The sequence below is a fragment of the Stigmatopora nigra genome, chromosome 1 (assembly GCF_051989575.1).
Source record: "Stigmatopora nigra isolate UIUO_SnigA chromosome 1, RoL_Snig_1.1, whole genome shotgun sequence".
In the NCBI taxonomy this organism is placed as follows: domain Eukaryota; kingdom Metazoa; phylum Chordata; class Actinopteri; order Syngnathiformes; family Syngnathidae; genus Stigmatopora; species Stigmatopora nigra.
Window position 1 is genome coordinate 14,130,500 of NC_135508.1, and position 559,162 is coordinate 14,689,661.

The 559,162-nt window shown below is 38.8% G+C and overlaps 47 protein-coding genes, 3 long non-coding RNA genes and 18 other non-coding genes across 103 annotated transcripts; 27 read left to right on the plus strand and 41 right to left on the minus strand.

Moving 5' to 3' along the window:
* Window positions 1–17,912: 17,912 nt before the first annotated feature.
* LOC144204127 (thymosin beta-12) lies at window positions 17,913–19,630 on the minus strand. Its single transcript, XM_077727922.1, has 3 exons — window positions 19,511–19,630; window positions 18,671–18,780; window positions 17,913–18,599 (listed from the first exon to the last, which is right to left on the minus strand). Exons 2-3 carry the CDS (start codon window positions 18,768–18,770, stop codon window positions 18,568–18,570), a joined length of 132 nt encoding a protein of 43 aa, XP_077584048.1. The 5' UTR covers window positions 18,771–18,780; window positions 19,511–19,630; the 3' UTR covers window positions 17,913–18,567.
* Window positions 19,631–20,529: 899 nt separating this feature from the next.
* On the minus strand, window positions 20,530–26,424 carry LOC144204206 (ribose-phosphate pyrophosphokinase 2). The gene is made up of 7 exons (XM_077728037.1): window positions 26,120–26,424; window positions 23,333–23,516; window positions 23,088–23,186; window positions 22,304–22,428; window positions 21,681–21,854; window positions 21,434–21,593; window positions 20,530–21,096 (listed from the first exon to the last, which is right to left on the minus strand). Exons 1-7 carry the CDS (start codon window positions 26,239–26,241, stop codon window positions 21,004–21,006), a joined length of 957 nt encoding a protein of 318 aa, XP_077584163.1. The 5' UTR covers window positions 26,242–26,424; the 3' UTR covers window positions 20,530–21,003.
* Window positions 26,425–27,747: 1,323 nt separating this feature from the next.
* On the minus strand, window positions 27,748–66,028 carry LOC144198499 (histone deacetylase 4-like). 2 transcript variants are annotated; one of them, XM_077719560.1, is made up of 27 exons: window positions 65,854–66,028; window positions 61,542–61,746; window positions 53,928–53,996; window positions 45,556–45,833; window positions 43,421–43,571; window positions 42,757–42,880; window positions 41,961–42,079; window positions 40,815–40,943; window positions 40,599–40,708; window positions 39,302–39,436; window positions 39,038–39,230; window positions 38,088–38,308; window positions 35,743–35,955; window positions 35,461–35,656; window positions 34,704–34,837; window positions 34,522–34,624; window positions 34,400–34,446; window positions 34,224–34,331; window positions 33,534–33,589; window positions 32,605–32,692; window positions 32,402–32,521; window positions 32,218–32,315; window positions 32,030–32,148; window positions 31,810–31,943; window positions 31,549–31,633; window positions 30,684–30,828; window positions 27,748–30,616 (listed from the first exon to the last, which is right to left on the minus strand). In XM_077719560.1, the coding sequence occupies exons 2-27, from the start codon at window positions 61,564–61,566 to the stop codon at window positions 30,577–30,579; spliced, it is 3,240 nt and encodes a 1,079-aa protein (XP_077575686.1). In that variant the 5' UTR covers window positions 61,567–61,746; window positions 65,854–66,028; the 3' UTR covers window positions 27,748–30,576. The 2 variants fall into 2 exon arrangements, with proteins under 2 accessions (XP_077575686.1, XP_077575678.1); XM_077719552.1 differs by lacking the exons at window positions 61,542–61,746; window positions 65,854–66,028 and having other exon boundaries at window positions 53,928–54,288.
* Window positions 66,029–69,731: 3,703 nt separating this feature from the next.
* aamp (angio-associated, migratory cell protein) lies at window positions 69,732–73,692 on the plus strand. The gene is made up of 11 exons (XM_077731390.1): window positions 69,732–70,240; window positions 70,563–70,697; window positions 70,767–70,886; window positions 71,112–71,251; window positions 71,328–71,472; window positions 71,926–72,009; window positions 72,133–72,248; window positions 72,326–72,420; window positions 72,494–72,584; window positions 72,659–72,813; window positions 72,876–73,692. Exons 1-11 carry the CDS (start codon window positions 70,150–70,152, stop codon window positions 72,949–72,951), a joined length of 1,248 nt encoding a protein of 415 aa, XP_077587516.1. The 5' UTR covers window positions 69,732–70,149; the 3' UTR covers window positions 72,952–73,692.
* Window positions 73,693–76,986: 3,294 nt separating this feature from the next.
* On the plus strand, window positions 76,987–79,898 carry LOC144200766 (G-protein coupled bile acid receptor 1-like). Its single transcript, XM_077723072.1, has 2 exons — window positions 76,987–77,296; window positions 78,808–79,898. Exon 2 carries the CDS (start codon window positions 78,826–78,828, stop codon window positions 79,858–79,860), a length of 1,035 nt encoding a protein of 344 aa, XP_077579198.1. The 5' UTR covers window positions 76,987–77,296; window positions 78,808–78,825; the 3' UTR covers window positions 79,861–79,898.
* Window positions 79,899–81,526: 1,628 nt separating this feature from the next.
* Window positions 81,527–84,628, minus strand: LOC144201634 (keratin, type II cytoskeletal 8-like). Its single transcript, XM_077724377.1, has 9 exons — window positions 84,382–84,628; window positions 83,924–84,132; window positions 83,789–83,849; window positions 83,449–83,544; window positions 83,221–83,385; window positions 83,024–83,149; window positions 82,245–82,465; window positions 81,847–81,872; window positions 81,527–81,709 (listed from the first exon to the last, which is right to left on the minus strand). Exons 1-9 carry the CDS (start codon window positions 84,532–84,534, stop codon window positions 81,702–81,704), a joined length of 1,065 nt encoding a protein of 354 aa, XP_077580503.1. The 5' UTR covers window positions 84,535–84,628; the 3' UTR covers window positions 81,527–81,701.
* A 4,497-nt stretch (window positions 84,629–89,125) lies between these two features.
* On the plus strand, window positions 89,126–104,397 carry LOC144185486 (guanine nucleotide-binding protein G(I)/G(S)/G(T) subunit beta-1). Of its 3 annotated transcripts, none has more exons than XM_077710494.1 (11): window positions 89,126–89,576; window positions 96,746–96,852; window positions 97,739–97,777; window positions 97,946–98,052; window positions 99,144–99,207; window positions 99,460–99,622; window positions 100,180–100,246; window positions 100,423–100,624; window positions 101,396–101,612; window positions 102,029–102,144; window positions 102,581–104,397. In XM_077710494.1, the coding sequence occupies exons 2-10, from the start codon at window positions 96,796–96,798 to the stop codon at window positions 102,133–102,135; spliced, it is 1,023 nt and encodes a 340-aa protein (XP_077566620.1). In that variant the 5' UTR covers window positions 89,126–89,576; window positions 96,746–96,795; the 3' UTR covers window positions 102,136–102,144; window positions 102,581–104,397. The 3 variants fall into 3 exon arrangements, with proteins under 3 accessions (XP_077566620.1, XP_077566625.1, XP_077566612.1); XM_077710499.1 differs by having other exon boundaries at window positions 89,126–89,572; XM_077710486.1 differs by lacking the exon at window positions 89,126–89,576 and adding an exon at window positions 96,246–96,414.
* A 1,005-nt stretch (window positions 104,398–105,402) lies between these two features.
* On the plus strand, window positions 105,403–119,021 carry LOC144202350 (NAD kinase-like). Of its 3 annotated transcripts, none has more exons than XM_077725323.1 (12): window positions 105,403–105,575; window positions 106,137–106,287; window positions 108,387–108,470; window positions 114,188–114,317; window positions 114,389–114,497; window positions 114,848–114,933; window positions 115,022–115,124; window positions 115,199–115,317; window positions 115,967–116,066; window positions 117,009–117,166; window positions 117,880–117,962; window positions 118,148–119,021. In XM_077725323.1, exons 2-12 carry the CDS (start codon window positions 106,139–106,141, stop codon window positions 118,293–118,295), a joined length of 1,269 nt encoding a protein of 422 aa, XP_077581449.1. In that variant the 5' UTR covers window positions 105,403–105,575; window positions 106,137–106,138; the 3' UTR covers window positions 118,296–119,021. The 3 variants fall into 3 exon arrangements, with proteins under 3 accessions (XP_077581449.1, XP_077581448.1, XP_077581451.1); XM_077725322.1 differs by having other exon boundaries at window positions 105,404–105,575; window positions 106,133–106,287; XM_077725325.1 differs by lacking the exons at window positions 105,403–105,575; window positions 106,137–106,287; window positions 108,387–108,470 and adding an exon at window positions 110,836–111,215.
* A 1,081-nt stretch (window positions 119,022–120,102) lies between these two features.
* On the plus strand, window positions 120,103–125,219 carry LOC144207069 (solute carrier family 35 member E2A). Its single transcript, XM_077732292.1, has 9 exons — window positions 120,103–120,559; window positions 121,508–121,897; window positions 122,514–122,649; window positions 122,819–122,946; window positions 123,327–123,447; window positions 123,518–123,571; window positions 123,641–123,713; window positions 123,870–124,015; window positions 124,281–125,219. The coding sequence occupies exons 2-9, from the start codon at window positions 121,615–121,617 to the stop codon at window positions 124,510–124,512; spliced, it is 1,173 nt and encodes a 390-aa protein (XP_077588418.1). The 5' UTR covers window positions 120,103–120,559; window positions 121,508–121,614; the 3' UTR covers window positions 124,513–125,219.
* A 1,918-nt stretch (window positions 125,220–127,137) lies between these two features.
* On the plus strand, window positions 127,138–130,715 carry LOC144202524 (G-protein coupled receptor 61-like). Of its 3 annotated transcripts, none has more exons than XM_077725337.1 (2): window positions 127,138–127,306; window positions 128,860–130,715. In XM_077725337.1, exon 2 carries the CDS (start codon window positions 129,015–129,017, stop codon window positions 130,335–130,337), a length of 1,323 nt encoding a protein of 440 aa, XP_077581463.1. In that variant the 5' UTR covers window positions 127,138–127,306; window positions 128,860–129,014; the 3' UTR covers window positions 130,338–130,715. The 3 variants fall into 3 exon arrangements, with proteins under 3 accessions (XP_077581463.1, XP_077581461.1, XP_077581468.1); XM_077725335.1 differs by having other exon boundaries at window positions 127,140–127,446; XM_077725342.1 differs by lacking the exon at window positions 127,138–127,306 and adding an exon at window positions 128,553–128,659.
* Window positions 130,716–132,482: 1,767 nt separating this feature from the next.
* LOC144202551 (guanine nucleotide-binding protein G(i) subunit alpha-1-like) lies at window positions 132,483–141,540 on the plus strand. 2 transcript variants are annotated; one of them, XM_077725365.1, is made up of 10 exons: window positions 132,483–132,501; window positions 132,597–133,090; window positions 135,643–135,685; window positions 136,403–136,544; window positions 136,632–136,789; window positions 138,389–138,517; window positions 139,135–139,264; window positions 139,339–139,492; window positions 139,915–140,115; window positions 141,074–141,540. In XM_077725365.1, exons 2-9 carry the CDS (start codon window positions 132,973–132,975, stop codon window positions 140,103–140,105), a joined length of 1,065 nt encoding a protein of 354 aa, XP_077581491.1. In that variant the 5' UTR covers window positions 132,483–132,501; window positions 132,597–132,972; the 3' UTR covers window positions 140,106–140,115; window positions 141,074–141,540. The 2 variants fall into 2 exon arrangements, with proteins under 2 accessions (XP_077581491.1, XP_077581480.1); XM_077725354.1 differs by lacking the exon at window positions 132,483–132,501 and having other exon boundaries at window positions 132,547–133,090.
* Window positions 141,541–142,048: 508 nt separating this feature from the next.
* On the minus strand, window positions 142,049–148,604 carry gnat2 (guanine nucleotide binding protein (G protein), alpha transducing activity polypeptide 2). Its single transcript, XM_077725378.1, has 9 exons — window positions 148,296–148,604; window positions 146,385–146,427; window positions 146,139–146,280; window positions 145,360–145,517; window positions 145,165–145,293; window positions 144,002–144,131; window positions 143,772–143,925; window positions 143,362–143,562; window positions 142,049–142,737 (listed from the first exon to the last, which is right to left on the minus strand). Exons 1-8 carry the CDS (start codon window positions 148,399–148,401, stop codon window positions 143,372–143,374), a joined length of 1,053 nt encoding a protein of 350 aa, XP_077581504.1. The 5' UTR covers window positions 148,402–148,604; the 3' UTR covers window positions 142,049–142,737; window positions 143,362–143,371.
* A 4,047-nt stretch (window positions 148,605–152,651) lies between these two features.
* On the plus strand, window positions 152,652–166,875 carry ampd2b (adenosine monophosphate deaminase 2b). 5 transcript variants are annotated; one of them, XM_077719644.1, is made up of 20 exons: window positions 152,652–152,802; window positions 152,897–153,003; window positions 154,223–154,285; window positions 157,575–157,699; window positions 158,430–158,560; window positions 158,948–159,016; window positions 159,081–159,183; window positions 159,259–159,457; window positions 162,376–162,517; window positions 162,758–162,847; window positions 162,929–163,058; window positions 163,801–163,995; window positions 164,077–164,208; window positions 164,350–164,513; window positions 164,599–164,725; window positions 164,795–164,958; window positions 165,426–165,546; window positions 165,828–166,001; window positions 166,339–166,449; window positions 166,517–166,875. In XM_077719644.1, exons 2-20 carry the CDS (start codon window positions 152,913–152,915, stop codon window positions 166,730–166,732), a joined length of 2,547 nt encoding a protein of 848 aa, XP_077575770.1. In that variant the 5' UTR covers window positions 152,652–152,802; window positions 152,897–152,912; the 3' UTR covers window positions 166,733–166,875. The 5 variants fall into 5 exon arrangements, with proteins under 5 accessions (XP_077575770.1, XP_077575785.1, XP_077575778.1 ...); XM_077719652.1 differs by having other exon boundaries at window positions 152,669–152,802; window positions 152,902–153,003; XM_077719659.1 differs by lacking the exon at window positions 154,223–154,285.
* trnae-cuc (transfer RNA glutamic acid (anticodon CUC)) lies at window positions 159,615–159,686 on the minus strand. The gene has a single exon. It is a non-coding gene; the product is annotated as a tRNA-Glu (tRNA).
* On the minus strand, window positions 159,797–159,868 carry trnae-cuc (transfer RNA glutamic acid (anticodon CUC)). Its single transcript has one exon. It is a non-coding gene; the product is annotated as a tRNA-Glu (tRNA).
* trnae-cuc (transfer RNA glutamic acid (anticodon CUC)) lies at window positions 159,980–160,051 on the minus strand. Its single transcript has one exon. It is a non-coding gene; the product is annotated as a tRNA-Glu (tRNA).
* trnae-cuc (transfer RNA glutamic acid (anticodon CUC)) lies at window positions 160,164–160,235 on the minus strand. Its single transcript has one exon. It is a non-coding gene; the product is annotated as a tRNA-Glu (tRNA).
* trnae-cuc (transfer RNA glutamic acid (anticodon CUC)) lies at window positions 160,533–160,604 on the minus strand. Its single transcript has one exon. It is a non-coding gene; the product is annotated as a tRNA-Glu (tRNA).
* Window positions 160,718–160,789, minus strand: trnae-cuc (transfer RNA glutamic acid (anticodon CUC)). The gene has a single exon. It is a non-coding gene; the product is annotated as a tRNA-Glu (tRNA).
* Window positions 160,902–160,973, minus strand: trnae-cuc (transfer RNA glutamic acid (anticodon CUC)). The gene has a single exon. It is a non-coding gene; the product is annotated as a tRNA-Glu (tRNA).
* trnae-cuc (transfer RNA glutamic acid (anticodon CUC)) lies at window positions 161,087–161,158 on the minus strand. The gene has a single exon. It is a non-coding gene; the product is annotated as a tRNA-Glu (tRNA).
* trnae-cuc (transfer RNA glutamic acid (anticodon CUC)) lies at window positions 161,271–161,342 on the minus strand. Its single transcript has one exon. It is a non-coding gene; the product is annotated as a tRNA-Glu (tRNA).
* On the minus strand, window positions 161,455–161,526 carry trnae-cuc (transfer RNA glutamic acid (anticodon CUC)). Its single transcript has one exon. It is a non-coding gene; the product is annotated as a tRNA-Glu (tRNA).
* On the minus strand, window positions 161,774–161,845 carry trnae-cuc (transfer RNA glutamic acid (anticodon CUC)). Its single transcript has one exon. It is a non-coding gene; the product is annotated as a tRNA-Glu (tRNA).
* Window positions 166,876–167,772: 897 nt separating the features above from the next.
* On the plus strand, window positions 167,773–171,071 carry LOC144198584 (glutathione S-transferase Mu 3-like). The gene is made up of 8 exons (XM_077719691.1): window positions 167,773–167,931; window positions 169,043–169,118; window positions 169,190–169,254; window positions 169,332–169,413; window positions 169,924–170,021; window positions 170,107–170,202; window positions 170,284–170,394; window positions 170,899–171,071. Exons 1-8 carry the CDS (start codon window positions 167,899–167,901, stop codon window positions 170,992–170,994), a joined length of 657 nt encoding a protein of 218 aa, XP_077575817.1. The 5' UTR covers window positions 167,773–167,898; the 3' UTR covers window positions 170,995–171,071.
* A 52-nt stretch (window positions 171,072–171,123) lies between these two features.
* LOC144198593 (uncharacterized) lies at window positions 171,124–172,110 on the minus strand. Its single transcript, XR_013326748.1, has 3 exons — window positions 171,960–172,110; window positions 171,745–171,876; window positions 171,124–171,289 (listed from the first exon to the last, which is right to left on the minus strand). It is a non-coding gene; the product is annotated as an uncharacterized LOC144198593 (long non-coding RNA).
* Window positions 172,111–172,415: 305 nt separating this feature from the next.
* trnae-cuc (transfer RNA glutamic acid (anticodon CUC)) lies at window positions 172,416–172,487 on the minus strand. The gene has a single exon. It is a non-coding gene; the product is annotated as a tRNA-Glu (tRNA).
* A 112-nt stretch (window positions 172,488–172,599) lies between these two features.
* Window positions 172,600–172,671, minus strand: trnae-cuc (transfer RNA glutamic acid (anticodon CUC)). Its single transcript has one exon. It is a non-coding gene; the product is annotated as a tRNA-Glu (tRNA).
* A 112-nt stretch (window positions 172,672–172,783) lies between these two features.
* trnae-cuc (transfer RNA glutamic acid (anticodon CUC)) lies at window positions 172,784–172,855 on the minus strand. Its single transcript has one exon. It is a non-coding gene; the product is annotated as a tRNA-Glu (tRNA).
* A 112-nt stretch (window positions 172,856–172,967) lies between these two features.
* On the minus strand, window positions 172,968–173,039 carry trnae-cuc (transfer RNA glutamic acid (anticodon CUC)). The gene has a single exon. It is a non-coding gene; the product is annotated as a tRNA-Glu (tRNA).
* Window positions 173,040–173,149: 110 nt separating this feature from the next.
* trnae-cuc (transfer RNA glutamic acid (anticodon CUC)) lies at window positions 173,150–173,221 on the minus strand. The gene has a single exon. It is a non-coding gene; the product is annotated as a tRNA-Glu (tRNA).
* A 113-nt stretch (window positions 173,222–173,334) lies between these two features.
* On the minus strand, window positions 173,335–173,406 carry trnae-cuc (transfer RNA glutamic acid (anticodon CUC)). The gene has a single exon. It is a non-coding gene; the product is annotated as a tRNA-Glu (tRNA).
* A 112-nt stretch (window positions 173,407–173,518) lies between these two features.
* trnae-cuc (transfer RNA glutamic acid (anticodon CUC)) lies at window positions 173,519–173,590 on the minus strand. Its single transcript has one exon. It is a non-coding gene; the product is annotated as a tRNA-Glu (tRNA).
* A 400-nt stretch (window positions 173,591–173,990) lies between these two features.
* Window positions 173,991–176,430, minus strand: kics2 (KICSTOR subunit 2). 2 transcript variants are annotated; one of them, XM_077719972.1, is made up of 2 exons: window positions 176,268–176,430; window positions 173,991–175,475 (listed from the first exon to the last, which is right to left on the minus strand). In XM_077719972.1, the coding sequence occupies exons 1-2, from the start codon at window positions 176,270–176,272 to the stop codon at window positions 174,113–174,115; spliced, it is 1,368 nt and encodes a 455-aa protein (XP_077576098.1). In that variant the 5' UTR covers window positions 176,273–176,430; the 3' UTR covers window positions 173,991–174,112. The 2 variants fall into 2 exon arrangements, with proteins under 2 accessions (XP_077576098.1, XP_077576107.1); XM_077719981.1 differs by lacking the exon at window positions 176,268–176,430 and adding an exon at window positions 176,125–176,262.
* Window positions 176,431–178,023: 1,593 nt separating this feature from the next.
* LOC144205937 (polyhomeotic-like protein 2) lies at window positions 178,024–183,660 on the minus strand. The gene is made up of 8 exons (XM_077730574.1): window positions 183,340–183,660; window positions 181,735–181,897; window positions 180,617–180,695; window positions 180,438–180,549; window positions 180,189–180,295; window positions 179,092–179,096; window positions 178,372–178,567; window positions 178,024–178,287 (listed from the first exon to the last, which is right to left on the minus strand). Exons 2-8 carry the CDS (start codon window positions 181,870–181,872, stop codon window positions 178,133–178,135), a joined length of 792 nt encoding a protein of 263 aa, XP_077586700.1. The 5' UTR covers window positions 181,873–181,897; window positions 183,340–183,660; the 3' UTR covers window positions 178,024–178,132.
* Window positions 183,661–184,650: 990 nt separating this feature from the next.
* Window positions 184,651–191,773, plus strand: LOC144200676 (uncharacterized). The gene is made up of 8 exons (XM_077722935.1): window positions 184,651–184,898; window positions 186,044–187,148; window positions 188,799–188,933; window positions 189,559–189,733; window positions 189,812–189,910; window positions 189,987–190,078; window positions 191,049–191,189; window positions 191,375–191,773. The coding sequence occupies exons 1-8, from the start codon at window positions 184,753–184,755 to the stop codon at window positions 191,594–191,596; spliced, it is 2,115 nt and encodes a 704-aa protein (XP_077579061.1). The 5' UTR covers window positions 184,651–184,752; the 3' UTR covers window positions 191,597–191,773.
* A 2,969-nt stretch (window positions 191,774–194,742) lies between these two features.
* Window positions 194,743–197,278, minus strand: nppa (natriuretic peptide A). The gene is made up of 3 exons (XM_077730607.1): window positions 197,168–197,278; window positions 195,246–195,564; window positions 194,743–194,747 (listed from the first exon to the last, which is right to left on the minus strand). The coding sequence occupies exons 1-3, from the start codon at window positions 197,276–197,278 to the stop codon at window positions 194,743–194,745; spliced, it is 435 nt and encodes a 144-aa protein (XP_077586733.1).
* A 2,926-nt stretch (window positions 197,279–200,204) lies between these two features.
* On the minus strand, window positions 200,205–200,659 carry nppb (natriuretic peptide B). The gene is made up of 2 exons (XM_077724683.1): window positions 200,546–200,659; window positions 200,205–200,468 (listed from the first exon to the last, which is right to left on the minus strand). The coding sequence occupies exons 1-2, from the start codon at window positions 200,657–200,659 to the stop codon at window positions 200,205–200,207; spliced, it is 378 nt and encodes a 125-aa protein (XP_077580809.1).
* Window positions 200,660–201,905: 1,246 nt separating this feature from the next.
* On the minus strand, window positions 201,906–204,358 carry nppal (natriuretic peptide A-like). Of its 2 annotated transcripts, XM_077724241.1 has the most exons (3): window positions 203,491–204,358; window positions 203,109–203,410; window positions 201,906–202,210 (listed from the first exon to the last, which is right to left on the minus strand). In XM_077724241.1, the coding sequence occupies exons 1-2, from the start codon at window positions 203,572–203,574 to the stop codon at window positions 203,111–203,113; spliced, it is 384 nt and encodes a 127-aa protein (XP_077580367.1). In that variant the 5' UTR covers window positions 203,575–204,358; the 3' UTR covers window positions 201,906–202,210; window positions 203,109–203,110. The 2 variants fall into 2 exon arrangements, with proteins under 2 accessions (XP_077580367.1, XP_077580359.1); XM_077724233.1 differs by lacking the exon at window positions 201,906–202,210 and having other exon boundaries at window positions 202,294–203,410.
* A 5,167-nt stretch (window positions 204,359–209,525) lies between these two features.
* clcn6 (chloride channel 6) lies at window positions 209,526–221,110 on the minus strand. 2 transcript variants are annotated; one of them, XM_077729264.1, is made up of 23 exons: window positions 220,789–221,110; window positions 220,323–220,379; window positions 220,191–220,242; window positions 219,120–219,185; window positions 218,958–219,024; window positions 218,202–218,308; window positions 217,938–218,064; window positions 216,609–216,676; window positions 216,375–216,433; window positions 216,014–216,146; window positions 215,140–215,253; window positions 214,658–214,824; window positions 214,456–214,567; window positions 213,476–213,605; window positions 213,256–213,409; window positions 212,177–212,333; window positions 211,996–212,102; window positions 210,980–211,166; window positions 210,505–210,665; window positions 210,259–210,415; window positions 210,072–210,179; window positions 209,861–209,986; window positions 209,526–209,780 (listed from the first exon to the last, which is right to left on the minus strand). In XM_077729264.1, exons 2-23 carry the CDS (start codon window positions 220,355–220,357, stop codon window positions 209,700–209,702), a joined length of 2,475 nt encoding a protein of 824 aa, XP_077585390.1. In that variant the 5' UTR covers window positions 220,358–220,379; window positions 220,789–221,110; the 3' UTR covers window positions 209,526–209,699. The 2 variants fall into 2 exon arrangements, with proteins under 2 accessions (XP_077585390.1, XP_077585380.1); XM_077729254.1 differs by having other exon boundaries at window positions 220,177–220,242.
* A 757-nt stretch (window positions 221,111–221,867) lies between these two features.
* Window positions 221,868–232,410, plus strand: mthfr (methylenetetrahydrofolate reductase (NAD(P)H)). 2 transcript variants are annotated; one of them, XM_077712534.1, is made up of 12 exons: window positions 221,868–221,957; window positions 225,186–225,444; window positions 225,571–225,809; window positions 226,287–226,397; window positions 226,495–226,688; window positions 227,844–228,094; window positions 228,169–228,303; window positions 228,367–228,547; window positions 229,576–229,758; window positions 231,067–231,168; window positions 231,244–231,363; window positions 231,655–232,410. In XM_077712534.1, exons 2-12 carry the CDS (start codon window positions 225,200–225,202, stop codon window positions 231,871–231,873), a joined length of 1,980 nt encoding a protein of 659 aa, XP_077568660.1. In that variant the 5' UTR covers window positions 221,868–221,957; window positions 225,186–225,199; the 3' UTR covers window positions 231,874–232,410. The 2 variants fall into 2 exon arrangements, with proteins under 2 accessions (XP_077568660.1, XP_077568671.1); XM_077712545.1 differs by lacking the exon at window positions 221,868–221,957 and adding an exon at window positions 222,172–222,377.
* An 820-nt stretch (window positions 232,411–233,230) lies between these two features.
* On the minus strand, window positions 233,231–241,015 carry LOC144193903 (solute carrier family 2, facilitated glucose transporter member 1-like). The gene is made up of 10 exons (XM_077712558.1): window positions 240,806–241,015; window positions 239,396–239,488; window positions 238,158–238,318; window positions 237,847–238,087; window positions 236,841–237,003; window positions 236,221–236,408; window positions 235,983–236,087; window positions 234,243–234,344; window positions 233,955–234,158; window positions 233,231–233,876 (listed from the first exon to the last, which is right to left on the minus strand). Exons 1-10 carry the CDS (start codon window positions 240,821–240,823, stop codon window positions 233,667–233,669), a joined length of 1,485 nt encoding a protein of 494 aa, XP_077568684.1. The 5' UTR covers window positions 240,824–241,015; the 3' UTR covers window positions 233,231–233,666.
* On the plus strand, window positions 236,245–258,855 carry slc38a5b (solute carrier family 38 member 5b). Its single transcript, XM_077712572.1, has 21 exons — window positions 236,245–236,426; window positions 236,870–237,045; window positions 238,149–238,247; window positions 239,390–239,507; window positions 246,000–246,128; window positions 248,899–248,984; window positions 251,461–251,566; window positions 251,670–251,739; window positions 252,994–253,109; window positions 253,339–253,412; window positions 253,503–253,595; window positions 253,698–253,779; window positions 254,947–255,029; window positions 255,155–255,213; window positions 255,996–256,112; window positions 256,184–256,263; window positions 256,339–256,439; window positions 256,510–256,634; window positions 257,608–257,752; window positions 257,898–258,001; window positions 258,481–258,855. The coding sequence occupies exons 7-21, from the start codon at window positions 251,511–251,513 to the stop codon at window positions 258,583–258,585; spliced, it is 1,410 nt and encodes a 469-aa protein (XP_077568698.1). The 5' UTR covers window positions 236,245–236,426; window positions 236,870–237,045; window positions 238,149–238,247; window positions 239,390–239,507; window positions 246,000–246,128; window positions 248,899–248,984; window positions 251,461–251,510; the 3' UTR covers window positions 258,586–258,855.
* A 1,524-nt stretch (window positions 258,856–260,379) lies between these two features.
* Window positions 260,380–269,065, minus strand: ccdc22 (CCC complex scaffolding subunit CCDC22). Its single transcript, XM_077721011.1, has 16 exons — window positions 268,668–269,065; window positions 267,427–267,604; window positions 267,214–267,346; window positions 266,054–266,160; window positions 265,884–265,965; window positions 265,300–265,469; window positions 264,661–264,876; window positions 264,418–264,579; window positions 263,631–263,750; window positions 263,451–263,567; window positions 263,263–263,364; window positions 262,248–262,355; window positions 262,066–262,161; window positions 261,912–261,971; window positions 261,753–261,827; window positions 260,380–261,148 (listed from the first exon to the last, which is right to left on the minus strand). Exons 1-16 carry the CDS (start codon window positions 268,715–268,717, stop codon window positions 261,005–261,007), a joined length of 1,920 nt encoding a protein of 639 aa, XP_077577137.1. The 5' UTR covers window positions 268,718–269,065; the 3' UTR covers window positions 260,380–261,004.
* Window positions 269,066–269,179: 114 nt separating this feature from the next.
* Window positions 269,180–278,058, plus strand: tbc1d25 (TBC1 domain family, member 25). Its single transcript, XM_077720997.1, has 7 exons — window positions 269,180–269,528; window positions 271,852–271,961; window positions 272,045–272,199; window positions 272,297–272,424; window positions 272,508–272,696; window positions 273,188–273,463; window positions 274,739–278,058. The coding sequence occupies exons 1-7, from the start codon at window positions 269,484–269,486 to the stop codon at window positions 276,296–276,298; spliced, it is 2,463 nt and encodes an 820-aa protein (XP_077577123.1). The 5' UTR covers window positions 269,180–269,483; the 3' UTR covers window positions 276,299–278,058.
* A 2,357-nt stretch (window positions 278,059–280,415) lies between these two features.
* ndufb11 (NADH:ubiquinone oxidoreductase subunit B11) lies at window positions 280,416–281,975 on the plus strand. Its single transcript, XM_077721219.1, has 3 exons — window positions 280,416–280,670; window positions 281,382–281,512; window positions 281,700–281,975. The coding sequence occupies exons 1-3, from the start codon at window positions 280,497–280,499 to the stop codon at window positions 281,827–281,829; spliced, it is 435 nt and encodes a 144-aa protein (XP_077577345.1). The 5' UTR covers window positions 280,416–280,496; the 3' UTR covers window positions 281,830–281,975.
* A 942-nt stretch (window positions 281,976–282,917) lies between these two features.
* Window positions 282,918–305,892, plus strand: rtel1 (regulator of telomere elongation helicase 1). Of its 2 annotated transcripts, none has more exons than XM_077717645.1 (32): window positions 282,918–283,145; window positions 283,670–283,871; window positions 284,664–284,757; window positions 284,968–285,049; window positions 285,634–285,694; window positions 285,836–285,911; window positions 286,390–286,474; window positions 287,531–287,596; window positions 288,351–288,480; window positions 288,644–288,682; window positions 288,772–288,847; window positions 289,361–289,458; window positions 289,629–289,684; window positions 291,257–291,334; window positions 291,700–291,778; window positions 292,478–292,610; window positions 293,571–293,684; window positions 294,646–294,686; window positions 294,781–294,866; window positions 294,966–295,043; window positions 295,530–295,607; window positions 295,700–295,846; window positions 297,143–297,258; window positions 301,319–301,442; window positions 302,371–302,533; window positions 302,608–302,753; window positions 302,844–302,939; window positions 303,382–303,595; window positions 303,703–303,840; window positions 304,001–304,117; window positions 304,713–304,901; window positions 305,654–305,892. In XM_077717645.1, exons 1-32 carry the CDS (start codon window positions 283,044–283,046, stop codon window positions 305,770–305,772), a joined length of 3,423 nt encoding a protein of 1,140 aa, XP_077573771.1. In that variant the 5' UTR covers window positions 282,918–283,043; the 3' UTR covers window positions 305,773–305,892. The 2 variants fall into 2 exon arrangements, with proteins under 2 accessions (XP_077573771.1, XP_077573779.1); XM_077717653.1 differs by having other exon boundaries at window positions 303,385–303,595.
* LOC144204184 (uncharacterized) lies at window positions 298,453–300,232 on the minus strand. The gene is made up of 3 exons (XR_013327844.1): window positions 300,079–300,232; window positions 299,500–299,613; window positions 298,453–298,618 (listed from the first exon to the last, which is right to left on the minus strand). It is a non-coding gene; the product is annotated as an uncharacterized LOC144204184 (long non-coding RNA).
* A 2,159-nt stretch (window positions 305,893–308,051) lies between the features above and the next one.
* icmt (isoprenylcysteine carboxyl methyltransferase) lies at window positions 308,052–312,073 on the plus strand. The gene is made up of 5 exons (XM_077731491.1): window positions 308,052–308,297; window positions 309,293–309,381; window positions 309,715–309,884; window positions 309,962–310,179; window positions 310,625–312,073. Exons 1-5 carry the CDS (start codon window positions 308,079–308,081, stop codon window positions 310,805–310,807), a joined length of 879 nt encoding a protein of 292 aa, XP_077587617.1. The 5' UTR covers window positions 308,052–308,078; the 3' UTR covers window positions 310,808–312,073.
* Window positions 312,074–312,566: 493 nt separating this feature from the next.
* LOC144198947 (large ribosomal subunit protein eL22) lies at window positions 312,567–316,583 on the plus strand. The gene is made up of 4 exons (XM_077720217.1): window positions 312,567–312,642; window positions 313,133–313,243; window positions 315,115–315,239; window positions 316,412–316,583. Exons 1-4 carry the CDS (start codon window positions 312,592–312,594, stop codon window positions 316,554–316,556), a joined length of 432 nt encoding a protein of 143 aa, XP_077576343.1. The 5' UTR covers window positions 312,567–312,591; the 3' UTR covers window positions 316,557–316,583.
* Window positions 316,584–316,651: 68 nt separating this feature from the next.
* On the minus strand, window positions 316,652–324,028 carry rcc2 (regulator of chromosome condensation 2). Of its 4 annotated transcripts, none has more exons than XM_077720197.1 (13): window positions 323,868–324,028; window positions 321,177–321,397; window positions 320,986–321,079; window positions 319,881–320,024; window positions 319,668–319,799; window positions 319,520–319,608; window positions 318,689–318,803; window positions 318,435–318,601; window positions 318,130–318,310; window positions 317,630–317,735; window positions 317,491–317,563; window positions 317,349–317,426; window positions 316,652–317,282 (listed from the first exon to the last, which is right to left on the minus strand). In XM_077720197.1, the coding sequence occupies exons 2-13, from the start codon at window positions 321,375–321,377 to the stop codon at window positions 317,178–317,180; spliced, it is 1,485 nt and encodes a 494-aa protein (XP_077576323.1). In that variant the 5' UTR covers window positions 321,378–321,397; window positions 323,868–324,028; the 3' UTR covers window positions 316,652–317,177. The 4 variants fall into 4 exon arrangements, with proteins under 4 accessions (XP_077576323.1, XP_077576313.1, XP_077576330.1 ...); XM_077720187.1 differs by having other exon boundaries at window positions 323,764–323,930; XM_077720204.1 differs by lacking the exon at window positions 323,868–324,028 and adding an exon at window positions 323,589–323,709.
* An 862-nt stretch (window positions 324,029–324,890) lies between these two features.
* On the minus strand, window positions 324,891–364,407 carry vps13d (vacuolar protein sorting 13 homolog D). Of its 4 annotated transcripts, none has more exons than XM_077714777.1 (70): window positions 363,935–364,407; window positions 363,067–363,230; window positions 362,577–362,654; window positions 361,744–361,934; window positions 361,046–361,126; window positions 360,671–360,787; window positions 360,317–360,421; window positions 359,669–359,839; window positions 359,510–359,610; window positions 359,277–359,445; window positions 358,461–358,562; window positions 358,167–358,359; window positions 357,841–358,020; window positions 357,249–357,379; window positions 357,096–357,150; window positions 356,791–356,958; window positions 356,590–356,720; window positions 356,385–356,517; window positions 354,070–356,319; window positions 353,856–354,004; window positions 352,571–353,614; window positions 351,869–351,959; window positions 351,633–351,759; window positions 351,389–351,569; window positions 350,532–350,756; window positions 349,403–349,541; window positions 349,084–349,288; window positions 348,206–348,377; window positions 347,931–348,040; window positions 346,609–346,833; window positions 346,226–346,521; window positions 345,041–345,174; window positions 344,213–344,368; window positions 343,547–343,709; window positions 343,391–343,465; window positions 342,777–342,983; window positions 342,571–342,660; window positions 341,926–342,066; window positions 341,670–341,795; window positions 341,521–341,595; window positions 340,575–340,677; window positions 340,316–340,468; window positions 339,076–339,211; window positions 338,951–338,998; window positions 338,677–338,827; window positions 337,659–337,875; window positions 337,347–337,591; window positions 337,074–337,265; window positions 336,881–337,007; window positions 336,033–336,175; window positions 334,925–335,055; window positions 334,646–334,821; window positions 334,315–334,438; window positions 332,849–333,084; window positions 332,664–332,766; window positions 332,448–332,605; window positions 331,897–332,005; window positions 330,924–331,094; window positions 330,374–330,478; window positions 329,860–330,009; window positions 329,643–329,792; window positions 329,455–329,551; window positions 328,717–328,865; window positions 328,470–328,604; window positions 328,234–328,401; window positions 327,780–327,912; window positions 327,179–327,374; window positions 326,977–327,108; window positions 326,659–326,899; window positions 324,891–325,663 (listed from the first exon to the last, which is right to left on the minus strand). In XM_077714777.1, exons 2-70 carry the CDS (start codon window positions 363,161–363,163, stop codon window positions 325,532–325,534), a joined length of 13,095 nt encoding a protein of 4,364 aa, XP_077570903.1. In that variant the 5' UTR covers window positions 363,164–363,230; window positions 363,935–364,407; the 3' UTR covers window positions 324,891–325,531. The 4 variants fall into 4 exon arrangements, with proteins under 4 accessions (XP_077570903.1, XP_077570895.1, XP_077570887.1 ...); XM_077714769.1 differs by having other exon boundaries at window positions 350,574–350,756; window positions 357,841–358,023; XM_077714761.1 differs by having other exon boundaries at window positions 343,391–343,462; window positions 357,841–358,023.
* Window positions 364,408–365,094: 687 nt separating this feature from the next.
* On the plus strand, window positions 365,095–370,338 carry lactbl1a (lactamase, beta-like 1a). Its single transcript, XM_077725390.1, has 7 exons — window positions 365,095–365,316; window positions 365,408–365,550; window positions 366,194–366,297; window positions 367,175–367,332; window positions 367,415–367,629; window positions 368,185–368,290; window positions 368,781–370,338. Exons 2-7 carry the CDS (start codon window positions 365,445–365,447, stop codon window positions 369,757–369,759), a joined length of 1,668 nt encoding a protein of 555 aa, XP_077581516.1. The 5' UTR covers window positions 365,095–365,316; window positions 365,408–365,444; the 3' UTR covers window positions 369,760–370,338.
* A 2,549-nt stretch (window positions 370,339–372,887) lies between these two features.
* Window positions 372,888–379,299, minus strand: LOC144198254 (histone-lysine N-methyltransferase SUV39H1-like). Its single transcript, XM_077719171.1, has 6 exons — window positions 379,065–379,299; window positions 376,603–376,748; window positions 375,819–376,478; window positions 374,660–374,806; window positions 374,441–374,570; window positions 372,888–373,663 (listed from the first exon to the last, which is right to left on the minus strand). Exons 1-6 carry the CDS (start codon window positions 379,081–379,083, stop codon window positions 373,530–373,532), a joined length of 1,236 nt encoding a protein of 411 aa, XP_077575297.1. The 5' UTR covers window positions 379,084–379,299; the 3' UTR covers window positions 372,888–373,529.
* A 399-nt stretch (window positions 379,300–379,698) lies between these two features.
* LOC144202814 (protein-serine O-palmitoleoyltransferase porcupine-like) lies at window positions 379,699–388,426 on the plus strand. The gene is made up of 13 exons (XM_077725848.1): window positions 379,699–379,883; window positions 381,035–381,177; window positions 382,141–382,333; window positions 382,581–382,624; window positions 383,049–383,230; window positions 383,328–383,458; window positions 383,638–383,763; window positions 384,553–384,653; window positions 384,811–384,887; window positions 386,039–386,102; window positions 386,216–386,301; window positions 386,401–386,508; window positions 388,089–388,426. The coding sequence occupies exons 2-13, from the start codon at window positions 381,042–381,044 to the stop codon at window positions 388,188–388,190; spliced, it is 1,350 nt and encodes a 449-aa protein (XP_077581974.1). The 5' UTR covers window positions 379,699–379,883; window positions 381,035–381,041; the 3' UTR covers window positions 388,191–388,426.
* On the minus strand, window positions 381,986–383,934 carry LOC144202818 (uncharacterized). The gene is made up of 3 exons (XR_013327565.1): window positions 383,527–383,934; window positions 383,330–383,446; window positions 381,986–383,095 (listed from the first exon to the last, which is right to left on the minus strand). It is a non-coding gene; the product is annotated as an uncharacterized LOC144202818 (long non-coding RNA).
* A 1,385-nt stretch (window positions 388,427–389,811) lies between the features above and the next one.
* On the plus strand, window positions 389,812–408,797 carry LOC144194044 (myelin transcription factor 1-like). Of its 5 annotated transcripts, none has more exons than XM_077712820.1 (22): window positions 389,812–390,056; window positions 391,968–392,022; window positions 392,119–392,161; window positions 392,244–392,309; window positions 392,393–392,619; window positions 393,683–394,687; window positions 396,236–396,355; window positions 398,046–398,136; window positions 399,049–399,162; window positions 399,243–399,457; window positions 400,552–400,754; window positions 400,835–401,050; window positions 401,477–401,634; window positions 401,935–401,997; window positions 402,326–402,394; window positions 402,603–402,665; window positions 402,737–402,820; window positions 404,479–404,700; window positions 405,527–405,618; window positions 406,460–406,563; window positions 406,640–406,783; window positions 407,548–408,797. In XM_077712820.1, exons 2-22 carry the CDS (start codon window positions 391,968–391,970, stop codon window positions 407,686–407,688), a joined length of 3,495 nt encoding a protein of 1,164 aa, XP_077568946.1. In that variant the 5' UTR covers window positions 389,812–390,056; the 3' UTR covers window positions 407,689–408,797. The 5 variants fall into 5 exon arrangements, with proteins under 5 accessions (XP_077568946.1, XP_077568954.1, XP_077568939.1 ...); XM_077712828.1 differs by having other exon boundaries at window positions 400,835–401,026; window positions 407,545–408,797; XM_077712813.1 differs by having other exon boundaries at window positions 389,813–390,056; window positions 407,545–408,797.
* A 1,014-nt stretch (window positions 408,798–409,811) lies between these two features.
* asxl1 (ASXL transcriptional regulator 1) lies at window positions 409,812–420,752 on the minus strand. Its single transcript, XM_077724039.1, has 12 exons — window positions 420,336–420,752; window positions 417,940–418,022; window positions 417,640–417,642; window positions 416,798–416,915; window positions 415,204–415,381; window positions 414,947–415,107; window positions 414,721–414,805; window positions 414,077–414,243; window positions 413,886–413,982; window positions 413,660–413,765; window positions 412,595–413,543; window positions 409,812–412,515 (listed from the first exon to the last, which is right to left on the minus strand). The coding sequence occupies exons 1-12, from the start codon at window positions 420,390–420,392 to the stop codon at window positions 410,131–410,133; spliced, it is 4,389 nt and encodes a 1,462-aa protein (XP_077580165.1). The 5' UTR covers window positions 420,393–420,752; the 3' UTR covers window positions 409,812–410,130.
* Window positions 420,753–422,217: 1,465 nt separating this feature from the next.
* LOC144205428 (zinc finger protein PLAGL2-like) lies at window positions 422,218–426,566 on the plus strand. Its single transcript, XM_077729802.1, has 2 exons — window positions 422,218–422,420; window positions 423,657–426,566. The coding sequence occupies exon 2, from the start codon at window positions 424,042–424,044 to the stop codon at window positions 425,314–425,316; it is 1,275 nt and encodes a 424-aa protein (XP_077585928.1). The 5' UTR covers window positions 422,218–422,420; window positions 423,657–424,041; the 3' UTR covers window positions 425,317–426,566.
* A 4,251-nt stretch (window positions 426,567–430,817) lies between these two features.
* On the plus strand, window positions 430,818–446,271 carry mfn2 (mitofusin 2). Of its 4 annotated transcripts, none has more exons than XM_077722855.1 (18): window positions 430,818–431,104; window positions 431,845–432,026; window positions 432,714–432,849; window positions 432,968–433,130; window positions 433,224–433,348; window positions 433,727–433,835; window positions 435,130–435,237; window positions 435,334–435,487; window positions 436,176–436,243; window positions 437,384–437,505; window positions 438,628–438,754; window positions 438,943–439,047; window positions 439,893–439,995; window positions 440,267–440,487; window positions 442,600–442,755; window positions 444,296–444,492; window positions 444,584–444,718; window positions 444,960–446,271. In XM_077722855.1, exons 2-18 carry the CDS (start codon window positions 431,849–431,851, stop codon window positions 445,027–445,029), a joined length of 2,277 nt encoding a protein of 758 aa, XP_077578981.1. In that variant the 5' UTR covers window positions 430,818–431,104; window positions 431,845–431,848; the 3' UTR covers window positions 445,030–446,271. The 4 variants fall into 4 exon arrangements, with proteins under 4 accessions (XP_077578981.1, XP_077578987.1, XP_077578995.1 ...); XM_077722861.1 differs by having other exon boundaries at window positions 430,818–431,013; XM_077722869.1 differs by lacking the exon at window positions 430,818–431,104 and adding an exon at window positions 431,407–431,558.
* Window positions 446,272–457,463: 11,192 nt separating this feature from the next.
* On the plus strand, window positions 457,464–495,053 carry LOC144194802 (paired box protein Pax-7-like). Of its 3 annotated transcripts, none has more exons than XM_077714138.1 (9): window positions 457,464–457,822; window positions 459,039–459,259; window positions 459,785–459,929; window positions 461,611–461,754; window positions 482,369–482,568; window positions 482,653–482,818; window positions 484,195–484,391; window positions 490,279–490,546; window positions 494,681–495,053. In XM_077714138.1, exons 1-9 carry the CDS (start codon window positions 457,738–457,740, stop codon window positions 494,794–494,796), a joined length of 1,542 nt encoding a protein of 513 aa, XP_077570264.1. In that variant the 5' UTR covers window positions 457,464–457,737; the 3' UTR covers window positions 494,797–495,053. The 3 variants fall into 3 exon arrangements, with proteins under 3 accessions (XP_077570264.1, XP_077570245.1, XP_077570254.1); XM_077714119.1 differs by having other exon boundaries at window positions 457,465–457,822; window positions 459,024–459,259; XM_077714128.1 differs by having other exon boundaries at window positions 457,465–457,822; window positions 459,024–459,259; window positions 459,785–459,914.
* A 3,055-nt stretch (window positions 495,054–498,108) lies between these two features.
* dedd (death effector domain containing) lies at window positions 498,109–503,684 on the minus strand. Of its 2 annotated transcripts, none has more exons than XM_077714144.1 (5): window positions 503,565–503,684; window positions 502,001–502,582; window positions 501,112–501,216; window positions 499,961–500,065; window positions 498,109–499,843 (listed from the first exon to the last, which is right to left on the minus strand). In XM_077714144.1, exons 2-5 carry the CDS (start codon window positions 502,521–502,523, stop codon window positions 499,440–499,442), a joined length of 1,137 nt encoding a protein of 378 aa, XP_077570270.1. In that variant the 5' UTR covers window positions 502,524–502,582; window positions 503,565–503,684; the 3' UTR covers window positions 498,109–499,439. The 2 variants fall into 2 exon arrangements, with proteins under 2 accessions (XP_077570270.1, XP_077570278.1); XM_077714152.1 differs by lacking the exon at window positions 503,565–503,684 and adding an exon at window positions 503,099–503,498.
* Window positions 503,685–505,502: 1,818 nt separating this feature from the next.
* Window positions 505,503–510,963, plus strand: LOC144197132 (troponin C, slow skeletal and cardiac muscles-like). Its single transcript, XM_077717741.1, has 6 exons — window positions 505,503–505,599; window positions 507,900–507,930; window positions 508,027–508,173; window positions 509,295–509,409; window positions 509,483–509,619; window positions 510,714–510,963. Exons 1-6 carry the CDS (start codon window positions 505,576–505,578, stop codon window positions 510,743–510,745), a joined length of 486 nt encoding a protein of 161 aa, XP_077573867.1. The 5' UTR covers window positions 505,503–505,575; the 3' UTR covers window positions 510,746–510,963.
* Window positions 510,964–511,392: 429 nt separating this feature from the next.
* LOC144206101 (uracil nucleotide/cysteinyl leukotriene receptor) lies at window positions 511,393–512,830 on the plus strand. Its single transcript, XM_077730845.1, has 2 exons — window positions 511,393–511,397; window positions 511,514–512,830. Exons 1-2 carry the CDS (start codon window positions 511,393–511,395, stop codon window positions 512,196–512,198), a joined length of 690 nt encoding a protein of 229 aa, XP_077586971.1. The 3' UTR covers window positions 512,199–512,830.
* Window positions 512,325–518,056, minus strand: ints11 (integrator complex subunit 11). Its single transcript, XM_077724522.1, has 17 exons — window positions 517,690–518,056; window positions 517,337–517,434; window positions 517,184–517,257; window positions 516,883–517,111; window positions 516,710–516,808; window positions 516,341–516,375; window positions 516,067–516,205; window positions 515,921–515,985; window positions 515,656–515,845; window positions 515,492–515,575; window positions 515,339–515,428; window positions 514,631–514,793; window positions 514,426–514,536; window positions 514,239–514,300; window positions 513,957–514,099; window positions 513,508–513,637; window positions 512,325–512,918 (listed from the first exon to the last, which is right to left on the minus strand). The coding sequence occupies exons 1-17, from the start codon at window positions 517,715–517,717 to the stop codon at window positions 512,856–512,858; spliced, it is 1,803 nt and encodes a 600-aa protein (XP_077580648.1). The 5' UTR covers window positions 517,718–518,056; the 3' UTR covers window positions 512,325–512,855.
* Window positions 518,048–520,395, plus strand: cptp (ceramide-1-phosphate transfer protein). Of its 2 annotated transcripts, none has more exons than XM_077724541.1 (3): window positions 518,048–518,145; window positions 518,401–518,570; window positions 519,357–520,395. In XM_077724541.1, exons 2-3 carry the CDS (start codon window positions 518,437–518,439, stop codon window positions 519,877–519,879), a joined length of 657 nt encoding a protein of 218 aa, XP_077580667.1. In that variant the 5' UTR covers window positions 518,048–518,145; window positions 518,401–518,436; the 3' UTR covers window positions 519,880–520,395. The 2 variants fall into 2 exon arrangements, with proteins under 2 accessions (XP_077580667.1, XP_077580660.1); XM_077724534.1 differs by having other exon boundaries at window positions 518,060–518,145; window positions 518,396–518,570.
* A 1,277-nt stretch (window positions 520,396–521,672) lies between these two features.
* ddx19a (DEAD-box helicase 19a) lies at window positions 521,673–527,957 on the minus strand. Of its 2 annotated transcripts, none has more exons than XM_077729860.1 (11): window positions 527,339–527,957; window positions 527,175–527,220; window positions 526,562–526,751; window positions 524,810–524,902; window positions 524,418–524,520; window positions 524,229–524,343; window positions 523,984–524,161; window positions 522,880–523,117; window positions 522,597–522,759; window positions 522,328–522,519; window positions 521,673–522,241 (listed from the first exon to the last, which is right to left on the minus strand). In XM_077729860.1, exons 1-11 carry the CDS (start codon window positions 527,591–527,593, stop codon window positions 522,159–522,161), a joined length of 1,656 nt encoding a protein of 551 aa, XP_077585986.1. In that variant the 5' UTR covers window positions 527,594–527,957; the 3' UTR covers window positions 521,673–522,158. The 2 variants fall into 2 exon arrangements, with proteins under 2 accessions (XP_077585986.1, XP_077585992.1); XM_077729866.1 differs by having other exon boundaries at window positions 521,673–522,245; window positions 527,339–527,954.
* A 5,678-nt stretch (window positions 527,958–533,635) lies between these two features.
* On the plus strand, window positions 533,636–557,916 carry vwa5b1 (von Willebrand factor A domain containing 5B1). The gene is made up of 22 exons (XM_077719426.1): window positions 533,636–533,824; window positions 536,984–537,126; window positions 537,214–537,375; window positions 538,844–539,063; window positions 539,185–539,339; window positions 540,514–540,645; window positions 541,886–542,010; window positions 542,868–543,044; window positions 543,142–543,252; window positions 546,481–546,683; window positions 547,811–547,925; window positions 548,086–548,271; window positions 549,020–549,206; window positions 550,171–550,367; window positions 550,852–551,038; window positions 552,014–552,307; window positions 554,162–554,299; window positions 554,373–554,501; window positions 554,587–554,658; window positions 555,514–555,583; window positions 555,743–555,866; window positions 556,876–557,916. Exons 2-22 carry the CDS (start codon window positions 536,988–536,990, stop codon window positions 557,389–557,391), a joined length of 3,639 nt encoding a protein of 1,212 aa, XP_077575552.1. The 5' UTR covers window positions 533,636–533,824; window positions 536,984–536,987; the 3' UTR covers window positions 557,392–557,916.
* The last annotated feature ends 1,246 nt before the right edge of the window (window positions 557,917–559,162 follow it).

Here is a 559,162-nt window from a genome sequence, read left to right on the forward strand (position 1 = left end):
TTATACTGAAAATTGCATTATACTGCCACCTACTAGAATGGAAGTTAGATCCTGCCAGGTGATTGCTGTTTGCATTGAAACTGCACGATACTCAGAGAAAACAACATTGAGCCATAATTGCTGAAAATAGAAAGCGTTGATGGTCAGGAGCAGTTTAGTCATTCAACAATAAATTCAGAAATTATTAACATTTATATCCTGGCTGGTTGTGGTATTATAGATACGATTTCAGTGAGAGAAGACCTACAGCTACATGCTGCCTTTATTTAAAGTCAAACAGCCAGCCTGCTTGCAGGAATTTGACATCTGATGGTGTGTCACTACAAAATTTCCTATTATGTGCAATTTTATGCTGTGGAGAATTTTATGCAATTGGTTGATCTTGACCAGCTGACTATTATTTAAAGACCCACTATACTCTCAGGGTGGACTTCATTTGGGCCACAACTTGTAGTCCTTTTCTTTGAAAAATAAACCAAAAGGAGAGCAAAACATTGTTTCAATTCCATTACTCAGTCACCCAAAAGCTGACTTTTTGTATGCCGCACCCTTCACAATTGTTTTGTTGTAAGAATTGTTAATATGTGCTTTGTAGGAAATTTATCCAACATGAACACTGCCGATATAAGTGGATTGAGCACCTAGAAGAAAGTAAACAGCCGATTTTCTTGGTTTGATCAAAACATTTAACTGAAAACTGCATTGACCAAGTGATAAACTATGAAGAGACAGACTCTTACACAAATCTTTTTTATTTTCAAATATTAATAGTCTTGATCATTTGTTTTTGAATACTCATTGACAAGATTCTATCATTTTATTCATGTTTAAAACTCATACTCTAAACCACCGGTTGTGTCAAAGTGGCGGCCCGTGGGCCAAATCTGGCCCGCCGCATCATTTTATGCAACCCGCCAAAGTAAATCATGAGTGCCAACTTTCTGTTTCATGAGTAAATTTAAGTGAAGACAGTAGATGGATATGGAATAGTTTCTGTTAATTGAAGATTACTGTAATAGGTAGTAAATATGTTGTATTTTAAAAATATATATAATCTCAGTTTGCATTCAATCTGGAATCATAATTGCGGATTAAAAGGTATCAATATAAGCAATAATCCTTGTGTTCGACGTTAACATGCACAATGTTGATTATATTATGCAATATGTAGTACATTCTTACTCAATATTCAAAAAACGTAAATGATTAAATATGGTTGAAATCATCCCCGCATTATGTGGAATACTCCCAGGGTATTAGACCTCCCATAAACAATGACAATGAGGCAGCTGTTACATAACCTGAGGTATGACATCACCTCCCACATTTTATATTCGTAGTAGCTACTTCAATATTTATGCAGAGAAGGCCCTTGCGAAGAAGCTGGCGTCTTGTCTCTCAATTAAATATGATTTCGAAACCCTCACTTGGTAGCTTTGTGTAAACCTTTAAGCGTAAACGTGCACTGAAATGCCCATAGAGCTCGTGGACTATCACTGATAAAAAGAGGGGTCCGTCGTGGTCTTTGTGAGCATGGCAGCGGAAAGTAAGGCACAAAAAAACAACTTTTGTTTTAACAGCAGAAACTGTCTTCCCCGCTGTAGACCATACAAATAGACTTCAATTCTTCTGGGATCTGATCAAATCATTTCATTGGTAATGTTGATCAGTCAGGCTGTGGGAATGGAATTTTACCAGCATGTGGCCTGCCATTGTGTCCCAACACCAATAGGTGGCACTGTTGTCCTTGTTTAATGTTGTGTATTCTGCAGTATCACTTCCTGCTTGTGTTGTCTCCTCCCCCTGTGCAGAACACGCCCCACAAACATAGACAGAGGGAGTGGGGGTATGGTATGATGGGTGGCAGAGGTGGTCAAAGCATTGATTCCGCTTTTGTTTATGGGAAAAGAACTAAGGGCTCGGCAGATGAGTGGTTAGCGTCACGGTTTTGGGGTTGTGGGTTGGATCCCGGGTCGGTGCTTACTGTGTGGAGTTGGCATGTTCTCCCTGGGCTCGCGTGGGTTTTCTCTGGTTACTCCGGTTACACTCAATACAGTGAATTCATGTATCCATCCATTCCTTAAGTTTGACCATTCAGGTAATCTGTTTTTATGTCAAAATACCTTGGGTAAAATTAAGCATCCTATTCAGGAAAGATTCTCTTTTGCAGCTGACAATATAAACTGCAGTGTCGTATTTATTATATTTCATCATAAATGAAAACAAAAAGTGTTTTGAAAGGGGGTTAAAAACAGCAATCATTCGTGACATTCTTCATTATTTTAAAAGATGATATTGGGATGAATTGGGTCTCCCAATGTCTCCCAATGTGTCCCAAACATTTTCAAATAATTTGCGATCTAAACTTCAGATACAAAGATGTCAATAAAATAGCTGCAAAATAGCTGGTTTTACATATTTTGTTTTGAAGTGAGTAACATTAAATGTGCAAATACCAGACAAATCTACTTTTGTATTTTACATTTTTGGAACTCAAGCACCATGACGTCATAACATGAAGAGTTAGACATGCACACGCAACCGTATCAACATTCTCAACCTTTTCACATGGATCAACGGTAGCCATAATGTATGCCGTCCCCCAGCAGAAAGCAACATCCATGCAGGCCGTGCAAAATGGAAGTCCACTTCGAAGCTGTTTTTAATGCAATTTGACAAGCATGCCAGTGTGTGTGTGTTTGTGCGTGGCCAGCCAGCCGCCCACTCATCACAAAGCCACGCACGGACATGACCTTGAGTGTGAATCCACACGACGGAAGGAACTTTTTTTTTCGCTGTGTTTCGGCCCTGAAGGCTGATCTGTTTTGACTGACAATCCCGCCATATTTCACGGGTTCCCACTCTGAAGGTGACTTCGCCTAGACATCATTATGGTCACGCCACGTCCCCGCACGGTTCCCCACGTGCGCTCAACCCAAAATGTGTCTGCTAAAGGCTGAGATGATGTGATGAGAATGGGGACGGGTGACTCACTGTTGTGACTTGTTGTTTTTAATCCTCTGTAAGACAAAAAAAAAACAATTGTCAGACTCACTGAAAATGCAGATTTTCAACTATAAACTAGGCTAGCAAGGCATCAATACCAGTAGAATTCTTCACAAGTTAAGCAAATCCCAATTTTTCCAAATGAAGAAGACTATCCAATTGGGCCCAAATAGTTTTGTTACTTTAAATCAAACAAAGTAGTGTTATTTGCTCTGTATGATCTCATGCAAAGTTAAGTACATGGTTAAGCATTTACCTTGCTGATAAGCAATGATGTGCTTTTGTGTGAAAGGCTCCACCTTATTTCCAAGTCAACATGTAACCTGGTTGTTTGACACCCCGTTCAAGTGTCTTCCTGTGTCTTCAACAGCCTTCCTCTCCTCCACTTTGTCCATTTCCGCTCTATCCCATAAATTCCAGACGTCTCAAAGTTCAGATTCCCCGGGCCTGCAGTCTGAGACAACCTTTATCATGCGGTATAATATTAATTTTCAATTTTTGCGTTAAAGAAAATGGCAAATGAATGGCCAAAAATATTGGATTACTAATATAATTCCTTTACACTGATGTAAGTAAGAAAAAGGAAACATTTCAAATGATTTTAAAACTACACAACAGTGTGGGAAAAGCCCCCCCCCCACCCCCATTCTTTGACCTTCTTAACCTTCGACCTTACCCACCAATTCGACACCTCCTTCAGTGTCAGGTCAGCAAGTCAAATAGCTACAGGAAGTACGTGAGGAGAACTAAAAATGCCAGGAATAAACAGGACAGGATAGGGAGTATTAATGTGAGTACGCACAAACTGCAGATGCTCATCATGCACATTTTTTTGCAAATTCTGTTCTATGTGACAAATCATTGTGAACATACTGAAAGCAGGTCACTATAACATTCCTTTCCAATGTCTGGCTAATCAATAATAAACACACAGGCACTCACTCATAGAGTACAAACTTCCCCACCTTTGTTTCCCTTGCATTGCATTGTGCGGACTAAAATCACTTATGTCACTTTAAAATGTTTCATTTGTCCGACACACCTGTCAAATTATACGTTTTGCCAGTATTTTATGTTCTTTGATCAGTTCAAATTGTTTATGCCGTATAACAACTTTTGTAATTTTTTTTTAAGTACGTTTTTTTTTTGTAAAACCGATATCGTTTTAGCCATTTTCGACTCGAATCCGGATCGTCTCCGTCATTTGTATCAGACGAAAACGTCATTGTCGACTGCTAATATTGTCATACATATTTAAGCATTATATGCACATGTGCAATCCCCTTTCACCCTTCTTCATATACAAATATAGCACGTCAGCAAGCAATGTACCCTGGCGTTCAAGTTATCTTGAATTTAGCGCATACTGATTGGGCCCCCCTTCTAATTTGGAGAAAATTTTAGACTTAAGTCCGCACTATGTGCATACATATATGCATGTTGCATTTTTTTGTTGACCATTCTGGCTGTAAATTCCTATTTTGGGGCATTTGTTGCCATTCCTAACCGAGACCCAAGCGCAAGAAGCTCTTACATTTTATTGTGTGTATACTAACGTGGAGCGCTATGAGACACAGCACAGCTGTGGCCAGGGGTCACGGGGTGAAAAAGGCACCGAGGCTGAGTCTTTCTGTTGCTGTTCTTATGTAACTGTTTGAACGATAATAGATCCAAGGACAAAGAATAGGAAATCAACAAGCGTGATGTCATGTGTTTTCGCTTGCACGGGTTTGGTCAGATTTAACCTACTTTAACATTTGCTTACAATCAAAATATCCCAAAAAAGCAATAAAAATTTTATGCTCATCGAGGTTGTTCTTCGTGAAGTATGACCTGCATCTCTATGGATGAAGTTTCGATTCACTTGTGTGTTACAGAAAGGAAAAATAGAAATATGTGCTATTAAGTGAAATAGTATTTTTTCAAGTCCTTTTCAAGCTCTGCCCGAATGATCAATGTATAAAATAGAGTGCACAATGGCCTTATTTGGCATTGCGGCAAAGAATAAAAGAAGGAAGGAAGGAAGGAAGATGGCAAAAAGAGCCAAAACTCCACATGAGGTTTTTATCAGAACAAATCTGCTGTGGATTCGCCTGCCTTTTCAAGCTTGTGCTTTGAATGTGGGCAGCTAATATCAGTAGGTCAAAAGGTCGACCATCTTGAGGACTAAAGTCTTTCCTTTAAGTAAATAATCACTACCTCCTGCCTGCTTTAGGGTGCAGTTTAATGGCAGTTGTCATAATCTTGCCATCTTAACTTGCGAGGAAATTTCAGGAATACAAATACGACGTAGTGTAGCTTTAAAATCATTTAATAATTCATTTGCATTGTTACTGAACAAGCAACAGGAAAGAGAACAGACACCTCTTGTCTCGGCTACACTGGCTGTTCAACAGAAATAGCCTCCCTCGCTATTATCGAGCTCAAGTCGCGCTTCCTCTCCGTCTGCCGCTTCAGCTTGCACAGAGGAATTATGGGTAAAATCTGATGGTACGACAAATACTGCTTCCCACACTCTGGCCGCATCACTCGGGAAGGCAATGTTCCCACTTCCTCCTTTGCAAAGGCATTTGCAGAAGCGGAGATGTTCGAGGTCAGTTTGCACAGCGCAAACTTTGACCCTACAATGACGTGTTCAATCACATTTGAGTTTTACTTGCTTTACTGTTCTTTTTTAAATTCTAATGGGGTTGAATTCTGGTTGAAAACATGCATTTTAAATCTTTTTTCCCCAGTTTTTAAAATAATCAGGGATGGTGAAACTGTGGTATTAAGCACAAAACTATTGGTCATTTGTTTTTTGTGTTTATTTACCCGTGTAGTGATTTAATCAAAGGCAAAAATTGTGCCTTACAATGTACGCGATGTGTTGAGACAATCTTTGGATGAAGCAACAGGGTGTTCTTCTTTGTAGTACATTGTCAACAGTAGTTGCATACAACAGTGATTAAGAAGTGGCATCCTCCAGTGATTAAGGAGTGGCATTCTATAGTAGTGATTGCATCTTAATGATACCGGTAAATAAGCATTTATATAGAAAGATAAATAGCATGATGCACTTTCCTCCCACTCAGCCTGGGGATTGAACAAAAGATCATCTTGTGATATAGGAGTTAAGTGAAATTGCTCGGTTTCTTTTTTTTTTCCGTCTCTGGCCTTGCGAAAAGACTCTCGTAAGTGTAGACATGAGACTTGAGATCATGAAATAAAGCCTCAACTTGTTCAAGCAGAACGAACACATCCTTTATTCATATTTAAAGCACCAGGCCCATTGTGGATCAGTTGTTGCGTTTTCAAAGAATCCATTTGTTGACATGAATGTAATATATTAGAACTTTTTTACAAGGAGCAAACATTTAACACATGAAGCCAATCAAAACAAACGTTGTTGATTGGTTGCTGGCCAAGTACTATATCAGCAGAAAAAAAAGAAAAAAAACTGCTTTTGTGAGGATAGGCAGAACGCAAAATAAATGAATGGTTATCAGGCTCTGTAAAAGGAAGGAACGTATGTTCAAGGAAGTCATTTTACGACGTGTTGTACTCGTAATGGCTTGGTTAAGCATTGATATGAAGCTTTGAAGGGTTAAAAGGAGTAGCTGTATGCAGACGGCGGGATCCATCCAAACATCCCTCCCACATTCCTGAAACAATGACGGCTCTTCACTAAAAAGAGCAATTCTTAAGCTCAGGGCCAAACAGTGAAGGAGAAAAAAAAATACCACTCAATGTGCTAGCATGCTGTTCTTGTAATGGGCAGGTTATCTGGCAAACAGCGGAAGGGACACACCACATTCTTCATCGCTGACTTCATGCAAGAATGCTATGGAAAGGATGCATGTCAATTGTACTTTTAGACCTCCTTTTTTTTTTACTGAAAGTCAAACTCGAGGCAGCAGTAGATGTTGTGAAAACTTTGTGTTGATGACCATGTTACCCCTAGAGGAGCACTCATGCATCTTCTTCACCTGTCATATTTCATTCATCACATCATCATCCATACGACCAGAATAACCAACAAAGGCTTCTAATGAGCAGGAATGCCCTCAGATCACTTGGACAGCTGCCACAGCAGGGGGAGCCTCTTGGTAGTGCCCCCAGAAAGAACCCCCCACCCTATCCAAATTCCTACACTGGCCACACCAGTTCTTTTTTGCATGATCGGTAATAACAAGTACAAATACTTTAATAAGGTAGATTTCTGTTGGGTATTTGTTTTGAATGTTTGTGTGTTTTTTTTCACAACACTTGAAAAGAGGTGTATGTGATTTTTACTATGTCATCAAAAATAGACAGTTTCTGTAAAAAGCCAAAGAAAGTCAACTCCATTGACTTTTTGATTGAAAAAAAGAACACTTTCTATGGCCAACAATGCAGGAAACTATCTATGTAAAAAGATTGATGATTTTGTATCAAAAAATGTCAAAACAGTGTTAAAAAATAAAATGTCTAGTATTAACAGAATTTGATCTAATCTGGATTTTAAAAAATAAATACTTTTTGTTTGTTAAAAATTGTCTAGTTTGCCATTTTCAACGCATATTATTTTGTTACCATGAAAGCCTGAGCTAAAGCCAGCTTGCTTGTTTTCCGCAATAATTTGCTTTTAAGAGATTATTATTATTTATTAGTAATATAAACTGTATGTCAAAAAAAGTGCTCAAAAAGACCAACTAATCCAGGCTGAAATATGACATTTAATGCAGATTGTTGTGCAAACCAAGTAAAATGCCATCCAAGGTTTTAAAAGATCATATTTTAGAAATAATAAATAAAACTTTAAGTACATATCTGGCACTTCTATTACCATATAAACTTTCCAGAATCCACACCAACACGGATATCCCACTGGGGCTCCTTCAATCTAATGCATACCGTATACAAAGTGGCATAAGTGAAGTAGGGGCGATTAACGGTGAAGCCCATCTGTTTCGGTGGTCTTCTAAAGTTTGAGGAATGCACCACAGCAGACGTTGGCTCATGATTGGAATGTTCACAATTATGGCTTGGTCTACTGCCAGTGTGTGTGTATGTGTATACTGTTACCAAATACTAACAGGAAAAAGTGTGTGTCTGCCTCTTGGATCGATGGAGGGATTACTCAAGGCTATTCCTGATTGGCTCCCTCTGAGCATGACACAGATACATTCTGATGGATTAGGGGTAATAATTTTGGGAGGCTGAAGTGAGGACGGATTGTCCCTTTTCTTGTCTCTGGGGGCTCTATAAATATTAATATTCCTGCCAAATAGCGCCGACCAGATTTTGAAGGCAAACAAGTTCGGAGATAAAAGTCCTTGACTGTTCGGGGGGTGGGGGGCTGCTTAATGGTTTTTTTTTTTCATGAAATGCTTTCTTGTTTACTATTTTGAGGGAGTCAAACATAGTCCTGACAAGACATAGTTACATGAGTTGAGAAACAAGATCGCAAATCTTGAACTCAATTGAACTTATGTTTTTGCATGGTTATCGTTCATGATGTCAACAAGGAGCAACGTGTGCCTGGTATTAAAAAAAAGGCTGAGCGTGAAGCCAAACTATCTCCCCTGGGTCTGAAGCTTGAACGGTCATCGGCACGTTTTTAGTCGTAGCCATCTGCTGCGTTTTGTCTTTGAGGCAGTTGCCGTGACAACACAATGTGACAAGTTTGCTGAGTGTATTCTGTCCTTGATGATGTGGCATTTCTTATTCATACTTGTCACAATTTCACTCATCCTTCAACCCTATGCTTTCCATTCCCAATTAGGTTTGACTCTTGTTCGTCTATCTTAAAAACAACGATATTTTCAGGTGGTTTTTTTTTCACGACAGGAAAGCGCGTGCTGTGAATGGCCGTCTACGTTTAGCACCGTTGTGCTCTTTGTTCTGGAGTGTTGCTCCTTATTCGGCTGCAATTACAGTCATAATAAATAATGGGCAGCAGTTCAATGGGAGATTAGGATGTTTGTGTTCCTGAAACCGAGAAAATTGGACAAATGGAAACTTCCTGCAAAAGCAGGCTGCAGCTATTGTCAGATATGATGATCACTTTTACAGAATATATCGTTTACTAAAAAAGAATTCAGTCCGATAATGAAAAGTTATCACATTTGCGTGTATCTGTTTGGCCACCACGGGCATTTCTGACTATTGGCACTTTGTTTCTTTGAGTAAATTGCGTATTTGTGGGTGTCAGCGTCACATAAATACCGATAATTCCAGCACAAACTCTGACAAGGGCAGGAAGCAAGTGTCAAACATTTTTGTTGTTGTTTTCAAGGATGGCCTCGAGGCTACTAAATCAACCTGTCTGTGTGATAGCTTGTCATTTGCCTAAACGGAAGTTTGACATGACTGGGATGATTACCCACGGAGGGACCTGTATTTATTTAAAGTATTTCAATTCTAGAATAATCTGTCATTGTTCTTTTACTCTCGTAATCCAGAACTCTTACCATTGCTAAATTCAAGCTAAAAATTGGTAAACATTAGCGCACAGCCAAAAATAGTTGGCGGTGCGAGACAAGTTCTATTTAGCGCCTCCCTCTCACTGAAAGCAAGGTTGAAAAATAAAAACAAACGTTGCTGATACGCAGCCTGTCCGTCCTTTTTTATTGGCCCCGAGCCTGGACGTGCTTTCTAATCATTTTCATCTGTGTGGAAGAGCTGGCGTATGCATCCGAGCTCTACCACGACATAAATTCCCAAATCCACGTTGTCTCTTTGACGATATTTGAATCTCTTCTAATAGCTCCGGGTCGGCTACGTGCTTGGAAGAACGTGTGTCCCTGAACATCAGCCCCATTGTTCTGTTATCAGATCCCGCTGCATTCTATAATTTGGGGTTGGACTCAGCCATGGTCTAATCTCATCACTCTGCTCGTCTGATGGAATGTAAATGGCCTCGGGCCTCATTGCTTCTGCCCTGTTGTGACACATTCGCTCACCCTCATGAAGAGCGGGAATGTACAACAGTGGGATCGATATCTTCAACACGTTGCTTCAGGATCGAATATGCATGAAATTTTAGGTTAAAACGCAAATGGAGAGTATTTTAATCATTTAGAATTTCTGAAATTTCTGCATAAATTTGTGGAGAAAAGTAGTCGGATTTATTTCAAATCCACCACAATAAATTAAAAGCCCATTTTGACACTTTTCATGGATGAGATCAAACTGTCCAAGCCCTGAGGAAGCAATGCATCCCCATACCACGATACATACCATATTTCCAAGTTTGGATCAAGTATCAAATATCACTTTGTTTTCATTTTTCCATTGAAAATGTTTCCATTAGTTTTGTGTTACATTCAATCCTGCAGGTTTGTCAACATAGATTTTGCCATTTATAGGATGAGTTCAAATTTCTTGACTTCACTGCGTTTTCCAGTCATCTTGACAAGATGGCTTCTCCCTGAGAAAAAGAGATTTGAGATTCGGTGGATGATCTGCGGAGGGCTGTTTAGACCAGACACTCTAGAGACATTACTAAATTGCAGAATATTTGCAAAAAGGAGCGGCCCTAAATTCTTCAAGATGTTTGTGCACATCTGAGCTGGAACTCCTGTAAATATGAAGTTGAGGTTAAAGTGATGAAAGGAGGATCAAGCAGGACATAAATCAGAGGGTTCACTTGTGATCCCTTGCCTTGTCCTACTTTATATGTCCAACAAAAAAGTTAAGACGCTCTTATACAGGATTTTTTTTATTTAGGTGTGGTTTTGATGACATTATACCACAGTTAATAACTGGTTTTGGCTGAAATGGAGAAATTCCAATTGCTGTTGCTCCCCATCAAATTTAACCGCATCTGGGTCAGGGGTGCCAAAGTCTGGCCCGCAAGGTCCCCAGTCCAGTTGGTTTTCCAGATTTCGGCCCCTCTCTCAAACCTGGATCAAACGATAACCTCAGTCATAAGCTTTCCAGAAGCTTGATCTTGATTATTTCGGATATACTGGCAAATTAACAAACAATGGTGGCCAATACCCTAACACTAACCCTAACCATTTTGTATTTAAACACACCCTAACCCTAACCATTTTGTATTTAAACACAACCTAAGCCTAAACATTTTGTATTTAAACACACCTTAACCCTAACCATTTTGTATTTAAACACACCCTAACACTAACCATTTTGTATTTAAACACACCCTAACCATTTTGTATTTAAACACACCCTAACCCTAACCCCAACCCTAACCATTTTGTATTTAAACACACCCTAATCCTAACCCCTAACCCTAACCATTTTGTATTTAAACACACCCTAACCCTAAGAATTTTGTATTTAAACACAACCTAACCCTAACCATTTTGAATTTAAACACACCCTAACCCTAACCTTGACCCTAACCCTAACCCTAACCCTAACCCTAACCCTAACCCTAACCCTAACCTTAACCCTAACACCCTAACCCTAACCCTAATCCTAACCCTAAACATAACCCTAACCGAACTTCCAGATTGCAGATTTCAGAAGTCACTTTGGTCAGTGGCAAGTACATTGCTCAGAACTCAATAGTGAAGTACAAATCAGGAGTGGGTTCAAATCCACTATTTGCAATTGTCAATTTCTTTATTGAGACAATGAAATGATAAATATAACTTCCAAATTTTACATTTAAATATAACTTCGAAATTGTACATTTCAGAAGTAACTGTGGTCCAGTGACAAGTACATTCTGGCATATTATATTGTAACTCAGTATAATAACCCTAACCCTAACCCTAACCCTAACCCTAACCCTAACCCTAACCCTAACCCTAACCCTAACCCTAACCCTAACCCTAACCCTAACCCTAACCCTCACCCTCACCCTCACCCTAACCCTTACCCCAACCCCTCTTTGTCAAGATGGATGCCGCTTCTGCGATTCACACCGGGCATGGAAACACAATTCAAAATAGCTATTCCTCCAATATCAGGTCAATTTGTTTTAGGTCATAAAAAGGAGCAACCACACACAGAGAGCATTTTCAGAAAGTATGAGTGGAATGACTAGAAACGGTTTCATTCAAGTTTGGCCCGTTAAAAGCAAAATGCATCAAAACAAGGAACAATAAAAGACCACACACACATTTTAGAAACCCGTGTTCAATTGTTTGTCTTGAGAATTTGGGGGATTTGTTATGGAAATGGGGTATTTCTTTCTGGGAACTTGCCCCGCTGACCTTTTGAGACAGAGACGCAGGCGAAGGGAGTGGGTGCAGATTCATTTTGGGGATGGGCCCGGCCATTCTTTTTTGGGCCAAGCAGTTTCTCTCCAGAACATGCAAAAAGCCACACAGTAAGGGCCCAACTGGGATCGAACCTTCAACCCCAGAACTTTGAGGCAGACGCTATAACCCTCCTTGATTTGTCAACCATACATTTTCTCAGCTTTTCTTTTATTCCAGCCGATCATGAAAAAGTCCTTATATTTCAAAGCTTGTTCTGTCTGGCATTATTTTGGCCTGAATTGTAAAAAAAAAAATCATTGAACTTTTTAAGCATTATTCAATTATCCATTTAGATGGTGCTGGAAAATATCAGTCAAGGATGAAAGAGCAGGGACTTTCTTCATTGTGCTCACCTGCTCTGGCCGAGACATAAAAAATGTTCACCTCTATTGTTTATAAATTGGCAGAGGTCCTAAAGTCTGTACAGAGCGGACATTCCCTCCTCACCCACATCAGATATTCCACCAACAAATGGCAAAGCCCAAGTGAAATCCGAGTACTGTGTTGCAGAAAAGTTACAATACAATATAAATAGCCTCCTCGTTGCTTAGGCTTGTATTATCTGCCGCAGTACTACTTCCTTTTCTTCAGCTTTTTGAAAGAATGATTAGTAGTGGCGTTTACATGTTCTCCCTGCCTTGTGTGGGTTTTCTCTGGTTACTCTGGTTTCCTCCCACGTTCCAAAAAACATGGATGCTAGGCTAGCTGGTTAAACACTGTTAATGACCCCTAGTTGTGATTGATTGTCCGTCTTCATGTCCTGAAAATTGACAAAAATCCATGAAAATTCCAATAAAAAGCAGAACAACATGTTGAATTGGAATTTGATAATGCATTACTACAACAGAAACAATCCCTTGGTCTTCACTTGGACTTTTGAACTCTGGCCACGCCTACATTGCCTTTTTCAAGTCTGTCAATGTCAAAACTACAACATGTTTTGAGTGGTTGTTGTCACATGACGTTTAACCGTATAATGAAGAAGCCAGTGGGTAAGGCACTATTACTCTAAACCCCTCCATGTTGTAAGAATAACACGATGCCCTCAGCGTGCCCTGGCATGAGTCATCCTCTGCACATTCATGACATCCATTCTTGGCGCCGTGCCTACGCCAGGGGGGGCACAGAACGGCACGCGAGGACAATCGTGGCGCGGGGGAGTCCTCCGCCACGGTTCCAGACAAAGATGCCGTGTTGATGGCTAACCGCTATTTCAGTCCAGCTTGAGTCGGGATGCCGCAGATGGAAGGGTGGCGAGGGAATGTCGGCACACGTCGGCCTCGGGCCTTTATATAAGGTGGGGGGGGAGGGCGGGGGGGTTTTCGGCATAGAAAAAGACACAGAGGCCGTCTGTTTGGCTTGCAAAGACAGCGGGGTATTCAGGCATCTGGGACTCTATTCACCCAGTGACCGTTGAAATCTTTTGAGTCTTTGGGCCGACTTGTGACTAGTTGCAAATTCATCATGCACACAAAGAAGCACACATGCTCCAAGTGGTCTCATCATTGTAGAAGCGCTTCAGGTTTTAAACCTCCATAAATCAGAAATAAGACAGAAATGGAGGCAACCCTTGAATGAAAACAAAACAGGATGCGTTTCGTCCATTTCGTTGTTCAGCAAATGGAAATCATCGGGACGGTTGTGTTCTGGTAGTAATAGTAACAAAGACTTTTAAGACATGTTTCTGGTGTTTGTACTTTTTAGTAACTTTCTCTAAGAATGTTAATACAGTCATAAATAAATGAATACAAAGAAATAGAGACGTTAAGTCAACCGGTTGATACATTGATTGACAATGGCGAAATGGCGTTACGGTCTAACAATACTGAAATGTTTATTCCATCCTTTTTAGAATTTTGTTGCACAGGTTCAAGGGGACAATTATGATGAAAATGATTTATTTAATGAGTGAGCTATGTGGTGAGCGTGCCGTTTTGTTGCCATGGAGACAGCATGTACGAATAGCAGCAGTCTTTTCGTATCCAATTGCTCATTTAAGTAGGTCTGCTTTTATATATGATAGCCATTGGATATTGTAAATCAAAGTTGAAAAATAGTTTCAATTGATTCAATTCAATATAGAGGTCATAAGTCTGACTTTTTAAAATTGACAACTAATTCCTAAATACTGATGTAGTGCAAAAGAAAGTCCAGCCAGACTTCTCCTTTTGAAAAGAGAACACTTGAAAAAAAAATCATTTCAATGGTAGTCAATGATGTTTGTGTCGTTGGTTCAGTTCCTAATATGTATCACATAGATTTTTACACACTAAGTAAACAATCAAATCTTGTCAAAAAGTATTCAAAAATAACCTGCCTATTTAAAATGTAACGTTTTGGGTCATCGATTATAAAAAAAAATGGAAAAAGTGCATGTAAACAATGGATTTTGTAACTTGGATCTTATTCATATATCTCGAGTCACTCATTTGCATATGAACAAATTTGTAACCTGAACATTTCGTACCTACAGGCATTCGTAAGTAGAGGTATGACTGTACTCGTTATATTAGTTATGTGAAATCAGGCTCAAACTGATCATAAGAAAAGATAGCATCATTTTGATAATAGTTATCGTCATTACTGTTACTTTGCTTGTCTTCCCCACTTTGTAATTTTTTAAAAAGATAAATGTATCTTTTTGTACTCCCATACAAACACACGTAAAAGTAACAAATTAACTTTAAGTAAAAGTCAACCAGCTACTTATTACTTTGCATACCTTTACTGTACTGTCTTTATGTCTAAATTTTTACACTTTAACTTGAGTAAAAAATAATACTTTTGCTTTAATGGATTTTCCATTTTTTTCATTATTTTTTTTCTGAAAAATGCACAAATTGTGAGTCGTCTGGGGTTCTCCCGTCCCCACATTCCATTCAGCACCATAACAATCGTATTTGAACAAAACGGGACGCTTGTCAACACGACTATTGAGTCCCCCTCAGACAAAACAACATGTGGTCCAGGATTCAGTGTCTGTCGTAATGTCCTTGAACGTCAAGCCAAATGCAGGCCATCAAAAAAAAAATCCCCTTAATCCCATAAATGCAACACATGACAGATTTTAATGGCGACGTTGTCCATGAGCATTTTATCTAACAGTAGACTTTTGCACCATGATGCTTTTGAGCAATCATACATATCATAAAGTATACTTCATATACTCGGAATACTTGAATACCGAAAGTTGGCAAAAGTTAAGTAGAAATATTCACAGTTTAAAAAAATGTCAAAGTGAAATACAACTGAACTGTACTTGGCAAGTGTTTCACTATGGACACTATGACAGGTCTCACTTGTGGTACTTATATTATACTTTGTGAACCACTAAAGTAAAATATGATGTGGGCATTGGCAATAAATCTCTTCTTTTCGGTTTCTTCTCAAATTCAGAGTCAGCCCATTTAGACGCCATTGATCTGATTCCCAGTTGTGGCAGGGCGGCTCAACCTTCCCTCCATTTGTTTTATTTATACTGAATATCCTAATTGGGGTTGTGTTTAAAAGCAAGGCGCCATCCTAGAATGGTCGCCAGTCTATCAGAGGGTGAGAAAAACTGACAAGAAATAACATTCAGTCTGTTATTTTGTGGGAATTGAACGCGACAGACAGCAAAATTGTGCTCTTTCATTTTATTTAACTGTTATTTACTCTTGTTTTTGCTTGTCTTTTCACATTTTCAATCAATATCTCGCATATAATGTAGCGTTTATATCATAAGCCTTCGTAAGTCCTAGTATATGTTGTAAGAAAAGGTATTCAGCCATGCTTTTGAAATACTACACTCCATTTGGCTAAAATTGAACTGTTTTATAGATGCTTCAGGGCATTTTCTGAACAATTTTGTAATAAATCTCTATCTAATTGTGCCTTTTACAAGCTTGTTTAAAGAATCGACTTGATTTGACATTTAGGGCCGTGTTTAACAGGCTTTTGCCTGTCTGCAACATGTCTCGTCATTCTCAGTCATGCAGAAAGAAACAAGGCAGCCGTGTTTGACTTTCCTGAGTCTCTCTAGAAATCACTATAAAATTCAACATTAGCTCAGCATCTTTCGCTAATTGCACACACCAAAGGGCTTTGATTGCGGCATAATACTCCCAACGCACATCTTTTACTGCATTGTTTGCTCACTAGAGTATATTTACAACTTGTACTTTTATCCTACCAAACCAGTAGGAAGCAGGAAACTTCCATTATGACGCGATTGGGGATTTCTGCAGTGTTATCTTTATTTATTTTTTATTTTTTTTGCTAACAGCTACTGTTTGGTGGTTAAGCATGCTGATTCACTTGCAATACTGGGGGAACGGTTGCCATGGAGACACAGTAGAATCGTTGTGACTGATGTGTACTAGACAGGGAAAAAAGCTAAATATAATATCATGCTATTGTATTCTGTTATCATTTTTAGGCCATTCTGATATGTTTGACAATTACACCCACTAAACAATTGGCAGGATTATAATCAAACGTAAAACATGCCCAATATCCTGACAATCTCGTAAGCGTTTGAAAAAACGATGGCAGCCGCTGCTGAGGCAAAGATGTGACTCAGCAACAGCTGTTGCCATGGGTTACTAGGCAGCACAACCCTCCCCCCCCCCCAAAGCATGCACAGTATAGATGACTGACACTTCCTCATGTGAGCACGTTTTTTCTTCACAACAAAATGTATCTGTGAGCACTCCCATCTTAAATAGGTTCATCGTATGTTTTTAATCCGATCTCCATACAATACAGTCATATTAGTTTTAATACCATAAAACGACAACAAAAATTGCGCCACAGCTCATTTTCCCAACCCTGGAAAACACTGAGCTCGAGATCTTGGTAAAATGGGAGGTGTTAATCCTGGCAAGCCTTTCCCTGCCAGTCCAATATCCCCCCCCCCCCCCCCCCCCCACCTGAATACAGATTAATACCTTATTAAGAGAAACTGATTTAACAGCAATCCACTTACGCCAACATGGATGACAAACTAGAAAATGAAATGAGCGTAAATTCAACGACGGCAACGCCGAGCTACGGCGCCCCCCAGTTCTCTCTCGTCGTCTGACTCAAACAAACTGCCGTCGCGATAAAAGCGGGTTGGGCTAATAGACATTATTGACTGCCAACGCTAGGTTAATGACATTAAGGCTTTGTTGGCGGCGGCTAATTTAGGGCGAAGGCAGTTTAGGAGGCGGAGCAAATCTCCCGCTGAGACTACACCTTGTACTCTGGGTCACGTCGACCCATAAGCCATTGCAGCTATGCATTACAAATCATATTGGTACTAATCAAATTACAATAAGTATGAATCTAATTTTAAAACCTGTTTGTCAAATACGGAGTTAACCCACTTTAGTTGTCAGTCTCAATAATGCTACGTATTTTAGGGAATTCTTCTTTTATATATTTTTGGATTTTGTAAGTAAAAAAATTAATTTGATACGCATAGTTTGTTTTAAATCGCTCAAAATTATTAAAGCATAGTGGCAAAAACTGCATGCAGTCAAACAACTTGGTAACAAATCTTTTATTACAACATTTCATGGTTCTTCATTCCTTGCCGTGGATCGTGGCGATGTAATTTAAAAAAATTAAAACAAAAAAATTCAGAATATGTAATAGCACATGGACTCAATTGATGATTTTTTTTCTCCCAGGTCAGACTGCGACACAAAATGGCGAAATACATTTTAACCACAAAACAGGTCCTTTTTGTTTCGAGAACAAGTTGAAATCTTTTTAATCCTGTGTGCATACAAAAGAAATACAAACATACATAGAACAGATTCATATTTCGGCGGGGTGGGGGGGGGGTCAAGGGAGGGGGGTGCTAATTAACATTTTGGCCTGCGTACAAACAAAAGTTGTGCATTTCAAAGAATGACAAAAAACGACGAAAAGGCGCAAAAGCGAGACGGCTCAGCTTTGGCGCGAAAAAGCAGCCACGCAGGAAGTCGGGGGGGACGACGTGGCGGGGGAGGGGGGGTCAAGGTGACGCACTTCCTGGGACGCGGGTTCGTTTCTTCCCTCGCCTCGTTAACCGAAGCCGAGCCACGTTGGTGGTCCGCAGACCCTCCTCCGACTCCGGGATCCTCTTCCACCACCACCTCCTCCACTCTTCCCCTTCCTCTCCATCCTTTAAGATGGCGGCGTGTTCATGTGGAGCGAGGGGGCGCCGTCGATTGGTTATTGTCGTGATTTGGTGGGGTGATATTTTGCTTACAAAGTTACACAGCTAGGAGAAGTGAGTGATGAAAACAAGGCAATGCGGGAGGAAGGGAGGAATGGGAGCGGGAGGGATGGGATGGGATGGAAGGGGGGGTGAGGGAGCGAGGGAGGGAGGCGCGGCACATGGCGAGGGGCTTCACGACGTCGCCGCCTTCTCCTGTTCGATGGCTGCGGAGCGGAACATAGTTGGAATTCAGACGACAGACGGGCAGATAATTGACTTTCGGCGGATTTCTCACTTTCTTTTGTGGGCAGGCTGTTCTTCTCCTTGGTCTCCGTCTTCTTCAGCTTGTTCTTGTCAAAGCTAGTCACCTCCGAGATATCGGGTTTGTCGCTCATTTTTGCAGCTCTGCAACATGACCAAAACAAAAAAAAATCTTTTTAACACAAGACTCAATGGACATTCCAGCAATGTCCAAAAAAAAAAAAACAGAAAGGAGAATCCCTCAAAATCAGCACCTGAGAACAAGGGCCACTACCCCCCCCCCCCCCCCCCCTCCAACACTCTCACCCAAAATCAGGCGTTGATGACCCCCTCCCACTCCGACACGCTCACCCAAAATCAGGGCGTTGGCCAAATATCATTACGCCGATGACTTTTTCCTCGGGTGGGCACGTCCTACGTGACGTCCCCCTTCTTTTGTCCGCCCTTGCGCCCGTCCATTTTTGACAGCATCATCCGAGCATTTACAAGAACCAAAAGGAAATCCATAAATGCCAATATTAGCATTGGTGCATCCATCCATCCAACTTCTTGGTCGATTAGGACATTCCACCAAATCAACGTGGACACGCAGTGGGTAGCAGGAGGGGCATCATGGGTGGGGGGGGCAGTCGGAATGCAAACAAAGAGAAATTGGGCGTGCGCATTTGTGTCGGACAAAGAGCCACCACGTACACACACACACACACACACGCGCGCGCGCACACACACACACACATACGCACACTCGGATCAAATAGAGGTGCTCCTCTTCAACGAACGTGGCAAGTAAAACCAGCAGGACAGAAATGTGCTCTCACGCTGGTCGATAGAGGAAAATGTTGACAAAAACGGCGATTATGCGGGTGGATCTTACCGATGAGTCGTCTGGTGAGGACACGGGTTCGGGTTTCTAGTCAAGTGCGCCGCAACAGTGAAAGACGAAACTCAGCCCGCAACGAGCTTACATATAGGCACAAATATGCTAATGATGTCTCTGACATCATCATCGTTGCGTCCAGCGCAAGTGCCCTCTGGTGGTGAGATTATAAAACTACCTTGAGGATGTACACACGACATGGTATTATACTTGGTTTGGGTTTTGACCAGTGGTGGACCGTCAGGGACTGCAAGGCCTTCTCTGCTGGTGTCAAAAAATATCAAAATCACAGACTGATGTATATTATCTTTTGTCCACGAATTGACTGTCACCTTCCTTTCATTTCTTTTCGCCTGGTTACGCTGCTTCCAGCTGCACTGCTGCAGTAAGGGTTTTATATCCATAAAATAGTTATTGTGGGTTGGATTGATTCAGTTGTTGCACTACTGAAGGCTTAGTTGTGAAATGCACGGTGCAGATTGTATTCTCACAAAACGTTGCATTTTTAGCGAGTACAATTTACATGGTTATTTAAATAACTTCCCAATCTTAAAGGGGAACTAAACCAGTCCGTCTCCCTCCTTGTGATGGCTATGAGTTTTCGGCAGGGCTTGAGGCGCCCTCTGCTGGTAAAATGAGGATATGAGATAAAGAATGGGATTTTTTTTAATGTTGTGCATCAATTTACTAGCTTTCCAGTAGTATTTTTAACAGTTGTCAATTAGTGATTTCTCTTGTGATATCTCTATCTTTTGTCATATCTCTGTTAATTAAGTGACAACTGGGCAATCACCCAAAAGAGAACAAACCACTTTAAGTGTATTTTGTCAGAGCATAACTGTAAACAAGGCCTCAACATACTTTAAAATGCATAAGTAAATAAAACCACTACTAAATTAAAACTAAAAAAAAACGAACCCGTTTGAGTGCTTAAATGTTAACTTCAAATTAAGCTTCCCATCTTCTCATTAGCTATAATTTATAATAAAATAATTAATAAAAGTCACCAAGAAACATTTTTGGAAAGCTATTTTCAAAGCTTTATTGGTCAAAAGAAGCTGCTTGACTTCCATTACAAAAAAAATCAAATAAAAGAGCTCCTTTGTGGGTAAAAAAAAAGATTTAAATCATTTATCAATTAATATCAATAAAACTGTCTGGATCAACTTTAAATGTAACTCAAAATATTTAGCAAAAGCTGCTGGGAATATGTAATGGGTAAATGTGCGCATTACCAAAAAGTCGGGGATTTCTTTTTAAAGTGAAATACGGCTCGGGGGTGGAATGCTGCATTTAAAGTTTCTAGAGCAGGACACGACAGGTGCGTCATGAACCTTTTGGCCAGAGCTCTCTCAAAATCCCGGATAAAAGTATTCAAAGTCATTCTGCGGGTACACCAAAATCACCCGACACTCAGGAGCCTTTAACAAAGATGGCTCAGTCGAAGAGGACGGAGGGAGGGGCCAATAGAGCTCCTCCCTTGCTCGCCTTTACAAGGGGACGTGGCTGAAGAGGTAGGACACGGATTCGCCGTTGTGGGTTCTCCTAATCGCCTCCGCGAGGATCATGGAGATGTCGATGACCTAGAAAATTGAGAAAGACCAATTGAATTAATTGTCGCCGGAATATCAATTACTTTAATTTTAGACATTAACTTTTACAAGACGTGAACTGGAAGTTGTTTGGTTTCCGGGGCATCAACGTTTGTCTCGATAGCACATTACTTTTTGCTTATTATTGACAGAAAAAGTCAAAATTAAAATTAGGTTAAAAAAACATTGCATTAATTATTTTAACATCAGTCAAACTAAAAACTGTTCAGGGCCTGCAGACATTCACTTTGATGACGTTAGATCAGTGTGAAAAAAGTATTCTGGAATAGTTTTGGGGCATTATTTAATTCCAAATGTCGTTGTATACCTGTATTTTGGGGCATGCCTTCATCTTCTCTTCCTGCGGGATTGTGTTGGTCACCACCACCGCCTCGAATGGCGCGTTGTTGATGCGCGAGATGGCTGGGCCGGAGAAAATGCCATGTGTGAGGATGGCGTACACTTTTACAGCACCGGCGTCAATCAACCTAAAGTGGGAGAGAGGGAGTGTCAAAATGTCCCAAAAGGAAACAACCAGCCCAGGAGAAAAAAAAACACCCGGCTGCAATACGGACTTGTCGGCAGCGTGACAGATGGTACCGCAGGTGTCGGCCATGTCGTCCACCAAGATGGCCACGCGATCTTTGACGTCTCCCACCAGTACCATGCGGTCCACTTCGTTGGCCTTCTTTCTCTCTTTGTGGATGAGGGCGAAGTCGACGTTCAGTCGATCCGCGATGGAGGTCACGCTGCCCGTGTCACATTTCAGTTCAATTGATTATTCGGGAAAATTATTGATTATGTCCGAGGGAACAATCTTATGCGGGGCTTCAAAATTACGGTCCACGCTAGGAACTTCAAACATTTTCAAATCTTCTCCCCACACTTAAATTTAATAGAAATGTTTAAAATGGCATGCATTTAGATAGTTGAAGTATGAACATTTTTTTTTCTTTTTACAGTTTCACTTTTGAAGAAAGAGAGCAAATTTTGCTCCTGCCTGGAACCTACATTTGAGACCTTGTGCCTGTTTTACTGAATAAATATGGATGAAAAGGTATAGTCTGGCTTCCACTTCAAGAGCTGGAAGCAGGAAGAAGGCACATTTTTAATAAATTAAGCGACGTCTTGCAATTTATACTCCCAAGAATACAAGTATTTGCACCGGTTTCCATTCATTCAAAAGAATTAGTTTTACCGTTTTGCGCCCCCTGCGTCAGGAGACACTATGATGCAATTTTTCCACTCCGGTATGTTTTCCCTTATCCACTGCAGGACGGCTGGCTCTGCGTATAGATTGTCCACGGCGATGTCGAAAAAGCCCTTAAAGGACAAACATTATTGGCGTCATTTGATGCCTGCCAATTCCGTGTGGGGGAAAAAAATGTTTAGTTAGTACACAGGTGTCAAAGTAGCAGCCCAGGGGCCAAACCCGGCCCGCCACATCATTTTGTGCAAATCAAGATGATAGATTTAAATTATATTTCCTGATTTTCTTCTATTTAAATCAATAATTGCAATGTTTTAAGCCATTTTTTGTGTTTTTAGGTCAAAAAGCATTTTGTAAAATCTAAAAATAAATATATAAAAAGATTTAGTTTTCCATTTTAATATTGAACATAATTAAAAAAGTATGTTTCCTTTTGAAATAAAAAAAACTTCTATATATATCTATATGTAATATATATAATATCTCTATATATATAATATCTATATATGTATATAAAATATATATAATATCTATATATGTATATAAAATATATATATCTGTATAAAATATCTACATATCTATGTAAAATATCTATATAAAATATCTATATCTAAAATATATAATATCTAAAATGGCCCAGTCCACATGAAATCAAGTTGGCGTTAATGCGGCCCGCGAACCAACCCGAGTTGGACTCCCTTGAGTTAGTAGGAAACATACAAAAATCTGCACTACAAGTGTAGGCGCAAAGACTAATGAATAAAGCGCTCACCTGGATTTGTGAGGCGTGAAGATCCATGGTGATGATGTGGTCGGCGCCCGCAACAGACAACATATTTGCCACCAACTTGGCCGATATTGGTGCACGGCTCTGGGACAAGCAAGAAAAATGTAGAAATTAAATAAAATATCTGATCCCTATTCAGCTTTTTATAGTTATAAAGAGACCACTACATTTCTTACGTTTCACCACACGGGAAGAACAACATGAATATGGGTTTTTAAATGTTCATTCACCTTGTCTTTCTTGTCTTGCCGGGCATAAGGGAAGCACGGGATGACGGCAGTGACGCGCGACGACGAGGCAATTTTGCAGGCGTTGATCATAATTAACAGCTCCATGAGGTTGTCGTTAATCTCGCCACACCCGCTCTGGACGATGTACACGTCCTCGCCGCGCACGCTTTCCCCAATCTCCACGCTGTAAGGGGGAAAATGGAAAGAAAAAAATAAGTACAACAGAACTTTTAGGTTGCAGAAACCGATAAAAGTCCACCCATAGGATTTTTTTTTCCAAAATGGGCCGATATAATAGGATGATGGCCATGTCCACTGTTTGGGTGATAATCTTGAATAATTTTTCACTTTGCACCACTTAGTGGCCACTAAGTAGCAGTCAGTCAAATCTACTCATTCATTTTTTTCAACCGCTTTACCCTCACAAGGGTTGCAGAGGGTGCTATATGCATTTATATTCTGAGTGTTTGACTTGCCTTCCATAATCAACATGCTTAAAAAAAACTGTATCGGTTTTAAATATCTGCTTACAAATTACAACCTTATTAATCAAGTGAGGAAAAAAAAGTAAAGCATTGGGTAAATGTCTACTCATTTCAACCAAACACACAACTAACCACCCTTTAAATTCTGTACCAGTGACAATTAAAAGCTCCATATACAAAAGGGCAAGCTAAAACTGGCAAACCTCCCGGACTCGGTCGAAGTACAGAGCCCACCAAGACGTACAGAAATCTTGAAGGCAGAGGAGACGGAAGGCAAGCACGTGCGTGAAAAATTCCTGTTTAGGACACTGGTGTCATTTTAACTTGGCCTCGGCCACGTGATGGCTGACCCCGGTTGGCTTTCACGCTCACACACTGGAATCTGGCATTTTCCAACAAATTTGCCTTCAAATGCTGGCTTTACACCATTCAGAAGATACATTTCACTTTGCTGCATGATCTTAAGGTGGTCCACTAATGTCACTTTTGCACCCGAGGAAACGGCCAACTAAAGTCCAATCATGTTGTCATACCAAGCAACTACTGTTAGTTACTCCCGTGCAGACCTTGACCGTCATAGGTCAGCTGGCAACGGCTTGCGTGGGAGCTGCGAGGAGAAGTGTAAACTTCCCACCTTCATTCCAATGTATGGGGTGAGAAAAATGGTTGTTTTCCAATATTTGTCACCCAAACAGCTAGATTCTCAGGCTTCAAGCCTTGGAAACAAAAGATAATTGCATTTCTGACAGGAGGATTAAGGGATCCGTTTTGGCGACATCACTTTTCTCATAACACAAGTTCCTTACACTTGATGATTGGCCTATTCCGAGAACCAATTGACACAATTTATGTGACGGACTAAACGCATTTTAAAAAAAGCTATGTATCAACTCTGCAGCAGCATTGCCACAGTTAACTTAAAATCTTTGCTGTCTGTCAAAATACTATATGTGGTTGGAAACCATTTTTGTGTCAAAAACTTATTTTTAAGTGGGTTTGCAACAAAATCCTTTGTGTGTTTCTGACGTATCAAAATGACCACGACATTCCATATGGCGCAACTTTCCCTGGAAATTGACTGAAATGGCGCAAATGGGTTGTGGACTTACCATAGTAAGAAAAGCCAAGCGCCTACTTTTCGTTGATGCAATTAAGAAGTCAGGAAAAGACGTAAGATCAAATCCATGTGAGTCCACATGTCATGTGCTCTAAAATATAACATTTCCTACGCCAATGTGGACGTTTTAGACGAGCTTTCATTCAGGTCACACCAACATTGCTTTGGCGTGATTTAATCAGTCTTTTCTCATGCCATAATTGAATTTTGTTTCCCCATGTAGGAGTCAAATCTAACATAGTTAACCCTTTAAAGAGCACTCGCCCATTTAACTCATTGACAGCGCTAGACAACATGTGCATATGCAAACATTGTTCTTGGGGGCCATAATTACAGTTGGACTGCATTGTATTTGGGAATATTTGTATTCTTAATGGTATTTAATGGTCATTGACTTAATGTTTTTTCATTTCCTCCATTTATTAAACGTTAATATTGTGGCCTGTATCACTCAAAATGTGATCTCCACGTATGTGGACGACAGGATTATGATTTTTCAGTTGTTTTTTTTAATTACTGAAAATTGTCACCCTATAAAAAAATGTATACATTAAATCAATTTAGACTCCACGCAAGCAATCAAAAAGCAAAAATGATTTCCTGTCTATGGCAGTGAATAAGTTAACGGATTTAATTAACATTTTAGTTAGATTGGAACTCTAGCCAATAAATTGATAACCAGGTGACGCGCAAAGGAATATTTTGAAACCTACAAAACAGTGCAATCGGATTTCAGATTCGACGTGGGCACAGATGTGCGGTTATAAAAACATAACCGGATTGTCGAATTCAAGGTTATCCCACAAAATAAGCACGAGGACGACTGTGTACAAGTTGTTCGTTGAACACGGCCAATTGGCCGTCCACACCAGAAAAGGGAAGCGGCTAGCTATCACAATTAGCACCCACGCGCGCACTAACTATTTTTTTTACATACAATCTAACTATACGACTGCAGTCATTCACAATGGCGAATTTAGATGTATATCTCTGTCCGATATTGGACGCACTAGCATTAGCAAGCTAGCTTGGAGTGTTTACATGATGCTAGCTCGTCACGTGTTGTCACTGTAGTAAACTATTGTTAGCTTCAAGCTAAACATTGCCAAACAGAATAGCGAAGTCAGACAGTTAAACCGTTTCGATTGACTTTTAAGTTGTCGAAGAGATAGCTAAAATACTCGCCATGTCTCCTGGTTGCTGAACTTCTTGGTGATCACTTTGCCCAGCTCGAGTCCCAGGCGATCCGCGACTTTCTGGGACAGGTCGTGGTGAGAGCTCCCGCTGAAGAGGACGATGTTGGGCATGTCGTAAGAAGTGATGGGGGGAAATAAGGACAAATTAACAGCGGGTCTCCCCTGAGAAATTATGGCGATGGTGGGATCTTTTGCTAATGTTGCATTGCAGTGTTGCAGCACCGAGGCTCGACGGTAGAAGAGAGAGGGGAGATGTCGAATGGGGGGACTCGGATACTGGAAGGAAGTGGCCTCCTCTCATTGGACGCCTGGCGAGCTGCTCCACTACGTCATCAAGTAACATTTTCACGCCCAAACTCGTTAGAAATACCAGAGAAAAACTCAGAAAAGATTGCTAAGATCTTCTTTTCCAGATATGTCATACGAGCGGTAAAAATAAATGACACTTTTTTTTGTTTAAGAAAAAATAAGGCATACATTGCATAACCATTGATGTCATCAAAAAGGCCTGTTTACAGGAATCCTTAAAAAAATTCCAATGACAATTTAAATACACTAACAGAAGGAGTGGCCCGGGGGTGAGTGGTTAGGTCATGGGTTCAAATCCAGGTCGGTCCACCTTTCTGGAGTTTGCATGTTCTCCATGGGCCTGTGTGGGTTTTCTCAGGGTACTCCAGTTTTCACTCACATTCCAAAGACATGCATGGCAGGCTGATTGGACACTCAAAATTGCCCATAGGTATGAGTGCGAGTGTGAATGGTTGTTGTTCCTTGTCATCTGAGATAGGCTCCAGCACCCCCTGCAACCCTAGTGAGGATAAAGTGGTTCAGAAAATGAGATGAGATAAGAATACCTAACATGGACAACAACAAAGTTCTGTTTTATTTTGATGACTCCCATGAAATGTTTAAATGGCCTACATATTGGCTTCAAAACAGACCAATTAACATCCCTTTCTAAAACAATAGATTTTAATATAGATATAGATATATATTTTCTCTTTCAAATTACACTTTCAAAATCCATTCTTTGATCCACAGGAAGCTATTGTAACGATTATAGGACCAGTCCAAATTTGGACTGTTGCAACCATGGAATTGATTTTTCTGTTGCAATTAGAGGTCGTCACCTGATAGCTGCATGCTCCTTGCGTCCTAACACTTGTGATACCGGCTCTCATAATTTGATTTTCCACTCAAGGGAGTGGTCAGCTGAGGTTTTTATGCCCTTCATGCGCCACATCATCTCAGTCATGTGCCACACAACAAATTGGCTGTGATTTTTACCCGGATGACAGTCGAGTCAAGGAAACCTTCCCTTGGACGAATGTGAATTTAAATAAATGCCATTCAACGTAAAACTCTATTGATGCAAAGTTGGATTGGGTAAACATGGACTTTGCCAGACAGATAACTTTAGTTTTGCTTCATAGAAGCAGAACACTTTTAGAGTTATCTGGTGAAAAATTGAATTCCTAATATCGCAAAGTCAGTTTTTTTCCAATATCATTCAGCCTTACTGCGTCAGTCACATTCCCAACTCACGCAGGGCAGATTGAACGATTGCAGCCTTTAAGAGAAAGTATAAAATCAATTGCAAACACCCAAAGACACTGGTATTTTTCAGAAATATATTTTATAGATGTCAGAGATGAAACGTCCAAAGCGTAGGTCCCCAAGAAATTTGTTTTCAGGACATGGACAGCAAACAAAAAATAACTTCTTTCCCATTTACATGTAAACCAAGAATTGCTCTTGAGCCACAGTGGTTATTTGTAGGACTGGCCGAGGTGGGTGTGACAATCAAAATGAGCTCCCCCAAAACCGTTTCCCCAATTAAAAGCGCAGCATTACTTCAGCGTCAACAGTGCCTGTTTAAACATCTTTGAAAGAGGAACATTCTTTGGGACAGTCTTTCATGAACGTAGCAGAGGTTTGGCAGAGCAAACGCAGTCCATCTATATCCATTAATAAGTGCTGAATTCGCTGGTCAGAAACAAGAAGAACCATAATGGAGTCATTGGGACAAAGTCTTTTCAATATTTGCACATCGGATGGGAAGAAAAGTGTCCCCGCTCACGAGGACACCAGCAGAACTTTTTATTTTATTCTTCCTCTGTTGTGCAAATACATTTTTTCTGTTACATAGACAAGCAAGCATGCTGACTCACTAACCATGCAAAAAGTTCAAAGTTGGTGCAAGCATGGGACAAAGACTTAAAGCGGTCATAAGCGTGGTTACGAAAAAAAACAAGATCTGACATGATTGGTATTATTTTTCTAATTCAAATGATTGAATCAAATGGAATGTTTTTGTTAGTCAAAAAAATTAAAAAGTCACATTTTATACATTTATAAAATGACTTCAATAAGTGGGATGGTCGTCACTTGATGTTTGTGGACAAAGATAAACTACGGAAAAGTGTGAGGGCAAAATAGAACAAAACATGGATGACTTATTGGCACCAGATATAAATATTTGAAATACAAAGTAGTGTAAGTCGCACTACTGGTAAAATAAAATTAAAAAAATTAAAAAAAGGTCTTCCTCTGGGGACACAGGTAGTGACAATAATTGTCTTGCAATACATTGATTATCGCACTTTGATGCCTACTCACGACGACGGACAACAACAGTTAAATTGCGGCAAAGAAAAGCTAAGGTCGGATCCTTTCTGCCTTTTGAAAAAAAAGAAAAAGAAACACAAAACAGCTCGCTACATAAAATGGCCTCTGGACCTGCTTGTGGCAAGATCACAGGCACGTCACCAAGGTAAGTTAAGTGCATGTCTTACACGTGCACAAGAGAAAAGACCATCACTTAGGCAACAAAGTGATTTGACGCAATGAGGAAAAGTGGGAAAAGTCCAAAGCGGTGCCCCGTGTGACCACTACCACGACCACGTTGCATCCAAACAGTGCGGTCGACGAGTAGCTAAATATGCTGCTTCTTGTTTTGCCTTGTCTTTTTACGTCCGTGGAATGACGCCATACTTTGTTCCGTTCACAATATCGTAGCTGTCATTAGAGTACATTTAGAAATTTTCCATATACAAATCTTCTATAAACAGTACATTATAAATACACAAACACAATCGATGAAAAACGCAGTGGCTTGAAGCGCCGTACAAAGAAAGAAAATTGCTCCTTACCTTTTTCATAAATACAAAAACAACAAATTTGGCGACGTTATTTTTGTCAACGGCAGCCCTAGAACTATGCACACAAAAAAAAATAGATTAAAAAAAACAAATCTATGAATGGACCGTGTTAGAAATAAAACACTAAAGAAGAAAGTGGTAGAAATGCATGAAAAAAAAATCAAACCTGTCGATATGAAGAGGCCGTGATGCCCCGTAAAATATATTCAATTTTATATACAGTACAAGACTGGAGTTTCACGTAGAACTAGGTAGTTGCCAGCTGAGCACAAATTCATGGGAAGCCCCCCCCCCCCTTTCAGGTGTGGTAAAATAATTGTGATAGATACAGTTTCATGCTTTGGCTTTCTTTGCTTCAACATTCCAAAATGGGGCAAAAAATGTCCAGCCTCTCCTCTCATGCTTGCTTGATAAAGCCTTCTTTTAAAGGGTAGCTACATAAGAGTAAAAGCATTTTGTGATGTGATTTTGCACTTCCACTTGCTGAAGCTGGCAACCACCTTTTATTTTTTACAGGGTACGTCATTTCCCTCAGAAAAATAGATCCGTCCAAAAAAGGTAAAATAACTCTTTAAGAGGCAGATGCCAAGAGGCATGGCCACCTTCCAAGTAAACATGCTGAAAGATTGTTTGCTGTATGTTGAAATTTTTCTCGTCCTTCCCTGGCACTGATCTCCCAGAAGGAAATCTTAAGGCAAACTTTTCCTGAACAATCGTGAAATCCGGCGGACCCTCACCAAGGCACTCCTTTCAGAACCTCTGATGAAAACAAGTGTTTGTAAGACCGAAGGTCCACAGTGAATGCGTGTCGGGAATTCTTTTTCCCCGTTTCAGAGCGGAGAAAAAAAAAACAAGTCAAGAAAAGGGAAAATCCCGAGCTGGGACTGGCAGACGGGATATCCTCTGTCCCCGGTGTTCGTGTACAGCAACCGTTTCACCTGTCGTCGATGTGACCCCAACTCCGCCCACCCACTCGAAACGCATCCGCAGCTTTGGTCACTGGCCACCGTCGTCGGGTTGCGAAAAACCTGAAGGTGGCATAAAAACATCTCCAAACGAGCGCCGTATGGCAACTCTTGTGTTTTTGTTTTTGTTTTTTTCTCGTCCAGACCTCTCTCCTGATTGGCTCCTTGCCCTTAGGCTGAGCCCACCCCCTGTCCCCCCACCAATGAAGATGTCAGGGGGGCTAAATGACGGGATCGGACGAGACTCCTCGCTGCTCAAAGGTGTCCTCAGTAGAGGTCTATCTATGTTAACAGCGTAACACTGTCGTCAATCCCCCCGGTTACAGTGGTTCCTCCTCTTCCATTGGTTCCTCCTCTGGCCTGACGAGGAAAACAATATAGCCATATAAACCCAATCTTCATATTACATCTTTAAGTTGGTGCTTACCGGTGATCCAGAGCACTCGTGTTGGCCACAGACAGAGAGGCCATGGCACTAACGGCCTCGGCCTCTTCCGAGTCTCCTCGCTTGCTTTCCATTAGCGAGAGGCCCAGCTGTGGTGAATGCTGACACAACGAGTGCCAGTACTTACCTATAAAACAAAGAAACAAGCAGTGGAATTCAAATGAAAGCGTGGATACAGACAACCACCCAAGATGTAGGGTTTAACTTCGTCTCCCATTTTCTTAACCACTTTATCCTCACTAGGGTTGCAGGGGGTACTGGAGCCTATCCCAGCTGACTTCATGCCAGAGGCAGGGGGCACCCTTAATTGGTGGCCAGCCAATCACAGGGCACAAGGAGATAAACAATCATTAACGCCCACACTCATACTTAGGGGCAATTTAGTGTCCAATAAGCCTACCATGCATGTCTTTGGAATGTGGGAGGGAACCGGAGTACCCAGAGAAAACCCACGCAGGCCCGGGGAGAACATGCAAACTCCACACAGGAGGACCGACCTGGATTTGAACCCAGATCTCCCACCGTGAGGCCAACGCACTAACCACTCATCCGCCCGGTTTAACTCATGGTATTAAAATTTGGTTGGCATGAGAACACAGTTCTATACATTCTTTACCGTGTTGAATGAATTTCTTCGATTATATTTCCACATGTTTATTCAATCAACTTGTTCTAATATATTACTGCTTTAGCATGTTCTCGACTCGCAATAAAAGACTGTTAGCTTCTAATAATAGAAATATACTGAATTAGATCGCGCAAAACTGATTTGAAGTCTCAAATACGTACAAAGAAACGTTGAGGGAAAAGTCAAATAATTCACGTGGCATTCCTCAATGTAACTTACAGTGAATTTCAAGGACCTTTTCCAGAGAGCGCACAGCATTGATGTTGGGCCTGTTGTTGAGGACAGCCTTGGGTAGTGGGTCCAACTGCACACACACACACACACATCACGTTATCAAACGATGACAGAAACAATTCCGTTCCAAACTTTCCCCAATTCCCTCATCCTCATTTCTCCCAATTTCCAGGCATTTTGACTTTCACGTACAATCACACCATTAAAAGAAGTCTATCACCAAGCACCCAAAAGTGTCCTCCTCACCTCCTGTCCGAGCAACGCGGCCACACAAGCCTCTGAAGCATCGCAGATGGCGGTGAGATCATGACCGCCCTCCAGAGCCAGGACTAACCTACCTCCAGCAAGGCTCATGAGCTGGCGGGTCAGATAGCCAAAACCTTCAAATCCGAGAGAATCACACTTTAACTACTATTCTGACCAGATAAGAAGTTCCAGTTCCTTAATGTTTTTTTATTCTACCCACATTTGGAGGTCAGTGTGTAGCCTCCAAGTGGTGGAGGGTGTCCTTCCACTGCGTCAAAGCCAGAGGATACAAGCACAATATCTGGTGCAAACTCATTGGCAATGGGCATCACCACCGACCTAAGAGAAGGAGAAGTTCTTACTTCAGGTATCATTTTCAAACGTGGTCTTTTCAAGGTTATTCCGTACCTGAAAGCAGCCAGGTACTCCACATCTCCAATGGGTGGCTCAAGGCCTCCAGTAAAGGCAACATTGACGTTGAACCCGACTCCCGGGCCACTTCCCACCTGTTGTCATGACAAAAATGTCCTGCATTTATCCTTCCATTACTAATAAGTCCTTCAATGCAACTAGGCTGAAGATATTTCCTCACCTCTTCAGGTGCACCACTACCAGGAAAGAAATTGCCATCATCATAACGGTGAATAGATAGGTACAAAACATTGGGGTCATCGTAGAAGGCTTGCTGGGTTCCGTTGCCATGGTGAACATCCTAAATGACATGTTGCGAGCAATGTCTGAGCAATGTCCTTTCACCCCAAGTGGACATTATCTTAAACGGAATGGTGAGATTACCCAGTCCACGATGAGGATCCTGTTGATATTGAGTCTGTGCTGCAGCAATTTGGCAGCGATGGCCACAGAGTTGAAGTAGCAGAAGCCCCTGGAATGTCAGTATGCGGTCAGATATTAGAAAAAATAAAGACACAACGTATGTAATCACTGGGCTGATATGAGCAACATTTTTCAGACTATAGTCGTACCTCTACTTACAACATTTTCAAGTTACGAAACCCTTTTATATGCAAATGACCACTCTGACATACGAAAACAAGATCCAAGTTATGAAATCCCCCAAATCGTAAATGCATTTCCTTTAACTGTTATTTTATTTTGAAATTCTCCCAGTAACATTGCAGCCTACTATACGTACTTCCACTTGGAGGCTACTCGATGACAACAACAACTCTGTTTTGACCGCCATTTGTCGGCACTGAGTTTTTTTGTTTAAATTTATAGTGCGAATGATGGCGTAATTTTATTCTACATTTTTATGAAAAAGAAGCCCCGAATTAAAGACAATATTTTAGCGTGTTTGGGTTACTAACTGGCATATGTTACAGTCTAAATTGTGTACTTTTCAGTCAATGTTCATTCAAAACAATTAGAATATTTCTTTAGAGCATAAGCTTTAAATTTCTGTGCACAAAAATACTGACAAAAACTAGACAAAAACTTTGAGTATTCGTTGACAACAAATACAATGACTAAAGTGCAAATAAAGCGAATCAGTAATTTAGTCTAGACGACTAAGAAATGTATAAATGCAGTATATTGTTGAATTTATCTCACAGCCAGGTGCATCTTATGTATGAAAATAAACATGTTCATTGATGGTGCACCCTTTGAACCGAAAAATACAGAGCTCCTAAATATCATTTATGTCCAAGACAACATTGATATTCACAATGTCCTACTGAGTGTGTTGACAGCTGTGGACTCACATAGGCGTGCTTTCCTCCGCATGGTGTCCAGGGGGTCGCACCACAGCAAAGCCATTCTAGGGAGATAACAAGATCCCTACAGCTTGAGCAACAGTTTCAAGAATGGCGGTAAACAGGTTTAGTCAAAACATCAGTTGACCCGCCCTTTTAATGTCCTGTCAGGACAGCAAAAAGTGAAAATTATTCCCGCCTGCCCCAAAATGGTAATAATCGCCATTTCAAAATGTCATTTAAAGCAGAATATATGCAATAACTTATTTTCAGACAGATATGAGCGATTTTGATTTGTATACTCACCGATGCCAAGTACTTATTATTAGTAATATTTATACTTTATTAGCCTATTAGCATAATTATCAAAATCATAATCAAAATACGGTCATAATATACTCACCAAAAAGATTATTTTTTACTTAGATGCTATTATTTAATAATGAAAAAAATATTTACAAAGGAGACTGAAGCAAATACCGGATAATATCTAGTAATATAACCAGTTTTCAGACCCTGTAATTTTATATTATTTTGTAATTTTCAACATTTTATAATTTGTTATTCTTATGGCGCTGAGAAGGCATTAGCATCTTCCAAAAAACATCGGATGTTAAATAAATTTAAAACATTTAACTCTTCCAGTTTGTGTTAGTGTTACAGTTTACCTTTAAAAAAAAAAAATCAAATTTACGATACCTTCAGCTCTCCAGTGGCCACTTTGAAGACAAGCTCCACAACGGAGCCGACAGCGAGACGGGCAGCGCTCGACGAGTGGACTTCATTCCAGATGGTGTCGCTGTCCACCTAACGAAAACACTCTTTATGCTGGAGCCCCGAATTTGCTTTTAGCCCACGATTCGATCGCCACTTACGCCCACGCCGCCACACGGTAGCCGCACAAAGCTGGGAGTGATTGAACCTAGTAAACGGGAGAATCTAGGTCAGCCCAAGTCATTGATGATCCTCACAAGTTGACACGTTTCTTTGAACTTACAATCAAGTTTTTGTCTGAGAGGATTGGTTCCGTACAGCAAGACGTGGGCCTCCGAGTGAACTGTCTGGAGTTCCTCCAAGGTGGCCTTTCTCCCACGGATGCACTACTCAGACATAAATCACATGTTCAAATATTTGCTTTTCCAACTTGGTGTCATAAGGAAATGCGGGGTGGGTTACCACCTCGCACTGCGCCCTGAGTCCCGTTTCCTGCAAGCGGGACCAAATGCTCTGGATCCTGCCCGCATGCTCCGGGTGGCTGTTGGTGTTGCCGCACATGCACTGGTGCTTCTGCATTAAAGAATCATACACAAGACCTGGGAAAAAAAACACACACAGAGACAAACATTCATTCATTTTCTGAACAAATTAGAATCCTCACGAAGGTCGTGCGGGCGTGCTGGAGCCTATCCCAGCTGACTCCGGAGAAAGAGGCCAGGGATACAATGAATCTGTGGCCAGCCAATCACAGAGCACAAGGAGACGGAAAACCATGCACACTCACACCCATACCTATGGGCAATTTAGAGTGTCCAATCAGCATTCATGTTTTTGGAATGAGGGAGGAAACCGGAGTACCCAGAGGAAACCCACGCAGGCCGGGGAGACCATGCAAACTCCACACAGATGGACATGACCGGGATTTGAACCCAGGACCCCAGAGCTGTGAGGCCGACATGCTAAACACTCGCTCCACCGGGCCGCTTACTTATTTCTTTATTATTAATATATTTTTTTAATTTGTCTGCTTTTTGTTGTTATTTCTGCACTATGTCTGAAAGCTTTAAATGTCATTATAATTGTTTTATGACAATAAAAGCATTCAATTCAATCAGCTATTTTGTCATGTCATTGTCCTCCTGAAGGTTTGGGGGGAAAAACAACCTATATTTTGACAAAATAAGGAGTAGCGTTTAGTGTATGCGATCGGTGGGCTTACCCGTGGTGAAGCGAGGCTTGACAGGTGGATCAGAGGGCGGGACGCTGATAGAGAAAGGGGAGGCTGAAGCAGGAGACGATTGGGCCCGCGATAGAGGCCGGTGTCCTGGGAAAGAGATGGAAAGGCCGGCAGCTTCCATTGAAGCTTGGTAGTTTCTCAGCTGGTGAATTCGCTGCTGCTCCAACAAAAGCGCCTGCTGCTTTCACGCACAAACAGCCAAAATTTTCAAGTCACGGATGTGGACGTAAGCCGTCTAACTACTCTAACTACCCCATTTCTTACCTGTCTGAAGAGAAGCTCCTGCTCCGCTTGCCTCTCCCGGTGCTGTTGCAAGGCTTCCTCCTGGAGCTCCTGCGGGTCGGGGGGCTCCTGCTTGATGGTGAGCCCGAGTGGTAACGAGCTGACGTCTTGATGCTCTCTCAACTCCTCCTCCGTCTCCTCCGGGTGGCTCTGGTGCTGGCGGCCAACAGGCGACTCGCCGGGCTTGGCTATCAACTGTGGAGGTGTGGAGACGGGAGGAGAGTGGTGTGAAAAAACGACGGGATGGAGCAGGTCTATTAGAAAGTGTGAGGAGGTATTTAAAGAGGCTAAAAATACATTGGCCCACTGCAATGTCCTTTTTTTTTAAATCAAGTCTTTGCTTGGGAAGCCAATTAGTGCACTTGGTTTTTAGTGTGAAGTCCCTTTTAATTGGACACAAGGTAATTGACCAACTGTAAAATATCACATTAATCCCTCGAATATCGCGGCTTCGCTACATTGCGTTTTTTTTCCTGGAGGAAAGTTTTTTTGGTAATTTTCTTTTTTTGGAGGTTCAATTTTTTTTTATTGTCATTATACAAGTATAACGAGCTTTGAAACCCAACCCAAATCAATTTAGGCAGGGTTTTCTTATTCTATGACACCTCAAGTCACTTTGTAACATTTGCGAGTGTTTATTTTTATGTGGAATTTCCGAATATTTGTTGGCTGTGTAACTAAAAAAATGTTTTTTACATACTCAATTCATTATAAGAAATACTTCTCTTCACTACAATAAGATGAACTTTTTTGCCGGGAGTCGAGTCTCAGCTGTAGACGTGCAACTGTCATTTTAAAAAGTCTCGAGCCTCGAGTCAGCATCAGGGACAACATTGCCATCGGACACTTGTGACAGCCCCAACTAGACCTGACCCCACTATCGTATCCCCTGTCAATCCACTTTCTGTTATGTCAGTCAACATCCGTGTGGACAGCAGCCAATCGGGAGCACCTAAAGACACGGAGGGATCACAGAGTACCAAGAGGCTAAGGGGGAGGAAAATCTGGCCACTTTCAGCAACATTTGCTCGCATCCCTCAAGATCATACAAGGCAGAGTTATCATGGCAACCAACAATTAGTTTGCACCACACTTGGCCATAGGAGCACTCATCCACATACACACACCCACACACGCACACAACACATGTTCTGTATTGCAGCCCAAATCTCCTTCCACCTCCTCATCAGCAAAAAGGGGGCGAAGTGAGAACTTGGACAGGAAACGTGTAAATCAAGAAGACATCAAATACACACGGATACACACCTACATATTCAGACCTTAACCTGTTTGTTTTTATATGTGTGGTACTTACTGTGCAGAGTTTTCTTCTTCACATGGATTTTTTTTAACTGAACAAGATGTATTCTTTAAAAAACACCATCTATCCTATTTCTGACTACGCTCCTATTTAAAGCAGAAGTCAGGCCAGGAAACCATTAGACCTGGGTTCTGGGACGTACGGCTCGCAAGCCACAAATGGCTCATTTAGTGAGCATTTCGGGCTGAACGCCGACAGCACTCGACTTTTTAACGTGGATCGGTTATTCTGCCTGAGACAGTTACTTAGAAACTTATTTTTCGAGCATTTTTCTATATGTTTTCCATAGCATTCTTAAATGCTACCTTAAGCTTTTTGTGTTTATAGCAGTGACGTCTCAGATGACAAAACGCTACCTTGTGTGAATCCGAACCGTAGCTCTTAGCATGTAACATGCAAGTATACACATTTTGGAAGCATATAAGTCATTAATTTAAATACAGTAATACCTTGACATACGAGTGTCCCATCATGAGAGAAATTTGAGATATGTGGAAAATTCCAGGCATATTTTTGCTTTGAGATACGAGAAAATTTTGAGATATGAGCATAACAGATGGTTCACAATGCAGCCCTCCAGGTGGCTGAGTATGCAAAAGAAATTAGAACAAATAAAAAGATGTATATTCATTGTAATATTATCATTTTCGTGTTTTTCCAGAGGGTGGGAAAGGATTAATTTGAATTTAGTTCACTCCAAGGGGAAAATTTGATTTGAGATACGACTAAATTGACATACAAGCTCAATCCCGGAATGCATTAAGCTTGTATCTCAGGGTATTACTGTACAGGAAATCACAGTGAAATCAAACTAACACACAACATCTCAAAGTTATATGTTGTTGCAATTTGCTTATTAAAAGGGCTTTACGAACACGGAAGGAAAACATGGCCCACTTTAATGACACTGCCCTTAATGTGAGAAGGAGCAAATTCTTCTTCTTAATAGGCCATGTTATTGATCTTTGCATTAGTATCCCCACCTAGAAATGATATTTACTCTTACTTTGTTGAACTGGAGCTGTTGCTGGAACTGCTGCTTGTGCTTCTCCAAAAACTGTTGGTGTTGCTGCTGGACCACAAGCTGTTGGAGAGCCAGTGCCTGGGCGTGGGCCTGGGCAGCGCTCCCCTGGGGCAGCGGTGCCGACTGAGTGCGTCCCAGGGGACGATGCTGACGCTGTAATTTGGCCAAGGAGGTTGACGAGGACATGGACAAGCCACCTACGCCTGGAGAGGGGGGGGGGGCAATGAAACAGGCATTTGTGATGGGGTCGTAAAATACATCTAGCACACATTTTCTGCCTGTTAAAAAGAGTCAGACTTAATATGGCTTAGCAGATGTCATAAAAATTGGACCATCTGGCTTGCCAGACTGCCTCTCTTTAACATGACACGATGAGAAAAATGCACAGCTTAGTTCCTGTGTGTGAGGTTCGGGAGCAAGCGAGCGAGCACATGGCGCTGAAACAAATGCTTGGCCAAATGAGGTGATTTCTATTTACAGTCTTTCTATTAACACTTTCAGTTGTCAAGTGATGCAATTGAACTGAGATGTTTTCATCTGCACGACCAACTAAACGCGCTACATTCGCTGGGCTCGGGAACGTTTTTGACACAGGGAACCATAAACCATTCATATTTTTAAATGTTCTTCCTTGAGTGCCTCAGTCATAATCAAAGGTGATAATGCAAGAAATTGTGTGCATTTTTTGTCATTCCACCACTTTTGAAGAAAAAGTCTGGGATTTCTTTTGATGACATTGTTACGCTATTGCTCATCAATGAGTATCAATGAGAGTACGATGGTACCTCGACATACGAGTGCCCCGACATACAAGCAATTTGAGATACAAATGAAATTTCAGGAAAATGTTTATCTTGAGATACGAAACAAATTTTGATATACATTGCTCAATTGAACCTAAACTGGCAGATCAAAAAAGTAACTTCTCATACCGGTCACCAGGGGGCTTTGTGCAGGAGTCTGCTCCATTAGCACCATGTGTTGGAGCAGAGGACTGTGAGCACCATGTCCCCCTGTTCCAGCTGCCCCTTCAGCCAGGTAGGGTGTCAAGTGGCCACCTGAGAGGAAAGGAGGACTGAGGGACAATGCCGGCTGCAAACTGCCATCTTGTTGAGCGGACGTCACCTGGGGAGACAGAAAAGTGAAGTCAAACAAAAGCGTTGCTGTTGTTTATATAAATCTAGACAGGTCCTTACATTGGATGCAGCAGTGGCGGTGGCAGTGGCAGGTAAACCCAAGGTGATGTTTGGTAGGGAGGGTGAAGTGTAGAGGGACAGCTGGCTAATAGAGCCTCGCTCAGCACCGCTACACACCCTCTGGTTAACAGATGCCTGGAAGCACATTGAAAAAACGACTGAAAGGGCACCCCAGCAAAATCACAGCATGAAAATAGGCCCAAATTCAAGAAACACAGCTCTATGACAATGGATTAAATAATGACAGCGTGTAATCAATTCACAGTGTCCAGACATTATTTCACACTTTGATTTGGGAGGAAGAAAAAAAATCACACTTCGATTTCGGGCCCGGTGGACGAGTGGTTAGCACGTGGGGCTCACAGCCTGGGTTCGATCCCAAATCGGTCCTTACTGTGTGGAGTTTGCAAGTTCTCCCCAATGTTTTGTGGGTTTTCACTGGGTACTCCGGTTTCATCCTACACCCTAAAAAGATGGATTCTAGGATAATTGTAGGCTAAAACGTCCCTATGTATGAGTGTAAGAGCGAATGGCAGTCCATCTCATCATGCCCTGCGATTGGCTGGGATAGGCTCCAGCACCCCTAAAAAATAAATGAATGCCTCAACTTAAACAAAAAGAATCCAAATCTATTCCTAGACTACACCTTGGAAAAACACCAACTACACCAATCACTTAAATAGCCAAAAGAGGGAACCAATAGGGAAACCTCAAAACTAAAAAAAAAACCCTTCATGAAAAAGCCATAGCATATTTATTCGAGTATAGTGCACACATGTATAACGTGCACTCATAATTTGTGACTAAAAATTAGTATAATTTTCACTGGCGGAGAGCAGTGTTTCACCGTGATTCATGTATAACGCGCACTTTGCTTCAGTTTTTTGGTACAAAATTTTGCGAGCTATACTAAATATAATAATAAATACGGTCATTTAAGTGGCTAATGTACAGGTTTAGGCTTAAAGACAGATGATGGCTGTAATAGAGCCGTCATGTTGACAGGGGCTACTCCACACATCACTAGTACTCCTAATGGTCACCACAAATAGAACCTCGCCTGCTCCTCGGCGGTCCTCCTATGCTTACTTGTCATCGGAAGAGCATTTACGCTTCGTCTTCCCGCGCACACTCCCGGCTTTTAGAAGCCAATAGCGAGCATCTGGAGCACAGCCCCACCACAATAAAGCCAAGATAATCTGGCAGAAAGTGGAGCTGGATGAAAGTTTTATGTTGGATTTTTATGGATGGCTTGAGCCTGGCCATCAGTTCCATGTAAATTTTGATTGCACATTACCTCTTTGCTGTTGGAGACTGACACAGTGATGCCGTTTTCATTGGGGATGTTGTTGGAACTGTTGTTTGGGGAACTTGGACCTGAGCCTGGGGCACTGCTACATGCGGAATCTGCATCGAGCGCATCCATTAGAAAAGAAACAAAAACATTGATTGAATGTATCCAGGCCTCCGACAAAATGGGCTATTGTGGAGTAAATTGCTGGAAAGCTGCTACCTGCCATGTCAAGAGAGCGTTTTTTGGCAGAGGTGATGGGGCTATCTCGACGTCGAAGGAGTGGGCTGCTTCTCCGTTCACTGACCTTTTGCTTCAGCCTGGAGCGCAGTTTCAGGTTGGGTTCCGAGGCTGAAAAGAGGATGTTTTGAAATAAAGTTGTCATCGGAGTTTAGTCATCCAATAAGAATGGAATGAGCCGTGAAGGCCCTTTGTTATGAAACCTGTTTGGTAACAGCATTCGCTAACCGCAATCTGTTTTGGAACAATTGGGTCTAATTGGACGTGTCGACAAAAGACAAATTGTTATTAAAGTTACCCAAAGACATTGAGTGGTAACTAGATGAAACCGTTATATTGTTTTTAGTCATTAGAGGACAACTAAAATGTCGACCAAAGAGTAACTTTGCAAATGACTAGGCTATCGTCAAAGGCCATTCTGATTGCCCAGTATGTTATATTTAGGCACAATTCAAACAGCATTATGAAACATAATATGCTGAACACATCAACGTGATTTGTGAATATATGCACCAGAATTCCAAATCCCAGAACTCTCAAAACAAGAGATGACTTTAGTCAAAATAATTCACGTCATGTCTGAAATGAACCTAAAGTAACTCTATTTACAATGCCAATATGGCGAGCTGCAAGTCTGCTAATGTTTTTGGTTGATCTTATGAAAATTGTGTACCTCTTTTTTCTCGCTCTTGAAAAGAAAAACAAGCCTTGCATCATTACTTTCAAAACACGCAGAGTGATAACATCAAGTAAATGCTGTTGCCTTCAGGTCCCTCCCTACTGTGTGTGCACATATTAGACTATTAACCTCTGCTTTTTACAATATTTCTCCAGTTATACTGTATTGAATAAATTTTAATTGTTCTGTGCTGGCTTTAATTTGTCTCTAAGACCAAAAATGGCGAATATTTTGATATTGGATGTTAAGGCATTAATTAATAAACCAGCAGAGACATAAAAGAAAGCCCTATACATCATTATTATAAGGAAAAATATCACAGGGGTACAGGATTTCTGCTGTATGGTGGGTAAACCCCCAGCCTGGAGGAATGAAGGTTTTTAAGAGTATATTAGAACACTTTTTTTTTTTGCTTTTGGTGTGTGTGCGTGTGTGTGTGTGTGTCACACCTGTTTTCCGAAGTGGGAAATCATCCCGTGGATTGTAGACGCCGAGCACGGGGTGATTGTAAGTGGACATAACAGTCTGTGGAGGGGAGCTCTGGTCTAAAGAGCTGTGCTGTGTTTTTCTAAAAAATAAAAAAAATGCAATTCAAACTAAATCAAACAAAAAAGCAAGCTCATTAACAAACCCTAATTATGACCGATCAGCAAAGCTAGAGATGTTCTCATAAATCTGATCAGGTAAAGATTACATTAATAAATTTGAAATATTTTTTTATTATGTTCAATAATAAAGGAGAAAACAGAAAATATTTGTATATATTTATTTTTAGATTAGTAAAAAATCTTTCTGAACCAAAAACCAAAAGAAAAATAATTGGATTTAAAAAGGCATCGCCACGGTTTGAAATCAGTTAGAACTGGGCTTTCAGTCAAGGTAGAGGGAATTATGAAAAATTTAAAACAGCAGTTGGTGGAAGCAAAAAAAAAAACATAATTCAGCTAGAAAGAAAGGAAAATGTCAGGAAAAGACTCCGAAAATATGTTAAATGTATTTGGGATTAATAAAAAAGAAAACCCTTCAAATGGAGGAGGAGGAGTGCTAACACCACGATAAGATAAATTTGAATGAATTTGCTTCACTCTGACCACCACCCCATCTCCAATTACAAGAGGGTGAACATAGATCTCCAACCCTATTTTCAACCTTTCAAAAGATCATTTTTCCACCACAAAAACATGAAAATTGAGCAGAGTCATGCAGATGTTTGAGACTCATTTACAACAATGGTAGCCTTCTTACCTGTACCAGTAGGGAGCATCATTAGGGGGGCCACCCTGGTTGAGACTCCGTTGGGCCAGGGCCTTTTTTTTATTGAGAACAAACTCCTGGAGACGCATCTTCACCTCAGTACTTGCCACAGCACCTATGGGAACAAGATAAAAAAAAGCCTCCCATAGTTAGTTATGCATTAATCTTATCTAGTGTTTTTAACATCAACTAAAGATGAAAAATAATCCTTTGGCTATAATCCTGCATATTGACAATTATATATATATAATAATATGTGTCGTCCCTGTCTTAAATAAATCAAAATCTAATGCAAACTACATAGAAACCTTGGGTGCTTAAAATGTGTTATAAAACTATTCCATGATTTGAAATATCTTTTATATGCTCGTGTACTGAATGATGAGTGAAATATGCTCACATTTGAAGTCAATGCATCCCTTTGGGTTTCCTAAAAAAAAAAATGCAGTTGCCTAATTTCGATATAATTATAACGGCTAACCAATTATTAGTTGCAATCATTTCCTTTTGCTAAATTCCAAAAGACATTGAAACAAAGGATTTGGCAGTGGTGAGGCATACATAGGAGTCTCACACTCCAATTAACATGCTTGGAGCTTCACATAACCAAGCGTTCTTATCATGACACGACCATCTGATGGTCAGGACCACTTACTCTCCTGCCCTCTTTCCTTGTTCTTCAGGAGTAGCAACTTCTGCTCACGCTGCTGCTTCTCCAACTCTTGCTCGAGACGATGGTTTTCCATTTTCCGCTGGTGCTCCAAAAGCTCCTGTTGGTGCTTAATTGCTAGAAGCTCCTGCTGTTGCTGCAGAAATGAAAGAAAAAAATAATAATCAAAAGATCAAAATAAATCAATGAAAAGGTTATCATCCCCTATGCCTATTCAAACTATTTTCTGGCATAATAGGTGCTTGTTATCACTTAAAATCATTTTTTTCCACCTCCACAGTACAATTTTATTGTCATTCAACTATGTGATATATGAAAAGTCAATTATAGCTTTGTTCATTAGCTTCAAGAATTGGATGGACTTTATGATGCAACTAAATCAAAGTAGTATATGAGCAAAACTCACAGTATATCCACGAAAAGCCACTGGGAGTCACATTTGACAAACAAATCTTGATTATTATACCTTATTAACAAGTGCTCGCAATGTTCCAAATGTACAGAAATATTCAGATTTATTGCAACAGTATTTTCGCTCATTTTTAGTATTAACACAATCTTAACAGTAACAGACAGAGCCAATTAAATTCTAAACAATAAGCCGCACAAATCATCATTATTCCAGCTGACAAATTATCTTTTTATGTTACATTTTCATTTTGGTCGTGTGTATTGAGACTTCTCAAATAGCGTTATCCATGCAAGCAATTGGCTGGTCAGTAACTCAGGGTTGCCCGTTGTTAGCTGGGATAGGCTCCTGCACCCCCGCGACCCTGCTGAGGCTAAGCAGTTCAGAAAATGAATGAATGACAGTGATGTGCAGTGGGACTCGTGAGAACATGCGCCAGCATCTCTCCCTGAAAATGTGAATAGAAGTAACCACGTGCTCGCAGGAATTTGGCCGGCTCGCTGATGACGAGTGTTTCTGTGTGAGAGCGTGTGCGTTTGCGACTAGACGCTGTTAATGGGGCTGACTAGGGCCTCCCTGGTAGACCAGTGCGTCACTGGTTTCCACACATTGATCTTGCGGCTCTACCAGAAGCTGAAGTACCTCCAGAAAACATTTCCCAAAGAATAAAAGGAGAGGAGAATTAAGACAGAAGTCAAAAAAAGAGGACATGGTGGAAGAAAAATGGAAAAGAGGCTGGTAAAAAAAAAAGGAAAATACAGTAATCCCTCGATTATCGCGCTTAATGTAGAAAAGACATGGCGGCGATATATGAAAACCGCAAAGTAGGGTCACCCCTATTTAAAAATGAATAAATAAATGTATATATTTTATTTTACTTCGGTGCTGAGTCCTAGTAGCAAATGGAGGTCAAGGGTTCGGCTTCCGCGTGTCAGTGTGAATTGTCACATTTTTATGAATTCATTAAAAAAAAGAAAAATTTAAAAAAATTACCCAGAAAAAAATCTGCAATGCAGTGAAGCCGCGATATTCGAGGGATTACTGTACTTCAAATTTTACAGTCGGTCAATTATCTGGTGTTCAATTAAAAGGGACTTCAGACTAAGCATGGATTTTCACATTTTTATGAATTTACAAAAAAACATTTACAAAAAAATTTCCCCCAGAAAAAAAACCTGCGATGCAGTGATGCCATAATATTTGAGGGATTACTGTAGAAAGAAAATGTGTAAACATTGGAACGAAGGAAGAAATGAAAGGAAAGTGTACTATAAGAAAATAAGGAAAGTCAAGCAGTAAGAGAAGAGGGCACAACAATTCATAATCCTCTATATTACAATCTAATCTCCTGGCCCACAATCAGTTTTTTCAGATTCAGGAGCACATTACAGCTCTGCCGTTACTAAACGAGCTCAGGAATATTATTTTTCTTTGACATCTCGTCTCCTAAAGAGTGCGGCAGTAAGTGTGTGAGTGTGTGTGTGAGTGCGCCGATATAGATTTTGCTTTCCAGTCCAGCGAACTTGATGTCTGCCATGTGGAGCTTTCCACAGAGCTCTCATTTTCCGCATTTCAGCGAGCATACATTTGACTATGACATGCCACCGACAGTCTGAGCACACTTGCCATCCCCATTTGAGCCAAATGGACTTGCTCTATCGCAGCGAAGGGAGTCAAAGAGCCCATTTGGAAGTGGTAAATAATGATTTACCTTGATGTGTTCCTGGAGCTGGGCCTCGTGCTGGCGGGAGAGCTGCTCGTGCTGCCTTTGGAACTCGGCAATGAGGATCTGTCTTTGGATCTGCTGTTTCTGCTTCAGGCTAAGCAACTCCTGTTGCAGCTGTTGCTCGCGTACAGGAGCGCCGGCCACGCCTCCCCCGGCCTGCTGGCGCGGTGGGGACAGGGGGGATGCCGGATCGGCCTCCACGCGCAGATCCATGGGGATGGCGGCGAGTGGCAGCCGTAGGGGCAGTGCTGAATTGATGTCCACTGCAAAGACAGAGAAGGGACAAATGTTTTTCGAGCATCCACGACAAGAGACGATGGACTGACCAGAAAAAAATATGACTAACGCGTGCACAAACTCACTCATGACAAATACATATACAAAAGCTGAATATAAAAATTGACTTTTGCAAAGGTAATGGTGTTTTTCGGTCAAGCAAACTAGACATTTTGGAATGTAACTGAATGCCTTTATTTATGTATTAATTTATTAGTTTATTTAGTTGTATTTATTAATAAAAATTTTAATAGTAAAAATATTACATTTATGTATCAATTACAATTATTTATGTATTTATTGTCATTATAAAAGTATATAATGAGATTTAAAGCTTCATCACAAAGTGCACAGAAAACAACAACAGACAAATAATCCATCAATAGATAATAAAAATAACTAATAAATAATCAATAAATAAGTAATGGATGAAAAATTAGTAATCAACACAATAACTAGCCAACAACTAAAATATGTAAGGAAACGCACAAAAAATAACAACAAATGAACAGATAATCAATAAATAATAATAATAATGTGACTCTTTGAATCTGAAAATAGATTTTTGCAAAGGTAAGTGTTTTTTTTTTGCCACACAAATTCATTTATCCAGTTATTTTTATTTATGTCTATTCATTCATTGCCATTGTCATTGTGCAAGTGTAATGAGATTTAAAGCTTCACCATCAAGTGCAGAAATAACAACAACAAACCAATACATAAATAATCCATGAAAAATAATAATGACTCAATTTGAATCTAAAAATGGACTTTTGCAAAGGTAATTGTGCCTTTTGGGTCAACCATTAGTAATTTCACTCCGTATCAAGCAGTGTGCAGTTCTAACCGCAGTGAAAATTGAAACGACAAGAAATTTTAATGTGTTTTTTTTTCAAGCCAATTTTCATCCTATGACTCTCAGTGTTTTTTCACAAATGACATAGGTGTTTATAGTTTAGCCGATAAACGAATAACTATTCTTCCAAACGTCAGTATGAGCATTTCTGACCAGAAAAAAACAAAATCAATGCAATTGATTACACTATATAGTACTTTGAGGACGTTTCAGACTTCATCGCAATCCATTTAAGCATCGTTTGCATTCTCAACACCCCCCACTTTGCAGCCATTTCCCGGCGATAAATCACAATATGTTTACTACCCCGGAGGTCCACTTTACAACACTTCTGTCTCCAATTGGCGATCTATTTATACCAAACAACGGCAAAAAAGGTGGATATCTTTGATTTGAGATTCTTAGCGTCTATGCCACTTTCATAAGCTCACTCATGCCATACAACTTATGACAAAATGCTACATGAACTCCTCAATTTCCTGCATTTTGGAAATTTCAGCCAACTGCGAGAACTGATGCTGACCTCCCTCAAAGTAAAATAAGGGTTATTCGTCCATTCAAACCAAAATTAGATGCGTGCGATAGCCCGAAAACTCCAAATGATCATTGCCACGTATTTTTGTAACTCGATATTATGTCTGTTTTTTCTAATCTGTAACTGGCCAAATATCCCGATTTCAGCTTCCTAACCTTTAAAATTCTATTTATATTTCTTGTACTTCCTCCATGAACCCAGACGGGCTTGGTCTTGGTCATTTATCAAAAGAAAGCATTTTTCATCGTTTATTTATGGATTTGCAATTTAAAGCAACATCTGCTTTTACTTTACAAGACAATGACTAAAATGTTGGCTCATTTCATGACATTGTAAAGCAATTAAGTAACAGCCATCCATTTTCAAATTTGCTTATTCGTGTCGCAGCCAAGGGGTGCCAGAGCCTATCCCATCTGACTACCCTCTAAACTTGTTCCCAGTAGTTCCCATAGGGCACAAAAACAGAGAGTATCGTCTCTCAGTTAAATGAAGGTGAAAACAAGAATTTCCTTTAGACTAGATGAAGAATTACCGTGTTTTCTTGCACATATAACAAGAATATAATTGTAAATTTCAACAATTTTATGGCCATTTTAAAGGTGTATCTTATATTCGGAGGCGGCTAATAAGCGAGAAAATATGGTAATAGTTCGGCCTGTTATTAAATGTTGTAGACATAGATAGATGGAAAAAGATACACATTTTTACATAGACAAAAGAAATTATTTTTACCCCAAATTTGTGGGAATTGGCTAATACCAAATGTACTCACATGGTGCCACAGAGGTCGGCAATCATTAACAGAGATAAATGCATTCCTCCTTGATTTACCCAGCGCGAGTGATAAAAGAGAATTTTCCTTCAACCCAAAATCCCGCAAGATGAAATCCCCAGCGCTGACACACAAATCAAGCGGCAGCAAAGAAAATGCCAAGTGACAGAATAGACCCAGGTGAAAACCAAAGGAGAGCCATTGTCCTAATGAATTCACGCATCACTCCGATCCAACGAGGGATGAAATCAGATTTGCATTTATAGACGTCTGGCGTCACTTGTGTCTGGATCTGCAAAGAAAAGCCCTCAATTCTCAGAGAACGGAGAATGACAAAAAAAGGCAAACAAAGTCATTTAAATGGACATTATTTGACACAAGAGATGTTAAATTGTGCCGACTATTCACGAATCCCAGCATCACACGGAATAAAAAAGAAATGACTTTCCAATAGTTAGTTGGTTGGTTTTGTTATAGCTTTTTCTCTGTCTCCTGTCTGCCTCTTGTGTACCTCCAGGCTTCCCTACCTCACATAACCAGCTGCATGTACTTTGTGATCAACATTTGTCTGTCTATTTAAACTCAGTGTGTTTGTTAGTCTTTGTCATATCATACTCATATCATGAGCTCAGTCGTGTGACGTAGTTGGACGAGTGGAATGGAGTATTCTCACAGAACTTTAATTACTTAAGGCAGGGTCATTAGAAAATAGCAAGGACTTTGAATTAGATAACAAAATCAAACCTGACGGGAAGACATGGGGAAACGAGGAACATGGCGTGGTCAACAAACCAGACCATCCGACAGTGACCAGCAAACCAGATGGGATTTAAATAGACAGACAAGGGGTTGATTACAAAATACACTTAACTGGTTACAAGAGGAAGGGAAACCCGGAGGGTCACAAGAGGTGAAAAGCACACAGACAGAACACACAGGGAAAAGGGTATAAGAAAGCCAAGCAACACCCTAACTAAGCCTAACAAAACCAGGCAAAATGCAGGGAGAAAAATATTTGCAGCCTTGCGTTAGCGTTCAAGAAGATCCGAAAAGATTGGCGGCAGCATCGATTAGTCTAAAGTCACTCTGAAGGCTCTGAAAACGACATCCTTTAATACGCTGGGAGGTGCACTTCTTTTAGCACTCCTTCTTTGTCATCTGTCACTTGACAATTCCATTAAATAGTGTTTGACTTGATGAGATCAGCAGGATTTCCCAGTCAATTACAGAAGCTTGGTCAGGAGAATCTTCTGAATCTTGTTTGTAACTCTTATCTTGGCTAATGCGTAGCCCATTATTAATCAACTCCTAATCTTGCGGTAAACAAAATGTACCTACGCGGGTGTGGAGTCCCGAATGCAAGGCAACACTTCACGAGAACACCAGTGAGTTGAAAAGGCGTGCACGACAATTGCTCAAATCACAACAAAACAGTGAGATGGTCTTTAGCCGATGGCGTTTTGTCTTTTCTCAGTCTCGCCTCCGAGGGGGAACTCCCTTTCCTGCACATCGGCACTCGCTTAATGCGTTTCGCGGCAAGCAATTTTCACTCTCTTCATCATCTTGTCATCTTTAACCTGTTGGGCTACTCTCTCTCTCTTTCTCTCTCCTCCCTTTCTCACCCTGCATTGACATCATAGCGCGTGCACTGGGTTTATTACGGAGGGATAGTCTTTTCTAGGAAGCAAGATCTTTCAAACCCTTAGTCACTCACTCAAAATTAACATACCATGTGGCTTTTTCTAACCATTGATTCCAAATATGGAACACAGACAACACAATCAAATAAATTCAAGCTTGTCTCTGGCTCCTGTTTTATTATGTTGACTAGTTATTTATTGATTATTTATGTATTATTATTATTTATTGATTATTTATGTTTTATTATTATTTATTGATTATTTATTTATTATTATTTATTCATTATGTATTTATTATTATTCATTCATTATTTATTTAATACAACTTATTGATGATGTGTTTATTATTATGCATTGATTATGTATATATTATTATTTATTGATCAAGTTATCTAATTGTTTGTTATTTGTGCATTACTTGTTGACTACTACACATTTATTGTTTTTATTATTATTATTTATTGATTATTTATTTGTTTGTGGCTGTTATTTGTGCACTATTTATTGACTATTTGTTGACTATTTATCACTTATTTATTATTATTATTTGTTGATGATTTATTTGTTGGTTCATTTGTTGTTGTTATTTGTGCACCACTTGTTGACTACTTAATTATTAATTATTTTTCTATGTTTTTATTATTATTTATTGATTATTTATTTGTTTGTTTGTTTATTGTTATTTGTGCATTTCGTGGTGACACTTTATACTGACATCTATAATGACAAGAAAAGCATTGAATTTAATTCAATATTCCTCAAGTCGTTAGTTTACTTCTTGAATACCCTCAAGCCTTAAATTCTCGACTTTCTTACGGCATTTTTTCCAACAGGATGGCTTCATGTGGAGCATTGAAACGACATCCAATACTTGATAGAATTGAACACAAGAAGTTAGTCAACTTTCTTATTAATTATATGTATATGTATATATAATAATACGTGCTTTACCACATTCAGGAGGGTGGATTTCCATCACCCTGATCTAAATCTCAAAAGAGAACTCTGGCTGGGCTAGTAGTGCACATCATTAATGTGTTTTGTCTGCCGACCATTCCGTCACCACTTTATCCGCTCGTTTGCCGTTCCAGTGCTGAAATGTCCACTTGTGCCCGAGGCCAAGGATCTCTGCAGACTGTCTGATCGTGTTGAGAGTCTGGATGTAATTCTCACTTTTCACGGTGCCGTCTATTTTGATTACTTTTCCTGGTCTATGGGCTGAGAAAAAAGGAAAAAAAACAGCCCAAAAGCATGTGGTTCGCACCAATGTGTTTGTCGGTGGAGATGTCGCTTTCCAAGTTGCAGTCTTCCCATATTTTACAGCAAATAATCTCATTGTAGACAAAACATTTTCATTGTCTCTCCTCTGACAGTGGAATGAATAAACATTGCCTATATTATAGGGGCCCACTAAAAACATGCTCAATTTCCCCCCCAAAATTTTGCACCATCTAAGCCAGTTTGCCTTATTAACAGTAAGTTGGCAACCTACAGCAAGCGCAATCGGTAAGCACAAACACAATTTAGCGCCTGCTTTCTGAGATAGTTGTAAATCAGGCCTTTAGTGCATACCCCACGATCTCACCAAAGGAGCTTCTCACTCATTAAGCATAATAGACGCCACGCTGGGCCGTGCCGAGCTGTTCAGTAAGATGCGGCAGACATTTCGTCCTTTTAACCAATCCGTGAGTCGGCGAGAAGACACGTTGAATTTAGCAGCGGGGGAGATTCTCAGAGAAAAGGCGACCTGTTTGGGTTTTATGGAGAAAAATAATAGCAGTCAGATTGCTTATTACTTCGAGGGTGGTCTGAATTAGCGTTGGAGGTAAATCAGCGTTCAATTTTAATATCTCTATTATAGGGAGCAAAATTATTTTTCTACATAATCAACAACCGTTCTCGGCGGTTTCACCTCGTAAAATTGTAAACAGTAGGAAACGAAATCATGCATGCGAATGTATCATTGAGGACCAACAAACTGTGTGTTGAAAGAAGTAGTATGACAAATAATGTGTACAAAAAGCAGCTGGACCAAATTAGCCTCGATAGCATGCAAAAAAACTGGATTAAGAATCGCGTGCCTGCTCAAAAGTGATCAACACGTCAAAGAGAAGATCAATTTGGTATTGAGGAATTACAGAAAAAAATCAATCTAACTTTCCCCAATTCTAAGATAGATTGCAATTTGCAATATTGTTTTTTTTTGGTTTGCATACTTTGAATACAATAGTTGATCCCGATGGCCACCGCTGACCTGGCTGAGAATATATTTAAGCAATTTCCAAGAAAGTCAAGCAGATGAGGAAAAAGTCTGTCTAATTTTAAGCAAGCAGCCAAGTCTGATTTTCATCACGACACCCTTGCAGAGGCTGCGTCAAGCTGTCAACTTCCATTGTGCCAAAAGCAAGTTCCGACAAGCCACCCGCTCAATATAACACTCTAACTCTGCAATTCTCAATGGTTTTACACCATTGCCACCACCAATGCACTTGGCACTTCAAGTCCCATTAATTACCAAGGACTGTGAATATCACACAAGTATTCAATCAAAAAAGGTTTTATTCCAAAATCAAATTGCATACCTGTCAACCTCGGCCAATTACTCCCCTTATTAATGATTGCAATTCCCCAAATGCAACGCAGCACATATTTACTCACATAGGGCGCACTTAAAAATCTCAAATGTTCTCCAATAAGGACGGGGTGCCCAATCAGTATGCAGTAAATTCAACATTCTGTAGATGTCGCTGAATGACGCTGACAGCTTGACAGTCTGGGTACATTGCTTGCTGACACGCTATATTTATAGTGAAAAAGCAGAGGGGTGAAAGGGGAATGCGCATATCATGCTCAAAACAAGACAATATTAGCAGTCGTCTGCTAAAAGTGACCGAAACGATCAGGATTAGAGCGAAATGGGTAAAAAATGAGATCCTTACAAAAAAACAGACTTAAAAAAGTCTTGTATAAAAGTTGTTATACGACATACACAATTTGAAAGGATTAAGAATGTATAAAATATGGGAAAAATGTAGACCTTAACAGGTATAAAAATGGTTCAAAAATTAAGTCGGTGAAACAAAAATCGATCAAAAACATTGCTCACCATCTATGTAGAACGTTTAGATATGGCGCTTTGATCCAAAAAAAAGGATTTTATTCAAATTTCTGAAAAGTTTTGGCATCCACAAGTCGTCAAAAATGGATTTTTTTAAACTCTTGAATTTTCAATTCAGCAAAAGGCTTTTGAATCAAATTAATTCTCGCCATACTTTGTTATATTAGCAAACATTGTCCAAAGATTTAAAATGGTATCACACAAAAAATGGTCATTTAAAAAAATCGCGGCATCTTTAGCTGAAAGAAATTCATTTCAACCAAAAGCCCTCACAATCAGATTATCAGTTAATACAAGAATAACATCAATATGTATTAGGCCACGTCGGTGTTTGCTTAATTTGTAGCTTCAGTCATCCCTGCTTTGTCATTCAAAACAACCAAAAATTGATTGACAAACGTCCTAACCTCAATTTGCATCAACATGGATTCAACATTTTACTTAGCGGACGGGACAGGGTCAGAAGCACAAAAAGCATAGCTTATATGTGCTTTGCATCCTAAATAAAAGACACTCGGAGAATTGCCGGAGCGGGGATTCCGGTGAATGTCAATATTTAATCATCTTGCCTGCAAAAATTCCACCTGACAGCACAGAGACAAGATGAAAAAGTCTCAGACAAGATGCAGAGGACACTCCTTCCAAATCAACAAGCTAGCTTACATCAGAGTGCTCGAAAGCTACGAGGAAGCCTTTTCGCTTTTGAGATCAAAATCTCTTCTGACGGTGATATTTACAGACTAGTCCTAAGATTATGAGATAAATCCAAAAGAGTCCTCCCTTCTTTACCGTGTGGCAGCCGCAAAAGACAGCACGAGGAGGCACAAGTGTTTGATTTGCTATTTGTGGGCAGCTTTCACAAATTCAAAGAGCACTTTTACATTACTCTTAAAACAAATCTTCTTGAATCCTCACATTAATTTTTAAAAAATCTCGTGCAGAAGCCCAAATGCTTTTGCACAGTATGTTTCCCCCGAAAAAAACACCATACATTAATTTTAATACCCATCTAAAAATGCAGACAAAGTGAACGAATATAAACCTGCACAGGATGTGGTTTACAGTCCACCACCATGCCTCCTCACACACAAACATACACACACACACACACACACACATACAATTTCATGCACAAAAACAAGCCCGCATGAGCGTCCAACCTGTTGGGATGTGGTTGAGCGCCGACGTCTTGAGAACCTCCAGCGACTGCTCCTTTCCCAGGATCCCCTCTGCGGGAGAGAGAGAACACTCTGCTTCAAATATGGTCCGCAACATTAGGATGTGCTCGCCGCCACAACCCCGCTAATCAAAGACTCCGGTCAGATCGGGCGGGCTTTTAAGTGTTCTGCGTGCGTCCCGCCGCTACCAGGATTGCGCGAGCATCTGGCGGTGACATGGAGAATTTTTTTTAGAGCTTCCCACCCCCCCAACAAAAAAAAACACACTTGGATGCGAGGGATGGCGAAGCGAAGAGCAGTCTGCAACGCCGTGAGATCGGCGTGAAAATGGGGGGCGGGAGGGGGGCGCGTGTTGGGGCTCGACTGATACTGCCTGTGCTCAGCATAGCAAACGTGGCTGGCAGCAGCAAAGAGGGAAGGGGGCGGGAGTGGTGATGGGGTGGCAGCGTAGAGGAAGGGGTTGCGTTGGAGGTAAAAATAGCTCACCCTTTTGTATATAACAGCACATGCGGAGCACGCACACACATGCAGACACAAAGACACACTGCTGTTGGTGTACTCTCCAGCGTGTTTGCATGTGTGTGTATATATGTGTGTGTATGTGTGTATATGTGTGTGTATGTGTGTATATGTGTGTATATGTGTGTGTAAATGTGTGTGTGTAGGCTGTAATTATAGTGGCAACATGAAAAGGCTTTTGTAGCTGCCGAGCCCTGGGAAGAAATGGCTATAAAAAGCAGTGACAGAGAGCGATGGAGGAGAAGGCGGAGGTGTAGGGGAAGACTAGAGGTAAGGAGGCGAGAGGAGGGGAGGAATGGAGGCAAAACACTAAAAGGGGTGCAAAATGGGGAGGGGGGGATTGGGTACCGTACACAACAAGCTTTGACATAAATACACTGGAGTGTACTGTGTGCACATTGCATTTGTTTATTGGGGTTTTTAGATGAAGTCACCTGATACACGTGAGTGAGTGAGTACATGGGAGGTAAAAAAAAAAATGCAATTATTTTTCGCGTGGGAGATGAAACCCATGGAAACTCCCCTCGGACTGCTAAGAGAGAGGAAAACAGGCGAGCGTCTCGCTATTTCTGGAACTCTCTCTGGACCGGGCTGGCACATACGCTTAATTAGCCGTGAAGCTTGAGGACGCATCCAGCACTGATTTGTGTTGTGCCGCCTCGCCGCGCCTCAGATGCGTCAATCCCTAAGACGACCCGAGTTGCCATAGGGCGTTTATTTGCAATCCATCCAAACAAGTCCCTTTCCGGCGGCCACGGGCCCATATTGGGTCACTATTTTAAAAACCTGTATCACCCTCCACCTAACCCAATATGTCTACCCGGATGGCACGCACGCAAGCCTCCTTTGCAATCTTTTGCGGCTGGGCGAGTAATTCTAAGCCGTTTTTTGCAAAAACGACACAGAGCGGCTTTACATCTCCTAGGGTAATGAAGGAAAATCTTGCGGCCCGGGGAGGCTTGAGCAAACAGGTGTCTCATTTTGCGGCAAGCTTTACAAAACGTCGACTTTCGGACCGAGGCGCATGCTCCATGCCTGAAATGTGAAGCGCAGGTGTGCGAGACATTCCAATGGGCTGTCTGCAACAGGGCAAAATCATCTCCAAAATAACCTTGTTATGCAGCACTGGCTTTCTCCTCAACCTCCACTCGCATCCCCGATGGGAGAGCATACAAAGAGACAGAGAGCTATAAATAGCCTTGGCTCGCCTCGGGCACGCAGTCCGTCAACTCAAGCGAATGCAGATCATGCTCGTCAAGGGGCGAGCGTGTGATGGACGGCGCCGTAAACCGAGGTTGCGGCGGGAGATGGTCGCTCGGTCACTTTGTCTGCCGCATTGCTGAATGTCGCTCTGTCCCGCCTGACGTGGCGTTGCCATTGGACGGACTGCGCCGCCACGCCGGCAGGCTCTACGCCTTGCGTTGACTGGACTGCCAGCAAGGTGAAACTGACAGCGACAGTGTAAGTCATGAAGCACGCCGATCCTTGAGGAGAATTTCCCCGCGGGTCACGCAAGTGCTTTCTGATGGCGTTGCGAGGGTGAACTTTAAGCTGGTGGGGAAAAGACGACAGCGTCTATTGTGATTTTCAGAGACGGGTGAAGGGGCAGAGAAAAGATATCGTTTATCAAAGGTGTCAAGCTTTGCTTTTTCAAACTGTTGGCTAGCAGCCACGACAACATGCCTATTTACGACAATGCCCTTAGCATCTGGGTTCTGAACCAATAAAAACATTGCTTGCTAGTGAAGCCTCTCTTCTCCGGCGGACATATTTCAAAGACATGAAAAGCATAAAGACGGATGGGTAAGATGGAATGCAGCACAAGTTTTCGCAGATATCTTGAATTTGAAACCCAATCATAGCTAAGGGGCAATTTATTGTGTCCAAAACAGCCTAGAAACCAGAGTACCCAGAGAAAACCCACGCAAACTCCACACAGTGAGGACCGTCCGGCCTGTGATGGGATACTCGACCCAAGAACCGTAAGGTCGATGCGCTAACCGCTCGGCCACCGGGCGGCCATCTCAAATAAATAAATGGATAAAAATATTTCATTTCTGGAAACACAGTCAATGTCAAAAGAACGTGTCCTTGTTCAGTCTGGTTTGAGAGTACTCCCTTAATGAGAGCAATGGCGCACTGTACACGTCTGAAAGCAGCCGGCCAGGAACGATCCGGCAAATAGCCCTTTGTCCGAAGAGACGCATTTTGTGTAAAATGCTGGAAACTTTCAATTTTAATGTTGTCATATTTATATATCTGAATGCAGCTTATGTGCGCTTCCACTTTCGATCCGAGTCTTGTCGGCAATTTGCCCACTGTGAGCTTGACTAGGCTTCAGTACCATGTAACCAAATACAGCTAGGGTCTCCAAACCCCTTCTCGAGAGTTGTTGTGGATCCCGTAGAAACAGTTGAACCGATTAGGTTTTTGTTCAAAGAAAAAAAACAGAATCCAACTGAAGTCAAATGACTCCATTAATAAAATTGGTGAAACGGCATCATCTCTTTGAGTTAGAATGAGGACCGACGCTGTCTGGATTAAGAAAATTTCTCATTTCTGAACCGCTTTATCCTCAGTAGAGTCGCGGGGGTGCTGGAGCCTATCCCAACTGAATCCGGGCCAGAGGTGGGGGACATCCTGAATCGTGGGCTAGCCAATCACAGGGCACAACAAACCAAACAACCATTTACGCTCACACTCATACCTAGGGGCAATTCAGAGTGTCCAATCAGCCTACTATGTACGTCATTGGAATGTGTTAGGAAATCGTCTAGGAAACCCACACATGCCCGGGGAGACCATGCAAACTCAACAGAGGTGGACGATCTGGATTTGAACCAGGATCCCAGAGCTGCGAGGCCGATTCCCAAACCACTCCCTCCACCGGGCCGCCACCCATGTGGAAAATGAATACTATATAAATCATGCCCCCAAAAAGATCCATTGCTAAACAACTGGGCGTGCCCTCCGGGCGTTGGTATCAAAGGACATTAGAAACCGGGGGTCTGAGGGTGGTCTGGAACCCTAAATTGCAGTAGGCAGCTCGTTGGCAGCACTCAGTGTATCTCGTTTCACGGGAACCAAAGGGACAGGGACAAAAGATGCACACAGCTTCTTTCATTAGCTCAAGCTCGCCAGCTGTCTCAAAAATCAATTAAATACATGAGCACAACATCCTTCTCCGAGGTTTGGGTCTAGTTTGGGTCAACGCATGCATGCAAAAGTCGTACTCTTACCCCCCTTAAACACACGGCAGAATCATCCAGCTGGAAGAAAGGCCACGGCAAAAGGAGGGAGGGTGTGGCTACTGTCTGCACGCCGTGAAACTACATTTCGCAATCTGGCATTATTTCATATTTTTTTTGTATGTTTTTTTTAAATGTGTCAGCACAATTGGACGGCGGAGAGACCACAAAAGGAGCGTTGAGATTAATCTTCACGCTCAAATCACAATGGTCGCCACACAAAAACGGTGGTTGTTTGGTCATGTGTGCACTTGTTGGGCTTTTTTTAGTTTGCCGGCACAAGCAACAACAACAAAAAAGGCGCATAAAACACTCAAGCATGAAAAAGGGAGTGAACACGAGATACCAAAAATACCGATTGTTTGTTTACCACGCGTGCACGTGCTAGATCTTGTGTTTGTGATGCTAAAAATAGACTCCGGGATAAGCCCTCTTTATTGCAGCAAGAGCTTTTAACCCCTTCACCCCGGGAACTAAGCAATGCGACAAGCCATAGCGTGCATTTGGAGAAGAGGATGAAAAGCCCTGACAAAATGGAAAATGACAAATGGGATTAGAAGAGACAAAAAAAAAAAAAAAAAATGCAGTAACCTCTGACCCTTCACACACTCGACAATCACTGAGCCTTTATTTTTGCAGCACGCTGGGTAAAAATGAAAACGGTGTTGATTTGGGCTGGAGGGATAGTGAACAGGACTGTGTTTATTTTTCTGGTTGGTTTACGCTTATCTTCTGGACAATGACGTATGAGGCATCATTTGTGATCGGGTTGCGTTTCAGCTTTGCATAAACAGCAACAACTCAACTCGTGTTGGAAAAACAAATGCAAAAGGGAACATTTATCCCAACCATGTTATAACCGGTATTTAAAACAGACAAGAAGATCATCTTTCAAAAACAACATCATCTAATCCAGGGGTGTCCAAACTTTTTGCAAAGAGGGCCAGATTTGGTAAGGTGAAAATGTGTGCGGGCCGACTTTTAGCCTGACATTCTTTGAACCATTAACATTAAATGCAAATTAACTTTTTGGGATTTTTTTTAATTACAAATGGCATACTTTTACTTTTACATTTTTTTTTACATTTAGGTTTTTACCGAAATCACAAACCACAAAAAATTAAGAAAACTATCAAGGATATCTAAGTTCATGTGAAACATCACATATTATTCACTATTATATGCTCACTGTAGGAACAGTGCTGAAAACAAAACAATGATCACTGCATATTCAAACTGTGATTTTGACCATCACAAAAAAAATAATGAACTGAGATTTAAGAATTTATTCAACTCAGAGGACTTAACAAATATCTTGCCTGCACTAATGTGAAGGGTGATACTGGGATCTTGACTGCAGTATGTAGTCCAGGTCTTCATCGCACGCTAACGAGGAAAAAGTCAAACTCAGTTCCTTTTGCCTCTAACTGTCTCTTAATATCTAATGAAACGTCTTCAATTCTCTGTGCCACAGTATTACGAGCCAGGCAAATATTGGCAAACTCTTGCCTCTTCGCGGGACATATTTTCTCAACCATTTTCATTACACAGTCTTTAATAAATTCACCGTCACTGAAAGGTTTGCAGTGCTTTGCAATTAGCGTTGCCACTTCGTAGCTTGCCTTTGTGGCATTTTCATTTGACTCACGGGCTCTTGTGAAAAAGCTTTGCTGTGCCGTTAAAACAGCTTCCAGTTGCTTCACTTTTTCACCGCGTTCGTTCCCAGTTAGCTTGTCGTAGCTAGCATGTTTCGTCTGGTAGTGCCTCTTAATGTTGAATTCCTTGAAAACAGCCACAGTCTCTTGGCAAATTAGGCAGACACAGTTGTTTCGTATTTCAGGGAAAAAATACTCAAATTTCCACTCGTCCTGGAAGCGGCGGCCCTCGCGGTCAACTTTCCTTTTCTTGTTTACATGTTAGAAATGGGCTGGGCTGAAACAATGACGCAAGGGTCACGGCGGCCAGAGTGCGGCCACAGGGCTACTGCCATCTTCTGGTGAAGTGAAAAATAGCTTTTTGTACACATGTATTTTATACTGTGGTCAACAGTGCTGGCGGGCCGTGTATTATTGATTTCATGATAGAGGCCGTGGGCCGGTAAAAATTTGTCCACGGGCCTTAATTGGCCCGCGGGCCGGACTTTGGACATGCCTGATCTAATCCCTTCTTCAGACCTATCCCAGGAGACAAAGTTTTCTCCGGGTACTCGGTTTTCCTCCCACATTCCGAAAACAAGCATGATAAGCTAATTCGTCGACTAAATTGTCCTTAGCTACATGTGTGATTGGTCATTCGTCTCACTGTGCTCATTCACACATTTTCTGAATCGCTTAATCCTCATAAGGGTGATATGGGGGTGCTGGAGCTTGATTTTAGGACACCCCGAATCGGTGGCCAGCCAATCACAGGGCACAAGGAGACAAAGGACAACCATTCACAATCACACTCATACCTATGGGCAATTTTGAGCGTCCAATCAGCCTAACATGCATGTTTTTGGAGTGTGGGGGGAAACCATAGTACCCGGAGAAAACCCACGCAAGCCAGGGGAGAAAATTCCACAAATTGGACCAACCTGGATTCGAACCCAGGACCCCAAAGAAGCCGACGTGCTAACCACTCACCGGCCAGGCCGCCTACACAGACTACAATACGTACATGCTAATTTTAAAAAAAAAAAGGTTATTTTCCGACATTTCTGTCAGTTAACCTGTCTTATGTTTGTTGTAGTGTTTTTGTAGCTAATAAACCATTTGTAATATACGTGTAAAATATAGCCGTAAAAGACGACGAAAGCATAAATGTGGCAGATGTGTTTAAGCTCTCTTCAGCACACACAGTAATCAGTGGTATGCAAACACGCCAGCTCGTAACTGATACGAATGTAAGAAGTGATGCGCAGCCGGCCCTTATCAGTGCGACTGTGACCTGCTTTTGTTCGGCGTAATATAAAAGCCCACAAAGCATTTTGCTTTTCTCTGAAGAGATTTATTTTAAATGATATTTAATCTAAAAATCCCATGGCCGTAATAAAGAAAAAGTCCTGGGATCAAAAATGCACATGTTCCTAAGCTCATTTGCTGTACATGTTATAAAAATGGCTCACCACTTGGCCAGCACGCACACATGCTCACTAACAACACTCCCTTGGAGTTGCACACCCACACATTCGCCGCCTTTTTAAGGGCCTGTCACGCTGTGAATTAAATTCTACAACAACTGTACTTTAGGATAAAAATGCAACTTACCCACATAAGAAAGATGACATGTTTTGGGGGTGAATTACTTTTGAAGTCAAACGTTAAGTCAAAATAAATCTGAAATAATTCTATTCCTAATTCCTGTTGAACAAAATAAAGCGTCCTCTTATTCAATTTTCGTTTTTGTGCACTTCATTAAACAAAAAAAGCAACAATTTGCAATTTCTATTGTGAAACACATCAGTTTACAAGTCAAAAATAGCCTCATATTGGATGTTGTGAGGGTATTTTTTATTATTTGACATTTGGGGAGAGAGGGTTCCCTGTCACAAGGGTTTGTAGTCACACTTGCTCTAGCTTGACCACAAAAAAACTGCATTGCAGGGAAGGGAAATGACTTTTACTCTGTGTCATTAATTTTTAGAAAATGAAGGGTTCTCTTTTGTTTTTTTCTTAATCATTGTTACACTATAAACCATCCAAAGTTGGAACCTAGCCCAGCTAACTATGAGCTTAAGTTTAAAACAGGTTAAGAGGAATCTAGATATTTTTTCTTGTTGTAATCAACTAATTGGCTACGGCTCCTTAAAAGACAAGATTGACTCAGCAGCCTTTCAAAACAGTCTTACCTTGCTGACTATGTGACGTCATCATTGATGGCGAGAGATGCTGGAAGCGCACAGCTTTGAGGAGCACCCAAGTGAAGACAAGTTGGAGTGCGTGATGAATTGGTCCAACAGGATCTCGATGCCAGAATCCCTCACGAAGAGAAACACCCCATCAGCCTCGTGGGTTTGGTGACTTTGCTCTAGAATGTCAAATACTGGTGCCGACCTATCAAGAAGGAAGATAACATTCAGTTATGAAACATGAAAACATATATAGAAGGAAAGTTATTTTGCTCTTTAGTGCTTTTTTTTCATTTTTCTTTTCATTTTGTTTGCACTCTGACAATTTGCAAATTCTGTATTCTTATTGGCCGCTTTATACTGCAGAGGTTCACTCGCCTGACTTCGGTGCGGGCTCGATTCCCGCTGGCGGCGTATGAATGGGAGTGCGGATGGTCGTTTGTCTCTCTGTGTGCCCTACCACTGACTGGCGACCAGTCTAGGGTGCGGGGTTAGGCTCCGGCAACCCCGCAACCCTTTCGAGGATGGGCGGTGTGAAGATGAACGAATATATTCTTATTACTGCTCAATTGCCTTAACATAACTAGCCACTTATAATAAAGTCTCATCTCATTTTCTGAACCGCGTTATCTATTGGAATGTGGGAAGAGTACCCGTAGGAAACCTACGCAGGCCCAGGGAGAACATGCAAACTCCACATAGTTGGACATGACCTGGATTTGAACCCAGGACCCCAGAGCTGTGAGGCCGACGCGCTAACCAGGCTGCTATAATAAAGTCAAATTCAGAAAATGAATCAATGAACTATACAAACAAATATCAGTTTGTTTTGTATTGCTAAATTTGGCAATACAACAATATTTTTTGAAAAAATCTATTTTTAAGATGAGCCTGGATTCCTGTTGGCCTGAACAAAAACGATGTCACATATAATGGAGACAAGGGCCCCAAAACGCCAAGTGAATTTCCTTGCGTATTCAAAAATAGGGGCGGAGGGGGCAAAACTGCCCGAGGGCAAGGTAGATGGGGGACGCATGTGTGTTTACCCCCTTGTGTTGGCACAGAGCACTAATGTCCACTGAAGCAGGATGGATATGCGTGCACGTGAGGGGCAGGGTTCGCCACAAGAAAGCCAGACAGCAGGACAAATTGCTACCCTAACCCCCCCCTAAAAAAAAAGTCGGTCATGTTGCTTTGTGGTGGGAGAAGAAGGAGGGGTGCGTGTCACGGCCAATAGTGGCCACGCCGAGGGGGGGCTTCGCGCAACACCATTCTCCCAGGGCATCTGTCTCGAGTGGGGGTGTTGGTGTGTTCATGTGCAAGAGCGTGTGTGCTTAGCCATTGTCCCCAGAAAGTGCTAGTCTGATGCGGGGTGACAGATCTGGGGAGCCCTGAAGAAAAATCACCAAAGGCTGAAAATGGGTTCACAACTCTCAGAATATATCAGTAATCTTGTGGTTATTTTAAGCTTTTAAAACAAAAGTGAGCATAAACTGCACTTAAAATGGTCTGCAATGACAACAAATAAACCCACCAAAAAGTGGGTGCCACTAAAAGAACCCCAAACTTGACAATTCTTGAAACGCAACGGCGATGAGTGCAAGTATGTGTAACATTTCATTTCCCATGTTCGCATGTGTGTGGTCTGCGTCACTAGCATTGTGCAATAACTGTAAATCATATCAGCAGGGTGTACATTGCAATTCCCCTCGGGAGATAATTATCTCCAATAATAAAGAAAATAGAACGCACATAAATTATTGTTTCCGTGAAAACCATTCATGATATGAACCGCTTATCCTTACAAGGGTCGCGGGGGGTGCTAGAGCCTTTCCCTGGTCCCTCCTGAATCTATGGCCACCCACAATTAGATGAACAATCAATCAAGCTCATAACTAAGGAAAATTTAGCCTACAGTTAGCTTAGTGTGCATGTTTTTGGGGTGTGAGAGAAAACTGGAGGACCCGGAGTAAACCCACGCAAGCCTGGAGAGAACAAGCAAACTCCACACAGTGAGGACCCACCTGGGATCGAACCCTCAAGCCCAGAACTGCGAAGGGGACACTACTTGGTCACGGGGAAAACTAAGTGTATCCAAAACAATTTTGACAATTAATAATATGTTTGTTTAATTTCAAACACACTGCAAGTCATAAACATAATTTGTCATGTGCAATATGCATTTTTTTAGCAAAAAATAAAATAAACATTTCACTAATGCTACTTCTCCATATTTTTTAGACAATGTGTGGATGAAAAATCATCATCAGATTAAAAAAATGACTGCAAACTGTCAGTCGTTGTTTTGAATTGAGTTAATTGCACTGTCATAGAAAAATTGGGAATATGAATCGTGGCCAGAGTCAATATTTTTCGAAGCAATTTCTTGAAAATCAGCCCGAAAAACTGCCAAAATATTCCATACATCCAAAAATTGTGTGTAGCCACAATGTTGCGACTGGAGCTAACTGTGCTAGGTATAAAAAGATGTCACCTGCATTAATGTATAACAGTGCCTCAAGCTCGTGAAGTGTGTTTTCCTTCCAATGTTCACTCGAAGGAACTCTGTGACTCTCCCGGGTGTTCGAAAAAGTCCAAAATATTGTTGGAATGTATTATCAGCACGGATCCGAGACGACGCTCTCACGCTGGTAATGCCCTGCCAGCGGGCTCTCTTACATTCCCAAAACTCTGCAAACTTCAACAACCCTTGGAATGCATACCTGTCAACATATACATTTTTCCCGTATTATATACGTTTTTTGATCATTTCAAATGGTGCACCCTGTATAACAACTTGTACAGGATTTTTGTTTTGTACATTTTTTTGTAAAATCGATCTGGTTTTACCCATTTCGGCTCTAATCCGGATGGTTTCGGTCACTGATAGCAGATGAAAACGTCCTCGTTGACTATTACTAATATTCAGGCTTTAAGCATGATATGCGCATTTCCCTTTCACTATATAAATATAGCGTGCCAGCAAGCAATGTACCCTGACAGTCAAGTTGTCAACATCATACAGCAACACACTCTTGAATTTAGTCCATACTGATTGGGCTCCCCCGTCCACTTTGGAAGAAAATGTTAGACTTTTAAGTGCACCCTATGTGAGTAAATAATGCATATACTGTTTTTTATGGCTTAATAATGGGAATTGCAATCATTAATAAGGGGAGCAATTGGCCAAGGTTGACAGGTATGGAAATGTGCCGTTCGGGGGTTCAGGGCATCACGCTTTGGAGGTGCCGGGGGGCATCCAGGGCCATCTGATTTGAGACAGAGGGTGTCAAAGAAAGACAAAGATAGTGTCTGAATACAATAAATCCAAATTGATATGAATGAATAAGGATTTAATTTTCCAATATTGATTTGTTGAGTGAAAACATTGAGCTCCGATTCCAGCTGTTGCAGCTGATATATTCAAATAGTTCTCTTCTTGTAAAGCAAAATACTGCAGAATATTAATTTTGGTCAATCATGATGTTTGAAATTAAACATCAAGGCAAATTGCTGGACCACTGACATTCATTTAGAACATAATAGATAGAGAACATAACATATACAGCCTCAATACCCAAATCATTGCCTGCCACTGACGACCCATCACGTCCAATCCATTTGGACTTGGAAAAGATGAACTACCCTCCTAGTGCAATTGGATTGGACATCAACACGTTCACAGCCAGACCTCCTCGTTGAATTGGACGTCCACACTGTCATTGGCAGGGAATGCGCATGAGGAGAGTTGTAAAAACAAGATGACGAGCCGCTTTGGTGTAACAGCTTCAACGCCCCCATTCACAAAAAAAGAGAGATTGACGCATGCAGAGAATTACCACCGCCCATCCCGAAACCATTCACACACACACACACACACACACACACACACACACACACACACACACACACACACACACACACACACACACACGTCGGGGCCTTAGTGTTTCACGCGGTCAACATACACACACAAGATCGCTATAACGCCAAAGTGGCTAAAGCCCAATGTAACCTAAAAATAACCCAGCAATAATCGACATAATAAACATCTGCCGTCCTGTCCTGTCCGGTCCGGTCCCACCCCCACCCACTAACCGACCCTTCTTGTTGCCTGGACACTTCCCGCCCTCAACCGTTCCACGAACCGCGGGGAAGCGACTATTTCCCCGGGAAGAAAAGTGACGGCGATCCGGCCGTTCCGATCGATCCGCCCGATCCAAACCGATCTATCGGCTGCGCTCGCCCATCGCATCCCTCACCGGTGGATCAAAGTGGCGATACGTTCACGTCCAAGCCTTCGAAAACTCACCGGAAGCTCGACTCAAGGGGCGCGGAGGCGACCGACGGTCCCGTCGCGTCCGTTTAATCGTCGCCCATGCTGGGCTTTTTGGAGGGGGCTCCGCTTGGCTGGAGGGGCCACGAAAAATATCATCTCCTGACAGATTCCGCCATACTGGATTTTGGTGTTCAGGCCCAAGCGTCACATGGAGGAGCGGCGAGGGGCGGGGTCAGGCCAGCATGCGCGTGCGCGCGCGGGCTGCTGGGCGGGCGCGCGACCGTCAACAAACCGACCAAGGCCACTAGTATTTCTACTCAAAATGGAAACGTGAGCCGTTTTCTTTGATCCAAAATTAGAAACTGGGAAAACATGGCTGGCTGTAATTGATAATGTTCACTCTTTGACTGCCATTGACATTGATGGCTTGTTTTGCCGAGAAGGGTTGGCAGAAAAGAAAGGTCACTCGCAGGGATAGGCCGGCCGTTGCCATCAATAGCACTGATTTTGAGAAAACCTGAGGGGAACATGCAAATTCCACCCATAAAAATAAATACTTTTAAAAAATTGTACTGCCATACAGAAAAAAGTTGAAAATTGGAGTTTTGCTATGATCATTACAAAAATAACCAATAGACCAAAAAATATATGAAAAAATAATTTTAAACCCAAAACTACTCTGCAACCCCATCTGAAAACATCAGCGCTGCTCAAAACAAGCGTTATTATCCAATTGCTGGCGGATGCAGCATCAGGGGTCTTCCCATTCCCTGCTCAAATACAATGAATGTTCATTTTCACCTCTTTATATTGGATTTTGTCTCACTCAGCCACCCACACGAGGCACCCACTGCAATGCTACCAACTTGTTTGGCTGTCTTGATGACTGTAATACCTACACTAAACCCTTTCTATTTAAACTGCATGTTCTGACATCTTGTGGCATCAGCGTCATGTCATGATGACACGATGCTCAAAAATCCGTTTGTGACTTGGAGAAGCAAACATTTCAAAAGCGTCTTCCCGTCTTATTTTTAGCTCAGTGGCAGCTTTCTCCTGCTTGACTCGCATTTATGAATCGAGGTCGTTCCTCTTTCGGAATACAAGAGAGGTCTGTTGGGATAGCCGTAACCATGGCAACTGAGAATTGTCATTTCTGTCAGGCAGCCGGGCGTCAGTTATGTAAGGTGACCGCCGTGTCTTGTCTTGCTTAAAAGCCACAAAATTGGATTGCATTGGATTGGATTGGATTAGATAATTCACGCACCCCATGCTCTTGGGCGCCAATTATGAAACAAGACATCATAATACGGACTTTAATGATTAAATGGCGTGCAAGTTTAAGCTTTGTGAGGATGCACAAGACTGCAAACGGAATACAAAATTGAAATGAATGCATTTAATGTCATTATACAAGTATACAATGATATTTACAGTCTCACCATAAAGTACACACAAAATTAAATGGTCATATAAAGATTTATAAACAATAAAAATGAATTGAGCTAAAAAGAAAAGTGACTCAAGTAGTTGCTATGGTGTTTAGCATTGCATATTAACTGCTTGCATGAAATATATTACCCAAATAAATACAACAAAATTAAAGTCGCAACATTTTTGCATCTAGTTTATATGTTGTCTTTACACAATACGCCTATTATTACACACAATATTGTTTACATGTCTGTCTGCTTTGCCCAGCTCAGGGGTGGCGAACATGTGGCTCTCGAGGCGCCTGCGGCTCCCCACCAAAATCAATGTGACTCTTTGCTTCTTATCATATTTTGTATATACTATGACTCTTTACCTTATTTCATGTTTCTCTTATTTTTAGTCTCTCTTAAAAAAAATTAAAAAAATAAAATGAATTATATCTATTTTTTTTTAAATAGCTTGGCAGATTGGCTCCCAAAGTTTAAAATGTTGGCTCATTGTGTCTCACTTGTTCAGCCTAGATAATCCTTCCATCTCACAGTCATGAAGTATAAAAACATTTCTATCACTGATGTGTCTTCGGTTGCCCCTGATAAAAGCTACTAAAAACCTATTGTTTACAGAGTTTTATTTTTTTATTTATTGTCCAGGCTGTGTGATAGAGCCAGTTGACATCTGGTGTGACCACCATTTGACCCACTCGGTGCAGCACTTCACTTAAAGTTGACTGCACATTTTATAGTGGCCTTATATTGAGGGCAGCCTAGGGCACGCCCTGTGCAATAAATGAGTGTACCGCGTCAGGAAAATGGTCAAACGAGACACTGAATTTCTTTTTGTCATGTCCGAACTCACAGGTTGGTGAAAAATATTTTGCCTCTCTGCATTTATATGTCAACATTTTAAATGTTCACAAATAAAACCTTTAATTTCACAAAGCCCTCAAATGACTCCCATTTGACCACATCCAGGCAATAAAATTCCCAAACAGATAATCAACATACAACAAAAAAGTGGCAATTATTATAATCCCCATTTTTTTCATGAAACCCCTTCTTATGGAAAACTACATATCTACAGTTATTGTCAGGTATTTTCATAATAAACACTGAACACAAATTTCAACATGCATGCGCATGGAGAGCCATGATAAAAAAAGCACAGATTACAGTGATTTATTATGTTTAGTATGATCCTCGCGTACATGTTGCCAAGTCGGCGAGGTCGCTTTAAGCTGTTTGCATCCAAAGGGATCAACCATTGCCAAAGCATGTGCACCACAATATCAAATATGAGCAAAAAAAATATTGAATTAAATCAGGTTTTGGACAGTGGCTGCAAGAGGAGCAAGGATGCGAGTTGACGGCGAGAGTTAGGCCGTAGTCAACTACCACCCTGCTACCACAGTGGACACATCATACACAAACTGCGGCCCAGACCACTCGCAAGGCGCGCGCAAGTGGCGGTTAGTGGTTTGCGAGGGGAAGCTTTCGTCTCACCCAACGCGCTCCCACATGAGTCAGGCATAGAGTGCAGACAAACTAGGAACACATCAGTCTTGCTTTACTGCACATAAGGCACACCATGGCGACATTCAATGTAAAATATATATATATATATTTCAAATTACATTGGGTTGCCCACAAAATGAACGCTAACCGTTTGTTCACAGGCAGCACAAATTCAGAATTCTTATTCCGAGAATAAAGTTTCTTTATTCTGAGAATAATGCACTTTTTAGTATAAAAGTAGTAAATGTTCCTGTTAGTTTTAGATTTTGACTTAAAATTATACTAGATGGAAAAGGATACTATTGACATGAATCTTCAAATCTTCAAACTGACAGTCACAATACACTTTTGACAAAAAAACAGCATCATTACCAATTTTTAAATCAATATTTTTGAGTTGTAAACACTACTTTAGAGTCGTAATTATCATGAATAAGTGCAGTGAAAATATTTATTTAAAAAAAAATCTGAAAAAGTATTTTAAAATGAACATTTATTCCCTCAGAATAAATAGGTTTCTTTAAGCTTCATGGTTCCAATAATAGACTGTAAATCGAATCAGAAACCCAATCAATTCAACTTGTTTAAATAGACATGTCCGTAGTCGACACTGACATTTAGTGGATATGGCTGGAAGTGCACACTGCTGCAACAAAGCAAAACAAGCAAGCGTCAGTGCTCTCCATGTGGAAGAACGACGTCATTTACCTCCACAATAATAAACATATAAACAGAATACATATAATTAGGAATGTATTTTTATCGATGTATCAACAATGTACGTTATTATAAAGACAGTCCTGTGAAACTCGATGGAGATCACCGTCGATAGTTGAGACTTAAAGAGCTTAAGACTTCGCCCCTGTTGGCATGGCTACAACCATGAGGCTAGATGCGTACATCTGGGGTAGGCGACGAAACTGGTAGCCATCTTGCGTCGCTGAATGCCTATCGTTGAGCTCCAACCAGGCGCAGATCTTATGACGTCAATTCTCTGCGACACTTTGCAATAGTCGATTGTATTTCCCGAGGTTTTTGTCAGGCAATCTTTTTCGGAACAGAAATGTATCTTTGAATTACATTTCCGTCAATGGTCATCAATTCTAACTAATAAAAGCAACTTGTGCAACTGAGACTTCTTTAAACGTCTGTTTAAGAACCTGTTTTAGCCTGACAGACAAAAAATCGGGCAAAGCGATACATATTGGCACAACGTGGAAGAAAATTTAGAAATCTTATAAACTTTATCGAGCCGGTATGATGCTCGATTTCCCTTTAAAATAAAATGCGATTTAGGCTTATTTGGAAATACTCGCCTCTCTTTGGTTGTGACACAGTTTGCTGAACGAGTGATTGATTCGCTTGAAACGTGCTAACTAACAGCATGGCAAACACGGGGCAGGATACCGTAGAACTTCACGGAGACGAAGAAATAATTGAAGTCATCGATCTTAGCGAGACGGAAGACTGTCCAGGTGAGGTGAACACAAAGATCAATGACGATCGCACGTCATCAATCGCATAAGAAGATTTCGAATCATTCTAATACGACGGCTATGAACGTCCAATCCATTTGTACTGCGAGATCTGGCTTATTCATTCCCTGCTAATCTTACCAGTTGATGGATTGGAATAAACTGTGCACCATCATGTTTCCATGAGTCCAACCCTGTGGTGCAAAATGTCAGATTTCAAAGACTCAAAATAACCTAGAGAGGATAACATCCCCATAAAATGAATGCATTGGGGGGATATTCTCAATGAACACGACCCTTGTTAACATTCATCTTCTTCCAGATAACTTGGCAGATGACTTGGAGGACATCGACTTTGAAGAGGCCGGCGACGCCAATGACGATGAAGGCTGGGAGACTGAGGACGAGATGGAAGCCGAGCGGGACGATAGCGAGCTGACCTTCTCCAATCACAGCGGTATTAGCAGCCCCCCATTTGGAAGCAATTGGACCATTAGGTTGAAACTGTGTTTTCGGCTTCTCTCAGGTGCTGTGTTTTGTGTTAGCTTGGATCCAGCCACCAATAATTTGGCCGTGACTGGAGGAGAAGACGATAAGGCGTATGTGTGGCGGGTGACTGATGGTGAAGTCCTCTTGGAGTGCACAGGTAAAGGTCAACAACAATATTGCAGGCACACACTCTCACTCTTGAGAACAGAAAACCCCTACCTTTGCAACAGATGTTTCAGACAAACCATTTTGTATGAAAATCCATCATATTTAGTTTGAGATTGACTGCATAAAGTTAAAAAAGGATTGGGGTGTTGGGAGGTTAAAATAATTGGACTTACACTCGGGCTGATTTAATAATCGCATTCTTTTTCCCATGCAGGTCACAATGACTCGGTCACATGTGTCGGATTTAGCCACGACTCCTCGCTGGTGGCTTCAGGTGATATGAGCGGACTTATTAAAGTCTGGAAAGTGGAGACGAAAGAGGAGATCTGGTCTTTTGAAGTTGGGGATCTGGGGGTAAGGCACATCTCCTTTAATTCACTTGAAAGTTTGCGATGGGCCTAAAAACATAAAAGTTGACGTGGCCTTTCAGTGGTTGGAGTGGCACCCCTTTGCTCCGGTGCTCCTGGCCGGAACAAATGACGGTAACATGTGGATGTGGAAGATCCCCAGTGGAGATTGTAAAACCTTCCAGAGTTCTGCATGCCAGGCCACCTGTGGCAAAGTCCTTCCTGATGGTAATTATTTGTTGTTATTGTTGTTTTTATTTTTCTGCCCAGCTGACACTCGTCGCGTTTATTGCCGCCATCTACTGATTGTACCCCAAAATTTTGGTTGGCATTGTTCTTGCTTTTCTACGTTTAAGAATTGGAACATTTCCAAGTAATTATACATGAAATGTACATTTCAATTTTTAATGATTATATTAGAGGCTTTTTCTATCTGAGTATAATTTGTGTCTTTTAAAAATACATTTTTTTCTGTTCATAAAGTAAAACTTGAAAAAAACAAACCCCAAAAATCCTTTTACGTTTAAGAATTGGTAAATTTCAAAGAAAATGAGAAGTACATTTCCATTTTTTCCGCCTTGATTTTGTTAGCGGCTTTTTACATTACATTTTTGCAATACATTTACTCTGTTCATAATGTAAAACTTTAAAAAATAATAATAATAATTCCCTTCTTCTTAGGCAAGCGTGCTGCTGTGGGTTATGAAAACGGCACCGTTCGTTTATGGGATTTGAAGAAGGGCAACTGCATTCACACCATTAAAGGTAAGAGTACCTGCATATTTCGCGTTAGACAATAATGCAGCTATTGCATAACCTTGGGAATCTGGAAAAAAATACGGAATGGCAAATTATTTAAAAAGTTGAATTTAAAAAAAAATATCACAGGTCAGGATGGACATCGGGGGGCGCTAACGTGCATCGCATGCAGCAAAGACAGCTCATTGCTACTAACCGGTTCCGTGGACGGTTGCGCTAAACTCATCAATACTGCTACTGGCAAGGTAGGGACTTATTTCCCTTTCGCACCACAATCTGTATTTCTACTTAGCGCGAGTCATTTCTCCACACCTGGTTGCAGGTCGTGGGGGTCTTTTCTTTGGACGTGGGGCAAGCCAAAGGATCGAGAGATGAGGAAGACTCCAACTCAGTGGAATCCGTGGGATTCTGCAACGTGTAAGTTTGCTCCATGTGAAGATTTGTCCGTCCAAAATACGTGCCTGGCAGTACTGATTGAAATCCATTGCAGCCTCCCACTTCTCGCAGTGGCTTACTTGGATGGCATTTTGGCCATTTATGATATTCCCACGCAGGGCCTGCGACACCGTTGCCACCACGAGGTTAGTGACCGCCATTTTGGAGATCACAGTCAAAGAAGTGCAATCTTGCCATCTTTCTCTTTCTGTTCTTACAGGCGGGCATTGTTCGCCTCCTGTGGGAGGAGTCTTCTTCATTCGTGTCCACCTGCTGTTTGGATGGAGTGCTGCGCCAATGGGACGCTCGTACGGGCGACATGGTGTCCGAGTATCGCGGTCACGCTTTGGAGATCTTGGATTTCGCCGTGAACAGGTGGGACGTACGAATGTTATCTTTTGGGGGGATTTTGTCTCGAATGTTTGACTCTTCTGCAGGGAAGCGACAGTGGCAGTCACGTCTTCAGGGGACAAAAAAGCCAAAGTTTTCTGCCTTCAAAGACCCGATCGATAAAAAATATAGCGAAAGAGAGAGAGAGAGAAACTCAAATTCTCAGGAATCAAGTGGCACCTCAACAGAATCCAATTTCACCTATTCACTTTTTCTCATGCTGTCTTTTGTAAATCTCCATCGAACAAACCACTCTAAAATCATTTCTCATATTTAAATAATTTCAATCAAACAAAATGCCAGATTACCGTATTTATTCATCATAACACGCACCCATAGTTTATGACTGAAAATTGGTCTATATATTTTTTTCCACTTATCTCAGCTCCCAGCAAGGATCGCAATGGTACTGGTAACTGGCAAATGATGAATGCACATCACTAAGACAAAACATTTATTCACAACATAATGGTAGGGAAACCTTGTAAAATAAACTACCACTATGAACCCAATTGTAAAATGGAATTTACAATTTTAAATCCTTAGTCTAATCCATCATCATAATATTTAAAATTTTTCATCATGACTGGCCAATAGAAAGGTCTCTCGCGCCCCATTTGGCGGACAAAGACAAATCTCTTCCAATTTAACAGCGGCCGAGGGTCAGTGTTTCACCGGGATTTGTGTATAACGCGCACCCGAATTTTGCTCGGGTTTTTTGGTACAAAATTTTGCGTGTTATACAATATAACATAAATACTGGATGTCCATTTCTCCTAACCTGTTTTATTTTTCCCATCTGTATCATCAAACGTAAATATATACATGAAAAATATACTAAATGCATTTTAGTCCCATGCTGAATTTATGTGGTTCTATGTTGTTGTCAGTCCAATTAGGGGCAGTTGGAATAAGAAACTCCATTTTTTTTTCATTACAAAAAAGATATTTTGATTAATGCAGGAATTTGTGATTTGTGCAACAACACAATCTTTTGCGCATCGACAGCACTTTAAAAAAAACTGCTCTATAATATCGTCATTTCTTATGTGATTGACCATACTTGCTAGTTCCACTGCCATTTTTTTCTGGACTCATCAGGCAGCCAAGATGGCTCTCAAAGTGAATCTTCTTCAAAATATAGTATAGTTAAATCTTATTATAGGCAGAAATAAGTCCTATGAATCTTCTGCTGAAACAAATGTAATAGCTCAACTCAATTTGACCATAAAGGGGCTTTAGTTCAAGATGATCAAATCCAATTGATCAATCTGTCCAATTGGAATGGCACACACTGAAGTATCTCCTCGAGCCATCTAGGTCCAAACTTAATCATAAAGATAGGCTTCATTTGTAATGCTTTCCAGTGAGTCGGCCTGCCTGGCACCAAAAGTTCCACGTATACTAAGATCCCCAACAACTAATTGTTTACAAATCTCTCATATAAATTTAACTTTTTTAGTCTAAAGAATAACATTTGTTCATTTTTTTTTTCAATTTAAAAAAACTTGTCTGGATTGTTTCAATATTTAGAATTTTTGACCATTTTTGGGGGAATTTACAGACCGTTCCAACATTTTTTACAAACAAATGACCGCTCTTATTTTCCCCATCCACCTCACTGATTTCTACTCGTTGCTCTTTTGAGTTTGCCATCCCACCAACCAGGATAAACATCCTGTGCACAAGTGCTCCTTCCTCATGCCTACATTTTTTGGGATCCTGAGCTCATTGTATCTGGTTGTTGTAAGTCATCCAGCCAGACACGAACATGACAACACACAATGTATACTTACTTGCGGTGGCCTCGTACCGTAATACGCCGATGGCCAAAGCCTGAGCTTTTAAATGTGGACTTTCTTGAACGACCCCAAATTGGAGCGCCCTTTGAAATACAGCAAATATTTTTATCGACACTAATGTTCAAGGGAACGCGTCCTCCTTTTTGGCCTACGTTTTGAGGCGTCCTTTCCGGCGTGCTCTTTCCAGACGTGTTCGAGCTCGGGGAAAGGTTGTGTTTAAAGACATTATCTGACAGGCGCTGGGATGGCGACCAGCTTGCCTTCAGACTTTCGTGGAAAGAGAACAAAGCGACCGTCATCCATCTGAAGCTATGTTTACGTACGTGCATGGTGGGCGTGGCAGCTGTTGGGAATTCAAACATATGAATATTGCGTGAGTGGATGAGTGGGTGAATGGGTGAGTGAGTGAGTGAGTGAGTGAGTGAGTGAGTGAGTGAGTGAGTGAGTGAGTGAGTGAGTGAGTGAGTGAGTGAGTGAGTGAGTGAGTGAGTGAGTGAGTGAGTGAGTGAGTGAGAGTGAGTGAGTGAGTGAGTGAGTGAGTGAGTGAGTGAGTGAGTGAGTGAGTGAGTGAGTGAGTGAGTGAGTGAGTGAGTGAGTGAGTGAGTGAGTGAGTGAGTGAGTGAGTGAGTGAGTGAGTGAGTGAGTGAGTGAGTGAGTGAGTGAGTGAGTGAGTGAGTGAGTGAGTGAGTGAGTGAGTGAGTGAGTGAGTGAGTGAGTGAGTGAAGGTGTACTTGAAAGAGGGAATAATCGAGATGTTTTGTGAAAGTGGGATCAGCAACGTGAAAGCAATGAGATCATGCAAGAGCGAATGAAAGAGTGACTGGACGTTTGAGTGTGTGGGTTAACATACGAGACGGTCAACATGCGCTTCCTATGAATCATTGTATTCCGTCCATTTCATTTTCCAGTACAAATTTTGAGGTACACACAGTGTTTGCATCAGGATTTAGCTCTGTAGGGATTTAGCGGGGTCGTCAGTGCATAATAGTACCCAAATGTGGGGACGCGAAAAAGGACAGGGAGTGGAGTAGGGTAACATAAAGTTTAATGACTGTGGCAGGATTGGCACAGACGGGGAGGACCAGGTCACGGCATACGCAGACAATCCAACAAAGGTTGAGAAACACACTGGGTTCAATTAGACAGACATGGGTTGATGAGACAATCAGAAGCACCTGCTTGACGCAAGACGCAGCAAGCATGAGATATACCAGGGGCCGGGAGACGACAGGTGAACTCAATGGGCAATTACATGGGCAGGTCGCACAGGGATAAAAAAGAAACATAACAAAAGCAATCCCTAACGGTTTGCCTCTATACTTGAAAAGACGCCGTCAGTGTACTTTGTTGATGATGACACATGATAAGAAAGGACACCAACAGTGCGAGCTAAAGTCAAAGTCGATTAGGATCTTCGTTGATTTATTGATTGCCATTTCGGAGGCTTACAAGGTGGAACAAACTGGGACAACGACCACATAAAGGAATATGAATCAGGGAGCAATACCAAAGAGAGCAACAAGTTTCTCTAAGAGCAATCTTTCAGCATTCAGTTCACTTATCTAGTAAATTGAATTGAATACTTTTTATTGTCATTATACAAATATAATGAGTTGTAAAGCCTCACTACAAAGTGCACAAATCACAACAACAAACAAACTGACAAATGAATAATCAATAAATTAGTAATACATACGTAGTCAACATAATAAGTAGTCAGAATATAGATAAGTTGGGAAGTGCACAAAAAAACAGCAACAAATAAACATAAATAAAACACATCATAATAAATCAATAATCAATAGATAAGTAACATAATAAATAAGTAGTAGGCAACATAATAAGTAGTCAGAACATAAATAAGTTGGGAAGTGCACAAATAACAACAACAAACAAACTGATATATAATCAATACAATAATAAATAAATAATCAATAGTTAAATAACAAATAAATAAGGAGTCAACATAATAAATAAGTAGTTTACATAATAAATAAGGTAGTAATAGTCATAGAAAAGTAGTCAACATTGAATACAACAAAAATAAACATCCTAAAAGTTTGAGTCAACATTGATTGGATTTTTCTCCTTTGACTCCTACTACAATCAATGTATATTAAACAAAGAGAGCAACGTTGAACATTTGTTTCATATTGAATAAACACTCCAAATTTGCCCATTTTGTGTTGAAAACGGTTTTCCCTGATTCCACCCATCAAATGAGGTTTTCTTGTCCCGAACTTCAACTTGTTACCATATGGCACGCGTTTCTAATGTGCTGCGGCTCTGAGTCATTCCATAGACGAGCTACCGGCCGTTACCCACCAGGAATCTTATTATGAAGGGAACAAATTTACATCCTGGATAGGAGGGGGCGAAACTGATGTAAGGGGCTGAGAGATCAAGTCAGTGGGTCAGGAGGCGGCTGCCTTTGTCCTCCTCCTCAGTGCGCACCTCCTCTTCACAGCCAGTGGACTTAAAGACAGAAGAGATAGCTATATACATCCCTCAACGAGTCCTGCTGTGTCTTCTGAACATTCCAAGAACTTAGGACCCTCTGACGGGATTTAAAAGGAAGCATCAATGGTTATCTGAGAGAAGATGCGGCAGCCGGAAGGCATGATAACAAGCTGAATTGGGACGAGTGGTCAGCAATTTCACCAAAGGTAAACTCCATTTTACTCAACTCATTTAGTACCAAAAATGCATGCGATCCACTCCTCAAAAGTTCATGTATTTTACCTATAATAGGCAAGTATGATAAGGATGGCATATAGTGAATAGAGGTGACATATGGTATAGACACGCGCTTTTATTGGACGACTCTGCAAACATGTTCCCTGGTAAATATTCTAAAGTTTGTATGGATTAAATGAGAAAAAAAAGGCGTGCCAGGATGTTACTTGCTGGACCGCATGTGTGTTTAGTCTCTAAACAATATGAAAAGCACTGACCTACATTTGAAGTTCACGCAAATGATTGATCTGGTGTAGCGATGGATAAATACAGGAGGTCCATGGACTTATTTAATGTGGGTATCTGCTTTCGCCGTCTGCGGACGCGACAGTTGAGGGAAGTGGTGATTCTGTGATAAGTCTGATTCGGAGATGACCATATTTTTCATGTCAGGGTTGTGAGGGTCACAAACAAAGCGCCTTGGGTGTTGTAGTGATATTCAAATAGTTTTAGGGCCTTTTGTATATTGCCGGGAAAAGGGGAACACGTCAGCATGAGGAAACAGGGACAACAAGACTTTGACATTTAATGTTTGTTCTCTAAAAAAAAAAAAAATGAATTCTACCACCATTGGGACTGTTCCTTTCTTCCTTTTGAATTTGCCCCACGACATCTTCAGCGTTTGACCTGATTGGCTGGTCTAAACAAAACTGCTACGAAGAGAAAATAACTCATCGACATCTGCAGTCCAGTGTAAAATATGCAAATGGACCCAGTTGACAAAATCTTCCATCAAAAAGCTCCTCCTCCACTGCAAGATTAGATTTTGTACAAAAAAGAAATTCCAACACATCAACAAGGGCTGGCTCTCGAAGTGACTGTGTAGTTCCCTTCAAAAAAAGTGCATCTGAACTTCTTTATGCCTGGCAGTTAGCCGAACCAAATGGCGACCATAACGCTCTCTAAAACTATACTACTTTTGTGTATGCGTAAACTCATTTTCTGACCTGCTTTATTCTCACTAGGGTCGCGGGGGTTGCTGGATCCTATCCCAGCTAACTTCGGGCCAGAGGTGGGGGACAACCAGTGTTGGTGGCCAGCCAATCGCAAGGCACTAGGAGACAAACAACCAATCACGCTTACACTCATACCTAGGGGCAATTTAGAGTGTCCAATTAGCCTACCATGCATGTCTTTGAAATGTGGGAGGAAACCAGAGTACCTGGGGAAAACCCACGAAAGCCTGGAGAGAACATGCAAACTCCACACAGGTGGACCAACCTGGATTTAAACCCAGGTCCCCCATTGTGAGGCCGGCGCACTGACCCCTCCGCCGTGACTGTGTCTAGTAATGTGAATATGAATATGTTCATTAATATGTGCTGTTCCTTATTAAATAATTCAATCTCAAACTCAAAGTTCTGTAATGTTGTCAGGGTTGATAGTCCACCTCCCACAAGGGTAGTCAAAGAAAGGCTCTGTTCTTTTTGGTATCTCACAGGGTCATCAGCGATCGACAATGGACTGTGACGACCCCAGTCGGGAACACCTCATCTACGCCATCACGGTCCCGGTGTCGGCCTCCATCATCCTGGCCAACCTGGTGATCATCCTGGCCATCTCGTGCAACCGCCAACTCCACAACACGCCCAACTACTTCTTCCTCAGTCTGTTAGTGGCCGATCTGTGCACGGGCGTGGCGCTGCCGTTCATCCCCCTGATGGGACTCAACCGCCAGTTGAGCTTCGGGTCTTGCCTGGTGGCGCACGTTTTCCCTAACTTCCTTTTCCTGGCCTTCCTCCTCAATTTGGTATTGGTCCACTACGAGCGATACATTTGCATCGTGAAACCGCTACATTACAGCAACCTGTGGATGCATCGAAGTTTCCCCCTGGCCCTGCTATCGGCGTGGGCGCCGCCTCTGCTCTTCGCGTCCCTGCCAGCGTTTGGCTGGAACAACTGGAGCGCCCCCGATTGGAACAGCTGCTGTCTTGGCCACGGTTCGAGCCCGCCGTCAAACTGTTCCGCCAATGTGACCACGTGCTGCTCGTACAGACGCGTCTTCCCCAACGCCTTCATCTACCTGGAGGTCTACGGCCTGGTCCTTCCCGCCATCCTCGCCATGGCGGCCATGACGGGCCGCGTCCTGTGGATCACGCGGGGTCAGCTGAAGGATATCTGCCGCCTCCACCGTTCCGTGGAGCGGGGCCAGGCCTCGGACCAGGAGCAACGTCTGAACGTGCGCTACACTCGCTGCGTGGTGGCCGTGTCCGTGACTTTTTTGGCCTGCTGGGTTCCTTACCTCATCTACATGCACGTGTGCATCGTCTTCTTGATCAGCGACGCCAAGGGCAACGCCACCACGCACATCGTACTCTCGTGTGCCGGCATCGGCAGCATGGCGGTGGTGCCACTTGTTTTGGGCCTGGCCAACAGGCAGTACACCGAACCGGCATACAAGTTGCAACAAAAACTCAGAGACAGGTTGAGGTGGAGGGTGACCAGATCCGGAGAGCCTGCAGTCACAGTAAATGTCGACGACAATGTTGTTTAGTTGACTTCACGGTTCTGAGGTTGAGAGGTCCATCCCGGGGGGGGGGGGGGGGGGGGGGTCCTCACTGTGTGTAATTTGCATGTTCTCCCGGGTTGCGTAGGTTTTCTCCGGGTACTCCGCTTTCCTCCCACATCCCAAAAACATGCATGCTAGCCTAGCTGTTTGAACACTCCAAATTGCCCCTAGGTCTGAGGATGATTGGTTGTTTGTCTCATTGTGCCTTTTGATTGGCTGGCCATTGAATCAGTTATGCCCCCATCTGGGTTAGATGGATAGGCTCAAGCACCTCACGACCCTTGTGAGGATTAGGGTATATCTAAACATTTTAAGATGTTAGGTTAAAAAAAAATTGAAGACTTCATAAGCAGAAGTCTCCATTTTGGGAAATGAGTCAAATTTGTACTCACATTTGAGGAGGTACGTATTTAGTGACAACTTTGTGACAATGTTCATATTTATGGTTTCAAAGGAGAAGAGACGACATGCTGTGAAATGGCCGTAGCACTTTTTTTTTTTTTTAAATGAAACTTAAATTTTTGGCAAGTTTTCCATTGGAGCCAGATTGACAATGATGCAGTTTGTCTATTTGCAATCATTAATGTAAAGATCTAGCACTTGTGGTAGTGGTAGTGATATTGGTGGTCTAGCAGCAACAGGAGACCACCTTATGCCAATTGCCAACAAATAGCAAGGCAATACTTGATGGGGCATTGTTACAATTTCCGCAGGAAAACTGCTTATGCCAAAGGATTCTCACACAATGTAGTCGAGGCTCCAGGTCTTGTTATTTTGGCCGCACTTGAAATGATTGTAACCAGTTTCTTTCTACCTCCTGCCTGCAATGTTTACTCCTTCTTTCCCTGCCAGTGTTTATCTATGTACTGGTATGCAAGCTTGGGAGGAGAGATGGATGCACTCCCTCCAGCAGTCCAATTCATCTACCGTAGGAAGACGCGTGGAATAACGTTGGCCTCATTTTCATGCAAGCATGTATCAGGATGCTCGTGCAAGAAACAGAGTTGGAACTTGAATTTCAAGATTTTTTTTTTTTACCCCCATGTATAAATCAAAGGTCACAAAAAGGACTTTTGTACAGATAAAATCTGTGGAAAGGATGTGTTTACTCTCAAAGAACAAGGATATCGGATGTTGAAATAAATGTGGAATACAGTGGACTTGTGTGCCTTGTCATTTGTTTTCCTTACTCAAAGTGGGCTTTTAAATGTGCAGCATTTAACACGTGGGTGGAGAGAACACGGAACGCAACAATGGACTGGGGAGGAAGAGCAGACTGATTCAATTAGTCGTCAAACAAGGTCTGAAATGATGCTTAGCTTAAGGAGAGATGGGATGCCCTGGTGGGATCTGGGTGTTCCTCTTGCATGCTAACTCTATGTACAAATACGTTTTCCACATTGGAAGAACACATGTCACAAGAACAAATAAGCAAAGGGGAATATTCAAGACAGCCAGCATCGTTCTTGATTGTAGAAAACCACAGCAAATTAAATTGAGTTAAGCCCCCAACACTGACATTTTATTATGCGTAATCTCATGATGACAATGTGTGTTGAAAAACAGGTAGTGGTACTGTTTAGCTGAAAAGGCACCTTAAATAATAGAAGAAACACCACGGAAAGTTGCATTATGATTTTTTTTATTTGATTCCATGGAACTTCAAAATCACATTTGCAATTGTAGGTTTTTAGCGTCTGACTAATGAGAACGCTCAAACAAGGCATTCCCTGCCGTTGCCGTGGCGACTTGCTGCTTGAACGAGGTAAGGTGTGGTGTTCGTGGTTATATGGGGGGACTTGTAACTTCTCAGGTGATGTTTGAGTTTAAAAATCTGATGGAAAGAAAGGTTTGGATTTAGTGAGATAGAAATGGCCTGTGCTTTTGATGACCCATGAGGGTTCCTTATTTGGAATACATGCCGCATTCAGAAAGGTCAGAAAAGGTCGGGAAGGTCAAAGGAATTTGCACCTGAGTGACGTAGGAGTTTGTCCATTCTGGAAAGACAGAACAGAGGTGGTTACTGAGATCAGAAATACAAGTAAGAATTCAGCACAGGTGACAAATTATCCATACGCAGTGTGTGAATAGTTAATTCGACAAAAATCGATATTTTAAAGAGAGAACTTCTGATTCAACCTCTGTATAGATGTAAAAGATAACCTGTGTCCGATACAATAGTATCAAAGTAAATTTTTCTCTATTATTTATTAGCCCACATACTGTTTAAAAACTTTTTCAGGGGAGGGGTATTTATGAATGTTAAAATGTTTTTATTTTATTATGAATGAAATTGATTGAAAGTACTGTCTCCATCTGTCTATCGTCTTTTCATAGTTCCCTCGTGTTCAACGATTGTGTATAGGTACCTCCGCTCCTCGCCCTCTAGCAACTTGTGATAGGTGGCGATCTCAATATCCAGGGCCAGCTTAAGGTCCATCAGTTCTTGTTGTTCTCGAATCTGGCAGGCCAAGTCATGCTTGGCGCGCCTCAGGGCCTCCTCCAGCTGGCCGATATCCTTGCGGGCCTGCTCCAAGCTTCCGTCACCTTCGACAATTGCGGCGTTGATGTCTTTCTCCAGAGATTCTTCCTACACGCAGAGTAACATTGATTTAGAGGAGGTTTTGCTATACACATAATGCCTAGACCAGAAACTTATGACATTCCCATTGGTTATAATTAGCCTCCCGATGGCTATCAACCAGAAATAGGAAAACTGTCAACTTTAAGGCTTTAATTTAAAAATACACATCAGATGAAATACTATTCATTCATTTTCTGAACCACTTATGATCGATCACAAGGGTCGCAGGGAGTGCTGAAGCTTATCCCAGCTATCTACAGCTAATAGGCGGGGTTTACCCTGGATCAGTGGTCACCAATCGCAGAACAACCATTTGTGCTCACACTTAGGAACAGTTTAGCCTACAATTAACCTAGCCTGCATGTTTTGTGAATGTGGGAGGAAACCGGAGTACCCAAAGAAAACCCATTCAGGCCCGGGGAGATGCAAAGTCCATACAGTGAGGACCGGCCTGAAGTGGAACAATCCAGAACACCCCCAAACTGTAAGTACTTTTGCCAAAAGTCTCACGTGTTTTTTTCTTAACCAAGAATGTAGGTATTTTTCCCACTGTTGGAAACAAACCTTCCTTTTGAGAGCATCCAGTTCTCCATTTAGCCTCTGGATAAGGCGCACCATGTCAGAGATCTCCCTCCGCATATCCCTGACTTCTTGCTCATGCTGGCTTGCTTTTAAAATTGTGACATCCATCTAAAAAGCATGAGACGTCAAGTATGAGCTTCATCAGCCATTGTGACTTGTAACATTGTCTTCCTCCTTACCTTCTTCTGGTTCCTGTAATCTACTTCCTCCCTTGTGCGAGCAGCAATGTGACCATACTGACTTTTGACAGTCTCAACAATCTCATTCATGTCTATAGATTGCTTGCTGTTCTCTCGTATAAGCACGGTCTCATTTTGGATGTGAGATTCCAGCTCTTTTATCTCCTGCAAGGACTCCCACGGTTGTTAACCGGGACAAAGCCAAACAGAGAAACACTCCCATGTTACCTCATCGTAGCCAACTCTGACGAAATCCAGTTGGCCTAATAGATCTTCCAACTCGAGAGTCAAATTTACAGTTTCCAAGTGTCCTTCATCTGCATCCTTTTGGGAAACACAACTTTCAAGAATGATAATAATGTCTAGAAGTCCAAAACTGAGTTTTTAGTATGTATTAAAACAACAAAGCATTTGTATACACGGGCTGTCGTGGTGCATATTGAACGCTATCTTCCTTAATAAGCTCAAAAAGTGGAACATTTTCGTCTGTCTTCAATCATTGTTCTTTGAGTGCTGTTTTTTAAGAACACTGCTGTCACGAAAACCTTGACAGGTCTAGCGAGGGTACCTTCTTGGTGATAATAAATTCATTCTCCAGTTCTGCTTTCTTGAGTAACTCATCCTCATACCTGTTTCCAGAATGAAACCCGAATTAGTATGGCAGTGGTGGTAGATTTACCTGTCAGCAAGGTTGTTTTTTCACCTCATCTTAGTCGTTTCTGCCTCCTCCTGGTTCTGAAGCAGCTCGCCCTCAAGTTTGGCCTGGTCACACAGTAATTTCTCAATCTGGTCGTTCAGGGCCTCTTTGAGTTGTTTCACCACAGCATCGATCTTGCTCTCATATGTCTCCTGATCTTTGAGGATCTTCAACTTTGTTTCCATCTTTTTGTTTTCAATCTCCTGGTATTTCACCTGTGATGCCGATGCAGATTGGTAACACGCTTTGCATTTGTAAATTTTTGTTACATGCATTTGACTCCTTAAATTGTTTGTAAAATATGTATATATACGTATTTATCTCTGGAGAAAAGTACTGTTATCATAATCATTGTATTATTAGTTGAAATTGCAGCATTAGAAGCAGTAGTATCAATAGCATTTTTTAATGGATTCAATATGAGTATTTTACTTCTACTGAAGTGTCAGTTTCTCATAACAAACCTTTTCAATCAGCCTTACAAACTTGTCATTAAGTCCAATCATGTCGTCCTTCTCCCTGAATTTGTCCGCGTTCTTCTCCGGGTAGCTTCTGGCCCGGGTCGGGCTGTCTCCGGGTGTGTACGACTGGCTGCTGTAATCTCTTCCTTGGGACATCTTGAGATGATAAACTTTGTGGGATACTCTGAAGGTGTACTAGAGCTGGATGGGTTGAGTTCACCGACTGCCTTCCATTTTAAAGCTGGGAAGGACCGCCTTCAACTCTGCTCGCTTCCAATCCGTGAAGAAAATGCGCAATTACGCCCAAGGGTTCTTGAACTACTCAACTCTATAGGTAATAATACAGTCTCCATGTCATATATATATATATATATATATATATATATATATATATATATATATATATATATATATATATATATATATATATATATATATATATATATATATATATATATATATATATATATATATATATATATATATATATATATATATATATATATATATATATATATATATATATATATATATATATATATTTATTTTTTTGAGGAAAAGTAATGAGATTTCTGCACTTAATTGCATTTTAGTGCCTTTAATCTTTTTTGTTTTCTAAGATGTTGGCTAGTGTACAATGTATCCCTCAGTCCAATAAAGGTCGGGAAACACTGCTATATACAACACTGATAAAAATACGAACAAAACATTGTATTGTGTGTTTACCTTCCTCTTTCTCAACACACACACACACACACCCATCCATAAATCTGTCCACTCTTGACTCCTGTCTGTCTGCATTAAAAAAATCCTAGTCCATTAACAAGCAGAGGAACTACTCACAAAAGGCCAAAAATATGCAGCTGAAATAAAAAGCTGCCCAAAAATGTGAGTGAGTAACATTTACAGTCGTAAGAGGTCCATTAGTGAAGTAGTCATGTTTACTTAAACGCGCATCAGCTATGAGTGTGTTGCAGTATTGACCGGACTTTTCTATTCAGAATATAGTAGTGGACGGAACATATCATTACAGTGACTCATTAAGAGCATGTAGCAATTAAAACTGTGACAGGTGTTCTTTTCAAATCTGATTGTGAAACATCCTGAGAACGTCTCACAAAGGATTCATCTGTTCTTTAACCAGAAATATAATGCCACAATTCACAAAGTATCTGACTAACCCCAAATAAAGGTTCACTGCTCGCGTAGTTGCATGTTCCAAGCCACACAAAGTCACAATTAAAACACAGATTTTCATTCATCAAAAGGGTGGTTTTGAGAAATTGCTTTATAGTTTTGGTTTTTTTTTACACTGTGGTACTGTACTGCTGCAACATGTATTGTAGTACAGTAAAACAACCTGAAAAATGGTGCTCTATGCAAAACCACATTGGAGCACTTTATATGGTAATGCACATACAGAAAGAAAAGAACACAAACAAAACCGGTGTGTCAGTCTGTCCTAGTGATGCCATGCAGATTACTACTGGTAACTCTCTCACACACACACATACACGCTGGAGGTCGGCCAATTTGGTATTTATAAAGTCTGGTGCCGACATCTACAAAAAAATTAGTTGTAAGCTGATATATTTTTCTTTAAGAAAAACTGATTGGGTAATGAAATGCAATTTTTTTTAAATATATGAAAAAAGGCCTTCACCATTCCGATGAGAGTGCCTTGCCACTTATTGCGGTGGATGTGGTTACAACATCTAGTACTAAAGTCAAAATTATCAACAGAATAAAAGTTGCCATGGGATCATGGCCCCACTACAAATTCAACTTTCTGAAATTCTCTCAAAAATATATAAAACAAACAATGAACATTTTTATTTCAAACATCTTGACATCAAGTGTCACTGACAATAACAAAATCAATTACACCACCATGCATGGAACTAGCTAATTCAAACTATAAACTAAAAGTGATGTTAGTTCAAAGTGCTGGTTCAAGTATCTAAAATAGAAATAAAAACCACAGAAAAAGCTATAACCAAATTACACTGCTCCAATGATTTGTCCATGTGAACAGCAGATGTCAGTGATGGCTCAGAAATGTTCAATGACCTCTCTGGCCTCCCCTCAGATACATGCAGTAAGCATTTATCAGAGATTGTAGGAGATTATACCAAAGACGATTAATGCACCCCAACCTGCCTATAAAAAGCAAGGTCATTATGAGCTTAGCCTCGGGTAATGTCACTGGCTTTTACCAAGCGTGTACTCCATCATATTATTCAATATTGGTGTTGTTATCATGCCACTTTTTCTAATCTGATATTTGCTCTGATCTCTTCTTCCTAATACCAAGCAATGATGCTATTTATTGTCTTTGACTGTGGTGTGGCTCTACCTATATTTAAATACCCACTGAATGCAAAAATTACATCATCATAGAGGCCTACTGATGTATTAATTCAACTCAATGCTTGATTAATAAACACAAAATATTGTTATTTTGGTTTAATAATAATGGGTTGACCAGGATTTGATACAAATACAACAGTTTTTCTCTTGTACTTGGAAAAAAAATCTTCGATTTATACAATGAACTTCTCCCAAGGGTTGCCTGAAACCTGGTTTAAGCAGCTTTACACCACATGCATTTAGACAAATGGGAGCGTATCCAATGGTGACAAAATCTCAGTTGCAGTAACATAGGGCATATGAGTCCCAGTGGAAACTCACACCCAGAGACTTTGGATGGCAACCATACACACTGTATTTCCAACTAAGGGTTTGATAAGGGACTTGATTAGAAGGTGCTTTAAAGTACAGGACCTCATTCAGACAGCAAGTCTTCCAGTTCATGAACGTCAAATAAGACGCAATCGAAACACCCGTATATATATTCTATATATACACTTTTCCTTTTTTTCCCAAAATGCAGTAAAAAGTTAAGCCTGGTGTACGTGATACTATAATATAAACAAAAAGACTGATACTTTTGCCGTGCGAAATGGTGACGAATCTTAAAGGTGCTATGAAATTCCACAGCAAGTTACTTTAAAATGTTAGCGGACCATTATATCTACGTGGGTTTTCTCCGGGTGCTCCAGTTTCCTCCCACATTGCAAAAACATGCATGGTAGGCTGGTTGGACACTCTTAAATAGTCCCTAGGTATGAGTGTGAGCATGAATGGTTGTCTGTCTCCTTGTGCCCTGCAATTGTTTGGCTGGCCACCAATTCAGGGTGGCCCGGAGTCGACTGCGATAGGCTCCAGCACCCCAGTGACCCTTGTGAGGATAAAACAGTTCAGGAAATTAATGAATGCAATGTCTGTCACACAGGACTAGATTGTTTTGAATGTTTTTCTCCCCCACCATCATTTTAAACATCTAGTTTTACTTTCTTTTGAACTGACAAGATACGTCTAAAGTCATGAAAGAATTCTTCTGACAAACATTTTAAGTACTCCCCACAAGCTATATAACCAGAGTTGATGATACTGTTTCCTTACTCCCGAAAGACAACAACGTTACAGGTCTCCAAGTAACGTTTTAAACCTTCCTAGGCAAACTCAGCCTAGAATATATTGTGGTTTCTCGGCGTGCGTTTGATCCACAAGCATGCATATAAGATGGAAATATTGTACCGGTTGATTTGTAAGCTTGAAATGCTTTCACTACTATTTATTTACAGTTTCATGTTTAGTTAAATGTGTGTCGGACCATTGTTTTGGCTTGCAAATGATGAAGTATACTGGATGTAGCGGTTGTTGCACTCATGTAAATCAGACAGTTACCCATACAAACCGTGAAAGGGAATATATACAGAAAACATCTACAGTGTGCAGAATGGCATTGCCTACATAGATTTAACCATTTGATGCACAAATTATAGTAAATGAAATGTGTTTTTGCTGCTTTTAAATTTAAATTGCATTTTAATATTTCTTAATGCTTTTCCATATACTTTGCCTTGTACTTTGTACTTTTTGCTTTGTTGTTTTGCGACCTTTGCGACTCCACCCCACCCATCGCATGGCTTGGTCTGTGCTTCCTACTGTCGTGCTACTGGAAGTACAAGGAAGTTTCACAAATACAGGATTAAATAAAGTTCTAATCTAATCTAAATAAAACAAAATAATGATCTGAATGACTGACCAAACAGAATGAAAGGACAAAAAAATATGGGGCAAAAGAATTAGAGATCAAAGGGGAAGAAACAAAGGGCGGCCCAGCGATGCAAGTGGTTAATGTGTCGGCCTCACAGTGGGGGACCTGGGTTCAAATCCAGGTTGGTCCACGTGTATGGAGTTGCATACTCTTCTGGGCCCTCTGTGGGTTTTCTCCAGGTACTTTGGTTTCCCACATTCAAAAGACATGTATGGTAAACTGGATTGCCCCTGGGTACGGGTGTCAGTGTGGATGGTTGTTTCTCTCCACGTGCCCTGTGTTTGGCTGGCCACCAATTCAGGGTGTCAACCACCTCAGGCCTGAAGTCAACTGGGATATGCTCCAGCACCCCCGTGACCCTAGTGAGGATAAAGCGGTTCAGAAAATAAGATAAGATGGAAGGAATACATCTTAAAACCGTTTCATCCTTTATTAGTTGCTTTTTGCTGTACACCATGATTTGAAACTATACCGTCCCAATGCAAAATCAGCCCTTTATAAATCCTGTAATTTAAATAAAAGTACTTTTTGAGGACTACTATTATATATATTAGCTAACTGCTAGTATATAGGTGTGTGTGTCCTCGCCACCAAAGAGGGCAGCATTTCCAGATTTCCTGAAGTGGTCGTCGATTCTTGGCCGTGTGTTGTGACGCCTCTCGAGCGTGGGGTTTCCCGCAGCTGAGTGCAGGGTTACCGCGCCCATCTCTGCTGTTTGATGGCCGCAGGAAGAAACCGCTGAGATTCCGACACCGAGGAACAAGAAGAAAAAAAAAACAGGGACGACGACATTGGACGAAGGGGGTGTTTTCCGTGAAGGTGGAATTTGAGGCGGCCTGGGAGAGTTTTCACGCTTGACCGGTACACCTAACGCGGGGTTGAAACGCCGTATCGTATCTGTCCGACTGTGCCGGTGTGCCCCCCTTCTTCGGCGGGTCATAACTGTGTTCGGGGAGTGCCGCTCTTCGCTAAGATCCATCGAACGTCTGGTTGGAAAAAAAACAGCAGAGACGAGTTTTTTCCCATCTTGTTTCCAGCTGATGTGATTTTAAGCGGCTATCGCATCGGAAAGTAGGTAAGAATTTTATGTTATTTTACGTGATAAATTATGTGTAGCTAGCTAAAGCTATGGAGAATGAATCAAAGGGTTAATAGGGTTGAGTGCCTCAGCTAGATAACCTGCTTTTCGCTAACTAGGTTAGTTGACATTAGTAGACTGTTGCTAGGCGGGTGGTAAAGAAATGTACTGTTTGATTGGAATTAGAGGTATTTGTCTATCTTTTGCATATAAGACTTACTTACATCCTAAGTGGGTGTCGTGGGCTGCTAATGGGTTATTTGGTAACAGTTTAGTTATTAAACGACCTTTCAACAGAATTGGCCTTTTGCGAATATTTCCCCCTGTGCAAAATGAGGGTGTATTTAATGTGCAAATTCCTATCCCAGTTGTTGCCAACATGTCGGCCTGTTTTTTCCACGTCTTCATTACACCCAAAGCTCGTGTGCTAATGGGCTTCCCCTTAAAACATGTCTTCTCTTGAGATGACCAATTCAAACTTCTGGACATGGTTAAACACACAAAATCCATGACGATGGAGTTTTTCTTTCCGGATCGTGGTGCAAATCGTAGCATCATGCCTCTGACAACGAAGCGAGTCTAAAAATGGCTTCTTCGCCAAGCTGAGGCAGCATCGACACCACCCCCTGTTTTCCAAGCAAGTTAGCCCAGCATTGACCGCAGCCTGGCGTAGCTTACATGGGTGTGTTTCGTGACAAGTGGGCCCGATTTTGGTGGTATTTTAGTGAACGGGGTTTGTTTCAACCTCGACTTTTACTAATATTTGCTCCGCTCCGATTATTTGCGTAACGCAGATTGCTGAAGAATGTTCGTCTAATGTACCGTGTTTTTGTATTTCAAGTGTCCGAAAATAAAACAAACTAATACGAAACAAAACTGAGCTGGGGCTGTAGTTGCACTTATTTTTGTTTAAATGGGAACATAAGGGGCCAGCAGGGTTTCATTTAATACTAGCATAATTAGCCTGTTTCCAAACCCATAGGTTGAAATTGTAGCAATGACTCCGGGTCTCTGTGTTACAAATATATTATTTCTATTAAATACATTTGTATTCTCGGGTGAACTTCTCAATATAATCTGGAGAAAATCAGTTTAATTGGCTCTGTGCAATCCTGTTATGTCGAGCTCGGGTGTGTTGAACGCCGAACTGTTTTAGCTACCCAGGCCATGTCCCACACCAGGCCGGTTCGTGCTCTTTCCGAAAAGAAAACGTGATTAAATGGCACTTTTCTGCTATGTTACGCTAACGCACAATAATGCCTGGGTGCTCACGACTTTTAGGAGATTAATCGGTCGAGCAATGGCTAAGCAGTAGTCAGACGTGTTGCTGAGCCGTCCACTTCCCCCCCAACTACGAGCAGCAAGATGCCGCTATGAGCAACTTCCAACTGGGCTACGTCGAGGCGGAGAGCCGCTAATGAAAGTTATCGATGATAAATGTCTTCATTTGTTTCCATTACACAATTCTTTTGAAAAATAAACCTTTAGCGTTTCGTCGTTTTTGTTTATTTGGCCTGCGTGTGCACTCCTTGCACCAATGAATGGGTTCCTGTATTGAAGGCCTGAGTAGCTGCACTCAACAAGATGGCGTTCAAAGCCTTTCTCATCAGCGCCCTTTTCTCCCACTCACAGTGCAGACAGCTGCCGAGCGTCCGAGCCCTGTTTAGCCTGGACCCGCAAGCATTTAATCTCCTGTTGTAAAGCAAACAAACTCATACATTACATCATTTTTGTTTAAATTGTGTGTCTTTTTTTTTTAAAGCGCATTTGCTTCCTGGTGAGGTAATGTATGACAAACTGATAGTTTGGTACTGGTGGTTCACTGCAAATCCACCTTGATTTACCTAATTTGTGTTCATTTATCAATGTATTTCTTTTTTTTTTTGACAGTCTTCATTATAGTGACTATTTTGGTCATTAAAAATAAAACGCAACCTTATTAAGACCAAGTGTCGACATCACCTTTTCTGTCATGTAGGTAACAATATTAACGTTTGGTAAGCAACTATTGTGTACATCAGTGTTTCCCAACCTTTTTTGACCGGTGGCATGCTTTTTGCATTGAAAAAATCTCAAGGCAAACTGAAAATTTTCTAATTTAAAACTCATCTATATTAACGTTATAATGTCATTCTCCTCGAACTTTTATCAACAGGAATTAAACCCAGGGTTCTAAATGTGGATGAATAGTAACTTTTGGTAGTTGTGTGATGACCGTGGAATGAATAAAATAATTTACATATAACACACCTACTTATGAAATTTTCAAGTTAAGGAAAAAATTCTGGAACCGATTAATTTCATAAGTAGACGTACAGCTGTACTCAGAAGTCACAGCAGAAGAAACCTTGGTTAAGTTTCCCAAGCTTTGGGGCCCATGAAAGGGGTCTTTCAAAGCTTCTGCTCCTATATCTAAATAAGTGGTCCGCAAGAGAAATACATATAAACATTTTAAACCTCTTACATACGAGGCGAAGGCAGGCCCTGTCGACGCTCAAGTATGGAGAGCTAATGGTGTGCTTCACCTCAAAAGTTGTGTGATCAGGAATAAACAGTCTCCGACCAATCACCCCGTGATATAAACCACCTAGTTTGGTAGGACACCCCCCTCCCCTCCATCTGTCAACGCTATTACACCTACGCAGCCACATACTCACTCATGCTCTTCGTACAACAAATATAACTCGCGGCGCACTGGGATTAAGTCCTGTTTTCAGATTTTGATGGGTCGCTGCACTATGTACCCCCAGCTCAGCTTGTCCTCACATCCGAGTCGAAGCCGCCTCAGCTCTTTTTTAAATTTAATTTTGCATTTTTGGTGTTGTCGCTGGAGATTGTCGTGTCAGATTGCACGACCCTGCGTCATCATCAACAAATAGTTGGAAAACAGGACATAACACACTATGTGGCAGGACAAGCAGAAATTCGGACACGCCAGACTTCCTGCGATGTGGTCATGAGGCGTCTTGGACGCCAGATCGGCAGTCGGAGGACTGGCTACGAAAGTCAATGATTCTGCACGACATGTCTGTCGGTCTGAAACCGTGTAGTCTGAGTCAAGCACAAGTGTCACCTGGAAATGACATTTTAAACTTGACCCCAATGATTATTAGCCACTTATGCTAAAAGTATGTCTTTTGTTTTCCGAAAACGACCATGACTTTTTTTTTAATTCTTTTATATCTGCAAATGCAGGTTCGAAATTGGATTATAATCTTAGTCTGTGTTCCACTCTCTGGGATTATATGGCTTTAGTTTGTAATCGGTCATTCTCTCGCCTTTTATAAATACTGTGTTTTTTGGCTAATTTGAAGTATTTGGAGTACATTTTTTCTCCAAAAATTATTAAGTAAATAAATGTAATTGCATCATATTGACCTTGCAGTTTCATTCATGTCAAGTCTGATTTGTGCACATATAAGCCGTAACTTCGATTCAGTTTTTTTAGCGACAAATACGGCCTATATGCGAAAAAAATATGGTACCTCTTTAGCTCGACACAGCACTACTTTACTATTAAAGCGTTGTCATTTGCAAAATTAAATGCGACTTGGTATATCACAAAGGTCGTCAGCTGCCGTTTCAAGCATGCCAAGATGATGTAGAGGTAATATGAGCCATTGCCGCTCCTTGAGTGGTCAAGACGTTTGAAAACAAAAAAAAATGTTTCCATCAGAGAAACGATCATCGTAACGTTTTAATCCGAACTGTTTCACTTCCTGCATGCCCTGTTGTAGCCCTGTATTTCTTTTCCTTAGCAAAATGGGTCACATAGCCAAAGGCTTTTTTCTTTTTGGCCCCACTATACTTCTTGACTGCAAAACAAACTTAAAATCTACTGATTTGTCTATCAATCCTTGGGAGATGGTTGTTTTGCAAACATGAATCAAAACATTATGGCCACTTGCATTATGAAATACCTAGAGATGCCAAATATTAGTTTGTCAGGTATTTGGTTTGTGTTCCATTGTTAGAGGGAAGTCGAAAATGTTCTTTTCCCTTGTTTAATAATCAAGTGTAGAAAATGCTCGACATTCCTCCAGGCTGAAATTTGTTAGTAAAAAAAAAAAAACATTCATTAAATGAGTGGTCATCTGAATGCACACAAGAAAATGTGCCACCAAACTGAGCTGATTTCCAGATTTGAAGTATGTTCATCCTCACTTGATTCATAAACGCCTCCAAATACCCATATAAGGTTTGAGCATTTCCCTTAAGAGTGTTCGAATTGCTTACTTCCCGCTCGAAATCATGTCTCAGAGTGGGGAGAGGAAATTTCTCTGATCTTGACGTACTTTAGGCCATCCACAAAATAGGTATGTATATATTATAGAGGAGTGATGATACACAGCCCACAAGACAATACACATGTTGGGTCCACGAGACATTTGGAGATTTTCCACATTACTTTTAGGAAAACAAGCGTGACAAATTTCAATTTCATGACCATAGGATTTTAATAGTGATTATTTGGGCCAAGATAAGATATTAGACGCTGTTGGAAATGATAGGAATCTTTCGCCAATGCCCACATACGAGGCAGAAGTTTTATGTCTGAACTTAATGATTTGTTGGCATTGGTGGTGATAGACGTCCAATCCGTTTAGATCGCTGCCAGTCTCTTCGTGTTCAAATTGGAAATCAATGGTACTGAATTGGCTCTCGATTGAACTGAAACGTGATAATTTACTGTCATCCCAGTTTTGATGCTTGATTAAAATGAGAATTCTTGTGGCTCCGATGTGGAAATTGCTTCCTTTTAATGATCTAGATTTGAACTGTCCAACCAAGCTGTGTGTTGTCAGGGAAGTGGGACAGGATGGAGCTTTTACAAAATGTCCAGGAGCAATATCCTGTCTATTTCTATATTACTGAGTCTGTTGTAGTAGCATTCTTCAGGGCCTGGTTGCATTTCAGCCACATTTGACATGCATCACTTCCTAAAAGCACTTAGATGCTGAGAGGTGAAAAGACACATGGACAAATGTTTCTTTTACAAACTGGAATGCCATTAGGAGAGGGCCCTTTTTTGGAATGGAACCTAAATGACTTCCGCATCCCTGTATTCTATCTACTTAAGTTATTGAGAACGAATCCATGAATGACCCCACGCCTTTAGGCTTTCATTTATAGGTGTCGTCAACTTTTTGGACATTGATGCAAAGGGACCACCTTCTACCATTTTTAACATATCTGAACCTTGCTTATGTATTTGACAAGACCTTTTTTGTACCTAATAAGTGTGTTTAAAAAAAAAGCACTAAACGTGTATTCAGTGTAACCTGTGGCGTGGGTTCAATATCTTTGTCATGGCAATTCATTTAATTCTGTTTCTAAACTCCCTGCAGTGAGAGATTTACATGGTGTAATTTTATTGTAACGAGAAATACCGATCGTGTCCGTGTGCACTGCATTTATACCCCGCTCGTTACTATGCAGGAGATGTCGGCACAGATAGGAGTGGCTGGAAAATGTGAAGTCTGCTTCCCTCCCTCATCCCTTTCTCCTCCCCCTCCACCTCTAATAATAGCAGACAGAAAGAGAAGGCGCTGGAGTCAATGTTCTATCTACAGTATTGGCACCAACACCACCACCAACACATCCTTAGATTAATTAGGCTGCCATTTAGATATTTTACCTTATGCCTTTTGGTGTGTAAAATCAAAACAGAATAGATAAACGACTGATCGGTTCAGAAAGCCGAGTCCATTTTTACTAACCCCACACACTCAAGCCTACTTCCCTCCAGACCTGTGTGATGAATAAGGTTTACTTGAAGCAGTTTAAGCTTCAAGGCATTTATCAACTACATCCTGGTGGAAATAATCATGATTAGTACAAATCAAAAGATAGATCTTGTGTAATTATAATGAAAAGGGAGAAAATAGCCGTTAGACATTTTTAGACTCCAGTACTCATATAGCTGATGTCAAGATTGTCCCACCTATTCATCAGGAATTGGCTAACCAATTGATGACCTATACACACTTTAATGCAACCAGGAAGTGAAGCAGAGAAAAGAGAAATAAACATTATTGTATTGCACTGGTACAATAGTGAGCCTTTTTTTCATATTTTTACCCTTCACGATTGTGTTTAGCTATCATGGCGCATTGTTTTTTTCTGAATCTAAACATTTTCTCATGGTAAGAGTTCAAAAACATTTGTGATTTGAATATTTCGACTAAATGCGAAACAAGCACATTTCTCAACAAGGCCAATTATAATATTTTCTTTAAGCATCTTGATTCTCAGACATTTCATATCTGGTGTTTCTTAATCCTATATTTACTGTAAATGTCTACTCGGAGTATTTTAAAGAGATAAACCAACACTGTCATCTCATTACTTAACAAAATGTCAAAAAAGTGTGGTGAAAAGCACAAAGACGACGGTACAGATGGTAACATAACCCTTTCCTATACCAGTAGTTGCAAGTCCAACTGTAAACTCTCTTTGTAGCAGCCACTTTATTGGGATTCTCCTTTTCAGTCCGATTTTGATGTATGGAAAGTGAAATTGTGATGCTAAGAGCCTCAACTCAAGGATTGGGGTCAACTGGATAGCCACTGCTTTTAGGATCATCAGCAGGTTTTGTCTTAAACGGATTTGGCTGGAGGAGCTGAATCAACTGTGTCCCAGGATTACAGGAATGACATTGGAATTTAGTTGACTCGCCCCCAGCAGAACCAGCAACACTTTCATCGGCCACCTCCCATCAATCGCACACTAGCATTTCACCTGAAGTGCTGCAAACGCCAAGCTGGTGTCTTGCTCTACAATTCTGCTTCATTAATATCTGGGAATCTAGCAACTTGTCGGAACTCTTTCTTGGGTAATGTTTGGTCCTGTTTTTAATTGTTCTTAGAATTCTGATGGTTTAGTGTTAATGGCTGTTAAAAGTTATGTTATACCGTAGAGGAGAAATGGATTCTGTATTTTTCTCAAAATGTTAAAGCTCTTAGTGTGCCAAGTGCTTGTTGCTAGGTAACAGTTTTAAGATGGTAATAGAAGTCTTGGAGCTGTCTGGAATTTGTTTTCCTGTTGTGAATATGACTTTGGGCCATGCATATTGGATATGACACACACTGTTATGTTATGCTATGTTTATGTTTGTAGCGTACCTTTACTAACTATACCATAATAACCATTTCTGTCTCCGACAGATAAGGAAGAGTCTAGGCGGCGGAGCGAAGCACACTATTAGCAGAGGAAAATGAGTGAACTGGATCAGCTACGCCAAGAGGCTGAACAGCTAAAGAACCAGATCCGAGTAAGTTCTTCAACTGCCCAACTTTTTGTTCTCAGTTTTTGGTGGCATATTTTGACAGACTGACATAGGATGAAATAAAAGTAAATTGGAACATTTATGTGTAACGGAAGGGTGTTATGGGATGGACATTTTCCAACAATAGAAGGTTACGGTCGTGCAAGAATTGGGCTGATAAGTTAATAACTTTTCTTTTCAAACTACAAAATGCGATTGGTTGGCAACTCATTCAGTTAAATGTCAGCACTAATTTTGCTTTTCAGAAGTAAAATCAGTATTTAGGGAAATTGATAAATTCATTTTCTGGAGAATGACTAAAATGTCTCGTCTTAATTTAATTGCGGAAGAGTTTGATTGTGAGCGTTCCATCAACGTGTATTAACGTCCTAATTTCACTCACAAAGGAACGACAGCATAACATGGCCCACTCATGACACAACACATTGACTTGTACAGAACTGCAATACAAATTTCACTCCCTCAGTAACTTAGCAAACAGCATCAAACCTTATAATCATACACTTAATGTTGGGGTTGGGAAAGCATGAAAAATACCAAACAAGCGCCTTAAAAGTATATGCTAATTAATGACCACAAATTTGCTTGCCCAAATGCTATCGGGCTAATGTGGCTAACTAACTAGAAAGATCATTAGTGGAGAAGATTGTTTATTTTCAAAAACCCATGAATTCAGCAATCTTTACCGTTTGTTTATTTATATGTTTTTATACCTGTGTCTTTTCGATTAAAAAAAAAAAGTATAACCTACCTATATTGTATGAGTACCTTTAAGACAGATTTGCCTAAATATAAACAGCATAACCCCACTTCCATACTTTTTTTTAATATGCAAATATATGATTTTCTCACTTTGATGCTTGTATTTCAGGATGCCAGGAAAGCGTGTGCTGATGCTACCCTGTCTCAGGTAAGCATAATAACATTCATATAATAAATTGCAACTCATCAAGATTCTCACGATTATTTGTTTTAACAAATGTCACTCGCAGGCGTTCACACGGATAAAGGCACTAGAATGCTGTTATGGTGCTTTGTGGCCTATTAAAAAACATTTTGTTCTCTTAATCTTGTCCAGATTACAGCTAACATCGACCCCGTCGGCCGAATTCAGATGCGCACTCGCCGAACACTGAGGGGGCATCTGGCTAAAATCTATGCCATGCACTGGGGCACTGACTCGAGGTACTGTATTCAGTCCATTAACTAAATATTTTATGCTATCGACCCTCTTCGGAGCCCAAATGCAGGAAATGGATATAAAAGCTTGCTTGCACGTCTTTGTGCTGGGTGTTTTTCCTCGGGCCTCTTGTCAAGTCCTCGAATTACACAATAGCTTCAGTTTGCATCCACATTCCACAAGCTATTTTTAACATCTGCCCAAAGCCATCTATTAGATTAACATAAACCCGGTGTTCTAACAAATCAACTCTAGTATATTTAGATAGTATAATCCACCACGTTTTTGTTGAACCTTTTATTGGCCGTGTATTAATCACATCTGTCTAAAGTCTGTCGGGTAGTGTTGTCCTGTTTAATATGAGGCTAGGGAAAATACACAAGCTGGGAGATTTAATATGATGTTCATGGACACAATTAGCACGGTTGCATTTAACCGGAAACATTAAAAATAGAAAACAATTTAGATTTGGTCCTTTTGATGCCGAGCATTTCAGACCTCTGTATCAAAACCATTCTTTTTGAATATTTGAAAGATTTTTGTATTTCTATTGATTTGAATGGATCATTCTTCAACCAAAAGGGGGTATCTTTGCGCCCATCATATAGCCCAAAGATGTGTAGTAAAGGAATACTTAGTATACACTTTTAAAAAATTGTTCCTTTAACAATTTTGGAATGGCTAAGGAGTTGAAATAGAGCTATCCACACAAGACAGTCCCCATTCAGAAATATTGGACAATATTGTCAACTTCATTGAAGTTTTTACAATCTCTGCTTTTCTCACATTAAGCCTGTTCACGCTGGAGTGAGCTAAACGGTGTGCCACGGTAGTTAAAATTTACAGGTTCCCAGTATGCTTGATATTCTTTGCTCACTGCTCTGTCTGCTCCTCTGTGCATTGGCTATGTCGCTCTAATTACTGGATAGGATTCACTTTTACAGCAAAGCTAAGTCCCAGTCACCAAGAGCCTTTGCATTAAAAAAATCCTCTGAATCATCACTGCATATTACATATGGTTTACTGATGTGAATGAGAATGAAATATTTCATCTTCACCAATTTTTTATTGTATTTTTTGTTGTTGTTGTCGTTAGGCTTTTGGTTAGCGCCTCCCAGGATGGAAAACTCATCATCTGGGACAGCTACACCACAAACAAGGTAAATTTGTTTATAGTGGGCCTCTTTAAATGGATCCAATATTCAGATTAGGTTTAATGTTTTTTTTTTTTTTTTTAAGATATTGAAATTTTATGCATATATATGCTGGCATCAGGCTGAAAATTTGACATACCGCAGATTTTTGTGAAAATCCAACTATTTAGCCAAACATTTTAATATGGGGGGGGGGGGCATTATACCCTTTAATGGTCTTTTATTTTTATTTTTCATTATTTCATTTGGCCCTCTTAGGTCCATGCCATCCCACTGCGCTCCTCTTGGGTGATGACGTGTGCCTATGCCCCCTCTGGTAACTATGTCGCCTGCGGGGGATTAGACAACATCTGCTCCATCTACAACCTGAAGACCCGCGAGGGGAATGTGCGTGTTAGCCGTGAGCTGGCTGGACACACAGGTAGGCTGCAAACTGCATTCTTTTGCTTAAGCACGCCCCTAATTTTACTCCATTGGAGATGACATTTTTAGCCATGTTTTTTTAATTGAAAAGTACGTTCGCCAAGCATTAAGCTGTCATTCAGTGCAACTGGATACCGAGGTCTTAGTCACATGGTCTGTGAGCTCTTTTTTGCAAAAGTAGAACAAAGTTGTATAGCCTTGCCTATAATGAGTTTTGTGCTTGAAGGCAAGAATTATTCATCTGATCAGAGTCACATGACACAGGAAGTGTGTCAGCATTTAAGTTCTTCTTCCTTTTGCCATTGGGCGGGGCGCATACTCTCCAATAGCTCGAGATGTGAAAGGAGGAATTGTGGGTTTATTATGACCAATATGAGACTTGAATTCATTCCAGAGCATCCCACGAGGTCTTTCTTGGGTGTAGTGATTATTCCAACTGCTTTTTCGCGTTAATGGCATGGAATTTAAATGTATTGTTTTGGGGTTTTTTTCGGAAATTATTTTGTGAGGCTATATGAAAGCAAAAAATTTCATCTCAATTCGTTTTTTTTCTAGGCTATCTGTCCTGCTGTCGCTTCCTGGATGACAACCAGATTGTCACTAGCTCTGGAGACACCACCTGGTGGGTTGTTACATTGCACCCAATTCAGTTCATCTTCATTTTACGTTTTGGCTCATGAGTTAAACTGGTTGGATATAGTCATCTGTTTTCCATGGTGTAAAGAAAATATATTTGTAGGATCATTTCGTGCCACTGATTTTTGTTTCTAATTCAATTTTGTCTCTGTCCCTTTTTAGTGCTCTGTGGGACATCGAGACTGGACAGCAGACAACTACATTTGCTGGTCACACCGGTGACGTCATGAGTCTTTCTCTGGCACCTGACACCAGGCTGTTTGTATCCGGGGCCTGCGATGCCTCGGCCAAACTCTGGGACATCAGAGAAGGAATGTGCCGGCAGACATTCACTGGCCACGAGTCAGACATCAATGCCATTTGTGTAAGTCTTTCTACATGCTTGCATTCTGGATATAAGTGAGAAATGAAAGATTAACTTGATCAATTGATTCGGGGACCTTGACATGTAGTAAATAAGCGTTCAGGTAAGTCAAGACCAATTAGTTTGCTAGCAGGGAAACACCTAATGATTGTTTTCGTCACCATCTAAGCTGCAATTTGTTTTGTGCCTTTGCGCAGTGTGCATTCGAAGCAGTTGTTTGCAAATTTCTTTGACTCATCTGACTGCTTTCATTGAGGTCCTAAAGGAGTCAGAAAATAATTGTCTGGCTAACTTAAGTGAAATTGTTTTTAGTAAAGGTGTTTTTTTAAGTCAATTACACTATATCGCAATATTACATTCTTGTATCGATTCAAAATCTGACTGAATTAATCATTACATGTGTGTTTTTGGTAGAAACTAACAAAAGGTGGCTAAACTTCCACTCGCGTACACTAGTCTGCAGCAGTCAGCCGCCGCGCCCTGAGATGTATTCATTGTGCTTGGATGCCTATGGGCACATTTTCTTAGTGCTAATCCCATATAAAAAAATACTACTACAGAGAACGATAAAAACAAAAACATTTTGGATGCTAGAACATAGATATAAATGTACTTTTATGTCCATTTTGATTCATTTAAAAAAAAAAAGTCTTTAGGTGTTGTATCGTGATACGATTTGTATTGCTAGATATGAGGGCAATAGACGCCTAGACTTTTTGCGAATGCTGTACATGGTAATAACTTTTTAATCTATTTTTAATCTGGTTTCAGTTCTTCCCCAATGGCAATGCCTTTGCCACGGGCTCAGATGATGCCACCTGCCGGCTGTTTGACCTGCGTGCTGACCAGGAGCTGATGGTGTACTCACATGACAATATCATCTGTGGTATCACTTCTGTGGCATTCTCCAAGAGTGGCCGCCTACTGCTGGCTGGATATGATGACTTCAACTGCAATGTCTGGGACACTTTGAAGGCCGATCGTGCAGGTAAGTAAACGTTGCTGTGCTCGCTCGTTCGCTTGTGTAACTTTGTCGCAACCTGCTGACGAAACCCGTAGCACTTTCCTCTGAGAACATCCTGTCCTAATGGCCCAGTTGATCAATCATTTCCTGCCATCGACTGCGATAGACGTCCAATACCACGTTGAAATGGGAGGATCTGGCCGTGAAACATTTCCCAGTTCAAATGGTTCCGGTGTCTATCACAAAATTTGATTTTCAGGACAGTCTCATGATAACTTTGAGTTGACAAGGAAAATTAAATGATGAAATGTCAACTTAAAATGTTCCCCCTTTTTATCTGTGAACCTCTCTGTGTAATTTTTACTCTATTTTCCTATTTGCCTAGACGTTGATGAGTTTTATGTATTTTGCCTTAGTTTTCACTTAACTTGTTTTTATAGGCGTCCTGGCTGGTCATGATAACCGGGTAAGCTGCTTGGGTGTGACTGACGATGGTATGGCAGTTGCAACAGGGTCCTGGGATAGCTTCCTCAAGATCTGGAACTAGAGTCTGAAGGTATGAAATATTGGGTTATTGTGTTTTCACACATAAACACACTTAGAAGTAAAAAAAAAAATCTCCAAAATGGATTGCGTACCTTTTATCAGGTGAGGCACCTTATGTGAGCACTGAATTAATAACTGAATGTGGCCGTGTGACTTTGACAAACTCCCCGCTTGACTGACTGGATGCATTTCTAAGTGCACCACAGGGGTCGCTATGTAAAAAAGAAATTTTTCATAAGTAGTTTCTTGCTAGCGTGTCATGTCATATTTCAGTGTGTGCAAGTGCTAGCTTGTGATGCTCCTCATAAGCTTGTGTATGGTTAAAAAACAAAAATCCTACCCACAACTTAGACTGCAGTTTTTAACAGGGTGCACTTTGTTTGTGAAAATACGGTAATTGTCAATGTTGTGTTTATGTCAACTAACTGCATTTTGTTCATTCCCAGATGGTGTCCGGACTCCAAAGTTGCGTTGAAGACCATTCCGACATCACAACGTTCAATTGTATTGCATATCCGATATTTTCCAAACGTTATACTGACTCGAAACACCCCCCAAACTATTAAGGGCAAACAAAAATATCTCTCTCTCTTTCTTCTCCTTCGTCACCTTCTTCTTTAAAGAGCACAATGGCTTTTAACTCATTCAGCTCCAACCATACAAGTCAAGGAATTTGTCTCAAAATGGATGGCTAGATCTAACTCTTAATAGCTTTTTGGCCATCTTTCCATCTTTGTTGATGTTAAAATAAGGATCAAATCTGTTTTATCTGCTAATCTTGACATGTTTTAAAGTGTTTTAATTTGGAAATATCTTCGGAAACTCAGCTTTACCCAGCGGAGAACAAAGTGAGAGAATTTTCTAGCCCCGCTGTATTAGACCCACCAACTTTTGTTGTACCCCTCAAAAAAAACACCCGCCCACCTGTGTAGTCCACAAATTCTTGTTTGCACAAAATTTAAACTTTGCATATATATTGTCTAAAGAAGAAAACAATTAACTAACCAAGCACATGCTGTGATGGATGCTCGTTTTTAAGACTCAAAAAAGAAAAAGAAGAAAAAAACCCATTAACACATTCTTCCACTTTTTTGTCTGTCTACAATCTAGACTAATGAAATGAAGATTAGCCTATTGGATCATAACCCACCCTACCCTTTTTCTTTATTTTGACTCCGCCCCTCTTGTAGTCTGAGTCGCCCAATTTTAGCCAAACTGCGTTCCAGAACATTCTCAAACAGGGGTGCCCATTCCGTTCTTGGAAATGCAGTTACTACTCTGTGAATGATATTGTTGTATAAATCAATGTTTGAAAATAATATTGAAACTTTTTAAGTTAAAAACTAAAAAAACAAAAAACAAAAAAAAAACATTGAAAAAAAAACACCAAGATTTTAGTTGTCTGCCATGGGTGGGTTATCTTAGAATCGCATGCTGTAGAATTGCTTAAGGTGCATATGGAATTAAGTCCTTTGATGTTTTCTTTAAGGAAAGAACCTGTTGAAATACTATATCAATAGTCGTATTTATTTTTATTTTTTTCCCCTAGTTTTGACTTCATTTTTTTGTTCTTTTTTTTTTTTTTTTTGCTACTGCGTGCATACATATTACATCTAAAATGTCGAAGCTATGCACATAAGAAGCAAACCCTGCATTATTAATGGTTGCTTGAGAGGGATTCCACAAATTATTTGGGCGTAAATGTAAATTGTACACACTTGCATATATACATATAGTCACCTAAACGTACTACTAGGACAAATTTTCCATTCCTTCTGTAGCAAACAAAATTCCACTTAAGAAGAAAAACATTTTATAAGTTGTTTTTTTTCCTGTCCTTTAATAAAATATAAAGAAATAAAAAATCTTGCAGCATCTGGATGGCAGACTTTTGTTTTTGTTCCCTTGCCCTTGTAAACAGAAATGCTTTTCATTTTAGCTATAGGCTAATCCCATTTTTTTCTCCTATTTTTCTCTGCAACATTCTGTACAAAAATGTGCTGTAATCGTGCGTTAGGCCTGGAGTTGGCATAAAAGAAAAACTTTAAATCTTAAAAAAAAGTTACAAATTAATTAAATACACTATTTTTTTCCCTCTTTCTCCACCAAATAACTACAGAGCTCTGCACCCTCTCTATTCCCTTTTCACCTTTTGTATTTAATTTCCAAGTCAGTCAGTGTACAACCGAAAGCTGGATGCAAGATAGAAACTATATTAAAATGTACTGTTATTTAAGATGTAATAAAAAGCAGTTTGAGATGACGTCTTGTGTTGTGAGTCACTGAGCAGATACCACAAAAGTTACACAATCTCTGCACATATTTTTTTTCTATGGGATAATGAAGATATTTCTCATCTACATGATAGTATACCAAATAAAAGTATTGTGACTTAGATGGAATCTTACTCAAGTTAATCCTCTCTCTCATTTAGGTGTCCATTATGATTTTATTTTAATGTTTATCTTTATTTTCATTTCTCTCACTTGCAGACCACATGATAATACTAGTTTCTGGCCCCCACTTAAAATCAGAGTGTAGTATTGGTTTTGAATCCATCCATTGACGGGCAATAAAAATATATGATAAATGTGAATGAGTCGAGTGGATGAGTGAATTTTGGCCCCAAAAATTTAAATACCAATAAATTAGTAAAATCAAGGTCAAAAATATGCATAGTTCTAGAATCTAGAACTATGCATATTTTTGACTTTAGAATCTAGATAAAATAAGTCATAGAATGTATTCTGGATATTTTATTAATTAATAACTCATTGTTTAACTCTTTGGTTGCCATTCATTGCAATAGAAGTACAATCCTTTTTCACAGGGAGCGTCTTGATTATGTTAGTTGTTTGGAAACTTTTCCAAATGAATAATCTAATAATATATATCTACATCAGGAAAAAGTACAATTATTAATAAAAAATACGTACATAATACATTTAATTACAATAACTAGAATATATTTAATATCACGTTACTTTTCACCTATTTTATTTCCAACACAAACATTGCAGTGTGTTGATTGAAAAATATACATGTGGAAATGTCACAGGTTGAACCCACCACGTTCGCCGTCTGATGGACAAAGTATGAAGTGACGTGATCAGCACTGGCTTATGGCAATGTCGAAGTCTCAAATACACAATATATATAAACAAAAAATAATTATAAACCATGAATATAAAAACATTGATTTAAATAAATCCGGCTACATAAGGATTTGTAAGGATTCCCAAATGTCCATACAGTTAGTCAATGCGTCACCAATGGAAGCTCGCTGATTGGCCAGTTCCGACCAGGAAGTGATGGGTGTTTATAGTTGACGAAGTTAAGATGGTGAGCTGGTAATACCCATTGAGCGAGGCTTCCTTGCAGTCTGTCACACTTGTTTAAGCTCCGAATTTGCTTTGCCGATTGTAGCGCTGCGAGGACAAGGTACGTTTCCATAGTAAAAAAAACATGCTAATCCGTCCTGCCCTGAATCTGTCAAGTTTTCTCGCAAAGTAGCCTTGAATTAGCTGTCTCACTATCACACGGTCAAAGTATCATTCACTTGTTGCTCGTCTCTCAATTCGGATTAGATTTCTTGTTTTTAGTCATCGTTCTCCTCCAAAATCACCTTTTTAGAAATCCTTCTGTCAAGCGTTTTTATATCATAATGAATATCCAAAGAAGCTAGCGTAAGTAACAGCAGCTGCCAAAGGCGCACTTAATGGACATAACATAAACTAGAACAGCTGTTATCAGACTGCAAAACACTGTCCAATTAAAAAGAAATACTTATTTGGCTTACTGAATTGCTCTTGATACTGTTTCTTATGTTGTTTTTTTTAATTGATTTTGTTGTTGTTGCTGCTGCCAATGACGGCCACCAGAAGTCAAATCCACCCATCCATCCTCTTGTCAATGGCTCTGAAACATGATAATGAGCATTCCATGTGGAGGTAACTTAATTTTATGTACATTCATTAATACTTGGCTTATCCTTTCAGCTAGAGATGGACAGTGGAGAAGATTTGCGAGTGAAAACGTCCCCATATTGTTGGTCTACACATGATGGAGGTAACATCACTGCAACCCGCCTGGCTAGGCGCAGCAAAAACCGCAGCCAGAGTACTTCCGCAGCAAGCAGCTCATCTGAATACAGGTAATATTGCCTTTCTTTTAGTCATTAACCTCTTAAGGGGCATGGAAAATAACATACTATTTATTTTCAATCATATTGGTTTTCTTTTGAGACATTTCAAGTACATTTTTACAAAGCTGATATTCTGTCAAGTGTCTGCTCAAGTTGTGGCGGTTCTTCAAGACACGAACACCATCTACCGCTTCGCCATGGCAGCCACTGAGGGAGAAAGTTAAAATAACACGTAAAAAGATGTCTGTGAATAATTTCACACAAGCCACACCCTCAGCCAAATGATGACAAAAAGGGCCATTTATAGTCCGGAAAATACTGCACATAAATTCCTTGCAAGTTGTGTTACGCTAATAATGAGAGGTAAACCGAAATAGATGTAGCTATTTATTTATATTTGTCCCAGAAAATGATGATTAAACTTTGATGATCTGCCTAGGGATGGTGCTATTCTCATAAATACTGCGCCTTTGCTCTAGGCAAAAAAAAAAAAATCTATCATAAAACAAGGTTTTGCCGATACCGGTGCGATGCCCATATTTTTAGACCAATGAAAATAATGCAAAACATAATGTAAACAGTAAATGACAATTCATATATTTTTTGGGATTAAGCTGATTCTGAAGCTGTTCTGTTACCACCATTAGTTTAAAAAACAGACTTTAAATCACACTAACAAAAGAATCCACAAATAAAAGAATGCACAAACAAAGAAAAAATAGACAAAAAGTGGCACTGGGGGGTAGGTTGCATTTTTGGGGAGGCATATTTTAATTTATTAGAAACGAAGAACAAATAAATTCAGAAGTAAAAATAGGGAACAACAGATAAAAATAGGCACAGGTTATTGTAACATTAAAAAAACATTAGCTGCTGGGGTTTGGAGTGTAAAAAGGTAGGACATAAGGTACAAGCCCAGCCAAACTATGAAAAAAAGTGTGACTTATAGTGCAGAAAATACAGTAATTGTTATTTTGTGCTGCACAACTGATTTGCAAAAAAAAAATGCTTTACTAGTAATCCTCTTACGTGGCTTGAATGTTGGACAGCTTTGTTCAAATTGGGGGGAAAAAGACGGGTGCGCTACTTCTTTCTCGTTACATTTCTGAGGTATCGGCTCGGCACTCGGTATTGGCCGATTTGTAAATTAAGGTTGACTTGGATTCAACTCGCATGCAAACAAATATTTGATTTGGGACATTGTTAAAACTGCGTATCGGCACAGGACATCACTAGTATAAAATAAGTGATATAGTAGGCATATAGTAGGCATTACTGTGTTGGTCTGTTTACTCGCTACTTTACAAAGGATTATGGGTGAATCTGATTATGTTAGTGGGGACACACCTGTATATTATTGCCATTCTTTGTTTTGGGATGACCCACAATCTGAGCAAATATTTCAGTATGACAAGGTGTTGTCTCATTTTTTTGCTATTTTCAAAAGCACCTCAGCCTGAATTGTGACAAGGTTACAGCACCACCAGACATTGCACAAATTCCTATGTAGTCACATCAATGTCATGTATAGGAAGCAGCATGCTTGATTGAAAGGACTCGCGTACGTATATATTAGTTCACAGTCAATCTTGCAAGAACTCCCTGAGTGAGCTTTAGCATTTTTGAGGGAAGTGAAATGTGAACATCTCATTTTGCCGTGCCCTCAATTGGCATGAAAGTACGAGATTTCTTCACTGCGAATATATTCATTGGCCCTTTTGTTGCCATGCAGTAAGCCAACATGTCTTAATTCATTTGATGAAAGACATTCAATTTAATGTGAGGATAATTTTCATTAAAAAATAAATAAATAAAGGATAGGCTGCAGTACCCCGCCGCTGCCATTGTGAAGATAAGCGATTTTGGAAAATGAATGAACGATTTCAAATATTTTGACTTAATACTGAATTACTGCACCTAATTGAACACTATTAGCTAAAGAACTTTTATTGGAACGCATTAGAAATGTACATACTTTCTTTATTTGCCAACTTCTTCATTTATTCGGTTAAGCAATTCCTGATTTTTTTTTTTACATTTTGAATCACTCACTTCTGGGGAAAAAATACTTTGTCTTTATTGTCTGACGCTCTTGTTTTCATCTTCAGGAGGAACCAGTCGCTACACGGACCAAGCCCTGTGACTACATTTGGCCCAAAGGCATGCATGCTACAGAATCCACACGCAGTAATGTAAGTACAGTAGAACATTTTGTCTTTAGTTGCATTACACGTCAATCTTACCTGACCTATTTTGTCATTTTTGCGATAAGCATTGCATAACTTTTTTTCATGACTTCTGATTTTCATAATTGGAAGGAAATTGTGTTTTGTTGGTAAGTGATAATGTCGTCATTTCCTAACCAAGAGGTTGTGGGTTTGATTCCCTGCCGTGGTGACATTGTCCAAGTATTCTTTTCTCATTAGTACGTAATTGCACTTTCAGTGACTCAAAGGCGGAAGTGTTTTTAAAGTGTAAGACTGTTCCCAATGATTTTTGCTTGTCGATTAACCACAAATGATAAACCGGGTTGATGAAGAATTTGGGCCTCTATACAATTCTAGTTCAAAACTAAACTAATGTAATCAATGTATCAAGTCCCATAGGATTTAAGTTGAGGGAAAAAAAACTGAATATGATTGTCCCAGTATCATATTGCCTAACACAGGTTGAATTGTTCTTATACTGAAAAACTGCTGTGTCAGCATGGCCCACAATGCTAAACTGAAAACAAAACATGAAGGAGAAGCTTTCCTTGTCTCTCTATGGAATGGGTGTGGTAGTGTAGTTGTAAACAGTAACCTCTTTATTTTTATTTATCTTTTTATTTTTTTTACATTCACTTTGTGCTCCAGCCATTGACTTTTGTTACTCTGATGTCCAGCCCGCACCCTAAACTGAATCGTAATAATGAGCCTATTATGAGCCAAATATTGTGAAAAGTTTAGACTTTTTTTTCCCCCATTCTTCTTCTCACGTAAGTATCCCATTTTTTAATTTTCTTCTTATAAATCCTTTTCAACTCTGACAGTTTAATGGAAATCTTATAAGACCTAGTTCTAAGGATCGTAATTTCATCTACACAAGCAGAGCGCCGTTCTCTAGTCTTGTCGCTACAAGTTTGTGACTGCGCAAATATTTAATAACACCTCGTCTGTCTTTTCTGTTAACTGGGGAAAAATTCTGGATGAAAATAGGTCAAACTTTTATGTCTATTTAGATTTTTTTTTCCAAAGTGATATACAAAAATCGCATGCAAAATCGCGATGGAATCAAATTGTGACTCGCCAATCATATTGCCAGATATGAGAGATTTCCCCAACTGCTCTTTTCGGACAATTTACGTTTATTGAATCCCACCCGGGCACGGTTTCATCCAACAGTCTTTGACGATAGCACGACGTGCGTGGCTTTTGTTACAATTTTTTTAAGGTGATGACAATCTTTTTCCTATGATGCATTGTATCGTTTTAGCCAATTAATCTTTTGACATTTATACAAAGGCGGCACATTTTCCAGCCACATTTAAATGTTACACAACAACTTAAAGTCATGAACTAATTGATCTTCTCTTGCCGAGAGTTTTGTGACCTGACAAAAATCAACTTGTTTACTTAATGATGCATTCAGTTGTCTTTCGGCTGACTTGTTTTGCAACTCATTAGCACACTCTTTTTTTTTTTTTTTTTTTTTTTTTTTACCTCTCCTATTTTCCTGTTTCTACACCAGTGTTTCTTAACCACTGTGCACATTGGTGCGCTATAAACAATGGTCAGGTGTGCCGCGGGAAATTGCAAAAAGTCAAACAATGTAATATTCACCGAGAAAAATTATTATGAATATAACAAGATTAAAATGTAACTATTGGAAGGTTTAAAATATGATGAAGTTTAAATTATAGATTATACTACTACAAGATTTAAATTTTGAGTCATTTTGTTGCTTATTTTTCTATAACATTAACCGGAAGTTTTTTAAATTTATTTTTTAACTAGGTCTACAATGTCTTGTGTGTCTGTATTGCTTCTGCAAACAAGGAAATTTCCCGAATACGGGATGAAATAAAATTCTAATCTAATCTAAAGTAATCTAATCTAAAACCGGTGTGGGCACTTTTTTGCGTAATACTAGGAGGTTTAAGTAATATTTGGAGGAAAAGTCATGAAATTATGCGATTAAAAACATGACAATTCATTTTTGCATCACTTGAATCAGAAGTTGTTAAGCAACTTTTGTTGACATAAGGTGAGTGTGAAAATTTTTATTTTGGAATAATTTGGTGGGTTTATGTGATTCCTGCTGATAAAACTTTGATTAGAATGACTGTTGTTAATATAGGCAAGATAGTTTTAAATTACAAGATTTTCTGATGGTGGTTTCCCTTGGGAATTTTTCAATGAGCAAAAAAATGTGGCAAAAAAAGGTTAGGGGAAAAACTGTCCTAAACTGCCTGTCATTGTAGATATAGTACTTACGGTAAAAGCTGCGCCTTTAACTGTGCTCGGGTAAACTCACCTGTTGTGAAAAAAAATGCAGGCAAGCCCTTCCCTGAACGGAGCATGCTCAGTAGAGAACCTAGTGGGCCTGGCTGAGAGGAAGCTTAAAAACAAGCAAGAGGTTTGATTCAGCAGCAGAACGCACCGGCAGGGTTTAGTGTTAAAGCTTCACTGGGACAAATATAGCCGTCGGGAGTCGAGCTTTTCAAAGTTGTCAGCTGCCCGGACTGGAGGCTCGCGCGTACGGCTCTCTGTTTGGACAGAGGAATTGGCCAATTCAAGGGGTTTCCTGAAGTTGCGATGAGTTGCCGCCGTCGGGGGACCCCGCTCTCCAGCTGAGTCAGTCGCTTGAAGCTAGAGCCGTCAGGGTCACATGTGTACAGCCATGAAGGTAGTACTGCAAGACCCGCTGGGAAGCAAGGAAAACAAAGTGTGTAAATGGTAAGCATCAATTTCAGATCCCACCATGAATTGACTGGTAATTATCTGATTCATCCGCATTTTGAGAGTCGGTGAATTCTTGTAGATTTTTCTTTTAACTACCGTATTTTCCGGCCTATAAGGCGCACTTTTTTGTAAATCATACTTCATCATACTTGTTACTTTGACGTTTAATTCTGTTCATTTCGGATAAATTTCCCCTCCCCCCGAAAATGCGATGAGAAATACAGTACATATTTATTTTTTATGTATTTTCCATATTTCTTTTATGTTAAAAGATGTTTTTAAGTACATGATTTCTCTGAATGGCCTTTTTAATTGTTCAAATGTAGTTTTGCCAATATCTGCTATTACTCTGGAAAACGTGATTCATTTATGTACTAACATCGTATTCTCTGCCAATATCTGCTATTACTCTGGAAAACGTGATTCATTTATGTACTAACATCGTATTCTCAGTCACACTTTTTTTTGCACATTTCTTAAAATTTAAGAGCAGAGGAATATATATAATTTGTGGCTGTCCTAGTCAGAATATGGAAGATCGGTAAAATATTAACTTCAAAGAAGTGAAAAAATGGTGAACTCTGCTTGTGGTGGTGGTGTTGTTTTAGGTCTGGGACAACTGTTGAAAAGTGTGTGTTTTTTGTATACGCGTGTGTATGTGTTTGGTTCAGGTCTTCAGTGGAAAGTGCTTTGTGAATGGATCAGAGGTTGCCTCTGTTTGAAATGCTAACTTTTTCTTTGAAATCATGGTGATTTACAGACACCCGTCGTCTCAATGTACTCATCTCTTTTCATTCATTTGGCTGCCATCGATGGGGAGACATGCCCTAACCATCAGAAGTAGGAGGTTGATCTCGTTTTAATGCCTAATAAGGAATTTATTGGACGTTAATTGCCGTCACTGAGTTAAAAATAAATTGTATCCGAGTTGATGCCAGACAGGTTGCTGTTTAGTACTGTTTATGTATTCAGGTATTTGTGAAAAGGCTATTTCCTGGTTCATGAGACAAAAAAAGGGGTGGGGACAATTTGATTGGCAAGGATAGATTGTGCCATAGCTTTTGACTTTATCCAAATGTACTCAACCAAATGTCAGGAATGCGTGCATCTTTTCTATGAGAAAAACAAGAGCATGAGTTGCTAGTGTAAGTTTGTCATTATTCATTTTTATTTGTATTTTGTTATGGCTTTCAAAGAAATTCCAGTCTCGTTTATTTTTTAATTGGATAAATTGCATTACATACAATTCCAGCTGGACTATATAAAATGCCTGTAAAATGAAGTGTATATAATGAAGTATTTTTTTTACAAGCCACGTTAAAAACACACACAATGGCGTGACCATGTTTATTGTATATTTGTTAAGGAATGACATATGGGAATTAAAGTACTTCCCTACCCACGATCCATACTAGTAAACATCTACATCAAGTGACAAACTTTATTTGGTTTTCGCTTACGATTTAAACGTTCCCGCAAAATTCCTGTTGGTTTTTTTTTTCTGCCATCACTGCATTATTCCAAGGCGACCATTTATTTAGTGTCTCCATATGGAGAAGAATGTGTGTCAATAAGAGCAAAGTGACAAACATATCCACATGCAGATGATTTATCAATATAATTGACATTCTTCTATTATAGATGTGAAAAATGTTCTTATTTTTGGGGCACTGTTGACTATACAATGGTAGCGGGCACTGTTACTCTACAAGCAAATAAGCAAATAACGAGGCAAATAGGCGAATAACCACACACTTATGTTACTGTACCTGTTTTGGTGTGGCTTTCTTTGTGTTGGCTGTACACCAATGCCAGTTCACCTTTTTGTGTGGGCGATTTGGAACGCTGTTTTCCTTGAGGTTTGGAAATGGGAACAGAAGCTTTCTCACAGCTCTCATTTTTAATGGGACTGAATTGAGCCCCAAGGGAACATTCTTTTCATGCTGTCAAAGGGTGAAGGCAGCTGTGATTGTTTACAGCCGGGCGCTTCACGGCGGGCTAATTTAGCATATATACACCAACGATTAATCCAATTAAACACACAAGCCATTCAATCTCTTGCAAACCGAGAACGTTTGCCTCTTGCGTTTGCATCTATACATTTTCTATATTTTTTATTGGCATTGGCGCTAGCCAATTGCAGAGTACATCTTAAAAAGCTTGAGTCATTGATTGTTTCCGGTCAGGTTTAATCGGATACGAGCCCACATGTGACCAGCCCAAATGTCACAGCGTGGCGCTGACGTTAATATGCAACAGTTCAATTGGCCTTGAGGTAAACATAAAAAAGAGCTATTTCATGACACTAAATTTTCTGGTTTTTGTAGCGATTTGTAATGGAATGCATTTCTTGTAATAATCACTTGAAGCAAAGTTGCCTTTTGACTTAGTTTAAGGCCTTATGAGAAAGTTCAGTTTTTTGGATCCAGTTCTTTCCCAATACTAAATGAGTTTGGAACATCTCATCTCATTTTCTGAACCACTTTATCCTCACTAGGTTGATGCGGGTGGTGCTGGAGCCTATCCAAGTTGACTCGGGGCCAGAGGCGGGGGACACCCTGAATTGGTGGCCAGCCAAACGCAGGGCACAAGGAGACAATCAACCATTCACACTCATACCTAGGGAGAATTTAGAGAGTTCAATCAGCCTACCACAATTTTGAACTGTAACTGTAATTGCTCGATTTGTTCAATATTTTCTTTTAAGGTTACTCACAAATCTTGCCATCGCAAGATTTTAAAAACAACCTGCAACAAAACCATTGTTTTCTATCTTTTTCTAATTTGGGCCAAAAATAGCCCCCAGGCCTCGTCAGAGTTTGCTGACCGCACGGGATTTCGCTGCAGACCTTAAGCCAATGGCTCTAATAGGATAGCGGCAACACACTGCAGCTTGGATACGCTTTATCTTCTTAAGTAGGCTTATGTTAGCCTGTTGTTAAAGTTTATGTTTACATGTTTACCAGGCACATCCAGGACCCTGCCACCCAGCGGCTGACGTGGAACACGCCGCCTAAGAGTGTTCTTGTCATCAAGAAGATTCAAGACGCTACCTTGCTCCAGCCTTTTAAGGATCTTTGCATCTTTCTGACTGAGGTATGGCCAATATTAATTACTGAATCTTGGGCAGCCGTTTATGCGACTTATCGACTCCTCTTGTGTTTTAGGTCAAAAACATGATCGTTTATGTGGAAAAGAAGGTTCTGGAGGATCCAGCTATTTCTTGTGATGACAACTTTGGGACCCTTACCAAGAAATTCTGTACTTTCAGAGAAGGTAGAAGTCACTCACCACAGATCACTCATTTCAAAATCTGTATTTAGACCGCAGGGTGGGAGGGCTCAAGATGTCATTCGCTTTGTTTTTGTTGTTAGTATTATTGGCGAGGACACATCTCCAAACCAAAAAAAAATGGAAAAATTGGTTTATCTGGCATTTTTCTTTTGCCATGTGAGCAGTTACACAAAAAAAAATAATTTAACAAAAGATCGGGAGTCAGTATGCTCATGTTTTCTAACTTTGTGGATATCTATTGCCATCAATGGGTGTCTTGGTATGTTTTTTTCTTCTTCTTCTCCTCTTACACATTACTACAATACATGTCCTTTGGTGTCTGCTTTTGATAGATCTTGATGATATTTCCAACCGTGTGGACTTCATCATTTGTCTCGGTGGAGATGGAACTTTACTGTATGCGTCGTCACTCTTCCAGGTAGAACTCCATCTTGTTTTTGTTGTTGTTTACTTTTAAATCACAATGACGGCTCCTCATTGGATCCTGCGTTTTTCTTGCCATGCAGGAAAGCGTCCCCCCGGTGATGGCCTTCCATCTGGGCTCTCTTGGCTTCCTGACACCTTTCAAGTTTGACACCTATCAGTCTCAGGTCACTCAAATCATTGAAGGTGCCGTACGAGCCGCCGGGGTACACGTTACAAAGAAAATACAAAACGGCAATTGGTCTCTGCGTGTTTTGTAGGTAATGCTGCCATAGTTCTGCGCAGTCGCTTGAAAGTGCGTGTGAACTGGGAGAGGGAAAAGGGCGTCATTTTGACCAAAGGTGAAGTGGACAGCAGCCACAAAACCACCAATTATCAGGTAAGGAAAACTGGAAGAACGCCATGTGAAAAGATCAAATGAAACGCGTTTGTTTACGTACTATTTGAATCAGGAAACTCCTGGAGTCGTTGATGACATCAATATGAGTCAGCGCTTAGTCTATTTGGAGCTCAAAAGTTTTGTTATTAAATGTCGCATGTTGTTTCGAATTAGGGTGACTAATGAAAAGGTAATCTATTTTTAAATCTATCAAGTTAATTATTGAACAATTATTTCATGCTCAAAATTGTCCGATTATCTCTTGGGCCTTTTAATGAAAACAATTTCTTGTTTAAAAAAGGGAGGGGGGTATTCTATTTATTTTATTAAAATATTTTTTCTTTTAAAAAGACTGAAAGCAGTCATTTAAAAAAGTACTATTAACGGGGACGGTTATTTAAAAATAAACTTAATTTAAATTGATTTATTTTTCTCTGTTAAAGAATTATGAAAATAGAATAAAGTCACACCCACCAATGTATACATATGATTTTCTCTTTGAAATGACTGATAGTAATAAAATAATAGTTACATATAATTTAATTTTCATCCCCCAATGAAATGAAATTGACGTTTGTCTATATGACACATTGGAACATTTGCAATTTGTGGCAAGGGGTATCACATTCTTCTTTGCTGTATATTTCAGGTGCTTAACGAGGTAGTGGTGGACAGAGGCCCCTCCTCCTACCTCTCCAATGTGGATCTCTTCCTGGACGGACACCTTATAACTACAGTGCAGGGAGATGGTGAGCAAGGACATTTTGTCTCCCACACACAGATGTTTTTTTCTTGCTTGGTACTTGTCCTCATAGCTTGGTAAACTTGGCATAGGTGTGACTTTCCATGATGGTGTAAAACCTGCTCTACACCTTGACACACTGGTATTTCAAAACAACAAAGAGATGCAACACGGTGAATCGATGCATTTCATCATACGTGCCATCAGTGTGAATGACAATTAAAAACAAACAAAACAAAAAAAAGGCAGCAGCAGCCTAGTGCACTTTTTTAGGCTTCCACCTTAACCTTGACAATCAACAAAGGCAGGTGGATAAATGTATGATTGTTAAATCAAGATTGACAGGCTGGTATGTTGAAATGGCAAAGTACAAGCATAAATCTTGAATATATAAATAAAAAAAATCAGGAAATTCAGTTGAACTGCTACTTACAAAATGAATTGGTTCTCCCGTAACATGGATTTTTCTTAAATACAGCAGTATTTTATATTTAAATTCTCTAATTTGTTGCACTGTCCTGAAAAAAAACTAGCAAAAAAACCCTTTAAAAATGATTGAAGTGTCAAATTTTGTATAAAAGATGTGGGGAAACACAACAATAAAAAAATGATTTATTCATGTATTCAAATAAATAACATCCAAAAACTTTTCTATTCGTGCAGGTGCATCACAGCTAAACAATTTCAAAACACAAATTCAAAACAACTAAGCATTTAATACAACTTTCAATACAAGATGTGCTTTTTCATTTCATTTGCACCAGTAATTTTAAATAAAGAACATGTAGTTGCTTTAACCACCTACAAACAAACAAACACAAAGAGTTGTTGGGAGTCAGCCAATGGGAGGCCACCAGAGTGAAGGGAATTTGTCAACCAAGACGCAATGCCACTGTGACCATTTAAAAAAATAAAATAACTGATACAGGAAATCTCATTTTTGGTACAGGTGTGATTGTGTCCACGCCAACTGGCAGCACAGCCTACGCCGTGGCTGCTGGAGCCTCCATGATCCACCCCAACGTGCCAGCCATCATGATCACTCCCATCTGCCCTCACTCTCTCTCCTTTAGACCCATCGTGGTGCCTGCCGGAGTGGAGTTGAAGGTGTGGCACACGCGCTCTCAGACTGTCATGTTTTCTATCTCTCTATTTGAATTTTCTTGGCTTTTATATTATTGCTGGAAATGTTGTCTTTGTTCTGCAATGTTTTTTTCACTCGTGTAAATATAAATATATTGTATAGTAATGTACAGTCATCTCTCGAATATCGCGGTATACCAAACATGGCAGCGATAATCAAAAAATCGCAAAATAGGGTCACTCCTATATAATTTTTTTCAGTGCGGAGTCTTAGTAACAAAAGTGGCTTCAGCTTATGAGTTTCAGTGTGGATTTTCACATTTTTATCAACTTAAAAAAATATATAATAATTGATAGCAAAAAAATCGCAAAGTGAAGACGTGATAATCAAGGGATTACTGTATTTATTTTAAGCAGAATCCGGAAAGATTATTTGGTGATTTTTTTAGCCCTCAACTTTATCACTGGCATTGACAGTTACAGATATCAATTCTTTGTCAACTGTAAAGGCTGGCATTGGGGGATCATGTTTTACTGCCATTGACGGCAGTACACGTCCAATCCACTTTAGCTAAGACGTTTGGCAGTGACTATCTCCCAGCCCCCAGTCAAACGGCACCCAAAAACTATATTAAAAATCCAATCTCTTTTTTTCTTCCGGATTATGCTCCTCTAAATATGAAAGTTGGATTTGGACAGAAACTATGTTTTTTTTTTTTTTTTTGGTTCTCCCTCAGATAATGCTGTCACGCGAAGCCCGAAACACGGCCTGGGTGTCGTTCGACGGAAGACGTCGGCAGGAAATCTGTCACGGCGACAGGTCGGTCCACATTCTGACACAATAAGGTTTAGAATTACTCGCGAGGGTGGCCAGGTTCCCCTTTCACAGCAACTTACGACTTGCCCTGTTTAAAATCCTTGTAGAAATGCCCAATATTGCTTCACCACAAAAGTTAAGCAACAACCACGCATTGCGTCACTTTCTGATTTTTTACTCTTTTTCAGTATCAGCATCACAACTTCCTGCTTCCCCGTTCCTTGTATCTGCTTCCGCAACCCGGTCAATGACTGGTTCGAGAGTCTGGCCCAGTGTTTACACTGGAATGTGAGGAAGAAGCAGAACTACCTCGGTTCGGAGGATGACGACTTTTGAGATCTTGGGTTTTACCGTCACGTTTTGTTGACGTTACCCTTTTTCCATTTTTTTTATATAGCAGATTTCTATTTAAAACTTTACACAAAGAAACCAGCATCGTTTTACAAAAGCGAAAAGATGTAAGACTTTAACCCCCCCAAAAATTGAAATGGCTTTTTATCATCCATTTTTTTCCCCAATTTGGGGAAAAATGTATCATTCTATCTAATATGACTCTAAGCGGGTGGGGGTTCTTTCTGTAAATTATATTTCTATCGAGTTAAGGGTTTTTGCACTTTAGTGGCCAAATCTCATTTTGTCACATCTTCATGAATTTGATTGTGTGAAAAAGTGAGCCAGCATTGCAAACTGTGCCTTAAAAAAATACAATCACTTTTCACAATTGCTTTCGGTTTTGCAGTAGCCACGCGCACATCTAATTTATTGCTAATAGTGATCATCACACGCGGGCAATTTCTTCTAGTCTGGAGATATTTTTTGACCTCCAAGCCATGGTAAAAGTAGCCATGTGGCCTAACTTGAAATATCTTGTCACCAGGGCAACGTTCCATCTTCCATGGGAATGTTGCATTGGAATGAAAATATGAGCAAAGAGGACCAACTGAGCTCTTAAACTCAATTTATGTACTTGTGTGTGTACGATGTATTCTGTGGAATATGTTTTATTAACCAGTTTACAGTGCGTCAACGAGGAAAATAAAAATGTTTGCTACTCCTTTTTAACTATTGGGGTTGTTTTTTTTTAACCAGGAAACAACATTTTTTATAAGTTTAGGGTCCACACACTCAGAGTTCAGCCACAATACAAACATCGTCCGGCCAATAATTTTTTTTGACATTTTATAGGCCAAATGGACCAACATTAGATAAAAATAGACCCAAAAACACCTTTTCCTCATTGTAGATACTATTTATTCTTTTGACCTGCTTTACTCAGTGCTGTAACACTCAAGATCAGGCTTGCAGAAGGCGGCACATACAATTAAGTTTTTCAATTGTTAAAATATTTCACTGGCATCAAACATGGAAATTGCACTTGACCCGAGGAACTCTTACAAGAATTAAACTGTCAACACTTGTCGAGCCAATGAAGGTGAACTTGTGTGACAGGTTTGTGGCTGAAACTCATTTTCTTCCTATAAATAACATTCATATGAACAGGCAGGATTTGATGTAAACCAACAAGATATTGCATGAACATTGAGATGTTTTTGGAAATTTAGTAGTGTTTTTATTTGACTTTAGATGACTTAAATCTTTGTGGACGCTTCGCATTCTGATGTCCACAAGAGGTCGCCATAACCAGGTTTATGTCATGGATTTTCAGCAAGCCGAATCTCAGTCTGATAAATATATATACTGTTTTTCCCCACTTATGAGCCCAGCACAATAAATAAAATGTCACATAAAGAATACATATAAGAATATATATAAAATAATGATTTCTTCTCATTTTATTCAAACGTCACTTGAATTATTGCCAGACAAACTCGCAAAGTGTTGCTTTGTTTAAATTGCCGCACGTCCAACTCCATCCTCATTTTTTTTTGTCCTTCATCTTTGACATTAAATCTTTGATACATTGGGTCAATTTGTTTCCCAAATTGTGAACTGCCTTCTCAAAATGACTTGATGCATCGTAGGTTAAAATTACAATAGAACATGAATGCATTGTTGGCTGAAGTATAGATAAATACTCTGACGCAAAATGGCCACAGTCGCTTACACCGCCGACTCACATTTTAACCATCGAACCTTGAATCTTTAACTTCTCCGAGTGGAAGCTACAATATCTTGTCAAATTTAATTGTTTAATCCCCAGAATAAACGCATCTGATCTCAGCCCAAATGTATTACCAGACCCCAAAGAAAAACAACATCCCCAACCAATTGCCTAAAATTAAATAAAAACTAAATTATTTCACAACTTTCTTTCAATTTCAGCAAATGAATGGACAACGTTTGACGATCGTGTTTAACTTTGAAGGTGCTTTCTCGTCTTCGATAAACACGGCTGCCAATGCGTCCAAAAGTCCGGCACACTGATAAGAATGTCGCTGCGAGATTAGCGCATGTTTGTTATGATGAAGTGTTGCCCCACAGAAGACAATGTCCTCTTCTGCCATTCACCATGATTTGACTGTTTGGCAATCGTTTTTTATCCTCGCTCTGCACCTTTGCGCCCCACGTTGCAGCAGCTAGCTTACGTCAACGTGCAACTTCCTACTAGCTTTGCGACTTGCGGGCGGCTCGTTTTCGTGGTAAGATTCTGTTTGCCCAATGTGACAATTATGCTCATCCATTTGCTAATATATGTCATTTTTCCTGTAAACTGTCAGCGGAATTGATTCGTGCGTAATATTTATGGAAGCGTTTTTGTTGTGTTGCATTGACTATTGTGGTGGTATTGTTGTAGCAAAAGTATCTGGAAATGTGGACCGGTTGTCACAAATTCGTATACTGAATTAAAATTAAAAACGTTATTCGGGTCAAAATATGTGCCGTTCGAGTGAAAATAGTATCAGTCGAATCAATAATTGTGTCGTTCGAATCATAATTTGTTAAGTCCAAAATGTGTAATTGCAGTCAGAATTGGGGTACACATTTATGTAATTCCACACATTTTTTTTATTCGAGTCACCAATATGCACAATTGTAGTCAGAAATATGTGTAATGTGTAGCTGAGATTTATGATGAATCCAACTAAAAGATTTTTAACAATATATATTTTTAACCCCCCTTTTTGGAAAAATATTGTTATAAAAAAATCCCAAAACAACCTGAAAAACAGTTTTCTTCCCACTTTTTAAAATCAGAAATATATTCGAATTACAATTATCTATTAAAAACAATATTCAATCAGACTGCTTACTCTATTAATGTTATTGTTTACATTTAGACAAATAAATAATAGCCTATTTAGTATTTTTCCCTTTTGGACTAAAAAAAAAAAATCCAAATATAAGGGAATATTTACTTGGGATAAAAAGGATTTGTTCAAATGTTTGTCTATATATGATCTATTGACCATCAGAATAGCTGTCAAAGCACTCTGAATGATAGTAATTATGACGTGGGCGGCGAGCAAAAGTACAACAACCCCTGCTTGACGACTACCACGAAACATAGTATTAGAATAAGCAAAGTGCCTGCGCCAAAGTAAACAAACAAGGATAATTGGAACGTTGATCCCCGCCGTGTGTTGCAGGCATCGACGCCAGAATGACTTTGAAGCGAGCTCGAGCGAACACCACCACATGACTGAGCCGAAACCACCCGGACCCTTCATCTGGCGCTTCCCGGGCAGCGGGGGCGATGGCGGGCGACGGGTGGAAAAGCAGCGGGCGTTCTCTCTGGCGCTTTCTGTTCCCGCGCCGTGCCCGTCAGGAACGAGTAGTGCTGGCTCGCAGCGAGAGCCTGCCCAGCGACCGGGTGCTGAAGATCACCGTCACCGAGACCACCGTCATCAAGGCCGGCTCGGGGGTCTTGAACCGACGCTCCCTCGCCTATTTGAGCCTCTGGTTCTTCTTCAGCTTCTGCACGCTCTTCCTCAACAAATACATCCTGTCGCTGCTGGAGGGGCAGCCGAGCATGCTGGGTAAGGGTGACAAAAAGAATGGGACGTGATGGCTATCGTCTCATTTCTAGCGATACCATTCGATCCCGATTAGTATGAGACCCAACTAAAAGACTGCAATTTTGTCTTATATATGGATCAATATTGGTGAATCATTGGATGAAATTACCTTTAGCACAGCTGTTGTATAACACAACTCCTAACCACTTCTACTACATCTCCATCTAGTGGATGAAGAATACAACCTTTCTTCACCACTACTACTATAACAGTCATCCCTCGATTATCACGACTTCACTTTTTGCAAATTGACCTCTTTGTGATTTTTTTCGAGTTTAGAAAAATGTGAAAATCCAAGCTGAAACTCATAAGTGGAAGCCCTTCTTGCTACTAGGACTCGGCATTGAAGAGGGTTAAAAAGTTCATGCACAATTACTACATGCTAGGCTGACTAGTGCCTACTAGTGGACATAAATGGAAGTGCACCCGCGAATGTTTAATTCCACCAAACACACATGTAAAGATTGATTCAGATGGATTTTGAATCAATAATAGAATATTGCAATGTAATATGGTGATATATCACAGAATGGATTTTTTTAAACACCTAAGTGGGTTCTTTTCTTTTTCTGGCCAGGCGCAGTTCAGATGCTCTCCACCACCGTCATTGGCTTCCTTAAGATGTTTGTACCCTGTTGCCTTTATCAGCACAAGTCTCGGAACGAGTATCCGCCCAACTTCATCATGATCATGCTCTTTGTCGGACTGATGAGGTGACTTTCCGATTATCGAGGCCATGTCTTGTCTACATGAACTGTGATATTAGAGGGATTGCTGTAAAGGGCTTTAAATTGCCCTTCAGTTAGATTCAGCACGTGCAGTTTTCTTTCATTCCTTTTGATTATGCCCCAGTACCATTAAACTTTTGTGCCTGTTTTGCAGGTTCACCACTGTGGTCTTGGGTTTGGTGAGCTTGAAGAACGTGGCGGTGTCTTTTGCGGAGACGGTGAAGAGCTCGGCTCCTATTTTTACAGTCATTATGTCCAGACTGATTCTCGGAGAGTATACAGGTAATTACATATTCTTTTTTCAGACACTTTAAAAGTATTTTTAATACATGAAATATAATAAGATAACATACAATGTATAAAATAAAGAATATTAACTTGCAAAAAATTGTAAACATCTAAAAAAAATCATAATAGATAACTATATCTATAAAAATAAACATAACTGGCTGTCAGTGGTGAGAGAGAGAAAAATACATAAACAAGTCGCACTTGACTATTAGTCTCAGTTCCATCGAACTGTGAAAAAAACTGTGACTAAGAGTCCAGAAAATACAGTACTGTGAATAAGATTTGGACAATATCTTGTATAATATCATCTCTCAATGATCAAAATGGTTGTCAGTTCCATAGCTTACCTTTACCTCCTTTTTGTAACGCAGGCCTGTGGGTGAATCTGTCGTTGTTCCCCGTCATGGCGGGCCTGGCGCTCTGCACGGCCAGCGAACTTAGCTTCAACTTGCTAGGCTTTTCCGCCGCGCTCTCCACCAACATCATGGACTGGTATGGTCGCTCTACCGTCGTCCCAGAGTGCCTCAACGGGGCCCTCTTGACACTTTCCCTCCCGTTGTAGTTTGCAGAATGTCTTCTCCAAGAAACTACTGTGCGGTGAGACCTACAAGTTCAGGTATAAAGGTAGAAAAGCGCAAAGTCTCTGAGCGTACCAGAGAAAATTTATTTTTTTTCATGCTTCCAGCCCTCCAGAACTGCAATTTTATACCAGTGCAGCGGCAATCATCATGCTTATCCCAGCCTGGATTTTTCTTTTGGTAGGTCAAGTGATAAATTCCACTTTACACTTACCATATTTTCTCGCATAAAAAAAATGATGACTGAATCGAGGGTACGGCTTATATGCGCATAAAAAGACGACTACAAGCCGAGGACTTGCTGTACATTGTAGGAATTTTGTCTCCGTTTTGCAGGAAACGCCAGCGACTGAGGAGGGCGGTCCGAGCTTCGCCTTGAGTCAGGACATCGTCATGTTGCTGCTTTTCAACGGTGGCCTCTTTCACCTACAGAGTGTCACCGCCTACGCTCTTATGGGACGCATTTCTCCCGTTACTTTTAGGTATGTGCTTAAAAAAGTTATATACTTGAGTTTAAGTGCTCTTCTGTTTCAACTCTTTCAAAAGCATAATACCGCCATCATCTTTTGTTTGCCCCCTTTTATTAAAATGTGAGGCTTTTCCATAACATTTGACTGTTTTAAGACATTGTGTACAGACAGTTCCAAATTCTATAAATGCTGCCATGATTTATTGACTAGTCGATGATCAAATTAATGAACAAAAACTATTTTGGTAGTCGATTGTTAAGCTTGTCTTCTTCCCCAGTGTGGCGAGCACGGTGAAGCACGCCCTGTCCGTATGGTTGAGCGTCCTCGTCTTCGGCAACCAGGTGACCATTCTCAGCGCCACCGGCACCGTCCTGGTCTTGGCGGGCGTTTTCTTGTACAACGAAGCCAGGCGTGCCCAGCGCCAACGCTTAGAGACCGTGGCGGCCCAACAGAAGCGCAAACTAGAAGCGCAGGAACAGGACGTCCAATGTGGCCCGCAGTCTCACTAACGCATTTAGAAGCCGTTCCAGTAAAGGAGGGCGGATCGCCATCCCAAATTTTCAGGTACGATCCGGTGGAGGGAGGGAAGGAGGGGTTCTTATTCAAAGATGAAGTCTTTGTTACTCCTGCGGAACATTTTTTCATTTTTTTTTATTTGATCACTATTGTGGCTGCCAGCCCTCCCAGTCCAAACAGACTTGACATCTCTTGCGGTCAATGGCAGCCAGTTCGTTTCCTTTCAAATTGTTTGTTTCAGCAAGCGATAAAGATTCCACCGAACAAAAGTTGCATACGTACGTGTTTGTTTTTTTTTTTTTTTTTTTTGGGATATCTTTGGACTCAAATCGGAGGTTTTGTTAGAAGTGACAATCAATCATTTCAAAACAAGTCATTCCGAAAATTATTCCATGGGAACAATTTGGGTTTGTTCTTGTGATTTTGCTCTGACCAATGACAGATATTGCCAGGGAACCAGTGACATTGTGCTGTCAAAAAAAGACTATTCTTCTTTTTTATTTTTTTGTATTTATTTTTTTTTCTTTATGACCACTTTAATGATGGCGATCAGCTCTCCCAGGTGAAATTGAATGGGTATTTGTTGCTGTCAATGGCAGCCAATGTGTTGGAAAAAAACATGTTAAAGTAAACTTGTGAATCACGTTTTTTTTATTAAAATGTACATTGCAATCTCAATAAAAGCACTTTTTGTTTTCCACTTCAGATTTCAGAATCTCCGTTTCCATACTCACCATGCTCCATTTACATTGGAAATTGGTAACATTCAAAACCACATTCAACTGCTTTTGGTTTAAGTAGAAAGTACTAATACATGAAAATGTGTGCATTTTCTGTCATTTCAACACGTAAGGTGAGCGTAGTATGTGCACGCAGGAAGGCCGAAATCAGTGTTTCCATGGAAACCATGGTACTTCCCTCCTCCGTGATTGAGTACGGATGGGCTATTTCTGTAGCGCAACAGACACGAGTGCAGTCACAGGACACGCATGTAGGCAACATAAGCTTACACAAGCGTTCTGATTTCATTTCCCGTTTGTGTCGTAACCCTATTAAAGCATCCATTTTGTTACTCGACTGCTATAATGCTATATGTTAGCAACTGTTATCCTTTGTCAACCGCCGTTTTGGAGCTATTGTGTTCTTGTCACTTGACTCCAAGGTTGCTGAATACACAAGTTTTTAGCCCTTATATGCGAATGTTTTTTTTGTTTTTTGTTTTGCTATCGTTTAGAATACTCGTGGATTCAAGCCTTCTGTCGTAGTGACGGAACCCCGGCAGCAGGGGGCGGGAGAGGCTAGGATGTACCCCTGCTGGAAACCCATTAGTTACCTTTTCCCTCCGGTGTATTTAAAGCACTCCTTCAATTGGTTGGCTCTTTTTGTTTGTTGGTGTAAAGGTCATCGTGTTGCCAGTTGAATTGGATGTCTTTTGCTGTTAAAGGCATGGAATTATGCTTATGAATGTAATACATTTAATGTATGTATGCACAAACATAAGAAAATGATTACCCTTCCATTACCAAATGACCACATTATTATTAATTACCTTTCGCACATCTCTATCTAATGGTTGCACAACACAAGCCCTTACTACAACATCTCTATCTAGTGGTTCCACAACACAAGTCCATACTACAACATCTCCATCTGCACAACACAAGCCCATACTACATCTCCATTCTAGTGGTTGTATAACACAAGCCCTAGTACCACTACTACTACTACTACCCCTACCACCACTACCACTAATAATTATACTACTACTACTACCCCTACCACCACTACCACTAATAATTATACTACTACTGCCACCCCTACCACTGCTACCACTAATAATTATACTACTACTGCCACCCCTACCACCACTACCACTAATAATTCTACTACTACTACCACTACTACCCCTAACACTACTACCACTAACACTACTACCACTAACACTACTACCACTAACACTACTACTACGACCACTAACACTACTACCACTAACACTACTACTACTACTACTACCACTAACACTACTACTACCACTACCACTACTACTACTACTACTACTACTACTACTACTACTACTACTACTACTACTACTACTACTACTACTACTACTACTACTACTACTACTACCACCACTACTACTACTACCACTACAGCACCATCTAGTGCAGTGGTGGGCAAACTGGTCCTTGAGGGCTGCTGTGGGTGCCGGTTTATGTTCCAACCGATCCAGCACTTTAACCAATAACATTTCTGCAGAAAACAAGAAGCACCTGACTGCACTCCACTGATTCCATTTGCAGCACACCAGCTTGGTAAAAACAGGTCCTAATTATGCGTTGGAATGAAAACCTGCAACCACTACGGGCCTTTGTGTAATAGTTTGCCCACCCCCTTTCAACTACCACCACTGCCACCTCCACCACAACTACTACTGTGTCTTATAATCTGGTGCGCCTTATAGTATAGTATGGAACAACTTTTCAGGTCGGCTATTCATTGAAGGTGCGCCTTACAGTTCGGAAAATACGGTACTTTCCATTTCCAACTGAGAAAAGTCATTAATTTAATGATGTTGAGGCACTAGGACCCAGTAGAGTACATAATGTGAGATTGGGTGTCTCCTGTCTGCCTGCCTGCCCACCCACCCTGCTTCTCAGCTCAGCATGCTTCTGCAGTTGCCCTTAGGCACCTACTAAAGCCAAAACTGTGTGTGTGTGTGTGTGTTTGGAGGAACTAGGCGGGCGGTCAGAGTACAGTAGCAGACGATGACTAGATGAAAGAGGCCAGGTGAGACAAGAGCATCACACTCTTCTCTTTCTACCACCATGCCGAAGAATGCACGGCAGTTGTGTTGATGGATGTGTGTGTGTGTGAATGAACGTTGACTGTCAACCTGCACAAGAGCGAGACGCTCTCTCCAGACTGAGGTAGGTTACGCATTTTATTGTCACACACACTCCTTCCTATTCTGTGAATGAAGTGTGTTTTGGGTTGTATGAGGGCAAAAAATATAGATTTTTGTCGAGGTGGATGATTAAATGATTTTTTTTTTAGTTTGATTTTGCAATTTGTAGTGGAAGAGAATAACATTGGTTTTGACCTTAAAGTGCCTTGCTCGTAGGAGCAAGTCACATGGTTTTCCATTGGCAGCCACTTTTGGAGCTCGGGGAGGATATTTGGACCACCTTTGATAGAGAGAGTAGTAGTAGTAGTACAGTACGGAAATGGCAAATGTGCTTCATTCAGGTGACTTGACTTGGAATTGAAGTATTTACAGCTTGAAAAATGCTAAGATGGAGGCAAGAATATTCATTTAATTTTAAGTTTGATACATTTTTGTTCATATTTTCATTTGGCAATTCTCCAAAAGGTGTGGTTTGACCATTCATTCATTCATTTTCTGAACCGCTTATCCTCGCAAGGGTCACGGGGGGTGCAGAAACCTATCCCAGCTGACTACATGGAGCAGACGGGGGATATCCTAAATCGATGGCCAGCCAATCAAAAGGCACAAAGAGACATACAAGAAGTCATACTCATACCTAGAGTTTTCAACCAGATAGTCTAGCATCTATGTTTATGGGATGTGGGATGGAAAAAACCCACTCAAGCATGGGGAGGACATGCAAACTCCACTCGTGACCCGGGTTCGAACCCTCGATGCACTAACCAATCAGCCAGCGGGCCACACTATCAGTGTCCTTGATTTAACTTACTAGGCATAAGAAGAGTATCTAATTTGCTCCATTGACAATTAATAGTGAACCAAACAAAAAATGCTTTTCTGCATTTGCCACGCAGTTGAGATGTTGTTTCTGCCCTGTTTAATTAGGTTGAAGGTGACCGTAACCTTTTGACCTACTGTTATTGTGACGCTAGCTTGGTACATGTGGGCAGGAAAAGAACAGGCGCCTACTAGCACGCCGAATGGAAAAACGCGCCCATGCAGGTGTGCGGCATATGGAAATGTACCAGAGTCTTTGTGCTCGTTCCACAACTTTTACGGCGCGTGCGACTTTAGAACCGTAAACACGGCGCAACGGCCAGGTCGCTTGAGATGATCCTTCACTTTGCTGCTTTAAATCAACCGTGAAATCAACTGGAATTCCAATTGATACAGACAACACAAAGAGAATTCAGGTTGGATGTATTTTGTGCATACTCGCCAACCTGGGCCAATTGCTCCCCTTATTAATGATTGCAATTCCCCTTATTAAGCGATTAAAAAGAACAAAGCACATAAAGTCTTTGTCTTGTTTGGGAACGTTTGCGTCCCAATTATTGACATGGGCATTATTTTTTTCCTGTAAATGAAAATTGCAAATCTTTTTTTCTTTCAGAACCAGAAGGTCGAAAGGGCGACAAGTTCATTGAGAACACGTCAATTCCGACGGCCACGACAAAATCCATTTCCCGAGATTCTCCCCGGGAAGGAAAGGATGGGCGATGGGCCCGTGACGCTCAGCGGACTCTCCCCTCCCGGCCCCGCCCCCTCATGGAGAACCTGGTCTCGGCGAGTCCCCCCCGGAACGCTTCCGTATCCAGCCCGCCGTCCTGGGCGTCGGCGAACGCCTCCGACGCCGGCCCGGCCGGAGTGGACGTGAACCGCTCATTGGCTCTCTGCGCCATGCTCCTCATGGACGTCCTGGCCGTGACGGGCAACCTGGCCGTGATGATCGTCATCTGCAAATCGCCGCACCTGCGCAAGTTCGCCTTTGTCTTCCACTTGTGCTCGGTGGACTTGTTGGCGGCGCTGGTGCTGATGCCCCTGGGCATGGCGCCCGACGGCCTATCGGCCGACGGCGCCCTGTGTCGGAGCTACCTGTGCTTGAGCGTCTGCCTGCTGAGCGCCGCCATCCTCACCATCTGCGCCATCAACGTGGAGCGCTACTACTACATCGTGCACCCCATGCGCCACGAGGTCAAGATGACCCTGGGGGTGGTGGCCCTAGTCCTGGCGGGGGTCTGGACCAAAGCCGCGCTCATGTCCTCACTGCCTTTCCTGGGGTGGCTGCTCCAAGGCGAGCGGGGTGGGGGTACTACCACGCCGCCGCATTGCTCCCTCCACTGGGAGGGCGGCGGGACGGCCCGCCTGCTCTTCATGGTCTTCTTCGCCTTCCTCTATTTCCTGTGCCCCCTCTTTATTATTCTCTTAGTCTACTGCAACATGTTCAAGGTGGCCCGAGTTACGGCCACGCAGCACGGCCCGCTCGCCACTTGGACCGACGCGCCCCGGCCGCGCTCGGAGTCGGCCGGCAGCAGCGGTCGCCGCTCCGCCGGTCGCCGGGGGACGTTCGGCAGCGGGAAGGTGGCGGCCATTCTTGTGGTGGTGGGAGGCCAGTTCGTCTGCTGCTGGTTGCCGTATTTCTCCTTCCATCTGTACTCGGCCGCCGCGTACGCCTCGCCGGCTTCGCTGGCCCGCTTGGAGAACGCGGTGACCTGGATCGGGTATTTCTGCTTCACCTCCAACCCCTTCTTCTACGGCTACCTCAACCGTCAGATTCGGGAGGAGCTGGGGCGCCGCCTGGCCGGCCTGTTCAAGCGTGCCGGATCGGGCCAGGGGGAGCAGCTGCCTAGCCGCGAGGCCTCCATCGAGGAGAACTTCTTGCAGTTCCTCCAGGGCACGACGTGCAACCTGGAGTTGCGGAACTCACACGGCAGAGCCAGTGGAGCGGAGACGGGAGGCCAAGGCCCGCGGGAATCGTCTGCTCCGCGGAACACGCCGGCTGACTTCCATGTCCCCGGGCAGATTCTTGAGGAGACCTCGGAGTTGGTACAACGACAAATACTGAACAATCGACCAAATGTCTTCCACTGAACGTGCAAAACGGCACTAGAGTGGCGGTGGCCTTCCGCCAAATGATCTATTTACATTTGGAATTCAGGCTTTGTTGAAAGTCCCACCCGCGACACGTGGTTAAATGAGAGAACCTCGTCAAAGGGTATTCATAAATATTTTGTTTCAGACTCAAGCTGATCCACAACTATAGAAATTGGCCCAGCAAAATAACATAGTGGTTTGCCTCATAGTCCATAGTCAGGAATAACTGAGTCAAGAACTCGTACAAAAGTTGTTATGTGGCGTATACAATTTGAAGGGATCAGAAAAAGTATACCATTTTATATATATTGTATATGTATAGGTGGACAGGTACAATTTTGATTTATTTCCACAGAAAAGAAGTCTGCAGGTTGTTCCTCAAAAAAGTATATAGTCTGCAGGTTGTTCCTCACTCACGTCCAAAAATGATAAAATTGAGTAAAGTATAGTAAGGTAGTTGGACTTTAATTGAAATCCGGTCAACAATGCTCCACTTGTTTGGCGCGAGCCTTTTAGAACATCTCTCGTCGGTCCTTTGAGATAACGCCTAGTAGACGTCCTGTGAAAAATCATGCGTTAACGTTGGCTCTTTTGCATTTTGAATCCTTTCACTTGATTTCTTCTTTCCAATTTAATCTTTTTACAGTATCTTCCTTGTCATTTTTCACGACCTCGTGACAGCGCGCCCTCCTTCTCTTCAGATAAACACGGGTTAGCAACGAAAATGGAGTACACAAGGAGCCTTATCTGCACGTGAAGTATTTACAAATGGCCAAATCGCCGCCATGGGATTGTGCCTTGCATTTCTTAGGAGCACGTCACGTGTTGATGGGTACACACGCTAGCGGAGCGAGTGCTCCTGTATTTGTGATTGATACAAACAGGCGTGTTGTGGCTACACACGTTTGTGAGCGTACTATATCGCCTTTGGCCTCAAAAGTCTTGCGTCTCAGGGGGTGGGGTACGCAAACATTTGGTTGTGAGCAGTGTTCCAAAGAAAAGGACACGCTACGACCCGTGTTCGCGACGGACGTTGTATGTCTCGTATGAGATGGTTCTTCTTGTGGACGAGTCTGTTTTGGACCGCTTGTGCGATCATAAGGCGAGCCAGAAGAGCGTTCACAATTTGCTGGACGCCAGAACAAAAAATAGTCGCTTTGTCACAGGGAGACCAAAGAAACAAAGGGTCTTTGTTCTCTTTGATGGCCTTTAAAAGTGGAATATTTGTCGTTTTTTTTTTGTGTTCAAAGCCACGGCCAAGGCCGTACAAGGACTTGTCCTAAATCATATCATTATAAATCCAGACCATGTCTGAAAGCCTTTGGAAGTCGTCACCAATAGACTCAACACAAAACTACTGCCATTTTCAATGTTTAGACAGTTTGCTTTTAGCAATCATTTATGAATCCTACTTAAGAACCAAAAGATTGCTTTCATTTGGTTTTTGAAGTTTTGCCCTTCTTAGGATGTTGTAGGTTTTGGATGCCATTTGATATGATTAAAAAAAATAAAATTGCAGAAGGTAAATGTATTGTTGTGATGTCATCAAAACGTCGGTGTTTGGTGACAGTTGAGTTCTTTATTGGACAACTGAAGGCAGAATGCAGATTCCACCAAGGCTCATTTCCAATTTTCTCATACAAATTTAAATTTGAACGTGTCACTACCATGTTTTACCACTAAATAGCGCTAATAGTCTGAAGTGACACTAGTAAGTTTATGGTACGTACTATATATGCTTGTAAAGCAAAATTTCGTTTCCAACTTTAAATAACTGGCAGTCATTTAAGAAAATGGTAGAAAACACACCAAAAAAAGATCTTGTTTTTTGAGTATTTGGGTTATTTGCTCCCAAATAAAACGTGATCCTGGTTCACTTAAATATTTTCAAATTATTCCAAAATAAGAGCGTCATGTTCTGCCTTTAAACATAATTTTCTCTGTTGTCATTGTTCAAAGAAATTTGAACAATTCATGACGTTCATTTTTTACTGGAAAAAACACGGCCGCCCCCAGTTCACTTTTGAACCCAAAGCCTTATAACGCGCATGATATTAATGTAAATATAAGGGAAATAAAATTAAACATCTTGTCAATTTGATGGAAATGTTTTGCAGTTATGCTCCACCACCACTAGGAGGCACTGACACAGAATAAAAAGGTAATTCGTCAATGTGCTGCTTTCAAATGTCATTTTTTTGACAGGCGATCAGTCTAATTTCAAACTGACCACATTTCCCATCATGCCTTTCGAAGGGCACCCCTTTTTTCTTTTCCGTGTGCTTTCACTCCGCGTCTGGATCAGCTGGATGAGGGAGCGCCTGCAAGTACTCTTATTCATATAATATATCATATAATACAATTTTTCCATATACATCTTGACGTGAATGTCTGACGGGAATATTTTACAATCGAAACTTGTTAAAAGAGAAGACAAACTAATCTAAGTTGGAGCGTTTTAACATTTTTTTTAAATTTTTTAATCAAGTTTCTTAGAGGACATTTGTAGCTGAGTTCAATAAAATTGGACAAACACTTTTTTGTTTATTGCGGACTCCTCGCCGATCGGCGACTTTCTTTTCTCCGCGACTCATGAGTAGTTGAAAAGAGCAAAAGAAATTGAAAAGCCACCATGGGCTGCACCATCAGCGCCGAGGACAAAGCTGCGTTCGAGAGGAGCAGAATGATCGATAAAAACCTGCGTGAAGACAAGGAGAAGTTGTTGAGAGAAGTCAAGCTGTTGTTGCTCGGTAAGATGCCTTTTATCCTTTGGGCAGTGAACGTACCATGTCTCGTCTCTGATAACGTCTGTCATCTTATGATTGCGAATAACTTGGGTGTGAGTAACTGACTGTGAGTTATGGTCTACAACAGCTTGTTGAAACTTGTTTTTATTCACGTGGAATCATTTTGTTCAACCTTGTCCATATCTTTTGCCTGTGTAATTGTAGGTGTAAACTTTGACTTTTCTCATTTGCTGCCCGTTGAAATGAATTGGACGTATATCGCCGTCAATGGCAAAAGTGGTATTCTACATGATGAGTTGGTCACTGATGCCAGGTATTTGGCAGGTGGAATTATTGAATTGTTTTTGAGCATTTAAATGCAGAGCTACCGCTACTTCCGAAATTAATTGGTTTTTGAAGTGGTTTCATTATTTGGAACTTTGTGAGTAGAGGTAAATGTTACATGGCAAAGCTTGAACTTGACCATTTTACGGTCCCCTATACTACCTCCAAAACAATTCTAAATTCATATTAACTTTGGAGGAAGCGACCCGGTGGCCGAGTGGTTTTTGCGTTGGCCTCGCAATGCTTAGATCGAGGGTTCGAATCCTAGGTGACTCCCTACTTTACCAATTATGAGCACCAGGCGGCCAATCGTAGAGTGCAAGGAGACAGAAAAAACATTCAGACAGGGGGAAATGGAAGGTGTTCAACTAGCCTACAGTGCATGTTTTGGGTCGTGGGAGAAAAGCGGAGTACCCGGAAAAAACATCCAAGAGAACATGCAAACTTCACACCATGAGTAACAGTTTTTTCCCCCCAGATAGCCTTAAAAAACAACATAACGGGCTCTTGAAAACTTGCGTTTTATACACCGGAAAATACGGTATTTTACCAATAACTTATTTTAATAGGAACTTTGTTGTGCTGGTTTCCCTTCAATCCGCTGTGCCATTTTTGGAGTAACGAGGGAGCAAAGTGTGGTACTTAGTGAATGGGCGGCCAACTCCCTAATCTAGTTTTGAACCCATCATCGCAGAAATGGTTGCTCGGCCAAGACAGGATGTCAGAAACACAAAATTGCAGTAATCTGTAATCGTGCGCACTCTTGTGTGCCGTCGAATGATCATGTTTTGCTGCCGACCCTCCCAGTCAAACTGGACAAAAAGTTCATCGTCGTCATTGCCAGCCAATGGCTTAACACTTAAAAGTAAATCATTAGATATTGAAAAATAAGAACGTTCAAGCCAGAAGTTTTTAAAATTGCAGTCGTCTCCTTTAGTGGCCGGAACACGTAGCAACAATGGCCGCCAGTCAGTTCCTAATAGCCCAGAGGACCGTCCCATTGTTGTCAGTCTAGTGGACCCAAATTTCTTTCTCAGCCAGATGCATCCTGTGTGGCTTCATGTTGTTGAAATTCTGTAAAAGTCAGTTATGGGAAGTGATTCTCCTCCCGCGCTTTATTGCCACATATTTGGTGTCTAAATCGTTTGCGTAAACACTCACCATTGTCTTCTCCCCACAGCAAACTCATTCGATCGTTTCGGTTTGATTGATTGGTGAATCTTTTGGACATCCGGCTCTTTCATCCTAATGGCCAAGTGCTTGCCTAGAACAGGAAGTTTTAGGTGGAGGAGTGTGACTGGGCCCCGTTCCCGTTGGCTTGGTACTGAGGTCAAAAGAAAACCAACAACGCAACACCACTGTCAGATATTTAAAAAAAAAAAAACGCCTGAAATGGGGTAATACAGTAATGCCTTGACATTACTTGAATTTGTGATACGGCTACAATTTCGAGTAAATATTTACCTTGAGATACGAAACACATTTTGAGATACGAAGCTGCTTATGATTTCAGCGCATTGTCTTTCTCACCGCATCTCTTTCGTGCAAAGATCTATACGAGCACTGGGCAGAGCATTGCATTTTTTTTCATGAGTGGTCTACGCGTGATGGAGCTGGCTCGCCAATACGAGAGGAGTTGATCACAATATGCACCATCCCGAAGCAGAAGGATGCTATTAAGGATATCAAGACCCCCAAAGACTATAATTTCCAAGCTGTGGAATTTTCATGAATTTAAAAGACTACAATCTTAAATATTTACATACATTTTATTCATTAACTTATTTATTACCTATTTGTTTATGTCTAAAATATATTTTTCTGTCTGTATTCTCACGTTCTTACTACTGTGACTGTGAAAATTGCCCGGATACGAGATGAATAAATTTATCTAATCTAATCTAATATAGGGTCATGAACATAAATATGATTATGTTCATTAATATAATTATAAGTCTTAACAATTCGCTTGGGAAAAAATGAAACTAAGACGCAGACAAAAGAATTTTGGCTAAAAAGGAAAGATGTTTTGAAACATCGAGAGTAGTAGTCATTTGTCTCTGGCGACCAGTCTAGGGTGTAGTCTGCCTTTCGAAAGCCTGGGACGATGTGATTTGTTTTGTGAAATTTTCGCGATCCATTCAGGTACGTAAAAAAAAAAACGCACGGTAATGTAGATTTAAGTTGACTTTCATGCTATGTGATGTAATAATTGCTCTTCCTCTTTCCAGGTGCCGGGGAATCTGGGAAAAGCACGCTCGTCAAGCAGATGAAGTAAGTCTGAAATCCACGAGGTTGCGGTCATCAGCGATCAGTTTGGGCAGGGCATAAAAAAAAGAAAACCTAACAAAAAAAACAACAACCCTATTTTGCGCAACATGCGACACAAAAGCCGTGGAGACCAGTCATAGGCTGGCAAGACATGAATGAATTTCGCCCAGTTCCCACATTAGACATGCTGCACGCTCACGGAAGCTCAAATTCCAACTCTAATGACAGCTTTCAGGAAATGTTGCTCATGGCCCACATTCATTTAAGCCGTCGTCGGCCATCATGCTGCCAACTAACGTTATTTTCATGTCCCTAATTCATTGGTTTATAGGCAAAGCATAAAATTTCCTCTTGTGATACTTTTTGCTTTACATGGAAACCACCACGACTATCTGTTTTTGTGTATGTATGTATATATATATATATATATATATATATATATATATATATATATATATATATATATATATATATATATATATATATATATATATATATATATATATATATATATATATATATATATATACACACACACACATATATATAGAATATATATATGTATGTACATTTTTAAAATGTAGAAACAATAGTATATAATAATAGTATAATAATGACAATAAAGGCATTTGATTTTGATTAAATTCAATGTAAAAACATTTGTTTGTCAAATAAATCAAAGGTCTTTGCGGTCGTCTTAATTCATTTGTTTGTTCTTAGAATCATCCACGAAGACGGATACTCAGAAGAAGAATGCAGTCAGTACAAAGTGGTGGTCTACAGCAACACCATCCAGTCCATCATCGCCGTGGTCCGGGCCATGGGAAGCTTAAAGATCGACTTCGGTGGCAGCTCGGGCGCGGTGAGCTCAAAAAAACGCCGAGACGCCTCCGACCGACGAACGTGTCGCGATCCGTACGTGACGGCCCTGGAATGCTCGGCTTCCCAGGACGATGCCCGGCAGCTGTTTGCACTCGCCGGCTCGGCGGAGGAAGGGGCCATGTCGCCGGAGCTGGCCGGGGTCATCCGCCGCCTCTGGAACGACCGCGGCGTGCAGGCCTGCTTCGACAGATCGCGGGAATATCAGCTCAACGACTCGGCTGCCTAGTGAGCTTCCGTTGCCGTTTGCATTGGCTTTCTAAAACGACATAACTTTGATTTTTCAACTTTTTCCTCTCTTATGTTGCCGAGTTTGATCTCGTCAGCTTTTCACGAGTCGTCTTTCTAGTACACTTTCGACTGGAACCCGAATGAGGCAAGACCTGTCTTGTTTTGGAGCGGTCGCTGTGTGAGCTTGTTCCTCTTTTAATGGCATTCCTGTGCAAAGAGTGAAGCAACACCAGTATGGCTGCTTATTGTGGAAATGCAGCAAGGGAAGCATTGGATCTTTGTAGCTAAAAAAAACAGGGTTTGATTGTAAATTCCAGTAAAAATGGATTGGACGTCTATATTTGTCAAAGGGGTAAGCGTCGGGAGGTCTCCAGATATTTATACAACAATAATCACAATAATCCCAAAACAAAATACACCATTTAATCTTCATTCTATATTTTTCTTTATTTATTCCTCTTTTTTTATTTTGGACTTTGGTTTTAATTCTTTTTATGAAAGTTTATTTGTTTGAATTTTTCACTTTTTATTTCATAATGACATTTTTCAATTATTGTTATTTTATTGATAATTATATGTTTATTTAACAATAATAACAATAATCCCAAAACAAACTACACTTTATTTATTCTTCATTTTGTATTTCTTTATACATTTATATATTTTACTTTATTTATTCCTCTTTTTTTATTTTGGACTTTGGTTTTAATTCTATTTTTTAAAAGTTCATTTTTTAGAATTTCTCCAGCACCCCACATGACCGTTGCGAGGAAAAACATTGCATTTACCGTTAATTCTGATTTTCGAACAGAATCCTTTAAAGGCAAAAGTCAGTATTTGTGCAGGGTTGTTGTCACGCTCGCCCCGAAGACAGACCACTGGAGTCCATCTGCTTTACGTCAACTCTTAAAGAGACAGTGTTTATCAACAAGGCAAATAGCAGCCAGGATTTTTGCAGCACAGTCGAGGTCTTGCTTCCAAAAGGAAATGTCACACATCTTTGAATTCTGTTTTTTTACACATAAGGGAGTTATTTTTGGACGGTTAGCTTATTTGCATCTCAGTATAAATCGCACCCGCCAAAGAATAAAGAAGGAAAACATTGTATAAATTATATTGTTGTAGGGGCACTTTTTAATCCAATCAGAAACAAAGAACACTTGTACACACGTCAAAATAACAAGAGTAAAATGGAGAACAAGAAACTAAATAGGCATCTGTTGACATAACTGTTTATCAGATAATTATCCATAAAAAAAGAACATAACAGGCTTTTACTCCTGAGAGAAATTTTTTTTACACATATAAGTCATACTTGAGCATTAAGCACAGGACAAGCCAAACTATGGGAAAAAAACACACACACAAATTATAGTCCGGCAAATACGGTACGAGGCACCCTGGAGTAGGACTCGCATTTTTGGAAGGGCATTTTTTTGGTAGTCTGTCGGTGGCCGTCGAGAAAATGAAAAAAAAAAAAAACAAGTTGGACTTGTGTATGAGTATTGATATCACCACAAAGCGTTACTTATAGTCCTGAAAATGCAGTATATCTTAGGCCCAGAGTTGATTTTGAAGGACTTTTCTTTGCCATAGCTACCTGAACGACTTGGATAGGCTCTGTCAGCCCAACTACATCCCAACCCAACAGGACGTGCTACGGACGCGTGTCAAAACAACCGGCATTGTGGAAACTCACTTCACCTTTAAGGAGCTCTACTTCAAGTGGGTAAAAATGGAGAAAAAAAAACTTGTGCAAATCACATGTTTGGGCTACAAAAACAGTGCACGGATAAGAACGACACATGCACACATAAATAATAATGAATGAATAATCAGAAAATAATAATACATAAATAAATGGTCAATAACATAAATATGTGCACAGATAACATCAAAGACAAATGAAAAGATTAATCAATCAATAATCAATCAATAAATCTACATTAATAAGTGCACAGATAACAACAACAAACATACACATGACCAGTTAAATAATGAATAAATATAAGGAATAAATAATTATTAATAATAAGTTGTCAACAACATAAATAGTTTCACAAATAACAACAACAAACAAACTGAGAAATAATGAGTAATACAAATTGAGCCATAAATAAGTAATGAAATAATTAGTAGTCAACAGAATTAATTAGTGGTAGTAAACATGAATAAGTGTTCATATAAAAAAAATAGGTGCAGCATCAGCAGTTTGAATTAGTTTTTATTTCTTTTTTAAACCATTTTAGGTGTGCTCTTGAATGTATAAACTACAGTAAATGGCTTAATTAGAATTAAATAGATAGCGAAAGGGTTTTGATGTTAATTTTTTGTTCTTCCAGGATGTTCGACGTGGGCGGTCAGCGTTCGGAGAGGAAGAAGTGGATTCATTGTTTTGAGGAAGTCACCGCCATCATCTTCTGCGTGGCTCTCAACGACTACGATCTGGTCTTGGCGGAGGATGAAGAGATGGTTTGTCGCTTTGCGTTCGTCTCCTCGGAGCCCCGACCCCGTTCCATTCTCTGGCCCCCGCTCTTTCCGCCCAGAACCGTATGCACGAGAGCATGAAGCTGTTTGACTCCATCTGCAACAACAAGTGGTTCACCAGTACCTCCATTATCCTCTTCCTTAACAAGAAGGACCTGTTTGAGGAGAAGATCGGCAAGAGTCCGCTCACAATCTGCTACCCGGACTACGCGGGTAGGATGGCGTCTAATAATTGCATCTTCTCTAAATCGTGTTCTTCAGGACTCACTTCCTCTTCTGACCCACTTTCAAATATCTAGTCTGACACAAACGTCAACAAGCCTCGCCCAATGTTTTTCCGTCAAGTCGTCGGTTTCAACTATGCAGAGGCAAACCGTTCCATCCATTATTCCTATCGTACAATTGAAAAAGTTACGGTACAAATCATTTTTTATTGGTTCTTTTTGGCAATATCACAAAGACATCCATTTTCTACAGCATTTTTCTTGTCTGTGTTCAAGTTGAAATCCCCAAATTGGTTGCAATTGCAGTTTAAAAAAAAGTATTTTACAGTTTTCTTTCATTTGTTTACGTTTGTTTGTCCACTTTTACGGCGCTCGTCGATGATCCTGTTTTTTTTTTTTGTGTGTGCAAAGGTGAAAACACGTACGACGAAGCGGCCATGTTCATCCAGGTCCAGTTTGAAGACTTGAATAAACAGAAAGCCAACAAGGAGATCTACACACACTTCACTTGCGCCACGGATACCAAGAACGTGCAGTTTGTGTTCGACGTGGTCACCGACGTCATCATCAAGCTCAACCTGACGGATATTGGTCTCTACTAAAAGTGTCAAGGTCAGAGCGCCGCTCATTTGATAGTTCGCTCGCGTGGTTTCGCTGTACGGCTAGATGCCTTCAATCATTCAATAATCGTCAATTCATCCGTTTTTACAGAGAAATCGATGCCTATTTTGAGAGTCAATGAATAATTCAGAGAGATGGTTGACCTATAAACGGTCCAGATCCGACTTTAAGACGCAAGATCGTATTCATGAATTATTGTCGTTTTTTATTAGGTTTTTTTGAGGCATTTTGTCCAATTTATAAATGGAAAACAGTAAATGTTCTCTTTATTTATAAAATTATATTAATAATAAAAGAAAAATAACTATTTATTGAAATATTAAGCTTTAGATCTTTAATGACAACAAATGCATACAATTCAATTTAATTTTATTCACAATTTCTTCATCTTTTAACTTTAAAATGGATGAAAATGTAAATATGTTCCTATATATTTATTAATATACATCTGTACATATATTTACAGTTAACAAAAAGGGGAAATAGACTCATTTTTTCAGTTTTTCATCTCATTTTTTATAAATATTTTTTTATCAGTACATTTAGCTTTATATTCAGTTATTTCTTTGACCTAGGTCTACAATGTCTTCTGTGTCTGTGCTTCCAAATAACCAAAGAAATTCTAAACTAATGTAATCTAATGCATTGTGTAACTTTTCACAGCACAGAATTTGCTTGCAATGCAATTTTCTTAAATGTTGTGATTTATATAAACAAGAACTCATTTATACAGTTAATATTCATTGCTGATAGTTGTTTGGGATTGGCCACAGCACCACTTGTGAGAATAAGTGATAAGAAAATGAATGACTGCAGGTGTGTTGACACCTGTCCGTCTCGTTAGCTTAATCAGCTGCTGAAACAACACATGTCAACATTAGGTCTAGAATATAACAACCTCAAATGGACAATACATTTGTAAATGTGTGTATTATGTACTTTGTTGCAGGCCTCTCAAAGTCAACCTGGCTCACGCAGTGACTGCTTTATTTGCAGTGGTGAGTTTTTATCATTTTATTTTTATATGTTTTAAAAAGGACAATGGTGCGCCATCCGGCTTATAATTGGGACTTGCTTCGTGACCAAGTTTGAGGCATAAAGAAGTTGGTTGAAAGTGGTTCGCCAAGGCGTAACTGTAAGTTGATGTAGATGTTTTTTTTTTTTTTATCGAGGGGTGATAAAGACACTGGGGTACACTTTACAGCATCTTCATGCTTAATCAGCTGATGTGTGTATTCTTTGCTTGACGCTTTTCATTGCCACTGTTTGTTACTTTTTCACGTTGAAATATTTGAATGCCAGAACTGATGTAGAAGGTGTGCTTTTACATGGCTTTAATTAGCATCATCTTAGCACCCTCTTAACTTTTTGTTATACTGACCGCCACTTCACGTTTAATAAAGGGACATCATGACATTTGTGGACTACTCTTATTCACAACCTGGGTCAGTTGCTCCCCATATTAAGCGATAAAAAACATACAAATGCAATGAGTCACATGTTTACTCAAATAGGGCGCACTTAAAAGTCTAAAAATTTCTCCAAAGTAGACTGCCCCATCAGTATGCACTAAATTCAAGATTCTGTAGATGTTCCTGAATTTTGCTTACAGCTTGACTCTCTTGGTACATTGCTTGCTGACGTGCTATATTTATACAGTGATAAGGCAGACGTGACTGAAGCGTGCAAAAATGTATAAGTTGACAGGTATGTATTCACTTATTAGGCTATATTTACCGTTGCTATATTTATGGTCTGAATTTTAATTGACTCTTTAGTCAATGGGAAATCGAGTCAAGACCAAGAGGATATATTTTGGATTAAAAACATTAATAAACGGTCCTGAACAGACGATTTGAAACATTTTGCGTCAATCTTTCCTTGGAATAGGGATTGAAATAAAAGAACAACCGAGCAAGAAAAATGCGTGATTGAGCTTTAATTCATTCCTCTACATTTCATGAGAAAGGACAAACTGTCAATAACATTTTTTTTCCATTTATTTTCTCTCTCATATACACTGCGTATATATATATACAGAATATAACATTTAGATTCCGTACCGTTCGAAGCAATTATGAATGATCTACTTTTATGTACAATGTTGGTCTAAGACATGTTTTTTTTTCCTTATAGTGTCAGTTGAGTCAAAAACACAACACTATTATTTTTATCGGAATTGTATTCTGGACATTAGGCAAGAACTGGGAATAATTTCAGATATTTGCTCGGCAACATTTTACAGTTATATCAATATCACAAAGACTACGGTACTCAAAAACAATGATCCCATGATGCTACACCGAAACATTACTCTTTAACTCCGGCCTTTTCCATTCCAAAGAATCTAATCTTAGTCAAGCAAAGAAAGCAACAAAGTCATCTTCAGAAACCAGCTGCTACTTTTTTTTAGTTGTTTTTTTGTTTTGTTTTTTTGCGACGGAAAAACCAGTAAAAATGCACACTTCCAACAAGTGTTGAGGCTCGACCTAGTTGGACATGCGATATGTGGCAGGAAGACGGAGATTGGAGTCACTTGGCATGAGCGCAACAAATGGAGACGGTCCTTCTTGCTCTGAGTTAATGCCAATGTGTGACGGGCCCAGGGAAGTTCTGTGAACAAAAGGAAAAATGAAAACTTGAAACTTTCAATGATTGATTGATTGATTTTATAAGGGAGAGCACATATGAATGAAAATATTTATATTCATTTTCATGAACCAGGTACTCCACTTTCCTCCCACATTCCCAAAACATGCAAGGTAGGGTGATTGGACACTTTAAATTGCCCCTAGGTATGAGTGCGAGAGTCAATGGTTGTCCTTTGTGTCCTCGTGCCCACCGATTGGCTGGCCACCGATTCGGGTTGTCCCGTGCCTCCGCCCTGAAGTTGGCTGGGATAAGCTCCAGCACCCCCCGCGACCCTAGTAAGGATACAGCGGTTCAGAAAATGAATGAATGAACGAATAAATACAGTCGTAATAAAGATTAAAAGTAAAGAATTCTGCACATCGGATCGTTTTTAGGTCTGCTCGGTTTCCAAATGTTTACTCCACTAAAAAAAATAGTTGTAATTGTGAGCTACTTTTGCAAAACTGAACTATATGTTTTCTTTTTTATTTGAGTAAAACAACCCCCCAAATTAAGCAGTTCCTCAAAATTGAACTGTGAAGGAAGCCCCCAAATTTCTCTACCAAATTCAGCCTGCACCGTCTTGTTCGCAGGGTCTTCACATACCTACAAATGATTAGAAGAGACCACAGTCTTTAAGGTTCTCCTTGATGATGATGTCAGTGACCGCATTGAACACAATCTCAACGTTCTTGGTGTCCGTGGCACAGGTCAAGTGGGCGTAGATTTCTTTCACGCCCTTCTTCATGTTCAGCTCCTCAAACTGCGCCTTGATGTAGTTGCTGGCGTCGTCGTACGTGTTCGGACCTACCATACAAATCGCAAATTTAGGATGCATTCTGCTATAAGGTTCATTGAAGGTGTGTTTTATTTGCACTCCATTGCGCATTATAATGCGAAAATTACAATATGTCTTGCTAACCAATAGGGGGGGAAGAAATAGCACGAGTAGAAGCATCATGATAGGTTCTCCAGACTGGAGCCAAAGGGTTGGTTTGGGTAACATTAAGATTTACCGTCATAGTCTGGGAAGCAGATGCTCAGGTGGACCTTCTTGATCTTCTCCTCAAAAAGATCCTTCTTGTTGAGGAACAGAACAATGGAGGTCAATGCAAAGAACCTGTGGTTGCATATACTGTTGAAGAGATGGAGGGACTCGTGCATCCGGTTCTGCAAGGGCCAAAGTCAAAAGATGGTCAATGACTCTTTTTGAAGCTATTTCCTCATAGCGCGTGGGGACACTCACCACTTCGTCGTCCTCTACCAGCACCATGTCGTAGGCGCTAAGGGCTCCGCAAAAAATGATGCAGGTCACACCCTCAAAACAGTGGATCCACTTCTTTCTCTCAGACCTCTGGCCTCCCACATCGAACATCCTGTACGTCAAGAAGTCTGTTAGAGGTGGTGGAAACGCAAAAAAAAAAAAAATGTCCCAGGGAATGCTTATCATTTACACGGCAAATGTATTTGGGAGGCTGAAAACGCAAACACTGGAAAACAGAGTTGAAATCTTAACAACCTCGCGACCCTGTCGCCACATTCTAGACCAGGGGTTCTCATTATGTTGATTGCAATTGACCAGTCCATCGCCAAGATACTATTGGTAGATTGTTTTGGACCGGGATGGGCAAACCGGTCCTCGAAGGCCGCTGTGGGTGCAGGTTTTTGTTCCAACTGATCAGGAACAGATATGTTGACCAATGAGATTTCTGTCGAAAACAAGAAGCACCTGACTGCAATCCACTGATTGCATTCGTGGGACACCAGGTTGGTGAAAAGGTGTCTTTCTTTATGGGTTGGAATGAAAACCCGCACCCACTGCGGCCCTTTGTGGAATAGTTTGCCCACCCCTGGTTTAAGACCGGGATGGCCAAGTCCGGTCCTCGAGATCCCCTATCCAGTCTGTTTGCCACATCTCCCTCCTCTACCACACCTGAATCCAATGATCAACTCATCAGCAAGCTGTCCAGGTGCTTCATACCGATCCTGATGATTTGATTCAGATGTGTTGGTGGAGGGAGACATGGAAAACCGACTGGATAGGGGTTCTCGAGGACTGGACTAAGAGTAAGATTTGATCCATTTTGTTTGTTTCCTTCAGGCCCTAACAATGACTCGTTTGTACCGCCACTTGGCAATTTCCCATCGTAAGGCTCACGCTTTTTTGAACATGCATATCTGATCCGTTTAACAATCATTGGATTCTTATCAGAATCTGAAGTGTGATGGCAACAGCCTTGGCTAACATAAACAATTTGTCACAAGCTGCTCGTCAAGTCGTTATTTTGAAGTCGAACATATAACAGACTTGCCGAAACTATGCTTCATTTCGGACATATAAAAGCAGCTCAAAAAACTATTGGAAAACAATGAAGTCTCGCTGTTTTTCTTAGCCACTCTCTCACTCACCGGAAGTGCAATTCTTTGCAAGAGAACTGTTCTTCAATGATACCAGTGGTCTTGACTCGAGATCGCAGCACGTCTTGCTCGGAGGGAAGGTAGTCGGGTTTGCAGATTCGGTCCATTTCGTTGAGGTAGCTGACGGGTAAAAGGCAAAGAGCTCGCCGCGGCGTCCACCGAAAGCCCGCCGAGGGAAAGACTCACTAGCCAGCCGAGTCGTTGAGTTGATACTCGGCCGCTCTTTCGAAGCCGGCCTGGACGCCGGAGTCGTTCCACAGCTTTAGAATGACGTCGCCCAGCTCGGGAGGCATCGTGCCCTCCTCGATGGAGTCGGACAAGTTCTGCAGCTTCTGAGCGTTCTCCTGCAAGTTTTGGAGAAGGAAAATCCGGTCAGCAGAACTTCGTGACCTGTGGCGGACCCAGGATGTGAGTATATATACATATATTTACAGTTCCTTTTGTAATATATTTTTAAATGGCTAGATTTTGTTGATTTTTGTACTCAATTTATTGACAGTTATGAACATCCAATCTTTTGTGGGAAGGCTGGCAAAGAGTGATAATATTTCACTACTGTTGATCACAAGTGATGTCCAATCCATTTTGACCAGGAAGGCTGTCAGCAAAGTCCAATCTATGTATCGTCAATGCCAGCCATTGAGTTCATGCTTAAAAATGGGATGATACATTTTGAAATTGCAATCTTTTTGACCTCAATCCTATCCTCTGAAAACCGGGCATGATTTCCGATCAATTACATCCCGAACATATATGTATATATATATATAGAGTTAGGCCCATCTATCTACGTTAAACAGCACATTTTGACTCCATTCACTTTCATTTTAGTTCTTGCCAATGGATAAAATCTCATCCGAGCAATGGTAGGACTATTTCTCCGTATAGCTGGCAATCCAAAACTACATGGGATTAAATAGTCTGATTGGAGATGTTCCCCCCGTGCGCTTGGCGTGATGCGAGACCTGTGCGGAGGGAGCCCCAAAATCGATTCCCAGCATCTCCATGCCTCTGATGATAGCCAGAGCAGACTGCAGGATGTTGCCATAGATGACGGCTCGGAACTCCAATTGCTCCTCTTTTGTGTAACCACCCTGGTGGAGAATCCTGGACGCAAACAAGGTGGGCAAAACGGGTCGTTGGCAAACAACTGGACATTTTTACGCGCTCTGCGGGTGAAGCCGTTAAAACAATTTAGTGTGTTTACTTACTTCATTTGCTTGACAATGGTGCTTTTGCCTGACTCGCCAGCACCTGAAAGGAGAGCACAACATTTAAAGGACGCTGTTTCGCATCAATGTCGGCACGCTGGGGCCCATAAATGGCAGAAGCATGCGCCATTCAGCCATTTTTAGAGTTATTAGAAAAAATTCTCGCGTAGGGACTGTTCACCAACATCCAAAAGTTTTTGGTCACGGGGCACATTGTCCTTAGAGCTTCTTTCAGAGGATGATTATGACTGGGGAAACTAATGTGCTATAGTCTTTTCATTACATTATTAACTCTTTCATTGCCATCATGACTCAAAATGTAGTGTGGTAGAATTTTGTTTATATATATATATATATATATATATATATATATATATATATATATATATATATATATATATATATATATATATATATATATATATATATATATATATATATATATATATATATATATATATATATATATATATATATATATATATATATATATAAATGCGTATGTTTATGTATGTATATATACACACACGTGTTCGTGGGTATCAAATTGTGAGATATCTGTGAAGTTCTCACAATTTGGCAATAGGTATTTTGTGCAAAAGGTAACATGCGCAATAGTTATTAGAAACAAAATGTCTTTGAATTTTAGCTTTTTTTATACATTGAAAATTTGTTTAGCATCAAGAATTACATGGACGCTATATCTTTACAGCCATAGACCTGATATAGTTTTATACTTTACTACTATAATATGCCAATACAGTTATACTATTCTTATCTTTTCTATTTATTCTCAAGACAGATTTGGCACTTGATTTATTTAGTTTGTTGTGAATTAGGAAATTATCAAGTAGGGGCACGAAAAAAAAAATATTTTGATAGTCGATTATTTTAGCCAGGCGTCGACTCATTTGTCCAAGACATTTAGGAGAAACTGATTTTTTTAAAATGAAATCTGTCACTTAATATTCGTATGCATTTTCATTCATTCCAAAAAAAACTGAATATTTAATATCAAGAGCCTCAAAAATGATTAATCAAGGGTGCATTGCTTGTAAAAACTCAAGAGTCTGCTGTGAAATGGGTGAAAGTCTAACTAATGTCAATTTTGATGTCACCTGTAGGATCAGCGGAGGCCGGCGCAAGTGGATCGGCACTAAACCCATTAGTTAATTGGATTGGTGTATCGCCGTTGCGCTTGTGATTCATTTAGACCAAAGGCTGTGATCTTTTAAGCACCAACGCCCTTACATAAGAACCAAAACGAAGTTTTTTTTTTGCGCAAAACCGCTTCTGGTCTTCACAATTAGTTAAAATGTTTGGATTGATGTGCATTCCTAAAATGTCCACTTGGTTCTCTCATTGTGGCTAATCTGCCTCGTCCTCTCCACCCACGAGCCGTCGTCTAGTAATCCTGATAAAGCGTGATTTATGGGTGTGTGAGTGTATGTGTGTATGTGTGTGTGTCTATGTTAAGATTCTCTCGCTATGTTTGTCTAAACCGGGCAACGTAGAGAGTTGAAAATTTGTATGCTTCTAATAGACAATGATAGGATAATGATAATATAATGATTAAATTTCTTCACCTTCTCTAAGTGTGTAAATTCAATCTTTTCAATCTTTTGTTAATCACCCATTTTTCAAAAGATGTCTTTTTTAAATAGCGCAACAATCAGAACTAAAAAACAATTGTTCCAAATACTACAAAATAAAGTTTTATGAATGCATATTAAACCTCAACAAATCCTGTTCGCCCATTGTTGGGTATTCATACCAGTAACTTCTTTATTTTTCCTTTCATACTTTACCTTTTTTTTAAATTTTGTCCTTTAACTTCTTTGTCCCTCATTGAATTCATTTAAAAAGAAAAAAACTCCTTTAAATGATGGGCTGTCTCAGCTGCTCACTTACCAAGCAGGAGAAGCTTGACGGTTTTGGAGTCCTTGTCTGCATCCTCTTGAAGTTGCTTTTCCAACTCCTTGGATTTTTTGTCCTCGGCACTTGCTCCAGCGCCCATTCTTTCTGCCTCCTCACACTCAAGATCCTCAAGGAAAGAAATTTTGCCGGTTCTCTTTGAGCTGCTGCAGAGAATCTCGGTGTAGCACTAATCGTGCCAAAAGACGATTTCCTGGCCGAAGAGATTGGAAGGGAGGTGCTTGAGCTTCTTTGACTTGCCCGACGTCTCCTCAGCATCAACTCAGCGGATTTCCACTAGCGGAGATCTACACCTTAATTCCCTCTTCTTAAACCTCTTAGTGAAGAAAGGTCTCTTCCTGATTGGCCCATCCATCTAATTCAAGGGTCGGTCTCCAAACTATTCCACATAGGGGCCGCAGTTTGTGTATGTTTTTGTTCCAACCAATCCAGTAATCAACTGATTACATTTTTTAAGACACAACCTTGGTGAAAATGTATACTCTTCATCAGTTGGAATGAAAACCAGCACCCCCCGCGACCCTTGAAGGCCACTTTGGACACCATGATATCATTAGTTTGACAGAACCTGAAAGATGTCAATGAAAGGGAGACTGCAGTCAAAAGACTCTCACCCGTAGCCAGAAACTGATTCATTCCATTATAACACAAACGTTCATGATTGTTACACGTGAATTAATTGGCGTCCAAACCGTTTGGCCTGGCAAGCTCTACTTTAAATGGATCGGACGTCAGAGTTGTGACTGTCGCTTCAATCTTTGGCGTTTTTGGCCTTTTTCAACAGTGTTGCATTCGCTGTCTGTTGGACTCTTGACTCAAGTCACATGGACGAGCAGAGAGAGGCATTTAAGTCCCCTAAACCCCTTAAAGTTAAGACGTTTAAGTCTCAGGTGGAGCTAAATAGAGCAACTGCCACCGCACCGATGTGAAAGTTAGCTTGACCTAAATGCATACGCCATAGGTTACATAATCCCTCTTTTAAACATGCATTCCAACAATGATCCAAACAAAGACTGAAAATAAACCAGAAATTACGAAAGCAACAAGAACACACTGGCTGCCGTGGATCGCCATATACGGCCAATCCGTTAAAAGTGGGAGGGATGGCTCGTTCGTTCGTTCATTCGCTGCCACCCTCCCACTTAAAACGGTTTGGGCGTCGACAAATGACAATCTCATTGAAATTCACAGCAGAATGAAGATTGTTTTTTTCTGTTTATTAGTTGCACTGCAAAGTAATTTCCTTACTGATATCGGAGTATGATCATAAACTAGAAGTGAATCGTTAATATTGCGATAATTGAAATGGCTAGCAGTGTCTTATTTACATTACTAAGTTATGCTATCATTGTAGCATCGCCAAGGGGTTAGCACAACGAAGCGATTGTTGTCAAAGACTGGCAAAATCTCTCGAAAACTTTCGACGACTCGCTCCCGAACAAGCTAACGTAGCACATGGAGCCACGGCGACCAATCGCATTAGCCCGTTAGAGCGTCGCCGTGCTTTGCGCTGGGTCTCTGCGCCGTTTATCTGTTGACGAGATTACTCGGAGAGCTTCGGCTCAGGCGCAGAGGCCGAGGATTAACACTTGCCGTTTCCGTCTGCGTTTTACTATTTTTTAACCCGTTTCATCATCAATTGTGGATGCAGTTAGCATGACGGCGTCGAGAATCGTTCAGGATGCACCATTCGAATAAATTGTTGAAAGACTGAGGTCGTGCATTCTCTTCAATCGCGGGGTTAGCCTGATTTTCTTCGGGGTTAATCTCTTAGTCTGCCGAAGAAAAGAAGGGTGTAGGCACTCTAACTGATGACGCATCGACAGGCTCAGCGAGGCCACGCTGTCACATTGCTGTTTGCTGGCGACCTCTGACCCTTCGGCGTTTAATCAACATTTCAAATCCATGCCATTGACGGCGGAGCAGACATCTATCGCTGTCGATGGCAGACTTCCGTGTGTAGGTTTTTTTAAGAGCAAAAATCTTGCATTTATATATTTTTTGGTTGTTTTTTGGGCTATCTTCTGTCTGTTGCTGGGGTCTTACTTATACACTGGCTTGCAAGTCTACCATGATTAGTCAACAAGTAGTCAATTCTTAATTGAAACCACGACGATTGTCATAGTTAAGTAGTAATTGTTTAGTAAAGTTGTTGACTGTAACAAATTGCTAATTCTCTTTTTTAGTCTCAAAATCATTTATTTTCTAGAGTTATTTGTGTGTTGAGTATATTCTTGCATATTTTTCATCTATCAAATTTGAAAATGTAAATATTCATTAATTTGATACTTTTTCATTTAAATGATAGTGTTTATTAAATTATTTATTTGAAAAAAATAGTTGTTCTATTAAAAACTGGCGGTCATCATCTTTTTATTATTATTTATATTTGATTTTTTACATTAAAAACAGTATGGTATAAAGTCCGTGGTAAAAATAACAGCAGTCTTTTTTAAAATATTTATTTAAAATTTTAGCTATAAAACCATTTTTAAAAGCAATTTTTAAAAAAATCTATTAATAGTCCAACTTTCTATAAAGTCCGTAGTAAAATCACAGTAAATAATGAGATTTATTTATGAGCTGCTTTGCAAAAATACAGTCCTACCTCTACTTACAAAATTAATTGGTTCCAGAACTTTTTTCATAACTTGAAAATTTTGTAAGTAGATGTGTACTTTATACGTAAATTCTCTCATTTGTTCCACGGTCTTCACACATCTACCCTCTAAATTATGCAGACGTCCCAAATGCTTTGGTCCATCGAGAACAGTGTGTCCAAGGTCAGTTTGGATGGTAGTTGCCTTGCTGCCGTCAGGGATTAACCACAGACAGATTAACATCAGCGGCCTCACTTTAACATGAGTAGCCACTTCATTAACTTCTGATGTGTTCATCTTTCACATTGACGTACACACCATTGTCCATCAAAAAAAAGGCTAAACAGCGCCTGTATCCAAGGAATATATATGGTAAATTGTATTTACATGCTGTATCATGATATGTTTAACCCATTCCCTACAATATGGCATTTTGTCTGGTGCGGTCAATGACAAGCAAGGTGTTAACACTTGACAATGGTTGATACATTTTAAAAATCAGATCTTTTTTTTTTTTTTTTTGGACGCGATTCCAATCTTTTGAAAATTGATTGGCCCCGATATCTAATCGTGCGATTAGATCGGCGACATGGTTACTATATATTGCATCTGTGTGATCATATTCCATCCATTTTGGATTGTTAAACACACATTTTTTCATACTTTGAGTTATTGATATGAGCTCAGATTTTTACCTACAAAATGTAATTATTGAAAATGATTTTTTTTTTCAATCAGAATGGATTGGAAATATAACACCATACAATGGCTGCCAATGAGTTCAAGAAGTGCGACTTAATAGGTAAAATACATCATATTTTTTGCATGTTAGGATACATTTTGTTTTTTTTATTACCGTTGTATACATTTATAAATGTATGTATCAAATTTAAAAATATCATTAAAAACAACCGAAAAAGGTCATTTTTTAAATTAGCTATCAACTGGAGTCATAGGGTTAAATATAAAGAACATTTCTACTTAATAAGCTGATTTATAGACTACCGTGCTCATTTCCACAAGAGAGCGCTAGTTCCCCTTTAAAGCCACTAAGCATGTAACGTATGTAGGGATATTCATAGATGGAATTTTCAGTGAATATTGTTGATTATGCGGAGTTACTTGTCTGCAATCCACAAAAAGGTGACCTTAACCCTTTTGGGCCCATACTGGTCACCCCAGTGGACAGCTATTCAAAATTTGATACTTATGACCTTTAAATCTTTAATGACTATTTTTGTCCATAAAAAAAACTCTTAAATGCATATATATTTACTATATATACCTATACTTATCCAGGTTGTTTGTCTCCATGTGCCTTGCCTACTGCCCAGAGTTTGCTGGAATAGGCTCCAGCACCCCTTGATCCCTGTGATGAATATGATGATTATGTATACATTCCAATCCATTTTGACAGGGACCTTCAAGTCAGAATGGATTGGACATCATGCAAAAAAAAAATCTCTGATTAACCAAACCCTTACATATATTCATTTAATTAACTATATCCATCCCATAATCCGATCTTCCCTCTCCCTCCCTTGAATGACCCATACAGGCTTTTGGTTGCCACGGCAACAGCATTCGCCTAGCTGCTGAGTCTGTGGATCATTTGTACTCTCCATGCGAGTGCGTGTGTACTTTGGCGTGTGCCGTCCAATGGAAGAAGCGCGCGTTGGCCATTGTTGGAGTGTAGCCACGCCCCTCCGCTACACCCCCAGCCTCCCTCGAACCAACACCGAGGCCTTCCAAGAGGGAGGGACCAGATTCTCTGCGGAAAGATGCGATGATGCTCTGCAGCCTGGCATCGTAGTAGGATTTCTTGTCGAGCACGTAGGCGCGCGCCAACACGGCAATTGACTCCCCCCAACCTTTCGACATCGGTAGTACATCTTTTTCTCCCTCGCTCTCCCTCGACAAGCACTGCAGCTCTGACTCATTCGCGTCTTCTTTTCTCCCTGTTTAAACTCGTGGTAGCGCAGGAACTGGAATCATGTCGTCCAACATGCCCCCCGGGGCACCAAAAAGTAAGGCTCTCTCCCCTTACAGGAAGCGAGGAAGCCTTCAGTACACAGCCAGTACGGGTAAGTGGCATGGAATATTAAAGGGGGTTTTGTAGTCATCTGTTTTTTTGGCGTCGTAAACCTGTTGATTGGCTTTCCAGATTGCAAAATAGCAGTACGGGGAATTTGTACTCTAGTCAGTTTTGAGGCGCGGGCTTGACATCTGGATTATCATGAGCATGTGTGGCTTTTATCTGGGTACTCGCACTCCTTTCATCCCTAAAAGAAGATTTCTGACAGCACATTTGTCTCTGTTAAGGTATAATTGGGTGTTTAACTATGTGTATTAAGATCTAAAGTAGGGATTCATACACCGGCCTCATAGCTTTCAATCCCGATAGTCCTGTGAGGGTTTTACATGAGCATGTGGGGCTTTTTTATGGGTACTCCCACTCCTTTCATCCCAAAAAGAAGGCTTCTGATACCTAACTCATTTGTCTCTGTAAATATATGACTGGGTGCTTATCTAAAATAGGGTTGCCACGAAGAATCATCTCAGCGGAAGCTTTTTTGATAGTTTATTAATTGTGAAGACGTTGGCAACCAAAATAAACAGCCAAATCTTTTTGAGCCTCGTTATGATAAACACACACTGCAATACAGTGCAACCCTTATGAGGATACGCTCTACGGAAAATGAATGAATAATTACTTGAGGTGAGGTAGGTATTTTGCACTTTGCTCACGTCTTGTTCATTATCTCACGCCCACTCGTGATAGCGCTTTGTTGCCAGAACACGTTTAGTAATTATGCCAAAGAGAATAATAAATAGTAGATCCCTCTCACATAATTCCGTCCGTGACCCAACCGTGCATGAGTAATATAACATTATATGATCAATCATTGACTGTTAGTCGAGTTTCCCACCCACCATCACCAGGCTCAAATACCCTTATCTATCAGCACCCAAGTTATCTATCTATTTTGAACTAAAAAAAATGAATTAAGGAATGACAATTATTGATTTAAAAGGGGAGAAAAATCAGGAAATTTATACATCTATACTCTTCATTTTAATTTGATCCTAAAACAGAAAATCGCCACTCATGATTTACTTTTCCGGGCCGCGCAAAAATGATTCGGCGGGCCACACTTGGCCCCCGGGCCTTCACTTTGACACCAGTGTATCACATGCTTTGTGGACCTGCACTTGTTGGTGCTGCCATTCATTTGATTTATTAGTTATCACATCTGGTATTTGTGTGTATTTACGTGTGTGTGTTTACCTGTTTGATACCAGAACCTGTGGCTGCTGGCAGCGCTTCCAGTCACCCGTCAGAGAGACACGGTTTGGTTCAAAAAGGTACAGTTCGTGACCATCTCCATACCTTCAATATAGCATTTGGTGTAAGGATGATATGCCATTGCATATTTTTGTCTGATTTGGTGAATCGGCCAATACTGAGTCCTGATCCAATAGCATTCACTGTTTCTTTACTGCAATTGTGCCAATATTAATATAGAATAATTATCAAATATGCTGAGCATCTATATTTTCCCCATCACACTTCTGTATCATTTTGTTAATTGCTATCTTAACCCATCACCATAGCAAGTAATCATATTTCACTGCCATTGACGACGAGAGGCGTCCAATCCATTATATTTTGGGAGGGTTTGGCAGCGATCGTAAAATTAGCCAGGACCGCCTCTGCTGTGTCTCAGGTGCATGCAAATGTGTCCTTAATAAATGTCAATCTCGCTGGCCTTTTAATTTCACCCACGTCAAAGGAGATTGATATCTTTGTTGAACAATTCTGATATCATATGTCGGCGCACTATTTATAATCCCAACATCTGGAATACTACATTGCGGATTTAGAATTGAGCACGGCGGGGGTGAAAGGTCAGAGGGGAGGGGCTTCTCGGGCTGCACAAAGACTTTCCGCATACACTTGTTTGGCATGACAGCAAGCACCCCCCTGCTCTCATCTCTCCATGGTACATTCCAATGAGATGTCTGAGGTGTTTAAACTAGTGCGGCGACAGCTGGGTTGAAGCACAGGCGGCCATGTAACGGAGAGTCTTGGATCTACGGGACCACCTTTTTGTATGTATGACTAAGACACAGCAAAAAGGCGTAATAACAGATGAATTTCTGCGTGTTTTGACCTTACTGTGTCTCTATTCGTCATTCCTTCCTTCCCCCTGTTGGACAAAAGATGCTCCATCCCTTTCCTCTCTCTCCCTTTTCCGGGCCCCGTCTAAACCCCAGTAAACGGGCATACAGGTGAAAGATTCGGTCATTTCTATAGCCTTATCCCGGACAAAATCATACATTTCCTTTTCTTGGAAACTGTCCTTTTTAAAATCTTTAATGTTTTCTTTTTTTACTTTTGCATGTCCCGTGATAACACCGCAGTTTTAATAACTTAAGTATGGTGTGTGGTTTGAATTAGTTACAACCTCGAAACACCACTTGACTGATTGCATGCAAACGTGCACTACTGAGTGTTATTCATGATACAGAAAAGTTACTTAATTGTTTAATATTAACATTTTTTAATCCAGATCTTGGGGTATAATAATGATAGTCTTGATACAGTTCCAGGAAGTCGACGGGTCTTTACCTTCAGTTTATTCAAGTGCCGGTAATGATTATTTTGATGCTTGATAATCAATATGTAAATTAGACAAATGTATCGGTATTTTATATTTTCATCCATGAGTGTTTTTAACGTATTTTTTTTTATCTAGAATCCATATCAGATCAAGTTTGATACTACATGTACACATCCAGTAAAATAATAATAAATGAATTCTGTAATAACAATATAAACTATTACAAAATAGCTATAAAAGCCACATCTCTATTTTAAAATATTAATAATGTTAACAAATATGTAAATAAAACGAGTATGTGAAGTGCAAAGCATTTCATATTTTAAACGGAAACTAAAATCTTATTGTTCAAAAAGCTTGATGTGCTTGAGAAAAAATACAAATTTAAATTCCTGCTTGGAAAATTAGTTTAAAAGAAACAGACCTAAAATAAATATTATATATGCCACCTGATGCCCATAATTGGCTGGGATAGGCACCAGTGAGTGACCCTTCTGAGGATAAGCGAAATGGAAAATGAAAGAATGAAAAACTATGATTTATTTATTGGACTTTTAATTAATTGAAACTCTTTTGCCCTCACAAAATAATTTCTCTACTATTCCACTCAGTGGGTAGTTTGCACATAGTGGATAAACTTCACTGTCTCACGGAAGAAACAATAACTTGCAGAATCACATACGAGCACATCCCTAATCTCCATTTTGTGAGGGGATAGGATGTTACATAATCATAGATTCATCTGCTCCAAATATAGCAACCATTAGGGGATTAGCCGCGGGTCCGTTCTGCCCAGCTTGGTTGTCTTTGCCGCCGGTCGCAAGCTGCCTTCCACAGCGCTGTCCTGTTTTATAAGGGGGGGAAAAATGAATATAGCCCAGAGTGACGGGAGGTTTGGCTAACGTCTTCCCACATCAGCTCAACTCAACTTTGTACGAATACTAGAGCAGGGGTGTCAGAACTTGTGTTTATACGAATCCCGTCTTCAGTCAAATCAAAGGGTTTTTAAGGGTCAAATTGAAAAAAAATATTTTTTGCTTTTCTCTATTCAATTTTGAAGGATTAAATCAATGGCTGCCATTAATGGGGACAGATAACTGGTACTGCTTATTCTTATCATTCACACCAATAATTTTAAATAAAGGACTCTGTGGCGACAAGTGACGGTCAAAAGAGAGTTGTTGTTGTTGAGAAGGTCCAATGGGAAGCCAGATTGTCAATAAAATAGCGGCTACATGAAATATATTGACGCTTTAAGGGGGGGGATTTCATAACTTGGGTCTGTTTTTTTGTACATTGGAAGAGTCATCTGTATAATAAACCTGAAAATTTCCTAATAACCTGAAAATTTCGTATGGAAAGGGAGTCATTAGTAGAGGCTTCCCTGTATTCTTTGTCCAAAATGATAGTGTTTCCGACGTTGTACCAGAGTCCGAAGTGATGACATGGACTGACACCCACCCTCCCCCATGTTTCTTTTTTATTCCGAGACCAAATATAGCTGCTTGGGTAGGAAGAAAGAAGTCATCCCCAAGCATAGTGTTGTATTCAAACATTTGAGCCCACTCGATTGTTCTTTAGTTACTTTCCTTCACTTTTCCACAGGAGTGATAACAGCAAATAGGATGATAAGGAGGCTTGTTGTGTTTTCCTGGCAAATCTGTCCTACTGTACAGTACATGATGAGTAGGACGTGTTAGGAGGACGGCACTGAGCAGAAGGTGCCGCACGACACAAAATGCTGTAAAAGTTTTCTTCTTAATAGAGAGTAAATAAAGGCACACTTTTTGAGTTCGAGCCCCCCTGCCCCTTGCATTAAAACTGTCCTTTTGAGCTGCCTTGATACAGAAAAATAAGAAGTTAAGCATCTTTATAAGTTGTCCAATGTAATGTGCCACATTGGAGTTTGGTGTACTCTAATTTTAAAAAATAATCGATAATTAATCGACTTTAGGAATCGTACCGACGTGGTTGGGCTGATGTACAGACTTATTCGTTTTTACTCACATATAGCTTTTTTTTTTTCCTAGTTGATGTCCGTGGTGCCCGCCACCTCCTGACTTCCCAGCATTCCTTGCCTGGGATTCCCGTGGCCTTGAAACAGTCCATAGACCTACGTACATCCATGGATGGCAAGTACAAGGAAATTGCCGAGGTAGGTTCTCATGGTAGCTTTTGCTTGAACCCCTCTTTGGGACAGATGTCACGTCAATGGACGTCTATTCGAAAGTTAGTATTAGCTTAACTAGTCTTTATCGCGAGCTCAGGTCACAGTGTGGGTCCATCGTTAGTGAAAGAGGGTATTTGATATGGATGCTTCATGCAATACAATTCTTGGAGCAAAATAAATGTTTGGATTTCATTATTCTTTTTTTCAATTTATTAGTGTTTGCAAGTTTTGTTTATTTTTTAAATTAAATCTTATTTTACCTTGAAATATTTATTTATTTTTATGATTAGAGAAGGGCAATAATATGATAACGATAATTATTATAAAATTATTTTTGTCAATGATAATATTAAAAACTTTTGGTAAATATTTTATTCTTTTTAGTTAGTTCCACAACAAAGCTCAGGGGGAGGAAAGTATGATGAGAAAATGTGTTTTTAGAATGTTAGCAATAGAAGCTAACACTGAGCAAAAGGACAAAAACACGGTCAAAATAAGCAAAGTTTTCATTCTTGCTTTCTATTTTTTTTAAATGCCTCGTAAATCTCTATGCACAACTGATTTCTCAAATGGGGCCATTATGGTCCCCTGGGACGCAGGTTGGAGACCCCTCTCAATTATGAATATTCTAAAAACATCATCATAATTCATGCATGTAAATGGTCAAATAAAGTTGTCAATTATTGACGTTATGCCGTGCTGTGTGCTTGCAAAGGAACTATTCTCCCGCAGCCTGGCAGATAGTGAGATGCGCAGCGCCCCCTATGAATTTCCAGAAGACAGTCCCATTGAACAGTTAGAGGAGAGACGGCATCGCCTGGAGCGTCAGATCAGCCAAGATGTCAAGTGAGTAACTAAGTAGCGGCTGAAAAACAAAATATATTTCATGTGGTTGTCTATTGAAAATATTAGTAATTTTCTAAACGATTAAAAATGTAGGTTGAATGAATTTAATGTCAACCAGTTTCACTACGTTTTTCAAGTTGTGATGGAAAACCTAAAGAAATAAATGCTCTGAATTCAACATTCTAATAATTGGACTTCAAACTATTCCTATTTTCGATCCTTTGCTGCCAGAACTACAGGAAGGGGCAAATATTTACCTCCTCCCTTTAATGTAAAAGCTGCAAATACAATTAAATACTTTGAATGCCTAAAAAGCAAACTGCTTTTGACTCATTGGCTACAATCCACAGTCAGTGACACTGTAACACGATCATTCACTGTCCACAGGTTTGAACCCGACATCTTGTTGCGAGCCAAACAGGAGTTTATGAAGACCGACAGCGCCACAGATCTCGAGTGAGCACTTGATGACCTCACGCGTGAGCATCATTCAAATCCAAACGTGAATATTATCAAACAGATACATGAAGCACCAGAGTCAGGCACCGGACCTGCTGGAGAGAGAGCTTCCCCCTGAGAGGGAGTACCAACGAGTCACCATCTCTGGAGAGGAGAAATGTGGCGTAAGTTAAACACTTTGTCACTGCACTTTATAGTCATCAATTGCTCCAATCAATTTCTCCTTCTCAATGATGCAGGTGCCGTTCACGGACCTGCTGGATGCTGCAAAATGTGTGGTGAAGGCCTTGTTCATAAGACAGAAGTATATGGGCCAGTCGTTACAAAGTTTCTGCAGAACCACCGCTCGATACCTACAGGAGCTGAGCGAGCAACCCCTTGATTTAACTGTATACGAGGAGGAAATCCAAGAGACGACGGAGGCCGCAATCACCGCAGGTACATATTTAAAAGTGATATCCTGATTCACATCTTGTTTTGGTTGATCTGTTGCTTTGCTGTGTGAGACAAAGAAGTCAGATCAGACCATCCATTATTGGCATTGGACCAAGTATAGTAAGGCTTTTGTCAGATCTGTCCACCCACTATTGACCTTTTCCCTGACCGGGAATTGAACCCGGGCCGCAGCGGTGAGAGCGCCGAATCCTATCCACTAGACCATCAGGGACACACATGAGCAACCCAATGCTACAGTTTTAGCAGAACTACTGATGACTGACCATCTCGAAGGAAAAGTGAGGAAACATCAGTCAAATCAGCCCATCCAATACGGACTTTTTCCCTGACCGGGAATCGAACCCGGGCCGCAGCGGTGAGAGCGCTGAATCCTAGCCACTAGACCATCAGGGACATACGTGAGCATCCCAATGCTACAGTTTTAGCAGAACTACTGATGACTGACCATCTCGAAGGAAAAGTCAGGAAACAATATAGTCAAATCAGTCCATCGTAGGCATCCTTTTCCCTGACCGGGAATCGAACCCGGGCCGCAGCGGTGAGAGCGCTGAATCCTATCCACTAGACCATCAGGGACATACATGAGGAATCCAATGCTACAGTTTTAGCAGAACTACTGATGACTGACCGTCTCGAAGGAAAAGTCAGGAAACAACATAGTCAAATCAGTCCATCCATTATGGACTTTTTCCCTGACCGGGAATCGAACCCGAGCCGCAGCGGTGAGAGCACTGAATCCTAGCCACTAGACCATCAGGGACATACATGACTGCCTCAATGCTACAGTTTTAGCAAAACTACTGATGACTGACCGTCTCGAAGGAAAAGTCAGGAAACAACATAGTCAAATCAGTCCACAGATTAGAAACTTTTTCCCTGACCGGGAATCGAACCCGGGCCGCAGCGAGAGCGCTGAATCCTAGCCACTAGACCATCAGGGACATACATGAGTCACCCAATGCTACAATTTTAGCAGAACTACTGATGAATGACGATCTCGAAGGAAAAGTCAGGAAACAACATAGTCAGATCAGTCCGTCCGTCCGTTGTTGACCTTTTCCCTGACCGGGAATCGAACCCGGGCCGCAGCGGTGAGAGCGCTGAATCCTAGCCACTAGACCATCAGGGACATACATGACTGCCCCAATGCTGCAGTTTTAGCATAACTACTGATGACTGACCATCTCGAAGGAAAAGTCAGGAAATAAACGTAGTCAAATCCACCCATCCACTATCGACCTTTTCCCTGACCGGGATTCGAACCCGGGCCGCAGCAGTGAGAGCGCTGAATCCTAGCCACTAGACCATCAGGGACATACATGCCAGCCCCAATGCTACAGTTTTAGCAGAACTATTGATGACTGACCGTCTCGAAGGAAAAGTCAGGAAACAACATGGTCAAATCAGTCCACCCATTACAGACTTCTTCCCTGACCGGGAATCGAACCCGGGCCACAGCGGTGAGAGCACTCAATCCTAGCCACTAGACCATCAGGGACATACATGACAGTTCCCAATGCTACAAATTTAGAAGAACTACTGATGACTGACCATCTCGAAGGAAAAGTCAGGAAAGAACATAGTCAAATCAGTCCATCCACTGTCAACCTTTTCCCTGACCGGGAATCGAACCCGGGCTGCAGCGGTGAGAGCGCTGAATCCTAGCCACTAGACCATCAGGGACATACATGAGCAACCCAATGCTACAGTTTTAGCAGAGCTACTGATGACTGACCGTCTCAAAGGAAAAGTCATGAAACAACATAGTCAAATCAGTCCATCGATTGTCATCTTTTTCCCTGACCGGGAATCGAACCCAGGCCGCAGCGGCGAGAGCGCTGAATCCTAGCCACTAGACCATCAGGGACATACATGACTGCCCCAATGCTACAGTTTTAGCAAAACTACTGATGACTGACCGTCTCGAAGGAAAAGCCTGGAAACAGCACAGTCAGATCAGTCTATCCACTGTCAACCTTTTCCCTGACCGGGAATCGAACCCAGGCCGCAGCGGTGAGAGCGCTGAATCCTAGCCACTAGACCATCAAGGATATACGTGATGACCCCAATGCTACAAATTTAGCAGAACTACTGATGATTGACCATCTTGAAGGAGAAGTCAGGAAACAATGTATTCAGACCAGTCCATCCACTGTAGACCTTTTCCCTGACCGGGAATCGAAGGATATACATGATGACCCCAATGCTACAAATTTAGCAGAACTACTGATGACTGACCATCTCAAAGGAAAAGTCAGGAAACAGTATAGTCAACGCAGCCTTTCCAATACAGACATCTTCCCTGACCGGGAATCGAACCCGGGCCGCAGCGGTGAGAGCGCTGAATCCTAGCCACTAGACCATCAAGGACATACATGATTGCCTCAATGCTACAGTTTTAGCAGAACTACTGATGACTGACGATCTCGAAGGAAAAGTCAGGAAACAATATAGTCAAATCAGTCCATCCATTACGGACTTTTTCCCCATCAGGGACATCCATGACCACCCTAATGCTGTCAGGAAAGTCAGGAAACGACATAGTCAGATCAGACCATCTATTATCGACCTTTTCCCTGACCGGGAGATAAACCTGGGTCGCCGAATCCTAGCCACTAGACCAAAAAGAACACATGTGAGTTGTCCAATACATTAAATAACCCATAACCATTGCACAATGTAAATGGACATTCCAAATTACCAAATAACACTGACCATTTTTAGGAATATCTCCTCTTCACAGCCCAGTAAGACCCACACTTCCCACGTTCCCCACAATCCATCTGTTTCCCACCCAAATTTGCAGGCCCTTCTTGCACTGAGAGATGAGTCGTTTATTGTTGGCAACTTGGCAGCTCGCCTAAACCTGCCACTTTCTGGAACATTTTGTCCTCCTTCAGATGCCACTGTGCACCCACCTGTTTCTGGAACTCACCCCTACAAGAACAAAGATCCTACAAGCATGCCCCCCGACATTGGATACAGCTGCAAGATGGTAGATGGCGTCATGCACGTGTATACGTCAACACAGACCATGGACAAGTGAGTGCGTGAGTACAGGGAGTCCTGGAGTTACCACTGAGATCCGTTCTTTAACCTGGATTTCCACCCTTTTTAAATTCAAAACTAAATACAGTAATACTTTGACATACGAGTGCCCCATCATACGAGCAGTTTGAGATACCAGTAACATTCTAGAATTGACTAGAATGTACAGGACTGTAGAAATGCTGGGAAAATGTTTCAATGATTTCAATTTCATTGATTTTACATCTCTTGCAGGAGTACAGAGCTGGAACTGCCATATCCGGACCTGCAGGAATACATCGCTGACATGAACGTCATGATGGCCCTCATCATCAATGGACCAGTGTACTTTGGCTTCCTTCTTTTTATTCAAAATCCATCCTTGGCTAGTCGTCACATATCATTTAAACCATTCTTTGGTTGCAGGAAGTCCTTCTGCTACCGTCGCCTGCAGTATCTGAGCTCCAAGTTCCAGATGCACATTCTCTTGAATGAGATGAAAGAATTGGCGGCACAGAAGAAAGTCCCACATCGGGACTTCTACAACATCCGCAAGGTAATGTCATGACACATATTCGCATTATAGATCTTCCAATTATCAGCGCCCATTTTTGGAAATTGGACACATTGGTCGGTGGGAGGCCAATGACTTATTCACTGGGCCACAGGCTCCCTAAAGTAAGCAGTTGTATTTATTGTTTTGGCTGTTACAAATATTGGTTTATTTAGGCTTTTTTTCAAAACACTACAGAGTATAGTAAGGCTTTTTTCTTAAAAAAAAAAAAAAAACACCAAGATTCAAACCCCGGCCTCCCACTTGAAAGCCAGGTGAGTCAGATTTTTTGGGGAAAAAAATAAAAAATAAAAATACAAATATTACATTGAGACAACATATTTTACTGTTTTTTTTTTTGTTATAACATGAATTTCACTCTCTCTACCCATATTCTATATGGTGTACTGTATACAGGGGGTAAAAATATACAATAAAAACATAAAAAATATATATATATATTTATTAATTAAATTCAAATTAAGCATTTTTGAAGGGGAATCCCTACTTGGTGGAAATTCACATATCGCGGGTGGTCCTGGTCCCCATTAACCGCGATGAGCGAGGGAACACTGTATTAAATTTTTTCATCCCACTTTTTCACTGTGAATGCAAATGAATATCGGCTCCAAATATCGGTTACCGGCCTCCTCTAACTACTATTAAGGGGTATCAGCCCGGAAAAACTCCTGTTGATCTGTAATTGTCATCCTGTCTGAATCCATGTCCCGTTTTGTGAGCGCAGGTGGACACGCATATCCACGCTTCCTCCTGCATGAACCAAAAGCACCTTCTGCGTTTCATCAAAAGAGCCATGAAGAAGTATCCGCAGGAGATCGTGCATGTGGAGAAGGGCAAAGGTCAGACGCTCATGGAGGTCTTTGAGAGTATGAACCTGACGGCCTTCGACCTCAGCGTGGACACCTTGGACATGCACGCGGTAAGCCCAGTCACGAAGCCGATGAGCAGAGCACACTTGAAGTTGCCGCCACGAAGGATTTTGTTTTGGGTTTTCTCGCAGGATCGCAACACTTTCCATCGATTTGACAAGTTCAATGCCAAATACAATCCCATCGGCGAATCCATCCTGAGAGAGATCTTCATCAAAACGGACAATCACGTCGAAGGGAAATACTTTGGTCACATTATTAAGGTACACCACCTCACACACTCTCTAATGTGGTGGTCAGTGTGAAGAATGAGGAAAATCACCGAAAATAAAACCTCAACTTGTTTTAAATTCATATACATAAATATATATATTCCTCAAAAAACGATCTATATACATACCCAGGAAGTGATGGCTGACCTGGAGGAGAGCAAGTACCAGAACGTGGAACTGAGGTTATCCATTTACGGCCGTTCCAGAGACGAATGGGACAAGCTGGCTAAGTGGGCCGTTAGACACCAGGTCTACTCGGACAACGTGCGCTGGCTTGTGCAAATCCCCCGACTTTTGTAAGCAAAGCGTGCAAACTTGGCAAACTTCTGTCCCAATGGCTGCCAAACACGACCGAACACAAAGTGTTTTTTTCCTCACAAGTGATGTGTACCACACCAAGAAGCAGCTGTCCAACTTCCAGGAGATGCTGGAGAATATTTTCTTACCTCTCTTCGAGGTCACCGTCCACCCAGGCAGACATCCCGAGCTGCACCTCCTGCTTCAACACGTACGATGTTGCCGCCAAATCCTATCACGCACGCACGTACGCTGGTATTTGAACGCAGTGCTCTCGCAGGTGGTGGGTTTCGATAGCGTGGATGACGAGTCCAAGCCAGAGCAGCATATCTTCAACCTGGACAGTCCGTTGCCGGCCACGTGGACGGAGGAGGACAATCCGCCCTACTCCTACTACCTCTACTACATGTACGCAAACATGACGGTTCTGAATCACCTACGCAGGTTTGTTTTCTTTCTTTCATTGATTGATTTTTTTTTAATAGATATAGATAATATTGCTGGTTTAAATCCTTTGAATGCTGCAAAGATTTATGCTTCCGAAAAATGGCATTTTACTTCTAATATTTAAAGGTTCTATTTCCTTCTTTTGCAACATTCTCTGATGTTGTGGAGAACATTTTCATCCAAATATACCAATGTCACTTGTTCGAGATAATTCATATATTTATGATGAATAGTTTTTCTTGAAAAATTTCCTCTTTTTGGACTTTGGAAGCTGAAAACAATCCAGTAAAATATTCGACGAACAGCTTATTGACGGAGGGTGTTTATTTCTTCAAGCCAAAACACACATACGCACACTCTCTCGGTCCTGAAATGAGGACTCAAGCTCAGAACGTACAGTCGAGTCCGACATGAAATAAACCAAGGTCTCCTTCTTGAAGTTTATTTTCCTTTTTTTTAACCAGACAACGAGGCTTCCACACCTTGGTACTGCGTCCTCATTGCGGTGAGGCGGGCCCAATCCACCACCTGGTGTCCGGTTTCATGCTATCCGAGAACATCTCGCACGGGCTTCTTCTGCGCAAGGTGAACGAACACCGGTAGTTCAGGGTTGTTCAAACTATTCCACAAAGGGTCGCAGTGAGTGCAGGTTTTTATTCCAACGTATCCAGCATAGACCGTTGTACCAATGAGGTTTCCTCTGGGACCAGCAGCATGTGACGGCAATCAACTGATTACACTTTAACGACACCAGATTTGTGTAATTCTCTTCATCGGTTGGAATGAAAACCTACACCCACTGCGGCCATTTTGAACACGCATTCATTAGCTCGCTCAATGGCCTTAATCAAATGTGTCATCCACAGGCTCCTGTCCTCCAGTATTTGTACTACTTGGCTCAGATTGGTATCGCCATGTCTCCACTCAGCAATAACAGTCTGTTCCTCAGCTACCATCGGAACCCTCTTCCCGAGTATCTCTCCCGGGGTCTCATGGTCTCCTTGTCCACTGACGACCCCTTGCAGTTTCACTTTACCAAGGTTAGCTCGCACATTACATGTCATTATTTCCTTTTCAAAGTTTTCAATTCAGGCAGGGGATGTTCAGTCGATACAGTATTTCAGAGGTCTCAATTACATACAAAATTGTATATTCAACGTCATTTTGGCACTCTTGATTCTCGGCCACCGAACCAGTATTTTTGGACAACTTAAGACTTTGGCATGAGCTCGAAAGAAGGGTTTTTCTCGGTTTTGCCGATGTGAGACCACAAATACGCCTATTCTATTTCCTGGGTGACCGGTCCAGGAGAACAATTCCAACAAAAAGTTCTTAATGTTATCCATGTGTTGCAGCAGAGCTATTTTTCCTTTGCAGGAGCCCTTGATGGAGGAGTACAGCATTGCTGCTCAGGTATGGAAGCTGAGCTCATGCGACATGTGCGAGCTGGCCAGAAACAGCGTGCTGATGAGCGGATTCTCTCACAAGGTACGCACGCCGCCGCGTTAGCAAAAAATATGCCGCTTAGCACCCGCCGCTTGTCGTTCGGATTCAGGTGAAGAGTTACTGGCTCGGGCCGGACTTTGTCCGAGAAGGTCAGGAAAACAACGACATCCGACGAACTAACGTCCCGGACATCCGGGTGGCGTATCGCTACGAGACCATGTGCGAAGAGCTCAATTTGATAACGCAGGCCATTCGCACGGACGAACTTGACACCATCGAGGAAGAAGAGAGTCTATCCATGGTCGCCGCACAAGGAAAGCAATGAATTAGCCAGCTACTTTTTTCAGCCATTGTGTCAAAATTGCTCAACTGCTGTGGCCAACTCAGAAAAAAATGCCTTTGGTGAGTTTTCCTTTTATTTTTTTTACCATGTGGTCAAAATATCGACTTTCTGCGCTTGTGTAAATCCAAGATGCGACCATTTGTGTTGTTATCACACACCAGGTGTCTTGTTGCCGTTTGTTTGGTTATCGCGTAACGCAGTTTTTGTTCCCGGCAACAAAGCCTATGGGCTACTTACGAATGACTACTTACAAACGCTTCTACGTAAAAAAAAAAATCAGGGTTAGGAAAAATGTTTACATTGAATGGCAATGCCCCTAATCCTGAATCCAAACTTCTGTAATGTCACCTAATGTGTGGTTGGTTGTGTCTAGCTTAGAATTACACATTGCAATTCAAGAGAATTTTTGTTTTGTGAAATACAAGTGTTGATGTCATGATAAATGTTGTCGTAAAAAGCTTGCCATCGTTTAAATCTAAACCCAAAGTTTGAATAGTTAGTGTGAAATTGTCTTGGCAGAACATGTCAGTAACTGGCACAAAGGGCACTCAAGTTATTTTCTCATGGGTTTGGCAAAGGACTTGAACTTTTACATTGCATACGCCATATGTAGTTTGTTTTGCACTGTCATTTCGGATCAACACTATTTGTACAACGACACACTTTGTCAAGATTTGTCCAGATGGAAAAGAAAGAGAGAAGTTATGATTGATTAAATGATGACAAATGTACCACACACCTGACAACAGTTTTATCTCCACAGCAAACCGAGGATAGTTTGCCCTTCCCTCATTTGTACAAAGTGAAGAAAAAAAAATATTGTTATTGTATTGTTTGAATGAAACTGAATCACCAAAATGAATATTTGAAAAATTACCACTGAAAGATGGACTCAATATTACTACATATTATACATTATACGCGTATATAAACAGCTCAGTAAGGGGGCAAATGCTTGCACAATTGCAGGATGATAAAACGCGCCTCGTTGTGGCCATCGACTGTCATTGCAGTTTTTGTCCATCGGAACCGCCCCCTTGGCTCTAACCCCGCCCACCAAGACATCTCCTGACTGGCTGTCGCACACCAGAAGTGTTTGAAAACGACTCCAGTGTGGACGCGACAAAACTTCCTTAAAAAACTTAAAGATGATGAAACTAGCTTACTGGGACATTCGTGGGGTGAGTTGTGCAATATAAACACACGCACACACACACACACATTTGTCAGTTTCCCCATCTAAGAATGACTTATTTTCTTTTTGGCTATTTTCCCTTATCGTTCTTATGTAACGCTCATTTTAATCTGAAAATGGGAAGAATTGGAATAAAGTGTGCAGAATTCAGGCTAATGCGTTGGCTAACTCGCGTTATCTACAAGGAAAGTCTGCACACAACAAAGCTGGCTCGGAATGCGTATAATATTGCAAGCGTTGAGCTTTTGTTAGTGAAGAATGCCAATTTGGTTCACACGTGGTCAAAAATAGCGATTTATGGCTAGTCATTCGTTTAAGAACAAGAACAGGTGTTATGAAAACACGACCCGTGTGATTGCAATACATTCAACACAATTCTCGGATTATTGAATTAAAGAGTAGCGGTATTCTCCGAATCTTTTTACATTTAGGGAATGCGCGTGTTTAAATGGTTGTTTTAATTTAACACCACTTTGATTTTTTAAATCAACTTTCTAGGTCACATGTGCCATTCATTAGGAACAATGAGACCCGGGTTGCCAGATCAAAATGGCAGTCCAGCCCAATTGACAACCTCTTTAAACATGCAAATCCAGAATATTTAAAATCATATTTTCAACCTGATAGCCAGAAAAAGAAATACGTCCATACCGTGTTGTGGAATTATTGCTGTTTTGCCACTAAGGATCATGGGAGATGTAGTTCCTCCTGAAAAAAAGGTGAAAACTAATGACTTTTATTGTAACCAACAATAATTAAACAAATATTCATTACTATACGTCCAAAATACATATTTGTCGTTCAAAATCACTGTGAAAGTTTGACAATATTTACTAAAATTAAATAAAACAGTAAATATTTGCAATGAACAATTTTGAGATTTACAAATGAGGATTAGTACTGTTTTAAGTCCAATTGTGAATGGAAACAATGGACTATTTTTTTAAATGGTAGAAATCCCCCTGAATATTTCCCAGCATCCTCCGTCACAAGATTCGCCCCCGTGGCGAGATTCTGAGATATCTCAGACAAAAAAAGCCAGTGAGCCTTGTCCGCCAGCAAATAAGACAATCCCTTTCCTTGTGGTTGCTTTCCAGCTGGCCCAGCCAATCCGTCTCTTGCTGGAGTACACGGGGACAGAATATGAGGACAAATTCTATTCCTGCGGTGAAGGTAAAGTTCCCTCCATACCCCCCAAGAAATCCAGGTTTATCCAACCATCCGCCCTCTTTCCACACACGCAGCTCCTGACTACGACAAAAGCTGCTGGTTTAATGAGAAGCAGAAACTGGGAATGGACTTTCCCAACGTGAGTGCCGAATGGCCGGCCCGTTGATTCAAGGCGTTCCTGAACGTCTACGATGTATGGTGGATGTTTGATTGCAGTTACCATACTTGGAGGACGGAAACAGGAAGATCGTGCAGAGCAACGCCATCATGAGATACATCGCCCGAAAGCACAATTTATGTAAGTTTGCCGTGTTCCCGAATGTCAATCAAGTCACAATTGGAGGTTGTTTAATTGGCCACTAGAGGGCAGCGTCTACCTTGGGAGTGAAATCTATTTTCTCACATAAGCCGCAGCCTTAAAATTGCCTTAATTGTTAAATTTTACAATTTCTCGCATATAAGCCCCCCTCATTCACAATTTTCACCTCCAAATTCACTTTGTATGAGACACAAAAATGAGAGGAATTAAGGAAATTATCGATAAATGTCTTTTTTTAAAGCGTGCGAAAATGCCCTACGCCGCTGGAATAGTTCCCTCTGTGGCCGTTATAGATGTAATACCAGTGTTTGTCCGCCAGACGGCAGAAGGGGCCCTTTCTACCAGGGCTGAAAGCCATCCACTCTATAGTACATTTTAGACGAGAACTAAATTCTCAGATTCTTGCTGACCGCTTATCGTCCACAAACACAATACGATCGATATTTTACCAACTTTTGTTAAATGCGCGCTTTTAAATTCCATGGCCAGGTGGTGAGAGCGAGGATGAGAAGATTCGTGTGGACATCATGGAGAACCAGAGCATGGACTTTCGCAACGGCTTTGTGAGAATGTGTTACACCGATTTGGTGAGTATCCCCGAAACAACCCCCCCTCCCCCTCTGCGATGGGCCAAATCCCGCCCCCTCCAAACCCTTCTTCTTGACGTTCCAGAAAGCCATGAAGCCGGGTTACCTGCAAGCACTGCCGGGTGTCCTCACACAGTTCTCCAAGTTCTTGGGTGGCCACAAGTGGTTCGCTGGCGACAAGGTGACCGTTTTATCTACTGCTCAACAGGCGGGCTAAAGTCGAAGGTGGCCACGCTAAAACCGGCTCTTTGCGTTATGACAGATTACTTTTGTGGACTTCATCATGTACGAGTTGTTGGACCAACACCGGATGTTTGATCCCAGCTGTCTGGATGATTTTAAGAATCTCCAAGACCTTTTGGCTAGATTTGAGGTAGGTATTTGCCGTTTTTTTCTTGCATATAAGCCACCCCGCGTCGAAACCGCACCCTTAAAATTGCTTTAAAATCGTTGCATTTTACAATTTTGCACGTATAAGGCTCTGATACACATCTTTCACTTCCATATGGATTTAATAGGGAGTACAAATGTGTTACTTTGAATAGACAATCTTAAGAAGAATTTGTGCAGGTGGTATTTCTGCGATACTGTATGAATCAAAAGCACATTATTAGGGTCTATACATACCATAGGTTAGTAATTCATCCATTTATGGAGGTTCTTACTGCAAAACAGAAAATAACCATCGAATATTAAATGGTAATTTTCTGACATTTACTGGTGAAAAAGAGTGTAGCAACGCTGTAAATCTTGTGTACATATAAGCCTTACCATTGATTCATCATTTTACAAATATGGCCTATATGCAAAAAAAATGTGGTATTTTTCCAGCAATCTTTTCTCGAATCAAGCAAATGATCATTTATCTGCACTGCAGGCGCTGGAGAAGATTGTGGCCTACATGAAATCAAACCGATTCATGAAGACACCTGTCAACAACAAGATGGCCAAATGGGGCAACAAGAAGGAGTAAGGTTCTTCTCAACTAAGTCTCTAAAAACCTTTAAAAACAAGCACTTGCACAGTTCAAATAAAGTTTTTTCAACTTTATTAATTTCACGTACATTGTGTCAGCTATCGATTTGTGTCATTGGACAGAAGATTTCCGTTTTTAGGCTTAATAAATATGGGTGGGTGGTTGGCTTTTGGCCTATTTGTGAAGAAATGGCGTTCCACAAAGGGACGCAAGGACACCAAAGGCCCCAAATTCCCACGTCGATCGGTGGAGGTTATTAGGAGCGGATGTCGTAGGATGGTTCGCTGGCAAGCTATGTGGAAAAAAATTGTGGGTCACTTCCATATTGGAAGACAGTTGGGCTTCAAAATTCTTGAAAAGTAAGTTTCTCCTCCATTTTTATCAAAAATACGCCATACACTATTGATCACTATATTTAGTGGATGTCCTATCTTTATAATGACTATCAATGGTTAACCCAGCGTCCATATCAAGGAGATTTTTGAGGGTAAAATCACAGTAACTGGGTTGCAAATTTGTATTAGTAGAAAGCAACTACTGCTAATTAATGGGACACATTTATGTACATAAAGGCCCTTTTTGATTATATATACCTGCATGTTAAGTAAGATTAGGGCCACTGAAGAAAAAAATCATGCATAAATGAAATATTAAGAGTAAAGTAAAAATAATATAAAATAAATATTGAAAATATTTGAAGCAAGTCCTCCAATAGTGGACTCACCTGGATGTCTGCACGCCACTTACCGCAATTGCTGATTTAACGGCCTGAAGATGGAAGAAGACCTTGGCTCCTTCTTCTGGGCACACGCTCCTCATGTCCTCCTTGCTCATCTGAAGCAGCATGTCCCCATTCAGCACCCGAGACTGGCCACGGTTCTGCTCAAAATGGGAAATGTCGCATCATCGCCGTGAAGAAAATGTAGGGAACTAGAAGCCCCTTCCGAAAAACCTCAAGTGACATTTTGGAGAAGCCTTTGTAGTGCAGCCACGCTCTGACGTCCGGGGGCAAAGACGCCGTGTCAAGAGTCGGAGGGATCCGAGGCAGACTCTACGGCCTCCTCGAAGCTATCTCCCGCCGAAAAGCTGCTTCAACGGTGGTTTTATTAGAGATAAGACAAGTCATAAAAATGGGAGGCGTTAATACAAATGAAGGAGGTGGCGTGGAGAAGGTGTAGTGCACATTTTAACCAATAGGTGTAAGTTAAATTCTATTCTAGTAACTTTTAATACATCATAGTGAAAAGGGTGCAAGACTAAATATAGGAATACAAATATATTTCACATAGCCACTAGACCATCAGGGACATACATGACTGCCCCAATGCTACAGTTTTAGCAGAACTACTGATGACTGACCATCTCGAAGAAAAGTCAGGAAACAATGCATTCAGATCAGTCCATCCGCTGTCAACCTTTTCCCTGACCGGGAATCGAACCCGGGCCGCAGCGGTGAGAGCGCTGAATCCTAGCCACTAGACCATCAGGGACATATGTGAGCATCCCAATGCTACAGTTTTAGCAGAACTACTGATGACTGGCGACCTCGAAGGAAAAGTAAGGAAACAACGTATTCAAATCAGTCCATCCACTGTCAACATTTTCCCTGACCGGGAATCGAACCCGGGCCGCAGCGGTGAGAGCGCTCAATCCTATCCACTAGACCATCAGGGACATACATGAGGAATCCAATGCTACAGTTTTAGCAGAACTACTGATGACTGGCGATCTCGAAGGAAAAGTTAGGAAACAACATAGTCAAATCAGTCCATCCATTATGGACTTTTTCCCTGACCGGGAATCGAACCCTGGCCGCAGCGGTGAGAGCGCTGAATCCTAGCCACTAGACCATCAGGGATATACATGATGATCCCAATGCTACAAATTTAGCAGAACTACTGATGACTGACCATCTCGAAGGAAAAGTCAGGAAACAACATCGTCAAATCAGTCCATCCACTGACAACCTTTTCCCTGACCGGGAATCGAACCCGGGCCGCAGCGGTGAGAGCACTGAATCCTAGCCACTAGACCATCAGGGACATACAAGACAGCTCCAATGCTAGTTTTAGCATAACTACTGATGACTGACCATCTCGAAGGAAAAATCAGGAAACAACATAGTCAGATCAGCCCATCCATTATGGGGTTTTTCCCTGACCGGGAATCGAACCCGGGCCGCAGCGGTGAGAGCACTGAATCCTAGCCACTAGACCATCAGGGTCTTACACAACTGCCCCAATGCTGCAGTTTTAGCATAACTACTGATGACGGACCATCTCGAAGGAAAAGTCAGGAAATAAACGTAGCCAAATCCACCCATCCACTATCGACCTTTTCCCTGACCGGGAATCGAACCCGGGCCGCAGCGGTGAGAGCGCTGAATCCTAGCCACTAGACCATCAGGGACATACACGACTGCCCCAATGTTACAGTTTTAGCATAACTACTGATGACTGACCATCTCGAAGGAAAAGTCAGGTAATAATATAGTCAGATCAGTCCATCCACTGTTGACCTTTTCCCTGACCGGGAATCGAACCCAGGCCGCAGCGGTGAGAGCGCTGAATCCTATCCACTAGACCATCAGGGACAGACATGATTCTCCCTATGCTACAGTTTTAGCAGAACTACTGATGACTGACCATCTCGAAGGAAAAGTCAGGAAACAATGTATTCAGACCAGTCCATCCACTATCAACCTTTTCCCTGAAATCAGTCCATCCATTACAGACTTTTTCCCAGACCGGGAATCGAACCCGGGCCGCAGCGGTGAGAGCGCTGAATCCTAGACACTAGACCACCAGGGACATACATGAGCAACCCAATGCTACATTTTTAGCAGAACTACTGATGTGAATTTTAAATATTTAAACAAACAAAAAATTAGATAGGGATGACCCTATTTCGCCATTTTCCGTTTGTTCTACATCAACCGCGATAATCGAGGGATTACTGTACTTGAACTTTTAAAAAATATATATTTTCCACCCTTAATCATCACAGCAGTGATCGTAGCATTTATTTGATTGAGACAATGCAGCAGGACAGCAACAAAAAAAAAGCTTTATTGGAGACCAAGAGAAAGAAGGAAGGTTTTAGGGCTCCAATCAATTCAGCCCTTAGAACCAGGTTTGAGTCCGGCGAAGGGTTTGGAGTTGCGCAGCGAGCCGCAAATCTCCTGCAAGAAAGCCACCACGTTGAGATCCTTGTCCGACTTCTTACCATCCAGGATGACTACTAGCGTGAAATGCGGCTCGGGCCGAGCCAGGTAATAAGTGCTCTGCACCTTGTCGTCGTAAAAGTGGACCACCTTGTCTGGGGCATTGAGCTCGGCGGCGCGGTCGCCCATCATCATCACCACGTTGGGCCAGTGCGCCAAGGGGCGTTCCCCCGACGGCAACGACACCACGGCGGGGAATTGCTCGACGCCCTTGGGGGCCTCGCGGTACGAACGCGGGTGGTGATAGCCATGGCCTTGGAAGCTGGCCGAGCCGCGGTTGTCGAACACCAGCGAGACGCTGCCTCCGTCGTGCTTGCGCACGAACGAGCAGATCTTGCCGTGGTAGTCGGGCACGGTGCGCGCCGTCAAGGCTCGCATGTCAGCCGGCGGCGCCTGCCGGCTCAGCGCCTCGTGGAAGTAGAAGCTGAACTTGGCCAGGAGGGCCGCGTGAAAACGCTGCAGCCACACGTAGACGTGCGGCGGCGGCGGGACGCTTTTCTGGGATTGACCTCCACCGAAAAGATGCTTTCGCGTCTCCTTCTGCCTCTGGAAGAGTTGACCCCACGCTGCCAGTTTGGCGGCGGCGCCGTGCAGACTGAGAAGCGAGGGTAGGAAACGCCACTCGGACACTTGCGCCTGGCAGCGCAGCAACTGAGTAGCTACGTCCGTCTCCGTCCGGAAACTTTCCTCCAAGCGGCTCAGGATCGGGTGGTGAAACTTGGAGCTGTACTTATGCGTGACGGCGTCTAGCGCGGCCACTAAGGCCTCGCTGTTGATGTTCTTCTGGCCGGCTAGCGCGTGCATCTTCTCGTAGAGCTCAGCCATGTCCACGCGGGCTTGCGCAAAGTGGCAGAGCTGCTCGGCCAGGTGGCACAGCAACTCCTCCAAGTAGGACGCCGGCTGTCCGTGACGCCCCGACGCCACCACTTTACGCAGCTCGTTGTGAAGAGACGTGTAGATGGTCCGCGTGGAATCCTTGCGGCTGAAGAACGACTGACCCCCCATCTTCTGTCCCAGAAAGGTCATGTTGTGGTAAGCCTTCTCGGCAGCGGCCAGGTGGGCCATGGCGGCCAGCAACGCCGTCCACACGGCGCCGGAGCTACGGCTGCTGTTGTCCTTCTCTTTCTCCACGTAATCCTTGGCGCGGTCGAAGGAGAACATGCCCAGCTGCGTGAAGAAGCTTTCCAAGATGGCCTGCTCACGGGGGACGGGTCGGAGCAGTTCCTCGCCCCTTGCCGACTCCGCCATGGTCTGTCTATATATACACAAAGTATATTCTCACCAATTTGTAGCACAATTGACATTATTCACAGTAATCATATGTTCTTTTCCTCTAACATTCAAGTGTTGTATTTGTTGTTACACACCCCACGCTTTTCTTGAAACACAATATACTCACTACTACACTCTAGCGGTCAAAATTGGTAAATCAGTCACACTAACACTTAAAACTAACGCCCACTTTGGACTGCGGGAGGGGGGACTTTTAAATGGAATCAGAAAACTAAAGCCTTTTGTCTATGTAATGAGGACTAACCTCCCATTTCTATTTTCTGTGTCTTTATCAAATAAAACATCCTGGACAAAAAAAGAACAGGTGGCGTTGTAAGTACGAGGTCGAAAAGAAACAAACGCCACTTTTATTTTACTGTCTTGTCTAGACAAACTCATTCTTTTATGATATAACAGGATCTTATATTTTCTGGTAAAAGCTAGAATGGCGTATTTAAACGTTATCGTTTTGTTTGTACTGCTGTTTTGATTTCCATTTTGTTGTGCATAATGAATACATTCTGGCTAGAAGAAAAGATTGGAGCAATGGACGTTTTTTCATTCTCTTGTTATTCGAAAAGGCATCTTTCCTTAGCATTTTTATAAATTGAACAAAAATATCCTCCACGTACCCGTCACTTGGATCGACTAGTAAAGTTCCGGCGTGAAAAGTAGGACGCCGACCACCATCTTGTGTTGATATCAACACGACGGCAAACTCAAAGGGACAAAACACAAATCGTCGGAACGCGATTGGAAATTCATGAACACCTACGTCATCTCAGCTCATTTTCTGCACCGCTTTATCCTCACTAGGATCGCAGGGGGTGCTGAAGCTTATCCTAGCTGATTTCGGACAAGAGGCGGGGGACACCCTGAATTGGTGGCCAGCCAATCGCAGGGCACAAGAAGACAAATGACAACCAGTCACGCTCACACTCGTACCTAGGGGCAGTTTAGAATGTCTAATTAACCTACCATGCATGTTTTTGGAATGTGGGAGGAAACCGGAGTACCCGGAGAAGACCCACGGAGAACATGTAAACTCCACACAGTAGGACAAACCTGGTTTTAAAACCCAGGTCCAGGCCATGTGCATGTTCTCTGTGGGGTTTCTCCGGGTACTCCAAATTCGGCCTCGGACATTCCAAAAACATGCATGGTAGACTGTTTGGACCCTCTAAATTGCCCCTAGGTACGAGCGTGAGTGTGAATGGTTGTCCGTCTCCTCGTGCCCTCCGATTGGCTGGCCACCAATTCAGGGTGTCTCCCGCCTCTGACCCGGAGTCAACTGGGATAGGCTCTGACACTCCCTGTGACCCTAATAAAGATGAAATGGTTTAGAAAATGAGATGAGATTCTAAAAAGAAGGTATCTATTCTACCCAATTTTAGAGAAAACACAACAAAATAGTAACAGACGTTTGACTACATAGTTTTCAAAAGGTATCAAGTTTACTTTCTAATTTTTTTTTTTTTTAAATATATTCTTCACATTGCCACAATCATTCCAATTGCAGAATCACACCTGGACAATAGATCATTTGACAATATAATCCCCATGAAAGCCTGTTTTCTGCAAAGATATAGTATTCACCACTGTAATACATACACTTGGGAATTTAACAAGATACTGACAGCGATGGACGTCTAATTCATCTGAAGTGGGAGGAGCAGCAGTAAAAGATTAAATGTTCATTCATTTTAAAACCTCTGGATTAAATGGACAGGACTGTACTTGTGAAAAACTCATTACATTTACAGCAGAAGGGTGATTAGACACCCCATACATGGACTTGTACTCAACCTCTACTATACAAGTACGAAATGCATGTATTTCTACTACCAATATATATTTTTCTTATTATGGGGGCATTTTTAGGTCACTAATTGTTGATATCAGGTAAGTTCTTGATTATTTGGGGTAATTTATTTGGAATTGAAAGTTTTTGCTGTTATTTGGCAGACATTGATTCCGTACACCTCTTTGGTATTGACAGTGGGTTGGACATTGCCCCTTTGGCTTTGACCAATGGGCGTTGCTAAGTGTCCCTCCAACAAGAAATTAAATACAGCATTTTTATCTATTTTTAAGAAAATTGGTCTAAAAAAATGTCACGTGGAAAAATTTGGCAACTAAAAATTGTTTTCTATAGTTTTTACCATGTAAAGCAAAAAAAAAAGTACCTTAGGCACTTATTAGGAAAATTCCGAAAAAGTGGATTGAAATTTCACACATTTTCAAATTGAAAAAATAATCTTTTTAATAAAACACATGAAATATTTTGGAATTGAAACAGTTTAAATCCAACATGTTTTGCAAATAGTGACCGTGACAAATCTAACTGGAGCGAAATTCCTCTAAAACATGATCAGAAAAACAGATTTTGGCATAAATGTCTGCTACTAGTGCATAATGGATAAAAAAAAAGGGCAAACCGATTGAAGGTTTGTCAGCCTACAAATCCTACAAAAACTTACAAATGGATCAAAAAGTCTCCAAAATTCCTTTGTGTATCACTTTTAAATTCTACAGCAAAAATGTAAAAATGTGATGATTTTTAACTTATTGGCCTTCATTGACGCCAGCGAAACATGACATTACAAGAATAAAATATCAATTGCTTCCATTTGAAAGGAGCTATAAGTCTTTGAGCATTCCAATTTGGGCAGCAATTTTCAGTGCAGGTCCCAGTTTGATGTTCATAGCTCCCATGAGATGGTCCTCCTTCAGCAAGAGGAGAGCCTGACCGTCGATTTCTTGCGAACGAAAGCCCTCCGCGATCTCCACGCAACCTGGCAAAAACCACCCAATACCAACGAGAAGATAGAAAATACATCCAGTGAAAGCAAGTGGATGGAAAAAGTGACTAGTCCCACCTGGTAGAGAGCAGATGAAGACGTAAACTTGGTCTACGTTCCATTGGCCGGGGTCCCTGGGGATTTGGGTTTGCCCTCGTGCCTGAGCACCCCGCTGGCGGTCTTGAGTATAGACGGCCAAATCTGAACATTGGCTGGATTCTCCTTGTGCAGGTTGCGTCAAGCGACCAGGAGAGTTCCACATGCTGGAAGACATCTGAAACAATCAATTTGAAATTTCAATTTAAAAACCATCATTCGTTGACAGTTAACATAGACAAAACAGAGAATAGTTTACCAATTTACCAATCAGCCCATGTATCTTCTGATATTGCAAAGTCTGACAAAATGTGATTATGATTCAATGTAATTCATGCCATCAAATGTACAAACTAGAGGAGCACTTTCAGAGCAGCATTTTTGTGCCAACTCCCTTTAAATATGCAGTTATCGCTAAAATTTCACATTTTTCTCACCTGCGTCAACTTTGGTTTCACTACAAAAACTTTCGTTTCACATTACACACATTTCCTGGAAGTTTGATATTTCCTTCATTTGTTCTTGAATTAGCACAAAAAAAGATTTCTGATCTCAACTTAAATACTCCAAAATGGAATCACCTCTTTTGTTTAAAATTATAAACGTATCCAGCAAAATTTACAATCCCTTTATACGTTCTTGATTGTTAATACATACAGACATCCAGAATGGAACTGTGAAAGTAATGAAGCGCAGTTATACCTCAGCTGGAGGATTAAAAAAAATAAAAATAAACAAAACTAAATGTATGACAATTTTGTTGATGACGCCTCAGAAATGATCAAATATATAATATTTTTTAACAGAACAGCATGCCTGAAAGATGACACTAAAGATTCATAAGATCGGTGCTAACCAGATTGATGAAACGTTATGGGTATAAATCCTCAATTCCGTGAATGTACAATATTGATTCTTTAACAAACGACAAGATGATATAACAAAGTCTCCCATTACTCAATTTACAAGCCCCAAAAGTCTTTGATCAACGTATCACCTCCTAATTTTCCATTCAATTCTCCTTTACTCATTCAAACAAACGAGTGCCCTGACATACGGGGAATTTGAGATTGGAGTAAAATTCCGAGCAAATATTTACCTTGAGATACGCGATAAATTTTGAGATACGAGCATTCGAGACAGCCGCGAGAGGCTGCTTATGATTTCAGCGCACCGTCTTTCTCACCGCATCTCCCTCGTCTTTTTGAGTTTATTCACATTGATCATGTATCTTGTTTGTATTTTCACTCAAATAATGTATATATATTCACACTTAGTACACAACTGCTCCTTTGTCCTGCACATTCCACATCTATCTTGGAACTCATAATTCTTTCTCGTTGGGTATAGTCGTCTAGGTAGGCAGGACATATTTCAACTTTGGCCTCAAGGATCCTGAGTGATAAGACAAGTTAATTACCAAAACTAGCTAGCCAGAGGAAATAACCCCATATTTGGAAAGGATCTTCGAAACTGGAAAAAACACTAATACATTCAAATGAATGCCCACTTTTGCCTGCTGATAAAGGCTATATAAACAAGCTTCAGATATCGAGGAGACGTCGCTCTTGCAATAAAGTCACGCTCATTTATGAGAACTGACCACGTGTCTCAGTATGTCTGTTTTCCAAACCCCCCAGAACAAAAAAAAATGAGCACGTGGCATTGTAAGAACGAGGTAAAAACAAAACAATGCTAATACGATCCAGGTCGATTTATTGTTAAACTCCTAATACTATTGCTGTGTTAATATTTTGTTATGTTAATATTGGACTCCACCTTGTGTTTAGGCTACGGACAAGAATTTTTGGGCGTTTCGGTTAGTTGTCTTTCTTTCTTCGATTCCTCTGGTGTGGATTTTCGATTCGTGAAGAGTCCCGTTCTTTTCGTGCATCCCATATTGTGCCTAGGAACAAAAATGTAGAAGTTTTGAGCAATTGAAAGAATATTTGGCATCGGTTATACCCTATGATACAGTATTGGGGTTATTAGTCTATAAACTATTATTTAGGTAGGCAAAGGGCACCATTCAGATTGTGCTCTATTACCTTTTTGCACATAGCGTTGAACAGAATCTCTTCGACCTTCTGAAGACATATGCAAAGTCCACCTTACCACAAAGCTCACAGGTAAGCATGGGCTCTTGTCGACCCTTTGAATCTAATGAAACATGACATGTGACGAAGCCTATTATGATTTTTTAGTACAGTCGATGAGTCAATGATACCCTTTGGTGAAAATCCGTTCATTCTTGAGTCGGACGCGTGTCTCCTGAGGCAATCAACGGAGAAAGAAGGACGTTCCACCTGTAGACATAAAATAAATACTTTAAAAAAAAAACTCCAATATTTGTTTCACCCTGAAAATACACAGAGCCGTGAGTCCAAGCCAATGTGTCATGGGAAACTGTCTATTTCCCTTCATTATGTTTGGGCTTTGTGTTCAAATTACCAGACCTAAGTTTCATATGCTAACATAACTGCTTCAGTGAATGAACTTTCATGAAATAGTTCATATTTGAAGAGGACAGAATGTGGTGTATTTTGGTTTCGGGATTTTTATTTTATTTAATTTTTATTTTTTTATGAATGAGCTCATTCTGGGCCTGGTTAGCGCGTCAGCCTCACGGCTCTGGGATCTTGTTTCAAATCCAGGTCAGTCCACCTGTGTGGAGTTTGCATGTTCTCCCCGGGCCTGCATGGATTTTCTGCGGGTACTCTGGTTTCCTCCCACATTCCCAAAAAAATGCATGGTAGGCTGACTGGACACTTTAAATTGCCCCTAGGTATGAATCTAAGCATGGATGTTTGTCTGTCTCCTTGGCCCTTGCGATTGGTAGGCCACCAATTCAGGGTGTCCTCTGCCTCTGGCCCGGAGTCAGCCGGGATAGGCTCCAGCACCCCCAGCGACCATAATGAGGATACAGCGTTTCAGAAAATGAGATGGGAGTTGTGCCAATGAAAAAGTGCTAAATGAGCCTGAATTCAAAGTAAGATTTCAGTTAGACGACCAATATTATGAATAAAATAGTGAATTCTTTGAATTAAAGTCTTTTCAAATGTATTACCAAAAAGGAATTTTGCAATTATTCAATTGAATAGTCCATGAAAATGAGTTTGTTTTTCTTGGTGTACGTATTACTTTTGTTCTTCATGTTTTTCCTATTGTTAAAAATGCAGTTTGATTTTAGTGTGGACTGATTAGAAGGGCAAATGCCAGAATTTTTAATGGCAGCAGCAAGTAGGATGTCATTTGGCTGGCGAAAAAAAAATGTTTTACTAAATGTAGTCCCCCTCGGTGTTAGTAAATAAAACAGTTTGTTTGTGTGACTCAAAGATTACTCACAGGGAAAGGCTCAGCACCCTCCTGGATAACAAAGCCCTCTATTAAGTGGGTCAGGATGTGTGATTTAACTACAGACTGGGCTGGCTTGCGCTCTCGTTTGTGTTGGCTACTGTTTGTATTGCCATTCCCGGCGGTCATGACTGGAGCACAGGATGCCTCTCACCTGACAACACAAACACAATCACACCAATTCAACTGGGCAAGAAAATTCAAGTCAAACACAAAAAATTACCCTATTTTCTTGCATATTAGCCGCCTCTGCTTATAAGCCGTAGCCTTAAAACTCCCTTAAAATCGTTGAATTTGACAGTTTCTCTCGTTTAAGACGTCCCCGATTCACAATTCAAGATATGGTTTATTTTTTCCCTTGAACTTTATTCATAGACTTTAAAATAAATTGTGTTTAGTGTTTTATCTGTTTATCTTTTGTCTATTTTGAAATAAATAACCGTATCGACCGCAATGCCTAGCTTTATGGCATTTCATCTTTGTCACCTTGCAGTTTTGTCCAAGTCAAGTCTAATTTGTGGGCATTTAAGCCGTATGTACTCTTGATTCAGTCATCATTTTTTGAGTGAAAATACAGCATGTATGCAAGAAAATGCGATACTTTAGCTAGCATGACTCCAGATGAAATAATGCATTGGCTGTTTATAGTTTTAAGAAGCAGCAGGACAACTGCTTGGCATGAACTTACTGTATTCTTTTCTGAAAAAGCAGCTGTATAATGCAAAGTTGTTTTAAATACATAATTTGAACTTGTTTAGAAATGTTTATGTCCATGAATTTGTGTGCTGTCTGTTGCCTAGCGTTGAATTCCTTCTTACACTTGTGTGCATCTGCACAAATAGAAAGGTTTTGCATATTTATTATTCATTTTAACACATTAATAAATAATTGTCTTACCATTTTCTCTCATTTTTTTATGTATTGCACATCTTCCATACACAATTGAAACAATTGGAGCGAATTACAGAATTAAGATATAAACAACTGCTCTATTTACAAAAAAAAAAAGAAACATCCAAATTACAAAACACGTTCTGGAACCAATTAGTTTCGTAAGTAGAGGTAGTATATTCATTTTCCAACAGTTCTCCCGTCCAGTTTTTACTTGTTCCAGTTCCAGTTAAAAAAATAAAGCCCACAGTAAAATAAAACTAAATTAAAATAATATAAATCAGAAATTCGTGGTTTAGTTTAGTCCCCAAGTAATAGTTTGTGGGAGCTTTGCTTGGTTTCAATGAATTCCCTTATAAATACTGACGCACTAAGTTATATGACAGGCTACAAAAAAAGCGTCAATGTAAAGCCATATAAGATTAAATAACTATGAGCGATATGAAAAGAACACGCTATTAAAATTGCACTTACCATTTATACATTCACAAATTTAAAAAAAACGTTTAACGTACCCATTTACATGCTAAACATGACTTAAAATGCCGAAAAGGCTGCTGTAAACCATGCGTTATTACATCGAACTTTGAGGCACGCATCTTCAGGACTTGATTTGGTACTTTTTTCTCGTCTGCTCCACGCGTACAACGGGCATTAAATGACGAGAATGCAGAAGTCGAATTCTCCTTTTCCCTCGGAACCCACCTTGGGACCACTTGGCCAAAAGAGACGCTCTCCTCTGCCAGTTCAACAATGGGGAGTCCCAAGGAAGAGAACCCCTTTGTTCCACTGTTGCGGTCGACGTTTCATTCACTTGGCGTCCTTTCTCCGCCAACTCTTACGCGAAGGTAGTCGAGCCAACTATGGCCCAAAGTAGTCCATTATTTGGCTATTTGGTGGATGAAAAGTGTACCCAAAGTTACTTTTCGAACGGAACTAAGGCAAAACGACAACACTTGTATTGATTTACGTGCGCGTGCCGCATGCGTTCATAACAAACTGCTCTGCCAAGTGACGTATCCGCTATGAGCCTTCAAAATAAAAGAAACGATGAACTCAAACGCACTATGAGCCCAAGACACGATTAGGACGATGGAAATTAGAATGTGAAAAATGTGAATATATATATATTTTTAAATAAAAACACAAAATGAATAAAAATGTGTTTTAAAAAAACAAGTGAATAAAAAATAGGTACCCCCCCTAAATTATTTTTCAAATAGAAAAAAGTTATTTTTTTAGGTCAGCAATGAATCCACAATCACAATAATCTTTTTTTTTTTAAATTAGTCAATCCATTTTAGTAGCCATATATGGTATATAAAATGACCCGTAGATAAAACATCACAGAAATGTAAAAAAAAGAAGGAAAACACGTTGAATTTCTTTATTGACATGATTTACATTTTCTCATATCAGTGTATAAATATAATGTTAGAAACGATTAATTGCCATCGACGGCAATGAAGACCATGAACATTTATAAATTAAAAAAAAGTATTCACCCATTGGAAGCTTATTTCATTTACCTTATTTTAAAAAAACACTGACCACTTTTCAAATTAATTTATTTTTGCGGTTCATTTTTGAACGAATTATTTTTTGAAACCTCTGTTTTTCAAATTAATACATTTTCTGGCATTATTTTTTTAATCAATGAAAAAACGACAAAGAAAAAAAAACAATAATTCAAAAAACAACCCCTTGAATATTAATTAATTTTGAAAAACGACCAGGGCTTCTTCTTTTTTTTTTTAAAGGTGAATGCAAAAAGCTTACATAAATACAACTAATCCTTAAAACAAATTCATACTAAAAAAAAAGATAGTTTTCATATAAAAATATATTAATTTCATACGAAATTGATATACTGAAAAGATATAACTGTTTTTCATCTAAAAAAAATAGATAACTGGACAGAGAAAAGTGTAAAAATCAATATTTGAAACGTGAGATATTTTATTTTGTATCACAAAACGGAAGTGTGGAGAGGCTTCTCCCTACTACACACTTCTGTCCTGTAGTGTAGAGTCAGTGCCCAACGAAAGTGTAGAGATAGATACATGACTGTCCTGTGAGCAAGTAGTGTCTACGGGTAAAATTTGCCATACAAATCTCATGTCATCTTTGGAATTGATGAAAAAGGAGTGTCTTGCATCAGGGACACGGTCCTCTGCTTCTCTAAAAAGACGATTTATTAGAAAGAGAAGAGTGTCTCCAAGGACCAACTCCAAAAATTTGAACACTGACTGCCATCATTACAGGTAACACTTCGTTTTCATGAAAAAAAAAACTAAACAAAAAAAAAACATTATTTAAACATTATTTCTCGTAGGCTTTGATGACATAATAACAGGAATGCAAGAATTCCTATTGAAATTATTTCAAGCAATCTTTATTAAAATGATCATTTTTTTCATTTATTTTTTTATTCATTCATTCATCTTGCATACCGCCCATCATCGAAAGGGTTGCATGGGATGTTTGAGCCTAACCCAAATGCAGTGGGGGGCCGTGAATTTCAAAACGGCACCTTCAATAATAATATATTCTATATCCGATTCAATCCAACCCTCAAAACCTATTTTATTGCTATAAAACCTTTACTGCAGCTACAGCTGCGACACATAAAAATCATCTATAATAACCTCATACAATAGAAATATCATTTAGGAATTTAGCCATTTTTTTACTCATCAAAAATAATTTTTATCCGTCCATCGTCCTTTCTTTCCTCCTTCTTTTCTATCGCCATTGAGGATAATGCTGAAAGTTAACCCTGTCGTATTTTTGGCCAAAGTTTTTATTCGATTTAGTGCTGAAAATGTTCTTTCCCGGTTGTGACAGGCTTGCTTGCTTTGGAGTTGTCCAAACTTTCTTAATGATGGCTTTGACAGTAAATCTGCAAACTAATCAATTTCTTCTCCTACAGCCATTGCTGACAAAATTGCTATTAAATCAACACAACAGTATATTTGCACGTGCAGCTCGAACCGAATACAGTTTGGTAGCTCTGGCCAGTCCACTCTACTATCACTAGCTAATCATAGTTGGTGAAAGCAATGACGTATCTCTACGCCTGTGGTGTCGCCAACTCGAAATCTGACTGGTTAAAGCAACAGTTTTATTGATGCTTGTTTTACTCAGCTCAGCCTGCAGAACTGATTGTGAAGGCCTCAAGGCAGATTTCTGACAATTAAATGGCTGAAATGTGCTTGGTTAGATGCTTAAATATGAAAACACATCTGGAAACAGTGCAAGCAGGGGAAAAGCAATGAAAGGAAGCTGATAGATGATTTGGAATAAACAATTTGGAGTAAATAGTCGCTCAAAGTTTTACTCAAATCTCCAATTCCTCTTGTATGTCGAGGTATTACTGTTTATTACATTTTGCTGCACTGCATTGCAGGTGTTTCATACTCTCCAAATCCGGCAGTGGCCGCACCGTTCGAAGGGTTGTGACGGCGTGCGTCCTCTCGTTCCTGGCCTTGCTGGCTTCTGTATCCACTGATCTTAGCTCCAATTTTCAGTTGCTCCGCTCAACAGAAGCTGCTTACAAAGAGCTGGCTTCATGCCGAACACTAGCCATCTTGCAACTGGTTGGTGAGCTTCAAACAATGCGTCACCTTTTAAGCAAAGATGGAATAAAAAAGTTCAACGGTTCTACGTTGCCAACGGTGGATCTGTGTGTTGATTCCGATCTCTATGTGCTCCGCTGCCATGTTGAAGTGTCAGAATTTTGTCAGGACATTGAAAGCAGCATTGACTCATTACTGAATGCATCATCTGATGCAAATGGGACAAATGAAAACGTCACTTCTTCTCTGAACGAGTTAATCGGAGGGCTTCTGGACATGTGGTCAAAGGTAGACGACATTCTGAGCCAAGCCAGACACGACTCAAACTGGAGAAACGTACTATCCGCAAGGCTTCTGCTTACGTTCATCGAGCTCAACTCACAGTTAATGGACTTTCCACTTATGGCATCTTTTCCTGCTTTTCAAGAGAAGTGGACTTTTATACTTAATCACCTGAGCTTTGCTGCTTTTATGACAGAACCAATGCATGACTGCTGGTTTGAGAACATTGATGGAAAGGTCAACTCCAGCTTGCATTTTGGAAATACCATTAATACCAATATTTGGGAGCTCACAGATTTAGGAAAAGATATGCCAGGGTCTCACGCTGGTCTTCAAGCTTTAAATAAGACTCGGCAGTGCTTGTTTGGTCGTGCGCTACCTCTACTTCAAATGGCTTATCGCTCCGTGTCTTCGGGCCTCAGTAGGAAGATCAGCTTCCTGACACTCGCCTGCCTCATCTACCCAGTGATCATGTTCTCCTTCAAGCAAATGACCGAGTGGATTCAAAACTATGCGCATAGTTTGAAAGAAAAGACAGAAGACCTACGGCGGCAGAGAAAACTGGCTGAAGATCTTCTGCACCAAATGCTGCCCAAGTCTGTCGCCAGACAGCTGCGCCGGAATAAACACGTGGAGGCGGAGAGCTATGAGAAGGTTGGTTTTACTGAACCAAGCTCTTTATAGGGCCTATAACTTTTTTTGTGAATTTAAAAAAAGCTAGCCTCACCAAAACCTGACGTTCAGACACGTGGACATGATATTTTGGGGTATGACCTGTAGGTTAGCCAAATGGTGCTTTTCTAAATGTTGATACTATTGCATACCTGTCAACCTCTGCCGTTAACTGCCCTTATAAATGATTATGATTCCCCGTACAAACCCACAAAAAAATGTACAAACACCGTACGACGCATGTTTAATCGTGTTAACTCGCTTCTTACTAAGTGGCTCCTCTATGCTTGCTTCCACGCTATTTACTCTATGTATATCTACGCATGCGCATGTCATCCCTTATCGATATTGCCGTACGCACCACTAAAAAAAATACATACGATTAAGGATAATTTCTGCTGGTATACCGTGACAATAGTAACGATCGATGACAGTAGCGTCGTTGGCTACCATCCTACGAGACTACCTGGATTTTAGCCAAAAACGGTCTTGTTGAGATCGGTTTTCATAAATATTGGCAATTTTTTTTCCCGAACAAAAGTTGGTGTACGGCGTACATGATTTGAAATGGTAAAGAAAAAGGTATAAAATATGTGTAAAATGTACAAGTTGACAGGTATGCTATTGGGGCTTGCATTACCCAAAATGTAATGTCTCCATATGTGGAATCCAGGTTACAATGATCTGCTCCCACGCAAAATTTACGGAAGATGGATGTTATGTGTATTCACTTATATTACATTGCCCCTAGGTATGTGTGTGAGCGTGAATGGTTTTCTTTACATTGTGCCCTGTGATTGGTTGGCTACCAATTCAGGTCGCCTCTGGCTTGAAGTCAGCTGTGATAGGCTCCAGCACCCCGTTACCCTTGTGAAGATTAGGGGTACAGAAAATGAATGAATGAAAGACAATTTAATATGATTAAAAGCAAAAATACTCCGATTACACTCTAAAGATGAGAAGAAAAATAATATCACCTGAATTAAATTATTTTTCTTTAATTTTCTTTTTTTGTTTTTAGTTTTAAAAAGTGAACAAATTGTCTCCACTATAACACAATATTGTATTATAGTATAAATAATAATAAATACTATAAATATTGCCTGTTCGTTTAAACTTGGAAAAACCTTTCCAACCTTGGAGAAGATGTTTTACGTGGCATATATCGAAATACAATGTATAAATCTTGCCTCTTGTCCTATTGTATGATTTTTCTCATTCCTTAAAAACCTACCTTGAGCTTTTCAGTCTAAAGATTGCTGTCTCGTCAGAATGCTAAATGAGTATGTCTTCATTCCCTTTGTAGCTATTGTGGGCCTAATTACCTTTAATTGCCCTGTTTCATATTCATCAGAAGATAAAACACGTTTAATGGTTGAAAATTGCATTTGAGTAATATAAGAGGATTGCACAGCTGTGTCAAAAGCAATTATGTGCAGACAAGCTTTAACGGTGTGAAATGAACTGAGAGCTTTATTCCAGACTGACATTGAATGATCAACAATTGAAATATAATAACAATGATTTGGAAAACATGTCCTCATTTTTTTAAGTTTGTAGGATTGTTAAAGAAAATTAACTTTCATTGGATTATGGAAACTCCAAAGTAAAGTTTCTTTTACTCTCTCCTAGGTGACAATTTTTTTCTCCGACATTGTCGGTTTCACTTCCATCTCGGCCTCCTGCACTCCTCTCCAAGTTGTGGAGATGCTCAACAACCTCTATGTTTGCTTTGACACGCGAATCGAATCCTATGATGTGTACAAGGTAAATTATGGACGAGAAAACACGCAAATGCAAATACAGTGGTACCTCGAGATACGAGCTTAATTTGTTTCCCGGGATTATGTCGATTTACTCGTAACTCGAAATGAACATTTCCCATAGAAATGAACTAAATACAAATTCATTTGTTCCAACCCTCTGCGGGCCGAATACAGCTTAATTTGAGATCAAGCGGGCCGGAGCAGTAAACTCATTGCGAAATTACATAGAACTAACAATAAGCCCCTTTTTTCCTTTGTATTAGTCACTAATACTAATAATTAGTGCAAAGAATGAGTAAATTATCAAAATGTTTATTAACAGAATTTCCCTTTTACATTAAGAACAATATATTATGAACAAGAGAATAACATAAGATCATAAATAAATGTCAATTCATGTTGTCTGCACGTACTAAAACACTGCGCCCCCTAGCGGATAATACAAGAACCACAAATTTTAAAGAAAATTCATATTTTTTTTATACAATGCAGCTTTCTTCCCCGGGCCGTACCAAACCACCAGACGGGCCGGATCCGGCCCGCGGGGACGTATGTTTGACACCCCTGCATTAGGGGGTCACCAATATCAAATGCCTAACTCAACTGCTCCGTTCCTTTCCAATTAGGTGGAAACGATTGGGGACGCGTACATGGTGGTGAGCGGACTCCCTGAGAGGAACGAGGACCGGCACTCTGACGAGATTGCTAAAATGGCTCTGGATCTTGTGGCAGCCGTGCGACAGGTGGCCATCCCTCACATGCCCAACCAGAGGTTACAACTCCGAGCTGGAATTCACACAGGTCTAAAGATTTTGTCGACTTGGATTTTTTATTTTTTTTTGATTTCCCACCGATGAGTTGTGTTTTCTTCTTTATCAGGTCCATGTGTGGCAGGAATAGTAGGCTACAAAATGCCTAGATACTGTCTGTTTGGTGACACGGTTAATACGGCATCAAGAATGGAGTCTACCAGCCTGCGTATGTTGATAGTTGATAAATCTAAAGTTGTTGTTAGAATGGATATTTGGAATGTTTGTTTGTGGTATTGTGACAGCTCAAAAAATCCACGCTAGTTCCGAAACCTACTTGGCCCTTGTCAAAAACTATGCTTATGAGCTGCAGCTTCGTGGAGAGATTGAAGTCAAGGTGAGTGAATTTGGGAGGGCGTTCAATTGATGATGATTTTTTTTTGTTCTCTTTTACCATTTTGAATGATTTCACGCATACACGATTCAACAGACCAGACATTTATTCAGGACATAAGAACCAGCAAAAAAAGTATCAAATGAGACATGGTTGATATCAAAACAGTCCAATTCTTAACAATGGAAGCTGCCTTCTTATATATTTTTAAAATGTTTATTTGCTTGCATTTATTTGCATTTTCTAACAAAAAAATGGAAATTATTATTTTATTTTTTATTTAGAATTTTTTAAAATTGTGAAAAGCATTCACCCTCTTTTGAAATAAAAAAAATAGATTGAAAACTGCATATCTTTTAAAAATGTATTTAATTTGATCATCTTTTGTTTTTATTTATTGAAACAAAAACTGCTATATCTTTTTAAAATGTATTTAATTTGATCATCATTTCCTATTTATATACTCTTTAATTGCATTTTCTGAAAAAAGGGGAAATTATCTTTTTTTTTAATTTAAAAAAACGGGTGGAAAACATTCACCCTCTTTTGAAAGCAAAACAAAATAGGTTGAAAACTGTGTGTGTGTGTATGTATATATATATATATATATATATATATATATATATATATATATATATATATATATATATATATATATATATATATACTCTATAGTCTATAAATAATCTGTATGCAGCAATAATATCAAATGTATTATATATATCCTTTAAACAATAATACAGTTCATGTATGTATTCACAAGAAATTAAAAAAAAATCTAATTTTGGATGTCCTCAATCTTTCAATGAAATTTTAGTTTTTTGTTTTTTTTTAAATGTATAAGTCAATACGCATTATTTAGATTGGCGGCCCACTGAAGATGTGCTGAGCCAAAGCGGCCCATTTTTTTTTAGTATCTAAAGAAACAACTTGAATAAAATCAAATCAATATGTTGTTACTTTCTCCTGTTAGGGAAAAGGCAAAATGAACACCTACTGGTTAATTGGCCACAAGAACTTCAGTGTCCAGAATGACAGTTTGGTTTGCCACTGGAATCCTAACAAGGCAAGAAAAAAGAAAACCGCGGCAAGCAGTGATGCTTCAATTGGACACGTGAGCATGATGGTTTTCTTTTTACATTACAGAAAAAGCTTGTTTCTCTTTCTAAACGGTTGTTGCCCAATATCCATTTGTGTCTTTTTTTAATACTGAAAATATATATTCCTTACTTCAATAATATAGGAATGAGGCAGTATGATAGTGGAACATATCATTTGTTTTTTGTGTTTGTGTGGCAGTCCTCGGTGACAGTGCAGAGCCTGAGTGAAAACTCCGGCACCCCAGTGCCCAAACACACACCAACGCATCTTCCTAACCCGGAAAAACCCAGCCTTAGCTTGGAGGGTCATTTGGGCAGCAGTGAATCCAAATGTGACATTCTTCCTGGCTGTACAAATAATAACAACAACAACAACCTCATTCATTATTGGAACTTGTATAAAAGAATAAGAGATTCTTAAAGAGCAATCACTCCTACGTATAATTGTGCTCGCTTTTCTATTGTTATTCACTCTTAAAATGCCAGCACAGCAATCCCTCCATTATTGTGTCTTCAATTATTGCCAATTCACTACTTTGTGATTTTTTTTCTGCTATTAATTATTACACATTTACATTTTCAAGTTCATAAAAATGTGAAGATCCATGTTGAAACTCGTAAGCGGAAGACACTCTTGCTACTAGGGCTCAGCACTGATTTTTTATTAATTTTTTTATCATCGTGGCCATGTCTCCTCTAAGGTAACCGCGATAATCGAGGGAATACTGTACCAGATTCTTTATTTTATTCAATTAATCAGGTTGTTTCTGTCCACTAGAGGAACCCAAAGATCTTCTGAAACAACCACTCAGATGTGTGTGACTTTTTCATTGTCTGTCAATCATTTTCTCCTGCTTTTTGAATTCCTCTTCTCAACTCATTTTCTGAATCCCCTTATCCTCACTAGATTCACGGGGGATGCTGGAGCCTATACCAGCTGACACCCTGAATTGGTGGCCAGCCAATCGCAGGGCTTAAGGAGACAAACAAACATTCATGCTCACACTCATACCTAGGGGCAATTTAGAGTGTCCAATCAGCCTACCATGCATGTCTTTGGAATGTGGGAGGAAACCGGAGTACCCAGAAAAAACCCACGCAGGACCGGGGAGAACATGAAAACTCCAGACAGGTGGACCGACCTGCATTTGGATTTAATGTGTTGATGTTTTAGACACGCTGTACATTAGGATAAGAATATACTACATTCATTTTTATTAATGTCTTGTGGATGAATGTTTTGATATCTCATTCACACCAGGCTATTGGTGACTTGTAGTTTTTAACTTTTGTCAAAGAATAGGTTTCCCCCCCCCATGATTTTACAATTAGAATTGACATTTCAAGAACAATATATAATTTCAAACTAGCTTATTATAAACAATTAAGGTTGTTCTTGCCTTTGTACTTTCTTTAAAAGCTACAGTAGAAGGTGGGAAGTCAAGTGTAAAACATTCAAGTTACATAATAAAACTTGGTTAATCAAACAGTTTGTGCTTACCATTATTTGTTCATCCCAATTCCCGACAAAAGGTTGAATGTGGTATCAGGAGAATTTTAAGTATTTGCCTAAGACGGTAAAACACAACAATAGGATGGAAAACAATTTTAAAGATGCTCCATAAATCACATATAAAATAATTATAAGTCATAATAGAGAGTTTACCTCTTAAAAGTTACATAAAAATTCTATACTCATTTTATTTTCATTTTGTCTCATTGAAACTAATATATATATATATATATATATATATATATATATATATATATATATATATATATATATATATATATATATATATATATATATATATATATATATATATATATATATATATATATATATATATATATATATATATATATATATATATTCTTAAGCATAGAGGTATTTATTTCATAAAAATATATGGTTATATTTATATCCTATGGACATAGGCGTTACCAATTTCTTGAAATGACCAAAATCCTTTTTTTGTAAAGTGTTTTCTGCCAAAAGCTTACTTTTTAACAAACAGATTTTAATAGATCAATCAAAATGAAGATAGCAAGTGAGGTATTGTATTTTACATAAACATATGGAAAAGATTTACTATTGTTTAATTGGATACATTTTGAGCAGTGTCATTGTATAAAAATGACTCTCAGTGGGGGTGACTATTGTAATAAAAGAAGATGCATTCAAATCAAAGAAAATCCATTTATTGCATTAGTTCCCTCCTGTTACTACTACTTCCATGCAATAACAACATGGACTGATTTATTGGCACGACTTTCTAAAACAACAGGTTGGTGAGCTAATCTTCATTTGTGCTTAACTTGTGTGTCAGTGGACGACATGATGTATGTAATCCAAGTTGACAAAGCAGCGTGACCATCTTTGTGATGTAACCTACAACAACACTCCTGTTGAGCTGCTTGTCACATTCATTTATTCACCTATAACACGTGTCAAAGTGGCGGCCCAGGGGCCAAATCTAGCTCGCCACATCATTGTATGAATGTTTAACTTACCTCCTGGGATAATGGATTTGTTACTTTTAATTTTGAAGCATTTCTGGGTCACTTCCTGTGATAATGGGTTTCTTTCTATTATTTATGAAGCATTTTTGGGTCATTTCCTGTTGATTTTGGGGGTGTTTCCAGGTGCCCTCATTGACATTGGCTCACTCCCTTTTACCTTGGTGACTATTTTTGGATAATTTCTATTGATTTAAGTCATTTCCTGTTGATTTGGGGATATTTCCAGGTCATTGCTATTTATCTAGTTGTAGATAGCCCTTGTTTCTTATAATAATATTCACACTAGGAATACAACCAAATCATTTATTTAATTTGGAAAATCATAAAATAATTGGTTTGAATGAACTTATATAGGTCATGTTCAAAATTGGAATCCTTGGTTGCATCCAGGTGTGTCCACCTGTGTGGAGTTTGCATGTTCTCCCCGGGCCTTTGTAGGTTTTCTCCGGGTACTCCATTTCCTTCCCATATTCCAAAGACATGCATGGTATGGTGGTTGCACACACTAAATTGCCCCTAGGTATAACATTGAACATGAATGGATGTTTGTTTCCTCGTGCCCTGTGATTGGCTGGCCACCAGGTGGGCCCCTGCCTCGTACCTGAAGTCAGCTGGGGTAGGCTCCAGCACCCCCCGTGACTCTCCTGAGGATAAAGCGGTTGAAAAATGAATGTATGAATGAATGAAAAAACATTAGAATGTGGTATAACCTCAGCACTGTTTGCAAAAAGCTACATTTTACCTTGAAAGAAATAACCATAATATTTTCTGTGTGTAATGACATGAATATATTTCTGAAGGCAGAGAAATACATAGATAAAATACTGTTTTATTCATATTTTTTTAAATGATAAGCAGCCCACATGCAATCATGGTGTGCCATTGTTTTACAGCATACAACGTCAAACACTCTTCAAATGATTAATTACTTTGACATTTAAGGGTACACAGTCAGTTTTTTCAATGTACATAATATCATATATGTATATTTTAAATTGACTAAACTTCAGTGAAATAACTGGAGGCTCCCACAGAAAAGTCATCTTATCCTGGAAAAAAGAACACAAAAACAGAAACTTTCAATATCAATATACATATAATATATAGTATATATATTTCTGTAGTTCTGGGAGCGATCCCAATTCAGATCCTCGTCAACGGCCTCCAAAAATTAAAGCATTATTTGTGTGTAGTAAAGTTGATTCATCTACTATGGCAGTTTAGTAAAATGGATGATTTCATAAAAAACAACAACAAATAAGTCAGGGGTGTCCAAATCCGGTCCTCAAGAGCTCCTTTACAGTTTTTTCTCCATATCTCTCTCTTCTAAAACACCTGAATTCAATAATCAACTCATCAGCAAGCTGTCCAGAAGCTTGATAACGATGGTGATTATTGGATTCAGGTGTCTTGATGGAGGGAGAAACAAGGTACATATAAATTATATAGTGTGATAACAAATTTTTTAAATGTTATTTTCAGTTTTGTTTGTTTCTGTTTTTTAATTATTATTTTTTTACAAATATATATACGAAGAATTTACTCACCTCTACCCGTGTTGCAGCCTAGACCGCTGGCATTCCCTATCCGGTCCATTCTGGCACCAAAGCAGCCTGACGCCCGCTTTCTGGCCGTCAGCAGCAGGTCCATTAGACGGTTCCTCTGAAGCGAGGCCCGGTTCTGGTTTTCAGCTGCTGATTGGGATCGTTCCGCGGTCACAGTTTCTCGGTCCCTTTCCAGCTCCGTGTTCCACCCTCGGTTGGACTGGGTGCGTTCTGGTTCTTGGTTGGTCGTAGCATAATCTGTTTCAGAGGTGTCCTCTTGAGCGGCTTCTGCCAGAGTCTCCTCGAAGCGCTCAAGCAAAGACTGTTGGTAGAGAGCAAGTTGGCAATGGAATCTTGCAGAATTGCTTGTATTCATTCACAAAGGAAATAAAAGAATACAATTGAAACTACATTTCTGCTATTAGCTGGTCATCAATTAGGGGATCCCAAACTAGGGGCCCGTCGTTGGGGGGATATCCCCCCGCCATCCGGCACCCCTACCTCGCCCTCCCAACACACACCCAGTGAGGATAAGAGGCATAGAAAATAAATAAATGAATAACGAAAAATTAAATTGTTCTCAACATAAGATGGAGGATTACAGAAATCATCTCAATTTTCTGAACCGCTTTAGGGTTGGGGGTACTGGAATCTAACCCAGCTGTCTCCGGGCCAGAGGCGGGGGACACCCTGAATCGGTGGCCAACCAATCACAGGGCACGAGAAGACAAACAACCGCTCACCCTCACACTCCTCCCTAGGGGGAATTTAGAGTGTCCAATCATGCATGTCTTTGTAATTTGTGAGGGTATCAGAGTACCCGGATAAAACCCATGCAGGCCTGGGGAGAACAAGCATACCCCACACAGGTGGACGTGACATAGATTTGAACCCAGGACCCCAGAACTGTGAGTCCGACGCGCTAACCCCTCGCCCCACCGGGCTACTCTTATTTATCTTTTTTAAATCTCAAAATAAAGCTAATAAAACCTTTCAATTGAAGCCAAAGTATACTTTATGTTTTGGCTGTGTGCCAATTCTGGTATTGAAAGTTCAAGCTTAGTGAGTTCCAACTTTCCTGTGTGTAGTTTGTATCTTCTCCCCGGGATGGGTGGGTTTTCTCAGGGTACTCCAATTTCCTCCCACATCCCACAAACATGCATGGTAGGCTGGTTGAACACTCAAAATTGCCCCTAGGTACGAGTATAAGCATTAATAGTTGTACATCTCCTTGTGTCCTATGATTGGGTGTCCCCTGCCTGGTGGTAATCGTTGGCTGGGATAGGCTCCAGCACCCCTCGCGATCCTACTTAGTCAATTAATGATGTGGCAAATGTCAAAAATGAGAACACTGAATAGTTAGCGATCTTTCCAGCCAAACATAATTACCATGATTGGAAATTCCATTTGGCACGGAAATAGAGAACCTTATGTATCATAAATATTCTGAGGGTGATGTGTTTAGAGTAAGATTGCACTTAAATAATGAATGTCGATATTTTATATGATATTATAGACCAGGGGTGGCAAACAAGTTAGACACAAAGGACAAAAATCTTCAAAAGTCAAAGAGCCACACCCATGTCGATGATTGGCGGTCCCTTACGCCAGAAGCAGCATAAAAAAAATCCAATCTGACAAATCATTTTAAAATAGAATTAATTATTTGATTTTAATGGAAGCTGATGAATTTGAGTACATTTTAAGATAGAATACAATTAAGAGAAACATGTAATGAAGCAAGTAGCCACAGTATATACAAAATATGATAAGAAGCAAAGGGCCACATTTCTTTTGGCCATTAGCGTCGTGTGGCTCAAGAGCCACATATTCACCACCTCTGACAGTTAATAAAAAATGTAACTATAAATTAAACCCAAATAGATCAACTTCAAGTTGAATGATATTCCCCATATGAGTCTTACCTTGAGTTGGACCAAGTCATCAGCTGTTGACGTCCTTCCCAAAAAATGGCCACTAACTACTGTGTATTGACACAGCAGAGGCAGAAGGCCCCACAGGACCCAAACCCTCATGATATCCTTGAAATGCAATTATAAACGACGCCGGAACCCGATTTTATACGCTCGCACGGGTATGCAATTAGTTGACGGCGTCAATGGCTCCTCCTCTTGCATATCAGCACATGGACATTCTAACACTTCGGCATGATAAGTCAGATGTAATTTCAAGTGGTGCTCGGAAGTGACTGGTGTGTGTGAGAGGGTGGGTTGGGGGGGGGGGGGGTCCTAAGATATACATACATCCCTCCTAGCCAACGGTAGCATGACCTCAGAAGTCATCTCCAAACTGTGAGCTCAGACGTGGTGTTTAGACACAGGAATGCCCTGTGCATGCAGACAAGCACCATAGTAGGTAACTGGGATCTTTCATTCTAGGTCAATGTTTTTCGAAGCTATTCATGACCTTGAGAAAAGATTCTACTACATTCTCCTATGACCCTTAAGTCAAAAGGGACACTATATCATTTTTCCGCATAGTTTAAGAAATATACCCTTCACAATTGGAGAAACTAGAACTAGTTTTACATATTGTCTTATTCTGAAGCTAATCAATTCATGAATGTGTTATTTAAGGATCTTGAGGGCCAAGAGAAGCAAGGCAACATCGCAGTACGATACTCCCTTCACAATGTTTAGGAATAATCAAATGTATGTTTATACATACTGTAATATAAAAAAATACATTAAAAAAAATCTCAACCGCTTTATCCTCACTAGGTTCACAGGGGGGACTGGATCTTATCCCAGCTGGCTTCGGGCCAGAGGGACACCCTGAATTGGTGGCCAGCCAATCGCAGGCCAAAAGGAAACAAACCACCATTCAGGCTCATACCTAAGGGCAATTTAGACTGTCCAATTAGCCTACCATGCATTTTTTTGGAGTGTGGGAGGAAACCGGAGTACCCGTAGAAAACCCACACAAGCCCATGGAGAACATGCAAACTCCACACAGATGCACCGACCTGGATTTGAACTTAGGTCCCCCACTGTGAGGCCAACGCACTAACCACTTAGCAGCCGGGCCGCCCTATTTACGGATATTGACGGAAAGTTAATACCACAAAAATTTGACATATTTGGTTCTCTTGAAATTAATTAAAGTTCAAATAAAGAATCTCCCAATCACAGTTTAGCGCGAATAGTTGTCCAATCCATATGAAGTCCAATTAAAATAGTTGAATGTCTAACAACATGAATGACAGCCAATGAATAAACACTGTCTAACTACTCCATGATACACTAACATTACATTCAAATGATGATTTAGCATTTTTGTATATTTGAAAAAAGATAAAAAACAGTTTTTGATTCAGATTTATCTGATCAATAACAGAATCTATATCGTAAGCACCCCCACCCCCCAAAAAAATTATATTGATGCAACACTACTTCATTAAATTCTTAGCAAACAGTGTTGCTGGTGCTCTCCATGGTGCTGAAATGTAGTAGCAGAACTTTATCTTTAATTTAGTTTATTTGCTGTGTATACTTGGGTTTACTCTCACATCCCAACAATATGGATGGTGATCTGAATGACCACTCCAAATTGACATTATTGATGATATTGTCTACATCTTCCAGTAGGAGTATGTATTTGTATTTTTGGGGATATTTTGTAATTGAAGTTTTTGATTGGAAACTGACTTCATAATTGTGGAGATGCTTTGAAATAATAAAGCTCCCCGCATATAATATTCCAATATTCTGTTCCAACTTTGAATCTTTTGGCTGTAAAATTCAATTAATGTCAACACTAACTGGAGAAAAAGGCACGATCTTTTTGTGGAGAGCTTTGTGCTCGTAAAGCACAAAGTTTTATTGGGGTCCTGTGATTAGACAAAGAATAGTTTGTGTTACAATCCAAATGGATTCATAAAATTTTATTCTGCTAAAATGGCTGCCATTACTCAATATGATGTAACACAGCCATAAATAAGAAAATTCATTAAACACAATAACTCCAACAGGATCGATCCAAAAATTCAAGCTCTGTTTGGATTTTGCTCATAACATTTACGGTACGCAAACAAATTCTAAATTTCAGAATGTAACCCGTCCACCTGTTTTTTGTGTGATTGAGATTATGTTCATATGAAAAAAAATCATGAAATCAAAACAAGCAAAAGTTTTATGCATTTTTTTTATCCAAAAATGTATTGTTCCACTAAAACATTCCCAATTATTTGTATGGCCCCATTCATTTTCCATAAGTGAAAAAAATGACACGCTATCAACAGGAAGTGACTCAAAAAAGACCCCAAATCTACAGCAAGTAATGACTGAACAGGAATTGAGCCTGAGCTGCCCAGAAATCCACAAGAAATGATCTAAAATCTGCAGTAAGTGCCATGAAATTAAGGAGAAAGTCACCTATAATGAACTTTTTGCCTGCCATTGATAATGGTATAAATCCAATTAATGTACACTGGGAGAATTACCTGTGAAAGTTCACTTTTTCAATGTGGTTGAAGGCGCTAGACGTGAAATGTATTTGGACTGGTTGGGGCGAATAAACAAGTGCTCAACTTGAAAAAAAAACAAAAATTCCGCGGAAATGAATAGGAAATGACCAATGGGAGAACTGATTTTTCCAGTAAAGGCATTTTCAAGTGTTTAGTGACAATGTAAAATTGCTGTCAGAAAAGAGTGCTCCATTCCAATTCCCTGCAATTGTAAACATTTATTGATACATTCATGGGCAAAGTATTTCACATACTTTAAAATAAATACACATGTAAGTCACACAAAAAAACATAATAACTTAAATGATTGGTAATAAATTATAATTAATCAAATGACTTTTATTAGCATTGGGCATTCCACAAGGTTGTTGATGATAAGACTTCACCGGCCATTTGCATCTGCAAAGACAGCACACTTTTAGTACTTTTGACAGTTTTTCCTGTAAACCCCCAATGGGAGCTGTTTGATTTACTGCCTACTTACTGTGTTTGTCAACACTGTTGCAGCCGAGGGAGCTCATGGAACCGATTCGGTCTATACGGCGACCGAAGCAACCAGAAGCTCTCCTGGTGGAGTCGCTACGGATGCTCTTCAGGTTTTTGGCGGACAACAACTCCCTGATTAATTCTTCATATGACGGATCCAGTGGCTGCTGCACATTGGCTTCTGTTTCCGTGTCGTCAAGAGGGTTGGTTGGCCTCTGCTCTGGAAGTGACTCTTCAAATCTGTTCAGGAGAACCTAAAATGCCAGGATGGAGGTTAATAAAAAGCTAGAATCACTATCAGAGAACATTTCTTTTGGGTTCATGAGTTTACCCTTAATATGTCCATGTCGCTGGAGGTCAAGCTAGTGCTCAAAGGATAAGTGCTAGAGAGCTGGAGGTTCAAGATGCAAAAAAGGCCAAAGACAAGGCACGAAGAAAAAGCCATATTGCTTTGTGGAGTATTTGAAGCTTTTAGAGATTGTTTGCTGAATCGCTTGTCAGTGATGGAACCCACAGGACCAACTTCTGCTCTTTTATACAGTGGCTCTAACCATGTGGGTATGTCAGGAATTGGGCTGGCATTCCTGACACCTGGTGCTGATAGCATATGCTGTCGGAAATGGCTCCCTTTAAAGGATTGACTCCCAGGCAGACGTGCATATGACATAGTGGCATTCACACACCTACCAGAAACAGCCCTAACACGGGACATTGTTGTCACAGAGCTACGGGGAGTAGTAGTAAATGACCACATTGTGGGGGTCTGGGAGTGACAGACAGTGAAAAAGATAAAGAGCTTAACAATTTAGATTAGATAACTTTATTCATCCCGTATTTGGGAAATTCACTCTCCGGGTAGCAAGGGGGTGAGAATACAGACACAGAAAAAGTCATTTTAGACATGAATAAATAGGTAATTAATAAGTAAGTAAATAAATAAATACATAGGGGTGTTGCATGAAAAAAAAAAAATAACAAATGTATATATATATATGGCTATATTCCTAAATAATATTTCAATTGTATGAGGTTATTATATATATATATATATATATATATATATATATATATATATATATATATATATATATATATATATATATATATATATATATATATATATATATATATATATATATATATATATATATATATATATATATATATATATATATATATATATATATATATATATATATATATATATATATATATATATATATATATATATATATATATATATATATATATATATATATATATATATAAATATATATATATATATATATATATATATATATATATATATATATATATATATATATATATATATATATATATATATATATATATATATATATATATATATATATATATATATATATATATATATATATATATATATATATATATATATATATATATATATATATATATATATATATATATATATATATATATATATATATATATATATATATATATATATATATATATATATATATATATATATATATATATATATATATATATATATATATATATATATATATATATGGGAAACAAAAAATAATCAATAATAACCTCATACAATTGAAATATTATTTAGGAATATAGCCATATTTTTCCCACCAAAAATTCATTGAAAGTGTCAGAAGAAAATTCTACGTTTTTTTTAAATTATAATTTGAATATTTTTAACATGTAAAAAAAACTGGGAAAATAGTTTAAGAAAATATCGGTTAATCATTTCAACACTAGTGTGCAGGATATGAATATTTTGCAATATATATTGGATGGATTTGTGGGTGAATGGTTGGACAGACACGCTCACTTATATGCCAAATACTTTTATTGCTTTACTATATATTTGAAAGCAATCGGTTTTTACACACAAAATAACAATAGATAAACTTGCACACGTTTAGGAAAATTTACAGAGGTGTGTAAAGTGTTGATCGTGGTTTAATACTTGCTGGATCATCATCCCATAAACCTGTTGACAGAAGAGAATTGAATTATGATGAAGAATAAAAGGAAGCTCTGGACCTCGATATTAAAATGTCATCATAGGTTAACTCAATATTGATAGTATTAGACATGAAATCCTTTTCAATTGGGATAGCTGGCATTGAGTAATCACGTTTTGCTGCTATTATATTGACGATCGACGTCCAATCCATTTTGAGTTGGGGAGAGTAATTAGCACAAAAATGGTTTGAATGGAGCAAAAAAATAAATAAAAATGCATTTTTTCTTAAGTCAGTTATGCAACACAAAATAGGATTACAAATTACGTTGAAATATTTTGTTCCGAGCCTTCTGATTGTGTAGTGGTTATATAATGATACCTAAAACATGGCATCCACTATAGTAAAATATTAAACTAAAATTTTCCTAGGTTCTTTTTACACAATCGTTTTTTTGATCCTACATAAATGATCAAAATCAATTGTATGCAGTTTTTAATCAACTCTTTCAGTGTATGTCAATTGGTGGTCATTATTTTCGACAAAAAAACTTCCTTGAATTGCACCAAAATGATCAGAAAGTGACCAAACATCATCGTGAATTAACTTGGAAATGCTGTATATTACAATTGGTCACGGCCAACCTGCCCAGTCAAAATGCTTTGGACATCCATCCCCATCAATGGCAGTTTGAGAAATGTTCATTTGACAATGTTATAGTGTGTTCAATATAAAGCCTTTTAATATTTTAAACTATAATCTAATCGTTTTATCAACATCAATGGCAGCCAATGAGCTCATCGGAAATGCCACGAGAGCAAACTGCTTTATTTGTATTAGAGAATGTTATACATTGAAAATGTGTTCATTTAAATTGACATCCAAAACGACTTTCTACGCTACCAATCAACAATAAATATGTACCCTCAACAGCCCAATCCGCTGAATGACCCAATTCTGTCCAAGCGTACGCCGAAACAGCTCCTTAGTCCGCCTTTCCTGTAGCGGCTCCAGGAGCGCTTGGACGTCCGCAAGAGGTCTTTGAAAAGAAGAGCTAGGACATCCGCTTTTGCCTCCATTGCCGACTTGTTGGAGTCATCGGAGTCCAGCGCGTCCGCCTCCAGATTGCCGTGCTTTGATTTCTCGGCATCATTGGTGAGATCTTGCATCTCCTCTGAAGACTGAAGAGGCACGTCATTGAGTTTGTCCAAAATCTGCTTTAAACTCTGTCCAAAGAGGAGGACAACAAAGAGAAAAAAACATTTAGAAAAATCTGTATTTGTAGTTGAAAAAGAAGAGATCCTACCTGTATATCAGAGTTGGGTTTGCCTCGACCATAATCAAAAATTAAAAGTAGATTGAAGCAACAAAATGACAAAGTCAGATTCATGCTTTTATTTTTCTTTCTTCTGGAGTGCGACTTGCCTGTCCTCTTCTTGGTGTTGTTGTGGGTTTCAGCGCGACCAGGTAAAGTCTTTATAGACAACCTGTTGACGTCACTGTGGTTGGAAAATTAATGATGTGTGGCTAATGGTCTAACGAGCGGGAGTACATGTAGACACAAGTGAATGAGAATGGAGTCATCTGTAATGATGTTTCATTATTAGGAATACAGCCATTTGCTGTTTGATGTGAAAGTTCCTTCGGAAATAGTCCAATGCTCCAAAACCAATAGGATGTGATGCAAAATGAACAAAAAGTAACCTGAAAATGTCCCCTAAAGTTAACATTAACTCATGTAGAAAATCAACAATCAGAGACACATGATCAACAGGAAGAGACTATTAATAACCCCAAAATTAAGACCCTATAAATCTCCTAGAAATAAACTAAAAGTGGCACAAAATCAACGGGAAGCAAACTGTAAATGCCCCAAAATCAAGAGTACGTGGCCTACGCGACACCTGTGACTATTGCCCAGTAATTTTATGTTCTAGTGACACAATAAATTGTTGTTTCGTGAAACCAAAAACACAAACTATGGTTATGTTTCTGGGGCGGTTTGTGGCACAGCCATTGATTCCAGTTGCTAATGTACATTCTTTCTCATCTCATTTTCTGAACTGCTTTAACCTCATTAGGGTCACGGGGGATGCTGGAGCCTATCCCAGCTGACTCTAGGCCAGAGGCGGGGGACACCCTAAATCGGTGGCCAGCCAATCGCAAGGCACAAGGACACGGACACCCATACCTAGCGGCAATTTAGAGTGTCCAATCAGCCTACCAAGCATGTTTTTTTTTAATATTCTCCCTGGGGATTTTCTCAGGGAACTCCGTTTTTTTATGTGGGAGGAAACCAGAGTACCCGGAGGAAACCCACATTTGGACGTGACCTAGATTTGAACCCAGGATCACAGAGATGTGAAGCCGGCGCGCTAACCACTCGCTCCACCGGGCCACCCACTAAAGTACATTTGAGATATAAAAATGACCCAATTTTATTCATATGCTGTAAACTGTAAAGGCAGAAAGTGAATCTGAAATGGGATATCACATCCATCAAAGGATGTCAAAGGTTAATTAGACTCACTTCCTAGTGCTTATTGGAGTGATTTTATGGACTGTAACAATTAGCCCTGGACCTCGTAAAGCGGACCTGACGTGTGGAGGTATATGGCTGCTAATTGCAATTTGAACAGCCTCTCCACAGGAGGGCCATTATACTAAATGGATTCCGGCCTAAGGGCAGCGTTTTTATTTTAAATGAAAAAATTGATATTTGTAGCCTTGTCACATTCAGATCAAAATACTCAATTAACACATATTCCCTTTCTTCTATTTCATTAGGATTTCATGCTTTTAAAGATTTTAATTTGTTCTCAAAGTCATTTTAGTTTGGACATTTTCCAACCTCAATATATGACACGACAATACCCCCATTCCAAAAAAAAAAGTTCTATTGTTTTCTGATCTCTGAAAAAATTAAATTAGTTTAGAAACTATTTTAATTAATTTATTTATTTTTTACTTACTGACATTTAAACCTGCTAACGGTCACTCACATGAAGTGGGCTTTGCTCTGGTTCCCCTCCATTAATATCCTTAATTAGCACTTAAGCAACCTGTCATTTAAACAACAGTTTGCATAACTGAGATGAGGAAGCCTGAAAGGAATGTTAACCAACTGGTAAATGTCACAATTATATCAGAGCTTCACCAACATTTAATTCTTAATTACTTTGTTTTATAAGCCTGGTGGGCTTTGTCTGGTGAAAAGAATGCCAAAGAGTATTTAAATTATACATATTTTGACAGCATCTGGTGATACAGTTGAAAGTGTAAAGACGAAATATTATGATGTATAAAGAAACCCTGCTCTCTGCCATTGCACTGAATTGCATTGTACTTTTGGTTTACTTGTATTTTTCTCCCCAAAAGCCTGCCTATTTGACCTCCCAGTCAAAATGAAGTAGGCGTTTCTTGGCGTCAATTGCAGCCAATAGGATAATCCTCAAGGATGAAATAAACAATAAAAACTAGATTAAATTATTGGTTTTGATACTCTGAAAATAACGTGATGGGCCCGATTTCTGATCACATGATCATATTGACGATATCCGTATTCTTTACCATAATGCTTTGCCAGATTTCTGGAGAAAACCTGACAATTTACCAGGTAGAAAACAAAATCAAGCCACCTGTTGGTGCAGTGATTCTTCTGCCTGGGCAGTATGGGTTCAATTATCACTCTGTGTTGGTGTAATTGCAGTGGCGGGCCGTGAACTTCAAACCGACAAGTGTGACAAGCTTGCTTGCTTTGGAGTTGTCCGACCTTTCTTAATGATGTCCAGCTTTTCTTGAAAAGTCGGTCTTTAGAATGGCTTTGACGGTAATTCTGCAAACAAATCCATTTCTTCTCCTCCTTCAGCCATTGCAGATTGACAAAACCGCCTTTAAATCAACACAACAATATATTTGCTTGTGCAGCTCGCTCCAGATACAGTTTGGTAGCTTTGGCTAGTCCACTCTATCACTAGCCAATCATAGTTGGTGAAAGCGATGACGTATCCCTACGCCTGTGAGAGAGCCTTGGTGTCGCCAACTCGAAATCTGATTGGTTAAAACAACAGTTTTATCCACGCTTATTTTAACTGATTGTGAAAGCATCCAAGTGGATTTCTGACCCTGGCAACAAATAATGGCTGAAATCTGATTGTTTAAATGCTTCAGTATGAAAACCCACATCTGCAGCGCAACCAGGGGAAAATCAATGTAAGGAAGCTGACAGACAATTTTGAATTATTTAATAAGTATTCATGGACAAAACATAATTAACATCAGTCTGCTATTCAGATACTTTTTTACACCAGCAGAGAAGGCTTTGCAGGCCCTGACGGCCCACCACTGTGTAATTGTGAGCATGACTGGTTGTGAGATTCATTGTTCCCTGAGTTTGGCTTGCAACCAATTCGGGGTGCCCCTGCCTGTTTCTGTGACAGGCTCCAGCACACACCACGACCCTTGTGGGACGTTAAATGAATGAATGAATGAATGAATGAACTACAAAATCCCAAGTTAACTAGTATACAGAAATCGCTTTCTGGTGATCTATCTCCATTCCACTGATGATGATGACACATTTGTCAGAGTGTCAGTACTGGCCAGTGCATGTGAAGAATGTCACACATGATAAGTGATGACAAAGACAGCGGTAAAAGCTCATCCCCTGTCATCACAGATGTAACTACTCAGTTAAATGAAACAGAACATATTTGAAAAATCTGATTTCCTCATACAAATAACACCAAAAACAATAGTCAATTAGTCAAATTACCAGCAGCTGGGACACACAATGAGGCTATTTCTTCATGAACAGCAACTGCATAACAAAGTTGACACCAATAGAAGTGCCATTTCCACTTACTGGTAATCACTGACAACATTGCTGAAAATAGCAGCTGACAATTGCTTTCACAAACAACTTGAACTAAAATGGTTATGGGTGATTCAGAAATGATCATGTAGTTCTACATCTAACATTATGCGTAGTGGGCCTTGCATCTTGATACCTCCAAGCAGGGCATTTATTTGTCCTCCCTTTTGGAGTTGCATCTGAATGCAACATACTACAGTGTGCTCATCAGTGCTTGCTGCAGCTACAGTGAGAAATGAGAAACAGTACTATTTTACCTCGACATTTGATGTAGTATTGTCAATTTGTAGGCACCACTGAATAATTTTCCAAAGTTGGTAATACTTATCAGCTCTTGTCTTTTGTCTCATCTCATTTTTGAACCGCTTTATCCTCGCTTAGGTCGCAGGGGGTGCCAGAGCCCATCCAAACCAACTTTGCGCCAGAGGCGGGGGACACCCTGAATTGGTGGCCAGCCAATCGCAGGGCACAAGGAGACAAACAACCATTCACCCTCACACTCATACCTAGGGACAATTTAGAGTGTCAAATCTGTCTTAATGATTTGATTTGGTGATTCTTAATGATCCCATTTACTTTGCTTTGCTTTGGACTTTGTGCTTTTGCTTTGTTGTTCTGTAGCCTTTGCAACTGTACAGTCTGACTTGTAACTATGGGTAACTATGTCTTTCCTGTATCTGCATTCTCACCCTCTTGCTACTGTGACAATGAAATTTCCCGAATACAGGATGAATAAAGTTATCTAATCCAATCCAATGCATGTTTTTGGAATGTGGGACGAAAACGGAGTAGTATTTGGAGAAAATCCAGACAGGCCTGGTGTAAAATAAGAAATGCAAATGTTACATGGTGTTTTCATGACAGTTCTGTTTGTTTTCCCCTGATTTTGCATTTATTTGTATTGATAAAATTTAGTTTTCACATTTAAAGCCATAAATGTTCTGAAGGATAATGTAAAAGAAATAATGCATACCCCCCAGAATTGTATCCTTTTCTGTTATACATTAGACTAGATCAGGTTATCGGTATATTATTGATAAATTGTCTTGTAATGAAAGTCTATAATAATAATACCATTGTTATTAGGTAAAAAATTGATTGTGGTTAGTACATTTAGTTCATTTGGAATTGCAATTCTTTTCTTTCCTCACAAGTGTCCTCCTTTTTGGTGTTGTCAAAACTTTGGCTGAAGCAGAATGCCCTCATCAGTAAATTCCATGGCATTCATCAGGCCTCTTATCTATTCTTGTCATGGACTGATCCCATGCTTCATAGCCCTTACATCATGCTTTCCCTCATGCACTGGAAAGACACATACACATGTGACCCTTCCAGTGGCACCTTTGCACAGATAAGGTTATTTTCACACGGCAGGGATGTTGTTGCATATATTTAGCATTAGCTCATGTTATTTTGAACACGCATCACCTGAATAAACCCTAAATGTGTCGTGTCTCTTATTTACATTTTAAAGTTAGTCCAAATTCAGTGCCGTGGCCATGAAATGAACACATCAATTGGACATGGTTCTTTCAAAAAATGCTTTTAGTGTCTAGCACATGTTCAAAATATACCTTTCATTATCCATGGTTTTCAGCACACAGTCTATTAAATCAAAGTAATGCCTCTCGTCATAACAGTGTTTTTCAATAGTGGAACGTGTGATCTGAAGCGTAGCGACTATGCACTTTCTGCCGTTATGCGTTTGTCTGTGGGCCAGCTGACTTTCACTTCTTCGAGAAAATTGTGTGTTGAAATATACATGTATTGATTTTAAAAAGGTCAGGTCTGTATTTGTATTTCTAGTATTTAAGCAGATACATACAATTTCTGGAGACCTTCCTGCTGAATTTGGTGCTATTCAGGGTCACTTCCTACTGTTTTTGAGTCATTTCATACCATTTGGGGTGACCTCTTGTTCATTTTGGGGCACTTCCAGGTCACTTTTATTGATTTTGTGCATTTCTGGTTCACCTTCATTCCTAGTCACATCATGATGGTTTTGGGTCTTTTCAACAACAATATATAGATTAACTTGCAAGTCCACCAATGTGGGGATGTGCCAGCATTTTTTTGTTTAAAAATATATATTTTGGGGCAAAACCTTTTTGGGAGGCTTCCAAAAGGTTCTGTGCATGTGACATAGTGTCACATTAAAAGCTCTTTAGCAACCCCTTCCCCACAAAAGGCCTCCTATCGTGTTCAGATGGGAAGAAACGGCTTGATCTCAGGCAAAGTACAGTATTCCCTCAAATCTGGAAGGTAATGCAGATTGGACAAGTGACCGGTCTTTTGATCCCTTTTGGTCGCCGGTCAAATGTACTTAGATGTTAAACTCTCTCTCATGAATATAATTTTGAGAGCTGGTTTCAACAATAAACTCTCTGTTACCATTTGACCGGCGACCAAATGTCCGAGCACCACTGGACATAATCCAAAATTCAATTCTAGTAGTCAGGGCTCATCAATTCCATATTTTTAACACATTTAATAATGAAAAGCAGTAAAATAAAACAATTCAAGTGGTTCAAAAACAGATAAAACAGAATTGGGATTTTTTTAAAAAATGGAACAGAATAGATCCACAAAAGTGGAAGGGTCAGTTCAAGATGTGATGCACATAAAAAACAAAACTGATCCTATTAAATAGTGATGTAGTGTTGTCGGAGTTTGGCCACCAGGAATTCGTGGGTTAAATTATGTCTTGTGATAATGCCAACAATCTGAAACGATCAGAAAATTAACAAGTCAGTGCAAACCAAGCTAGGGTCAACTGCTTCAGTAAGAACAATAAAATACTTACTTCTCCAACAGCATTGACCACTGGTAAATGCCGTAATCCCATTGTTCTAAAAAGGTTAAACACCTGTGAAATGCGGGTGTTCGGGGACACCGTATATGGGCAAGGGTTCATATAAGGAGTGATATCCTGTAAACAGAGGGAACGTTTATTGCACGGTAAAAGCCAAAATATAATTTTAACATGGAAAGACAAATGGCTGAATGGACTGTACCACAATCATTCGGGGACTTAGCTGGGTTAAGTCCAAGTCGTGGATATCGGGGAAACGCGGGTAATCTTCAGTCATCTCGGCATACGTTAATCTGGGCTGCGTTGCACTCTGACAAGAAATATATTAACATTGTACCATTGTAGTCATTGTTTTTAGCCAAATGACATAGTCAGATAGCTTCACTGACCGGCTGATTCTCGGCATAACAAACTCCTCTCATAAGTAGATTGACCAACTGAGAGCGCAAAATGAGCCCATGGAAAGTAAGAGGTCGAAAACGCTCTTCCATTGTCCAGTCCTCGCTGGGAGATTGGTCTGGGCACAGGTTGGGGTAGGGCACATGTCTGAAGATAACGAAAGACAAGAATGATCAATGAGATGAATTATCCTCATTTTTTGGGGGAGTAAACCATGACATTTCTTTCTGTCACACCTCCGCTCCAACATCTGCTGCAGGAGATCCTCGCCTTCCTCGGCTGGCTCCACGGCGGCACGTTGCTCGTCGCAGACGTTCCTCAGTTCGCTGGACGGGTACGACTTCATGGATTGGCAGCGTCGTCTTTGCTCGCTCGCACGTGATACAACACTGGATTTCTACATGGCAGATGAATGAAACCATTTGGTCATAGATATCGCACACAATGGCAATAACACGTTAGATATTTAAGAAATATTGACTGCGATCTTTCGCTGCCAGCTGCTACCAGTCAAAACTGGATGCCTAGCACTGTCAATGGCAGTCAATGTATTAATAATAATCGGACATAGGCTTTGTCATCATCATTGACTCGACAAAAGCCTAATTGTCATCATACCCATATCATTACTATTATATTATAGATTATTACCTGTATTAAATAAGTGCTTGAGTAAGAACGAGCAGTTGCTTATATGAAACTGAAAAATACCTTAAAGTGGATGTTGTTGCTGACTAGGATGTTGCCCTTCATAAAGTCCTGCTCATTGGCTCGATTTTCGGTAACTACAGGGAAGGCGTGGTAAATGGTGGTCCGTAGGATGCTGACAAGAGATTGGACCCGGGTGTGGGGGTACACGTAGGTGAGGTTGGGCTCCATTATGTCGCTGGCAGTCAACCTGGGATAGATTGCATGCTTGAATGAATGTTTCTTCCCTTCACTTTTACAGTATTGAACTATAATAATTGTGAAAATATAAAATGTTACTTTCTATATGCATTTACACAGTCAATACAGTTTTTAGGGGGGCTTGGCTGCTGAATGGTTAGGGCGTCAGCCTCACAGTGGGGGACATGGGTTCAAATCCAGGTCGGTCTACCTGTGTGGAGTTTGCATGTTCTCCCTGGGCCTGTGTGGGTGTACTCCGGTTTCCTCCCGCATTCCAAAGAAGTGCATGGTAGGCTGATTGGACACTCTAAATTGCCTCGAGCTATGAGCATGAATGTTTGTTTGTCTCCTTTTGCTCTGCGATTGGCCGGCCACCAATTCCCCGCCTCTAGCCCAAAGTCAGCTGGGATAGCCTCCAGCACCCCCCGCGATCCTAGTGATAAAGTGGTTCAGAAAATAAGATGAGATACATTTTAAATTAATCGAATAAACTGACATCAAAATAGCGTAATCAGGGTTTTAAAATCCTTTTTTCTTTGTAATACAAATAAAAAGTTTGCATTTCGCATATCTACATCTATGAGCACTTTAAACACAAATGGCACAAAATCAATAGGAATTAACTTGATATCAATAGGAACTAACACAGAAATTTCCCATAATATAAATGAAGGGACTGTAGTACCCTAAAACATACCTCGAGTGACCAGAAATCAAGAGGAAGAAACCCTTTACTGAGCACCATAGCAAAACAACCCCGGTGCAATTCCCCCAGAAATTCAATTTTCAGGGACAAATGTAAAATCCCCCCCTTCTCACTTCTTCCTCACTAATCTTACCTGTCCATTTCAACCTCAGTTTCCCACTCCAGAAGTGGTACGCCCCTCAGCTGGATGTGAATGTCATAGATGCCTTTGTTGAACAAATCCCCTGTCCACTTTGCAACCTAGTGAGCAAAATGAAAAACCTCAAAAAAAAGACAAATCATGTCAAATACAATATTAGTAAAGAGCCCAATACCATCAATGTGATCATAATGGGAAGACCATATGTGATTTCATTAGTGGATTCAATCAGGATGACTGTTAGGCTGATGGTCATTCTGACAACGCCTCCCAAGAATGAAGCTGCTCCAATGAGAGCAAAAGTCCCAGCATAGATGTCCATCCCCAGTTTCCTGTCAGATAGAAATACAGTGGTACCTCGACCTACGAGTGCCCCGACATACGAGCAATTTGACATACGAGTAAAGTTTCAGGCAAATATTTATCATGAGATACGAGACAAATTTTGATATAAGTGCATACAGCGGATGCGAGAGACTGCTCATAAGAACAATATGTCTTTACGGGGACTGGGTGGAACCATTCATTTTTGTGTTTTTTCTTCCATTAGTCAATACGAATGGTGGAACGTCTACACTAATACGAGAGGACTGCTACTTCCCAGGCAAGTTGGCAAGTGGTCGTGCGTTATCCTATTGTGAGGCCTTTGTCTGCTTCATTTTGGGAATATTTTGAAGGGAATACAAACGCAAACAACCCTCGGTAGGTTGCATCTAAAAGTCAGGGTGAGGCGGGGCAAATGGAGCCAACCCGGGAGAAGAAAGGTATCAAAATTTAAAACAAATTTTAACTTATTTTCGAGTGTAGCTGCATCGTTATCCAAGTTCATTTAAATGTGTTTATGTTATTTTACAAGCGCGCTATAGTGAAAAAAAGTCCCTCCCCCTCTCTGTTTCTCTCGCTCCCCTCTGCGAGATCCGTCTAATTTGAGTACTATTAACCACATTTTAGTACTATTAAACCTCTAGTTATTTGTTACTTTGTTAATAGATGGCAATTATGAACAAATAAAAATGTTTTTACAATCCAATATCCTGTTTTTGGTGTTTTTTCCAAATGGTTGGACGAATTAATTAGTTTTTAGTTCATTTCTATGGGAAACATTCATTTGAGTTACGAGTAAATCGACATAGTCCCGGAAACGAATTAAGCTCGTATCTCGAGGTACCACTGTATAGCGAGAACCGGTATCCGTGTAGTTTCTCAGTACATATTTTCACGTCTTGTACAATGGGATACCACTTTTAAACTTACACTTTAAGGATGCTGGCCACCAAACGTCCAAACGCGGCCCCGCAGAGCAGTGAGGGGACGAAGAGACCGCTTGGTACTGACACACCATAGGTCCAACAGGCCAGCAGGAAGTAAAGCAGGAAAAACACTGATAGTGTCACAGGGCTGAAGGTACCTGAGTGGTTAGATAAGGGCAAGTTAATAGAACCGTATATTGATATCAAAACGGCAGTATATTGACCATCTTGGTGGAATAACTGGTGGATAGCAGCCTCCTGCGGATTGAAGAACAAGGTGGCCATGTCATTGTATGTCTTGTTGGAGCAGAAGTACTGGCGGATGGTTGAGTTGATATCCTCAGTGAGAGAAAGCTGCAAGCGAAAATTTGACACATTAATCTTCATTCAGTCTGAAGCGTTTCAATACATGTTAAGTATCTGGCTGTCACTGGCAGGGATAGATTAAACAGTTGGTTTATTTATTTAAAATATGTAATAATGTCATTTTTTTCAATAAAAAATAAACATGAATGAGATAACCCAGTTAAGTTGTAATTAGAATGCAAGTTAACGTATTTACTGGGAGTTAAGGTTTTTGCATTAGGTTTTGCCAGTATGATAATACTGGAGGAAATACTGATTCTCTTTTTTTATCCTCTTAATAGAAAATAATATTCTAACATATATTTGTTTTAATGTATTTTACAATTTTTGGGGGCAAAAACTATTAAGGAGAAAATGGTATTGTTTATTTTAGTATATAGTAAAAATATTTGTTTATTTAAAATGTTTTGATTTATCTTGCATATTTAAGTTTTAAAATGTATCTAGATTTTTCAATGAAAATAGTAAAAACTATTTAATACTCTTGTTTTCATTTTTTTCAATTAAATCACACAAATGCTCACTTTTTATTTTTCATATTTGAAAAAAAGTAAATTTCTCCTGACATTTTACATTTTCAAAATGTTATCCATTGAAATGTTCTTAAAAAAAGAACAATCCATTTTTAATTAAAAAAAAATCTCAATTTATTCTTTAAGATTTTAAGTAAGAAAAAAAGGCCTGTAAATATTCTAATTCGGTCTTGATTTTTTGTTTAGGACTACAGAGACCAATTAATTACATTTCATTGTAGTTTCAAAAAATATGATTATTTACTTTTGTGGGCCATAAAAATAAAATATATAAATGAAAAAAAAATGGAATAGCAGATGCTTACTGTGGTGTTGTGCTCTGCTGGTGAGTACAAATCCCTACATTCCCCCAACAACATAGAAGCTCCAAAAACCACCATTGTTGTCACCATGGCAACCAGAAGGCTCTCTATAACTCTGGAACATAAAAAGGCCAATGTTTGTAATGGAAATATTTGACCAAAGAAAAGAGTAAAAAGGCATTGTTTGTCAAAATTAAACTATTACCGGATAAATTTGGCCTTGGGGAGGATGTGTCGCATGCGATACTTGGCGAGGTTCTTGTTCATGCAGTTGAAGAGCGCCCCCAAAAGGCCACCCACTATGCCCATCAACACAAAGAAGGCCAGGTCTACGGCAGTCCACAAGTGGCAGTTTTTGTCTCCATCTGAACACTTTTATTGACAACATTGGATACATTTGAAACTGGATTATCCTCTCGATTCAAGATATAGTACTATTCTAATTGCAATGTATACATTTTAACTACATGACACATTCCTGTTTAACATTACATTGAATTAATTGGCCTCCAATCACGGTACTAGGCATCCAATCTATTTAAAAATGAGTGGCTTTTATGTATAGAAATAACATACAAAAGGATAAGAAAATAAACATTTGGATAATTTTTAATCTCACTAAAAATGATAAGAATCCTTGTAAATATTGACTATACAATCACATACTGAGGAGTGTTTACATTTTACCTTAAATTCGCCAAAGTTGAGTAGCCCAGGCAGCTGGAAGGAGCCCCACTTATTGAAGTTTATCCCCGAACGGAAAAAGTTGAGGGTGAATGTAGCAGACATTGAGCAAAAGAGCTACAACACAAGATTTTGACAAAGATAGCATGTGAGTATTAGACTGTAGTTTTTGTTATTCTTCTAGTTCAAGGGTGTCAACAAACTTGACTGTCTGCAAACCTGGACTCCCATGACTAATAGGCTAATAAAATGAATTGTTGACAGTAAATAAACTTTTTAAGGTGCATTGTCCTAATTCAATTTTTTTACCCTCTTAAAAACAATTGGATAAACTGTACCTATTTTTATTTCCGTAAAAAACTAAATATTATATACAGATGTTTAGATAATTAAAAAAAACACAATAATTGAATGGGTTAATCAGTAAACAATCGGTCATTTTTGGGTATAATGAAATAAACAAGAATTTTAAGAATATTAATTATAAGTTTTGTTAAAAATACTGTGGATATTCAATGTTTTGTTTATGAATAAAAAAAAGGCATAACATTATTTGTTTCTACTCATAAAATTATTTGTTTCTACTCATCTCATTCTGAACCGCTTCATCCTCACTGGAATTGCGAGGGGTGCTGGAGCCTATCCCAGCTGACTTCGGGCCAGAGGCGAGGACATCCTGAATTGGCTGTCAGCCAATTGCAGGGCACAAGGAGACAAACGACCCTTCCCGCTCACTCATTCCTAGGGGCAATTCAGAGTGTCCAATCTGCCTACCACGCATGTCTTTGGAATATAGGAGGAAAGCGGAGTACCCGGAGTAAACCCACGCGCCCTCACGCAAGACTTAGGCAACTCATTGCATATTGCTGGGACCTACCACTTTCCAAGTGAGGGCTTGGTTCCAGAAAGAGGAGCCCTCTTCTAGGCTGAAGAGGGTCCCACCGATGGGAGCACCAAAGGCGGCAGCTACTCCGGCAGCGGCACCAGCAGATACAAAGTCTCGCTTGTCTCTTGATAACAAAAGGCAAGAAAATTACAAATACGCTGTCAAGTACACACCAAAGAATGAAAAACTAACATTAGAAAAAAACAAATCCTAATTAGAACTGATTTGCAGAAAAATTCTAAATGGAAAAAAATGAACTCTTTTTGAGAACCAATACTGTTAAAACTTTTGTAGTAAGTCCACCTTAGAACTTTAAAATCTACAGCATTATAAGATTGAACTGCGATCATACCTGTCACTCCTGAAGATGGGAAAATTGAACTTGATTCTCTTAAATGTGATACTCTGAAACTGAGAAAACAAACATGTCTGACAATGGCAATCAAATCACAATAGCAGACAAGTGGCAAGCAAATGACTTAATAATAGTATAGTTTTCCACAATGAACTTGTGGCATATTACTTTATAATGATTTCCTTTAAGGAAGCTATAGGCAGAAAAGGGAACTGTGTCTATTATTTGTACCTGTGGAAGACCAGCTCCCACGATGGCTCCACTGTGAATCATCGGACCTTCTTTGCCCACAAAAAGACCTGAGTGGACACAAACACTCTGAGATCGTGGATTCCCGACTGTGAGATACACCCTTTATACATTCACTCTACTTTTTCTTCGTACTTTTGCAAAGAAACATAGATTGTAGAATGATATTTTATATATGTAACTCAAATAGTTGCTATGCAAATGAATGACATCTGAATATCCCTAAATGACAAGACTTCTTAAAAGCCACCATGTTTTAACATATTAGGCCACAAATTTATACTGCTGAAGTCAACATACTGTACATTTTGGACTATAAGCCACAGTATTTATTCATAAGCCACACCCAAAGATCACTCTTGTCACAATAATAACATTTCAACATGAAATCAATACTATAAAAATACTCTATACCAGCGGTGGCCAACTCCGGTCCCCAAGAGCCCCTATCCAGTCTGTTTTTCATATTTCCCTCCTATACCACAACTGAATCAAATGATCAACTCACCAGTGAGCTGTCTATAAGCTTGATACCGATCTGGATTATTTGATACTGGTGTGTTGGTGGAGGGAGATATGGAAAACAGACCCGATAGGGGCTCTCGAGGATTGGAGTTGGCCACCAATGCTCTATACAATCATAGCTCTACTTACCCCTACGTTTGTAGAATAGAATAAAAATACTGACGGTTTATTCCATTGTTGTTGTTTCTTTTCGTTAAATTTTGAAGTTACAAAAAAGTTCTGGAACCAATTAATTTTGTATGTAGAGGTATGACCATTTTTATCGTTTTTAATACTACATGTTAAAAAATATGTACACTTCAAATCAGACTATTTACATTTAAGCAATTGTTGCACCTCCACCTTCAAATGGATTGAGGTTTGATTGAACGTTTAACTCTGTCAATGACCGCCAATAACTCAAAAAATAACAATATCTTCCCAACGAATACTAGTAAACATCCAATGCATTTGAACTGTATTCTCATCGTTTGGTGCCAACTCTCCCACTTTGGATGAATTGGGTGTCTTGTGCCAACAAATGCAATCAGTGAGCTAACAAAAATGTATCAAAAATGTGATCTGTTAATAAAAAAAAGTACAGCAAAATCAAATTTACAAAATGACAAGATTTTTTGGTGACACGTTTGTGCCTAAATAACCGAGTATATCAATATTTTTGCAATTCCATATCATATCCCAATCGTTTTCAGTACTGTCGATACTTTACTTATAATTTAATTCACACATAAACTGCAAGATTCAAGAACAGAGGAAAGATGTAGCGGTTTATAGGCAGTACTTTACCTCCCGCTACGCTAAAAACAACTCCAACAGCTTTGCATAGAAAGGTTTGTAGCCGAACGATGCCAGGAATCTTCACTCCATTCAAGTAACTTTTGATTTCGGGAATGCCCGAACCAGCAGCCAAGGGCTGGTTAGAAAAAGAAATGTTCCATTATAATTTAAACTGCATTCTGGCACAAAAAAAACAACTTATAATTGTATATTTGGAAAGCAATTCACAACAAAATTGGTATCAAATTGCAGGAAAATTCTATGCCTTTTTACCTCAATAAGTACTAGCACACTTGCAATCAGGATGAAGGTCATGTTAAAAGCCAGGAGCTCCAGCAGAGACAAAGGAAGGCAGCCTTTTTCACTGCACTCCTCTACAGCTGCAGTGTTCAAATTAAGGTAGAAAAAACTTCAACAATGTGAATTACAAAACGTTCAATGTAGTATTTGTGATGTACTGTAATAGCAACTTCCTGAAGCATGTGAAAACGGTAACATTCAAAATTATGTACATACAGTAATCCCCCTATATCTACATCTACGTATATGTATATCTACATATATGTATATCTATTTCTATTTCTTTATCTATTTCTATTTCTATTTCTATTTCTATTTCTATATCTATATCTATATCTATATCTATATCTATATCTATATCTATATCTATATCTATATCTATATCTATATCTATATCTATATCTATATCTATATCTATATCTATATCTATATCTATATCTATATCTATATCTATATCTATATCTATATCTATATCTATATCTATATCTATATCTATATCTATATCTATATCTATATCTACATCTACATCTACATCTACATCTACATCTATATCTATATCTATATCTATATATCTATATATCTATATCTCTTTTTTTAATAAATAGTAAAAAAAATAGCAGAAGAAGTGAATTCATGATATGTGAAGTCGCGATAATCAAGGGAAGACTGTATATCCAAATTACATGTATAAAAAAAACACACATGAGTTTTTTTTCTTCAAAAGGATACAATAACCAACCAAGGAAAACTTGAGTTTGGTGAAGAAGCGCACAAAGTAATCTACAAACAGGCCAAGCTAAAAACAAAAAAATGAGAGGGAGGATTCAAGCTTCACCAGGTGAATCAAAAGCATTTGTTTAAAACAGGGAGATCGACTCTAGTAGTACAAACCAGTCCGACAGATGCTCCTATTGCAAACACCATCACCCATCGCAGCGCTTCATACTTTTTCGCTTTCTGTTGGAAAAGAAAGACCCAAAACTGACAAGCAGAAATACTGAATATCACATCAATTTTTGTCATCAAAAACCTTCAAAGTTTTTTTTTTTTTCTAAATCAAGAAAGCTGTTAATTGCTTCAGTAGGGGATGACCCAATCACATTTTCTTTTTTAGCATAAAATGAATCTGAGCCACCAGATTATGTGCATTTGTTAATACTTAGTCCCAAAAAACAAATACATGAAAAAAACAATGATTTTTACCTGATTCTGATTACAATAACCATTGATTGACATGATGGGCTTGATTGCGGATATGCCTAGTTTTTAATAGTCAATACAAATTGCATTCTCCAACTTTTGATGCAAATCCCATTTGTATTACCTGTTACATTTTACTTCAGTCGAGAGGTTTCATGATTAGTTGATACTGAAGAGTGTCTGATATTAAAATGTATATTTTGTCCTTATCTAGTTATAACTGCATGAACTTCCTAATTTCCTCAATGGAGCTCTGTCCTGTAGCCAGATGTGTCCTTGAAAAGATAGCAATATTGTAGAAGCTCTATCCTGTAGCCAGATATGTCCTTGAAGAAATTGTACTATTTTAGTTATCTAGGTTTTGTCGGTTCATAACAATACTGTACTGTTTTCGTGGAAAATCTCAACCATAAGCAAAGTTTCGGTACCACCCTCGTGAGAGAATAAAGATCATTGTAAGTTGTCTGTCTATGCACATTTGTGGTTGACAGCCATTGCCTGTAGTTCCCTTGTGCCTGGAATATTATGTAAAACAGCTTTGAAGAAACTGGTCATCGTATCCAGTCTTTATTTGGACAACCAACATCTTCCGAAATTAATCAATCCCATGGAGGAATAGCCCTCTTCCTTCATTATTTGGTGCAAAATATACATTTTAATATGAGACAGACTTGGAGGACACACCTATTATGGGGGGTGGGGTTTGGGGGAGTAGAGTTGTGACTCAAACAACCATAACATTGCTTACCTTATTGTCCATACCTTCCAAAACCTCCGCATAGGGCTCGCTGATACATCGGTCGTAATCCAGACTCTATCAAATGAGAAGGGTTGACTCAACTATCTCATGAAATATAAAGTAAGGTTGAACTCTATGATGGTCTGAGATCTTACCTCATAATCCTTCCTTGGCAGAATCTCATCTTCATCCTGGAATTCTCCAAGAATTGTCTGCAATGACAGACATAAAAAAAAACTTGACCTGACTCATTGCTCAACAATGTTCAGGCAAAAGCATCAATGTGACTGCCTGCCTATTCAGCATCCACCCAAATGATGCTGCAGAATGATTCTTTGAACCGCGATTAGTGCAGTTAGTTTACGGAATCTGTGAGGGAGATATCGCAATTTGGGGAAAATCATTGTACGGCCATATCAATACTTTTATTCAGTGTAATTCTTGGAAATAAGTGATACTTTGAACAATAACAACACATGGGCAGCTGAAAGCTGCAGCCGGGCAACTGAGAGAGCGTCCACAAAGCAGAGCTTTGAGTCAGGTTAAAGCAAAATGATGGAATCTAAATACTCCAACATGCATCTGCACTGAAAGACAATTGCAAAAATTAAAACGTCCTACCAATTCCTCAGGCGTACGCGTCTCCTCTTCACTACAACGCCTGCAGCCAAAACAGTTCCCACAACACGCCATCTTCGTTATTGTGTCATGCTGCGTTCAACGGGTTCCGGATAATGGGAGGAAAAGTGGGAAACGCTAATGCTACAGGGGCTGAATGAGTGCTTGACAAGAGATGATGTAAAAATGTTATTTGTAAAAATTAGAAACTATTTTATATCACGACGGAATTTAATACACAATGGTATTTTACACGAAAGCGAAAAAGGATATTTTTCCTATGACCATTGAACAGTCCTCCAATGTCACGTGAGTCATTGTCCAAAACGCTACAGCTGAGTTGACATGGGGCTAATTTGAGGGGGAGAAGGGACAAAAGTGTCGTTAATAGTAAGACTAAACATTTTAATATAATTCTTGCAAACATATTCTTATTAGATAGCTGAATTCAAATGTCAAATGTCATTTCATTTTTGTATTTAATATACTGTATTCACTTTCTGTTTGCATTTATGTTCCTTAAAATATTTATACGACTTTGTTCAGCGTTAAAAAAAAAAAAAAAATATATATATATATATATATATATATATATATATATATATATATATATATATATATATATATATATATATATATATATATATATATATATATATATATATATATATATATATATATATATATATATATATATATATATATATATATATATATATATATATATATATATATATATATATATATATATATATATATATATATATATATATATATATATATATATATATATATATATATATATATATATATATATATATATATATATATATATATATATATATATATATATATATATATATATATATATATATATATATATATATATATATATATATATATATATATATATATATATATATATATATATATATATATATATTGTATATATTGTATATATTCTCCTTGCCTTGGTTTATAGACAAGAATAAGGATTTTCAACTTTTCATTCCGACTTTTCTATTTGATTCTGCAGTCCTTCTTACGGAGACAATGGCGCCCCCTGGTTGCGCGTTGTGACTTCGAAATCCATCGTGCACATACAACTGGATCCAGAGAAACGTGAAACAAACGGGAACAACAGAAAAAGGGAGTCGAACTGAATCAAAATTGTGAGAACCAATTACTTTAACTTAAACGGCAACTATTCCAATCCTCTGCCGTTAGCGTGTAGTTTTGTTGCGTTTTTGTGCTCAGAATGAACCTAGTGAGCGAAGTGTCACATTGCTAGCTGAGCACCACCTACCGCTAGCGTCTTTGAAATCTTTTAAAATGCGCCTTCTTTTATGAGTATTTTAAACGTGCACGGTTTAATGTACACAGCCGGGTGGGTGATAAAAAAGTTGCCCCCTGTTCTAAAGTATTATTAATACGCTCCGTTACTAAGAAGCTAATTTTGAACGATAGCGCTTTGTACTTGAATAGGCGGAGTTTGCAATGTTTAGAATTGGAACTTTCTTTAATTTTTGCTTTCAATATACTGTTTACATTTTGTTTGCATTTATTTCCCTTAGGATATTTATACGACTCTGGTAAGTAAGGCGTTAAATACTTTGTGTTTGTGTTTATAACCAATTTGTACGTATTTCGAAAACTTGCTGTGAAAAATATTTCAATGAAATATACTAAAAAGTTGAGGGTTTAAAAGAGTTAAAAATGGTAAGGTAATCACCGCTTGATTGTGAATACAAATACTTGTTCTTCTCGGATGGAAAATGCTCACAAATATCCCAACAAACACAAAAAATAATCAATAAATCAGTAATAAGTAATAAATAATAAATACATATAACAACATAAGTAGTAGTCACAACATCAATAAGTAGGGAAATGCAGAAATAACAATAACAAACAAACAGATAAATAATCACTAAATAATCACTAAATAATTATAAATAAATACGTAGTCAACATAATAAATAACTAGTAGTCAACATAGATATTTAGTCAACATTGAATAATAAGTGGTCACATAAATAAGTAGGTACATAGTGGCTAAAGTGGTAGCAATAAGTCTTGATTAGGTGCATAGTTTGAGTTGCGTATGGTGATGGCTCTTGGGAAGAAACTGTCCTTGAGTCGGTTTGTCTTGGCTGTTATTCTCCTGTTGTTAATGGGTGTCTTACTTTCCAGATTTCCTATCTTACCCAACTTCCATTGCGGATACACTTCGAATACTATACATATATATGGGCTGGCAATGAACGACTTCTTACCCGTTTTGTTATTGTGATACAATGCAGGAAAAATATATATCCAAATTAGATTTCCTCTTATTAATTCATGTAGGTTTATGATTATGGAGCAGATGAAACATGTTAATTGCCTTATGGATTTTATCTTATATTTTTAACATCAATCTGGATAAGAGACTAAAGATGGAAATTAACCTTTGGCTATATTATGACATATTTACATCTATATGTTCATTAATAATAGTGTCAATTTCTTAAATAAATTAAACTCAATGTCAATTATTTCATTTACAACAGGGGAGTAAATCATTTTTTTTTTTCTCACTGGCCACTTAGTAATTATGGTTTGTTGTTCTTTTAATGGGTTGCCCGGCAAATCAGTGGTTAGCACGTCATTCTCATAGTGGGGGACCCGGCTTCTCCCTGGGCCTGCATGGGTTTTTTCCGGGTATTCAAAATCACAAATATTAATTAAATAGTGTTATGACATTTTGTTTAATAAATAAATAAAAATCCATATTACTGTGGAGGTCTAAATTCTAATCCCGGGCATCAGTCGATACATTTGTTGTCAATTAAAAAAGAATAGAGAGGGGGCGTGTACATTTTGTTTACGATATAGTTGCTGAAACATTTTGAAAAAAAAACAATCATACAACTTGTATTTTAAGAGCCAATTTGGAGAATAGTACTGACTTTATTTTGAGAGCCAATTTATATAGTGTACCATATATACATTTAGTTGAGAACCACTTGTCCAAATAACAGCTGTGTGTCCACTTGTAGCCCAGAAGGATAGAGACAGATGGCTTTCAAAAAATACATACCTATGACAACTGATCCTTCATGATCAACATAGGTAGTCCATTAGTCCTTGAGTAGGATTTCAAAACAATTTCATCTACTTCATTCAAACAGTTTCTTTTGAAATGTATTTAATTGTCTATTTTAAATGTTGTTTCCACTTCAAGTTGTAATGTAAAGTTTTCCTGAGTTGTCTGTCTGTGGACAATCACAGTCATCCATTTGTTGGTAATCTGCCAACCAGTTCCACATTTTGGCATCTCTTTCCCAAAGATTTAATTAAATGAGAAGACGCTAATGAGCTGTTTTGGCACAAGTTGGGTGAACAATTTATCGGAAGGCTATAACAATAGTTTCCTGTTGCTGACCAACCCTTGGTTCAACCCCTACTATGGAATAAATTATAGGACTCCACACTAGGAATGTAGAAGTCATAAAGTATTTACAACTAATGGTAAAACTTCTTTAACAAGCAATAAGGCCTCTGCAATTTCCCTTAGTCACCTAAGCTTGAGATCATTCTCATCGGAGCGTTAAGGTCAGAGGATATTTCTTGATTGCTTCATTTATACAAAGAAGTCAGCTTTTAAGGGAGCAAATTAGGCTATGTGGCCCTATGCTTTGTGGATGAGCATTGCCATCTTGCAGACAGTGTCGGATATCAAATGAACCAGTCCGTAAACCTGTCTTCTATGTTCACAGTGACTGAGAAAAATACATTTCAGAATTTTGACTGAATTGGCTGATTTAATAAAGTCTGTTAGAACTTTAATGGCATTTTTTTGTTTACAAATTCAAGTGGCCCAGACTTACTTCCACCTCTACTTACGAAATTAATTGGTTCCAGAACTATTTTCGTAAATTGAAAAATGTGTAAGTAGAGGTGTACTTTATATGTAAATTCTTTAATTCTTTCCACTGTCCTCACACAACTACCAACTAAACTGGTCAAAGTGTCCCAATTTTGTATGAATGATGTGAGGAAACACAAAAATGGGAGAAAATGATAAGGAAATGATTTATTATTGTCTTAAAATAAATAAAGCATATGAAAATGTGCCCTGCGCCACTGAAATAGTTCCCTCCGCGGCCGTAATAATGGGATCTGAAACCCAAGTTTGTTCGCGAGGTGGTGGCAAGCGCCTACCATATCTCGAGTCACTCATTTGCATATACATCAAATCGTAACCTGAAATTTTCATAACTAGAGGCATTCATAAGTAGAGGTATGCCTGTATTCCAAATTTACTATGTGGTCAGTTCATTGTTAGAGCATATCTTGTTAGGCTTTCACTGTTAACAGCAAGATGGTCTGTGTCGTGTTGTTCTGTTTTTCTTTAGAGCAATTTCCCATCATGGTGAACCAGGTCCAGCGAGCAGATGGTAGCTGGCAGTCATGCAAGAGTGACTCCAGTGGGGCGGGCACCAGCGGGGAGAGTTCCAAGGAGAGCTCCCGATGTTCCACACCAGTGCTGGACGCAGATCGTGCAGACAGTTTGCAGGACAAAATGAGGAGGCGCATCGAATCGGGGGACCACTGGTTCTCTCTAGAGTTCTTTCCCCCTCGGACGGCCTCAGGTGCGGTCAATCTTATATCCAGGTACGAAATACAATAAACATTTGTTTTGTAGCTATACTATTGTATGGTCACAATAATGCTTGGAGAGGCTGTGGTTGTCATTTCAAATTGGACGCAGTGTCTTTTTTGCCGTTATTCTTTTTTCAGATTCGATCGTATGGGCTCTGGAGGGCCACTCTTCATCGACATTACTTGGCATCCAGCCGGAGATCCAGGTTCAGACAAGGAAACGTCGTCCATGATGATCGCCAGCACTGCGGTCAACTATTGTGGCCTGGAGAGCATCCTCCACCTAACGTGCTGTAACCAGACCAAAGAGAAGATCACTGGCTACCTGGCGAAAGCAAAGCACTTGGGCCTGAAAAACATCATGGCCTTAAGAGGAGGTACACACGTCATTATAATATTGATTTAAATGTGAGCCGTGATTTGTTTTAATTGTCCCAATTGTTACCACTATTGTTGCACCGATTCTACATGCTACCTCACTCTCTTTTTTTGTAGGTGGATTTTTTGATGGTCTTCTATCATTTTAAAGGGACTCACAGTATTTCATAGCACCTTTAATCATTAAATGTCTGCATACTCACTTAAATGTAAAATCATTGCTTTCATGGCTTGGTCAGACACTGTTAAAATCATTGACTGTCATTGACGGCGGTATGTCCAATCCATTTGATCAAAGGTTTATTCCGCCCAATTGTTGAAATTAAATCTCAAGTAGAGTAGGTATTTCACAGCTTCAGCACATTATTTCTTAGTACTCCCCTATAACAATAGTGTAATTTTAGTGTAGTATTAATATCGTTACTGCTATTGGTACAACACAAATTACCACATTTGTTATTGTGATATTCCCACAGACCCACTGGGTGCAGATTGGGAGGATGAGGAAAGTGGTTTCAACTATGCCATTGACCTTGTTAAACACATACGATCCGAGTTCGATGACTACTTTGACATATGTGTAGCAGGTAAGACTTAACTTTCTGCTTAGGTGAATATCCACGGGTCATCCATGAGAATGCATGTGCGCCACAGGTTATCCATGAGAATGCATGTGCGCCACAGGTTATCCCACTGGCCATCCGGAGGCGGAAAGTTATGAGGTAGATGTGCAACACCTAAAGGAGAAGGTGGATGCTGGAGCAAACTTTGTTATCACACAGCTTTTCTTTAGGGCGGAATCCTACCTTAAATTTCTTGAAGACTGTCGGGCAGTTGGGATCACATGTCCCATTCTTCCAGGGATCTTTCCCATTCAGGTAACGCTTAACAATTATAACATCTGACATAGCAGTAAACATGTTTTAAAGGACAGACAACATTTTATTTACATCCCAGTGAAAAGAAATAAATAATTTCGTTTTTCTGGTGTGGAACAGTGTGTATGTGTGTGTATGTAAGTGGCGTCATAAAATTCCTGAGGCCCTTAAGTGGTCATTTTTTACAATAAAATATTTTCAGTATTTTCATCGATCTACAACATTTGCTACTTGCATCCTCTATTACTTGGAGCAACTGTTTTTCGCATGAAGGTTATTTGCATTAGATGTTGTCGTTCCCTTTAAGTCACAGGCGGTGGCTAGATAGCTAGTTACGGGGCACCACATCATTTTGTTTGGTACATGAAAGTAAATGATGTGAATTCATTGATATTCTCACTATAGAAATGAAAGAATACTGATTTTTTTAGTTTTTTTAAGGGATTTGTTTACAGAAAAAATTAAAACTGTGTTTTAACATTTTGTGAGTGTTGTTTTTAAATACAAAAAACAACAAATACAAAATGTAAAGACTTTTTTTAATGGAGACAAAATGTAAATAATTTAAAGTATAAAACTTAAAGGTGAAAAGGAAAATATCTGCTAGTTAGGATTTGGACAAATTTGACGTTAACGTCTCCAAATATGTCTCCACTGTCAAAATTGTGATTGATTTGTTTAAATGAATAATGGATTTGTTATTAAAGGGTGAATTAAATTAAAGACATTGAAATTAATGACTTTATTTTGAAAATTTTAATTATTACTGTTTTGTATTTTTTCAATTATTCTCATTTACATTGGCTTCCATTGGTACATCACTGTCAACATGAAACAGAAAAACATGATTATTCACAGCCAGTCTTCCCAGTCTAAATAAATTGGAAGTCTACGCCAGTGGGAGGCAATTATTCAATTAGTTTTACTAGCTATAGATGGCAAAATAAACGCAGACCACATTCATACTACACTTTGATATTGAATCGGGACCGCAAGATAATGCTCCATGAGCCACAAATAGCAAATAGTTAGAACAGCCCTGCACTGGATGGTTTCGGCAACCATGGCGTCAAGAGTAATATAATAAAACTCATACTGTTTATTTGGAAAATTTCCAAAAGATAGCAATAAAAAATATTGATTGTGTGTCTGCAGGGCTACCAGTCACTGCGTCAGCTTGTCAAGTTGTCCAAACTGGAGGTACCAGAGGAGATCATGAATGTTATTGAGCCAATCAAAGACAATGATGCAGCCATCCGTAATTATGGAATCCAACTTGCAGTGGAGATGTGTAAAGTGTTACTAGAAAGCGGCAAGGTGCCCGGTCTGCACTTCTACACTCTAAATCGAGAGGTCGCCACCATGGAAGTCCTACGACAGCTCGGTCTGTGGATAGAGGACCCCAGGTAGCTCCAGCTTTCTCCCTTTCACATTGGTTGTTGGCACTTTTATCCAAGTAAGAGCTAGTTTTCTCCACTAGACGTCCTCTCCCTTGGGCGGTGAGTGCGAATCCCAAGCGTAAAGTTGAAGATGTGCGACCAATCTTCTGGGCCTCCAGGCCTAAGAGCTACATTTACAGAACCCAGGAATGGGATGAGTTCCCAAATGGCAGATGGTAAGATTTTTAAAAGTAAAAGCTGCTCCAGAAACAGGTTCAAACTCAAACTTCTGTCTCTAGGGGTAACTCCTCCTCTCCAGCTTTTGGTGACTTAAATGATTACTACTTGTTCTACTTGAAGAGCAAGTCATCCAAAGACGCCCTGCTGGAGATGTGGGGAGAGGAGCTAAAGAATGAAGAGAGTGTCTATGAGGTCTTTACCTGCTATATTACAGCTCAGCCAAATCGTGATGGACGCAAGGTATATCGGACATTTGTTGTATTTGCAGTTTTAGTCAAAGTGGCCTAAATTCAGTCCTGTTAAGATGGGTTGTAGTATGTATTTCGCCATCGATGGCAGCTACAGTGGTACTTCCAGATACGAGCTTAATAAGTTCCGAGATTGAGTTTGTATGTCGATTTACTCGTATCTCAAAGGAACGCTTCCCATAGAAATGAACTAAAAACAAATCAACCCCTCTGAAAATACCATAAACAGGATATTGGATTGGAAAAACATTTTTATTTGTTCTAATTCGCCATCTATTAACAGAGTAACAAATAACTAGTGGTTATGATGTTTAATAGTACTAAAATTAGACAGATTTTGCAGAGGGGAGAGAGGGTGGGTGGGTTAGACTTTTTGCATGGCAATGCGCTCTTAACGTAACGTAAACAATTTTAAATGAACTTGAATTATGATACAGACACACTCAAAAATAAATGTAATCTAACTTTACTCTAAACTTAATTCTAATTTTGTTTTACATTTTTATACCTTTCTTCTCCCGGATTGGCTCCAGCTGCAGCTTAAAGGAACCTATCGAGGGTTGTTTGCTTTTGTCTTCCCTTCAAAATATTTCCAAAATGATGCATACAAATGTCATTACAATAGGATAACGCACGACCACTTGCCAACTTGCCCGGAAAGTAGTGCTTCTCTCGTATTATCGAACAAGCTGCACTGACTAACGGGAAAAAAACACACAAAAATGCAACGCTCCGCCCAGTGCTCATGGAGATATTCCACGAGAGAGTTGCGGGGAGAGAGACAGTGCCCATGACGTACTTTTGAGCAGGCTCTTGCGCCCGCTGTATGCTCGTATATCAAAATTTGTCTCGTATCTCAAGATAAATATTTGCTCAAAATTTTACTCGTATCTCAAATTGCTCGTATGTCGAGTTCTAACTGTATTGTTAACATAGCTTTTTTTTAGGTAAATTTTTTGAAGGCCATCACGACCCACATTAGTACTACATTAAAAAGATTGAAACCTTTCTCCTCATCAGGTCATGTGCATGCCATGGAATGACGAGCCTTTGGCACAAGAAACTAACCTACTAAAGGATGAATTGGAGAAAGTGAACAGACGAGGCGTACTTACCATCAACTCCCAGCCTAACATCAATGGCAAACCCTCCACTGACCCAATTGTGGGCTGGGGACCCCCCGGAGGTTACGTCTTTCAAAAGGTATGACCACTTCAAGTTCACATCCTTTGACCGCAGGGGCCAATTGAGATTCATGGGCCAAATACAGTGTGACCCCTTAATCGATATGTGAGGCCTGCGTGTATTTTTCAATGGGTAATTAAAAAAAAACAACTAAATACAATCATAAATAAAGTCATGACTAAAGAACCTGTTATGACTTTATAAATCAAAACATGTGGCCCACTCATGTTTTGCTAAAGGCCATTAATGTATACTTTTTTAATATTCAAAAAAAAGAAAACAAATTGTGATTAAATTTAAGTTAAATTGAATAAATACCTAGTAAAAAATACATTTGTGCCCTATCCAAAACTTGCCCTCGGCAATAAAAATAAACTCACATGATTAATGCTATATTACTTTAATATAATTTAAAAATAATATTATAGGCAGCCGAGTGGTTAGTGATTCAATCCCATGTGGGTCATTACTGCGTGGAATTTGCATGTTCTCCCCAGGCTTGTGTTTTTTTCCCACGGTTCCAACAAGCATGGTAGCCTTGTTGAAAACTCTAAATTTCCCCTAGGTGTAAGTGTGAGCGTGAATGATTGTCCATACCCTTATGCCGTGCGATTGACTGGCCACTGATTCAGGGTGTCCCATGGCTGATGCCCATAGTTAGCTGGTATAGCCTCCAGCACCCCCCACAACCATTGTGAGGATAAATGAAAATGAATGAATGAATAATATTTTAAGGGTATGTATCCTGGCATATCAAATTGCCTACACATATTTTACCATATACAGTGAATTTCTTGTAGTTTTTCACACGCTGAAGGAGGGATTTTGGGCCACTAACTGGTCTTTGAAGGTCAGAATTCAAGCTGATGGACAGGTGTTCAAATACTTATTTGCAGCTGTATGACAGAAATAAACCATTTAAAAAATCATACTTCGCAATTTCTGGATTTTTCTTTTTAGATGATCTCTTTCACATTGGACATGCACCTACTATAAAAATTTCAGACCCTGCCAAGTAGGGGATCTTGCAATATAGCAGGGTGTTCAAATGCTATTGAACTTGCTGTTTATCTAACATTAAGAAAACCTTTTTTTAAATTGGATAGGTTACGCGCAAATAAAAGTGATATAAATAAATAATGTATACTAAAAAAAAAGAACCATACATCAAGCTAATGTTTTATTTGTTTTTGTCAACAAGATAGCTAACGTGAAGTAGTACCTTTTTAGGGAAATCATTGATGTAGCAATTACTCTTTATTTCTACTAACCCCCTCTACATTGAGTTTGGTCTTAAATGTCATTTCAATTATTCCTGTTCAACAGGCTTACTTGGAATTCTTTACATCAAGTGAAAATGTGTCTGCACTCCTCGAAGTACTAAAGAAGTATGAACCCCGTGTTAACTATCACATTGTAAATGTGCACGTAAGTTTGAACAGAAAGTGCAGATTTTCCATCTTTGCCATAGTCAGTGCATAACCACAGTTATTATCCACATAGGGGCATAACCGCACCAACGCTCCGGACATGCAACCTAATGCTGTGACATGGGGGATATTCCCCGGTAGAGAGATTGTTCAGCCCACCATTGTGGACCCAGTCAGCTTCATGTACTGGAAGGTAAAAACTTTGCTTTATGTAAGTCAGGGGTGACCAAGTCCAGTCCTCAAGAGCCCCTATTCAGTCTGTTTTCCATGTCTTCCTCCACCAACACACCTGAATCAAATCATCCTAATCGGTATGACGCTTCTGGACAGCGTGCTGATGAGTTGATCTTTTGATTCAGGTGTGGTAGAGGAGGGAGATATGGAAAACAGACTGCATAGGCATAGAGGCTCTCGACGACCAGACTTAGACACTCCTTATGTATGCTTATCAATTGCTTCTCGGTCAATTTGTTATTTCTATTAGGATGAGGCTTTTGCTTTGTGGATTGAGCAGTGGGCCAAACTGTATGAGGATGAGTCACCTTCGCGGATGATCATTAAATATATCCATGATAACTACTTCCTGGTGAACCTGGTGGACAATGACTTTCCATTGGACAACTGTCTGTGGCAGGTGATTGATGACATGTTTGAACAGCTGGATGCATCTCCACAGGCACTACCCCAAGAATTATTATCATAGGCCTTTGCTCAAGTTTTTATTTACTTATAGAAGAACAAACAAAGCACCCCAAAATATTTTATTATGCTGCTACTTAAAGGATAATGTTTACTTCACAATGTTTTAGTCAGTATTCTATATCTTTTGTACTTTTAGACTTTTAAGATGAAAATGGTGGCCCTGTTGTCGGAGGGGATTAGTCACTTACCTCATTGGCGGTCATTGACCGTGAAAAAATATCCAATCTTTGAATTTGTCAATTGTACGTTGGCCAGTGACAAACTCATTTAAATTCACAGCAGACGGATGACAACGTCACGTGATTGGATCTCTCTAATCGTCAATGGGACTGTACTGTCACTTAAAAAACATTTCGTATCTATATACTTAGGAACGATAGGTGACTGCTTTTACTTGTTTTTATTGAGTTTACTTATTAACTGTCTGTTTTTCAAATGAATTTTAAATAGCAATAGAAAAGTGAGTAAAAATTGATGATAAGGGAAGCTAGAAAACTTATCAGATTGTGCCAACTCTCCAAGTAATGAATAGGTTTTTTGGTGTTAACAGTTAACTTTCATATCAATTTTCTATAGTTATTCTGTCACCAGCATAATTACATGCTATGCAAGTGTGCTTCACAGTCACTGCAAATATTCTGATGAAGCCTTTTATTGTGTGGTATTTGGGCGTATATTCATAAAACAGGACAGCTCACTTGAAACTTTCTCATTTCTCTCATTTTCTGACCCCGCTTATCTCCATTAGGGTCGCGGGCGGTGCTGGAGCCTATCCCAGAGGCCAGCCGATCGCACAAAAAAACGGTCATTTCAAGCATGTTTACATTAGTATAAAAATGCAACCTAGTGGTGTAGTGGTTCATTCGCCTGACTTCGGTGCAGGTTGGCACGGCTCAAATTCCGCTGGTGGTGGTATGATTGTGAGTGCGAATGGTCTGTCTCTGCGAGCCCTACAGCTGTCTGGTGACCAGTTAAGGGTGTTAATTGCCTTTCACGCAAAGTCAGCCGGAATAGCCTCCAGCAACCAACAGTAATCCTTATGTGGCCGCGTGGTACGAAAGATGAATGAATGAATAGTATAAAGCTAGTATTAGATTCAGTTCAAATTTATTTTCTTCCTGTTTGCAACATTTAGGAACTTTATAGTCCTTTGGTGCTACCAAGAGGACAGTAGCCAAAATTACATGTATGCAAACATTGCTGGCCTCGGACACATATCTAAAATCGGTGAGCAAAAGTGGTACTGCAACTAGGATCAAAATATTGATCCAGATTGCAACCTGGATACGAGACACAAAACTGATCTTGTAACTGATTGGTGAGGGCTTAACTTATATTGTAAACACAGACTCAAAAAATAAAATGGGTTGGGCATTTATTTCATCTGGAAAAATATCAGTTTAACCTTGTTAGAAGTATTTCCAGGAAACTTCTTTTATGTGTATTGAAATATTTCTATAATTCTTACAAATGGCTCCTTTTAATATTAAGATTCCAGACCGGCCCATAATATATCATATTTGTACTGTTAAAACTGCTGGACAAAACGTTTTTTTTTGTTACTTTTCTAAATCTTATCGTTAAATTGGTATTTTCTTTCATTGGAATGTCATAAAACAATGTATTTTTGTGACAGATGAAACATTCGTCCTTTGAGACCTTTTAATTTTTAGCACCAAAACTGAAATAATAGGACAACGCAATTAATCCAGTTTGACAGTTTGTGGACTAGAAAAAAAGGTAGGAATTTGAGCCTAACAACCATTATACATTGGGATTAAAATTTGTAACCTGTCAAAGATCAGGATCATCCCCTCTGAGTGTGTTGAACTCCTCAGAAGCCGAGTATTTATCGCAACTGTGGCCTGCATTTCCCTTTCGAAAACCAGCAGAAATCTCATCAAAAGTTCGTCCCTTGGTTTCGGGCACCTTAAAGTAGGTGAAAACAAAGAAGCCCAACAGTAGAATGGTGAATATCATGAAGACGTAAGGTCCACAGAGTTGCTGAAGGAAGAAAACAAATGCTTAATTAAGTAGAAGTATCTCCTGTATGTAGTTTAGATTTTTTTAAAACAAGCTTACCTCAACATACGGAAAGGACATGCCAACTAAAAAATTGGCAGACCAATTAGAGAAGCCAGCGAGTGCGATGGCAGCCGGCCGGGGCCCTTGACTGAAGAGTTCTGCCGCAATGAACCACGGGATTGGGCCTGGCCCGATTTCAAAAAAGGCTACAAAGACAAATATGGCCACAATGCTCACGTAGGACATCCAGCTGTGTTGATCCTGTGGAGGACAGAAAAAACTTTAAACATCTATTTCTTTAAACAACACATTTAATTACTAATTTACAGCATTTCATGCACTTACACACAACGCCATTGCAATTGTTAGAGCAACTGCAGAAAATGCCATTCCCAATAAACCAGTCAAGTGCAGGGGTCTTCTGCCGATTCGCTCCACCACAAACAACTGCATGAAGCAAAGTACGACCATCAATCTGAGATTAAAACTGTTAGGCCATTGTAGATTTGGATGACAAATTACTTAACTTTTCTTCCAATTTTAAATACTCCACATACAAAATGTTTAAATGTATGTTTGCTTGGCCTGAGAGCAAGAAAAGAATGCTCTAAAATTATTTTTTTAAAGAGCCAACAAGAATGGAGCACATTGTAAAATTCAGATTTTCTCTCTTCTCATGAAACCTTTTTAGTTAATTTAATTTTGGAGGTTATTGTGATTCACTTGCTCTTTCCTGTAACTGTGGAACACTGTTTTTCTTAAGAAACAAAAAATTCCACATATTAAGTATTTGTGACGTGTGTCCCACAATTTACATGCACCATTGTTACCTCAACATTTTTATCGTGGTAGTTATGCATGCAGTCAGAATTAATGAATTTTCTTTTGTTGACACACCAACAAAACAGCTTGCTTATACTCCACAGAAAGCGCTACTATTAGTGCAAATTTGAAACCCTATGACTGTTATTAGTCCTAATATTGCAAATATAAAATATATAGGTTAAAAGTAATGGGCACATATGGACGAGATGCCGCCAAAGGCATCATGGAATGTCAACCTATTTAATCCTCACAGGTGATTTGTCTTAATAGTGGATTCCCCACTATACATTATTAACATTGCTTGTGCATTCATCTTTTTCCATTCAGTTTTATCTGACCTATCTATCTTCCCTGTCCCATTCGTTCGCTAACATTGTGTCCCCTCAATAAGGGTAGATCTATTTAGACACCGCAGATTTATTATATTTTTTCGCATTGGCCTACATATTGATTTTTTTTCAAATCAGTTTTTCCTCTATTCTTCTGTCTGTTTTTCCTTTTCTTTGTCCCCACTACTTTTTCTCTGCCCTGCTACTTTCTTCAGATAAACAACACAATATAATAAACAACAACAGGAGTACAGCAAACTCCAATGTGGTATATTAAAACTGTTCCGATCCCAACAACATTCCATACCTGTCAACCTCAACCAATTGCTACCCTTATTAATGACTGCAATTCCCCTTGTTAAGCGATAAAAAAAAAAACTTACAAATGCAACACGGCATATATTTACTCACATAGGGTGCACGTAACATCTATCATTTTAGTGTACAGGGTGCCCAATCAGTATGCACTACATTCAAGATTCTGCAGATGTCGCTGTATGACGCTAACAGCTTGACTTTCTGGGTACATTGTTTGCTGACACGCTATATTTACATAGTGAAAAGGCGGAAGTGTAAAGGGGGAATGCGTGTGTGCATATCCTGCTTAAAGCATGATAATTTTAGCAGTCGACAATGACGTTTTCGTCTGCTACCAGTGACCGAGATGATCGGGATTACAGTCGAAATGCGTAAAACGAGTTTGAAATGATCAAAAAACATAAAATACGGGAAAAACGTATAAGTTGACACACATTCTTATTTTCTCTGTTTAAATATCTGATTGTGACTGCTTAAAAAGATAATATTAATGTAAAGATGTGTATAACCAAAGGAGCTAATTGATATCTATTACCTATAATTGATGAAAGTCTAGCAGAAAACCGAAAACATTCTGGAACAACCAGAGTATGTTCCTCAAAATGTTACTTACAGAAACCACAGTGAATGCCGTGTTTACAACTCCTGCTCCTATGGTTGCATACACAGGCTGGGACACACCAGCTCTTGCAAAGATCCCGGTAGAATAATAGAACACCTAAAAGGACAAGATAAAATACAAGTGTTTGGCCTTGTTGGAGATCCACAATCCACTGACCTACATATATTTATCTCTAAACTTTGCCCTCTAGGAAAGCTGAACAGAACCCAAGCGTTGCATGCCTACTCACAGCGTTGATTCCAGAAAGTTGCTGTGAAAGCTGTAGCATCACGGCAACAAGTAGAGGCTGCCGATAAATGGGAGAGCGCACAAGCTCCGCAATGGTGACTTTCTTCTCCACCATCATCTTTCGACTCTCCTCCTTCATCTCCATCATGTCCTCGCTCACGTCGGCGCTCCCGCGCAACTTCACTAATACTGCCAAGGAAGTGGAAAGTAGGAATTGCATCTACTGTATTTATTCGAGTATAACGCGCAAAATTTCGTATCAAAAAAGAAGAATAGAATCAATTGTTTGGTGAATCTGATGATAATGATCAATCAGAATTTGACATTTTTTAAATATTATGATGATGAATTAGATTTTAAGGATTTCAAATTGTAAATTCCATTTGAGAGTTGTGATTATACTGGTAGTCTGTTTTACCAGGTTTCCATTCCATATGTTGCGAATAAATGCTTTATCATGTGTTCAGCATTTGCCAGTTACCAGTACTGAGAAAAAAAAAGTGAGCTAAGAAAAACTAAAAATAAATTATACCAATTTGTAGTCACAGACTAAGGGTGCGCGTTATACACCGATGCGTGTTATACTCCAATAAATACGGTAGCTTCATTTTCAAGTCTCACCATTGGCGGCTTTGCTCTCCTCATTGCAGTTGATGAGGAGATATCGTGGGCTTTCCGGGCAAAGGGGCAGCAGGATTGACTGCAGAATGGCTGGGAGAAGAGTGAACCCCAACAACAGAGGCCAGAGGGAGGCATTCCCCATGATGGATTCTATTCCCAAAATCTGCACAACATATGATGGAATGAGTTACCAGCAGGATACAAGGTTGGTAGTTTGAGTCTGTTTTCTTGGATGTTAGAGGTTTTCTGAACTTGTTTTCAAAGATAGCTGAAGTAACACCTTGAACATCACATTATTTTTCATAATCTCTGATATCATTTTAGCAGGTTTGCAAGAAAATTGTTGGTAAAAATGTCAAGAATTTCCCTGTTCAAACTATTTTAGTTGGAAATCTTTTCTAGATTTCGTAAACCGCTGGATTCTCATTCAAATGTGAAATATTTTTTTGGAAAAAGGGCCACACAGCAAAGTTACTGGACCTTTTTTTTAATTAAAAGAGTACTGATTCAAGTGGCAGAAAGATGATATTGCAACCATGGTAGAAATTCAACATTGTTATCTTTAGGTTGCCAGATAAGCCCTTTGCAATGAAGAATCATGCTGCGTTATCATACCAATGTTGCATTTCAAGCGGATCAGAAAATGAATCAATGAATGGTAATGCATTGACATCCACAACGTTAATTTTGTTCCTCCACCCGAGAGAGTGACAATAAACATGCAAAATGTCGACTAATTTTCTGAACCACTTTATCCTCATTAGGGTCACGGGGCCTATCCCAGCTGACTTCGGGCCAGAGGCGAGGGACACCCTGAATTGGTGGTCAGCTGATTGCAGGAAAAATGTCGATAGATGCTTTAATGTTGTTTTGGCAATATATATATATCGACGCATCATACAGGACTAAAATCTATCAGCTTCAAGGTTAAGGAAACACGAAACTTCCAGTTTCGCTTTTGAGAACCCCGTTCTTGCAATGAACAAGTGCAAATGACAGCGTTTACCTGTGCCAAAAGGATGCCGATGACGACACCTAGCTGATGCAGGGTGCCCATTGCGCCGCGAAGAGAAGTAGGGGAGATTTCCTCAACATACATGGGCACAAATCCAGTAGACATTCCGGAATATAAACCAACAATGAAGCGCCCAGTGATGAGTAGTTCCCATGAAGCAGCCAGCTTGGAGAAGCTCATTAACAAAGCAGCGATAACGGCAAGCACGTTGGCTATGAGCATGGAGTTGCGCCTTGAGAAAGATATGCTTTCATTTATATTGATGTTAATTGGCTGAATATGATTTGACACAGGACTCCTACCTGCCAAAGCGGTTGACAAAGAGGCTCACCGAGAAGGAACCAATCATTCCACCCACAGAGAAGATTGCCACAGAGATGGACCACAGAGCTGTGAGTGTACTCTGAGAGATGGGCTCCAAAAACCTGTCGGTCCATGTCTCATTGTAGAAATTTTCAATGATCTGGATCAAAACAATGCCAAAAATAAGCTATGAGGGAACAAAATATTAGGAAAATATACATTTTTAGGTCAACTTATTTCACTAAAATTTCTCAGGTTAGAAATTAAGTGAACTGGACTTCAGTTAATTTGTTTAAACGCTACTTTATATATAATAAATGAAATGGAAATGATTGTGTTGAACGTGGACATCTATTACATCAATTGAAGTTCCTTCAATCAAATCGGGGGAGACTTTGTAATGTCGACAAAAATTTTATCACCATAGCATTCTAAATTCTATGATTCCTGAAGTTGGTAGCTGAACAAAGTTGTATATTACACTGTAGCCACTTAGAGATGTTCTCATTTGTCCTATACAGTGTTCCCTCGCTATTTCGCAGTTCAGCTATCGCGGACTCAGGGCTTCGCGGATTTTTTTGGGAAAAATAAAATAAAAATAAATACAAATATTACATTGAGACAACATATTTTACAATTTTTTTTGTTATAACATTAATTTCACTCTCTCTACCCGTATTCTATATGGTGTACTGTATACAGGGGGGGGGGGGGGGGTAAAAACTTTTTTTTTTTTTTAATTAAATTCAAATTAAGCATTTTTGAAGGGGAATCCCTATTTCACGGAAATTCACTTATCGCGGGTGGTCCCGGTCCCCATTAACCGCGATAACTGAGAGAACACTGTGTACTTATCTCTATAGTGCATACCACTTGGCTCCAGTGTGAGACCCTATGCAGTTCAAGCAAGCTGTAAGGCAGATGTGCTAACCTGCTCGTACACCGTGCTACGATGAATACAACATTCAACTCTGTAATCCTTTAAGATGCAAACATAGCACTGTTTAATCCCATTAACCTGCTCCATGTCACTTCAAATTTGACTTAAACCCTTAGAGCAACTCACGCAAAGTGCAAGCGTCAAACTGCATACATCTCAATCCATTGCAAAAAAAAAAAGAACAAGACAAAGTGAATACAATTTGAGCAAATCAGAATAATGATAGCCAATTTAAAGTGATCCGGCATAATATTGTTGAATCAAATGTTATTTTTTTTGCATTTCTCACAGACTCACATTTTGAGGGGCATTGATGACACCGGTGTTGTAGCCAAACTGGAGAGATCCAATCACTGCTGTGCCTACGGCCATCATGAGCTGGGGTGTCATCTAACAAAAGATGCAAGAGGTGAAGCTTTATATAATGATTTAACAGCTATCCCAATAAGAGTATAGCGGTATAAAATCAGATGAATCAAACATTAACTGTTTAATGAGACCCTTTACAGATCTAATTGATCATTTTTTACAGAAAACCAAAGGTTTTATGACCATCCTCGCACCTATGGCCGATCTAATATAAAAAAAGCGAAATTTCTGGCTTTTTGCCATAGGCCTTTGTACTAAGTTGCCAGGTACACTGTCTAGTCTTACTGCTTTTAATTAAAGTAGGTAGATAAGCGTTTTACTAGAGTACTGCTTTTACGATGTTCAATGTTCTCATCACACACAATACCTAACAAGTTGAGATGAAGTCAAGCCAATTTGCTTTTGATTTTAGATCAACTTTAGCAGTTAACATATTGAAAGGTGGCAAGAGAACTTACTCACAAGTCTTTGCCTCACACTAGATACAGTTGGAAAAAAGTAACCATGTTTCTTTCTTTTAACAACATATCTACAAGCTAGCAATTGCTAAAAAAGAAATAAAAGAAAAGAGTATATCATAGCTGCAAAGTCCACCATCTTACTTCCCCTTTGAACCCCCTAAGTATACAGGGCAATTCTTTGGGTGACCCATTTGGCAACCTGTCCTGTCTACCCATGTTTTTCAGTTGTAGTCTTAGCAGTTAAAGGTATTTCGTTGCTCGTACTACGATAAACAAAAGCTGCACTTCATTATCATGCTCTTCATTAAAATAATTGGACTTTTAACCTCAACTTTATGTGTCATAGAACAAACTAAAACCTAACACATTTCTTCAATTGAGGATGGCAACTAATCAATGAAAGAAATGTTCATTTGTGACCTCCACTGATTGATTGTGCACTCAAGGTAAACTCGGAAATAGTAATTCCTATGCAATACATTAATTCAGGCAGTCAACAGCAATGAAAAACTGAAACTAAAAGTGTTAAACAAAAACAAAATAACACATGTTAAAAGAAAAACTTTCATATTTCAGATCACAGCTACCATATATACATAAATATAGAAGTTATATATCTTCTTAAATGACTAAAATAACGAAACTAAATTATTACAGAACTACTAATTAAACAATGTTTAAATTACTTAAACAACTAATACTTAATTGATACTACTACTTTCAACTACTTTACTTTAATCGTAACTTTACTCCTTAACAAATGTTTCACGTTCCATTGCAAGTAACTACGGCATGTATGAACGTCAATAATAAAGTCCATCTTTTGCATGATTCACTCATATTTCTTTCATATATCTTTTCATCACACACAAATTACCTCTCCAATCAACTCCATCTTGGCTTTTCACCTCTTGAAAAAAATACACAATTTAAAAAATAGAATAAAAGAAATAAAATACAAATCAGTTAGGTATCTTCAGTATTAAAATGTTTATTTAAAAAACACATGGTCAAAATGGTCTAAATGGCAACCAAGGCTGTACAAATGTGCACGCGAAGCTGTGTGCAATGTATCTCTCAGCGTTCCACGTGCTGTGCCACACTGAGCAGCTTAATGACATCAGTGCTAAGTGGATCTGGGTAGATCACTATGCTGATTGGCGGAGAGTGAAAAAACAAGAAAACACATTGACACAGCACAATGTCATACTGATGACAGATAATAAAGCTTTTTTTCCCTACATAAATGTAACGGACAAACAATAGAGTAGATACTTTGGGTGTTTTCGCAATTTATTAATATAGTTTAGTCTATTTAAATCAGTAAAGTATGTGTCATTTTAATTCACATAACTAGGGGTTTCAATTTATAACAATTGTTCCGAGTGAGACTGTCTGTGTATACGAAAGAGGAAAAAGGTAGGGAGTGAGAGAGAGTGAGAGCAAGAGAGAGAGAGAGAGAGAGAGAGAGAGAGAGAGAGAGAGAGAGAGAGAGAGAGAGAGAGAGAGAGAGAGAGAGAGAGAGAGAGAGAGAGAGAGAGAGAGAGAGAGAGAGAGAGAGGAGAGTGAGAGAGAGAGAGGAGAGAAGAGAGAGAGAGAGAGAGAGAGGAGAGAGGGAGAGAGAGAGAGAGAGAGAGAGAGAGAGAGGAGAGGAGAGAGAGAGAGAGAGAGAGAGAGAGAGAGAAGAGAGAGTGAGAGAGAGAGGAGATGAGATGGAGAGAGATGAGAGAGAGAGGAGAGAGTAGAGAGAGAGAGACGAGAGAGAGAGAGAGGAGAGAGAGAGAGAGAGAGAGAGAAGAGAGAGAGGAGATGAGAGTAGAGAGAGAGAGAGAGAGAGCGAGAGAGAGAGTGTGTGTTAGAGAGCAAGAGAGAGCAAGAGAGAGTCGAGAGAGGAGGAAGAGTGAGAAAGAGTGTCAGAGCGTGAACGTGACTGCATGAGAGAGTTGAGAGCGTTCCTTTTATCTACGCAAGTCTCCAAACCGTCAACTTAAATCTTTCTACAACAAAAACTGGTGGGTCACTTCATAATGAAATGTTCAACAATCATCTGGATTTTCACAGTGACAAAATCAATACAGCTAAATCATCTTCTTACTCCAATCTCATACCAGCCAATCACCATAATTCTAAAATGTTGTTTTCGCTCTCATTACTAATTCCCCAATTCTCTTCCCCATACCATGCTATCCACTAACTTCCCTAACACAATCTTGATGATCTTTACCTCCAAAATTACAGATATACACCAATGTCTGATTTAGAGTGGAGCTGGATTACTTGCTCAAACGACAATGGTAAAACCCAGACGTCACATAACTGGTTAGGGCTGTGGGCTCACAATTAGTTGAATTGATTTCCCTCTAGGCCTGCACTATATATATTTTGTTTGAACATGGCCATTGCGATATGCACGTTTTTTTGTTGTTGTGAATATGCAAACTTTTGTTTTGCTTCATAAAAGTCTCCCGGATCTTTTTTAGTATACAGCAATTTTCATCTAGCACAGATAAATGCATGTAGCCTGGATTCTACGGTATATGAAAAATACGATGTGGTCATGTTGAGCCAGTGTCTTCCCAAACACAATTTTTAGTAATCTGGTCAAAAATCCATGATTCCATATTGAATATTTCAAACACCCATAATGCCGCAATGGTCATTTTTCCAATTTTTTAGCTCTAGTTCCCTGCAATCTGATCGCTCCTCGTCTCTGCTGGTGTGCCCCAGGGCTCTATCCTGAGCCCGCTCATCTTTATCACCTACATTCTATTTACATTCATTACTATGTGGATGACAGCCTGCCCTGCATTTCCTCCAAAGCTACCTCTCTGCCCTTTCACCTTCCTCTATCACTCTATGTTTCCAAGACATTATAGCATAGGTCTTGTTTTATTACTTAATACATTAAAATTAGAAGTCCTTCTTGTAGGAACCCCCACCATGTTTATTAATTACAGTAATTTCTCTATCTCCATCAACATTACGTCCGTCTTTCACTCAACTCGGGTCAAGATTAGGGGTGTCATCCTTCCACAGCCTTATTAATGAAATCCCCAGCCAACTTCCATGTTCACAAAATTCTTGTCCCGTCATTCCCTTAGGTGAGATGACTCAACGTTTCCTGGACTAAAACATTTCTATTCATTGCCAATTTGCAACGAATCCCGGAATATTTGCTTTGTAGAGAGAAGTTGTCAAATAACAAAACAAGAGTAACTTGGAAAGACATTTCCAGGTAAAGCATGATGTGTTTGCAGCTGAGTGCCCAGTCGGAAAAAAGAGAAAAAGTGCAATTGTATTACGTCTGTAGAAATTAAAGGAGCCCAAAAATAGATGAATGTAGTGGATTGCATCTAGAAACTCATCTACTACTGCAAGTTTTGTTTCAACCCGGGAAATAATAGCCTAGTCACCTCCCAGCTCGAGTACCGCAATTCAGTGCTCTTTGGACTTCCTAGCAAATCCCTTCACAAACTGTAGCTAATAAAAAAAACTCCACTGCATGCCTCATCATTGGAACCCGACCCACACACCACATTACCCCATCCTCAGTCAACTTCACTGGCTTTCGATTAACCAAAAAATGAACCACAAGATCATTTATATCATTTCTTTCTATATTTGGTCGTTCTTTAGTGCTCTGCAAGCTACTTTCAAATAAAATGTTTTGTTATTATCTTTGTGAGGTGGATCACATTGTACTGAGAGACAGCAACTTGACGATTGTCATCTCATCTCATTATCTGAACCGCTTTATCCTCATTAAGGTCACGGGGGTGCTGGAGCCTATCCCAACTGACTCAGGGCCAGAGGCAGGGGACACCCTGAATCGGTGGCCAGCAGATCGCAGGGCTCAAGGAGACAAAGGACAACTATACACACTCACACCCATACCTAGGAGCAATTTAGTAAGTCAGCCTACTATGCATTTCTTTGGAATGTGGGAGGAAACCGGAGTACCCAGAGGAAACCCACACAGGCCCGAGAAAAATAGGCAAACTCCACATAGGGATTTGAACCCCGGAATCCAGAGCTGTGAGGTGGACGTGTTAACCACTCACTCCACCAGGACGCCAACTTGACAGCCGCGTACAAATTTAAATGAAATTGTTTCAAAGTACAGTAACTTTTTTTATTCTATTTTTTTTACAAGAATGGAGGTCTAGTTATATTTTTGAGAATAAACCAAACGCTTAGGAAGCAGAGTCAACAAGTGAGAAGTCTTTCTTGTAGCAGGGGGATGGATGTAGTTTTTCCTTTTTCCTTTGGTGTTATCTATGTATTTTCATTTAAAACAGCTGCTTGCCTTTTGAGTGCAGCACGTGGTTGTACGTAACACAACTTTGCACACCTGGTAAAACTCACACAGAGTAGGAATCAGGTGGAATGCTCTTGAAACCTCTGACGTGGTTCAACCTATGGAGGGAACGCTCTTCACGTCTATACAAATATTGCAATAGGGTGAAGAACTTTACTAGCATGTTGAAAAAAGGGGAATGTTTTCACAGGGTCATCTGAATTCACATGTGAATTTAGGTGTGCAGCATATTTTAAAAAGTAAAGGTATTCATGCAATCTAATTTATATGTTATTCCATCTAGTCAAAGGTATGTACAGTAATTGCTTGTCATCATTATTTGAAAAAACATAATTTGAGGTTAGTTTTGGTCATTAACACATTGCTGAGTAGAATGAATGAAATCAACAACTATTAACTAATTACTTTCTGCTACATATTCATCAGTTATACATTCTTTAGCTAAGCTGTTACTTCTGATCAGGAAGAAAAACTTACATATTGTATGTTAATAAGTTCTAATCTTCTTATAGACTTTCAACTGAGACATTTTTATAAAAAGATAAAAAATAGAAAAGTGGACATGAACTTGATATGATGTGATTCATTACTTTCTTCTTCTACTATGTTTAAAAGATTAGGGTAAAAGGGTTGTATGCATTTTGGGAAACATTACATGAAGAATACTAATAGGCAACCTTTATTTTTAATTTTCTGCTGCATTACATTTTTTTTTTACTCATTGTAAACAACTTTTGGTCGCTGATTTCAATACGTATTCAAGATTCAATTTGAGACGAGAGAAAATGTTATTTTAGGGAGTGCTCCAGACTTATTTTGAAACTATTTTCTTCCTTTCATTTCTCTTAGTATTATATTGATTGGTTTTTGGGCAGGTTTAATACGTGGATAATTTTCATGGGACACTGAGTCTAACTGCTTTGGAATGGCTCCTGTCAACACTGTACATAACTTCATGCGTCTGTGCTTCGCCTCATAAAACCCCTGGTTGTGGCTGCTCCCACTTTTGGAATACATTTGCTGCGCTGAATTCTCGCACTACGTTCTGCATGACAGCCGTTGGATTTTTTTTTCTTTTTTCTTTTTCTCCAGCATTTCAGACTTCCACGTGTACAATGCATTCTTCACTGTTTCAACATTACTACTTTCTGCCTTTAGTGATGTTTTTTTTTCTGTAACCCTCACACTTCTTATGGAACGTTCCAAAACAACAGATCCAAAGAGTTTATTTAAGTGCCATAGTAAATCACCACAGTGCCTCTTTCTGAATGCACACACACAGACTATGTGTGGAAGTCATACATAAACGGACTCATGGGAGTCTTCTTAACCTTTACCATCTGTTAGTAAAGGACATGAACTCAGGTTGCCACACACACTTATGAGGATCACCAGTTTATATAATTACATTTCCACATTGATGGAATACACAGCTTGCCTTTTCCAGATTGGCTCTCGCATTTAGTACAGTATCAACTCTAAACTCTTATGTAATATGAACCGTGTTCCTTTGCAAATTATTTTCTACAATATATAGAAGCAAAGTATATTGTGAGAATAAGACATCTAAATCTGGGTACACTGACACTGATGAACCTGTTAATTATGTTACATATACATTGTGATGTGTTTTTTTGGGGTCGGGGGGGTTACTGCCTACACGTGTGACCTCACAAGAAACTTGATCCCATCATTTTCAGCCCCCCTTCTCACTCCCTCTTCCCATATTTGTTCTTCCCAACCTTCCCCACAGCCACAGCGCTTCCATTCAGGGACCCAAAACACACTCGTTTTACGCCTGTGCTCAAGGCACCGTTGAAGTGGCAATACTTGACAACGCAAAAAAATTAATCCAGAGGGTCGGCCGGACTCAATTGAAGAGGTAAGATCCCTGTGAAACTTTGTTCCAGGATTTGGACTAACTGCTGCCACGTGGTTTGGCTTTTTCTAAAATGTTGAACATCTCACTAAGTTGTTTTAGTTCCATTCTTTTGCTGAAAGCACACCTTATTGATCATCTTTCTCTGTTTGTGTTGTTAATTCAGTGAGGTAAATGTTGGAACATTTGAAGAATTAGTAAGCGTGGAAGCTTTATATTGAATGTACTAGGTTTTCATCTTACCCCATATAACTGTGGAATTCTCCATACTGGGACGTTTTACTTTTATGATGGTGTTAATTTTTTGGGTGAGTGGCTTTTTTGCTGAGTTTTTATGCTACCTGAACTATTTTGTAATCTTTACAACTAACATTCAAACAAAAACATGCCAATCCAAACAACTTTGCGCCCTTGAACTTTTGTGCTTAGCTGAAGTAATATATATTACTCCACTGGATACAATAACAGCAGAGGGACAACTGAAAATGTGTTTTTCACTTGGATATGATGGTTAAATATCATGCAGTGTAGTTCTACACTAACGTGTGGATGTACAGAGTGTCAGTTGTACAAAAGCAGTGTAGTTTTTGGTTTGTGCTATTATAATCACTATAGAAACATTTTGATCCTAATCCTGTGTTGGGTTAGCTGCATATACAGGGTGTCAAAATGTTACATTTTATATTTCTTTATTCTTATTGGAAGAAAAACTCAATTGAAATCTTGGAATAAACTTGAATGCAGTCTTCCAAACACTGTAGCATCCCTTTAATGCAGGATTTTTAACATTATCACCAACTAACAAACAAATTTGGACCTGCTAGTAAAATTCAATATGGAAAGCTGCAAGGGTTGCTTGGTTTTATGCTTTTTTCTCCCCAGTGTCCTGTCTGAGTGATTACCCATTGTGTTTAGCTGTCGTTTCTCCACCCCTGGTGTAATCCCTGCTTGCTCTCTCGTTTGTTTACGAGGTGTTCCTAATTGCCTCGTCAACCCATGTCAGTCTATTTAAACCCCACTGATTATTATGTAATTTGTCAGATCGTCTGCTTTTGTTTGTCCATGCTATGTTTCCACCTCTATTCAGCCTGCTTCCCTGCTATTGGTTCCTAATTCATCGTTAGAAACGTGACCGGACATTTCGTCGACGGACACTTTTTCGCCCGACATTTCGTCAATGGACAATTCGTCGCCGGACTCGCCAACGATTGTTTTAAAAAAAAAGCCAATAAATAAAATTATTTTATTAAAATTTGTATTAAAAAGAAAATGAAATTCACATATTCTTAAGAAAATAAAACTGCAAAATCTTGCTCGACAACACACACATTATTAATTGTATTATTTTCCTTAATAAAGAATATGTGAATTTATTTTATCTTCTTTAATATTAGTTAAGGTTAGTAGGCGAACTGTCTGGCGACGAATTGTCCGTAGACGAAGTGTCCGTCGACCAAATGTCCGGGAACCGTAACAAAGGCTGTGTATTGAGCAAAAAATTTATAAGAATTTATAAATCTTAAATTTGACTGCCCTTAGGATGTTCAACACTAATACCTCTCTGTTTCAGTGAGTTAGCTATAGTAATTCGTTCAATGATTCATTTTGCACAGCGCTTACTGTATTTTCACACATATAAGCCGTATTTGTAACACTAATTCTAAACATTAATTTCAATATTAATCTCTCGCTGCATCAATTTAAACACCATAAAATGAATAGTCCAAGTCAGTGAAATACAGTTGTATTATATGAAACGCTGGGGCTTGTTGATGTACTAACTTGTCACAAATATACACATATCTTCAAGTAAGCTAAATATTATGTGTTGTTTGTTATATGACTCACTGTTATAGTACTGACTTGTGTAATCTTTATATAGCAAGACGCAAATGTATCACGTGTGTTTTAAGTTCTCTTTATACTTGACCCTCATTTAGGACATTAAAGTGAGCAGGTATTTATTACAGAATGATATTAGAGACGGTAGGTCATCCCTGGAGCTATTGCAGTTGTTTTTTGATTTAGTATGATTAATTTTGGAACTCCAGTAGATAAGACCAAATGCTTAAATGTATGTATGTATATATATATATATATATATATATATATATATATATATATATATATATATATATATATATATATATATATATATATATATATATATATATATATATATATATATATATATATATATATATATATATATATATATATATATATATATATATATATATATATATATATATATATATATATATATATATATATATATATATATATATATATATATATATATATATATATATATTCATGATATCTTTTTGTGTACGGATGATATTAGAAATTGCCACGTGATAGTTTGCAGCTCAATGGTGTTTGAACAGGGAGGTCATTCCCAGCTTTTATCATGTTGTCTGCTGTTTTCAGAAGTTCCACATGCAGATATTCAAAAGTGAAGCCAAGTGTTTGGCCTCACATTAGCTTTGAGTCTGGAATGCTGCAAATGTACTCAAAAACATAAACGAGATGATGATGTTAACCATGTTAACATTTAAGCGATGTCAATGTCAGCCAAACATACTATATTACACAAGTATATTGTGGTACCTCTACTTATGAAATCAATTGTAGTTCCAGAAGTGGTCTTGTAACTTGAAATTTCATTAGTAGACTTACATTTTAGATGTACTGTATTTATTTGACTATAATGCGCACTCGTAGTTTGTGACTAAAAATTGGTATGAATATTTTTTTCACTTTTTCTCAGGTGACACCAAGGATTGCACCGGTACTTGGTAACTGGCAACTGCTGAACATATGTTGCCATGACATAGCATTTATTCACGACATATGGTATGGAAACCTGGTAAAACAAACTATCAGTATGAACAAAATTCTCAAATGGAATTTTAAATCTTTAACGTCTAATTCATCATTATAATATTTTTTAAAAAAGTCTGATTCTTCATCATCCAACTCACCAAACAATTGATTCCATTCTCGTATGTGTGTATAACACGCAACCGAACTTTGCTTGAGTTTTTGATACAAAATTTTGCACGTAATACTTGAATGAATATGGTAAATGGCCTGATCCCTTTGAAAATTAGTATGTAATTTTTTTTGTAAAGAAATGTCAGAGAAAAATAAATAAATACATACATTTTTAAGCGATTCAAATTAATATGACATGCAACAACATTTTTCATGGGAGCGAAAGGGCTAGTCCAGACATGGGCAAACTAACTATGGCCCGCGGGCCACATCCGGCCCACTAGGCCTTTTAATCCGGCCCACCGATTTTGTTCAAATATTTTTTCCCAAGATGGCGCCATCACGCGGAAGCCAGTGATAGTATCTCTGTCCACTCTTATTTGTTTTTCGTGTTTTACAGCCCCTCTATCTTTTTAAATTACATTTTATTATTTCTTAATATATTCCTTTTTACTTTAATTTGTACTTTATACTTTTTACTTTAATGGTGAGTGATATGTTAGTACTTTAGTCCTTTTTTTTCTGTTTATGTTTCAAAAGTACTGTTAACGGATGCAGTTTTTTTTATATGTATCATATCTTGTAGTGACCCGGCCCATCTGTCCAATTTTTAAAGTCAATGTGGCCCCCGGGCTGAAAAGTTTGCCCACCCCTGGGCTAGTGTATAGCTACAATCAGTTGGTGGAGTTAGAAGAAGGGGGAAAACATTTAGCAGTTGAGAAAACCTACGCACTTCTTAAAATAGTGTTGCGTTTTGTGAAATATCGTTCAAAGACGATTCCTACTTTTGATGATTTTTTTCTACACTACAAAAAATGTATTTCACTATTAGTTGATATGAAAGTCCACAAAACCAAATACATCTGAAATTTCAATGCCATCATGAATCACCTGGTTAAACTGAAATATGAGCAGACCCAGCATTTATGTTTGCGAATGACGTGGCGACCCGAAATGCCCGTGAAAAATCGAACTGCACACTCTGTACTTTTAGTTTGGCCACAAGTTTATTTGCACTAGAGCTGTTTTTCCCCTTGGCAACACTACTATATGCTAGCTATAGTAGAATGTCAGGCTATAATAAATATTGTAAGTGAACGTACAGTCTAGACCAAGTAATATGATTCATAAAAAGGGTACTGTTACAAAAAGTGTAAGGTCAAATTGTTTACTTTCACCCATTGAGGGACATGGGTCACTGCAGTGGACAGCTTTTCAAAAGTTGCCTTTTCGAGCTAACTAGATGGGATACCCTGAATCGGTCGCCAGCCAATTGCAGGCCACACGGAGACAGACAACTATTCACCCTCACACGCATACCTAAGGCCAATTTACAATGTTTAGGATGTGGAAGGAAACCGGAGTACCCGGAGAAAACCTGCAAAACCCCAGAGAGAACATGCAACCTCGACACAGGGAGTACCGATCTGGAATCGAACCCTCGACCCCAGAACTGTGAGGCCGACGCGCTATCCTTGCCTACCACAACTACTATGATCACTTGGATTTGACCTGAGATTGACTTTTACTCTCCAGTGGAAAATCAAATACAAATAAGTGAGGAGTAGAAAAGTTTGTTTTGGCTGGATGTGCTCCGTCGTGTACTTTGATAACCAAGACATAGACCTTACCACTGTTTACAACTTCTGTCTTGTGTGTTATTTTCTCTTTAACACAACAAAAGCGTGTTGGTTCATTAGGGTCGCGGGGGGTGCTGGAGCCTATCCCAGCTGACTCCGGGCTGGAGGCGAGAGACACTTTGAATCGTTGGCTTGCCGATCGCAAGGCACAAGGAGACAAACAACCATTCATGCTCACACTCATTCAATTTAGAGTGTCCAATCAGCCTACTATGCATGTCTTTGGAATGTGGGAGGGAACCGGAGTACCCGGAGAAAACCCACACAGACCTAGGGAGAACATGCAAACTCCACACAGGTGGACCGACATGGATTTCAACCCAGGACCCCAAAACTGTGAGGCCGACGCGCTAACCACTCATTTGCAGGGCCGCATCTGCAGAATCATCACATACTTATTTTCCATAAAAACACTTCAATTTGTGATATTTTTCGTTAGTTCTTAGCAAGGACTGAACTGTTTACATTTTTAATTTGGTTGGCTGTGAACATACTGTATTCACGCCCTAATAAACAATGAACGACAACCTTTCTAACAGTGAACCTTGATTTACTGAAGGTAATCATCAAAGAAATGAACATGAACAAACATAACAACTAGAATAATCCGTAACGCTATCCATTCAACAAACCTTATTCAATTGACGTTTTATTAATTGTTTGAATTTTTAAGAATATACATATTTCTTTTTCAGATTTTGCCTTTCATTTGACTTCACTTCAAGTGATATATTTCCAACCAAATATGGAAATGGAGAAATTCTCAAATGGACATGGAGCTGCTGTGCCAATGGATGAAGAGTAGGATTCATTTGCTATTCTTTTTTGGTTGTGTCGCAATTTACCTCTAATATTGTCTTTATGGTATTTTATTTGCATTTTAAATACTATGTCGCAATTATAGAGTCCCTCAAGAGGACCAATTGTTCTTAGAGCACAAGAATGGGCCCACCAAGACACCCCAGTTTACCGACGTGAGTATAGTGGTAAAAAGGAAATCGTTCACATCGACTTAGTTAATCAAGCAGCCTATGCTATTAAAATGAAATAAAAATGTGGCTCACTTAACAACCAGGAACACTTTTGCAGGTGTGAAGCAGTTCTTCAACTAAGACATATACTGGTAGTATTCAATAATTAGGTATAGCTTAATGCTAACAAACAATACACAATATCTTACACTCTCTGGCCAATGTGACAATTTCCAACCCTTTTACATACTCATTTACTGCCATTGATGGCAATTTACCTTTCGCAAACTCAAATACAACCATTGATCAATGTCCTAGCAACTGCTGTTAAGTGACAGACTATGTCAGGCTTGACTATTCTCTGAATTTCACAATTAGATGAGATGAGATCAGATCAGATTAAATAACTTTATTCATGCTGTATTGGCAATAGGGTGAGAATACAGACACAGAAAAAGACGTTTTAGACATAAATAGTTAATAAATAAGTAAATAAATAAGCGTGTTCAGACGTTTCTTTTGTTGGAGTTTCTGTGGCTACTGTAAGCGTTACAGTTGCCAAACAACTTTACAAAGGCCTTGAAAGGATTAACGAGCAGTGGACGTCCAAAATGGTGTAGCGTTGGGCAATAAAATATGTAAATTGGACTGCTATCCGAGAGTGATTCTGCGATTCTTTCCCTTCCCAAAGACGAAACAACAACTGGATTCTAGATATGGGTTAAGTCTGGACGTATGGTGTAACTTCCAACTCAATGTCTCCAAAAATAAACATGTTCTCTAACGATATGATTAAACAGTACTTACTAAATAGTCTGGTGGGGAGCCTGAAGCGATAAATGGGACCTTGTGCCTCAAGAAACGTTTTTTGCCAGACTAAAGTGTCAATGCACATTCACTCGGTGACACACTCATTGTCAAAGTAGGCTCAGTAATACTTCCAACAGAAAATAATTGAAGTGCACTATTAAGTACCACCTGTGTGGAGTTCGCATGTTTTCCCTGGGCCTCTGTGAGTTTTCTCCGGGTACTCTGGTTTCCTTCCACATTCCAAAAAAATGCTAGGGATTGTATTTGTTTGTTACAGTACAATATTTGAGTAATATTTTTCTAATAAATAAAAAATACAAACTTTCTTGGGGTAGGATGAAACTAATAAATGTATTTTCTAATTGAATTTGAGATGAACTATGTTAGTGGGAAATCACTGTTGCATTGTCTTCTAACAGTGACTTTTCTGATGTAACCCTCTTACAGTTTGAGGGTAAAACCTCCGTGGGAATGTCTGTCTTTAACTTGAGTAACGCCATTATGGGCAGTGGAATTCTGGGTCTCTCGTACGCCATGTCCAACACAGGCATCGTCCTTTTCCTGTGAGTGCTTGTCCTGAGTACTGTTTTTATAGTCACTTCCTCTTCCTGCCTTACGCCTAATTTGTCATTCAACAACATTATGTGCTTGGCTACTAACAATGGATTTTTATGCCCCTTCAATTTTGCAATTTTGTCAACATAAAACTACTAATGAATGAGATAAAGTGAATTTTACTGGAGTTTTGTTTTCCCTAAGCATATTTCTCTTGTTCCCATCTGTGCATGATAGGGTGCTGTTGACATGTATTGCATGTTTGTCCTCCTATTCCATCCATCTGCTACTACGTAGCGCCGGATTTGTGGGTAAGGTGTCAAAATATTTAGCCAATACTGTCTGTTTTGTTGGACTTCTACCCCTTTCATTTTTAATTTAGTGATATTTTCCATCCTCAGGTATTCGTGCCTATGAACATCTGGGCATGAGAGCATTTGGACATCCTGGAAAGATATTAGCCGCTGTCATCATAACACTCCATAATATTGGAGGTCAATATGAATGGGATGTAAATCTCGATGATGAAAATAACGTGACACTTATGCTTTGATAATTAATGCCGTGTCGATAAATCTTTCCATTTTTTCTTGCAGCTATGTCCAGCTATCTATTCATTGTAAAATCGGAGTTACCGCTTGTCATTCAGACTTTGATTGGCCAAACAACCGGCGCAGAGTAAGTATCATTCTGTATATAAGTAAGTATAAGTTTAAACTATGGTGGGGAAACTATTCCACAAAGGGCTGCAGTGGGTGCAGGTTTTCATTCCATCTCATAAAGAGGACACATTTTCACCAATCTGGTGTCCTACTAATCAGTGGATTACAGACAGGTGCTTCTTGTTTTCTGCAGAAATGTCATTGGTCAAAGCGTCTGTGCAAGATCGTTTGGAACAAAAACTTGCACCCACAACGGCCCTGAACTACACTAAACTAAGCTAAAATTAAACATTATCCACATAACCACACGCAGCAGGCTGGGGACCCCCAAATTGGTTGCCAGCCATTCACAGTTTATACAAAACTATACTATCTAAACTTTAAGTCTCCCTCAGAATAAGTTATGCTTTCGTGACTTAGGTTACAAACAGGCTGCCATTGACGGCAGTAGAAGTATCATCCATTTTGATTGGGAGATGGTGGAAGAGTAGTTAGCGTGTCGGTCTCACAGTTCTGAGGTCCTGGGTTCAAATCTGGGTTGGTCCACCTGTTTGGAGTTTGCATATACTCCCTAGGCCTGTGTGGGTTTCCTCTGGGTACTCTGGTTTTGTACGTTAAAAGTGGTGGAATGACAGTAAAATGCACACAAACTTGTGTATTTTTACATTAAAATTCTCATTATGGCTCTCAAAGAACAACATTTAAAAATATGAATTCTCTCTCTGTCAAAAGGCCCCTGCATTATACGTTTAGCAAATGAATCGTCACCTATTTTCATAGTAATCAACTGTTTAGAGATGTTGACAGCAAATTTTCTCAAGACCTGTTAATATATTTTTTATTTTTTACTGTTTTTGCCTTTTACAACGAAGTGGCAGTAATTCAAATTTTAATTTAATTTAAAAACTGCCAACATTGAAAGAAATCTGAAAAGCGGGAATTTGGACTACATTTTATTATGCAAAAAAATCAGTCATTTAACATTATTTACTTTCACGGACCACACAAAATTATGCGGTAAGACCCTCGGGCAGACAATGCCATTGTAACATTTTCCCATGTATTTTATGTTTGTTTTTACAGTAAAATTTTGGCAACTACAATATTTTGGTCTTTAAATAATTTCACAGTTGGCAACCATGACAGAATTTGTTAAAAGACTCTCTTTATCTTTTTCATCTAGTGTTTGGTTCATGAACGGAAATTACCTCATCCTAATTGTCACTGTCTCTATGATCCTTCCTTTGGCTCTCATGAAGCATCTTGGTAAATCCCAATTTTTGTAATTTCCTTTATTCTCAAAGCTCAGTAAAAATTCAACATTTACACAGCTATTTTGGAAATTGGATTACTATCATAAAAATAACATCTAATTATTTTGTGCTTCTCAGGGTATCTTGGTTACACAAGTGGCTTCTCTCTCTCTTGCATGGTGTTCTTCCTCTCTGCTGTAAGTGCACACAATCTACAATGGGGGAAAAACAATATTAGTACAAAATGTGTACTTTAGAATATGTGTACAATATGTTGATATACAGTTAAAGCCAAAAGTTTTATTGTGGACATAATGATCGTTTTAGTTTGATTGTACATAGGTAAAAGCCATGAATGAGTGCTCTCTAGAGGGCGGTCATGCTCTTGGGATATGGCTGATACTACACCTCTACTTACGAAATTTCCAAGTTACGAAAAAACCCCCAATTAATTTTGTTAGTAGAAGTACGACTGTACTTCATTTTTATATATAAGTGCAGTTTTAGGCCAAATGTGGTATTGTAATAGGTTACAGAGTAATAATACAAGGCATAACAACAAATATACCAAGCAAGATACTAAGGAGATGTTAAATGTTTAAACATAAAACTATCAAAAAGGGCTACCCTTAATGGTTAACCTATCAGAAGTTTCCAATGTCATGACCTCTTTATCCTACCGCATGTTATCTAAAGAAATAGTACTTTTTGTGTGTGTTTGTGAGAAAGTGTGTATGTAAACTTTTGTCCTTGAAGAACATAGTACAAACTTCAACATTTATTAATTTACCATTAATTAAATAATAATTAAATGCAGAAATATTGAAATTACTGTTTTTACATTTTCTTAAAACCACCCTTAGTTCTTATCTGGTAATTAGATTTCCTTAGATTTGATATGTATGCTACTATGCTGGCTGTTTACACTGGATAGTTTTAGGTTGCAGCACTACTTGATGACATTCCTCTGTTCCATCAGGTAATTTACAAGAGATTCCACATTGGGTGTCCTCTGGAGGTGTTTGGCAACTATTCTGTTGTTACAGAACCCTCAGACGACATGTGCGCCACCAAATTCTTCACTGTCAACCAAGAGGTGAGCACAAACTGAATCAAAGACTCTATTGCTTCTTAAATCTTTCACCGACAATGAACAAATATTTTCAGACGGCATACGCCATCCCAATTCTCGCCTTCGCCTTTGTATGTCACCCTGAAGTTCTTCCCATCTATACCGAATTGAAAAAGTAAGACAGGTGTCAGAATGTTTTTTCCTACAATCGGTGCGCTTGATAACTGTTGTTTTATTTTTTTCCCCCAAGCCCGACTAAGCGAAGAATGCAGAATGTTGGCAATATTTCCATCCTTGGCATGTTTGTTATGTACTTCCTTACTGCCACGTTCGGCTATCTAACCTTTTACGGTGAGAAGAACCCTCTATCATTTTGAGTGGACATTTCAAAATTTGAACTGTACTTTTTTTTTTTAAACAGAAAACACAGAAGCAGAGCTTCTTCATACCTACAATAAGGTGGACCCTCTGGACACACTGATCCTCTGCGTGCGATTTGCTGTCTTGATTGCTGTCACTCTCACTGTTCCTGTGGTTCTCTTTCCTGTAAGAACATGCACTTAAATGGTTGATGCTGGAATTTACATTGAACTATTTCGGTCCCATTTAAAGTGAATTGAAGTTAATTTGTCACTCGTAGGGCCCCTTTTCATTTGAAGTTTAGCGCCATTAGTCCCAGCCATTATTTACAAATACTATACACATATACACAAAGCATTCGAGGAATATGGAGGTTTGGTCGACAGACACTTGGTCCCCGGAAGTTTCGTCGAACGGACGTTTCTCTCTCTTATGATTATAATTTGGAGAGCTAGCGAATCCGGCGACCAAACGTCCGTTCGACGAAACGTCCGCCGACCAAACGTCCGCCGACCAAACGTCCGCCAAACAAACGTCCGTCGACGAAACGTCCGGTCACAGAGGAATACATAGCACACAAGCACATGGCTCATAGTATTGATTAAAAATGCTTAATATAGATAATTGAATAGTAGTTGAAATTTTGGAGTAATAAAATAAATATTAAAAAATAATTCAAAAATAGTTTTCAAACTAAAACACAAATGAGAAATGTATTAACAAAATCCACCTTTAAATGTATTTTTCTTAACTTTTTAATTTGTCTTTTTTTGTATTTTCAAACAATTTTTCATAATTTTCCAACTTTTTTTGTATTTTTATTTGATGTTGTACTTTATTTCAATTTCTATCATTATTTTAAAGTACTTAGCTATTCTCCTAATTCTAGGTCTCATCTCTTCTCATTTTCTGAACCACTTTATCCTCATTAGGGTCGCGGGGGTGCTGGAGACTATCCCAGCTGACTTCGGGCCAGAGGCGGGGGACACCCTGAATTGGTGGCCAGCCAATCGCAGGGCGCAAAAAGACAAACAACCACTCACACTCATACCCAGTGGCAATTTAGAGTGTCCAATCAGCCTACCATGCATGTTTTTATTTTTTGGAATGTTGGAATGCTGCCGGCAATTTGCATAAGAAATCCATGTGTTTGTGTCAGATTCGTCGTGCCCTTCAGCAACTTCTTTTCCCTGGAAAGCCCTTCCACTGGGTCCGCCACATTGTCATCGCTCTGTGCCTCCTGTTTGTCGTCAATCTATTGGTCATCCTCGTGCCCAACATACGAGACATCTTTGGAATAATAGGTATTGCATTTAACTGAGGCACTTGATAAATTTTAAAGAATGCCAAGTCAAATTGTACTATTGATTTTTTGGAACTCTCATCTCATCTCATTTTCTGTACTGCTTTATCCTCACGATGGTTGTGTATTGCTCAATTTGTGTCCAGGGGCAACTACAGCTCCCAGTCTAATCTTCATCCTACCCGGACTGTTCTACATCCGTATCATACCCACGGAGCAAGAGCCCATGAACTCAAGACCAAAGATCCAGGTAACCTTTTCTTTGGGTCTTTCAAAGCGCTAAAAAACCAACAACAACAACAAAAACTAGAGCACGTGACTTTAAAATGATAGCAAACCACATTGCAGAGCCAAAAAATGTTACAGAAAAGGGTTAATAATATTATTATTAACCCTTTTCTGTAACAATTTTTGGCGGAAGAAGACTTTATTAAATAAAGTTAGGTCTAAATTGGTCTTCCTCTTTCAGCTACCTTTCCCCCACCCACTAAGAACTTTCTAAACAAGATGTCACACCCAGAATCAGCTGCAGATTATTGTGTTCTAGACATGATCATCAAATATGATTTTGATATCAGAACCAGAATTGCTTGATTTGGATTCCAATAAAAAAAACACATTTACGTGCCTAATTCACTTTCATGTAAAATTCGATCAATTTTTGACATGTTACCATCCAATTTCATGGACTTTTAATGACTAACATGTTCTCTTCTTGTTTTTGTTTAGGCCGCATGTTTCACAGCACTCGGTTTTGTATTCATGACCATGAGTCTCACCTTCATTGCATTAGACTGGACGAGCGGTGAAAAACGAAGTCTGGGTGGGCATTAAAGCGCTTCCAAGCTCCACCGAAACAGCACCCTCCTTTTTCTAACAGTCCTCCGCTTTTTGCGGGATGGTTTTAACCGTCGACTCAAGAGGACACACCTGTTCCAGGCACTCGGGACACATCTGCAAGTGGTGTCGGCCAGTTTTACCACTGGCCAATCTTGACAAAAAAATTGTGAAGGATAACGCTCAGAAGAAAATTGATGTCCGCATGCAAAATCTTTGTGTAATCATTGCTTTATGAAATAGAGCAGAATAAAACGATTTAACTCATTGGCTACTCTAAACGTCCGATCCATTTTGTCTGCAGAAATTAGTTAAATTGGATCAAACGTCTAGCGCCGTCAATGGCAATGATTGAGTTAGCAAGACCAAACCGTCTGGGGCAAGGGAGGGCCATTTAATGTGTTGTACATCGTAATACTGCAGAGCAGTAGCTTACTTCGCAAATATTAACCTCAGTTATAAAGACTGCGGTATTGCATGGCTATACTGTGAACCAATTAATGTGGTTGTGTAAATTTATTGTAGACTTTATCGTTCAATAAATGATGTGTTCAGTTCAATGTGGCACCTGTTGAAAAAACAGCTTGAACTCATTGGCTTGAGACGGGGGCTAATTAGCTTGGTGTTTGTACTGTACTTGCCTCTATTTTGAGTGTTCTTCCATCCCTCCCACACAAAACTCTGGAAGAGCCATGCAGCCGTAAATTGACTCAGTGGTTGAAGAAACCAGAAAGCAAAATAGAAGACTGGTAAGACGTACTGCATTTGAACCGAGACAGAAAGCACTTCTACTAGGGGCCGACATGCCACATCAGCAATACGAGAGTCCTTTTCCCCCAGAATAGCAAACCTTGTCTGCCAGGGCCCCGCCAACTTCTACATCTTTAGTTTGTTCCCAGACTAGCGCTCACTTTTTAATGCTTCCTCTGTCTATTCTTAAATCCCCAGCAGCTCGTTGGACCTCAGCCTCACCGGTGGCTCCTGTAGCTCCAGTTTCCAACATCGCAGCAGTTTAACCTTCTGGTTCCAGCTGCCTTTTCTGGCACACAAACCCGTTCTCAGTTTCCACTTGAGTTCCAGGTCAGGACGAGGCTGCACGTGAGGATCTAGTGTATCAAAATTTTGTCACTAAATTGCAGTTTTGCATGTCTTCTCTGCAGTGTGTGTGTATGTGTATATGTGTGTATATATATATAGTATCTGTTCCAATCACTCTATCAGAGAAAAATCTGTTATAGAAATAACTGTTAAGTCAAGAGAGCCATGATATTATGTTCTTCTTAAGTGTATGTGAACTTTTGACCACAACTGTATGTGTATTTATATATAGGCGGCCCAGTGGATTAAGTGGTTAGGACGCCGGGCTCACAGCTCAGGGGTCCTGGGTTCAAATCCAGGTCGGGCCACCGGTGTGGAGTTTGAATGGCCTCTCTGGGCCTGTGTGGGTTTTCTCTGGTTACCGCCCACATTCCAAAGACGTATGGTAGGCTGATTGGAGACTCTAAATTGACTCTAGGTATCAGTGTGAGCATGTATGGTTGTCTGCCTCCTTGTGCCCTGCTATTGGCTGGCCATATATTCAGGGTGTCCCCCGCCTGCTGCCTATAGTTAGCTGGGATAGGCTCCAGAACTCACCGTGACCTTTGTGAGGATAAGCAATATGGATAATGAATGACTGTCCTTTTACCACTTAGGGGTCCAACATTTCTCTCCATTACCTAAGAAATTCCCAATTTGTATTTTAAAACACTTTCAGCATTGGTACTTTACATGAATATAATTTACTAACACTACTCATCTATCTCTTTATTTAGCTCTACTGCTTGTAGCAGGGTGTCATTAATGACAGTAGTTATTTTGTAGTTTGAAGGTGAGAAACACTTCATAATTTTTAATTACAGGTCTGTTTGACACATTCAAATGTCATTCATTCCGTTCAAATATATCTCATTGACAAAACGACAAGGCTGGTTGTATTAAGGAAAGTAAGATCATCTAAATGATGTTAATTTATAGCCCCAAATCTTTCAAACAATGAGAGCGAATCTTGAACAAACAAGGCAGATTTGGGAGCACCATTTGCTTTAGAAATTAAGGTAACGAATGACAGAAGTTTACCAAGTGGACTAAATTGTGCTTACATTTATAGCCATTATTTTGGTTATTCGGAAGTTAGTTCTGCGACCAATGTGATTTTTCAGTCTTTGCTTAACAGAAGACAATTTGGTCCACGTGTGTAAAAACCAAGCATGAAAAGCCACGGAAATGCTAAACATGAAAAATCAGGGTTTCTAAAACAATTCTTGTTGAGCAACTGAGGTACAAATATTATTCCTATGGCACAGAGGACGGTGTTCAGGGAAAGCAATTTCTTCGGTCTAAGACCTATTTCAGTCATCTTGAGAGCAAATTGCTTTTAAACTTGAGCATCAGTAGGCAGTTCAGCATCAACCCTCTTAAATTTGGCAGCTAGCGCCGCATTCTCTTGTCGGATGGCCTTGTGGTCTTCCTGAATCCTCTCCAGATTAGCCACTGTTTTGTTGCTATTCTCTGTGTCAATCTGTGGACAAACAAGATGTCATCAAATTCCTCATTATTCAGTTCAAAAGAAGCCAACTAGCCGTGAGCTGGTCCCACAGTGTTGCCAGATTTGATTTTTTGATCAAATTTGGCCTGCTTTTGAACTTTCCGTTTTTATAAGGCAGTTTTGACTAGCTTTCATCACTTTTAAAGTTGTATGTCTACACCCTCAACTTGATGCTTTCTTACAGCAGCATCTTCTTTGCTTCAATTACCGTATTTTCCAAAGTATAATTAGCTCATATTTATCGTTTGACTACTACACAAGTGCAACTTACATGCTTGTTTGGTTTTTGTTTCTCTCTGAGCACCTGCAGCTTGTTATGTTGTCATTTTAGGCTATAGTTATCTGAAAAACCTATGTAAACAGATGCCTATTTCGCTTGTTATTCTCCATTTTGTTATTGCAATGCACGTTTCTGATCGACCAAAAGAATTGCGCTTCCAAAAATGTGACTGACACTCCAGTGATGTATATATATTTTTACTCTTCTTTGTTTATTCTTTGGCTACCGTGAAAAATACGGTATGTCTGCCATTTAAGCAACTCTGGCAACCCTGTCCGTACCCTAGCAAAGTCTTACCTGCTCCTCTAAATCTCGTATCTCTCTCAGGATTGTACCAGTATCTTCTATGGTTTGGATCAACTGATTGCAGTTCTACACAAGAATAGTCAGATAAGAGTGAGAAAAATGACAAAGGTTAGGAGAAAATGTAACTGCAGAAAAGTTGTTTTTTCATACTTCATGTAGAGCTGCCAGATACTTGTAGGACTTGCGGACCGACTCGTCTTTTTTGGCGTCCTGCCAGTGATGACAAAAATAAAAATCACTTTCATTTTGTGTATCAAAGTAATTTCCGCTGTGTTATCAATCAAACAAACAAATTTAAAAGGACCTTAAAGACAAGCTCATCTGTCACTGCAAATGTCCTGTCCAGTTTTCCTGTGAGGCTGTTAATCTCTTTTTGTAGTTCTTTAGTGTCAGACAAAATCTGATAAAGGCAAAATTGTGAAACAAAATAGTGGTTAAAAGTTCACAAAGCATGTAATGGCATCACAGTGTGACAGGCTTACTCACCTTAGTGATTTCTTCCTTCTGTCTCTTGATGTTGCCAACAATCTCCAAAATTCTTTGTGTGTATGCTGCCCGGGACACATTCTGGGGAAGACTTTCTAACTCGGATACCTGTAATTCAAATTAATATTTTGTCTATTGTTCACGTAATACCAAAATTGGGTAACTTCCTTGTTAACGCATGTTTCTGTGTCACTTATGGTGCTAGACGTCAAATCCATTTTGACTGGATTGGATGTCACCACCCATGCACTGTTAATGGGACTAAATTAAGCATTCACAGCCAACGTTTCCAGTTTAAATGTTGATGCTTGTCAGTAAAAGGCAATTAATGAATTATGGGTCACATGTTAATTTTAAATTGGATTGGATAACTTTATTCATCCGGTATTTGGAAAATTTCGTTGTCACAGTAGCAAGAAGGTGAGAATGCAGATATACGAAAGGTATTTTAAAGTCCTAAATAGATGGGTAATAAGTAAGTTAATAAATAAAATAAATACATGAATAAATACATAAATAAGCGTGTTGCTGAAATCTGTATATACACACATATATACTATGTATATAGATACTATGGATACATACATACATACATACACACACACACACACGCACACACACACACACACACATGTATTCATACGGTAGGTCTTAAATCTAAATCCGTTTTTGCATACGAGGAGTTTAATCTTATTTTGTAATTTGGCAATTTTTTGTCTGGATTTGGGGGCATTTTCAGGTCACTTACTATTACTCTTTGTTATAATTCTTTTCCCAATGACAATGAATAATGGCCGTTGAGAATGAGGTCTTAGCAAAAAGTATTCATCTTAGTGCGCCTTGCTTTGGTGCAAATCATGTCAATTGGATACAAAAAAATTCTAGGATGACATACATTTTGAAATTTGAACATTAAATGTTTCATTGGAAAAGAATGGGGCTTAAATATATTTTCTGAAATCAGGTTTTATATTAGTATATCTATATTTTATATTGCATATCTTAACTCCAGTACCAGCTGTTTGTATATTTCCTCCTTCTTCTTGGCCTCCTCTGTCGACACTCGGATTTTATCATGAAGAGTCTTGATTTCAGACAGCTTTTTGGATGATTCCATCTAGGAAAATACAGATGACCTAACTAGTGGCCGCAAAAAAACTCATTTTAAAACATAGATATTACTATTTTCCTTTGCCTACTTACATCTCGATTACTGCAGATTTCTTTAAGTCTTCGGTGTTCGTCGATAAGAGGTGCACGGTGTTTCTCCCACTGAGAGGCCAGGTGAACTACACGCTGCGCACTGGCCTCCACCATAGCCTACAGGAGAAGGCAATGATTGATTTCAACACCTGAATGTCATGAAATGTCAAACTCTCGTACCTGAAGTTTCACTATGTTGTTTTCAGCATCTGGTAACAGGTCTATGGTTTTCTTTTTCAGCTTGATCTTTTCCTCCCACTCATTGTTCTGCAGCTCCCGTTGCTTGAACTCATCTAGTACCTTAATCAACCGGTGAGGGATAAGTACGCCAGTAAGATTATTATTATTTTTTTAATAATAATGGGAAATATGGGCGAGACAAAGAGATCGTTTGTGTCTGTAACAATTGCTAATCGAAAAATGCCTGCTTCCATTTTACTCTTATCTCAAATTCCTCATTTGTTGGGGCACTCGTATGTCAAGGTATTACTGTATTCATTTCCGATCGGTACAGCATGGGCTTAAAATGGAGTACATCGCAACTAGCTGTAGACAAAAATCGATGATCAATTTTCTTGGCAAGAAATATATTGATTAATCATTCATACTTCATGGACTAGTTGTTGTTGCGAAATCCGTCTAATTTTAGTTCTATTAAACACGTTTTAGTAATATGAAACCACTAGTTATGTGTTACTGTTTTTGTTGTTATTTTAGAGGGTTGGAACAAATTAATTGAGTTTTTTAGTTCATTTCAATGGGAAAAGTTTACGAGAATATCGACATACGAGCTCAGTCCCGGAACAAATTAAGCACGTATGTAGAGCTACCACTGTATAGTGTACGATGGGGAGGATGATGACTTTCAAAGCCGGCATTTTCTCCCAAGGCGTTGGGATGAAGTCATTACAGGATTAATCGATAAATACGAATTCAACGAATGTTCGAGTGAATAGGTCCGTCCTACCTGAACGTGAGTGACACTCAGGTGCTTCAGTTCTGAAGTTAGTTGGTCCACATCACTGCACAATTGCTGAAACTGTTGCTGCAATGCAGCTAGCTCGGTCTGCTGACTGAGCTGGGTATCACCATCTGATTGGTGTACAGGGGATGGCATCGCTTCTTTTTCCTGATTAGACAGAAATCATGAACTATTTTAGACAATTCACCGTGTTCATTTATTATTATTATTTTTTTCAGGGGCCCACACCTGTGTAAATGTGAACTTCTGAGAATGGGTGAAGTGAGAGCCTTTTGTCAGTATGTGGTCAGAAGAAGCAGATCCCCTGAAGGATTGCAGCAGGTCAGACAAATCAGAGGTGGTGCCATGACCACTAAAGGCACTTTCCGCGGAAGGAAGGGCAACAGAGCGAAATTGTTCTTCAATTTTTTTACGCAATCGAGTTCGTTTTCTGGCCTTGTAGTCCTGTGAGAAGAGAAAACTGTTAACATTGAAGTTGAAGAACTTAATTTCATTACAACACGTGTTAACCAAATGTGATTCTGAGTGCAAATACAGGGTTTGTTTATGCTTTTACAGTTTACCACTTCAATCCTTTCAGGGACAGTCGTTACTGAAGCGAATATTATTCAAAAGTGAATTTTATCTTAACTCATTTACTGCCAGTCCAGATTACAGGTATAAGTCATGATACATATACACACACTACAAATATTTATAAATTATAAATAAATAAAAACCCATGCTCTCTCTGACCAAAATGCAGCCTTGTACATTCACAGTCACCAGACAGAAAGAACACAGATTGCAGTAAATTATAATATGACAAATTGGTTTATTCTTGTTTCTGTATATATATTTCAATAAGAGGGCTAATAAATGACTGACCTGTGGAGTTAGACGAGACAGCAGTCCCTGACTATTCCACTCATTCTCCCACTCCTGAGTGGCACTGAGCTCAGCTGTGTGCTGCTCCAGTAATGACGCCGCCACACAGGTGTTATGGGAGAGCTGATCAGTCACAGGAGGAAGAAAATCTCGCCGGTAGTCATTTAGCTCTGAAATCATTTCACACAGCCACACACACTTCAATAGGAGTCAGCAAAATCCACATCCATCTAGAACAGGTGTGTCAAACTCAGTTTGCCTCGGAGGCCACCTTCATGCCAATACCCAAAGGTTCCCACCCTTGTTTTAGGTTAAATACAGGACACTTTTTGTCCATTTTGGGTCATTTGCTAATGGTCTTAGGGGAGTTCCCAGTTTGTTTCCTTTTTGTCACTTGTTTTCTGACGATTTTTAGACATTTCCAGGTTGCTTGCAGTTGGTTTTCCTTTATTCTGAATTTACAGTATAAATGAGCATTAAAGTGCCTGTCAGGCAAAACAACACCGTGGGCCACTTCTGGTCATACGTTTGACACCACTGATCTAGAATGATGCTATTAATCATCGAGCATTATTTAACCCTACCTTTCACAGATTTTTTTCCCAGATCTTTAATACAGTGAGGTAAACTGAGGGGCTGCGCATGGAAGCTGTGCAATGCTAAGTTCTATGGACAGAAAAGCATGTCAGTATATACTTTTTGTCAATATTCTAAGCAGAATCCCGACAGCAAGGTGGAATTTTTAAGAGTTTACTTGTGTTTCACCATGCATTGGCAGCCTGCAGTTCGGAGGGAGCCAAGGGGTTGCCAGCTGAGATTTAATGGCAGCGGCAATAGCTCTCTGAAGAATGGTTGATTTGCCTATAGGAAGAAAGGATGTCAAAATGAGTAAAATTCCCCAATGGCTGTCAAGGTCATATATGGCTCAAGGGAAGCACAGCATGCTATTTTTAAAAATATATTTGTGAGGCCAGGCAATTTTAAAATTGGGATTTTAGATACAAAATTTGAGGTCGATCTCAGTGATATATTTATGTGATTAAACACGGCGGTAATGCAAGCTGACAGTAAGAGGCCAAGTGGAAGATTTTCAAGAGGTTTTCTAACTAGTTTAGGCACGATGAAAATCCAAACACCGCCTCTTAGTGTAATCCTTTTCGTTAACCATTTGGAATCTTTATGCATAATAAGTCCTTATGGTTTGTGCTTAATTAAGAGTCCTAATTTGTAGTGGTATTGCTGAGAGGTATCTGTTCCCCAATATAGTGTACAGTCGGTACAGATTTCCGACTAGATTTACTAATTTACTAAAAACCTACATAATGTCACAAAACAAATTTGGACCTACTGTATTTTCTTGCATATAAACTGTATTTCTACCTAAAAAACGATGACTGAATCAAGGGTACGGCTTATATGCGAGAAAATATGGTAATTGAAAGCAGCTTCTTCTTTTACCATCACCACTTACAGCGTTGCTATACTCTTTTTCACCAGTAGATGCCGGGCAAATTAATATTTACTATCAGTTGGTTATTTTCTGTTTTGCAGCAAGAAAAAAAACATTCCGAGATGAATTACTAACTTTCTTATGATGTTAACGCTAATGATGTGCTTTTGATTCATACAGTATCTTAGATAGACCACGTGCAATGATTACTCTTTAGATTTTCCCTTCAAAGTAACATATTTGTACTCCCTATTAGCACCATGTATATGGTGTTGATATGGAGGTGAACATTTTGAATCAGGGGGCGGCTTATATGCGAGAAATGGTAAAATTCAACGATTTTAAGGCAATTAAGGGTGTGGCTTTTACGCAGGGGCGGCTCGAATGTGGGAAAATAGGGTATTTCACGCCTGCAAAGAATGGAGCATATTGGATTAAGTTTTATGAGGGTGACAATCATGTACCTGCGGGCTGGTCGGAGGCATCGGCACTTTCTCTAGGCAGTTTCTCCACAAGGAACATTAGCAGGGAGCGGATCTCAGTTTCACTGCTGTAGAGGAAGGTTTGATAACCTATTTCACCTTTATAACCAATGTCCTGCAAACACATTTAATATTCCATCCTTAGTTTTTATCTGACAAGTTATTCAATGACAGCAACTTTATGAGCATTTTTACCTGACAGGCTTGTGCCAGACTCATGCCCACTCTGAAACGAGCCGACATGGCGGGTGGAAGGGAGGTTGGCAGCACGGTGCCTAATGCAGGGTCGATCACCCGGATACATCTCACCACTGCTTCCACAATCAGTTCACTGGTGAAGTCTTTGATGCTAGTAACTTCTTCACTTAGTTCTCTACCAGAAGTAGAAAAAAATGTATTGGAATGTATTACTTTTAACTCTGAGCTTGCAGTATACACTCGTGTTTCAATCATATGATGGCCATGAGTAATTGGCGAAAGACAGTTTAACCCCTTATAAGCACACATTTAAGTAATTGACTGCTGTTGACTGTGCTGGCCACCCAATAGATTTTGACTGAGTGGGGCTTTCCCACTCAAAACGGATTGGACGTCTAGCGACATCAATGCCACTGAAACATGAACATTGTTGCCATTGGCATGCAATGATTTGAATACTATGGCGCAAATAAATAAATATATTCTGACTGCAACTAATTTCTTATGATGATGGCGTTGAGGATTTCTTTTCACAAAAGGCCAGGAAACATGTTATTCAGATATTATTATATTTCAAAAACTTTTTTCGTTTAAATGCATTCTATTGTTTGTAGTTCAAGGTTTGTATAATTTACATTAGTGTTTATATATTGGCACACATTTACTACTAAATTAGGGCAAAATTATTTTTTTGGCTTATATACCATGTGAAAGAAAACAAGTATTTGGTCAACTTAAATATATTATTATGTTAGTACGTTGTGTGTGTGTGCGCGCGCGCGTGTGTGTGTGTGTGTGCGTGTGTGTGTGTGCGTGTGTGTGTGTGCGTGTGTGTGTGCGCGTGTGTGTGAGGGTGTGCCTTGTTCTCCACCTGATTATTTTTTATTTGAAGGGTTATACAGTATACTGCAATATTTGCACAAAAAGATGCAATAAACCAGCATTTATTAAGATAGAAACGCCACTGTACTATTAGCCACAGATGTGTGAATTGCATTATGATATTTTATACCTAAAATCATTGGCCTGTAAAATCTATAAATATAAATTAAAGTGCAGAAAAGTGAAGGGACATAGTATTGGTTTATGGTATGAAAATGACATCCGGACCCTGGTTTAACACTGACATGTCTCCATCCCTCTAACTTCTACCAATGGGATAGTATGTATTCATTGTGAATGAATACATTATCTGACAGTCTATGAATTATTGGACTCAAACGAAAGCAAATACTTACGTGCCGACTTGGCTTAAGGCTTGTATCAAGATTTTGTCAACTTCTTCCATCTTGGGTGTTCAGATCAACGATCAGAATTCAAGTAGTACATCTAAGCATGTAGCTTTCTATGCAGCCAGTCAATAACTAAAGAGGGGCTTCTTCATGATGGCCAGACAGCAGAGGAACAAGCCTCATTCAGTTAGCATGTGGCTACTCATGCAGAATCATCTAGCTTCAAGAGTTCATTCTATTCTTCGAGGCAAGCTTGGCGTATTACAAACGTAGAATTTTAATAGCAAAGACTTAGACAAGCTGTTTTATCTGACTATATTTTGACAACTCAATGCCTTCCACAGAGGAAAAACTAATATAATATTAGGAGGGGAAGGGATACAATGGTTGCTGGGAGATGTAGTGCTCTCCCCTGAATGATCATTAAAGCAAACTGCAATATTACTACATTTCCCAGAAGAGATTTCGATTCCAGTCTCATGACAAAAGTTGCGAGAGTGGTTGAATTCAGCGTCTCTTTTTTGAGTTGGGTCTACATACGAAAATCTAGGAATACATTTATCTCACAGCATTGCACTAAAAAATAGATGACATAATCTATATAAATGTATTTTGGAAGCGGATCGATACATTTTACAACAATACAAGTGTTGACCGATAGAGGGCAGTAACACATTGTAAAGCTTTTGTTTTAAAGGTAAACCGAAGAAGAACACCAGCGGAGCCACTCGGCTAACCTGGTGATGTTATTGCTCTCTGTGTTAGTGTCGATGGAAGGATCTTTTTTAAAAAGCCTCTTTGATCCAAAAGGGAGATTTTAAAATGGCAAACGATGAGGAAAGAGGGGTTGTTCGAGTCAAAGTAAAGGTATGTCGGCCAGTCAGCCTACAATCTTGCTACCTAGTGTAAAAATGTTTTTGTTTTATTTATTTTTGCATGTAAAATATTAAATGTCTAACATGTACCCTATTATATCATTGACTTGTCACAGACAGTCGGATCGTGCTACCGCTGAAATTGTTCATCAATTGTCACCTTTGTTGTGAAAGCAGGCGTGCAGTGACGTCATGTTTTGGGGGATAAATATTACCACCCTTATTAGAACGACATTGAATATCCAATTTGAGACATCGCCCAGCAAGAATGACCAACCTATTTAGAGTTCCTGAGCACTAACGTCAGTCTTCCAGGGTGACGTCACCTTGTGCGCACAACAACACGCGTGCTTCACTGCTGTGCATCACTTTGTCAAATCAAATGGAAGTGACATTTGTTCACTAAGTATGGTGGGCAGTGTGTCCTTTTTTGAGTGTACTTGGAAATATTTTCAGTTCTGGAAATCCAGTTCTTAAGCAGCGTTATTCAAAAAAGTAATTGAAAAGGAAAATCAGTACTATTGGTTAAGACAATTCTGATTGGCTGGCAACCAATGGCACGAGCTGGGATAGGCTCCAAATGAATGAATAAATGGTTAAGACAAATGCATATTGTTACATTCCTTTATTCATTTTCCGTACTGCTTATCGTCACAAGGGTTTCGGGCGGTGCTGCAGCCCAGCCCACCCAACTATGGGCATCAGGGGGGAGACCCTGAATTGGTGGCCAGCCAATCGTGGGGAACAAGGAGACGGACAAACATTTGCCACAAACACCTAGGGGCAAGTGAGATTCTTCAACCAGCCTACTATGCAGGTTTTTGAGGATGTAGAAGGAAACCAGAGTACCCTAAGAAAACCCACACAAGTACATGCAAACTCCCCACAGGAAGGTCAGAACCCACCGTGTATTGAACCCTCAATCTCAGAACTGGGCCGGCATGCTAGCCAATCCCAACTGGGCTGCCCCACTATTGTTACAGTTTATAATGGAAATTGGAATTAAAACAAGAGTCATTTTTGTCAAAGTCGACATTTTAGATATGGTTATGGCTGGGGGACCATGATTGCAAACCTGTATAAATATGTCTAATTCTTAACTTGATCACATCTTTTGATGGTGATAGACAAATCAGATTTGGGCTAATGATTATAGGTTTTTATTATTGGCCTCACAGTAACTTTGAATTTTACCATCTCCAACACTAGTCTAAAATAATAGATTAATTTGGCTGCAATTGTTGGCAATGGACATCCAATCCATTTAGATTGAGACGGCTAGCATTCGATCAAAGAAAAATTTGTGATTCAAGTCTAGTCGCAATAATCGAGGGAAGACTAATAAGAACTTTCGAAGATCACAAAGAATGGGGGCGCTGATGAACTTGTGGTTCTAAAACTAATTTGTAAAAATAAAGGTACGTACCTGCCAAAATGTTTGCAGGTTTTATTATTCATTACTTTTCGTTGTGTAAGGAGGGAGTTATTTTTTCTTTAATGTACAACAGAATAACAAAAACACAAAAAAATATTCAGATTTTTATATTCTCTTTTTAAGTAAGGTAACAGTTACTTTCATAATTGAATAGCGAGGAAAGTAATTTATTTAGTTATTCAGAGAAGTTTGAAGTTTCAAATTTGAAACAAAAACGATGTCATAGTTATCATGATAATTATCAATATCGACTTATTTATTTATTTTTTGTGATAAGAATTTTTGTCATACCCCCAGGTCTATTTACAATCTACATTTTACAGTCTACTATTTAAAGTAAACAGTGCTACAAAAAAAAATAAACAATACTGATTTTCTTTGTGTCTGGAGTTACATTTGAAAGCCCAATGGCAACATCTTAATGATGTGACCAAACCTGTTCCTGCTCTAGCTTAACTTTTAAAGTGCTTTGCAAGTGGCTTTAGCTTTTTCACGCGTCGCTGAAAGCAACACAATCTGTAATCCAATGTAAATAACAAATTTACTGCCATTGACGGCGTAAGACGCCCAATTCATTCTAAGTGGAAGAGGTTGGCGCCAACAGATCAACAGATGGGCATAGTCGATGGCCTCAAAAGATGAGTGTTCACATCAACTCATTTCATTTACTATAAATTAGACAGCTGTAGTTGTCAATGGCAGGCAAATGGATAATACTACTAGTAGTAGTATTATCCATTTTGTACTACAACAAACTTCAGTAGTAGTACTACTGAAGTTTGTTGTAGTACGATGATATCACCAGCCAAATATGTCATGTACGTAGGCCCATTTGTTTTTTTCAATAGATTGTAATGGAATGTTTTGTAATATTTTTCAGAAATGTGATGGGTCACTTCCAACAGAGTTTCGCTCCTTTGCTGTTGATCCCCAAATTACATCATTGGAGGTGTTGCAGCATATTCTAATCAAAGCATTCGATTTGAATGGGTAAGACTAACCAACCTCCTGATGAAAATGTATCTGGTAAATCGGTTTTCATGGTGTCAAAAATGTTTGTTTTTGTCAAGTAGGAAGCGAAATTTTGAGGTCAGTTATATGTCTCGAGGCGTCAACGTTGCAGAGATGTACCTGTCTTTGATGTCTGATGGAGATTTGGATGCTGCGTTTGCTAGTGCAACCAAACCATATCTACAACTCAAAATGGATGTAAAACCTTCAGAAGACAGTAAGAGCACAAAAACATATCGCACGCACTGTAACCTTAGGACAACTCACTAAAACTCAAAAACCTATTTACAATTTGTCACTCTGCTTAATATTAGGCCCTGTTATGGAGGACTGGGACATCATAAGCCCCAAAGATGTCATTGGCTCTGAGCAGCTTTTTGCAGAGAGAACAAAGTCTTTGGCATCTGCAGCACTTCCTTTCACCCAGTCTTTAATGTCCCAGGTATATTCTCAACTTTCCCTATTCTTAGCCTTCAACAAACTTGCATGTTTTTATGCAGGTGTGATTTAAACATTTATTTTCAGGTTGGTCGAACGCTGACAAGAGTCCAGCAGGCATTCAGCTGGTCTTACGGGGAGGAGATCAAGCCTTTTAAGCCCCCTCTCAGTGACACTGAGTTTCATAGTTATCTCAATGCCCAAGGACAGCTGACACGCCCCGAAGAACTAAGGCTACGAATTTACCATGGTGGTGTAGAGCCTTCACTGCGAAAGGTCCATATTTTATTAAATACAGGGGTACCCCGAGATACGAGCTTAATGCGTTCGGGACTGAGCTTGTATGTCGATTGTGACTTTTGCACGGCAACGCGCTCGTAACATAACATAAACAAATTTAAATAAACTTCGATTACGATGCAGACACTCTCAAAAATAAATCTAACCTTGCTCTCAGCTTAATTCTAATTTTGTTTTAAATTTTTCTAACTTTCTTCTCCCGGGTTGGCTCTAAAAAATGCAACGTTCCGCTAAGTGCTCGTAGATACTTTACACGAGGGAGTTGCGGGGAGAGAGACCGTGCCCATGATGTTCTTATGAGCAGCTTCTCGCGTCCGCTGTCTGCTCGTATTTCAAAATTTGTCTCGTATCTCAAGATAAATATTTGCTCCAAATTTTACTCGTATCTTGGGGCACTCGTATGTGGAGATATTACTGTACTCACTTAACGATTGAACAGACTTTACGTCATGGACTATTGTTTTCAGGTTGTCTGGCGATACCTCCTCAATGTCTATCCAGATGGACTGAGCGGTCAGGAAAGAATGGACTATATGAAGCGAAAGACGAGAGAGTATGACCAACTTAAGAACGAATGGACAGCCCACGTCAGTCACGAGGATCTTGAATTCATCCGGGGAAATGTACTCAAAGACGTCTTAAGGACAGACCGTGCCCATCCATACTACGCAGGCTCAGAAGACAGTCCGCATTTGGCCGCTCTCACTGATTTGCTGACTACCTTCGCCATCACACATCCCCAGGTGCTTGATTTGCGTGTTTTAATAGGAGGGGGGTTTCTGCGCAAGTTTAAGATCAATATTAAAAAATATTTTATGTTTGATTGTGTTGTTCAGATGGGTTATATTTAATTGGCTTAATGCAAACTGACAAAATTTCTAGATTTTGAATAGTCCGTCAAAAAAGTCTAAAGTTGATTGTTTCATTAGAGTACACTTCAGATCCGGTCAACTGTAAAGCAAAACACTTAAAAAGAAAAGAACATTTTGCTCATATAGTGGACTAAAATACAAACTACATTATATTTTTAAAACACTTGCTATCTTAATATAATTGGCATAATATAGACAGGTAATATAGTAAGCAGGAGTTTAAAAAAAACAAAACAAAAGCACATCGTAAAAATACACCAGACCGGAGTATATTGGTCTTCCAAAGTTGGAAAACATTTGGGTTTGACAATTTTTGTAAAATAAACCCTCACCTTTATTTTCGGCCATACGTTTATCAAAAAGAGATGAATACATAAAAGACATGATTGGCTCATTTTACGGCTGATTCAAAATCTTTAACATTATTTATTTTTGTTTACAATACCAAGCATAATTTGTTTAACAGGGTTCCAAATGTGCACAAATAATAGCATTCTATCTTGATTAGAAGCTAGTTGTATATACATCTCATTTTCTGAACGCTTCATCCTCACTCTTGGGGGGTGCTGGAGCCTATCTCAGCTGACTTCGGGCCAGAAGTGGGGGACACCCTGAATTGGTGGCCAGCCAATCACAGGGCAGAAGAAGACAAACAACTATTTATGCTCACACTCATACCTCGAGGCAATTTGGAGTGTCCAATCAGCCTACCATGCATGTCTGTGGAATGTGGGAGGAAACCGGAGTAACCGGAGAAAACCCACGCAGAGAACACGGGAGAACACAGGTGAGCCGACCTGGATTTGAACCCAAGATCCTTCACTGTGAGCCCGACACGCTAACCACTCTCCCTTCGGGCCACCCTGTTCCTCCATACTTATTTAGTATTTATTCTTGTTTTTTTTTTTTTATGTATTTAATTTTTAGGATTCCATCTCATGGCAAGTAAAATAATAGGGAAATGCCACCTTGTAGTTTGTTCTATGTTAATTACTTAACATTTGACAGCTGGGATGTAAAGGTCCTCCAATTCTGGAATGATCAACAGCATCAAGAGAGAAATCTTAAAGAAAAATGGTTCTTGTTTGTTGAAAAATATAGCAAAAAAGAAAAGAAAAATAAGCATGTATACTTCTTACTTTTCAGATATCATACTGTCAAGGAATGAGCGATATCGCTTCCCCTATCCTTGCTGTGATGGACAACGAAGCCCATGCCTTCATTTGCTTTTGTGGCATTATGAAACGCTTGGAGGGGAACTTCCGGCCTGATGGACAGCTCATGTCTATTAAATTCCAGCATCTGAAATTACTCCTGCAATACTCAGATTATGAGTTCTACTCGTACCTGCTTTCCCGGGGTGCTGACGACCTTTTCTTTTGTTACCGCTGGTTACTTCTGGAGCTCAAGCGAGAATTTGCCTTTGACGATGCTCTCCGGATGCTAGAGGTGACTTGGAGTTCCCTGCCTCCTGACCCACCTGAAACTGAAGTGGAGCTCTTGGGACCACCGGTACGCTCTGACAAAACACGTTTCACAGACAGGGGCAGAATCCTTGGACGTGACTGGGAAATAAAAGAGAAGCAGCGTCGACAACATATGCTTCGACCGTCAAGAGAGGAACACGATGTCAGTTGGAATAATCTCAGTGAGGACAAAACCGAACCAGGAAGTGATCGAACAATTGTGGGGAATGCAAATTCGGTGGCTCCTTCACTGGAGGAGAGTTTTGGGGAATTTAAATATTATACTGCCCAAAATGAAGATTCCTTGAACATTAAACAGCAACAGAGTTTAACCGACGTATCGTTATCACGCATTCCAGTTCGTCAGTCCACCAATGACAGTGAGGAGGATTTCGAAGAAAGAACGCCGCTTATAAAATGCAAAGAATTTCCCCCAAACTCTCCAATTTCTAAGAATGACACTGTAAAGCATTCCTCTTTAGCCTTACCTTCCAGTTGTTCAGGGGCGATTCCCGACTCTCCGCCGCAAAATTCCTTCAGTTTCACTAGTAGTGGAAGAGAGGCCTTATCACGAACTGTCCCAAAAGTAATCACATCTTCTGCGCAATTGCTGAGGAGTACGGGCTTAAATTTGACAAACCCTACCGTCAAACAATGTGCAACGCCTCACACGCATACCAATCGGTCTTTTCTCTCATCACCAATTTTGCCTTTTGGAAGAGGTCCTTCACAGCCTTCTCCCAGCAACAAACCTTCAATCATCCCTTCTGCCAACATAGACTGTTCCCCCAAAGTGGAGATCACCATCAAACCGTGTTCTCTCCCACCTCCTCAAGAGTTCGGAAAGGGCAATCCCTTCATGCTTTTTTTGTGCTTGTCCATCTTGCTGGAACACCGGGACCACATCATCAAGAACAGCCTGGATTACAATGAACTCGCCATGCACTTTGACCGTCTCGTGCGTCGCCACAACCTCAGCAGGATCCTGCAGCGAGCAAAAGCCTTATTTGCAGACTACTTGCAGAGTGAAGTGTGGGAATCGGAGGAAGGGGACGAGGTTAGCTCCGACTCTCCGACATCTGCCACCACCGTTCAATACTCCCCGTCTTTAACCATCGCCGCTCGTCCTATTTATAGCCCTTTATCATTCCCTCAGACATCAACTCGGAACTCCACCTATAACCTTGCGACAACCATTCCTTCTCCAACAACTGAAGTTTCCCTTTCGCATATGTCATGATTTGCACAAGTGTCTGGACTATTTTAACAATGACTTCTGTGTGGAATTGGACATTAAAGCATCTGGATGCTTGACTACATACAATACATGAATGGTTACAGTACTGATCATAACATGTTATATTTGGAGGTATGGAAGAACTGAATAGAGGTTTTTGTCAGTGTTGCACCGATACCATTTTTGGGCTGGCGATCCAATTTTCTGAGATTGTGTGGTATTGGCCAAAGCCGATACCGTACTTATATGTACTACTTTTTGGGGTATACAGATATATTTGAAAAAATCTTTGACTACTAAATTTCTGTAAACTCCATTGACTGTAAAGCAATATCTATCATGGCTTGGTCACTCACTTATTACTCATTATTTGGCATTGATGGTGCTTGGTGTGGAATTCATTTGAGGAGGAAGCAGTGACTGCGAATGAATCAACTTTCATTTGCTGCCAACCTCCTTCATCAAATGGATTGGACATTTACTAAAAAACAGACTCATTCGTGGGGATTTGTGTCTTTGCCGAAGGAAGAAGTAATTTTATTTTTTAATTCCTGGCTGCCATTAATGATGGTAGACCACCAAGTGGGAGGGCACAGACAGATGGGAGTCGACCAGTTATAAAGTTATTGAAATTCACATCACAAGGATGATTAAACGCAACACAACTGGACTTCTATTACCATCTTGGGCGACAATTGCTCCTTATTTATGGTGATTTTGGTATCTTAGGTACGGCGACCAGCGTTTATATTGCATATCATTGCATACCACGTTATTTCTTAGTGCTCCCTGATACCGATGACATTTTTGTGCCGTATCGTACCAATACAAGTATCTGTGCAACACCGCTTTTCATGAATCCTTCAAAGTTGACAATGCATGCTTTACACTGATCTAGTTGTCAGTTTTTTTTACGGTATGAATAGGTCAATTTTTCCCAAATAATACAATTCTAACGACTTAACTCTCTAGATGTCATTGACAACAGACGACAAAGACCGCAAATACATACGTTAATGCATATAACCCATTTTGCAACCTTTATTCAATGGTGTATAACTTAACAACACCATGTGAAAAAGTGTTTCTCCGAGTATTTGAGTATTTATGCAGATTTCTTAGACCTCTGCTAATGGAGATAATCATGTTTAAACACAAAAAAATACCTCTTACAGGGATGGCCATTTTTGTGACATTAGTTATACCTATGCACATACTGGTGGGCATGTTAAAATGGGTATTAATGACATCACGAGGAAGGGCGGGCAATCTGGAATACAGTAACTTGATTGGCTAGAAAAGGACTTGGCTAAAATGTTTGCCACCACATAGCATGTCTTCTATTTATTTCCTTTTCCCCACTATTATATGTCAGAAAATGTAATTCTAAGGCATTTGCCCCCCAAACTTTTTAAGTAGATTCTTTCCATGTGGATGCACACGATGATGTGCTGTCTGTCTTCTTAAGAAAACATAATACATTTACCAGTCTCGGTAAAGAAACTAATTTAGTTTCTCTGAAAATTCTGAGCAGATACTTCTACATCTGCTACTTGGCCAATAAAACAAGTCTAACTGCTGTCTTTTAACTGTCATGTCATCAAAAGTGGCCTTAATTTGGCTATTTTTAAGCTCCACCTCCCAAAGATTTGTTATTTCTATTTTTAGTCCTTGGTATTTTACATTATTTTCCGAAAACCTCATGCATATGAACATATCTCATTTTCTGAAACGCGTTATCCTCATTAGGGTTGTGTCTGTGTGTGTGTGTGTGGGGGGGGGGGGGGGGGGTGAGAGGAGCCTATCCCAGATCACTCCAGGCCATAGGCGGGGGGGACACCCTGAATCGGTGGCCAGCCGATCGCAGGGCACAAGGAGGTGGACAACACCATGCACACTCACACCCATACCTATGGGCAATTTAGAGTGTCCAATCAGCCTACCATACATGTCTTTTGAATGTGGGAGGAAACCGGAGTACCCGGAGGAAACTCATGCAGGAGAACATGCAAAATCCATACAGATGGACATGACCTGGATTTGAAGGGACCCCAAAGCTCTGAGGCCGACGCGCTAACCACTCACCCCACCGGCCTACCTGCATATGAACATTCATACTTATTTCCACCCAAGGGAATCTATCTTTTTTTTGTTTTCTTTGTTAGTGAAAGATAACAATGAACGATGATTTATTTTTCTTTATAAGTGAACAAAGACAAATATTTCTTACATTTCAAGACAAAAGTCAATGACCAGTTACAGACAGAGGCTGTCAGTTGTGTGCCTCTATCCTCATTTTCTTGACTGTTGACGTCTATATATAGTACTATACTGTATATGAGCCAGTCACTATTTCAAGAAATGAAAACATTAAGCACTTTTTTTTGCTGTTTTGTTGAACAAAATAAACTTTTATGTCACCTTTTGATAGTTTCCATTTCAGCCATTGTTTTTTATATTGTTGCTTCTGTGGGCTGTCCGAAGTGTAATGTGACGCTGCATCCTTAGAGAAGTGCCTCATTCTTGGGAGACAAACTTTCAAGTGTATTTTCATTTGTGCTAAAAATATCTCACGCTAAGCTGTAAAAACGACTGCCTTTTTAGCTGATTAGACTAACAGTACACTCGTGTTTTTGCAGCATTGAAATGAACTGATTAGATCCATGATCCAATGAGACAACCTAAATTTTAATATAAAATGTTGTTTTGCCCCCGTTTGTTTACATGTAAATTGAGAATTAATAAAAAATCTCAACAATCCAAAGCAATTAGTAGTACGCCATTGCAACTTTTCATTTGTATCTGGCAGTATTTACTATCTTATACTAAGAAGAACGTCTCATTCCCAATTGTAATTGGGACGATGATATTGCTTGCATTTTCATGTAAAAAAAAATGGAAAAATGACCCTTTTAGGCATCCTTTCTAATTCTGTTGATTGTATCCTAATTTTGTCCTTTTGGTAGTTCTGGAACCTCAAGCACAAATGTCACATTATACTGTATGATGGAACTATGAGCTGGATTTATAAACATTTGAAAATATATACATAACTAACCCATTGGCTGACCCTGGCGGCGATTAGTTCGCTGCAAACCTTCCGTTCACAACAAAAGGATGATTGGACGTCTATCGTTATCAATGGCACTCAGCAAAGGGGCCTTTTTATGACAAACAGTGTGCTACTTGAATTGAGGCATATTTCAGATGTTTGTTGCCTTTCCTGTCCTATTTTTTAAAAAAAATGTCTTATCATTGTTATAAACATATTCTCTTCCCTTCCAACCCTCCATGTATGAATAATATATTTGAATGACTGGATTGTGAACGATTTTCAGTTGGTAAGAAAAAAATCAGTGCAAAATTTCAACGCAGTTACACTTTTTAATTGATAAATTGTATAATGGGCACGAATAAATATTCTCTGGCAAACATTTTGGCTATGTAGAGTGTTTGCATCACTAAAAATCTAAAGGGGTCTTAATCCATTATTGATTTTTAAATTATAGTGAACAGATATTTTTCTGACCTTTGACCCCATTGTTGTCAAATTTAATATTGCTCACCTTCTGTTTCATATTACAAACATGTATGATTTGATAATAATCCCTGTAGTCATTATTCATTTTTATCTTGAACGCAAACAACTGACAGACTGACCAACATACGTTATATTCCATATTCGCAAATACATAAACTCCATTTACTAGCAGCGGTCATAAAAGCGTAATTACTCAGAAGCTCATTTGGCTAATTTGAAAATAAAATAAGCATAAAGTAATCCCACAAATATCACGGTTAATGTAGATCAAACATTGCTGCAATAGTTGAAACATTTCAAAGTAGGGTCACCCTATTATATATTTTTTGTATTCTTTTTCAACATTTTCTTAAGTGCTGACTCCTTTTTAGCAAGGGTAGCTCCCGCTTATGAGTTTCAGCGTGGATTTTCACATTTTTATGAACCTTAATTTCAAAAATAAGAATTAATAGTGAATATCGCGATATGTGAAGACGCAATAGTCTTCCGACTCGTGGAAAAAGTAGCTGCAGTTCCCATTGAAATCCAGAGAGTGGCAGTCATTTAACTATAGCGACTGTAAGCAGCAATTTTACCGCTCAGAAGAAATCAACAATCGCTTACTGGAGCTTACGTTTCCTGTTCCGGAGCAACCGTGTCTTTCCCAAATACATAGCAAAGATGCTAACTCCGTTGGCACGGCTTTCGCCGGTTTTGCCCCGTTTAAGCTCTCTTGTATCGGTTCGCTGCGTTTCCCAGTCGAAGCCGAGCGGTTCTGCCGGTTCACCTGCCGTGACCGATCTACAGCAGGCTGCACAGAGTAGCAGCCACGGAGAGGTCAGCCAATTTGTCAAGGTGAGTTCCTCTGATTTCATACAATTCCCTCCAATAAACTTCTTATTTCGCTTTTACTGTAACTTGAAAATAAATCTTATTTTTATTGCTTTCCTTGTCAACCTTGTTAATTGAAATCACCCATGGGAACGAGACGTTCCGTAAATACTGTGCACGCCAATCGTTTTTGATATATTCCAATAAGCATAAGGTGTAGTCTGTTTGATTTGCATGTTTTTGTTTAACTAGTGGATGTTACTGTATATTTCAACTATTATTTAATATTTTTTTGAAGTTTAAATATTTTTTCAAGTTCAAATGATCCGACTTTAGCCTTCTTTATATGGATTTATTCAATCAGAATTATGTTGTGCTAAATTCAATAATTCATAATCAAAAAGACCTACAAAATACCCACTAGTAGTAAATAAATACTTAACAGATGAAATAAAAAGATTGCATAGCAGTCACATTTTACATTCTTGGTGTTCAGTTTAGGTAAGTGCTTGACCTTATAACACAATGTGATTTTAAGTTCAACAAATGACAATCCTTTTGTAATGTTCATTTTTATAGACCCATTAAACATATTATCATACTTGAGTTTTATACTCCCATACTAACAATTACTTACAATAGCATGGCTGTCACGGAAATGAATCTAGTTGCTTAATGTGTTTCAATCATGTCTGCATAATGTTTTTATTTTATTATTATTATTTTCTTTTACAGAATCCAGATTACCATGGCTTCTCAAGTGACCCATTGGTTGATAAATGGAACATGAGAGTGGCGTTCTTCTTTGGCGTCTCTGTGTGTCTTGTAATTGGAGGAACTTTCATACACTACTTACCAGACCATGGGTGCGTTCCTCTTTTTTATTCCTTGATCACTATCATTTTAAGTCCACTGTATGATTGTTTACAGTGTGTTTTTGGAGCATTTTCAAATATAGTGCATATGTAGCAGTACTTTAAATCTTAAAATGCTCTTGTATTTTCTGTTGTACCACTTGCTTTTTTCATCAATTTGTCTGTCTTTCCATTCCAGGATGCGCCAGTGGGCCAGAAGGGAAGCTGAGCGTCTGATCATACAAAGAGAGAAAGAGGGTCTGCCTCTGATGGATGAAAACTATTATGACTGCAGCAAAATTATTCTGCCCAGTGCTGGAAAGGAGTAGAATGTACAACCTTCCGTGGAATTTGTTTCAGGAAAATTTTATTTCATCACAATTAAATCAAAGGTAATTGTTGGCTTCTGTAAATATATGTGTGGAGTACAACTCTCAAAGACAATATGGCTAATAAACTGGCATTATGAAGCAAAGTGAATCAAACTGATTAATTTTTAAACAAATGTTCCATTCCCAACAATGACACTTACACGCCGTTGTAATTTTATCTGTCAAAGGAAAAAAAAACATTAAATTCTCCCGATTAAACACATTACTTTGAAAATGTTTGTTTATGGAAAGAAGGGTTCAATCCTCGGTGGATCCTGACCTTCCTGTACGGAGTTTGTATGTTCTCCCCAATCCTGTGTGGATTTTCTCTTTGGTACTTTGGTTTCTAACAACATCACAAAAACATGCACGGTAGGTTAATTGATTACTCCTAATTGTCTGTAGCTATGTGTGTGTGCGTCCACTGTTGTCTATAAATGACCTTTGATTGGCTGGCAACCATTTCTGGTGTCCATGCTTAGTGCCCATAGTTGGCTGGGATTGAATCTAGCAACCCTGCTAAAATTGATTTTTTAATGCACATCTGCTCGATTGTCTACACAATTTGTTTCAAATAATTTCCCTAGATAAGACTAAGCATTTGCCCTCTAAAACTTAAGCATCTGGACTATATTAGGACTCCTTTTCATCATTTTACATCTTTGAAATAACTTGGCATTCATCCAGAAAGGTTTGTGGTATTCATGTTGCAAATTCAATTGGCAATTTATTTTTGAAAAATCAATGTTTAACAACATGGACCACCAAAAAACGATATCTGTCACATATTCCAATATTTGACATCAGATTATAAATTTGTTGGGTTCAAAATGAATGTGATCTCCTTGACAATCGGTAGAAAATTGTGCAATTTAACACTATTTCAACGTACACACTAAATAATGTTATGTTCCTCGAATGACACCGAGGTAAGATGGCCGACAATTAAGAACGGACGTTGACTAAAAACGTTATCTGCTACAATGAGCATGCGCAACCGACGTAAAACGGAAGTCGACTGCAGGCGCCAATTAAAAATTGCCTTACCAGGATATGAGCACTACCGCGCCTAAATTACTTTTACCTCTGCCTTTAGCTGCTGCCAGTGGCAAAAAAACCCTCCCTACAGTTTTATTTGTTTTGTGGCACTTTCTTACATATCAAAGTGTACCATGCCTTCAATAACTTTGGAAGGAGTGACAGTGGAATTCCCTTTCACGCCTTATGACTGTCAGAAGAAGTACATGGAGAAAGTGATTCAATGCCTCAAGAGGGTGAGCGTATACATTGTGGAGTTAAAACTTATTATTTAAACTGAAACCTGAGTCAGTTGATTTATCAATGGCTTCAAGACCGATACGTTCGTTTAAAAATGGGCACTAATTGTTTGAGCTTCGTGATACTGGAGTAATTAACGTTTTGTAATTAGGCAAAAAAGTTCAATAAAAGTTATAAAAACTTTCAAAATACACAAACAGCCCCTCATCTTTAATTTTTTAAACCTGGAATACATACTCTTTGTAATTGCTTTCAATTGCATATCATTTACAATCACACCAAAATATTTCTTGCATCTGAAATTTAAAATATATTTATGCAGCAAATTAGTGGGTTGTTATTAGTATATTGAAAATCAACAAAACAAAATATAGGTTTTTGTTAGTTAAATCAACAGGAATAAATCAGTAATTCCTTTCCACATCACTAAATAGAAAGATTTAGCGAGATATATTATTGTCATCATCTGACAATGTAATGTACGAATCTAGTCTAATAAAACGTCTTTCTTTTTTTGCAGAAGGTGAATGGAGTGCTGGAGAGTCCCACGGGCACTGGGAAAACCTTGTGCCTACTATGTGCCGCCTTGGCTTGGAGGGAAGACTTCAAAGACACCATCAGTACACAGATAATGTCAGAAATGTCAAAAGAAAAGGAGACCTTACTGCACGATAAACTTGTTGAACCTTGGGGATCAGCTTCAGGCGATGCTTCTACTTCACGTATGTATTCAGGGTATCCCCCAGAAAACAGAAAAGATTTTGTGTTTATTAACAATGCTTAAATGTATAGTCTGAGGTTGTGGTTTGAAATGGAAGTTTTAACAAACCTAATCCAAAAAGGCTGCTATCTCGCCAGCCTTACAAATGATCTGGCAAACCATTACAATAATACCAAAGTCAGCCTATTATGTTATTTTATTAAAAAGGATTTTGTTTTTTTTTTTGATAAAAAAAGGTCTTAGTTTTTTCTCAAAGAAAAATACCGGAGAGAACTTATAAAAATATAACGTTGTTTAAGAAAAAAATGGGAGGGGAAAAAAAACTAATTAATGGGAGTTGGGTGGTTTATGTCAAATATATATGCATAAAATCTGTATTGCTTTTATGACATCAAGGTGGGCAGAGGCTGTGAAAAAATTCTAGGAGGATGGGGTGGGATGGGATGGGAAGGGGACATTTATTTCATCCCATGTTTGGGAAATTCAGCACTAAATCTTGAGGTTAGTCTACCAAGTAATGCTCATTGCAACCTCTGAAAATTTCACCACCAGCCTCCCAGTGTTGATTTTAAAATTGATGTTTTAGAGTCCCGTTTATCTTCCTGATCCCCGTTTCACTCACATGTATGAATGAAGCATTCAAGGTTAAACTTGGGTTATGTCATCAGAAAAAATATATTTGCATATGATAATAAAATGCAATTGACTCTGCAGATGATACTGTTCATTCTAGGTGAGAATGGTAGCCTTGAGCCCTGCATTTACTTTATTTTTGTGGCCGTTTTCCTTCCAGTCACTTACAGGGATGTTCCCAAGATCATATATGCATCACGGACACACTCGCAGCTCACTCAAGTTGTTAATGAGTTAAAGAACACAGCATACAAGTAAGATATCCCATTTCTAAATCTGTTGATTTGAAGATTCCCATAATTTACAACCAATTTATTCAAATCAATTGTTAGGAAAATAACCCATCGGTGCTATTTTTTAACGAGCACCTTTTTATAGACAGATTAAGTATAATGAATGCCTTATTAATTTAGGTTTTTGTGCCTGTGCATGAATTAAATTGAAGTCTTTAACCTGTGATTCAGACCTAAAGTGTGTGTGTTGGGGTCAAGAAATCAGATGTGTATCCATCCCGAGGTGATGCATCAGGAAAGCAACCATGTCAAGGTAAAAATAATGTGTGACATATTATCAAAGCCAAGTTGAGCTCAAATGAGTAATTGAGAAAGATTCTTATTAGAGCTGGCCAGGAATCTGTGGTGAAAAAGTGTGGAGATCAGTCCTGTTTTTGCAGGGAGAAAGATTTTATTCCACAGCTTGAAAGTAGTTTTTGTGTGGATAGAGAAAAATGGATGAATAAAATATAAAATAAAATGACCGGTATAGGAAAAGTGATGGAATAATGGTTCATAGCTTAGAACAGTGCATTGAAAACCATTCACTTAGTTTTTGCTGATTGCTGGAGAAAAATGTTAACACTCACTCAAGCAATTAAATGCATATTTTCTGTGTGAAATGGGTGTTTTATGAAAACCATAGCTAAAATGTGATATTCTGCAGTTCGCTCTGTATTCCGCTTATACATTGAAATCTTGGTAAATTCAATGACTTATCTACTAGGATCAGACAAGAGAAAATATGTGCTGGTGTGCGTTAGGCTATAATGTGCGAACATACAGTAATTTTATACCATAGAAATGTGGCAAAGTGCTGTTTATATTTCTATGCAACTGCTTGTTTTTATTTTTTAGGTCCATATGTGTCGGGCGAAGGTCTCTACAAGATCATGTGTCTTCCACAATAATGTTGAAGGTGATAGTTTTACATCTGCACTAATAGTCACAACGTAAAATTGTGTTGCCATTTGTTGTAAATCATTTTAAATATTCAATATGAATTATGAAAATGTGGTGCAGCTTTGCCTTCAATCACTTCTGATTGTCTATTTTTCAGAGGAATGTGCTGACCGAAAACTGGTGGATTCTATTGTGGATATTGAAGACCTGATCCAATTCGGCGTCCAACATAGGTGTGATGAATATTATGTTTCTTTTCAACTAGAGTCGTGCGGTTAAAATAAGACAAATTGGGCAAACAGTGACTCAAACTTGAAAGATCAGAGACACACTACACAGGTATATAGAAGAAATATTAAGATACATTTGGAAAAACTAGACAAATAATAATTGATTGACATACTCAGTGTTTTGCTTTTTCCTTAATTGTTGCTTCATTTCAGCAATCAGGCCGAATCATGTAACAAGATAATTTACGTAAAACAAATGAAAATGAAAAAAATGAAAATCAGACATAAGCATTGTCGTCATCATTGACTTGACAAAAAGCCTAGTAGTCATCATACCCTCAGCAGCGTATGACGAAATTGTATAGTGCTTCTCCACATAGATAATAAATAAATAGAATCTTAAATTCACAACTTTAAAACTTTTTATGGGACTTTCTTGGATCATGCACAAATTTGACATCCTATTATTTTGTCTTTGCAGGGCTTGCCCGTATTATCTCTCCCGTCATTTAAAAGACCAAGCCGATATCATTTTTGCGCCCTACAACTACCTGCTGGATGCAAAGGTAAACTGGCTTTAATAATACTACATTCCAATTTAAAGGAACTGTCCTGTCAAATTATATATTAAGATCCAACAAAAGGAAAAGACTTGTTAACAAGCCTGCCAAATTTGCCTGTATGATTACCGTATTTTCACGACTATAAGGCGCACTTAAAAGTTACAATTTCTCCAAAATAGACAGTGCACCTTATAATCCAGTTCACCTTATATATGTAAAAAAACAGAAAACCAAAATTGAAAAACCACCACTGTCGGATATTAAAAAACACAAACGCCTGAACTGAAACAATACTGTTAAATATGCATATGCCATCTTAGTTTACAAAATCTTCCATCATATAGCTCCTCCCCCACTGCAAGATTTTATATCATAAAAATACAAAACATTAACAATGGCTGGCTCTAGAGGTGACTGTGTAGTGCGTGCATCATACCTGGAAGTCAATAGCAATTACCGTATTTTTGCGACTATAAGGCGCACTTAAAAGTCTTAAATTTTCTCCAAAATAGACAGTGCGCCTTATAATACAGTGCGCCTTATATATGGGAAAAAAGGCCTTCATTGAGGGTGCGCCTTATAATGCAGTGCGCCTTATAGTTGTGAAAATACGGTACATGAATAAGTATACACTTAGTGCTGCGAGTCTGTGTGTATTTGTTCGATTTCCGTAGGGTCATGGAAATGATGAATTATAGAAATGGAAATGATGAATTTTAGAAATGGAAATGATGGATTATAGAAATGTTGCTTGATTCTGATGGTTTACGGGAAATGTTTCACAGTACGTCGGCTAACACAAGTCAGGGTTTGACATAAAGCAAAAAGGAGACAGAATTCTACATATTTACAGATAAAGTGGATGTTGCATCAATACCCTCTAATTCGCATCAAAAAACATCAAAATGACTCGGCAGTCTCTTTAAAAATTCTGTATTGTATACAATAAAGCACTTTTAAAAGGCATTGTATGTCTTAAATCCTTACATTTTGCAAAAGGGAAATGTCAAATAGGGGGCTCTTTCCTTATTTTCACTTTGAGTGTCTATCTATCCACAGATCCGGAAAGCCCATGGCATCGAATTAAATGGATCAGTCATCATTCTGGATGAAGCTCATAACGTAGTAAGAAAACAACTGACATTTTGATTCTTTCTTTTTATCACCAACAGCATAATGTTGCATCGAGCCATGCTCATAGCTAAGAGTCTTAAAATCATGAACCAATGAACAAAACTGTCATTCAAGTGTCCCTCAATGCAAGTGATGCAGCCACAATGTTAGCTGCTCATACAAGTACAGTTGGCTTTTGGGCAAGTGTCAACGCTGATTGGCGAATGGGTTTATCACTAAAATTCGAGAGAAAGTAATCGCTACATTGAACAGCTATTCAAAATTTGAGACTTGAGACCCTTGAGAACCCTTTATATGGCAAGTGACTATTTTGTGGGTCATTTAAAAGAAGTGTAAGTGTAAATGTACAGTAATCCCTCAATTATCATGGGTTTCTACATTGTGTTATTTTCTGTGGGACATTTTTTTGGTAAGTTCATAAAAATGTTAAAATCCATTCCTGAAACTCGCAAGCGGAAGCCACACCCCTTTCGTCCGCTTGCTACTAGAACTAAGCACTGAAGTAAAATATTATTTTAAATATAAAAGAACCAAAGTTCATGAATGGTTTTTTTTGCGAGAAAAAAGTATTTGTTCCAATCACACTATTAGAAAAATCAGAGTTGTAAAAATAACTGGAAACTTAAGACATCCATGACAATATGTTCCTCACAAGTGTACGTAAACTTTTGACCACAACTCTATATAGATGTATATGTGTATGTATGTCATATAACTGCTTCTCACTTTATGTTTTCTTGTATAGGAAAAGACATGTGAAGAGGCAAACTCATTTGACATAAAGCCATATGATTTAGCTTCTGCCAGTGAGGCGCTCACCAAATTGCTAAATGATCATGCTGAACAAGCTTACATGGGAGAAGAAAATCTTTATGGTTTGTAATGTAGACTGCCTAACTTCTTGTCAAAATACTTATCATTCTCAACTGTAACATTTTTCGATTTGTATTTTAATATTCATTTACATTTTCTTAACAGACAAAATGTATACACCATTTGACCTAAAATAAAATGCCTAATAGTCTTCTTTTGTTACAGGTTTAAAAACTGATATTAAAGATATTGCTAAACTCAAAGGTAAATATAAGAAATGTACCATAACTATGATCATTTATTGGTCTGTATCAGCACTGGCAAAATTGATGTTGTTTTTGTTTTTTTTCTAGAAATCGTTTTGAAACTGGAAGAAGCAATTGATTCCTATCAGGTCCCATCTGATAAAGGCATAACAAAACCTGGAATGTAAGGGAAGGTTTGATAGTAAATCTCAATTTTATTAAGGAGTTACGTATTGCAGTTAACAAATGTATACATTTAAACATTAAAAAATTCAAACTTAAGCAATGACAAAAAAATTCACAACTGAAATTGCAAATTATTTTAATAGACGCACCAATGGAAGCCAAATATTTAACAAATAGACAATAAACCATTGGAAGAATACATAAGAAATAATATTAATGAAAACATATAGTATATATATTTTAAATTAAAAAAATAGAATTACATTTAGGAATTAATACCTAAGGAAATATTTATGCATACTAAAACATTTGAATAGAATTTATCAGTACAATCTTCCTTATTGTGATTTTATATTTTCTTTAGAAATATTTCTTTCATTTTTCAATTGTTTTATTTAGAAAATTATATTTTTATTTTGTTTTTGTTTTCTTTTTACTTTTTAACACATTTGTTTTTAGAACATTTTATTTCTTCTGAATGATTTATTAAAATCTGTGATGTATTTTGCAGCTTCATTTATGAGTTGCTCGAGCGCGCCTACTTGACATATGAAACCAAGGACGGTTTATCTGAAGCTCTGGAGCAGATCATTGCATTCATAGGAGCAAGTACGTATGGCTGATCTAACTTGCTGGCCTAAAGCATACTGTTTTTGGTTACTTGCAACATTTATTTCAATATTGTCCGTGGGTAACATTGTATTTTCCCCTTCTTCATCAGTGATGAATGCATTCAAATCCACATAGACCTACATTTCTTCACTTTGTCTCTTTTGCAGAGCCAGGGTTGTACTTCAATACCAATGGGTTGAATATGTTGTTGGGTATCATACAGGTATGTCAATTGAAGGTACAAATTACAGACAAGGTAAAAAGACAGACTGTACAGCTACCGTGCTCCTTAAACTCACTTAACAAATCAAATGTCAAGAGTTGAATTACATCAGTGGTTCTTAACCTTATTGGACCTATTGAACCCCACCAGTTTTATATGCACATTCACCGTGCCCTACTTTAGTCTCATCTCATTTTCTGAACCGCTTTACTGCCACTAGGGTTGCGGGGGATGCTGGACCCTCTCCCAGCTGACTTGGGGCCAGAGGCGGGGGATACCCTGAACAGGTGGCCAACCAATCGCAGAGCATGAGGAGGCAAACAATCATTCACGCTCACACTCATACCTAGGGGCAATTTAGAGTGTCCAATCAGCCTACCATGCATGTTTTTAGAACCTAGGAACAAAACGGAGTACCTGGAAGAAAACCCACGCAGGCCCGGGGAGAACATGCAAACTCCGCACAGTGAGACCGACCACACAGTCGCTGGGCCGGCCCCCTACTTTAGTGTAAAATGAAATATGATATTTTTTTCAAATTCAAGATACGGTGGTACCTCGAGATATGAGCTTAATTTTTTTCCGGGACTGAGCTTGTCCTGATATTCTTGTAACTCAAATGAATGTTTCCAATTGAAATGAACAAAACAAATTAATTTGTTCCGACACTCTGAGAAAAAAAAAAAAAAAAAAAACAGGATAGCGGATTGGAAAAAATGTTTTATTTCTTCTAATTTGTCATCTATTAACGAAGCAACATATAACTAGTGTTTTAATATTACTAAAATGTGTTTAATAGAAATAAAATTAGACAAATATTGTGGAGGGTAGAGAGAGGGACAGGGGGAGGGGCAAGCCTTACACTTTACACCTTTCTTCTCCCTTTGGCTCTGTTTGCCCCGCCTCCACCCTGAGTTTCAGATGCAACCTATCAATGGTAGTTTGCTTTTGTATTCCCTACACAATATTCCAAAAATGATGCACGCAAATGTCCTCACAATAGAATAACGCACGACCACTTTTCAACGAGTAGTATCTATAACTCGTATTAGCGATCTCCTCGCCATTCGCAAAGACTAACGGGGGAAAAAAAAAACATGCAACGCTCCACCCATTGCTCGCAGAGACATTACAGACAGTGAGCATGATGTTCTTACGAGCAGCATCTCGCATCTGCCGTCTGCTCGTATATCAAAATTTGTCTTGGATCTCAAGATAAATATTTGCCCGAAATTTTACCCGTATCTCAAATTGCTCGTATGTCGGGGCACTCGTATGTCGAGGCACTACTGTGCTACATTACAAGGACCAATATTGTGACTAATCAACTAATGTTATCGTGTTTAGACATGATGAGTAGTTCTGTCATGACTTACGGGGCAGAGGCTCCACCGAACCCCTGAGACCGACTCAGCGAAAGCCTAGAATTTGATCGATCCCAGGTTAAGAACCACTGTATTAGATCAAGCGTAGTATATTTAGACATTCTTATGGAATTAATAGTGTGGATGTTTCAATGTAAACAATGATATTGGGGGGAAATACCTTCATAAGCCTATCCCCCCCATCTAGTTGGTGTTCTGTGGTGAACCCTTTTCCTCCCCTGAGGACCGGCAAAAGAAAAAAGAAGAAAATACAGCCGACTTTAAGGTGAGATTTTTGAGATACTAGCTGGGTTTACATGTAGTCTTTTTTTCTGTATTCTGGTTGAAATCATTCAGAATGTTTGCTCTTTCTATATCACCTGTTCATCACCTCTGTCATAGTACGCTCATTTTGCTGAGTGACTCTAGATGTCATCAACGGAGAAGATTAGTTATGTTTTTATCGATCAACCAGTCACCGATACCCCCTCAAATTTATGAAATCATATCTAATTGGAAGCATTTTAAGTAAAACACACGTTGCATTTTTTTGTTCCTTGGTAATTATGCACAATTTTTAGATATTCTCTATATTTGAGTAACATCAGTATAGTTGGGAAATGACATTAGCCATTTTTTTGCTGGCTGCAGGTTCACATCCATAAAGAAACCTTCACTGACAGATGGCAGAAAAAAAGTGACCTTTGGAGTTCATCAACAAAGAAAGCAGGTAAAAGCCTTGTAAAACTAGAAGATGCAATTTCTTCTTATTACAATTTCTGGGGCATTTTTGGGTCATTTGTGCATTTCAAATCATTTCCTGTTTTAGGGCATTTCATCGGTAATCTACTTGTATCATTTCACCTTTTTTACCATTGGAAATGAATGAGAATGTCTCTCTTCTAATTTTGGTGAAATTGTACATTTTTGCCAAACTGCAATATTTGTGTACTTTATACTGTCGTCGTGATTCTAAAATGTTCAACTTGAAACTAATTCAAAAAATACTTGATACCATTTTCGATACTACTTAATATAGTATCCAAATTTGACTATAAAGACTTAACAGCCCTATTAAATGTAGTGAGTTGGGGGAAAATATAGGGTCAAATACATTTTAAAATTTGGAATTGGAATCTCTGTCATTCAAAATGAATTTAATTTTTTTCCCTTTTTTTGATGCAACCAAGAAAATTAAAAAGATGGAATTTAAAATACAACTTGTGTGAATATTTGTTACATTATACATGTGGAATGTTGACAATCCATCAAGGTGTGTGTGTGTGTTACACACATCTTTGGACATTCTAGTTCTAAATTCTTTTTTAAGTAACTTGCAAAAAATTACTGTGTCAAGCATGTGAAGAGATGTAATGTTAATTTAAGATTTTTATATATTTAATATATATAATATTATTATATTTTTCAGGTAACATTCTGAGCTATTGGTGTTTTTCTCCGGGCTACACCATGAAGGACATTGAGAATCAAGGTGTTCGATGCGTCATTCTCACCAGTGGTACCCTTTCTCCCCTGAGCTCCTTCACCTCTGAGATGAGGATGTATGTTTTTTTTCTGTTAAAATATTTCTCTTTTTCTTGCCGTGGCTACGAGTGTGGATATGCTTTGCTTTTAGTTCACTTTCTCGACACACCGCACAGCCAACATTGTTTGACTGCTCAAAAGCATTCCAATTTCGGTATTCAGTACTCCAAAAATGTGCGTAACGCAAGATACTTTTCGACTTCACCCTTAAGCTTTAGTCATTCACTATTAAACATCATATGCAGACCCACAGAAAACTGTCTTCTATGACTAGATGAACGTAGAACTGACAAAAAAGATTACATTCCCATATTTACACATTGAAAAAAGTTTTTCTTCACTCTTGCCATTCTTTACATCCGGAACAGCAATGTCTATAATATCTGTTAATGAATAAGTTGATGATTGTGGCACTACTATGTGTTTTATGACAAAAAACATTCATTTCCAATGGCAAAACTTTCAAAATTTCCATTCTTAAAATGCTTCTATTCCTACAAGTTTTTTCTGATTGACATTTTAGTCCAAACATTCTGGAAATAGTGGTAAACCAAACTATTATTTAGTGTTTGTCAAAAATGTATGGTTCTGCCAACATTTGACTTTGCCATTCTTTTCATCGATTTTTGGTTTATCGTACTTTTTGGGGTTTTTTGCATTTTTTCAGTCTCTTTGCCTTGTTTTTATTTTTTTCCAGGTATGAATGTTTCAACTTTTAGTTTTTTCTCTCAAGGTGTAGCCATGAATGCCAAAGATTTCTATGTCCATCATCTCGATACCAAATGTTTGTGAATGCTGTGTCTCTCAAACCAAAACACAAACAGATTAGTCAATTCTATCAATTCCATTGACAAACAGTTTTTGTTTATTCCAATTTGGAATTGAGGGAAAAGTTCCCGACCAAAAAAAGCAAAGCATCTCCATGCAATTTCTCCATTTTCTACTCAATTGTGTTTTTCGTCTTGCTTCATGTGCAGAAAATTTCCAGTGACTTTGGAAAACAGCCACGTAATTGAGCGGGATCAGATCTTCATAAGCGTCATTCAACAGGGACCAGATAGGGTACAGTTGAGCTCAGCGTATAATCAAAGGTCAGTAGTCCATATAAAATGTCACGTACACAAATAAAACAGCTGCTCTAGACATGATTCCAAAGTTTTAGTTTATTAACTAAGCATGTGTATTGCTTCCTATCTGGCAATATGATTCGTATCATGATTCACATTCGATTCAATCCTATTTAATGCCGATATAATGGTACCTTGAGATACGAGCTTAATTCGTTCTGGGACTGATCTTGTATGTTGATTTTTTTTTTTTAGAGAAAAAAATTCTGAAACCTCGTTCAGCCCTAAAGTAAACTTGTTTTTGTTTTATGTTTGAACACCATATAACCTTTTTTTTTTATAACATATTTTTCAGTTTTTAATGGAGACCTAAACAGATCTTTAGTGCAAAGAACTTTTGTCCAAGTCTGCTTACATGCAATATTCTAAATATGAAAAAAAAACATCTAAAAGATGTATAGTATAACGAACAGTTATTTTTAAAAAATGACAGGTTAATACTTTAGCTTGAGTATTTCGTTTATATACCAACCACCACAGGGCCAAATGTCAAAAAATAACATTCAAGTTAGGAATTAAGCAACATAACTTTGTTGCAACAATACTGAGGTAGAACACTTTTTTTGGGTTTGAGGTAGGGCATTACCGTCCACTTATTGAAATTGGACCTCAACTCATTAAACAGCGGCCTCATGATTGCTGTGTCCCGCCCACTGAAAGACGGGAGTGGAAATGTAGCCACCCATTTTGGATTTCCACCAAAAACTCTCGCATACAGATTGTTTCAGATGGATTTTAAATCAATAGGAGAATTGTGCAACGCGATTTCTCAATATTTAGCAAAATCGTATTTTTTTTTAACTCCACGATCATCAACTCTACCGAGCAAATTTGTTATTTCCTTAGTTGCTAATCTTGAAAGTATCTCTACAGTTGATTGTGCTAAAATAATTTCTGACAACACTTGATATATTTTTATTTAAAGATTTCTTCCTGAGAACATGTCATCTTTAGGAAACACCGTGGGTAAATACAAATTGCATTACATAAGGACTCTTACAACTGACCCTCTTTACAAGTGAACTATTAATCTGAAAGTGTTTTTTATTGTCTCCTTAAGTCAACCTGGCTCGGGTTATACCACATGGTCTTCTTTTGTTTTTCCCATCTTTCTCACTAATGGAAAAAACCATGGAGTTTTGGGACGTAAGTGAAGATGAAATTAATTCAAATATTGCTGTTGTAAATGCAGTTTCAAATATTTTATCATTTTGAAATTGTACTTATTTCTGATACCCTCCTTAGGATCATGGACACAAAGATCGCATTGAAAATGTGAAGACATTGTTTCGTGAACGTAAAGGGAAAGGATCCTTCACTGAGGTAAATGTGCCATTATTTCTGACACATCTTTCTGCATTTGTATGTCGTCAGGCGGAATCAAAAAAAAACAAAACAAGGAAACCTGAAAAGTTAATTGTTTGAAATTCCGTCCAACGCCACTAATACAATATGTTGGCAAAATGTACCACACCTATTAAGCCTAATTTTCATTCATTCATTCATTTTCTGAACCACTTTATCCTCATTAGGGTCATGGGGGGTGCTGGAGCTTATCCCAGCTGACTCTGGGCCAGAGGTGGGGAAAACCGTGAATTGGTGGCCAGCCAATCACAGAGCACAAGGAGACAAACAACAATTCACACTCACACGCATACTTTGGGGCAATTTAGAGTGTCCAATCAGCCTACCATGCATGTCTTTGGAATGTGGGAGGAAACCAGAGTACCCAGAGAAAACCCACGCGTTACAAAGACCTCTTCCCTGTACAGTAATTGTTTGAGAAATGTTGGTCTCCTTTATTTTCAGACAATTGCAGGTTATTACAAAAAAGTGAATGATTCGCAATCAAGAGGTGGAATCTTTGCTGCAGTATGTCGAGGAAAGGTATTGTTTTTTTTTTTTACAATTTTTTCATTATATGCAACATGATTATACTTTTCCATCATAGCAGCCACAAATATTTCTTTCTTGTGTAGGCTAGCGAGGGTCTGGATTTTGCAAACACATATGGTCGTGGTGTTATAGTCACCGGCCTCCCTTTCCCACCAAAGTTCGACCCTCGTGTCGTTCTGAAGATGCAATTCTTGGATGAGATGAACCGAAAAAAACTGGTTGACCAAAAGGTTAGAGGGATTTCTTTTTTACCTAAATGCATAGGCAATGTTTAAAAGAGCAGCTGAATTTGGTCTGGAAACGGAGGGATGGAAGACACTGGAGGTTGAACTCGGGTTTCTAGGGCCTTCTTCAAACACATTTTTATAATTTGCTGCAAACCAATAAAAACTTGTTGCATGGTCGTAGTTTAGACACCACTAGTCGAAAGTTTTAGAGTTCTTCAATTGAAAGACCACACTAAGCCAAGGATACTATCAGTCACTCAATCAGGACCTTGGAGATATCAACGGGAACACTTATTTGCATTTAATCATCAATCGGTACTACTTTTTTTTTTGTTTTTTCCAATATATTGCCATTTTTTTCTGTCTAATTCCGCTTATTCCTTTATATATATATATATATATATATATATATATATATATATATATATATATATATATATATATATATATATATATATATATATATATATATATATATATATATATATATATATATATATATATATATATATATATTTATTTATATTTATATTTATATTTATATATATATATATATATATATATATATATATATATATATATATATATATATATATATATATATATATATATATATATATATATATATATATATATATATATATATATATATATATATATATATATATATATATATATATATATATATATATATATATATATATATATATATATATATATATATATATATATATATATATATATATATATATATATATATATATATATATATATATATATATATATATATATATATATATATATATATATATATATATATATATATATATATATATAATTATAATATATAATTATTTATTTATGTATGTATGTATGTGTGTGTGCGTGCGTGCATGCGTGCGTGCATGCGCGTGCATATACTACTCTTTGCCTTATAATGTTCATTTAGATTATTTTTAGATTTTTAAAATATTTTGTGGAGAAATTTTATCAAAATCAATGTATTCATTGTAAATAGGTTTATACATTTGCCCATTACATAACTCATGCGCACAATGCTACACTTGACTGTCCAAAGGGAGCCGGAAAATATTGTCCTTTGGCTGCAAATTTGAGACCACCCCCCATTCTATATGAATGTAATAAAACAATGAAAGAAAAAAAACATCATAATTTGCACATGAAAGTTAATGTAACAGCGATTTTTGAATAACAGTGACTGAGGGTTAAATAAAGTCTAGGATTAGTCCTTTGACGAATCTGGCTTTGAGACTTTTTGTGTGTTTGTATCGTTTGCAGTTCCTTTCAGGGCAAGAGTGGTACAGAGAGCAGGCATTCAGAGCTGTCAACCAGGCTATCGGCAGGGTCATTCGCCACAAGGATGACTACGGAGCCATCTTCCTTTGTGATGAGAGGTCAGATTGTTTGTTCAATATCATCCAGTCTGCATGATTTACAAAAGTAGTTCATTTATTTTCTTTTAAACATGAATCTCAAATCGTTTAGTTGATGATTTATTTCTGCTGGTTGGATCCTGTGGTCCCCATGCAACCCCTTTTTAGCTTCAACTGAATTTTCTTTTAAAAGCATATTCCCTATCCATGTTTGGCGTGCGGGGGTGTTTTGGTGTCACTGTGGCTATTAAGTGTGTTTTAAAAAATCTTGAGCGAATCTGGCAAACATGTTGACCTACTTGCAAAGTCATTCTTTTTTTTACTAATGATAGCAAACTGTCCAGGCCCTTAGGAAGCAAATCACGCCTATTCCACAATAATCCTGCTAGGTCCTTATGAAGCAAAACAGCATGAGACTTCCAATCCATACTGACTTTGTTCATTTACTCTTCTCACTCAAATGGATTGAACATCCATCTTTGGCACTGAAATATGAGCTTTCACGGCCATTCTTCCCAGTGTAAATGAACTGGACGTCTATCAAAGTCATGCAAAATGCTTAAAATATTCATAATAAAAACAATTATTTAATATTGATTGGTAATATTTTTGTAATTAGCAGAGCTAGGACACACCCTGAATTAGTGGCTATCCAATCGCAGGGCACAATGAGACAAACCACAACCATGCACACTCACACCTGTACTTAGGGTCAATTTAGAGTGTCGAATCAGCTAACCATGCATGTTTTTGCAATGTGGGAGGAAACCCACGCAGGCCCGGGGAGAAAATGCAAACTTCACACAGATCGACATGACCTGGATTTGAACCCAGGTCCCCAGTGCTATGAGGCCGGCGCGCAAACCACTTGCTTCACCGGGCCGCCCTGCCCTCTTAAATTTTGTCTTTTTAATAGTAATCTCTGGAATGACTAATGTTTTAAACAACAACAAAAACGTTAAAAAAAAACATTCCATATATACCTTTTGTATTTTTTTAATTAGCATTTGTAAAATAATTTAGATAATTTTAGTTTTTAACTTTTAGGCTGGCATTCGATCACTGCCACCCCTCCCAGTCAAAAGAAATTGGGCGTCTATTGCCGTTAATGGCAACAACTGGCAAACTAAACTTATGGTGTTATGTTATGGTGGTTTAGTAGGAGTATTAAAGGAGGTGCTTCCTGATGTGAAAAGATTGACAACCAAGGCAATAGACAACCAACAATGTGTTTATTATTCTGCCATCAAAGTTAAAAGCTGGTTGCTATTCAGGGATTATCTGTTACACAAGTCGTACTGGCAGCAGTGAACTGTAGCGACGCGTTTCAACCGCATACAATCACTCATCATAGAGCAGCCGCTAAAGGAGCCAGTAGCCGCTGCGGAAAAGAAGCAAAAACAATCACCAATATTTTTAACGAATGATAAACTAAAGTAAGCTTTCATTCCAACCAACCAAGAGGACACCAGTCTAGTGTTTTACAGGTGTAACAAGATCACTGTAGTCAGTTGGTGTCTATTTCATCAGAAACCGCATTGTCTAAACCATGGATTTCACGAGGGTGACCCAAAAAGATGCGTACCCATCAGTTTCGAAAACGTTTCCATTGGAGCGCATCTTTTTTTCCATTGGAGCGCATCTTTTTGGGTCACCCTGTATAATTAAATGTTAAATAAATAGGGTGTACTTTGAAATGGCTATGAATTGCTCGATTTCCAAACGATCAGTGATGCAGTAAATTAGTGTCATGCTTAGCAGCTTCATCCTTTCTTTTTAACCAAAGAAGCTTTTCGCCTCTTTTAATTATTTGAGTTATTTTTTTGTTTTTTAAATCTATGCATTTCACTAACTTTCAAAATTTGATCAGTAACATGAAATTATAAAAAAATAGATCATCAAAATTTTGGTGTCAAAGGATTTAAAAATGTATGTATTTTTCAATCGATATATTTTTTAATGATAATGGGGGGAAAAGATTATCATTCTCTAATTCAAAAATATAAATATTTTTTTAAAGAACAGATGGTGTGGTTCGGTAACTCCAACAAGGTTAAGAACCACTGCTTTTACCAGGAAAATGGAAAAACCAGGTTTAACATTTTTTTACAGAAATTATTTTCATATTGGAAGATAGAATATAGAGAAGGAAATCTATATTTTAAGAGCGATCTAAGCATCAACATTTTCTATTGCTGCCTTTCACTGTAATCGGTGTACCATATAGCATCTGGAGATGAGATTAACTGGCAAACCACTTACGAGGATTGAAGAAACCACTCATGCATGCCATCCCCTCATTAACGCTGCCAACACAGGTCCGGATATCTTCTGCACAAATAGTCTTTCCTCCACAGTAACACTTCAGATTCTCACCTAGATAAAATGATCAAATAAAAGGACAGAAAAAAAGCTGTTATCAACTCATTCACTGCTATTTATATCAATAGACATTAAATTCATTCTAACTGGAATTGAATGATCCTGCGTTACTTTCCTCCACTGGCAAGCAATGCATTAATTAACACTCCGGGAAATAATTTTCCCGTGAATTAGGGTGTAGGGCTTATACACAAAAAAATTCTCATTTCATGAAAAGTTGCGATAACTATATTCCTGACGATACAGGGATAAAAATGTAAATGTGTTGTGACTACATCGGATGAAGAGCCTGAATAGTCTAGCAAAAACAGACGTTATCTTGCTATAGAAGATATTATTGTGTGTATCTGCAGCAATGTTTAATCACTGCTTAACTATCGCAATATTTCACATCAGTACAAATATACGTCAGCAATATTAGCGACGATATTGCATGACCTGACCGTAGGATTCACTCACCCTGACTGAAGGGCAAAAAGAAGAGAAGCGCAAGAAAAACAGTCTTCATGGTGTTCACTCGTTTGAGTTCTCTCTATGAGTGACACCCTTTATTTGCGGTCTTTATATCCAAAATCTCCCTGCTATGGTGCCAAAGATAATTTAACATTAACTTTGAGGGAAATGACTCAATTAAACATTAATCACATCCACCTAAATGGCTTGGGGAAAATCCCAACGGTTTAAAGGTTGTCTGTGTTCAATATTGATTTTCTTTTTTGGGGGGCGGGGAGGGTCTTGTTTCCTATTGCACCCTATAGTTGGAAAATTTTATTTTATTTCTGTCCGGAATATAATGCCACCATATAATAGTTTTAAAAATGATGTGGTAGGTAAATGATTATATGGCAATTATCTTAGCCTAGCCCCTCACTCGCTTTATTTATTAATTGACATTAAAAGGGCCTGCAAATGTTTCATCTGCAACTTAAAACTAATCCGTGTTAAGAGTAGCAGCATAGTAGCAGATATATTTTACCCAAATCTTAAGATATCTAATTTTATCAGAATCATTGTGAACAATAGCCCTGGGTGTCCAATATATTTTGTATGAGGGGTAAATGAATGAACGAACGAACGGTCAGTCGCCTGTATAAGAGCAAGAGTTCACCATGAGTAAAAAGTCTAACATTTCAACATTGATTATGCAAACTTTCGAAGGGAATTTTTTTTAGAAATGTGTTGGTCATTTATTTTTATGATATAACGGGAAATATTGAATATTTTAACTGAACAAGTTTGCAGTTTTGGTAGCAAGTGAAGCATGCTGTTGCAATGAGCTCAGAAATGTGTTGGCCATTTTCAAAATAAAAGCAATACTGCATACCCATGTCCTTTGTTATGAAAGATATATATATTTATATATATATATAAATATATATATATATATATATATATATATATATATATATATATATATATATATATATATATATATATATATATATATATATATATATATATATATATATATATATATATATATATATATATATATATATATATATATATATATATAATTTATTTATTTATTTTTATTTTTTTATGGATATTTTTTCCCCAAAAATGTGGTATTGGTACAGTTTCTACACTTTTACATACACCATTACTCCGTTTCGGAAGCCAAAAAAATGATATATGCATGCAATCCAAATTCCAATAGAGGTTTTATTACTTTTACTGATATGATTTTTTTTCACAGGTTCAAAGGCAGAGATGCACAAGCTCACCTGCCAGCTTGGTTGAAGCCATATGTACGGTTTTATGACAACTTTGGGAACGTTATCCGTGATGTCTGCCACTTCTTCAGAGTGGCACAGAAAATGGTACGTCTGTAGTTCTTAATTATTACTACTAGTGCTGTACGATATGACGATAGATATCACCAAACTTATATCAAACTTTCTATCGACATTCTTTCTTCATTATCACCTTGAATTGACTTATTCCTGCAATGCATACTTATTCAATTGTTTGCTCCCCTTTGAGAATTGGCAAATTGACACCCACTGCCAACTGTATGTTCGTCATGCTTGCAAAAAATTGAAAAAAAGGAAGGCATTTAATCCAAACAGAACACAAATGTAACAATTTGTTCCAATATCAATATGTTAGGTCAAAGAATGGATATCTTCTGTCTGACCAACCATCTTGTGAACTAATAACTACGATGAAAAAATAATTTAAAATATATTACATCGTGGCATTTCTGTCATGATACGAAGTGTCCCATATGGGATTTGTACTATATCCCACATTACTGTATGCTATTATTACTATGTTCCCTCGCTACTTCGCGGTTCAGCTACCGCGGACTCAGAGCTTTGCGTTTTTTTTTTTTTTTTTTTGAAAAAAAATACAAATATTACATTGAAACAATATATTTTACAGTTTTTTTTGTTATAACATGAATTTCACTCTCTCTCCCCGTATTCTATATGGTGTACTGTATACAGGGGGTAAAAAAAATAAATAAATAAAAATTTAAAAAAAAACAATTAAAAAAATATTTTAAAAAAAATATTTTAAAAAAAATTGTCATTTTTTTTAAATTAAATTCAAATTAAGCATTTTTGAAGGGGAATCCCTACTTCACGGAAATTCACTTATCGCGTGTGGTCCCGGTCCCCATTAACCGCGATAACCGAGGGAACACTGTATTTTTTGGGGGGTATTTAATTATTACAAAATGACTTTTCTTTGCCTAAATTGATGAATTTGACCAGATTTTGTTTTGTTGGCATGTCTAACCAGTGGCCTGTATTGAAGAAGAATCCTGAAGCTGATCCATTACTCTGTTCAGCTAGTTGTTCTGAGGTGTCTGACCCTCAGTCGTCTGGTTCCACATCTTACACATGTACCCAGCAGGCAAAAATGGTCGACATGCACACTTCTACCCTAAAAAGGAGAAGAACTGGTGCGTGTTTATTTGAACTTTAAGGCCCTATTTCAAGACATGATTTCAATTTTGTCTAATCCTATCCCTTTTAGATGAAGATACTGAATATCCAAGTATTTTTAAACAATATGAGTCTCCGAGTCAAAAGAGTAAAATGAAACAAGGTGGTAACCTTTTTGATGCATTGGAGCGAGTTGAGCAACAGAAAAGAGGCAATGGTGGTTTGGGGGAAGAGACGGTAGGTAGAATTTATTATTGTTTTTATTTAAATATATATTAAATTGTACATATGTGGTTTTCTTTAATTTGATTTTTTTCCCCGTTTTAGCAAAGCAATTTGTCCACACTGTCGCTTCAATACGACAAGAGGATGGATGAGATGATGCGTGGAGGGAAACGCAAAATAAATTTGGTGTCAGAACAGGTGGTTATTTTATTTTATTTTTAAGTATCGATACTGAATTTTTGTAAGCCCGTACGATATTTCATTGAAAAAGTGTTGATTGTCAGTTATTTGTATTTGAAGTATCTCAGATCCCCAGAAATCTATTTTTAAAATGGCAAATTTAGTTTTGTACTACTCCTGATATTAATGGATATTTTTTTACATTTTCGTGGTTAACTCATTAGCTCCCATTGACAATTCTATATATGCAATCCATTTAAATTGGGAGGTTTAGCAGTTAAAATGTTGGAAGATGTTAATAAAAAAAAAAAATTGGGGGTTAAGTATTGCCGAACATCCCATTTTTTGTATCGGGATGGAGTTTAAAATTCTAGTATCGTGACAACAATCTGTATACATCGCTCATATCATTTTGTATGTGCATATTTAATCACTCCCTTCCTTTTTGTACCTTTTCAAGAAGACAGGTGTCTCTGTAAATGTGACTGAAAATGGGAAGCGCAATACTATTGCTCGGGCATTGCTTGGGGAAATGAAATCAGCACTGAGCCAGGTCAACTTTGAGAAAATTCGTCAAGCTCTGTATTCATACAAGAAGAATGACAATCTGGAACAGCTGTTTCTAGACACGTCTCTATTAACCGATGACCCTCACACTTATAAACTTTTACGTGGTAAGTCAATTTGTTTAAAACTCCCACTCGCACAGCCTTTATTGGGTGCGCAAAGTTTTGACAGTAGAATTTCATGGATTTAACATTTTTTCTTTTACTTGTTATAGGTTTATACCCCTTCGTACGTCCACATCACAGAAAGGCATTTCATGATAAATGCTTGCAGTTGACGGGAAAGGGGTGCGGGTACAAAGAGGAACATTCACTGCATTCGGATGAGAAAAAAGCAAGAATGCCATCTAATAGTAGGTCAAAAAAGTGGCAGCCCTCATTTCACTGATTAGTAATTCTCAATTCATGAGTCGGGACCCAAACATGAGTTGCCTTTTCAAAAAACTTACCCATACATAAAAGTAGCTGGAGAGGTAAAGACTTCTTTATATGCTTAATTTTCCCATCCAACAGGTGAACAAACCAGTAGACCTTTGCCATCCAATTGCGATTCACCTTCAAGTTCAGAGTTGAATGTCGAGCAATCCAAACAAGGAGAACATGAAGAAGGGCTTAAAGAAACTCAGACTGGTAGGTCATAACCCAAGGATATTCATTCATTCAGTCATTTGTCTTCCATACCGCCCGTCCTCAAAACCCCAAGGGTATTGGATTCATGAATAAATTGATCGCCCTTGGTACAAAATTCATTTGTTCCAGAAGTGGTTTTGCATCTTGAATTTTTTGGAAGTACATTTTACATGTAAATGCCCTAATCTCTTTCAAACATCCCAATACTACCCCCTAAATTATACCAATTGGTCTGAAATATGTGCGAGACAAAAAAAAGACAAGAAAATTGTTTATTAAGCCATTAAAACGAATTAGACCTGCAAATATGCTTTCCATTGTGTGGAAGGGTGAGTGAAGTTGGTGGTGGGTTAGGGAGGAGGAAGCAAACATTTGGTCACTGAAAGATTAGACTTACACACAGGGAAACACACATCTTAACATTGTGTTATGTTGGGCGAAATATTGATCTACTAATGACGTTTGCCCACCCCTGCGCTAACCACTCGCGACACCGGGCCACCCGTAGAAATTTGTAGATTCCATAAATGTTGCTTTTCTGTGGCTATACCTGAATTAATACTGACCAAGAAAATGAAAACTCCATGTTCCCCAGGTGCAAATTCAAGAGCCCAAGTTCAGGCCACCTTTCTGGCTGATGTGAAAACAGCACTCGGCCTAAAGGGATCATCTCAACTCTTCAAAGCTATTAATGACTACAAAAAGACTGACAACTACGATAATGTGGTGACTGTAGCTGTCGCCTTATTCACAGAAGAAGAAGAGAACTTCAGCCTTTTAGTCCGTAAGTACAGTCCCATCAAATTTACAGTGTCGACTTTCTGTTTTAGGATCAAACTAAAATGAAGATTATAAATATAGATTAAATTTCCTGATTTTCCCCCTTTTAAATCAATAATTTACATTTTTCAATCCATTTTTTCTTTGTGTTTTAGTTCAAAAATCACTTTGTAAAATCTAAAAATATATAAAAATATTTTCAGTTTTCCACTTTAATATGGAAAATAATTCAAGAAAAATGTGGCTTCCATTTGCAATTAAAAATCAAATGAAAAATCAAATGATTAAATAAATGATTTTCCCTTACTAAGAAAAAATGCTCAAATAAACATTGTTTTGGATTAATAAAAAATGGAATATTCAAGGCTTTTGATCCAGTTCTTTTAATCCATTTATTAAAAAAAAAATCTAAATATTATATCTAAAATTGTCCGGCCCAAATGAAATCGAGTTAACGTTAATGCGGCCCGCGAACCAACCCGAGTCTGACACCCTTGACCTATTTGATGTATGTCAATCCCCTACTACTACTAATATGTGCTACAAATTTTAAAATAGGCCGTTCATTGAATGTGCGCCTATAACTCCAGTGCACCTTATATAGGAAAATGCACCTTATATAGGAAAATGTGTTACTTTTTGTAGCTGTTTTTGTGGTTTGGTCATCAAAACCTGGCGCCCCGTCAGGCTTATAAAGCACATGGGTCAACACTGAAATTTTACTTTAACTTTTATTTTTCTCTTTCTCATCTGAAGGATTTGGCAGTGTCATTCGCCCTCATCACAAGAATCAATTCAAAGAAATGTTAAGAGCCTTGTTGGGTCCGTCTGCTCAGGCAAGCACAACCTGCACTGACAAACCAGAGGGAGAATGAGGAGAGGCACTCAAGCATGTGAGACTTCACATAATTTCTGACTCATTTGAATTCAGAAAGCACGTTTGCACATACTGTACTGTGCAGTATTTTGTTTCTTGGGTATATTGTTTTTGTACTTCAATAAAACGTTTTCAATTCAAAACAGTTGATTTCATTTAAATGACCTCACATGAATATACTATCAATTTTAGTAAAAGTTTAAATTAAAAAAAAATGAAACTCTGAGAGACAGATTGGGTGTCTATCACATCAATTAAACAATTACAGTAATTAAATTTGCAAATCTTGCTTCATATACTCTTTTATGTTGTCATTTGAGGTGTGTGGTGGGTGGAAAACTGCAAAATTAATTTTCTATTAGAATAGGGCTAAAACAGTATTGTATACAGTATCATTTCTTGCTATGGCTAATTGGGTTAAACCTTTACAGGGTGAGTTTTTTTTAACTCATTTAAATATTTTCACCTTATAAAGACCTGAAACCATCAAAATATACCCACCTTTTGTGGATGCCGGTTATCAATTGTTAGAATTCTGATAATAAACATTTTAATGAATACATTATTAAAAAAAAAATTATATATATATATATATATATATATATATATATATATATATATATATATATATATATATATATATATATATATATATATATATATATATATATATATATATATATATATATATATATATATATATATATATATATATATATATATATATATATATATATATATATATATATATATATATATATATATATATATATATATATATATATATATATATATATATATATATATATATATATATATATATATATATATATATATATATATATATATATATATATATATATATATATATATATATATATATATATATATATATATATATATATATATATATATATATATATATATATATATATATATATATATATATATATATATATATATATATATATATATATATATATATATATATATATATATATATATATATATATATATATATATATATATATATATATATATATATATATATATATATATATATATATATATATATATATATATATATATATATATATATATATATATATATATATATATATATATATATATATATATATATATATATATATATATATATATATATATATATATATATATATATATATATATATATATATATATATATATATATATATATATATATATATATATATATATATATATATATATATATATATATATATATATATATATATATATATATATATATATATATATATATATATATATATATATATATATATATATATATATATATATATATATATATATATATATATATATATATATATATATATATATATATATATATATATATATATATATATATATATATATATATATATATATATATATATATATATATATATATATATATATATATATATATATATATATATATATATATATATATATATATATATATATATATATATATATATATATATATATATATATATATATATATATATATATATATATATATATATATATATATATATATATATATATATATATATATATATATATATATATATATATATATATATATATATATATATATATATATATATATATATATATATATATATATATATATATATATATATATATATATATATATATATATATATATATATATATATATATATATATATATATATATATATATATATATATATATATATATATATATATATATATATATATATATATATATATATATATATATATATATATATATATATATATATATATATATATATATATATATAAACAATACACATTCTAGTTATGGCCTCAATTACCAACTAGTCTTTTTTAATTACTGGTGTCTATTGAATTTTTCGCCTGCCATTGACAAGTAATCTAAACGTCCAATTCACTTGCAAGACTGACTGTGTTTCCTTGCCACGCCAATGGCGCAAGACGTCCAATCCTTTCGGACTGCGAGGGTTGGCAACGGTCATTCCAATCCTCCACATAAAAATGAATTGGACCTCAACCATTCTGAATGGCAGTCACTGGCTTACACTTGTTCCCAATATAAATGGTGATTAAGGGGCATCGCTATTTGCGCTGAAGTTTTTAAGTCATTTTTTCTCAAAGCGTTTGAAAATTCCCAGCATAGCGCGAACACAGCACCAGAAACACTCACCGACCTCGTGAACATGAATGCACCACGAGATCTCGCGATACTAGGCATATCCATTGATTTTCAACATGGCAGGCACTAAGTTGATACTTGAGGGTAGAGTAAGTATTCGGAGCTTCATTCTAGGTCTTAGCGTTGTCATAATACCCTTGATAAGATCATGCTTTGGCCACCTCGATTGGGTTTTTGATTATTTAACGGAAACTCCTGGGAAAATCGCCATTTGTTTGCATGTTGCTCTTATCAACGGCCTTCTCTTGATAACATGTAGGGGACCTCTGTACAAGGTAAGCCCAAACGCCGGCTAGCGAACTTTCACTTTTGCTTTTATTGTTTATTTTTTCCATAACAATTAACTAATTCCCTGTCGAATGTGAATTTGCGATACGTTTCACATTCGAGGCCGAGACTTAGTCCTTCCATAGCTGTCCACGTTATTAATCCTATTAGCTTAAGTTTAAGTCCATGTCTGCTGTCAGTGTGGTCTTCTCAAGCTGTAATCCACTAAAAATGACTTTTGGTTTGAATTTGGAACTCTTAATATATGTTTGTGTTTTTAGACGATATTTCTCACGTGTAATTCGATTGGGTTTTTATTGTACGAAATATACTGTCGAAACTCGTATAATAATTCTAAAAGTTTTTGTCACATGAATGAATAAATCTTGCGTAAAATTATTCAGTGGAAATTGTGAGTGGGAACCTAATAAAACATACGGATTTTTTAAATGTAAAACAAATACTGGGATAGGCTCCAGCACCCCCGCGATCGTTGGAAGGATAAGCAGAACGTAAAATGAATGAATACTGACACCAAGAACATGTAATTCTGTTGACAAATAGTGGAGCTATGGAATTTTAAAAGTTTGTAAAAAAAAAAAAAAACTGCCCCCTTTCTTTCCATTACTATTTACTATATTAGAACATTTGCATAGTACATTTTATTGTTTTTATTTTTTATTTGTACAGATAAATCCATAACACCTTCAGGACCTGGAAAATTATTTAACCAAAACCTGCTTACTTTACTATTGCTTTTCAACGCATATTTTGATTAAATACATATTATAATACTATTTCTGCTTCTCAACGGTTACAAAAAGTAATGTTTTTTTTAATTTATTATAAATAGGAGAAAAAATAATTTTAGCATTTTTTTCTTTTTCTTCTTTTTTATTTTATTGAAAACATCATTTTACAAATAAATCATATCTCTTACATTCAAGTAAATGAATACAAATTTCAAAAAATCCTGTTTTTCACTTTTTTATTTTTTTTTTAGGTTGCTGTAAGAGCTTGTTTTCTTGGAGTCATTTTTGGTTGTGGTCTTATCATAAGCTGTACCGAAACCACTTGGACACATTTTGGCTGGTATGTAAATGAATACTACTACATCATGTTAGAACAGGGATGGGCAAACCGGTCCTCGAGGGACGCTGTGGGTGCAGGTTTTTGTTCCAACCAATATAGCACAGACAGTTTAACCAATTAGATTTCTGCCGAAAACAAGAAGCACCCGACTAGAATCCACTGATTTGTAGGACACCAGATTGGTTAAAAGTTGCTCTCTTAATGGGTTGGAATGAACACCTGCACTCACTGTGGCCCTTTGAAAAATCTCTTACTAAGAAACTAAATGTATTGTACCACCAACCGTATGCTGATTAGAGCTTAAACATGTGTAGCACTCTTGCCTCTCTGCAGGTATATGTGCTCCCTGGCGTTCTTCCATTACACCGAGTACTTGGTGACGGCCATTATTAACCCTCGCAGCTTGTCACTGGACTCCTTCCTGCTAAACCACAGTTTAGAATATTCGCTGGCCGCTCTTTCCTCATGGCTGGAATTCACCGTGGAAAAAATCACATTTCCAGGTGGGTCCACTTGGGTTCCTGACTGGAATCTATGGACAAGTTCTAGTTTGACGAACCCGCCCGATCTTATTTTTCAGAGCTGAAGCAGCTAAGGTGGTTGAGCCTCCTCGGTCTTCTGTTGGTGCTGTGCGGCGAGGCCCTACGCAAGACAGCCATGTTGACAGCAGGATCCAACTTTAACCACATTGTTCAAAATGAAAAGGCTTATAGTCACGTGCTGGTTACCAGCGGAGTTTACGCTTTCTTTAGACACCCCTCCTATGTGGGCTGGTTCTACTGGAGTATCGGAACACAGGTCTGTGTTTATTTACACTTTTTATTGGTGGGGGAGAATGGGGTTGCCTGTCACAATTTCTATCAGTCCCCTAACCAATCACGTCATAGGAAATGGCGTGTCCATAGAGGATTTTTAAACATTGGAACTTTTGAAATCATTTTTTTTTCAAAATTGGATCCTTCAATCAATTGATTTATTTGAATTATTTCAATAGTCTTTCATTGCCTGTTGCAAATACATGCAGGCCTCTTGAATACTGTTATTGAATGTCAAATGGGAGCCACAAAAGAGTGTCCCCTGGATTGCATGTTTAAGACCCCTATCTAATATAAATGTTATTAATTTGTATGCAAAGGGGTTAAATGGGGCTTTCTTTAAAAATGATGACAATCTTCAGAATATTGTTAAAAATGATGACAACCCTCGGAAATAATTGAGCATCTTTTGTCTGTGTCTCCTTCAGGTGGTGCTGTGCAACCCACTTTGCACGTTGGGCTACACAATAGCCAGCTGGAGGTTCTTCCGGGAGCGGGTTGAGGAGGAGGAGATTTCCCTCATTAATTTTTTTGCTGAGGAATACGTGGAATACAAGAAACGGGTCCCTACGGGGCTACCTTTCATCTCAGGGATTCGTGTCAACGAGTAGGAGCACACAACTCCAGTGGCGACTTGACTCGAAAATAGTAAGCCCGACGGCGGTTTCTGCGTGCTTGCCAAGAATTCTGCAAGCTGACCCGTTAGCTAGCGCAGAGTAGCAAGCAAATGGACAGATCTTACTCGACCAAACGCTACAATCAACATACAGAGACCAAAACCTTTAACTTAGAGGAGCAAGAAAGCGTTACTTGGCCACTATTCGATTGTCTAAATAAATCGATTGGTCGTTTAGAACCCTTGTTTTAAGGTAACATTCTCCAAATCTGAGGAATTTCAGCCTCTCGCTAAGACAAAATATATTCCAAGATTTGCCTTGTCCTCCATTAAAAGCAGATTGACTTTTTATTTCAACTGAGATAGTTGCAAACATCTGCTTTATCTATCTATGGAAGACACATTTGCCCCGTCCCTGAAATGTTACATCTTCATTTTATTTTTTATCCCATTCGTGTAGAAATTGAAAAAAAAAAAACATTTGCCAGTTTTCATAAATTATTGAAAAGGTGTCAGTGGAAATTTGCGGCCCTTGTTTTCAGCACTCTAGTAGCACTCGTTTGACATTTTGTCTGCATGCTTTGACCAAGCTAGCTGTTGAACAATAAGCAGGTCTTAGTAGAAAGAGGATAGCGGCTTTATAGCTCTGTGGGGTAAAAAAGGGATTCCATAACAATATCAACCACATCTACATTTTCTTCACATGCTGTTGTTTTCTTTATCTTTCCACTGTAGCAGCTGTCTGCTTTCCACAGAAATTGATGGTAATTACTACCTCTTAGTTACTAGTTTATGTCACACACTTTTCACTGCTGTTTCTCTGCAGTTTGTCATAGATTTTGTGATATTTCCAACCTTAAAGGGCTGTACGAGATGCTGCCAAGCACTGCCCTCTTTATTTGGAGTAGTTTGTCTTTTGAATGAATGAATCGCTCATATGTAGCAACATATGGGGAGGGGTATTATTCTTGATGTCAACATTTTTTTTATTTTTTTTTGGTGCACCCATTACATGAGCTGTTGAAACAAATGGTGGTAACTACATTCAGAGATTTAGTTGACTATGACTTGAACACCTTCCTGTTCATGTATCCATTGTATGAACTTTCACCAGGCTAAAAAAATCTAGCCTAATTGCAACATTAGCTTCTTAAACACTTTTTCTTTTGATGAGTAGGCTTCAAACCTACTAAGGGTTCTTTTCAATGGCTTCTTTTCTGTATTATGTATTTATTCTATGATAAAATTGAGATTTCAGAAAGTGTTGACTTTTGTTTACGGTATCCAATACTGCAGTGTCTCTTGTTTAAGTAGATTAGATACATTTTCATGCTCTTAATATTTTTTTAAACCTTACAGAACATTAAGTTAACTCATTAGCTGCCATTGATGGGGTTAAATGTCCAATCCATTTTGATGGGCATGGACAAATGAACCAACAAGCCATCTGTGGCAGTGAAAAAATTCAGAACGAGGCTTAACTGAATTTGATGTCTATCTCCACCAATATAATTCAATGAGTTCAAAATAATGGAGGAGAAATAGTTTTAAAGTTACTTGGGGCTGTAACCAATGTGTTTCTGTTCTTATTCATTTTAATTGTATCAATTTAGATTTTTACTAATGGTCTCTGAAAGGGTAAAAAAAACTTTTCTAATTGAGTGTGCTCAAATAAAACAAAGAGTTTCTGCTCTTAGTGCAATTGCAATAGTTATATTTGTGCACTTTGCATTATGTCAATTAATGATTCGACGATCGATTCGTTAGGCAGCTTGACGCATGCGCACAACATGCTCTCTCTCTGCGAGCTGCTTCGCCATGGCGCCCATTGTAAGTAAAAACGCGTGTCAACAATGCTACGAAAAACCGACTGGCCCCGCATAAAACAAAAAAAAATAATGATATGCCTGTTGACACAGTTGTCCGTTAAAGGCCAGTCTCCAGCCAGACATCATAAAACGTATTTACAGGCTTAAAAAGAAGATTTTCTTTAGGGCCCCAAGCTAAATTTAGCTTCTTGCTAAACCCACGTTTAGACCTGGCTATCGTGTTTTGGCCTTTAAAGTGCTTATATTGTAATTGGGTTCTCCATACATGCACCACCAGCGTATTAACAAAAGTGCATATTAGAACATGAGATGTTTTGTTTGTTTATTTTTTAATTCAGTTTGTAGGAACTGCACCCGTGCAATTTCAATGAACGCTACATACTGTGGGTAAATAGTACTACAAGTTCTAGGGCAGTATTTGTCAACATTTTTAAGGGTGACATATGAGAAGGGAACATCATTTTAATGAAACATGTTTGTTGTCATTAAAGCAGAAGAAGCAGAACACTGGTAAAAGTGGCAAGAAGAAGAAACAGGTCCTGAAATTCACATTGGACTGCACCCATCCCGTTGAAGATGGTATCATGGACGCCGCCAACTTTGTAAGTTTGTTCTTTTTTTGTTGTTGATACCAATTGATGTCTGGTTTGTTATGAGCTAACATGAAATAAAGACACTTTAGGAGTCGGGAAAAATATAATTGACTTTTATGTTAAAGGTCGTGGATGAATTAAAATTAAGAATGCAAATTGTGAATCTGATATTGGAGAGAATGTTTAAACACATAAAATGACTAAAGTGAGGAGTTTATTTTGCATATAATCAATACCGATACCACACAGCTGGCTGTCGTCAACGTTGTTGCGAGTCAACAAAATGTTATCATTTTTGCAACTTGTAAAGAAACCAGTGTCTTTCTTAACTCATTGTACGCCTTTATTGAACTGTGGCATTGTTATAAAATGGTTAATCAATTCTTAACAGGAGCAAAAATTCTTTATTAGTGGATATTTTGGGCATTTGATGTTTATTTTATTTATTTTTTATTATTTAGCCAGCCGGTATGAAGAAATCAATTTAATCTCTTAAAACCCAGTCTCTTGCACAGCATGCATTTTTATTTTCTCTTTGATATTTAGGCTAAGTTTGGGCCTCATGAGTGTAAAAACAAAGAATTAATCTTTTTACATGATGTCGTTTCCGAGAAAAATGATGTCCACATCATAGGTGGATGACAGGCCTTTGTAGTACAAAATTTAACATGGTAGTATTGTGGCAAACAATAATGTGATATCCACACGTGGACGCCAAATTTTATCTAGTCTTGACTTGCTGCCACATTGGATAAAGATTAATTCTACATTCAATAACATTCACATAGTTCTAAGAATCTTCAATCTATTTTTTTAACAAGCAGAGTAGTATTGTTTTGCCAGTCCCGCCGGCCTGTTTTGAACCCCAAAAATAATTTGTTGCTCTATTAATAAAAAAAAAATCTTGAAAAATGGTTGTTTAACAAAAAAAAGATTGAGTTTACACACTTCGAGAAGGTGAAGAAATTCAATCACTCGTCTATTAGGATCCGATTTTTTAAAATAAATATAGGGGTAAAATAGATCATTTTGATTTCATTAGTATATATTTATATTAGTGGGATTTAATTTTTTTTTTTATAACATTTTTACACTCACTGAATATCGCCCGATATTGGTCCTGCAAGATCACTAAGCATAACGATAATTTGTAGGGATGGTCTGATATCTCGGCACAAAACAAACAAATAAATAAATAAATAAACTTTACAAGATGTACCAGCAGTTATGGACTGATAGCATTTAAGCTTTACATTTGAATTGAAAAATAAAGCACAAAAAAGTCAACGTTGAATCACTTTTGCAAGGTCTTTTCTTTCAGTTAAGAAAAAAAACGGTACACGTACAAAAGCCGATCTTTCATCAGTACACATTTTTCTTTAAAAGCCAATCTTTCATCAAAAATGATGGCACTGGATCAGGATGCCCTGATACAACGTAAAGAATTTCAACAGTCACGCCCTCATTCAAAGACAAAGTCCTCGAAGAGAACACAACGGTTAGACATGGGTCAGACCGACTCTTAAATCGTTCGAACAAATACCTCGTTTTGAGTAAAAAAACATCCTATGAATTGCCTAGCTAACGCAGCACTGGCAATTGTCAAACATTGTGACAAAATGACCTCACCCGTCTTTAGAAAATGTCTAACCACCCACCCGTGGTTAACTTTTTCCTTTGACAAGTTTGCATGGAAATAACGTGGCTTCTTAAGAATTTAGCCATTTTTGGCCATTACAAAAACCCAAAGATGCGTTTGCATGGAGCTTTCTCTTGCGAGAGACACTCTTGATTCTAATCCTGTCTTCATGTGGTGTGGTGAATAGCACTTGTTTTTAAGGGCCGTGCTCATTGTCCAAACCTTGTTTTTGTGACGGCAGGAGCAGTTCCTTCAGGAACGCATTAAGGTGAACGGGAAAGCCGGCAACCTCGGCGGCGGCGTGGTGTCCATCGAGAGGAGCAAGAGTAAGATTACCGTGTCTTCAGAGGTGCCCTTCTCTAAAAGGTACGCCCACCACAATGCACTCGTTTCATAACATAAACTCATTTAAATGAACTTAGATTAGGATGCAGACACATTTCAAAATAAGTTTAATCGAACCTATCACTAAACCTAATTCTAATTTTGTCTTACATTTTGATACCTTTCTTCTTGGCTCTTTTTGCCCCGCCTCCACACTGTCATTCACATGCAACCTAGATGTTTGCTTTTCTATTTCCTTCAAAATATTCCCAAAATGATGCACACAAATGTCCTCACAATAGGATAATGCACGACCACTTGCCAACGAGAAGTAGTTTTGTATTAGCGATCGCTCCGCTGCTCATAAGAACATCAGGGGCACTAGCTCGCAACTCCCTCTTTGTAATATCTCTGGTCGCAGCTCTCTTTACTGGGCGGACCCGGGGCTCGCAGAGATATAACAAAGAGGGAGTTGCGAGCCAGTGCCCGTGATGTTCTTATGAGCAGCCAATGAGAAGTCATATAATACTCCGGCGTTCGCGCTGAGTGACAAAAAAATAATGCAACACTCTGCCCAGTGCTCATAGATATCTGTTTTACACGAAAGAGATGCTGCAAAATAGACTGTGCTACTATGATAAAGTCCATTTTCCAAGCGTTCACACCCGCATTCTGGTGTCATTCACGCCAGGCATTTCCTCTGGAGAGCTCTGATACGCTGTTTCTTTAAGTATTGAGTGTTTTTGAGGGTTAAAAGCGCTGCACATGGAAGTCAAATGTCTTGCCCTTCCCTCCCTTGGGATGTTTTGAACTGATTTACTGTAATGCTTGGAATGCACATAGGGGCAATTTTTTGGGTGAAGGTCTGATGGGTTGATCGTGATAAGTTTGTGTGCCGGCAATAACTAGTCACTCAAGCGGTCATGGCAATACAAAAATGGAGTTTAGTGCAGACAAAACACAACGATCCGACTTTAAGTGTGCCTTACAGGTGAGAAAATACGGTATCTGCTTCCTTTATGATAGTGATCCTAATAATGTGCATTTGATACATACAGTATCTCAAAAATACGTGCAATAGATTTTCCCTTCAAAATAACACATTTGTATTCCCCATTAAAACCATGAATATGGAGGTGAAAATTGTACTTGAGATATGGTCAAATTCAATGATTTTAAGTGTGGTAATATGTGACTTGTTTGTCATCCTTTAGATATCTGAAGTATCTGACCAAGAAGTACCTGAAAAAGAACAATCTTCGTGATTGGCTGCGCGTTGTGGCTAACACCAAGGAGAGCTACGAGCTGCGCTACTTCCAGATCAATCAGGATGAAGAGGAGGAGGAAGATGACGATTAAATGCAAGATGATTTTTTACAATTAAAATGTTTCAGTACTTTCTTTGTTACCCTACATAGATAAGTTTTCATTTTGCACAAATCCAACTCGTGGGATGAGTTTACACAACTTTTATTTTGGAATGAAAATGTAACCAGAACAATGCACAGATTAACATCAGAAAATTGGGAGGGGAAAAAAACACCCTTTTTTGATTTAGAAAAGAAAAAGAGAAAAACAAAAACTCACCCACCCATTCAAAATACTTTAACGGTGCGGCATTGGCCCCAAACAGCACCATCCAAAGGCAAACAGTCCCAACATTGGTCTAGTGTGAAGGAATGTAACAAAGCTGAAAAACAAGTCCCATAGCAGGGCCACGAAAAATGCAGGCACTCGCATAAGAGTGTCCGTCCCTGCGGAGGTGAGGGTCGTACTCAAGCACCCGTAAATATCTTTTCATACCGTGACACATATGACCGACAAATAAGTGAGCGAGCGCGTACTAAACGGGGAAGGTAGGCACGACCCTAGAACAAAGAAGTGCTTGACGTAAACTAGGTTCCACTCGACAAGTGAAATGGTCTTAAAAGTTCTCTGAACGTCCAAATTGGTGAAACGTGAGCGCCAACCCCAGCCTGATCAGATTGTTCGGGGGTTGTACTCGGGCAGCTTTTTCAGTCTCTCCTCCTCGGCGGGCGTATCTGTCCTGGCGATGATCATGGAGTGCGCGTAACCCATCACAACCTGGGGACGACACAAAAAGTGAGCCGAGTGCTCTTCACCGCGCCTTCTGCCGCTCACGCCGCCGACCTGTTGGTTGTAAATGCCGTCCAGGGTCTTGACTTCCTGCGCGACGGTGGAAGACTTTGCTTTGTTGTCTCCATAGCCCTGCCAAAATGAAAACGCCATCAACTTAATGGTCTGAGCCGTGAACCATTGCCATTCGTCTTACCAGTTCGCCGAAAGTAGGGGAAGGCCCCCAGCTTATGGTGGCCTCATCTGCGGCGATGATTATGCTGCTCTTCCTATAACATCAACCATATTCACAACAGAGTTTTCCTCCAAAAACCAACACGGTGTCGTCATCTTACCCGCATGCCAGACTGCGGATTTTCCAACCGCACAGATCCTGCACCGCTTTGGGGTACATTGTTGACTCTCTGGATGTGTTGGTCACCCCCCAGAAGAAAAGACTCCCTGTAAATGGCACAATTGGGAGTAGAAGGGACAAGATTTGGCTCAGTTCTGGTGATCAACCGTGACGTATTTAATCTAGCAAACAGTCAACAGCAGGAAAACTGGTCTGCACTGGAGACGGAGTAGTAGTTATGAAGACCAAGTCAACATATTTCTTCCAGTCAAAATGGATTTGGCATCTATCGCCGTGGACGGGTAAATGAAAAATCGCAAATTAAGATCCCACCCCTATTATAACTACTATTTTTTCTTTCAGTTTACGGGTTTCAGTGTGGATTTTTATATTTTATAAACCCAAAAAAGAATTAATTACTTAATAGCAGGGGGAGGGGAACGAAAGAAGTGAAGTTGTGATAATTGGCAGAAGACTGTAAACAAGATCAAATGTTCTTACCCATTTCGCTGATGGCAAAAGAACACTGGTAGCCCGTGTGGATCTGACTGGCTCCCCGCCCGGGGAAGTCAAAGAGTTTGACCAGGCGAGGAACCATCTCGTCCTTCTGCTCCGTGTGGCCCAGACGCCCGTAACCTCCAAAGCCCCAGCTGAAGACCCTCTTCTGCGAGTCCAACACCAGCTACGCAGCAACAAGCAAACTAAGCTTAATTCAACTTGTAGCACAAATGAAAACACACCCATCAAAAACAAGGCTTCCTTCCCATTCGGCGAAGCAAATGCATCTCCGTGTTGTCGGGCCTCACCGTGTGGTTTGAGCCGCAGGCCACGTCGCGGACCACCACGTTGGGCACGGGCATGACCTGGCCGTCTTTGGACTTCTCGATGAAGATGGCCACGCGGCGAGGGATCAGTTCGCAGTCAAACTCGATGCGCTGAGCGCGTGCTATGAATTTGCCGTCGCTGTTGTGTCCTGGATTAAAAAGATCACCCGTTATTCTGGCGGCCTTTTGCAGCTGCGCGTCAGGATTTCCACCCCGGGGCGGATTTGACATCTTACCCAGCTGTCCGTACTCAGGGCAGCCGAAGGAGTAAAGGTTCCCTTTACAGTCCACCACCATGCTGAACTCTGCCCCGCAAGATACCTTCACCAAGGGCTGGCCATTGTAGCAAATCTGAGGCAAGAAAATACGGACATTTTGACATTTGCCGTTAGTATTGTATGGACCTAGCTGAGATGGTTATGCCCGAGTGAGCAGTGACGGATGGGAACTTGAGTTTTTTTCACGCTTTATGCAAGATAAGCACCTTTTTTCTTGAATTTCATCCGTAGACGTCAAAAATAATTTTCATATGCTTTAGATTAAGACGTTAGTAAATAATTTCCTCTCATTTTCTGTGTTTCCTCACATCTTTCGTACAAAATTGGGACACTTTGACCAATTTTAAAGGGTTTAGTTGGTAGTTGTGTGAGGAACATGGAACAGATTAGAGAATTTACGTATAAAGTACACCTTTACTTACGAAACTTTCAGGTTACGAAAAAGTTCTGTATCTCATTAATTTCGTAACCTAAGGTACAACTTGACCTTCAGGCACAAAATGTTTAGGTTACGAATCCACAATAGCCTATTTGCAAAGGGGCAAGGCATTACTGTATATCAACCAATATGTATTCTTTCTACTCTACTACTGTCAGGGAACATTTATCAATCATTATTTTGTTTAGGCTATTGACATTGTATCTGTGACATTTATATTAAAGAAGCACTTTTCAAAGAACTAGTAATGTTAACTGGTAAATGAAATGTTTCTCCAATGTGTCTATCACCCTTGACAAGATCTTTTTTTGTGTGTCTTTGTGCCGCCTTGCCCAGTAGTTGGTACTCACGGGTGCAGGACTGAGGACGGCATCAGTCTGGCTGCCTTGGCCGAGCTGACCCAGCTTGTTTTCACCAAAGGAGTACACGATGGCATCCTCTTTAAAAACAAAACATGAGCGGGTTCTGTATGTACACATTTATACTGTATGAGCATACCTGTGAGCGCTAGGGTGTGATTTCGTCCGCAGGCTGCAGAGACGGTCACCTGATCCGCCAGCGCCTCAATCAACTTGGGGGCGTCCAGACGTTTGGTGTCCCCGTGTCCCAGCTGACCTTTGTCGTTGCGCCCTGCCCAAACAGTCCCTTTGAACTTTCGGATCGAAGGGCCAAAATAAAGTGAACCCCCCCTCTTCCGAGCGTGCCACTCACCCCAACTCCACAGCTTGCCCTCGGTGGTGATGAGAAGACTGTGAGCCGCACAGGGCCCGGATATCACACTGCTAACCAGGACGTCATTCAGACAGCCATAGCGGTGCGGACCCCACAAATTCTGGCCAAGGTTGCGGAAAGCCGCTAGAGAGGTGACAAAAGGACTACTATCATGACTACAAAAGGAAAATGTGACGGCGAACAATTGTTGACCGGTGATAAAATGTTAATACGTATAGAGCAGGTGCAGCATTCTTTAATCAAGATCTTTGTCATAGCAGCTGCTTTGATAATACCCCCGCCCCAACTGCACCCGCAAATCCCTTTGCAACAAAGCACATTTAACAGCATGTGCGCATCGATAAGACCACAGCAGGGGGAGGGGGTCTTGTCCAGAATATGCATACATATACACAAGTGTGTCACATTTGCTCACTGGCAAGGGTCATAAATGTCCCTTACATTCAAGACTTGTCATTTCATTCTCTCCATCTAAATATTGACATAGCTCTACTTACGAATACAAAAGTTCCAGGTTACAAAACTTGTTTTTATATGAAAATGAGTGCCTCAAGATAAGAAAAATATCCACGTTACGAAAATCCCCAAAACGTACCTGCATTCGTTATCCGTTATTGAATTTTGAAAATATTGTCGCGGATGCATTGATTCTCACTTTGGAAGCTTTCTACTCTATAGTGGGTTCTCATTGGCTGTCTCACAACAAACACCGTTTCAAGATTCTCTCCCCCCCTTATGTACTTTTGTCTGCCGTTCGTCTTCAAGGAGTCCTAACGGTGTTTTTAGGTGAGTTTTTCCCAAACGGAATGGATTAGAGCATTTACATATAAAGTGCACCTCTACTTACGAAATTTTCAATTTACGAAAAAAAAATTGGAAACAAATTTCGTACTTTAAAGAAAAGAAAATATTCAGTGCGGAGAATGGCTTCCGCTCATCAGTTTGAGCATGGATTTTCACATTTTTATGAACTTGAAAAAATAATAGCGGAAAAAAATTGCCAAGTAGCGAACTGTAATTATGTTGTCCAAAAAAGGCTGCAATATCGTGACAGATGTATGCAGTATTTTGAGCTTCTTTCTACCTTGTTGTTTGGGAACCTCCTTTCTTCCAATCAAATCCCAGTTAGTTGCTCCAAATATGACCAGTTGACCTTTCATCTTTGGACACTCAAGTTTCTGTGTGGAGGAAAAGCAAACTGGTGATGAACAAGCTCCCAGTTGGAAAAAATAAATAAATCGTAATTACACCAACAAAGAACATATACAAACTCACAATTTTCTCTTTTTCGTCATCTGCCACAGTGACAGGTTGCAAAGCGGACTTTGTGGAGGGCTTGCCCGGCTTCTTGTTGTTCTCCTGTTCGTAGTCAAACTCGTCATCGCTGCTGAAGTCTCTCTCTTTCCTTTTGCCACTGGCTTTCTTCTTCTTCAAGGATCTGTTTCCGGAGACGTCTGTCACCTTCTTGCGTGGCATTTTCAGTCCAAAATAAAACACTGCGGGTAAACAGCATTTCAGACATTAGAAACAGCACAAGAAATCTCTATACTTTCCTTTTTCATTTGAAATAATTCATAGCATTGGAGTGTTTCTCATATTCACATTTGGAGGTTTTTAATTGAATCTACTGTATACTTAGTTGTAGTGATCCAAGAATGCCAACTTGTTGACTTACACATCTCAGTTACTGACGTACTTTTTCCATTTGTGATGTGTTCTATATTTTTGTCATACACTGGAATTATGACAAGTTATGAATAAACTATTTGTAATGCTGTAATTATGTAGTCACACGGCACAAAGAAGGCAAACAAAAACGACTGTAGTCTTGTGTAGTTTTTTGCCTACAATTAATCATTTTAAGATTGTGAATGGCACAATGTTTAGTTATTCATCCATATGGTTTTAACTTTTTTCTGGAATTAGGTCTGACAGGTTTTTATAACATCCTTAATATGACCCACAATATATAAAACTACCAGAGCAAGTTTTTGAACTAGATGCTCACTTTTATTTAAAAAAAATCCTTTTAACACTGCCAAGCAACAAATATGTATCGAAGTTTTTTTTATATTACCTATATAGACACCCCTAACATGTATATCCTAGTTAGAATAATCTAGTTTTAAAAAAGTGAACATTTTATGTCATCCAAACAAATTAAGACAAGGCTATTGGAGAAAAAAAGTGATACTTTTATTGTCAAAGGGCTAGTTATACCTTATTTTGTCAATTATCAAAGGTGTAAGAAATGCACCATTTACATACTTGACATATTACATGTATCAAATTTACAATAGAAGCTGTCTATTTCTCAAAACTATGGAGGTAAAATGGTAGAATGGAAACAACTGATGGCAATTTTGGAATGAGCAAGCCAATTCTTGTCCTTTCAAATTGTTCCTTATGCTTCCACCACTTCAACCTCCTGCCCTCTGGCAGGCTCTACAGGCCCATAACAGCCAAGACAGACTCAAGGACAGGTTCTTTCCATGAGCTGTCACCATACACAACTTGAGTTCTGCACGGAGGACCTAATTAAGACATATTGCTTATTCAGTCACTTTGTACCAATTATCCATGTGACTTCATATCTATGTTGATTACTACTTCTACTTATTTATTATGTTGATCCCCTATTTCCCTATTATAGATTTATTGATTATGCATTCATCATTACTATATATTGATTATCTATCTGTTTGTTTGTTGTTGAGTCCATGGACTCTCAAAAACTCAACTCGGCTGACCTCACTTGGACTACTTATTTAATTATTTATATTTGTTGATATTTTTTTTGTCTTTGTTTGTTGTTATTTGTGCACATCGTGGTGAAAGCTGTAAATACTCATACTTGAAGAATGACAATAACAGCATTCAATTCAATTTTAACATCTACATATCATGCACTCTGTAACAAAAACAACACTATTAAAAAAACAGTACAAACATATGACACTGTTTTGACAAAAATCTCAAGACTCAAAGGTGTTCTGGGCGGCCCAGCGGATGAGTGGTTAGAGTATCGGCCTCACAGGACCTGGGTTCAAATCCAGGCCAGTCCACCTGTGTGGAGTTTGCATGTTCTCCACATGCCTGCGTGGGTTTACTCCAGTTTCCTCCCACATTCTAAAGACATGCATGGTATGAGCATGAATGGTTGTTTGTCTCCTTGTGCCCTGCGATTGGCTGACCACCAATTCAGGGTGTCCCTTCCCTCTGGCCCAAAGTCAGCTGGGATAGGCTCCAGCACCCCTTGCAACTCCGGCGAAGATAAAGCCGTTCAGAAAATGTGTATCAAAGGTGGCTTCAAACTTTGTGTGCCATGGACAAAATGTTCTTACATGATTAAAGCCTACTACCGTTAAGAGTAGAAGATGCAGAGAAGTGTTGAGGAGAGTTTGCACTTGAACTGAGTTTAGTGCTTAGTAGTGGCTTTGCCGAAAACCCATTAAAGCTGCTTTTCGAATAAGTCCAACTACGCCGAGACGGACAAACGGACGGCAAACGCAACAAACAAAGCCCGTGGCGTGTGTCCGCCGCCTAGCCGCCTAGCTCCACCAAGCTAAGCGCCGACGCTCTTTGTTCGCTTGGAGATTGGCTAACGCGCTAACTAAGGCATCAATTCCTCAACTTTTACCCTGAACCTCGAACATAAAGGTCACCAAAGAAGTTCAGTCTTCCTACCAACTCCACAACTTCTCCTTTATCCTCTTGTGGGACTAGGCGCCGACATTTGGGTTAATTAGCCCAACCTTGATCTCCGCGTTAAGCTAACACATACTTAATAACGACGTGCACGTCAAAGAATACCACGACAGGCAAGGGGGACACGGGGGGAAAAAAAACAAACTTTACAAACATTTTCAAGACGATTTCCTTTGCCCAGGTGGAGGGAATGGATGCGCCGAGGTGCTCGAAAAGGGCTTCCGCGTAATTTTAAAGAGTGGATAATAAATGATGTACCAGCGATTTCCTGATTCAGCAGCTCTCTGTCCGTGTCCGCTTTGATTGATGTGAACAAAAGAAGCTGGAGTCTACTTCCGCGTCACGTGGTCACTTGCTTTCGTTCGTCGTCACATCAAGATACTGTGTAGTATATACTGTAGTATTGCTTTACTGCTCTTTTCCTTTCTTTTATTCCTTCTTATTTTCTTTTATGCTATCTGTTTATCCATCTATCCATCCACCCATTTATCCAAAATGACTCAATTAGTGCTTAGATGAACTATAGATGGACCATTCATTCATCCTGAGTAGTAGTAGTACCACTTATCCTCACAAGGGTGCTGGAGCTTTTCCAGCCAACAATGGGCAGGAGACAGAGGTACACCCCGAACTGGTTGCCAGGCTCATCTCGCATCTCTCTCATCTCATTTTCTTAACTGCTTTATCCTCATTGGGGTCGTGGGGGTGCTGGAGTCAAGCCCAGCGGTCTCAATTGCAGGGTACAAGGAGACAGACAACCATGCACACTTACAGCCATACCTATGGGGCATTTTAGAGTGCCCAATCAGCCTACCTTGCATGTCTTTGGAATGTGGAAGGAAACCGGAGTACCCAGAGAAAACCCACACAGGACCAGGGAGAACATTAGAACTCTACATAAATTAATTTACATCTTTTGATATAAACAAGTATTTTTAAAAAAAAGTTTTGGTTTATAGTTTTCATTTACTTTTAATATATGAACTAAAATCTCTTAAACTTCTTAACGAATTATAAAACTAACAGAACAAAAAAAAAACAAAGAAGCAAGCACCATCACAACTCAAATGGATCGGACGTCTATCAGTCAATGGCAGTAAATGAGTAGACTTATTTGCTTTCCATAATTACGTGGAAAAGATGAGCATCTCTTGATGCTTCTGAAATGGGAGCTTAAAATTTTCACCTCACCTTAAACAGCTATTAACTAGATACCATTCAGATAACTTTATTTCCTATTAGCAATTCATGACTATAAAACAGTAATGAATTAAAGCAAAGGCAAATCAGGGGCCTTTATTTTCATTTATACATGTGAAATAAATTTACAAAACCTTCATGTATAGGCCAATAAATCATTCCTCCTCAACTCAAACCAAAAGTACAGACACTTCAATGACTTTTGAAAAAAAAAACTGCTGCAAATCTGATGCTTGCCTCATGGGAAGTCATGATTTCACAACAAATGGTGAAGCTACTGAAATGTCAAAACTGGCAGTTTATAGTTTTCCATCTCCAAAAAAAAAACAGGGGAAGGCAGCTCCAAAGTAAGTAGTGTGAAATATATCACAATCTCAAATATGTCAGTGCAATTACTTCTCTCTCGCAAAATATTCTAAAAAAAAAAACTTAAGGAAAAACAGTCCCAGGCTTGTTATGCTTCACATCTATTTCCATAATCTTAAATTTACATTTGTTCCTATTCACAAACACCATGGAAGACCTCCAGGAAATGTACATCTGTTGATATAAACAGTTAGAGTAACAAATACATACATAGCTGAAAACGAGTTGAAATTAAAACTTTGATGTGCTCTGTCTAATATTAGAGCAAGTGCTTGAAAAATCTTGTGATTGTATAAACATGCCCCTTTTCTTTCTCCTAGGTTGGTTAAACATGATCCTAATTCACCCGTATTTGATCATGATTCGAGCAATAAGCAGTCCTCATTGTTGCTGGCAGGTAGCATGAGTTGTTGTTCGTAATAAAGACTCTTAGCATAGTTGATCTCTTGGGAAATTTTGAGAGCCAGAGTTTCACTCTTTACGTGGACCTGTGGATTAAGTAGAAATATGTTTAAAATGCAATTAAAAACATGAATTGGACATATTGAACAATGGCAGACAATACCTTAATACTTAGAAATAAATACGCTAAAATCCTATCACCTTCGCCAGCCGACTCGGATCCTATTTTAGAAAATCCAAAAAGTTCTTATTCTGCCCAATTTTTGACCAGGTGATCAGCCCTAGTCTTGATTTACTGATGAAATGTTATTATTTTCATTAACATTGATTTGGCCATCGCATGAAGCGACCCTGGAATACCCCAATGTCATCAGAAAGCAACTAATGACTAATGTCAGCCAATATGTCATTTTTCATTAAAGAACTGCAGGGTTGCAAATTCATACTAATGTTAGCTTTTTCTTAGGAATAGACACATTGAAGCATACGTGACCTTCACCTTCTGTACAGGGGTGAATACCTTATCGGCCTGAATATAAGATGGTGTTTTTTGCATTGAAATAAAATTAAAAAAGTGGGGGTCGTCTTACAGTCGGGGTCTAGACGTTAGACCCATTCGCAATGCTGGATGGAGCCAGATAGCGAATGTTGAACTTAACTCCCCAGTTACAGTTAGACTTCACTTTGATGGTTAATGCAGTTATTGCAATTTTGTTGTTTTATCACAGTCGATTGGTTAATTTACATTTCAAAACCAGAAGCCATTCATTTACAAATGTGATTGCACTTTAGTTTACATATTTGATTGTTCAGTTATTAAGATGTGATAGACAAATTTTGCATGATTTGAATGAGGCAAAATAACATGCCTTTTTCTCTCAATTATATTGTTATAACCACTTGTTTCAGATGTATTGTTATTATTTTCTGTGTAAAAATTGAATCTGGTTTTCAAAAAGTCTTTTTCAAACTCGAGTCTTGAAAAAGAGGGGGGTCTCGTCGTATAATCAGGGTCGTCTTATATCCGGGCCAATATGGTAATACAAATTCCACTAGTGATTTCAGAGTGTAAAAATCATACCATGGGCTTCTGATGGGATGGTCCAGGCATGGCAACACCACTACTGGTAGTTTCAGCCTTTTTAGTGAGCTGCACATAGACCTTCCCATGATCCTTTGACACCAGACTGTGGTAGAGGTCGTCATACTTGATCTCTAGGAAAATGGCCTCCCGATCGACGTGCTCTCCAGGCTTGAGGAAGTAGACCACTTTCGAGGAAATGAGCACACTGTAGCTGTCGATAGGCTCTACTGCGATGAAGCTGCAGTCAGAAGAAAATGCGCGTGACGAGACATGTTACAGCCACCGTCCGTACATGCTCAATAAGGACAGTCTTACAACTCAGACAGAATGTTGTCTGTAAGATGGAAAAGCTGCTCCTGGCCATCAGCTTGCAGAGCTGAGTAGCGAGGTAGAAGACCTTGAGGTCCTTTGGAGCAGCGAGGTTTCCTGACACGCAGAACACTTAGCCTGCACAACACGAGAAGAGCAAAGTTACACGATATGATCATCAGTAGTTCTCTTGACGTAGTTCACCCACCTGTGGTTGCTTAGACTCGCCATGTCCCGCACCGTTTGCGCTGTTTCAGAAGCAAAGTCCAGAGCTCCAGCCACTGGTTTGGTCACAGTGCCGACAAGACCTTTTCCCAGGCCAGAGAAAAAGCCACTGACTCCACCTTCAGTCTTGACACCCTCCACGGTTGAAGTTATGATACTCGTCATTCCACCGATAATACCTGGACAAGCATATGAGCACACCGAGATGCCTTTTCTGAGTGGCGCTTATTTCAGCAAAGTAAAAAAAGATATGATTGATTATAAATATAATTTGAACGTTTAAATACATATTTTCAATACATTTTCTATATTTACTATCTATGGTGTTATAACTAACCTTTAGCTGTCATTTTAAATTCAACTGTTATTATAGTGATATCTCTATTACAAATGGTTCTACATACAAAATAATCAGGTTGGGAAAGTTTTGGGACCAAGATACGAAAAAAAACCCACTAAAAAACACTTTTGGAACAAAGTTTTATAAGTGGAGGGCCCATTGTATTTACTAGTTTTTTTAATGCTGTATTCAGACAATACTATTGCTAATATCAAAGTAAGGTAAATGATTGCAGGTAGTATACCATGAGCCAGTCCATGGATGCCTGCGACCAGGTGCTCGCCACTGGTTGCTCCATGGTATCTGATGTACTCTCTCTCCGTCTGATGTCGATTGTCCATGGTTTTGCCCAGCCCATCAGATAAAGTTCCTGCAAACTGATTGAGGCATTTTGGTCTTCTATTACAAGTCCCCAGAATATTTTGTTTTCTTTAGAATACAGGTGGCTGAGTCCAGTCCTTGAGACCCTATCTAGTCTGTTTTCCCTGTCTCCCTCCACCAACACACCTGAATCAAATCATCGGGATCAGTATGAAGCTTCTAGCCGGCTTACTGATGAGTTGATCATTTGATTCAGCTGTGGTGGAGGGGGGAGACAGACTGGATAGGGGCTATCGAGGACCAGACTTGGCCACCCCTGCCTGACACCAAAGTGATCTAAATCTTTAAAACTCAAGGGCTGAGTGAATGTGATGTACCTTGGCAGCCGAATTGGACACTCCATGTGTCACATTTCGAATGAGTCCGCCCACGTTGCCGTACTTGATAAGCTCTGAAACACCTTCAGATACATCATTGAGTAGTCCGATTGGGTTTCCCAGGAAGTCCACAGAGCCCAGAATTTGAGCTGCCTGGCTAATCAGCTCCTTTGGAGAAAAACAAAAAATGTACACTATATTAGCAACTAATAGACAAAAGTACAACTCCTTCCTACCTCTCTGAAATGCTTAAAGATGTCATTGATAATAATCTCCTGGGTCTCATAAGGGTGCACACGGGTAAAAGGGTACATGTTGACAACAGCATCCTCAAAGCGTACCAGAGGAAATCCCAAAGTACCTTTCAAAACCTGTAGTTGGAAAGAAAATTATATTCTGTTAGCTCTCTGCATCTTGGGTGGCAAAAATATTCCAATGAGCAGGAGCAGAGAATTAAGAAGTTAAGAAAAGAAAAAAAAATACCTTCAGGTCAGCAGGTAGCTTATGTGAAGTTAGGACGCTGAGCTTGATCTGAGGCAGGCTAATTTTCAGGTTCTCAAAGTAGTAGCGTTTTGGAGGTCCTGCATCCTGATTGGGCCTCTCGTGCAGGTTTTCATCCAATTTCTCTAGTTCTATGTAAATTACACGGATAACGCTATGAAATGATAATAGGGCTCTCTTACAATCAATGGAAAACTAATCGACTTTTCAAATTCATGGACAATGATTTTGATAGTCAATGAATCTTTAACCTAACATATTTTCGCACGGCAACGTGCTTGTAACTTAACATAAACTAATTTAAATGAACTTGCTTTACAATACAGACACTCAAAAATAAGTTTAATCTAGCCTTGCACTAAACTTAATTTGAATTTAGTTTTACATTTTTATACCTTTCTTCTCCCGGATTGGCTCTATTGGCCCCACCTCGACCCTGACTTTGACTTTTTAACGGGAAAAATAAACACTGAAAAAATGCAACACTCCGCACAGTGCTCGTAGAGACATTACACGAGGGAGTTGCGACCAGAAAGACACTTCCCATGATGCTCTTATGTCAAATCCTATTGGAATCATGAAATGAATGTTGCAATTTAGTGCTCTGTGTTAACTGTCCAGGTAAAAGAAAAAAAAATGACTAATGGCTTCTTCATCTGAGCAAGCAATTTGTTCAACATGAACATGATTTGTTTATGAAAAAGAATGTCAGAATCTTACCTGCTTCTGTTTGCCCATAACCAAAAAAGCTGAGTAATTTGAGCAACAGCTTCTCTTCGATGATAACTGTGAAGCGCCCGGCTGTTACCATCAGATGCTGCAGATACATCACCCATATATCAGCCCAAGATCCCCCTTTTGGCACACTTAAGTATGTAACAACAGACATGCCAATGTCTCATACTGACCTTGAAGATATCAGTAAGCATGAGGCTGCTGGGAACTTTAACAGAGTTCACCTGCAACGCTGGACCACTGTCGATCGAAATGCCATCACCTAAACTTGGCGTCACAGACAGCATCACTGGTTGTGTGGTGCCTAGTAGCTGATTGTCCACCTAATCAGAAGAATAGTGAGCTATTTAGTATCATGAAGCAGCTCCAGCCGAGTGATATGCATCTCACCTGAATGTTGTTAATGCTCAGTTCTAACACCTCATTTACTGCCGTGCGTGTAAAGTGTACATCGATACCCGACAGTGTGGCGAACACAAGCTCTTCGGGAGTTTTGTTGACCAGAGACACACCGATGCCTTCCTCCAGGTTCACTAACACCTAGTAAGAACAAGGGGCTGTAGTTTAATCATTCAAAATTGCTTTAATGCCAGCATTTCATTTGAAAAATCGATACGTTGTCGATTAGTCGATTAAGGGTGGCAGCTGTAGTTAGCAAACAAAGGCCTTCTGAATTAAACCATAACTCTGATATGCCCCGTGTCAGAAATGAGTTTGACACTCTCGCAATATTTGAAAAATTTCAACTGCCATTGATGGCGACGGATGCCCAATCCATTCATAGCTTCATTCGCTGACAACATCTTTCAGTTAAAATGGATAGGGAGCCCAACGACTTCAAGGGAGGTTTAAACTTGCTATCATGTTTTTTAGGGGTATGTTGTGTGTGTGTCATTGACTGTACCTCAAGCTCCTGTTCAGGTTCTTTCTTTTTCATATCCTCTCTGTTCATGTCCGGCTCTGCACTTGGTGACTTGTGGACAACTCTCCTTTGGTTGAAATCACTGATCTTTAAAAGAAAAGAAAATGTGTGTGAAACAACATTCATTCATTCATTTTCCGAACCGCTTATCTTCACAAGGGTCGGGTGACGCTGGAGTCTATCCTGGCCAAATAGGCAGGGGACATCCTAAAAGGGTGGCCAGCCAATCAGAGGGCCCAGGGAGACGGACAACCATTCACGCTCAGTCATACCTATGGGCAATTTAGAGTGTTCAACCAGCCTATCATGCATCTTTTGGGGATGTGGGGGGAGACTGAGGTACCCAGAGAAAACCGACGCAAGACAAAACAGACGCAAACTCCACAAAGTGAGGACCGGCCCAGAATCGAACCCTCGACCCCAGAACTGTCAGGCCGACGGGCTAACCACTTGCGGCACTTGGTCAAACAACAACAACAAATAATTCTATGTCTACAACTTTTAACTTTGTTACACTACTTCTGGTTCTTACCTGCAGAACACGTGTGGGACCATCGGGAAGTACTTGAACAGACAACACACCGGAACCCGGCCTCATCTTCTGGTTGATAAACTGCTGTACGGGGCCGGGGTCAAGCAGACCCGAGTCTGGCCCTAACACCACCTCGGCACCATCGTATAGACCTTCAATACCACCTTTTACCTGTAAGGCACACATTTAAGTCAACAAATGGATGTACGTGTAGATATGACAGCCAAAAACTACAGTGCGCCTAACATTGACTTCAGGTTCACTAGTTTAACTCTTTCAATTTGTTGGCATAGAAATCTCAAATTGACAGACAACAACTTGGTCTGGTGGATCCCAATGGAACGTATCTTTATGAATATATTGAAAAAACACAGAATTTTATTTCTATGGTGTTTAATAGTGGAGAAAATATAAATAAAATAATAGTTAGTATGAATAAATGACTTGTGAAATCTTCACATGAAAGTCATTTACTACATTAGGTATAGTCAATCTCTTCAAAGCACTGATCAATCGAGTTTATGTAAAAAAAGGGGGGGGGGGTTATGTGACCATGTATGAGAGATATGGAAACACATTGGATAAATGCTCTCGAGGACCGGAGTTGGTGACCACCAGCCTGAGGTCCTCATTAGGAATGACCAGGTTGTATAGGATTAGAAATGAGACAATAAGAAGGACAGTAGATCTAAGATGTTTTGGAAAAAAAAAAAGTCAGCAAGACAGGATTTCAATGGTTTGACCATGTCCAGAGAAGAGAAAGGGACTATGTCAGTATAAGAATGTTGAGGGTGGAACTGCTTTGAATTCAACCTTGGAGAAGATACGTCGATGTAATGAAGGGGGACATGAAACTAGCTTTTGTTGGGAAGGTTTATGGAAAGGACAGGGGGAAGTGGAAAAAAAGTGGATTTGCTGTGGCGACCCCTCACGGAAGGAGTTGAGAGTGTACTAATTTTAGCACAGCACTAACCTGTACTACAAGCCGGGGAAGGCCACAGGTCAGCATGCATGAGCTGAAGTGCCATGTTTGGGTGGTGCTGCGACGAGGGTCTGGTCTCCTTAACATCAATGGCTCATAACTGTTAGAAATAGAAATATTTGGGTCTCACATCAGCAAAACTTCTCTGATGAAGTACAGTTTCCTGATAAAACATTTTAACATGAGTCTGAGGCATCTGATTTTAAGGATTGGCTGAGGGGAAGGAGGGAGAAAAAGCACATCTAAAGTCTTTTTTTTCCGCCCAATTTGAATGAAGCTATCTTAACATTATAGCAAAAAATCACTGCTTATTACACAAGATGTCAGTCGACTTTAAGAGATGTCCCTGCATACATATGATAATTCATTAAACACAATTATTCCAACAGTGTTTCACTGCCACGGATGTCTAGCGCTGTCAATGAGTTAGGACTTAAATAGAAAACAATCGATTTAAAAAAAAATGTGATCCTTTTGCGCAATTTCAATTCATGATCATCACATCCCTAACAATAATGTAGCTGAAAATACATAGAGCTAACCTGTTGTCACTAACGGCAGCAAGTCCTGCAATGTCCAAAACCAAAGAGGTGTCCATTGGTCGTGGCTGCGCAGGCTTGCTTTGAGGTGGCGAAGAACCTTCATGACAAATCATGCCAGTACCCGTCATTCTCCAGAGCTGGGAACGCTTCCCGGGCTCCTGCCAAAAATGATTCCATTGTCACTCTGCGCTGAAAATGATTATTCACAAGCAATACCTTCTTTTTCAAAATGACCCTCTGTGTCTTTGTGTCCACATCAAGAACCAATTCAGCACAAGTTACCAGATGCTTCTTGCCAACCGGCCTTCTGCCACCACTCCTACGCCCAAGAAAAACATTGACAAATTATGTCTTTTAAAAAAGAAATAAAATAAAAAAAGCGAAATTAAGTCATTAAGTACTGTGAAAAGGTGTGCGTGGCAGCGATATAGATGAAGTTCTCATAGTAGAGCTTGTTGTATTCTCTAAAGAAGTTCATGTCGGCTGTGACTTCTGATGAGCCTGCTCCCTTTACAGTTAAAGTCAAGTATGGAGGTAATGTTTGCTCATCACAGGCGTAGTCCAGTTCAGAGTCTGCCTTGACCTCAGTGTGGAGTTTGATGTCAACCACACCGTGTTGCCAGAATTGAACAGGGACCTAAGGAAATTTGTAAAAAAAAATAGAGAATTAAATTAGTAGGTATATCCAGAAAACTCAGACTCTGATTCAAATGTCTAAACTTAAGAGATGCCCTAGAAATCAACCAATATGGGGTTTACAGGACAGATACAGTTTATTAGTAGTTAGAGAAGATTGATAGACTGATATTTGGAGCCGATATTTAGTTGCAGTAAATGTATAAAAATAGGTGTAAAAATAATAATAATAATAATGATACAAGCACTGAACTTCATTAAAACAAGCAATATATATATACTATGTCTATATGTGAAACGAGCAAGACAAAATTATCTATTCTACACATTTATTAAGAAGTATATTGAGAATTATTGCAATTTATGTTGATGTATGTTATTGAATGTACATTTCAACATTATTTGTACAGAGGAAAGGCAACAGAGGCTTAAGGGGTTAAAACTGTGTTGGTGCTAGTGTGTGCGTTTATTCCCAACAAAGCAAATTGAAGCATAGCAGTCAGAACGACCTCAAAGCCCTCGACTTAACAAGCAGCTGTGAAAGTATATGTTAGGCTAGAAGAGGCAGGAGAGACAAGAGAGAGACGTGATTGCATCCGAGCCGAAATAACCAAGTTTTAAATTGATTTCTTCATTATCAGCCAGTCGCATTAAAAAAAAAAAAAAAGCCGATACCAATATACTTCAAATGTCCAAATACTGGCTCCGATAATCGTCTCAACCGATAATTGGTCAATCAATAGTCAGACAGGTTAAAGCTGGGGTGTCAAACTCCCTTTGGTCTGCGGGCCGAACACAGCTTAATTTGAGATCAAGCGGGCCGGACCAGTAAACTCATTGCAAAATTACATAGAACTAACAATAAGCCAACTTTTTTTTCCTTTGTATTAGTCACTCATACTAATAATTAGTGCAAAGAATGAGTAAATTATCAAAATGTTTATGAAAAGAATTTTCCTTTTACATTATGAACGATACATTACGAACAAGAGAATAACATAAGAACATAAATAAATGTCAATTCATGTTGTCTGCATGTACTAAAACCCCTCGTGGAAAATACAGGAACTACAAAATTTAAAGAAAATTCATTTTTTTTTTTTATACAATGCATCTTTCTTCATGGGGCCGTACCAAACCACCAGACGGGCCGGATCCGGCCCGCGGGCCGTATGTTTGACATCCCTGGGTTAAAAAATTCAAAAAGCAATATAAAAAAGGAGCCTCTTACTTCCGAGATATTGTGAATACGGAAAGGTGGTGGTAGTTGGTCCGTGTCAGTGAAGGAGATCTGGTAGGTGGCTCCCTTGATGGTAATCTCAGCCCGGAGGAAGAAGCAATTCCCCATGGTGTCCCTTTAAAATGCAACACCAATGAAGACTTTGTTACTTTTTTGCAAACCATTGAATGAAGAAACACCCATTCAAAAGTTTAGATGATGTCAAATCTAGATCACCTGTAAATTTACCACCAAGGTGATTGTCAAATGTCATTCCAAAAAGAATCTCTCAAACACATGAGCACTTTATAAAATATTTAGGAAGAACAAAAATGTTTTTCACCTCATGTTGACGTGGAAGGATTTGGGCTTGTTGACCTCAAAGCCTCCTGACCATGTGCATGTCGGGAAGTCCATTAAGCGCACGCACAACAATTGGTCGTAGTCATTTCGCGGCCAGTGGAAGACAACACTGGAGCCAGGCAGAGTGGAGATGTAACCCTCTGGGTTGATTGTACCCTAGGAATAAATCAAATGTGTCCATCCATATCCATTTATTAGCCAAAAGGAATGTCAGATGGGCCAAAATCTGTCAAATCAGTCCTGAAGAACAATTCCTCACCTTTCCTCGAGCAAACTCTCTTTGCGCGAATGCAAGTTTGTGTGAGGAGCTGTTGTCCAGCAAGTAGCGGGGGGCAAACGTTACGATGTGAGTGTCTCGGTAGCGTCCTTTTCCATTCCGCACGCTGATGCCTACGTGGGCAAAGGAAGGGTGATCTATGGTCAATCTATATGGCAACGTTTCCCAACCATTTTGGAGCTGCGGTACACTTTTTGCATTACAAAGAATATTAAAAGGCACATGAAACCTTCTTGTTTAAAACCCTGTCACGTGTATATATAAATTAAAGTAATTCCCAAAAATGTTATGTCAACACGAATTAAAAAAACACTGAAAAATTATTCGATATAAAATTATTACACACTCCTATTACACACCCATAAGTCCGTGGACCCCAAACAACAAAAATAAGTAATTAACCGATTTTATTTTTATATCAATTTTAGATTTTTTTTTCTCCCAAGATGTCTTTAATCTCTTAATATTACGCGTATAACAGTTTTTTTGTCATACAGAATTTAGGGCAAAAAAAACTTAGTTGATGCCCATGAAACCAAACAACTTGTTCACGTTAGATTAAAAAATACATCATAAAATAACTATATTCTTGTAATATTACAATTTGAATCTTGAGATATTACATTTTTCTCTCTCAAAATATTAAAATACAGTAATCCCTCGAATATCGCGGCTTGAACGTTTGCGTTTTCACTACACCGCAGGTTTTTTTTTTTTTGGGGGGGGGGATTTTTTTCATAAAAATGTGAAAATCCACGCTGAAACTCACAAGCGGAAGCCACTCCAGTTCTCCGCTTGCTACCAGGACTCGGCATTGAAGTAAAAAAATAAATAAAATGGGTGTGACTCTACTTCGCCTTTTATTGTTTACGCGGCCATGTCTGGTCTACATTAACCGTGATAATCGAGGGATTACTGTATATGACTTTTTTGTAAGTAATTTCCAAAACACTGCTCGGTGATTGACAGTTAAAATCAATCCATCCACAGTATGTTCTCCAAGCTCTACAGAGTGAATTGGTGATGTTTATAAGATACATTGAAATGGAGTGAGCTACAAATGGATACAATCTGGTTGACAGCAACGTACCAATGTTGTAGATGAGTCCAGGCCTGTTACCCTGTTGGATGACCTTAACGGCTCTTACTCCACTACCTCCATCCAGGGAGAATCCCTGACACCAGCCTGGAACCCCATCTGGATGGATCCCCTTTCCAACTCGCATAGTACACCTGAATTCAAGAAAGATTATTGAAATTGGATACAAAAAATATATACTACGTTATTGTAAAAATGTTATGGATTCATAAACCCATCTATGATTTGGGGTGCCAAAAGTCGTTGGGGGGGGGGGGGGGGGGAATTTATAGCAAGCAACTCGAGTCGACTAATTGACAACTAAACGATTATCAAATGAATCATGGACAACTGTTTTGATAGTCGAATGATTGCGTCATCGAGACATTATTGACTTAAAAATTGTATAAATACTCTTTTAGCCTCTTAAAAGCAAGTTTTTAAAAATATTTTTCTTTGTTTTATTTTAAAAAGCAAAAAGCCTAAAAATACCATTTGTATTAATACTTAACTGTGTATTTACATCTTAATAAAAATGGAAAAACTGTAGATTTTAATTTCATTAATCTAAATCAATATTCTTCATAAAAATGGGGTAAAAGTCATTTAAAAAACATTTATTAATATTTTTGTGCTTATAAAAAGCAACACTAAATATTCTTTTGATTTTATCGTTTTAAATCTCATTCAATTACAGATCAAGAACTACAGAAAAATCATTTATATTTCAATCAGAAGCATGAAATCAATGCACATACTTTACTTACGTGGGCCTCGCCAGATAACGCGACGGGCCTGATTTGGGCCAGGTGTGTTTGTAAAAACTTTACAAATAAGATATTGTTGTGATCCAAACTCACATAGCAGGTTGTTCTTTGTCAGTGTAGCAGAAAAGCAACGGACTGAGGCTTCGTGCTAATTCATGCTCATCAAACTGACCCGCTGCATCCACTTTTCCATTGTCTTGCCTGAAAATTAAAGGCAAGCCTGAAAGAGAAGAAAAATGACCCTCCATTTTTCCATGGAACAATTTTAATAAATCAAAGTTTTAACCTGTTTTGTTGATTAGCCAGTACGGGGCAGAAATCAAGATTTTCAACGCTCCATGCGCCCGCAGGATGATGCGAATGGTTAGGCAAAGAAGACGCTTGTTGGTGTCATACAGTCTCATTCTTACTACATAATTCTGAGTTCCAGGAGGAATGAGAAGCTCTTTACACACAGGGAAGTTTTCTACCACGACACCTAGGATACAAACAGGATTAGGGTTTAAAAAAAACAAACAAAAAGAAGCCGAAGAAGAAGTTGACTTTTGTCCTCTCTGACCTAGCTCCATGTTCTGTGAAGTGTCCACAGCATGAAGCACAGCTTCTTTTCCAGGTTTCAGTGAGCCTTTTATGGCTGATCCCTTGACGTAGTAGTTGAGATCACAAGGTAGAAGGTTGACTATCACCATGGTGGGTAACAGATAAATGGTGTGTCCTGGCTGGCGGTAAATCTGATTTGTACTGGAAACCCTTTTGGCAGGTCGTTGGTCTGGGTAATTTTCTTTTTTTATGACCACACAAAACCTTTACAAGAGGAATAAATAAGAAGTGTGGAGCAAGAACAAAAAAAAGAGAAAATTGGTGAATGTACCGAAAGTTACGCTTCATGTTGTCGTCAAAGTCTGCTGACTGGCAGTCCCTCTTGCTACTGCTAATCTCTCCGGACCGCTCCACGCTGGTCCAGTGGATTGGAACTTTGCAGAAAAATACGCCCAGGCCTTTAGGTCGGGCCTGGAGTCGCCATGACGTCAAGTGGAGTGGAACCGCCAAGGCCTGACCCGGCAAAATAGGAGGCAATACCACCGGTTCTGTTGAGAAAGAATGAAGTACAAAAAATACGGTAATGTGTAGAGAAGCACATTGCTGACACACAGCGCTCTCAAAAAGTCTGCTATCACTTTTTAAAATGATGACGATCACTTAACGAGACAGCTGATGTCAAAATGTGATAAGGGCGTAAAACTTAACTTTATGACTAGGAAAGTAAAATAGTGATGACCATTTTGAAATGTTGAAAGTATCATGTTGGAAAGAGAACACTACGGGAAACAGGGCTCATTTAAACAACTTGATTAAGTTCTATTTCATGCTTCAGTTGGTGGCCATTCTTTTTAGTTTCAAGTTACTCAGAGCTGCCAACCTCCGTCAACCCTATTTCAGGATTATCTCGAGGCATTTAAATTGGAAGTTTGGTACTTTTCTGAAGTGGTTGCTTAAAAAAAATGTAGGTTACAATTTTGGGGGATTTCCGGGGTCTAGGAAGGTTGTCCGCAGTCCCGGAGTTTGTGTTGCATTCCTGAAATTCCAGAGTAGTTGGCAGCTCTGCTACATGATAACGCATTTTTATATATAAAATATATATAATTTTTTATATATTTATATTTATATATATAATAGTTTCTATGATAAACCTTCACACTTGATTATCACTGTATTTACATAATCATTATATGCTATACTGTAAGTTATTCTGTATTTGCATGATAGTTTTATGCAACAAAGAAATAAGTATCATGTAAAAATGTGATCATTATTAAGTAAGAACTTTTTGTAAGGTTGCGGAACAATATTTTGTCAAGTGTAAATGTATATGCGGTACAGTAACGTACTGTCCGGAGCAGATGGGCTGTCAAGTCTGATCTCCATGGGAACATCAAGACGATTCTTCAGAATCAGGGCTGAACGTACAGTTATAACCTTCCTGGCACTTCCCTCCATTGTGATGGAGAAGACCACTCTTACAGGAGGCAATGCAGAGAACTGAGTAAAAGTAGAGATTTTCCACAAAAGTTTATACAATTCACAGTCAGTTTTGCCAATACCATTTGAGCAAAAAATACAAATTTCAGAGTAAAAGCTCCACAATTTTTTCTAATGACTTACATATACATGTGGATGAATTATGTTAGTCCTGCTGATAGGGCTGCCAACCTGTGGGTAATCACATTATTTGTAATTATTTATAAAAAGTGGACAAGACATTTGATTTTGAGGCCATGATTGCTTACAATGTTGGATGCATTATTTCTGTCAGGAGTGGCATAACGGAAGAAAATCCCGACTTTGTCCACAGAGACAGGCTTCACCTGCTCCCATCCACACACTCGTACAAGTAATTGATGCAGCTTCAACTCATGTGTGTGCCTGCATTGGGAAATAAATAAAACTGTCACAAGGAAATTTCCCGAATACGGGATGAATAGTTATCCAATCCAATCCAAAATGCGCACACACATAATTATTTTTTTTTTTTAAAAAACAGACTTCCAGTACATAAGTTGTTACTACATGGGTACATATAGCCCTATTCTATAACAGGGTAAAAACATAATAGTGTTTTGTAAACATTAGACAGTCATCACGTCTTTTATATTTAACACTTTAAAAAAAAACAAGTACATGTTAGGTAGTGTTTTTCTTTCTTTTTTTGTTTTGAATAAAAATGTCACACTATTGTTTAAAAATTTGACATAGCAGAGAAAAACTGAGATTGATTTCGGATTTCCAAAAATTAGTTGAAAACACTTTTCAGACTTAAAACAAAAAAAAATTGTGTCCCAGTATAATCAATAATAATGCCCACATGTTTACTGTGGAGAGACCTCAACTAAGGTGTGAGCGTGTAGTAATTGTGCTTGGACGCACAATAGCCCTGTTTGAAAGTCCCATATTAAATTAAATTATACTCCTCTTATTCAGTAAATGGATCAAACCTTACTGCCATACAACCTACTAATAGCACCTAGGCAATTGACTGGTAGATTGACATAATGTTCTGCATACTCAAATGTAAGCTTTACTCCATAATGCGATAAATCAAGGTAGCACAAATCTCTTTTTAGTTAGTCAACAGTGTCAACTTGGAAAGATGACAATGTGCTAAAACTGGTTACTGAAGAAAACTTGAGTTGTGCTTACTTCAAATCTAATTTACCATTAACTTATCGGAAATCTTTATTTTTGCAGTGAAGTGGCAAATATTCATTCATTCATCTTCCATATCATGCATCCTTGTAAGAGTTGCTGAAGCTTATCCCAGCTGACATCGGACGAAAGGCAGACTACACCCTAGACTGGTCCCCAGTCAGCCATAGGGCACACATATAGACAGATGACCATTCGCACTCACAATCATACCACCACTAGTGGCAATCGTGCCCAGGCCTGCCTGCCTGCACCAAAGTCAGGGGAGTGAACCACAACACCATCAGGAAGCTTAAGTGTCAAAAAGATGGTTAAAAAATGTACCTATGTCGCAGTTTCTCTCGTCCCTCAAACTCAAAAGGAACCTCCTCCCCTGGAGAGACTTCTCGCCACTGACTGACATTGTGGCTATCGTCATTACCTGGACCGTGGATGTCTCCAATAGAATCTGCACTACTGCTGTGCGAAAGTGCTACCCTGAAAATATAACAACATTTGAAGCACTTTAATCAAAATGATGCTCTTGGGAACTTCAAAATTCCACTCTGCCAACCTGGAAAATCAGGGAAATACCTTCACTAACCTTGTGGGTGTTGTAGTCAAAGTAGCAAAACACATGGTACATCCTGTATGGTTGCGTAATGCATATGGGACAAATGGCTGTCTCTTCTTGGAAAGTTTAGCACCTGTTGTAAACAACAATGAATTGGTTTAAGAATATATATATATATATATATTTTAAAAGATAACAATTTAACTGACAGGCATGTGGATAATATTCACATAGAACTAGCCAGTTTAATCAATGTAGTACTGGATGAAAGAAGAACTTGTGCCGTATTTTCTGGACTGTAAGTCGCACCACAGTTTAAGAAGGACCATCCAAAAATGCATAATTAAGAAGGAAAAAACATATATAAGTCACACTGGAGTAGTCACATTTTTGGGGGAATTTATTTGATAAAATCCAACACCAAAAACACCACACACATTTCACACATAAATCGCACCAGATTATAAATCCACCACCGGTCAAACTATGAAAAAAAAATGCGATTTATAATCAGAAAAATACGGTATATATAGGTCGCTCCCTTATTTCGGGGGCAACATGTGTCAGGCAGCACACATTTAAAACTGGTTGAATATGTTGATAAAGTGTTTTAATGTTCTTAATATACCACAAATTCTAATATCCAAATGAAAATCATACACAGGGAGTCATCGACTGACGATCGGGACCAAAAATCGGTTGGAAAACGATGTGGTTGTATGTCAATCCATGTTGTGGGTACTGTACTGTAAAATTTGAGTTTCCATATTGCAATTGAGGTTATCATTTTCAAGACTGATTTCCAAAATGGCCCGAAATACAACTCTTGTTGTTAAATAAAAGAGCAGTTTCATCAGAAATACTATGTTATGGTATGTGCGAATGATGGGTCTGAAGATGCCAACAAAGTGTGGTTAGTAAATAAGTAATAAATATGCATAATGAAGAAATAACAACTTTAACTAAAAATATGTACCTTTTGAGTCAGTTTGCTGATCGAAGCTGTTTAAGCTAGCTGTGCTACGAGTTCTCAGGTGAGTCAGGGGAGCACCTAAATATATAAAAAAAAATATCAAAGAACTTCATGTATACCCATCCTAGCATTTTTTACGATGTCTAACTCACTCTGTCCAAAGCTAGGCGGATCAACTGAGGAGCCGATCCAGGACAAGGTGGGGGAAGATTGACTACTATGTTCATCCTTGTTACAATAGTCAGCAATCCAGGAGGTCTTGGTTACGTTGTATTGCTCTGTAGTAATTAAATAACAGAAAAATAGCATGTTTAACTAAATTCAGCAGTTCAGTTTATTAATACATTAACTCATTGGCTGTCACTGACAATGGTAGGAGTCCAATCCCAGAATGGAACAAGGACTTACCCAAGAGAACAGATGTGATATTGACATCAAGTCGCTGCTTGGCTCGAATACTCATCTTGAGACGGGCTGGATGTAATCGGCTTGCTTCTTGCTTCTGCCAGGACAGGAAGCATGGCCAGGGCTCTATAAAGGGCTCCCAGCCTGGCACACAGAAAACATGAGCTCTCCAAATTTGCAAAAACATGCATACACTACAAAAAAATGGCTAACCGGATCTTGGTGCGCTTAATATTAACTAAAGCCGCAAGTATGGGACTTTTGACTATTTTGACTCTCCAGAGTGACAGGAGAATAAAGTTAAAAGGTAAGAGAACTTAAGAATTTAATTTAAGTATACTGAAAATATTAAGTTAAGATGAATCACAGGAAGAATTTTCACAGTGTTTATAAACAACAAGAAAAAAATTAAAAGATGTAAAACAGGTTAAAGTACAGTATAATAGTACAGTATAATAGTACAGTATACAAGTTCAATATATTTGGTAGTATATGAAAATAGCACTGTGAGACAAAGTTGAATGTTGTCTTATAAAACAATATTAAAAATGCTACAAATTGTATTTTGTGTGAAATTATTGAAGATCAAGCAGAATTAAAAACAGGTTCAAAACCTAATAACACAACTCGTTTTGCCGATGGCCTTACCTGCTAGTTCTCTGTTATAGTAGTCTCCTGAAAGACTAAGGCTGGCATTTCCTTCCTGACTAGAACCAATACGCTGCAACACATTCAGCCCTGCGATAAAAAAAAAAAAACAATACAGTCCGTAGTCTCAATTTGCACTTAAACCTTCGGGGAGCATATATTTTTTAAGTAACATGTATGTTTTCTGAATGTATGACAAAACTTACTGGAGAAGGTGAGTTCAGCAAGGGGTATGTCACAGTCCAGACAGTCATCAATGAAACAAATACAGATGCTCTCTGCCTTTACTTCTATCCCGGACAAAGCAGAAGCCTGACTGGAAGATCCAGAGTCTTTTCTGGAACGTTCTTGGGAACATCCTGCAATGTTCTCTGCATTCTTCAGCAGCCACATTGCAGCTTGATCCAGATGACCTAGGAAATCGAAAATGGTTTTGAGCTCCATGATAATGGTGCCCACCCAGGTAGGAAATACAGTGTTCCCTCGCTACTTCGCGGTTCAGCCATCGCGGATTCAGAGCTTTCTGGGGGTTTTTTTTGGAAAAAAAAAAAATACAAATATTACATGAGACAACATATTTTAGTTTTTTTTTGTTATAACATGAATTTCACTCTCTCTACCCCTATTCTATATGGTGTACTGTATACAGGGGGATAATTTAAAAAAAAAAAAATAATAATATTATTTTTTTAAAATTAAATTCAAATTAAGCTTTTTTGAAAGGGCATCCCTACTTCGCGGAAATTCACCTATCACGGGTGGTCCCGGTCCCCATAACCGCGATAATCGAGGGAACACTGTATATCGCTTTCCCACTTACCTTTACAAAGGATAAGTGCCTTTTTACAGTCCTCTTTCTTGAAACCAAGATCTTGCAAATGAATCAGCTGACCTTCTATGTAAAAAAAAAAAAAAAATTCTATTTGAGCTATTTACTGTGAGAAATAAAACATGGACTGAAACCTTTTTTTCATACCAATGAGGGCAAGATTTTTCTTCTTGTGAGAGTCTTTGGTTGTATCAAGAGGCACAGGGTCAGATGCTTGTGGAGCATTTGCTGAAGGGATGGATTTTGCAATCGCCAAGAAGAGCTGAATGTCATTGTAAGATAGTCGGATGTCCAGTACGGGGAACTGGATCTGTAAGAAGAACCAAAATTAAATATAATGGGTGAAGAGACCAGAATCACCATAGCACCAAATTATCGTAAAAATCGTACCAGTCAGAATATTTAATTACTTGAAGTACGATATGTTACAATAATAGAGGAACTGTAAATTAACAGTATGTATGTTTTATGAAAATAATAAAATTCCCAAAACGTTCATTTTTTTAATGATATGCTACAAGGTTGTAATTGTTTAGGATTTTCATTCAAGTATAGCTTTATTTACTCTACATTTTTCTTTTCTCAAATTAAAGTAGCATTTTTTTATTCATCTTAAAATTCCTGTTTTTAATTTAGTTTTTATGTAGAAGATTTTTTATAGTGTTGGTTATAATTCGAGTGCAAGATTTAAACAAAAAACAACGAATGACAATGTTTTGAAAAATGTCATTAGATGGCATATGTTTCTGCTATTTTTGTTGAAAACCAATTATTGTACAGCACATATTGCTGAATTAAATAAGTTTGGCTGACCTCAAGCAACGGCGGAATATCGTCCACACTAAAGGCATCTAGGAGACCTGAGCTGCTTTGGTAAGTGGGGCTTCCACACAGCTCCACCTGAATATTGACTGGATCAATAATGGACAGCGCTGTCTCTTGCTCACTGCCAAGACGACACGAAAACACCTAATAGGGAAGAAAGGCGTCAGAATTAAGACAAATTAACAATTATCTGGAAATATGGTAAAAGTAGGCATTCTGAGAAACTTTAGGCATTCATGTCTCTTCAGCTACATGATTGGTATACAATTTTGTAAGCTCCAGATGCCCGATAAAAGTATAACTAAGTACAGTAGGTTTTATTCAGCGTCACTGATGGTATAGTGCAGGAAAATTCTTTTAATAAACATTTTGATAATTTACTCATTCTTTGCACTAATTATTAGTATTAGTGACTAATACAAAGGAAAAAAGTGGGCTTATTGTTAGTTCTATGTAATTTTGCAATGAGTTTATTGGTCCGGCCCGCTTGATCTCAAATTAAGCTGTATTCGGCCCGCAGAACAAAGGGAGTTAGACACCCCTGTTATAGTGGTTCATTCGCCTGGACTCTGCTAAGTAGCGGTGTGATTGTGAGTGCTAATTGTTATCTGTCTATCCCTACAACTGACTGGCAACCAGTTTAGGATCTAGTCTGACTTTCGCCTGAGGTCAGTTGAGATCCAGATGGTATAAGTGGTGTTGGAAATGAATGCAATAAAAGGGGAAAAAAGTTTCATTAACCAGGAACTTTGTGTTGCAACAATAATAATTAATAATTAGGTCTGACAAAAACACATGTCGCACAACAGGCTTTACCTCTATGCCAGCAAGACTTCCTGAAAAGGGCCTGTCCAGCAGCCGAGGTTTGTATGTGAGAACAGTGGTGCCTTTAAGAATGATGGCATTGGTATCCAGGCAACTTGAGTCCTCTACAATGACAAACTCAGTCCCTGGAAAAAAAAAATCATGGATCATGGATATAAGACATTTTAATTACATCAATTCCGCCCTATAAAATGGTTACTCTTTTGGCGTTCTATTTAATCCTATAGCTTATATATAGACTTATATAGTTGTTTTTTGAATTTATAATTATATATAATAATACAAAATTGGGACACTGATCATTTTAAAGGGTTTAGCTGGTAGTTTTATGGACCATGGAATGATTTAGAGGATTAACATATAAAGTACTATTCTACTTATGAAGTTTAGATTAGTTGGTAGTTTTGAGGACCGTGGAATGATTTAGAGAATTAACATATAAGGTACTACCCTACTTACGAAAAATACAAGTTACGAAAAAAGTTCTGGAACCAATTAAGAAGACGTACCACTGTAACTCTCATAGCATTAATAAGAAATCAGCGTTTATAATTGTTGGTTTTTGGTTTAAATAATGGACATCTTAAATAAACATCTGCATTTTTTATTATTTTGAAACTAATTTATAAAAAATAAAGAAATTAGAAATTTATATATATATATATATATATATATATATATATATATATATATATATATATATATATATATATATATATATATATATATATATATATATATAAATAGTAATAATAGTAATAGTAGTTCGCATTCTAATTTATAAAGCTTTGTTGACGCCAACATCTAGCGGCTACAACAATACAGGTCAAATTCCTTTAAACTGGGAGTATTGGTTGTGAACGTAATTTTTAAGTATCATTTTATTTGTGTTTTTGATTCAATTTTTTTTCATTGTGTCTTGCTGATTTTCATCTAATATAAGGCCGTTTGAATTACTATGCTTTGAATTGTGCTATACAAACAAATTTGCATTGACTTGTTATTGACAAAGAAGGGCATCCAATTCATTTGAAGTGGATGGACTGAATGTGAATGCTCATCCATCTGTACCATGGATGGCGCTTTATAGCCTAATCCAATATAATAGTCAAAATGGATTGGACACATAGCACTGTGATTGGCAGTCAATGAGTTTAATTAATTGAAATGACTGACCTGTAACGTTGACCTTAACCTCCATGCAGCGACTGTGGGTAACAGGCACAGTGGATCTCTTGGTGACCACACCACTTTTGACCCTCTTTGGTATGACAGCCCCAGTGTTGATGCAATTAGTATTTGCTTCCAAGTCAGTGCTGGGATTACAAGCACAGTGAACATTCACAGTGGATCCTGATGGCTTTTTCACTGGCAGGCGCAAGAATTCTTGAACCAGCCGAAGCCAGTCAAAGATAAGAAAGACCCTCAGGTTATTCAGGACCACTGTGAAACAAGACGAGTCTCGGGTCGACCTGTGAAATAATTGGAGATGACGTTGTATGATGGAAATGGCGGTTAAGTTCTACTCCATTGAAAAGATTTTCTTCTACATGGTTCACCTGTAATGCAGTTCTAGTTGCAGAGACGCCTGGTTTGTGCCAGTTTTTGAAGGCTGGAGAATACAGTCGAATACATTCTGCTTGGTCTCATCAAGTCCACTGGTGTTCTCGTTTTCGCCCGTGCAGCGTGTGTCATAAGCAAGGAGCGAGTGAGATACCAGATTGACTGATTTGGATCCATTGGAGAAACTCTCAAAGAGGAGCTTAGATTTCAAGAAGTTAAATCTATGAATTAAAAAAAAAAAACACATTTTAGACAATTGATTTGCTGACAAAGTGATGACATCCATCTTAGTATATGTTTAGCATTTATGACTTAAAGCTTTAGGGCTTAATAGTATCTGGACATTTGAGTTGCAATACGTTATCTGTACATTATCTAAATATTTAAGGAGTTTGCCATTAATATGATATGTTGAGCCATCAATTTTTTTGTATTTGTGAAAATTGCATATAGCATTCTAAAAATGTGTAATTTATAACACAATATGTTTGAGAAATACAGTATTGTAAGTTAAGGCTGTCACTACTAAATTGAGTTATTGAGGACTAATCAGTTATCATATGAATTAAGTACCATTTTGATTGACGATTATTTAGAGACCTAAAAATTGTCAATATCTTCTCAAAAGTAAATGTTATAAAATTTATTTTATGAGTTTATCTTCGCCAGTACGTAAAGTCAATGGAAGACGTTTAATAATATTCAGTCTATTTCTCAACATGTTGGTTCCAATGCACATTAACAGCTGAAATATAGAATGTGGGGTAATAGAGGAGTAAATAACACCTGATTCCTATACAAATCTGACCAAAAGTGCAAGTTGAGAAATTGCTACAATGAGCTCTTTGGAAATTTGGGCCTTGATGAGGTTTAAAGTACAGCCATAATATGGAAAAGCAAGTGAGTGGGGAGTGAGACAAATTTTGAATTTGGAATTAAAACACCAAGGCTAAAATAATCCAAATCTGCTATTAATTCTCATTTTTTGGCAGGGATATTTATGGTAAAGAGGTCCTGATAGCTAAAGCTGAGAAGTTTTCTCTTTTTGAACGTGGTCGGATTGTCCAGCTCCATAAGCAAGGCCTGTAGCAACATGGCCTACTCCGAACCACTTTACTTGTATTGTAGCTCTACTAAAAATTTTATTTATAGATTCTAACCTGTTAAGGGAAAATTCTAGCTCTTATTCAACTGATCTTTAGATTTTGATTGGGGCTACATTGAGACAATTAGTTCACTAATCGCAAAACTGATGGATTTATCAAATATGAAAACAATGATTTGAAGCAGCTCCATTCTAAATAATGGGAAAGCAAACCTTGCTAGTGAAGATTTCTGCACTTTACTGGTGTCTATGAGCTCAAGGCTGACATCCACCATATCCACCAAAATTGACAAGTTGGTGAAGACGTCTCCACTCAACACAGTCTGAAAAGAAACACCACCTGTCATTAATACCCTCTCATTTCCTGTCCTCATTTCATCATATTAATCATGGGGCTTTGAGTATGGGACCATAATAAAATAATGTTTTTTGTGCATATGACATAGGTCGGGTGAAAATGTTAAATTGGGTATGGGTCAACAACATACGTAGATACTGGGGTCTTGCAGGTTGAAGGGTCTGAGAAATTCCTCAATAGGTTCTCCAAGATTGTTCTCCAGCAGTCCTCGAATTAGCTGATAGTGTTTTGGATCGAGGGAGCACTGTACTGATGACAGACTGCCGTAGATAGTCATATCAGGAACTGCATGGCTCAGCTCACTAGAAAAACCAAGCAAAACAAGCAAAAGTTTAAAAAGGTCTATATTTTTTAGATTGTGAATAGTAGTTCATTCCATTTTTACTGCAAGTTAAAAATAACTTGATTTCCATTGCTGACAGCCAATGGGTTAAAGCAAGGGGGCAAATTCATCGTGCCTTCAATTTAAAAATATAAAAACATGGATGAAAAATACAATAAAATGTAATTATTTTTTTTTTTACTGGTTTTCCCTTTTTTAATTATAGGTCAAATATTTTTAAAAAATGAAAAAATGAACATAAAAATGACTAAAAGGTATTTATTCTTCTTTGTTTTTAATGAAATAAAAATGAAAATAACCAAATATGAAAAAGAAAGGTTATATTTAATATTTTCCTTTTATTAATAAAAAACAAACAATTAATATAATGAATAAACTGAATATTTACCGATTTTCACCCTTTCTGATCTTTTTGTTTATTAAAGGATGAATAAATAAATATAACTGAAAATTAACTGCCAGGCTATTTGCTACTAAGATACCAAAAAAGGTCAATAAAGTCTAACCATTTAGCTGACAATTAAGATAATTGTCAGGTCTTTTGAAAATTGTTTATTTGATCATTGATTAAATGGTATAAGCCCCAATTGGAAAACAATAAGGCTGCCCAAATGAAAAAATGACTAAAATATGGCCCACGACAAGGAAAATAAAGTAGAAATTACCTGTCTAAGTTCCGTTCTACTTTAAGCTGAAGACGACAGCACTCCTTCAGCAGATTTCCTCCCATCCGCCGGACAACGTAGGATGGAAAAATAACATCTGACATTTCAGTGACTGTACACGATTGGCAAGGCAGGCGCTCTGCAGCAAAAATATCCATTTGCTGCAGATCCAGAGCAATGCAATCCAAAAGACACACGTGTGTCTCTGAAAGGACAAAAACAAATGAGATGATGTTTAGGTTTTACAACTGAGTCCCCAACATTAACAATCAATCCAAATATCAATAGTGTTTTGTTGTTTTGAATTAGGGACACCAACCTGATGAAATTTGATCACTACCCCAATCCTGAACCGTGTCATGATGTGCACTCCCGTCAGAACAAAAGGTGGCGTTGCTGGGGGACGTTGGATGCCATGTCTGCTCATAAGACCACGCTTCAGCATTTTGTGCAGGCTCCTTTTTTTCATCAAAAGAAAGCAGTCATTTATTGTGAAAACTGGGTTTGTGGATGTGCCATGACATGTAAAACTGTTTAAATAGATAATTAAATCGAGTCCAACTGCATTGCCGTTTTCCCACAGTACTATATGAGCGCCACCAGGTTTCTCTTGTCCCTCTAATAGGCTAAAAGACAACTATAAAAGAAAGTAATAAACCATGTCTTGTGATAGGGTTGGCAAACTCTTAGGTTCGATATGTTAGCAAACCTGCTCCAGCTCATTGCCATTGAACTATAAACTGCATCGTATATTTGTCTATTTCAATTTCAAGACTGAGCCATTTTTCACCGTTTTTAAGTATGACTAAAAATGTCCTATAAATACAGATACGTCTTCATATAAAATATTCCTGTGACTTAGCTTTAAAAAAAACATGATGGCTGCACACATTTTTATGGGGGGAAACCAGCTTTTTTTTAAAATGTGGAAATATATCTAGAAAAAAATTGCCCAGTAATAACTAATGCAGTAGCCAAAATTGCTGGCTTGTTAAATCATTGTCACTGAGCACAAAACATTTTTTTAATTTAAAGTTTGACTATCGGCTTTTTCAACCTTTTGCTTCAATTCCCTGCAATTGGATATTTTGTGTTCATGCTCCACCCACAAGTTGAAAACAAACATGCAAAAAGAGTAATGGTGCGATTAACAGGCTGCACAGAAAATTGGCAATTCAAACAAATAGCAGTGCTGTAATGAGAAAGTCAAACTTGTTTAAGCAATCAGTCCCAATTTCCATGTCTGAAGTGAGAATTGAACAATCTCCTATCTGGTCCTTAGTCCCAATAACTTTTTTATATTTAAAGACTACATATTAACGTAAATGACTAGAAAGGGTGAGTGTTTCATTTTAGTTTCTTCCTCAAAACAACAATACAAAAGGAGTTAGTGTAAAGTTAGATATGGAAACAAATGTTTAGATCATCAATGGAGGACTATGACTCACCAGAGATGGAAAAAAGGCATGTGCCATGGTCATTTTTTCTACCTTGTCACGAGCGGAGAAAGTGCCGTATGCACCAGCTGGTAAGAAGCAGTTCTGCAGCCTTAGCTGCCCGAGATTTGCGACAATGACTCTTGCTGAACTTGAGCTTTCTGGGATGATAATGACTGGAGCACCAGCTTCAATATCAAGCAGAACTCTGGATGCACGATGAGGACGGTCTCGTATCTGCAGTGAAGGAAAACATAAAGAAAGCCAAATCAAGGGGTTGTTGACAGTATGCCTGTGTTGAGAGGATGGTAGAAAATATATACGTTCGAAGGGAGAGCAGGGATTGTTGTCACAATGGTTGGTTGTATGTCTATCACCAAAGAAGGGGTGTTGCATAATGTCAATACTGAAATTATCCAAACTGAGTCAAGAAAAGCATCAACATTATCTTAAAGGTTAAGTGACACTTATGGTGAGAGGCAATTGAGGCTGTTTTTAAGGTCAAAATCTTAAGCCCCTCACTATTATTTTAATGCCTTGATGCCTTTTGTTGCAAAATAGTCACATCCAGATCAAAGCTACCTCGATGTTTTTTTTTTTTACCATTGATGGCTAATATGCATCATACATAAGTCTATGTTACTATATATTGCACTTGTTTTATCATCTAAGTGGAGGCAAAAACAAATACAAGATTTTTTACATTTTAATATTTTTATTTGGTTTTTGAAATGCTTTCAGTTATTAAATTGTTATTAAAAAGTATGAGGAAAAAGGCTATAATAGATTATTGCTTTTTTCCTTATTTTTCTTGGATTACAAGTTTGCATATAAATCCTGGAATAGCATCAGGTGTTAGTCATACTTACAATTTGGCCCTCCATTGCAGCTCTTTGCCTGCCAAGCACATCCTGTAATTGCGTGAAGTGCTGGATGAATGCCACCACTTCAGCCTGGAAGCGTTGAGTATGGACATACTGGACTGAGGCCATCAGCAGAGAAACCTTTATGTCATATTCACGCTCAAGGTAAGGATCTGGACGACCATATCTGGAACAGAATCCAAAAGGTGATAAAAAATATGCCAGGAAAGTGCACTGTTGTGATATGTACCTGTGAATATTGAATATTAGAGCTTCCCCTCCACGTGTAGTGAAACGTTCCCTGTAGAGATCACCATGTGGGGTAAGATCACTGAGGTACAAACTTCCCAAACTGCCTGTCAATACCAGGTTGCTGTCTAAAATGAATTCAGCAGATGAAAAATGAAAAGTTGATGATCACATATTTATCAACAGACAGTAATTGTGAATATTTCAGTATGTTTGTGGACATATTCAACAACATACCCAACATTTCCAGGTGGGCAGCTAATTTGATCACACTGGCTCTGGCAAGGTCATTGCCTTCTTTGTTCAATACAAGAGACAAGGAATGAACCTAAAATTTAAAAACAAAAACTGATTTTTCAAGCAAGTTGGGAGACAGATGTAAGATCAAACAATATTTTTTATATCTTTGAAGTGATGACTTCAAAATCAGTAAAAGAATAATATTAATGACACACTAAATCATCGTTTCTGTGTCGATCACTAGGCGTCGGCATCGCAAAAGGATCTAGCCAGTCCCCATTGATCTACAATCCTTATAAAGTGTGATTTTTGGGTGTAGGAGTGTTTGTGTGTATGTTAAGATTCTCTCGCTACGTTTGTCCAAACCGTGCAACGTAGAGTTGAACATTTTTATGGCTTTTTTAACGGCTGTTAGATCGTAATAGACGAGCGATTGAATTTCTTCACCTTCTCCAAGTGTGTAAATAATCTTTTATTTGTTAAACACCCATTTCTCAAAATATTTTATTTTTAATAATTCAACAATTGTCTTTCGGTTCTAAACAAGAAGCTGTGCTTGTTAAAATTATGACAGCAATATTTCCTTAAATAATACATAATGCTACCAATACTTATCAAGTCACTTTATTCCTAATTTTGGACGCAAATAATTAAAAAAAAGAAATCTGATTCCAATTTACTTGACTCCCATCTAAATACCTTCAGGTCCCATTTGGAGTTGACGACTTCGTTTGGGTCCTGCTCAGCGATGTCTGGCTCAAAGGGAGGATGTCCTGGCACAGAATGAGAGAAACTAGAAGGCATTGCATGGTTATTGGCCGTGGAGCCAATGCCAAAGAAATCCAGAATGACGACCCAGGTCTGCAATGTGATTAACACGTCCAGGCAGTTAAAGTCAATATCGATACTTCGCCCGACACCGCCGTAACGGCTTCTGAACTCTGGGTGGGCCGGATCCACGAGTAAGACATTGATGTGGACTAATGACTCATCAAATTCAGAAGGTGGTTGGGGCGACGATGTAGGGTGAGTTGGGGAAGGCGGTGGAGTGCTCGGACAGTCCGGATCCTTCTTACATTTACGATGACCTGCTGAAGGAGTTCCAGCATGTCTTTGGTAGAGTTTGAAGACATTCTGGGCCTCTTCCATGTGGGAGGGCAACGAACGAGGCATATCTGGGAACTGGGCATTGGAAGCAGATGGACAACTATGTGAGAGGTATTCTTTAGGACTGAATGTAGAGGGTTTTGGGGCGCCCCGAGACATCATAAGATGTTTATGCTCAGGGTTCTGTTCTAGAAGATCCTCCATGAGCAGTGAACGCAGAATTAGCTGTACTTCCAATAAATGTGGATGTTCTTTCGTGAAGTCTCCCTCCAAGTCACGGAAGTGCAAACTGATTAAGCCTTGGGAGCCCTGGGAAAGGTCAGCACTTAGCTGGACCTGTAATTCTGCCACATGAACATTTACTTTCAGCTGAGAAAATGCAGAAGAGTGAGGAGTATTCTTTTGAGAATGTAGAGGCAAAGGTGAGGAGAGAATGGAGTGTGACAAGCTTATGTAAGGAGGATCCTTTGCAAACAGTCCACCGTGAGGGTCAGGAAAGCGGTGTGGTCTGGTGGAGGATGGAGTTGGTGGTGGTGGTGTTGGTGGTTGACTGGGTTTCACATGGTGCTCCTCTATGAGAAATAAATTATCCAGTGTCTGGAGGACTTGTTCATACACAGTCTTGCAAAGGAACACCTATAAGCAGACACATGAGGACACAATTCATTTTCCGTGCTCCTTATCTTCACAAGTAAATATGCACACTTATGGTCATGAGGAATGATATCTTAAATTAGCTGCCCGATTTATGCCAGCTTGCCCAACGTAAGCAATTAGAGCACTATCAGAATGCCATTGCATAATCCATTGCCATTAAACAATTTGTGAGCCAACTCCAAATGACTACCACTATACATTCTGTTAAATGACTAAATACCTGAACAGGTTTGACAAATTTTCCCTCAACTCTCAGTAACCCTGTGGTCTTGCATGATTCTTTGGTGGTGAGAAAAGCATGTATGTCGTCATCTATGGTGGCCTTCTCCAGGGTGAACTCAATAGTGGTGTCTGTTAATATATGGAAGGCTGGTTGGGGGAAAAAAGCAACATTAGTAAGATTACTTAGAGGTTGTTAGTATGAATAATGTTACCTTTTCCTCGGCTGAGGTATTCAAAAAAGTCATGACGTGTGAACTGCGGTTCTCCATGACTGATGCTTCCATTTCGGGATGGTGAATCACTATCATTTTGTCCCCCCTTTTGCGTTTTCCTCAACACCAAATGACTCACGTTTAAGGAGTACAACCGAATATCCTTTACAAGCACTTGCAGTTTCTCCTCTTCAGAATGTTGACCAGTGATAAAATTGTGGATGGTTATACTACCTAGATGCCCTACCAGCAGTTCAGGGTGCCCAGGTTTGCGAGGAATTGACACAACTGGCGATTCAATGTTTATATTTAGGGTCAACTTTACAAAGAACGTGTCTAAAGTGGGTTCCGTTTCCTCCATTGGAATATCCTCTTCATCCTCTAATGGATAAGACCAACTCTGTGTTCGACTTCTTCTCGATGGAGTCTCAAAGAGTGAAAACATACCACTGTACTCTGCTGTCTTAGTGGCAAGAACTGTTGACACTTTGGTGGCAGCATTTTTCAACATTGAACGAAAATTATCCTCTGCCTCATTGGCAGAAAGACTTAACTCCATCAAAAACTTGGCTGAGTGGTTGTAATGCAAAGATGCCATATGCAAATGTAAAGTGCAGTCGCCTTGAAAATTCTCTAGAAGATGGAAATTTAGGGCTTCTGAAGGAGAAAGTTCTTTGTCAGCAAGTAGAGTTGGAACTTCATCATTTGGGGAGTCTTCTGCATTGCCAATGCTAACAACAAACTGGCTTCGGCCACCTTCTTGGGTTAAATCTACCAATTGAATGGAACCAAGAGACCCATTGATGTCCATTCGACTACCAACGGAAGCATTAACCTTGGTGCCAGTGATGCTAGCGGTTGCAATCTTCAGACCTTTTTTCTCGGCACCCAAAATGGTGCCTGTGGATACAGTTCTAAGGAGAAGAAGATTAAGTCTATGAATCTCGACAGTTAACTCTTTGTTGTGGTCATATGTCGACTGAAAAGTCCCATCTTCTTCCTCAGAGCAGGGCTGTATTGATGGTTGCTGCAATGATGAAGACCAAGTGCCTTCTTCTTTGGGGAAAGATTTTTGAAGGAACTTAAGAAGTTCAACCATGGTTTCGGGGTTTAAAATAATGTCCAAGTTATTGACCTGCATGCTTATTACTTGAAGGGAGCTGTCCAGGTTCATGGAAGGACAATCAGAGCTCACAAACTGGTACTCTAGTCTAATTAGGGCTTCTTGATCCTTGAGAAATAGGTTGAGAGTCGAGTTTCTATCCGTGCGCAAGCCGGAAGTTGACTCAGTGGGATGGCTTTGTTGCTCCGAAGATCTGCTCTCATATGACATCGGGGAAGATGGCTGGCTCTCATGAAGACTGCCAGTGGGGATGTCAAAACTGAGATTCTTATGAGACGAAACCAAAAGGTCAAAGTCTGAGCCATAGGTTTGTAGGGTGTCCACCAAAAGAAGCCCATGGACAGTAAGAGAGACCTCTGCATCATACGGTCGCTTGACAAAATGAGCGTTTGTGCCAAATACCTTGAGAACAGAAATGTAGCGTCCATCACTCTCCACTCCTAGCTGCATATAGTTTATCTTAAATTCAGCCAGCAGTAGACGTGACTCCACTAGGACTTCCCTCGTGTGCTGCTCTAATGTCATGACGCTTTGTGTCAAGTTCTTGGCCGAACCTTGAATTTTCCATGAACTGTCCTCTCGTTGAAAAATTTTCTCATGACGCAGAGTAAGCGGATCGGGGGACTTTGACACCGTATCTTGGCCTTGGTTTCCATTCCCAGATGGACTACTTAGCCTAGCCAGACAACTCCTCAAAGCGGTCATCTTTTCAAGGTTGATATGGACTTTTAGATCAGGTAGGGTTCCTGACAACACAGCGCCTGGCAACTGAGGATCTGAAGTATAGCGCAATCTCTGCTCCAGTTGCAACAACACGTTAAATTTCTCCACCACATGAGTCGGCCCAACTTCACTCTCTTGAAGGTTTTTCCAATTGTCTTTGTAGCGACCGACCATTATCTGCAGATCCTTGAAGGACAAAGAGTATCTTTCGTAAAGCTTTCTACAATAAGCCTTTGTATTCTCAGGTGAATTGAGGCTGGGAAGCTCAGAACATTTGAGCCAGTCTTTTAAGGGCATCTCAGGCTCAGGTGGAGACTCTGGAGGAGTGGCCAGGGGTGTCTGGTACTCCTCATCACTAAGGTCTTCCCTTTCAGTTTGAGAAGTTTTGCAGTCTTTAGAGTCATCTTAGAAAAAACACATCAAATATTTAGTGTTTTCCACAATGTGAAATAAAAAAGGAGGACTTTACCTTGAGAGTTGGTGAGCAAAATCCTGCCTAAATCAACAATAACTAGCATTGGATCCCCTGACTGGAAATCATCAGGGAAAATGACTTGTGGTGCACAGATGTCCAGTTTCATTGTCCAACGCTTACTGTTTTCCTAGACAACATCATAAAATCTGTAAAATAATCGATTTGCCTTTTAAGTTACAAAACGTTTGAGTTTACTAACAATAAATTCTCCCACAAGAAGTTGATCGATGGTTTGTCGGATTTCTGCCTTTGTCTGCCGTTTTAACTTGTCGTACTGCCTCCTGGCAGCCTCTGCTACTTTCAGTTCTAACTCAGACTGATAGCCAAAACCTAGGACATGACATTACATCACATTAGTCATTACAAATACAACCGAGTGACGAAAATAGCATCGACTCACCAGAAGAATGGACACGTCCTTTATAAAAGAACTCTGTGACTTTTTTGATTGCTTGTGGGTTGTAGATGATGTTTAGTGGGCTAGTGTTCACTTCCAGTCTTCTTTCAAACTTTGACCTCAAAGGGTTACGCTCATAAATCATTTCAAACACTGGCGATGAAACACTTTCTGCATTCAAAATCCGTGACAAAAGAGAGCAAACATCGAATGTCAAGTCTACAATAAATGTAACTCAAGGTACCCATTTGATAAAAGTGTCAATTAAAGTGTATTTATGTTGAATTTGACAAAAAAATACACTTTACCTGGATTTCTACTGGGCTGCCCAGGTGTCTGATTAACAGCAATGACAACCATGTCCTGCACGCATAAAAGTCATGTTAAATGAACAATTTTAATTTTAATTTCTAATGCTACGCCTGCATACAGCCAGGCTTCCGCCATAGTCTATCACTTACTGATTTTGGAGAGACCAATACAGGGAAGATGGTGCCATGTGTGGTCAAGTCTCTGAGAAACAAACCACCCAGCTTTACAGATAATGAAGAAGACTCTGATCGAGGCAAAGACTCCAAAACCACTTTCACCTCTGTGGACATGACAAGACATCATGATAAGATACAGTCATACCTCTACCTACAAGTGCCTCTCGGTATAAAATTGTCAGGTTGTGAAATCTAAGATCCAAGTTCCAAATCTCCCCAAGACATAAATGCCTTTCTTGTATCCATTATTTGATTTTGAAATTGTCCCTGTAACATTCCTCCCACAACAACAACTCTCTTTTGTCAGCCGTTTGTCGTCAACATTAACTTCCTCTTTACTGTATTGTACTACTGCACAAATAGATTTTTTTTGGTCGCTTGTTATTGTTATTGTACTTGTCATTTTAATACATTAATAAATGATTTTCTTGCTTTTGGGGCACCGGTGAGAATAGGGGGCCAAGTTTCAATTGTGTGTATGTGATTGTTTGAAGATAATAAATAAATAAAAACGCTTCATCAAGAAGTTGATCATCCTCAATTACATTCAAAATGTTCCTCTTACCAGAAACCTCTAGCTGGATGACGCCACTCTCATGTGGTATATTGTCTTTGGTATCCTGATGAAAAAGAGTAACTCCACCTTTCTCCAGTAAAAACTCCAGGCGAGCAAACAAGTAATCTCGCCTCGTAAATGTGTTGAGAGTGTGGGAGTCTTCCAGTGGATCAAAAAAGTCATCGGTTTCTGCTATGGGGGGGAAATAAAGCCAATAACACAAAGAATAGTCATGTTGTGTTTCCAATCTACTCTACAGGCCAGTGTTCTCATCAGTTTTCTGTGCAAAACCTAAAATGATTCAGATGGCAACCCTAAATGTTAATGTAGCTCACCCAGAATATCCCACGAGGACGGGCTTGGGAGAAGCCCGTCAGGGTTTTTGTCTGGGTCCATAGAATCACCATACCAGCCGCCCCAGCCGGGAAACCATGACTGTAGGTATTGGATCATACCAGAGCTCCCACTCTTAGGAATGGATGTAGTGGGTGAACAGGGCTGGGGCTCACTACTGGACTCTCGGACAGTCTGTGTGGGAAAAAAAAAAGTTACGAGTCAAAGAGTTTTTGTTGTTGTTTTTAAATATGTGCTATATTGTTTAATCTGGGAATTTTTGTGTGAGTTATCACCTCAACAATCTCTTCCTGTTTTCGGAACCAATCATGGACAATTTCTCGTAGAATCCGTAGCTCTTCTATGGTTTGCTCCTCTTCTACTCGCTCTATCTCTCTCTAATTGACAAAGGGGAAAAGTCAGAAATGAATTTAGAATATTTTAAAAATTAATAGCAGCAGATGTAGATATAACAATATAAAAAAAATAAGGTGAGCGTCAGTATCATGATATTTGCTTGTAACCAAGTTCCCAACTAATACATATCTTACATTCTTCAATGTGAATTTTAATGAGTTTGCCACTGGTCGACGTCCAATTCATTAAAACTGGGGAGCAGACACCAAATGAACAAGCTCTCCCACTTCAATCGGATTGGATGTCTACAGCCGTCAATGTCAGTTTGCTATGAAGTTAGTTCAAAGTTTAAAATCTAGTTAAATATAAAATAACAATAAAAACTAACTATAGATAAGGAAAAAAGTATATTTAAATTATTTTATTTATTGTTTTACCCCCTATTTTTAAGTAAATTAAAAAAATACGAAAGTTAGAAAATAATTGCCATTTCGAAACTCAAAGAGACTATTTGGAATATTTTCAGCAAATGTCTCTTGAACACACACTGACTATAAAAATAATTGTCAATTAATTGGATCATCAATTAGTGGTCTGTTTGTTACTAAATCACAGCAGCCTTAATTGTCAAATACAATAGCCACCCAAAGACACCATAGCTATTATGTGGCCCATTGCAAAGACAACATGACTTTGACGCCCAAGGATTATTCATTCCTTTACATTTGTGAAATCTAACCACCACAGCACAGTACCTCTTCTTGGGGACTCAATGGGACTCCTTTGAGTTTTCGGAAGTACAGGCTCGTATAAGTTTGAACATCTCGGGCCCTCTGTAGGGCAAAGCTCCAATTTCTTCGATGCCGCTGTTCCCTGATCTCACTCAGATTTGCCTCAATGGCAAATAGCCACCATTGTCTGCAGCTAAGGAAAAATGTAAAGATGTCAACAGATTAGAAAATGCAACTTAGCCTCAGAGCTGTCTTACTTTCCAGAGACGATACAGTTTGGCCTCCATTTTCGGTAAATCATTTCCCTTTCCCGGCGGTATAGTTCTTTGAGAAATGCCATGATTTGTTGGTATTGGACCTGAAAGAACTTGTTTGAAAAAACAATCCATACAACTAGGTAGCATAATGATACAAACCTGAGACAAGCGCAAGGACATAGTTTCTAGCTGAACGTGGCCTTGAATCCGTGGTGTGTGTCGAAATCTAAGAGGCTCCTTGGAAGCATTTCTTCTTAGCAATACAGACGCAGACACTGGTTCAAATATATATTGATGCGGCCATGTCTTCATACATTGGGTCATTGCTTCCTGCATGTTCACAAAATGGATATATAAAAAAAAATTCTTGGACTTGTACCAGAAGGAATAGAAAAAAGTGATTAATTGACTGTAGGGTTTGTTTAGCTGTTGGTAAAAAGTAATTGCACAACTTTAGCTACAAGATAATGCCCTTATATGTCTGATTTTATACAAGTAATTAAACAACAGTAGTCTATATATACATATATATATACATATATATATATATATACATACATATATATATATATATATATATATATATATATATATATATATATATATATATATATATATATATATATATATATATATATATATATATATATATGTATATATATATATATATATATATATATATATATATACACATACATATATATATACATATACATATATATATACATATATATATACATATACACATGCAGATTCACATGTAGATACAAATACACAACAGTCACCTATTAACCAGTAAATTCTGACCTGAATTTGATTAATAGGCAGTTTTGCTAGCATTTCACATTCTGTATCCCAGTAGATTCTGAAATCTTCAATCTCTAGCTGCTTTTGTCGAAAGGGATTCGAGGCCTACGGAAAGGAAAAACACAGTATCTTCAAACCTTTTGTTAACCAAATACAGTGTGTTGAGTTGAGACGCAGTAGTCCAGAATCCTGAATATTGTGCCTAAATAAAATAAACAGTTAATGAAAATGAATTATAAGGTGATGAACATTTCAATATTGGGAAATAAATACAATTTATGATGCAGAAAAGTGTGTACTTTAATTTTTCATCACCTACTACACCAGCCACTGGTGGAGTCCTTTACTACTTACCGTAGCTTTGGAAGGATTCTGAGCAGAAATATTATTGACGCATACACCAAAGGAGAAGGGCTTCTCTGGTTTGCAGGTGTCATCTTCAAATCTCAAGTGCACATCCTGGATGTTCAGCTAACCAAATGCATCCAAAAATTAGTTAGACCATTTGAAATCTATAAAATCTACATCATTTGTACGGAGGCAACAGTGAAAGCCACCCGCCAAAAAAGACAATATTTGAACTACTTCAGTGGTACTACTAATATCAATAGTAGAAGAATTACTTAGTCAATGTTGTTTTTATGTTAACATTTATGCAATTACTCATTAAACATTCAGGTTTCATGCAGCAAATGAAAATTACATTTGGAAAGCGCCAGGTCCAATTACCTCAATGTTTTCCACAATCCTTGTTACCACTGAGGCAGTAACAGTGTACCAGTAGGACTCTCCTTTTTGTTCACATTCACTCTGAAGGAAAATCAGAAAAAAAATTCGCTCACAAGAGTGCCTGAGCCTATCCAAACTGACTTTGGCCAATAGGCATTGACGTCAATCTCAAAGAATTATTTCAATAACATCCCATTCAAGGCATGTAAACAATACTTGAAACATTAGGATTACAAAATACCCCATAAAGAAAAAAAATGGCAAAATACAACAAGCTTAAATATATCTGAAGTTAAAGACTAATAAGAACTGCATCCATAATAGGATTTAAAATACAAAATAAAACAGCAAAATTAGGAAAACCATGAGTTTGTCATTTTTTAATGTATAAAAACTCAAGTGTTAGATTTATAAATATTTGATGCGTTAAAAATGTAAACAATATTAGCAAAAGATTTATTACACCTAAGATATTGTCTTCTTTTACAAATGACCACAACATATAATCTGTGAATACTATATCAACACACCTGGGATGGTAGAGAATGAGTTAAGGACTGCTCGCTATCTAAGGATACCAATTGAGTAACGCAAGCAATGCCACATTAGTCGGAAACAAACAAATGTGCTAAGAGATGAAAAATGTGGGCTTGTGTTTTTATTTTGGCTTGTTTACACAGGTACAGCTGTCCACCTACTTTGAATTTGTCTTCCAGAGTCTTAAGGAGGTATTTTTTGCGCTCCCTCTGCTCCTCTTTTTCCTTCTCATCATCATACTCCTGGGGAATAGCAGGTCCAATAATAAGGTGAAGCTGGGACATGGAGATAACCCATGGGTCACTGTGAGGCCGATAAAACGGGATCTGCAGTGTGATTTTTCCAATGAAGCCTAGGAACATAAGATCATTTAAAGAGCCTGTTTTAACCTTTTCTACTATACTTCATTGATTGCAATTCCTGGCCTTGAGGTCATATCATGTCCCACATTATGTAAGAAACCACCAGCTAATGGGACCTGGAAAAGTAATTTCAAAAGACAATGCCTAAATGCTGCCAGAATGTATGTTTTATTAAAATACATAAAAAATGTATTTGGGGGAATCCATAGGTACAAGAATAACAATAATAATGTAATAAGAAAATATATCAATATAACTCTGCAATTGCCTGGCCAATTCATGTATCTCACCAACTGCTAATTTTGGGCTGAGATAGACACCAGCACCCCTGTGGTCCTCGTGAGGATAAGCACCTCAAAAAAATTTGTAAATGAATACAAAGATTGGACGCCGAGGTGAGAGTTAAGGGTTGCTGAACCTGTGGCCTTAAGATCCTGCCCCTATGGGCCCAGTTTCAGGACAGGGAGAGTATGAAACATACATAAAATGAAGTGCAGAGTAATAATCGTCTTAATGTGATAAAATATTTCAGTTAGTGTGCAAATTTCTTCCGCCACTAATTGGACGTCTAGCATCGTCATTGGCATTAAAAGAGTTTAATTTAGCATGATTTGGTCAAACCAAAATCTCACCTGTTTTGACCTCAAAGGGCAAGTCAAATTCTCTGAGGGCATCTTTCCTCAGAGGTAGGTTCTCTAATTCAACTGCACCTGAAGAGTAAGAAAAAGTATTGTATGCATTGGCAGCAATGTTGACAACACCCTTAATTAAACATGTACTATAAATCATGTATATCGCAGGCGCAATGTATAATAATGTATGTATATACTACAAAAAAATAGACATGAACTGTCTTCTATGTGTCAATACTTTAACATTTAAAAAATGTCATATTCGTTCATCTCTTTGAGCCCTGCCATTGGCTGGCAACTTATCGATGGGATAGGCTCCAGCACCCTGCTGCCACCTTCATGAGGATAATCAGGTCAGAAAAAGAATTGAATGAATTCAAAGGAATTGAAATAAAAGCCATTTTAAATTGTACCATGAATATATACTGAGAGACCTGATTTTATATGTTGTGGTTACCTAATCTGGTGCATCAATATTTTATATAATTACCCTTGAGGAGTGCGATGGAGAGCTGATCTGTGTTTAAGTTGCTGACATATTTTCCCAAGTAAGTGTTTAGAACCCACGCAACAAGGCCTTCCAACATCCTGTTGGTTCAGTGATGCCTCTTCTCAAAATGGGGGTAGACAAAAGGACAGCTCTCATGGAGGTGTCTGAAAAACATACAAGAAAAATATACATGGTAGAACTCTCAAATACAATAATGTCCATTTGATTGACCTTTTCCTTTCCACGATTAACCCTTTAGAAGTGTTCTAAATTGTACAAGAAAAAAAAGAACAATGTGATGTCCACATACCATCACATTGTGTTTTGATGCCAGGCCCAAGTTTTTTTTTAACTACTCAAACCTTGCCCTATAAAAGGTTCACTGCTAACTAACTATTGCAGAGCTAAGTACACACTAAAGTAAAGGCCTCAAAGTTCAAATTTATGCAGTGCCAGGACAGAGAGTTAATCACTTTTCTGATGCTTCATACCTGGATGTTTAATCCGTTTATAAGGCTAGTGACTATTTTGAGTATGCGAAAAAATGTAACCTCCTACAGACCAGGCATACCATATGTGAACATGACATTTTAGGTCATTGCCCTAACATTATCAACAATATTCACTGTTAAGATTTGGCCTATAGCACCGGCCAACATAACTCAAAAACATCAAATTTGTCCGATATGTCATAAGATGTGATGGACACACATGTGGACACCTGGTCTAATGATATATAACTGTATATATGATTAATCATGTAAATGTATGAATTAAATGCAATCTTAATAAAATATGAAATGAAAAGGTAAATACATTCTGCTTATGCTTGCATTGAAGTGCATAAAAAAGAATGTCACAAACTCACCGCCAGAGAAATGTGTTGCTTTCCATTGATCAGTCTTTCGTTGTTTTCATAATTATGATGCCTATCTTTGTTTGCTTGCCACTGGTACTGACAGTGCTGTCAGTAACACACAAGGCAGATCTAGTGACGGATATTGTTTTAAAATAACACTAAACAAGAGTTAAACCAGAACTGTATAAAACAAAAAAAGACAAACCAAACAAACGGAGATAGCAGGGAACTCCAAAGCCAAGGTGGCTCCGAAAGGGCAAGGTTGTAGTCCACACTCCACAGCTAACTAATAAGCTAAAACTAGCCAGACAATATTGATGTCACCGTTCAAATAAACCCCACATTTGAGAAGGGAGTTAGAAGAAAAATACTCTAAAGTCATCCGTTTTCATGGAAAACAAAGTTAATTCAGATCAAAAAATATATTTCAGACCATTTTAGATCTGTGTCGCACGATGTTATAACCATTGGACTTGTAACTTATACTTCCTGTCACGTGATCAAAACAAATCTTTGACGGCTTGCTCTGCTTCGTCTTCTTCTTCTATGGTTTTATGATGGTTATTATCCCTCATGCCAGATTGTTGACATCTATCGTTTTCTTTTGTGATTCTTCCATCACAAGTGAAAATTATTGAACTTTTCTTTCGATTGCCGTCAATTGAATTGTTAGTTCAACATAGAATTTAAGTTAGGACGCCGGTTTGAATGGATGACGTAAAAAGTATATCAAGGGTTTGATTTCCTTTTTTACCAATTGACTTGCATTAAGTAAACGATCCAGCAGATGGGAGTGTTGTCAAAAAATCTCTTTGCCACTCATTTACATTGACGCTTTTAGACGTTCAATTCATTTTGACTGGCAGGGGTGAAGGAACAAATACTTATTCGTCCCACCCAGTCAAAATGAACTGGATTCCTTAGTCCCGTCAGGCGAAATGAAAACAAGCCAGTCTTCACATTTTACTTAAATTAAACATGTGGTCAATGGCAATGAATCCTTTAAAAACTATGAAATGAAGGGAAAAAATATTCTCTTACAAAGGGTTAAAGGTGACAATTGGCACTTTTTGATTTTCTACTTGTCCAGATGGAGCTCTGACTTGTCCTTCTTGGTCACGAGTCGTCCAGGGACATCATCGGATTTGGCTACAAGGTGGTTTCCTTGCAGATTATGATGTCACTGGAGAGTTTGCAATGACCATTAAGGGATCAAGATTAAGTCCATGGAGGAGGAGGTTGTGTACAAAGTATTTACGGTACTTCCTCCAGGTTTTCAGGATTCACCCTCAAGGAACCTATACAAGATTTTTTCTTTCTTTCTGTGCTGTTAAAACATATCAATCACAAAGTGTAAGATGATCACAAATAAACCTGCTTTCCATCCTCTGGTAAGCTTGATCTTTTCTAATAATAAAAGTTGAACATCTTATTTAATGAAATTATTATTAGTTTTTAACTACTATTACGTTTTCCCCATAGATTGTGCTATAATTTGCCAGATCAAATTTTGATAAAAATGAAGGTAAAATGGACCATGTTGGGCATGGTCGTCTTCTTCCTGCTTTCTGTGATTATGACCGTCTGCTTTATTTGGCAATACAGGCTACCAAAGTTGAAGACAGGTAATTTCTCCCATGAAAATATTGAACCCATGTTTTTTTTTTATGTTAGATTGCTTGTTTATTATACTCATTTGCATGAGCTGTAGTTGGATTACATAAAGCGGTTACAGGATTATAAACTGGGTGTGAAAGGGGGTGAAAAAAATATATGGGTTAAAGCAGGGGTCGGGAACCTTTTTGACAAAGAGAGCCATAAACAATTCATATTTTCAAACATTATTCCTTGAGAGCCATATACAGAATTTAAAAGTAAAAATACATGAAAATGTGAGCATTTATTATTCATTTCACCACTTTAAAAGTAAAAAAAAAAGTGCATTCTTTTGAGAACTTTTTTTCACTGTTGCTAATCGATGAGTATCAATGTGAGGATGCATTCAGAGTCTAATGAAGAAAAAAATATGATTTAAAAAGGCGCTAGAGATAGTTTTGGCGCCACAGTGCCGGAGTGACGCTCCCATTGGTGCATCCGAGATTTAGCTCTCTCACCAGCGGTTCCCATATTTTACCACACAGGTTCGCGAAGAGCCATATACACCCATCAAAAGAGACACATATGGCTCCCTACCCTTGGGTTAAAGGATGAGTTTCTGATAGGGGAAAAAAAGGCAAACTAAAGTGGAATTATTCCTCATTTTTCTAGTTGTTGGCATGGCAGAAATAGAAACTGAAGAGATGTGTCCACGTTACCCTGAACCTGTGCCCCTCAAACATCCCATTACATCCCTGAGAGTGGCTTTAGAGAAGGTAAAGTATATATTTTTTATTTCTTGTAAGTCTTTGTCAAGATTGACATCTATGCCTGTTCACATCATTCACATTGCAACATGCGGCTACAAAATGTTGCAAGTTCTCGTATTAGACCAAAGGGTTATTCATTTTTTTCCACAAAATGTTCCATTTATTGCCATGGATTTAACTGGCAGCCAGTACTTCGGTTGATTTGGAACTCCTTTTGCCCTGTGATTGGCTGGCCACTAATTTAGGGTGTCTAGCTGCTCCATCACCACCCGCAATCCTTAAGAGAATAAGCAGTACAGAAAATAAGTGCATGATTAATCCTTGAAATACCCCAGAATCAACAGCAAAAGACACAATATAAATTGGAAGTAATATGGATATTTTGCAAAACAACAGTCAGTGAGCCCTCAATGTACCAAAAATCAAGAGGATGTGACCTATTAACAACATGTCATCTGGTTAGGCCCTCCATATTAACAAGAAATGACCCCGAAATGCAGCAAAATCAACAGAAAGTGACCTATTAATAAGATGTCATTTGGATATGGCCCACCATCAACAGAATGTGATGGCAAAATGTAGCATAATCAACAGTAAAGACCTATCATTCAGATATGAATTTGCCTCAAACTCAATGGGAAGCAACCCCAATGGGAAGTGATCCAATATTAATAGAAAGTAACCCCGAAATGTACAGGAATTAACACTGGGCAATCCCCCGATATTAAAAGTAAGTGACCCAGAAATTCCCCACAATCAACAGAGTTACCCGTAGTAGTTACTGACCCTCAGTGCTGAGTACCCCCATGCAAAAATATCAATTTTTATTTTAGTTTGTACAGTAATCATTCTTATCTTACTTTTTTCAACTTTTACCTTCCAGGTGGATTTACTTCTCAGGAGCAATGTTGACCCCATCAAGCTTCCGGCAATATCTGCCATTTTGGTTTTGAATGACTCTATCCTGTGGAATGGTAACTTTGGCAAAAAGAACATAAGTGACCAAAAGTCTCCAGCACCAAATGAATATACAGTTTACAGGTGAGCTGATGTTTACTCAAAACATAGTGGAAATCCATGTGCTAATGAGTACACAAAGTCCTACTTCTTGAATCCTTCACAGAATTGGAAGCCTATCCAAGATATTTCCCACTCTGATGCTGTACAAGCTGTGGGAAGATGGGCTGGTGGGCTCACTTGATGATCCAGTAGAAATGTACATAAAGAACTTTACAATTAAGAATCCGCTGGGTAGAGAAGGAGAGTCAAAATTATTGTCGCGGAGGCCCATCAACAGGACTGCTATTACCTTACGAAGAATGGCCAGCAATCTTTCTGGTAAGATTAATGGCAGTAGATATCCAATTTGCAGATATCTGGCCACCACAAAAATGTGTTTTGTCAAATCAGCAATTTTCTTGTTTTAGTCGTCTAATGAGCTCAGGTATAAATATGACACATTAGCCTAGGCTTTACATTTTAGCTGTAAAAAGTGAATTGGAATAAAAAAAATATGCATTGACATAAGTTGGACTATGAATATCATATAACTACTGTTTGCAACTGCATCATTGTTTTAAAGGAAATATTTTAAAATGTGAAAAAGATAAAAATATTTACTGCCTTTTTCTCCATCAAAAGTAGAAAATAAGAGAAAAAAGAAATGAAACTGTATTTATCATTAAGAGGCCCAAAATAAGAGGATTTTGACAGTTTTTAGCTCAACAATGTATTTCAAATCTGAAAAATTGATTGACTATTACTGTAAATTAGTTGCTGATTAACAGCAAGCCTATGCAATCAAAATGCATTTGATGTTTTGTTGCCGTTAACGACTGCAAATTAGTCAAACAACTGTCTGTTTTTTTAGTCATATAAATGATCATTTTACAGGATTGCCCCGAAGATTAAGGTCAACTAATCTTCTTTGGAACAAAGACACAAATGCAGCTCTTCATTTGTTACAAGATGATGTCCTTATTGCAGATCCTGGAACAAAGTAATAGTCTTTCCTTTTACTTTTTCTAATTTCATGAGTGAGTAAAGATGTGTAGTACTCTAATTTAACCCCTTACAGGACACTTATTTAACCCCGGTGTGAGTGGTTGGCGCGTCTGCTTCATAGCTCTGGGGTCCTGGGTTCGAATCCAGGTCAGTCCACCTGCGTGGAGTTTATGTTTTACCCGGTCCTGCGTGTGTTTCCTCTGTGTACTCCGGTTTCCTCCCACATTCCAAAAACATTCATGGTAGGCTGATTGGACACTTTAAATTGTCCCTCGGTATTAATGGGCATGGTTGTCAGTCTCCTTGTGCCCTGTAATTGCCTGGCCACAGATTCAGGGTGTCCCCTGCCAATTTTTGTTTCATATTTAAAACATATGTAAGTTTGCAATCCTTGAATGTCACATTTTTCCCCCCCTCTCTCTAACTTACCAAAAATAACAATAAAAATGTGTGTTGACAGTGTTAAATGCCCTTCTTACCAACAGATGCCACTACAGTAACGTCGCCTTTTCCTTACTGGCCAACATCCTCGCTGAGAAGATAACAGGAATGGACTTTGAAAAGTGGATAGCCCGTAATATTCTGCATCGGCTCAGCTTGAAGAACACTGGTTTTGACATGACTTTGGCCATTCAGAAGGAGATGGCAGTGGGCGTCTACAGCAGCGGCCAGCCGGCTCCCCTTTACAACTTGGGCTGGTATCGACCCGCTGGTCAGATGTTCTCTACCACGGCGGACATGGCAAAGCTAATAAAGGCCTTGCTGGGCTCAGAAAGTAGGACGTTGCTCAGAAAAGACACCCTCAACACTATGCTAACCCCACTTTTCCAATGCCAAACTGGCTATTTTGCCAATTCCACCGGCACACCGTGGGAGATCAACCAACATCTTGGCTATGACGTGGTGAGGAAAGACGGTGACTTGGATGGCTATGCTGCCTCTCTGTCACTAGTGCCACAACTCAAAGTAGGAATGGTGGTCCTCATAGCAGGGGTCCGACCTTCAGACCAGGATATAGTGAGGCAAGTCTACAATATCCTCATCCCTGCATTGGAAAGTGCTTTCAGAGATGCCGAACTGATTCCCAAACCACCACCCGACACTTTTCCGTATATAGGTTTTTTCACTTATAGGAATATGACTTTCTATGAGATTAAAGTGGTCTCGAACGGGGGTCTGGTCATGCAACAGTTTGGACCACAGGTGCAGAGTACTATCCTAAGCAATTACCAAACTATCCAATTGCAGTACCTTCAGGAAAGAGTGTTTAGAGTTGTGTTCAAAAGTCCATATCCTTGCCGATTAAAGGTCAACAGTGCCTACGTCTCATTGGAGGCCCAAGACAGACAGCTTTTTAACTTTTACCCCTTCAACAAACAAGGAGTTTCACCAGGTTTTGATTCGCCGGGACTTAATACTTATAAAGTCATGAGGATAGCTAGCAGACCATACTTTACCACATAGGAAATTGCAGCTATCAGGTTATTGTAAAACAAATATTTTTAAACAATCATGGGCTTTTTTTGTCCCATACTTTAAATGTTAACTTTTTATGAGGTACTCATTTAACTCTTAGGCTGCTACTGACAGGACTAGATGTCCAATTAATTCTGACTAGGAGAAGCGAATGAATGTTCATTTAGTATGATTATTCGCCCCTCCCATTCAAAATGGATTGGACATCTGGCACTGAAATATGAGCATTCATAGACTCCCCTCAGTTTAACTGAATTGGATATCTATTTTTATTAAATACCATGACAAAATTGATAAAGAAAAAAACTTTTGAATGTTGTTAGGGCCATAAAGCATCTGGTTTAAGATAAGACTTAATTTTGTTATCAACATTTTATTAATTGATCATTTATTTCTTCAATGTAATCTCATATAAAAACATTCATTTTTTCATTTTCTGAACCGCTATGTCCTCATTAGAATCACGGAGGGTTCTGGAGCCAATTCCAGCTGACTTTGGGCCTGAGGCGGGGGACAACATTCGGTTCGGAAAATGAGATGAGTTGAATAAATGAGAACTATTTTATATCCTTTAGAATTGTCTTCTTAACCAGCATTAAAAGCTAGCTTCTACTCACTAGAAAAATCGAACATTAATATTTATGCCAAAACATGAAATGAATCATGTCATATAAATCTCACTTATCATATGTAAGATATTGGCTATGCTAGTTCATTACATACGTAGCAGAACATCGTCCTCACCAACAGTGTGTCATGTCAGTGACTTCACTGCAAAGGTCATTACTTATACTCATTTATTTACAATCCATAATATTACACATTAAATATACAATATTAGGTATGAATAAAAACAGAAGTCGTGCCTCAATTTACAAAGTTAATTTTTCCCTAACTTGAATTGCATTACTTTATATGTAAACTCTGTAATTGGTCCTCAAAACAAAAGACAAAAGTAAACCTTTGGAAAACGATTAGTCTCCCACTTTTGTATGAAAGATGTGAGACACAAAAATGAAAGACAATTATTTATTAATGTATAAAAAATGAATGACAAGCATGCAAAAACATTTTCTATTAGTCCAGGAGTACAGTGCAGTGTTAGGAGGAAGCCAGACGAACACATGCACATAAACACTTATCTAAACAACTTAAATAAAATGCCAAAGGAGTAAGTCTGTCCATCTTGCCGTTCAGTAAAGAGAAGCCATGCCAAGGAGTCGTCGCTTTTATTGCTTCCTTCTTCATCAAAAGCGTAGCAATGGGGGTGGATAACGCCATTATGGCGGTCATTGCCTTGCAATGACAGTCAACCGTATGCCACTTTATCTTGTTTTTCTTCGAAGGGTAACAGAGCCCAGCTTACTCAATTCATTCGCACCAATAATTTTAAATAAAGAACTCTGTGACGACAAATGGGGGTCAAAAGAGAGTTGTTTTGGAATACTCCAATGGGAAGTAAAAAGGCCGTAATTCTACCGTGACAATTTTAAAATAACATAACAGATACGGGAAATGCATTTACGTTTTGGGAGATTTTATATTTTTGGACGGTCATATGGTGATCAAAGGGTTTTGTCACCTGAAATTTTTGTAGATGATTTGCAAGAGAGGTAACACCTGCAAATGATGTTCAACCCATACACTATTTTCTGGACTATAAGTTGTGCTTTTTTTGCATAGTTTGGCAGGGGTCTGTGATTTATACTCAGCTGTGACTTTTGCATGTTTTTTTCCCCCTCTCTCGCTACTACACCTATTGTTTTTTTTCTAAGGATATAGTTATCTGAAAAACGTATGTTAACTGATAACTATTTAGCCCATTGTTCTTCATTTTACTACTATTAAATACATTTTTTCTTGGTTTATGATATAATAAAAGGTTTCCCTCCCATATATGTTACTTAAACTCAAGTGTGTCGTGTATTTCCTTGGCTGATACACCTCATATTCAGGTGCGACTTACATTTAAAAAAAATACGGCGTTTCATTGAATACACAACAAACTTTAGTGTTCCAACTTAAAAAAAAGATTGTTTTTAAGCAAATGAATGCTAATAACTTACAATTTTATGGCTGTGACTAGTTCCAAAAGAGCTGAGACAGATGGCCAAAACAACTGCGTTAATTGCTCACTCATCAAACTTGGCTAGTACTTGTGAACAAGTTGGGTGTCTTAGATGGGTATAAAAGGGGTGTTCTGGAATTGCTCAGTTGCTTGTTTAAGGAGGAAAGATGCAGTGAGGGTCACCTCTAAGTGAACAAGTGCGGGAGAACATAGCCCAAAAGTTAAAGCATAATGTTCCTCAAGGCACAACTGCAAGAAATTTACAGATTTCATCAGCTATGGTTTATATTAGCAAAAGCTTTAGAGAATCTAGAGAAATCACTGCATGGGATCATAGTTCAAAACAGATTATGGCAACGTGGAAAACAGTTCTATGGTCAGACAAATAAAGATTTAAAAATTATTTATGGAAAACGGGGTTGCCTTCAGACTAAAGAGGAGACAAACAACCCAACTTGTTAACAGCGCTCTTTTCAAAAGCCCATATGTGGGGGCTGTGTTTAGTGCCAATGGTATCATGGGTAACATGCACAGCTCAGAAAGTGGCATTAGTTTTGAAATCCAAGAAATGTCTTTTTCATAAACTTTAAAAGTACACTGTGCCCCTTACATTAGCATGACTTTGCAGTGTAAGAGTAATACAACTAGACTGGTTTGCCTGCAGCCCAGACTTTTTTTCTAAGTAGCGCATCATAAAGCGTCAAATACAAGAACCCCGACCCTGGATTGTTAGAAAGCCTAAACTGTACATCAAGCAAGAGTGGAAAATAATCCTGACAACATAGCGTTGAAAAGTATTGTCCTAATTACCCAAATGCTTATTGTATGTATATTGTTGAAAGAAATGGCGATGTAACACACAAGTACCATATTTTCACGACTATAAGGCGCACCGCATTATAAGGCGCCCCCTCAATGAATGACACATTTTCATTTTTTTTCCACATAAAGCACACAGGATTATAAGACGACCTGTCTATTTTGGAGAAAAATGTAAAACTTTTAAGTGTGCCTTATAGTCGTGAAACTACGGTAAACTTGTCAGCAGTTTCAAAGTTTGTTGCAGCTATAAAATTCTAAGTTAATAATTATTTACAAAAAAAACTTTACATTAAATAATTTTTGTTTGTAGTTGAACCTAAATTTTTAAACCAGGGTATTGTGTTTTTATGATAAATAACTATATATACTATTGTAATAACTTCAGGGTGAGCTAACATGAAAATACTTTGGGCGGTGATCTGCCTCCTACTGGCTGACTGAAGGTAAGTGAGAGACAGTGAGAGGTAAATGATTCGCTCGGGGGGTGATGCGATGTATCCATCGCGGCAGAATGCCAAATTACGAGTCTGAAATAATCACTTTGAGCCCACTTGCAGAAAGACGTGTAAAGCTTGTAAAAATGAAAAAAAAATAAAAAAGCCTACACCACGGGTCTTCATTAGTCAAAGAGTCAAACTTAATTTAGCTCTGTAGGGCAAGGGATTAAAGGGAAAGTTTTAAATTGACATTTCCAAGGCAGTTATAACCCTTTATGTGAACTTTATAATTCAGCATGACATGTTTGAGCAACTTAAAAACTCCTTATATATATACAAAGAACTTAGTTGAGCTTCAAGAAAAATCCATACACTATATACAATGAAAAATATTTTCAGATGGCCCTTTTCTTTGCTACATCAACAATGTATCAAAACAAGTATTTTCTGCATGAGTCTGACCCACACCGGCACTCCACTCGAATCCTCTTCTTTGGGGATGCGGAAACGCCGGCCAGAGTGAAACTGGAGTCCATTTTGGAACTTTCTGTGTCAATTGGATCAACTGAAAGTAAACCAAAAAAATGCTGGCCCTTAAATTCGCTGTCAGCCTCCGCTTTATCTCATTCACTGACATTAATTATAATAGATGTCCAATTCATTTGAACTGGGTGGGATAGCTCCCCCAGTTCAAATGGATTTCGGTGTCTAATCCTATGAATGAGAGTAAATTAAATAAACCTCTCATTGCAATGAAACCGATTACAGTGGTACCACGGCATACTAGTGCCCCAACATACGAGCCATTTGTGACACGAGTAAAATTATTAGCAAATATTTATCTTGAGATACGAGACAAATTTTGATATACGAGCAGAGAGCGGACGCGAGAGGCTGCTCATAAGAACATCATGGGCACGGTCTCTCTCCCCGCAACTCCCTCATGTAATGTCTCTGGTAGCAACTTCATCGTGTAATGTCTCTCTGGTAGCAACTTCCTTGGGTAATGTCTCTCTGGTAGCAACTTCATTGTGTTATGTTTCTATGAGCACTGGGCGGAGCGTTGCATTTTTTCGTTAATCAACACATTTAGTACTATTAAACCACTAGTCGTTTGTTACTTTGTTAGTAGATGGCGAGTTAGAACAAATACAAATGTTTTTCCAATACAGTATCCTGTTTTGTGTGTTTTTTTCAGAGGGTTGAAACTAATTAATTTGTTTTTGGTTCATTTCTATGGGAAACGTTCATTTGAGTTAAAAGAAAATCAACATATGAGCTCAGTACCGGAAGGCATTAAGCTTGTATCTCGAGGTACCACTGTAAATTAAAGGCCACTTACTTTGCATTTTGTAGTCAAAGGTGAGTTCCTCTCCAACTCGAATGCCCCGTGTGGAAAATAAAGCAATTCTGGGTAGCCTCTCGTCAAGGTTGTCAATAAACACATTGTATACTTGTAGGTTTGGGTTACACTACAAAACAAGACAGAAAATAGGACATGTCGAATAAACATTAGGTTCCATTTCAATCACAAGCAAAGATCATTAGAAAATACACCTACACTGTGGTTGACGAAGTGAGAGACATTTCCTTGGTGAGCAGCATCCACTGTGTAGACGTCCTCCACATAGTCCAGGTCAAAAAGGTACGTGGCGCCTTCACGGTCATATATATGACCTCGCTTCTCTGCTTCATCTGTCGTAATGATCTGAAGAGAATGTAACGAGAAAAATTTGAATAACATCCCTTAACTACAGGTTTTCATCATTTTTCTCGGACAAATTTCCCCATGGAGTGGTATTTTCTTCAGCGGCCATTACACAGGGTTCCTAGCGGTTTTGCTAAGTCTTGTTTAAGACTACTTAAAACAGAATTTAACACAAATTTCAGGGCAATTTTCATAGTGGTGGCTTTATATGCATCAATATACTTCATACTTTTTCTTATACTTCATACTAAAAAATTCTACCAGTTAATTTTTTTTCAAAAGTTGACCATTTGCCTTATAATCTGGTGCGCCTTATATATGGATCAATATCAACAGGTCTCCTAACTACGGTAAGCAGCCGCCAAGTCCATTTCCCCTGCGATGCAGGGTGGGATACATAGTTCTTTAGTAGAACAACCCGGAATGACAGCCAGCACTAAATTAGTGTGCTCACCGTGATTACGGTTTGATTGACAAAAGAAATACAACCGCTAGATGTTGGCACCAACAGAGCATTCAAAGCTAGACTGCAAACTGCATGGGAGCAGTGAATGACAGGCAGGAATTGCTGACTCGATAAATAACGACTTTGATGAGACATAGTGTGGACGTGTTGGATGCTGCATTTGCACAGCTGTTCAACATGAGTTATTATGCTATTGGTGTGCCATGAAAATACTAGTACTTAACCTAGGAGATATAAATAATAAAACTGTTGTTTATTCATGTTGGGAGTGAATGGAGTTGTCAGAAAGCTGATTTGTAATTTATTAAAGTTTGGCTGACCTATCTGACTGTTTTGTTGACATTGGCTTTAGTGCAGCACCGTAAAATGGATGCAGATTAACGTAATCCCAGCCTCTACTGTAGCGCCATAAAATGTGGTGTGCCTGATATAAAGAAAATGTTTAAAAATATGCCATTCACTGTGTTCAGCGTGTTCATTTTTAGCACTGATATCATTGTCATTTTATGCCATTCATGAAACAGTAACTCTGCTGCATTTTCTTACCTCTCCAACATACTCCATGACAAACGTGTTCTTCCTTATATGCTGCAGGGTACGTACTCCCCATCCTCGGCCATTGTCCGTCTTAAAGATGGCCAGGTCAAACTGAATGCCTTTTTGCACCACTCTATTAACACAATCTGTGCCACAGAGACACTGAGAGTTACACTCATAGATGGGTTCTCCTGGTTTGATCCTGACCTGGCCCTGTTCATTATAAGCAACCCGATGCAAGGACGCACCGGGGCAGCACCCGTTGACTGGCTTCTCTAAACAGTTTTTGCACGCGCATCCCAGGGCTGTTTCAATAAAATTAATACCAGGTCCTGCTTTGTAGAAGTTAATGTAAGTGAAGTTTTTCGGTGGACCTTCAAGGTCAACATCATTGATGACAAAGATACGACCGGGATGGTTGCAGGTTAGGTTTAACTGGGCTTCCCAGGCCTTCAATCTTTGACGGAGTTTGGCTTTCTGAACGAGAAGTGATGAGATTTCCTTATCCAGCCTTTTTGGGATAGCACGTCTTTTTTGACGTCTCAGCTCATGGTCCAGGTCCACATGAAATTGCTTCATCAGTTTTGAACATTTCAGATGCCACTTAGGCTCCCAGCTGTTGACCGACTCTGGAAAGCCCCTCCATTTCACCAGGTAAAATTCTTCTTCCTAGAACATACATCCCAGGTGATTGGACATTTTAACTGGCAGATTTTTCAGACATTTGCACTATTGTCAAAGTTTGGCAAGCAACTAAACTAAAAATGAAATGAAGATTAAAAAGGTACTTCACCTTATCCTTTTTGTAGTCACAGAGGAACTCCACTTCGTATTCATTGACATTCGATTTTGTTATGCCCAATTCTTTACATTGGAACCCTTCAATACGACACAAGGCTTCAAGATCATCCCATGACATCTTGATGGGCACACGGCAATCTGGCAAAAGACATCACTTGGTCATGTGGAATTTTTTCATTTTTGGAAAATAATTTGATGTTTTTTTTTAATCCGATTCTCTTCTTTCATCATCAAGGTACATTCATTTTGTAAACTGCTTATCCTTACAAGGGTTGCGGGAATGCTGGAGCTAATCCCAGCTGACTTCAGGAACCAAGCAAGGGACACACTGAATTGGCGGTCAGCCAATCGCAAGGTACAACCAGACGACCATTCATCATCACACTCAAACCTAGGAGCAATTTAGAGTGTTCAACCAGCCTACATACATGTTTTTGGGATGTGGGAGGAAACCAGAATACCCACGGAAAACCCACAAAAGCCCAGGGAGAACATGTGAACTCTACGCAGTGAAGACCCACCTGGTATCAAACTCTCGACCCTAGGCCAACGACCGGGTGAAAGTGAAATATCTTTAATTGCCTGTTTGGTAGTGGCTGCGTAGCCGGTAAGCAGTCAAAAAGTCCCAGGGGCTATTTAGCCGGTAATCGGTCAAATAGCCTATAAGGCCCCATATGGCTATTTAGCCGGGAAGAATTCAGTGTGGGGTAAATAGTATGAAATTACATTTTATAAGGTTTATTTCCTTAATGTGATAATTGATAAGGACCATTATATAAAGATAAGGACTATTATATAAAGATAACTAGGCCTAAAAGTAGAGGTATTTGGACGACTGCCTGTTGATTTGCTTTGGTACTTCCGTCCACCCTTAACACTGCAGTACTGAAGCTTATAATACTTGATTTCTTCATTAAAGATCCTGTTTGGCATCTGTTTCTTGTCTGTAGTAGTAGTATGGTACGTGCGTCACACCACCATAACTGGACAGAATTTTCCTGATCATACGTTTTAACAGCCCCTTAAGAAAAACTGGGGAACTTGTCCCCAACTTTGAATGATATGGTCAGAGTTTAAAATGTGATTAAACACAGGGGCCACACATGGCTCATATAAGGGTTCTGGATCTAGAGAGGATGCATGATGATTGGTTATTGCGGATCAGACCATGGATTACAGTGAAGAGTAACACCTGTTACATCACGTGTGTAGAAGCAATTAGTCTACATGAATGAAACACATAATTGTTAGTACAGTGTGAGTAGAAACAGCTATAGGCAAAGTCAATCCATTTTGGGAATTGAAATTTGGCAATCATTTCAATATTTCTTAACAAATACTCACAAAATTTGGCATTTATTATTTACTTTATAAGTTGTAAATGTCCAAATTTGATAAAGATCAGATGGACAGATAAAATGGTTTCCTGTTCACCCAATTAGCATGCAATTGATAGATTTTAACATTAGGTGAATAGGGATTTAATGACTTATATTAAACATTGAGTGAATTGGGGATTTTCTAAACCATTCAACCAATCTTATTTGAAATTTGATGTGTTATTGCCAATAATAAAATATACAATAACTGCCTAATTATTGAGAGTATTGCTTTAGAAATGGGAGAAATATTGCCTAATTTCAATTCCCATAATGAATTAACTTTGCCTATAGTCTACATTAATGTAGTATCCTTGTGTATTGATGACCCAAAGACAAATCAGAGCAATATTAATATAATGCTGAGACAGTGTACTGTTATTTGATAAAAGTTGTGAAAATATGAAAGGGCGGTAATGGTTTACCATATAAATAAATAAGATATACTGTCACACTGGCTAAATCGCCTTATGGTGCCATATAGGCTATTCGGCCGGTTACCGGCTAAATCGCCACTCGGACTATTTGACCCGTTACCGGCTACGGAGCCACTACCTTAATGTTTATCACAGTTAAGTTAATGTTGCTTTCGCGTCCGACATCAAATTGCCTATTCGTCCACAGGGCGAGTTTTAAACTATAAAAGTCTGTCAGATTTTTATAACGATCAATTTTAACCGATGAGTCAGATTTAAAAAGTTAAAACAATAACGAAAGCATGAACACTCGTTGGAGCTTTATTTAGGACACTACGAGAAAAGCACGGCGCGCGTTTGCTTTGCCTGCACAACCATGGTATCCTTAGCCTGAGGACATGATAAACACATAGAATAATTAAACATGGCAAAAATTTAACTGTAGTAAAATTATCATGTAAAAAATTTGTCCAAAAATATGTTCTCATAAGAAGACCGCTTTAAATCATCTCTTGCAACTCATTCGTTCGCTTTCACCTGCAAACAACACCGGGTGCCGCGCAGTTATAGAAATGTGCAAATAAAATTAAATAGGAAAAATACATTATTAATATCAAATATACAAAATAGCCATCGAGTGGATTTTTTTCTCCATTTACCTTTCGAAATTTCCGCCATATTCTTTACGCAGCCGCCAAAACTATACAACTCGGGTAGCAGTGAGAGTAGTGGACACCTTCGCGCATGCTAATTGGTTGACAGTTTTTCCATTGAACTTTCTTATTGGTCCATAAGTTTCCTTCACCTCCTTCTTCTTCCGCCTATTCCTCTTCTTCGTCGATCAATCTTTTCTTCAAGTTCCCAACCAGTAGTCAGCGTCAGATATATCATTTATAAAAACTAGATGCATGATTCGCGCCCTGAGCAAAAGGAAAGTAGAGTCGTCCCTTGTCTGCCATTTTGCGTTGGGGCCATTCTAGAAATAAATCATAGAAGTCTATGCTTTGTGATGTTGTTGTTGTTGATTTTTTTTTTTTTTTTTTACAAATGTCATAGATTCAGTAAATTAAAAATAAACCTAAAAATATTACCTACCCCACACACCCAAGCTAGATCATTGCCAATTTGTAAATATGTCAAGAATTCAGCGTGTTAAACTATTTTAGAGAAGAAAATAACTGACTTTCTAACCGCCACAATTGAGTCCGTCACACGTTTCTCCGACGTAAGATGTCCGCCAGTTACTTACGCCGCCAACTTCGCCCTTACACATTACTCTTAAATATCCGACATGTAACTGCTCAACGCTAGATAGTTAAATCTTTACATCTCAATTTCTTATTGGCGCTAGCTTCAAAATATTGCATCTAATGTGCGGTCTTGGTCCGCACATTGGATCGTATTGTGTCAGGATTATATTGAAATGGTTGTTTTTGATCAGCTGATTTCGAGTCCGCCTTGAGAATAGTTGGCAAAAGGTAAAGTGTGCATGTGAGAGCAAATCCTAGCAAATCCAATCATTTTTTGTATCAACTTTCTTAATATTTCCAGGCGTGCAATTTGTACAGTATGTATTTAGCCTATGTATTAGTCTTGGTGAAGTGGAAGCTTTGGGTTTGTTGTTTTTTTTTTTTTTTGCAAAAAACATTTAATTTTTGGCGCAATGTGAAATGAGAGTCAAGCTATTTTTTTAAATGAACAAAGTAACTGATAAAGGAGATAATTAATAGATTACTGTATCTACTGTAAATAATGTATCTACATTTCTCCATAATGTAAAAATCAAATATGACAAGCCTCATGTTGAGAGCAGATATGAGAAGAACTGGAAATTTAAACTGTTTTTGGGTGGAAATATAGGAAGCAGCATTAATAGAAATTAAAAATACTCACACAGAAAATGTAAAAAAAAATGCTGGCCAGTATAATTTGATGAACTATGTGAGGACAAACGGTTTGGAAAATGAATGAATTAAATTAAATCTGATACTCATTTTCTGAACCGCTTTATCCTCACTAAGGTTGCAGGGGGTGCTGGAGCCTATCCCAGCTCACTGGGCCAGAGGCGGAGGACACCCTGAATTGGTGGCCATCCATTCACAGGGCACAGGGAGATGGACAACCACACTAGGGGCAATTTAGAGACTTCAATCAGCCCACCAGGCATATTTTAGGAACGAGGGAGGAAACCGGAGTACCCGGAGAAAAGCCACACAGGCCTAGGGAGAACATGCAAATTCCACACAAGTGGACCGACCTGGATTTGATCCCATGACTCCCACTGTGAGTCTGGCGCACTAACCACTCAGCCACCGGGCTACCAGAAATTAAATCACACAGTAAATATTTCAATTCGAATAATTATTTTTATGAATAAAAGGTTTTCAAAAAAATCTCAATTTTCTGTAGTTCCTGACTGTTCATTTAAAACAATGTTCATTTTCTTCAGATCATTTCAGCTTGAAACATAGTTAATAATGTAATAACAGAGTTATTGCCAATGATTTACTACTTTGATGGGCCACACAGAATATTGTGGAGGGCCACATCTGGTCCCCGAGGTTGTGAATTACTCAATCAATGAACAAAGAATTATACATAATAGCAAAGGTTGTTTTTTTTTTTGCAGTCGCACCATGGATTTGTCCAGCTGGTTCTTGGTGTTGATGGAGCTGGCAGAAAGCTGTGGAGTTAGCACCCTCCAGCAGGGCTTTGAGCAGGTCTGGAGGCTTCTTCTCATTTGTCTTCTTAGCAGGCTGCTGTTCAAGTTGGGTGAGTGTCACAAAATTCTGCTAATTATTGCAATATAAATTATAGTGATCGACCAATATTTGGAAATGCTATGTATATCGGCCGATATGAAGAAATCATTTTAAAACTTGGTTATTTTAGCTCAGATGCAGCCGTCCCTTTCTCTTGTCACCTGCTTTGCATCTCGGCCTCTAACATAAACAATTAGCTGCTCATTAAATCAATGGCTTCGATATTGTGCAAGTGCTATGCTTCAATTTGCGGCGTCTTTCATTGGTAAAAAGCAGGGGGGGGGCTTGTTTAGAATCAAAACACAAGCAGCTCTACCCACGAGATACTCGAGATATGAGTAAATAATTTGCTCTAGATACGAGAAAAATTTCGAGATGTGAGAAAGCCAGGTGGCCATGACATGAGAGGCTGTTTATCATTGTTGCGCACTGTCTTTTTTGCCGCAGCTCTCTCGTGTATAACAGATATCTACGAGCACTGAACGATTTCTTCACGAGTTTCTCCTACACATGACCAGCCTGCTTCTATGTCCGTCTATGTATCCTCCGCGAAATGCGTGTAATTGTAGTTCTATTAAACACATTTTATTACTATTAAACAACTAGCTATGTGTTACTTTGTTAATAGATGGCAAATTAGATGAAATAAAACATTTTATCCAATCCAATATCTTGTTTTTGGTGTTTTTTCAGAGAGTTAGGACAAATTAATTTGTTTTCAGTTCATTTCAATGGGAAACGTTGGTTCGAGTTACGGGAAAATCGACATACGAGCTCAGTCCCGGAACAAATTAAGCTCGTATGTAGAGGTACCACTGTACTAATAATAGGTATCAGTCCTGAAAAACCCATATCGGTCGATCACAATTAAATTATAAACTCCTTTTAAATTCAAATAAATAATTTATTTTTCTTTTACTATGGTGTTATAAACAAACATGTTATGGGTTGTGCTTTTCTTTGTGTTTTTTAGGGGGTGCGTCATCTATGAATCATGTTGTGTCCATTATTGCGGGGATGTACAGCCTTTATCTCTTCTTTCACCTACACATGCTGTGGGTGATGCTGCTGAGTCTGCTTTGCTACCTTGTTCTTCTTCTTGGCCGAAAATCCATCAGAAAGGGCCTCTTACTCTCCTCTGCCATTCTCGTTTACCTTCTCATTGGGTAAGAAAGCAATTTATATGCACGGTATTTAAAAGACTATGTACCAAATGGAAGGGCTGCTTGTGATATTTTTACGTTACGTTGCAATTTTAAATTGAAGTATCATCTCAAGAGTATTTAGAGCTGAATTTATTTTTCATTACGGTCATTATTACTGGCTGATCTTATTATGGTATAGATACAAATATATTACTATATTATATTGTATTGGATTATAGTATGATAAATATATTCTTTTTTTCTCCAGGGAATTACATTTAATTGACACCGTGACGTGGTATAAGATTAGAGGTAAGTATATTACATTCGCCATCTTTCTGCCAAATGAGAGTGACATCAAAATTGGACAGCTTGAGTCAGAATTGTTTTCTGTCTGAACTATTTTAGCAGAGGGTTTTTTTGTGTCATACAAAATGACTTAATTGTTTTTGGCTGAAAAAAAATTCAGGATTTGCTGAAACAAACATGTGTTCCAAGTTTTTATTTGCTAACAAATGCGTACGGTTGGAGTTCACTGTTTGTTTCCGCTTATAAATGCGACATATAGCAATTCTTAATGCAAGCGTCAGATCTATTATAAATACAAATTTTTATCTCAACTCATCTCATTTTCTGAACCACTTTATCCTCATTAGAGTCACGGGGGGTGCTTGCTTGTTGCTTGTTCAATGTCTTCCATCCAAAAAAGTGTGAATTTCTTGTGTTTGTTTGAAAGGCAGTCAGATGGTTGTGGCCATGAAAGCCATTTCTCTTGCCTTTGACCTGGACAGAGGAGAAATAAGCACTTTGCCCAATCCTATCGAATTCTTGGGCTATGTTCTCTTTGTTGGCAATGTAGTCTTTGGACCTTGGATCAGCTATGAAACTTATAAGACTGCTATCATTGGCCGAAAACTGGTGAGAAGTATTTCATGGATTTTCTCCCTGCTTTTGTTGCTGTGCTATCAAAGTGTGATTAAAAGAAAATATATTTATATATTTTTTCCCTCCCCAGACCTGTTTATGGCTGCTCCGTTCCTCTCTCAGCATCTTAAAGAGTCAGATTTCTTTGCTGGTTTCCTCTTGCGTTGCGCCATATCTGTTCCTGTTTTTCATTCCAATCAACGGAAATACCTTTACACACAAGTAAAATCATGTTATTGTTCCTATATTTTCTAGATTTAGCCAGAGCAGATTTTAATAATTTTTATGACCTAATATTCAACTTCCAACACCGTCGATGTCTGCTGATGAGTGATCTCTCCGGATTTATGCGTTTTTTTTTTTAAACGAGTGCTTTTGTGTTATCATTTTGTTTTATTTAGATGGCTTCGTGCCTATGAGAATGCACTGTCATTCCACTTCAGTAACTACTTTGTTGGCCATCTCAGTGAAAGCACCAGCATGTTGGCTGGAGTTGGTCACATTGAAGAAAAGGAGAACATCAAGTGGTGAGTAGTCTAGGCCAGTGTTTCCCAACCAGTGTGCCGTGGGAAATTACAAGAAGTCATACATCGTAATAATCCAAGAGAGAAATCTTAATATTAAGACATTAAAAGCAAACTATCACAAGGTTAAAATTGAAATATGAAATCATAGATTGTACAATAACATGTTTCAAATCGTAATATTATCAGATTGAAGTCATTTTGTTGCTTATTTTGATGAGCTCAAATGTCGATTAACTCAAATGAACGTTTCCAATAGAAATGAACTAAAAACGCATTAATTTGTTTCAACCCTCTGAAAAAAACACCATAAACAGGATATTGGATTGGAAAAACATGTTTATTTTTTGTAATTCGCCATCTATTAACAAAGTAAACCGGAAGCTCTTCCAGGCTTCAACTTTTGTCGACATTAAGTTTGTATGAGCACAAATCGGGCTCTTCTCGTAATGTTAGGTGGTTGAAGTAATATTGGAAGGAAAATAAGTTGTAATATGATGAGATTTTGATCATTTTCCAGTTTTGGCAATAATTTAGGGGGGTTTACTAAATTCCTGTTAATAAAACTTTGTTGAGAACGACTTCATAATGTTATAGGTGATAGTCTTAAATTAGAAGATTTTAAACTAGTGGTGTGCCTTGAGATTTCTTCAATGTAAAATGTGCCACAGGTCAAAAAAAGGTTGGGCAAAACTGGCCTAGGCAAATATCAGGGGCTGCTCTTCAGATGCAAACAAACATTTTAGATTGATGTTTTAAAAATGCACTGTTGCCATGCACTGTTTTTCCCAGGAAAGTGGAAGTGGTCAAACCTCTTAATGTGGAAATGCCTCGCTCAATGGTTATGGTAGTGACATCATGGAATATTCCCATGTCGCAGTGGCTCAAAACGTGTAAGTCCTCTTCTCTAAGACAGGTGTGTCACTCAAATTGTCTATATTTATTTGTATCAATGTTCAATATATGAATATTCATCATCGAGCATTGCAAGTTATTGGATGTGTCGGTTTGGTCACACGTAGCATCATTTTTTGTTTTTTTTGTCTTCAGACGTCTTCAAAAATGCCATGAAGCTTGGGACTTTTCCAGCCATTTTGGTCACATACACAGCCAGTGCTTTACTGCATGTGAGTGAATAGTGTTCTGTTCTTTGGTAAAATCCCCTAAGTGATTCGCTAGCTTAGTCGCCATTAACTACTAATACTCATGTCGTGGAAAATTTGGTTATCTATTGTTTTTAGATAAATTTAAACACCCATGGTAAGCATGACATCTTTCTTCTTTACTGACTCTAAAGGTGCTTGAATGACAACAAGAATGCATGTATTAGTGGTACCTCGAGATACAAGCTTAATGCGTTCCGGGATGGAGCTCGTATGTCGATTTACTCAAATTAACCTTTCCAACAGAAATGAAATAAAAACAAATTATTTCATTCCAATCCTCTGAAAAAACACCATAAACAGGATTTTGGATTGGATTTTTTTTTTATTTGTTCTAATTTCCCATCTATTAACAAAGTAACAAATAACTAGTGGTTTAATAGTACTAAAATGTGTTTAATAGTACTAAAATTAGACAGATTTCACGGAGGGGAGAAAGAGAGGGACACAGAGTTTTTGCACGGCAAAACTCTCATAACGTAACGAACAAATTTAAATGAACTTGGATTACGATGTAGACAGTCAAAAATAAATTTAATCTAAGTTTACACTAAGCTTAATTCAAATTTTGTTTTCAATTTTCATACCTTTGTTCTTGGCTCTATTTGCCCCGCCACCCCCTGACTTTCAGATGCAACCTATCGAGGGTTTTTTGCTTTTGTTTTCCCTTCAAAATTTTCCCAAAATAATGCACACAAATGTCCTCACAATAGGATAACATACGACCACTTGACAACAAGAAGTAGCATGCTCCTCTCGTATCATAGCAATCAAGCTCCGCCGTTCTGCATTGACTAAAAGGGGAAAAAGCACACAAAAAAATGCAGTGCTCGTAGAGACATTACGCCAGGGGTTTGCAGGGAGAGACAGTGCCCAGGATGTTCTTATGAGTAGCCTCTCGCGTCCGCTGTGGGCTTGTATATCAAAATTTGTCTCGTATCTCAAGATAAATATAAGATAGAAATCTTACTCATATCTCAAATTGCTCAAATGTTAGGGCACTCGTATGGTGAGGTATTACTGTAATGTTAAAAAGGGAGTGAAAAAAGGTAGCGGGTTATAGTATGAAAAATGATTTTTTTTTCATTGTTGGGACTAAAACATGCTGTTTACAGGGTTTGAGTTTCCACTTGGGAGCTGTGCTGCTTTCCTTAGGCTTCATCACATACGTGGAACATGGTATGAATATTATGCTACACATTGTGGCAATGTAGAAGAAAGTAATGATTTAAAATTGGTTGACTGAGTTGTAATGTTTTTTGTGTGTGTGCTTTACCGCATACTCATCTCAGTCCTAAGAAAGAGGCTTGCTGCTATCTTTAGTGCTTGTGTCCTGTCCAGACGCTGCCCCTCTGACTGCAGCCATCAGCACAAGACGGTACAGTAGAAAACAATATAGATTTGAATAGAAACAAGGTTTTAGTCTAGTTGGTTCATCTGCAGTATCTACACAATTGTTTTGTGACTTTTTTTGCAGGAGTACTGGGTGAAACTACTAAATGTTGGTTTTACATTGTTGGCTATCTTTCACCTCACCTATTTGGGCTCCATGTTTGATCCGGGTTTAGAAGAAGAAGTAGAAGAGGTAAAATGACTAACTGACACAATATATTCCACCAACAACAACAAAAAATCAATCTTTTATAGTATAGTTGTTTCCTTTTACAAAGTATCAAACTGCATAACTATTTACTTTATAGTTACCTGGGAAATACGGTACATATATATTAATCTGTTAAACAATTAAAAACTTTTTGTCATGTGTTTATGCCAATTGAAACAGATATTGGCCAGTTAAAACTTCTTTTTTAGCATAGCCAAATGTTTCCCACAAAAATCCATTCATTATTTGCAGTAAGAATTACCAGTCACTTTACTGACATAAAGTAAGTTTAAGTTTAACTTCACTAAAATTTAAACTTTAATAAAGTAGCAGTAATAGTAGTATGGTTCAATTCCATGTGGATCCTCGTGTGCAAAGTACTCATGGTATAAAGAGTGGAAGAGAGAGATTTTACATATAAACAGTACTTATCTGCTAAGTCCATCTCTTCTCATCTAATTTTCTGAACCGCTTTATCTTCATTGGAGTCGCAGGGGGTGCTGGAGCCTATCCCAGCTGACTCCGGGCCAGAGGCAGGAGGACATTGAGTTGTAGAAATAACTGGAAACACAAGAGAGCCATGACATTATGTTCTTCACAAGTTATGTAAACTTTTAACCACAACTGTTTATTTCACGACTAAACTGACAGTTTAATATCAATTACAATGGACAAAATTATTATTTTTTGTTTTTATCCACTATCAAGTTGCTTTGTAATTCCCTCAGTTTTGCCCCAACTTGAAAAAAAGCCCCTGGTTTTCCTACGGCATGAACAACTCAAAGTATTCTTCCATTTTTAGTTTATTATAGCTTAGGGTGATAGGAAGCTGATTAGGTTGAAAACCTTAAAAGGGGGAAAGAAAAGAACACTTGACATTATCGTGAATTCAATTTAATAAGGAGATCAAAGTGTTAATCTTGAGTTTACTAGTCACGTCTTAAATTAACTACAGGCATGCAGTAAAGTGTTCAAAGTGATAAAATAGAAGTGAATAGGTACATTAGCTGATTGAATAATCAAACACAAATATTCACTTTACTAAGATTGATGAGTAATCCAAAGTTAAAGGAATACACAAAGAATACAACTTGTGGTTGAATGAAACAAACTAATCAAGTGGATTTCAGGTGGTACTCACGTCCATTTTTGACCAGTTGCGTACGTATGGCCGGGGAACTGAAGGGTGTGTTTGGTTGCCTGTGTTGTCATTCTTTTTGCACTGTTGTCTAGGCTCTTGAGCTTATATACTGTCAGTGATCTCGGGCAAGAAGTATGGAGAGTTTTGACTGATTTGCATTTCTCTGCCCCCTGTTGGTCTGGAGGGGGAAAGCGTATCTTCCACTTGGTGTAGTACTTGACATCCACATAGGCTGAAATATTAAGAAGCGTTGAGTCCTTACCATGCCAAATCTTTTGAAAAAAATATAATTAATAGAATTAAAAAAACAGCTTTCATTCTGGGATTCAGGAAATTGTGGAAAATGTTTTACCTGAAACATGAAAATAGAGAAAAATTCTTTTTATTGAGTGTAAAATGCTTGCCTTATACATCTTTGCAGGGTTACGCTGCCATCCACACTATTCAGAGGTGGTCGGAGCTCAACTGGGCAAGCCACGGGGTGATGTTTGTCTCCTGGGTCTTTTACCGTTTAATCCTGTGATGTCCAAGCGAAACACAATTCTTGTTTATTCTTTATTTTTTTTATAAAAACATTTTAAAAACTATACCACACAAGTGTTTGACTGAAAGACGAGACTGATGTAAATATTCAAATGTTACCAAATGTCAACGGGGAAGTTAAACTTTTTTTTTAATTTTATATCAAAAGGTTGAACTTTACATATCTTTAAATAAATATATTTTTTGTATTCTTACTAATAAATATATGCAAATGAATGATGACTGCTTTTTGTTCTAATCCAAACTCATCTCAACATGATATTCACATGAAATAATTTGCATTTTCTAGTAGTGCCTTCTTTTGGAATCAATCCAACCCTCCAAAACTATTTTATGGCTATAAAACCTCTACTGCAGCTACAGCTGCGACACAAGAAATCATCCAAAACAACCTCGAACAATTGAAATATTATTTTGGAATATAACCATATTTTACTCACCAAAAATCATTTTTAACTACACAATATCCATTCTTCTTTCTTTCCTCCTTCTTTTCTATCGCCATCGAAGTTAATGATGAAAGTCGAGCCTGTCCTTTCATATTTTTATTCAAATTAGTGCTGAAAATGTTCATGCCTGGTTGTGACAGGGTTGTTTGCTTTGGAGGTGTCCGACCTTTCTTAATGATGTCCAGGTTTTTTTCTTGAAAAGTCCGTCTTGAAAATGGCTTTAAATCAACAAAACAGTTTTGTAGCTCTGGCTAATCCACTCTATTACTAGCCAATCATAGTTGGTCAAAGCGATGACATATCCCTAAGCCTGCGAGAGGGCAATGACATATCCCAACGCCTGCGACAAGGCATTGTCGTGTTGCCAAGTCGAAATCTGATTGATTAAAGCAACAGTCTTATCGACGCTTGTTTAATGCAGCAGAGCCTGCAGAACTGATTGTGAAGCCCTTGAGGCTGATTTCTGACCCTGACAACAAGTAATGGCTGTAATGTAATAAATGCTTCAATACGAAAACACATTTGAAAGCAGTGCAACAGTCGGGGGAAAGCAATGAAAGGAAGCTAACAGACAATTTGGAATTATTTAATAAGTATTGACGGACAAAATATAATATATGATTCAGATATTTCTTAGGCCAGCAGGGAAGGCCTTGAAGACCCTGACAGCCCGCCACTGGATGAGAGTAATAGTGGATCATGATAAAAGGCAATGTTAAAACACCCTTACCTATGTTCCATACATGAGTATTTTTTTTTTAAATGTTCAAATACTAGAATCCGTTTTTGATTCCCTGCGATCGGCTGGCCACCGATTTAGGGTGTCCCCAATCTCTGGCCCAGAGACAGCTGGGATAGGTTATAGCGGTGACCCTAAATGAGGATAAAGTGGTTCAGAAATTGAGATGAGATGAGTTTTTGATTTTGCACCCAAAAATGAGTTCTAAACATCCATCCAACATAAATCAACAAAAAATGGTGGCCTCCCATGCTTTATTTAGTTGGTGCTTTGTCTATGAATGAGCAAACTGAGCAGTGACAAACGGCGTCTAAAAAATAGTTACATTTCTCTTCATTTCTCAACCCGAAAACGAAACGTTTGTAAAATGGGTTCGCTGTATATTTTGGACGACAGTCCTCCAAGTGGCCTACAGGAGGCAGTGCAGTAGGGCTTCTGTCCATGGTACTGAAGGTTGAACTCGAACTGTCCGCTCAATGTTTTCTCTCCGTGGTGCTGAGTTGGTACGAGCGACTGGGTCGTCTTCTTCTCGCAGAACTGGCTGAGGGATGGAGGCCAAGTTCTAAGGCCACGACTCGAACACTCCACTTCACGTCGCTAAGCGAAGCTGGCGATGTCGACGAGGAGGGGGAGGGGAGGGCATTAGGCTGAACCTAAGGTAAGGCTTTATTTCTCTCTGACAAAGACACGAAGAGCACTATTTGGCCGGCGTTCCAAAAAAAGGCCCGGTTCGGCTTCCGAGTGTGATCTTTTTTTCATCTAGCTGGGGCGACGTGGGTGGTGTCGACCCACTTATTAACCCGACGGCTGACTCGTTAGCGTTCAGTCCGGAGGATGCTTTTAAAACGAATGTTTTGGTGGGGGTTTTATGCCTCGGATGCAGCGGAAACAATGGCGACTACGTGCCAAAAGCTACTCGACTTTATAGTTTGGCACGGAACGGGGTGGTTTGCTCTGGTTTGGTTGGCCTGCTTTTCACGCCGAATACGAGTAGGCAAAAAAAAAGAAGGAGACGGGCCTGTTTGAGGATGAGCAACCCATTTTTGTCGGCCAAAGTCATATTTGGAATGCTTTGTAGAGGGATACTTAGGTATGGGTATTCACTTTCGAGCAGTGGGAAGTCACTTTTTAAGCCCGTCAACGCCGAAAAAAAGAAAAAAAATCTATGCACTTTCACGTTAAGATGATGCGTTCAAGAACACTCGACACATTAAATTCGAGTTGTAATACTATGAAATTTTAACTAAATGCAACTGGGGCTTAATCGTCCGCTGGCAGCCCCTCCCAGTGTAAATGGATTGGACGATTATTATCGTCAGTGGAACTGAGACGTGATCACCCAAATGCTAGCCCATCCCAATTTCCATTGATTATACAACTATTGTCGTTAACGGGCAAGATTGAGTTACTTTTGCTGGTAGACTAACATTGTCAAGTGCATATTTAAGTTTTTCCATTTCTTTTAAATAGTGTTGCACCTGACATTACATGAGTGTGTCCTAAGATATAACGTGATGATGCTATTAAATATGTATTTCCAACCTCTGGTCAACTATTCCCAAGATGAATGAATCAATGATTAAGGCAAAAGCCATGATAGCATTTACTATACATTTACGTGAGTATGCAATAATTCAGCATTAAGAGTTTATTTGTTTATTTTAATGTATTTTTATGTAGTATCTGTACAGGTGTGAGAATTTGGAGTCCAACTCTCATGGGTGCGTGTGTAATTAATATTTAAGGTTCCCCCAGTACTTTATAAGCCTTGTGGGGCGCCAAGCAGTGCTACAAAGAAAGTATAAAAAGAGTAAATATTCTAGCTGCAGTTTGACTTATGCAGTTAAATGTGCACTGGTGACATTTTATAGTCAATATGTGAACAAACCTCACCCAGGTCACTGCAGTTGTTCTGAATTACATTATATTTCTGTTAGTTGCTAATGTATTTTAACATAGTAGCATTTTGTGAGAATAGTTTAACATTTGTATTTAAACCGCCCCAGCAAATAATTTATTTGTAATCACCAAAACTAAAGACTTAATTTTAGTGTTATTGGTAGATATCAGTGCAGTAACAATACAAAACATAACATGATGTCTATAAATGAATACAGTGCAATTGCGCATATGGTACAGTAGATGGGAGTAACACTCATTGTCATAGTTTTCACTTTACTAGCTATGTGTAGTTTTTTCTGGTAGAGACAGCAAGAATGGGAAATTTGATGAATAATGTGTAGATATTGACTTAACTTTGGGTGTTAGTACACCCCCAATGCGCTCATAAGCCACGTGGGTTTTTAATGCGAAAATATGCTTTTTATTGGCAATAGCTTTGAGGAATTTTCAAGACCAATCATGCCAATTTTGTCACGTTGGAGAGTGGGGAAAGGGCTTTAACTCTGTCAATTAATTCACCAACAGAGGTCATAATTGGTTTAAATGTCCTGTAAAAGAACAATAGAAGATCACAAAGATTCAATACATTGAACTTTAGACGAGAGTTTCTATAACTTCTTTTTATCCTGTATGTGATTGCCACCTTTTAATGGTTTCTATCATCCAGATGAGCCAAGACACTCCAGAGACACGAACACGAACCCGCTCCAAAAGCATTCGAGGTAAACTTTTTTCCATAACATATCCCTAATGAATAAGTCAGTTCTTTCAAACAATACCAATTAAAATGAGTGTTTTGTTTGTCTGCTTGTTTTGAGTTTTTTCTGAGGTCTCAGGACATGACATGAAGCATGAGTTGAGGTGAATTATTATTTTCCTCCACTCACTTTCATGCTTTTTAAATTGAATGGTGACGTGTTATGGTGTTGCTGTTTGTCAGCAGCAGTTGTCCAACCCCAGGGTGTGATGGAAAAGGTCATGTCAGTGGAAGATATTCAAGACATAGAAGGTAGGTGTGGCTAGCCAAGCTGATGTTAGTACATACATATTATGGCTAATCAAAGACCGATAAGAGATATTGTCATTCCTTAGTGCACTAGGATGTCCAACTGTAAAGAAGAGAAAACTGGAGGAGGCAGAGGCTGATGACAACCTGTCTTCACCTAAGAAAAAGGGTCAGTCTGACTCTATGGAGGCAGAAGAAGACTTGGCTATACACAACGATGAGGACGAGGAAGAAAGGGAGGAGGAAAATGTGAAAGAAGAAAATGACATCCAGGGGGAGAAAACTACAAATAGCAAACCAGAATCCATTAAAAGTAAGTGAAAGCATACAGTTGTTTCCAAAAATTAACATAAAAAAACCAGCATTTTGGTGTCAAAATTATTTTTCCTCCACTTTTCTGCTACATATTGATCATTTATAGGTAATAAACTCAGGATATGAAGCTAGCTGTTTAGCTATCTGATACTGCTAAACAAACTTATTTCTAAAAAGAAAAATTAATTGATTTGTTTTGATCATATGCATTACAGAGTTGCGAAAATCTTAGTGATAGCTTTCCCTGGAAGTAGAAGCTACAGTTTTGGTCAAAAGTTTACATACGCTTGTGAAGACATATTGTCATGGCTCATTTTTCTCTGAAACGGTGATTGGAACAGATACTTCTTTGTCACAAAAAAACATTCATGAAGTTTGGTTCTTTTATGACTTTATTATGGGTGAATAGAAAAAAAGTGATCAAATCTGCTGGGTCAAAAATATACATACAGCAAAACTAATTAGCAATTTTGGTGATTTTGAAAGTTGTGTCAGTAAAATGAGCTTCATAGCATAGCCTCTTAACTTCTTCTGAGTGATTATGAGTGACCACAGCTGGTGACTTCTCTGAGGCCATTTAAATAGGGCTCATTGGATACAAACGCCCACAAACGCTACAATGGGAAAGTCAAAGGAGCTCAGCATGGATCTGAAAAAGCGAATCATTGACTCGAACAAGTCAGGAAAGTCACTTGGAGCCATTTCAAAGCAGCTGCAGGTACCACAAGCAACAGTGCAGACCACTGTTTGTAAGTATAAAGAGCATGCCACAATCAGTAAGAAAACAAAAGTTAGAAGTATCTGTTCCAATCACTCTATCAGAGAAGAATCAGAGTTGTAGAAACATTTGGAAACTCAAGAGTGCCATGACGTTATGTTTTTCACAAGTGTATGTAAACTTTTGACCACAACTGTGCATGTTTAAATAGATGTTTTTTGTTCTCAGGCCAATTTACTCAGAAACAACATGTTTAGTATTTTTAATGTTGATTAGTTAAACGGTGGGACATAAAATTATTCAGAAAATCTCTGAAACCACTCTGCAAACTTTTGATTGACAGGAAATGCCTGCCAATTAGTTAAAGAGGACACAGTGGTAGAAGAAACAGTTGTTTGTGCTACAACTAAGGATGAGGAAAACATCACCTTGGAGGTTGAGCATGAAATTGTCACTGAAGAAACTGGAAGCAGTGAGAAATTGGCTCGAGAAGAACAACTACCGGACAATGAACAGGAAAAAATTGATACTGTACAAGGGAACAACAGACATGAGACAGTCGAGCAAACTCAAAGAGATTTTGAGAGAAGTGAGGTTGAAAAAGAAGAAGACGACGATGACGACGCGGAAACACAAGAGCCGGTTGAAAAACCGAATGGCTTTGGTGGGGAGAGAGAAATGGAAAGAAAGACGATGAGCCAGGAAAATACAGATCATCAGTACTCCACCGGACATTATGTTCACCATCAAGTTAATTTGTCACCACAGGACCAGAGAGAGAGTGAGCAGAAAGAAGAAGAAGAAGAAGATGATGAAGAAGAAGAGGAAGAAGAAGATCAGGTTCAAAAAGTGGAAACTTCTTACTCTATGAGTCCATGCAGTCAAGGATCACAGGAGTCTCTTGAGGAAGAAAAAGTCTGCTCACCTAGGAATGAAGAAGAGGCCTACCAAGTAGAAAAAAAGGGAGAAAACGGCCAGTCAGAATCTGGAAAAATGGAGGAGGTGGAGGTAGATGAGGAAGAGGAGGAGGAAGAAGGGGGTGAGGACCAATCTAGCAAGGCTTCTCCTAACACGGTCGTCATCGAAGTGCATTCTGAAGAGGATGACGACGACGAAGAGGACGGAGATGAGCGTGACTGTCTCTCAGAGGGCTCGGGGATCACTGACGATTCGGAGACATGGGATATGACACGAGGGAATCTGGGGCTACTGGAGCAGGCCATCGCCTTGAAGGCCGGGGAGGGGAACCAGGGGCAGGAAGCTCAGAGCTCCCAGGACCTTCAGTTGTACAATAGTCCCAGCAAGAGCACCGAAGCCGGCGTCCGACGCAGCGGTCACCACAGCAAAGGTAATTGATCGATGTCACCGACGTCAAACTCAAATCGTGAGGGAACACATTTGGCCTGCCACGTCATTTTGCTCGCCTAAGTGTAAGATCACGTGCATGGACTTCATGTTTCTCACAAAAAAGAAAATAAGACGCTTTTTGGTTAATGGGAGAATTAACTCATATTTACTATAGAAAAGAAATATTTCATTTTTACAAATAAAATAGTTTTTTTTCTTATTTGCTTTTTAAATTTTATATTTAAAAAGTAAAAGTAAATAATGGACTATTTTTATTGTTTTGTCTTTTTTTATGACTTTTTAGATAAATAGGAGTATATCATCAAATAACTAAAATACCCAATTTAAAAATGTTTTTCCTATTGTAAAATTAAAAGATTTGATTTAATTTTCATTCATTAATTCATTCATAAAATCAAGAATATTCAGTTTTTTCCCTCTTTAGGGGAAAACAAATAAGTATTTTAAAAGACCTATACATACATACACGACAATGCCACGGTTGGCAAAATTGTGCTACAAAAACTACAAACTACAAAAACTACAAAAAATAACTTAAATTTAAAAACAAAGCATCTATTACAGATAAACGCTTCTCCCTCATTCACATTTACATACCTGTCAACTGGTACGTTCTCGCCGTAATTGGTACAACTGAAAGCCCATTTTTATATTGGTACGCTGTACACATGAAAATGGTACGCTAAACGGTGATTTTGAGAAAAAAAAATAAATTAAGGCACTTTCTAGCCATTTTTCACCATCCGCCATTGTTTCTTCCCGGAAACGCATGTCTGCCAAGTGATATATGTACCGGCGCCTCTGATTGGCTAAAAAAAAAAGATCATGATAAACATTTCGTTTTGTAACACTTTCACCATGTGATTTCCGTTTCCTGTTCCCTTGTTTATGTTTACTTTCATTTGATCAGCTGTTTCTGGTCTGTTTACAAGTCAAGAATACACTCTTACACGTGGTACAAGTTGATTTATCTGACAATGGCTTCAATGAAAAGGACTTTGAAATTGGCTGAACCAGCACCAAAGAAAAAGAGAGAACAGCATGGAAGACACAGAAAAGAGTGGGAAACAAGAACAGATGAATTTGCAGGTTTGATTCAATCTTCAAAAAAAGGACCTGAATTTTCATACTGTGTGGCTTGTAAGACTGATATCAAGGTTGCTGCCTCTGGATTTTATGATGTCCGGAGGCACTTTAGCACAGATGGCCACATAACATACATTTTCTACTTGTTGTTCGTGATTTTTTACAAAAAAGTAAAGTGGTAAGATTTTCCATGTATTTATACATATATGTAAGGGCGAAAACAAAATTTGGTAAGATCACAAATGGTTCGAGGTTGACAGGTATGCATTTATCTCTTGTTTTCCACTCACACTGTCTGGAACCCACACTGCAGCAACAATTATGCTAACTACTTTAGAAAGTTTTCATGGAGGTTTTCCTTACTTTCTACATGCACAGAACTTGCCCTGTTCAATCTTCCGTAGCTCATTAACTACCAATGAATCCCTTCTACCCAATCCAGACAAAAAAGAAGTTAAATGTCCAACCCCAGGGTGTGACGGAACAGGTCACGTCACTGGACTGTACCCCCATCATCGCAGTCTATCCGGATGTCCCCACAAGGATAGAATTCCTCCAGAGGGTAAGAACATAACACCATGCCTAAACAGTAAGCTGTTTTTCAGTTAGCATACCATTTTTAGTTTTAGTTCTTAAGACTTCTTAATTGTGTTTCATATAGGGTTGCCAACTTTCCCTTGAAAAACGAATCCTTTCCTATTCAAAAACAAAAGTACATGTCCTATATTGAGCTCACAAGGGACACACTCGTCTCGTATTATCATGAAACCCAAAAATAGTTTCCAATCTGTAGAAATAATGAATACTGGTAGGATGCGTTTAAAAAAATGCAGGAAATTTACTTTGTGAAAATCCAGGTCGGTCTACCTAGGTGGAGTTTTGCATGTTCTCCCCGGGCCTGCGTGGGTTTTCTCCGGGTACTCCAATTTCCTCCCACATTCCAAAAACATGCATGGTAGGCTGATTGGACACTCTAAATTGCCCCTAGGTATGAGCGTGAGCACTGTTTGTCTCCTTATGCCCTGCGATTGGCTGGCCACTAATTTAGGGTGTCCTCCGCCTCTGGCCCGAAGTCCGCTGGGATATGCTCCAGCACCCCCTTCGACCCGGTTTAAAAAATGAGATGAAATGAGATGAGACTACTTTGTGACCAATGAGCATATTAGTGTGACATTGACTATGCAAAATTTTGCTCACCTCATTGGTCCAGGTAATGTCCCTGGCCAAGATAACAAAAGATAACATGGCAGAACTTTGATGACCAGAAACAATGCAACATAGAAGTGTTATTTATGCGAGAGAGGGATTTTTTTTGGTCACAAGTTACCTTCAGAGTTTGTATTTGCACTTTTCATACCGCACAAAATGTTCCGCTTTGTATATTAACCCTCAAAAGTCCAATAATCAAGCCAGCATGATCAATGAAGTGGCATCTTTAAAGCATCGTAAAAAAAAAAAAAAAAAAGACAAAAATAATCAAATAGAGCGCTACTGTCGACATCAATCAAAAGTCAGACCTTCAAACTCTCTCTTACTTTTTTGGGCACCAATATACCCTAAAAAGTTGGAGATCTTATTGCTTTAATTTGATGATAGATTATTTATTTATCCTTGTTTTTATGGGCACTAGACACTAGAAGGCATTCATATTATTGGCAATGAACGATTCACTTAATAAATGTGTAATTTTTTGTATTGATTGACCAACTACAGTAATGTAATAGGTTATAGTGTAATAATAACAAACCATATAAATGACGTCATGCTGAGAACATTTACACTAATAAGATACCTAAAGCATGTTAAACAGTTTTAAAATTAACAGGAGAGATATTACTTTTTTCTAGTCATTTATATAATTAATCTAAAATACATAGCTGATCATCATTGTTTTTCCTGACGGTAGTATCACACAATTATATTCCTGATTCATTTAAAAAAAAATACATAAATGATCATGTAAAAAAATCACTTCATATTTAAAAAACAAAATATGAAAAAAGACGTTTATCGGGATGAGTACCTTTACCAATCAGGGAGTTGGCAACCCTAGTTTCACATAAAATCTCAATTGCATTCATCTTTTGAAAGCACAGCTAAAATTAATACTAGTTGAACTAATACTACTAACTTGACTAAATCTGCCACTATTGTCTGTCTTTTGTTTTTCTACTATCTTGTTAGCATTAGGACAATTTTAGTACTTACAATCTAAACAGACTAAACTGTTTGTATTTAATGTGTGTCTGTAGTCCTGGCCATGTATGAGAACGTCTTGAAGTGTCCCACTCCTGGCTGCACAGGCCAAGGCCACGTCAACAGTAACCGCAACACGCACCGCAGGTTAATCATGGGCATGCTCTTATTGGACAACTTGGAAATAGAATCCGTCCTTTTTTTCCCTTTTACATCATTCATCCAATTTCTATTCCCTTTTTGATATAATTATTTATGGGAGTGAGAAGTATTTTATTGATTTATTGGTGCTTCAACTTAACCTTATAGTACTAACACATGATACGTAAAGTGACAGTTTTTATGTGGCAAATGAATATCCTCCTGACTACTAGTAGTTCAAATATTTCCTCTTTGTAAACCTAAATATCTCCTAGTCAATGCATCCAATCGCATGAACTCCTTTTGTGCTTTATAGAGGCTTTTCCAATGATACCATATAAAACATAAAAATCTTTAAATTGGGTTGACCCTACTTTGCGGTTTCTCGTTTATCGGCCATGTCTGGTCCATATTACCCGCGGTAATCGAGGGATTACGGTATATATATATTCTATGCAAATATCTTACATTTTGACATTGCTTTTTTACCCTTCAATACCTTTCCAAGGTTTCAAATTGGTACTTGATATCAGCAAATTCTGTTGATTCAGACTTAAACTCATGTGTCAAAATATGTGATTGGAACAGCTCTAGTCAATGCTATCTATACAGGGATAATCTTATTTTGGTCATTTTTTTTCCACAAAATTTAGACTATCGTTTCTCAAAGTGTAGTACGAGTACTACCAGTGATGCTCGAGCTGGCTAATACTACATGGAAAATTCACTCAATTAGATGTCCAGATCTTTTTTTTTTAAATTGGCTACAGTGCATTTTAAGTACAGTTCAGTTGTTAAATACAAGACTGATGGGACTCAAGGAGCCAAGTACATATATATACATATATTTCTTTATGTGGCGCCTGCTGTAAAATGATGGAAAAGCACTATCTGAACACTTCAATGTCATCCCATCAGTCTGTCCGGCTGCCCAATAGCTGCAGCCACTAAAATGAACAAGAGCCAAGACAAGCATGTCCAACTACAGGCTGCAGTCAGTGAACCCACATCCAACTCTGACAGGGTACTCAGGTGAGACGTCTTTTTATTCTCAGGCATTAGTCAATGACATTTGTTAAAGATTTTTAAAAAGTCACCTTTTAACCTTCCAGGCCCATGTGCTTTGTGAAACAACTTGAGATCCCTCAGTATGGTAATTATGGGCCCAGTGCGGTCACCACTACGCCACGAGCAAACCTGGCCAAAGAGTTGGAGAAATATTCAAAGGTGTCTTTTGACTATGCAAGCTTTGATGTCCAAGTGTTTGGAAAGCGAATGCTTGTTCCGAAGACAAGCGCCACTGAAACGTCACCCAAAGCCTTCAAATGTAAGTTATGACTGGATATATTTGTTGGAAATTGACGGTAAAATATCAACCAGATCTGCTCTAAAAATGAACTGTTAATTTGGGGGAACTCCTTTTTGTTTATCCAGCTGTTTCCTATTGATTTTCAACATTTAGTGGTCACTTCCTTTTGATTTTGGGGCATTTACAAATCACTTCCTGTTCATATTAGGTCACTTTGGGACATTCCCAGGTCGGTTGCTTTTCATTTCCGTGTGATCTTGAGCGCATTGTTGTCTGTCTTTGTGTGTGCCCTACGACTGAATGGCGACCAGTTTATGGTCAAGCCTGCCTTTCAAACTAGATCAGCTAGGATAGGCTCCATCTCCCTGACCTATTGGGTCCTGTTTTCCACTTCCTTGTCTCGACGGGTTGCCAAAGGTCAAAGGTCACCCCTATTTAAAGACAAAAATCCTTCAGTGTTGAGTCATAGTAGCAAGAGTGGCTTTTGATTACGAGTTTCAGTGTGATTTTTACATTTTTAAGAATTATTATTAATATTATAATTTTAAAATATGCCGCCTTGTGGTGTAGAGGTTCACGTGCCTGACACTGTTGCGGGAAGACGAGAGCTCGATTCCCGCAGGCGGCAGTATGATTGGGAGCATGGATGGTCGTTTGTTTCTCTGTATACCCTATGACTGTCTGGCGTCCACTAGGCGTCTGCCTTTAGCCCGGAAACAGCTGGGTTAGCCTCCAGCACCCCGCGCAACTCTTTCAAGGATGGATGGTATGGAAGATGAATGAATGAATGAATAAAAAAATAAGAAATAAAAATAAAATGACCCCTTTACAAAAAAAAATCTTTGATGTAGAGAACCAGCAATAACTGAAACGTGAAATAGCTTGTCTCTGTAAGTTATTTAAAGCAAGACCATGTGCCAACGGCATCATGTCAAAGCTTTTATCTATCATCCAATCAGATTGCCCAAATGTCGTCCCAGTTACACTGGTCTGTTGTGTCTCTTTCATGATTACTGTGATGTAAAAACGCAGTGTTATAATTCAGTGTGTGGTCTTTTCTAAAGCATTTGGAATGTTGAAGTTAACCTCAGCTCTATCTCTGCCCCACACAGCTAAATCCTTCCCTAAACCTTCTTCTCCGAGTGGGACGGGGTCAGGAGGTATTTCCAACAGTACGTTATCCTCCAATGAGTATGACTGCAGTCAAGACGCTGAGGCGGCCCACATGGCAGCGACGGCCATCCTCAACTTGTCCACTCGTTGTTGGGAACGACCAGAGAGCCTTAACGCTAATCCCAGGGAGACTTGCAGTGAGGTATGTCATTCCATTCCATTTGTGATTCCATTCTTTAGTAGTTTTATTTGGCAATTGATAGCTTTTTTGAAACTTTGTAGGAGCCAGATATCGAAGTGGATGAGAATGGCACCTTAGATCTGAGCATTAAAAAAAACAAGAGAGAAAGCGTCCAGTCTCCTGAGCCTTCATCGTCCTCCTCCTCATCTTCTCAGCATACAATTGGTGTGTTATCTCAGGGCCATACTCAGCCTGAGTGGGAAGAGCCACTCGACTTTACAAAACCAAGCGAGGTAAAGGAAGACGGCCAGGACGAGGTACCATTTTTATGAGAGGATAAAATACAGTGTTCCCTCGCTACTTCACGGTTCCGCCACCGCGGACTCAGAGCTTCGTGGATTTTTTTGGGGGGAAAAAAATACAAATATTACATTGAGACAACATATTTTACAGTTTTTTTTTGTTATAACATGAATTTCACTCTCTCTACCCGTATTCTATATGGTGTACTGTATACAGGGGGGGGGGGGGGGTAAATAATAAATAAATAAAAAATAAATAAATATTTTTTTTAAATTAAATTCAAATTAAGCATTTTTGAAGGGGAATCCCCTACTTCGCGGAAATTTACTTATCGCGGGTGGTCCCGGTCCCCATTAACCGCGATAACCGAGGGAACACTGTACAGAAAAATGAGCTGTGGCAGTCCTGAAATGTATCCTGGTGATTAAATCTGTTTTTAGGTGGATTACACAGCTACCTCGTACACTTCCTCTGATGTTGAGGATGAGGACCAGGAGAATCTGGAGAACTTGGAGGAAAGGAAGTACCCTGGGGAAGTGACAACCAGCAGCTACAAGGTCAAGTTTCAGCCTAAAGATAGCAAAAAGGAGATCCTAGTGTAAGTCACTTGAACACAACTACAGTGTTCCCTCGCTTATCGCGGTTAATAGTTAAGATATCATTCATGTCATGTGGATAGTGCGTCGGCCTTACAGTTCTGGGGTCAAGAGTTCAATCCCAGGTCCGTCTCCATTGTGTGGAGTTGTGTCTATTCTCCTTGGGCTTGCATGGGTTTTCTCTGGGTATTTTGGTTTCCTCTGGCCCACGGTCCTTTTTAGTTTGATAATATGAATTTGCAGGCAGGCTGTCTGTCTGTTGTTCTGTCACTAACAAGTGTGCCACCCCATTTGACTTTTAGATGTCCCACTCCAGGGTGTGACGGCAGCGGACACATAACCGGCAACTACGCATCACATCGAAGGTAAACTTTAGCCGGAGCGTGAATGCAAATGTTTCACTCCAAAAATGTATAATCCCTACATAGTAGTACTGGCCAGTACTTAAGTCCCTCCCTAAGTTGCAAATGTAAGACAAAGAGTAAGTATTCTCTGGTGTCATGCTATAGCTAAAACAACATCTCAGCATCAATGTGATAATATTGAAGGGATGAGATAGAAAAGAGACGCCTATGTTTCTCTCTGTCTTGTCTGGCTCTGGTGTTGAATTTGGGCTACGCTTCATTCAATCTTCCACACTCCCAAAAGCCTACTCTTGGCCTGTTATCTGATAGATTCTCTCTAATCTTCCAGTCTGTCAGGCTGTCCTCTTGCAGATAAATCACTACGGACACTCATGGCTGCCCACACAGCTGAACTTAAGTATGTGTGCTGTCTTTTGTCTCTCAACTTCATCATGTTCTCTTAAAACTTAGATAACTTAAGGATGACTTTCCTATTTTCTACATATTTTGTTGACCTATCTGTTTAATGATACGTACAAATATACAAGAATTTTGGAGGAACTGTAGGTGTGCAAATTGTACAAGAAAGCAGATACTTTAAGTCAGACGGTCTATGAACATCCTAGGTGTCCCACTCCCGGCTGTGATGGATCAGGCCATATCACAGGAAACTATGCCTCACATAGAAGGTATGAAATGTTGTTCATATGACTTTTCTTCGTGTTTCACCATCTAACTCCTTTGTGATCCTCTCTAACAGTTTGTCTGGGTGCCCAAGAGCCAAAAAGGGTGGAGTCAAAGCCAACCCCACAAAGGATGACAAGGAAGACTCGGAGTTGTTGAGGTGAGAGAACTCAAGTCATACAAGGGATAGATCAGGTCTTGAAAACTCTTACATTTCTCTCAATAAAACCTATGAGAACATTTTAGCATGAAACATGAAATCAAAACACATCATTTGATATAATGTGCCAGATAAAATGATAGGGTGTGCTGGATTCACCTTTCTGGACTTCTGGAGTTTGACTACATCTACATTGACCCTCAAGGGTGTCAGACTCGGGTTGGTTCGCAGGCCGCATTAACGTCAACTTGATTTCATGTGGCCCGGACCATTTTAGATCTAATATTTAGATATTGTTTTAAAAAATTGGACTCAAAGAACTAAACTCAAAAGCCCTAAATATTTCATTTTTTATAGATCTAAAAAAGTTTATTTGAGCTTTTTTCTTAGTAAGAGAAGATCTCTTTTAATCATTGTTTCCATATTCAAGTGGAAAACAGAAAATATTTTTATATATTTTTAGATTTTACAAAATGATTTTTCAACTAAACACAGAAAAAAATGGACTACAAATTGCAATTATTGATTTAAAAGGGGGGAAAATCAGGAAATATAATATAAATTTATAATCTTCATTTTATTTTTATCCTAAAACAGAAAGTCGGCACTCGTGATTGACTTTCCCGGGCCACACGATATGATGCGGCGGGCCAGATTTGGCCCCCGGGCCACCACTTTGACACCTAGTGTCTACATAGTTAAGATGTCCCATTTGGTCAGCGAGGCCACAATGTAAACATTTCAGTGTTGCCTAAATTGACACAAATTGTCCACCTTTGTGGATACCAGGTTTCAATTAGATATATTTTGATTATTAATCATTATTTTTAATATTTATTACCAATGCATAAAAATGTTCATTCAAATAATTCATGAGAAAAAGCAACTATTGTAGAAATTGTGAGTGGATGCTTTGTCCAGTTGCTCGGTCGACTCCCAACGGTGTCCTCTAATAATTTAACGGTATTTAGTTTAGCGGTACTTTTTGCATTGGACAAATTTCAAGGGACACCAACATTTGAAAATCTTATCATTTAAAAATGTGTCATTCTCATTAAAGTTTGATCAGCAGGAATCACATAAACCTCCAAAATTATTCCAAAATCTAATTATTCACACTGACCTAATGTCACCAAAAAGTTATGTCTGCTGACCTTGAACATCTTCTGGTTTGAGTGATGCAAAAATATATAATGTAATGTTTTTAGTGGCATAATTGTAATACTTATCTCCAAATATTACTTGAATCTCCTAAAATAGGCGGAACGAGTAGTAAGCGCATCGGCTTTAGTGGGGGACCTGGGTTCAAATCCTGGTCGGTCCACCTGTGTGGAGTTATCATGTTCTCCCCGGGCTTGTGTGGATTTCCTCCGAGTACTCTGATTTCCTTCCACATTCCAAAAACATGCATTGTAGGCTGATTGGACATTCCAAATTTCTCCTAGGTATGGGTTGATAGGTCATTGAAAAAGTTAGAGTAGTCATATTTTGAGGGGAGGAACAAGTTTCCAAAAGCATTTTAGTGCACCTTCATTTGGTGAATACTTGAATCGAATAAAACGAATCATTTTGCTGCCTCTTTAATGACAGCCAATGAGTTAAAAAGCAGTGAGCAATGAGATAACCAAGCTCATGAACCCTTCTGCTATTACACCAAGGTGTCCCGTCCCTGGATGTGACAGTCTCGGACACATCAGTGGAAAGTACGCCACTCACCGCAGTGCTTACGGCTGTCCGCTAGCGGCGCGTCGACAGAAGGAGGGTCTTCTCAATGGCGCCCCGTTCTCTTGGAAGGCCTTTAAGAGCGAAGGTCCCACCTGTCCAACGCCGGGCTGCGACGGCTCTGGACATGCCAACGGGAGCTTTCTGACACACCGCAGGTATCGTAGTTTAGCCTGACTAGATGTATTGTCATTTGTCATTTCAGAATTTAAGGTAAAAAAAAAAAAAGATAAATCACTAGCTTCTACGCTTGAATAAAAGATGAAGCTGAAAATGTTTGCATTGGTCAGTATAGGCTTAGCTCATCAAGTGTTTGATAGAGGGATCAGAAAAATGAAGGATATTTTTTTAACACATTTATGTGTCAAAAATGTCTCCATTTCTGGAATGATCAATATACTGTACACCAGGGGTGTCAAACTCGGGTTGGTTCATGGGCCGCATTAACGTCAACTCCATTTCACGTGGGCCGGACCATTTTAGATATAGTAATATTTAGATTTTCTTTTTTTTGTAAATTGGATTCAAAGAACTGGATCAAAAGCCCCAAATAGTCCGTTTTTATAGATATAAAGCAATGTTTATTTGAGCTTTTTTTCCTTAATTTTCCTTTAATCGTGTTTTTCATTTCAACAAAATATATATTTTTAATGATGTTCAATATTAAAGTGGAAAACGGAAAAATATATATATTTCTTTCTAGATCTTACAAAATGCGCTTTGAACTAAAAACCCAAAAGAAACTCAATTGGATTGAAAATATTACAATGATTGATTTTAAAAAGGGGAAAATCAGGAAATGTAATGTGTATCTCTAACTTTTTGAATTTGATCCTAAAACAGAAAGTCGGCACTCATGATTTATATTCTCGGGCTGCACAAAATGATGCGGCGGGCCAGATTTGGCCCCCGGGCCGCCACTTTGACACCTGTGCTGTACACAATTGGTCAAATGAACTAATCATGCTATGAATATGTATTCAGTCTGTCAGGTTGTCCCAGAGCACTGGCCAGTAAGAAGAAAGCCAAATTTCCTGGAGATGAGTACATCACTGCCAAATTCAGAGCAAGTGATGGTAACAACACATCCAATTCATTTTTTCTACTTAATCTTAAACAATGTTTTTAACACACGTCACTCACATGTGTTATATCTGTCATAAAGTTCTACACATTTCTGCTGGAGTGACTTCTGTAGTTCCAAAACACGACACCACTCGCGCATCTTTGACTAAATTCTGGATATTTTGGGGTTTATATTCCCCCAAAATATGTTAATACTGTAGAATGGTGTTGGTTGTCACATTTTCCAGTCTTTCTTGGCATTTTACAATCAAAAAGATTAGTAAAATAATTCATTTATTAGAAAGAAAGCTAAAAAAAAGTCTTGGATTTGATATACTTATTGTCATTTTTTCAAATCATGTATTTCCAATCTATGACAGCTTGACATGTATTCTCTATTATGGGGTAATTGTGTTAACAAACATACTCATTTTACTTGTATAATGTCAATAACAGCATTCAATTCAATGCACACTTTTACTATTGGTAAAAGTGTACCAAAAAAAATTATGACAATCAATCCCAACTTTTGTTGTCTACAAAGTCTGACAGCTATCATTCAACTTGCTAGATAGACAATGTGATACCTTTTTAATAGTACCAGTTTCATAACTACTTACATATTGAGTTAAATCCAATGAAGGCATTAGTGAAAACCTTAAAATTTCGAAACGGTAAAAATGATGTGTGACTTTCCAAACAACATAGCTCTTTTTTTCGATGCACATTTCTGATCATTTCAATATGGATATCAATAAACACTGCCCTCTTGTGGTCGGGAGTAGCGAGTAGGACAACTAAACCTTGGGACTGACTCCCAACCTAATCATGTGCCTTGTATCTTTAACCAAGTTCTCGATAATGATGAGGATATCAAGCAGCTTAATGAAGAAATCAACGATCTTAACGAATCCAATTCAGAGATGGAGGCTGACATGGTCAACCTGCACACTCAGGTGGGTGACATATTAGATGGGTGATAGAGAAATTTGAACAAATGTTCACAAATGAAATTCCATTCCTCTTTTACAGATCTCTTCCATGGAGAAGAATCTGAAAAGCATGGAAGAAGAGAACAAGCAAATTGAAGAGAAAAATGATGCCTTGTTTTTGGAGTTGTCAGGCCTGAGTCAGGCTCTGATACATAGTCTGGCAAACATCCGGCTGCCAACCATGGTGAGCGCCACATCCTAGTCCTGGTTTCCGTCAGAGGCCACTATGTCTGCCATAATTCAACTCGTCATCCAATATAGCCAATGATTCGACAACAATTTTAACATTGCTGACCGGAAAAAAAAGTTTGAATGTATCAAAAAACAAAACTAAAATGGCAAGGCATCCCGGTGTGGCAAGTGGTTAGCGCCTCAGGGTCACAGCTCTTGGGTCCTGGGTTCAAATTGAGGTCAACTCCACATGTGTGGGTTTCCTTCGGGTACTCTGGTTTTTTGATTGGACACTCTAATTTGCCTCTATGGTTGCGAGTATGGACTGTTGTCTGTTTCCTTGTGCCCTGCAATTGGCTTGATACAGTGTCCCCCGCCTCTGTCCTGGAGTCAGCTGGGATAGGCTCCAGCACCCCCCCACGACCCTAATGAGGATAAAGCGGTTCAGAAAATGAGAGATGAGATTAAAATGGCATTAGAAGTAGTGTCGACGCCACAGTGCCGATGTTTTACATCACAGATTGGCGGAAAGCCATATGCACCCATCAAAAGAGCCACATGTGGCTCCCTAGCCATAGGTTCCCTACCCCCACACTAACCATTTGACCAATGGCCCGCCAAGTATCTTAAACACAAAAAAAATCCTATTCATACCTAAAAAGTAATAAAACAGTATATATGTCTATTCACATGATTAATTTGGAAAGACACTGGGAATTTGCCATCCATGGGCTTGGACAAATGAATGAAATGGTTCCACTCTCCTTGTTTCAGCAGGAACCAGTGTCGGAACAGAACTTGGACAGCTACATAGAGACCCTCACTCAGATGTTCACCAATAAGGACTGCTACCAGAACCCTGAGAACCGAGCTCTGCTAGAATCTATCAACCAGGCCGTCAAAGGGATAGAGGTGTGAGAGGTCCGTTTTCTTCATTCAGTTGGAACATTGCCATCTGTTCTTTGTACGCTTTATTTTTTATTTTCTTTTTGTTCCTTCTTGTGTATAGTTTTCCTATTTGCATGTTGCTTTAGGACAATGAGAGTGGGAAAACCCACGAGGATGATGATGGCACGTTGCAGTCAAACTGCGCAACATATCTCAAGTCCACTCTATAATGTTAGTAGTATTCTGTAAAATCATAGTGACGTTCCAATTGCTGGACTAGTCTTTTTCTATATTCATTGGTACAATTGCTGTGTAACTATTTGTCATGGAATATTGATTCATGTTGCGCGTATGATCATGTTCGTCGACTATTATGATTTAGCAAAGTCCCTGTAAAGTGAAGGTAAAAAAATGAATCCTGAATTTGAGAGTTGTAAAGCGAGGCTTTCAAATCTCAGGGTTTCCAGAAAATGGTCAGAAAACAAAGATGCGCCGAACTGCCAATGTATGAGTATGTAGCATATGAGAATTGAAAAGAGAAAAAAAGTACTTTTAAGTTATTTGAAATTGTGCCAGATAATCAGTTTTTTAGTCTTGTCTTTGCACGTCTTCAACATCTATATTTTAAGGTGTATGATATATTATTTTTAAGACTAATCTTGTAATTCGCTTTACAGGGTCTTTAATTTATTCACTATTTATTTTCACGTGTTACATGAGATCTAAAACTCAAGTAAACACGAGAAGGGAATCACTTTCCTCTGCACTGATGAACAAAGGAAATATTTTAAGATATCAACTATGAATTGTTTTATAAAATTATTTATTTAAAATACTGCAATCTTTTTACAGTAAATGCAAACATTTTGTATATGAAAGTTTTGAAATAATTTACTAATGACTTTTATTTATTGATTTATTTATTGGTGCTTGTTTTTATGATTTTCACAACTAATCCATGTGTTGGAGAGGAGTACTTTGCAATTCACTTGGAATATTGAAGTGCACAGAAGTGTTGATGAACAAAGTAATGTGTGATGTGTGAAACAAAGTGACAGTGAATTTAGTTTTGTCTGTGTGACGATGACTGTGTGGATTCTCTTTGCTAGTTCTTCAAATAAACGTTGATCAAGATTTTGGACGGTAGTAAATTAGTTCATTTTTTTTTCCATCACATTGAGCCAATGATCAAGTACCTTAAACTTAGTTATTGTACTTAATGCTTTTATCAACTATGTATATATTAGCAAAAGTATCAACTATATATACATTAGCAAAAGTATCAACTATATATACATTAGCAAAAGTATCAACTATATATACATTAGCAAAAGTATCAACTATATATACATTAGCAAAAGTATCAACTATATATACATTAGCAAGAGTATCAACTATATATACATTAGCAAAAGTATCAACTATATAAACTAGTAAAATGATAACAAATAAACTAGAATACTATTTCTAGAGATATTGTATTGCTGGCATTCACTGGTCAATTCTAGTTAAGTTTAGGGCATTCAAGTTCACTCACTTCCTGTTCAATTCCAGGGCACTTTCTGTTTATTCTGAGGCAAATAAAGCAGCTCAACTAAAATATTGAGGTCAAACTACCTAAGTAGACACCAGTTTATTTTCATTTTGAGCACAAACCCTTGGTGCCTTTAAAATGCATTTTTTTTGCATTTACAAATCTATTTCTATTCTTTCACGTGCCATTACATTTACATTACCATTGATTCAAATCCTGTTTATTATTCCTTTTTGTTTATTCTTTTGTATATATATATATATATATATATATATATATATATATATATATATATATATATATATATATATATATATATATATATATATATATATATATATATATATATATATATATATATATATATATATATATATATATATATATATATATATATATATATATATATATATATATATATATATATATATATATATATATATATATATAATATAATATTATATATAGTTAGTTTATAGTTCCTGTTTATAACTACATCCGCTTGAGTCTTTTATTTTTTATTTTCATGTGTAATGCCCAAGATTGAGATGACGTTCCATCTTTCTTTTAACACTATCGACTACTGGTAAAAAAAAAAAAAAACAAGCAAACAAAAAACGACTGTTCTTCACTCTTTTAATGGTTTAAAAAAATATTTCTTTGCGCAGAGACAACATGAACCAAAAAACTATGGCCACCTAATAACGGCTGGTGGAACAACATGAGGTAAATGTTTGAGGCGTGATGACCAAAATGTTAGCGAGAAACCGTGCCTCCAAATAATATTAATAGTCAATAAAAAGAATATCAATAATATATAATTACAGCTAAAAAGAAAATCTGAAAATGTGCAACAAAAACAAACTTCCCAGTCATAATATACACGACAAATCTTGCCAGTTGGGCTGTATCCACGGTAACTGCAGCCCATTGACAAATTATCTCACTACCAGACAAGACACACACAGCTTGGAGGGCCCGATGCAATCATCGTGGCAGAAGGCCCCGCAGCCTTGGCACATGATCATAGCTTTGAGGCGACAGGAGCACTTGAGCGAAACCTCCTCGGCCGTACTGTCAGTAAAGGTCTGGATGCTGAGCGTGGCCTGACTGGAGGCCAAACGAGGGCGCAGCTGAAGTACGCCATCCGCCACGTTCCGGGAGAAGCTTGTATTGTCCATCACGGACACGTTGGCCGTGTAGCTGACGCCTCCGAGACCCCCGCCCTTCTTGGAAATTTTCCCGTAGAGCTGAAAGGGGAGCGACGCTGGGGGCGAGTGATAACTGGATGAGTACGGAGCTTTGCTCAGCTCGTTTTTTGCCATTCGAGACAGATTCATCTCCATGTTGAGGAGTCCCTCCATGGCCCCGCCGCTGGGGTAGCCGTCCATGGAATTCATAGGCTCTTTCTTGGTGACCATGGCGGATGTTTTCGAGAGAGCCTGACAAGACGGCTTTGAGGGGACTTCAGACTTGACCTTGGGGACAGGCGCCGCCGGCTCCTGTTGACTGGGGAGAGGGATCTGGGACTGCGGGGCTCGCCGGTTGATCTTCAGACTATGCACGCCTTCGGAGGGACATGGGTCTGCGGGACGTGGAGACGGTCCGTTCGCTACGCTCCTGTTTGCCGACGGATTCCTGTCCGGGACAGGCCCTTGCGAGGGCTGATGGACCGATAACTCTTTGCTATTGGCCGCTTCCACGCAATGGTTCGACTTGCTTGGGGAGGTCGTGGGGAATGGCGGTGAGGTGATGACTGGGACGGCTCCGGCCGCCTGCTGAGACTGATACTGTGATGTATTTGGCGTCTCCATTAAACAGGAAACTGGATAGCTTTTCTGAGTAATAGACGTGTCTTCCGGGGGCTCGGGGGCCCTGTTGGAGGGTCTTCGCTGGCGTCCTGTCGATCGACTGATTTCTAGCCTATCGGCAGAGTGTGGGGGTAACACTTTATCCAGAGGAAGACTGCCTTGTAGGAGTTGCGTCACCAAGGGGTTGTTGGCTTCCACGCTGGACAGCGTTCTTGTCAAAGAGGACAGTTTTTTGGAGTCCCCAGAAGCACTAGAAGGATAGGTAGAAGGTTTAATACGTCCATTATGGTCTTCTTCCAGCAAGCCCTGTTTGGAGCTCTGGCGATCGTCTACGAGTTCGACTTTGACTACAACATTGTGGCGATCTTGGGAAAAGGGCAGAGTTTGCGAAGGGTGTGGCATGCCGTTCGAAAAACACGGCTGAATGACGGTCTGGCCGTGACGATTGGACTCGTTGCCTCGGATTACTGGTTGCCGGGGGCGAGTGGGGCTGCAAAGGGCTTCCTGCATTCTTCTGTGGCCTCTCATTGGTGAACACCAATCTGGCTCAGTCAGCTGCTCGTCCACATGGCTCTCATTCTCACAGTCTGAAGCGGTTTCTGTGGAATCGCTGTGTATCCCGGCCTCGTCATCTCTCCCCGAAGACTCCAGGTGAGGCGATTGCCGTGTTGCCGAGTCGGTATCCTGCGAGTCCTGGTGATGAGAAGCGTGCTGAATGACACCACCTGCGCATCCGTCAGGCTGGTGTTCTGCGGGTGTCGCGGATCTGACCAGCTTCTGTACAACAACACCCTGAGCCCCAAACCTGGGAAGGGAATCGGGGATGGAGGTTTGAGCGAGAGGCCTTTTTTCTCTTGCATGGTCGAGCCTCTCCAAAGGGGCAGTAGCGTACGGGGCAGTCTTGTTTTTCCTAGCCGGTGAAGTGGTATCGCTTTCTTGAGAGGGAAGGTCAGTCGCTTGGCCCGCAGGTCTGTTGGATGGAGTGTGGTCTTTAGCTGACGTTGTACTCGCATCTCCCTGGGTTTTTGGAGGAGGGCTTGCCGTGTGCGGCTTCTCCGATACCGTGGTGGTTGAGGTAGCAGACGGGGGAGGCGAAGGCAGAGTTTTGCTTTCTACATTGGGATGCTGTAGTTGTGTTCCAGACGAATCCGTTTCAGAAGTCTTTCCCTGCTCCTGTGTCCCCCCACCACCTCCCCTTCTTCCACTGCCTCCTCCCGGCTCAATCGGCCCTGGGTGCTCTTGTGCTCGCTGCCCACTGTTGCAATCCGGTAACCCAGCAGCAGGCCGCAGCCGGACCCTGTTCGGCCCTGGCCCTTCGGCAGAGGCTGCAACAGCAGCAGCGGCCTCTCGCTGGGCACGGGCTTGCTGTGCACGGGCTTTGATGTCTGCCAGCGTCCGCGCGCCCCCCGTCCCCGACCTCCGCGAGGCCTCCCCAGGGGGCACGATGCGGGGACAGATCTGGTAGGTGGAGTGGCCTTTGATCCAGGGTGGTTTGATTCTGGACAGTTGAATCTGTGGCAGAAAAAGACAAAAGTATGGAGACTTTGTACTCATATTTGTAGGATTGAAAGGCTTTGGAAAACCATCTTACCCGGATTGGAGGCACCTTGGGTTCCTCTGTGGTCGGCTGCGGTTTCTCTGAATTGACCCTGTCAATTGTGGTACGAAAGGACTGCTGGTCATTCAATCGCGGCCTCTTCTCGGGGAAGCTGGAGAAGGCCCGGGCTTCATCGGTCCTTCTCTTCTGTTCTTTGTGCTGAGCGCTGGAAGTGGGGGTGCCAGCTGGGCTGTCTGAGGGACTGCTTTCACGACTGCTGGTGGCTGTGCCGCCTGTGACAGAAGTTACCACAGACGCAGTGTCGTCCAGGTGATCCGTTGTGACCGCGGCACCCGACGACACTGAAGAGGAGGAAGAAGAGTCCAAGCCAGTGGTAAATGCTCCCTGTTGATCGGAAGCTGAGGACGGTGAGGATGAAGGTGAGGAGTCGGAGGAAGACGACGACGAAGGGGATGAGGTGGAAGCCAATACAGGCGTAACCTCCTCGGGGAGCAGGCAGCCTGAAATGATTGGTTCTTTCTCGTCGCTGGTGGATGCTGGACTGGGAATTGGCGTTGGTGTCGGGGCCGGCAGTACCACTGGTTCGGGCGTCGGCGTTTTTGGTTCAATGGAGACGTCGTCCGGTGGGACCTCCTCGTCACATTCGGCTTGTAGCACTACCTCCCCTTGAACCACTGTACTTTCGGACAAGGGAGAGCCAATAGAGACTGTGGAGGTTTCCAAAGGACCAACTTCCTCGGCAGCTTCTGCAGACGGCAGCACCGGTGAGCTGGTTTTGCAGAGGGTGCGACGAGCCCTGCGACGCAGATCAGCTCTGGTACGTCGCCTCATTCTACCATCCCTCCTTCGACGGCCCACACTGCGTCTCTTAGGGGCACCGGTTGACACCACAGAAACACTGTCACTGTCCAGGACACTTGTCGCAACTTCACTTGCGTCAGCCATTGTGAGCTTAAGGGATTCCTCTCTGGTCAGGCCAGACCTGAAGGTACAAATCCAGTGTTTGAGTGGGATTGAATCACTACGATTGATGAAAGTCATACATGCAAAATACACATTTAAAAAAAAGAATGGGATTTCGACAGGGGAATGTCTTACTTTTGTCCATGGTACTCCTCAAAAAACTTTTCTTTCCACAACTCAACCTTTTTCTCCTTCTCCATTTCCTGGCGGAACCGGACCTGCATTTCGTGAGTGAACTCCCCTAAGCAAATAGAATAGATTTTTTTTTTTTATTGGCTGTTGTTAATGATGGTTTACTCCATTTGAATTGTGAGCCCTAAAGTTTGATTGATTACTGATAATTATTGGAGGAAATACTTACCCTCGGCTAACCTCTCTTTCCAGCTTTGGGAGGCATGTGTAAAAAATTCATTGTTGAGGGCTGAACTACTTAGCCTGGCCATTCCATCTGGTCCAATCTACACAAGTACACAAATTGTATTATATGAGAAAAATATCAATAAAGATGGTCGGATTAGCAAAACAAAAAAACAAAAACAAAAAACAGGTTACCTGGCGGTCCACTTCTGGCAAAAGCTGCAGCAGCTGCTGCTGTGAGTGGGCTGGGAATGCCGAGAAGGTTCTAACATTAATGAGAGCCCTGATGTTGGTGTTGACAAGAATGGAACCAGGTGTTTCAAAATCCACATCCACCCCTCCTCGACTCCGCTTCATTGGTCCTGAAAAGGTTAAAAAAAAAACAACCATGCACATCTTTAGGCGAGCGCAGGCAAACTTAAGTATCTGCAGGTCATTGCTATTACTACACAGAATCACAAAACTCACTGATTCTACAGATTCATTTAACCCTTTCATGCTCAACTATGATTACTCCTTAGAGCACAGGTGTCCAAACCAGTCCAACCAATGAAGGGGTTACATCTTAATTAAAACTTAATCACTTTTATTTCCAGTCAGGCCCTGCTTGTTTCAGATGTCTCATTGGTTAAACAGTACGTGCTGGATCAGTTGGAACATAAACGTGCAGCTATTGTGGCCCTGAATCATATAAATTAAAACAATGAAAATAAAGAACTTGTCACTTGCTCTATAGTGTTAAAGATCTTAAGTGATAACTTTTGAATAGCAATTCATTGTCACTGAAACAATAAATAATCTTATTCAATGATCTATTATCGTATAAGAGGAAAACTTACCTGATGGTACGTGCTCTCCATTAACTTTAAGAGGAGTGAGAACAACACGTGGCATCATCACAGCTTTCTTCCGCTGCCTCCCTGACTATGAGAGCAAAGACGATGGTAGTGTGAGACAGCGGTGGTTGATTGGACCCAAGAAATAAAATAAACTTTATCTGATTATCTGGTACTGAATCCAAACAGACAGACAGAATAACTTATTTTACAAAAAATGGTCTCTGACCTGCCGGGAACGGCTTAGCCTGGTCTGTGCATGCTGAACATGTTGCTGAGTGTCAGTCCGACCCTGTAATCCTGCCGCTCTACTGAGACGGGTTTGAGGCTGGTTGGTAGTTTGTAGTTCTGTGGCGCTGGGAACACTGGATGAAGTTTCATCTGTTGAGGCTGTAGATCAATCAGCATAAGGGAAGACTTGGTACAGTATCCCATATGGCACAAGTCAAGAGTTAATCATCTGTACAGTTTTTCTTTTTTCTTTACCCAAATTTGATGCAGTGTTTTCAGTGGAGTTGGAGCTCTCCTGCTCAGTTATCTCGGTGGGGCCAACTGCTGGATTCTCTGTAACGGAGGTGTTGCTAGAGGTAGGTGTTGCAGCACTGCTCACGAGCTCAGATGGTGTTTCAGACTCTGATGTCTTTGTCCACTGCAAGGCGTTCTTCTACAAGTCAGACAGACATCAAAGAGTATATAGAAAGTTGATCACCTACTTTATGAGAACATCAAAAAAGACTGCACACAAATAAAGCTATCGAAGTCTGGAAACATAAGCCCTTTCACCTAACATTTTTGCATTAATGCTGATTCTGTTCAAGTGTACAGACCAATTAATATAAACTGATTGGGATTACTGCCCATTATACTCCAAACAGTAAAAAAACATTAAAATCAATTCAGTAATAGACAGCAAAATGAATGTTGAAAACTAGCAGCATCAACTAAGCTTTCGATTGTTCTCAGGCAAAGATTACTTTTCTTATCTTGCCATAAATGTCTGGTGATTATTCAGACATGACCAAAACAGTTAACAGTACTTCCAGAAGATCAAAGAGCAGGAAAATTCCAATTAAAATCCTGCAAACCGACCGTTCCCCACCCTTTGCCGCTGGTGAAGGCAGGTGTCCTGGGTGTATAAGGCATGTATGAAACCACTTTTTGGGATTGGGATTAACTGACCTTTAAACGAACTCAAATACTTCAGAACAACAACAACAACAGTAAGTAAATCTTGTCCAGTATGAGAAACACAAAGTTAGCTGCCAGTTAACACAAATATGAAACTGCTTGTTTAAGTGGCAGCAGCATAATGCATTTAGGGATGTTGATATGATCAGGCCCACCTAAAAGTCAATACGTTAAAAAGGTGATTTGCATGACGTTGAGTGTAGCATGGCTGTTAGTTCCAGGCGGGCTGGGCTGAGTATTTTTAGAAACTGCTGATTTACTGGCATTTTCGCACAAAACGCTTTGGATTATTGTAAAATTGAAAATATCCAGTAAATAGCAGTCCACTGAGTGAAAATGCCTTATTGATGGCATAGGAGAATGGCCAGAGGGGTTCAAGCTGATAGAAAATATACATATTATACCACCTGTTAGAACCAAGGTAGTATGCAGAAGGGTATGTCTTAATGCATAGCACATCAGCAGAAGAGTGCCACTCCTGCCAACGAAGAACAGGGGGGAATTAAAGCCACAATTCGGACAGGCTCATTTAAAATGTTCTTGGTCAGACATGTCTTGATTGGCCAAATGTTCTTCAGCTGTCCAACACAAACTGGTAGAGGAGAACTGATAATACTTAGGTTAGAATTCAGGGGTCTCAAAATGATTCCGCAGAGGGCCGCAGTGGGTCCTGGTCTTTGTTCCCACCTATCCAGTGCCGACAGTTTAACCAATGAGGTTTCTTCTAAAGTACGTAGCACCTGACTTTAATCAACTAATTACACTTGCAAAAGGTTCCTCGTGTTCAGTTGGAATGAAAACCTGCACTCACTACGGCCTATTACTACTAAAATCCACCAAATAGAAGGGTAGAATCCATTTTTTTAAAGGGGAAGGACGATTGTCTACATACCTTTAGCGTGAAAAGGCTCATCCGCCCAGGCAGCTTAAAGAAGATGCTGTTCTTGACCCGATCTCCCCTCACCTGGGAGTGAAGCATTGTGACTAGGCAGGCTAAAGGTGCTGTACCACTGCATAAAAAAGACAAAATAAACTAGTGTCACCAGTCAGTAAGTATTAGGGTGAACATCACTACATGACTCAATGTAAATAGGACAACCTCTCATGTTACATTTGAATGATCACTGCAATTCTACCAGGTTAAATTAACTGGACGCCTATCACTGTCAACAGCAGCAAAAATATATATATATACAGTGGAACCTCTACATACGAGCAGTTCAACCTATGAGATGCTCGAGATAAGAGGAAAATTTTGAGCAAATAATTATTCTCTAGATTAGAGTATGACATTTTTCCAAGCTAAAACATTCATTGATTGATTTGTTTGTTTGTTAAAAAAAGCCACATTTTCATTCCCACAACAGTGGAAGCTTTTAAGTAATTACTTGCTACAACATGCAAGAATATGAAATATACATATTTAAAATATATCAGGGATTGGGAAAACATATCATTCATGTTTAAGTTTTTAATTGGCCTGAAAGGAGACATGGTGGATAGTCTCCATTAAGTCCCATATTTTCTGGACTATAAGTGGCAGTTTTTTTTCATAGTTTGGTTGGGCCAATGATTTACACTCTAGTGCGACTTATGTATTTTTTTATCTTATTTTTATGAAATCTTTCTTAACCACAGACAGGGCCTGTTACATTGTTTCGTAGGCTATTGTTATTTGAAAAACTTATGTTAACACACGCCTATTTAGATATACAAGCACAGATGATAACATACCTTCTGTTCAGTTGATCAGTGGTTGAAAGAGTGCATGGGGGGAAAAAAGCAGAGGAACAGAATAAAAAACAGGTTGAAAGAAAAAAGTAAACATGACGTGTAAAGTATTACAACGTGAAGAGAATACTAAAACAGGAACAAAAATGATTTTTGTTTTTTTAAATCCAAAAATGTCCTGGTCATATGTACGTAGGTGAATGAAAAGTGTACTGGGACTGTTTCAATATTTAATAGCAAAATTCAAACATTTCAAGATCATGTATAACAATTCTATTGTGCGTGATTATGTGGACGTCTGACCTCATTTCCTTAAGTCCCTTGGTTTGGATCACATGAAGTATTTGTTTCGGGGTCATAGGAGCATCGGAAAAGTTCTCCAGCACCTGCAAAAAAGGCAAAACTACATTAAATACACAAATACAGAGATTTTTAAGTGTAAATGTTTAAATTGTATATAACATACACAGACAGTATCAGCTCGACAAATTAATATTTCCAATACCTACTAAATTAAAAGTTACAAACGCTTACAGACCAGCTCAGTTTAAAGGGGGGAGGAAAAACTACTTACTTGGCTCCGCCCAAACACAGAGAGGTCTTGGAACAGTTAATTAAGTACATAATTCATTAGTTCCATGTCACTGATTACACATTGGCGGCAACAATTATAAATAGCACAAAACTGGAAGTAATTAAATACTCGAGCATTTATCAATAGTGACTCGCAGATAGGTGGCGGTTCACTGCAAAGTCATAAAGAGCAAGGTGCAATAGTGCAATAGTTTCGACAAGAATACATGAATAAAAGTCCAAGTAAAAATCTTTGAAGTTGACTAATTTAGTAAGCTGCAAATTTTCTCCAAAACTAAAACACATTTCTGCATTTTAAGCTACAATGGTTAATCAAGCATCTGCTTCCTCACAGTGATCCAATATACAGTTGTACCTTTACTTATGAATGCCTCCAGCTAAATTTGATATGCAAATGCCCATCCCAAGATCCAAGTTACGAAATCCCACAAAACGTAAATGCATTTTCTGCATCCGTTATTTTATTTTGAAATTATCCCGATATTTTACCGGCCTGCTTTACTTCCTCCCACACCAACTGTTTTGACCGCCATTAGTTGTCAGAGAGTTCTTTAAAATTATTGGTGCAGATAAAATGAATAAGTGGGCTCTGATATTCATCGAAAAACATTAGCTTCCTCCGTACTGTACTACTGCAAAAACAGAACACATGTCTGCATGTTTGCTTTTCATTTTAATATGTACATTAACAAATAAATGTCTTCTCATTTTCTTTAATTTTTGTCCGTTTCTCACATATTTCATAAACGGGTGGGGCACTGTGATCATTTTTAAAGGGTTTAATGCAGGGGTGGGCAAATCTGGTCCTCGAGGTCTGCAGTGGGTGCAGGTTTTTGTTCCAACCGATCCAACACAGACAGTTTAATCAATTAGATTCCTGCTGAAACAAAAAGCACCCGACTTCAATCCACGGTTTGTATATCTAACATACCAGATTGGTGGAAAGGAACAAAAAATTTGCACCCACTGCGGCCCTTTGTGGAATAGTTTGCCCGCCCGTTGTTTAGTGGGTAGTTTTCTTGAGGATCCAGGAAAGAATTTCAGAATTTCAGAATTTAAATATAAAGTACTGCTCTACTTACAAAAAAAAATCCACATTTAGGAAAAAGTTCTGGAACCAATTAATTCTGTAAGTAGAGGTACGACCGCATTTGGAGATTTTGGACATGTAGTCTGCAATGCATTTTTAGCACTGTCAAAGTTCTATCTTTGAATAGAAAGAAATTGTTTTTAAAAGTTGAGCAAATTTAATCAACACACTAATTGATTACTTGGCTTTACATCTAATGTAGCATTTGGCGAGTAAAAGCTCATCATTTAAACACAATTTTGATTAGTAACTTTAATACCATCTGTATGCCCAAACATCAATTGAGTACACAATCACATTTTGCCCTTCGTTAACTCGTTCCCATTGACGGCTATGCACGCCAAATTGGTTTTAACGTCATCTGCTTTGTGGGTCACTGGTGCTGTCTCACACACAGAGACACACAAAAAAAAATAAACTCAGATATTCAACCAGGGGCGAAAGACGTCAAACTAAATAAATGTTAATAATGAAAGAGTACATGGAATATTTTTTACCTGTGTTCAAAGTAAGGTAGATGAAATTTTCATAGGTAATGTATATTTAGGCTTCACCATTAGAGAAACTGCTAGTATTGAGCACGACGTCATACCAAAGTATTAACCAGGAAAAGATACGCAGAGGACGAACGAGTCTTATTTTCCTGATAAAGTGACTACTTCTTCAGTCTTTGATGTGGTCTATCTTGTAGAATTTTGAAGATGCTAAGTCGCTAGCATACCGCCTAGCAAACAAAGAGCCCTAATGATAACAGGCGACAATTAACGCGCTCGCTTTAGGTCACGCACTCTTTTCTCTGGTTGGCTTTATGGTAACACAATATAAATAAGAAGATGAGCTCATTTTGGGTCATTTCTGACCTAAACAGAGCCCAAAAACCATACAAGAGCAATGAAACGCCAACGGCTAGCTTCCTGCTTGTGTGTAGCGGACTATCCAAAAACAACCGCGACGCAGTCAGCCCCATCAAGACCTCCCCGCAAAATCCAGCAAAGGCTGGAAATCGACGACTTACCATGCGAGCAGCCTCGGCCCAGGTCCGCTCCTTCTTTCTCTTTTGTTTGTCCTTCATTTCCCCTGCACTGGCCTGTCGTTCCGACAAAGCGCCCTGAAGAAGACGACGGTGGCGCTTTAGCAAGATGCTAACAAGGCTACGTCTCGCTTGTGGCTCTGTCGAGGCTCAAAACAAGACGAGGGCTTTACGCTCTGCGAGCCCTTTGCGACGCCTACCACGCCCGAGGGTTTGTCGCTGCTGTGGGAAATACGTCGGTCTCCGTTACTAAATGAGAGCAACAGACATTGTGGCGACGCAACATGAAGGAAACGCGATTGCAAGGAAGGAAAGGCTGCCTGTGTCTGTGCTGGAGTGCTGCAGCAGAGCGAGACTCGCAGGAACGCTACTACCAGGTCAAAGGTCAGCCCAGCTAAAGGCCTGCAACCAAGCGACCATGTCACCCGATACATATTTGCATCCTACACGCTATATACACATATATATAGCTTCTTCTCTGTATACAGGACTGTAGTCTTACCAAACCGATGCTTTTGAAAAATTGTCTTCCACTCGACGTCCCGATTCTTTGAAACCGAGAGGACTGGCTGTGAATGTTTCATTGCCATTGGCGGTGATGAAGTTCCAATCCATTTTGACCGGGAAGAGTAAATAAATGTTTGCTCTTTTACCTCCCAGTCAAAATAGATTGGATTTGGTCTGCATTTATTTGCAAAAGGTAATATGGCGGCACCCTGAGCAAGCAATGGCAGGCACAAGTAAGTCAGTTTTTTCAGTTTATGCAAGATACATTTTTTTCTCTTGAATTTCATTCACAGGCATCAAAATAAATTGTGTTTATCATTTCATTTGTTTATCTTTTCTTTATTTTGAAAGAAATGACCGTCTCAGCCGCATTGTCTTGCGTTATGGCTCATCATCTTTGTCACCTTGCAGTTTCGTTCATGTCAGGTTTATTGTGTGAGCATATATGCCATACCCTTGATTCAGGCATAATTTTTTTTGTTAATAATACGGCGTCTATTGGAGAAAATACGGTACATGTATGTATATTAAGGGATGTCCCCGATCAGAAATCGGATTGGAATTTATTGGAAATCTGGCTCAATTGCGTCTTTATCAGATGGTAAAAAAGATCGCCATTTTATGTTTTGGTATGACAGTTAATGAGTTAAGATTTTTTTTAAAAAGAACAATCAGTTTCATGCAAAAATGTGTCAACATACATTTTCACTATATAAACAACCCTTGAAGTAAAAAAAAAAAAAAAAACTAATCAACAAATCACAACCAATATAGCTCAATTTATTGCATTGGGTGACCAAGTTTATTGACTGTATAAACTATTGTGACATCCATCATTCCAACTATTTGTTTGCAACTTTATTATGGTGCTGCACAACTAGATTTTTTTTGTTTGTTTTCTATATGATTATAATTTTGCGGCTGTTCTATTCAAATTGCTTGGACAAAAGACATTTGGATATAGTTCATCTTCTGAACCTCTTATCTTCACAAAGGTCGCTGAGTGGTTAGCGTGTCAGGCTCACATTGGGGGTCCTAGGTTCAAATCCATGTTGGTCCACCTGTGTGGAGTTTGCAAGTTCTCTCCAGGACTGCGTGGGTTTTCTCTGGGTACTCTGGTTTCCTTCCACATTCCAAAGACATGCATGGTAGGCTGAATGGACACTCTAAATTGCCCCTAGGTATGAGTGAGCGTGAATGGTTGTTTGCCTCCTTGTGCCCTACAATTGGCTGGCCACCAAATAACCTCTGGCCCAAAGTCAGCTGAGATATGCAACAGCAACCCCTGCAACCCTAGTGAGGATAAAGCGGTTCAGAAAATGAGATGAGAATAATAGCATCAAAAATGAGCTCCATGCTGATGAGTTCCAGTCGTAGTTTACTGCTGTCGCTCTACTGAGCCTGGTGTGTGACGTCATGCTCCCAGAATGCACGGCTTCCAGCGCGGCCCCAGCAGCCCAGGCCCAGACTCGAATAAACATCTTTTAAAGGTTTCATCTGTCCAAAATGCCCACGTGGAGGCCAAATGGGGCCCGGGAGAAGATCGCGGTGTTGCCCTAGGCGGTAAGAAATGTCTACTGTGTAAACTTGAGACTCGAGGGGAACTTTGTAGCCCGTTTGTTAGAGTAATACAGAGAGTTAGCTCCCGCAAGACAAAACTCCGGCACAAGTTAGTGAAGCGCACCCCTATTGTTTTTAATTAGTCGTTTTGCCTCGGTGGAACTTTCAACACTTGCTTACAGTGTTCACAGTCAATATGGTTTATTTTCGTTGAAATTTTGATTGCATAAGTCTTGGGTTTAACTCCCATCCTCCACTGAAATTCACGAAGTCAAGTTCGGTTAGCAGACACATTTAGCCCCGGTACGGCAAGTTGTGGTCACACGCCCGTAACTACTTTGCGGTTCAGTCAAGCACCAATCGGCTACACATTTACATATTTATTTTCAGATAAGCCATACTCGGCTTTTGGAAAAATATTTCTCTATATTTTTAAACACTGTTGCGAACGCAAAATAGAGAAAATGAATTCAAGTCGACTGTTGTTTTATTTGAGTCCACAAGATGGTGCTGTCGGTTGAGTTGAAATTCCTTATTGTGAATATTTCAGATTTGAATTCTCGAAACTGAATTAAAGTGCAGCCACCTCGCCAGGGAAATGTTTAAATCTAATAACAAGAAATGTAAGCGCTAACCTCTCAAATTAAAACCATTTAAAACTGATTGAGAATCATGTCTTATGATACATGTTTTGTTCAAGCTAAACCAAATTCAATGTTTGCTTTACAGTACATTTAGGACAAAGGTGCAGCATGAATTGGTATGTCGAAATATGTTTTGGTCTCTTGTCCAAACATTTACAGACAGTTTAAAGCTGTGGTAATGGAGTTTCTTCCCACAATACTGTTGGCGTTATCTTATCTCATTCAAAACCACTGGTGGTGATTAGATGTCCAATCAATTTGAACTGAGAGGATTGGCAAGTAAAGTTTGGAATATTGAGAGAGTGCATTTGCACAGCAGATAAAAAGTAAATAAATAAAACCATGCATTATTTGTTTCAATTTTTTATGTACGTTATGGAAAATTTAAAAAAAAAACAGACGTGTGCTTGGGCAACATGTTCATTCAGACTATATCTGGTGTCTTCTGATTTATGACATGCCCTGTCATCTTTGCTAATAATCGATCTGTGGCAAAGGCAATTTCTGATGAGCTAATGGGTTGCAGTTTCACAATATTAAAATGATTTCAGAAAATGCAATTCACTCAGTTAGTGATATGTTCTATATTTTTCAGGTCATTTAATATGTTGAAGTGCCTCTGCTGAAACCAAACGGACTCTTACGCCAACAAAATAATCTCAAATCCATTCAATTCAAGCCCCTCATAATTGCAGCCCTCTTGGGGTTGCTATGGCAGGTGCTGTCATCGAAACCAAGCGCTGGACACAGGCCTGTCCCACCAAGACAGGACAGACCACCTGTCATTGCCACAAGGGATCATTAAATAGTCTAAAAACTGCACTTAGTATTATTGCTAGCACCCAGAGATAACACAGCGGCCTAAAAGCAGAGAGTTGATGGGCAGCTACCTGTAGAATCCTCATGATTATTGCTTGTGTCGGCTTTCGCACTCAGTTCTTCTCCTGCAACGTAACCAACGCCACCAACCCTGTGGGATCATGTTCCATCAGCAAGAACAACTAAAGAGTCAGCTGCAGGATACCCCCATAGCCAACAGACAGCTAGGCTTCCACTGTCAGGAGTGCGGAAAGCAATACAACACGCAGCTGGGATATAGGCGGCACCTACTGGAAGCTCACAGTGCTGGTGCAGGCTTACCCTGTTCGGAAGGCGCACCATCCCTGCTGGAACACCTGGGCGGCGGCCATATTGACAGGCCACCGCCAGAGGGCAATAACAATGCCGTCGTGTCGGTAAGAGAGAGGAAATATTCCTGTGAGCGATGTGACCGCCGCTTTTACACTCGCAAGGATGTGCGGCGCCATGCCGTGGTGCACACTGGACGCCGGGATTTCTTGTGTCCCCGCTGTGCCCAACGGTTTGGTCGTAGGGACCACTTGACCCGTCACTTGAAGAAGAGCCATGCGCACGATGCGGGATTAATTCCACTGGTTACGGCCAGTACCCCAGTGGAAACATCTACTCCAACCAGTCAGGGTCCAGGAAAGGAATTGAGCCCTGCAGCTTCAGATCGAGGTTCCTCCTCATCCACCAAGGAACCCGTGGAGAGCTTTACTAGGGACATGTTCAACTCCTACCCTATTTCTAATCCTGTGTCTGGAATGAGTCACCCACATGGCCTCATGCAGGTCTCCATGGGTGTGGGTCGCCACATGCCCCCGGCATCGCCTCACAACCACCACCATCACTTGCAGCCTCTTTCGGCACCGCAGCAGCAGTCATACAGCAGCGTGCCTAGGTACCAACAAGGATCTACCTCATATCCTCGCACAGACGTGGACAGTTTCCTGCTGGATCTGCAGGGGGCTCCTCCTCCACACATCAGTTCTGTCAACTCTTCTACCTCGACGTCCAGCTCTCCTCAACGGGAGATGCTCGCTGAAGGGATGGCTGTCAGCAGCGATCCACACCTCGTGCCCAGGAATCCCGAGCTTTCCTGCACCACTAACATGGAACTCGGGCCGCTCTTGGGCTTTTTGCCTTTCGGCTTGCCACCTTACGGCTCTCACGTTGGAATGGGTGGCCTAATGATGGGTTATCCTGCTGCCACCACCGCCACATCTTCACCAACCTCCACCACTGGGTTGTCCTCTCAGGCTTCAGGGCCGTTTACCTTCTTCCAGCCTCCTCAGGCTCATGTGCCCCAAGGCCCTGTTGCCCACAACCATAGCCAACTACCTCAGGCATACAGCACTTCTGCTGTTAGCACTTCTAGCTCATTACCTCATTACTACCAAGCCTTTCAACAATAGGTAATTCTGTGTCCACCAAATTACACTGTAAAAATTACTAAATTCCGATTAGTCACTTCAGATTTTAAGTAGACAGAACTCTTGAGTTCTCTTTGGCATATTCCTAACTAATTTTATCCCTGGAACTGAATTTGAAACGATAAGTTGCGTGAACTTAGCATTATACTCCCTCCTAATGCTTCCTAAAGAGCATTCTAGTAACTGTTAGCCAGTGGGTTAAGCTCACTTGTCTGCGGGTTCCATTGCCATTATGGGTTCGATTCCCGTTCGGAGCCACATTTTTACAATTCACTTAATCTGAAGCAACATTTACTTGAAGATTAAATTCAATTTACTTACCAAAAGTCCAGTTCAATTAACATTTTAGCAATGTTTTTTTGAGTTTTCACAGAAACTTGACAATTAAGTGAAATGGGTTGACTTGAAATTTAAAATTCTGACATTCTTGTAATTGTTTTACAGTGTAACATTCACATTTTCCCGTCAGGGGTCAAACGATATCTTTTAAAATGAACATCATGTATGTATTTTTTCTTTTTTACTTCGATTGATTTTTTTTGAACACAACAAATCACCTCATCAGTATTACCTCATTATTTAAAAAAAAAAGTAAGCTTGACTGCATAAATGCTATCTCACTATGACCAACAGAGCAATTCTGACGCAACAGTTAATGCACTTGATCATGATACAAATGAAAATCCAGCTCCAAGCACTGGATTCAAAGGAGCTATACAGGCATTGTGACACAAATCACTCACCTTTTATTACTATCTTTTTCCCAGATCACAAGATTAGAATGCACTTATATTTAGTTTTCATAATTACATAGCTCTTTCATTTATAATGCTATAAAGCAAACAAATCACAAGTAGCTGTTGATCATGGTTAAGTAGTTTTAAAACTATTATGTACATTGTCTGCCGACAAAAATGATTGAAATGTAAATTTGTGAAAGATCTATTCACATTGGTCACTATTTCACACCAAATATTTGAGCTAAACTGACCACTTGCACAATACATTGCTAACTAAGATCAGAACTACATCATTCTTTAAAAAGGCTGTGTTTGAATTGAACTTTATTTTTTTGTAACAGTAAATATTTGATATAGCTGTTACATACACTAGATATTGTATTGTGCAACTAGTCGATATTTGGGCTGATAAGCAATTGTGTGCCTTTGCATCTCCTACCAAACAGGCCTTCAGAAAATGTGTACATCGTGACTATATACCTATATACCGACGATGTGTTACAGGCATCCTGTAGTTGGTGACTTTGCAAATTAGGAAACTCACCTCAGGAGTCTGACTTATACTTAAAATAGTAAAATGCAGTTTATTTCCTAGAGTATATAACTATTGGATGCCTGTGAATGAATATTCAGATTCATATAGGCCATTCTCAGGGCATAGAAGCAATAGCTACTGGAATCTCAGGTTGTTTCAGAAGAGCAGGCTTCATCGATTTTTGCGCAAATAATAAGTAGTTCTAGATTACTTCAAAAACATTGCGCAATGCCTTTCTGGCATTTCTGTCATGTTTTATCATTTTAATATCACGTTTCTTAGGTCACATGGCAACAAATGTTTATTTACCTTGAGCCACTCATTTTGGAAAAAGAAACCTAGTTTTCTTGACTTTTGTTAATAATATATCCAAATTGTCGTACTAAATGTCGATCGGTTAAAGTCAAAACCATTTGGTCTAATAGGTTTTTAAGAAATTGCGAGTGTAATGTGTAAAAACTGATTAGAAAAAAACAAAACAATTTGAACAGTGTATGGTGTCTAACGAGAACTTTCTTTCAAGCCTGATATCATTTTAGACTTGATTGTACTTACCTATAATATAGTGCTGTATGGGAAAATTGTCACGACATAAAATACTTTTAATTATTTGGTGAAAAAAATATAGATGTCTCAAAAACCATAGTGTTTTAGTTAGGCACCATATTTTTGTGTTATGTGGTGATTTATCACAAGACTGGTTTTCAGCAATAGGCACATCTAGTGATGGTTCGGCAACTTTGATTTAAGAAATCTCAGACTTGGAGACTTACTCGTCACATTCCCGAGCATTACTACATTGTCTAGTCTGAAATTATTTTAAGCTCTGGGGTAAGAGTAATTTTACATTTGACTGTGTGTGATTTGTAAGGGCTTAATGGATGAACTCATCTCTATAGGTTTTTGTGTCTCATTACCATCCATATCAAATACTATTGTAATGGGATCACATATTGCAACCTGGAGCATAAAGAAGAACAAATTTCCCAGCCCCGTAAATGTTTGATTTTGTAGAAACTTTGAGGTTTGGAAGTGTCCAAACAGTTTTCTCTCCTTATTTTGACACAAAGACTTAATACTTAAAGCCCTTAATTTGAAATAATGTCCTAAAACTAATTTACATTCTGAATGGTGTAATGGGGTTTTAGGAAAAAAAACATTGGTGTTGAGGGGATACTGGATACTGCATCTGTTTGCCAATTGTAAATGTTTTAAGGCAAAATATGGACGGTCAAACTAAATGTAATTTAGGAATTTAGGTCTTCTTTGGGCAGGTTTGATCATTGCTCCTTTGACTTAGCACAAATTATTCTAGTGAATGTGTAGCCTTTTCTAACAATATCAATGACCGCAAGCCAATTTTCATTTGGCATACTGCTGGCGAGCAAGAGTTTCTAATAAAGTTTTCTATCCATTCCTTTTATAATCTAATCTCACAATCGAGTGGAAACTTCCTTCACGATCACTGCTATTAGTTCAAGCGAGTTTTGAAATACTTGAAAGAAGGCATGCTATAAAAGAGTAAGAGTGCCCCCCCTCTCTTCTAAATCCGTTAAGTCAGCTGACTGACTGTTCCACTCGCATTGTCGCTAACTTCAGTGTTGCACCAATGTCAAAATGCTACTGTTGTGTGTCTCTCAAAGAGTGTAATCTCTTGACAGGGTTATAGCACTTAATGGCATTTCTAAAAAAAAATGTTTTGTACTTCAAACACAGAAATAAGGGTTTCAGATTTTCTTTATAGTTTTAGGTATATTGGCGCTTTTTTCCCATTTAGTTTTAAACTTTTGATGGTAGCTTTTGAGTTAACTCTCAATATAGTGGCAGACATTGATTATTATAATATAATAATTAAACATTCTACCTCTACTTTTCATATCTTTCTGCAATATTATAAAATGTTTAAAGCTGTAACATACATTTTACCACTGAGAATTATTTTTTTTTTAAATTTAACTTTGAAGGAAAAGAGGATACATACTCTGATTAGAGGTGTATCTCATTGAATCATGCATTGTTCTGTGTATTTGCCTTTAATGATATTTCTACTTAATTACTACCTCAGAAGTGACAGGCAACTGCTTATCGAACTGCAGAAAATATAGGATTTTTTTTATTTTTATGTAGCTCCATAGTTTAATGAAAGTACTTTTTAGGCTTGACTATTAGTACTGCTCCTCTCTCTCTATGTATTTGTTATACAAAGTGAGGGATAAAGGGCAGATTTTGGATACTTAAGATTCACCGTGGGCCATCCTTGAAATGAACAACACTGCAATTTAGGCGTCTCGTGAATTGACTCACTTTCAGTATTTTGTCAGATAAAGGACCAGAATGTTTTCTGGACATAATGAGCGCCTTTCTACAAGAATGTCTTGTAACTTTTAATGTCATCTTAAAGTAAACCATCGTTTTGCTGTTTTGGAATGATCACTATTACCTCTCATGTCAACATGCACATTTTGTCTTTTCTCATCCATTTGTATTACAGCAATATTCTACAGTGTGGGAAATGAATGTTAACCATGCTCTGGTTATAAGTACTTGAGTGTACATATAATTTTTACACTGGGGGCAGAGATCTGTAAACAACTCAACTTATGTTTACCTTTTTTCTGGTGAGCTAAAAAAAAGTATGACCATTTTACCAACTGTAGTTTGGGAATGCAGTTAATACTCATTATTACTGTTGTTTAGCTGTGAACAAAGTTCGCTCATGTATTTGTCACAATTGTTTGCATTACAACTTCATTGCAATCAAGACCAGGAAAGCAAAAGAGAATTGTCATTTTCTTGTGTACATAAAATAAATACGTAGATTTACTCTTTCTGTGTTTTTCAATTAAAGATGAAATGGGTAGAGAGCAAACTGAATTCATGCAAAACAAGGTTTGAATTACCCTGAAAGGAGAATTGGGATAGACTAAACCACACAGTGTATCTAATTGTATCTACTTTCATTTTACCCTTCCTTTTACCCTCTTTTTTTTATAATTAAATGAGCTTCACCCCCACCCCTTCCACACACACATATATACATTTTGCCCATTTATACAGTATGTCGATCAAATGAGCTTTAGAAACCCATAGTTTGATGTTAGAATGTTACAAATCAAGAGCAATAATTATCCTTGTTCATTCAAAATAAACAAGGAACGCATAATTATTCTGTGTTCATTTTAATGTAGGACCAATAAAACGCCAGAACTTTTCAGTAATGCATAGATACTTTAAAAATACACATCTATATTTAATTGTTCATACATGTTTTCTCTATAAACCTCGATGTCTGATCCTCATGGTGAGCCAACGGGAGAGTGGAACATTACCGACAGCGGTACTTTTGATTTGAAATAACTTGCTCAATTTCCAAACAGTTCTTGTTCTCGTAAATCTCTGAGATTCAGTAAATTTCCAATCAGCCATTCACGCTCACACACCTAGGGGAAATTTAGATTGTCCAATCAGCCTACCATGCATGTCTTAGGAATTTGGGAGGAAAGTGGAGTATCTGGAGAAAACCCATGCAGGCCTGGGAAAAACATGCAAACTTCACACAGGTGGATCAACCTGGATTTGAACCAAAGTCCCCCACTGCGAGGCCGACGCGCTAACCACTCACTCGCTGGGCCACCCTGCTTTACTATATTATATCATTATTGTATTATTATTATATATATAAAAACAGCATTATATAATATATTTGTATTTTATTTATTATTATATATTAAATAAAATATTCCGCATCTGGCTCTCAATATATGCGATACTTATGCTCACTTCCAATATATCAGGGGTAGGGAACTTATGGCTCGGGAGCCACATGTGGCTTTTTTGATGGGGGTATGGCTCTCTGCCTTTTTGAATCATAATTTTCATCATTTCATGAGACTCTTGTGCATGCATTAGCTCATTAATACTCATTGATTAGCAACAGTGAAATAATGTTCTCAAAAGAATCAGGCTTTTTTAACATTCAAAGTAGTGAAATGAATAATAAATGCTCACATTTTCATGTATTTTTACTCTTAAATTCCGAATATGGCTCTCAAGGAATAATGTTTGAAAATATGAATCGTTAATGGCCAACTTCGTCAAAAAGGTTCCCGACCCCTGCAATATATGCTAGACTCTGCTAGAGTACTAACAAAAACAGTAGTTCATCCACCGGAACAGCAGATAGCGCTGTTTGCCACAACCGTCTGTTGGAGCCCACATTACCAAGCCGGAAGATGCAAGGGGGCGTCTGTTGTGGGTGCCGTACAAGTGACATTATGCAGCAAGTAGCGTTATCCTTTCTGCTCAGGTCATCACGTTAAAACCCTTCAGGGTGGCTTGCCAACATCTTTTTATAAGCTTTGACAGTGCTGTGCAGCAAGAGTCTCGCTTGTTGAAACCAGAGAGGTAAAGATATTCCACTGTATTTTATCGCTAGTCACCGCTAAAAGACGAAGATGCAAGTAGATGATTTGTGAAGAACGAGCACTATCCATCGGTAAGAAATGCTATTATAATAGCTGAATTTGCAGGAAGAAACGAGCAAAACGTTGTCCCCAGTTGCCCTCTAAATAGTCGCCGCCTTTCCATGCTAGCCAGGCTCCGAACCTAGCTGGAAATTACGCAGCAACAAACTTAACGCGTGTGATTGTAATCAAAACGTAAGATGAATTAGAATTGCTCTTTAAACTCTTTAAAATGAGCTGTGATCTGGTTGTTCTCCCATCTTTCTCATGGATATCAAAGGAATGGCAATAGACGCAATCATACGCATTTTTATGACGCTGCATACTAGTCTATAGGTCATTAAGACTTTAGTTAATGTTGCTGGTGACCCTACTTTAAGTGACATTTATTTGACATGTGAATTTTACCTTTTTTTTTTTTTTTTTAGCAAAAACGAATATTCAAGATTGATAATGATTTCCAACTTGATAAAGGTTTTCTTGCTAGTATGTTAATGTTTTTTTTTTCTTCTAATAATTTGCACAAGTTTAGATTTCTTATGACTTCAAATGTTCCTGGTTATAACTCTTTCCTTACATTTACTCCCAAATCTCAGTTAAATCAAAAGAAAATGTCCTATTTCAAATCATCCTGACTTCCCATGGATATGCTCCACCATTTTTTCGGCTTAAGAGACAAGTCTGCATATTCCACTTAAACTCTCATTCATGTAATTACAGTGATAATCTACAAATGATATCTAACGATTGTTTCCATTGTTTCTGCCTCCAGTGCCATGTCTCTGGTTTTCACACGGCCCAACAACAACGCAATCCATTGCAAGAAGGATAAAAGACAAATGGCGGAGGTGAACGCGTCACCACTCAAGCATTTTGTCACGGCGAAGAAGAAGATTAATGGGATCTTTGAACAGTTAGGCGCATACATTAAGGAAAGCACAGCATTTCTGGATGGTAAGTCCTTGGTTCACTACTCATGTCACAATCTTGACTCTCCAAAATCTTGCTCTTGGATTGGCGGATCTTAAGCACTCTTTAGCTAATATATCCTAATTAATTGTTTTAGGTTTTTTTTCATCAAGCACATTTATCTATTTAATCAAAAGCAGTATATATTGTTTTCCTTAAAGAGTAGATATTCTTTTTTATCTTTAAAATGCATGTATTTGTATACTTCATTCATTCACAACCACTTATGCTCACAATGGTTACGGGGGTTGCTAGAGTCTATTACAGCCAACTATGGGCACATGCCAGTGGAAACCCTGAATTGGCGGCCAGCCAATCGTAGGGCACAATGAGATGGACAACCAACCACTCATGCTCACACTCACACCCAAGGGTATTTAGAGTGTGTTTAGGGATGTGGGAGGGAACTGGAGTACTAAGAGACATCCCACCCAAGCCGGCCGGAGAGGAAAACGCAAACTCCAAAAAGTTAGGACTGGCATAGGATCAACCCCTCATCCAGAACTGCAAACCACTGGGCTACCTGGCCACCAATTTATATGTTTACGTATTTTGAAACTTACAAAAGGAAAAAAGCAAATATCTGATTTCTACAGTCCATTATTGTGCTTAAAGGACTATAGAATTTTTACTCATTATATTTGATCATAAATTAGTTTCCCCCTCTGTTAGATGCACACAAAAATGAAGAGCTGGATCCAATCACAACAGAAGAACAGGTGCAGGAGGTTCGAAGTTACCTCAATAAGGTAGCAGGGATTGGAGAAGTACTGGCACGGAGGCATATGAAGGTGGTGTTTTTTGGCAGGTAAGTGCCTCTTGTCCAACCTGTAAAATAAAATAAAATAACAGCGTTCACATCAATCATACCAATGTATGGTTTGATGATTTCATTCTGATACATAGCAAGTATTTTTCTTCTTTAGGACCAGCAATGGAAAAAGCTCAGTCATCAACGCCATGCTATGTGACAAGGTCCTACCTTCTGGTATTGGCCATACCACAAACTGCTTCTTGAGGGTGGAGGGAACAGATGGAAATGAAGCTTTCATTCTTACTGAAGGCTCGGAGGAGAGGAAGAGCATTAAGGTCTGAGTGCTTTTTTTTAAAAATTTTAACGCAGGTGGTTATCACAATTACATTTCCTTCAATAAAGCTAATTTCTTTTGTCTAAATTTCCAGACGGTGAACCAATTAGCTCACGCGCTCCACCAGGATGAAGACTTGGAAGCAGGCAGCTTGGTCTGCGTCATGTGGCCTAAAGCAAAATGTGCTTTGCTTAGGGATGATCTGGTTTTGGTGGACAGGTTAGGCATATATTTTACCATAGACCAGAGGTCACCAATTCCCGTCGTCGAGGGCACCTTTCCAGTCTGGTTTCCGTATCTCCCTTCTCCAGCATAACTGAATCATATAATCAGGATTGGTGTCAGCTTTCTGCAGAGATTGCTGAGGATCTGATCATTTGATTCAGGTGAGTTTGTGTAAGGAGACACGGAAAAAAGATTGCATAGGTGCCCTTGAGTACCAGAGTTGATGATCCCTGCTTTAGACGCTCTCAGACTACATTAAGCAGCTTAATGATTGGCTATAAAAATCACCAGAGTGCTTTATATGCAGAATACTTATACCATTTGTCTGTGTGAAATACATCAATTCCTGGTACTTTCTCATTTTTAATTCAGCCCAGGTATTGACGTAACGACAGAACTGGACAGCTGGATCGACAAATTCTGCTTAGATGCTGACGTGTTTGTACTTGTGGCAAATTCGGAGTCTACGTTGATGCAGACGGTAAATCATATTGACAAAAAATTTCATAACTAGATAAGCACCTTAGAGAGGAGGTCCCTGCTCTAGCCGTGAATATCAATGCATTTTTATATTTGGTGACGTGGGAGGGCACTTTTTTCCATCATGTCTCAAAGTTTCATTGCTATTTTCATCATTTCATCACATCACATCAAATTTGATACAAATAGGCTTACCTATTATCCAGCTAATGTGAAATTCCCTCTTTGACCTTTGACTTTAATAACCCGAAATTGAATGACCTACTCCCTTTCCTCGCTCAAACATACCGTGCTAGTTTGATAATAATCATTTTATTTGTTCTTAAGATGTATTGAACACCACATTTTTTTGACTTGTGACCTTTGACCTCGCCACCACAATATCCCCTTTTCTCTTTCATATTACCGTATTTTCAAGACTATAAGGCGCACCGCATTATAAGGCGCACCCTCAATGAATGACATTTTTTCCATATATAAGGCACACTGTATTATAAGGCGCACCGTCTATTTTGGAGAAAATGTATGACTTTTAAGTGCCCCCTATAGTCGGGAAAATACGGTAATTGCTATTGACTTCCAGGTATGAAGCACTCACTACACAGTCACCTCTAGAGCCAGCCATTGTTGATGTTTTGGATTTTTTTGTATAAAATCTTGCAGTGGGGGAGGAGCTATATGATGGAAGATTTTGTAAACTAAGATGGCATCTGCATATTTAACATGATTGTTTCAGTTCAGGCGTTTGTGTTTTTTTAATATCCGACAGTGGTGGTTTTTCGTTTTTGGTTTTATGTTTTTCTGTTTTTTCCATATATAAGGCACACAGGATTATAAGGCGCACTGTCTATTTTGGAGAAAATGTAAGACTTTTAAGTGCACCTTATATAGTCGTGAAAATACGGTACAACTTTATCCTGTAAATTTGAGAATACTAATCCCTTCTATTTATCCTTGGGTTAGAACACGTATCTCCTGACATCTTTCACCACATTACTTCAAATTCTATTCTACTCTTTAATTTATTATTACAAACATCTACAGGTTAGATTCTTTCTTTCCTGAGTTATTTTTAACACAACATACAGATATAGGGAACCAAATATATACGCTCCTCCTCCTGATGGAAGTAAAAATGTCAGATTCCAGGTTTTTAAATACGCAAGTCATTGACTGTTATTTAGACATGCAGCACTATTTCAAGTTTTATGGACTCTATACTTTTTTTTCTAAATACACTATGCAAAAAACTTGAGGAATGTAAGATTTAAGGCCTGTCCATTGTCTCTCTGTAGGAGAAGTCTTTTTTTCACAAAGTCAACGAACGACTTTCCAGTCCTAACATCTTCATTCTTAATAACCGTTGGGATGCCTCAGCCTCTGAACCTGAGTACATGGATGAGGTCAGTTTACACTTAAGAAGTTAAGTAATCATTCTGTATCTACAATTGACTTAAGGTACAGTATTTGACAGCCCCTAACCACATTCTTCTGGCCAGGTACGCCGTCAACATATGGATCGCTGTACCAATTTTTTGGTGCATGAGCTAGGTGTTGTGGACCAAGCTCAGGCCAGCGATCGCATCTTCTTTGTCTCTGCAAAGGAGGTTCTCCAAGCACGCGTACAGAAAGCTCAAGGAATGCCTGAAACGGGTGAGATTGGACCCTTGCTCACAAATTATTAGATGCATTTTTTTTAGGGTTGGGGTCACATTGTTTGCAATATTTTTAAAAAAGGTTGGTAATACAAGAGTATACTCTATAGCAAGGGTGTCCGACTTGGGTATGTTCGCGGGCCGCTTTAACATCAACTTGATTTCACATAGGCTGGACCATTTTAGATATAATATTTAGATTTTTTTTTTATAAACGGATTAAAAGAAATGGATTAAAAGCCTTGGATGTTCAGTTTTTTGTAGGTCTAAAAACATTTATTTTAGCATTTATTTACATATTTTTTGATTTTAGAAAGTTATTTTTGAACTGAAAACACAGAAAAAAATAATGAAAAATGACTATGATTGATTTAAAAGGGGGAAAATCAGAAAATCTAATATAAATCTATACTCTTCATTTTAATTTGATCCTAATACCCAGAGTCGGCACTCATGATTTACTTTGCCGGGCCACACAAAATGATGCAGCGGGCCACATTTGGCCCCCAGGCTCCCATTTTGTGCTCTATAATATACTATCATTTCAAGTGTTGGTCTAGCTAGCCCTTAAAGGTATACTTTGCATGATTTTTCCTCATTTAACACAAATGTGACTTCAAAGCAAATTTATTCATTTTAACACTTTATTATTAAATGTCATTTCTCTGTCTATTCTTGAATTTCAGGTGGAGCACTTGCAGAGGGATTTCAAGCTAGGATGTTTGAGTTTCAGAACTTCGAGAGACGATTTGAGGTATTGCTAAAATGTCTAACCACTTTAATTCATCTCAGAGCGTATTCACACCGAGAAAGTCCATAGTTCCATTCTATTTTACCCCACCTCAAAACATTTTTTTGGGTGTGGTTAATTTTCACATTCTAATTTCTGCAAGCTACCTAGGATTTGGAATCAAACCTAGCATGTTCGAACATCCTTCAATCACTGGACTAAACAATCTGGGCAGGGTAATGCAGTAAAAGGCCAAAGTAAGAAATTGTGATACCAACCAAACATTTCCCCTACTGCCTGTGGCTACGTAAACCTATTAAGTGCAAAAAAAGTGTTTGACTTTGGAACTGAGAGCACCTCAACGGTAAAGTTTTACAGGGCTAAAGCAGTAAGGGTCTTTAAATACTTAAAGATAGTTCTTATTGGTTAATTTGAGAATTTCTATTCATCCATTCCCAAAAGATATATCATTTGCCATTGTGCTGAAATTCTGTTGTGGGACACATAGCTGGTTCCCTACTGTTTTAATGGAAGAAAAAACAATGGAGCTGGACTTCTCTTCTGTTAAACTACTTTGCTAAAAATGTTTTTTTTTCATGCTCATACAAACAGATGAAATTTGAAACCTTTAGATTTGAAGACTCATGTACTCTGTACATTTTGTAGACTACACATGCTATGTGTTCAATAATAATAAACGGACATAGGCTTTGTCATCATCATCAACAACAAGTCTAATTACCCAATGAAGTCATCATACCCAGAACTGCGTATGACGAAATTGGTAGTGCTTCTCCATAAGATGCGATTTCTCGGCAAAAGACCAAAATAATTGATACTTTCGGACTCGTAATTTGGCATTTTGCCGTTATGGATACATCGCATCACCCCCCTGAGCGGATCACTTACCTCTCACTGTCTTTCACTTACCTTCAGTCAGCCAGTAGGAGGCAGATCACCGCCCAACGTCTTTTCATATTACCTTACCCCTAAATTTTTACACAGAAGGGATTGTTTGTCGTGTTGCCGCAAGTTTAGAGTCCTAATCGATGTGGGGAAAAAACTGTCCTTAAGCCTAATTCAAATTGTCATTCCTAATGTTAATGTGTAATTTGTTAACTCAATGTTTTTGTGCTGGTTTGTTCATGTGTCTGCTGTGCTTAGGAATGCATCTCTCAGTCTGCTGTAAAGACAAAATTTGAACAGCACACAGTGCGGGCAAAACAGATCTCTGAAGCTTTGCGGCATATCATGGATGCAGTACACATTGCTGCTCAGGAACAGAGGTTTGTACAAATAAAATTGTGATGAATTATTGTTTTATGATACACTGTACAAAATCCCAATTCCGTACGCTGTGTAAAATGTAAATACAAACTACACTGAAAACACTCTAGAAATAGTATTCAGTTGACTACCCGACGTAGTATGTATGTATGTATGTATGTATGTATGTATGTATGTATGTATGTATGTATGTATGTATGTATGTATGTATGTATGTATGTATGTATGTATGTATGTATGTATGTATGTATGTATGTATGTATGTATGTATGTATGTATGTGTATATATATATATATATATATATATATATATATATATATATATATATATATATATATATATATATATATATATATATATATATATATATATATATATATATATATATATATATATATATATATATATATATATATATATGTATGTATGTATATGTATGTGTATATATTTTCAATGGCATTGATCATGACTGATCTAATTATGTTAATCTGTTCATCCTTTATTGTGAATTTCAATTAGTTGTAACTAGTAGACTTTAGATCCATTTCATTTGTAATCCTCCTATTATAAATAGACTAAAATTATTCGGGATATTCAAATTGCCAACCGCTCCCAATATAAATATGTTAACAAATATCGTCCAATTAGATTTTGATGAGGAATGTTTTCAGAAGATAATCATTTTATACCAATATAATTGGGACCGGTACAACAAAAGACAGCTGCTTTAAAATAAAAAAAAAACTGTTTGGCACTGTCCATAGGTGAACAGATTAGAAAATGATTCAAATATTCCATATCTGCTTAATATCAGCACAGAAACCATACTCAGTCAACACAGTTTTTCCAATAACACGCATAAATGCTCCAGATTTCTCAGGGCTTGAAGTTATCAGGCTTTGATACAGCTTAGTAATGTGTGTTCCAAATAATATTTCCAGTTTTTGGTTTGCGGGCAAAAGAGTAAAAGTACCGTCAAGATTCCTTGTACCGTACAGTTCAAAAGTTAACATCTGTGATTGACTCGGGGTGTGTTAGTCGATGTGGCATGGCGCGGAAACTCTTATTCCTTCCTGTAGAAATATCTTTCTACTCCATAATATGTGTATTTGGACTACAGGGTTTACTGTCTTGAGACCAAAGAAGACCGTCAAGATCGGCTGGAGTTTATAGACAAGCAGTTGGACCTGCTGTCGATGGACTGCAAAGCTAGGATCAAGAAAATCACTGAAGAGGTTGAGAGGCAGGTGAGAACGACCATGCATTCGACATAAATGTTGACATTAGAATGAGTCACCTTTACTTATTTGGAAAATGAAGTCTGGCCTTATACTGCTTTCTGTTAAGTCTTCCACAAAAAAACGACACTATTTAAGAAGAGTTATTAAATCTTGCTTTGGAAGTAATTTCACCCAAAGCCTCTGCTTATGTCCAGGTGTCCAATTGTATGGCAGAAGAAATCCGGAAGCTCCATGTTCTAGTGGATGATTTTCACATGGACTTTCATCCCTCACAGGTTGTCCTCAAGGTGTACAAGAAAGTGAGTTTCAGCATATTTTTAGCCTACTGCAGTTGACAACTGGTAAATAAGTACCTACAGCGTTTTCCCCCAAAATCTTGTGTTAGAGAAGTCCCCTGGCAGCCCGCCATTTTTGGGGGGAATACAGTGTTCCCTCGCTACTTCGCGGTTCAGCTTCCGCGGACTCAGAGCTTTGCAGATTTTTTGGGGAAAATAAAATGAATAAAATACAAATATTACATTGAAACAACATATTTTACAGTTTTTTTTGTTAAAACATGAATTTCACTCACTACCCGTATTCTATATGGTGTACTGTATACAGGGGGGTAAAAAAATAAAAAATAAATAAATTAATTGGGAATTAAATTCAAATTAAGCATTTTTGAAGGGGAATCCCTACTTTGCGGAAATTCACTTATCGGGGGTGGTCCTGGTCCCCATTAACCGCGATAACCGAGGGAACACTGTAAATGTTCAGTAAACAAGAAGATTGAAGTTAATATTAAATGTTATTATAAAGGATGTTCTCCATGGGCCTGCGTGGGTTTCCTGCAGGTATTCCGGTTTTCTCCCACATTCCAAAAACATGCATCATCGCCAAAAACATACATGGTCGGCTGATTGGACACTATAAATTGCCCTTAAGTATGGGCTGGCCACCGATTCAGGGTGTCCCCTGCCTCTGGCCAGGAGAAAGCTGGGATTGGCTCAATCCAACCCCCCCCCCCCCCCCCGCAACCCTAATGAGGATGAAGTGGCTCAGAAGATGAGATGAGATGTTATTATAAGAAATTAGCTTAATAAATGTGGCAACCCCACAAAAAGTGCTACTAAATTGAAAAGTTTTCTATTTTGCCTGTCAGGAGCTCCATCGCCACATAGAAGAGTGTCTGGGAAAGAACATGTCAGAAAGGTGCTCAACCACAATCACCACTGCTCTTCAGAACACGCAGGCAGACATGATAGGTAATTGTATTACTGTCGTATATACTGTAACTGATTTAGTTGGTGGTCTCATTTAACTCGTTGGCTGCCATTGACGGTGCTAAACTTCCACCTTGCCATTTCAACTGGAGGGACATCTAAATGTGATAAACTAGTAGTTTAAATTGACAGGAGTTGGATGAAAAGAATCATGTAATTTGACACTGTCAATGGCAGGCATTTAGTGAAATTCATCAACTTGCACAATAATATCCTATACGTGTCACAGTCAGTGTTTCCTTGTGTCACACAGAGGGCCTGAAGCCTCTTCTTCCCAACACAGCCAGAGAGCAGGTGGACAAGCTGGTTCCACGCCAATGTTTCAGTCTTAGTTATGACCTAGCTTGTGACAAGCTTTGCAGTGACTTCCAGGAGGATATCAGTTTTCACTTCTCTTTGGGTTGGACCATGCTGGTCAACCGCTTTCTAGGGCCCAAGAACACTCGACGGGCCCTTATGGGTTACAGCGACCAGGTAATTACATAGAGTGCATACATTGAATAGGCAAAATGAATCAAGGATGTATGTAGGTCAGGAGTGACCAAATTTGGTCCTTGAAGACCCCTCTGCAGTCTTTTTTTCCCCATGTCTCCCACCTTCACAACACCTTAATTGAATGCTGAACTCATCAGCAAACTGTCCAGAAGCCTAATATGACGGTTATTTGATTCAGCTGTGTTGGAGGAAGGAGACCATAAAAACTGACTGCATAGGTGCCCTTGAGGACTGTAGTTGGTGACATCTGATGTAGGTTATACTCTTCTTTTAATGGTAATCTGGGTATTTGGTGATGTGAGCAAACAAGCTATGGAGTTAGCAAAATCGTGATTAGCAGGTGTTAGCAATGTCAGAATGTGAGACATTCACCATGAGAGGACTTTCCTTTGGTGGCAATTGACAGCGATGCCTTAGCATTTAGGGTTTTTCCATTTGTGACAGTTGTCACCGAAAGTTGTTTGGCCAATTTTCGCTTACACTCTTATTGATTTTTGCATAGCATTTGTTTGATAAGTGTTGTCAAGTTTATTAGAAAATTATAATCAATTATTCACCAAATTTGTTTGAGTAGATCTTAAAAAAATAATAATAAGTCAAAATTTAGGACTGTTGCGTTGTTTACAATTTGTAACAAATTCAAAAAAATCAACATCAGATTCTGTTAGCCACAGCCTGCCCACTAACTATTAAATGATTTCCATACCGCGTTCAAGCGGTCAGGGTTGTAGTCCCAAAGTTCCCATCCCTAATCAAGAAGAAAATTGCGTTTTTTGGATTTGTGGTTTTACAAGATAAAATCAATTCAGTTTTACCAGCATTTCATTTTTCTTTGACATGTTGAGTCAATCAATATGAGATGTTTTTATTTTCACAGTAATTAGATTAGATTGGATTAGATTAGAATTTTATTTCATCCCTTATTCGGGAAATTTTTTGGTTACATTTTATAGTGGGTGATCATTTGCTGCAAGAAAAACATCTTGTGTTTGGTTAGCTTCTCATAAATGATTGACAATGGGTTGTGCCTGACCAAAAGCCAGGTAAAATCTGTGATTTGTGGTCATTTTGTTCAATATACTCCCATTTTGGGAATGTATTGGAAAAACTCCTGGTAAAAAAAATAAACAAACAAATAAATACATACATAAATAAATGGATAAATACAAAATCTGAAATTAGCCCATAACCTCTTAAGATTCAGTTTAAAAATAATCATGAGAATTTAAGTCGTCGGCATTAACCTTTAGTGGCCTAATCAAATAATACTGATGTTATTCAAATAGTGTCAAACCTATTTTAAAAAAAATCTGTAAATTTTAATATAAACCTCTAATTTCAGCTCCAATTTTATCTTATTTGCATTTGAAATATTTGTGCAGGGGTGCGCAAACCACTCCCTTCAACTGATTACGCATCAGTTTGGTTAGAAGGCTCTCTTTACTGGTTAAACCTTTGACCCTTTTAACAGAATGGTCTCTGCTCTAAATGCCAGCAGAATTGATAAAAAATTCAGTCATTCTTTGAAATTATCTTTCAATAATAGAGACCGGCCTGCAGGAGGAGCACTTTACAAAGTATATTATATTAGTAGGAAACTGGGCCATAATGCAGTTTTTTTAAATTTATTTTAAAGTCAAGTTGTTTGTATAGCCACTGCTCTGTCATGGTTTGCGGTCAAACCGAACTGGGAAAAAGTTGAGGTATGGAGTTGGGAAAAATGTAATTTTAATGCTAATAGCTTAAAGGCTATGTGGTGTTTAATATCCATGTGTTTACTCCAATGTTAAGAAGTAAAACAAAAACACAAATAGTGCTTTGTTTTATTGTGTATTAATCCAGTGATTCACCACTCCTATTCCAAATATCCCAAAGCCATAGTTTCCAAATAACTTGGAATTTGGAACTAATTGAATTTTGACGAATTGGAAATGAATAAAAAATGTTTCTAGAAAAGTGTGACATTTGAGAAGTGCAGAAAATACAACCAGTAAGTTAAAGCAATGGACATACTATTTAATGTGTTATTATTAATTTGTTGATGTAATTTCTTTACCAGTTTGTGATGGTTGATAAAGTCTCTTCTTGCAGATCCCTCGTACTTTAGCACTTACTCCTGTAAGTGCAAGCATGCCCCCATTCCCACAAAACTCCATGACACAAGAGGAACTGATGGTATCCATGGTTACTGGACTTGCCTCGCTGACCTCCCGTACCTCCATGGGTGTCCTTGTAGTTGGTGGTGTGGTGAGTACACAATTGCTCACTTCATTTCATTTCAATAACCTCCTAGGATCTGGCCTTCACATTTGTGGGTGTCACAAGACTAAAATGTTAAAATTTGGACTACAAAGGCCTGACATGCACAAAAGATTATTCTTTGTTTTTAAACTTCATCAGATCCCAATTAGCCTAAATATCAAAAAGAAAATAAAAATGCATACCATGCAATAATTTGGGTCTTAGGAGGTTAACAACAAAGAACAGTGAATTTTTATCTTAATTTATCACTACAAGTTCCACTAACCAAATAATGCGCATTGAAGATGAAAAAAAACACAGGTTTTTTGGGAAGAGAATTATATCTTGTCAAATACCAGGAACGAACATTATACATTACAGTACTAACAAGAGATGTCCTGGATCTGGTCATGTGATCGGAAATCGGACCCGATGATGCCATTCCAGAGAATCTGAAATGGGGCGGGAAAAAATTGGGTTTTTAAAATGTGCATTTTTTTTCTTCTTTTTTAAAAATGAATCCCTTATTGCCAGCCATGGTTGGCGATAGACGTCCACTCTTGTTTGACCGAAAGGGCAGTCAAACAGGATTGGACCTCTATCACTGTCATTAGACGTGAAACAAGACTCTCAATGCCAACCTTTAACATTGATTTCTGAATTATAATTGACAATTTTAATGAAAGAGTTAAAAGCTCATCTCATATTTTCTGAACCGCTTTATCCTCACTAGGGTCGCGAGGGGTGCTGGAACCTATCCCAGCTGACTTTGGGCGAGAGGCGGGGGACACCCTGAATTCGCCAGCCAATCACACAAGGAGACAAACACCCGTTCACGCTTACACTCATACCTAGGGGTAATTTAGACCGTCCAATTAGAGACAGTTGGACCCTAACCCTAAGCAAGACCAACCTTGCATGTCTTTGGAATGTGGGAGGAAACCGGAGTACCCGGAGAAAACCCACGCAGTTAAATCTACAAACAACAAAATCAGCCTGATATCTATCGCAAAAAATACATATAGAATATTACACTATAAATTTGTTTCCTAGCGAACAAACTTTGCAGTACAAAGAAAATGTCAAGTGACAATATAAGTCAAGAAAAGCAGTCACAAGAGCTCAATTCAGCACATTGCATTATTCATTTCTTCATTTTCTGAACCGCATATCCTCATGGGGGGTGCTGAAGCCTATCCCAACTAACTACGGGCACCAGGCGTGGGACACCCTGAATCGGTGGCCAGCCATTTGCAGGCACAAGAAGATGACCTACCATTCACGCTCACACTTCCACCTATGGGCAATTTAGAAGTGTTCAACCAGCCTATCAAGCATGTTTTTGGGATGTGGGAGGAAACCGGAGTACCTAGAGAAAAACTCACGTGGGAGAACATGCAAACTCCACCAAAACTGTGAAGCTGCTGGGCCACATTGCATTATTTCTCATCTAAATTAAAATAAGACGTGTATTATAGTCCGTGTAATACAGTACATTGAGTGAACATAGGTTCTGTGTCAAGAAAAGCTCTTGTGGCATATGCAGATCTGGAAGGCGGTTGGCTGGCGTCTAATCGCACTGTCCGTGGGTCTCTACGGGCTTCTCTTTGTGTACGAGCGCCTCACCTGGACGACAAGGGCCAAAGAGCGTGCCTTCAAGAAACAGTTTGTCGACTACGCTAGTGAGAAATTGCAACTCATCGTCAGTTACACTGGATCGAACTGCAGTCATCAAGTGCAACAGTGAGCATTCATATGACATTTGAGTTATATTGATATTCCTTTTTCATTCAACAGTTCTTTGACACTTTGTTTGTATTGCTGCCTACTTCAGGGAGTTGGCTGGGGTCTTTGCCCAACTCTGTCAGCAGGTTGACGTGACACGGCAGAATCTTGAAGATGAGATCACTGAAATGAACGGAAAGATTGAACTACTGGATACCATGCAGAGCAAGGCTAAACTGCTACGGTAAAAAAAAAAAAAAAGCATGACATTCTAAGTTGGTGCTGCATGACTCTAAGATGGATATCAAAGATTGAGGAAAAACAAAAAATAAAATAGAGCTCAATCTTGGGGATCAAGCCTTGACACTGCAGTAGGAAAATGCATTGTTTTGCAATTTTCAACATTCCCCTCAAAACTTTATAAATGTTAATGGTTTAACTGAAGATTTCTGATTTCATCCCAATTTTCTGTTTTTTTTTGTCAGGAACAAAGCGGGCTGGCTTGATAGCGAGCTCAACATGTTCACCCAGCAGTACCTGCACCAAAGCAAATAATATCACCAGAAGCCACCTGACAACGTAAGTTTCAAAAGTGAATCTTGGGGGATATCTAGTTAAGGTTCTGCTTTATTTTCCTTGTCTCTTAGCAGTGGATCCCTGTCTGATTTGTATTTATTGAAGGAGAGAATGCATTTAGTACATTAAAATGACGGAGTTATATGAATTATTGTGTAGTTGGAGAGTGTCATGTTTCTTTTCTGTAAATAAGAGTAGGAAAGATGTGAAAAATGATTTAAAGAGTTTTGATCAAGTGGAATAATGACACTGAAGAAACAAAAAGAATATTCAGTTTCACTATACATATGACACAAAAAAGCGCAATGTGTAAAATGAAAAACGTGGCATAAAATGATTTTTAATGCTCACAAAGGACAATATTCAATTATCTTGACTGCTCATGCTGTCTAACGTTTGTCTATTGCTGTTTTTGTGAACTCTAAATATTATATGGGCCAATCATAAGGCATTTCGAACTATTAAGATCAAAATTTGGGTTTATTTGGGAACTATGATATCATTAAAACATGAATTTCAATCACTTCAAATACCATGTACAGAAAATAAAAGCAACTTGTTTTTAAACTGCCTCAAAACATATAACATTGTCACTATGTTTTAACATTGGTTAGTGACTTGATATATTTAAGCACTTTATATATTTTTTTTCTGAACTTCTATTGGCACATCTTTTCCCACATTTCACCTGTCAGTTGTATGTTTATGCAAGTTGTTTGGAGAGTAGAAAAATGTGTTCGCTTCCACCAATGGATAAAAACTGTTATGTTGGTTTTGCACCTTTATATACATGAGGAGTGGAACAGTTCATAAAATTCACAATTCGGGATGTGTTTCAGCCCTCCCGCTGTTTCTGGTTGACTCAGAAAAAAGCAGTTTTATCCTTCAGTTAAAAGGAAAAGTGTACGATAAAGAGTTCTATTTTTGCTTTTGTTGTCATTTTGATATGATATAAGATAACAAAAAATTATAGAAATTTACTTTTAATTAAATTTTGAGTCAACTGATTTATCTAAAAGTCACCACTTAGTGCACTGAGAACTGACAACAAAACCGAATATTTTGTGAACCCTTCCACCCCTGATATATGCATAATATATACATACATTTATATAACATGTAAAAAAAATATGGACAATTGTACTTGTTCTCTTGGGAGTGTAAAATAGTTCAGCACATAGCTAAAAGATTTTGGTCACAATTAAAGAAATGCAAGCCTCAGTCTGTGTCATTACATGTTACTAAAGCGAGCCAATTATCTTTACACGCGCAAGGTGTTAAATTCTTTATACTTTAACACACTTTAATTGAAATATTTGCTAGGGTTCTTATAGATGATATCCATATTGTGTTTATTAATGTATTTTATGGAGTTTGGCTTTTTATAGACTGCTATTGGCTGCTCATAAGGAAGTTATTTCACGCTCAAGAGTTTTTCTTGCATAAATTCCTATATTTTATGTCACTTGGATTTTTTCTTGCATAAATTCCTATATTTTATGTCACTTGGATGTAGCACTACCGCAGTTGTTCTTTTTAATGCATGATTGGGCGAACTTCATGCGTACCATAGCGACATTCAAGTAAACTGCAAGCTAGTGAAGGCTAACTGTAATCATAACGTGAAATTGATTGAGAATACTCAAATGTATAATCATGTTATATCATCTTTTAGGGATACTGTATTTTTGCGCATAAACCCCATATTTGTAACAAAAAAAGTCATGACTGAATCAATAGTACGACTTATGTGTGCACAAATTAGACTTTACATGCATGAAACTGCAAGGTGCGCACGACGAAACGCCATAACACACGCAAGACTGCGACTGATATGGTCATTTATTTCAAAATAGAGTAAAGATAAACAGAAAACGCTAAACACAATTTATTTTTGACATCTATGAATGAAATTCAAGAAAAATAAAACATGAAAAAACTTCTAGTGCCTGCCATCGCTTGCTCAGGGCGCCATCACCGTATCATAGTTAAACGTGCTCTGACTGGCCAGACGCGAGTAGTCTTGATACATGTTTGTAGTGTTTACCATGTCAGCACATTCCAATAGTTAAGGCTGATCATAAGTATTGTGGTCGATCATTAAAATATCAGCCGTGATACATGCGTAATGTGTATCTCATGCTATCATTGCACCCAGAGACTTGCTGAACACTATACCGCTATGGACACACTTCCTGGTTGTACTTCTCACGTGACTTCCTTTTTGAATTTGTCTATGTGCAGGCAACACTTTTTAAGAATGTGCAATTCAGCAAACGATCCTATGATTCATACAGTAACTCAGAAATACCATGTGCAATGATTTTTCTCCTTTAAAGTAACACAGATGTACTCCCTATTAAAACCATGAATATGGAGGTGAGAATTATGAATCAGTGGGCGTCTGATTCGAGAGAAATGGTAAAATTCAACAATTTTAAGGGTACGGCTTAAACACGGGAGCCGTCAATATGGGAGAAAATATGGTACATTTTCTACTTAATTTAGTAAGACATCAAGTCTATTTGACCTGGGATGGTTGGTTTTGAATGATCAATGGATGCGTAGCGCTGCCAATGTCAGTGAGTTCAGTTTTGGGTAATGGTCACAAAGTTGTTTGAATTTGTGTTCTACAGTATTCAAGAACAGACAAAGAGGTTTTTATGAACATCTGTTAGATATTTCAAATATCAAAAAGAGGAGATGATTAAATATGGGTGTGGTAATGAGGTCAAAGTTCACAGAAGTCAGGGCAAGTTGCAAAAACTCAAGGACAAATAAAGGGATCGTCAAATTTACAGCCTATATAAAATAGAAGATGTGATTTAAGATGTGAGTCGTGAGGCCAAGATCATATTGATCAGAAAAGGAATTTTATGAGAACTTCCTTCATAATTTAAGGTAGAGTTCACTCTAATAAATCTGGTGATTCTTTAACAGCTTTGGCGGAAGTCTGCTCTCTAAGAGTGTTCCTTTAATAAATTCAGTTTTGGATTCTGGTGATAGTGAGCAGACATGTAAATGACATTTATTTGATTTCCAGCACATATACTGAATGAAACAATGTGTACCTGGATTCCATGACATTGAAGGCAATTATCAGTGCACAAAATGTCTCAATTCAAATGGAAGTTATGTGATACTATTCCATCAATTGCCTTGTCTTTGGTCAAAATGAGATTGACGGTGCACTGCCGTCTACCGCAGATAACAGAGGGATGGTCTACCATTGTGGCTTGAGTGAGTGTTTGCCATTTCTTTCCATTCATAAGCTTACAAAGAAGTCCATTGACATAACACGCGCACTCATACAAAGACACATTAGAAAGGATACAGACAAGTGACCCAATCATCTCAACTGGAGCATTGCTGACCAGTATTTTGTCTGCATTTTATCACACCTCACAATGGACTAAGGCAATAAATTGTGTATCTTTAGTAAGTCCTTAAGATCGCTGAGATGGGTTTGTTTCTGTTCAGGCTCTTTTTAATTATTTCATAAATCTGTTTATACACATGGAAGATATCATTGTGTCAGGGTTAAGTGAAGTTTTAAAAGTTATTTTATGGACATTGTCCCTTTCACGCCACACTTTTTTGGAAAAATGTCTAATTCCATACTATGCAGTGTTTAACAAACTGGTGTATACCAAAATGTTACAAACTTGAGATTTTCTATGTTGATATATAAACTTTTGGGTCTTAAATTATTTTGGTGTGTTTTTCTAAAAAGTATTTGTTCATTTATATGTTAAATAATAGTGTTTCACATATATTCCCCAAAGAAAACTTTTTGATAATTGATTGATTGAAATGCTCAATTCCAGTAAGTGCACTCAAATGTAGCAATTAAAGGATGAATTAATCTGCAAATTTCTGGAAACTAATTGAGGGGTTTGCCTTCCAAGTTGGCTTGGATATGCTCCGGCACCCCCACGACTCTTGTGTGGTTAAGCGGTAAGGAAAATGAATGAATGAAAGGATGAAATAATTCCTTAATTGTGTCAATTTTTGAAAAAGCACAAAGTAACAAAATCATCACAGCAGATTGTTTCTTTATAACTAAAGAAATTTCAAACATATTTACAGTTTTAGAATATTTAAAAATAACAAATGTCTTGTTTAAATAACTTGACATTTTAAACTAATTTTGTTGTGGTGTCGTCCATATTAGCTTTGTAATGATATCCTTTGTAGCTACACAAAAGCGGTCAAAGTTATCTTTGATGTACCAAATTATATTTCACCCCCCACCCAAAAAAAAAAAAAAAAAAAAAACTGACCAAAATAAGTCATATAATACAAACATTGTACCAAATGTACCCAATGTATCTCGTGCAGACGAGACATGTTATTCAACAAATCAGCAGCTTGCTCATCCTCATGCTGTCCACTAATACTCCTGTGAAAAATTGCTGGATGAATAGCTGCTTCACATATCAATTTAGCAAACAAAATGCATCTTGCATGGTGGATACGCGTCGCCCGATCAACAAAATGACAACATTGATCCGGAGGTGGCCTTCAGCCTCATGAAGGTCTCATGGTCTGCGGGCCTTGTGAGCCTTTCTTGTTCCAGCTGTAATAGCCTGTGAAAAAACAAGTTAGTGATGCTTAAAACGCAGTGGACACAGTAAAAGAAGAATCAAGCATAAGAAATTAGACATGTTTCTATCGCCTCGACAGCAAATTTTGGACATCTTTTGTGATTTTTGCCATCAAAATGACTTGATTTGTCCGGCAATGCTAAATGCAGCTATGTGGCAAATAGATAGTATTTCCATTTCATTTCTTTACTTGCGTGTTCAACACGAGGATTTGGTGTAAAACCGCTGTTTCGCAAATGTATCCTACAGGTTTTGTTCAGAGATGAGGTAAAAGTGGCCTGGAAACTCTGTGTTTGTGTAACAAATGGCTAATTATCTAGATTAGTCAGAATTTGCTAGGTGTCCAAAACTTTTAATGACGCTCATTAAATTTGTCACTGCCTGGGCAGAGAAATTTCCTCCATTTAAAATTGTATTAGTGTTTGAATTAGTGTTTGTGTTTCACTGGATTAGCGATCTCCATGCTTTGCCATGCACAATATGGCCCACGCTGGAAATAAACAGGAAGCATGCTAGCTAGAGTGATATGGATGAATTTCTTTTAGGAAAAGGATAACTAAAAAGGACGATTAACACAGATATTTGACGCTAAAAAGTTAGCCTTGTTTGCTGGTTTGTGAAAAAGCAAAAGTTGCTCTATTGATTGTTTTTCCTTTTTATTTATTATAAATACTTCATTTCAATATAAATGAACCTAACTTTGATGTGTCAGGAAGGGATCATTTTAGAAATGGAGATTTTTATTTGATGTCCCAATTTTTTTCCATTTAAATAATCCACATACTCATTACAAAAACTAAATAAAATAAAAAATCCAGGAACATTTTTTTTAAATAAATAAATAAGTAGCTCCAAAAAAGGCCTTTTTTTAGATTTCAGATAAAACTGTTAAAATGAAATTATCATATTAAACATGGTTCGGGTATTATTTCTTTCATTGCTGTTTTTTTTTTTTTTAACTAGGGGAACATTTGTTGCAATAAGCATAATACTATTTGTGTTCTTTAACATAAGCAACACTGTTACTAAAGTCTTTTTGATCGTTTATAAAAAGAAAGCAGTAAATTGTAATAAACTGGAATTAACATTACATGCACAAAAAGAATGGGTCATGCAAGTTCATGTTCTTGCTTCAACTTTTATATTTTATGTAATATATTATATATTGAATATAATAGGATCTAGTATGTTTTTATATAAAACAAAGTTGTTCTCTTGGTCAGCTGGCTTCTAATTCTGAGTTCTGAATTCAGTATCGTTTTGTAATCTTCTTACTGTTATTATACATAAGACAGTGCTACCTCTACTTACAAAAATGAATTGTTTCCAGAACTTGTTTTGTAACATGTATTTTTTTTTTAAAAGTAGATTAGTATTTTCTATGTAAATTCTGTAATTTACTTCAACCAAACCCTCTAAAAATGACCGGTGTCGCACTTTTGTATGAAAGATGTGAGAAACAGGCAAAAATAAAAGAAAATGATAAGAAAATTATATTAAAATTGTATTAAAATGAATAACAAGCATCCAAAAACATATTTTATTAGAACAATAGTACAGTACAGTGATGATGATAGATGCCCAATCCATTTAATTGTTTGTGCTCAAATCAAGTCATCCTGTCATCAATTTATTAACTTGGTTATATCTTGATTTGGGTTTGATTTATTTAATAAGGGACAGCATATATCAATGAACATAAATATATTCATGTTAATGAACATAAACATGTAAATATGTAAGTCTTGCACCCTGAATTTTCTTAAACACAGGGGGAAATAATCACACAGTGATTAGTTGTCCTTAATCCAACTTTTACTGTAATGTGGAACATCTCCTGTGTTTGCCAAGCTATGTGCACCTAGACATCAATAATCGAATACCGATTCAGACTTTACCATGTCACTCTTGCTATTTGGATCAAGGAATCAATAATCGAACACTGATAAACATCCAATCCAAAACTAGTTGTAATCCCCAACATGCAATCATTAATTATTTAAACACTTTAGCATGTCACATAAGATTGTAGTCGAGGGATAATTTCCATCTTTAGTCCCTTGAGAAGGCTAACGAACGAATGACAAATACTAGACACACACACACACACACACACACACACACACACACACACACACAAACGCAACATCAATTTAGACAACATTATGATCGCAATTTTGTTTGTCTAACAGAAGAAGAGGTGCAGAGACTGGAGTTCACATATCTTAATTGGTATTGAGTCCCCGGTATGTGCAGCGTGGACAGAGGGGCTTTGGCTGAAAGCACTTTTTTTGAAGGGAACTACACATTCACCTCTAGAGCCAGCCCGTGTTGATGTGTTGGTATTTTTTTTTTGGTAATAAATCTTGTAGTGGAGGAGGAGCTTTATGTTGGAAGATTTTGTAAACTAAGGTGGCATGTGCAGATTTAACAGTATTGTTCCAGTTGAGGCATTTGTTGGGTTTTTTTTAAATATCTGACAGTGGTGGTGCGTTTTTGGCTTTCTGTCTAATAATCGCTTATAAATGGTTTGAATTGGTTTTAGTTTTGTTTTGCAGGCCGATAACCAACTTGTCACGCAGTAAGTTGTGTGTGATATGATAATTGTGTTAAAATATAACTTTTCTAGACTCATTTAATTTAATTCTATTTAGCCTGTTTTTTATCTGTTGTTTAAAGAAAAGTTGAGAGTCAAGAGGGACTCCTAGGGCATTAAATTCTTGGACTACATTGATTGTTTATCCTTGGACAAAAATGTTGGGGTGAATGTTGTCGCTCTTTTTGAGAAGTATATACAGACAGTGTTAGTTATATTTAACAGTAGTTGGGTTTTTTTAAAGCTAGTTATTCATGCTTGTCATTGCATCTAGGAGTTTCTGTGCAGCATGTTTTTTTTTTTTGTCTTTTGTGTGGACATATAGAACAGCATAAAGCATTTGGCAGGTGACAATTGAAGGACAACAGTTTGACAGATCATTTATGTAAAGCCTGAAGAGCAGTGGGCCTAGCAGTTACCCCTGCGGTGCCCCAAGACTGTTAGTCCACAAAGTAGATTTTGTGTTTTATATCTTGACTTACAGATAAGGATGTTCTAATCCAATTTAGCGTGCTTGGTGAAAAATTAAAATTAGACAGTCACCAATATCTAGTGGTTGATTGTGTCAAATGCTTTTTTGATACCAATAATCCCACCTTCATTTAGTTTAGATTTCCAAAGCTGAATTGCGCTTGTTAAGGTTGAATTGATGCTTTTAATGAGATCCACAACTTTTTAGAAACTTTTGGGAGGGCTGAAATGATGCTTATAGGTCTGTAACTTATGGTTATTGCAGTGTTCCAAGATTAAAAGACCGGTGTAATAACTGAGCACTTCCAGGGTTCAGGAAAGAGACTTGGATTTGTTTATAATAGTGGTTAATGTAGCAATGAGAGACTCTTGAACAAAAATGAAATGTTACATCCATGTAAAACGCATCTTTTGCTTTGGAGCTTTTGGAGCTCTATTATGGCGCTAGAGTGGTGAGTACGTCCACGTTATAGTTCTAAGACCGTGGGTTCTAGATTTCAATTCATTTTCTGACATATTTAAGTTATTTTTTTAATCAATACTATTATTTATGCACAGTCTTCCCTGGAATTTCACGGATAAAGTAGACCAGACATCCCCACAATGATCAAAAATCTGCAAATTGGTTACACCCCTGTTATATCTATACCATACTTATACATGTTATTGCGTTCATACAATACCTAGAGGTGTATATTTTAAACATTACACAGTTATATTCATATGTAAATATGGTAATGTATTCATATTTAAATTAAACCCATATAGGTAAACACTTTAAGTACTGTACTCAATGATAATAGCTCTTCTCTCCTTGATTTTAATCCCAAAAAAAGATGATGAGAGATCTGTGTTGTACAATGAAGGTGAAGATATTGAAAATGAAGTTTTACTGCACAGGTTGCTAGATCAATTTCAACTCGGGTAATGCCTCTGACCTTTTCACATTTAGATGGGGAGTTGTGACTGTTGTTTCTGCTTTTGTTGTTCAAATATGGTTTTGTCCAAGAACGTAACGCTGTGAAGACAATTGAGTAATTTCATGGCTATGACCATGTTGTCATCAATCTCCAGGACTCCTTGTTTCAAACTGCGTGCCATATTGAAGAGCTCCTTCCAATTTCTCAAAATAACACCATGTTCTTTCTTCCTCATTGTCATCACCGTTCTTCTCTCCTTCCTCACTCACCGATTTCATCATTTCCACAAGATTCTCATTAGTTTGGGCTGTTGAGTGGCTTGCCAGCACGACTCCGACATCATGTCTGAGAAGCCTAGCTAGCCTGTCCAGTTTCACGGCATTATTTACGGTTGAGTGATGGATGAACCTCCATAGGTGTAAAACCCAGATCACCGTCCGCCCGGTGCTTGTGAGGGAAAATCCAATCTGTGCGTCCGGCCATATTGTTCGCCCAAAGAGCTTTATTTTTGGATCAGGGCGACATCCACCTGGTGCTCACCCTTCATATCACTAATGGCATTCATCTCCTTTGTGCTGCCATTTCTTCTTCCCATTTTTCTTCTTTAGTGCTGAGTGGAGTTACAGTCCCCTGTTTTCCGCTTCCGTGTTTCAGGTGAATTTTGACATTTTTATGAACATGATCAATTTGGATGCTTATTAGAAAATACCATGATAGACTGAAGCCGTGAATATTGAAGCCACAGAGTAGTGAGGGATAACAGTATTCATGTTTCCTCCAATGCTTTATGCATATTCATGAACTCTTTGGCTGGAATTGATAAGGTCGGCTCGTAATGATTGAAAAATCGCTGCCATTCTCCTTCTTTAAATAGACTGGATGTCTAGAAGTGCTCAACTTATTTCAATTCACACCAGAAGGACAACTTAAACACATATGGCGCTGAAAGAGTTCAATCTGAGAAAAGTTTCACAAGCCATAGGAGAAAAGTCTAACTGGAGAAAAGAAGACCAGAACCAATATTCAAATTCCAAACCATAAAACCAAAGCTTGTGTGCTAACCACTCGTCCACATACATGGTTAGACTATGGACAGCATTCTACAAATAAATGAAGAATGATGTCAAAGACAATCTGGGACATTTGGTATCTTAAAGAATCTAGTGGCAAATTCTAAATAAGAACCGGTGCAGAACATTAGCCCTGGGAAATGCCACAAGATAGTTGATTGGAGGAAAGATGGAAAGTCCTTTCAGACATAGAATTCCTGACTTGATACAAAATGTGTTTCATAGCAATGTTTCTTTTATCCACAGGCAGCAAAGTTCTCGGAACCCATGTTTTAAAGTGTCACCGTTTCGGTAATTACTATAACGCAACTCAGTTTTGAAGATCAGACTCTCCTTTTTCATAGGCTGGTTCCACCAACTGTTGCCAATTCAATTTTGAATGGTTAAAAAAAAGCCTCCTGCTTTCATGTGGTTCAAGCAGACTATTTTATTTTGGACATTCGTCAAGGCCACCCTGAACCAACTGATTAGAAAAACAAGCCCATCACATGATGTAGATGTCAATGTTTAACACTTGAGGACATGATGAACTGTTTGACATTTACTTTATCACTAATGGAAAAATACATCTATTGTATGGGGATTCCATATACGTACATCTTTTTTTTTCATTTTGCGAACTGTTTATCCGCACAAGCGTTGCGGGGGGTGCCTGAGCCTATTCCAGCCAACTATGGGCACGAGGCAGGGGACACCCTGAATTGGTGGCCGGCCAATCACAGAGCACAAGGAGACGGACAACCATACACACTCACAACCATGTCCCGGGGCAATTACGAGTGTTCAACCAGAATCATGTGCAATTTTTGGGATGTGGGAGGAAACTGGCCTACCTGGAGAAAACCTACGCAAACCCGGGGAGGACATGCAAACTCCACACAAGCCTGGGATTCAAACCTTGATCTGAGAACTGTGAGGCAGATGCATTAACCACTCCTCCATAGTTACATTTAACTAGCAATATAAATGATGGGAGGAATGCATCCACTAAGTACCTTAAAAATGATTTTTCAAAGTGTTAAATATAGAAAAATTAAATGAAGAATGAACCTAAAAGGGAAAAAATCCTATTTTTTTTATCAAATAGTAAAAATATATATAGTACTATATTAGAAAAAGAAAAGTAAACACTCTAAAAATATCATTTTAAAACATATATTTTTTATTGGGGTGTGTGTTGGGTGGCTCTAACAGTTTTGTGATCGAGGGTTCGATTCCAGGTCCGGATCTTCCTGCGGGGAGTTTGCATGGGGTACTTGCGTGGGTTTTATCTGGGTACTCTGTACTTCTACGGCTAACTAGGGGTGTAATCTACAGGAAATGACATGATATGCTCTAAAATTAATGACGGCCATAGACGTCCAATCCGTTTGAGGCGGGCAGTAAAATAAGAATTCCCATTTCCTGTTACCCTTTCACTTCATAAATGGATTGTTAATCTACCAATGATAAACTCATTTCAATTCACAGCAGATGGCAAACAAGGTTTTTTTTTTCTGGTAATGAGTTGGTTATTGTTATTTGTCAATTAAATAGCGCGTCAAACACACACTTCTGGGGTAAAGGGTTCAAATCCAGGACGGTCGGATCTGTGGGGACTTTGCATGTTATCTACGGCCTTGTGTGGGTTTTCTCTGGGTAATGTGGGAAGAAACTGTTCCTCCCACATTCCAAAACATGCATTGTAGGTTGGGTTGACATGTCCCTGGTGACCATAATTGGCTGGGATAGGCTTTAGCACCTCTACTTCTGACACTATGTTGCATTTCACTTTTGCAAACAGAACATAGCACCTAGTGAGGGCTATTCCCCATAAAATAGTTTTTCATTTGTACGGCTCTTAATAAAATATTTTCTCTTTTCTCCTAATTTTTCGGTATTTTAAAGAATGCCCATATTTTTTTTTGTATGCCAGGAAATGTGCATATTAATATCATTGTGGTATTAGTCCTTGCTAAAATGGAAAAGCGACTGATTTAAATAAGCGTAAAGGCGGCATAAAAAGCATTGTCATGACATTAATGCATGTTTTATGCCCATCAAAAACAAAAACAGAACTCAATTATTCTTAACTTGTTTACACATATTTTCAAACGGATTTTATGTATTTCTAGGAAAATCATCAGATTTATTACCATGCCTTTTACAGTCCAAAGGGTGGATCAGTTGGTACTTAAATGTTAAATGTTTTTCTATTATTTTTTCTTTAAATAGTGTGGTTAGAACATCCACCACATAGATCTGAGATCAAGAGTTTAATTTCAGGTGGGTTGCTCTGTGGAGTTTGCATGTTCTCCCATGGCCTGTGTGGGTTTTTCTGGGGTTTAACCCCCCACCCCCCTAAAATCAAACACATTTAGTCCTTAGAAATTAGTGTTTGTTATTCTGCTTGTGTGTACCAAGTTATTCCTCTCTTTCTGTCCACTTTTGACTAGGAACAGCTTCGAGAAAAATATATCTACATATTTTGGTTATTATTAGCTGACTATTTTTCTATTCTTCATATATTGTTTCCCATTTATTGTCCATTTAAAAAGACAATTTTGCATATCGAGATGAACCCCACCTCTATTGTATAGCATATGAAATCAATATAATAAATCAAAAGAGCGTACAGAGTTCCTTGTTTTTGTCACTGTTGTGTGATGATAGAGAGAAGAGAGAAAGGGGGAAATCTTCCATCCCATTGGCTGCTGCCACTTGTTGGAGCTTCTGTTAGAAAAAAAAAAAAGACGATGCTGCTTGAAAGAACCTATCATTGCTGCCGACTTGCCCCCATTTCCAGAATGCCAAAGTGGTCCTTTTTCGACACCCTGTGTGACACATGACGCAGTCCACGTGGGGAAAAGGCAAATTTCCGAGGCAACTTTCCACGCCCTTGAACGTTGCCGCATGCATTCTGCTTTCCTCAACGCGCCGGACCTCTCAAAGTGGCTGCCACATTTTCTTCGGCTGGGTCCCACTTGCGTCTCACATCCATTTTTTAGTGCGTTTTTTTTTCTTGACTTTTCGAGTAGCCGACAATGACGGCCTTACCGGGAACCGTGCCGAGGATGATGCGACCGGCCTCCGGACAGAACTACCCGAGAACCGGCTTCCCACTGGAAGGTATTTGAACGCAACATTTTTTTTTATTTCCTAAAAGGAGAAATCAATGTTTAGGATATTCTTAGGATTTCTGAAACACATCGACATGTGAGTTTAGAATGATCCTAAAAAGTTGATTTAATTTTTAAAATAATAATATTTTGTTGCCGAACAGCGCTGTAAAATGACCTTATTTATATTGCATAAGCATATTAAGGGAAATGATTTATCATGTACAAATGCAATTTGGTGGTTTTGTCAACATGTGATTTCGTTTTTAATTTTAAATTTAAACATTTTGGTTGACGATTTTTATTGTTTTAAGGTTTTAATCGCCTTTGGTTAAAGGCGAAAATTAAATAAAAGATTTGATAACAGCATTGAGAAAGGAACAACATTGCAAAGGAACAACATTGCAATACAAATATACTAAATGAACCAATCATAAAATGTTTCATATCGTTTTACAATTGATTTGCTCTTTTTTGTTGCCACTTTGATAGCGCATTGTTGATTTGATTTATGACACAAAATATTCATGGAAATTATAAAAAAATGTTCCAGATCACTTATTTAACTGTTAGCTGCCATTGACCGTGCTAGACGTCCAATTAATTTTGACCGAGTATGGCTAGAAGCAACTGACCGCCCAGTCAATATAGATTGGACGTCTATTGCCGTCACTGGTATTGAATCATGAGCATTCGCACCATTGGACGGCCAACGAGGTCAACGACAAGCAACGAGTTAAATACTATGAAATTAAAAAGTCTTATTTGGGGGTCATATAGTGTATTTCTGTTTTTCTTCATTATAAGTGTATTAATTTTCATTTAAAAAAATATATAAAGAAATTACTATAAATTAGAATACAAAAAATATTACTTATAAGTGAAAGCTGGCATCAATTGTATAAACGTTGATATTGTGGCCTACATAATCCGAATTCTGATAAACGCTCATTTTTATTGGGGTTTATTTGACTTTAACGGGGGTGAAATGGGTACTTCTTCAGAACTAAAATGATCCGAACGAAAATACTCATTTCAAGCTAAAACCAGTGCTAAAATATAATTAAGGCAGAAACCGGGCCTGCTGGGCAGCATTGAGCGCTGCTCATAAATCCTAAAAGAAATAAAAACATTAAAAAAAGAATCCCACGTAAAAGTGACCTTGATGTTGTCCCATTTGAATGAGAAAAAAAACGACGGATCGCCCACAGTGTCTACACCTTTAGGCCAAGGCCGGGTCAATCAACTGGGGGGCGTCTTCATTAACGGCCGACCCCTGCCCAACCACATCCGCCACAAGATCGTGGAGATGGCCCACCACGGCATCCGACCGTGCGTCATCTCTCGCCAGCTGCGGGTTTCCCACGGCTGCGTGTCCAAGATCCTGTGCCGCTACCAGGAGACCGGTTCAATCCGGCCGGGAGCTATCGGAGGCAGCAAACCCAGGGTGAGTTGATCTTTAGCCGAGGAGCTCTAAAATATCGGCTGCGATTGCATACCTGTCAACCTCGAACCATTTGTGATCTTACCAAATTTTGTTTTCGCCCTTACATATATGTATAAATACATGGAAAATCTTACCACTTTACTTTTTTGTAATTTTTTGCAAATGAAAGTAAACATAAACAAGGGAACAGGAAACGGAAATCACATGGTGAAAGTGTTACAAAACGAAATGTTTATCATGATCTTTTTTTTTTAGCCAATCAGAGGCGCCGGTACATATATCACTTGGCAGACATGCGTTTCCGGGAAGAAACAATGGCGGATGGTGAAAAATGGCTAGAAAGTGCCTTAATTTATTTTTTTTTCTCAAAATCACCGTTTAGCGTACCATTTTCATGTGTACAGCGTACCAATATAAAAATGGGCTTTCAGTTGTACCAATTACGGCGAGAACGTACCAGTTGACAGGTATGCGATTGTATCCCATCGCCCCTAGTGACGTGTCCTTGTGTCCGGCCCGATGCAGCAGGTGGCGACCCCCGACGTGGAGAAGAGGATCGAGCAGTATAAGAGCGACAGTCCGGGGATTTTCAGCTGGGAGATCCGGGATAAACTGCTCAAGGAAGGGGTGTGCGACAGGAGCAGCGTCCCTTCAGGTGAGACACTCGATGGTAAGATGCCATTTATATATATATATATACTATATACTATATTAGATTACATTAAATAACTATATTCATCCCCTATTCGAGAAACTTCACTGTCACTTTAGCAATAGGCTGAGAATACAGACACAGGAGAAGAAATATATATATATATATATATATATATATATATATATATATATATATATATATATATATATATATATATATATATATATATATATATATATATATATATATATATATATATATATATATATATATATATATATATATATATATATATATATATATATATATATATATATATATATATATATATATATATATATATATATATATATATATATATATATATATATATATATATATATATATATATATATATATATATATATATATATATATATATATATTCAATCCATTTGGGCAGTCTTTCGATATTTATATCTATATTTTGCACCATTATATTTTCAATAAAGTTGTCTGATTTTGACACATTTTGGCAGTGGTTATTTTTTTTCTCCTGTGTATAATCCCTATTATTTTGCTATATATTTTATTTTAGGCTATATTTATTTTAAACCACTTTCTTCAAAATATTTAGCATTTCACAAAAACGGTAAAATAATATATAAATAAATACATAATAATCAATCAAATATGGATTCAGCATCTAAATGACAGGTAAGCATGTGACAATGCATGTGTTTGTTGTTTTGATGATTTTACATTTTCATATATATCAAATTTTATTTATAAAACGTTGCCATTCATTTGTGTATGTATAACTTTCTCTTTATTATGATGATGGGCAAAAATACATTTTGCTGTTCTTGTGTTTTTACTTGCACGCGCACACACACAACTGCCCCCCCCCCCCCCCCCACACACACAAATATAAAGGCCTTTATTGACAGTAAAACTAAAGGAATACAGACAATACCATCTTACTGTGGTGAGAAAATTCTTCAACGCCCCCTTTAGTGCTGTCGCATCAAATTTAATTTAAATCGTATTCATAATTAGATCAAATTAAGGGGAAAATTGACAATTTCATTTATTTTTGTACACTCAAGTCTCGAGTAGATCTGGTTATAAATGAGATACTTCTACAGTGAGGTAGAATATTTTCAAACAAAACTTTGTAGACATTTCTAATACATAACATCTAAATATTAATAATGTCGATGCACTGGGAAAATGTGAAAAATGGCATTCTGTTTTCCAAAATGCTTTTTTCTTGCTTTTAGTTTTTCTCTATATAGTACCTGGTATTTATTTAAATTTACAATGTGCACTTAAATTGTATTACAATTGATATGTTTTTACAAAACAGTGTACCATTACAATCAATATTGGCCTTTTTTTCATATCTCATTGTAGGTCAACATTTAAAAAACGTTTTACGAAACAAGCACATTTCTGGATTTTTTTGTAGAATACAAACCACATTCGTAAGAAAACGGTATCCTACAAATAAATGTTAAGGAAATAAAAGATCCGTTTTGAATTCAACAAAATAAATAGCAAAAGCTTGATACCTGACAGAAAATTATAAAATTACCCACCCTTTAATAATGAAGTAAAATAATACATATGTTTTATTTATTTATTTATTTTATTAATGAAGCTATAAGAATCCCCAAAATTGATATGAATGACTAAAAATGACGTGCTTTTGCAGTGAGTTCCATCAGTCGAATCCTAAGAGCTCGCTTCGGCAAAAAGGACGATGAGGACGAGGACGAAGACGAAGAATGCTTTAAAAAAGACGACGAGGACGACAAGAAAACCAAGCACAGCATCGACGGCATCTTAAGAGACAAAGGTAGGCTGGCCGCGGGGATTTCCTTCCAAATTAGGCCCAAGTGGCGCTCGTTTTGTCGCCCGCTTCCCCCCCAGAGGACTCCCTTTTTACTGTTGGATTTGTTAGTGATGAAGAGTCAGCCCCACCGGGAGAAGCCGTCATTTTCAATTTGACACGGATTTAAAAAAAGAGTAAAAACAAACCACGTTGCAGCAAAGGAAATACAATGAAATTTATGTTTTTTTTTTTGTATTTCATGCCCCCCAAAACAAGAAAAAAGTATACATCATATATAAATATTAGTCTTGCAATGTTACCATTGTTTTAGCTCTCGATTTCCGGATTAAGATTTTATTTCATCCCGTATTCGGGAAATTTCCTCAGTTGCAGTAACAATTCAGACACATAAGACATTGTAGATCTAGTTAAAAAACTGGAGCCACACACAGGAAGTCCACAAGGTGGGGACCTTCTGCAGATTGAGACAGGTCAATCATCTGGAGGTATTAGATTAAATCAGATTAGAATTTTATTTCATCCCGTATTTGGGAAATATCTTGGTTGCAGTAGCAAGACAGACACAAGACATACAGGACATTGTAAACCCAGGTAAGAAACTGTTAAACTTTTAAAGATCTTCAATATTTTGTAGTATCGACCGGTCTATACAATAAAGATACCATTTAAAAAAAAATCCCATTTTTAATATAGAATACTTACATAACTGCTATCATGGCTTGGTCAGACAATGCTTAACTCATTTTCCACTGACAACGATAGATGTCCAATTCATTCAAAGCGGGAGGGTTGGAAGCAAAGGACTCTTCGCTGTCATTCAACCCACTTCAAATGGATTGTTTTTTTACAAAAGATTAAATAATTGGCAGATCATGCATCCCGGCCAGATTGAGAAGAAATATTAATTTTGAACTCATCTTCTGCCATTGATGTTGCTAGAGGTCCAATCATTTACTGTTACCTATCACTTCAAATGGGTTAGTTGTCTATTGAAGAGACATTAATTCGGGGAACAGTTCGTCTTTACCAGAGAAAAAAAACTATTTTTAAAACTGCCATTGTCTGCCATTGACAGCGCTAGACGTCCAATCCTTTTCTGTGACCTACAACTTCAAATGGATTAGGTGTCTATTCAAAATCAACTACTAATTGGTGGAACAGTTCATCTTGGCCAGTGGAACAACTTTTTTTCAAACTCATTGTTTGCCATTGACGGCGCCAGATTTTCTTATTTTTCGGCTACAATCTCACTACAAATGGATGGAATGTTTAGTACAGATAAATTAATTGGTGGGACTGTGCACCTTGACCAGAGAAAAGAAAACATTCTATATTTTAATTTGTTGGCTGCCATTGACAGCATGTGATGTCCTGTCAATTTGTTTATCCGCTTCCATGGTCACGCTTCAAATGAATTGGATGTCTATTAGAGCTACAATATTTGCTGTGACAGTGGATCTTGGAACAAACAAATTGTATTCTTTTAAAGTATTAGCATGCCATTGCTAGACATCTGATCTATTTGTTGATTCGCTGCCCTCCTTCCATTTCAAATATATTGGACGTCTACTAGAAATAAACTAATTGGTGGGACGGTGCCACTTGGCCAGAGGAAGAACATTTTTTTAAAATATATTTTTTTAACTGGGCAGTCCGGTGGGGCAAGTGGTCAGCGCGTCGGCCTCACAGTGGGAGACCTGGGTTCAAATCTCGGTCGGTTCCAGCTGTATGGAGTTTGCTTGTTCCCCCCATGGCCTTCGTGGGTTTTCTTTGGGTACTCTGGTTTCCTCCCACATTCCAAAGACATGCAAGGCAGGCTGATTGGACAGCCTAGATCACTCCTAGGTATATGAGTGTGAGCGTGAATGGTTGTTTGTCTCCTTGTTCCCTACAATTGGCTGTCCACTGATTCTGGGTGTCCCCAGCCTCTGGCCTCAAGTCAGCTGGGTTAGGCTCCAGCACCCCGCGCGACCCAAGTGAGGATAAAGCGGTTCAGAAAATGAGATGAGATTTATTTTAAGACATTGACTACCATTGACAACGTTAGACCTTCAATCCATTTGAAGTGGGAGGGCTATCAGTGAGTGACTGAACAGTGCATAGCTGGTTGCCATCTTGGGCAGGGACACAAACAGTTGGACACTAGATCTCAAAATGTAAAGGACCCATACGTAATGTTTTACTACTCTACTACTCCCACGACTTCATTTTATTTTCATATCGGTACCGATTGCAATTGTATTAGTGCAACACCCATTTCCACGCATGCTTTTTTGCATTGGATTTTGAATAGTTTAAGGTCCAAATGAGCGAAATGAGCTCAGAGTAATCTCCAGTCCTCATTTGCAGCCACAAAAGATGCTGAGAAGATGAACCTTCCGGTGTGTGTGTGTGTCTGTCATCTTCTAATCATTGCAAGATTTATAGGACTACAGCTGCTAATGAAAGTGTTGTCCGCTGAATAGGCATCTATGTTGGAGAGGGATGTAATAGCTCAAAGGCATAGTCAGAAATATATTTATCCCCTATCAGCCCTCACTCTAACACTTCCAGGCACATGTGCTCCCTTGCAGGGCTCCAAAGCAGATTAAATTGAGCTTTTATTTCTTTTCACTTTCATCTTTTTGGGCAGCTCACTTCATGGTGACAAGCCTGCGGCGAGAAATTCATGAGGGTTTAAGGTTTCCTTCCGTGCGCTTTCAAATATTAATTCCATTTATTTCACTCATGGTTTATTCCTGTGGGAGGGGAGTGCATTTTAATGGAAGCACAATGTTTGTATCGAAAAAGATGTCGTCCAAATTGTGATGCTGTGATTTATAATAGTTATTAATAATCATTGTGAATCCCATTGCAATCAAGTATGAAGATTAAAATTAATATGAGAGGTTAAAAACAGGAATCATAGGTCCGTTTTTAACATTGGGGATTGGAAAAATAAAAATAAAAACACAAATAAACACTTTTTCTTCAGTGGCCATCTTAAGCACTATCTAAAAAGTATTTTTACTCTCCAAGTATATCACCATGATGGCCAAAAATGAAATTGAGTATAAAAGGCTTACATTAAAAATAACGACAACAACAACAACAACATCAAAAATGAATTAACATAATCCTAAATCTAAAATTTGAGACGGGTTTTATTTTATCGTATTGCAGGACAGGTTAGAGTCCATTTTAAACATTAACAGTGCTGGTAAATCAATTTTTTAATACATGTATTTTTGCGTTAAATAGAATTAAAGCATGCCTAATAAAATGGCCGAGCCATATTAAAGAAACTGCTTTTTTTTCTCCAAATCATTTGAGAATATTAAAGTAAATTGTGTATTTTGAGAATTATGCTACTTTATGGGTCTATTGATATGATAATTACAATTAAAAAAATATGCATTTTAAAATGAAGCAAGTGTAATATCTTCATCGGACTCTGATCTGTGAATGGTAATGTAATCAAATGATATTTTTTTTTCAATATATACAAACAAAATCCATGTTAGAAGTCTCATGTAAAGTCAAATTTATTTCTATATCCATTAATGATCCCAAAGGGCTTCAAGAATAAATAACAGTGATCAATAGTAAAAATGAAATTGTTAAAGAAATAATTACCGGTATCAGCAAATCCAGCAAGTAAATTTAAAAATAAAAACATCCTATCTTTGTGTTTATTCATCTTTCTATCTAACAAACAACAGTCAGTAAGTAATAAGGAACTGAAGACACTACTTGATTCTGCATAAGTATTCCAACATTAATGTTTTGCGTGACCCACAATTTACACAGAATGTGTCTTTCTTATACATACAGATTTGTAAGGTGGATTCTAAATCCGTATTGATAAAGGACACATTTTTAGTGACAAAAGTTAGAAAAAAAAGCCAGAAAAACCATGCTGATATCAGGCTTTTTTTTTGTTCACAAAGCATAGCCTTTTTTCCAGCCCTAAAACTGATACATTATAGTAATTGATGAATTGATTATTTGGGGATTATTTGATTATTTTCTGCCTTTGTATGATAGCTAGAGGGTCAATCTGTTTATCTCAAGTTAAGCATTGTTATGTCTATTCACAAAACTTCCAGTTTAATTGGATTGGATTGGATAACTATTTTTAAATGTATACTTTTACCTCTCTGACACAAAGTCAGCTGGGGTAGGCTCCAGCACCCCCCACATATGGCAGCCAATTAGTTAACAAGGAACCTTAAAAGGCCCCCAAACCAACAGGACCAAAATCAGCGGTAACCGACAAACGACCAAGAAGCATCCCCCCCAAAAAATCTCACTATAAAAAGGAAATGATCCAAAATTTACTGAACGTTAAAATGGAAGTGAAAAAAAGTGATGCAAAATAACTCGTTTCCTGCTATTGACAATAATAGATGTTCAAATCATTTAAACTGGCTCTGGGTGCTCATCATTCACGGCCATTGATGGCATTAGATGTCCAATCCATGTTGACTGGGAGGGGCGAATGAACGTCCATTCAACCTTGCCAGTGCCGTCAGTCAATGAACTTTTTGGGCCAATAATGAACTGGTCTGGCTCACGAGATTTAGTTGTATTACATTTTGTTTGGGATTTTGGTGGAGGTGTGTAAATAGCGTGTTTTCCTGTATGCTCTGGGCTCCTCTTCCTTATGTGCCTGATTTGTAATTATGCCTTATGTGTCATTTATATGTTGTTTACTGGAATGTCTGGTTGTTGGATTATGGCTTTCGTTTGCTCATGTCGTCTTCCTGTCTGTCAGTGTGCATATGTTCAGTCCCCGTTAGGTTAGTTTCTTTATTAATTTTTCTTAGTTTCTATGGCTTTCCTGGTAATTCTTATTCAAGCCTTTAGTTTTGTGCACCAGCACTCCGGTTTTCATCTACTTCCTGCATCCCCAGGCGCATTTATGACAAGTTGGTAGAATTGTAACCAGCGATCTAAAGTGAGTTTGAAGCCCCTGAATTGTACACTTTCTTTCACTCGCTCTCAAGTCTGTGTTGTCATCTTTTGTGATTTGTACTGCACGACTCTACAGCTACTACAGCATGGCTGTATCTTGAACCCGCCCCTCTATTCCATGGACGAAGCTTTGAGGCAACATCAATTTGTACCTCAATCTTTTATCCATTTGTGGATGTGGACAAAACTTGCTGAGAAACAAACCCTACTAGAATATTCACTCGAATATTGTGATTACATACACTTGTGAAGAACATTATGTCATGGCTCTCTTGAGTTTCCAGTTATCAGATACTTCTTCCTCACAAAAAAAAAACATTCATGATGTTTGGTTCTTTTATGATGTTATTATGGGTGAACAGAAAAAAGTGAACAAATTTGCTGGGTCAAAAATATACATAAAGCAGCGCTAATATTTGGTAACATGACTCTTGGCCATTTTCCCTTCAATTAGGCGCTTTTGATAGCTATACACAAGCTTCTGGCAAGTTTGTGGTTGAATTTTTGAGCCCTCGTCTTGACAGAATTGGTGCAGTTCAGTTAAATTGGATGGATTTCTGACATGGACTTGTTCCATCAGAATTATCCAGTTCTCAATGTGGTTTAGGTGAGGACTTTGGTCAGGTCATCTGAAAACCTTAATTCTAGCCTGATTTAGCCATTTCATTGCCACTTTTGATGTGTGTTTGGGGTCATTGTCCTTTTGGAACACCCAACTACGCCCAAGACCCAATCTTCGAGCTGAGGAATTTGGGTTATCTTGAAGAATTTGAAGGTAATCCTCCTTCATCATTCCATTTACTCTCTGTAAAGCACCAGCTCCATTGAAAGCATAGCAGCCCCACAGCATAATACTACCACCACCGTGCTTGACGGTAGGCATGGTGTACCTGGGGTTAAAGGTCTCACCTTTTGTCCTCCAAACATATTAATGAGCATTGTGGCCAAACAGCTCGATTTCTGTTTCATCTGACCACAGAACTTTCCTACAGAAGGTCTCATCTTTGTCCATGTGATCAGCAGCAAACTTCAGTAATATTAAACCACTAGTTATGTGTTACCTTGTTGATATATGGCGAATTAGAACAAATGTTTTTCTAATTATTATCCTGTTTTTTGTTTTTCTCAGAGGAACAAATTAATTTGTTTTAGTTCATTTCTATGGGAAACGTTCGTTTGAGTTGCGAGAAAATTGACATACGAGCTCAGTCTCGGAACACATTAAGCTCGTATCTCAAGGTACCACTCAAGTAATCAACATGAATAAGTGGTCACATGAATAAGTAGGTGCAGAACTCGAATTGAATATGGTGAGGGCACTTGGGGGAAAAACTGTCCTTGAGTCTGTTTGTCTTGGCTGTTATGACCCTGAACGGACAATGCAAACCTGGCATTTTCGGCCCACAAAACACAAAGTACACCAACTAAAATGTTGAATATGAAATCGTACTGTTTCTTTGCCATTACCTTAATTTTTTTTAGCTATTATGACCTGGTCCAAACGGTCTCTTTCTTTCCAATCACTTATTGTGGTCTGGCAAATATGACACAAACACAAGCTGTTGTTCAAATTGTCTCCCCGCAAGAAGACCAGAGTCAGGGTTTTTCAAGGGTCAATCGCCCAGTGTGCGGGCATTTAGTTCACTGTGCAGTCGCCATTGTGGGGTTCGTCTGCAACCGCTGCTTCGGGGCCGCTATTGATAGCATGTTTCCCCTGGGCGTCTGCGCTTCCTCCTATCCCTCTCTCTCCCTCTCTCGCGGCTATTCTTCGGGTTTGGAATTGTGGGGGAACCCAAATGTTGGCTGGAGATAACACAATTGTCCCAGGCTCCATCCTGGGCTGCGCGGCAATGTATTGAACTGGGATTAACCTCCCCTTTCCCTCTTGCTGTCTCACACCAAAGAAATAGGGACATTTAAATAAACACACACATACGCTTGGAGGTTTTTTTTTTTTTTTTGCTTCACATTTCTAAAGTATATTAGGAATATATCCATCAGAGCATTCCAGCTGGACATGTTAAAGGCTTATGATAATATTAGAATTAAAAAATGAAGAGGAATTTTGATTTTATATCATTGTTTGATAATTACGTTTAAAGGGTTTAATTTCAACAACTATATCGATGTAAAAAAATTCTTCTTCTTTTCTTTTAATACTGAATTGCTGTATATTCACTTGACTGTAAAGTAAATGCTGATCAGATAAGAACCTTCAAGACCTTCAACCCATTTAAAGTGAGAGGATGGCAGCAAATTTGTTCATTTATTGCCATTATTATATAACCCTAACCCTCTCACTTTAAAAGGATTGGACATCTATGAGAGATAAACTCATTAGTGCATCTAAAAGATTAAGAGGAACTTTGATTTGATATATTTTTTGTTTGAAATGTTTTTTTTCCATAGTACTCACACCACATTAAAAAATCTGTGTCAATATGAAATTATTACATAATGAAAAGTAAGTGCTATCATTGCTTGCGCAAATAATGCTTAACTTACTGTCTGCCATTGACAGCACTAGACGTCCAATTCGAATCATTCCTTGCCACCCTTTTACTTCAAATGGCAAGATTTGACAAATTTGTAAGATGATGCATGTCAAAAAGAATTTCCACATCATTTTTGTCTTAAATTAAAATGACTTATTTATTACATCTGCGACAAAAGAAAACATGACTGATTTTTTTTCTTATTTTGACATTGCAAGAACTTGGTCACACACCATTATTCATTCATTCATTTTCTGTTCCACTTACCCTCAAGGATTGGAGGGGAGAGAGGGGGGAGGCTATCCCAGCTGAGTTAGGATTTAATCCCTTAGCCCTAACCCATACCTGTCAACTGGTACGTTCTCGCCGTAATTGGTACAACTGAAAGCCCATTTTTATATTGGTACGCTGTACACATGAAAATGGTACGCTAAACGGTGATTTTGAGAAAAAAAAATAAATTAAGGCACTTTCTAGCCATTTTTCACCATCCGCCATTGTTTCTTCCCGGAAACGCATGTCTGCCAAGTGATATATGTACCGGCGCCTCTGATTGGCTAAAAAAAAAAGATCATGATAAACATTTCGTTTTGTAACACTTTCACCATGTGATTTCCGTTTCCTGTTCCCTTGTTTATGTTTACTTTCATTCGAAAAAGTAAAGTGGTAAGATTTTCCATGTATTTATACATATATGTAAGGGCGAAAACAAAATTTGGTAAGATCACAAATGGTTCGAGGTTGACAGGTATGCTAACCCGACCCTGAATTTTATACACCTTTAATATTCATCAATGCATTTTTCTTTACTGTTAGAGAAAATTGACGCTATTTTAATCAAAGTATATGATAGGAGGACATTTTAGTGTTGTTACAGTCACATTATATTTAGCCTATAGTTGTTGTTAAAGTGAATTAAATTCATGCTATGGGAGGGTCACATCCATGAACATGGGTTGACCTGAACATAAGATGTGGTGTTTTTAATTTTGAATTATTTATTTTTTAAACGCATACTTACTCCACAAATGTGCTTTTTTCCTTCGTTCCTTTCCTAGCCAAAGAAACATCTCCTTTATGTTGAATTTTACAAATTTATATATTGTTTTAAAGACTAATATTTTTCCAATGCAAAATGTTCTGCTTTCATTCATTCATTCACTGTCATTGACATAGACATAGACAGGCTGGCATTAAGTGATGATGTTCTACAGCTGTTGATGGCGATGGATGTCCAATCCATTTTGCCACCTTACTCACAATGAATAGCATGTTTTTAATACCAGCTAATTAGTTAAGACAGACATATCATTTTAATACTAAATAAACATTTTTGGAATTGTTAACTTGAAATTACTCATTGACATTCCAAAGTTTGAATTCATACAATATTTAGGATTTTGGGAGGGATAAAATGATAATATTAAAGCTGGACTAGTTAAGTATTTCACTCTAAGGTGACCCAGTGATGCAGTTAATTATTTGAAAGTTTAATGATCATTGAGCCACAAACAAAGAAATGAAACCTTTTGTCTGGTTCATTTCAGTGTGGACAGATTTGATTGACTAGAGTGTGCCTTACTACAGAGTTAGGGTGGTGGTCCAAACAAAACATATTAAGTCAAACGTTTGACTTTTAGATGAACAAATAAACCAACTAATTCACATTACTTATTTGGTTAACTGTGAGGGTTAAGTAATCTCTCACGTTTTAGTAGTTTAGTGCACACTAGTATAGTTGTATTGGTAGCGCCACCTGGTATGTTGGACTGTGATGATAAAATAAAAGTAATTATAGTATATAGTATTCCCTCGCATATCGCGGCTTCACTACATCGCATTTTTTTCTGGGGGATTTTTTTTTTTGGTAAATTTTCTTTGTAAGTTCATAAAAATGAGAAAATACATGCTGAAATTCATAAGCGGCAGCTGCTCCCCTGTTCTCCACTTGCTAGTAGGACTTGGCAATGAAGTTAAAAAAAAAAGATGAAGTAAAAACTTTCGTTTATTGCGGCCATGTCTGGTTTACATCAACCGCAATAATCGAGGGATTACTGTAAATTCCTTTAAAAAAATGTTTTGTTTTGGCATATATTTTTAAATAATGATAATCATTTTTTGTACAGCATTACCTTTAATATGAAGGTGTAATCTAACATTTGATTGTGTACATAATAGTGTGATTAACTTATGCATATGCATTTGATTATCATTTTTAATTGTTTCCCATCCCTAAGAAAAGTTGCATTTTTTTAACATGCATTGTGAATACGTATATGTAGTATATGGATACAATAACAATACTTATTACAGTATATCTGAACTTTTAAAACTACTGGCTACCGTTGACGGCAATTACTGTCCAATCTTTTTTGAAAATGAGGCCTGGCAGTTGAAGTCAAGCAGATTTTTGATGATCAAAATAACCAACTGATATTTTGAGAGCTAGTTTATGCTACATTATTCTTATTTCCTTTTCACTTTCTAAAACAACAAGGAGGGGAAAAAGTCCTTAAAAAAATAAATTTCCTTTTCAATTTTCACAGGACACATCACCATAACATAATTATTAGATCCTTTTGAAACTGAGACACTGGTTGAAGACCTTTCATTGTTGTCTTCATTTGTCCTTATCTGGGTTGTCTTTTAGTAAAACAAATATTTACAGCGCTTTCGGCAAAAGGGGGCGTTGAGGCGAATCCACCCCGTTCACAAGCCATCCCATAATCCCCCTTTCATTCTGCCGACAAATGCCATGAATCTTGTCCGGCGGCCCGACGGGAGGCTGATCGGCCAACAAAAGGTCTGGCCAACAAAGAGTGAACAGGCAAAGTGGACCTGAGGGGTGTCACCGGCCTTGGGGATCCCGTTAACAGCCTGCCGGCACAATGGCAATGAGAGGAATCATACAACAATATAGGAAAGTGAATGAAAAGTTCACTCTTTATTAATTGAACCCTGGATAATTGGAGCCTCGTCGGCCATCTCCCTATATTTGTCCTCCTACGGGACATTGTTTGACATCTTTTGTAATACTGGCGCGTCGCTGCCAGTAAAAACACCGTCTTGGCTTTTAATAGGGAGCACTTCAAAGAGGTGACTTGACTTGAACGTGCGCTTGAAAGGTAGCAGGGAAGGAATCCACTTTCATCCAGTGAAATTACCTTCAGTGAGCCCGCTAGACAATATTTGGGGATATTTCTGTTCCGTCTCTTCTACTCTCCAACCGTCGCTGCAGGATAGGAGATGCGAGAAGAAAATACTTTCTGGCTGAAAAAAAAATGATTCCAGGCTTTTTCATCACCAAATTTAGTTCCCTTTATTTATTTTAATTTTATTTTTTACAAAAAGGGCTTTACATCGTGTCTTGACTTGTGAATGGAAAAAATTGTAGCTTTGTTAATGTGCATTGAATATATTTACCGTATTTACTCGAATATAACCCGCGCCTTGAAAGTTGCCTTGAAATGTTTGAAATTTTCCATTTCTCGCCTATAAGAGGCTCCGCCCCTGATTCCCAATATTCACCTCCATATTTAAGGTTTTAATAGGGAGTATAAATTGTTACTTTGTAGTTATTTTTCTACATTTACTACATCTATCGCCGTCCATAGCAGCCAACGATTTAGATTGCCCGCCAACTAGGATTATTGACAGATGGATTGGACATTTATGAATTAAAAGCTGATGTTGCTAAAACAAGAGGCCAGATTATGAACTACAATAAAAGGAAGGACATATGAAATCATCCAAAATGCCAAAATACAAGTCTGTTCACCGTATTTCTCGGACTATAAGTCGCTTTCGCCAAAGGATGCTTAATGAAAGTGAAAAAAATATATATATATAAATTGCCCTTAAGTACAAGTTGCATTTTTTTGTGGGGCAGATTTTTAATTGAACAGAAACAGAGTACAAATACATTACTTGAAAGAAATCGTCATATAAGGAAGAACAGACAAAATATGGAAATGTTAATGAAGCATATTAACCATTTTATGGATAACTTTAGCCAAAAAAAACAATATAAACTTTTGGTGGCCTGAGTGGGAAAAATAGGACATACATAAGTCGCACTTAAGTATAAATCCAAATCGTAGGCCTAGCGAAACTAGGAAAAATATGCGACTTATAGTCTGGAAAACATGGTTATCGTACCCAGAAGCCTCTGCTGTGAAGGGCCTTGCACTTCTAACCTTCAACCTCATTCTTGGGGACCTTGAACAGCAGCTGATCAGGAGACCTTAGAGCTCTGATTGGACAGTAGAGGTTGAGGAACTAAAATAGATCTGATGGTTCAAAACCATTAAGAACTTTAGGGATGGGAGAAGAAACACAGTGATTTTAGCGCTTACACCACCATTTTCAAATGAGCTTTTCTCTTATTTATTATAGATTTGGTTTTAGGACAAATAAAAATACTCTTAGACTGCATATTTGAAGAAAACGGCATGTAAAAACTTCAATGGAGAAAATGACCCATTGGACGGATACTACGCTGTACGAAAGACAGGTGCGGTGTGGAAGATACGCACATTTTGTCCGTCCCAACTTTTTTTTCTTCTTCTTTTTTTTTTTGTATGGGCTTCAACCATCGGGGGGAGGGGCGACGGACTTGATTCAAGAAAAGGGAAACAATGTGAAGCAAATACTCGAGGCACGCAAGCTGACAGTTTATAAAGTGGCAAGCATTGTGGCCTCAAGGCAGATGCATGAATACCTCTGAAAAGACTCCCTCACATTGACGCGATTGAAGTAGACAACAGCAAAACGCTGAAAGGAAAGCTTAGACGGTGTGCTGCCAAGCTGATCAGCATTTCTAATGCTCCCACTTGGAATTAATGTACATCTGCAGTAGGAGGGCTCGCTGTGTCCACTCGCTACTTTTTGTATTGTTTGCCTGCTAGTTCTGTAACGCGCAATAACTATTTTACTCAACTCCTTTAAGCAAATCCAGGACTAATAAAAATCAGAGAGGCAACAACAACAAGAACCGGAATGATAAACAGTAACTTGTCATCTTCTTGGCTACAGAAATAGACGTGCAATCCATTTTTGTAAATAACCTACCTCAAAAAGATAATATTCACTATAGATTTCATTTTTTTTTTAGGATTGACTGGCGACCAGTCTAGGATGTAGTCTGTCTTTCGCTCATTGGGATAAGCAGTGTTAAAAAAGAATGAATACATTTATATTTTTGTCTTTTTATTGAAAAAATAACAATAAAGAAAATAAATACAAATTTAAGAAATGGAATGTTTTCCCTTTTTAAATATTAATGAATAGCTTAAAAAGTCAACTAAACTAATTATTAAAAGAATAAGATTCAAAACAAAGAGAATTTCAATCTTTTTTTCTTTTTATATCGAAAGGAAAATGGTTAAAAGCAACAAATAATGAGAATTTTAAATCTGCTTTTGTTCTTCTTAAAATCTAACTCAAAAGGAACATCAAATATTTGCTCTTAAGAGACTTAAAAAAGAAGTTGGACAATTACTAGGTCAAACTGTCATAACACTTGCTTTATAATATAAAAAAAAGAAATCCTGGGTGGCAATGCAAGAATGAATTAAAAGTACATTTTCATTCAAATAGAACTTTCATTTGCTACTTTTAATGGGTCTTTTCAAGATAAAATCTATTAAATATATTTCTATATTAAAACCTGGGTGGCAGTGAATGATTTATCAGTCAATTCTAAATGCCCCTTTTCATGGGTGTGTCAAAAAAATATTTTTTTCCAGTGACTATAACACATTTTCTAGGTACTATAAAATGTTTAGTTTAATCAATCCTGAGTGGCAGCGTATGAGTTATTATTTAACAAATTTTGTACAGCATATTGCCATTAAGGGGTGTTTAAATTTTTAAAAAAAAAAAGAGTTTTCCTAACTTCCACACAGCATTTTTGTGAATATTGTACAAACACCTGAGTTGAGTGAATGACTTAATAATAATAATTTAATTTTATGTAGCATCTCCCAATTAGAAGTATGGAATAATGTGACAGTAAAAAAAAGGCCAATTTCCAAATGTAGTCATTTTTTTTTCTAATTTCTAGTACAGTTGCTACTTTTTCCTCCTCATCTTACTTACTTACTGTATTTTTAAAAACAAATAAAATTCCATTAATGCCTTTTTCTTTGAGATTTTGATTACATGTCAATATTTGAACAATTTAAAAAAAATGAGCATATAAGTATTTTAAAGAAAGCGGCAATCCTATTTTTTTGTTTATTTTTTAAAACTGCTATCATAAAAAAAAAAACAGAGACAAAAAGTTGTTATAATCAGCTCTCGGACCTTTCTCAACAAAAATTGTCTTCCAATGTAATCAGATTAGGATTAAAAGAAAAAAAAAGAGGAAGAAAAAAAACTCATTTCAAATATTCCATCTGGCCTTCAATGTTTTTTCTTCTTCTTCTTCTCCATTTTGCAAAGAGGCCAGTCGGCTAGCTATCAATTGCCACGCAATACATCAGTAAGTGCATCCCAAAGCGCTTTAGCCAGCAGGCACATATCATTGAATTCTCCATTCCCGATCTCTCACAATGAACCGATTTCATTTCTCCTAAAAACCTTCCGCTATTGCCTTCTTTAAGCCCATGGCTGTGTCTAGCATATCTTCAGAGGGCCTCTTCTTATCATATTTGCTCACAGCTGTAATACATATCACTGTTTATTAATAGTCTGCAATTTTTTTTTGTTTACGGCTATTTTTTTTCCATCAACTAAATAAAGACATGTGCATGCCAGAGTCCAAGGAGGAAAGGGGGGGATCAAGACTTTGCATTTACTAGCAGTTTGCTAAGACATAATGCCCACAACAAGCCAGCATCTTTGTGTGGGCCGGATTTAGTTCAATGCCACTTAAACATAATATACGGTATATCCTTTTGTGCACACATTTTTTTTTAAGGAAACTAGTGTGTTGTGTGAGCAAGGCCATAAAAGTTGGTATTTTCGGGAATATTTTTCCGCCCTACCAAAGTTCCTAAATCTGTTGGCATGTATTAACTCATCACCGTAAATCTGCGCAATGGTGCTTACGCTAGAGTTTTTGCTTCATGTGTTGGGTCTAAATAGAGGCACATTGATACAAAGACAGGAACAATGCTGAAGTGAAACAATGAAAGCAACGCGGCGCAGGTTTTGTTGATGGATAGACTTTTAGTGCCAAGGGGAAGGAATGCTTTGTGGGAATAAATTACACCACTTTGGCCCTACTTGAAAGCATGGAAATTTGTGAGTCAAATATTGATAAGGCATGGCAGAAAAATCCCAAGAAGCTGAATTAGTTTCCACCTGATTTTCTCTTTCGGGGACAGTGGTCACCAAACTCAAAGTTAGCATTGGCTTGACTTAATCGATGTTAGCCCAACTCATAGAGTAGGGGTGGCGAACTTGTGGCTCGCGAGCCACATGCAGCTCATGGCCAAAATGAATGTGTGCTCTTTGCTTCTTATGTTGCTTCTTATATTTTGTATATGGTTTGGCTCTTTGCCTTGTTTCATGTTTTTCTCTTATTTTTATTCTCCCTCTTAAAACACAATCTATTTAATCAGGGGCCATTAAAAACAAATAACAAATTAGATTTGGCAGATTAGATTTTTTTTATATGCTGCTTGTGACATAAGGTGTGGTTCTTTGACTCTCACGGTTTAATATTTTTGTCTGTTTGTGTCTAACTCCTTTAGAGTATCTGTTGTACTAGTTAATAAAAGAGGGAAATGTTTATTGATAGCACCTGTTCAAAAACAATCTTATTTGGATGTCTTTACCACTCATTCTTTTGTTTTAATCTATTGGTGGAAGATTCAAATATTTTAAATTTATTCTATCTTATTTTGAATTACTTATATATTGTATTGCACAAGAATTTTCTGAAAATAATTGTTCACTCATTACTATTTAAGTAATAGATTTTATTCCCCTCCAAAACAGATCAGATATATATATATATATATATATATATATATATATATATATATATATATATATATATATATATATATATATATATATATATATATATATATATATATATATATATATATATATATATATATATATATATATATATATATATATATATATATATATATATATATATATATATATATATATATATATATATATATATATATAATTTTTTTTAATTAATACTTACATATTTTACTACTTGAAAATAACAGGTGAAATTATTTCACAATACATAGTGTTAATAATTTCACACATAAATCGCACCCCCGGAAAAAAAATCATTCTATCAATCATTTTAACGCAGCCAATCACAATTGAAACAAAGTCAACTCCATTTGGATTTTGTGTAATTCATTGTTATGGCCTGACCCTATTCTTCTTAAAACATGCCCTCTTGCAACACTGAGTTGGTAGTCAAGAGTTCTCCGAGGTCCTGCGGAGTGTTTGCTTGAGGCCTTTATGGCCGACAACCCCCTGAGGTGTGTCCGCTATTAATACTGAAAGCTTGGGGGGGGGACACTCGCTATTCAAGTGCAGCTGTGGCACCTGACGCCCGAGAGGCATCCTAAGGAGGCTCCATAACGATGACAGCTATTAACTACACTAGATAACCCAGTCTTCTTATAAATCTTCAAATAAAAAGCCCAAAAGTGTTAAAAGGAGGCCAATTGGCCATTACATCTCATCTCATCTCATCTCATCTCAATTTCTGAACCGCTTTATCCTCATTAGTGTCATGGGGGTGCTGGAGCCCATCCCAGGAACACCCTGAATCAGTGACCATTCAATCGCAGGGCCCAAGGAGACAAACAACCATCCATGCTTAGATTCATACCGAGGGGCAATTTAGAGTGTCAATTCACCCTACAATACATGTTTTTTTGGAATGTGGGAGGAAACTGAAGTATCCGGACAAAACCCACACTGGGGAGAACATACAAACTCCACACAGGTTCACCGACCTGGATTTGAACCCAAGACCCCAGAGTTGTGAGGCCGACATGCTAACCACTGGTTCCACCGGGTTGGCTCCCATTACATGTATCTTAAATCCGTTATTTCAATAGTTGATGCATTTTCATTGCCTGTAAAATGATGAATGTAAATAACACTAGAAAATTCAACTTATGAAATTGCATTTGAATGCTGTTACGCTGCTTGGCAATTTTCTGTTGAATTCTGGACATTTTATGGCCACTTCCTGTTGATTTTGGGACAATTCCTGATCAATCACTGCAAAACAACTTTCATTTTGGTGTACAGGAGCACTTCTTTTTTATTTTGGGCATTTTCAGAACACTTCTTGTTCAATTTGAATCACTTCCTATCAATTTTGGCTTTTTTTTGTCTCACAAACTATTGATTTTGGGTCAATCCCAGGTTACTTCCTGTTGCTTGGAAGAAACTCCCTGTTTATTTTCGATCCAAATAACAATTTAATCTCAATGGCCACACAATAATGTAGTTTTGGACAGCAGCTTTCTTAAAATAAGTATAATGTTATGAAAATGCTTGCAAATGATCCAATTCTAAATGTCTGTTTATTGCTTTAGAAGTGAGATAGACTATTAGAACTTTCTTCGTGCAGATTAAAAAAAATGATTCACTTGAGAGACCAAATTTTAAAAACAATTTTGACTTCTCTCCTATAGAAAATATGCTTTTTTTTAAAATGAAAGCCACTGAATCAAAAAGCATTGAAAAATAGATTAATTTACAAAAGTTATGTTTCCTTAAGCAAAAAATAATAATATAAAGAGAAAATTTAAATGTCGCACTTTTGTGCACGTCAGCAAGTTTTAAAGAAAAAAAAAAAATATATATATATATATACATTTTTTTTTCAAAAGTTCTTTCCATATAAGGAAAGATTAACCAGAAAAGCTGTTGCCACAGAGGAATGAATCCCTCACTGTCCCATTCATCCTTCATCTAATTACATGAATTCAAATTAATTTGATGTTAACTCTTCCATCAAAATTGAATTATTGTTATCATCATTTGCTAATCACAGTGCACCATTTTAGAAAGAAAAAAACAATGGGGCTTTGGCTAGAATTTGCACTGCCTCATAAATGACATTTTCTCCTTTTTTTCCACTGCAAATTGAGTCCATGCACACAATAGTTGGGATTTGAATAAAAATGAACGCTGTAATAATCATATTCTCAATGTGCTTGTTCACACCATTGTTATTCTACTGCAGCGTATTTTGCAACATGTGTGTGAAAGTGCAAAGCGCTTCCTAATAAGACCTAGCATAGGTTGAGCCCGTCGATCGGCTCTGAGCGTCATTCTCACGATAATCTCTGCTTCTTATTATAATTTGAAAAGAAGACCCCCACCCCCTTCTCCTACGCTTATCCACAAGGACTAGGGTGTCAAACTTTATGCTTTGTACTCTATATGACAATAGAGTTTGTAATAGCCACTGAACCAAAAGGATGATCTTGATGGTGACAGAATTGCTGTCTGAACGCTTCACTGTGGATTGTGGCAAACGTAAATCAGAAAAACTACAACGCTCTACGAATTATTGGTGTTTTTTTCTTCTTCTTATCATTCCTTAATAGGTGTATTTTGGCCATAGCCTCCCATTGCCATTATCCCTTATTCTTGTACTATTTAACTCCTATTCCGGCGTGGCCCGGTGGGGCCAGTGGTTAGTGCGTCGGACTTACAGCTCTGGGATGCTGGGTTCAAATCCAGGTCATGTCCATCTATGTGGAGTTTGGGGGTTCTCCCCAGTGTGGGTTTCGTCCGGGTACTTCAGTTTCCTCCCACATTCGAGTTTGTGGGTTCTCCGCTGGGTCTGTGTGGGTTTCCTCTGGGTACTACTCTGGGAAATAACAGATGTAAGCTTCATGTAATGGGAGCGGCCTGGTGGAACCAGTGGTTAGCACGTCGGCCTCACAACTCTGGGGTCCTGGGTTCAAATCCAGGTCGGTGCACTTGTGTGGAGTTTGCATGTTAATTCCCAGTGTGGGTTCTGTCCGGGTACTTCTATTTCTTCTCATATTCCAAAAACATGCATGGTAGGCTTATTGGACCCTCTAAATTGCCCCTAGGTATCAATCTGAGCATGGATGGTTGTTTGTCTCCTTGTGCCCTGTGATTGGCTGGTCACCGATTCAGGCTGTCCCCCGCCTCTGGCCTGGAGACAGCTGGGATTGGATCCATCACCCTCAGCGACCCTAATGAGAATAAAGCCATTCAGAACTTCTATTCCATTGTCGTCTAACTTTCTCGCTAATGATTTCACATACACACCCCTCGCAATTAGATATTGTATTTTTTTTTCTGTGCAATTGAAAACATGTATACTGTTTTTATAGTTGAATCTGGTTAACTTTGCGACCTGGCCCGATAACCTTCTCGTTACAGTGGTTCTGGCAACACAATGCTGGTACTGGTGTGTTTGAAGAAGCAGTGTAAAAACCAATGGGTGTACTGTAGTACCAATATGATTGTAAATAGTTGTGCATGATGCTATGTTGCCAGAGAGTTGCTGTGTTAAATGAAATCAGGCGATTAATTCTCACGCATCCCCCTCATTCTCCATCCCCCCCACGAACACACTTCATATTTCTGGTAGAATAACTCACAATTTTAACATGTGGGAATCTGTTTAGCTCAATTAATCACGGTTTCTCACCTCTGATCTAGACAACCAGCAGTAGAATTGAAAAATATTTTTAAAAAATGTTTGCTCTCGTGAATCCCCCAAAAGGGGGTGCCCTGGGCGGTCGCTCACATTGCCTATAGCAAAAATCGGCCCTGGATGCAACGTTTGTATGCAAAATCAACAAAACATGAATTTCTCATTAAAACAATACAAATGCTGAACATGGTCAGTGAGGCTTTGTCTTATTAGATTGTCATATCAGTGCTGTTCCTCATCATACCAAGTGAGTCACCCTTCCTTCCACCAAGCAAACTAGGTGGGCGGAAGTGTAGCTTCTGTAGTAGTTAAAGTAAATGGAATAAAGCCTATGAATTGGGTGCAAACTACTTGCTAATTGTACTTTATTTGAATCTTTCTAATGACAGTGACATAAGACTTTGACATAACACCTGAAATGAACAGAATGCCTATTACAGATGCTATTCAGTGTCGTAACTCAAAGGCATTGAAACAATGTCAACCGTGCATCAAAAGAGTAATATTTTTTTCAATGACACAGGTCATAAGCACACACTCATATTTATGATTGAAATAAAGAATATCCGCAGTGTGCACTCCCATACTAAATTTATCAAAACCTGATCTAAAATGCTACTTTCCTAGTGCAGATTCTAGATTTAGACAGCATATAAAAACAGGGGCCAGTGTATATTTTAACTTTCGCCGAACCCTTTTTAACAGGGGTGTGGAATTCAATTTATCCATCGGCCGCTGGAATTAGAGTTTGGATGAGTCTGGGGTGCATCAAGTCAATTATATTTTTACATGTTGTAGTTTCTGAGAAAAAATGATGTCCACATCATGAGTAACGGGTGTCAAACTGGCGGCCCGCGGGCCAAATCTAGCCTACCACATCATTTTGTGCGGCCCAAAAACGTAAATGATGAGTGGTGACTTTCTGTTTTATGATCAAATTCAAACGAAGAGTATAGATTCATACATTAATCAAATTAATTTTGGCAACCTAGTTGGAAGACAAAAGGGCCGCGAGATGAAATCGAAACTACGACGTGGCCCGCGACAAAAAATGAGTTTGACACCCCTGTCATAAGTGGACGGCAAGCCCTTGTCATTTAACGTTGTAGTCTTGACAACCAAAAGATGTGATGTCCACACATGTGGACGCCAGCTCATTCGAGTTTAAAGTCACAGCCCAGTAGTAAAACACCACTAGAAGTAAATGAAATATTAGATTAAGTGCGAGCCTCACTAATAATAGAATCAAAACCACTGTTCTACTTTCTACTATTTTAGATTTTGTGAGTAATAATGAACAAGCCCTAATGATGAGGTTTGGGGCGCACCAGATGAAATGTTGGAATGGCTAGGAAGTGATTGATCTAGAGATGGAATGAAATTAGCCCACCTAGTAATTGTGATGTAAAGAAGTCTTTGTGTGGATGTAGATTAAAAAAGATTCCTCGCATGGCTAGATTTCTGAATGCAATTAGAAAATGGGGCACAAAGTGACCATGAACTTATCTTGTCCAAACAGGCGCTCGAATGGATCTAGTGTCAGATGTGGAGTCAGAACCAGATCTCCCCCTCAAGAGGAAGCAGCGCAGGAGTCGCACCACGTTTACGGCCGAGCAGCTGGAAGAATTGGAGAAAGCTTTTGAAAGAACCCACTACCCTGATATATACACGAGAGAGGAGCTGGCCCAGATGACCAAACTGACTGAGGCACGAGTCCAGGTAAAATGATTGGTGGCCGTCTCGCAAACACCATATTTTTTGGATAGAACTGTTGATGTAGGGTTATTGCATTTAATGTTACAGGTCTGGTTCAGCAATCGCAGGGCCAGGTGGCGAAAGCAAGCAGGAGCCAATCAGCTAACTGCATTCAACCATTTGTTGCCTAGTGGATTCCCCCCTGCAGGGATGCCAACTCTTCCCACATACCAACTGACAGACTCCAGCTTCCCAAGCAATATTTTGTCACAAGGTAGAGCAGCAAATGTTATTACCTAGAAATTAACTAGTGATGTCTCAGAACTCAGATATTGGTTTTGGTGTCCGATACAGCTTTTTTTTCAAGAAAACATGTCCACTGAGTAAGGGCTATGTTTTAATTTATTTATTTATTTTCATAGAAGCTATTGATAGGAAGAGAGCCAACAATATAACTAAGGAATTAATAGAAAAACATTTAAGTATCAACCAGTGCCACAGGTAGTGTAATATAATTCTGATGATTTGGCTTGAAATACAGAAAACTAATTTGAAAATAAGTGAAAACAAGCTGAGAACAAATGAATGCAGTTTTTTTTGTTCTTAGTAAGTAAAAAATGTGCATCATTGTTGTCATTATGCACTTTGAGGTGCCTCTAACACTATATAATCAGTTGATTTGACATTTTAGCAAGGACCAATACCACATTGGCATTTATGTGTATATTTCCTGGCACAAAAATATGGGCATTCGTTAAACTACCGAAAAATTAGGAGATTAAATGAATGAAGAGGTATTTTATGGGGAAATCCCTCACTTATTGGAAAAGGAGGTATGCTCTGTTTGCAAAAGTAAAGTGCAACATAGTGTCAGAAGTAGAGGTGCTAGACTAGAGCCAACAATGGGTACTCTGAAGGAGGAGAACTGTTGGCAAGCCAATCGGAGGGCATAAGGAAACAGAGAACTACCCACGCAAACTCTCATACCTAGTGGCAATAGTATTTTACTGGTCTATTTTTTTTAATGGATCAGTAACTGATTGGAATTAGGAAAAATATCTTGAGAAAAAATCACATTGGTTGAAAGTCAAAAAGGCAATATTGGAACATCCTTAGAATTAATGGTTAGGAAGCTGGAATGAATCCTGCTTTAAGATTCTACGAAGCACCTAAAACTTGTGCTCAAACCGTAATAATCTTTCGATCATAATGTTCTAAGAATTGATACTTTTCCGAGCGAGAACATAAGCAGTGATTAATTGAAGTTTGTAAATTTAAACAGTTATGAGTCATTGCGATAAGGGAAATATTTTATGTATCATATCATATTTCATTATCCTACGATACTCTAAAATATCACCATTTAAAGAACAGATGTCAAACTCAGGAGCAGATCCAACACACTACGTCAAATTGTGGAGCCTGTGAAAGGAAAACACGGCTCAAATTCATATTTTTTTATTGCTAAAATACCCAGTCTTGTTCTTGTTGTCACTTTCAAAAACGTTAATATTAGCAAACATTCTCCTGTTATTGATTGATTCTCAATTGAAATGGTATTTTTTATACTTCCTTTTGATTTCAAAACACATACTATAATTCAATATGTTTTGTATATTTAATAATGGAAGCTGTTGTTGATCTGTTCAGATGGTGGTGGCACACTTCACCGGCCCCAACCTCTACCTCCGTCCACTATGCACCAGACTAGTCTGTCCAGTACTGACAGCAGTTCGACCTATGGTCTAGCTGCAAATCGTCACAGCTTTTCTGGCTACTCCGACACCTTTATGACATCCGCACCAAACAGCCATGTCAACCCGGTCAACACTGGGCTTCCCCCACAGGTACATTTTTCATAAAGTGGATATAATGTGACAATGTGTGTGTTTTTTTAAAAGTAAAAAAAAAAAGCTACCCACTCACTTCCAAAGGCACATTCAACCTGACGCTGACATACGTACGGAAGCTCACTCCAACTGACTTTCAACTAAGTTCCACACATAAAGGAAATCTCTACCAAAATTCATAGAAAGTTACCAAGAAATGCCCAAAAATCAAGAAAGTGACCTGGAAAAAGCTCCAAAATCTACAGAAAATCTCCCGATATCAAACAGATGTGACCAAGAATCTCAAAATTTCAAAATCTCATTATACTTGCATAATGACATTCAAGGAATTTCCAAAATCCAAAGAAAGCAACCCGAGATCAATAGATATGACCCAAAATTATTCCGTTTACACCAAGAAATGTTTCAAAATCCTCAGCAAGTGAGCCACAAACACCCGAAAATCAATTGGAAATGACACGGAATGGAAATTAATGACCACTGTGAAAGCAATTTTTCTCGAAATGGCATCTTCATCATGTTTCCGCTCAGCAACATTTCAGTTACATTTGTTGGACTACGATTCTAACAAAACATGGGCGCAATCAGAAAACAACCCGGCAATCCTTTAATAATTACCCCCACCATTGGCTTAATAGATTTGCAGTTTTTATCAGTGTTTTTCTTCCGTTTTCACATGACAAGACAGGCGAGGTGAGGATTTCTGACAAAAAAAGGATTTGCCGTTGTTGCGGGAGAGTTGGGGATAACAGAGGTGTCTCTACAGCACGTGTTTAATCGTTTTGTAAGGGCTTAATACTACAAAAAGAACAGCGCATATATATCGAGAGACATGGCTCCCTTCATTTAGTCAAATCTCTATCCCTAAAGAACACAGCTTTGGTTTACACATGGGATTACCATACAGAGGGGTTGCTTTATATACTGTACATTGTTATGGTTATTGGTTTACGTGCAAATAGATTTGACTCCTTACATTATTAGACTTAGCTATTAGGTTTTTCAGAGGGTAAAATTAAGTTTATAGTTCCGAAAACCACTCTTCACTCGGAAGTAATTCTTAAAATTTAGTGGAATTTACAGAGAAGTTGGTGATAATCAACAAAATGTTGAGATACTAAACAAATAGTTATTCAGGGTTTCACACATTTTGAGTTGGCATCCAAAATCATAATTAGGTTTTTTTTATGATTAGGCAATGCTATGTGGTGTTCATTAATTTTTATTTTGTTTTGTTATTTTTGGCTTTTTTTTTTAAAGATACGTAAGTGAGAACATGGTTTGTAGTCCAAAGGGTTTTGTCACGTTATTTGGGTGTTTTTTTTCCTGTATGTGTGATTTGTATGCGTTTTGCCTGATGTGTCCCTCTTGACTCCATTTCCTTGTATGACCAAGCTGTTTGTGATTTGTCATCAACCCCTGCCTGTCCATTTAAACCCCGTGTTTTGCTGTCTTTGTGGGAGTATTTTTCCTGTTTGAGGGATGTTTGCCTCTTCTTCAGTGTGTGTCTCCCCTGTTTAGTTTTTATTTTGTTGACTTTATCCCGGTTTAGTTGTGTGGTTATGATTTCAGTAAAATCCTAATTTGCGCACCGGCACTTCCCAGGCAATACATGACATGTTTTGGTTTTAATACTCGTAACTCGAGCAGAAGTGGGCAGTATTGTGCAATATTGGATTAGACTTGAGCCGAGAAAACTAACACATATTTTAGTTTTTCGAGTATTTTTTTTCAAATTTTTAAGTTTTGGATTAATATTTTTGCGTTACTTTTCCTTACTTATTTATACCCTTTTTAAATTAAATAGTTGAGGGATTTTTAGCAATAAAAGTAGCAGTTAGCTTATTTCTTCTAGCCAGTGAAAGGAGTAGTGGGTTGGGTTTTTCTCTTTTTTACTCAATGTTTCATGTTTATAAAGATAATTAATGAAAAACTCACATAATTATTTTTCAGTAGTTGTCCCAATTTTTGCAAAAAAAAAAATCCTATTTAAGTTAAAAATGACAATCAACGCCCCACAGTGTGTGAAAACCATCCCCATCGTGTGGGTGATTATCACAAAGCGTTAGCCTGTCTTTGATTGAGAATGAATGACTATTTAAAAAAAGATTTGAAAAGCAAAAAGAATATGAAATCTATGCCAGGATATTAAGATTCCCTATTATGAATGAATGATTCTTCCAAGATGTGAAAAAGTGAAAAATACGACTCCCCTACCTGTAATGTGAAATGTAAAATTCCATGTTGTTCATATCGTGAGCATACTTGCAAGCTTAGTCTTCATGAATGAAGGCTTTAACATGGAAGTTTCATGTGGGAGAAATCAATAACACCCTTTCATTTGCATTCCCTGACTATTCATCTGTCAGTCGAGTTGAAATTGCACATCATCCAACCACGCGTTCTTAAGCGTCTAAGATAGTGTCACAGCACTGATTCCTTTTCAGAATGGCACAAAAGCCATGGACATCCTGCACACCTGACAGGCAATAAGCACAATTTGAAACCCCCCTTTTCGTATTTAAAGTGAATATCACACTCCATTTGAGCCTCCTCTTCATATAAATGCTATGGAGACTGTTGCCAAACGGAAGTACAGATGAGGAGGAAAAAGAGCCTACAATCCTCTTCAAGTAAACATTTCTTAAACCTTTACAATATTATAATTGCTACTCAAAAAGTAAAAAAAAACAAAAACCACTATATGATTTGAATCTATCATTTTCAAACCGGGTCACTGAAGGTGACATGATGGTTTCTTACAGTGGCCTAAAAACGTCAATGCGTTACACAAGGGAGGAAAGAAAAAAAGAAGAGCTCATTTCTCTCTCTCTCTCGAATTTGTTGTGAGAAAAAGATTTAGTAGCCTGCACTGGAATGGTGGTTAGAGAGTGAGAGAGAGAGAGTGAGAGAGAGAGAGTGAGAGAGAGAGAGAGAGTAAGAGAGAAAGAGAGAGGCAAGGTTTGAATGTTGAGGGATCAGAGCTGCTTTGGTTCTATGGTTGTGTCTCTTTGATCCATATCCCCAGGCCTGCCTGCCTGCCTGCCTGCCTGCCTTGCTAGCTCAGGCCTCTGCTCATGTTTCCAGACAACTGTCGGCCTGAGATAAGGTGGGCTAGGGGGGGAGCGGGGGTGCCTCTTCGGCTCTTCACACATATTACCCCCGCCCCCAGCCTTCTCTTTCGCTCACACACAAATTTACAGCGTGGATGTGAAAAGATGGCCAAACCTGCTGTTATTTAATAGGTTTTCCAAAGCACCCTTTTCAAACTTTTGCTTGAATAGAAAAGACATGGAAAATGTAACAAAAAGGTAGTTCAACGTAACCTCGTTGGGGTTTAGAGCTTCAGAGTGAACCCCGGTCAGTGTTTTTAGGTTTTGGAAATAAATTTGACTGCAAAGTTTAACATGATCTGTTTTATTTTTTTTCTATGACATCAAGATTCGGCATTATGATTATTGAAAACTGTGGAAAATCATTTACTTTAGCAGTTTTGCACCAGGGAAAGTTTCGATATTGAGATGTGAAATAAGAAATATTGCATCGATGCTGTGCAATTTGTACTCCATCTATAACAAAACAATATATTTGCTTGTGCAGCTCGCTCCAGATAAAGTTTGGTAGCTCCGGCTAGTCCACTCTATCACTAGCCAATCATAGTTGACGAAAGCCATGACATATCCCTAAGCTTGCGAGAAGGCCTTGTTGTCACCAAATCGAATTCTGATTAGTTAAAGCAACTGTCTTGTCGACACTTGTTTAATGCAGCAGAGCCTGCAGAACTGATTGTGAAGGCCTTGAAGCAGATATCTGACCCTGGCAACAAATAATGGCTCAAATGTGATTGGTTAAATGTTTCAATATGAAAAAACACATCTGGAAGCAGTGCAACCAGGGAGGAAAGCAACGAAAGGAAGCTAACAGACAATTTAGAATTATTTAACAAGTATTCATGGACAAATAATAATTAAAATCAGTCTGTGATTCAGATATTTCTTACGCCAACAGAGAAGGCCTTGAAGGCCCTGACGGCACACCCCTGATATACAGGTTGGTCCTCATTGAGTGGAGTTTGCGTGCTCTCATATGCAATAGTAATAATGCCAATACTATATACATATATACATAAACACACACATATTATACACCTATACTATACATATGTGTATGTATATGTGTGTGTATATGTATATATGTATATAGTATGTATTGGCATTATTACTATTACATTATAAACTCCACACAATGAGGACCAACCTGGGATTGAATCCTCGACCCCAGAATTGTGAGGCCCACTTGCTAGAGCAGCCTTTACTTTTAAGCATAATCTACAATTTCCTCAAAGGATTCCATGGATCGGTCAACTGTTTGATTGTCATTGGGTAGAAACGAAACATAGAACAATAGTAATGGTGTATATGGACAACTGAAAAGGAGCTACTCACCCTTGTACTCAAGAAAATAGAGCAGCAAATAAGTAAATACATTTGTTTTAATAAATCCATAAATTCACATTCACACCTTCAGAAAACAGTCTCATTGCCCCCCCCCAGTTCGCGATAACAACATAGAATCCATAGGCACAGGTTTTTAAAAAATGAACATAGACTGTACTCCTATTCAAAGAGAAGACAAAATTCAATGTGAAAATAGCATATCGATTGTTTACAGTCAAATCATACAGTGGGGTAAAATTCCTGTTTTGCTCAAAGACGTCAAAAAGTCAAATAAACAGAAACACAATCTTGTTTCCTATCCATCCCACATTTTAGCGTGCGCTGGCTGGGAAGCTGAATGTCAACATTAGTCTCAGCTGTTATTAAAATTTGTGGCATAAGTCCTTTGAATGGGCACACTGTCAAGTGGCAGAATCCAGTGTCAACCCATCAAAAAGGATGAGCGCAGTATATATTTAGACTATCATACTCGAAGGTTGTGAGATGTTGACTGAAAAACATGTTCTGCTTCACTTTAGATAAAAGCTCAGCTGCCGCAAAATAAAATAATCAGACCTTCTCTAAACATGGGGAAAAACATTATATTCAGAGAGGGCTGAAGTTGGGTTAAAATTAAATTCAAGTGGCTGTGACTTCAAATAATTGGTCCAATATTATGTGTAATAAATACACTGGAAATATTTACTGTATTTGTGGCAATCCTTTTAATTTAGTCAAAATATTTCCTCAGACAGACGAGAAAATCTATTCAAACATTTGAAATTTTACATTTCAAAATGCATATGATTGTGTGCAATTTTTTCCTTTTATCTTATGCATTTTACTGTAACATTTAAGAAAAACAGCAAATCCACAGGCACAATTTTATAGTTTTTGGATGCACTAAAACTATACAAAAACACCCTTCTTCATTGATAATGGCAAATTCATTCCTATTGTTTTTTAGGTCAGACCGGCGAAAAAAAACCCCACCAAAAATATGTTTTTACTGTTATTTGTTAACCCCAAGCTTCCCAATACTAGCATATAATAGGACCCATATTAAAACAAAAACTTTTTAGGGCAATTTGAACTATTCCAACAAGTTTGTACAATTTCTATGACTAGTCACAGCCAACATATTACAAAAAGGTCCACTTTTATTTTTTAATTTGACAAAAAAAATCACAATCACCAGGCAGTATTTCAACTTTCATCATGCATGAAGCATGTTTAGATTAGATTAGATAACTTTATTCATCCCGTATTTGGGAAATTTCACTGTCACAGTATACACATATACATACATATAAATATAAATATACATGCACATAGATATGTTGGTCTTAACATTCAGCCATTTCTTTTGTTAAAGAGGCTGACAGTTTTAACATTGTTACCTGTGCATTCAAGTCTTATTCCAAAACTCATCTGCTGCCTTTTTGCAGGTGATGAGCATCCTGAGTAACCCAAACGGCGTTTCCTCCCAACCACAACACGACTTCTCTGTGTCGCCGCTTCACAGCATGTTGGAAAACTCCCCAGCTAACATGGCGTCAGGCCCTGGGAGCCAACGTTCAGCTGAGCCCTCCATTAAGACAGCGGATAGCCTGGCGTCCTCCCAGTCCTACTGTCCGCCAACGTACGGCGCCACCAACTACAGCGTGGACCCGGCCATGGCCGCTGTGGGCTACCAGTACACCCAGTATGGGCAAAGTAAGTGCCCGAATTTGACGTGATATTTGTCTCTTCAAACTGTAAAGCGTGTTTGTTGACAGTATTTCAAAGCGTTGCAGTGATTGTTGGTCAAGTGCAGAGATGAGCTGTGAAAACATTTCCTCCGTTAAGCTTCTTATGTATTCTTCCCTCTCTGTCTATTTATCGAATTTTCTCATCATGTGCTTGCCAGTGTGATGTGGAATTGTGCGGGCTTATAATAAAAAAAACAACCCTGAAAGGAAGGGCTCTAAAAATGGTTCTCAAAAGGCCGGAGTGGTTGAAGGTTTTCATTCCAAACAAATGAGAAGACAACTTATGCAAGTGTGATCAAATAATTGGAGTCAGGTGCTACTAATTCTGGAAGAAACCTCATTGGTTAAACTGTTGGCATTGGTTGGAATGAAAACCTGCATCCACTTTGGCAATTTTGACAAATCAGTTTGAGACCCCTGCTCTAAGGCACGGGTTGCCAGGTCTGGGCCTCGAGAGCCCCTATCCAGTCTGTTTTCCAGGTCTCCCAACACCAACACACCTGAATCAAATCATTGGGACCGGTATGAACCTTCTGGACAGCTTGCTGATGAGTTGATCATTTGATTCAGGTGTGCTAGAGAAGGGAGATAAGGAAATCAGACTGAGTAGGGGCTCTCGAGAACCGGACTTGGCCACCCCAGCTATACCTGTCAACTTATACGTTTTGGTTTTTTTAATAATTTCAAATTGTGTGTTCCACATAACAACTAATTTCCGCTCTAAGACGGATTCAGATTGATCACTTTTGGCAGACAAACATGTCATCGTCGATTGCTAATGTTATGCCAGTCACTTCCGCCTTTTTACTATAAAAATATAGCGCGTCAAGAAGCAATGTACCCAGACAGTCAAGTTGTCAGCGTCATACAGCAACATTTACAGAATCTTGAATTTAGTGCATAATGATTGGGCACCCCGTCCATTAAAATTTTAGACTTTATGTAAATATGGGCTGCATTACATTTGTATGGTTTTTATTATTATTGCTTAATAAGGGGAATTGCAATCATTAATATTGGAATTGGTCAAAGTTGACAGGTATGCGGTATGTGAAAGTGTGACCTTAACACAGAGGCATCCAAACTATTCCACAACGGGCCATGGTGGGTGTAGGTTTTAGTTCCAAATGATCCAGAACAGATATTTGAACCAATGAGGTTTATTTTGACACCAACATCACCTGACAGCAATCAATTGATTCCACTTTTAACATACCATATTTGTTGAAAATGTATCATCTTCGTCAGTTGGAATAAAAAAACCTAAACTCTCTGCGGCCCTTGAGAATTGACTTGGGCAACCATGTCTTAACACTAAAGTATTCATTTTTTCGTAGCGCTTATTCTCACAAGGATTGTGGAGGGTGCTGGAACTTATCCCAGCTAACCATGGGCACCAGGTGGGGAACACCCTGATTCGGTGGTCCGCCAATTGCAGTGCACAACTAAATGGGCAACCATTCACGCTCACACTCATACCTGGGGGCAATTTAAAATGTTCAACCAGCCTATGTAAATTGACTATAGGAACTCGAATACCAGATTAGAATAGAATCAACTCACACTGCCATCTAGCGGACAAATAAGGAACCAACAAAGAAAAGTCTTCAGTCCTCACTGTATGGATTTTAATTGTTTACCCCCAGGGTGGGCTTTTTCCGGGAACTCCAGTTTCCTCCCTCATCTCAAAAACATGCAGAGTAGGCTGGTTCGCATCTCATTTTCTGAACTGCTTTATCCTCACAGGGGTCACAAGGGTGCTGGAGCCTATCCCAGCTGACTTTGGCCCAGAGGCGGGAAACAACAACCTGAATTAGTGCCTAGCCAATCATAGAGCACAAGGAGACAAACAACCATTCATGCTCACACTCATACCTAGGGGCAATTTAGAGTGTCTGCTGCTGCCTGTTGTTAGCTGGGATAGGCTCCAGCATACCCGCGACCCCCGTGAGAATAAGCGGTTCAGAAAATGAATTAATAAATGTAGTATTCATCCATTCATATTCCGTCCCGCGTATCCTCGCATGGGTTGCTGGAGCCTATCCCAGTGGCTTACTTCATCCGAGACTGGTCAGTCAGCTTTAGGACACAGAGACAGAAACCAAGCGGGAATTGATCCCACATTTTCCCGCATTGAAGTCAGGCGAGTGAACCCCTACACCAGGGGTAGGGAACCTATGGCTCGGGAGCCATATGTGGCTGTTTTGATGGGTGTATATGGCTCCCCCCCGAACCTGTGTGGTAAAATATGGGAACCAATGGTGAGAGACGCCAGCAATGTGGTACCGGAACTATCTCTAGTGCCTTTTTAAAATCATTTTTTTTTTCATTAGACTATTCTGCATGCATTCTCTCATTGATACTCACTGATTAGCAACAGTGAAATAATGTTCTCAAAAGAATTCAGACTTTTTTTTTTACTTTCAAAGTAGTGAAATGAATAATAAATGCTCACATTTTCTTATATTTGGACTTTTATATTCTGAGTATGGCTCTCAAGGAATAATGTTTGAAAATATGAATTGTTTATGGCTCTCTTGGTCAAAAAGGTTCCCGACCCCTGCCCTACACCATTAGGTGGCCACAAAAGCATTTTATTTTTATTTTTTTTACCCAAACTGATCCTCTGATGATTATAGAATTGCACCTGATTCCTCATCACATGATCAAAGATGAGTCCCAATTTCAGGGACATCCCTAATTAAGCTAGTAGCGGTCCTTTTTCCAGTTTTCCCAAGGTTTAGGTTGAGGCCTTCTTGCTTCAACAAGGAACTTTATTACAGGCATTTCACTCTTGCTCTAAATTCAAAGAGCACCTGACAGATTAAAAAAAAGACACTCTCCTGTCAAAATAGCTGTTTGCGAGGCTCCACGTCGGACACGCGGTGTGACTGCTCAGCAGGGGTTTAAGGTGGAAATCTGTCTGACGGCTTCACGCCTAAGGCCCCGTTAAACCTTGCGAGGTGACAGCCTTGCCCACCCATAGATGCTCTTCTTCCCCAAGTGTGACACCTTCCCTTTTTTTGTGTACTCGACGCATCCTAACGGACACGTGCGCCTTATCCGCAGGCAAACACACGGCGTGGCATCACCGCGCTGTCAACGCCGCTCCCTTTCTCGTCATTTTTTTTCTAAAAAAGAGAAACCATCAGTATCTCGACAGGGGAGGGGCCACGCGGCAGAAATGAGGCGAGAATTAGTGCCAGCTTTCCAGAGGCCTTGATGATCTCTCGTGACCTCTTTTCCATCTCTTTGTCCAATCAAACATTTTCACAGTGTCATAACTGCTTGAATTTTAGTACAGAATTTTTCATTTTGACTGGGATATCAAGCAGTGATCATTAGATCATTTATCCAAATACAGTAATCCCTCGAATATCATGGTTACTGTAGACCAGACATGGTCGCAATGAAATCGCAAAGTAGGGTCATTCCTACCTTTTTTTTTCTTTTTTAGTCCTAGTAGCAAGAGTGGCTTCCGCTTAAGAGTTTCAGTGTGGATTTTCACATTTTTATGAACTTTAAAATAAATAAGTAAATAATAGTAGAAAAAAATCGCGAAAAAGTGAATTTGTGATGAGTGAAGTCGTGATAATCAAAGAAAGCCTGCATCTTATTTTGGATTCTTTGGAAAGATAATCCTTTGCTCTTAATGTTGATCATAGTGATCAGGATTTTTTTATTAATATAATGATGAATATAATTATTATTCTATAGAAAATGAACTTCAAATTGAACATAACTTTCATTTTTTTATTTTTAGAATATTTACAATTTTAACTCACAGAGCTCAGTTTATATATATATATATATATATATATATATATATATATATATATATATATATATATATATATATATATATATATATATATATATATATATATATATATATATATATATATATATATATATATATATATATATATATATATATAAAATATTTAATTAAATTTGTGTATTTTATTTTTTTAATAAAGGGAAAAATATAAGTAGCCCGCCCAGTCAAAATGTACTGTAAAACCAACTATCTATCACCATCAATACATTTGTTTTAATTTTGAGTTCAAAGTTTAATACCGTGTGTTTTCCTCTCCAGCTGCGATGAATTGTCTGGCCAAGAACGTTGGGCTGTCCAGCCAGCGCAGGGTGAAGCTCTCCGATCACTCAGGTGTTTTGGGACTGCTGCAGGTGGAAACTGGACAGGCATACTAGTTACGTCACCTCATCAGAACTGCACCCGTGCTCCAAAATTTTTGAGACATTTTATCATCCAACTGAGCAGTGAGCTGTCTCATAACTTTTGATTGCAGGTGTATGGCGCAATCACTTTTTGTTATGCTGTTTTGTTAAGAACAACACAAATATTTGTGATCATTTGTTCTGATATAAAGAACTTTTGCAGGAATTATTGTGCTCAAATTTGGAAATAAAATGGTCACAAAAACAGCAGTGCAAACCGTAATGGCGATGAAAAAATCATGGGGACATTCACCAAACATGGAGATCATTTAACTTTCTCCTCTTTTTTCATTATAATTTTTTTTTACTTTTGAATAATCTGTAGGTAGATAAATTTGACTCAAACCTGTCTCTCAAATTATTATAAAATGATGTATAACTTTGTAATATATTGTCAAGAAATGTCATGTCTCAATCATTTTTTTAAACATGTGTTTTTATGTGACATTCATCTGACAGATGTATGAGTGGCCCTTTTTGGATGTTTTTATATTCATTCATTTTTCTGAACCGCTTATCCTCTCGAGCTTCGCAGGGGGTGCTGGAGCCTAGCCCAGCCAACTATGAGCACTAGGCGGGGGACACCCTGAATTGGTGGCCAGCCAATCACAGGGCACAAGGAGACAACCATTCAACCAGCCTGGTTTGCTTATTTTTGGGATGTGGGTGAAAACTGGAGTACTCAAGACCAAAACCATGAGGTTGACACACTAACCACTCATTCTTGTCAAATAACAAACATTTGTATCATTATTATTATTGATTGTCTGAAGTGTGTCCTACTTTTGAAATTCATCCATCAATTTTCTTCACTGTTGACATTGATTGATACGTCTTTGTGAGTCACACAAACATCAATTGCCTTCTGTAATTACATGATCACCTTTGACTATTTAATAAAAACATCAATTGATTAAATGTGGTAATAACTTGTGTGAATAATTTGATTAATCCTGGCCGCCAAATTAGTTACGACAGGGGACAGCTATTGAAAATTGACAATTTTGCCCTTTAACTCTTTAGAGCAGTGGTGTCAAAAATACGGCCCGCGGGCCGGATCCGGCCCGTCTGGTGGTTTGGCACGGCCCGGGAAAGAACGCTGCATTGTATAAAAAAATGATTTTTCTTTAAAATGTTTAGTTCTTGTATTATCCGCTAGGGGGCGCAGTGTTTTAGTACATGCAGACAACATGAATTGACATTTATTTATGATCTTATGTTATTCTCTTGTTCATAATGTAAAAGGAAAATTCTTTTAATAAACATTTTGATAATTTACTCATTCTTTGCACTAATTATTAGTATTAGTGACTAATACAAAGGTAAAAAGTGGGCTTATTGTTAGTTCTATGTAATTTTGCAATGAGTTTACTGCTCCGGCCCGCTTGATCTCAAATTAAGCTGTATTCGGCCCGCAGACCAAAGGGAGTTTGACACCCCTGCTTTAGAGCATAAGTGACTACAAGCCTGCCCACAACTTGTCCGATCTATTCTCAAATTGCAGTCTGTCTTGAAAATGAATGAAATGTTGGTTAGCGTTGCGGCTAAAATATGTATTCAATGACTTTGCTTTCAACTAGAAATCCTTATGGTTCGCTATAGTTTTACAGGTGTGTGAGAAAAAAAATAGCAAAAACATTTGAAAATATAGTATGGTAATTAACATCCCTTTCCAATTCCACTGAGTCCATCTTCTTTTCTCAAAATCCAATGATTTTAATGGCAACCATGTTCATTTCCACCAAATATTTTCTCATGACAAATAATATTTAGAACAATTTCATGATCCGGTGTTAACAATGAGAACCATTAAGGGAACTGCCTCCACTTTCAGCTGAAACAAAATATGAAATAATCAGTTCTATTCATCCAAAACGATGTTAGGCCCCCGTCTACGTGGATACCGAGGTATTTTTTTGTAAACACTTAATCGTTCTACAAAATCTTCCGTCCTCAAGAAGACATTTTGCTCGCAGTGTAAACACACATCCTAGTCTTTGCCTCAGTGAAGTCAAAACAGACTAAACCTCTACTGCCGAAAGTTAGTCAGATAACCAAAATTTTTGTTAGATGCCACGACATGAGAATTTCATAGATTGTCATATTATCCTTTAGAATAAAAGTTGAATGGAGTCTAAATCAGCTTTTTGAGTCTAAATGTGGAAAAAAAGGTTATAAAATAATACTGTTTGTTTTAAAAAAAAACGGCCGAGTCCTGCAAATAATCTTAAACTAGAACAAGAAGCAAAAAGGGTGAGTCAACATTCACGTATTAAATTACTCCTCACTTTGGGAAATAAAAAACCTGAAGGTCAAATTGAATTCTGCCAGCTTTTAGCTCCTTTTAAATTGGGGCTAAAACATTATTGTTTACTAGAGCCTCTTCATCACTTTCAAGTTATATGACCTGAGCAATTAATTTATTGGTTGTGGTTTTATGTGCAATTTAATGCAACTTTTATGTATCATATTGCATTTCTTATTTTTATATAAATGTTGAATTACTTTGTGGCAAACTCAAATTTGCGTTGCCTTGTCATGTCTTCATGTCTCCATCTTAGATCTTTGTCTTACTGTAATTTTCTGAATTTTTATCTTATACAATTTTTTTTTAGTGATGGCTTAATTTTGGGGGGATGGTGACTACATACAGACCAAAACACGTGAGTCTATTGAACACGGAGTCCACCTCGGCTTTGAGCGGTCTTATAGCTGGACATTCTCGAGATGTTTGAAATGGCGTCCAATTGTTTCAACAAATGAGTGTGGGACCATCAAGCATTTGGAAATTAAAATTCTAATCACCTCTTATTTTTGAAGACATTACATTTTTTGTGTATGTTGTGGACCTCAAAGAATATACAGTAATACCTTGACATACGACAAATTTGAGATACGAGTAAAATTACAAAATTTTAAGATACGAGCATACGAGACAAATTTTGAGATACGAGAATACAAGACAGCCAGGTGGCAAGAACGCGAGAGGCTACTTATAATACCAAAACACTGTCTTTTTCGGCGCATCTCCCTCGTGTAAATATATCTACGAGCACTGGGCGGAGCATTGCAATTTTTCAATGTTTTTTTGCGTTAGTCAGTGCAAATTTAAGGGAAAAATAATAGGGTCAAAGCAAGGAGGTACAATGAACGGTAATAATAATAATAAAAAAAAAAACATGAGTGGTCTACGCAAGATGGAGCTGGCTTGCCAATGCGAGAAGAGCACCCGGACAAGTTGGCAAGTGATTGTGTGTTATCCTATTGAGGACATTTCAGTGAGTAATATTTTAAAGAGGAGACAATAGCAAACAACCCTCAATAGGTTCCTTTTAAAAACTCAGGCTAAAAGTGAAAATGTTACCGAGGCAAAAAGAGAAGAAAAGTAAAAAAATAAATAAAACAAAATTAGGATTAAGTATAGTGTAAAGTAGGATTAAAATGTATTTTTAAGTGCGTCTATTGTAATCTAAGTTCATTTAAGTTAAATTTATGTTTGTTATGTTACAAGCGCATTGCTGTGCTAAAGGTCTCTTTCTCATATCATAACCACTGTAGTTATAAATAAAAATGTTTTTCCATTGTAATATCCTTTTTTTGTGTTTTTTTCAGAGGGTGGGAACGAATTAATTTGTATTTTGTTCATTTCTTTGAGAAAAGTTGATTTGAGATTGGAGTAAATCAACATACAAGCTTGGTCCTGGAAGGCATTAAACTCACATTTCAAGGCATTAGTGTAATTGAAAAATCTCTAATGCATTCCACTATGGTGGCATCTAACAAAGGTTTGGTAATATTTGATTGCAGGCAAAAAAAAGTTGGAAATGAATGCAATCGAAGGGAGCATAATAACGTGTCATTAAGGTAGCGCGTTGTATTGTGCATATTTCATTTCAAATGCTGACACCAGCAAGTCCTAACACATTATTCTAGTGGTTAAGATGGGAGCATTTATTTTGAACTTAAGAAAAAAAAAATTGAAATCCACTGAAAACACCTACGTGTTATGTTATGGCGTTTTCCGATTTTGAGCATCTCAAACGTTGCCTCCTTGTGGACGAAATGTTACACTTTTTTTTTGCGGATGGACTAAATCCGGTTTCCACGTAGACGCGCAACACAAAAAAAAACCCAAACTGTGACGCTATAAACGTGGGTGCTTTACATATATAATTCTAAATGGGTTAATACAACCAATCTGACCTGAAAAAATAAATTATCTGCAAAGAAAAATGTTGCGACATCCCTCATTATTCTTGACACCTTTCGAGGACGTTTGTTTTCTATGATCCAAATCATAAATGAACCAGAATGCCTTTTGAACAGCTTCATATTCAAATGAATGTAAATGAATGTATGTCTTACCTACTTTTCTCTGGCCCCAATACCTTTGCATGCTATACGTTGGGAGTGGGCGAGGGGTGCCAACTATCCTCCAACCCTTGTGCTGAAAGAACAAGTGGGATTTCTGGAGTTCCAGAGACATACTCACACACACACACACACACCAGACACACACGATCCGGACACAGGTATGACATGTGCATCGTCCTCATCTCGGTCTGTTCCCCGTAGGGAGGCACAGTTGTATTCCTTGGGGAGACGTGAGCTAAAATCTAAGACACGCAGTCTTTGACACCTCCAGGAGGATCTCCGCTCGTCACCAAATTACAAAGAAGTCTACGACGGCCGGCTTGATAATCCTCCTCGTCGACGTTGACCAATAGTTTGATAGCCTCGTGTCCAACTGCTTGTTTAAGAGAATCTGTGATGAAAACGCCTTTGAGGGCTTCTAACAAAGAGCCGTTGATGTAGTCCCGCCAGAAAGCATCCAGGTAGGTGAGCTCCGAGAACTTGATGTCACAGATGATAGAGCCCAGGTCTCGGGATTTGAGGATGGTGTTGGCCTGGTTGAAACGTTCAAACTGTCGCTCCACCGCTTCTTGCTTGTTGGAAAAGATGTTGCCCTGAAGGGCCGAGTCGTGCTGGCAGTATTCGGCCCGGACGCGAAGGCGGATATCTGAGAAAGTACGATCAATATTTAAGCGAGAAGGGGTGAGTTTAAACATAAAAGTTAGACTTTCCACAGTCAAAATACAGCAGCAAGGTTTCTTGAAAATGCGAGTGTGCGTCATACCGCAAGTTTGCTTCTCTCTGAAGTCGGCTGAGGAATGGTTTCTCTTAAACATGCCGTTGGGTACAGAAGGAGCGGCTTTCATTCGGGACGGCCCAACGTATGGTCCTGTGGGGACATACCACAGAGGTGAGTAAGCAGAGCTGCCAACCTCCGACGACCCAATTCCAGGAGTGCCCATGAGAATGTGATTTGCGCAAAATTGGTATAAAATGTCAAAAAAAAAAAAACATACATAGGACAATTTAAATTAAACTGTTATTATCATGTTTTTACATGATTTAAATATTTTGTTTTTGCCAACTATTGGAAATGAGTATAAAAAGTGAACAAAGTATAATTAGTGGCAAATTCAAATTTCTACAACATTATTAACATAGTTTCTTCAGCTGGTCTCTAAACCACACTTGCATGTTGTGCAATGTACTTTTGGAGGCGGCTTCAAAATGGGATATTTACTCAAATCCGAACAAATAAACTTCTGCGAGTGTCAGAAGTTTCATCCAAATTGTCATTCATAATGCGCAGGCATATTTATTGATAAGACTTACCAGTGCTGTGTACTCCTATTTTCTTTAGAACAAACCCCAAAAAACGATAAGATTTGTTTCAAAACAAAAGACTGGCGGTTTAAAGATTCTTAATAATACTTACTTCCCTTATGAAAAAAAAGGAAAATGTTCAAGTGATAAAGGCTACCTATGCAACCGGTTCCAAATCGATTGCCACGCTGAAGTTGAAGCATTTAAATTGTAAATTTGGTGCTTTTACAAAATGGTTGCTTCCAATAAAATTGAAGTGAAATTTTTTTGGATTTATGGAGTATAGGGAGGTAGTCAGGAGTCATAGAGTTTGCGTTAGTTGTCCGGAATAAACTCCAGAAATTTTGGAGAAGTTGGCATTTCTTTGTAACAATCCCACACAACCGAATTGAACATGAAAGATGGGTGTTCAAGGTGCTTATGCATACAAATGGCACATTTATTTTTATTTCTTTGATAACAGAGAAACTAATTTCTAAAGACATAAAAGAATGACAGTTTACAAGCGAAGCTCTTTTGTGATATAACCATATTTTCTACAAGTCCCACTTTTTTGCAGTTTGTCTGGGCCTATGACTAATAGTCAAGGGTGACTTATGTATGTAATCCTACCTGTCATTCTGTGAGGTGCACTGTCCCTGCTTTTCATGGTTCCTCTGGGAGAAATATAGCGCACTGACGTCTCTTCCAGGTACTTGTCAACAGGATCTGGACACACTGAGGGACATGACAAATGCAAAGTTTATATCATTGATCAAATAAAATAAATAAGGGAAATATTTGTGTAATTTTAGAATTGGAGGACACATCATTCAAATTTGAAATCCAAATTCCAAAATAAACAATTATTGATAGGTATATCCCCGATTCGATTGCAAATTGGGTTTGAGTACGTCATTTTCTGCAGTTAGAATTTAGGTGAAAAAAATGGGTTTTACAGAATTTGTTTTTCACTTTTGAGTGCCACAAAGCAATAAAAAAAATCAGGGTTGGCAAAATAATAAAACATATTTTTTACTACACCTCATGAAGAACGTTTTGTTAGCTATCGTGGGAGACTAAAGAAAGTGATATTTGCTAAAGTTTGCAAAAAAAAGATTTGGATTTGCTGTTTGGTAAATGTGATTATATGTTAAATTAAGCAGAATATGTTTTAAACTGTGAATTAATAATATGTAGCTGATCAATATTATTTTCATATGACTCTGATATGCAACAAATTAATTTCGTTTTGAGTAAAAAATAAAAATCAATAATATAATATAAACTAAATCATGTAATAAATATTTAACAATGTAGTCTTTCATCATTTCGCAGCTATTAGAGATAAATATGTAGCAGAAAACCCTTTTAAAAATGGAGGCCCCAATGCCCTGCAATTCAACTCTGGGATTACTGAACTCAGTCAATTGGTCATTTGTTGCCATTGGTATGTTTTGTTCATTGAATAAATCCACTCAAAACAAGAAAGTTATAGAAAAATCATTATAAGACTACGCACCGGCCTGGCGTTTCTTAAGTGTAACGTAAGGCAAAAGGTCATGACGAGTGATGATCCTCAGAAGCTGGAGCACATGTTGAAAGTTGGTCTCATCGCATCGCCCCTGTCGCTCCAACGCCAGCAGGAAATCCCTTCCGCTCCTGATGCCGCCACGCTCGTACTCGTCAATGACGTCAACGAACAAAAACGACAGTACACGAACGTCCCGATGAGTGAGTTGGGCACCCACGATATCGAACATGCGGTGGAGTGAATTCAACCCGTGTGACTTCTCCACCACCTCTTCAGGCCAGGGCTCCAAGCACCTCGACCCTTTGGTTACGCCGGAGTTGACTAAACGGGCCGAAGTGCCGCATCCGGGCCGGCGAGGGAGAGCTCTGTTGTCTGGACGCCGGGCGGTGCCGGCGCTGGCGTTTGAGTCACGACGCGCCTGAATGGGAGGCTGGGCTTGTTGAACTGAGTGATTGTGGGCAACCTGGTGACGAACAGCCCCGCCGTGGAGTTGAGGCTGTTGTGATGTCATCTCAGGGACCGATGCACAAGGTCAACAACCGCAAATCTTTCCCCTCTCTGACTAATGAGCTAGAAAAAAAGGAACACAAGCATTTATTCAAAAACATGATTCCAAATACATGATAATTAGGGCTGAGCAATCTGAAAAAAATGTCATTTTTAAAAAAGAATCTGGATTATTTTCTGTTTTGAGTATGTGTTTTTGATTTACTACTAGCTCTTATGCGATCGAGTCTACAATTGCAATTCACACTTATGACAAATTTAGCATGCTCAACTAGCCCGCATGCATGTTGACATAAGACGTCCAAACAATTTGGACTGGGAGGCCTCCAAGTAAAATGGCAGTGCTCAGAGTTTCATAAGATCAGTGCAAACTGGTAATAGTATTTGCACACAGGTTCGACTAGCCATTAGGATGATTCTACGCTTTTAGTTGAATGTAAATGTATGGCAACTGTCCTATAACTAATGATAGAGCTGTCTGGCTGGTGCCTGTGCATCATCTGAACTCGTATGAAAACAGCACGACTCATGCATGTGACCTTTACAGTAAGGAGAAGCCTCAGAAGCCAAGAAACCTACCAATTGCAACGTGGATCTGAACCTTTATGCAATCACGCCACATTGTTACTATCCGAAGTGCTTTGGCCGTCCAGTGAGCAATGACCAAAAAGCATGACGTACATTTTTCAAACTGGAACACAATAAAACGTACAGCAGTTTCCTACTCGTGACCTGCTTCGGCTTGTTGCAGCTGATGCATGCTAACACGAACAAGCGCAGTAGAAACCGGCGCGGAATATTGCTACAACTCAAGGCGCATTAATAACAAGTTTATGTTAATAGTGGGATTAGTTGTGTTTGACTCTGTGACGAGACATTGTACTCGTATGCCAGTCGATTGGAGCTATAATGCCGTAAATACATGGCGAAAGCTAATGCTAAACTAGCTTGACGCGTCATCTGGCGAGGCTTCTTCGCGTCAAATACATTTGTTTTTTTTTTATCTACATAACGCTCACTCATGTATGGGTTTGAAAATTCTTACTTTGTTGTAGGGCGGCTCCTATTAGCCAGTAATAAGACTCGGTTAGCCCTTATTGGGCCCTTAAACACTGAACACTAGGACTTTATGATAAAATGAAAGTACTTCCTGTTTACAGTAGTGTTCATTTCCTCCCCAGCCGAATTTCGTCTTGTTTTTTTTAAATAACATAACTTTATTGAAAGTCGGTAATTTTGCGAAATTACGTGCCAAATTATTACGTGACAACGCACGTTTTGGATAGCTTTTTTTATTCATCCCGTATTCGGGAAATTTCGTTGTCACAGTAGTAACAGTAGTAAGAGGGTGAGGATGCAGGAATAGGGTTATATATATATATATATATATATATATATATATATATATATATATATATATATATATATATATATATATATATATATATATATATATATATATATATATATATATATATATATATATATATATATATATATATATATATATATATATATATATATATATATATATATATATATATATATATATATATATATATATATATATATATATATATATATATATATGAACAATGATAATATAATAACAATAATTGTAACCTGCCTGCTCTATCAGTGACTCCTTCACTACTTTTTCATTAGTCTGACTCAAAGGAGAGCGCAATAGAGAGTCAAAAGATGTTCATTTTAAAAAATATTGTATTTTATGCTGCTACAAATTTTAAAAAACATGCCTAACCATTTGGCAAAAGATAAAATGTGATAAATCATTATCGCTCCAACCGTGGGGACATTTATGCAAATGCATAGCAAAATCATATTTTGGATGTACCGTGGCTCTTTGCCTAATTTCATGTTTCTTTTTTTTTATTCTCTCCTAAAACACACAAATCCACCATTTCACCAATTTCATTTAAAAAAATATTTGGCAAATCAGATTTTTTGCTGCTTTTGATATAAGGTATGTCTCTTTGAATCTCTCAGTTAAAATTTTGGCTCTATTTAATTTGTTTGGCATCCCTGATGTTTAGCTATACACTTAACCATAAAAAAGGCCCAACAAAAGGTATTACTGTCAGCTTGAAATTAAGGCTTTATGTGGAGACTGTATTTGACCCTAACGGTTAAGGTCAGTTACAGTCTTTACAAATTAGATAGACAAGATTACAGCCCCCCCCCCCCCCCACCCCCTCAAACACACACACACGCCATTACAATCCCAGTGTAGAGGACCGCTATTTCCAGTCAAGGACATGACATACTAAAAATAGCTCTCTATCTGTGTCTGTCTTTTTATGCAGGTGTCTGAAATAAGGCATGTGTAGGAAATAAATCATATCATTCCCTTTATTTTTGGTATTGCTTTTTTAAAAAAAATTAAAATTAATCTAAGGATTTATAATCTTCAGAATCATAAAAAGGATTCGTTATCATTCGACTCACCACCTGGGTTTTGCTCTAGGCAGGCTAACACTATGCAAATAGAACACTGCCTATTACTGAACTAATGTCATTCATTATATCCTCTACTAATTTAACCTAACCTATTATCATAACCCGTGAAGCCAATGCGGCCTTTTTCTTTGTTTTCTTGCTCATCATCAAGCTTTTCTCGTGGAGAATACTTTTGTTCTCTTGTCTCTGTGGCTTCCAATTTCTTCTGCAATTACCTTTTCAAAATAGTGCCATTGTCATGAATTTGGAATCTTAGTCTCTTCATGTTTTAAAGCTACACAGACAAAGTATATTTTTCTCCCTTGGACATTGCAGGCATAGCATATTATAAACATGACAATGACCTAAGTGGGCACTACTGACATCCGCCCAGTGCTTTAATATTCTATTTTGATTGGTGCCTTCTTTTGTTGCCTATTTTTAGGACGCTTTTACTCTCTGTTTCTGTCAATCAGCCCCTCCCCGTCACACTTCAATTTTGTGGGATGGGTCATAAGCTTTTTATAATACAGTAGTCCCCCCCGGTAAAGTCTGAACCAGTCGCGCATTTTGTCAGAGGTGCTCAAGGACCAGCAGCGATGGATGACGTCTATAAAGCAGCGGTAAGTACAGACAGGTCCAGGTTTGTCTATTTTGCTTGATAAGTTTTTTCATTAAGATGCACACCTGATAAAAAATGATCCATTTTTTTAAAAAATCTAATAATCTATACAGGGGAAAATGCTATGAGAGACTGGTATTGGCATACAGCTGAGAAGCCATTGTGACCGTTTGGCCTTTTCAATGTCAAGTCCCACAACTGTCATAGCCCGTATATATAGTGCATGTGATTGTGGATTACAATTGTATGATATAATGATAGATACACAGAAGTTTCATTTTAAATCAGGGGTCTCAAACGTATAATTTATTCAGGAATCACTTGATATAAGGTCGGGGTCAGTATGGGCCACATAGAATTATATTTAACTGATGTAAAAAAAATATTGCATTGGTGTCACAGTTCTTGGGTTGTAGTTACGATCCCAGGTGGATCCTCACTGTGTGCACTTTGCATGTTCCTTTTGGGCTTGCCTGGGTTTTCTCCGGGTCCTCCGGTTTCCTCCCACATCTAAAAAATATGCAGGGTGGGCTGGTTGAACATTCTAAATTGACTCTAGGTATGAGTGTGAATGGGTCTGCGTCACGTGTGCCCTAGGATTGGCTGGCTAACAATTCAGGGCATCCCCCATGACTCTTGTGAGGATAAGTGGTGGGGAAAATGAAAGAATGAATGATGTGTCCACCAGTGTCAAACTCATGGCCCGGGTACTTGAACTGGCCCACCACAACATTTTGTGAGGCCCGCAAAGTAAATATTGTGCATTGACTTCATGAGTCTCAGTAAAAAATGAAAGTCAAGTCAAATATTTGAAGATAAAATGATTAATTATAAAAATAGAGGATATTTACAGATTTTTTCATTCTTTTTTTATTATAAAAAATATAGACAGAAATCATCATTACAGCATAAAAAAACTAAAGAATATTTGCAGTTATTTTCTTTAGTTTTTTTCCTAAATAAAAACATATTACTAATATAATTACTAAAACTAAATACAAATAGTTTACTAAAACTATTAGAAATATAATTACTGTTCCCCCCTGTTTTTGCAATTGACCGTTAAAAAGACAAACTCCCCCAAAATTGCCGACGTTAAAATAAGAAATACATACTGCTTATGGCTACCAACAACATTCTACAGTAGATTTTTTTCCTTGTTTGTGTTTAATTTGATAGTGGGAGGCCTGAATGTTAATGCTCATGTTTCAGTCCCATTGATGATGCAAGACGTCCAGTCTATTATGGCTGGGAGCGAAAAATCTCAGCCAGCCTCTCCAAGTCAAAATGGAACTTTAGCACCATCAATGGCAGAAAATGAGTTAAATGATCGCGATATGTGGAATTGTATCTCCTACAGGGTGGCCCGGTGGCCCGAGTGGTTAGAGGGTCGGCCTCACAGCTCTGGGATGCTGGGTTCAAATCCAGGTCACATCCACCTGTGCGGAGTTTGCCTGTTCTCCCCAGGCCTGCGTGGGTTTCCTCTGGGTACTCTGGTTTCCTACCAAAAAAAATGCATGGTAGGCTGATTGGGCACTCTAAATTGATGAAAAGCAGAGGGTGTGAAAGACAAGTGGTTGTCATGACAACCAGGCTGCTATAGCAACAAACTGTGATGTCCTCTCATCTCATCTAATCACCGATCATTCCTGACATACGTGAGCAAAACAAAAAATAATCTCAACAAAAAGATCTTTAAAACATCTCATCTCCTTTTCTGAACCGCTTTATCCTCATCAGGGTCACAGGGGATGCTGGAGCCTATCCCAGCTGACTCTGGGCCAAAGGCATGGGATACCCCAAATCAATGGCCAGCTGATTGCAGGGCACAAGGAGACAAAAGGCAACCATGGACACTCACACCCATACCTAGGAAAAATTTAGTGTCCAATAAGTTTACCATGAATGTTTTTAGAATGTGGGAGTAAAACAGAGTACTTTGAGGAAACCCACGAAGGCCCGGGGAGAACATGCAAACTCCACACAGGTGGACATGAAATGGACCTAAATCCAGGACCCTAGAGCTGTGAGGCCAATGGGCTCACCACTCGCGCCACCGTGCCGCCGTTAAGAACAGTATGACAATAAAGCAACAGCTGGTGGTACTCATACCCATCAGCATGCATACATACATACTCTTGGAAATAACTTTATGACAATCCGACTAGTACACGCTTTCCAACAACCAGAATAGTAGGTGAAGACAGTTACATGATACTTGACATCACTCATAAAGCTCATAACGTGGGTGAACAGACAAGCAAGTGCATTTGATACCCGTATTGTGCTTTATCTCTCCAGGTTGAGAATTTAACAGAAGAACAAAAAAATGGTAAGCAATCGTATGCTTCTGTTTTACTTGTAACTGAGATAAAGGCAGTTAGGATTTGCTGTGTAAAGTCAAAATTTTCTGTTCCATTACACACAGAGTTCAAGGCTGCCTTTGACATCTTCATCCAAGATGCAGAGGATGGCTGCATCAGCACGAAAGAATTGGGGAAGGTGATGAGAATGTTGGGGCAGAATCCCACACCTGAAGAACTGCAGGAGATGATTGACGAAGTGGATGAAGATGGTATGTCAAAGAGTAAACTGCCGGGGTGTCCTTTTCCGAAACACCCATAATGTCGGCCAACCAGGTCTGCCGAGGATACCGTATTTTCACGACTATAAGGCGCACTTAAACGTCTTGAATTTTCTCCAAAATAGACAGTGCGCCTTATATATGGAAAAAACAGAAAACCAAAAACGAAAAACCACCACTGTCGGATATTAAAAAAAAACACAAACGCCTGAACTGAAACAATACTGTGAAATATGCAGATGCCATCTTAGTTTAAAAATCTTCCATCATCTAGCTCCTCCCTCACTGCAAGATTTTATACAAAAAAGTCCAAAACATCAACAATGGCTGGCTCTAGAGGTGACTGTGTAGTGAGTCCAAAACATCAACAATGGCTGGCTCTAGAGGTGACTGTGTAGTGAGTGCTTCATACATGGAAGTCAATAGCAATTACCGTATTTTCACGACTATAAGGCACACTTAAAAGTCTTAATTTTTTTCCAAAATAGATAGTGCGCCTTTTAATACAGTGCACCTTATAATACAGTGCATCTTATATATGGAAAAAATGTCATTCATTGAGGGTGCGCCTTATAATGCGGTGCGCCTTATAGTCGTACAAATACGGTAATCAACAAATCGCCCCATTTTCAGTTTCTACAGTTTTTCAAATCTAATTTTGGTTGGTCATTTTGAATCTGTTCAAAGTTATTTTCTGTATGCTTTAATTAAAGCACCATTTAAAAAAAATGTATTTTTGATTTATTTAAAATGTTTTTCTGAAAAAAACTGTGACAGGGTAAGTTTGATGCCATTAAAAGGGTCTGTAGATACTGAATGTATAGTTTTTTTAACTGATGGATTGACACTAGATTAGATAAATTGAGATCAAGTGCAAGGTGGTAAACATGGTGATGGAAAGCAGTTGAATATTCACTTTCAATGATGACAGACATCCAATCATATGAATGTAAATGAATTTATCAGTGATAGACGTCCAATCCATTTGCAATGTGGGAGTTCCAATAAATTAATGAACGTTCATACAAAACTTCCTACCTTAAACGGTTGACAATGGCAACCATGAATCAAGATCTATTTCATTTTTAAAATCCTTTTTTCTCTTCTGACAGGGAGCGGGACAGTAGACTTTGATGAGTTCTTGGTTATGATGGTGCGCTGCATGAAAGAAGAGAGCAAAGGAAAACCAGAAGAGGAGCTAGCTGAACTTTTCCGCATGTTTGACAAGTATGTTTTTACTTTTAATGGTGAACAATGCTAACACTTGATTAAACATTTTGTCTTTTTATGCTTACCTGAGGAACGGGGATGGCTACATCGATCTGGAGGAGCTCAAATCAATGCTGGAGTCTACCGGAGAATCCATCACCGAAGATGACATCGAGGAGCTGATGAAAGATGGAGATAAGAACAATGACGGCAAAATTGATTATGACGGTAGTTTAAAGCATTTATTGTTATTTATTATTGCAGGGATGCTTTGCAAAGAAAACATACACACACACACACACACCTATTCTTTTTCCACTATAATGATTGTTTGGTGGCATTTTGTCACTCAAAATAAAGCACCATTTGTTTTTTCAAATTAAACAAAATGATGTTCCCATCTGGTTTTGTAGGAGGGGTGCTCTATAGGTCGATCAAAAGCTACCAGTCCATCACTAGATTGACAGATTGCATGACAGTAAGATTTGATCCAAGGATTGGATTTGCAGTAAAATTTTATATGGGACTTGAGCTGTGAAACAGCGCAAAAGCGAGTCCAAGCACGATTACTACCTGCCTACACTATTTTGGGTTCGTGCTGGGATAAGGTATATCATCAGCATACATAAATAACTTTTGAGTTTTGTCAGGGGCCTGGAAAAAAAGGGTAGATTTACTGTATTTTTTGGACTATAAGTCGCACCTGAGTATAAGTCGCACCAGCCAAAAAATGCATACTAATTAAGAAGGAAAAAAACATATATAAGTCTCACTGGAGTATAGGATGAATTTTTAGCGAAAATTATTTGATAAAATCCAACACCAAAAACATACATGTTATCTTGAAAGGCAATTTACAATTAAAATAAAATAGAGAACAACAAGCTGAATAAGTGTACGCGGTATACTATTGTTACATGATTGAAATGCCTGGTAATGTCAATAGAGTTATTCAGATTACTCTAGCATAAATAACATGCTAACAACTTTACCAAACTATCAGTTCCAAATCATTAAATATGCAAGTTATATATAGTAATGATTTTTCCTCTTCATTGTGCATTATTTGGCTGATGCGTCTTATAGTCCTAAAAGTATGGTACTTTATTAATAATAGATATCTACAGCATTTGAAGTAGATAAACTGGCGGAAAAAGAACTAAAGGTAATTCGCTGCCATCCTTTCTCTTCAAATGAATTGGACATTTAAATGATATGTCTATTGTCGTTTAGGGAGGGATGATAAGTGCTCCTTTTTTTTATGGCGCTATTTAGATTGTCAGTGTTAGTAAACATATTGTTCCATGTGTTTTCTTCAACAGAATTCCTGGAATTCATGAAAGGTGTTGAATAAAGAATTCCAATGGAGGCCACGCGATGCTTATTCCTTATGTTTCGCCAGCTGGATCAAATGCTTCAGAATGGTTTATTCCCTGTGTTAATTGTGTTCTTGAAGCAACATAAAAATTCAGCAGGCATTGAAACATGCTGCCATGCTTTCTGAAAATAACTTAAGTGCCAAGATTGTTTTACAAAACCAGATTTTAAATAAAAATATTTTCAGAACTATAAGTGTGCATTTCTGTTCTCAAAATGTAACATCTAGGAAATCATTTTGCGTTAATATCTTGTAGGTAGTTCTCAGGGGGGTGACAGAAAAGATGAAAGTCAAAGTTAGAATAAAACGTCACAGGAAAAGATAAGTGGGAGTTCAAAAATAGGCGCATTTTGTCCTCACAAACATGTAGCCTTTTAGACTTTAAAAAAAAAAATTGCCTCATTTTGATACACTATTCTGGAGATATTTTGTTTCCCAAGCAAAACAACATTTTATTTATAAAGCCAGTATCACAGAATTAACTTGTGTTGCAAATGATGTACCATAACACCAACAGGTTCTGAAGTCACCATAAATATAGCCAGAACACTCTGTTTCCTGTTCTCATTGCTCTTATACGCCTACAACAAATCGAAACAGGAAATTCAAGGAATGGGAAAAAAATGCGGTGTGAAGGTTGAACAGCATCAAAAGGCGTTTTTTTCCCCTAACTTGCAATTGAAGAAATCAACACGCATCTTCTTGAAGGACCACAGGTAGCGTTTATGTGCTTTTGATTCACAGTTTTGTATTTGTAATCACGGGAATCCTCTTCTATGCTAACAGCATTTGCTTCATGACATGCATCTGCTTGGACCGCTACATGGCTACAGTGCACCCACACGCCTACTTAAAGTTGAGGGGGCCTAAATACGCACTGCTCCCCAGCAGCGTCCTCTGGGCTGTCGCCGGGATAGCTGCTGCGGTCTTTATCCTCATGGGACCATTGGAGACCCAGCGAGACAACTCCGGGGGCCACAGCTGCTTTGAAAACTTTGCCCCCAATGAGTGGAGCTCCCGTCTGTTCCCCTACAGCCTCTTGATAATTTCCTGCTCCCTCTTGCCGTCCACCACCATCTTGGTGTTCTACTCGCTAGCCGCCAGGCGCATTTCCAGGATCCACACAAAGATGGGCCGGCGAGCCTTGAGGGTCATTTATGTCACTCTAGCCATCACGCTGATTTGCTTCCTGCCCAACCACGCCGTTTACCTGCTTCATCTGCTCCGGTGCATGAAAGTAATTCAAAGTTGCCCCCTGGCAAACGCAATCTACAATGCAAGGAGGGTCACCATGGCCATCGTCATACTCAACACATGCCTGGACCCTTTGCTTTACTACGTCACCACCAGCCACTGCACTTGGAAGCCCCTGAAGAGATCTTGGTTTGGAGTGCGGAGGCGTCGGGTTATTTACACCATTACGGAGTGATATATCAATGGATATTGGACTAGAGGCTTCACTTGACCCTTCGCTAGACGTTTCCATTTTTGTGGGAAGGCAAAACAAGGTCCATAAAGGCAAGCTTGGACAATCTGTCAAAAGCAGTTTCACCAGCACACTCCTAACTCACCAAGAATGTTTATACTGAAATGTGACACAAGAAAAAAAAATCTATTGTGACTTATGTACATTAATCAATTCATGTAGTATGTACAATTGCCATTGACAGTCCATCTTGTAAATGATACATCTTATTTGTAATGCACTTTCATTTGAGAATAAAAGTGCTGCAAAGTTAAAAAACAAACAAAGTTCATTATACAATTGCAACAGAACTCATTCACTGCCATCTTAAGTTCATGTATGTAATTCACAGAATGTGTTGTGCTAGTAAAATAAGTTTAAAAAAAAAACCTACTAATGACAGTATACATTGTATGCTTCCTGTCAACATGGATAGAGAGACCTGATGATGTGGCTGGTGATACATTGTTTTCTTACCAAAAACTATGAACTAAGGTGCATTAAAAAAATCTTCTAACCAAATAGGGCTGATGTGACATCATTGTCCATGTGTTGTTGTGTGTGAGCCCACCACTTCTTTCGTAAGAAAAAAAAAAGACATGATCGTCTTAGGTCATTTACTCAAAGGCTAGATGGAAGGCCTTTTTTTAGTAGATTTGAAAGGAAGCTGCCCAGATCTTCATCCTGGCAGAATACAAATTCAAAAGTTAAAAACAATGCTTTAAAAAATTATTGAGGATTTAAACGAATGACAATCACTAGGATAAGCTTCCAGGTGTAACTTGCAGCTCAGGAAGAAATACCACTAAGCGCACAAATAATCTATTTTATAGACCTACACACATACCTGTCAACTTCTACGTTTTACCCGTATTTTATACATTTTTTTACGGGCTAACTTTTTTTTTAAGTTAATTTTTTTGTAAAATTGATCTCATTTTACAGCAAGTGGCCGAGGTTCACAAGTATGTACAAAGTTTATGCAGGAGGAAGAACTAAACAAAATATGAACTACTGAGAAGACTTGAAAACCATTTTACTTGCAAACATCCTGAATTTTCTAATGCCAGGCCAAAAGGACTGCCATTCCAAATAGTTTTGTGCCAATACTCAAAATGAAAATGTCAGAAGGATCAGAACCTAAATGTAAATAAAAGTAAACCAAAATACTAGCCCTTTTTTTCCCCAACACATTTTCCACTAAATTTCCGTATCCGTCTTGTACTGTGATGTGTTGTCTGTCAACCTTAGCATTGTTGAAACAATAGTTTACCTGGTAACTCCAAGAAAGTAGGATGACCTTTGTATTGGCTTCTTCTGGTGAGGATGACACTTTGATAACGATGGACTCCACCATGACAGTGCCGTCGGGAAGGTGCTGGATGGCATATCCCTTTAAGACGCTGACGTGCAAAAACAGATGAACACAATTAGAGGGAGATGGTAAGCACAAAAGAACATAAGTTACATCTTTATATGAATGACGAATGGAAGTCTAATAGTGGCAAACTCATTTAGATTCACAACACAAGGAAAATTTCACGCCATTCGACCGGATGGATAGATCTCAAAATGTTCACAATTTTCAATTGCATATTTTACAGCATTGGTACGTTATTTCTGTGAATTTGATCATTTAGATGACTTCATTTTAGTATAGTATCGATACAATACTTAGTAGATGTGCTGAAACAGTTAAAGTAAATAATTGGAGGGACTAACCTTTTGAGGTGTGTGTATATTCTTCCAAGTGTATCAGGGTCACTGTGCGGGTCGTGAAGCTGCACTCGACACGTGAATCGCAGCTGATGCTCGTTGAGTCCGAGCTCCTTCAAGGCTTGTTCTGAGGAGACCAGCTTAAGACTCTGCGTGGGGCATACAACATTTTTTGTTATTCACTGCAGCGAATTAGAATTTTGCAGAGAGGTAAATTGGATTCAACTGCAACATTAAAAAAATCTTGTTTTTAAACTGTTTTTATAGATCTTCTGTCTTTAAACTTACATTATCTTTTATGATGAGGGTTCCATGCATGATGTGTGGTTTTTTAGGATCAGGTAAAGGTCCTGAAACAACACAATGTTAGCTCATGTTAGCTTATTAGCTACCAAATGAGGACGGTGTAATGGAAAAAATTGTCTGGTCAATTGAAGACGATCCATTTTTAATGTTAGCATTGAAAACAATTCACCTCCAAGTGCCATTTCCCTCTTGAGAAGGTTGAGGGACATATCAACAGGAACTTTGGGATTTGTAGTCACTGTAGTGGTCTCCCCATTAGCCGGCATGTAGCAGTCGATACCTGTTACGCGACAAGAGACGATGTACTAATGTCACTTGCAAGGCCAAAAAAAGCAAAATGGACAAAAAAGCAAGTAAATCATGTAATTACTTACTGAACTCCTGCTCAATCTTGCCCTTGAGGAACTCCATCTTGGCCGCCTCGCCGTGAACCAGCAGCATGTTACGTGGTTCGGCCATGCGGATGAGCTGCATGATACCCTTGGCATCGGCGTGGGCACTAAAGGACATGTACTCTACCTGCAGCTTCACGTCCAACTACAAAAATCACAGATTGGTGTTCAGTCAATTTTTGGTCAAAATCACAAAACACCTGCAACAGACTGGCAACCAGTCTAGGGTGTAGTTCATCAAAGTCAGTTGGGATAGGCTCCACCAACCCGTGACCCTGACATTCATTCATTTTATGTCGTGCTTATACTCACAAGGGGCGCAAGGGGTGACTCCATTATGAACATTATTAGACCTACAAAAAATAATCACTATTTGCTCCAAGTGAAATTGGATGCAACCCCCCACTAAAATACCCATTGTTTCATGGACGTCCAAAAAGAAATCTCTATCTTGGGTTTTTATTTTTGACCCCCCAAAATCCCATCTAATCCCAATAACACATTCAAATAAAAGGTTAATATTCATCCAAATACACAACTCAGCATAGTACTACTACAAAAAATGACTTTTTCACATATTCAGACTTTTGAACAAAAGTTCATCAGCACATGCACGTTCCCATTCCATTTCTCAAGGAAATGCATTTTGTAGTTTTATATATATCGTACTAAAGTAGAAATCATCCTTACCATCGCTCGGCCCTCCATCTCCAGTTTCTTATGTCCATTCAGGATTTTGTGTCCAATGGTTCCTTGTACGCAGTAACCCGGCATGATGACCTGTAGGGATCATAAATGATCATTACACATTAACTGGTGGCTTTTCAATTTCATTTCTTTTACCATATTCTTCTCATTGCCAGCCCATTTCTTGAATATCTGCAGTGACTGTCCGGCATGCAGCATTCCCGGCGTCGCAAACACCACCTGTTAAGAATCCATTTTTCATGTCACCAATTGGACACGACTTGAATACAGAAAACAAAAATATACAAAAAAACACCCACCATGGGTCCTGGATTGTCTGCATACGAGCGGTCAAAGGCTTTTATGTGCTTGAACTCAAACATGTTCCTCTGTACAAATGTTTTCCTGATCTTCTGATTGGTCCACGTGATAAAAAGCTTGTAATAATGATTTGCTTTCTCTGTTAAACCGGTGGAGAAATAGATTGGAGCTTTCAGGTTCATTCGTTCCCTGTCAGAGGAGACAAATTAGCATACAAATATATGACAGATGTTTTGGCCCCTTTTTGCCTATGATGCAATTTACCAAAATGTTTCCAGGAGAATGCAGAGTTCCTGGGCTCTTCCAAGGGCAAACACTGGAATGAGAACCTGAAAAAAAAAAAAAACAATGGACTTTCAGAAGGTTTTGAAAATTACAAAAGACAAAAGTTCCAAAAGTGTAAGCAATACTTTTCCTCCTCGTTCTATGGATTCGTGCACTTTCTTAAGGAAGTCTCTCTCTCTGCACCTCTTGGAATCCCGAATGGTTGTTGCGTATGTTGACTCTGAGATGAGAATATCTGGGCGGCACTTGTCAATCCAAGCTGCGCTGTAAACACAGCATAGAATGAAGTGGAGAGTCAAAATTTTGCAAGACGTCCAAGTGTTATCAATGGAGCCCAAAAGTCTAAATTATAGAAATGCCAATGAAGATATAAACCCAAAACATTGGATTGTAACTTACCCTAAATGTCTGTCTGGAGTCATGTTATAGTCACCCTAAAGGAGACAAGACAATGGCAGTTGTTACATTTAAAACTAAACTTGTTATTGTGTTCAAGTCCTATGTGCTTTCTTTCAATGACTCATATTTTCCCTACTTAAGCGCTGACAGTGCCTCAGGTATGGGAGGCTTAAATAAAATGTTAATATTTTTTTCTTTGGCAGCTAAGCAAAAACATAAACCTAAATGGAGTACTCCATATACGCTAGAAATGTTGACTAACATCATATAATAATCACATATAACAATAATCTCAAAATGAATGAACAGGCAGCGTTCCCTCAAAAGTAATTTAAAAGTTGTATATTATAGTCAAACTTTCACACTCACTGTGTAGACCACTGATTCTGAGCCAACTTTGATTTGCACCATGGCAGCACCCAGAACATGGCCGGCATAGTAAGCCTTGATCTCCAGCTCGTCATCCACCTACATGCAAACCTCAGTTCAAACAAACTGACGCTGACTGACAGCTGTTAAAAGGTCGGCCATTTCGATGCAACCTGGACAGTCTGGTGCAGGTTCAAGGGAATGACTTTCTTCATGCAGTCCTTGATCATCTGCGATGTGAAGAAGTTGGTCTCTCCCTTCTTGTCAACGGTGATCTTCCGGAAGTCTTCCAGCAAGATAGGACAGATGGCCTTTGTCGGGTGTGTCATGTAGATGGGCCCATCATATCCCACCATCTCACTCATGTAAGGCAGACCCCCACAATGGTCCAAGTGGAAATGGCTGACAAATGTAAACAATTGTTGTTATAGCCAAGCTACAAGTCAGGAAGATATTGGAAGGCTTTCAACCAACCTGATGATCACGCAATCCAAAAAGTCTGTCAGACGCCCATTTTGAATAATGTAGGAGAAATCTGGGAAGCGTCTCTGGAATAACAATTTAAGCTTTTTATCTGCACACCGAATCATAAAATTGGGTTATTGCAAGCAAACAATGGCAACATACATCATCATTGTAGCCCATGTGCATCCCACAGTCCAGCATGATGTTTTTTCCACCGATTGAGACGATGATGCAGCTTCGTCCTACATCCTGGCCAGCACCTAGCAGAAGGGAAAGACAAAATGATACACCACAAAAAAATAAATACAATAAATAAAAATACAAAAGAATTTGAGCAGTTAGCATCTCAGCTAAAGCATATATGTACTAAACCTTCCACATATTTAAAACTACACTTTGGTTTACTAATAAGTTACCACAAGTTTACTGTAAATAATGATCTAGTAACACGTGCTGTATTTGCGTATGGGATGTTTACAGAGCCTTTACTGATGCTAGCTAGCAAGAAAACTCACCCAACGGTGTTACTTTGATTTCGGGCATATTATCGCCCGCGTCTTTTCACCCAAGCTTAGAAATCAATACGAAGAATTTCTAAAGAATAGGCAATTAATAATTAATTTCTTGAAATATTGCTAATGTTTTCACTTGTGTGCTCCTTTTGGTGCCTTTGAGTCTAGTAAGAAAGCTGTCAAGTTCCGGACTATTTTTTCAAAACACAGGATTACACGTTATCTCCCTTTGCATAGTTGTGGCAAATAATTAAGTATTATCAAACATTAAAATTTATTTCAAGAATGGCTTAGTTTGGCCTATTCCTCCGATGTATCGATTCTACTTTAATTTTACAGTAAATTGTCAAATAAAGGTCTTATTTTGTAAACGACTATTTGTTTCCGGTATTATGTAGCGCTCATCTGTGCATTACGACTTGGACCAGGAAACAAGCTTAAAATTGGATTGGCACGCAGGTAATGCTTTACTTCACATAATTAAATGTTAATTAACATAAATCTAAGAATCAAGAATATTAAAGAAATATGTATTTAATAAAAGTTGCTCGCTATGTGGCGATGGGAAATCGGGAACTGATAGATTATACTAAATGTATTATGTTACGATAGCTGCATTGAGACTAGTTCCGGCATGTTGTTGTTTTTTTGTGACATTCTGTTTGATTCTCTGATAATATTCAAATGAATAATGTTGGTTTTGGCTCAGTAAAGGTTGGGAAACACCGGACGAGATCGTACCTAGTCACAATGGCCGATTCTGTGACGTCAGATGACCCCAAATTCTGTTTTGAAGAAGTTCTTAGTACATTTAAGGTGTGTCTGTCCAAAGACAAAGAGGTCATTCTGGAAAACTACGTCTCTGGCTGGCGTGGTCTTATAAAGTAAGTATTATTATTATTACACTTAATCATAATTTGCAAATGAGCATAAAGATACCATTATGTTAATGGTGAATTTTACTTATATGTAGTATTACCCAAAAAGTCATTGTTTTTCCTTTAGATTTTTTTTATAATTAAAATTATTATTATTTTTAAATAAAAAAGGAATAAACTGTCTATCTATATATACTGTGTGGGTTTTCTCCGGGTACTCTGGCATCCTCCTCCATTCCAAAGACATACATGGTAGGCTAATTGGACACTCTAAATTATCCCTAGCTATGAGTGTGAAGGGGTTGTTTGTCTCTGTGTGTCCTGCGATTGGCTGGCCACCAATTCAGGGTGTCCCCCGGCTCTGGCCCAAAGTCGTCTGGGATAGGCTTCAGCACCCCCAGTGACCCTAGTGACAATAAAGCGATTCAGAAAATGGGAAAAAAGAACTAGTATATATTATTTTCATTCTGAAATTGTTTTTTTGGAAATTTATTTTAAAATGTTAAAACCGAAAATAACTCAGTTTTAGTGCTCAATCTTTCATTGACGACTACAGAAATCTTACCAAGATTTAATTGAGTGTATGATTTACCTTAATAGGCTACACAAAATAATGTGGTGCGACACAACTGGTCCCCGGATCATGAGTTTAACACCCGTGCCCTTGATTAATTATTTAATAATGTATTACTAACAACTTTTTTATAGCCATTTTTTTCAACGGATTGATATTACCATTTTTCAAGATCCTTTTGTTTTGTTGTCCAATTTGTTAATGTGTACATTTTCCAGGTTTTTGAACGGCTTGGGCTCAGTCTTTAGCTTCATTTCCAAAGACGCAACCAACAAGGTCCAGATCCTGGTGAATTTAATCAAAGGAGATACGCTTTCCCACTACACCACTGTGCAGTCCATGGTCCGTTATGAGTTGGACAACGGGCTTGTGGATATTGACAAGCGAGGCAGCCATCCCGAATCAGGCACTCGGACTCTTCTGAGGTTGCACCGTGCTCTCAGGTGGCTGGAGCTCTTCTTGGAGCGTTTGAGGACCAGCACCGACGACAGCAAGATGTCCATCATGTGCTCCGAGGCGTACAATGAGTCCCTGTCGCAATACCACCCCTGGGTGGTGCGCAAGGCTGCAGGCTTGGCCTTCTGTGTGCTCCCAGGTCGCCCTGCCTTTTTCGAGGTGATGAACGTGGGCCCCCCGGAGAAAGTGGTGGCCGTCCTCGGTGAAGCATTGCCACTAATTTCGGAAGTCTACCAAAACACAGAGGAACTTTATGCTCAGAACAACTTGCTTGAACTGCCATAGTAACATGTCAACTTGACTATGGAGACTGCTATTTGGGGCTGTGCAATATCCAGAACACAACTTAATATCTGCTGCAATCGTCTTCACTGGAAGAAACTAATGTGAAGCCTTTTGCTAAAAGCTGCTCATCTTCACTATAATTGAAAATGTTTTGTACGAATCACATGAAAATGAGATTGTTAGATGTGCATTGTGCAACTGGGTGTTTAAATCAACTATGTGCTATTGCAAAAAATTAAAAAAAATCATCTAACACCCATAGACATACATCCAGCTAGATTGCAATAGAGCACATTCATTGTCACACAATTAATATCAGTACATTTCTGTATTGTCTGGTGAAAAAGTATTAGCTAGTTTAATCAAATAAGGTTTTGCATGGTAAATGTATAGATACAAATTGTAAAAAAAACAAATCATAGTTAACAGCATAAAATCATGTATTGTTAGATTTGTTTTTTGAGATGATTGTACAATTTTAATTTACATTCCAGATAAAGATTTTTTTTGGTCTCTGCTGGTAAAGTCAATTTATGCAATGTACATCAGTCTTTAGAATCCAAGTCAGTCCACCTGTTTAGAGTTTGCATGTTTTCCCCAGGCCTGCATGGGGTTTCTCCAGGTGCTCCAGTTTCCTCCCATTCCAAAGGCATGCATGGTCGGCTGATTGGACATTTTAAATTGCCCGTAGGCATGAGTGTGAGCGTGAATGGTTTGGTGTGTCCCTGCCTCTGGCCCAATGTCAGCTGGGATAGCACCCCCCACAACCCTAGTGACGATAAAGCGGTTCAGAAAATGAGACGAGATGGAAAAAAAGGTGTGAAAGACAGGTGGTTGTCTTGACAACCAGGCTGCTATAGCAACAATTGTGACGCCCGAATTGAAACCCTCCTGTCGAAAGGAGAAATAAGACAAGGATAAATTCAATTGGTGATTTCAACATGGAAGATTGTGTAAAAAAAATGGAAAAAAATACTATTGATACCAACAGCATTCCCAAGCGAGTGGATTGGATTTAAAGATGAAGCCAAGGTGAAAAAGTGAGACAAGTCGTGATTTGTGACCTTGGGGCACCGATATCTGGCAGGCCCAGTGCAGAGCTCCAGTCAGTCACCGAGCACGACAACCTGAATTGGCCTGGTTTTCCACACCTCAACATGTGCAAAGTCCTACTTGCCAACCAGATGGAGAATGTGAGAACCCTGTCTTCAGAGGCAACGACACCCATGTCCGGCACTTCCGGCCCGGCAGGTTTGAGCATCACTTTAACCCAGCGGACTCTCTAAGGACAATGACTAAGTTCGGGGCCCGGTACGCTAAGGAGGTTGCCATAACAACAAGGGATGTGCCACGCAGCTTCACAGACTTGAATTTGACTCTGCCTCAATGTGACATCCAGGAAAAATCAGTTCTTTGCACCACAGTGGGACTAATATAGAAAGAACAGGTAAATTGATTTACATACATCATGCCCAATCTATTGGCCCTTCTATACATTAAACCATTCTGTTTGTTCTTTGGACGTACAGAAATAAAATGTTTGCAGTATATTTACCAAATGTTACCATTTCGTATTTTGACCACCCCATAAATCCAGATAAAGAACATGAAAAAACATCTCATCCAGCCAAGTGGTAGCAAAAGTGGGATTTAAAACTTTCAAATGTCTGGTAATAGACAGCAAACACCCATCACCTTAAAGTAAATACAAAATAAAAATGTTCAAATTATGATTATTGACCATAATTAAAAGTAACTTAGGAACTATACTAAAATATACTTTCACAGAAAGGGCAGTTTTCAGTTTTTTTTATTGATTTTCTGTATATCACTTATCCCAACAAGCCAAATTAGAAGGACAACGTCTAGTCTGACTCATACACATAACTGGCTGGGATGGGCTGAAGCACCCCCTCCTCAGATATGCGGCAAGGAAGATGAATGATTGAAAAGTATATACTTATAAGGCATTTCAGAGCAATGGCAGAGAAGGGAGAAATTTGTTCACGTATTGGCCATAAGATGTCGCCATCCTTGCTCCCCATTCATCAAAAAGATTCAAGCAGTCAATGACAGAAATAACCAAAATACGTGATACACTTAACAGAATAGAATTATCAACACCAGAATATTTTTCAATTTCTTGCAAACATTCAAACAACAATGAATAAAAATAAAGCAACACTGCAAACAGAAAACAACAAAATAAGGCACACTCTGTTTGAATACCTGGCAAAGAAATTTGCTACTAGGAACAACTCACAAGGACATCTCAAATGTTAAGCACAGGTTTGTCTTTTGTTTTTAGTTGAAGTGTTTCTCAAGTTCGTCGACATCTCCTGTGTCCAATTTGAGGATCTTCCTGGCTGGGAAAATCAACAATGACAAAGTACACGATAAATATTCTGATGTTCGTGTTCTTTTAAATGCGAGCGGAAGAACCAATACCAAAGTGCGTCTCGATTTCTCGGATGACATCTATTCCGTACTCGCTGTCCACCATGTTGATGGCGAAGCCTTGCTTCCCAAAACGTCCCGTTCGACCAATCCGGTGAAGGTATGTCTCTTTATCGGCAAAACCATTCATGTCCAGGGGGAGGTCAAAGTTGATCACCAGCGAAATCTGTTCGACATCAATGCCTTGGCACAAAAGACAACAATACAATAGCTTAATTTTTCTAATCTTTACATTTGAGCAATGTACTTTGGTGTCTTACCCCTTGAGCAAACATTCGTTGTGACAAGAACCTTCTCCTTGCCATCTCGAAAACGTTCGATGATATGAGCTCTCTGCCCGACAGTTAGTTCTCCACTCAGCAGTGCTACGCTGTGGCCTTCCTTGATCAGGTTAACAGACAGCCAATTTGCTGTCTTGCGGGTCTATACATATACACATATATAAAAACACATATATAAAACATACATTCCTCATGCTGCATCAAATTAAAACATGTTTCAATAATGACAACATTTGTATGGGGTCAACCCCTCGATACTGACATGACAGAAGATCATGGCCTGCGCCACGGTCATAGTCCCATAGAGGTCACACAGAAAGGTGAACTTGTCCTCCTTGTTCTGGCACAAGACATAAAACTGCTTGATGTTGTCCAGGGTCTCCTCTTCACGACGTAGGCGGATGAGGTTTGCATCAGGAACAATCAACTCGGCAAACCTCCACACCTCCTCCTCAAAGGTCGCAGAGAAGAAGAGCATCTGACAGTCCTTAGACAAATGTCTGTAGTCGTATAAATGTACAGTAAAAAGATCAATTCAAAAACTTTTGGAATATTATTCTTTAAATGTTTTTGTTCCTTTTTTCTTTTTTAGTTGTCATGATTTGGCGTATTACTACCAGTGACACACTGATGAAGGCTGAGGTAATACGGCGAAACATGTCGGGTAAGAAAACTACCTAAAAAATCATTGTCTGTGAAAAAGGAACAAAAAACCCATCAAAAATACTAAAAGAATACTAAATCAATTTAACCAGTTTGGACCTACCTACTTTTTGAAGATAGCTTGTAATTATTTTTTTTACGTGATGAGTTTTCCTATTTAATGCAAATGTTCTGAAAACTTTAGAAAATAGTTAACTTGGGTTAACATAGCTATTGTTTGAGGAAAATATATGGTTTGGGTTAATCATCTAATTCAGCAATGCAATTTTGGATATTGCCAAGGTTGTGTATTGTTACCCAAAATTAAAAAGCTACAATCTGTAAATGTTAGAATAACTTAAACACTACAAAAACACCTCTTAAATGTGTAAGCCCTCGCAATGGCAATTCCATTTGACATGCCATAGTTTTTTGATTTCACTCAAATTTCTAATCTGACTATTGGGATTAAAAGTAACAGGACCAGGGTTATGTATTTATTTTCAGTTTGGCCACGCGTGCAACCCAAACGTCAAAATGAAAAATGTAATGAAATAAATGTCCACATAAAATGTGACCTACTCCAAAGCAATGTATGTTTTCCACACGGTTATTATGTATTCTGCATCCTAAAATTCGATATACTCCAAAGAAAATTTCCCCCCTTGGTTAGTATGCATATTGCAATTCTGCAACATCTACTTCGGAACGACTTACACCTGACCTGTGAATGCGGACGCTCTGGTCACGATGACCTTGAGTGGCGATCATCACGTCAGCTTCATCCAGCACAAACAAGGTGATCTTTTTGGGGTCAATGATTTTATACTTGGTGCACCAGTCAAGGGTGGTGCCTGGGGTTCCCACCACAATCTGCTCTTGCAAGTGGCTGCCTCTCTCCACTGAACAAAAAACAAGTGACAAGTCAAAATTTCAGATGGGTGGCAGAAAGATTGTTAAATCTCCTACTTTTGATGCCCCGAATGGCGTATGCTATTTTGATTTCTGAGCAGTGTTTTCCCATCTGTTCCATGACTTGTCCAATTTGCAGGGAAAGCTCATATGTAGGTGCTACACAAAGAGCCTAGTAAAATAATGAAAAAAACAGTCTATCAACAACAACAAAAAAATCAATATGAGCAGGCCACAAAGGGTTACCTGGGTCCACTTGTTCTCGGGTTTGACATGGCTGAGCATGGCAAGAGAAAAGGCAGCAGTTTTTCCTGTTCCGGACTGTGATTGTGCAATTAAATTCTGTGGTCTGCAATCAAAGGAGAAATTCAAGTGATATTTTTCATTTAGATTAGGTTTGAGTGATTTTACAATACGGTCATACCTCTACTTACAAATGCCTTCAAGTAATTTTCAGGTTACATTTTATTTTTTACAATAAATATCGTTATTGTTTTATTGCCCATGTCAACCTTTAATAAAAGCTGTATCTTGGTAATAGATAAAGAAATAAGTGGAAGAACAAAGAAAACTGGAAAAAACATACATCCAATTTTTGTTAAGAGAAGCAAACTTTCTACTGCAAAACATTGACTCACGGCTGTGCCAGCATCATAGGCAGAGCTTTCTCCTGAATCATAGAAGGCCTGTTGAAGCCCATAGCATAGACACCCTCCAAAAGCTCCTGTTTCCTATTCATGCAAGACAAAAAAAAAAAAAAAAAAACACTCAGATGTCAAACATTTCAATCTCGACAAAAAAATTAAGTGGAAGTAGTGTGCAAAATGATTGTGTTATTGGCAAAGAAATACTTTGCACATTTCGAACTACTGCACCACTGGCTGCACATTCTCATTTTCATTCACCCAAAAACGAACTTGTTATACCAGTCGTCAAAGTGCATACCAATACTCCTTTGATACCATCTTACTGTCAAGTAAGTTAGCGCTCAGGCCCTACCACCCCATTAATATCAGTACATTGACATCTCCACTTACAAAATTAAATTTTTCATAACTTGAAAATTCTTTAATTTGTTCCACGGTCCTCACACAACTACCAACTTAACCCTTTAAAATTGGTGAAAGTGTCCCACTTTTGTATGAAAGATGAGAGGAAACAGACGAAAATGATAAAAAAATATTTATTAATGTCTTAAAATAAATAATGCATGGGAAATGTGCTCTGCATCGCTGAAATACAGTGTTACCTCGCTACTTTGCGCTTCAGCTATCGCGGACTCAGAGCTTCGCAGATTTTTTTCAGGGAAAAAAATTAAAGATATTAAGTTAAAATTATAAATTACATCATTTTACAAGAGGTGGAAACAAAACATTCAATAAGAATTAGTAATTGCATCAAAAAAAGGCCAAAGAAACGGTCAATAACATGGTGAGAGTTCAGGAATCGCATTGATGACGTCATGGCTGTTTCCAGGCGCATCTTCACCGCCCAAAAAAAACAATGTTCACAACTCTCAATAACGATGTTTCTTATGTGCAAAAAAAACGACAGAAGATCCTCCATCAGGACTACTATGATGTTTTTGCTTGGTGGTGCTTTTGTGCACGTATTACCCGTTTCTTTAAGCATTTTTGAAGGGGCACGCCTACTTTGCAGAAATGCAGCTATTGCGGGGGGTCCCGGTTCCCATTAACCGCGATAAGCGAGGGAACACTGTAGTTCCTCCCGCAGCCGTTATTATGGGAGACGTAATAGCTGTTTGTCTGCCAGATGGCGGCAATATCGCACCCTTCTGGCTTTTAAATAATATATTAATTCTTAATTCCTATGGATAACCTGATGATGATAGATAACCATACCAGTATACTGTCACACCTCAAATTAGCTTTGTGTCGTGAGTAAGATTGATATTAACAAAATAGATATTTTTTCATTTTAAAGAGCCTAAAAAGTATTATAAATTTGGCTTTTCCAGAAAATCTTTCTCTTATGTTAACTTCGACTTGGCAAATTTTGAGGTTCACCTGAAAGACTACTGTAATGTTTATTCAGGGGTGGCAAACAAGTTAGACACAGATAAGCCGTATAAACCAAAATCCAATCTCCCAAATTATTTTTAAATAAAATTAGTTTTTTGTTTTAATGAGCCGTGATTAATTTGAGTGTGTTTTAATAGAGAATCAAAACAAGAGAAACATAAACAGGCATAGATACAAAATATAAGAAGCAAAGAGCCATGTTTATTTTGGCTGGGAGCTGCATGCGGATCGAGAGCCACGTGTTCGTCACTCCTGTGTTAATTGGTACCTTTACTGGAATTGTATTTGTTCAGGATGTTGGGTGGACTGAAATGGTAATGTAAGGTAAAATAGTTTACGAAAACTCACAAGTGCAACTCCTCGAAACTCTTGATGGAGAAAAGCGGGGAGGCAGGGTCCCGCTGCAAGACCTCCACTTCACTTCGACTTGTGACTAGAGCACGCCGGAGCATTTTGTTTATCATGGATTGCTCAGCCGGGTCCACTTTGTCACCTTCGATAGTCCCATGGCGGTCACTTTGGCCCATTTCAAAATTTTCTGCACAGTCGCCACATGTGTAAAAAAAACAACAACCAAAAAAAAAAAACGATTAACTGATGAATACTCACCTCATTTTCAGAACCTCTTTAACCTCATTAGGTTCGCAGGGGTGCTGGATACCCCGAATTGGTGGCCAACCAATCGCAGGGCTCAAGGAGACAAACAACCATTCATGCTCACACTCATATCAATGGGCAATTTAGGTTGTCCCATGCATGTCTTTGGAATGTGGGAGGAAACTGGAGTACCCGAGGAAAACCCACGCAGCCACAGAGAGAACATGCAAACTCCACACAACAGGTGGACCGACCTGGATTTGAATCCAGGTGCCCCACTGTGAGGCTGACGCGCTAACCATCAGCCTCTGTCGGGCGGCCCTTAGAATACTAGAGAGGAAACTTAACTGATAAATAACAGTACCGTTTACATCTCTGGTGTTGGTCCGTGGACATTTTGAGGTTTGAAGCTGTTGAGAAAAACTCAAATTTAATGTTGATATGGCTCGAAAGCACGAGGAAAGTTTTAGCTAGCTCTCATTTGGGCCCCCAAATGTAGTATAGTTTGCCATCTATTAAAAAAATCACCTGCACGCAAGCAAGGTTGCCCCCCAGAATGTCTGCCTCGTCCTCCCACGACTCCGTGAACATTTTTCCAATACTTTCAACTGAATTTTGGATGATAAAATACGCGGACTTCCAGCAAATGGCGTGGCGTGTCCGGTGAAGAGGTGACAGATAATTAGCACCGACGAGAAACGGTCGCACCCGGTCAAACTGCACAACAATGATGGTGATGCCTTCACAGACATCCAGGAAATGTTGGTTGGAAACTGGGACCATGTTTCTGATTTGATTGTATTGATATTAAATTTCCCCACATTATAGTAATTAAAATTATGAATGCAAAATGTATTACAATGTGATTTTTAATGTATATTACATATAATAGTGCCTCACTATGTTAGGGGCCTCAAACTAAAATGATCTTTAAAATTGTGCAGGGGTGGCCAAATTCGGTCTATCCACAACTATTCCACAAAGGGCCGCAGTGGGTGCAGGTTTTCATTCCAAACTATTAAGAGGACAGCTTTTCACCAATGTGCTGTCCTACAAATGCAATCAGTGGATTACAGTTAGGTGCTTCTTGTTTTCTGCAGAAATCTCATTGGTCAAAGTGTCTGTGCTGGATCGGTTGGAACAAGAACCTGCACCCACAGCAACCCTCGAGGACCTGTTTGACCACCCCTGCCCTATCCAGTCTGCCTCCACCAACACACCTGAATCAAATAATCGGGATCGGTATGAAGTTGCTGGATAGCTTGCTGTTGAGTTGATCATTTGATTCAGGTGTGGTAAAGGAGGGAGATATGGAAAACAGACTGGAAAGGGGCTCTTGTGGACCAGACTTAGACTATCATACACTGTTAGAGATTTAGGAAGATCTAGGAAGTGGTACGACGACCTCACAGCACTTTAAAGATCATATTTATTATTATGATTTTTTATTTATTTATTTGAATTTTTTCATTCATTCATTTTCTTATCCACTTATCCTCACAATGGTCGCGGGGAAGCTGGAGCCTATTCCAGCTAACTACAGAGACCAGGACCGACCCGGGATCAAACCCCCCACTTCCCCAAATCTGTAAGGCCGGCACGCTACCCAGGAAATGCCATATGAAATTATATGCATTTTATTGCACATGACAAAACGTGTGTGGAATCCCACTTGAAAGTCAAATACTGGGCCTCGATATCATGTCATTTGGCTCTAATCCCCCCCAGACCAGCTCCAAGTTTGTGACCCCTGTTGTATTTCGACAACCCATTGAGTTTTCTCACAGTGTCTGCCAAATTATCATTTGCAGTAGGGAGCAGGATGAACACTCCTGCACACCTTACATTTCTGGGATGTAGTTTGACCACAGGGCAAACTCTACTTGTAAACCCACATCAATCAGTTAAAAAAACAAAACAAAACAATAAAATAAGGATGGACATTTGTATGTTTGTCTTGTCGGATGTACGCACAAGGGAGAGGGAAAGCAAGTGTATGTGTGTGTTTTTCACTGTATTAATATCTGTAGAAGCGTTAGGGAGGAGGGGAGCTGATTCTTATTGGCTGCAATTTAATTTAGCTTGGGGGTGGATGCAGACACACACACACAGCTAATAGCAAATGTGTGTTTAAATACACACTCATTGCCATGGTAGCCATGAAAGAAAACAGATGGATCAAACGACGTGATATCAAAACACAAAGGCGGCCAAACACCCACACATTTTAAAGACTAAAACATTCCCTAGAGAGTATGATTGGAGTCTTTAAAAGTGATGAATGAAAACAACCCATCTGGTTTCCAATTTTCATCGCAGCACTAATTCATCATTATCATCATCATCGTCATCATGGTCGTCATCGTCGTTGTCGTCGTCGTCGCGACCAGTCTGGGGTGTAGTCTGCCTTTGCCCATGTCAGCAAGGATAGGCTCCGGCACCCTAGGTGCACTGAAATTTAAGACTGTCACTCGAAAATATGGAAGACTCTCCTAACCAGAAAATAAGGGATCTCATTCAGACTCAGGGTTGTTCCTCCCAATCACTTCAAAAATGTGTTTGGCCATACGAGTGTTTCCAAAAATTAGGAACATCACTTTAACTGGTGAAGATGCCTTCACAAAGGGCATCAACTTTCTGGGACTGTATTGGCCATTTTGATAAACCTCCCCAACCCCAATTGTTCTCGATGGGTTTTTTCCCTCAAGAAGTCCTTCATCAAACAATCATTGTAAAGTGCAAAGTTAATGTGTTGAAAATCAAGCTGTTACACACAGATGAGGGCCCTCAGTCATGAGGGAGGAAAGATGTAACATCTGCAGGTAACTAATCATAGTTTGAAATTTAGAGTTTCCATCTTGCCTACTATGCATGTTTTTGTAATGTGGGAGGAAACAACCCAGAGGTCGGTGGATCGAAACCACTCTCTGCTATGTGAATTTTTTTGTTCACCCACTACAGTTTCTATAGTCATGTAAAGTTGAACCTGATTTTAAGAACGGACAACTAATTCCACGAGACAAAACACTGCAAAGGTTCAGGTAAAGACTGCAGAGTGGCGCAGCGGAAGCGTGCTGGGCCCATAATCCAGAGGTCGGTGGATCGAAAACCACTCTCTGCTATATATTTTTTTGTTCACCCACTACAGTGTGTATAGTCATGAAAAGTTGAATCTGATTTTAAGAACGGATGACTAATTCTACGAGACAAAACACTGCAAACATGTGGGTAAAGACAGCAGAGTGGCGCCGCGGATCCGTGCTGGGCCCATAACCCAGAGGTCGGTGGATCGAAACCATTCTCTGCTGTGTGAATTTTTTTGTTCACCCACTACAGTTTATATAGTCATGAAAAGTTGAATTTGATTTTAAGAACGGAGGACTAATTCCACGAGACAAAACACTGCCATCTTCCGTGTAAAGACAGCAGAGTGGCGCAGCGGAAGCGTGCTGGGCCCATAACCCAGAGGTTGGTGGATCGAAACCTCTCTGGTATACTAATTTTTTTGTTCACCCACTACAGTGTGTATAGTCATGAAAAGTTGAATCTGATTTTAAGAACGGACGACTAATTCTACGAGACAAAACACTGCAGACTTCAGGGAAAGACAGCAGAGTGGCGCAGCGGAAGCGTGCCGGGCCCATAACCCAGAGGTTGGTGGATCGAAACCTCTCTGGTATACTAATTTTTTTGTTCACCCACTACAGTGTGTATAGTCATGAAAAGTTGAATCTGATTTTAAGAACGGATGACTAATTCTACGAGACAAAACACTGCAGACATGTGGGTAAAGACAGCAGAGTGGCGCAGCGGAAGCGTGCTGGGCCCATAACCCAGATGTCGGTGGATCGAAACCACTCTGGTATACTAATTTTTTTGTTCACCCACTACAGTGTGTATAGTCATGAAAAGTTGAATCTGATTTTAAGAACGGATGACTAATTCTACGAGAAAAAACACTGCAGACATTCAGGTAAAGACAGCAGAGTGGTGCAGCGGAAGCGTGCTGGGCCCATAACCCAGAGGTCGGTGGATCGAAACCACTCTCTGCTATGTGAATTTTTTTGTTCACCCACTACAGTGTGTATAGTCATGAAAAGTTGAATCTGATTTTAAGAACGGACGACTAATTCTACGAGACAAAACACTGCAGACTTCAGGGAAAGACAGCAGAGTGGCGCAGCGGAAGCGTGCTGGGCCCATAACCCAGAGGTTGGTGGATCGAAACCTCTCTGGTATACTAATTTTTTTGTTCACCCACTACAGTGTGTATAGTCATGAAAAGTTGAATCTGATTTTAAGAACGGATGACTAATTCTACGAGAAAAAACACTGCAGACATTCAGGTAAAGACAGCAGAGTGGCGCAGCGGAAGCGTGCTGGGCCCATAACCCAGAGGTCGGTGGATCGAAACCACTCTCTGCTATGTGTATTTTTTTGTTCACCCACTACAGTGTGTATAGTCATGAAAAGTTGAATCTGATTTTAAGAACGGACAACTAATTCCACGAGACAAAACACTGCAGACGTCCAGGTAAAGACAGCAGAGTGGCGCAGCGGAAGCGTGCTGGGCCCATAACCCAGAGGTCGGTGGATTGAAACCACTCTCTGCTATGTTTTTTTTTGGTTCACCCACTACAGTGTGTATAGTCATGAAAAGTTGAATCTGATTTTAAGAACGGATGACTAATTCTACGAGACAAAACACTGCAGACATACAGGTAAAGACAGCAGAGTGGCGCAGCGGAAGCGTGCTGGGCCCATAACCCAGAGGTCGGTGGATCAAAACCACTCTCTGCTACATGAGTCATTTTGTTCATCCACTACAGTGTGTATAGTAATGAAAAGTTGAACCTGATTTTAAGAACGGACGACTAATTGAACGGCAGAAAACACTGCAAACTTCCAGTGAAATACAGCAGAGTGGCGCAGCGGAAGCGTGCTGGGCCCATAACCCAGAGGTCGGTGGATCGAAACCACTCTCTGCTATGTGAATTTTTTTGTTCACCCACTACAGTTTGTATAGTCATGAAAAGTTGAACCTGATTTTAAGAACGTATGACTAATTCTACGAGACAAAACACTGCAAACATTCAGGTCAAAGACAGCAGAGTGGCGCAGCGGAAGCGTGCTGGGCCCTTAACCCAGAGGTCGGTGGATCAAAACCATTCTCTGCTAAATGAATCTTTTTGTTCACCCACTACAGTGTGTACAGTCATGAAAAGTTGAACCTGATTTTAAGAACCCACGACTAATTGAACGGCAGAAAATACTGCAGGCATTTCAGTAAAGACACCAGAGTGGCGCAGCGGAAGCGTGCTGGGCCCATAACCCAGAGGTCGGTGGATCGAAACCACTCTTTGCTATACGAATTTTTTTGTTCACCCACTACAGTGTGAACAGTCATGAAAAGTTGAACCTGTTTTTAAGAACGGACGACTAATTGAACGGCAGAAAACACTGCAAACTTCCAGTGAAATACAGCAGAGTGGCGCAGCGGAAGCGTGCTGGGCCCATAACCCAGAGGTCGGTGGATCGAAACCACTCTTTGCTATACGAATTTTTTTGTTCACCCACTACAGTGTGAACAGTCATGAAAAGTTGAACCTATTTTTAAGAACGGACGACTAATTGAACGGCAGAAAACACTGCAAACTTCCAGTGAAATACAGCAGAGTGGCGCAGCGGAAGCGTGTTGGGCCCATAACCCAGAGGTCGGTGGATCGAAACCACTCTCTGCTATGTGAATTTTTTTGTTCACCCACTACAGTTTGTATAGTCATGTAAAGTTGATCCTGATTTTAATAACGGACGACTAATTCCACGAGACAAAACACTGAAAACAGTTAGGTAAAGACAGCAGAGTGGCGCAGTGGAAGCGTGCTGGCCCCGTAACCCAGAGGTCGGTGGATTGAAGCCACTCACTGCTATATGAATCCTTTTGTTCACCCACTACAGTGTGTACAGTTATGAAAAGTTGAACCTGATTTTAAGAACCCACGACTAATTGAACGGCAGAAAACACTGCGAACTTCCAGTTGAATAAATCAGAGTGGCGCAGTTGAAGCGTGCTGGGCCCATAACCCAGAGGTTGGTGGATCGAAACCAGTCTCTGGTATATGAATCTTTTTGTTCACCCAATACAGTTTGTATAGTCATGAAAAGTTTAACCTGAATTTAAGAACGGACGACTAATTCCACAAGACAAAACACTGCAAACATTCAGATAAAGACAGCAGCGTGGCGCAGCGGAAGCGTGCTGGGCCCATAATCCAGAGGTCATTGGATTGAAATCATTCTCTGTTACAATATCTTATTGTCCAAAATATATATAGGCTTCAGCACTCCCCACGACGCCAGTGAGAACGAAGCACTTAAGAAAATGAATGAATGAATGAATAATTTTTACACACTCCAGTCACCATTATTCAAAAATACCGGTAACATTGCCAGAACATAGTGCTATGATCTGCAGTGCTACTTAGGCCGTGTTTCCTTTTCAACTCATTGTGTGCCATTGCCAATGTTAGACGTCCAATCCATTTTTTACTGAGCCATTTATTCCTCACTGTCATTGGCAGCCAATGAGCTCAATGTCGTTGACATATGTAGGAATGTCTCTTATAAAAAAAATGGACATGATTCACCACCTCTGTCATTTAGAGTTGATGGGTAAAGCTTCAATGAATGAACGGATTGTGTTCAGAGGTCCAATCCTCCCTCTCTTCCTCTCTCTCGCGTCTTTGACTCTGAGCGGCACTCTGACGAGGAGGAGAGCATCAGCGAAACGCTTTTAAACCACATGTTGCTGTGCTCTAGGTGGAGTGTTGCTGCAGCCTTATTTTCTCTTGCCAAGCGGCTCACTTCTCTCACCACCTGTAGCAAGCAGATGTCCTTTTCGTCAACACAGATCTGAGACAGAGCTGCCGTTTCAGTGGGAGGAGATCTTTGATCATCGGTGGACTTGTGAATCATTGAGCTCGTCGGTGTAGGGTTAGTTGACACAGATGAAAGGTAGGAGTACGACATGTGGTTTTGAAGAAATGAATACTACATATGTGAATTCTCTCTCTCTCTCTCTCTCTCTCTCTCTCTCTCTCTCTCTCTCTCTCTCTCTCTCTCTCTCTCTCTCTTTCTCTTTCTCTTTCTCTGTAAAATAATATAGAAAAAGGTCAGAGAGATGATTAAGGCCAGTGAGTCATGCATCTTGATGTTGCAGCCATCATATCCCGATCTTTTTCAACAGGTGGTTACCACAGCAGCGCTGTGTTGCTTTGACACTAATGAGTTCAGAGCGCTCAGACCATACTCCCAAAACCCAGAGAGTTGGGTGAGGACAGATGAGTCATATGTGCAAGTGCAGTTATGGGGATGGACTCACCATAGACAACCATAGACAACCATTGACCAGAAAGTGTAATTGAGAAGAGCCACTTTTGGCTCATATCTGGGTTATACATTAAAGCAAGGTGGCCCAGTGGATGAGTGGTTTAGATGTTGCCTTACTGTTTTGGGATTGAGAGTTTGATCCCAGGTTCAAACCTTCCTGTTTGGAGTTTGAATGCTCCCCCCAGGCCTGCATGGTTTTTTTTTCTGGGCAATCCTGTTTCCTCCCGCAACTCAAAAACATGCATGTTGTCTGATTGGAAACTCTCAATTGGCATGGGTGTGAGTGTGCATGGTTGTCCTTGTTCCCTGCGACCGGCTGGCCACCGATTCAGGTTGTCCCCTGTCTCTGGCAGCTGATTTAGGCTCCACCCCAACCCCCGCGAGCCTAATGAGGATAAAGCGGTTCAGAAAATGAATGAATGAGTAGGTGCGCCTTATAGTGCAGGAAATACGGTGATTAAAATATGGAAGGAACCTTGATAAAACACACAAAAGTACAGCTGACTAATGTGGTACATTTGAGAAGACAAATTGCAACTTTACTATGAAATCTGTCTTGTTAGACCATAGATTTCACTGTGTGAGAAAACACCTATCAGCCAATTAAATCCTAATTGGCTACAAATAATTGGCTCAGTGCTTTTCAATCCATTTGATGTCTTCCGCTGTCACCTTGTAGAGAAGAAATTGGCAGCTGACTTCCGGTCAGCTTGCGGTGCTAGCAAACTGCTCAACTGTCTCTATGGTAATGGCTTTCGTCATAAGTTTCCATCAAGTGCCCTGATGGAGCTTTGCTTGTGTGCATACCCCAAATTACAGGTACAGGGTGCAACATGAGCGATGAAGCTCCATGCACACGAGTCATCTGGGATTTTATTGATTCATTTACATAATTGGGACTGCTGCCTTTCACACACACATAATTTACACATCATATTCTCTCGCTTTGTATCAGTGTTGTGTTTCTAGGTTACGACGACATGTAATGCATTTTTAGGCGGGGTGGAGGGTGGGTATATGTGGTGATGGGTCTTTGTTTTTTTTTTTTTTACCAGTTTTGCTTTAGGTACGAGTGACAAACACTGATGAAAAAATAAAACTGAATTCCATGAATTTGGAATTTTTTATTTTTATTATATGGTCCATAATTTGGTAAAAAAATATGGAGAGGTAAACCACAAAGCATGTTGTTTATTTATTTTTTGTCACATCTGATGGGTAATTAATTTTAAATAGAAGAAGAAAAAGCAGAACCCTTCATGATCAGTTCTGGCCGTTCAATACAGTTTGGGTATAAAAAGTCAATATTTTATCATACATTTTACTGAATAACAAAATTTATTGAAAAAAATGATTTAAATTTCTGTCTATTGATATTAGTTTTCTATTGCATGGATCAAAGTTGTCTGATCAAGGTTATTATTATTAAAGGAATCAAATTAAATGCCCCAAAATACATTAGTGCTAACTGAACTTACAGAAAAAAAAACTATAATTGTTGGCTGGTATAGGCTCAAAACCCCCCGGTAATACTTTTAACACACAAAAGTGAGACAATTCATAATGACTGAATACATTTTTAAAACTAAAAATTATACCAATTCTAATTAAAACTAGAACATCTCTGGAGAATTTGTGAGGAGAGTTTTTTTGTGCTGATTGATGAACTCCAGTGAGTTACTTCCAGTTTATTTTTGGGCAGTTACCAGTTAATGTCTGTTGATTCCCGATCACTTCCTATTGTTATCAGGTCTCATCTGGTTGACAAAGGGTCAATGTTTATTGAATTTGGAGCATTTCCCAAGCAGGACAAATAACTTGATAAAATAGGAAAACTAATAACAGCAGAACAACAATAAAAACAAATGTAAACTAGTTGAATTAGCCAACTGAAACATTATGATACATCAATTTGTCTTAAGGAGCAATACAATCAGTCAATCAGTAAAAGCATAAGCATGGCCAAACATTATCACTATGGTTTCATTGGCTGAATTATATTTTACAAAGGTTTGGATCTTTATGTTGTTTTCATCCACCTAATGGTGTGTAGTGATTCACTTACCTGACTTGATTCCCGCTGATGGCGGTATGCTTGTGAGTGCGAATGGTCGTCTGCCTCTGTGTGTGCCCTACGGCTGACTGCGACCAGTCTAAGGTGTCTTCGCCCTTTTGCCCAAAATCAGCTGGGTTAGGCTCCAGCAACCCCAACAACCCTTACGATGCTGCACAGTATGAAAGGTGAATGAATGAATTTGTGTTGAGTTAACTCTGCTTTGAATGGCTCATGTAATATTGTTCTAATCATAGTTAATCTTACAAGAATTGAGTTTTTATACTTTTTTAAAAATAAATTAGAATTGTTATGCTTATTGCTTTCTGTCTATTTCAATGACATATTATGTGAATTAAGTATTTTGTATTCCCGGGTACTCAGGTGTCCTCCCACATTGAAAAGATGTGAATGGTAGGCTGATTGGACACTCTAAATTGCCCCTGGTTAGGAGTGTGAGCATGAATGGTTGTTTGTCTCATTGTGCCCTGCGATTGGCTGGCCACCAATTCAGGGTGTCCCCCGCCTCTGGCGAGAACTCAGCTGGGATTGGCTCCAGCACCTCCTTAACCCTAGTGAGGAAAAAAAGCATTTTGGAAAATGAGATGAGATGAGGTGGGGTGGAGCCATTATCTGGAAAGCTCCACGGTATCTTCTCGTCATCTACATGATGTATATAATAGCCCTACAATGACTTTTCCTCTTTGTCATCGAAATGTTCCTTACCGCAGTGCCATGCCTGGACTCATTAACAAGGAGAATCGTAGCGCTCTACCTCTCAGCGTCTCCGATGTCACTTCGTGTGTCAGGGGCTTCACACAAGCTATGACCGCTTCTATGACATATGAAAATATCGAGGATCATGCCATTGAAGGTGAGATAAGTTTTAAGTCCTCTTTGAATTGCCATTATTTTATGATCATTTTCCTTACCCTATGTTTTTTACCTTCCTCTTTTGCAGGTATCTTTATATACCCGCTTGAGAAAAAAAACATTGTTGTGGGTTTTGAGGCAATGATCTCCAGTCGGATTATCACACTACAAATTAAGGACAAAGCCAAGATAGAGGACTATTACCACAATTCATGCACCACACTAAATGGAAGTCTGCCCAGCGCCTTTGGTGAGTTGACTATCTATTTTAGAGCATATTAAGCTCTTGGACAAACACAGTACATAATAATTAGATCAATGGCTCTCAAGCATCTTGCAGAGAGAGAGAGAGTACCACATCAGAAAAAATATTTGGCTCTCGGAGCAACACAGGTCAAAGCCATCATTAACTTCCTGGCTGTCATAGATATCCAAACCATTTTGACAGGGAAGGGATGGCAGCGGTCATTTAAAATAAAATGGGTATTGTTCATTTAAAATCAACTAGGCATTGTTTAATGCCATTAATGGGAGGTAATGGTTTAAAAGGGGTTATTATGCTATTATTCTTGGGACTTGTTTTTTATCTTTGCTGTCTTGGGTCTCGTTCGTACACCAACTCCACCTCCACACATGTCTTAAGTTGGGGATAAATTATATTGCACCACGTATTCAGTGGCCACATAGGTGTTACTGTTTTCAACTGTTAAACATTGATGACCTAACAATAGGCAAAATCCTATTAGCAACTATTCATGTATCCATCAAATTTTGCCTTGTCAAGGGCGCAGGGGACTGGATCATATTTTGATGACTTTGGGTGAAATACCCCTAAACTGTTCACCAATCAGTCATAGGGCACACACAGAGACAAACCATTCACTTTCACAATCATACCGCCACGAAGCAAGAATGGAACCCACGAATGTAACTCTACACCATCAGCGACTTCCTGTATATTTTATGAAATTCTTACAATAAATAAATATATATTATTTTTAAAAAGTTCATTAATAAAACAAAAGACAGGGAGGGGGAGAACTCTATTCGATGTTTAAATTTAATTTAAAAAAGGGAAAATGTGAAATATTTTCCCTTTTATTTTATATTTTTGTTTTGGGAAAACATGAAACATTAAATTTTTTTCCTTAAATCTTTCAACATATTTTGCCATCATTTTAGCGAGAAACAAACAGAAGTTACATGATTTACATTTGTGGTCCACATAAAATGTTAAGACACCTGTAATCTGTAAAAAGACAATTAAATATTTAAAAAGAAATAGTTCTTAATGTTCAACGTATTATGTATGAATCTTTTGAATATGAATGATCTGTATTGGATTAAGAAAAGTTGTTTGAACAATTAATTTTTAATGCACTCTGCACGAATGAATTATCCTGCACTTCCAACGGAACGAGGCCTCTCCACTCTGCTGATCTCTATTTTTTATTTATTTATTACTTATTTTTTATTATTCATTCGTCTGTTTGTTTGCTGTTGTATTTGTGCACTTTATGGTTCAGCTTTAAATCTCATTATACTTATATCATGACAATAAAAAAGCATTAGATTCCATTCAATATACTTAGTTTGATAGTTGCATCAATCTCTCCATCAAGTGTTTTCTAATCGCCCATTTATATTTTTTGCCAAACCAGACAACTGGCATTTACACATGTGCAATTTAAAGATATTTAATCAAGTTGGTCTTCCAGGACATATACTTTTGGATGAGGATTTGGAGAGGAGAGTGCTAGTCGTAAACCTCGGAACAATTCCTCCTTTGGAGTCGGTCCAAATTCTGGTCAGTACCTCCTGTGAGCTCTCCACTCTGCCTAGTGGCGGCATTAGTGTGAGCTCACCACCAGTGTGCACGCCACGTGTTCAAAGAAGTATCATCGAGGAGCAAGGATTATCCCAAAACCTCTCCAGAATGTAAGAAACACACAAATGTCATGTTTTTTTTTTTAAATATTTGTATTTTAAAAGAGTTTAGGGACACCGTGATATTTTATCATAAATTCATGTTTCAAGTCAATATTTCCCTTATTTTTAGTAAGGACAAACAGCAGTGTGGCTACATCACACACGATCGGGCCCACACCTCAGCTCACTTTTGTTTGTCTGCTATGCTGGAGGATGAGGCTATTAACTCCATGGACTACGAGTTTAACTTCCAGCTGGAGATAAGAGCACCCTATCTACTGGCAGGTCAGTGTTTGAGAAATAGTCCCAGTTAATGTTTGCATCTATACAGTGGCGGTCAATACATTTTCTAGCTGCACCTTTACAGCGAATCAATCCAACCTTCAAAAACTATTTTATGGCTATAAAACCTCTACTGCAGCTACAGCTGCGACACGTAAAAAAATCATCAATAATAAACTCACAAAGTTGAAATATTATTTAGGAATATAGCCATATTTTACTCACGAAAAATCCTTTTTAACTGAACACAATAGCTAGCCAATCATAGTTGGTTAAAGCCATGACGTATCCCTACGCCTACGACAAGTCATTGTGGTGTTGCCAACTCAAAATCTGATTGGTTATCAACGCTTGTTTAATGTAGCAGAGCCTGCAGAACTGATTGTGAAGGCCCTGAGGCAGATTTCTGACCCTGGCAACAAATAATGGCTGAAATGTGATTGGTTAAATGCTTCAATATAAAAACACACATCTGGAAGCAGTGCAACCGGGGGGAAAGCAATGAAAGGAAGCCAACAGACAATGTGGAATTATGTGGAAGTACTGATGGACAAAATATAATATATTCAAGAATTTAAGGACAAATAACTTCCAATTCTGGAATGATCTGGATGAATCTTACAAAACACTAGAATATGAGACATTGTTTATGATGCCACAAAAGATGTCGACCTGCAAGATAGGTAGGATGTTGTACACCAGTGGTGCCCAACTCCTGTCCTCAAGTGCCCCTATCCAGTCTGTTTTCCATGTCTCCCTCCACCAAACACACCTAAATCAGATAATTGGGATCATTATTAAGCCTATGGACAGCTTTCTGATTAGTTGATCATTTGATTCAGGAGTGGTAGAAGTTGGAAATATGGAAAACAGACTGGATAGGGGCCTTTGAGGAACAAAGTTGGGCCCCCTGTTGTACACAAACCAATATAAACACAAATGCTTGAGGTAACAAGATGGAATTAATAACTAGCCTGACTCATTACATCATGATTCATTAATTTTCTGAACCGCTTTCTCCTCACAAGGACTGCGGGGGGTGCTGGAGCCAACACCAGCTAACGAGGCAGGGGACTTTGGTGGTCAGCCAATCGTATCATGACATTATGTCCATGTAAAGTAGCAGATGAAGGTTAAAGTAAAAAAAGAGTGTAACATGAAGACTTATACCATGCAGGTGTGGAGAGCCCATCGCACGCCATTCGAGCCGATGCTGACCCTCTGGCCCGCTCCGCCACCAGCGTGGTCATCACACTGGCGGACAAATACACCTACGACTGTCCTGTTCAGATCCTCATCTACCCTAGCGGTGCGTCTACAAGGTCACACTTTAAGATGATTGAGTACTCACTCCAAGGCTCCTCTAGGCTAGTAATGATAGATTAGTGTGCTTTATGTTGCATACATGAAGGCCACAAAAAAGTCCTTGTAATAAATCCATCTGGGGGTGCCACTGTGTGGGTGAGATGCTTTGGATTTTTGTTGGTTCTCTCTACCCCTGGTGTCGTCTTGATAAAAAGTATGCGTGGGCTGATGGTCTCCCAGATGTGACTTGTTTGCTGATGCATTGTATTCTCATAGTGCCTTAGTTGGCAAACAAATCAGCAGTCGGTTGTGCCCTACTACAATGGATGGGTGATAGCTAGATAGGGCAGACAGATAGGGAACATGAATGAAATATTGCACCTGTGTGGAAGTGTATTGTAGTCACTTTCAAAATAACAAAAGTAGCCCTGACTGTTTTTCAAATGCAATATGCTATTGTACATCTGAATCTTGTTTCACAGCATCATTAAAAAACTACTCTTCATCAAATAGGACACAACAAGAATAATGACACTTTACGCTGAACATTTTGAGGCAATTACTGCAATTGTTGTTGCTCTTTTTATTCATCGTGAAGACAGATTTAAATTTTATAAGTCTTTTCTAGGGATATTTATGCAACAACCCTCATGTACGATTTGTGACAGTTTTGTCTCAGGACTGATTCATTGATTGGGGGCTAGTTATTTAATTACTCTGGTCTGTCAAAAGATTGCATGTTGTTTTGTCGTAGTTCAGTTAAAACTTGTTTTTACATCTCAAGAAACATTTGTGGAGTTTAATGATTCCTTTATAATTCTGTTGAACAGATAATTCCTTTGCATAGGGCATACATATTGTGCCCCTAGAGGGCTCTAGTGATTGTAAAAGCAAAGAAATGAATGGTTGAGCACCATTGAGAAATTATCTTGAAAACATGTATTCAGCTTCTGTATAGTGCATCCTCCCAGCTGACTGCAGCTTAAAATTGTCAGCAATCATCCATAGGGCACAGAGAGAGACAGACAACCAATTACAGTCACAATCATACCGCCACTAGCGGTTATCAAGCCCCTACACCATCAGGTGGCAGCACAAAAACATAAGGATTCAAATCTTTGTAAACTATAATTCAACCAACAAAAACACAGTGATAGCCTTTTGCCGTGCTCATGTTTTGATCTATTACATCTCAATTTATCTAACATTTCTGACTTAGCTTGTCCCATTGTGGTTTCCTTCAGAACCTCACGGGCCTCAAGTGCTCATAGAGAGCGGAGACATGACGCAGGAAGAGTACGATGAGTTTGTCCATGGGCGCAGCGACTTTATCAAGGCCACCAAGATGGACTCTAGCAATGAGACCAAAGTAAGTGCCATGCAGAATCTAAGCCGAGTGTTTGAGCTGATGAGAATCATGTGGCAACTGTCAAATGCAGTTCGCCGCAGTAGAATACCACTTCACATAACAACACACCATAGTGTGGTCTGCCTTTGTGTCAGTGTACTCTTGAGATTGTCAACCACACATTGATCGCACAGAAGGGAGAAAAATGCAAATAGAAAATGAAAGCACAAATTATTTTATGTTTAACATTACAGTCAATGTTCCCTCAAATTTTTCCTTGGTCAGGGCAGAAAGACAACCTCCTTGAGCGCACTGAGTACCAGTGTGAGCGACATCATCATTACTCGCTATGGGCACACCAGTATCACACCTGCCATAAGCAGGTGCATGTCAATGTTCCCTCTAATTTTTCATGTAAAACACGAAAAACATAAGAGTGGACAGAGCTACTGCCACTGGCTGCCGCGTAAATGGCGCCATCATGGGTAAAGGGGTAAAAAAAAACAAATTTGGATTTTATTTACTACCATCATTTGATTGTTGCTGCGCAGAGGAGACGAAAGTAGTGCGCGATTGCGCACAAGCATAGCTTAGAGGGAACATTGGTTACAGTAGTGCTACAAAACATGCTTAATTTGCAGCCATTTTTTTCTATTTTATATACAAAAAACATAGTTGCTTGGACATTCTCTATTATATAAAACTAGACAGTTCAAGTGTCAGCTTCCCAAAATTTGAGATTTACGATGAGAGCCTTCATCCATATGCTCATTAGACCTTTCACACTTTCGTGCCACCATCTTTCCCATCAAAATGTGTTTCCATGGAAACTGTCATGCTACCACAGTCGTTTAGTATGACATGTCTGTGCTCCATAGGTCGAAGCCATTCACAGGCGACTGCACAAAGATATCCTCCATAACCCTGTCGTCATGCTCAACTTCTGTCCAAATTTCAAGTCTGTTAGCTCTGACCTTAGGAAAGTGCACGGAGAGTTCATTTTCCTCATCGACCGTAGCGGAAGCATGAGTGAGCACAATGTTAACCGCATGAAGGTGAAACAAATGACAAATTTACTGGAGTTTTTTTTTTCTCCTACAATCCGTGCACCATGTTGTTATCAATAATTTGTTGTTTTATGCTCTATCCTAGGATGCATTGGTGGTGATTTTAAAAAGTCTAGTACCAGGTTGCCTCTTCAACATAATAAGCTTTGGTTCCACCTTCACATCTCTCTTCTCTAGCAGCCAGAACTACAAAGAGGTAAAACTGGGAAATTACATTTATTGGCATCACGCAGAAATGTAAAAGAGAAATTACAAATCAATGATGACAGTGGCGGAACAAATTTGTACAGGGCTTGGGTCAGACGATTGTCAACAGGCAGGGTGCCCAACATAACACGATTTACAGAAAATTGCTTGCGTAAAATATCTCTGGAATATTTACACAACTATCTAAGGAGGGGTTGATTCTAACAAATAAATAGCAACACACCCACACAAGACCATCCTCATAATATAAAAATAATCAAGCTCTGTAATGCCCACAGATGTAATAATGAAAAAAAATGCGGCTTTTTATGCAATAACGCTCTACACAGTGCTAACAATTATTATTACAGTATTTAGGCCAACAAATTTGCATTTACCCTAAAACAGAATTGATCACACAGACCTAGGATCAGCTTCCTTTGCTTGTCCAAAAACCCATGATGTGGACAGACTGATTTAATCTAGGATGTCATGCAGTGCGTGGGTCGAATCTCTCTAATGGAGCTCTATTAAGACCCACAAAGGGAGCGATAAAAGGCTCTTTTTGTGCAATCTATTGCAATATTTTTGTTGTTGTTGCCAGTGCCGTTTACAGCAGTAAAGCCCCTCTCAAGCTCTTATGAAGTGTGAATATATGTTCTGTTTGCTGTACATAGCTTTCCAGTGTTTTCTTTTCATGTCCTATATCATTTTTGAGCAAGTCTTAGTTATCCACAACCTTGTACCTGTTGAATAATTTACTTGTTGCTTATCCTTAAATTCCTTCGTCCTCTATTTTTTGGTGAAACCGAAAGTTTTCTCGCTTTCCCTTTGACATTTTCAAAAGTTGCAACTATACCACGGTTAGCACTGAAATCTACCTAGTCTTTTGTTTTTTTCTGCTTCCAAAGGGACATTAAGGAAAAGACTAGCATATTTATTAAAGTGAAACACTGATGCGCAAATCATAAAGGAGCATGTACTTATCATACAACATAATAAGAATAGTAAAATAATAAAAAATACATAGGAAAAAACGCGGTTTTTCCAATATTTAATTGACCCTCCTCAGAAATTTCAAGGATAGCTCATGTCTTATTAAACAGTACTCTCTTAGCTTCCACCCCTGAATGGTGATATTAACTAGAAAGCAATAGCCCACCCCTGCCTATCAGGGATTTATTATTCATTCTACGCTTTATTGTCTCTGTTCTCTTATGGCTGATTATACCTGGAATCATTCCTGTTCCTGCTTATGAGAATGCCAATTGTTGGCTATGTTTTCTTTGTAGCTATTCAAAAACAAACTAGTGGCTATAAGTACAAGTTTTTGTCTCGCTGTACAACATAAATGTGCTGCGGCTTGCGGATACCAATACATTTTCAAACTACTTTTAAAAAGGCCTTTTCTGGTTTGAATGCATGATTTATTGTTTCATTAATAGGAAAATATTTTAGTTGAAATATATGAAGAGCCACAAATCACCAGAAAGACACAGAAGTGTCTTTTTTTTATAATGGCTGTGGGGGCAAAGAGGATGTGTTTGTAAAAGAATTATTGTCACAAAGGTCCAAGGCAAATATATATGAGGGGTAAAATAACAATAATTCAGGAAGAAGATATATTGGAATAAATTTAAAGTTGGTCTGTTGTCAATTTTAAATGGGGTTTTAGTGCAAAACAGAAGTAAGGTCAAGATACATTTGTCTTGAAGGACTCTTTAATCTGTCTTTTTGTGCCTTTTACATTACCATATCAATTTCATATTGCAGAGAAGTCAAAAGAACAGTGTGGAGGTTTTAACAATTATTGAACGAACAAAAAAAAAAGAGATTACTCAGGAGCTGACAAATGTGTCAGGAGAAAAAGAGACAAAACAAAAGGGAAAAAGGTTTTCACAGTAGCTGGTCATAAATGTCATTAATACATTATCTATTGGTAGTGTGCTGTGTGTTTTTAATGGCCATAACACATTGTGTTTCCATAAACGGCAAACAATATTTAGCCATTATACAGTGTAACGTGTGTGTCTTTGATTGCCTTGCCTGGATGAATAAAGGACCGAATGTTAAAAAAACATAACAAACCTCTAAATGTAAAAAACTGAACAAGTACAGATGGCGATACCTGCTGAGGTAGGGGCTGATGTAGCATCTACCTAACTTAATGCCTGTATCTGATTTTCTGTTCATACTTAGTACACCCTCCATTTGAAGTGGCACTGATTACATGTGTGTGAGGTTTCTAAGTGGTTCCCAGAAGGGAGCCACACTCACTTTTCACATTCGCATGTTTCATCGCTCCTCCATTACCAACTATTAATGATGAACTAGACCATGTGTTCCAGTATAAACAAAAATTCTCCATAATATAGGTTGACTAAGCCTAAAATTAATATGCTAGTAAGGCCATTAAGAGATGAGACAATGGTCAGTTTGCACCAACGATGATCCTCCACAATTGGATCGTATTTTCCATCTCATCTAATTTTAAATTTAATCAATTAAAAATCTGCCCTAACAGCAATACGACTGTTTTTTTAGACTGAGGAATGTCTCAAAATATCGCTTACTTGGTTATTGTTGTTCTTCTTAGGGAGGAAGGTGTCTAAGATTGTTACTTTTTCGTTATTCATCAGAGAAACATAGTATACATAGTATATTCTAGGCACAGGTGATCGAATTGAAAAAAACAAGAAAAAAAAAAATCGGCTCAAGAGTCGAGCCACATACATCGCTGGAATATGTATATTAACTTTTATCCTAAACAGTGGACGAATAGATTAGATTTGATTAAATAACTTTATTCATCCTGTATTCGGGAAATTTCACTGTCACACTAGCAAGAGGGTGAGAATACAGACACAGGAAAAGACATTTTAGACATATATATATATATATATATATATATATATATATATATATATATATATATATATATATATATATATATATATATATATATATATATATATATATATATATATATATATATATATATATATATATATATATATATATATATATATATATATATATATATATATATATATATATATATATATATATATATATATATATATATATATATATATATATATATATATATATTAAAAAAAAACCTTCTGGCTAATGCAAAATTTGCCAACTATGCATTTGCCTAGCTTTCTTAGTGTAGATGAATAATTTTGGGAAAATCAATTTTGACGTATTCTTTAATTTCTTCCACACGATCCAGGAAGCGTTAGCCCTGGCTTGCGAATATGTTCGAAAGATTCGCGCGGACATGGGTGGTACAAATATCTTAGCACCACTTAAATGGATTCTGAAGCAACCGATGTTTTCTGGACATCCCCGTCTCCTGTTTCTGATGACCGACGGGGCGGTGAGCAACACGGGCAAAGTCATTGAATTGGTGCGTAGTCACGCAAGCTACGTCAGGTAAGGCCGTCACGGGCATGTGGCATTAAATCTTTTTCTTTGTTTTGTACACAGCACATACTTAAAAAACGTCCCTCGGCGAAACGTCCCTCGGTGAAACATCTTTTGGCGAATCGTCCGGTCACGGCATTGATGGGATTGCAGGGTTTAACTGTGATATTTACGTCTTAATGTACCTTTAATCCCATGAAAATGTCACTGAAAAAATATCCCCACTAATAAAAATGTGTAGGCCTGTGGGAAATTATCTTATTTTTAACTCTGCTCTAATATTTTTAAATCCTTCTCTCGTGTCATTATGGAAATGGAGTACTGGAAGCATCTGTTTCTGTCTTGTTCTTTTTAATTTTTAACAAAAATCCTCAACTCGAGCTTGCCAGTTTGATAAAATGATTATTCCTTCTTTTTGTAACATTCCAGCAGTATTGCTGCACTTTTTTGTCTTCAGATAATCTTTTTACATCTCAAGTACTGTATATTCAATATATACATATTCCATTCTTATGTGCCACATGGGAGTTTGGTAAACTCCTACTTTTTATTGTTTATATTGTGGTGCTTGGGGAATGACCAAATAGCAAACATGACGCTAAGTAACTTTACAAGCTCATTATGATTTCCTTTAGTGTGGTCATTACCATGTGCAAAGGGAATATACAAACAAACCGATAGGATAGGGATAAGGAAGACAGAATAGATTTTAGTTTGACCAATATTAAGACTAATCACAGTGTTTGTGGTTTAGTTTGCCATGAGCATGACTCCAAATGTACTTACTTAGGAGGTCAAGGCAACTATTTCGGATATCTGATCTTTAAGGTCAGTCCAATTTACTTTCTGAACAAGAAATTCCATCCATTCAATGGCATACAATAGCAAACCATTCATGTTCACCCATTCACCGACTTCAATTAACCTATTCAGTGTCTTTAGTTGTTACTTTTCTCAGAAGAAAAGAACTGAAAGAACATACTTTTTATGAAACATGTTCAAAGCCCAAATAATGTACAACATAGAAAAGGCATCACCAGAATAATATATTGCTGACTCTCTCATTACATCAAGTGTTCTGTTCACCAACACATTGACATGCTAAGGTTTTTCTTTCTACAATTATTTTTGCACAGATGCTTTATGTTCGGCATCGGGCAGAATGCTTGTCGAAGGATGTTGCACGAGGTAGCGGCAGTGTCGAGAGGAACGGCTGAGTTTCTGGCTGAAGGCGAGAGACTCCAACCAAAAGTAGGTTTTTTTCACAACGTAGTGTTGATTTGTGATCAAAACAGTATCTGTTGTTACTTGCTATGAGGCATTTTGACTCACTTAGACCACAAATTAAGGCAGCCATCTTCCAGACCCATTGATAGATATCCTTGCCCTAATAATGTAATTAACTTCACAGATGATAAAATCTCTGAAGAAGACCATGTGTCCGGTGCTCAGTGACATTTCCATTGATTGGCTTTTTCCCGAGACCAAGGAGGTCCTACTTTCGCCAGTGGGCAACACTTTCCTGTATCCTGGAGACAGCCTCATTGGGTACGCTGTTGTTTGCGACACCACCCGCTACCATGCCAATCCCAAATCTGTAAGTATGATATTTAGTAACGTTAAACATAACAATACATTTACAGTTACACACTACCACTTTACGTTGTGGCTTAATGTGGTTACCTTTAATTTGTCCCACAAAATGATGCAATAAAATATTAACAAAAACGTAAAGAGTGTACTTATAGTCACCTTTGTCAGATAGGCTAAATGGCAGATGCCAAATTTTGAATAAATATGTTATTTTTAAGATAAAAGCAAATATAAAATTAACAGCTTGTCTTAGTTTTTTGTTTGATTTCTACGATAATTACTGCGATTGGCTGGCAGCCATTTTTCTTTGTCCCCCGCCTGTTGCCCATAGTTGGTTGGGATGGGCTCTAGCAGAACCTCTCACCCCGCGACCCTTGTGGTACGTGGAAAAAATAAATATTGCATAGTCTTTTAAAATAGTTGTCTATACGTACAACGAGAATCGATTGGTAATAAGTCAATGAATTACGGCAGCCCTATTTGGTGACATATTCCTAAACATGATTACCCAGCAACAAAAATGGTGACTCTCAATGATTGTAATGTTGGGGTAGCTTGTATGAAATGTCGTAATGTGAATGAAATTAAACTGTGGAAATTTAACTCAACATTAGAACACATGAGATTTAACAGATTGTATTTTCGTGATTGTTCATATAGATCCGAGTCTATGGAATGTGTTACGGTCATATTATTCTCCATCACACGTCAAACCTGACAAAGGCTTGTGTCACATACATCATGATCAACAGGAGAAAAGACGACGATACAGCATGATGCGGTCCATCGGCTCTGGCAGCTCCGTCTTTTATCACTCCCAGGAGGAGGACTTGTTGAAGACCTCTGCTAATGATCAGCCCCCGTTCAACGAGTTTCTCCATGAATCCAGCCAGAATTCTAGGATAGATTGCAGCTCTGTTGCCATAGAAAATGACGACGGTGAGAATCCCACAAGGGTCACTTCCCGCCTACACGCGAGGTGGATATTAATTGGGGATTAGTATTACGTTCCCAATGAGTAGCTCTTTTGGATTAGGGATTTCATCAATCTCCCCTGTTGTTGTGCAAATGCCTATGTTGTTTATTTAGTAATATATATATATATATATATATATATATATATATATATATATATATATATATATATATATATATATATATATATATATATATATATATATATATATATATATATATATATATATATATATATATATATATATATATATATATATATATATATATATATATATATATATATATATATATATATATATATATATATATATATATATATATATATATATATATATATATATATATATATATATATATATATATATATATATACACACATATATATATATATATATATATATATATATATATATATATATATATATATATATATATATATATATATATACATATATATACACACATATATATATATATATATATATATATATATATATATATATATATATATATATATATATATATATATATATATATATATATATATATATATATATATATATATATATATATATTATATATATATATATATTTAATATCATTAAGTCATTCACCGACATTGTTGATGGTGCTCAAAATGAACGGATGGACGTCTATCATTGTCAATTGTAGGAAATGAGGTAATATGTTTCTCAAATTCTTAATGAGTTAAATGGCAAATACTTTTTCACGGCACTGCATTTTGAAATCTATAGTATTGTAATGCATGCCCTATAAAAGGATGGAAGTTACTGATTTTTTAAATTACCTTTGCCAGTGAAACCTCTCCAACTGTTTATTAAAAGAGTCATTATTAAGAGCACGAAAAGGATTGCAAAGATCATCACTTAAAATGTTTTCTTTGGCTTTTCCGCTCCACCGTCAGGATCCGATGGTCAGCCGTCTGCAAGAAGGCGAGCATACAGCACCAACCAGATAACTGAGCACTTCTCAGCAAAACAGTACACATCCAGTGATCCCAGTTCAGTTATGCCAAAGAATCCTCTTAGGCGCGCCAAAGTCGAGGATTTGATTGTTCACACGACCCCCGAGCATGAGTCTCAGTGGAAGAAAGGCTACCAGGTGTGTCACATTTTATTAATTGAATGACAAATATGGTGGTACTTCTCCTCACAAAATTAAATGGTTCAAGAACTTGGATTTTTCTTAAGTAGAGAAGCATTAACCTTTGAATTAGCATAAAACATTCCAGAATCAATAATACTAGCTATGACCAAACTTAAAAAAAACCTGAAAAATATTAAAATGTACTCATTTGTATGAAATATGTATGTAAAACAGAGCAAAAAAATCCTCTGTTATGGCTTGCATGATGTCTGTAGAAAGCCTACGGCATGCGTTGCGCCAGTTCCTTGTTATATTTATTTGCTAAACCTCTTTCCATATTTTGCAATTTAGACAAATGATTGTATTTTGGAACTATAATTTCCATGTCCATTGTAATCTGAAATATTCACAATATTGTGCATTACAGTGAAGCCAAGAAACTTCAACAGATTCTGGTCATTAACTGGAGCAAAATTACTTTAACATTTATTTCTGTCAGCCTCAGATGACGAGTCCGTGTTCAGCGTCTTTGAGAGAGCAGCCACCAGGTGTTCCCTGTTTTCATCAACCTCAAGGGGAGGTAGACATAGAAACACTGACATCGACCCCAATAGGTCACACTGCTGGAGACAATGGTTCCAGATCATCTACGGACAGTCCGTCTTTAGGAAGTGTGGGAGATACAGGTGAGACACTCAGGTGAACTCTGCAGATGATACACAGGTATTTATCAATCTATTTCTGTTAGTTCCTTTGAATAAATAACCAGAATTCAGAAAAATAGTTGACATAGTCATCACTGTGTCTCATTTTAAAAGTGACAGATCATTCATAGATGAGAATTTTTTGTTATGTTAAAATGTGAATGTAAGATATGCAAATTAAAAAAAGATAATAAGATAATATATACTCTATTTTGGAATAAATTAATTATTTGATTAACATGAATGGGAATCAATCATTTAAATTATTATTTGTGTATATTGGTTTTTTTATTTATCTTAATTGGTGATTTGAAAAAATATTAATTCCAAATTCTGAATGAAATATTTTGTTACTATCCTCAATTCATAGTTGGCATGTATTCTTTGATAAAATAGATTTTATTTTGGAATAAATTAAATATTTAATTCATTACAGTGATCATTAATCGTAAATAAAAATGTGTGTTTGTTTATTGAATTAAATTGGTGGTTTAAAAAAATATGAATTCAAAATTTTGAATGAAATCTTTTTATATTTTCCACAATTCATAGTTAGAAATTGTCCAATGACAAAAATACAAACATTAAATGACAACACAGCTGCCTCAAGTGATAATTTTTAGATCACTGATGGCAAACATATGGAGGAATAAATAATTTGTGGTTAGCACATCACCCTCACAGTTCTGGAAAGAGGGTTCAATTCTCAGGAGGGTCCGAACTGTGTGGAGTTTGCATATTCTCCCGGGGCTTTCGTGGGTTTTCTCTAGGTACTCTGGATCCCCCCCAAAATTGTGTTGTTTTTCCCCACATCCTCTCCTCATTATAGTCAATAGTATTGTAACGTGAGCTGGTCATATACCACTTATGAACATGATAATCTTCGGAGCTGTCAAATAATTGGACGGTAGCTTCATATTTATGCACATTTTTCGGAATCATTCTCACATGTTGCAGAAGGATACAGCCACCAACTATGTCAGGCAGAAACGCCACTGGATAAACACAGCGCAGATGTGTGCGCAGCGGGTCAGCGGCGAGGAGAGTGCAAGGCGGTGGTGTCAGGTCTGCTCTGCGGGAAGGCTGTTCAGTGGGAGGTCATCTTTGATGTTCAGCCCTACCTGAAAGGACGGGAACGTGAGGAGAAGGTTCACGAAGAACTGTGGAACGAGACCTTCCATCATTTGGCGGCGCGCTCAATCATGCACGACTTTGAGCACATGGCGGAGAGAGAATGCGACATTGAGCACGGTGAGCTTCAACAATGACTGATTTACCTTAGTTCAAATGTTATGAGATTTAATAATACAAAAAAATATTAGTACAAAATGCTATTTCTGAAGATATTGCATGGGAATGCTGTTTGTGATGGTCTTAAACTGCTGCGGTCACTCTGTGGGAATTTGGGCATTTACAGATCCTGTTGATGTCAAACCCTTCCTATTGATTTCGTAGTAATTATACTTCAGTACTTGTTGATTTTGGCTGATTTCATAGCAAATCTGCGGCACTTCCTATTGATATTAAACCCTTCCTGTTAATTTTGGTGTATTACTAGGACACTTCTTATTGAGTTCAGGACAGTTCTGGGTCACTTGCTGTGTCTTTCAGGAGATTTGAAATAGTTGCTTTTGTTCGTGTAATCCCTGTTGGTTTCGGATATTGGGGCAGATCTGGATAATTCTCTTGATTTCAAATCAATTTATCTTTATTTGTGGTGATTTCTCAGTCATATCCTATTCAATTTGCGTCATTTATTTACTGTCACATCCTTTCTCACTACATCCATGCATCTTCTCCAATGTCAACCTCTAGCGCTATTCTTGGCAACATTCTTATACTGATATCGTCCATAGCTGTCCTTTCCAAACCATCAAAGTCTGGTCACTCTTAGCCTGTCTCCAAAACGCCTAACCTTCACTGTCCCTCTTGTTGTCTCATTTCTACATTTCTAATCCTGTCCAATCTGATCACTCAGCTCCGCCTCTTGTCTTTTTTTCAGTGCTACTGACTCTAAGCCATACATCATTGCTGATCTCACCATGCAGTCATCCAATTACAACCACATTTCGGTCTATGTTGTGGAAACTGTACTGTACATTTGCATTTCCACATTCGCATGAGGTTATCATTTGCGAAACTGTGATTTTTGAGTTGACTCAAAATGCAACTCTTGATAAAAAAATAAATAAAAGTCTTGTCAGAAATAGGATTTGTACACGCCTCTTCTAAAGGAAAATGAAGGTCCGAATATTAACAAAAAATTACTTAAGTTGGTACAAAAAGTGACTAAAGTGGTTACCAGCCTATGCAAGTTTAGTGCAAGTACAAGAAAATACATTAATGCTCATTAGGTCATCCTAAGTGCAGTACTCGAGCTGAGTATGTTGACGGCTCTTGGGAAGAAACTGCCCTTTAGTCTGTTTGTTTGGCTGTTATGGTCATGTAACAATAATGCTTCACAACTTTTGAGCTCGAAAAGACGTAACTCGCTTAGGTCACAAGTCGGCGACTGTCTGTATATGTATTCTGTTTTACTCTTTCTCACCTTCATTCCTCTCTTTCCTAGAGTAGAATTCCACCTTTCTAAGTTCTGTACTACATACTCCCTGATCTTAATGCAGATCAAAACACAATCTTGAAACATCATATTCCAAGTCTCACCTCATCTGACAGTCTATCCATCACTATGACAAACAAAAAGTGTCGCTGGTGCAATCCCAGCCCAACACACAATTCTTCTGTCACTCCAACTGCATACTTCACTCCTGTATTACAACTGTCATATATGTTCTCAACTACCCTGGGATACAATTTTTCCTCTTCAAAAACATACTTTTTGGCAAAAGTGTGAACTTTTGGGCAAATTAGCCAACCGTGCTTGCTATTTGGGAATATTTAGGAGTTGGAACAGTGTAAATTAGACATATAATGTAGGGGTCCAAAGCTGTAGTGTTAAAAAAAGGACCAATAAACAACACCAAAAAGTACTGCTCCTTCCTATTAGTCAGTAGCTTGCAGACAGCAGGAAAATGGCATACACTACAACAAAGTGGCTGAATTCAAATGTAACGTAATAGTGGATATTACTCTGAAATTCCACAGGCTCCGGAAGGAAATATCACGTTTATGCAGTTCACACCAGCAAAGCGTGCAACATTTTGAGCAAATACACTGCATTTGTTCCAGTGGACTTGGATACAAATGAATATCTGCCGACGTGTATTGATTATATCAATTTCGGTGAGTTTATCCATCTGTATAATTTTGCAACAAAACATATTTTTTAAACGTTAGTTTTTTTTCTCACTTTTAGGTATTGGCTCAAAAAGAAGCTGCCGATCCAGTTCAGAAAGTAGGAAAAACCGAGTTTACTCTCTCGGTCTGGGCCGCTCTCAGTCTGGTGGTGTGTTGGAAGAAGCCGAAGACGTGTGTCCAGCTAGCAGTATGATGATTTTAATATCAAATTTTTACAAGACTCTAATCTTTAATGTTATTGTGTGCATTATTTTGAGTATTTCTTGTGTCAGGTTTGGAAGATGGCATATCTCCATGCAGTACTCCGTCCTCGTCCAGCTGGGAGAAATGCAGCTCCACAGAGGGTGCGGACAGTGCAACACACACACACACACACACACACACACACACACACACACACACACACACACACACACACACACACACACACACACACACACACACACACACACACACACACACACACACACACACACACACACACACACAAGAATGACAATGCTGTAATCCATGTTTTCATTTAAAACTTTATAGGTCACTCATTTAACTCATTGGCTGCCCTGCTAGACGTCCAATCCCTTTTGACTGAGTCATGATCAAAAAAGATTGAATGTCTAGCACCATTAACGGCAGAGAAAGATGAGAATTGTGGAAATGTAGTCTTCCAGCTAAAGTGAGTTGGATGACTAATGTTGTCATTGACAAGTAATTACTTAATTACTGTGACATTAAAGCCGGCCCAGTGGAAGAGTGGTTTTCACGTCGGCCTCACAGCTCTCACATCCTGGGTTCAAATGCAAGTCGGTCCACCTGTGTGGAGTTTGCATGTTGTCCCTGGGCTTGCGTGAGTTTCCTCTGGGTGCCCCAGTTTCCTCCCACAAAAACATGCATGATAGGCTGATTGGACATTGGTCTCTGGCTTGGAATCAGCTGGGATGGGCTCCAGCACCCCCTGTTACCCCAAGAGGATAAAGCAGGTCAGGAAATGAATGAATAAATGAATTTGACATGGAAACGTCAACCTTTGTGTGTCATTAGGGGCTATAATCAGTGTATAATCAGTTTTTTTTTATTTCAATTGTTTGTGTGTTTTACACTTATATTCAAGATTCCAAGGGGTTAAACAAAATTTCAGTTGCGCAAAGTAAGGCCTAATTTATTTTTCCTCTCCTTACTAAGCCACTCTATCTCTCTTCCAGGCACTCAAAGGAGTCCATCGGTGACTTCAGACCAGTCTCAGAAATCTGTAGAAAGCCTGTTCTCTCCCAGGTGGGTGCTTATTGTTTTATACCGAGGATTCTTTTAGTTTTCCTTTCTGTGCAAGGTCTCTGTGTGGTTCTCGACCTATTCCCTTGAGATAACAGCTGGTGGAATTGCTAACAAGACAAATAAAACTGACTTGAATCATGGAATGCAACTCTTGGTCAGGTTGGCACTCAGCAAGACTCGTCTCTTGACCAAAGCTGCCAAAGGATTCATGAGCCGATCCCACAGCAGGTCAGCCGATTCCATGGGAGAGAGCGAGAATGAGAACAAGGACTACATTGCCCTGGTGGGTAGCAGCTTGTACTTATCCGATCTCGGAATTGACATACAGAAAGGAACAAGCAAATCTTAGACTATAATTAGGATCAGATGAGCCGTATTCAAATATTTCATTAGTTCTATTGGATTTCAAAAAAAATCCCAAACATTAAAGGAGGATGTCAAGATAAAGATAGGATAGATATTTCTTTTCAAAACAATAGTCACTTAAATAGAAATTACCGTAATTTTAAGAGTATAATATGTATAATATAATAGTACTATAACAACTGAGTTTAAGTCACATCAGCCAAAAAATTCACAACAAAGAGGAAAAAAATGCCGCAATGGAGTATGTCAGATCTTGGGAGGGCAATTTTTTTTATCTCATCTAATTTTCTGAACCGCTTCATCCTCATTAGCGTCACGGGGGGTGCTGTAGCCAATCCCAGCTGTCTCTGGATTTGAACCCAGCACCCCAGACCTGTGAGGACGATGCACTAACGAATTGATCCACCAGGCCACAATTTATTATCTATCCGAAAATTAAAATCAAACATAAACTAACAATATTAAAAAGAAAAACAACAGGCTAAATAGGCAACTGTGAACATAACAGTTTTTCAGATAACTATAGCCTTAAAAAAAACAGCTGGCTGTTGCCTGAGTATTAGTTGCTTGCTCATCCAAACTATGACAAAAGTGTGACTTATAGTCCGGGAAATACGGTACGGTACGAAATAGTATATCTAACCCAGTTCAGTAGAATACTGTATGATTCACACATCTGATGCGTTTTCGGTGTGAAACACAAATCAAATCAAAGGCACTAAATTAGTCACACGTGAGGAAAACTCTGTATATTGTTGGAGCAATCATGGGCGATTGATATCATCTGGCCACTGACCAAGTCTTTGTAGTCAGAGACCAATCATCAGATTTCTTGTGTGAAATGTTCAGTTCACGTAAGTTTATAACGCCCACTTCTCACCTCGCTTTCACTGTATCATTGAAAAACTCTCTTATGCACTCAACAGGTATTTTTGCAACTGGCATGTGGCGCTTTCCCGCTTGACCCAGCCCTGTGCGACACCATCAACATCCCCATGAACAAACTTAAGTGGACATCTCCCTTTGCCAGTCACCGCAGCAGCCTGCCACACTTATCCAACTCATGCGGCCGGCGTGGGGAGAGCACCGAAGATGATTCCGGACCATCATGTGACACGCCAACAAGTCCAAAAGATTCTTCAACAACAGATCAGGAGACAACCTCTCCGGGTGGTTCGCAAAAAAGGATGATGGACCCCGAGAGCCTAGTATGGGCGACGGCGGTAGCCCTGGCCTGGTTGGAGCACACCTCCGCCAGCTATTTCATCGAGTGGGAGCTTGTGGCCGCCAAGGCCAGCATGTGGCTCAGCGAGCAGGACATCCCAGAAGGCCGAGATGTGGCCTCGGTCAAGGCAGCCGCCAACCAACTCTTTATCATCCTCAGGCACTGGGATGAAAACCTTCAGTTGAACATGCTGTGCTATAATCCCAACAGTGTGTAATGCTCACACACATGCCCACGCTTGTCGCTTTGGAGTTTCTTCTCAGTGTTGTGAGCAATTTGCATGCTCTTTTGTGTACGTGTCCTCTAAACATATCAGAGTCAGTACGTTTACATGTACAGTGTTGGTCCACTATGACATTCTTTTACAACTGCATGCCGATTATGAATGGGTTAATGAGTTCATGTATATGTCTAGAGTGGCCGTTTCTATAACATGAAAACGAAAAAATGTTTATGGCATTTATAGTGAGGAAAGAAGAATTTCGACATTTGACTCAAGCCTATACTCTTTAAAATGCACTAAAAAAACATAATGATAACATAATCCAGATATTTTATTCATCACAAGGGAATTTTATGGAGAAGGCAGACATTATTTATTTACATTATTTATTCATCCATTTATGCAAAGTGGAGTGCTATAAAGCCGTGCATTTATGGTTGGAACCACTTCAGTGGCCACTAAAGTGGATCGTTATTCAAAAGTTTAACCTTAAATGTCAAAACTTTTACCTTTATAGAGCAAGTGTGTTACGATCTCGCCGCGTAGTGCGACGCGATCGGAGGGGAAGTTGAACCCAGATGCAGAGTCGCCGAAGTAAATGGAAAGGTGAGGCAGATCTGTAGCTCTTGTAGGTTGATTTAATAAACGGGGTAACATAACTTAAACAACTTGGCTTGACCACTCATTACAAACGAAAAGAACATGCGGCGTGGCGTCAATGGAAACAGCAATTACTACGAGGATTAACAGGAACGAAACCAGAACTAAACCAGACGATCCGACAGCGTCCACAGAAAATCATAATGCTTAAATACCAAAAATAATCTAATCACGTAATTAGTGACAGCTGATAGTTATCGTGACGTCATGCCAGGAAAGGCAATCCAACCACTCCTGACAAAGTGACTCTTTTTGTTCATTTAAAAAAGACATTATTCCCCACACTTAAGAGCTTTAACTTTTCATTTTGACAATTATAGGTGACAATTTTTGGCCATTCAAACAAAACATAAATATAAGCAATGCTTTTTTTTTTTTTTATTAATCATAATAGCATTTTATTATTATTAATGCATCTATACATCTATATAATGGTATTAAAAATGTAATAATCACACGAAAATGAATTAAAACCATAAACACATAGAGATTACAACCACAAATAACACTTTTATGTTAATTATTCATTTTTTTTCATTTTAATAACTAGCTCATTAGATGCCAATGATGGCGAGAGACACCCAATTAATTTAAGTATTATGTTTTAGTGCCATTGATAGTGCTAGACATCAAATCCATTTTGACGTCGAGGAGCGAATGATATGAAGTGCCATATTTTGTGCTTAAAAGAATAAAAATATCCCGAATGTGATGAAAGTTTTCTTTTAATTGCGCACATTTTTTTTGGGACAGTGCTTAAAACAGTGGCATCATAACATAAACGGCAAATAAATTTACACTCACCAATTCCTTCATGTTAATATACGAAAAAAGACTCATTTGCGGCATACATAATTATTTTCATGCTTGTGAAAACAATGCACGTGCACGTTCTCATCTCATATTTCAAATGTTTGGCTTTTTCGATCTAAATGGCTGTTGTCATGTAAAAAAAATGGGCAAAATGAGTGTTTTAGTCAAACATTTTTTTCCATTTTCCCAGCATGCAATTACTCATTTTCTCTGGTGTTTAAAGTCAGGTTTTTGAATGTTGTATGACAAACGGTTTTGATCCATTATGACCTTAATAACAAATATAGGTTTA

What these genes read in the sequence shown, in the direction of transcription:
- nppb (XM_077724683.1), bottom strand. Translation starts at nt 200,659, where the DNA reads ATGGCTTTTTCTTCGTGCCTTGTCTTTGGCCTTTTTTGCATCTTGAAC. An exon ending in GCGACATGGACATATTAAGG is followed by an intron (nt 200,469 to 200,545) that starts GTAAACTCATGA and finishes CTGGCATTTTAG; the next exon opens with GTTCTCCTGAACAGATTTGA.
- nppa (XM_077730607.1), bottom strand. Translation starts at nt 197,278, where the DNA reads ATGAGGGTTTGGGTCCTGTGGGGCCTTCTGCCTCTGCTGTGTCAATAC. An exon ending in ATGACTTGGTCCAACTCAAG is followed by an intron (nt 195,565 to 197,167) that starts GTAAGACTCATA and finishes CTCTACCAACAG; the next exon opens with TCTTTGCTTGAGCGCTTCGA.
- LOC144204127 (XM_077727922.1), bottom strand. Translation starts at nt 18,770, where the DNA reads ATGAGCGACAAACCCGATATCTCGGAGGTGACTAGCTTTGACAAGAAC. An exon ending in CAGCCTGCCCACAAAAGAAA is followed by an intron (nt 18,600 to 18,670) that starts GTGAGAAATCCG and finishes TCCGCTCCGCAG; the next exon opens with CCATCGAACAGGAGAAGGCG.
- LOC144202814 (XM_077725848.1), top strand. Translation starts at nt 381,042, where the DNA reads ATGGATTTGTCCAGCTGGTTCTTGGTGTTGATGGAGCTGGCAGAAAGC. An exon ending in CTATCATTGGCCGAAAACTG is followed by an intron (nt 383,231 to 383,327) that starts GTGAGAAGTATT and finishes TTCCCTCCCCAG; the next exon opens with ACCTGTTTATGGCTGCTCCG. An exon ending in GTCGCAGTGGCTCAAAACGT is followed by an intron (nt 384,654 to 384,810) that starts GTAAGTCCTCTT and finishes TTTTGTCTTCAG; the next exon opens with ACGTCTTCAAAAATGCCATG.
- asxl1 (XM_077724039.1), bottom strand. Translation starts at nt 420,392, where the DNA reads ATGAAGGACAAACAAAAGAGAAAGAAGGAGCGGACCTGGGCCGAGGCT. An exon ending in GGCTAAGCCGTTCCCGGCAG is followed by an intron (nt 414,806 to 414,946) that starts GTCAGAGACCAT and finishes TTGCTCTCATAG; the next exon opens with TCAGGGAGGCAGCGGAAGAA. An exon ending in CCAAGGTGCCTCCAATCCGG is followed by an intron (nt 412,516 to 412,594) that starts GTAAGATGGTTT and finishes TTTCTGCCACAG; the next exon opens with ATTCAACTGTCCAGAATCAA.
- LOC144202524 (XM_077725337.1), top strand. Translation starts at nt 129,015, where the DNA reads ATGGAGAACCTGGTCTCGGCGAGTCCCCCCCGGAACGCTTCCGTATCC.
- LOC144205428 (XM_077729802.1), top strand. Translation starts at nt 424,042, where the DNA reads ATGTTCCATCAGCAAGAACAACTAAAGAGTCAGCTGCAGGATACCCCC.
- LOC144207069 (XM_077732292.1), top strand. Translation starts at nt 121,615, where the DNA reads ATGGCGGGCGACGGGTGGAAAAGCAGCGGGCGTTCTCTCTGGCGCTTT. An exon ending in GATTCTCGGAGAGTATACAG is followed by an intron (nt 122,947 to 123,326) that starts GTAATTACATAT and finishes TTTGTAACGCAG; the next exon opens with GCCTGTGGGTGAATCTGTCG. An exon ending in ATTTCTCCCGTTACTTTTAG is followed by an intron (nt 124,016 to 124,280) that starts GTATGTGCTTAA and finishes CTTCTTCCCCAG; the next exon opens with TGTGGCGAGCACGGTGAAGC.
- dedd (XM_077714144.1), bottom strand. Translation starts at nt 502,523, where the DNA reads ATGACATCACAACAGCCTCAACTCCACGGCGGGGCTGTTCGTCACCAG. An exon ending in TGCACCTCACAGAATGACAG is followed by an intron (nt 500,066 to 501,111) that starts GTAGGATTACAT and finishes ATGTCCCCACAG; the next exon opens with GACCATACGTTGGGCCGTCC. An exon ending in CAGAGAGAAGCAAACTTGCG is followed by an intron (nt 499,844 to 499,960) that starts GTATGACGCACA and finishes GTACTTTCTCAG; the next exon opens with ATATCCGCCTTCGCGTCCGG.
- mthfr (XM_077712534.1), top strand. Translation starts at nt 225,200, where the DNA reads ATGGTGAACCAGGTCCAGCGAGCAGATGGTAGCTGGCAGTCATGCAAG. An exon ending in CTTTGACATATGTGTAGCAG is followed by an intron (nt 226,398 to 226,494) that starts GTAAGACTTAAC and finishes TGTGCGCCACAG; the next exon opens with GTTATCCCACTGGCCATCCG. An exon ending in GAGGTTACGTCTTTCAAAAG is followed by an intron (nt 229,759 to 231,066) that starts GTATGACCACTT and finishes CCTGTTCAACAG; the next exon opens with GCTTACTTGGAATTCTTTAC.
- ccdc22 (XM_077721011.1), bottom strand. Translation starts at nt 268,717, where the DNA reads ATGGAAGAAGTTGACAAAATCTTGATACAAGCCTTAAGCCAAGTCGGC. An exon ending in GCCTTAAGCCAAGTCGGCAC is followed by an intron (nt 267,605 to 268,667) that starts GTAAGTATTTGC and finishes TACTTCTGGTAG; the next exon opens with AGAACTAAGTGAAGAAGTTA. An exon ending in AGGAAATATACAAACAGCTG is followed by an intron (nt 262,356 to 263,262) that starts GTACTGGAGTTA and finishes TTTGAATTACAG; the next exon opens with GTATCCGAGTTAGAAAGTCT.
- cptp (XM_077724541.1), top strand. Translation starts at nt 518,437, where the DNA reads ATGGCCGATTCTGTGACGTCAGATGACCCCAAATTCTGTTTTGAAGAA. An exon ending in GGCTGGCGTGGTCTTATAAA is followed by an intron (nt 518,571 to 519,356) that starts GTAAGTATTATT and finishes TACATTTTCCAG; the next exon opens with GTTTTTGAACGGCTTGGGCT.
- LOC144200676 (XM_077722935.1), top strand. Translation starts at nt 184,753, where the DNA reads ATGTCATCTTTGGAATTGATGAAAAAGGAGTGTCTTGCATCAGGGACA. An exon ending in AGGCGGAGAGCTATGAGAAG is followed by an intron (nt 187,149 to 188,798) that starts GTTGGTTTTACT and finishes ACTCTCTCCTAG; the next exon opens with GTGACAATTTTTTTCTCCGA. An exon ending in AATGGAGTCTACCAGCCTGC is followed by an intron (nt 189,911 to 189,986) that starts GTATGTTGATAG and finishes GTATTGTGACAG; the next exon opens with CTCAAAAAATCCACGCTAGT.
- aamp (XM_077731390.1), top strand. Translation starts at nt 70,150, where the DNA reads ATGGCAAACACGGGGCAGGATACCGTAGAACTTCACGGAGACGAAGAA. An exon ending in CGAGACGGAAGACTGTCCAG is followed by an intron (nt 70,241 to 70,562) that starts GTGAGGTGAACA and finishes ATCTTCTTCCAG; the next exon opens with ATAACTTGGCAGATGACTTG. An exon ending in AGTCCTCTTGGAGTGCACAG is followed by an intron (nt 70,887 to 71,111) that starts GTAAAGGTCAAC and finishes TTTCCCATGCAG; the next exon opens with GTCACAATGACTCGGTCACA.
- LOC144202551 (XM_077725365.1), top strand. Translation starts at nt 132,973, where the DNA reads ATGGGCTGCACCATCAGCGCCGAGGACAAAGCTGCGTTCGAGAGGAGC. An exon ending in TCGGTGGCAGCTCGGGCGCG is followed by an intron (nt 136,545 to 136,631) that starts GTGAGCTCAAAA and finishes TCGGCTTCCCAG; the next exon opens with GACGATGCCCGGCAGCTGTT. An exon ending in TTTAAGGAGCTCTACTTCAA is followed by an intron (nt 138,518 to 139,134) that starts GTGGGTAAAAAT and finishes TTGTTCTTCCAG; the next exon opens with GATGTTCGACGTGGGCGGTC.
- ndufb11 (XM_077721219.1), top strand. Translation starts at nt 280,497, where the DNA reads ATGCTAACTCCGTTGGCACGGCTTTCGCCGGTTTTGCCCCGTTTAAGC. An exon ending in AGGTCAGCCAATTTGTCAAG is followed by an intron (nt 280,671 to 281,381) that starts GTGAGTTCCTCT and finishes TTTCTTTTACAG; the next exon opens with AATCCAGATTACCATGGCTT. An exon ending in CACTACTTACCAGACCATGG is followed by an intron (nt 281,513 to 281,699) that starts GTGCGTTCCTCT and finishes TTTCCATTCCAG; the next exon opens with GATGCGCCAGTGGGCCAGAA.
- nppal (XM_077724241.1), bottom strand. Translation starts at nt 203,574, where the DNA reads ATGAATCTGACTTTGTCATTTTGTTGCTTCAATCTACTTTTAATTTTT. An exon ending in AACCCAACTCTGATATACAG is followed by an intron (nt 203,411 to 203,490) that starts GTAGGATCTCTT and finishes CTCTTTGGACAG; the next exon opens with AGTTTAAAGCAGATTTTGGA.
- icmt (XM_077731491.1), top strand. Translation starts at nt 308,079, where the DNA reads ATGGCAGGCACTAAGTTGATACTTGAGGGTAGAGTAAGTATTCGGAGC. An exon ending in ACTTGGACACATTTTGGCTG is followed by an intron (nt 309,382 to 309,714) that starts GTATGTAAATGA and finishes GCCTCTCTGCAG; the next exon opens with GTATATGTGCTCCCTGGCGT. An exon ending in GGAAAAAATCACATTTCCAG is followed by an intron (nt 309,885 to 309,961) that starts GTGGGTCCACTT and finishes CTTATTTTTCAG; the next exon opens with AGCTGAAGCAGCTAAGGTGG.
- LOC144198584 (XM_077719691.1), top strand. Translation starts at nt 167,899, where the DNA reads ATGATGAAACTAGCTTACTGGGACATTCGTGGG. An exon ending in GAATGTGTTACACCGATTTG is followed by an intron (nt 170,022 to 170,106) that starts GTGAGTATCCCC and finishes TTGACGTTCCAG; the next exon opens with AAAGCCATGAAGCCGGGTTA. An exon ending in ACCTTTTGGCTAGATTTGAG is followed by an intron (nt 170,395 to 170,898) that starts GTAGGTATTTGC and finishes TCTGCACTGCAG; the next exon opens with GCGCTGGAGAAGATTGTGGC.
- ampd2b (XM_077719644.1), top strand. Translation starts at nt 152,913, where the DNA reads ATGTCGTCCAACATGCCCCCCGGGGCACCAAAAAGTAAGGCTCTCTCC. An exon ending in GACAGCGCCACAGATCTCGA is followed by an intron (nt 159,017 to 159,080) that starts GTGAGCACTTGA and finishes ATTATCAAACAG; the next exon opens with ATACATGAAGCACCAGAGTC. An exon ending in TGAGCGGATTCTCTCACAAG is followed by an intron (nt 166,450 to 166,516) that starts GTACGCACGCCG and finishes GTTCGGATTCAG; the next exon opens with GTGAAGAGTTACTGGCTCGG.
- tbc1d25 (XM_077720997.1), top strand. Translation starts at nt 269,484, where the DNA reads ATGGCAAACGATGAGGAAAGAGGGGTTGTTCGAGTCAAAGTAAAG. An exon ending in TTGTTCGAGTCAAAGTAAAG is followed by an intron (nt 269,529 to 271,851) that starts GTATGTCGGCCA and finishes AATATTTTTCAG; the next exon opens with AAATGTGATGGGTCACTTCC. An exon ending in TAGAGCCTTCACTGCGAAAG is followed by an intron (nt 272,697 to 273,187) that starts GTCCATATTTTA and finishes TATTGTTTTCAG; the next exon opens with GTTGTCTGGCGATACCTCCT.
- LOC144197132 (XM_077717741.1), top strand. Translation starts at nt 505,576, where the DNA reads ATGGATGACGTCTATAAAGCAGCG. An exon ending in AACAGAAGAACAAAAAAATG is followed by an intron (nt 507,931 to 508,026) that starts GTAAGCAATCGT and finishes CATTACACACAG; the next exon opens with AGTTCAAGGCTGCCTTTGAC. An exon ending in CTTTTCCGCATGTTTGACAA is followed by an intron (nt 509,410 to 509,482) that starts GTATGTTTTTAC and finishes TGCTTACCTGAG; the next exon opens with GAACGGGGATGGCTACATCG.
- LOC144193903 (XM_077712558.1), bottom strand. An exon ending in TTTGTCAACCGCTTTGGCAG is followed by an intron (nt 238,088 to 238,157) that starts GTAGGAGTCCTG and finishes ATCTTTCTCAAG; the next exon opens with GCGCAACTCCATGCTCATAG. An exon ending in TGTCCTTTCCGTATGTTGAG is followed by an intron (nt 233,877 to 233,954) that starts GTAAGCTTGTTT and finishes TTCTTCCTTCAG; the next exon opens with CAACTCTGTGGACCTTACGT.
- gnat2 (XM_077725378.1), bottom strand. Translation starts at nt 148,401, where the DNA reads ATGGGCGCTGGAGCAAGTGCCGAGGACAAAAAATCCAAGGAGTTGGAA. An exon ending in CGTCAAGCTTCTCCTGCTTG is followed by an intron (nt 146,428 to 148,295) that starts GTAAGTGAGCAG and finishes CTCTCCTTTCAG; the next exon opens with GTGCTGGCGAGTCAGGCAAA. An exon ending in TGGTAGAGGACGACGAAGTG is followed by an intron (nt 143,926 to 144,001) that starts GTGAGTGTCCCC and finishes TGGCCCTTGCAG; the next exon opens with AACCGGATGCACGAGTCCCT.
- vwa5b1 (XM_077719426.1), top strand. Translation starts at nt 536,988, where the DNA reads ATGCCTGGACTCATTAACAAGGAGAATCGTAGCGCTCTACCTCTCAGC. An exon ending in AGCACCCTATCTACTGGCAG is followed by an intron (nt 539,340 to 540,513) that starts GTCAGTGTTTGA and finishes TATACCATGCAG; the next exon opens with GTGTGGAGAGCCCATCGCAC. An exon ending in TATTGATTATATCAATTTCG is followed by an intron (nt 554,300 to 554,372) that starts GTGAGTTTATCC and finishes TCTCACTTTTAG; the next exon opens with GTATTGGCTCAAAAAGAAGC.
- LOC144201634 (XM_077724377.1), bottom strand. Translation starts at nt 84,534, where the DNA reads ATGTCCCAAGGAAGAGATTACAGCAGCCAGTCGTACACACCCGGAGAC. An exon ending in AATTTATTATCACCAAGAAG is followed by an intron (nt 83,545 to 83,788) that starts GTACCCTCGCTA and finishes GTTTCCCAAAAG; the next exon opens with GATGCAGATGAAGGACACTT. An exon ending in TCAGAGTTGGCTACGATGAG is followed by an intron (nt 83,386 to 83,448) that starts GTAACATGGGAG and finishes GAGTCCTTGCAG; the next exon opens with GAGATAAAAGAGCTGGAATC.
- LOC144185486 (XM_077710494.1), top strand. Translation starts at nt 96,796, where the DNA reads ATGAGTGAACTGGATCAGCTACGCCAAGAGGCTGAACAGCTAAAGAAC. An exon ending in TGAGCTGGCTGGACACACAG is followed by an intron (nt 99,623 to 100,179) that starts GTAGGCTGCAAA and finishes TTTTTTTTCTAG; the next exon opens with GCTATCTGTCCTGCTGTCGC. An exon ending in CAGACATCAATGCCATTTGT is followed by an intron (nt 100,625 to 101,395) that starts GTAAGTCTTTCT and finishes ATCTGGTTTCAG; the next exon opens with TTCTTCCCCAATGGCAATGC.
- ddx19a (XM_077729860.1), bottom strand. Translation starts at nt 527,593, where the DNA reads ATGGTCCCAGTTTCCAACCAACATTTCCTGGATGTCTGTGAAGGCATC. An exon ending in GCAACCTTGCTTGCGTGCAG is followed by an intron (nt 527,221 to 527,338) that starts GTGATTTTTTTA and finishes TTTTCTCAACAG; the next exon opens with CTTCAAACCTCAAAATGTCC. An exon ending in CCGAGAACAAGTGGACCCAG is followed by an intron (nt 524,344 to 524,417) that starts GTAACCCTTTGT and finishes TTATTTTACTAG; the next exon opens with GCTCTTTGTGTAGCACCTAC.
- LOC144204206 (XM_077728037.1), bottom strand. Translation starts at nt 26,241, where the DNA reads ATGCCCAACATCGTCCTCTTCAGCGGGAGCTCTCACCACGACCTGTCC. An exon ending in GACGCAGGGGGCGCAAAACG is followed by an intron (nt 21,855 to 22,303) that starts GTAAAACTAATT and finishes TGACACGGGCAG; the next exon opens with CGTGACCTCCATCGCGGATC. An exon ending in ATCTGTCACGCTGCCGACAA is followed by an intron (nt 21,594 to 21,680) that starts GTCCGTATTGCA and finishes CTCCCACTTTAG; the next exon opens with GTTGATTGACGCCGGTGCTG.
- LOC144205937 (XM_077730574.1), bottom strand. Translation starts at nt 181,872, where the DNA reads ATGACCGCCGGGAATGGCAATACAAACAGTAGCCAACACAAACGAGAG. An exon ending in GAACGGATTTTCACCAAAGG is followed by an intron (nt 180,550 to 180,616) that starts GTATCATTGACT and finishes ATGTTTCATTAG; the next exon opens with ATTCAAAGGGTCGACAAGAG. An exon ending in CTTCATCTGCTCTCTACCAG is followed by an intron (nt 178,288 to 178,371) that starts GTGGGACTAGTC and finishes GGTTTTTGCCAG; the next exon opens with GTTGCGTGGAGATCGCGGAG.
- vps13d (XM_077714753.1), bottom strand. Translation starts at nt 363,163, where the DNA reads ATGTTGGAAGGCCTTGTTGCGTGGGTTCTAAACACTTACTTGGGAAAA. An exon ending in GAAGTCTTGCTGGCATAGAG is followed by an intron (nt 344,369 to 345,040) that starts GTAAAGCCTGTT and finishes CTTCCCTATTAG; the next exon opens with GTGTTTTCGTGTCGTCTTGG. An exon ending in CAGCCCATCTGCTCCGGACA is followed by an intron (nt 337,876 to 338,676) that starts GTACGTTACTGT and finishes CTTTCTCAACAG; the next exon opens with AACCGGTGGTATTGCCTCCT.
- LOC144202350 (XM_077725323.1), top strand. Translation starts at nt 106,139, where the DNA reads ATGGACAGTGGAGAAGATTTGCGAGTGAAAACGTCCCCATATTGTTGG. An exon ending in TTTGCATCTTTCTGACTGAG is followed by an intron (nt 114,318 to 114,388) that starts GTATGGCCAATA and finishes CTTGTGTTTTAG; the next exon opens with GTCAAAAACATGATCGTTTA. An exon ending in GAAATCTGTCACGGCGACAG is followed by an intron (nt 117,963 to 118,147) that starts GTCGGTCCACAT and finishes ACTCTTTTTCAG; the next exon opens with TATCAGCATCACAACTTCCT.
- slc38a5b (XM_077712572.1), top strand. Translation starts at nt 251,511, where the DNA reads ATGGAAATGGAGAAATTCTCAAATGGACATGGAGCTGCTGTGCCAATG. An exon ending in ACAGGCATCGTCCTTTTCCT is followed by an intron (nt 253,110 to 253,338) that starts GTGAGTGCTTGT and finishes TGTGCATGATAG; the next exon opens with GGTGCTGTTGACATGTATTG. An exon ending in GGCCAAACAACCGGCGCAGA is followed by an intron (nt 253,780 to 254,946) that starts GTAAGTATCATT and finishes TTTTTCATCTAG; the next exon opens with TGTTTGGTTCATGAACGGAA.
- ints11 (XM_077724522.1), bottom strand. Translation starts at nt 517,717, where the DNA reads ATGCCCGAAATCAAAGTAACACCGTTGG. An exon ending in CCCTCATCATAAAAGATAAT is followed by an intron (nt 514,100 to 514,238) that starts GTAAGTTTAAAG and finishes TGCCCCACGCAG; the next exon opens with AGTCTTAAGCTGGTCTCCTC. An exon ending in TACTTTCTTGGAGTTACCAG is followed by an intron (nt 512,919 to 513,507) that starts GTAAACTATTGT and finishes GTATTCTGCCAG; the next exon opens with GATGAAGATCTGGGCAGCTT.
- LOC144198947 (XM_077720217.1), top strand. Translation starts at nt 312,592, where the DNA reads ATGCGCACAACATGCTCTCTCTCTGCGAGCTGCTTCGCCATGGCGCCC. An exon ending in GCTTCGCCATGGCGCCCATT is followed by an intron (nt 312,643 to 313,132) that starts GTAAGTAAAAAC and finishes TTGTCATTAAAG; the next exon opens with CAGAAGAAGCAGAACACTGG. An exon ending in TCATGGACGCCGCCAACTTT is followed by an intron (nt 313,244 to 315,114) that starts GTAAGTTTGTTC and finishes TTGTGACGGCAG; the next exon opens with GAGCAGTTCCTTCAGGAACG.
- lactbl1a (XM_077725390.1), top strand. Translation starts at nt 365,445, where the DNA reads ATGAAGGTAAAATGGACCATGTTGGGCATGGTCGTCTTCTTCCTGCTT. An exon ending in AATGGCCAGCAATCTTTCTG is followed by an intron (nt 367,630 to 368,184) that starts GTAAGATTAATG and finishes ATCATTTTACAG; the next exon opens with GATTGCCCCGAAGATTAAGG. An exon ending in ATTGCAGATCCTGGAACAAA is followed by an intron (nt 368,291 to 368,780) that starts GTAATAGTCTTT and finishes TCTTACCAACAG; the next exon opens with ATGCCACTACAGTAACGTCG.
- rcc2 (XM_077720178.1), bottom strand. Translation starts at nt 322,984, where the DNA reads ATGCAAACTCCACACAGGTGGACTGGCCTGGATTTGAACCCAG. An exon ending in CCGTCCTCAGTCCTGCACCC is followed by an intron (nt 318,804 to 319,519) that starts GTGAGTACCAAC and finishes TTCTTGCCTCAG; the next exon opens with ATTTGCTACAATGGCCAGCC. An exon ending in CCCTGAGTACGGACAGCTGG is followed by an intron (nt 318,602 to 318,688) that starts GTAAGATGTCAA and finishes TTTTTAATCCAG; the next exon opens with GACACAACAGCGACGGCAAA.
- rtel1 (XM_077717645.1), top strand. Translation starts at nt 283,044, where the DNA reads ATGCCTTCAATAACTTTGGAAGGAGTGACAGTGGAATTCCCTTTCACG. An exon ending in TTCACCTCTGAGATGAGGAT is followed by an intron (nt 292,611 to 293,570) that starts GTATGTTTTTTT and finishes CTTCATGTGCAG; the next exon opens with AAAATTTCCAGTGACTTTGG. An exon ending in AGCTCAGCGTATAATCAAAG is followed by an intron (nt 293,685 to 294,645) that starts GTCAGTAGTCCA and finishes TTTTATTTAAAG; the next exon opens with ATTTCTTCCTGAGAACATGT.
- LOC144198254 (XM_077719171.1), bottom strand. An exon ending in TCATGGAGTATGTTGGAGAG is followed by an intron (nt 374,807 to 375,818) that starts GTAAGAAAATGC and finishes CATTCTCTTCAG; the next exon opens with ATCATTACGACAGATGAAGC. An exon ending in CTCACTTCGTCAACCACAGT is followed by an intron (nt 374,571 to 374,659) that starts GTAGGTGTATTT and finishes CTTGTTTTGTAG; the next exon opens with TGTAACCCAAACCTACAAGT.
- LOC144194044 (XM_077712813.1), top strand. Translation starts at nt 391,968, where the DNA reads ATGAGCCAAGACACTCCAGAGACACGAACACGAACCCGCTCCAAAAGC. An exon ending in AACTACGCATCACATCGAAG is followed by an intron (nt 401,998 to 402,325) that starts GTAAACTTTAGC and finishes CTAATCTTCCAG; the next exon opens with TCTGTCAGGCTGTCCTCTTG. An exon ending in ACATCCGGCTGCCAACCATG is followed by an intron (nt 406,784 to 407,544) that starts GTGAGCGCCACA and finishes TCCTTGTTTCAG; the next exon opens with CAGGAACCAGTGTCGGAACA.
- LOC144200766 (XM_077723072.1), top strand. Translation starts at nt 78,826, where the DNA reads ATGGACTGTGACGACCCCAGTCGGGAACACCTCATCTACGCCATCACG.
- LOC144194802 (XM_077714119.1), top strand. Translation starts at nt 457,738, where the DNA reads ATGACGGCCTTACCGGGAACCGTGCCGAGGATGATGCGACCGGCCTCC. An exon ending in AACCGGCTTCCCACTGGAAG is followed by an intron (nt 457,823 to 459,023) that starts GTATTTGAACGC and finishes GATCGCCCACAG; the next exon opens with TGTCTACACCTTTAGGCCAA. An exon ending in TCGGAGGCAGCAAACCCAGG is followed by an intron (nt 459,260 to 459,784) that starts GTGAGTTGATCT and finishes GGCCCGATGCAG; the next exon opens with CAGGTGGCGACCCCCGACGT.
- clcn6 (XM_077729254.1), bottom strand. Translation starts at nt 220,860, where the DNA reads ATGGCGTGTTGTGGGAACTGTTTTGGCTGCAGGCGTTGTAGTGAAGAG. An exon ending in TGGAAGGTATGGACAATAAG is followed by an intron (nt 219,186 to 220,176) that starts GTAAGCAATGTT and finishes CTTTTCCAACAG; the next exon opens with AAAGCGAAAAAGTATGAAGC. An exon ending in ACTGAGGTTGAAATGGACAG is followed by an intron (nt 211,167 to 211,995) that starts GTAAGATTAGTG and finishes AATCTATCCCAG; the next exon opens with GTTGACTGCCAGCGACATAA.
- LOC144198499 (XM_077719552.1), bottom strand. Translation starts at nt 54,042, where the DNA reads ATGTTGCGGACCATATTTGAAGCAGAGTGTTCTCTCTCTCCCGCAGAG. An exon ending in CAAGCCTCGCTTCACCACGG is followed by an intron (nt 34,838 to 35,460) that starts GTAAGCCCACCG and finishes TTTTTTTCCCAG; the next exon opens with GTCTTGTGTATGATTCTTTA. An exon ending in TGGCCACTGGAGAGCTGAAG is followed by an intron (nt 33,590 to 34,223) that starts GTATCGTAAATT and finishes TTATCTCCCTAG; the next exon opens with AATGGCTTTGCTGTGGTGCG.
- mfn2 (XM_077722847.1), top strand. Translation starts at nt 431,714, where the DNA reads ATGGATATGCTCCACCATTTTTTCGGCTTAAGAGACAA. An exon ending in TTTTTCGGCTTAAGAGACAA is followed by an intron (nt 431,752 to 431,844) that starts GTCTGCATATTC and finishes TTCTGCCTCCAG; the next exon opens with TGCCATGTCTCTGGTTTTCA. An exon ending in ATTGCTGCTCAGGAACAGAG is followed by an intron (nt 437,506 to 438,627) that starts GTTTGTACAAAT and finishes TTTGGACTACAG; the next exon opens with GGTTTACTGTCTTGAGACCA.